Source organism: Tauraco erythrolophus, chromosome 17 (genome assembly GCF_009769465.1).
Source record: "Tauraco erythrolophus isolate bTauEry1 chromosome 17, bTauEry1.pri, whole genome shotgun sequence".
NCBI classification, from domain to species: Eukaryota; Metazoa; Chordata; class Aves; order Musophagiformes; family Musophagidae; genus Tauraco; species Tauraco erythrolophus.
The window spans coordinates 9,634,104-10,210,819 of NC_141481.1; the positions used below are offsets into that span (position 1 = coordinate 9,634,104).

A 576,716-nucleotide genomic window follows, 5' to 3' on the forward strand; every position below is an offset into this window, starting at 1 on the left:
GGCTTCATCCTGAATTCGCTGCTGGAGGTAGAAACTGGGGAGTCTCAGCTCCTCTTCCCCATCCCCAACCACAAGCCTGTGTCCCACAGGTGGCCCAGGTGGCTTTGCAACACTCACACTTCCACACGAACGCTCCTAGGCCTCCATCAGTGAGCCCTAGAGCAGCCAAACTTCCCAAAGTCCCAGTTCCACGTAGTGCCCAAGTCTGCTTGCTGCGCAACAGCGTAATGCTGCGAGCAGGGCAGGGCTGCTGCTGGCCAAAGCAGGACAGTTTCCCCAGCAGCTTCCCAAGTCGTGAGCAGGATCGGGCCGTGCACCACGCCGCCACATCCTGCCAAGCACCTGTCCTCGCGACACACCTCTCCCAGCCGTGCCACGGTATTAAACTCAGCTGAACAAATCAGTCCTGCTGGGAGAACGGGGTGCAGAGTGGTAATCCATCTGTCTCTCCTCCCCACCGAAGGCGTCTCAGAAGACTACTGTGTTTTCTACCCCAACTTATCATCCTTTCACTCTTGGGAGGCAACTTTCCAACGGGCAGAACGTGTTTTTCCCTTGTCGCTCTCCAGCATCGCTTCTCGCCTCACCCGTGTTTTGCTAAGATAGAGGGTTTATTGTAAACTTATTAATTACTTCATTTCTCCTGCGAGGAGTCAGGAGAAAAATTTTCAGAGGCAGCCAGGATCCGCTATTGTGTTGGTGGAGGAGCCGAACGCGGCTGACGTCATGATTCATTTTCCCCATGACTGAGGAAGGCGACTCTCAGTGCCACGTCGTGCATATGAATCAGGCAGCGTTCCCCTGGCACAGTGTGCCAGGCGATTCATCTTCTACCAGGACTTCTTCAAGCAGAAGAGAAAAAGCCAAACTTTTGCTGCTGCACTTCCCTGCAAACCCTGCGGAGAGGAGGGCTAGGGAGATGGGGGCTGCAGCCTCCCGAGAGCACACGCTCATCCCTCCACCTCTGATCAGGTGGGTCTATAGCAGCTATTTTTTCATGCCTGTAGACACATCAACAGGTCCCAGAGTGACTCCAGCACGCATGGCCAACCCTGCAGTCACCGTGAGCATCTAAGCTAACTTTCTCGCCTGCTTAGTGCTACCTTCTCTCCATGCTTAGGAAGTATGTTCCTGCTCATACCAAGAGAAAATGAGCTCCTGGAGCTCCTGGAGCGAGTTTGAGCTCCTGGAGCGAGTCCAAAGAAGGGCAACTAAACTGGTCAAGGGGCTGGAAAATAAAACTTATGAGGAGCGGCTGAGGGAGTTGGGGCTGTTTAGCCTGGAGAAGAGGAGGCTGAGGGGAGACCTGATTACGGCCTATAAATACTTGAGAAAAGATGGTGGGGAGGTAGGGGAAGGGCTCTTTACATTAGTGATGGGAGATAGAACAAGAGGAAATGGGCATAAGCTTAGTCAGGGGAGATTCAGGTTGGATGTTAGGAAGTATTTCTTCTCTGAAAGGGTTGTCAGCCACTGGATTAAGCTGCCCAGGGAAGTGGTTGAGTCCCCATCCCTGGATGTGTTTAAGAATAGGGTGGATGAGCTACTTGAGGATATGGTTTAATGGGGATTAGGGATGGTTGGACTCGATGATCTCTAAGGTCTTTTCCAACCTAGAAATCTATGAATCTATGAATCTATGAATCTATGAAAATCAATATACACAAAAGTTCATAACAAACTAATCTGGTTTACAGCATGAATGAGAGTTGCCTGGAAAAAACGAGATAATGATGTCCTCCCCTCTGAAAGCAGACCCAGCATCAGACCATCGATGGACGATTTGTAATCACACTTTACATGTGGGAGAGAGCAGGGGGAGCACAGTGTGTATCCCAAATAAAGGAGTCATGCATCCAGTTTGGGCAGTGACACTTTATTCTTACGACAGAAGAGCTATGTCCATTGTAACACCAAATGTCACCCTTCAGGGGGTGCTCCATCCGCCATGGAGGAGCAGAGGAAGGAGATCCCCAGCAAGGTTAGCAGATACCAGCAGCAACTCCCTCCCACCCTCCGGAGTCCTGAGATAACCAAGGGCCCAAGAGTCTCGGTGAGGAACATCCGAGCACATCAGACAACATACAGGTGTCAACACAGGTGCAGGGTCTTCAAATGGCCATTTATGCTTGTGCTTGTCTGCTGAGTGATGGCAGACTCAGGTAACTGGATATCTTGAAAATAATTTCAACCCTGTTGAGCGATGAGCTGTTTGCAAGAGCAGGAGGTATCCACAAAGAACCTGTTACTCATCCCTGATCCTTCCCCAGGTCCCTGTCCTCAGGGACCAAGTTCTTGGCTCCCACTGGGAGAGGACAACCATGAGGGCAGGAAGCACTAGCCTGCTGCAAGGCTCATCTCCCTGCTGGGGCCCAGATTTGGGGGAACCTTTCGGGAAAAGCTGGGAATGGTGACGCTGTGGCTTCTCAAATCATCAGTTCCCACCATATTCCTGAGATTCTGAGACAGCCTGGGCAGTGCTGAACATATTTCCCAGTTCAAAGGTAGGAACTGTGTCTTGGTACAGGAGAGCCCTGGGATGGAGCTAGACCTGCCCTCCCCCAGGAGGGAAACGACACTTTTCAGGGTAATTGATGGGATTTGGGAACCAGCATGAAAGAAGGGGAAAGGAGGAGTTCCCTGCAAAACAGAAGCAACCCAATACCACAAACTAAGGGTGGGAGGGGAGAATTTGTCCTCGCTACCTCAAGTGTCCTGCCCAGGAGTTCTTCACACCTGGCTGGTGGTGGGACGCTAAGCGATAGTCTGGCGGCTGAAGAGGTCGAGGGTGAGGGCGCTGAGGAAGGCCGGGATGCTGTCCTGGCGAAGCAGGTGGAGTTCGATGAGCTCCCGGATGGTTCGTGAGAACTCGGTTTCCAGAAGCTGCATTTTTCCACCAGAGGAGCTGGAGGCCTGAGGGAAAAGAAGAACAAGCCCATTAATAAAGCAGGGTTTTAATTCACCCCCTGCGACGCAGGAGACAGCTAGAGTCGTCCTCCTGAAGCCTTTGGTGCAGACCTGCCTGGAATGAAGACAGGTTACGTTCCTCAGAGCAGGTGTTTGGCACACGGCTGCGGAACCAGGGTGCCCACCTCGGGGTCACCGTTGCCATCACCACCCAAATCTCGGGTGGCAGGAGCTACACGCGAGGGCTTTCTCTCCGTAAAAACACTTATCCCTGAAGCCATTCCACTTCTGTAGGAGGAAGCAGACCTGCTCCTAATTAACAAGACTCCTTCCCAACAAGCTGCTGATCCACGCCACATCCCTGAAGTATTTCTGGCTGTTTAAATCAGCCCGGCAGCGCACAGCCGAGAGCTCCAGAGGAATCATTCCAGAGATGCTCTCATGAAAATAAGGAAATTCAACACGTGGGAAGACATTACAAATCTCCTGTAACATATAAAACAAGCAAAAAAACCCTCGACGCAAGAGAAATAAGGAAAGCTTGAAGCCTCTCCTGCCCCCAGAGGCACGAAAGCTGCTTGTTTATTAATAAACAGCAAAAACATCACAGCACAAATGCTAATTTTTTTCCCCTGCCATTTTCCTCTTCAAAATGCTCCCATTCCTAATTACTTTGCAGCTCTGCTTCCCCTTGGAGTTGAGGCGGGACAGTGCGGTCAGACTCCCCCATCCCAACCTAGGGATGCCAAAAGCCAGAGCGCAGGATTGCCACGTGAAGGGAAAACATGGCTTTACCTGCTGGGAGAGAAGGGAAGCAATAAGTGCCAGAGCCATGGGGAACCCACTTGTTTCTAGTTTCATGTTCTCAGGAGCCTGGATACATTTGATTATGAACTTTTCATGTATGTGCCACTTTGGATTGCAAAGAGTGCGAGGTACCAAGGATGCCCCTGTCATCCCTGGGCCAGGCTGGGAATCTAAACAAGGTTTCTGCATGAAAAAGTAAATTAGTTTCAGTTTAAATCTCCTCCACTTCGGCTCGGTTGTTTTTCAGCAACTCCAAAGGATGTGCAGTGCTTTAATCCGCTGCTTACCAGAGCTACCTGACTCGCGTTCTCCACATCCGATGTTCCACCGGGTCAGATTAAAGAGGCTAAGAAGGAAGAGGGCAGGGATGGCAGATGGAGAAGCCAGTTGGAAGCACAGGGAGGGCCGTACATCCGCAGTCCATGGAAAGCCAGAGGTGCAATGAGGCTGTGGCACAGCCAGGAGTTCGTATAGGGGCTGGGGGCTGCGAAAGCAGCACAGGTTTTGTTTGGCAAATTCCCCCCTCCCTGGATTTGGCTGATGGGAAGCATCGGTTTCGGAGGAAGGTCCGAGTACGATGAATGCATTGCTTGTGTCTCCGAAGTCAGCGCTGAATTGGATTCCTCTAAAATGGAAATCCAAGCTCTGCATGAAATAAACACTGCCTCCTTTGCAGATTTAAAACACTCTTTGGGCACAGAATTAATTTTCTAAGAATTTACAAGTAAATCCATTAATTGGTTTACTAGTTTAATTAATTAAAGCGAGTTCCTTAAGAAATTTAGCATCCAGTGCCAGACCATTTGCTTGTGGTTTATGATCTTGGAAATGGAGTAACATAAACGTTTTAAATTTCTCCTCTACTTGGAGCTCGCTGGCGTCGCGGGGAAAGGCTGCATTTGAATAATTTCTTTTTTATGAGATTAATGGTAATTTCTCTCCACCGTTCTTCATAACCGAAGTTTCCTCCTTCAGCAGAGGCAGAAGAATAATGTTCAGAGAAAGTTATGTGAACAAATACGTGCCTCAGAAGACTGTTATTCCCCATTGAGTTCAATGGGATTGTGGCTTCTCTCATGGTTGGATGGTCAAGGGAAGCACCATCCTTCCTCCCTGCCATGGTTTCCTTCTGCCCAGGAACTTCCAAAAAATCAAAATAAAACCCCAAAAAGCTTCCAAACCCCAGACATCTCACCCAGGTTTCTTATGATCTCTTCCGTAACAGGAACAAGGCGAGAGGGCAACCGCTTGGAAAAAAGGCAATCCTTCCTCTGCTGGGACATGTTTACATGCGAACTTTGAGGACGGATGCACTTGCAGTTCAGTTCATTTAATCTCACACTGCTTTTAAAAAAATTTAGAAACTATTTTTTTTTTCCTGGGAGTGTTTTAAAATGGCTATCATTGTTACCCTTCTTATTACTTGTTTTTATTGCCTTTTTTTCTTCACCCATCTGTTCATAATGTAGTATAGACCATGATATATAGATAGATTTGTTGCTTCAAGTTCAACAGCAGGAATACTTCTGCAGCATGTGGTTTACAAATAAAGTGATTATACGAAATAATAGCAATACGTTCCCATTAATTGGCAGGATTTCTTTTCAAATGTCAGTCTGCATCCCGCTTGGTGCGCTCGGCGAGCCGCAGGCAGAGAGGGACGTGCCGAGGTGGGCAGCGTGGGAGTGAGCAGGGGATCACGGCAAGGCAGGGGTGTGCGGGAGCACGGAGGGGGAGGACACTGGAGGGGATGATCTGCTGAATGAACGCTGCAGGGTCTGGTTGTTTCACACTGGTTTGGATCAGTGCAGAGCATATTCGGGTGGAGAATGGATTGAGAGCAGCCCTGAGGAGAAGGACTTGGGAGTGTTTGTTGATGAGAAGCTCAACATGAGCCAACAATGTGCACTGGCAGCCCAGAAAGCCAACCGTATCCAGGGCTGCATCAAAAGCAGCGTGGCCAGCAGGTTGAGGGAGGGGATTCTGCCCCTCTGCTCTGCTCTCGTGAGACCCTACCTGCAGTGCTGCGTTCAGCTCTGGGGCCCCCAGCACAAGAAGAACATGGAGCTGTTGGAGCAGGTCCAGAGCAGGCCACGAAGATGATCTGAGGGCTGGAGCACCTCTCCTATGAAGACAGGCTGAGAGAGTTGGGGTTGTTCAGCCTGGAGAAGAGAAGGCTCTGGGGAGACCTTCCAGCAGCCTTTCAGTACCTAAAGGGGCTGACAAGAAATCTGGAGAGGGACTTTTTACAAGGGCATGTAGTGATAGGACAAGGGGCAATGGCTTTAAACTGAAAGAGGGGAGATTTTGATTAGATCTAAGGAAGAAATTTTTTACAGTAAGGGTGTTTTTAAGGTCCCATACAACCCAAACCATTCTATGATTCTATGCTATCTGCAACTCCAACTTTAAAAACTGGATTGATGAAAGACACAAAGCTGAAATTTCCAATGGTTCAAAGCTGTAAGGGCGCTTGAGTCCTTCTCTTCACAGTTCATAGCCAGGACTGCCTCCTTTTCCATCAATTTTTTAAATTAAAAAAAAGCCTCAACCCTCAAAGTAGAACTCCTGGACACAACCGCTGCTAACAAGAACTTGCAGGTGACAGCACATACCAACTATTCATGTGACACACTCCACGTAATGCAATTGCCATTCGCCCCAGTGATTCATCCCTAAGAATCCAAAGTTTAGATGAAGCCAAAAGCCACCCAAACCCATCTAGGAAGAAAATGTGAAGCTGAGGAACCTGAACAAGTGTCACTGATCCACAGGGACAGTCCATGAGTGGGAATGGCACAAGGGAGACCAGAGCATATTCAAACTTGGCCCTAACTGCTCTGCACCCAACGCTACAGACACATCTTACTCGGAGCTACAGCGCTATCGTGTGTCGTGGCTTTTAAAAACAAGCGTGAAAGAAAAAGCCTCAAGATTTAGAGGCAAACTCAATACACGGGGTCGAAGGGAGAACTGAGCCTGTGAGTACTGCCACGCGCCCCGCAGTCAATGCAGAGAGGAGTCAATGCCAGAGGAGACTCTTGGGACCACCACCACACTTCACTCCCCCCTTCCCCATTGTGCTGATACAGCCAAGTGCAGCGCTTCACTACAGATGCAAATATTCCCCCACATCCCCCCGGTTTCCCCGAGCACAGAGCAGCCCAGGATGCTGAAGCTAAGCACTATGAGAATCCCATCTCACAGGTACTCTTTACATACACCTATGTTGGTTTCTTCTAATTCATGGGAAAAAAATCTCCCTGGCTCAACAAACTACTGAGATTCAGGTCTATGTTATGTTTTATTCAGATCTCAAATACTTGCAAAAGGAAAAGATTCCGGCTTTTGCTAAGCTCCGTTGCCAGTTCAGTCTGATTTAAGGCCTATCGGGACCCTTTCTAGGAAAGCAATGGAAATCAATCTTGGTCCCGTGTTACCGCACGCTCCGTTCTGCTGGTGGGGGAACGCGACTCCTGCCATAGATTTGAAGGGTGACACCCCGTTTTTCTCCTCGCAGGCTGCACTACCCCACAGAGCCATCAGATCAGCGGGCAGATTTCACTAGATTGTAAAACACAAGACGACAGGTCTATTTACCACATGGCGACATAAACTTGCAGTAGCTGCTCCTGGATCTGCTCAGAGAAAGGAGCTGTTAGTACAATTTTTTTTTTTCCCATGAGAATCAAGATCAGCTGCCGCCTGCCAGAGGAAACATCATAAATCTTCCTCTTAACCCTGGAAATTGGTAAATTATTCAAGGCTTTATAGTTTAGATATACATATAAAAGTCTCTCAAATAACCACCAGTGTGGTAGAAAAGTGAGTTCTTTCCAACAGGGACCTCCTCAGCAAGGAGCAGATAACACAGAAGATGTGGAGGAGCAATAGGCATTCCCAAATGTCCCTGCTAGGGGACGGACCTGCAGCTGGCCGGGACAGGCTGGTAACGCCACAACGCATGGAACATAAAGGAGGGTCTCTCAACTGTTGTCATTTCAACGTAACACATACAGGGCTTCTGACTGCACTGGTTCTACTGAGATGGCTCCTTGTCCCCACGCTGCCATTGCACAGGATAGCCAAGTCCCAGCATTTACTTCTCTGTTTGTTCCACCAGCGGAGAGGTAGCTATGTCCAAAGTGTGGCAGTGCCTCCTTCGGTCATTTACAAGCTAACGTACGGTTCAGAAGTGCACTCTGAACTAGATACACCAATTTTCAGTTTCTTGTATGCCCTTCTCCTCTTCTCTCTGACATGTTTTGGTAGCTAAAAACAACAGATGCCCCCACTCTGGCTCCAAAAGTGCCATCACCTATAAACTGGCATGCAGTGTGACTTTAATCAAGCAAAGGATGCTCCTTGAAAAATACTGGTTGACCGTAAGACCTAATGTCCTGTAGACCTTCAGACTTTGGAATAAGATTGAAAAGAGGGTGGTTGCATATCTCAAGGAGAAGAGTGACATGAGGATGTGGTATCATGAGAATACACAGCGTAGAAATGCAGAAAAAGGGAAAAGAGGGCTTCGGCATTCAATACAACCCGATAATCTCATCTAGGCTTCCTTTTCCATGAAAGGTGAGACTAGATAATCTTTTAAGGTCCCTTCCAGCCTGGGCTGTTCTATGATTCTAAGATTTCAGCTTAAAGTAGGGATATTCTACCTCACATTCCCACACCAAGAAAGCACAACTGCCCTCCGGGGTGCGATCCACAGAGGACGTGTGCTTCTGCATCTTCAAACACACATCCCCAAGTGACAGAGGTGGAGCTCCCAAATGGGTTTTGGCGAGCTGGCAGCAGTGACGGTGGAGCTTTGTGCCAGGCGCAGCAGGTGAGAGAGTTGTGCCTCAGCTCGGGAACCCCAGTTCTAACATCTCCTCAGCGTGAGGAAGGGTGAAGTCTAGGGCTTTGGCAGGGCTGCTGGAGTAGCTTTCCACCCCTTGGCACAGTCACAAGCCTTTGCTTTGCAGATGCTGCTCGGCCATGCTCTATGGTAGATGGTACTTTTCAAGGCTAAGATGTATTAGGGGTCAAAACAAGCAAGTGAATCATTGCCCAGTGACATTTATCCAGCGAATGTATCGAGGAGGCTCCATCTCATCTGCTATGCTCCTTCCATAAATCACTGTCCGTGCTGCGTCTCTACGCACAACTGTTCTGAATACGCACAGCAAACAGCCCTGTGCGTGCTGAGCGAAGGGGCACCACGGCTTCACAACCAAGACTCCATGCAGTGCCTCTCCTTGCTCCGTTCAGGTCCACAGGCCTCTGGTGTGATGAACCGTGCTGTGGCCATACTTTCCTCTCCCTGCCCCAGTCCTCACTGCCATTTCTTTTGTCCTTGTGTTCCTCATTCCACCTTCAAGCCTACTCTGACATGGGTTATGCACATCTCCTCACCACATTGATCCTTTTGGCAATTTGCCTTCATCATTTGAATCTCTCAGATCTGCTCTTCACATGGGACAGTCACTCCCTCTTCCCCAACACCTTCCTCCATCAGCAGAAGTCCTCAGGGTTAGCCATGGTGTCTGATCACCTCCCGACACCTCCACAGCACCATCACTGTGTGCACCACAAAGCCTCTGCCACCACGTGCCTTGAGCACACTGGTGGTCCCGACGGCCCCTGGCCTCCCCCTGACGCCTTCCCTGCAGCACCCACCACCTCCCTTGGCACCCATTAATACACATAAACCCTGTCACAGCCCAACAAACCTATTTGAAAATATCTTTTAAGACGCCGCCTGCTCTGACCTTTAAACGAGAAAATCCTTTTGTTTCTGCCTCTTGCTTTGGATGCTGAGATTTTTCTAAATGTCAAAGGCCGCCTTGTCCACATGCAGATGTTGAGGAGGGATGTACAGATGCTGAGCGGGCTGGCACCCTCTCCCCAGGTCTGCAGAGCTGATGGATCACCAACCACTACAGTCACTCTGGACAGAAACAGCCAAAAAACTGGAGTGCCCAGGAAATATCCAGAGGAAGCATGTGTGTGTGTGTGTGCGCGCGCGTACATGTGGAAACCGACTGCTGAAGTTCTAACAACCCAAACATGAGGGTTTTGAGATCTAATTGCTCAAACTTGGCTCTCTTGGGTGATGATATCATTATCAAAATCCCCCAATTGAGTTACGCCTCACCAATCAATCTCTCCTAAGCAACATGCGCTGCTCAAATACCAGGTCCCCAGGTAGCCACTAAATCACTTTAATTAGAGGCTGTTCATTTAAAATTAGAGAAATATTAAAAAAACAAAACCCCAAATTGTACCACAAGATGTGCTTACGGCTGGAAATATTTATGAGGTTATTTAGCAAACTGTTTACTGGTTTCCTTCTTTTCTCGTGGTAACGGGCAGGTTTCAGCTGGCCTAACAAGATACCTGCCCAAGGTGGCTCCTGCAGGATGTGCAGCTCTTCATCAATCAAGTCATCTACCATTCACAAATGACCATTCCTCATCTGCAGCGAAGTTTTTCTCGCTTTAATATCCTCTTTGTAACCCAAAAGAGGAAGAGTACTTCTTTATAATAATTGCTTCTTGCCAAGACCTCTGACCTCCGTGTTGCCAGCTTGCTATATAAAGTGAATTTATGAGGCAGAGAGGGATGGATGCCTGTAAAGGGCCTTCCAGGAAATGTAATGAAAAAGCTGCTTTTAGCTGCTGAACAAACAAAAGCGAGCGCCTGGCAATGCCAAGAAGAAAATTGAAAGCTGAGGTGGGACGAGTGAGAAACAGCCCTGCGTGCACCGAGATTTATAGCAAACATTTCCTTTCTCTTTCTTATTATTCAACGTTGAGATGAACCACGACCCCACAACGTCTTCTGCGCGAGAGGTCAGCTCGTATACTTCCATCTTAATCAGGAACACGACCCAGGCACTGCGCGCACGGGCGACAGAAGCGATGGGGTCCTGGATGCTGCACCAGCTCAGCACCAAAGAAACACGGAGCGGGGCGTATGGCGTAGCAGTGAGTTTCTCCCCACAGCTACGTGTTTTGATCTATGTGAGCTCTCCTGCACCCGATGTAAAGAGATGAAAAATGTAAAAAAGAGCAAGCACATGTGCTGAAGCGCCTGCACCCCTCTTGATGGGGGAAACCGGTTGGTATTAATCCTGGGGGACGGTGCTCTGCGCAGTGGAGGGCAAGTCAGCATCTTCTCTCAAAAGGTTTCTCCTACAGGTTAATGCCCTTTAGACTGTCAAATGTGATACCATAAAAATAAGATCAAAGCCTTTAAAATAAAGGAAGCATATTTTTTGATTCATACTATTACTATTTTATATCTGAATATTCCTATAGAGCTTTTCATCCTGTAAGACAGGTCTTTGAACTGCTGTGATTTCACCTATCACTGAGGAGCAACCCCTGGGGTAAAATGTGACAGCTATTATCAGGGTGCATTAATGTTATTCAACAGTTCAGGACAGACAGAGACAAATATATCCAATTTAAATCATAGGTTTGAAGAACTACTGCTCAGTGCGGATTAATACCCATGCATTTTCCAAAAGTGCTTTGAGAGTTTTAAAGGACAAGTATTGAAACTAAAATTCCCCGTCTCATCTGCAGGATGCATTCAGCCTCCCACCATTACGCCGTAAATTGAACATCAGTATTGTCAAAGAGAGAAGAGAGTAACATAAATGATTCACCCATAGCATCTACTTTTGCATTCACAGATTCTGATGGAGATCTCCAAACCAACTATCAAGGAGATTCACCCTGCGGAGATTTGTTGAGGTGATACCTAGAAACGGTTCAGCTGAACACAAGACTGGTGAGAGTAAATCACAGCAGACTATTCGCATCACAGAGAAAGGAAAATTGCATGAGATGTCCACTCTAAACTAATACTGGCAGCCGTAAGTTAGAGCTTGAGATCCTAAATTTCAACTTTCTAACAGGCCTCAGGAACTGCTAAATATTGTTCACCACCAAATACGTTTATAAACATCAACCATGAAAGAGCGTAGATGAGAGCAAGGCACAGGGCTCACAGAATTTTTCCAAGCCCATCCTAGAAGAAGCCAGACTATGAAATTAAGCCTCTAAAGCCAATACCTCAACAAAAGGCTCATCAGGATCTTTACAAATCAGTGTCTTTCCTTGACATATGGGGATGTCGTGCTGATCCCCCGGCCACAGGTATCTCTGACCAAGAACGAAGCCCTTCAGAAAAAGCAGCCAAACGCACGTTATCCCAACTGCTGTCGCAACCACGCGCTGCAGAGCTGGACCGCTCCAGCACCCAGGCTGCAGCTTCCCAACCATCTGTGAGGTGACCGTATTGGACTGGTCAAGCTGCAGAGTGAGTAGCTAACAAGCATTAACAACATCTAGCCCATGTGTTCTGTCTAGTAAAATGCCAACCCATCTGTCTGTAGCATTAGCAACTCCATAGAAGCCATATGCAGGAGAGACATAAATTAGGGAGAGAAAAATCTCCCGTTACTTTCTCTGAAATGACTCTGCAGTTGTAGCCTGCAAGGCTAGGACTGGGTGTTATTCAAGTTCGGTTTTCCCAGCCAAAATCACAGCCTCACGGAGCTCTCCAGCCCTGCCATCCACAGGCAGTTTCTGGGCTGCGCCTGCTCCTGATGAGCACGGTGGCTTGGCACAAAGGGAAAACTAGATTCATCTCAAACCAGGTCCCAAACTTCTCTCCCAGGAGAGCCAGAAGCAGACAGACAACTTGGGGGAGACACCGGGGACTGAGAAATGAATCCAGCACACAAGAATCCCTCATTTAGACAGTGAACTCATCTCACTAACCAGCCAAGTTGCTTATCACGTCTCTCCATCTCCCTTGCTGGAAGGAGAGCTGGAAGCAACGCAGGAGCAGAAAACCAAGAACATGGACTTTCTGGAACACGAGAAAGAAGCACCTATGGGAGAAATGCAAAAAAAAAAAATCATCTGTGTGGGCTTTAATTAAGATGGGCTGGTTCCCAAAGCGGAGAGATACTCCACTTGTGAACCGCAGCTGTGAGCATGAGGTCTACAAGAGAACATGAGCAGCTAAGCTTGCAAAACCCTGCATCGACGAGAGACGGCTGGAACCACAGTGAATTTTGATGGCAACTTTTTGCAAGCTGCCGTGTTGCCTGGGAGATAGGCATCCGCTCCCCAGAGCGAACCACCGCTCACCACCAGGCAGAACTTGCTGGAGCCTTCACCGCTCGCTGACTCACCTCAGGCACGCGCCGTTCCTCGGCTCAGCTGCTTCTGCATCGTGCCCCTGCCAGGGGCCTGTTTTCCCTTCTCCGGCTTAGACCAAAGAAGCAAGAAAACCCAAGACTCACTCCAACTGCACATGACACAGGGTGCATAGAGGTCACATGGACTTCAGGACTCACTAGCTGGAAAAGAGCCACCTTGACCAGGAGCTGGGTATCTAGTTTTGCAAGAGATGGAGGGTGAGTGCAGGAGGCTGGGAACGGTTAAATAAGCAGATTACACACGCCTGCGAGGCATGTCTCACCGGAGCGACCGCTACTCCACGATACAGCAGACACCAGCATGTGATTAATATGTTTATCCTCATCTTTTTGGTATCCTTCTGGAAGTCTTGTCATAAGCGGGGCAGACGGAAGGCTAAAGAACTGAACGAGAAGATCCTGTGACCAATAACGGCTCAAGAGACCATAAGTAATAAACTTAACGACAAGCAGACAATTAGACCTTGGATACTCGGCTGAAGGATGGGACAGTATATGGAGCATGCCTGTTCCCGGCTCATTGAGTTTGCAAGGCTTGTGGGGGAAGGAGTAACAGATGGACCTGATGGCAGATCACAGCTGAAATTCTCACCATGTTTATTCATTACCCTCTTCTAGTTCTTGTTTGTCATAGTCTGGCACCCTGGGCTAAAATGCAAGTTTAAGCCTTACATCAAGGAAATTGGTGACACATTAGTCACCACTGCGCAGAGCCAGTGCTCCGCACTACAGTCAGCGCTACGGAGACCAAAGCCACCACTCAACTGGGAGCAGGAAGAACTGGTCAATAATTACCTCTTCCTACAAGACTGTGTGACTCGCTTATAGTTACGATCTGCCAAGGTGGAATTTCAGTGTTGGCTTTGGAAATAACGTAAGTTACTGTTGCAACATCAATAACCAAATTTCACAGTCTTAGCGTGAGTCGAGGAAGGTGCTTTTACTGCTCTTGCTTTTTTGCTGGCTCACATTTTCTTCATTTTTCTTCATTTGAAATCGCTGTCATCAGCACGACTGTCAACAGGACCAAAGTGAGCATGAGTTGTCACTTCGCAGAAAGTCAAAGAAGGAAAGGAAAGTTGGTTTTGAACACACAAAACATTTTTCTTGTGTCTTCAAGAACAAGTCTTAACCCTGAAAAGCTCAAAAATCTGCTGTGGGGAAGCACATTTCTCAGATCTACAGCCACAATTCAAGATTTATACTGGGGTAGAAGATGTCATAATTTCACAGATTTCACCATTTCTTTCTCAACTTCAAGACTTTTGAGTGCATGGAGCTGGCAGTTACAAGTAGCTGTATTTGTGGAGTTACCCAACCAGATGGGTAGTTCACGGGCAGGAAGAACTGAACACCAAGACAGTAACGAAGCCAATCAACTGACTGTGCAGGTTGCGTATACTCTGATTTCAAGAAATGGGCTTTTAATGGTAAACCCAGTGTGAAACCATCTCTCCTTGGGCAGATCTAATCTAGCCGTAAGAAGGAAGCTCACAACTGAAGAGACCGAGGTTGCAGCTGAAGAGTGAATAAAGAGGAAGATTTTCAGTATTCAGTGAAAAAGGAAAAGAAATTCCATTGTGTCCCTCGAGGCGACGCTCAGACCTTTGGGCTACGATGCATTTGCTGAAAGCTTCTGCTGTTGCTGCCTGTGCTGTCATTTGGCACTAACCTCCTGAAGAACATGGCAAGACAGCACTGCTGGTTCTCATGTCTGGATGAACATGCTCCTCTTCCCGCAGGGAAAAGGAGAGGTTTCCTCTTTAGTGAATGCACCATGTTCGAGCAACCTCCGAGGAACCCGCCTCGGGCCCTGGCCCTCCCCATCTGACACACATCTGACTGGTTGTCTCTTCCTGCTGGTGTTCTCCCACTGATGTGCTGCCATCCGCCAGTCAGCTCCTTTTGCTGGAGGTGCAAGGGAGGGGGGAAGATTTATGCAGACACCATGTATGCAATTATGAAAACAGAAGACAAGACACCCGGCTATCACACAAATTGATGCATTTTTGCTGGCAGGCTTTTTGCATGATCCAGTAACAGCTGTCATGCTCCAGCCTCTCTCATCTGAGCTCCGCTATCACTTCAGCATCCTTCCACATCCTTAAAGAAGGCTTTCTTCCCTCCCCTTGCGCAGTGTGCTCCAGATGCCACAGCAAAAGCAGGCAGTAGCATGGGATGCAAAGGGGAAACAGCGTCATCGGTTTTCATAGCAGCGCTCAAATGTAACGTTCACTTCTTTAGGCAAGATGCTGCTAATTAGCAATGACCTCGAGGCAACCAAGCTGCTCAACCGGCAATCTCTCCCACTCTCAAGCTCTTTAAAATTTGCCCTTTTCCTGTGCCAAGTCTTTGGCAATCGTCCCTAAAGCCCAGTAGCCATCTGCAGACACACACATATGCCGTCCATTGCCTTCTGGAGAAAGGTGGTGGTGGGGAGTTCGTATGGATCTTGGGCTTCATATCTTCTCCAAACACGTCCCCCACTCTGCATAACGGTATGGAAAGGAAAGGACATGCCTACAAGTTTCCCTGCCAGATCAGCTTCCCCCATGAACTCCGCAGCCTGGGAGCCTGTTATTCCCCACGTCCTCCTGGTTTTCGTCACTTCATGCTTATGTTTGCTTTTGTAAATAGATGTAACCTTTCTAAAATTAACAGCAGAAGAGAACTTCTTTTGGCAGAAAATCAGCTTTAGAAAGATGGAGGAACATAACATTTTCCAAACATTTGAAAACCGCAGACTAAAGATCTGTGTTAGTCTCTCCAGTGTGTGCTGCTTTTGCTCATTATTCTGAATGTTAATACATTAATAGATCCTCTCCTGATTAACGGCTGTACGAGGCTCTCTTTCTAGGAACACATATGGTTCCTTCTTGCCACAATATTGGAATAGGGAGCCAAAATATTTAAATAGTGACACTAATAAAAGATTTTATCCCCCCCATCCTGATGTAAATAACTAAGGCTGGAGCCAACCCTTAGCTCTAAATGCTTCTATCTTTCAAAAAGTTCTTAATCAAATCTGAACATAGTGGCTAAGGCCCATTTGAAACAATTGGGCTGTCTGTGGTTACGACACTGCAGCAATAAAGCCACTGTCTAACATTCACTCACCCTACAGAATGCTCTGTGTCTGGCCGAAGGGAGCACCTACTAGCTGGGCATGTAATGAAACAGGGCTTTTAAAGCCAGGCATGTGCCTGCACGGGCTGGTTCCACCTGCAGGGACAGAGGAAGATCCAGGACGCTGCATACAAGGAGCAGGAACACATTTTTCCTCTCCTACACCCACAAGGTTAAAGTCCTGCCCTGATTCGAGATGATTTTCAGGGGACTCCAAATGCTTCTCTCCCAGCTGTCCGCACTCAGCAGCATTCATCCCACCCGTAGAAGGACATGGGAATTATCCAGCACACAGCCAGGAAAGCACAGTGAAAGATTCTGGTAGAGAATATCGGGCTTGTCTTGAGCCATAGGCCAACTGCCAATGCAGAATTGCCTAAAAGATCTGTTCCTCCCTCATTTTTTCCCATGCTATGCCATTACCTTTCCTCTCTGCCACAGGTCCCATACGAATCCTGCCTCTCTAATGCCATCAGCTGCTCAGATCAACAGCAGACTCATCTTTGTGCTGCTTGCCATGCAGCTGATCAGCTGTTACTGGCTAAGGGTGACACAACCCTACTGCAAGCGAACTCTTGAAATTGAAAAAACCTTTTTACGTTTCAAGGAGCAAGACCTGCAAGGGGAGGGGCCCCAGGTTTGTACTCCAGAAACATTTATCACTACAGAACTGAAACATGGTGTGAAAATAAAAGCTCTCGAAATCTGCTTTCACACCTTCCCCAGCGCGCCCAGAGGTGTTCCTGCTATGATACACCTAACAATGCTCTTGAGAATTGTTTTCACAAGCTAAAAATACAAACAAAACAGCAAAAGAGTCAAGAAGTATTTCTTCAAATGCCTTGAATCTAGGCTATTTATGCTTTAAATACGTTGTAGAAACAGTGTTAATATATATTCAGATGTTACAGAAGGCCACAGGAAAAGACCTCAGCAAACAATGAGTGCCATAATACAGAGCGTGCCCCAACTAAGGTGGCGGGTTTATTTTTGATCACTGACCTCTGTCCTGCTCAACCAGCCTGTATTTTACAATTCAAGTAACATTTATTTGTGTATATATAAATGTACATGATACTCACGTTCTTTCTTGTGTAAAAACCACCCAAAAGCAGAAGATGCAGATGACAAAACAAGCGGATGTTTCCTTGGAGGTTTCACAGACAAAGATGCTTAAATGAAGTAATTTAAAACAGAAAGAATCTTACAAACAAAGTGCTCCTAAGCATTGCATTTCACTTGCTTGTTTTCAACCTCATTTGAAAAAAAAAGCCTCAGAGGGAACCAAACCACTTTAGCTGCTGCTTCCTCATTCCCGATATCATCTGGAGAACTTCACCAACCTCCTTCCCTACCCATTACACACAAAACCTTCCAGAACAAGTAAGTCTACAGCAGTGAGGAGAATTAAAAACATCAGCTGGTCATTTCTTGTCACACCTCTGAAGGGCAGGGAAGCACCAGCATTACCCGAGATTGAGAGACAAGAAGAAACGGGCTTCCTACGTCTGCAAGGCAACGCAGAACCACGCGAAGGACTCGCCGCTGGAGTCCCATCTGCCCCCTCTGCTGTAGAAAACGGAGCTTTCTCAAACCACGGGGCTGGAAGGGAACGCGGGAGATGTGGCATTAATAACGTTCTGTGATAAATCAACCGCAAACTCCGCGGAACGGTGCAGAAAGGGGCTGCCCGCAATAAAGCCCGCAGTGATGGGGAGAGGCACCTGCAGCCATCCCGCGCCGGCTGCGGGCGCAGTCCCGGAGCGAGGGCTCAGTCTGTCTTGGGAAGGGCCCTTCAGTGTGCAGAGGGCTGTTCCAGCCCAACAACCAACCTATTCATCCTACTGACTGCTCCATTCAGGAAGAGCTGACACATCGTTCCCACAACAGGACCCTGCAAATGACTTTATTTAAGCAGGAAAACAGATTTGTTTTGTTTCTAAAGGCAAACGAATCTAGTTTTGGCTGCAGAGGGCTGAGCTGTGTTTCTCTCAGTGCCAATAAAAGCATCGGGATTGCGGAGGAGACTGAAGAGCCTGTGTTTGTCTTCAGCCTCCCATGGATCATATCGCAGCCGAAAAAAGGGCTCACGCAGCACAACAGATCAGGCTGCAACTGCAAAGCTCAATGCTTTTGAGGCTGCTTCTCTCAAGTTCTCAATGAATTATTTGGAATTTAGTTAAAGACTTCCCCCAGTTTACCGCTCTGCAGTGAGAGTGGGCATCTTGGGGAGGGGACGGTGAAGCGTAACGTTTCTCAGGCTAATCAGGGAAGATGCTATCCGTTCTCATTTGGTCCCTTTTCACCATATACGTGGTCCCACCTGCGGCTGAGCTCTGCCCAGAGATGCGAACATGAGTGCTTCTGTGCTGGAGGTCCCTGCCTGTGTGCTCCAAACAGACAAAAGGTGAATGGGGAAACAGGTCCCACGAGAAGCGACACGAAGGGCCCAGGGCCACGCAGCAGGTCGGCAGCGGAGCCGGGAGCCACGTACAGCTCCTGCGAGTCCTCCAGAAACACGCGGCTGCCGGGCCCCTCCGCTGTGCACGGCCAGGAAACCTCTGCTGCTCGGTGCGAAGGCAGAGGCGGACGTAATGAGATGGATTTATTCTTAAGTCACTGTGCAGGGATGCACAATTCTTTACTTTTTAGTCCCTAGTTATTTAACCTTAATGCTCCATTGACGTTATTTATTTTACGGAATTTTATATATGTGTCTACGGACAAATTTGCAATATATAAATAGCGTAGATCAAAGGTGACCTTTAAGTTTGTGCATGTGGATATTCATATGGCATAAGGGCTAGCTAGGAGCCTGAAGTCATTAAGATATGTTCTCATCTAAAGTTTCTTATGAATTATTTGTAAGCTATTTTCTCACTTATTTTGTTATAATACTCCCACACACTCACCAACCAGTAAAAATAGCTTAACAGTGAATACATGTTTCGGAAGTCTGTTTGCCTATTTTCCTTTTGTGCAGCAGCTGCTGTTGCCATGCTGGCGTTGCTATGTTTTCCTTTTTCTTTCTTTTTCTTAAGAAGGGAAAAAAAAAAAATATTCCTTAAACATGCTAGACAGTTCACAGAACAAAATACCTGAGGTAGAGCCTAGGGGAATATAACATAATTTGTCTGGAAGAGCGTAGTAGAGGAAGGTCATCAACACTAATATATATGTTCTTCTCTGAAAGAGTTAATGAAACTACAAATACTATTTAGACAGACATCAAAAAGCTTCAAGTAAAGATCATTAAAAAAGAGTATTAAAGTATCTTAGAAACTGGGCAGTGAAAGGTAAAACTTCATGTTGAATTAAAAATTGACAAGGAGGTAAGGGAAAAAAGGATTTAAAAGAATAGATGTGGCCAAGTCTCACCTGGAAGATGAGACAACAAAGTTGCTCAATAAGCTTGTCAAAAGAGTCCTTCAAGCTTGACAGCTAAAACTTGGCTCTGCGAGTCAGCGCTGAGAAACGCACATGCTCTTTGCAAAGGCCACAGGCCTAAGGTGTAAAATTTGACTCAGGTCCCAGGTTGACACCTTCTGTCTCTGGTTCCTGTACGAAGAGTGGTGGGAGTTTGCTGAACTGGGGTTGGGGCTCAGCAATTAAGCTCTGGAGAGATGTTGCTTTGGGTTGCCCATCCCTCCTTTGCCTCTCAGCTCCAGAGGAACCTGGATGATCCTTCTACCCTTGGTCTCCTGCCAACCTCCATGAAGGTCTGGGGAGGAGAGTGGCAACTTGATGACAAGAATTGATAGTTGCAGCCCAATGATTGATGACTTAGGAGACAGAAAAGACAACAAGATGGCAAAATGACTTGGGTAGGTCAGGAGTGTGGAGAACTGTGAGAGACTGGGAGGACCTGTGAAATTTGGGTCATTGGGCAATGCTATGGCAGAAGAAATTCAACACAGACAAGTGCAGCGTAGTGCATGTTGTTCTGCCAATTTAAAGGACTCTTAACACTCTGATGGGTTCGGAAATGATGTAACCTCTCAGAATAAAAAGCCAAGTGCCACTGTGGCCAGCTTAAAGACAACTTCTTAGTGCACAGTGTCACTCAAAACAGCAAGTAAGATGTCAAAATAAAATGTGTTTAAATAAAAAAAAAAGGCTAGAAGTACCATGTCATGTTTTTATACAAGTTGAGAGCATGTCCTCTTCTCCTGGGCAGTGAGTCAGCCTTGGCGAATTCAGTACAAAATGAGGGCAAAAGATAAATTAGGTTTCCCTTATTTGAGGCATGTGCTATGTAACCTGCCTCTTTCCTCTGAAGAAGATCTCCATCACTGACTGCATCCCTGGGTCACCGGGAGAGACGTTAAAGGCTGGAACAATTTACTGCAGAATTAAGAAGGCCAACAGTAAAATAGAGATAGGCAACGTGGTGAATGCTGAGTGGGATGCTAGGCTAGAAAAGAGACTTCCCGTATTTCAGGTACTTCTCAGCTATTACCCTCCTTGACTAAGGCGGGTGGGAGTTACAAAGCTCAGCGGGATTGAAGATGCTCCTTTCTCTTTCTGGAGTATGTCTGCATTAACTGCCACTTTTCTGCATGGAAAACCATGTTTCCATAGGTCAAAAACCCCCCGAGCCCCCACCTATGTGGGGCATGGGTGCTACTCCTGACTATAAGCTTAAAGATCAGCACCATCGAGACCAGTTCTGCCATTCACTATGCATTACTCCTGCCTTTACATCCCTTCAGCCCCAGACTTTGGCGTCTGCCAAAAAGACCATTTTCCTCATGCCACGACCCATGAGGATCCCTGCTCCCAGCCACGTCAAAGAAATCATACACAGCTGCGTGTTCCCACGATTTAAGACCCAGGAGTCAGGAGCTTCTGAGTTTATTCCCCGCTTTGGGTCCCAGCATGAACTACACAAGCAGCATCATTTCTCTGCATCTCAATATCCTCACCCTCCACTAGAACTAATAACAACTCCTCCACCAAGCAGGCATGCTGTGAGAATCAATTGGTGTTTGTAAAGGCCTTTGAGAAATGTAAGGCATAGTCTGTATGTGAAAATTATTGATATGATTCATTACTAGGCATTCATACTCTATTTATACAACTCCCAGTCTATTACTAAATATTATGTCCATTTGAATATTGAAATCACTGCTGCTAATAATTTCTGCTAATGTTACACTGGTCTTTCGGAGGTGGCTTTTTCGACTTGAATGGGAGAATTGTGGAGGCTGTGAAAAGGGGAACAAATGCCAGAAAAGGAATTTAAAAGAGGACAACAGCTCTGTGCAGGCTTCAGGGAAAACAATAAAAAAATCCATTTAACAAATAACTTTGTGCTAACACTTATCTGATTCCTCTTCCCGTGCTCGCTCTTCTCAACCGAATTTGTATGAAAATCTGATCTCCATTAGCGAGGTATCAGCCCTCGCCTGTGAGACGAAAATGAGCAAACCCGAGCACATTGTGTCTCTCCAGACAGCCTGCTCGCTCCTCGCACGCTGGCCCAGTGACACCCAAGCCCCCTCTCCGTGACCAGTCTCTCTTCTGGGGAACGAGGATGCTCCATCGGACCCCTCAATCCCCAGCCCCGACATTCCATGCGCAAGAGCCCTGCCTTTTCCTTTGCCACGCTGCTGAAAGCAGCACAATCTGGGACTACTCAGAAAACTCTGTTTCTGAGAAGCGAGAGCATATGTCTATACATTATATATTTATTCACACACTGAGGCATGTTCCCACTCCCAAGACACACACGGTATGTTCCAACTTTCTCACTCCAGCATGTTTTGCAAATCTGCTCTCCACCCCCTCTATTCCCTCGCTTCACTTTATCAGGATCTTGTTTAAGGGAAATGCTGCTTACTGTAAACTGGGAACGTTAACATCAGGTCAACAGACCATTTATTAAGAAGCAGCTGCGGGAGAGGGAGCGATGGGGCACAGCTCTTTTCCTAACTCAGCTGCTTCTCCTTCCAGTTGGAATATTTATTTCCTTCCTGTGATCTTTCTACTCACTCTTTGCGCTGACAAAACGCCGCCAATATCTGCGGTGCGGGAACTCAAGGACAATCGATATTTCACTTGAATCAAATACAATGATTTTTTTTGTTTTGTTTTGTTTTCAAAGCTCAACGTTTTGCAATTAAACCTCTCAAGACACGGGGAAAGTTGAGGTGGGGGTTCTTTTGTGAAAGGCAGCACAGAAGTAGAAACCAGAGCAAACCAGCAGCGAAGCCAATAGAAATATGCTGCATCGTTTCTTCTTTTTTAATACATTTTTTACGAGAAGTGAGATCTTTGATTACATTTTTGATTAGGAGAGACAGGCATTGCCCTGCCCAATGCACAGTTAGAGGGAAAGGAGCCTTTCATGTTCACAGATATCAGACATCAAAACAGCCATTCCCAACTCTTAAAAGGATCAGACAAAACTGCAGCTCAAACTGTGCCAGGGACTTTGGTGCAGGCAGGTTCCCGGAGGAAGGCAGTCTTGGAGCCGTAAGAAATGATGCGGATGCTGACACTCCTGTTGAGTGCGCGGAGAAATATGAGGAATTTCTCCCAGGGAAATCCAGGACCATTGTAAGAGCATTTCAGGATGAGAAGACTGAAAGCCATGACAGCCGGGCTGCATGGGGAGCTGCTAAAAAGGAGCTCCTAGGTGTAAGGAAAGAGTTGCTGCTCCATCAGAGGGTCCAGGTAGGCCAGTTCAGTGGGGAAAGCAGCTGGCAGGACACAAATGATAGCAGGACTCTTACTTCTATTAGAAAGAGGTCACAGCTTCCCCTCTCTCTCCTTCCTGAAGACTGATGGACCTACTGGACCTTCCAAACATGCCGATGCCCACTTGCAGGACGAGTACGCTGACACCAGCTCCACCGTGCAATGCAACCGGTCTCTGTCTTTGGAGTTGCAGAGCTAGAGATACACACCACGCGGTCTCCCTGCTTTAGAGGTCACCTTGATTCCCTGATAACCTACAACGGTTGAATCGCGCGAACGAGAGATTAGAGTTCTGATCTTGCACGACTCCAGTTGAATACTAACAATGGCAGCACAGTGTCCTGGCTTATCCCTCACCATCACTGCAACGACCCTTCATTTGGCTGTGGGATCTGCAAAATCTCAATAGCTGGAACGAGACAGGATAGCAAATCAACTCATCAATTCATTCAGCGTTTAGTTCAGCCCGGATTCAAGCACATTCTCCTGCCACAGCTTGCCAGCATGCATTACAGAAGCAAAAACCCAAACCCTTGACAAATTTTCAAGGTCCATAGCAGGGGCTGCCTAGGTTGGTGGCAGATATGATGACCATCTTCACAGAATTTGGCTCAGCTATGCAAACAGATGTCCTGAAAGCATTGGCTGCACCTGAAGCTAACTTGGATGCTAACTCAGACACCTGAACCTTCTCCACGTGTCCCCAGTGCTGAATACTGACTCTCAACCATAACATGGACTTGCTGCATAACTTACCACCAGCTTGCTTCTAATCTTTCTTTACAGAGGACCATCCGTAAAAGTGCTGCAGCACCACCTCACCTCTGCTGTCACTCTCCATCTTAAAAGTCAGCGTATCACACAGAGATAGCGTTGGGACCATGCAGCCACCAACACCAGGACACTATCTAGCCCAGCCTGTCTCCGTCTGTGGTCTCTCCATCCTTGGCTGGCCCAAACACCTGGCAGCAGCGATCCAAACGGCATTAAGCTGACTCCAAGCTCAGACAGATAATGACCAGGTTGTGACGGACAATTGTTCCATCTCCCAAGGCTGCCAGAGCTGCTGCAGATTTTTATCCTCTTTTTCCCTCCTAATACAGCAATAATGTCAGACCAAGGGAGCCTGGGAGATGCCTACAACTCACTCTCAACAATACGTTGACAACCAGCCCTACATCTACGTTAAAGATGAGCGTAGCCATCACTCAAAGAGCCCAGCGCCTGGGTAAGATAAGTGCTTGGATGAAAAACAGCTGCTCCAGCTCAGTCCGGACGTTGCGGAGGTGCTGCCGGCAGCGAGAGGATCTGCCAGAAAATTCAACCCCATCTTCCACTGAAGTGCCATATCTATCTGGGAGATGAATAGCCCTTATTTCCTTCTGCACACACCACTGCTACTGATACGCACCAAAAGTGGCTGCAAACACCTCTTCCCCAGCTCAGACCGGCCAGGAGGTTGCAGCCTTTTCACTCCAATGTAGGCTTAGCTAGCGGGATCGCTGCCTCTCTTCCGGAGGGTATAATTCACACGCACGCTTCTCATCTGGATCAGCTCACAGCAGCCTGTCCACTTAGCACAGAGGCAGGTGAGAACACGCTGTACTCCAGTGCCGCGCCGTATCGGCTTGCCATTAAGTAGCAGATATGCTGCCATTGATTTCAGTTAGATTTTTGTTCCTAGCAAACTCTCTAGAAATACTTAGCCCAAAGCCTGGAGTGCTTCTGAACACACGCCCTCCTTGTTTTCTGTTTATTGACATGTTCAGCATCTCTCAGCGTAAAAGACAGACCGGAGCAATGCAGCACTCCAATTTCTCCCACCGATGTCTCTGATGGGCTCAGAGCAGCAATGAGAACACGGTTATTCCGTTGCTCTTGCAGCTGAAAAAGAGAGACATGAAAACCTCTGGTTGTGTCTGAGGCTTTGATGTCACCAGCTGCACCGATGACTCCACCAATTGTTATTTTTTAATTGCTAACAAACAACGGTGAGCCGCTGAAGCTGCAAGCACAGCTCCATGCACTGATCAGCTGCACGGTGGAAGAAAAGTAAGATTGCCCCAACATTCTGGCATGAATAACAACAAGGTAGATAACTTTTCTAGGAATGCTTTCCTGTGAAGCATCCTTTAGAAAACAGGCCAGTAACATCTCAGGGATATTCGGTCCTCTGGATGATGAAGAAGAAACCACAAATTAGTTCTTTCTGCAACCTGCAGAAATGTTCCTGTATGTGGTCTCAGTGTTAGAGATGAGCTCAAGGTATAGAAACAAATAGAGCAGGCAACATGTACCATGGAGGACCTGTGCAAATATCTCCTCCTAAGCATAGCTCCCTCCTGCAGTCTCTTGCCCTGGGTCCTGCTTACCCACACGTCATCAAAACGGAGTAAACTCAGGACCCCAAGCTTCGTGCACGGCACGCCTGTCGAAGCAGGCTGGCCTGTATTCTTATGCTACAGAGAGGGGCAGAGTGAGGAAAAATAAGGAGAAAATGCACTATCTGGAGGAATCCTGCGTTGGTGAACAGGATGGCAGGCATGGGATGTGGCACCGGGGAGTTAACAGGCACTGGCTGGGCATGTTCCGCTCAAGCAAGCCTTATCCCAACCAATTTATATGTAACCACCTTAGTCGAGATACCACTTAATTTAAAACATCCAGGAAACAAAATAACGTCTTCAAGGTCAGGTGGGGCCAGCTTGTTAAGGGCAGGACAATTTTATTTCCCGCTGACTCGCCACCCATACTAATGGTCCCTCCGTGAGAGCGCTGTCAAGGTGAAAAGAGCAGCACACAACTCCAGGCTCAAGACAGCCTGTGGCGTGCGACGAAACCATCTGCAGCTTCACTCTCCCGGCTGGTACAGTCGGAACAGCACAGCTCCCAGTCCCGAACAGCCACCTGCCTGCAGACGCTTCTGTTAGGTTGGAAATGAGAACAGGAACCTTTGAGACACGTTTCAAAAGATGAGCCTCTGGTTCCCCTGCTCTTCAGCTGTGTATCTGGAACAGTGCAGGGCGCCAGGGGAAGGGGCTTCCCTGACAGCACAACGGCAATCCAAATAATCCAAACACAGTTATTTGCAAGCCACATCAGATGTAGATGGCCTAGAAGTCCCCTTTGCCCTGGGTTCCTGTGATGCTGCTGGTACACACCGTAACACTAACGAGGCTGAGGACAGAAAAACTCAACACGCTGGTGCCAAGAGACACCCAGGATCTTGGAGCAGCGTGAGCCATCAATGGGGCAGCACATGGCCATGTGGCCACCTTCCACTGCTGTCTTACCCATTTGTAAATGCCTCTCCATTTCCACAAAGGTCAAGGTATCAGGAAGGTGTGGTACGAAGAACGACGCAGAGCCAGTCAGGAGGCACCTTCTGCACCAGCCACAGGACTGTACCCGGTGAGCAGCAATGCCCAGAGGTGATGCCCAACGTGATTCAAATGAAGATATGTTCCTGCACATGCCGTGCTGCCTCGTACACATGCTGTTCCTCGGTTTTTCAGTTTGTAAAATAGAGGAATATTTGCTGTACCTCACGACAGTCCTGGAAGGCTTAATTCATGTTTGTGAAGTGCTTTCAGATCTTAAATTGGAAGGCATGAGAAAGCACGAGTTGTTATTATAATTGCATTATTAAGTGCTGTTAAAAAAAAAATATTCAGCTTACGTATCATAGAATTCAGGTCCTTCTTCAGACTTAACTTTCTGTCCCTTGACACACGTATTTGACAATAACCCAAACAGCCTTGATCTTTTATTCCCAGCAGGGTTTTCTTTACACCTTAATGAGGTCTTTTCTTAATCTTTTTTCCAAAGGATAAACACTTCATCTAAGTATAACCAAATTCTCTGAGCTGCTACGTGTGAGCCTAGTTTCTCTCTGCCAGACTGGGTCTGCTTCTCTAATCCCAGTCCAGGGAGGGGTCCAGACCGGTCAGGAGGAATATGGATGGGATCTCACACATCCCTCACAAGATGCCACAGTACACCTGGGGATTTGCATGCGATACATCTCTATTTCTGCCAGTTAGGACATTTCTGAAATATTTTACTGCTCCTGAGAGCTGTGCCAGGTTATTTAGTCCCAAATACAGCAGTATTTTTATTCCTCTTGTCCATAATGCCTGATCTTCAACCTTATCTCTGTTTCGTAGCACAGGATGCTCCCAGGATATATTCCTGACTATGTTTCTGTCTTCAGACTCCAGTATTTCACTTTCCCTACCCTTACCCTCACCATTATCAAATCACTCGGAGATCTACAGCCTTGTTGATATTGACTTGCTTCTCTCCTCAATCCTTCTCAGGTTTCCCTTTCCCCCCTCCCCATCATCTGCAAATTGCATCGTTTTTATCTTTGGCTATGCTGGAAATCTTATCATGAAAGAGAGACTTTTCTTTTTTCTTTTTTTTAATTAGTACTTGGTAATATTACCAAGCTGTGAGTTTATAGCTTTGTAGATCTTATATTTTTGACACTAATTACTCACAAAGGCTTTTAAAGCAGCATTTCAACATAGCAACTGCCATGACTGTAATTAAGTAAGAAGCAGCAAATTTTTTTTTTACATTTCAGAACAAGTCTCTACCATTCCTGCCCCGTATCACAGCTCAGCTCCTGGTACCACTCCGACGAACAAGACCAGACGTCGAAAACACATTGCTCCCAATGTATGCACAACTCTCCCCACCCTCACCCAAGCACTCGGCTGATGTATTAATAGCGCTGTCAGCACGGAGGATCCACAGGGATTCACCACTTGCCTATTGCCAATCTGAAGGGCTCGGCTAATTTTAGACTCGCGGTTTCTGTGTCTTGCAGAAGAATATTTTTCCCCTGATCAAAGCTCAAAGACGCATGTTGAACTGACCACATGACTGCGTTTGATTTATTTCCTCCCCGTCGTCTCCTCACTGGGACTCAGAAAGAACACGGGAGGACGTACTGATATCCGTACCGATGCTGGACGCGTTGCCTGGAAGGTGCCAGGGCAGCGAGCGCTCTCATGATGTGTTTGTAGACTAGCTGTTACGGGGATGATCAATTAAAGGAGTCTCAGTGGGGAGAGTTTGATTCCACTGGCCTAATTCATTTTCAAATTACTCCAGGATGTTGCCTTTTACTATTACATTATTTGTTCTGAAACTCCAAATTAAGATTTTATTGCACCATTAATTTTTATGCAGAAATTACCATTAAAATAAATGTTTTCTGCTTAAAACTTGACAGTTTGTGATGACGGATTGTCTTGCCTGTTTCCATCGCTTTACCGCCTCAGAGCGCAATGGGTCCGTCCTGGTGTGCCTCTAACTCTGAGCCACGCTTTCATTGCACCTTACCAACACTCGGGCGCATCCATCCTAAGCAGCTGGGACACTCGCGGCAGCACGACGTGCATCTCCGACATCCCCCCCCAACATCTCCCGGGGATGCAGATCCTCCTTCCGCTAATGAGCCAAGGATAGCGATGGAGCCAGGTCTCCAGCGCAGGTCGGAGTGCTGCCCTTCTTTCCACCCTGTCTGGGTGGAGGGGCCTTATCTCCTTTGCAGAAGGGACCCCGAGCAGGGTCTGTGCCCCAGGTTACAACCCCAGCCGTGCTGCCATGATCATTACCCCATGGCTCCTCGCTGTCCCTTAGCTCCCTGTCCCCACCTGTCGCCCTATAAAGAGGCTGTCACTGCGTTTTGCTGTGTGATTTGTACAAGCCACCTTCCCATCTACGGCAGAGACTCCCGGGTGCAACAGTTATGCCAATATGGTGTGACACTGGCAGTAATAACAACTATTCATGTGCAAGCGATGCCGTTTAATGGTACATCAGGAGCACTTCACACCGACGCCAGCAGAGCGAGCGGCAGTACCGCGATACCACAACCGCGGCTCACTCACACCTCACCTTTGCGGGACAAGGCAGCAGGGCACGCGTGTGACATCCTCCAGCTGTACCCGCCACTGCCATGGACACTGCTCCCATATGCAGTATCTTGGGCTGCATCCAAAGCAGCGTGGGCAGCAGGTCGAGGGAGGGGATTCTGCCCCTCTGCTCTGCTCTCCTGAGAACCCCCTGCAGTACTGCGTTCAGCTCTGGGGCCTCCAACACAAGGAGGACGTGGAGCTGTTGGAGCAAGTCCAGAGAAGGCCACGAAGATGATCAGAGGGCTGGAACACCTCTGCTCTGGAGACAGACTGAGAGAGTTGGGGTTGTTCAGTCTGGAGAAGAGAAGGCTCCGGGGTGATCTTAAAGCACTCTTCCAGCTGGAGAGGGACTTTTGACAAGGGTATATAGTGATAGGACAAGGGGCAATGGCTTTAAACTGAAAGAGGGGAGATTTAGATTAGATATAAGGAAGAAATTTTTCACAGGTGAGGCACTGAACTAGGTTGCCCAGAGAAGTTGTGGATGCCCTATCCCTGGAAGTGTTCAAGGCCAGGTTGGATGAGGCTTTGGGCAACCTGGTCTAGTGGAAGGTGTCCCTGCCCATGGCAGGGGGTTTGGAACTAGATGATCTTTAAGGTCCCATCCAACCCAAACCATTCTGTGATTCTATGCCATTCACTGACTGCGAGGCTGTGTACACGGGCACGGGGTTTGCTTTTTAAGTATTAGGATGAGTCGTCTGGGTTTTTGCTTTAAGACAATTTTCTTTATCCATTCTGGAGGTGCCTGCAGGGAAGAGGCAGGAAAAGAATATTTCCTGAAATAAATAAAAGAACATTGGCCCATCCGGCAGCAGGCAGAGGGAACCGGGAGGAAAAAAAAAGTTTGATTCTCTAAATATGAGGCACATTAAGCAAAACTGAATGAGATACGTAGTGAGTATCTATGACAAGAGCAAACCGATCCTGCTGTTGGAATATTCATGCAAATAGGAGCAATTTCACTATGATTAAAAAGGCAATTAAGTGAAAAAAACGCCGGCAATTTCAGAAGCAGCCTGTGTGTCAGTGAGGCCTCCGCGCAGTGCTGAACTGACATTTTGCTCACTTTCATATTCCATCAGCGAGATGCTCACTACTACAGCTTGAGAGTAGCAATTACCCCAACTGGAGGCAGATGCTCTTAGAAAGACTCCAACAAAGTCTACACAAGGCGCTTCATCCATAGTGCACAGAGAGGGGGTTGTGCCGGCATCCTGCCTCTCCCACCCCCGCTCGCTCTGCTGCTCGGATGAAAGGCGTCGGCATAAAAAGCATCCACAAAAAGAACAGGTCCAAACTACAAAAAAAAAAAACAAGTTGTAACAAAAAGCGTTCAGGGAACGAAGCGCAGGCAGAAGCGCAGTGTCAGAGCTGCTGTCTGCTGATGGGATTCAGAGCATTTTCCCCTCTATAATCCGATTCAGAATAGGTAAACAGTGATGAAAATTCTTAAATTATCTGTGCAATTGTCTGCATGGGATGAACGTGATAGTGAATGACCCCTCACAAACCAGTGGAACGTTAAAAGCAGTATCTGCTGTCGATGCTCACACAACTTGCCCTCACTCCTGAGGAAAGCTGCAACCGATGCTTTCACCCAAGCACTAGTCAAAAGCACAGAACCTCCCATTTTCAGAGCTCGTCAAAGCCCAGATCAGCAGAGACCTCCGTGTGACCACCACGCACCCCAAGCATCAGGTGAACTAAGTGCGGCCCAGGCTGGCTGTCACCTTCCAGCTGTCACTTTCTAGCAGCCTTCCAGTACCTAAAGGTAACCTACAAGAAAGTTGGAGAGGGACTTTTGACAAGGGCATGTAGTGATAGGACAAGAGGCAATGGCTTTAAACTGAAAGAGGGGGAATTTAGATTACCTATAAGGAAGAAATTTTTTACAATGAGGGTGGTGAGGCACTGGAACAGGTTGTCCAGAGAAGTTCTGGATGCCCCATCCCTGGAAGGCCAGGTTGGATGAGGCTTTGGGCAACCCGGTGCAGTGGAAGGTGTCCCTGCCCATGGCAGGGGGGTTGGAACTAGATAATCTTTAAGGTCCCTTCCAACCCAAACCATTCTATGATTCTACAATTCCAAACCCAAGCTATTTGTGTCCATGACTGCAGGCTGCACATGCTGAGAGTTATCAGCAAATTGTTCCCCAGCGGCTGCTGCTCCATCAGCATCCCAACGCCCGGACGGAGCCGCTGCAATATGCATGAGGTGGCTTTGGACTTGATCCCTGTGCAAGCTGGGCGTCCTCTGCTTGTCTTTGATGATTAACTGAGCAAAAGGCTTTACCCTCCGCTCAAGACTTTCTGTGACTGGGGTATTTTGCAGCTAGTCACAAACTCAAATATATTTCCTGTCCAGCAGATACTGTCTACTCTTGAGAGCAATTTTTATTGGATTTGTAATCCCCTTTCCAGTTCTTTCTCTCCCCTTATAATATTGCCTTTTAAGCCCTTTACCAGGAGTTCACTTTCCGAAGGCCAGCAAGGAACAGTGGACAGAGCCTCCGGGTTTAAAAAGGAATATGCACAGAATGTTAATGCAAGAGAAACACGCAACACTGACTCCTTTCAGTTAAGGTGCCATCTCTATCACCTTCAGCTGTCCTGCAAACTTGGATGTGCCCTGAAACAAACAAAAAGACCCCAAAAAATCAGTGCTTCGAGCTGAAGCTGAGACATTTAACCATTTATCTCCCGCACGCCACAGGTGCTGTGACTGCCTTTACTTATACAACCCCTCTAGACCAGATTCAGTGCCAAGTGCTGAACAAGGGCAAGCAAGAAATGAAACTGGAAGCTGTTAAGCAAAAGAAGAAAGGTAGCTATGGAGGGGTGGGTCCCACCATTGAAAACTGCAGCCTCTGATACCTGGAGGAGCACTGGAACTCACAGCTGAAATGTGGCACTGAACGAGGACAGGATACACTTGTCTAGATGGACATGAAGGGCAAATCCCAACGATCCAGGGAAATCTGGCATGTGCCCACACCAGTCCTCCTCAGATCATATGTCCAACTTGCAGAGAAGACTGGTAGGCAAAGAAAACACTCCTTTCGATCTGTCGCACTGTAGGCTGAGAGGTCACATAGACACAGGAGGACAAAAGCAAACCTCTAATTTTTCTGCAAAGGAGATGAAACTCCTCCACTCAGCGAGCAGCAAGGAGGATTGCAAAGGCCTTCAACAGATTCTCCAGCCACATGGGACTTCACTAAGACCACAAGAGACAGAAGGGAGGGCAGCGTGCAGCATGTGTCTGAGGCGAAAGTCTAAGGAGCAGATTTGGTGGGGTGCTCTCAGGAAGCATCCCTGCAGTCCCCTACTACACCATGTGCTCTCTGCCTTCAGATGAACAGTACAAGACTCAGTGTCCTCTAAAGGAAAAAAAAAAAGTCATTTTTAGACCACTCTGTCAGGTGGAAGTACATGATTACATCTCCTTTGTAGCTCTAGACAGAGCTTGGATGAACCAGACTTCTCTCCTCTAATGAAGGGTTTTGTGGACCTCTGGGGCTCACGGTGAAATGTGTCTCCAGCCCTGCAGCTTGTCTCAGTGTTGCGAAGCCCTCCGCAAATTGAGAGGCACCTGAGGTTCACCAAGGTCCTTCAGACTGAGCTTAATTAACTGCAATGAAGAAGGAAACAGTATTTCCCTGGCTTGCTGATCTCCGGAAAAAAGTAATCAAATAAAGTGATGTGTGGAAATCCTTTTGTCAAAAAGGAAAAGGAGGAAACTCTTTTCTCTTAATTAGCATCACTGGTGAGGTCTTTGCGGCTGCATTGCTGACCATGGCTCCGTGGCCTGGAGCCTGCCCTGGGTACGGCAAAATAACCTAGCATGGACAATATGACCCCCATCCTCCCACATCCACATTTTCTTTCCACCTCTCCTTTCATGATCATTCCAGGATTATCTCCTGAAGAAAAAAAGGTGAAGAAAAGTTCTTTAGGTTTATTTTTGCTTCTGTCCTTTTAATTCCTCACTTTGGCACTGGCCTCTCTGTAAAGAACGGCGAGCGGGATGCTCTAGCCTCCCTGCGTCATTTTGCTTTATGTCTGGAAACATCTGTACGAGCAATTAGAGAGCCAACTCCTTTTATGTCCCTAAATGAGTAGTCTTAATCACCGCCATAAGAAATTAAACCCTGGCTGGGCAGCACAACTCAACGACACCGTACTCTGAGCGGGGCTGGCACTACCTGCGGGCAGGATCAGCTCTTAGGAGAAATCTCCCACCTAGGAGCAGGTCCTCCAGGCTTACCTTCTCCACGGAGGCATTTTCACAAGTGTAATTACAGGGAAGCAGCGAGATGTTTCCCTGCTGTGCCGAACGCGTTTCACCGGATTTCCGTGGCGCCGAGAGACTGAGCTCCAGGCGCCGGCGCAGGCTCGCGGGGATGTCAGCTGGGAGCAAACGGCTGCAAGCTGGGGTTTGGCATGCAGCGATACACAGGGGCTTCCTCCGCCGCGGCTGAGGGAGTTATAAAGGGAATTATGTGACAAATTAATAAAAAATGGGAGGAGCAATGGATGCTGGGATTCCTCCAGAACCAAATCTCTTTTCTGCTGTCTACTCACCTTCGGCTTCCATGCCAGCCCTTGACATCTTGCTCTCCTCTTTCTCCACCCTTCCCTGCTGTTTTCTTCATCACCACAACTGAAGCTCAGATTCTCACACCAAGCCTGTTTCCCCTCCAAATTACCCATCTCAGTTCCACAGCCAGCCAAACGGGCTCACCGGCGGCTTGCTGCCACCTGCCCCCAGCTGAGGACTGCAGGTCTGCGTTGGGCCACCCCACCTCCAACCCAGCTCCGGTTCCTGCACTGTCACGGGCCTTTCTGCCACCTCCACCTCTGACCTAAGCCTGCTTCTGGCTTTCTCTCACCCTTTCTAAAGTGATCTCTTGCTTCCACATCCATTTTCCAAACAAGATCCCTCCCAGAGTAACCTTCAAAGCCCATTAATGCCAGAAAAAGTTCTGGAAATACAATGCATCTAGACCAACGGTAGGAAGCATTTTGTCCCTGGGAGAAGAGTACAGTTGATGTAATTTGTGTATGTGCAAAATGTATTAACTCCATTTTCCACTTCATCAGCCCCCTGCGCCTGCACGGAGCCTCTGCTTGTTCTCAGCACTCAGGTCTTGAGGAGTATTTTGTTCACCTTGCAGTTAGATTTTATGGCATGCTTTCCAGTGACCGTTTTGGATTCAAAAGGAGTGCTCAAAATATACGCAGTCCCGAATTTTCTCCTTTAGATTTATGATCTGCTCCTCTGGTATGTGGCTTTAAGTCATTTTATTTCAAGCAGGAATATTTTAAAAGAGTAATCTGTATGTGCATGTCAGGGAAAAGAATTAATTATCGCTCTAATTAAAAGGACACTGTTGAAAATAATCTCTCTCTTTTCCTGCTGATTTTGCCCTTTTTCCGTGAGTAAGCTTTACATTTTTGCATGTATATGTTTCTCAAGGAGTTTGAAATTAACAGGGCTTATTTTATTTATGCAACAGTATCAACCAGAAGCTGTGCATCAGCAAAATGCACATTAGGCGGATGGCAAAGGCAAACATCCATGATTTTGTGTAGGTCCCAGACAAATATTATTATTATTATTATTATTATTATTATTATTATTATTATTATTATTATTATAATATAAAATACTGGGTTATTTTAAAGAAGGCTAAAAGTTACTCCCTCTCCCCCAGGTTGTACTTCAGATTTATTCATTTATTATACTTCAAGGTCTGTATTTCAGACTGTGAAACGTGTCAACTGAATTTTGGGACTGCAACGTGCTTTAAAAACCCACATCCCCAGATAAACGCCCACCCCTAAGCAGCACAGCCCTGCCATCACAGTCTGGTTGGATGGATCCAACCCTGGTTCAGTTCCCAGCTCGGAGCCAGGCAGAGGCCACTGTTGGCTCAGGGTCCATCGGCACGGCCAGTTTCCCTCCCCATGCCGCCAGTGAGGCGGCTCGCACGCTGCTCTGGCCCGCATCCTGCCCACTGGCTCCCCGGGAAGGGATGCTCAGACATAAGGGACCGTCGGCTCCGCTGAGCTCTGCCTCTGCTGGGGATGGAGGCAGCTGGATGAAGCCACCTGGCTCTGCGAGCTGCCGCCAAACTCGAGCAGGGCTAGCAGAGATAATGTCAGCGCAGCCTGCACGCATCTCTTCGTGTTTTGCCTTCAGGGAGAGAAGGTTTCTTTAACCACGGTTTTATGGCAGTGATAGACAGGGAGAGAAGGGAACCGCATAGGCCAGCACAACGCTAATGCCAGGGACCTTAAAAATTAAGTAGGAAAAAATCAGATTAATCCCTGGGAAAATGTCATTACACAAAAATATCTGGCCATTGAAAGGCTAATTAAGTCAGTCATTTGAAACTAAACAAAAAAAAATAATTTAGAAACACAGTGCAGGGAACAAGCCGGAGCTGACAGTGGGATGAGCGGAGCAATCTATAGGATTATATCATTATATCGACAGGACGTGAAGTCTCCATGCATAGAAACACTAGCCAAGGTTTACATTTTACATCATGCAAAATTCGAAGTCTCCCACCTAATCTAAAAGGCAATCCTAACATCCCAATCCAATGCTGCAACTATTCTTCTAGCAATACTCAAAGGAGAAAGAGAGAGAAGAAAGGGAATACCGGACCACTGCATAATTCAGCGTGTTTTGACAGTCACCTTCGGGGCATATCACACTCGACTGCTCATCATTCTCAAAGATGGATACGAAAGAGGCTGGAGAAAGGGACGCTAGATGATATAATGGAGAGGCAATTAAAGACCACAGAAAACCAAAAGGCAAACCAGCTGCATCTTTCTCTAATTTATAGGACACGGAGCAGGCAGCGTGACTGATTCATACGTTTCTCACCCTATCAGGAGGAGAGCGGGTACGTACCGGTACGAAATGATGTACGGCGTGAGAAGCGCAAGCTACGCAGCCCCCCTTGACATAGCACTTTGTGACACTTCTCCCTCTTCCCAGGGGGACGCTTGTCACAAACCCATCAGGGTTTAGCACTTTCTCCAAGCGTTAATGCTTTAATCAGACCCCACGACACCCGCTCAAAACGCGGACTTGATTCTAGCACGGAGCCGGCGGTACCAGGGGAACGGCTGCTCTGAACGGTGGAGGGACATCAGCACCGTAACCTCCACACGCCGACTCAGACGTAAATAAAACTCATTTATAGTTCAGAGCTGGTGAAATACAGTCTGCTGGTAATTTGCAGTAGATCCATCCTCCTCAGGTAATGCGTTGGAAGAACAGAACTTTCTCTCATTTTCTCTTCCGAAAACATTCTTCAGGCAATTCTTCCGTACCTTATCCACTATCACCCCCTAGATGCTGATGGTTCAAAGGCAAGTTTGTCAAACGTGTCTGCCTTTCCAGTGTATTAGTAACTGTTTCCTGACCAGCTTAATCTTCTGTAAAAATATTAAAAAGATCATAAACACACTGTTCTATTTAATAAGGAGACAGAAAAGATGGGAAAAGTCAAGGATTGATGTGAAATAGCTTACACTTGAATATCTTTAAAGTGTTCTCTGGAAAAATGGAGGAAAGAAACCATGCTGGAGAGATCTGGGCGGCTGACCATAAATCCAGAAGAAAATTAAGTCCCCAAAGCTCTGGAAGTTGCTATTGCTCTCCTTGAAATGAGCAATTGGGTAATCAGCGTTAATATTAAACAGCTTGTTCTGAAAAAAAAAGACAATTCAAGAGATTCTGCCTTCCAGCATCAAGAGACAGTCAGAAAATCTTGGGACTAAAAAATGGAACATTTTGCTTGTTCCTGAATCCACACATCTAGCTGTGTTGACTGTGACAATAAAATACCAAAAAATGAGGGTCATGCCAGCTCTACCTGTCCCCTTGCCCTGCAGCATCTCGGTTCTGTAGGGGGAGGATTCACTGGGTGGAGAAGCGAAGGACTTGGTGACCCACGGCAGCATCGCCTCGTGGTGCAACCTGCTTGTACAGCTGCTCCACCTCGAGCTGGTCTCCCTCCTGTCCTGAGTTTGAAACATGGCATCAAGTTAAAAAGAAATAGGGAAATGAGAGTCATAAGAGACTGGATATTCCAAACCTGAGCTTATAAATGCTTTTAAGATTGGGCAATTTTTATTCCATGTATATATATACACATATAAATATAAAAATAATTATACGTATATAACGTCTACACTTGTCATGCTGAGTTTCCTTTGGTAGCTTAAGTCCAGAGACCTTTAAAAACAAGAGCAAGTAGACTATCTGTAGGTAAACATGTCACTAAAGTACAGTGCATTAAATCTAGGACTTTCCTGGCTAGATGCAGTTTCTGGGGCCACTGGAAAGCGATGCCTCTTCCTTTCCCAACAGGATGAATGTCTGTTTCCCGAGTGCGACACCGAAGGGAAGATTTTAAATCAGTCTGAAACAGCAAGCTTGTCTATTCTGCGACTTGAGTAGTCAAAATTATTTTAGGAAGAGGGAGGCTGGAGGGATAGATGAAGCAAAATACGTTAAGCAGAGCAACTTTTCTTTCTAAAGTGGCATCTGTGTGCCATGGCTGGAGCAGTCGCAATATTAGCACGGGTCCCTTGGGGGATTATCGAGGAGAGCCACCGTATCGCTCAACAGACACAACGCTCTCATTCCTACATCCCCATGGATGCTCAGGCACGTTCCAACTATTTCTGGCAAAACCAGGTATTTCTCTGTATTATTTCAGATCAGAGTGACTGTAGCATGTGGTTAAACACCACACACACATAGTTCCCATCGCACTGTGCAGAGCTGATAGAACCAGCAACCACAGAGCCAGCTCCATTCCCTGCCTTTTCAACAGTTACCCACTGGCACCAACGGGGTTAACTCTTCTTGGTATCTATGCATACCTGGGTTGGTAGGAATGAACCCTTGAAATGTGCCAACACAGGAGAACAGCCTCCCTGGAGAGGGTGCAGAAGGCCAACTCTTGGATATTACCTTTTAATGAGTGCTGGCCAGGGAGGACGAGCATGATCCAACAGCGCAAGCACAATAAATACCGGAGAGATGGGGACACCAAAGCAGAGTCTGCAAAAAGCGGAGAGGTGGCCAGGATGGGCTCCAGGGAAGTGTGAGGCTGGAGCCAAGGCTGCCAGTGTGCCCGTGCATTCCCACTCCTGCCCACTGCCCCACTGAGTCGCACTGGCTGTCAGATGAGTAGTTCAGGGAGGGTCTCCAAAAGGGTCTGCACTCACGGGAGCCCACTCGAGCCATACTGACACGGGACAGAAATGTGGAGAGAGGGTCCCAGGTTCAGGGCACCTGGGCTACAGGGCTGCTGCTGGAAAACCAGGAGACCCAGAGACCATCATCAGACTCCCTGAGAGCCTGTGTTAAGAGCAGAGACACGGCGCCTGGTGGAACAGTGTTTTGTGTCATTCCTATTTACAGGAAACTCTGAACTTCAGTAGGCCTTTGTCAGCAGATTACAGCTTCAAGGGCTGGAAACTCCTGAACTTGAAATGAAAATATACAGACTTCTCCATCCCTCTCTTGCTCCAGTGGCCTTACAGTAGATGCACTTATCCAACTCAGCTCTTTCTCACGAGGCTATTAATTTTTGGCTCTGTGCGTACAGGTCTATCGCAGACCCGTTCATAACCAGCCTGTAGAGCCTTGTGATGTTGCCAAGCTGCATGCTTGGAAACAGAGGGTAATTGCACTGGGTTCTCTGGGTTCACTTTGCACCACCACAATACGGCACGACACTGTCCGGGGGGACAACAGCACTACTCCAACGGACCCCATGTCCACCAGCCGAACGCTCCCTCCACTCCTTCCCTCCAGCTCCGGGCGTCCCGCTGCCTCCGTGCCCCTCTGTGCCCCAAGCACCAGGGAGCGAGGGCACGTGGTCCCAGCTCCCTCCTCCCCCTCACCCCGCTGTCCCCGTGCTCTCGGTTTCACATTCACAGGCGTGCGCCTCCTGCTCCCGAAGAGCCACAGCTGCAAACGCAGCAGTACCTGCCTGGAATTGAAAAGCTGGACATTACCACCTCGTCCAGCTCTGCTGACTTATCATTTTGCTATCACCTCTGCCTCATTATCATGCAGTTTCTCGCCAGGTCTTGGCTTTCCTACCACCTTCCTCCTCTTCCTGGCCCTGCGTCTCTCTCTCCTTCTTATTAAACATGGGCTAGATGCTATCTCTCAGTCCCGCTCGCTCATCCCCCACATTCCCTCTATCGATTATTTCCAGGGAGCTCCCGCCGGCTGCTCCCCCAGCACCATGTTTGACCTTCTCTGGGATGAAACAAAGCACCAATGTCAGGCGACTCGCAGCAATGAGGAACGGCCACTGCAGCTCACTCCCATTTCACAGATAGAGGGGAAAAAAGATGGAAAACGTGGTTGGAAAAGCTGCAAAGGAAAGAGATCAAAATACAGCATCTTAACTGAACAGCTGCTCCCTTGCTCAGAGCTGACTGCGTGCCCTTGCATCGCTGAAGCGTGGCTCGCTCCAAGTATTTGCCATGCCCCAAGCCATTTCCTTCCCTATTTTATGGAAATGATGAAGCTTTTTAACTTGCACCTTGACTGGCAGAGAGAAATCCTGGGAGCTTAATGACATCCTGCAAATTCATCATCACTTGAGCTGCCAAGGGCCTTGTAACAACCATCCCACAGACTCTTGCAAGGATGATGTTGGCACTACACACTAATGGTCTCAGGCATCTTTTGGTTTGACTTGCACTTATGTAGTTCCTTGTTTCTCATGCATTCAGAGCAGAGCACAGGGAAGAAAAAAAAAAAACAACACCAAAAAAGCTTAAGAATCACTTGAGTTTCTGCAAATCATCTGAGTTGTAGGGTAACATCCTGGATGGTGAGAAACGTACCATCAAAGGAGGGACCAGAAGCACAGCAGGACGGTGCAGAGCTGACAGTAGCCCAGCTCGCTCACACTGCTGAGGCTATGGAAAGAGCTCATGCACAAAAGGAAGAACTTTAAATAGAGATGAAGCGGACGCAGCGACATTGTGGCACGGCCGATGAATTCAATCTCCACCTCAGAGGTTACCAGAAGCGAGACCTTTTCAGTGGCCTTTCCCAACCCCTCCATTTCTCACCAGCAGGTCTTTTCATAGTCATATCTGGACTATTAACCCTTAAAGTTTCCCACTTCTCTCCTCCCATTTGTTCTGTCCATGCACTCCTTTAACCCAATGCTGACCTTGCTGTTTCTTGTTCCACGAATCCTCTTCGTCATGTCCATGGCAGGGGCAGTCTTCTGTCCCCTCTTCTGTAACACTGCTCCTTTCAGTGGATTTACCCCCTCCCACACTCAGCCATCATTTCTGTGCCAATAATTTCCAGGTTTAGTTCGCATCTGCTCTGTATTTTCTCTTGGCTCTCTGCTTAGACATCTCAAAGGCACCTCTCAACCATTTCCTTTTATCTGGACTCTACTTGGTGCTTTTGGGGCACTTTGAACTTGGAAGTGCTCAGCAAATCCCAGCACCTTCATCTTTTTGCCTCCTAATCATTCCGTGCTCCTCTTCTCCATCAGCCCTAATAACTTCACTCTTTTTTTTTTTTTTTTTGAATAATGAATACCCTGAAGGATTAGCCCAACAGTTAATGTATGATTCCTCTGAGATTCAGCTTCCTGTGCACAGGGTGGACTCAGCTCGGTGCAAACAGCTCAGCTTTGAGACACAGACCACTTGGATTGCTCCTTCCTTGGGGCTGAGGAAGGGACCAATCTCATGTTTTAGCTCCTTCCCCCGTTATTCTGCTCTAAACGCCTACAAAATGCCATATGGATTGATGTTACCATATGCATTTACTGGCTCCAAAAGCCCTCACCCAGGGAAAACGCACAGCTGCTGCTTTCTTAGGGTAGGAGAAACACCAGTAGAGAAGCAACTTGTATCAGAGAAGAGCACCAATTAATATTAGAGACTCCTTGCCAAGCAGCTTTAACCACCATGGGACACGTTTCCTCCCTTCCTAATGCACGGTCCCCTCTGTCTGTCACCCATTGAGCAAGACCATCTCACGACCAAGAGCATAAAACTGTTGTGTGGATACACAGCCTATGAAACCATCAGGATAAAGTTATTCTGGACACCAGAGAGCTGCTTCACTGACCTGAAGTCATAAGGATATCACCCGAATTGACTCCATGAGACCATACTTTCGAGCCCTTAAGGCACTAGTCACTTGGTTACAGCCGTTCTCTTTGAAGGAGAGCACGTCTGGTAGGGAGGGAAGGGCAGAGGAGAACCCTGTAGCCCCCAGAGGTGATTTCATCAAAGGCAGTGACTGAACAGAGCTACAGCTATTGCTGTTTCTTAGGCCTATAGAATTTAGACAGGTATCCAGGTGACATTATATGATTTAAAAGTTAATTAAACTGAGTGATATAGTGTAACAGCCCCAGGTGTTTATTTCAAGCTAGGCTGTTTCTACAGCATTTAGAAGGAAAGAATGGGGTGGGGGGAATCTAATAAAGAACCTTGTGAGCGTTGCATTAAGAAGTAATCACACCATTAAATCATTTTGGTTCTGGAGCACTTCTAATAACTTCAAATCTTGGCAATTCTCTCCTGCTCAGGCTCGTTTCCATCGTTGTGCTGTCCTCCTTCCCAGACCTGGCAGGTTTTTCCTTTTAAGAAGCCCAGGAGAGAGCTGCACAACCCGGCAGCATGCGCAGCAGCCTGGGCACTTGTGCATCGACTATGTCAACAGCTACACCTTTGCTTGAAGGCATGTTAGATCCCTTCTGAGCACTAATGGACCAGTTGGAGCGGCACCATCCCTTCTGCACTACTGCTGGGCTGGACGGGAAACAGCCCCAAGGTGAGACGCAGCGCTGGTATGCAGTGAACACTCACAAACCGTAGGAAAATCAAGAGAGTGGCTGGAATGTAGAAGAAATGTGAGTAGGGAGGAGCGGAAGGATCCAGAAGAAAAGATCTTTCATAAAAAGGAAAGCTTGAGAGAGATTATTTTTCTCACTCAAAGGCATTTCTTACGGAAAATGCAAAGATAAGAAATCACCTAGGCGAGACTGAAGTACAAAAGTTTCTGTTGCATCTTGGTAAGTCGCCCATAATGGGAATGTCTCCTTCATAAGCACAGATCTGTCCCCAAGACCACATTGATGGACAATCCTGTTTTGTAGGGCATTTGTCCCACATGCCTGATAATCATCGGACACCAACAGCTGACTCTCTGCCTTTTCAGAGGTTCACCAACTTTTCTTCTACAGGTTCAAAAATCCTCTAAAACTTTTGATGTTCAGATCTCAAGATTTGTGAATCCCTAGCCCAGCATCATCTCTACGCAGCATAAAACCAAGTGACATAGTATTTGAGCAAAAGCAAAGAGACAGAAGTCCTAACAGTCAGGGGTGGCATGATGGGGTAAAACTAAAGAAAGGAGGTTTCAGCACCACCAGCGCTCACCAAAGGACCTGAGGTATCTCAAAAGGCATCATGTCCAGGAGAGCATCTCTGCATTCAAAGGAAAAGTTCATTTTTCCATCATTCGTCAGGTTAATAAATGACTCCCTCTTCTCCCTACAGCCTCTCTCATGCAGCCAATTCTCCCTACCAATTCTCATGCAGCATGCCGGAGCCTCCTTTCACTATTAATACCACTCACTGTGAAATGTAATTACCAGCTCTATCACAAAGCGCCAGGCACATTTATCCACTGTACACACTCGCTGACTCCAGATCACATCACTCACTGGATGCCTTGTTCTGACAATGTTGTCCAAAGGAAAAAGCGTCTGCCCAGGCTCCCAGCTAACTTGGGCCACTTAAGCGGCGCACAAAACTGTTCTGGGGGTCCAAAATGAGTTTCATAAGCAAACACGAAAACAAGAAGCAAAGAGAGGTACTTAATTTAATACGGACTCATAATTTAAATCCAAAGGAAAGAACAGTGATAGGCAGAGTAAGTGTTTGGCTGGAGAAGATGGATGAGTAAACGCTCCAGAAAGCAATTGAGAATGATGGAGTGAAATGAATGGCTCCCTCCTCCAGGCTGACACAAGCAAAATCCCTCCTTTGCTTTATGCTTTAACTCTCGTCATTATGTTTTGATTAAAGCCAATACAAAAAAGATCACTTACTGTCCCTCGCTTGTGGCTTTCTTCTGCTTCCCTTTTTATATTCCTTTGCAGCCGTTTCTAGCAAGCACACAGGATCCCCAGAATTCACATTGTTCAATCCTGTGCCATTTGGTGAAGCTGCAACTCTCATGGAGGGCAGGGACTCAGCCAGACGTATCAGCTTTAGCTTTATTTAAAAATCCTATTAGTTGGAATAGAAAATAATATACATTCTTACTGATATCCAACTGGCTCTTATATTAAGTGTTTCCAATTCCATGGGGCTAGAGGCAGCCTTCCCTGTCTTGTCTGAATATCATGTACGTGCTTTGAAGGCGGTACCTTCATTACACTCAATATTCTTGCAGCTGTTTAAAAGCAGGCAGCCTGTGCTTATAATGGGGAGCAGATAAAAGGTGAATTTTATTTACAGTAGAGCGTTACCACGGGGCTATGAACACCGAAACAAAACCAGAGAAATGCAACTCAAAGTACAGCTGACAAAATAAAATGAGAATAATCAGAATACTTGGAAAGAAGTGGAACTGAAACACTAATAGTTACATTAACTGCTTATCTATTGCTGCATCTCCAACTTTTAGACTCTGGTGTCTAAAGCCAGTGAACAGCCCGCACGTCAATGCCCGGCCTTTTCCTAGACAGAGCCAGTGGTCTAGGAAAGATGCCTTCTGAAAAACAAGTTTTCTTCTTGAGAAGAAAATGAAAATGGGTTAGGAGAGCTTGCAAAAACTTACAAGTTCTAAAAAAGCAGAGTATTAAACTGCTACAGATGAGAAAGGAGACGAGGTAGGTGTCTTCCAATTCAAACAAAGGATAACTGTGTGACCTCCTATGGCACGTTTGTCCGAGGTACGGCAACACCCTGAGTAATCTCTGTGCTCCTAAGAGTATCACGGCGGTTCCCGGAGCCCAGATGGATCCGATGTGCCTCTTTCCACCTGACTGTACTCTTCAGCACCAACCAAACACAACCGGTGAGGGAGAAGAGAAGGTAAAAGCTGAACTTCAAACCTATCCCACGCTCTCATAATTTCGGTGTCGCTTTCAATAATGATTAATTTGTGGATCCTCTTCTTCTAATCTCACACAATAATGATATTTCCTCCTTTGATTCAAGCCTTTTTAAGCATGATGGTGGCAGATGGCAGGCTATTACACAGCATGGCCGCACGGCAATGGGAGCAGGAAGGATTATTAACAAAAATAGTAACTCTTCAAAATCAAAAAGGTGAGGGCCCGTGGAAGAGCTATGGTTATATTTTTACACCTCGAATCAGTTATTTGAATGCATTATGAATGCTGTAAATACACCCGATGGATATAATGAAAATACATTATTAATTTTCACTCATTATTAATGAACTTATAAATTCACAAGTGATGGAGCCATGACGGTGTGAGGGAAGGGTCATGAATAATAACTGGAGATGAATAATATATGCCCAGTTAGCTCACAGGATACTATGCTCATACGACTGTAGTGCCTCATGTTTATTTAACTCAGCAGTGCGTTGACTTTTTATTCTTTGCTAGATAATAGCGGAAAGAATTACAGGGACTATAATCTCTATTAATTCAACATAACAGATCACAATGGACAGCTGATCCTTCTGCAGGGATGCTCCTGCATTCTAATTAATGCCAAAAAAGCCGGAATCCCTCTCTCTCCTCCATCACGCGCTTCCTCCATGACATCTTCTTGTTTCATCTCATTCATTTTCATTGCAGGCACATGGAGAACACCAAACTCACGACCAGCCCATGTGGCATGTGAAGGTGACCAACTTGAGATCAGTGGAGACGTGCCGAAATCTCTGGTGCTGTGTCAGTGTGACAAACAGGGGAAGGCAAGCCGAGTGCTGTGTGCACATACAGACAATTTTGTTTTGGTTCCATCTGTTAGGACTAATTTGTTAATTATTAAATAGATAATTTATCATCACTGCTTGCTTGATCGGTGTTTATTACCCGCGGTCGGAGACAAAGAGAGTGCTGTGTGAATAAAGATGGGATTAATTAACAACTAAAAGTTCAGGCAACTGCAAACTTGCGTTGGCTGTTTCCAGTCCTCGTCTATTCCTGACAAAAAGGAGGCTGGGGGAGGGAGAAAGCATCAGGAATTCAAGTCTTGGAATATGAAATTTCTTCCTTTCCTCACAAACTAACCACTGCTGGGTGATGGAAAGCAAACTCTTATCTCTTAAGACATTCACCTCAGCACTTCCCAACCAATTTCTTCTTAAGACTGGATCCAGCTACCCTGTGAATCAAACTGTGAATAAGCAGTTCTCCAGGTCAGCACCACTGTGTCATCGGCAGCCCCACAGAGGAGAACGGTGTCACCATCCCCTGGCTACTGCCATTTGGGAGATCTCTAATCATAGCCAAAGCAAAGCGGCAGGTCATCCACCTTGGGCTTAGGTTGGGGACCCCAGCTCTGCCTTTTTTCTACCAGCTGTTGATCCATTGGTGCCCATGCTCCTCTCCAAGTGCTCCTGTACTGTAAGATTCATATTTTTGTGAGGCTTCTTCAGCAGCTACTCCTGCCTCATTGCTTTAATTTTAGACATTTGCACTTATCATTCCTTGAATGGAGTCTCAAGACCAGCAGAATAACCAACATCCAACCAATAGGTGGTAACAATAGGAAAGAAGAAGCTTGCAAGAACTTCCTGACACACTAAACCTTGCAACCCTCATCTTGTATTGTAACAAGTGAAAGGAACGACATACCAGCAATCCACCTCCTTTCATCACTGAAAGGTGTTCACCAAGGTTCAAACAACGACATTCCAAGAGGAATCTCAAGAGAGAGAAAAAAAAAGAAGTATCTTCCTAAATATATATTCCTAAATATGTCAGCAGATGCAACAGGCCACAGGCAAAAAACCCCACCAACCCACCTAAACATATGGGAAAGATTAGAGACGCTGAGCTGCACGAAACCAGAGAAAATCATTCACATGCTATCAATTGATGCTAAGAGCACACAGGTAAGTGATAACTTCCAAAGAGCCAAGTATTCAACTCACCAGCTATTCAGTCTTCTAAAGGGGAGCATCAAGGGAAATCGAAGCAAAGAGACGGTAAGTTATTTGATCAAAGACACTTTTAAGGTTAATGGACAGGCCACAAACAGCAATCATGCCTCCAGTCATGCGGTCTGAAAAAAAGATGCGTCATGTTTGGTTCGTGGTAGGAAAAGTCCTTCCCCATAAAACTTATTCAGCCAGACCTTTAGGGAACTTCAGGCGACATTTTGGTTAACTGTTGCTCTGCTACATCTGTGTTCCTGCATCTCTGCTCCCTCAACTGCTCATGATCAATTTAACAAGTATTTTGTACAAACAAAAGTTTTCTTGCTAAATAAATTAATTATGAAAGAGTAAACAAAAACTTTTAAAAAATGCATGTTTTGATGTGATTGTTTCTTTAATTGGCTGGTTTAACATTTGAAATTTGATTTAATTTTCAACTTGATTATCCTCACTGCAGGGTCAGGCTGCCAGAGACACAAACGAGCACTGAAGCCTCTGGCACTCCCCATCCGGCCTCCCAACAGAGCCCGCCTGGTGCTTCTGCATTCCTCCAGTCCCCTTCCCTCTTTTATTATTCTTATTTAAGAAAGGAAGATCAAATTCAGGCCAACAGCAGACATACGTTTCCTAGTGCTCCATTAGTAATTTTAAAATGAGATGGTGCTCTGGAGCCCTGAGTATTAATCCCAGCTCTGACAACTTCTTTCCTTAATTGCCTGAATGAAATCTCCACACCACCCCAACCGTCCTTACCCATAAAACGAGCGATGATAACAAGAAGCCAGTAAGGTATGTCAGTGAGTGGATTAATTATGTTTGGGAATTGCTTGAAAGATGAATGCTATGAGCTGGGACAAACAAAGCCATTGCAGTTTCAGTCCTGTGACAGTACACACACAGTATGATGAATCTGATGAGATGACAACATCTCTAGCCGCCTCTGATGTAAAGTGAGTTTGCAGCCCGATCTCTATTGAAGCCCAGAAAAGCCATTTTCTCATCAGCAGAATTACCAAGTTGTTAGTAAAGGCTATCATGGATTTCTCTTCCCTACTTCAAAAGAGCCCTTTGCACTTTTCCACTACTTTCCAGTATCAGTATTCGCACTACCAGCTGCTCTGCTCATCAGCAGTATCTGTGATTTCTCATAGGTTCACAAATTGTGGAGCTCAGAAGAATCGTAAGAATCAGCCAATCTGATGAAAAGCACAAGCTGGTGAATTAAGCGAAGCAGTTCCTGCATCAGGCTCGTAATTGCCAGCTGACTTAGAACATTTTTTGTACAAGAATATCCCATCTTCACTTAGACACTTCAAAGCGATGGTGAATCCTCCACGTACTGAGATAAATAGTTCCAATGGCTAATTACCCCTGTTGTAACAAAAGCATTTCCTTATTTCTAATCTTTCCTGGTTTCTACTTCCAGTATTTGATCTTGTTACACTTTTGTCCGACAGATTAAAGAGCTCTTCACTAGCCAAAATCTCCTTCCCATATAGAAACTCAGACTATGATCAAGCTACTTATTTAAGTTAATTAGAAGGAAATTCTCCAGCCTCTCACTGGTTTTAGATCTTGAGGTGAGGCAGGAGAAATAGAGGCTGCCCAGAAAGAATTTCCCCTCTTTTCAGAGATAAACAGGTTAAAACAATGATGTGATAAAATGGAGGCGATTGGGCCCAGTGCTTTATGCTGTCCATTACATCTTTATGTTATTCCTCCTGCCTCCTCTTGTCCTGCTATAGGCTGATGTAGGAGGTGATGCTGGAAGTTGGTTTTGAGCTGAATTTGCACATCTTCTCAAAGATCACTGACCCTACCTCAATGGAGACAGAAAAGGAGGGAGGCAAAGATGTACGTGCCAGAAGATTCTGCTGGAAGACCCAGAAAGAGGCATGCTACTTTTTGTCAAGAGGCTCCTTTCTAAGTTGGTACATGTCTTCTTCTCTGAAGGCCCTTTGCCAGCTGATCTCTCCTCCCAAGGCTGCTTTGCTCTCTCCTGCCTGTGTGGCAAATTACCTACACAGTCATCTCTTCCTCTAATGCTGATGGGAGCTCTTAGATCACTTCTCCCCTCTCCTCCCCCTTCTCTCACGCACGTGCCTTCTCTTCACTCCCCTCCTTGCCAAATTGCCTTAAAGAGTGCTTTCTCCCCTCCCTTCCTCTTTTCGCTTCACATCTTCTCCGTGGGAGGACTTACAGGGCTGGTGCTCTCCTCTGCATGCCATAAGATGCCTCTTCTCAAATCCTGCTCTGAACAAGAAGCAGGAATGAAGCTTTTTCGGTTCTCAGTGCTGTGAGGTTACATGAAGACTTCTCCAAATCCAGACCCAGCATGTCTTCTTTTCCTTTCCAGCCCTTTGCAACACTCCTGTCCAACTGCTCGGCCCTGTCATGCTTCTCTCTGGTTTAGGTGTGAACGGATCTGTCCTCCAAGCATCGCTATAAGCACAGACACGAAGCAGCACAACTCCAGGGTAAAACTGCTTTGCTTACCAGTGAGATCTCCAAGCAGTATCATCTTTCTGTGAGTCACTTGCTGGGAAAGGAAGGTGGGAACAGCTGTGCAGTTGCCTCAAGACTGATTCCTCCCATACTCACACTGCTTCACAGTCACAGAAATGTTTCTTCTCAAGAAGTATCTCACTCGGACTGATGCTCAACACTGGCTGACTTCCTTCACCATCAATTGTCTCCTGTCTGTGAACCGAAGTGCTGCAGGAAACCGTTTTGATTTGCTTTAAATTGAGCACTAATGGTGGTTTCATTACGCCTGTGTTGGTGCTGAGCAGTGGCATGCCAGCTGTGAGCAAGCACAATGCCATGGTAGAGATCTGGTGGGGGGAACAGTGGGCATCACAGTAGGTATCTGGGGAGGAAGCAGCAAGAAATCCACTAACTGGAAAGTGCAAAACTGTATCTACAAATGAAGAGGTGCCAGGTCTTTTAACGGCATCATGTCCCTGATGAATGAGTTCTAGGTGGAGAGAAGGAGTATCCACCTTGCTGCACCGCAGGAGAAAACATCTGGGAGACAGCAATCAGGCTGAGGGGGCTGGCAAGAGCTCACGCTGCTTCCCTGTCATCCTGATCTGATTTCTGGGAACAAGGAAAACCTGGGAAAAGAGGCTGGGGTCACCTTGGTGGTGAAGCAGGGAAAAAAAATCTTACCAGCACACATCAGAGGATGAATTTAGAAAACAAAAATCCTGTCATTTGTTTCTTTTCTCTACTGTCTTTTGGTACCTTCTCCCCCAAACAATAACCCAACACTTTGCGTACCGCTGTCAGCAGTACTGGGAAATGGTGGGTTTCAAACACTGCTCGGCCCATCTGTGGGGCAGGATCCGAAGGCTGCTCCCACGGCTTTCTCCCCAGTAATTACCCACTGAGCTTTCTCTCTCCACTGGCAGCAACAACCCTAACGCTCAGCACAGACACTACTTCCTCCTGGTCTACTCAAGTGTCTTAATTAGAAGTGAATTTAGTGCTGATGGGACGGAACTAATGGCAAGCAGCAAGAATGAAACTAGCTATCCCCAGAAGAAGTGTGGAGAGGCAGGAGAAGAGCTGGTCCCAGTTCTGCCATGAGGGGTTACGTGTCCCAGAGTCCCATGGATAGGGTAGGCTCAAGTCCCCTTCTCTTCAGATAACAAAAATTAGCGTGGTGGACCCTAGGCCACTCACAGCAGGCAAAGCTAGCACGGTTTCTGTTTTGTTCATGCACCTGCTGTTTAACAGGAACTAGATGAAGGGCAAAAACCTTCCTGGAAAGAAAAACTACTGCTCAGTGTCAATGATTTTCTGTCACTTCTGGCCAGGACCCAGACCTGGCCTGGGGACCTGAAGGTGAAAAAGTGTGGTCTCTATTGACTTGTCTCTGGCACTGCCAACACTGGCGAAAGACAATTTTTGCCATCAGTTTGGGTTATGATTTATTGGTACAGAGGTTGAAATCCAATAAAACGAGCTTCTCCATCATCACCTCCCAGCAACTGTGCCTTGATACTCTGATAATTTCACAAAGACAATCAGGGAAAAAACCCAAAGCCCAGTCCCAGCGAGACCAGAGGCTGTCAGATACGCATGTCTGTGCAACCACATTTTGTAACTGGCTGTCACGCCACGAAGCCGCCGCTCACAAAGGAGGCTGCGGAGAAAGAGACCGTCCCAGGTGCAGAACGAACATTAAATCCATGCTGGTGGCACAGCCAAGCCTCCATGAACTGAGTCCAGAGAATCATAGTAAATGCAGGAGGCTGTTAAAAGAGCCTCAGCACATCTCCTACCGAGGCCTTTAGGCAATAGCAGCACTGGGAGAAGAAAGAAATCAGCTCCTAAGAGTTGGTTTGGACCAGTGGTGAGAGCACTCTGGACATAAATTTTGTTATATTAATGAGTCACAGCGGTCACATAACCCACTGTTCCATCATTTCTTCCTTTCTAATGGCCCCTCTCAGAGATTTAATCTCAGTAAAATGCTGGAGAAGCCTCTCAAATGGCCATGCTTCACTGCTGTCAGTCTATCACTGATTCCTCATGCCAAAGGGTCACAGGGGAATAACCTCTTACTTCAGAGATCAAAGTCCCATATTAATGACCGGGAGCTGCCACTCACCCCGAGCTCAGACTGCCCAAGAAACCTGCTGCCCTTCCCAGCCAAAAGCCTTGACTGTTTATAGCAGCAGCATTAATCTGGCTGACGGCGTTCCCATACAGTCATTATTTATTATTTATTTAGTGCCCAAAAAGCAACAGGTATTTGTGGGGACATGACAGAGGCAGAGTCCCTTCCTTGAAAAGCCTTCAGGCTGATAAAAGAGATGAATGGTGTTGAATGGACAAGTAGGATGGGCTTGCAGAGATGAAGCACTCACTTGCTCCTCACTACCCATGCTCACCAAGCTATTTTATACAGCTTTTTATATGCACATAACACATGCAGTGAGATGGTTCCTTTACTTGGATGTAAAACAGGAGACAGAAGGGAAAAAAAGGGGAAGTGGCTGTATGGACTTCAAAGAGAACAAACAGGTGGAGAGATGGGAAGGACAAGGTGCCGAAAGCCTCTTCCAAGCTCTCCTTGAGGCACTTGGCCATGCTAACAATGTCCAGTTTTCCTCTTGTTCCCCATGCGAAGCTAGAACCTGTCCATCCTGCCTTCCCTCTGCCTGCCGCGCTTCACATTGATACTAAAATTTGGCAGTTCTCACCCAACTCCTGCAGAGCTGTGCTATCTCCCATCTTTCCCACGTCCCAAAGATAAAAGAAGGGGGAAAACCAGCTAGACAACTATTGAACTGGCACAGCCTTCCCCAGAGAGCAATCCACACTTTTGTCCTCCACAAATACAAGGATTAGTTTGAAGCTCCCCAAGCATTTTTTAAATATATGTGCTGACAAGTGCTTCAGAAGAAACCCAAGAGCATTTTTCTCTATTTTACATGGGGCAGTGGTCTTCACTCTAAAGCTCTATAGTGACCTGTTGTCACCGCAGGTTGATAGCCACCAGACAGCATTTGTATCTCCACCAGGAAACGTTTAGATATCTATGAACTCAAAGCAGCTTCCACAGGTTACATTACAAGACTTCCAGGCTCAGAGAAAAGCCACAAACGGAAGAGAGGTGGTGCCTCCGGGCAGCTTGGCTTTGCTCTGCCATGAGACACGGCGGTCTCGCTCTTGGGCTGCCCGCACGTGGTCTGCACCCCAGCACTGCTCAGGAAGGTTCCACTGTCACTGAGAAAAATCAACATTTATGATTGTCTCTTAGGCAACTCTATCATCTGTACCAGTCAGCTGAACACTTCCAATGTTTATATGGATAGTTCAGGTAAATAGAATCTCTGTGCTAAAAAGAAAAAGATCTGAATTTAGAAAGCCAGATTGGGCTTTACCAGCAGTCAGAAGCAGGCATCTGGAAGCCGCAAGATTAAATAACTCCAAAAATTGGGCTTCTGTAGCAGAGATGGACAATATTTCTATTTTGGGTTTGTTGTCAGCATTACAGGCCACATGCAATCTGCTCTGAGTTTGCCTGTGGTCTAGGGCTGGCTGTTAAAAACTATTTCAGAAAATACTTTGCGCACTGAAGGCTGTGGTGATGGCCAGCTGAGAGCAGACCTGGCAGAAGAGGCTGAGAGAGGCCACCCAGCCTTGAAGGTGGTGGCATCTTTAGGATGTGGACTGGCACGTTAGCAAAGGCTAGGAAAGAGAGGTAGGTAAACCGGAAGGTTTTTGACTTTTCTAACAATGACCAGAATTATTATCGCTTTTTTTTTCCAAGGAAATCTCCTCTTTGCAATGTTAACATTGTCCCCTTGTATATAATTTCCCAGCAAGATTCCCCTGAGAGCTGCACAGTCCCCATGAGAAGCTGGAGAATCGGATGCATTTGAAACCAGGAGAACCTACTCAACGCAGCTACACTTCAGCCGGAGGCTCTTTGTGGACTGACTCTCCACAAAGCACAAAGCTGGTGCAAAAAGAGGCTGCTCTACACAAACAGGAGTGTGAGCTCACCCTGAGAAGGTGTTATTCCTGCCGGGATCAGGCAGTGTGCATGGAAAGCCATCTGCTGGGAAGGAGCAATGTGCCCGACCTCACAAGGATGGTCCCTCCTGTTGGCTGCTGTTCTCATCTCTGCTGGACTGGTTTCAGACAACTGCCATGCATTGGCCACCACTCCACCGCAGCATCAAAACTCCCTCGTTTCTAGTTCTCTCCAACATCCTTTATGTATTTTCCACCCAACGATCTTCATTCATTTGTTGAGGTGGCCAAACATCTGCCGTTCATGCTGTCCCCCATCCTGCGTACACCTGCCTGCCCCCCTGCCCTCTCCACGGTCACCCTGAGCAGCACATCCTGACTCAGGGGACAAGCCCAAGCTCAGTCATGTAAAGAGACCTGTGACCACGCTGTCACTCCTGCCTCTCTGCTTCTCAGCTTGTAGATGGAAAGAGGCAGAGGAGGAAGAATAATGAAACAGAAAAGAAAGGCATTGCTTGCAGAAATTGTATTGCTTCTGCTCTAAACTCTAAAGACAACAGCCCACAGCACACCCTCCGGGATCTATTCCAAATCCATACGCACAGAGTTGGACATTTCCTGGATAAAATCTTCCCTGCCTGGGTTTATTTCAACTCTAACAAGACCCCTACTTAAGAGAGAGACTGAGCTAACAGAAGGCAAGGCCAAAGGCTGCAGGGCTTAATGGATTTGGGAAGAGCTGGGGAATTGCAAGTCCCTGCTGGGGTGTGCTCTGCACACCATCCTCTGCTCCCAGAGGACAGCCGGTCTCTGCACTGGAAGGTCCTCTCCAGTGTGAGCGAAGGGAGGCTGTGGCTGCGCACACACACCTCGATCCTATGGAGGAGAGAGCGTAACAGGCACCGGTGGCAGCACTTAACGCAGGATACCATAATGCCAGATAGAACGGAGTATTTAGCTCTCTTGCTCCCAGAGAGCAGTGCGACCTTTCCTGTGTGCCTGGAGATACTTAGCCCTGCACAGTTTGGATAAAGAGGGTTTGTAGAAAGGGAAAACAACAACAACCTCAGTTTGCGCCGACAAAAGCGCACACATAAGGCAGAGGAGCAGCAGATGAATTTCAAGCCTTGATGCAAAGACTGCATTTAAATAACATACAGCACCACATTTCCCTCCCAGCTCCGCTACGTTGCTCATTGAAAAAAATCCATATGGTTAACCTGGCAGGGAAAACGTGCCTCTGTGATTTTCACTGAGCTAATGGGAGCCAATAACGTTACCTGTATCTCGGAGGACAGCGTTCCCACCCATCCCAATATTTGTCTAATAAAAGGTCAGCCCATTATACGGCATCTATTTGCAAAATTAAGAGCCTCTCTCCAGCAGCTAAATGCTTGCTTTAGATTTGGAATTACTGTAATTAAAGTTACATTGTGCTCGGATTGGTGCCAATCACTGCAGAGCTCCAGGCACGACCTGCCGTTCCCAGCACCATGCGCCTGGGCGTCCCACTCCATTAGCTCCAGGGAATTAGCTGTCATTAACGAAGAGATGCACACTCCTTCGTGTTGTCAAACCGCAATCAAGCGGGTCACAGGTGAAGAATAAATACTTTCAGAACAAGCCCAATTACACCATTTACATTTCATTACAGAACCTGTTTAATCCACTGATGGGCTCCCAAGTTCTTCTGCCTAATAAACAGCATTTCAGAGGAATTAATAGGCCCTGCAAAACATGCTAATTACACTCTTTTGCATTGCATTTGCAATACTGATTTTAAAGTTGCCACTTCCCCCTCCACCCTCCTTTCCCAGCTCCAAAGCCTTAACTTTCAGCAAAGTACACTCAAACCAACCTAATTACTGGTGAGTTTAGAAGCTAATGCATCTCTCTTGTCAAAGCTTGGTTCCAGCGAAGGCCAACATACAGGGAGGGATTTTCACGCCCATAACTTGTGCAAGTTCCTCCAGACGACCACTGGAAACAGCTGCTGAATAGCAATTACAGGCAGCGAGCAGGCATCAGCAGAGGCTTTGCCATAGCAACGAGCCTAGCTGGACCCGCTCCCCAAAGACGCCTCCTCCTCCCAAAGACCACAGCAGCGGAACGGGTACGATGACAACACAACCACTGCAATCTCATTTTGATTTGAAACCGAAGCTATTTGATGCTCTCCTGGGCACTGAACTGTTTAAAAAACAAAAGGAAAGTTTATTTTCAAACCACGGGCCTTAACTAAACCATTTGGAAGAGAGGAACAAATCAGACGTGCCAGTGGAACACGCCGTCTGGCTATTTAATCGCCCTGGCTACATTGCCCAGCTCCTGCCACCAGCTTTCTGTTCTTTTCCTCCTCTACGCACCCACTCCGTCCTCCCCTTCACTTCTCTGAAAACCGTTTTCTTTATTCAATGGGTTTCCTTTCCAATCTCTGACTTTCTGCGTTGGCTTGGTGGCTGTCACTTACCATTGTGGTTTTCTCCAAAGCTTACTGACAGCTAAAACCACTCAGAGGAGATGGAGAGAGGGACAGCAATGCTTGCGGTGTTCTTCCACCTGCAGATTGTTTGAACAGAGCCAGCAATAAAGGACACCAATCTGCCGTGTTTAATTCCTTTGCTAATAACAAAGCAGGAAAGAAAAGCCCAAGGAAGCCACTCCTGGGCTATCAGAAGATGGTGAGATACTGAGCAGTCATGAGCTGAAGCGCCAAGGGGGAAAGGAGACATGGTCATGTCTGGGGGAACCCTGCAAACAAACAGTAGACAGCAGAAGGGAGCTTGCAGAAAACAGAGGTTGTCCCAGACAGCTGTTCTGGGAAATGGGACTTGGCCTCAAGAATGGCAATGGAAAGGGCTGGGATTGACTCACACCCCTCAGAAACTTTCCCCAGTTTTTCCTCATAAGGGAATGGAGACGGAAGCAGTTACTGCAAAAATGGACATAAGGAGCAGTCAAAGTTTCATGAAGACACGTACTGCTCAGATGTATTGTCTCTGCTAGGAATTTGGGCAGATGAAAGAGAGCACGTCCCCAACGGCACCCAAGAACAGCGTAAGCACAACCCATGGCCAAAGATTCAATCTCCTGTGTGTCTAGTTTACACAAATGCTCATCCAGGAGCAAGTTATTGCACCAGTCAAAACCTTTTGTGTTAGCCCAGTCATCCATGCAACCCTCTTTCTGAAGACAAGACCAGGTGCTCCTCAGTGCCCCAGGTAACCCACTGCACTCGGTGGCCTTCCACCATCTGGGCGAAGAGCCGAGCGTAGGAAAACGGTCCACGAGCTGCTTGTATGCTCTTTGTACAACACAAGAAGCCTCCACCTCTGCATGCCCACACTTCCCTTGCTGCCTTTAACAAGAACATCTGGCACGCAGGAGGCAGCTGTGGTAGCAGCACATGCAGTAGGCATCCAAGACATGCAGGAAGGTTGGCTGGTATCTTATACCATTTATAACATAATCATCATGTGCATGGGATTTCTTTAGCCTCTCGGAGATTCTGAAGGGATTTACAAACTGAAAATGCTACAAATAATACTGTGGGATCTCTTTCCCCTCATAAGCACCAAACTGGAATAGTTAGTTATTGTCTGGAAAACACTTTGAAGTATCACTTACGCTATTAATCATGCAGCCCCTGTTTAACACCATCTACCACAGCTGGAAAGGAGATATAAATACCAACCACATTTCGTTAAACTCGTGGGGGTAGGGAACTTTCAATAGGTACAATGTAATTACATTAATATTTGTCAAGAATTACCCTTACTTTCATAAAAACGCCATGAGAAATCAAAAAACCACAAGCAGTTCTATGTCTCTTCCACAGGGCAGACCCTTAGGCAGTGCAACATCTCTTGACAGCATACTATGCCCACGGCTGCCTCAGATAAGCGTGCTTTTTAATGCAAAACCTTCTAACAAACTTTTATTCCAGGTTTTCCGCAGCAGGGCTAACCCAGCCCAGCCCTCCATAGTTTGCAACTGCAGAAAAGATCACAATTCAAGGAGAGTTTGCAGCAGAAGAGCTAAGACCATCTCTAATTTAAAGCGATAGAAAAGCAAATTGAGAAAAAGAAATAGGCAACTATTTGAAGCTTACCCTTCTTAATCATCCATAGAAAGCAACAGCTCACTGTTGCCATCTCATTGCACAGGTAAGATTAAAGACAGGCAGGAGATTTTTACCCCGTAGTTACAATGATTAATGTTTCTAAACAGACATACAGTTTGAAAGCACTATTACAGGAAGAAGAAAAGTTGTTGCTTCATATTCTCAACCCACTATTTTCCCTGGGCGTTGAGCCAGCGACTGAAGAATGAGGAAAGTTGCTATTTAAAGAGTTATCTCGAATTGCAAGGTTTGGTAATGAACATGACTTGTTACAGTTCCCTTTGCTAAAATAAGGGGCAAACGAAAAAGGCACAGATGAGAGCTTTGCCGAGCACTCTGTCCTCAGTCAAACTTGGAGGAGGAAGACTGGTGATGTGTTTCTGACAACTCTCTCTCCATCTTAGTTTCCATGGGGGAATGAGAACAAACTTCACTCCTTCCTTGCCAGCAAAGAACCAGGAGCTGCTCTGCACAAGTTACCTTTCCTGTCTGTCGCTGTCAAGGAAGATGCAAGAAGATTATTCCATAGAATTCAGAGTGAGACACAGCAGCTTTCACTTTTCATACAAGCTACGAGGCTATATAAAGCCACCAGTCTCATAACTGTGACATAACACATATTCTACAGGGGATCATGCTGGGAAAAGAAAAGGTGTGAGCTTCCATGAAACCAATGTTCCTTCCTCATTAGTTGCTGCAATACTTCTGAGAACAGCTCCTGCCGGAGCTGGGACGCTACATGTGTGCCGGCTTCTTGTGAGGAGACGCAGGAAATAAGTTGGAAGAAGTTCCTGCAAAATCAGCTTGTGGTCTGTCTGGGCATGGTGGGCTGCTCTCGGTTCCTATCATACCTCATCATGACCCAATACAATTTAAACAGTTCAATGTAGGAAATAAAAGGAGAATAAAGTCCATAGGTTTTGTTTCCTGCTTAATCTCAGGAACACTGATGGGAGCTGTTGCTGTAAAATCTCTCAGAAACAAGTCCAGAGTGACCTCCTGCACCCAGGGCTTCTTGCTATTATAAACTCTGCAGAACAGCATGCTGTGTCCTGCCCATAAGGCAGACAGACAACAGACTGTGGTCTAATTAGAAAAGACATGCTTCCCACATTCTCCACAAAGCTGCCTCAGCCTACAACTAAGGACAAATAAATAACTGTCAGGGCTAATAAGCCCAGAATCAGAGAGGAGGGGAAAACACAGAAATTGGATCTACTCAGATTTCATTTATGTGATCATAAAGAACGCGTGGTAACAACTGTGAAGACAAACAAAACCAGCTACGGTTGAGCCCAGTTCCTCTTCAGCAGACTCAGACATGCTCCACCTCAACAGACTGTGCCAACCCCTCGGCGTTTTTCTGCACTTCCAAACTAATAAGAGGCATAAACTACCACAGGTGATTAATTGGAGCGTTTGAGCAGCACGAGAAGACTTGCTCTGTTTTGATGTGCCAGGGCACAGTAAGAGGACACGAGGAGACACCCAGTGTAGGAAGCTGGAGAGAACCAAGCACTGGTGAAGATTGGTGAGGCTGGCACACACCACCAGGGCTGGCCATATCAGAGAGGTGTTTATGATGTTCTTGGGATAAAAGGTGTAACAGGGATGACATCCAGAAGCTTTGCGTGCACTACCCTCATGGATCACAGGCAGTCATTACAAAAATCCTGAATCTAGAGCCCTCCAATTTTGCATCTCTCCCCATACTCCCATAGGGAGGGATACATCTACTTCAAACCTTCCCTCAGAGATGGTTGTGTCACTTGTGACCTACACTGTGCAATTCTACCAAGTGAGTTTCTCAGCTTGTTGCTGTGGTTAAGAAAAATGTAAAAAAACTACATCACGAAGGGAGGATTAATACCAAGTGACAGTTTCCAACAGAAAACATGAAGAACAAGCTGGAGTTACCCAAATTGACTCAGTTTAGTTCCTCCATTCCTTCCTCAACCACTGAACGACCGTTCAGGCATCTGTTCAGAATTAATTTTCATTAATCTATTTTGCCTTTCTGCTCACAGACTTGAGGCAGGGCCTGGCCCCCGGACATCTGCAGGATGTTGGAGCAGTTCACTCCCACCAGGCGTCTGTCCCTGCCAAGTGACAAGGGAGCAGCCATGGAGGACAAAGCAATGCCAGCTCCCACCTATCAGTAGTACCGGGTGTCAAACATCTCTCCTTGGGTGCAATCACGCACTTGACAGAAGCAGTAGTGTTTCCAATGTGCTCTTTTACTTGGTGAGGAGAAAATGGGGGCTGGACTCGAGACCAGGAGGCTGCTCAGAGCTTTTCCCACAAGAACAATGACAGCAGGAGTCACCATATGGGATGAGACATGAAGCAACTTTGCCTTAGCCTTGCTGATTGAACAGGACTAATCAGGCTGAACTTGGGGCCCATCTGCTGACCACTCCGATCACAGGCTACGTAACCAAGAAACTTTACCCACGAGCTGGCAGGACTACGAGCAAGTACGGTGGCGAGGAGCACCATCCACACCTTCATCCACTCCTTGGTTCCTCCAATGCTGCTCCAAAGGAAATCACTTCAGCTCTGTCCTCGAGAGATCAGTCTCTGGAAACAGCGAGGCAACACCATGTGTTGCTGCTACCTCAGATTACTAATCAGCCTGGAATACGCATCATTTGAATCAAGAGAGATATTTATTATTCTAAAAGAAACATCTTCACATTGGAGAGACTTTGAAAGACTCAGTCCTCACAAGACGCTGCTCGGTTCTTGGTGACCACTGGACATCTCCTGCTCATGGCTGCAGTGTTTGAAAGAAGCAACAACCTCATTGCAAGGGTGTAGAGTCCTGGCTGAGCAGAAGTCAATCAGAGAGTTCCAGGTGATGGAGCTGGCTTCTTGAGAAAGGTGGCTAAGAGGACCTGGTCCCAGAGCTGTTCTGGTGGGTCCAACAACGTGAAAGGAGGTAGCCCTGGGGAGCTATGGGGATGTGACTTCAAGAAACACAATCCCTGTTAACAAGCACTTCATTTCACACTAAAGGCCAGCTCAGCACACCACCATTTGTCCCCTCCAATTTGTGGATGCATCAAAGCACCAGCCAGAAGCCTGGAAGCTGATAAGGTGGAGATCCACCATGGAGAAGGTGCAATATGCACCGAGGTAGTAGATTGCAGCAAAAGCCCTGACCTGGACTTTGGGTAACTGCAGCTTGGTCTCCATGACTTCTTTGCATCCTTGCCCCATGCTGAGATGGCTGGTTAGGGTGCCTGTCCATGCCAGATACGTTGATTGCTTTCTGCAAACAGCTTATCTGCAGAGAACTGGACTAAACCCAAACTCATTTCACATGGGTCACTGACCAAGAGTGCAGGACGTAACAACTTGTCATCTCTATCTGCACAGGCGGGATCCAAACCGCTGATCTACAGCACCATTGAACTCTCCTGTTTCAACCCATGTCCTCAGTTAAAGGACATCTCCTTCCCACCAACATCCTCAGAGTGACTGTGTCACCAGCAGAGCCATTTCTCTGCAATGCCTAAAAGAAATTTCCCTTTCACAGGCTCAACTGTAGAGGAAAATCTCGGCATCTGCCCATGTGAGTCAGCTATTCCCCTGCGTCCCAACCACCCTGTCTGCAGGAGCTGGTTCGGAAAGGCAAAACCAGAAAGACAAAAAAGACTGTGTCCTAAATAACAACATGTCTAAACACTTGCAAAAAGAAAAAAAAAAGAAAGAAAGAGGAAAAACACATTTTGCTTTGTAAGGCACTAACAAGTAGAACAATACGCAGCTTCAAGGCTACACAGGCAGGTCAGAAAACCCTCCAGAGGGAAAGAACTAGGGCACAAACTCTGATATTAGCCGCGAGAATCTGCCTGCGTTATCCAGAATTTGTGGGTGAGGCCACTCTGACAGCTGAGCCGGCCAGTGGCTCTCCTGTGCACCAGTATCCACACGCTCATGGGCTGTGGGAAGCAGCTCTGAACTCTCTGGGAGAAAGACGAGACGTGACCAGGACACCGAGCGCTGCAGGCGACGCCTCCACCTTCCCGGAGCCGAAGGAGCGCAGCGGGTCTGCGCGAGAGGCACCCACCGATGTGACAGCCAGCATCAGGCTGCCGACCCGCAGAGGATCCCTGCGCTGATTTGTGCGGAATCTGGAGAACGGCAATCCATGTTCTGCTCTCCCTCGGATCCACCGGTGCCCATGGCACGAGTGCTCACCGCTGGCCTATTTAGCACTGCCTCGAAACCACGCACGCTGGAACCGCCGCGTAGCGCGAGACGGCGTTGGCAGACAGTTTTATGGAAGAAAACTCTTTGAGGTTATTCGTCCCTGCCCTCCTCAAGGGAAGTCATTTCAATATTATGAGCAACAGCATTGCTGAAGAGAACATGCGAAAATCTAGAAAATGCATCAATTTATCAACAGAAGCAAGGTCATCCAAACCCGGAGATGACTACATTCAATATTAATATCTCCCTTTCTCCAAGCAGGATTTGAACCTCTTGGTAACCATCCATTCCCCAGAGAAACGTCTTCCAGTAACTTTGATGTGAACTAATTAAGTTTGCACAGCTAATAAGTGCCATCTGCCTGCCACAACGCTGCCGGAGACTCCGCGGGATGGGAGAGGATGGGCTGTCTCATCTCATACCACCTGCTGTACCAGCACCCTCTCCTGCATCCTCCTGTGTTTCACAAGCCCTGGTCTGACCAAGTATCTGGCAAAGGGAATGATTTGCCAGGGCACAACTGCGTAGACAAAGATGCCTTCTTTCTGACACATGCAGCTATCTTATTCGAGCCATGGTTTATTCTCATTTCCAGGAATTCCATTTGTTTCTGCTGTTCCAGCCCTAAGCTTTTGCGTATGATGTTTTGATGAGGTCCATTCCACTGATATAAAAGGCACATCGACCACACTGCTCAATTTATTTCTACTTCGAGCACCCAAGATCTGCTTCTCCAAGAGTTTGAGAAGACCTATTAAGAGTTCAGCCCCGACTGGTAAACAATGCCCATTTCTGGACTGGCCCTGGCAATGCAATCGGTGAAGGCATTTAAGGACAAGATGTACAATATTGGAAAATGAAATTGCTTTGAAAAAATTCCTCCTTGCTTATTTGCCAGATAATGACAGAAGAGCCGATGCCAAGCACAGCCAGTCTGTCCTGGGGTGTTCGCAGAGACAGTAGTTATGCTGAGGCATCCCTTTCTACCTTCTAATCTGCTTAAACACATCCCACCCATGAGTCCTCACCCTCACCCGGGCCCTGGGAACACCTCCACAGGCTCCTTCTCCAGCAGTGCAGAGGCAGCAGAATTCCCAATGCTGCACAATCAGGTGAGTTGGTGCCTTGTTTTTGTCTTTCATTATAAAACATCCTGAATTTTGCACTTCCCTCTCACTGGAGGCAAGGATGTGTTGTTGTCTTCCCCTTGTAAATATTTGCTGTTGAAAACCATTTGCAGTGTAAAACTCCTCTAAGGAAGGGGAGAGAGGCTGATGCTCCACTGTATTTGATACTATTTTATAGGCACTTTTAAGGAAGATCAGATGCTGATCTGCAAGTCGAAATATAAAGATATAAAAGAAGAAAGGCAAGACAACTCAGCAAGCTAAACTTGGAGAGCTAAACTTAAGTTTGGGAGATCCAGGCTCAGTTCCTTGCTGTGCCAGACTCTCTGCACAACTCTCCTGCCCATCTTCCAAAGGGATTAACAACCCTCCCCGACAAGGGTACAGCCGTGCACAACCACTAACAGACCCAAGAAAAACCTCGAGAGGGTTTTTCACCAGCAAAGTCTGAAGGACCACTGGTAGCGGCAGCCTTTGTCTTCCAGAGCATCACCTAATCGCACCTCACACTCTGCCCCATCCTTTTGCTCTGTGAACTTCCCTATAACAACTGAAAAATGTGACAAGCCTAACTTTAATCATGTTCTAACGCCGGTTGGTATCATTAATCTCGCAGCCACTGATGGGTAATTTAATTAGGGTGCATTTGTAATGAATTACAATCATCATTTAGCACTATTGTTCCTAACACGAGCAGAGGGGAGTCAGAAAACTGGCATAGTTGATCTTCTTAATTACACTTGTGCACTACGCAAGCCACTCCCAGCCCCAGCCTTTTGCTGCTGGTTTTACAGATAAAGGAACATGAGCACCAGGGACCCCCCACATCAAGCCCGGCAAACATCTCTGAGCGTGCTCCCCACCAGCAATCAGCGACTACCAGTTTTGCAAAACAGGACCTTTGATGGAGGAGGTGTCAAACTATAAGCAAACAGCTCAGAGCTGGAGCAAAGAAAGAAATGCAAAGCCAGGATAGAAACTGTGCTTTTTAGGTCTCTTTCTCGCCACCTGTGAATGTCTGATACAGATGTCAAGGTATGGCCAGACACTCAATAGAGTAAATGGGCATATTGCAAGTCTACAAGTATCCCAACTAAAAGACTGGATTTATTAAACATACTCACTTGATGATGGTTGTGTACTCACACCGACGCTATAGGCACATGAAAAGCTGCAGCCACTAATGACGTTCTAATGGAAGAAGAATAATTTGCCCCAGAGCTTTAAACCCATCTCTATAAGGCAGTATCAGAAATTCCAGCCAAAAACGTTCGCTGCTTTGTGCAGGATGCACGGCAGCGAGTGCATGTATTTATTTCAGACATGACTTCAGTCTGCAGAAGAGGAGATGTTGATGTGACCAAGAGCAGACCCATCTCCTCGGTATCTCCGTGCAGAATATACAGACTCCGCTGTGGGCACTGCGTTGTGGCATCCTACTTCTGGTGGCCAGACCCATCTGCTTTTGAACTAAACCACTACGAAGAGCTGCTCAACTTTTGTTGGGCTCAGTGAGGTATTAACAGCTCTTACACATAGGAGTGAAGGAAACCAAGCCCTACATCTCTCCTCCAAGCAGGTGGTTGGCACCCCTCTCTGAGTCTTTTGGACACTGGCCTCCACTCCAAAGAATATTCATGTTTCCAGACCTCAGCGTAAGCAGAAGGAATGGCTGTCTCCCAGCTGGGACACTGGCTAGCTGCTGGTTCTGGCACATTTCTATGGGGAGGCAGAAGTGAGGTCAGGTCTTCAACAGCAGAAGAGAAAAATCAGACCCTGGGTTCCCATGGTCTGGATCGGTGTCCAAAGGCAGTGCGACATTGTCTCTTCCCTCTTCGAACATCTTCTCTGAGGCTTCATGGCAACTCCATCTGAATCGAGTAAAAGCATCCCAAAGTGCTTTTTTCCAATTAATTTTGCCAGATATCATGAAGGACTCCTTCCTGCGCAGGTGGAATTTGCCTTCAAATCAAAAGATTCCTGGGCAAGGCAAAACATTGTTTTTTAACAAACCTCTCTTTTAAATAAAGGCTTGAAAAGGAGCTTACCAACTTGGACTGGCAAGCCATGCCCCTGTGCCAGCAAAATGAGCAAAGAAAATTATTAAATACGTGTGCGAACCCTCTGTGGCAGGTAAGGGAAATAATTTGATGGGGCTCAGGGCAGAGGATAACTGAGCCTTTGTGATTTTTTCCAAAAGTTAACAAAACCAGCAGAATAAGTACTGGACCGTACTGAACAGAAAATAGGGAACAGCCTGGAAAATACAATAGTGCAACTTTTTTAATTGGTGGCTTACACTTACCTGAAATATTGTGCACTTTATTTAAGATGGGCCCAGGAGAGTACTGAGAGCACTAGAGAGAGGAAGGAAAGAGGTTTTCATAAAACCCCCAGAAATTCTGAGAAAACCATACGAAGGGACAAGAACAAGAGGCTCATAAAAGAGGTCTATAAAATACTGAGATTATAATAAGGAAGAAAGAGCACTGCTATTTGTTCTGGAAGAGGTGAACAGGAGAGAACTCTATTGAAAAATAAAATTTAAGGACTTTAATTTTCATGTGACATATGTGTTAATTAATTGTGCAACCACTGCTGTAGGAGAGCAGAAGCACAGAATTTAATGAAAATCAGAACAGACAACAATATCCCATTTTCTAAATGGCATTTCTGCCATTTCCATTTTGCTTTCGAGAAGAGGATACAGTCAAAACAAACCTCCTTTTAATCACATTATTAACAATGCAGTAACTGATCAGCATTTCATTATGTTTTCCTAAGTCGAGAACAACTTCTGCGGCAGTGCTCACAGCTGGTAGCTTGGATGGTGAAATGCTGCTGAGTTACTCTTTCTGGGTAAGGTCTTGCCTGCTCTGCCCCTGCTCTGCTTTAAGGGCAGGTCACAACCAGGATGGTTGTCCTGTCCCTGCTTTTCCCGCTGCCAGGCACAAAGTGCTGCCGTAGGTGGGGATGGAGCACAGTGGGGAAACGTGTAAACGCATCCATCGGTTAACTTCCTAAAGCCCTTCCTGTCATATTGCATCTAAAGAGTGGGACACAGCCACTTAACACAAAGTTTCAGGCAGACTCGTTACCTGCTCCCAGCTCCTGCCAGTATAAGAGCTGAAAAAAACAGCGGAGAAGAAAAATTCTATTTGTTGTTGGGATGCTCACCAAGTGCAGAGTCAGCATTTTTGGTACGTACCATCAGCATTTCTTTGTCAGTCACTTTTCTCCACCTGCTTTCATGTAGCGAGTGAAAAGGATAAAATACTTTTTTTTTTTTTTCCTAGAGAAATGATTGTACAGCCACTTCAAATTAGTGGAGGGATGCAGGTGCAGGTGCAGCTCTCAGCTGCTGCACTCAAAGATGATGGGGTTAGAAGCTGGCAGTGTCACTCTTCGGCTGCAGAACCTCTACTGCAGCACCTCTCAGCCCTATGACTTCACTCCACTCCCAACTTTGTGAATCCTGACTTTTCAGAGCTGACATCACTCAATCCTCCTCTCTGCTGAACCGACATATTTCAGGGATGCACCGGTAAAAGCAGAGAGTGCTCATGAGATGTGTTATCCCAAGTGTGATTTTCCCTTTGTAATACATTTTGGCCACCACCCAGTCTGGGTGGGATGACTGGGAAGCAGCTGATATTTCAAATCTCAGCCATAGCATGAAAATAGTCTTTAATGAACTGCGTTCTGAGGGGAAAAAAAAAAAAAAAAAGAATTGGCTGCAAAATAACAAGTGATAACTGTTGGAAAAATAAGTGAAGCATATGCAGGAGGAAACTCGATTAGAGCACCAGCCGTGCAATTAAAGATGGATGTGGCAAACGCGTGTGCAAGCAGCTCGCGGTGCTGCTGTGACCCACAGGCCCATTAGCTCTGGAGCAAGGGTAAGCTGATTAGCTCTGGAGAAGGATGATGGCAGAACTCATCAGCTAAGCTTGTTAGCTGCCACGCAAAGTTGGTGTACCTTGGAAGCTTTGCAAAGTGATTAGCTTGGGGTGGGAGGAGGCAGCAGAGCCTCTTACAGTAGATGAATAACCCAAAGCAGTCACTGCGTGGGCACGAGCTCCATGTATGGATCGGCTGTCTGGCAAAGACAGGGAGAGGGGGGTCTGCCTCGGTTGGGGTGCGAGGGGAAAAGACACCCATTCCAGGTCACAGCGGGTCTGCAGCCTGCCAAGCCCGTGTCTTGGTCACAGCCAAGGTCTGCAGCCTTCTTACACAATAGAACTAAGCCTTCATGGTCTGCAAGTCCCTCCTAAATCCCTGCCTGCCATCGCTGACTGAGCTGGGAACTGCACGGTGGAAAGGGTGGGAGGTGGATGCTGTCCCTTTGCCAGCCCAGCACCAATTTCCCCAAAATACCTCTCCACCAAGTTTATTTTAAATGCAAACCAGAGGAGCAGGACAATTCAGCCCAATGGAAAACGACAATTTTCTTCCATCTCCGTTCAGTCTGCCCAGTGATGCCCTGCAGCCATTCCAGAACAACAACAACTTTCTCATTTGGGAAACAATTTCTGAAGAGGTACCGCTCTAAACATCTCTCTTCCTTCTGTGGTGGGACCCTGCTTCAGCCATCTAGTTGAGAATATGATCAACACTTTGTGCGTTTTAAAACAGTAAGGAAACCATTTTGTCCCATCTTAAAATGGTTCACAGAGCTCATTACGAGCTGCTTCAGCCCTCCGAAAACTGCACAAACCTACTTCCACTCGAACTGCCTGCCCACAAGCTGAAGCAAAAAAAAAAAAGCGCTTTGGTCTTTCTGCCAATTCACTACAGCTGAAGTCTCGTACATGTCAGCTTCTCTTTGCTGTTTTTTTTTTTTCTTTTTTCCATAAAAACAAGACTGGGACAAGAATATTAAATATTAAAAACTCACAGGAAATAAATATTAAAAAAGCTTTAATCACAAACCCGCAGATTATTAGGCTACGTGTGGCTATAAGAGTGTAGCAAATGTCTATAAGGGTGTAGAAAGATAATTCTCTAGGGTGCAACTGAAGAGGGAAAATATGTGCTTAAACGTAACACTTTCTAATTTCGAAGTGCCTACCTGCAAAAGTTAATTCCAAATGCATGGAGATGTCTTATGCATTCATTAAACCTGTTAGGTTAATCTGCTTTTACGTAAAACTGAAATAGATTCATAGACTTCTCCAAACCGTCCCTGCATTCTTCCCTTTCTGACAAGCTTTGCAAGAATTGATTTGATTAAAAACTTTTCTTAAATTTCCATATCCTGAAGTCAAGGTACTAGACGACAATCTTTGTTTTTGTTTCAAAATAAAGAAACTTCACAGTTGCAGAGAAAACATGATGCAAGCACAAGCGACAGCTCAAAACCAGATGGCAAATACAATTATCTCAAAGCATATTGTTATTTTACATTGCATTTACGATTTTCAACACTCTTAGTTGGCAATACTGCTGTCCCTCATTTTATGTAGGTTAAAAGTGAGAAGCAGCTGTCTGCTCACTCCAAAGTCAAGTATTTACCCCCAGGTAGGATCTATTTATGTGCATTTAACCAACTATTTATAGTCATTTGAAAACAGAAGGCTCTTCTGAAAAGTGCTGGCACAGACTTCACTGTAACACCACTGATAACATCTTCTCTCTGTTCCTACCAGACCTTCTAATTTGATAACTCCTTTGGTAAAGATGAACTGGAATGTTGGGACCTGTGATATTAAAATTTCTTTGAGCAACCCCTCTACTTCCCCACTTGCTTTTCTGCTGCTTGTAGCAAATAAACCTTGCAGTCATGCAGCTAGGCACCATGGCACTCATTACTTTTATTAGATAGGCTGCCAGGGCTTTGGGAAGCATTGATAGTCCATCGGAAGAGACAACAACACCCATCTTCAGGTACTCAAGACAGAACATCTCTATGCTGCGTGGATGGTGATGAGCACAGGACACATACACAACCAGATGATAGTCACCCACAGACACAACCTCCCTTCATGCCCCAGATTTACTCTCCCTACTGTCCTTTCTAAGAAACATGCCAGTCACACAGCGAGATCTCTAAAATGAGATATATGCTCCAGTCCTTTAGGAAAGCAGCAGTAGGAGCAAGAAAAACAATTCGTTTCTAGAAGCTGATATTCATCAGCAAACAGCACCTCTTTGTCCTGGTCGCTGCTCCTACCACAGTAAACAGGACTATTCTCATTCCCAAGCTTGACTGCACAAAGATCCATTAGATAAAAAAATATATCTAAATGAGAAATGCAGCAAAAAAATTAGTTTAGACAGCTCCTCCTCTCTGATCTCGACTATAATAATTATGTCTGTTTCGTGTGAATTCATGGTTGCACGTCCTCAGCACAGCTCTTTTACCCACTAACTTAAAAAACCTCTTCCTGCTGTTCCTCTCTCTCCTCATCCACCTTTCCAGGCATTCAAAAATTCACTCATTTCTCTTTACCATCAAGGCTTTCCATTACATGCCCTTTCTCAACCCAGGTACTCCTCAGCAGCCACAGTCACACCTTGCTCTGCTAAGGAAGGTTTGCAGCTTTGAAGCCCAGAAGACAGTTTCACCCTTGAGCCCTCCCGTGCTACCCTTCCAGCCTGGAAGAGCCTTTTGGGTGCAATCCACACAGACATTAACACATCCTTCTTTCCAATCTTTCCAGACGCCCTCCTGCAGAGAAAGCTACAAAACTCTGGCAGTCGATCAAGACAGGCAGGTGACGAGCCGGCTCTGTCCCTCGTCCTCTTGCTGGCTGCCAGGTTCCTGCTGTGCACCTTCGACCTACCTCTACTGCCAATTAACAAACCAAATGAACCAACAACCACAAGTGTAAACTCATGACACTGTGCCAACCACCACCCAGACCATTTGCTCACGTGCTGTTCCTTCCCTCGATAGTTCTTAGGTTTTGCTTTTATACTGTGAGCTTTCTGGATAAAGCATCTACCTCCACTTACTCTTCAGACAAGAGCCAGTACTAACGTGGTTAATAACCACAGCTAACCTTTGACTGCTCGAGTATTAGCAATGCCACCCACAAAGCTGTGTCACATTTAGGGAGTTGTCAGAGCAGTAGCATCATTAAAAAGCACAAGCACATAACTAATGTATGTAAAACACCGCGAGAGACACAATCAATAGGTTGGTTGGTGATTTATTCCAAAACTGACGGAGGCAAAGGGCTAAGCAGTGAGAAGTGCTGAAAGCAGGGAAGCAAGGCAGGCTGACGCCCTCACACCGTCACGGTCCTACCGCCTGGTTTGCAATCGCGAGTTCTGATGAAAACAATACATGTGTTTTTTGAAACCCACATGACCCCCACGGTCTGTGGACTTTCACTGACATACTGCTGTCTACTCTGTCATCCCATCACTCACACTGGAGCTTCTCCTCTATTATCTCTAATTCTTCCTTCAGCTTTTTACTGAGACCAGAACTTTATGAGTGCCCTCACTCACTCTCCTAACGATTTCTGCCTGGATTTGCAAGCTCCTTTATTCCTTCTCTTCTCGTTTCACATCAGAGGAACGTCAAGACTCTCGCTGCCTAGTGTTAGCTTTGTGTCTGTACACGATGTTCTCGCTGTGCTCACTGGGACCTGCAGGCTTTCTAATTAGGGCCAGGATTCAAGCAGCACCAAGCGCGCTCGCCAAGATTTTCTTCAAAACCAAAAGGAAACTTCCCCGCTCCTTCCCTCCCTCCTGCCGTGGCTCTGCAGGCTAAAGATGATGGCTAAAGGAAAAAAAAAAGCCATTGCCTTCCCCTCCCCAGCACAGCGAAGCCGGCTCGCTCTCCACGGGCAGCAACCCCCGGCCAAGGCTGCAAGCTCAGAGCCTTCGGTGGTGGCACGAACCACTCTCTTTGCAGACGAGCAGGGGCCGCGGCAGCCCGTCTCCTCGCAGAGCTGAGGGACCCACAGCACTTCTTGGGAAGACTGATTCCCTCTGGCACAGCCACATCAGCCGCTCTGCACGCGCCGGCTTGACCCACAGAACCCCAAAAGCTCGTGCCCCACAAGTGTTCCCTCCAGCCCGGTCGGCAGCTCCCACGGTGGGAAGACGGGACCTGTTGATTTCTGCAGTTTCATGTAAGTGTGAATTGATGAGCTACTTCAGGAAGCTAATATTAATTCCTGGAATAACGCGTCAGGGCTGCCTGGCTGATTACCCCTCATTCCTGTCTGCTTACAAACAATGATTACAGTCTAATCTCAGCACTCTTGGAGGAGCTGTGGAGAGTACCCTTCATCTAGTGTAATTACGTTCCAGCTCCCTCGGAGCTCAGGCTCTTATTCACTCCCAGCATTATCTGCAGACTAATCTAGTCGGCTGGAATGGAGGTAAAAATTACTCCAAAGAGCTGTAGTAAGCTCTTGCTGTGGTTCCAAAGCCAAGTTTAAGAACTCAAATTGTTTTGTGATGGTCAGACAAAGGCACAGGATGAAGGAGAGGTGGATCCAGCATATGGCAAACACGAGTGTTTGCTGGCTCTAATGACAGGGGTCGCTTCCATACAAGTCCATGAATCCTGTTTTCTGCAGAGATGCTCAGCCTACTGCGTTTCCTTCACCCTCCGGAGTGCTCCCGCCCATTCTCAGAGGATGGATATGCATCTCTGTTGTACATTCCAGACAGCTCTGGAAGCTCTTTTAAAAGAAAGCCTTTTCCCAACAGGACCTGGTCATACGGTCTCCCCAGGTTGCTCCTCCACACTTCAGTGAGACCTCACACAGCACTACAAGGCAGTAAGTGCCAAAACATCAGCAGCCTTTTGAACGTGATGGGAAGGCTTAGCTGTTTCCAGAACTTTTGTTCTAAATATCAAAGCCAAATATAGTATACTCCTGATTTAATCCTGAAAAGGCTTCCAGGCAACTTCATTTTGACTAAACCCCACTTCTGGGTAACCATGTACGTCAACACCCTCTAAATCCATTTCTGATTACGTTATTTTCTCCAAGACCTTCAAATTATAATGCTATTGTAACTCTGTTTCCCTTCAACGTAACTACATTCTAGAAGGACGTCAATGTTTCCTGCGCCTCCTGCTAGAAACACACACGGTTTTATACCCTCTCCTTGCGCAGACACGACAGCGATCTTCTGCTCAGCCACAGGAAAGACGCCTCCCTCCAAGGATCCTGCGCTGCTCTCCCTTACTGGTGACACTGGTGGTGGCGATGGGATAGGATGATGGCAACACGTACCGGCAACCACAGCACGGGCTCTCCAGCGACCGCAGCGTGCACTAGGATTGTCAGCACAGGCTGAAACACTGACCACTGGTTTTTATTCAATACTGCTACAGGTACCTGCTAGATTAAGCAGGCAAAAATCCGTTTGCACATGTTGCAATCACCTTTTCCCTTTGCTGGTGGGGACGCATCTGTAAGCAGCAGCCCACCCCCATGAACGAAGCAAGGACAGGTACTCCAACCATGCCTGAAGCACACGTGGTTTAACTGCAGCAGTCTGGAAAGTGAGACATCACTCCCCAAAGCCTCATCTCCCAGAAGGCAACCTGATACCTGGGCTGCCAAAGGTCCTGTGTTGTAATTAAGTGTTAAATCTAGTTTTTTTTTTTTTTAAATCTAGTAAGATGTTTCTCCTTCCCACAGTGCCGTCACTCTTTGCTGTGCTGTAATTCAGTAAGGAGAACAGTTAATTAAGTTTGAACAACAGTGCCTAATGACTTCTATTTAAAGCTGTTCATAAAAAAAAATATTACAAGCCCTTAGAAACTACCTAACTTTGGAAGCTAACACGGTACCTTAAGAGAATAAAACAGTATAGTCCTCCACACTCCCACTTTGTAGCACATCTACCCTAAGCAGCACAGTGGAGCAAAGCATCCACTACTACCCTACAACTACTTATTTTAAATCTAAGTCATGAAGAGAACACCATAAAAATATGAAAATGTCCCTGGATGCAGGGATCAAAATGAGTAGTAGCAGCATCACTGTTAAGCACAGTTTCATTTAAATTACTCTTCAGATGCAGGAGTAAAACAGCTGCTTCTAACCTGTGTGGAGCTGTGGCCTTGAGGAAAGAGATGGAAAAGGAAAAAGGCGCTGAAGAGATGGGAAATACAGAGGAGACAACAAAATGAGACAGTCTAGAAAACCAGACAGCGGTCTAACCAAAGCAGAATCACCTAAACTCCCAACAGGAGAAGGTAATCTCACCACAAGCAGCTTGAAAGAGGAACTGAGGATAAGAGAAGGGAACAAGGGGTGACCTATTCTGGTCTACACCTGTACAGCTTCATGCTTACATTTCTCTCTAGTATCTCAACAAGATGCACAGAGGTTACGCTGAGACACGTGATGGTATAGGGCCAGCCCCTGAAACCAGAGAAACTCCAGGAGTAAAACACACATAGAGGTTTAGACATGTCACTGGTAGATGATGAACACTGGAATTAACAAAGAAATTAAGAAGGCTGTTCAAATATTAGCCTAATTTAGCACAAAAGACGAGCTCTAGTGCAGCATTAACCTCAGACAGACCCTTTAAAAACACATCCTGGAAGATGTGTGCTCACTACACCCACTCACCAAAGTATCTCTAATAAGTTTCCTCCTACCTGGTATCTTGGATCTGGAGGGAAGCCCTCGAGGTAACTTGCTTCCTAGTCTTACCTCCTGCTTAACACATAGACTTGGAGTTGTTAGGATTGCAAAAGGGAAAAGAAGCCTTAATTTTCTTAATCTTGTTGGCAGAGAGGAAGTGACAAAGACAACCATCCATCACTGCTCTTCACAAACTTCACATAGGCACAATGCAAGGATCACCCCTGATTTATTTTCTGCACAGCCCTAATAAAAAGACCTCTGCTCTGACTCTACCCAAGCTAAATCTTGCCAACATAATAAATAGAAACATGAAAACAAAGTTTTCATCCTGCTTTTTGAAGTCAGCAAAGGGACATGCTGAAGGGAGCTCAGTCTTCTCCCCAGAGAGGTGATGGATTCCACTGGTCCCCTGTGATGGGGACGTGTATTTACCTCCTTGCTGTTAAAGCCATCCCAGATGTCATTTCACCATACTGCTCTCCTACCTTGGCAACTTTACCCACTTTGTAACATCATCTGAAAGCTCCCGTACCACATCTTTTATCCTCAGAGGATCATGAATCACCAAGGCAGGATAATATTTGAGGACCTGAAAGTATTGAAGTTGTTAAAAAATAAATCAGCCTTAAAATTGGATGTGTATACCAGCGGGCAAGAAAGGAGCGATATTGCGGCCTGACTCCAGAAGGTTTCCAGGACTGATCCAGAGAATACGAGGCCCGTAAAACTTATTTCTGTACCAAATAAAACTAAACGAGAAACAATAAACCCCCCAGGTGAAAATAATACTAATAAATAAAGAAAACTATTCTTCTCCTATCTAGTAGAATTCCCTAAAATTCTGAAGGGGGGAACAAAAAAAAGAATCCCCGAGGATTAAATTTAGTTATTTGCATTTCCAAAGCCTCTGTGACCAAGTACTGGCAAGAAGGCTACTAGAAAACTGTCTGAACAGTGAAGCAAAGGATAGAGGGCTGTGGCTGTTACAACATCTAGAAATTAACTGAGTGAAATTAAAAAAGGAGGTCGGTATAACACATGATCAATATTCAACATGGCAAAAGATTACACTGGCATTCCCTGAGGATCGGTTTTGCCTAACATATTCTTCAGCTGTTTGCACAGGAGAGTGAGCTGTGACGTGGCGAGACTGCGTATGACATTATCGGATTGGGGGGCGTTGAGCTGACCTTGGCTAGTTTGCCCCTTAGGAGCACTAAAATGCTTCATCTTCACTGCAGGTCATCTTGGGAGAGGTTCTCTTGCTTTAGTTACAGAAAATATAAAAACACAGCTGTTTAGCAGTTAAGGAGAAACCTAAGAGAAAGCGCAGAATAATGAAGATATTTACTTTTTTCTTGCAAGATGCGGGGGAAATGATACCCAGAGGAACTGAATGGCAATTTTAAATAGATACAAAAAAACTCTTTTCTCAAGCCCTGAATTCACCTCTGGAGCTCACTGTCGCAGACTGTCTCTCAGATCAAGAGTTCAGAAAAGTCCAGAACTGGACTAGATACATTCAAAGCAAGCTAGTGGTGAAATACACTTACCAAAGCTTATGAAAAACATCTTTTAGAAAGAATCCACAGTAGTTTCTTAGGCAGGGTTACACCACAATGTGTTTTGAAAATGGAAAATAGACCATCTTTCCATGTTTGAACAAGCCTGAAAAACCTCCCTCTAACTTGCAAGCAACAAAAATTAACACTTCAATAGCAACTTGCACACCAGAATTGGAACACCTTGACAAACAACAGAGTTGTTACTGCTCCCATTTCACAGATGGGGAATGAGACGGAGTGAAACAGTGGCAAGGCTGGATTACAGTCTGGGGATTCCCGGATTTTTCGGCTGCCTGCTTGCCAAGAGGCTACCAAATCTGCTCACCAACGAGAAACACGCAAAGCAGCAGCGCAAACCTCAATGGAGAAGAGGAGCATCCTCAGCTGTTCTTAGTCCCTCACCCATCCCATCCATGACCTGAATCCAGGCAGCTTTGCCCTGCAGTGGAGGGCTCTCCAGGGAACTGCGCACTTGAACAGCATTCGCTGGAAGCACATACCCTTTTGAGATATGTATAGGATATACACGAACACTGTGTACAAGATAACTTTCCAAAACCAATTCTCCAATGCCCCTTCTCGCTTTTTACGCCAGGTTGTGCACATAGGTGGATCTTGGAGGTTGACCCTGTCTACCGTCAGCTCGGAAGCGACTGTTCAAAGCAGTGTAAGGATAGCTGAGGCAAACCTGCCCTTCATGGCTTCATGGCTTCCTCTTCTGTGCCAAGCCAAGCCTGTGGCCAGCCACCAGCTCTCGCCACAATCAAATGTTCTTCTGTCAGACACACGTCCTTCCACTGAGCTGCACAAACCAATGTCTGCACACATTCGCTTTTACGATTTAAAAAAAAAATAATTTAGAAATGAATTTAACTTTAAAACCTGTAACGGCTTGAAGACTCTCTAGAGTGAAACAGGAGGAGGGAAGGGGGAACCCAGGTTAATAAAAGCTGTTAATTAGAGTCAAATTTGCTGCTTAATGTGTCAAGAACTAGTGAGTTACGAGTTAATCAACTGTTCTGAGTTCCTTGGGAGAGCAATAAACCCAAAGCCTGAAAAAGGAAGGAGAAGGACAAGGTCACAGTCTTCAGAGGTGTCTTTAAAATTGCTTAACCCTAAGGTCCAAGCTGGGAGTGTCCTCAAAGAGGCTGGGATTTCCCCCATTCTGAACATCCTGTTGTATCACTAATCATCAGCACTCCAAGTCCTTCACAGTCCGGTCAGGTTCAGAGTTATTTTCTTTTTATCTGCAATAGTTGGGACTTCTGTAACGTGTCACAAAAGGCACAGAAAAGATTGGTAACTCTTTGAACCCTCGATTATTGTTTCCACTGTTCCCTTTCAAAGGATGTTGCAAAAGCCTAAAGCAAAAGGCAGAAAAGAAACATGGAAAAGTTGGAGAGTATCCATCGCGCCCTGAGTTCAGGATCCTGTATTCCTTGTACGAGAGCTATGAACAACATCTCCCTACACTACACACAGTAAAAGGAGCTGGCACAGCAGGAACTGCCTTAAAGAATAAATTAATAAAAACAGCAGAGAAAAGAGAGTGAATAAAGTCTGTCAAGAAATGACGGGTTTTAGAGATTGAGCATTTCCCACATTTTAATGCATCTCGGAGATAGAAGGTAAATGATGGGTGATTTTCTTTTGCCATTGAACTATGGAAAGATTTAATCTATTTTCACTCCAATTTACTCTTTGCAAGTCTAGCCTAGATGGAGTACATTCTTCTTCCCTGCAACATGCTAGCCATCATTACCGTTTCTCTGTGATTGCTAAGAGAAGAAAAGCTGCAGTTGCTATGGGATCTCTGCCATCACCCAAGAGCTTTCCCAATGGGGGAAAAAAAGGGAGTCAGAAGATAAATATTTATAGCAGAGAATTCCACCAGACTTTCAAACTTCTGCTAAAACAGGAGGCATTACAAATATTATTTTTTTTTTGAGACACAGCAGTTATGAACCCCATAGCCAAGCATACACCCAACTCCAATAAAGTTGTTAATCCATGAATATCATTCATCACTCAACAGCAGTTCAGCTGGGCCATCTTAGTGGTGCAGGCGAGGTTTTGCCAAACAAACAGGAGGAGGTAGGCTCTTTCATCTGGAGAACTTTTGCTTGTACTCCTTCCAGTGCCCTGCCCCTCAACAGCAAGCTCCTGCACAGAGGCTGAACTATTGCTCTTTATACTGATCAAAGACAGACATGCCTGTTCACTGTGCTAGGCAGCAGTGGGTGCTGCCGTTGTGGCTGCCAGGCAGGCAGGGGACGTGGGAATGGCATGGCACGAAGCCTGCTCCCAGCTCAATGGGGCATGGCAGAAGGGTGGACCACTCTGTCTGCTCTTGCCACCATGTTCTGCATCTCTCTTCACTTCCCCGCCTGGATACCGCTGGAAATTTTTAAAAGAAAAATCCTTTTCCCAAGAGATTTCTTCTCCTGCCTTGCAACCTTTAATTAGTTTAGGGGGCAAACGTGCTATCTGACTGTTGCGGAGACCACATGGACTCCTGAGGTCAGGACTTGGCACAGAAAGGAAGAGGAACAGATGTTCATGGATTTCATTGCAAAATATAATCACCCACAGTTTTGAACACTACATACAACACATTCTTGTAAACGTAAAACAAAGGGAAGTGCCCTCTGTGTCCTTGTAGACATCATCTTGGGTGTTCCTCCAGATCTTAACTGTATGTTCCACACCGCAACGTTTCAGCACTGCAAGCAGCAGCCTTCAGAAATGTGGGGAGCATGGAGGATTGCTTCACATATAGCAAAGTAATCTTTTTAGCTCTAATTTTCTTGTTCCTCTACAACATCCAGGTCCTGAGGGAAAGCAGAGCCCAAAGCTAGCTCTGGATAAAAAAATTAGTTCCTTCTGCATTAAGATGCTTGTAATGATTCAGCAACTTAAAGCCATCTTTCTACCAACAAGCAGTCTTTGTGGTTCCTCTACAAGCTGATAGTTCAAAGTGACAAATAAAATAAAAGAATTTGACAGAAGTCATTACCACCTACAAAGCTGTTGTATATTTGTGAGTACAAATGGGTCAATTGTGCCCCAAACTTGCAGTTTTATTCAGCTGGGAGAAGAATCCCATCCTTCTTTCTGAAAAGAAATCTACAATTTTGCCTTCCCTAACAAGCAATTCACCTGAAGCATTAGCAGTTAAACTAGTAAGAGCAAATGCAGTGTCATCCACAGCTCCTAGGTATGACTATCATTTCCCAAAAGGCAGGTGAAATGCACTAAGGACAACCAGATCTCCTCGTCAGGAGGGTGACCAGCCATCTCCTATCTGACATCCATAATATTTCAGCCTCCTTTAAAACCAGGCACTTCCAATAAACTCCAGGAGCAATCAATCCTCTGCTCTTGCTGAAAATTGTTGCTGCACAGAGGAAAATAAACTACAGAATATCTCTGCAAACAACTCAGGGTCAGAAATTTTTCTTTTCTAACAATTAGTAGAGAGCGTTTGCGTACCTCCTCCAGCCGCCACCGAGCACAGAGGGAAGCAGAGAGGGTCACAGCCTCAAGTCTGGGCACAAATCGGCTGCTGGTTCTCCACTGCTGAAAGGGGGAGAGGAGGTTACGGCCACGGAGCAAAGAGCGAGATTACACTGCAATCAGGGAATGGAGATGTGAGCTGGAGAGACACGCTGAAGGCATTCCTTAAATTAAACCCCTATTGTTCACCTCGTCTCTGCCTCGGTGGATAATCCATAAGACTCTGAGCTCCTGCCAGGAGCCAGTGTGAATAATTCCAGAGCGTTTTTCCTACATGTCAGTAATACAGCAGTCTATGCATTCAGGAGCTTTCCACTTCTTTGAGCCATACGTATGAGAAAGTAAACTTTCTGTAACTCCTGGGAATACCCTTTCCTTTCCCCTTTTCCCAGTCAAACCTATGTTGTGGTTTTTCAGGATGAAGGAGTGCAAGCTGCACAGCTGAGAAATCACAAGTGCAGTACATGACTCCTCAGCACCCGGCGCATCGTTAGAGCCAGGTTATTAACTGCACTATGGAGGGGCTGAGGGCAACAAGACCATCGTCTGTCTGGAGGATGATGTGCAAAAGTGAGGAAGGCAGATGCAAATTTGGAGAGGAAACATGCCCCATTTGTGAGGTTCCTTTCCTCTGAGACAGACTGTGCAAAGCCTCTCACCCGAAGATAAGCTGGTGGTAACAAAACCTTTTTCAAAGTCAGCTGCAGGACAAGAATGACATGAAGCTGGCAGGACCAGTCTCTCAGTGGACATCTGACCTGGCTTCCACATTGACACGTGCGGTATAAAAATACGAATACAGCAACAACTGGTAACCGTAGCTCTCAGCACCAGAGACTGTGTAAGAATTTGGGAAATACTGCGTTGGAACAACGTGCTTTAGATCTTCCTTCAAAAGACTTCGTGTAAGACTGTAACAGCATACTGTATAGTGCTGCTAAATATATCCATGCCCACCGAGAACGGCAGCAATTTGATTCGAGCTCTGTCTTTTAAACCACTATGGATATCGACTCTTCCTTCCTTCTTCTCATTAACACTGCTGTAAAGTGCCTGGCACAAATCTACATCAAATGAAAATAATTACAGAGGAAAATACATTGCATTAACTTACATGTCTGGCCTCCCTTGCTTTTTCTGTCTTACTGCTGTTCTTTCTCTCTTTTCTCCTGTTTTGTACAGCAGTTTTGTTTCTATTTTTCTTCACATTTCATCTTCTTTGTCCTTCTTTTCTTTCAGTCTTTCACCTATTCCTTGTTTCAAGCCCAAAGTTGATTGCTTTCCCTTATTTTTTTTCAAGCTTGATTGATTTATTCTGCACTTATGTAAATGATTTTATACAAAGCATATAAACTATAGAACTCCCTGCAGAATACCATAAGCACTGTTATCATCCATGTAGGTAAGGAAGAAAAAAAAGTGCAGTTAAAGTGCTAAATTAAGTAAGAATCTCTTACATCATATTTTGAAGCTTGCCAAAACCTAACTCTTTAAATGTACTGCAACAGCAATTTTCTAAGACACAGGTCCTTTGCAGGAAAAATCTTTGTACTTTAGTGTCAGACAGGGAAAGAAATACAGATTCTCCCAGCTGCTGTAGCAGGGACCAGGGGATGAGGTAACCTTTCAAATAACCAGGCCCCAAGTCATCAGATTGTTGCTACCACGTGCCACCAAGAACAATGCCATTGTTCTTGTCTACTACGGAAAAGAAAGGGAAGGAAGATGAGGGAAGGTATTTACTTTTCATATCTCGTCTGAAACACCTGCAGGACTTCAGGCAAGTGATCTCTGTTGAAATTCATTGTATTGCTCAATCCATCCTTGCTTAATTCATCTCATGAAACTCTGAAATGGTACCCAGGCTATAGGCTGGCTCTCTACAGAGATGGGAATTACATCCCTAATTACAAGATATGGTACTGCCCTAATAATAAGTACTGTGCTCAAGAAGTCCCCACCCAGGGGGATGAGCTTTGACCTCTTTTAACAAAGACTGCAAAATAGTTGATAAGAACATTAAAGCGAGTCGCTGCTCCAGAAACCACGCGTTCGCTTGCTCTAAGCACTCCGGCGCCGGCTGCAGAAATTAGCTTTTGAGCACATCTCACTCGTCTGAGCTGGTGATAGCTGTCTGTCCCCCAGTGTTGTAACACAGATTTAGAGCAACAGCATATGGAGGCGTAGAAGGGGAACTAGGAAGGCAGATATTTCACCTCCACGGTATTCACTTGTTTTACCCCACAATCCCCTAACAGCACCAGGCCAAGCTCAGCTCAACAGGTCCGTTCCGGGCATTGCTGGAGAAACGAATCTGAATTTTTCCTGTATCTTCAGGATGAGCCTTCACAACTCCTGGAGATGAATGGCTCATCTACAAAGCACATCCAACCCCCGAAAAGCTGTCATTATTGCTCCTCGCGTTTCCTTTCAACCAGTACCTCTTGCCCTAAGAGCATTCTCCCTCCTCACGCCGGCAGCAAAAGACTGCAGCAATCTCTAACTGGAGACGTGTTCTCTTTTCCAGCACAGATCCGTAGCATTTAACAGCAAACCTTCAATTACCACAGCACACGACCGTAAAACTTGCTCAACTGCAAACGTTCAGCTATTTCTAACCTTGCCTTCAGTTGTCTTCTTTCTTTTGCCCCCAAAGCCATCTAAAATAGTATTCTCCTGGAACCTCTGCGCAGCCTGCCTAGCACAAAGTTAAATCATAAGTCAAAATGAGTAAAATTATATGGAAATATATACATCTCCTTCAACACTGTACTGGGAACATGGCTCCTAATGGGACATCACTATCACATTACTCATAAGGCCAAGACATGTGGCATTTCCCTGAGACCCTGCACATTCTCCTTTTTATGTCAGATGACTTATAAGCAGCAATCAGTCTTTTTCTTTTGGGGCTATGCCTTCCATACACATAATTTGAGTCCTTAAAATGAACCCCTTGATCTGGATTCCACCTGCATGAGAAAAAAAGAAAAAAAAATCTTGGAAATATATAGCAACAAGAAACTGGCAGGACAAACTCACACTCCCACTGTGCCAAATTGCAAGTTTAGTAATTCTGTTTTCTTCCCGCTGAGTGGAAGGTGTCATTAGCTGCTGTATTTAGAGCCACAGAAAAGGTTCTTGGAGCAATCCCCAGCCTCTCTCTGAACCAGGTGGCTGATGACCATGGGAGCTCTCTGCAGCTGGGGACCTTCACCTTCATCTTCCTGCAGTCACCACATCAATTTTAACGGAAAGGAAATAAATGGAGCAAGTGGCACAATGTGAAGAGAAACGCTCATGCTATGTCGTCCTCCAGGCTGAAATTCACTCCTGCATAAATCACTCTCAGGGGCTTTTAACTCTAGAATAACTCTCCTCCTGGGAGAGGACTTCTCCTCTAGGCCAGCCTCTGTGGAGCACCCATTGAACCAAATCCTCATTTCTGAAGATTAGTATCAATTCAAAGAATCATCCTTTTACTGCGAGCCTTGGAAACATCCTGCAACCACACACATGTGCACCTGGGCTTAAGTCTTGTCTGCCGGCAACAATCCTACACGCTTTTGAGAACATCAGCCCATCCATCAGACCATGAGGAGACTTCCTGCTTCTGCAAACGCACCCATCTGTTGGGAATGCCCGCACTGGCTTTGCTGGCAGCACCGTGTGACAGAGAGGAAGAACGACAGAGCACGGTCGTGTTTGCTGGATGAGATTTTGAACACAGATCCATAACTGTAGGTGGTGTTCATGATGCATGCAACGGGGAGGGAGAACGTAAGGAATCGCCCCTTCCACGTGGCGACGAAGGATGGGAAGGGCCTGCTGTTTCTAGATTCGTTTGGGATGGTTGAAAGGAAGACCACCTGCGCTGCCTGAGAATTGGGATAAATCTGTGCAAATATTCATTATTTATAAGATAGCTGTCCAGAGGCAAATTGCCTGGAATCCATTAAAGGGAGAAATCCCAGCTCTCTCTGGCAGTCGCCTGGCACAGGCCCTTTCCACTGACAAAAAGGGAGGGAAAAAAAATCATTCATTTCTAATTAATCTTCTGGTATGCAATACTTTTAATTGGGGGGGGGTGGGGGTGGTGTGTGTGGAATAAATCTGCCTGCTCTTTGAGAGAGGAAGGAAGGAGCCAGAAGTGAGGCAGAAAGCTCTGGCATCTTGGCTGAAGCTCAGGCATCGTCTTCCTTAAATCTGCCAGAGCAGGTGAACCCCGCGGCTTTGCTCTCCGCGATACCACCGAAGCCCCCACAACACTTCAGGGTGCTGCTTCGGAGATGAGGAGTGGGACCCTGTGTGTACAGACTTGGTTACTTACCCTGGAAAAGGAAATCCAGGTGAAGATAAGCAGGGAGGAAAAGCATTCGAAAGATGCCTTAGACAGAAATGAAGAGGACTGTGTTGGACAAAGCATGGGCAAGACAAGTAGAAAGGCCCAGGGACAGGAGCTACATCCCATCCATTATCTCCGCAAAATAATACCCCTCTTCCCCCAAGTTTATTCCTCAACCCCAAATTTCCTAGCTCTTCTTTCTCTTTCTAACGTCTCTCTTCCCTGCCTTCATTATTAATGCCACTGGGGGTACAGATTTGCACTTTGGTTTCTGAAAAATTAATTCAATGATTAAAATTTTAGTCCCTGAGTGGTGGAAGCAGCTCAGGCAAGAGGGAGATGCCCCTTTGCAGTCTGAAGGCCTTTGGTATGCTGTCCGCTCACCCTCTGCATGAGAAGCTTCCCTGTAGACCTAGCTCAAGGGGGAAAATCTGGTAGGAAAATGTGTTTTTAAGTTGATTGAGTTCTGCTTTTGTGGGGAAGCCATTTCAATTTAACACCTTATCAATGCTCAATTCAGAGCAGAGAGCAAATCCCATGTTTTTCCAAAGTTCAAGTTCTCATGGCTTTCGACATGATCCCCTGGGAAAGGTAAAATCTCCAAATGAATGTAAATATTAATCAACACTGTACATCTATCACTCACTGACAAGCTGACTGTTGGCTAAGGGGCTCTTGGTGTGGCTAATGAAATTTGCTACGACACTGTGCTTAAAATTGAAGAACAGCAGAGAAATGCCCTCGGAGAAAGACATGTTCTCAACTCACAAAAAAATGTCTACTTTCTCATCTGCCCCCATGCCTATCAGCAGAAAGAGGAAGACCAAAGGAATCTGTGAATGGGTGAGGAAAAGGGTGCTGGATCACACAGCACCCGCCCCTGGGGGGCAATTTCACCCCATTCCAGAAAAACAGAGACTCCCACTGCAAATTCAGTATCAGCTCAGGAAGGTCCTTCCCCGGGCTGCAGCGGAGCTACCCTGCCCATCAGCTCCACACCGAAGGAAGAAGCAGCCAAAAAGCCTGCGTAATTCTCCACCCTCGATTCCTGGCACTGTTATTTTTGTTTATTTTAAAACAAACGTGAGAGAGAAGTCAGAGCTCTGAGCAGCACACGGAGCTGATTTGCTCAGAATCCTTTCTCCAGATTTAGATAAGAAGGAGGAAGGGCTGGATATAAACTTAAAGATACCAATTTCATCCTAAGGTGCTAAAAAACGGCAAAATAGAACAAACCCCCAAAAAATAAGACTGCCTTTTCCACGACACTTTACTGAGTATAAAGACTCAACTAAATCTTGAAGCAGAATAACGACGGCAAACTCCTCCATCCCTGGGAAGCAGCATCTTTCCACTGAAATATCAGCAACAGACTGAGAACATGGTGGGAACTCAGGGCAGCACTAGCAGGATGGTCCCCAGGAGCCAACGCACCACTGCTCGTGCTGCTGTTGTGGGGATAAGAAAGGGACAAATGGGAAGGGGGAGTGCTGGGAGGAATTCTGCTGAAATCCTCTGCAGGCAGGAAGATAGCAAAGCTCTGAAATGGAGAACCGACGTTCTCTGAAGCAACAGGATCAGTGATAGCCCACGTTGCGCTTCATTGGGGTCATGACAACTACAGGAACACTGAATGCTCCCTCAAAGGCAACTCCTGGATTCAGACACTGGGTGTTTGCTCCCAAAATATTTTATCAAAGTAATGTTTCTAAAAACTCTACTATATTGTGAATTTTGGGGAAAAAAATCTTTTTTGCTAGCTCTAGAAGAACACACGCTGCGTATATCACCAGCACAGCGGTACAAGGAACAAAAAGCAACGCACAGAAACCTACTTTTTACCACATTCACTGAAACTTTGCAGAGCAAACGTGCAGAACGTTGGTTGCTTGGAAAACCTGCTGCTTTTCTTCCTCAAGATGTAGCTTTGTGGAGATTTCAGAATACGTGAGCTTTTATGTGCTGTTCAACTCTTGAAGTTATTCTGAGCTGAGAGCCTTCAGCACCGTGGTCCTGTATCTACAGGACAGACAGAGCATCAGTACGTGCAATATTAGCTCCCTCGCATGCTTTCATGTGCCAGCCTTCCCACCTCGAGACAGGTTCATTCATCCTGCTCTTAAAGAGTCCAAGTGGTTTTACTGAACTCATGGCCACTAAATCTCCCCTTCTGAAAAGGCTCCGGAGCAGGATACATCCCACCTTCCAGCAGCGTTGACTCCAGCCTCATGACACCAGCACACCCGAGAGACGCCGTGCTGGGGCGCACGGCCCTGACGCTCCGTGCAGAGCAAAGAGGAAATGGAAATGCTGGAACAAGCACTTTGGCACAGCTTCTTGGCTGGGCTAAAGGTTTATTCCTGGGATGCTGCCTTCCTGCAGACTAAGGAAAATTAAATTTAGCACTTTGCAAATAAATAGGTTAAGGCTGAAAGGACACTATTTAGGAATTTACTGCTTACAGCGGCCTCGGAGATTATAGATCCATCACCGTCTATTACCTTGCTAGTTACTGCTTCCACTCTGTCTATCTTCCCCACTTACAGAGTGGTCCTTTCATCAGGTCTTTTTCTGTTCCAACTTGAAACTGTCATCACTCTAATGGAATTACACAAAGAAAAACAACTTTGGGCTGTAGCGACTCTGCCAAAACGCCAAGGACATCTCCTGTGCTTTCCCAGGACAACGCGGTGAGATTCTTGCCTGACAGAGACATGCACAGATGTCTGACAACCTCCTGGGAACTCCAGCAATGGACAGCTGTTTACACACATGTCCAAAACCTCCGGGCCTCCGTGCAACTGTCAGCTGGGCCCTTTCAACCCAGAAACCCAAGAGCTTTTGCAGGGACTGGCGAAGCGACAGCTGACTGGTAACTCTTGCTGCAGATTCATCGTAGCCACATTGCACGTGGCGTGAGAACCAGCTGCTGAATGCACCGACACGACTACAAACCCCCGCCTCGTGCTGCATTCACATCTTCCACTACCTGCTTCATAGAAAAATCATCTGCAGGCAGTCCCCTCTCCCGAGTCGGATATATCCCAGAAATGCAAAGCGACAGCTAGCACATGAAACGCTCTCTGGAGCCTTCCATTAAGACAGACAAACCCTTCAGTTTAAGCTTGAAATTTATGTCAGCTCCCCAGAACATGGCCAAGAGAGATCCACTGTTACCAGCTACCAGCTTTAGCTGAAACTGAATACAGATTAGGGACAAATAAAAATTTTCGACTCTCAGTTTGATATATTCCCTCCAAGATACAGGCAGACAGGCTTGTCTTCTTCTAGAAGCTAATGATGCCATCAAAAGATAATCTTGGGAGTTACCAAAGCTGGAGGTCATCCTCAGCTCTCAAATTCCCTGCTTCCCCCGTGGAGGAGAAAGCAGCAATGTGATTTAGCTATGAATCCTTCTAAGACAGATTTGACATAAAATACCTTTCTGCACTTCTTCCTCAAAGGATGTTCTCATGCAACTGACAAAAAAGAAAATACATTAAATCCAAAGTCCTAAAATAGTACTAAGTTACCTGCTCTTACCACTAGCATTCACATGGGGCAGAAGGAACATTTTTTGTATGTGGAGTTAGGATGATTCTTGTACCTGTTTGTTTGAAGCAAATGTGAGAACAGGCTGGGTTTTTCACCATTTCCATGTATATGAATAAAGACAGTTGATACATTATTAAATCCTAACATTAATCTGTATCCATCTTAGGTATACAAACGTAAAGAGCTGAGCTGCAAAAACTGTTGTTCTGTAGCACAGGGCAGGACTCCACCAGAATCACAGCAGCCAGTCCCCGTAACGAAGCTCTCCAGAAGGATTTTCAGCCTACTGCTGCATTCTGTCATTGCTCCACAGATACAGCACCGTGGCAAGGACACCAGCATTAATAGATTCATATTGCAACACTGACAAGACACGTTATGATCTGGAGAGCCTGCGTGGCACGTTGTGCTTAAGACTCCCTGATGCTGTGAAGTGCATCAAATCTCAAGAAGTGCCACAACTGAATGCTTGATGTGCTTCCAACCCTCTCCAGCAATAACTGCCTCCAAACAGAGGTGGGATGCCTTGGAGCAAAGCAAAAGATATGCTTACAGAGGTTGTTATTTTTGCTTTCCTACAAGCGGTTTCTCAAAAAGACAAAGTAAGAGACCTCTGTTTAGGTAAAGGTCTCAGGGAACACCTGCATGCAGCAGAGATGGGGATCCCACGAAGAAGAGCTGCCTAACAAGCTTTGAAATATGGGCTCTTATCTTAAACTGGCAAGCCACTTTGGGAGAAAGCGTATTAACTGGTTTATGCAACACTAACTTCATGGTTAAGAGCCATGAAGTAATTGAGCTTTTAGACTTTGAAACGTGGAAGCAATACAAGGATGACAGAGGAATGTACGGCTGTGAGCTCCTGCCTTCCATCTCACCCCTGATGGCGGCCCTTTGGCTACCAAAGGCAACCTGTGACCACGACACCTCATTCTCTGCTCCTCACTGTTCCCCCACTACATCCCTCCCCAGCCTTGTGGGAAAGCACCAACCATCTCATTACCCAAACTAAATTCAGGCTGAAACCTTTTAGCTCTGAAATCCTAAATGAGGGCGCAACACAAGCATTTATATTTGCAACAACTAAAGGAGAAGACCTTTATATGAGCCCACACCCACTCTTCAGATGGAGATGATAGATGTCCCAAAACCATACCAGCACAGGAATCTTTTCCGTATTTGTGAACAGGTTTTTACACGCACAAACGCGCTCCCTCTTCCCTCACTAATTATATTTTCCCCCTGGAGATCAGAAAATCTGGTGCCCCAGTCAAGGACAGGTAGCAGCTTTAACTCCCAAAGCAAGAGATAAGTCCTAATTACAGTTGTATTTAAACAACGTGCTGCTTACTCGAGAAAGAGCAGAGGCAGTGGCTGTCACTCACTCCTGCTGGTGGCTTTGCCAGGGCTGGGCTGCGATGGCCTGGGGCACTGACAGGCTGGTGGGTGCTTTGCTGGATGTCACCAGCTGTGTCTCGCCTCAGAGCTGTTTCCTGGAGCTAACTGCTTTTCCTAGAGCTCTGCTCACAGCCCTGTTCCTGGAACACACAGGGAGAAGGTGAGGGGGTGGTACAAAAGCCATCTTGAACTCCCTCGGCGATGCTCTGAGCGAGTGCCCTCTGTGCCGCCAGACTGTCCTCGCAGCAAGCTGAAAGGAGGCTTCAGGGATGTCCATGTGGGATCAGCAGCGGAGGAAAGGGCCACCGGGACAGCCAAAGTCCCTGACGCCATTTCTGAGACAGGGATGGCATAGAAGACGATGTCGTGACATCTGCTGTGGCACAACATGTGCCATGGAGCAGAGCAGCACCAGCAGAGATGCCCAGGGCTGACCCAAGGCAGGAGAGACTGCCTCTCCCCTCCATATATCCAAAGAGGGGCAAACAACTGAGACTGTGGAGCAGTCAGGGAAGATGGCAGAGATGCCAGGAACCCATTTCCCCCATCGCCCCAACTACAACAGCATCGCCTCTTCCTTTGAGAGCACCGACTGCACAGGCTCTGAGTACAGAATCTTTTGAAACTACCAGAGACTCAAATAAATAAATAAAATTGAAGAGATTTAATGCCAGATGAAGGTGGCGGGTACCCACAGAAAAGGAAAAAGCCCTCTGGTCCATGCTGGTGGCACTGTGTCCAAGGGACAATTTGCTGCATCCATTCACGGACAAAAGCCGTCTGTGCTGGTTACACCTCAAACCCATTCACACTTGGCTTCCCCACTGCAGAATGTTTTGAAAAGCTTCTCAGCCCCCCGTGGAAGTCCATGAACGGCAACATCCTGCACCCAGGTGAGAGGGACAGAGAAAACCAGAAGGTCGAGTGACGTAGAGCAAAGCCACGCAGCGATTTAGCGGCAGAGATGGGAACAAGAATCCAGAAGGGGTTTTTGCTTATGTCCCCTCTGCTTTATCTGTTGTTTAACACTGTCTTCGTCTCCCGGTGCGTAAACACAGTCCTGTCAGCCCACAGGGGCCTTTGTAAGCTGTTCAAACACAGTAGCGGGCGGACACAGACGTCCTTCTCTCCCGAGACCTCCCATGGGGAGACCAGGCACAGCCAGCGACAAGAACAACTCTTCTTCAGCAAACTGCAATCACGCGGGTGCTGGGAACGTGGGGTGGAAGGGAAGGGAAGGAGAGGCTTTTCTTGTAGCAGCTAAAGCAGCCAGGACCTGCTCTGCCTCCTGCTAACCCGGGCTGGCACAGCCGCAGCTTCGCGTTGGCACGGGGCCGTGCCGTGCAGGGCTGCCTGGTAATGCCACGTGGTGCCAGGACGGAGTCAGCGGCTGCCTGGTGTGGGGTACAGGCAGAGCCAGGGCACGACCTGCCCCGCACGCTGTCCCACACCAAGCATCTCCCCTAGGGCCGCACATCTGGCTACACCAGCCCCCATGCTCTGGTTTAATTAAATTCTCATCAGCGACTTGTGCTCCATGTTGGTGCACGTGACTCTCCCTAGAAAGCATGGGCTGTTTCTCCCACTTCATTAAATAAGAGACTTTAATGGAGGAAAAGAGGATTTGGAGGGAAACGGAGAGCAAACTTGTTTTTAAAAAAAGTGTATCAAAGTAATTTCATCACTTATTGTTATTGCAGAAGCCATGGAAACGGATGCTGGGGTCCTTCAGCTGGGATGGCTGATGTCTTCCATGTCCTGTTGCCTGGATGAGGCCATCAGCAATGCTGTCGGTCATGGTGGCTGAAGTCAGATGCAGAATTTGTGGCAATAACTTGAAAACTGCCTTTTTCAGTGCCCTGCTACTTTGCTGAGAAAGGGGCAGCGCAGATGGAGAGGCAGAGCTTGTGCCAACACAAGCTGGGTGCTGCAGTGAGAGAAACCTGGGGATCCAGCACCGGCACTGCCATGTCCTTGGGACAGGAAGGAGTATGGGGAAGGGAAACCACAAGAGCTACTTGGTGGCCAACAGCTGACGATTATGAAGCAAACATGGAAACGCAGAGGAACAGCCTAAATCTCAGATGGCAACTGCAAGCCAACCTCGCATTTTCCGCCCCAAAAAAGGCCTCGTTTTTTGAAGTGGGGGGCTGTGTATCTGCCTCACTGCACAACACACCGGTCACTCCAACAGAGAAAAACCTGAACTCATTTCTGTTACCCGCTGCACCCATCAGCAAGACAAATCTCTGACCTTTCAGAGAGCCTCACACGTACTATCCTTCCGCTAGTCAGGAAAGACTCAGTCACTGGAATAATTCTCCAACATCATCAGCATTAATTACCTGCATGGCTGGGTCTACCCTGGCAGGGAAGGGGAGCAAGTGGTGCCAAAGACTGGGAACGGGTATTGTGCCAGACCGACAGGTAACGGGGGAGTGTATTCCCCAGCCCACAGCTGCTCTGTGTTCCCCAGCAGCTCAGTCTGTTTATCCTCACAACAGTCTAGTGACATTGGCAGGAGCATCATCCCCCTCGTACAGATGGGAAACAGAGGCAGAGGAAGAGCATTAACTTTGCTCAGTTGGAACGAGGCTTCAGCCCAGCCTCCTGAAGTCTTGGAGCAGCATCTTTTTGCTCTGAAATTGTGCACTAAAAAGAAAACTTTCTGTTAGATCTCCCTCAATTCCACTATCCTCGAGGTGACTGGTTTCAATTTGAGAAAAAAAAAAAAAAAGAAGAAAACAACAAAGAAAAATACTCCCACCCTGCCCTAGGGAATAGGCAGTTGTTTAGGGAAGCACATGCAGTAAGGGAGAAACTGTGTCAGGAAGAAAAAAAGCACGAGAAAGAGCACAATAAGACGAAGACAGCAGCAAGAATTAAAGTTAGGTGCTAACGTGAATCAAGCTGCTACAGCGTATGAAAGAAAATGATGCATAGGAAGTTTAAATACAGGATTTGATGCTGTAACACCAGAGATTACTTAATAGCTCCTGTTTTAGAGCTGCTGATTAGTGCAACCCAAGATGGGTCCTTGCTGACCCTTCCAGGAATCCCAGCACAATCATCTGGCAGGAAGGCATCACGCTCGCACGGTGATGGCAGCCGCTCCCGGAGCTGAACAGAAATCAAGTCTCCAGCAACCACATGGACAAATTGAAAACAAAATATAAAAATAAAATAACCTGTAATTAACAAGAATGAGGAGTTAACAGAGGCCTACAATCTCTAATCAATCTCTTGCTGCCTGGCCTGCTCCACCGATGAGCCCCATTGTTATTTTTGATTGTGTGTGCAAGAGTGCGAGACGGCTGCTGGAAGAATAGCACTCCATCAAAATTGTGATTTCTTTCTCCTCTTGAGACTCATCAAGGGTGAGGAGGAGGAGAGGGGAGAAGATGGAGATGCAAAAAGAAACAAACAGCTAGAACAGGCTTCTCAGAGATACTCTGCTGGGTTCAAGGAGGAAAAAAAACTGAAATTGTAGGTATGCCAAGCATGTGGACTGGGATCCAGAGCTCCCACCAGTGCTGTCAGCTTCAAGACAGAACAAAAGCACTCAAGTGAGTAAAAATAATCCCTGTATAAACCATTCTGCTCCTTCTGAGATGTACATTGTTCACCGGTGGGCCCTGGCCAACGTGATGCTAAGGCTGCGCTGGCATCCCAGCACACTGGATTCTCTCTGCAGGTTTAACCACATGAGTTTTGTCTTCCCCTTTCAGCCAGCACTTTGTCAGCATCACTTTGTGTTTGAAAAATAGCCTCTGAAGTATTTCTTATTCAGTCCAGCCTCATTTCCCTCCTCAAGAAAAGAGAATTAAACTATTACTTCTTGTCTGCATAGCTGCCCTATTCATTTCCACACCTTGTCAACATAGAGGCAACAGGACGGCCGAGTACACAAGCAATGAGTCAAGCAAAGGAAGACTGGGAAGTCAATAGGTGGTATCTGTCCTTCCACTGCATCCTTCTTCCATACGAAGCCTTTATCCCTTTCACTTCGCTATGTTCTGTCTCTGCACTCATGGTGAACCACAGCAGAAGCAAGTGTTCACTTTTCACATTGCCTCGAAGTTCAAGACTGACAGTTCCCCTTATAGACCTGCAAACCAACTCTTTAGGTAACTCCCTAAAGAGGTGTGCAAAGGCAGCGTGTGTGTGCTGGCTGTTAATTTAATAGGTTGCAGAAAAGCTGTTGATTTTATTACCGTATTACCAATCCAACAGGACACCAACAAAGGTTTTATTCTGCAGCAAGAAGTGCCAGTCCTGCAGCTGGCAACATTCTCCAGCTTTGTCATGATGCTTCTGGTTTTGTTTGCTGTCTGATAACTTGGGTATTCTCTTTCAAGGCATCAAGCCTACAATCTTGGGGATGCTCTTCAATGAACTACTGCTGGCATTTGGGTTTCCACTTGGTATTTTTGACAGAAAATATTTGACAGAAAATAACAACACGGGCGAGACCTGGAAGCAGACAGAATTCTGTCCTCTGCAAGACTGGGCTCTGAGGATATAGAAAATATCTGCCTAAAGGCAGCCTTTTGGCCAAGAGTATTTAAGAGCTCAGATAAATAACATCGCTGTGATAATGGAAAGAGTTTGCCTGTTTTAACGTCCTTACCAACCAACTAAGATTCAAATAATTCATACATGAATTACTGAGAAATCTGAGCACTCCTTTCTGAGAGAGGAACCTGAAACCAGAAACATTTCAAACACCACCAGATCTGATATAGCTGTTACACAGGCTCAGATCAATTGCCTTTTCAGTCCAGGATCCTATCAAGGATAGTGACCAGCACCACATTCATGCCACAACAGCGGAAACAGTTTACCTGTAGCACAGTGAACAACCAAGCACAGATTCCTCTCTCTGAGCGCTCTTCTTCCTCTCTCAAGTCTTCTTTCCCAAGTATTTCCAGAGCATGGAGTCAAATGTTGCCAGCTACAGCAGCAGCAGCAAAACCATATGTAGACAGAACCCAGAAAATAAGCAGCCTGCATGGGAATTTTCTTCGTAACATCTGTAGTAAGAGGTTGCCTTTACACCTTAAAGCAGAGAGCTCAGCATGTCCCTACTTAAGTTAAATGTAAATATTTAATCTAAACTAGATATTACTAAGTGTCCACAAAGATATCTTAACATTTTAAAAAATCTGAGCTCCTGCTCTCAGCAGCACCTTGAAGCCATAGGGTCTACAAAATAAAAGGATTTCCACTCTTTTCATTTTAAATTGATTGGCTTCAAATGCTTTGGCTGGGATTGTGTCTTTAGGCACACAAAAAGACAAAGCCCATGATTTAATTTCTCTACACTGTTTGTTCATTTGTACAAGTGTCTCCGAATCATCCACTCTACAAATTTGACCAGTCTTTCTGTTTACCAAAATACTTTCTTTGTCTGAAACAATTGTCATTGCCTTTCTAAAGACCTCGTTTCCTCACTCTCATTCAGGATCTACCCAGAAACAAGGGTAAACAGCGTGATGTACACATGGCCAAGCAATGACATCCTGGTTTGCCACAGCTTAATTCCAGGTTGGCTGAGCTGATTTTGAGGCTCCCCAGCAACGTTTGTTTGTTTTAACAGATGTGTTAATAGGTTGTTGTTACAAAGGGAGTCAATACAGTTCTTGGGTATCTCATCGGTGGCCTGGCCTAGACGCACCAGCCAAGTGTCACGCAGAACACAAAGTCTGTGCCATGGCCTAACACATCTAATGTACCAGCCACAGTAACAGAACATGAAACTGTCAAGTGCCCTAGTACCTATAATGCATTACATTCCCCCCCAAAATCATCAGAAACTAAACTCCTGGTGACAAATCTGCAACGCCGCTTTCCACAGCATTTAATTGAAAGAATAAAAAAGAGCAAAGAAGCGAGAGCGAGCTGTGAAGCCCGAGATGCACCTTGCTGCCCACACGCTCACACAGAGGGTCTGAAAATCACTGGAACATCCTTCAAGTTGATGAGCTCATCTGTTGCATCAATAGGGATCGCCAATACACGCTGATACGGTTTCATTGGAATTCAGTGCTCATTTATAGAAGCAGTCATTTATATTCGCAGCATGGCACTGTGATTAACCCTTTCATTGAAGCTGTAATTCCAATTAATGTGAAGTGGCTGGACACATACAGCATGTACCTAATAAGCTCTACTACAGTAACAGCATATCTTGGTCAGGAAAACCAAGCACATCTTTCATCTTCATTTAACTTTGAAGGGGTTACGTTACAGTAGCTCCTATTGCATCCCTGCTATTGAAAATAAAATGCCACCAGCAGTGCTACTGAAATATGCTCCAAAGTTTACAGGCAAACTACAGAAGCTTGTAAAGTGCCAGGGGACTTCCCTGACTTAATTATATAGACCCCGTTTTATAAATTGCTTGAATGGAATAAATATAAATAGCAATCCCTGCTTTGTGACCTCTGTGGGTTAATGAAACGCACACAAACACCCACAGCCTGCCTCGGCTCAGAAATTCCACAGCATAAACACACAACCTTGCTGGAAGCCGTAGCCAGGATTCAAGCCTGGTACATACATGAGAACCAGCTGCCTGGACTCAGCAAGGAAATAATTTGTTGTTTATATTCTACCACTATTCTAAGCTGCAGAGAGTGGGAACCGTCTGCAATTTACTGAACACGGAGAAAGAGTCTGAGATTTTGTTGTTCAGGCTCCAATTAGAAAATCTGCTTCTCTTACCCAAAGAGGTGTATGAGGTAAGAGAGGCTGAGGAATTCCATGAATCAATAAGCAATCCACCCTTGGCTCTGGGAAATGCAAGATCTTGAAACTGCTGCTGCTCTACCTGGCGACACTTACCTCCATCCTCTGGACATAGTTGGAAATAAAGACTTGAGTGAAGAAGAGAAAGAAAGAAGAGTGTTTAGGGAGAGGAATTCCTACTTGATTATTCGTTCTTCTGCAAGTAAATTATTTCTATTGCCATGACATGAAGGAATATTTGTTCCTACTGAAGACAAACTACTGAAGCCAGCCAGCTCTTGTCTATGTGGCCCATATGCAATTTTCTCATGTTTTCTTAACTTTCTCCAAGCACTCCATCTCTCCTATGACGCAAAAAGAGCTCCTAGTTGTACTGTCTGGGCATGGCGTCCAACAGACATCTCCAGGAGCCTGCTGAAGTTTCGTTCCCTACATGTTTAAGGGTACAGGTGTGAGTACAGGCCTCTAGAGGCCTTAGAGCTAACAGCATTGTACCATCTCAACGAGAACTGTTTTCAGGGTTCAGTGATGGTACCTTGAAACTAACAGAGCCGTCCTCTTCCCCAGACAGTGAACTTTATTTTCTTACTGTCATTTGTCTCAGTCCAGAAGCATCATAAGGCCAAGTAATACAACAGTTTTGGCAACATTTTCCTAGTTCTACTAATGATCCTAGGTGCTGTCTTATACTTACCCTCACTTGCTTTATTTTCTGATGCTCTAGAGCTGCAGAACAGGAAAACATTTGTCCTGTTATATAAAGAAACAATACTGCAGCAATCCACATGCGGCACACAGCAGTAGGTCTGGAAACAGAACCTCTCCAGGTCCTGCCTGCAGAGTCCCCTCCTGTACTGAATGGCTCCAAAACTCTCATCCTTCTCATAAATGAGACTCACCCCAGGGGGCTCTGTGGGAGTCAGGTATGATTTTAAGTGCCAGTGGCGTTTGCCACCAAGAAGGAGAATGTTCTCTCACTGACCTGTAAACCTGGGCTGGTGACATGTGAATCTACGTAACAGCTTGACGATGACTCTCACGTCACACCTCAGCCCTCTAATGCATCAACCCAACTGTGCTAGCTGGAAGGTAACGCAGAAGGAAAACAGTGCCTATCAAGCCAGAATCCAACCTCAGACCACCTACCTAGACCAATAAAGGTATCAGACTGGCAGAAGACAGACTTTTATTGCTATTCATCTGTGCTGTTCACGTAAATGGCACTTCACAGACACAAGGATGAGTTGCTGCTCAAAAGGAATTCCAATTTACATAAAGACAAGTTGATGACATGCAGACAAGCTAGAGGATAGCAAAGACAGTAAGGATATATAACTCACAGCGAAGTAAGGATGAAACCTCAATGGTTACATAAGGTTTTACTGCCATGGCATATATAACTGATAATAAAAAAGGTGAAGTGCAAGGCCAGATGCCTTAGGTATTATGCATATAGAGGCTCTTCTCTTTCCTCCTGACTTTGATATATAAGTGGGAGACCAGATGCCAAACCTTCTAAGGTAATTTTTTAAAAGAAGAAATGATCTTTACTTCCCCCATAAGGAACACCCAGTCACATAGCAGAGGGGCAGTGATTTTCCAGTCTAATCACTGAGAAAGAGAAAATACAGTCTGGCATACCAAAACCCATGCACCCAAAGAAGCAGGTGCAGCGAGGGGTGCACAGCCTACCTTAAAAAGCAGGCAGTCTCCTTGGTGCTCGGCGTAAATAGAGGTGAGTCGATACTGGTTCTCAGTCGTGATGTCGATCTGGTACCCCGTTAGCGTGTAGCACACCTTGCGAAACTCCTGGATCTTGGTCTGGAAAACTTCTTTCAGACGCTGGTTTTTTAGTTCTGCACTTTCCACTTGCTTCTTCAGCTCTATGTAGGGGAAGAAAACAGGTACTTTGTTACACGTCATCAGCACAGAGCCTTTGTGCCGCATCTACAGTGCTAGCCAAACTAAGTGAATTGAAAAGGTTAATTAAATTTTTAAAAAGTGAATTAAGCAGGCAGAGTAAAGAAACAGGCAAGATAGATTCCTTTCCTCCTGGCCCCTGGAGACCAGAAGATAATAAACTGGGGAATAAGGAAAACAGACGTGTCTTGGTGGGATGGTTTTTTCTTTTGCTCAGCCAGCCTTTCAACAACGTGCTACAAAATGCAAAGCTATAGCATCCCTTTCCCCGCACACACACATCTTATTTTCTACACAGAACCCGAGAGAAAGGTGTTACGCTACAGGAAACAAGAAAGTGGAAAAATGGTAAGAAATACGCCTCTGCGTGGTTGCATCGGGAGGAAGCGACCTGTAAGGGAAACCTCCTCCAACCTACCCTTGATTTGACTGTAAGTGCCTTGATCTCAAATTGACACATTGCTTAGGAATCCCTTCAGATTCGGGAAGGGGTTCTTATTGTGATAAAAAGCCTGAAGAGCACCACTGCCTCTTTGCATTTGTTGCCTTAACTGGACTAGTCCCTAGAAGAGAGGTCCTGTGAGACTGCCTGCCACTCACCCGGTGTTTTACTGCTACAAAGGGAGCCGCCAGCACTGTGAATCCTTCAAGAGGATACACAACAATTACCATGAATCTTCACCCAAGGTGCCTTCTGAGTAATTAAACCTCGATTTATCCCCCCATTAATTACAGAGCTTGGCTTTACTTTAATATACACTAGAGATGTCTCCCAAGTCAGTCTGTTTTATCAACACTGCAGTCCAGGGTTAGAGAGAATTTGTTTGTTTTTTTTTTTTCTAACAGCAAACAAATAGACTTCCTCACTTAGGTACCTCTTTGTCATTCAGAGATTTAAGGCTTTGTCTGTGCTGTGATCAGAGACATAATTGCAGCACGTGGAAGCCATATGTCTTTATTTTAGCTAGTTCAGAATCCAGCACCAGGATAGCAGAAACTTCGGCAAGATGACTGCTTGAGAATGAAGGAAGGTTTTTGGCTGGGCTTATACAGCCCACGCTAGAGGATTACTGTTTCCCAAGTGAGCTGGAAAAGTTTTTGCTCAAGTATTTGCCAGAAAGTGCTTCCATCGACTTCCCAAGCGTAGTGAAGGAAGAATGTAGGATGGTAACTGCAAGGCCATGGACTCGCCTGTGATTCACCTCTGAGAAGAGGAGAATCACTGCAAGTGCATCAGGAGAATGCGAGTCTCCTCTCATCTTCTGTACTGCTTTAGTGAGGTGCTCCGGGTGGGACAAAAGGATAATTCAGTGTGTTAAGTTAAAGTGCCTTAAACGCCACTGAGGATGGCCACCCTGCTCAGAAGTACTTTGGCATTAATCCAATTCAGCTTAATCCCCAGACAAGGACAGGAACTCTTTAATGGTTAAAGAGAACTACGTGTTCCTTTACTTCTGAGTGAGAGCATCCTCACAGAGAGAGGTAACGCTGGCCAACTCCTTACCTTCGGTTAATTCAGCTCCACCTTTCCAAGTGGCTTGTGGAGATGATGTACGAGCAAAGTATTTCCTTTGCTTCAGGTTTCCCCCCAGCTCTATCTTGCTTTATCAAGGGGAGCAAGCCAGTCTGGGGGAGTATCATATACCAGTTTGTTCACTAAATTACTGCTATACAGGGAACCCTCCAATTGCTGGGGGTATGTAAGGAAAATAGAGTATCCAAACTCTTCTCACAAGACTGAAGGGTTGTGCCTTACACACTGCCCCTTCTCATGAGCTTGAAAAGGCTGTGTCTTTTCTGACCACCCGTCATCCCATTCCTACCAAGCTCATCACCGCATGATTAACTCAGCCCTTCCTTGGATTGTTACCACCTTTTCCCCATCATCTCAGCTGGGTCTGGTCTTTGATTAATTTAGTAATCAGCCTCCGAAATCAGGAGGTTAATTGGCAGCTCTGACCTCAATGTTCTCACAGTCTTCATTCAGCTATGCAACTGTTGCAGACAAAATCCTATATATGAAAGTAAAAATTCAATGACCACATTGCAGTGGTAAATAACATTTCGCCACTGTCAGAGACAGCACTGCCTTTAATATATCGCACATGTCCAACAGTGATTTTTTTTTTTTTTTCCCTAATAAATGCAGCCTAGCCTTGGAAAAGTAAATCTGCCTTTTCCTACCGCATCTCAGAGGCTGCCTTTCCTGACTTTTATAACCTTGGAGGTAGATGGCACCCTAATTCATTAACTCCTTGAGCAGCTTTCATTATTCAATTATTCATGAAAAGTTAGTGCCTTTTCCACTGTTTTGTCTCTCAGGCTCGGTACTGCTAATGGTCATCACCAGCATCCTCACATCCATTGGGTTACAGCCTTATTGCCCACCCAGCAGCTCTGGCCTAGGTAGACTACAACCATGTGAATCTAGAACAGCAATTAAGTGATGGCAACTCTTTTCCTCCACTACCCTCAGGGTGAAAAGCAAAAAAAAAAAAAAATCTGACTACAATCAGCCTTTTATGCAAGAAATCCTGAGCTTTTAAATTTAACTGAAGGACTAGCAAGCCTTTGCTCTCAACAGCGTGCCCTCACCTCCTCCCCGGCATTCCTCCTGGTCCTCTTACCAGTGCCTGCGGCATTTTTGGTGTACTACCCCATCAGCCATCCTGGCTGAAGGAATCCATCTGCATGAAGAAAACATTACCTCCCTGTTAGAGATGCCTTGTGCCCGCCACAGGCACAAGGTGCTGAACTCGATAACTGCTAATGTAGACACAGCCGAAGGTGCTGGCACCAGCCATGGTCAGGGTAAAGCCTTGTCATCCCCTCCATGACTCCATTAGCAAATCCCCAACAGTGTTTCTTTAGTGGCGTAGCTTGGGAATGGGACAAAAAAAACCCACAAGCAGGTACAGGGACACAACAGGAATGCTTAAGTTTGCAACTTTCCCCAGCGAAAGGTCCGTTGAATCCTGACTGTAAAACAGAGATTGCTCTTCCGTTACGCCCAATTAAATTGCAGTCCTCAATAGTTCAGCTATAGGAACTGCTGATGCCTACCTCCTGCAGTATTTATCCCACGGAAACAATTCAGCTGGGGGCTACTCCCAAATTAACTCAGGACAGAGCTCAGGACTGTGACTACTCTGCTTTCCATTGAGGGCTCTGCTGATACAACCAAGAAGCTGCGTTGTGAGGAGGATTCACGGAAGAGTTACTTGGTAGGAAGGTAACCTGAGACTTGAGAAATGCAGGATGGGATCCCACTGCCGAAACAAAGCCACCCGAGATGCCCTAGGATATTTTTGGCAGCTTCCCACTTTGCATCAGCAGGAAAGATATTTCCTTTAGGTTGTGTCATAACCAGCCAGCCGCAGGCCAACATCTCAGACACTTTGGGGTGTCTAAAATGGCTCAAAACACCTATTTGTAGGCACTGGGTACCTACGTAGCCTCTCCACACCATGGCTCTGCTGTGGCACCGCAGATTCCCTGCACCCAGACAGCAGCACAAGCAGCACGTGCACTGACTTGGGGACAGTAATTAATCTTTCTAATATTTCCACCACCAAGTGAAGATGTTAAGCTATGAGGCAGCTCATTGTTTTCTCTGAGTCCGAATTCAACGATGTGATGGCGCTAATTCTTAAGCCTCACCTAATACCACTAATTCCCACCAAATTTCTAGCGCAGTCAGGAAAAATTGATTTAAAAGTTGTCATTTGCACAGAATGCAATTCAGCGTATTTCCGAGCCGTGCCTAAGGCACAGCTGCAGAGGCCACTGAACAGAGGGAGATCGTCTCAGGATGGGTCGAGGTGCCTTAACAGAGCAGGTTTCTGATGACAGCATTACAGTTTCCACCCGTTTTATCTCCCACCTACAGAACATTGAATGTCTTGATCCTTTAAGATCTTTCACAACATGTGGAGAATTAGGTTTAATTATAGCTTTAAAAGGCGGCGTTTGAAAACTAGAATCCCTGTATTTAGAGCACTTGCGTGAGGTCCTCTGTTCGACTCCGTTACACTTGCACAAAGCACGTCGCGGTGTGCTCGGCAGAAGCCACGGATGGGTAAAGTCACACCATAAACATCCTTCATCCTAGAGAAGGGATGTCGAACACCCCTCACCGATGCGTTAATGAAACAAATAAGAACTGAGAAAATAAGCGTGAGATTTGGCAGGTTATGCCTTGGTCAGGGATAATGACCGGCTGTTTCCTTTGCCTGTAAAAAAAAAAAAAAAAAAAGAGGAGAACAGAGAGAACAGGAAAAATATATGGAAATCATACTACCCTATCTCTTTTGTATTCAGGCCTAGGGTAGGTACAAAAATTACCCGTCCTGAAGAGTTTGATGGGAGAAAAAAAATCCTCACTGAAAAATATCATTAATCTGTTACAAAATTAATACTGCCAAATAATTAACTTCCCCCTAATGATGCTGCTTCTTGAAACACCTTGTATGTTCACACACTTACATCGACTTTAATGAATAATTCAAACTATTTTGGATAAATAAATAAAATATGAGTTGGGCTTTTTTGGTTTCATATTGAAAATGTCACTGCTTTTTATTCCATTGCTTTTACACTCCTTACATCTGAAAATGTTCACAGCTGCCTGGAAATACCACAGCTTTGGCTCTTGCTCCGAGTTCAGCTAGGTCAATCAATAGCAATAGCAGTCCCTCCACCAAAGAAAACCAAATCCACACTTAACCTTTATCCCCAGGGAAAGAGGAGAAAACAATGTGGCTCTCAGCATGCCAAAAGTGGCATGAAATTAAATGTATCACTAGTCTTTTCCAGGAAAAAACAAATTTGTTCCACCCGTCCTCAAAGATGCCACAAGCCATGTAGCTGCGTTAATTCAGTTGTGATCCCAGCTAACATCTCTCTCCCAGAAAGGCCTGCAGTCCTTTCTAACTCTCCATTAAAGGTTACTTTCTCTTAGTAACGTATTTGGGGGTCACTCACTCCAACATATACAGGATAAAGTATTTACACATGAATTCCCATCCCTGCTGACCCTGCCAGAACACCTCAGACAGATGCCGCCCAACATCGCTACAAAAGATACTGTATTTTTACCAACCTTGCTCTATTTAAACAACAGACTGCCGAGATTTTGTTTTCAGCCTACAGAAGGGATGCCATAACCATCCTGTTCTCACAAGGTCCATAACGGCAAGAGGGAATGCTACTTTCTCAGTTCCAAGAAGCGTGGCCACAATTACCCTTGTTCTCTCCCACCTAGACAAGCTGCTTCTCTCCATTTCCATAACGCCATGCCTGCCATGCAATGTCACCCATCAACCATCCCTACGTGTACCCCCAAACTCCGGGGTGATCTTACGGCAGTCTACCAGTACCTAAAGGGTCCGACAAGAAAACTGGAGAGGGGCTTTTTACAAGGGTGTGTAGCGACAGGACGAGGGGCAATGGCTTTAAACTGAAAGAGGGGAGATTTTGATTAGATCTAAGGAAGAAATTCTTCACTCTGAGGGAGGTGAGGTACTGGAACAGGTTGCCCAGAGAAGTTGTGGATGCCCCATCCCTGGAAGTGTTCAAGGCCAGGCTGGATGAGGCTTTGAGCAACCTGATCTAGTGGAATGTGTCCCTGCCCATGGCAGGGGGGGTGGAACGAGATGATCTTTGAGGTCCCTTCCAACCCAAACCGTTCTATGATTATTTAATTACACTCTTCTATCGCAGGTCTGTCCTTCCCATCTGACTCTCCACAACTCTTAACGCAGCCCTTTTTGCACATGAAGTCCTTCCAGTCATTCCCCTGCTCAAATCCCAAGCTGAAATTTTCTCTTCCAGCTTTAGTTTATGAGGAACAGCATCTGAAAAGAGTTCTATGATATTCTGTGAAGGACACAGTATAAAAGTAAGCTGTATCATATTAAATAAAGGCTAATAGAAGAAGAGCTGAGCGTTTTCTGATGTAGGCAAGTTTATGACCATTGCTTTCGAGAAATAAAATTCGCTTTGCCAGATTTTATAGGTGTGTTTTATGCCCTGGAGGAGCGGGACCACACAACCCGACCGGCGCGGCAGCCCCACGTCACCCTCGCCCGACCTTACGGTCTGGCAGACTGAAACCACGCGTTGCAAAACTTGCAATTTGTGACATTACAACCATGAATTATAACTTTTCTTGAAGGTAAAAACAGTTTTATATTCCACAGACTGCACTAGCTGTTCAATTTTAAACCTAAGTGGTATTTATTTGATCAGTCAACACTGGTTTATTTTTAAACCGTGTATGTACCATATGGTTCAGTGCACCTCCCAGCCCCCTCCTTCAGCCACCAGCTTGCCCTTCCAGCAGCTCAGGGAGGAGTTTTCAAAGACAGAACATCTCAAGTAAAGGTCTCCATCACCATGGCCAGCTACAGCTCTTGTGCTGCCCAAGAACCATCCACTAAGAAAACTTCTCCTATGTTTCACTTCACTGAAGATGGTTGTCTGAAGCCCCCATTTCAGACAAGCCACATATCTTTACTAGGGTACCATTATTTTGGAAAGAAGTCCATAATTAACCTTTATTTTCCATATTAACTTGCACAAAGTGGCAGAGGACACCAGGAGGCTAGAGTGAAAGAAGCAGGACACTGAGGACCAGAGAGAAGCAGCTATGGAAGAGGATGAACCTTATCTTGCAGTACCTACACACTCACATAACATGAATTAGGATTAAGTAAAGGGTTCTTTTCTTCTTCCGACAATGCTGAGATTACAACACAAGGTTGCAAAACTCACAAGCACACTTGAAGTTGGCCTACATACAGGATTCAGCCTGGGCAGATGAACCACCATGGAGCGAAAGGCTCCCTCAGGGGATCCCAGCGCAGGCACTGCTTGGAGCTTTCTCCGCCCTTCTCCTTGTTGGCAAAGCTGTTCTGGAGTAGGGGAAGGTGGGAAACAAGTGGGCTTTTGGAAGCTCAGTTCAGCTCCTCAGCCACCCCTGCGGCGTTTCCATGTTGTTCTCAGTGAAGGCAGTGCAGTGTTGTGTAAAGAGACCCTGGGTAGCTTTAAAATCACTGGCTTAAACGATGCGAGCAGCCTGCGTGCAGCAATACAGAACTCGGTGGGGACGGCAACGTCCACCCCAGACGCAGGATAAATGAACCTCAGGAGAGCTATTTATTGCCCAAGGTGGACTTCACCAATTAGCATGATATGGCACAAACCGTTTGACATCCGTTAGGATTGTCACACTGGTCATAAATCATGAACCAACCAGGAAGACATCTCTCTCCACCCCCCAAACGATGACTAAAGTCTTCTAGCCACACTTCCCTTCCATATGGCAATTACGGACCAACAGCACTTCCCAGAACAAAGTGATGTCAGCTGGAGCTGCAGCTAGTCATTAACTTCAGATGCAAAAAATAGCCTCACCTTAAAAAATACAAATATACTGTGTCACTTAAGTTTACAGGAAAGTAGTTATCATCTTCTAGAACAAGCCAGCAAATACCAGGCATAAGTCTTCCAGTCTACTTGTTTTCCAGGTAATCTATTTTGGAGTTATGAAAGAAAAACTCACTGGGACTTTTCACGGGCTTTAGTTCAGGGAAGGCTGGTAGCAAGAACAGGGGCATAACTTGTATCTCTTGTCAGAGGAAGGAGGATCACTTCTTCACTAGGCTGTTTCCAAGAAAAAGAGTGGTTTTGAAACCCCTCAAGTGTCTAATGTAGAATTAATCCTAGGGACTATATAATTAACTTATATAATACACACTGTTAATTACAAGGGGTGGCCTGCAGAAGCATCTAACAGACAAATTTATCCCCTGTCTGATCACCTCCCCTGCACTCTGCCCATTAATTCGTTTCCACTGGCACATCACTACTATTACTACTACCCCAAAACACTGGATGCTATTTAAACCTCTGAAACAGCATCCAACATCTGCTATTAAAACAAACACAGAAAAACCACTCCAAAAATATTTGTTTGTTCCCTCTCAAAGTGAAGATTTTTTGCAGGAGTTATAGTCATTCACAATGCAGGGTGGACAATATTCAATCATGCATTAGAGAGTGCTTTACAGTTTATTATCTAATCATGTTCACCGAGGCTACGAGCAGGAGCTTTGCACCACTGGCAAGAGATGATTTCAGCTTTCCCAGGAGCAAAGCCGTTTTGCTCTTAGTCCAGGAACTTTCTATGCTTAAATTCTGATGTGGAGACTCATGGAAATGCTATTTCGACTCAGTGATAGTGTCCAGGATTACATTACTTACAGTATCTTGTCTCTTTCTCTCCCCTGTGCTGCAAAGACTGCGCTCACAACGCAACGATATCGTAGCTTCGCAGGCACGTGGATCTAAATATAGAATTAACAAACACCTAAAGAGATTCCTCCCATTTCTAAAGTAGTTTATCAAGTAACTATGCGCTGCAAGACAGATGCTGAGATGGGACAGGACACCATAAGGCCTTCCTTAACTCGTATTTGGGATGCACAGATCGAACTCTAAACCCTGCCAGCTCCCTGACTATTTGGAGGATGGCTGTAAATAAGCACACGCCGTCGCATTGAACTAAATCCCTTCCTACCTGTGAACCGCCTCTCATTCTTGACAGACATTAGAACACTATTACCAGCTCCACAACTCACTTTTTTTTTTTTTTGAGACAAAGCCTGGTGCCCCCATCCCATCGGTAAGGCGGCTTTGCCGAAAGGTCAGCCTGCTATTCCCTTTGTTTGCACAGCTGGGGCTAATGGATCCGCTTCCGTGGCGCACAGCACGCTGGCGGGTCCGAGGGTCGCAGAGGACGGTGAGGAAAAACCACACACCGCTTCAGCCAGCCAGCAGGGATGAAAACACAACAGATAAAGGCGAGTCTCTGCAGCACGCCGCCTTATTTGTGTTTTTAATGGGAGAAGATTGCAGAGTTGTTTTAGGGCTTTTGTTCCAAAGGAAACTAAGCTCTAAAAAGCCTCTGCTCACTCCTTCTATTCAATCCTTTTTTTTCCCCTGTTTATCCCCTTAATAGTGTTTTGAAGTGTTGGCACTGCAAACATATCGCTCTCGGCTTGAAAGCACTCTGGATGCCAACTAGTTGAACCTTCCCCAAACCCTTCTTTTTGCTCTTCGTGCTCCTGCAGCAAGGCCCCAAAGGCACCTACTCTGCTCAAAAATCACACCAGAATTTTCCTCCGTGCGCTCTTCGGAGTGCCCTGGACCTCCTCTCACAGGATAGCAGGTTCTGCCCTACTTTATTGGCGTATTTTTCATGTTCTACTTCATTTTCTGGTGGCTACTTTATGAAAACAATCCTTTAAAGATGATCATGCTGGAGCTGAACAAAATGCTGGTTCAGCATGGAGCAGAACAACAACAGGGGAAAAGGGGCTTTCAAATAACAAAACTGCAGGAATGTGACACAGACGTAAAGACAAGCAATCTTTTTTCCCTGGAGCATGAAAGATGTTTGGAAACAGAGCCATCTCCTGGATAACCAGGCTTTCAATCACATTATTCCAGCCTCTAGAGCTCATGTTTCCATTGAAGGAGTATGAAGTGTTATTATGAATAGGAGAGTAACTTCCTTTAACCCTGTGCTAATGCTCTCGAGCAAGAGGTGAAGGCTTGAAGTCTTCAAGCAAGCCTCACAAACTGTCCCAAGACCGGCAGGACCACCAAAACTGTCTCTGGGCAGGCAGACAGGAAAGGTAACAGCTGTCTCAGCCCAAGCGCCGAGTCTCGTTTCCCAATTCTGAATTATTCATCACGTGCTAACTTCCAAACCAGTTCAGTTTTAAATTTTTAAATATTTAATAATTGGGTATTAAATATTCATGCAATTTTATTAGAAATTTTGGAAGATGGGCACTAAGGCTGTAATTGTTAAGTTCATCATTGGGACTGACTGGCTACTCAGAGAGACTTTCTAGCTTCCTAGAGAGAGAAGGAAGAGGGAAAAAAAGGCAAAACAAGTATTTATGGACCTCTCTGACTCTATATCACAAGACAACACAGATACCTGTGCCATTCACTTTCCAAAAAAAAAAAAACCTCTTCATGAAAAGATGAGAAACCTACACTGGGAATATGCTAGAAAGTCCTCAGCTGCAGTTTAAAGAATCTTTAAGAGTTTCATTTCAGTGTTATGAAGAAAGATGCTCATCTCAGTTTAGTGTATCTGACTGGTAAAGGGACAGCTGAGCAGCCTTCGGGACCTTGTCTACAACAGCAACAAGAAAAACACGCAACAGGTCTCAGTTGTGATTCAGGGAAGAGACAGGGAGAGTTCAGCTCAAGACACACCTGGAAGGAGGCAGACTCTTCCCTTTTTCTGATGCCTACTCAGAGAGGACGTCAGGCTGTAGAGTTTCCCCTGAGCTGGTCTGACAAGTTGGATTCATTAAATACCCATGGCCATTTCTCTCCACGTAGCTCCTGCAGACCATGTTTTCTTCTTTTCTACCCCCTCCTTTTGAGTAGATAACATCCCTTTAACCCTGATCCATGCTGAGAGCAAGCCCATGTTCCTGTCCCTCTGTATTATGAGCGCACATTCCCTACGGTGCTGGAAATTGTACGGTTTATACAAAAGATGACACGTAAGCCCTGGAATTATATGCAAATGAACGGATCTGTTCCTCACTTCTTACCATTACAACTCTGACTTTCCAACAACTGCATGGGGTAATTTCTGCACCAGCTTTCAAACAAAGGGCATTCTCTGTGTTATTAACATCTCACTGCGGCAAGCAGTTTGTCACCTTTCACAAAATGATCTGAAAAGACACTGGCAATTATTCCTAAAGAGATTATTGGGTGGCTATGTCCCAGCACAGCAGCTAGAAGCTAAAGTGACATAATATTCCCTGGGGAAAACTCCTTTTTCAAGTCAAGAGAACATTGAATAGATTAAAAAGTGAACTAAATTGGAAACAAACACAAACTAGAAGAGGAGTCAAGCTTGTTCCCTTTGATTTGTTCATCTCTATACCAACATTAGGAGCACATCTTCAGAAGAAAACTAAAGCTCCTGATTATGACACAAGATGACAGGACATTAACTTCAGAGACTTATCTGGGAAGGAGCTTGGTGTGTTATAAACAAAAGACCCTGAGGAAGAATGACTCAAGCACCTCTTTCAACTACAAAAATCCAGCTGATTTCTATGTCTTGTACGTTTGGTTCTTCCAACACTTTTTAAGCACTGAGGACTGAACATCTGCAAGATAGACAAGCGTTCTCTTCCTGAGATTACTGTATAATTCCTGGTTGTATCTTATAATATGACCCAAGAACCAATATTTGCTTGGCTAATGTTCACAAGTGCAGTGGGGCAAAGAGCAGCAGCTCTACATAATTTCATGTAAACAACTATGAAATACTCACGGATCTTGGACAGAAACAATTAAGTAGGGTCCATGCCTGGGGTAAGGAGGACCAAGGGATCCAGTCACCCAAACTTCCTCAGCAGTAGGGAAAATGGTGTTGGAGAAGGTGATGTTCTACTGGCCCTGCGTTTGAGGACAGGTCATTTCCAGTTACATGTCAAAATTCTTAAAACAAAACAAAAATCTATCAGTCTGCCCTTAGAGATAAAAGTAGAAATTTCTTCTGAAGTGAAATACTTTTGCTAGTGCTGAACCAGTTTGTTACCTTCACCTCTGTGAAAAACGCTTTCATTACTTTGATGGAAGCCTCTTCTAAACACCAACCCCCGTGTTCAGAGATCTCTTCTTCAGATCCAGAGAAGCACAAGAAAATCTGGACGGATTTCCTGTTTGCGATGACAGGAAAGAACGAACTATCACTGCGCTTTTTGGGTGCACGTTGTCAACAATTCTAAGCTCAGTCTTTTCATACAACTTAAAAACATATTTAAAAAATTATGAGCTCTGTCCATTTCAAGTTCAAGAAACATCTGTACAGCATATAATGGTCCAAAATGGAGCACTTTAGTGTGTTTGTTTCTTCAAGCAGCATTTGAAAAAGTTTCTCTATGCATATATAGGTACAGCCCAGAGGCAGACATCATGTTGCTGCCATACATTCACACAATACCCTCCACAAGCACAGGACAACAAAGCAAGCCAATATGTAGAATAATACAGTCAGGGACAGAACAGATCCATGAGGAGGCGAGGACACACAGTGACTTTGCAGAGTTAACTTGAAGTGTAATTCATAATAAATAATAATATAAAAAAAAATGAGTAGGAGTAAGATTTTCAGAGAGAGAGAACACAGAAAAGATTTCAAGACTGAGTCGAGCGCTCTGAAATCTAAAGAAAAAAAAGAAAAGAAATAAAATAGTGGGATTCAGAAGAATGAGAAAACAATGAGAGATGGAAAAATGCAGTCAGCCCACAGCCACCCAGAAGGCTGTACGGACCTACCTGGCGAAGATAACACCTTCTGTGGATTCTTAGAGCTCTGCTCAAATGCAGAACAAGGGCAGTTTGAATAAAGGATCTAGCCAAATCACCAAGGAGGTTAAAATTAGTACCCCTTTTAATTCGTACGAGCTGAGGGACTTTGGTGGAGGAACAAACAGGAGTGGTGACTGATTTCACACCTGCATGGTCAAATTACCTTAAGTAAGGTGAGTGGGACCACCTGGGAAGACCTCAAATCACAAAAGAATACTTGTGGATAGATCTAATAAGACAGAAGCCCTTTCTTTTTTCTAAGAAAGAGACATTTTAATGGCCTATAAGCCTTTTTGCAGCAGCAGCAGAAGAAAACAATAGCCAAATGACAGATTTCTGCTACTGTGCAGAAGGCTCAGTATCTCTTTGAAGGAAGGCCACTGAAACAGTCCCTAGTAAAGGGACTCGATAGCTTGAGAGTTCAAACTAGAGCTTTTGGCGTAATTTTGACTGCAAATAATCATAATAAAATGCTCTGACAGAAGAGGTTTGGGTGAAGAAAAAGAGTGAGGAAAGCAGAAACGTACTCTTAATGAAAATCTTATTTAGCTTTTTTTTTTTTTTTTTATGTGCTTAAAAATTCCACTGAGGTCACCATTCTGGAGAGATGACAAACTCCTGGGATAAAGGCTGGAAAATCCTGGTAGTCGTGTCACATTTAGCAAGTCAAAGATATGTTTGTATAAGGCTGTAGAGGGCTAAATCCATTTACATGCTGTATGTATTATTAATTTCTGACAGTGGGCTTAGAAAAACCTAATTCGCTGGAATACGAGCTCCCTTTGAGCGGAGGGAAGCCTTTTCAAAACTCATCTTTTATTGACTGAGTCATTTTTGAGTCAATCTGTCTGCTTTCGGCAAGACAAGAGTTTTAAATCTTCTCTCTTTTTTTCCTCCTTTTTGAGTCGTGGCAAGTCTATTAAAACCTGCTAATGTATGCAGCAAGGCCTCTGATTTGAAATGTAATGAATTCTTCAGATAGTGGCAGATTAGGGGGAGAAGATGATAGAAACAGCCAGAGATGCCAAAAAAAGAACTCTCCAGAAAAAGAGGAGGAGAAGGGTGAGAAGGAACGAGAAAGATTAACCCTTTTTAACCAGAAGAAGGAAATCTTTAAGCTCCACTAATAGAATCTGTTAAAAGAGCAGAACTGGAAGAGGGAGAGCATCTTCAGGCTTGCCTGAGGCTGAACGAGACAAAGAATAAATGAATCTTTCCTCCCAGACTCTCTTGTAAGATTAGGTAATTCCCTAAGTGAAAAATGAATAACTTAGAGAAAATTAGCTCCATCCATATAAATAAGCCTTCATATTCCAAATTCGTCACCTAGAGCTTCCCAGGCGAACGCCCTGACCATTTTTGTTGTTGTGTAACAGATGGTTTCCTCCTCCCCCCTTCCTTGGTTTGGTTCCAACCGCAGTATCTTTCAGGTGATCTTGTTTTAGCACAAAAATGAGCATTTTGGGTGTAAATCATCAATCCTGTTAGTGAAGGGATGCTTGGCAGTTTATTGTATTTGGCATCTTTGAAGTGCCGGACAAACATTACACAGTTACACAAGTGAGAGATTAGCACTGTCTCCATTTTACAGATAGAAGAGCTAAGGAAAAGAAAGTCAAGGATGCTACTTAATTCGACAGCACTGATCTGGTGACAGCCTAGGCTGAGAACGCAGAATCTGCTGAATCACAGCACAGATCTGGGATGTCTTTCCTGTTTAACAGGAAAATTCATAGCTCAGCCTTGAATTTGATGGCTTTAAAAAAAAATAAATTAGTTCTGTAATAATGTTCTAATGAAACAAAACCTTAGAGGAAACAGTCTGATGGAGCACAGGTGACCTGGTGGATTATAATTACAATTAAGCTCAGCATAACTGATGCAGGTGAGTAAATACAGGGGACTGAGAAACTGGTCCTATCAACCTAATGCCCCTTCGCTAATGAGAGGCATTGAAATGCTTTAACAATTGAGAAATCCCAAGTAACAGAGGCAAAATCCTTCAACTTAACATGCAGCAGAGATATCTAAGTCCATGCATGTCTTGAAGGAGAGACTGTCTTTCCCTACAGGTGCAAGGCATTCATTCAGCCCTCTATCATACAAGTCAAACTACAAAAGGCAAAAAAAAGTTTAAAGTGGTGCAAAGTTAGCTCAAAAGCTGCTGGAGGCACAGAGACTGTGGAAAGTAAGCATGAGCTGGAAAAACAGCAGCAGGAAATCTTTGCAGTGGGATACAGGACACAGGCAAAAGCGTTATCTTGGAGGCCAGCAAGCTATGGGAGTTAGCCTGGCTTTTCAAATAGCTCCCAGGTATTGTCTGCTTTTGCTGGCAGAAATAATTTTTTTTTTCCACCCTGGAGAATAACAATGGCTGTACGCCTGTGCCCGCTATCTCCTAAACTCCATCAGCCCCTTGATGTGATTCTCCCCAACTGGGAAACTGCCTTTTCCGACCTGTCTGTTTGCTTCACAACGCTGATGTGAGAGCCACAGAATTCACAGACATGAACTTTTACATCTTCACGTATTAGTGCTTTTGGAAAGAAGAAGAGGTTATGGTTGCTTTTATGCATGTAGACACAATCCTGACCTTTAGCTTGGTCCCAACCCTCTGATTCAATAGCTGGCACTCACTCTCTGAATCAGTAATGAACTAGAGGTTATGGCAGGGAGTACGCTGTGCTGTGGATATACCATTTTTCAGAGAAGATAAGAAACTTAGACTTGGACCATTACAGAAGAGGGAAAGCATTTTCCTGGCAGAACATTTTTATTTGGGGATGAGGGCATGAACCAGGACTGTGGTATCAGCCCTCGTGTCCTGTACAATGCCATTCGCGTAACTGCGTTCTGCCTCCTCCACTTTCAAGTTAAAAAGACACTTCTCACTTTCTGCCATAAAGAAGGCTCCTGTGTGGCACTAAGCGGTTACTATATTTCACGCTAGCTGCGGATGCATTTTAGCGATGGATGAAGCAATCCCTGTGCGTATTTCCTACAGCTGTGAAGTTTACAGAGCACTTTGGGAATCCCGAGAGGCTGACACACTTATTGCAGCAAGCCCTGCCGACACCAACCGCTGCAGCAGGCTCGAAGAACAGCCTACCCCAGAATATCACTATTTTTCTTTTTCAGCTGCAACGTGCGTTCCCCCATGCAGCCTCGTGACGCCTCTTTCCTGGCCTGTTTGTTGGGAAGATCCTCTTGCTTCTTGGCATTGCTTGAACTCTTCCATCTCTCTAACTCCTAAGAGCTCTGAACCAAACACCATCTTGGTGCAGGACCTGCCTGTCTGAAATAAGATCAGTCAGGAAATAGAGATCTACGGTGCTGAGTCGTCAAAGAGAGTATTTTGTATAGGACAAGAGTGTATCATATAGGTAACCTTTTCTCTTGGTCTGCAATGATCCCTACCACAGCCGGGGAGCAAGCACGCAGAGGAATGTGCTCTTGCGGCCCAGAAGGCCAACCGTGTCCTGGGCTGCATCAAGAGGAGCGTGGCCAGCAGGTCGAGGGAGGTGATTCTCCCCCTCTACTCTGCCCTCATGGAGACCTCACTTGGAGTATTGCATCCAGTTCTGGAGTCCCCAACATAAGAAGGACATGGACCAGTGGAGAGGGTCCAGAGGAGGGCCACGAAGATGATAAGAGGGCTGGAGCACCCTTCCTATGAGGACAGGCTGAAAGAGTTGGGGCTGTTCAGCCTGGAGAAGAGGAGGCTCCGCGGTGACCTTATAGCGGTCTTCCAGTACCTCAAGGGGGCCTACAAGAAAGATGGGGAGAGGCTGTTCAGGAGGGCCTGTTGTGATAGGACAAGGGGTAATGGTTTTAAAATAGAGGGAGGTAGATTCAGGTTGGATATTAGGAAAAAATTTTTACCATGAGAGTTGTAGAACACTGGAACAGGTTGCCCAGAGAGGTGGTGGATGCTCCATCCCTGGAGACGTTCAAGGCCCGCTTGGATGAGGCCCTGAGCAACCTGATCTAGTTGGAGATATCCCTGTTCCTTGCAGGGGGGTTGGACTAGATGGCCTTTGAAGGTCCCTTCCAGCCCTAAGGATTCTATGATTCTATGATTCTATGAATATGCTCTCTTGCATTGCAGGCTTCCACGGGAAGGACTCATTTCAGTTTTGGTTTAGAGAAGATTTCACACTCTGCTGCTGTGAACTCTTTCCACTGACTGAGTGGCCACGTCGACCATGCTGCTGGCTTCAATAGCACTGATGGGACAGGTCGGCCAGAGGTTTGGGGAAAATACAAGTTGGGGGACAAGGAAGAAAGAGAAAAACGACACACGCAAAAGGTGCGCGAGGCGTGCAAGTAACATCAAACAGACCTACCCAACTAGGCTAAATCAATGAACTGGCTCTGTGCTCGAAGAAAAAGTTATCACTAAAGGCTGTGCTATTCAGTAGCTCACTTTACATCTGAGAAAAGTCTGCAAAAATCCTCCTGCATTATCCCTAGCCTTATAGATTTTCCCTTTTCATCTGAAGCTCAGAGTGGGGATTACCCATTAAGGCGCAGTGGCCAAATCACAGTCAATCTATTCTCTGTTAAAATAAGAAAAAGCTTCAGTCTTTCCTGTCCTCTTCCATCTCATTCCCTTCTTGTGTCCACATCCAAAGCATTTACCTCAACCTTCAACAGATGCACAAGTCCTGAATATCAAGTGGACACATAGGATAACTATAACAATACTCACTTCTCTGTCCTACAGGCTGCATCCTACTTCTCCAGCACGAAAGAACAGGGTTCATTTACAACCTTCATCTACTTCTAAACTCAATAACAACAGAGTTAGCAATTGCAAGCCAGAATTGACCAATTTTTACCTGCATAGTTTCCATGATTTCATCCCAGCTTTTGTGAACACGGATGTTGCTGTGACAGTGACGCTGGCAAGTTGGTAGCAGAGCATCTGGGCTCCACCACACTGCAGTGCTAAAACATCTGTAGTGCTTCACATCTGGCCACCCCAATGCTTGACCTAGCAGCATCAGCTCGAGCAGATGTGCTCAGCGAGGGATTAAGTGACCAAGAGAGCCAGCTTCGAGCTGTGCCAGATCTGCCTCTTCCCCTGCTCCCGGTATCCCAGTGGGACCATAACCGAGCGGAGTTAAACAAGGCAGTTAGTAGTAACCACACCTGGGGTGAGGTAATACAAGCAAAAGAAAAGGAAAGAAATATCTTCACAGGCAGGTGAAGCACAAAACTATGGTCAACCAAATGCTTTTCCTACATGAAGTTTTTATAGAAACGTGTTTGCTTTTTCTCAGCTACACAAGTCAGAGACTGTAAACATCTGCTCCTTCACGCAGTCTCTCTCCCACAATGTTGTGATTTAGGTATTTTCCTGTAATGTTTGCAACTTAAACACATCAGAATTGTGCCAAGAGTTCTGAAACAGCAAAAGGACTGGAGTTATTAGAAAAGTGAAAAGTTAATAAACCCAAAGTCACTAAAACAAACTTACAAGAATGCTGGCATGGCTCTGAAGCACTCCAAAGCAGAAGAGCTGAAATTACCTTGAAAGCATTGTTCCAGTAAAACTAAACGACCTCCCTTTCAGAATGAGACCTACTGAAGTATCTTGACCCTTTGGACATTATAATCTTCTTTCTGGACAGCCACATGTCAGTTATAACATCAAAGTATTTTAGCTGATAGACATTATCAACAGTTACTTCCAAAACTCAGTGAGCTGGAAGCAAGGCATGGCTGTTGTACTCTCAGTGCTATTTATTCTGCTGGTCAATTAATTTTATTTATTTGTATTAGGATTTCAAAACAAAAGAAGTCAATTACGGCTTACTAGGATTATAAAGAACTTGTGTAATTTGGTTTCTGATTTAGTTATCAATACAAATAGACATGCTGCACTAAGAAGTAAAGATAAAGCCATAATTATTTGCAGCCGCTCGGAGTAAAAAAAAATAAATCAGAGAAAAGCTAAAGATATTTTTATTAATGCTTTAGATGATTTAGAAGAAAGTCACTAATCATAACATTGTAAACAAGGAAGTTCTACAGCAGTATTTAAAAATATCTGAAATTGGTTCAGGAGCCCCATTGATTTGAATTAAGCAGCTGCATAATCACAGGGGCTGCAATTTTAATGAACATTTCAACAGGAAACACAGAGCTGATTATATATATATCAAACAGGAAGATCCAAATGCTGCAGCACCTCTTTTTTCGTGTTGTTTTGTTTATGACCTCAGTGTGCATATCCAAACCATCTCTAGAACTAACAGAGAACTTACCTGACTGCCACTCTTGCTGGCGGCATCTCCAGTGCTCCTGGCTGCAACTCTGATCTTCCTGTCTTGATACATGTCATTAGGCACAGCATTTTGAAAAATAATTAGTGATTCAATCAGATTTTACACTGGATCAAGTGACTGGAAACTTCAATGCTGTGCTGCAGTTTTCCCCTAACATACTTTAGGGCATGTTATATACTTAATTAGATAATGTTTATACAGTGCTTTGAAGAAATAAGGAACTCAGTGAGGGTTAGGTCGTATTTCAGAAAGGAAAAGAGCAGCGTTGAGACAGCATGGGCACTGAGAGAGAACAAAGCTCTGAGAAAACTGAACATCACCTTGTTTTCAGAAAGGTTTTGGGACATCTGAGAAAGAAAAATACGTCAGTGGCTTCCAGCATCTAGATACTAAGAAAGAAACAAAAGTTGTAAAACAGGAGATGCTGCAAAGGTGCTTAAATGACAACGTTGCTCATACCAACGTGAGAACAGCGGTAACAGAGTCAGGAAGGCAGCAGCACCTACGCAGAAGAAAAACTTTGCCTATACACAAGCACAAGGCATTGATCATTACTCTGTTAAGGCAATTTGCAAGATAAAGAGTCAGAGTTGTAGGCCTTGATGAAACAAAAATGAAGGCACTCCACTCCTGTGAATACTCTTATTCATATGAGTGGGAACTAACGGAATAAAAGCATTTTGCTTCCTATTATTTTGTAGTGAGGGAAGCAGAGCTCTTTTTGCTAAAGATCGGGTGCTGTGTCGGCTGCATGCTAAAATACTAAATACACTGCAAAATACAAAAACATCTTCACCACAAAAGTCTTCCTAGCAGAAATGGGGGACAGTGCCCGGTCTTCACCAGACTAGGTACCCAGAGCAAGCACCAGACAGGACGCAAACCACAAAGACAGGGAGAAGGACAAGTTGAGAGATGAACCTGCATGAACCTCATGAAGTTCAATAAGGCCAAGTGTAAGATCCTGCCCATGGGTCAGAGCAATCACAATCCCAAGTACAGGCTGGGCAGTGAATGCATTGAGAGCAGCCCTGAGGAAAAGGACTTGGGAGTGTTGGTTGATGAGAAGCTCAAGATGAGCCGGCAATGTGCACTGGCAGCCCAGAAAGCCAACCGTATCCTGGGCTGCATCAAAAGCAGCGTGGCCAGCAGGTCGAGGGAGGGGATTCTGCCCCTCTGCTCTGCTCTCATGAGACCCCACCTGCAGTACTGCATTCAGGTCTGGGGCCCCCAACATCAGAAGGACATGGACCTGTTGGAACAGGTCCAGAGAAGGCCACGAAGATGATCTAAGGACCGGAGCACCTCTGCTACGAAGACAGGCTGAGGAGTGTTGGGCTTGTTCCACCTGGAGAAGAGAAGGCTCTGGGGACACCTTCTAGCAGCCTTCCAGTACCTAAAGGGGCTACAAGAAAGCTGGAGAGGGGCTTTTTACAAGGGTGCGTAGTGACAGGACAAGGGGCAATGGCTTTAAGCTGAAAGAGGGGAGATTTAGATTAGATATAAGGAAATAAGGGTGGTGAGGCACTGGAACAGGTTGCCCAGAGAAGCTGTAGATGCCCCATCCTGGAAGTGTTCAAGAACAGGTTGGACGAGGCTTTGAGCAACGTGAGCTAGGGAAGGTGTCCCTGCCCACGGCAGCGGGGTTGGAACTAGATGATCTTTAAGGTCCCTTCTAACCCAAACCATTCCATGATTCTATGAAGTTCTCCTGTGGATCAGGATGCGGCACCACAAGTAGTCGTAAAGGGCACCTGATCCAAACCTCTCTTAAAAGAATTTGGAGAGCAAAAATCAAGCTGTGGCTAAATCCACTCAGAACGGCAATGACCAAGTGATGTGCATCCAGCCATTCGCCTCTCTATGGGGCAAGAGTCACAGACAGCACTCCAAAGAGTTTCCAGCAAGTAATGAAAGCAAACAATGTACGTAGAGAGCTTTAAAAACGATTGTAAAGAGAGCCCTGAGCTTCTCTTCTGTGCATTTTTTTTCTTTTTTTTTTTTATTTGCCTATAACTAATTACATGATTTCTTTGCAAGTCTAATTAAGCAGTTAATTGATGCTGGTGCCCTTAGCATCTGGCATTTAAGATTAAGTAAATAATGGAGAAAGTGCGTGCAGCACCCAGCAATAATTAAACACAGCAAGGGTTTTGCTCCCTACCCTCCCTATTTTAACCTGTTATGTATAGATCTCTGAGGATAACTGTCTTTAATAGCCTCCAATACACTTACACACCATATAATGACACTTGACACAGTATTCTTCCTCTTAGAGATGGTGGATAGTAAGTGTATCTTTTATCTTAACCTGCAGGTTTTATTTTACACCTTGCACTCAGTGGAATGAAGAATTTCACTGCTGCAACTCCACCCAGCTGAAGAGCATGTTAAATCATCATGGCAACATAACTTTTCTACCCATGAGCGTCAGTGCTGGATCAGGTGTTGAAGATTTGTGGTCAAATTTCTCCCTTTCTCATGTGTTACTCCTTTCCTGCTGGGCCATACAAATGTTATCCATCCATTTCTGCAGACTATGGACATGCAGATTATGGAAAAGCTTTCCTGTTAGTCTTCTATAGGAAAGACTGAATTACATAAAATAAAATTAAGCTGTACTGAAAAAAAAACAACACCTTTGGGCAAAAAAAAGGCATCCAGAATTAGAATCGTAGAATGGTTTGGGTTGGAAGGGACCTTAAAGATCATCTTGTTCCAACCCCCCCTGCCATAGGCAGGGACACCTTCCACGAGATCAGGTTGCTTAAAGCCTCATCCAACCTGGCCTTGAACGTTTCCAGGATGGGACATCCACAACTTCCTCTGGGCAACCTGTGCCAGTGTTAACAATTCCAGACATCGTTACAGAACATGGATTCAGCTGTGTCACAGGGTGAACCTGTGTAATTTGTAGGCGTTTTCAGGCACTGTCTCCAACATTGCCGGTGCACAGCTCACCGTGAATTGCTATACACACACCCTTCAACCCAAGGAGTGATGATTTCACGTGCAGAAGTCTGATCGGGAGACACAGCTGCTGGGGACTTGAGCCCTGGCTGTATTTTTTACACGCAGAGCACTGCACAGAGCGTTTGCAGTCTGACCTTAAGCAGTTCAGCTTCCTCAGAAGGCCACAGATTAAGGACTGGACTCGAGTTATAAGACCTACTCCAAGACCTAACCCTGTAAGAAACTCTGAAACAGCTACGGCAGACCCAGTCTGCTGCTCACTAGGAGCAGGAAGCTCATTCCCTGCCTTAACTCCGCAGGTTAACGTGAGTCAGGCTGCCTCTCTAATACAGCTCTGATTTAAACTAACAATAGCACAAGAGGTTTCAGTTCTTCCAGAGCTGCCGGATGGAAGGAATTGCTGCCTAAAGATTAGTGCCACAACCTCTTTAGACTCTGCAAGCAAGAAAAGCTAGCACGGAGACTCATGCCCACCTCCCATGGTGCTGCGAGTCTTAATTAGTATCTCCAGCTACTCGGAGACCTTTGGACAGAGGGTGCTACAGAAGTGGAAAATATTATCATCATTACGCCTGCTACCACCAGTGCTGGCATTCAAGCCGGAGACTTCACAGCAGATGGTGAAGTCGCGAGCACGGCTGGCTGCAGTTATCACCCCGCTCATCACAGGCTCTCCTTGCTGGAGCCTTCACCCCTTGATGGCTGAGGAGCAGAAACAGACCCTGCTCTGACAAAGCCGCATCGTGCTGGTCAGTATTGCTGACGCGTTCCAAACCGGCCGGCACTCGAATCATTAGAAAGTAAATCATCGAGGGACTTTCTAATAAAAGAGTTTCACTTCATGGCAGAGCTTTCTCCCGCCTGTCACAGCCAGCCCGCCCCCGAATTCTGATCGTTAGAGAAACGACAGAGAATCAGTCAGCTTTTGTTAAGTGTCAAACATTCTTCACTCTAAACCACTCGCCAAAACAAGGAGAGATATTTTATAGCTCTCAGAGCAGCTTTATACCTTCCTAAACACTATTTCTGTACCTCTTGCTAATTGCTCATTTGCCCTGATTTTATGGAACAGCCTGGCTCACTCCACCTTTGACAGGGAACAGCACTGTTTAACACGCTGCAATAAGTGGGATATGTGTAGTTTTAATTTTTATCCTTATTTATTTCTAACAGCTGAGGTTAGCAGCCTAGGACTCGGAGCTACCTGAGGCATAACGAAGATGCCATTAGCTTTAAATCTGTTCCCAGTGCTGCAAGCATCCTCTCCATTTGCCTCAGGACATCACCTTGCAGATGAAGACTTTGCATACACGGGAAAATGTCTTGCTTAAAATTTTTCATTTCACCAAAAACTTTCCAGAGATTCTAGAATAAAAGTACAGGGTAACGCTCCCCTCCTCGTTCTGTGGGTTTTTCAGGTTGTAAAATGTGAAGGATCCTAAAGCTGAAAGACCATACTTTGAAATGGAAGTGAAGGAGTAATTTCCACTACTCCTTGTGGCACCGTGGGAGTCCAAATACATTCTGCGGGCAGCTCGCTGCGCGCATCAGCACACTGCCCACGTACGAGGAAGGGACGTTATCACGCAAACAACCCGACCAGGACTTACTTTGAAGGGTGGTCGACGTTGAAACCACCTTTAGCCCACATCTTCTACGCAGATCTAACATCACTAGGTCTAACTTTACGATTTCCCACGCTTTTGTAAACAAGACAGAAACTTCCCCTCGCCTAAGTTCTGCCTCATTTCAGGGAAGTCATCGCGATATGGCAGTCTGAAAGGGGACCTCACACGCCGTCGTCATTACCAGCCTATTCAGAAAACCTTTGCTGAATCTTTCAGATCTGCGCATCGCCTTTGATGCCACCAGCGGTGAGATTTTTGATGACACATCCACAGTCTCTAGTGAAGGTGGATGCTGCCGCTGCCTCTGGCCCTTCCTTACGAAGTCTCTGATCTATTTAACTGAAATATTTCTGCTGCACACCGACAATGGTATCTGATCAGTGCAGAAGGTAACTTTACGAAGCTGCATACCCACCCAATAACCCACAGCTACAGTACTCCAACAGGATGCATCAAGACTCTTTCATTCAATACAGACAGAAACCCACTTGGACCGCTGGAAAGCGAAAAGGCAACTCGTTAATCTCATTTCAACCAGCTTTTTATCCGTCTGATTTTCATCCATCGAGCTGGAGCTGTTGTATATAAGAATGTACTATGCTGTTCCCTGATGGAGGTGGATTGACTTACTGCTCTCTAACTGGAGCTCATGCCAGATAACCTGGCAGTGAAACGCAGAAAATGTGGAAACACCGCACAGCAAGTGAAGGCTGCATCAGCTGCTGTGACTGCATAAACCACACCTGGTAGCTTTAGTTTAGTCTGAATAATGGATTGCTCCCAGATGCTCAGAAATCCCTGACAGACAGGCATGACTTTTCCCCTGAGCATTAAGTCCTGCTATGATTTAACCCCGTACCTTCACCACCTTGGCACAAAATCACACCAGGAGTGTGAGATGACCGCACCAAAGCCAGCGCGTGCAGAATGCTGCCATCTCCTTATCGACCTGTACCACGCCAGGAGCTTGTCAGAGCAGCACTCCAGTCACTGTACTCTCCAATGGAGGATTCCCAAAGGGATTGCGAGGTGCTGACTTTTTTCCAAATGAGCTGAGAGGGTCTTACACCTTTTTGTTTAGGATACGTGTGATTAGTAACCACTGACAAGTTGCCCAGCGTACACAGATGTTATCAAACCAGGCTGATGGGTGTGAAGATACTACGCAAGGCTTCTTTCCCTTCCTATTGACATTCTTATGTCAGCACCACATTTAAAAGGCTATCACAACGTTATCACATCATGGTACTGATGTCAGTGCCATGATTAAGACAGCAAAGTAATTACAAGTGTCTGCTTTTATACGCTGATTGCTTTCCAAATAAATGTGCTCCATTCCAAATAAATCCACTATGGATTAACATTTCTCCTACTGCTCACCACCTCGAATGTATTTGATTAGAAAAGCCTGATCAAAACTCTGCTTGACCATTTTTCAGCACTTCACTGTTTTTCTTTTCCTCATCAGGAAGAAAAGTGTATCCATTAGTCAACCTTTTCAAAACACATTCTTTTTGTAGTCTAATTCAAAGAAGGATTATAAAAAAAAAATCGTCAGACTTGGCATGTGAATAGCTTTTTTGTGAGCACAGGGAACAAGCATTCATATATCAGAACATCAGCATGGGGAGATAAGGGGAGCTGTATACGTGCATGCTTATCGGAATGCAAGATCGGTGCTGTGAAACCAGCTAAACACCAAGGACAGAATCCATATATGATGTAATTCTTAGCGGTACTAGTGCATTTGTGGAATTTGCAATTAAATAGAGCTTATTCCTTAAAAAGAAAACAAGAAGTTAAAGGATATAATTCAAGGTCTATTGAGATCAATGGGAATTTTTTCCATTGCATTTGAACATAGCTCCCTCTCCCTCCCTCTCAACATGTCTACTAGAATATTAAAAAAGAAATTACCTGGAATTTGTTTATACTATTTTTAAACAGACCAAGAGGTTCTCAATTCTCTTAGTCTGCTTTCTAATCCAACAAATCCAAAGCTCTCCGTTCTTCCATGGCTAACACTTCATGTATTTTAATCCACATCAGTTTTCATACCAAATAAAGTCATTGAAATACTACAGATACATGTGGGTGACAAATGAACTGATGCAGGAAACATAACTTTGAATCTCCTGACTTTTATGCAATTAAAATATCAACTTAATTGTTGGATCTGTGTAGCTTCTCTCATTTTAATATGTAAATCAGTCTCTATTACTCTATAGCTCAAAGAATGGTGTTACTCGGCTTACTTGATTAGGCTGGGAATTGCTGGTCCTGCTGTCACTATGTTTACACTTTAGTGACAAGTTTGCACATCAAATTCACATAATGCAATGTCATCAAGTTACTCATCAAATATAAACTTCTTAAATACAGCCGCTGCTCTAGAATATTGAAACAGCCTTATTTTACTTCATTTACAGCCCCTAAATAATCAGAGTAAGTGAAAAGAAAAAATTGGGAACACAACTGGAAAACAGCATTTCCCAGAAAAACAGCTTCCCACAGAGACAGGTAGGTAAACCAGGAAAAACAGCCCGTGAAAAAAGTTATCCTTTGGCTTCTGAATTTTAGTTGTATGCTCCCCCTGTAAAATGTGGAACGAGTAGACACACTTTAATTCTCAGTCTCTACACATTCACCCCACCTCATTTGGGCTTCAGCACTAAGGAGCCCCTATTTACACTGTGAAGGCAGCCAGATTTCAGCCCGGCCACGTATACTACCTGGAAATTGAAATGAGGACTCCAGAGAAAAACAGCACGTTCAGTAATTTTTTTTCCCTGTTATGAACCTGACATAACAAGAACACCACCATATGGATAGTATTGAGAGGGAAGCATTAAGTTAACTCAGTATTTCCCCATTTGTCATCTTTTCTGAATCTAATAAACAGGCTCAACCACAGGACATTCACCTTGCCAGTACAAGGCTTTTCAAGACGCTCCCAGTAACCTCCACAACCCTTGCAAAGTTCAACTAGATTTCCACCACTCTCCACTGCTCACAAAAACTATCGAGCTTTAATTTCCATGAGGAACAATACATTGACAAGATGCAGAGCAGAGATATGAGGCTCTTCCCTGCCAGAGAGCTCTACCACGCCGGCAGGCTGGTTTTTCTAATGTCAGGGAAATCGTGTCGGCCTGAATTTGAGACATCAGCACAAGCCTTTCTTCTCAATCCTGCTGATGAATGAAAGAGCATTTTCAATTGTGTACATTCAGAGGCCTTATGGCACATCGGTCCTAATCAAAAAAAATCAAAAGCCGCTCCGTGATGCAAACTGCTGGAAGAGACAGCTCATATCACAGCCCCTGGGACTCCAAAGGGCAGCTGCGGATAATACCGTTTTTCCTTCCCTTCAGGAGAATGCTGGACTGGACAGATCTAGTGGGAGCATTCTGACTGCTAACATAGCCACCAAAAGGCAACAACCAAATAATGAGAGCCTGATGCAAACACCCATGCAGGAAAACACACTGCCAAGTTTACCAAGACTCACAAAGCTGAACGACCTGTTGGCTGTCTATGGATGATAAAGAAATCATCAGCACAGCAGGATGCAGAAGAACCAGAGGGATGTAGAAGAACTACAGCCACAAAGGGTGCTATCTGCAATGCGGCAGTTTCCGTAGAGCACAAATTTGATGGTGTTTATAGGGATTTGTGAGTTGGGGTTAGAAAAGGGGTTTAAAAAAAGGGAGGGAAGTTTTGGACCTTCCATTGCTCATAGACTTCTCTCCTTGCAAAGGCTCTGACCTTCTCCTGGTTAGAAATGAAGGAGCACAGCTACTTCTGGGCGCTACTTTTGGCAGTGAGAACAACTCTTCCTCGTGATCACTTTGTCCATCAGTGATCAGCTACCGATGGACTGGGAACTAGAAACCCAAGTCAGAAGGCTTAAAAAAATTTCTATCACCAGTTCTGCTCCAAAGCCACGTTTACAGTAAGCCAGGAGACAGAATACTCCCTGTCAGCCCAGGTTTCTCCACACATTTTCTCTTGATTTATCTGGTCCCAAGAAGTTACCTTTGGCCTTGCTACCTGCCTGTCTGTAATGACATTAATTACCTATGACCTTCCCATCTACCTCAGCAAAGGTGACCTCTTCCTCCTCAAATGTAAACCATGACCTTTACTGCATTGTTACTGAATAAAGAAAAACGCATCCGCTTAGGAAACAAGCAACCTTCTCCCCAGCAGTGTTTTCTTGCAGTGCTATCATTTCCATTACATCCAGATTCAAGGCAGGATCTCTAAGCCCAGAGACCCTTCCATGGGAGCCTACCTTCCTCCTCTCTTGCTACAGAAACCATCGTAGATGTTCGCATAGTTCAGTGTTTAAATTTGGGTTCCCCTCATCACATACACTTTTAAATTTTCTTTTCCCATTTCCTTCTCCCTCCCAACTCACTTTCCTCTTTCTTTCTTGGTGAAGTGGCTTTATTTTCTCTCAAGCAAGGCTTCTGCTTCTACTAAATATTTTGTAATCAACTTCTACACAATGCCTGGCAAGAGGGTAGGAAACGCTTTAAAAAAGAGCCCTTGCAGGTGTCACTGGAGCTGTACGGAGGTACTACGCAGGTTCACAGGTGCTTCTTACAAAAGCAGAAATACTGAGGCCTCCAAGAACTCCACACGTGAACCGAGTGGAAAAGAGGAGCCAGGAAGAAATCTTGCAGCTCTTTGTGAAGGCTAAGTACAGTCTGGATAGTAACCTCTGACCGAACACCAAATTTTACCACATTCCGTAGCTATGCCAGAACTACGTTACAGGATTTATTACAAACCTCTGGCTCCTGGACGGCAGACTTTCAGAGAAGTCCCAGCAATGTCTTGCTGGCACCTCCCATCACAGTTTCACAAGAAGCTGGAGGCTTTGGGCATCCTCGGGGGTTTGTTGGGTCAGCAAACCCCTTGTCTGCCCGCTGTCCCGGCCGCTGGCAGCACACAGAGTAAGCTGTGCTCGGGGGCAAGTCTCTCCGGTTGTTTAACAGACTCATGGCATGCTGCCATAGGCAGGGCACACTATTTTCACTATATTCAGTGCTGCATGACTTCATATCTGTGCTATCTCCAGAAAAACTTGGGCATCTATCTGGATGACAAATGCTATATATGATAAAAGCGACTTTTTTTTTAACCGTGGAGCATTCTTTCCGCTCTCTGAGGTACTATACTTTCATCCAAGCCAGGAAACTGGTTCTTTATAGGTGCCTGCGCTGACTTTAGTAGTGCAGAGCATTTACCATCAAAGGCCACACTGCTGCTGAATCAGGACACATGAAGACTTCAAGGTATTTTCCCCTTGGAGCTGGGCTGCCAAATCTATTGGCATCATTGTAATGTAAAAGGGTTTTATAGGCTCTGCCCACCAAACACTGTCAGTTCTGAAGTACAGGAGGTCCCAACTTGGCTATACTCTTTTAGGAAAACAGGTATATTTAGCAGCCTCACCTCGTCACTATAGTGCTGGGCTGGGACAAAGGGATATGGATGATAAGGAAGGAAATCAAAGTAAGCTCTATTTAAACTACCAGCTTATCCAGTCTTAATATACTATTCAGGTCCCAGATTGGTCTAGATGTCTTGCAGTAGAGAAACTAGCACCATAAAAACAATAACGATAATAACTAGCTGAGAGGTGAGGGGATGGCCCGAGGAGGCACTGCCCTTCAGCTGCGGAGTCAGCACGGGAAGGCAGGCCGGCTCTGAGCAGGTCAGGCCAAGCAGCTCCCAAGGACTGCTGCTAATAACACGCGTCCTGTGTGCTACTTTCCATATCATTTGTGTTTTGCACATTAAAGTTATGCAACTTTTCTGATGCAGGTAGCAGTAGGGAATGATTTCTTCCCTCGTCAAGAACGTGGCCATCTCTGGAGTGAATAGAGGACAGAACTTCATCAGTGCAGCAAAACACCAGAGGCAAAGACAAGCTCTTTATAAACGTCAGAAGAAATTGGGATATGCAGAAAGCAATTACTGTAGTGAAATACAGGCAGGGCACAAAGAGCAGGCTAACGTCCTGCTCTTACGACAAGTCCCTTAAAGTTTGAAGACAGCAGATGCCCTGGGCCTTCACTTTGCTTCTTGAAGGCAATTCTTTCAGTAAAACTGAAGGGGAACTGGCATGCTAAACATCGTTGAGAGAAGTGTCACCTAATGAACCCTTCCTCTGCTTTAGAAGGAGGCATTACATGACCAAAGAAGAGCCGTCCTCTATGCGCTCACCTGGCGCAACCTTGTTTGACCAGCGAGATGCTGGAGCCATCAGCACAAAGTGAGATGTGGATGCTGCGCTGGCACGTGTGCACCCACCAACAACTAAGGTCACAGAAAAATCCTTCATGAGGTGGACTCAGGTTTCATTTGCAGGTGCAGTCCTCACCACGTGTGGATTTCCTACACACAGATGGTAGGAAGCACCAAGGCTTCCAAGCACCAACAGCTCAGCCAACTGTGGATGGAGAATGGCAACTTTTAAATTCCATCTGCTCCTTTTTTGTCACCTTCTGTACTCAGAAACACATTCATCAGAAGCACAGGCATGCTGGGACAGTGACAAATTTTACCATCTCTGGCTTGTCACTTCAACAAGATTAGATTATTTTAATATTAATTCATTACCCAATTTAATTCCAATTAATTACGTTTTTACAAGGCCCTGACATGGCAGTGATGCTGGAGACAGCCTCTGCTAAATGTCAGATGCAGCATCTTTTTTAGGGTCCCCCTTTTCCTACTTTTCCCCAACGAGAGAAAAAGGACACTGAAATCATTGAGATGGATGAGTAGCTTTCCTTTTTGGTGGGATTATGCTCAGGAAAACAGTTTACTTCCAAAATTCTCCACAGATGGTTGAAATCAGATGGTTGATTTCCCCATCTTCTTTCCTGGTAGGGGTGCCAGCCTGTCTCTCAACCGAAAAAATATTAAAAGCACTTTTCCTCTTTCTCATAGGGAGAGGCTGCATGAAAGAAGGGAATACTCCACTGTACCTATAGGATAGCAACAAATCATGACAGCTCATGGAAAATTCACATTACTGTGTTCTTTAGTCAGGACCCAGCTTCCACGGGTCATCTCGTTCCTACCTTCGAACATAGCACCCTTAAGGTAAGAGCATAAATGGAAATAATCAGCACCTGAAGCATCCCCATTTCTACCTACGCTTTGCTACAATACCCAAGTCATTGTTTCCGTCAGTTCCTCATTAGGTGCTACCTACCTATTTGCTTGCAACTAAGACCAAACTCCATCTCTAGCAGTGCCAGAAAAGAAAAATCAAAAGGTCCAGCAGGACCAGAGAAGACAAAAAGGAAGATCTAAACAGAAATGGCCTGGAGAGAAACAGGAGAAAACAGGAAAAGTTATGGAGCTGGAAGAAAAAAAGAAGATGCAGCCTGAAATACAAAAAGGTGTGTGTGAGGGGAGAAAGGTGTGAAAAGAAGGGAAAGAGTAATGCAGAACTGGAACAGATTCCGAGTCTGGGCAGTGATGCCCCGTGCCACCTTTCCAAAGCTGTTACAATCTGCATCCCTGTCTCGGAGACAGGAGGACTCGGAGCCTCTCCCCAGATGGCAGCAGCCTGACCTTGGTGCACTCTCCTCTTATACACCCAGAGCCGGGCAGCCACCGGGAGAGAAACAAAACACCCATAAAGTTACAGCCCATTCCCGTAATGCGGCTGCCACAGCTCTGCCCCCATTAATACCGCACAACCCTGCGTGCAAATTTATATTTTGAAAAAGGACGGCGTGTTGTTACAGCTCACATTGTTCAAACCTCTCCTCTGCCACAGCCCTGGTACCCATTTTAATAGAGACTATTACGGCATAAATGAGAGGAAAGGACCACTGAACTACGTGGCAAGTTGCCAGTTGTGCTGCAGCCTCCAGTGGTTATGCTCAAAGAGATTTAAAGTCCAGCATACCTTGATTTTTAATAGAGTCACATTTAATGAGCTTTAACGTCCACAGTAATAATTTCCTTATTACCTAGCCAGGAGTCGGAACCATGATCGGAAAAAACGTGCTGCACTCAAGTCCAACAAACGAATTTAATAACGGCCAATACATTATTATCGAAACCATCAACATCATTGTCCTTAATGCCTTTTTTTTGGTTGGTATAATTATGATTCTTTGAACCTTAAGTGTAATTGTTGCAGATCACATAAGCTTGCTGAACACAGCAAACCTGACTGGCTAGAGGCCACCCAAATCCCTCACCTCTGCCAATAAGCATTCAGGGTATATGACAAAACGGGACAATAAAATCTCACATTTACCTCTATCTGTCAAAAGGCAAAATGCAAACTTACCTATGACCTTTGTTGTCTTCCCAGGTTTCATCCACCCTTTTCCTACTCTGTCCTTGGTCTCCCTTCATCCCACTGAACTCTGAAACGAGGGATGTCTCACCTCAAAAGCTCAGAGGGTTGAATTTGCCTCTTGCATGTGTCATACGAGCGATATGGATAAACAGACATATGGGTATTGCAGCTGACAGAAAGGGGTGCAAGAAAACTTCTGATTCTTGTTATTTTTGTATAGAAACAGTTCCACAAACCTCACTGAAACCTGCTCCCTTATTCTGCACAATAACCCTCCCTCCCCAAGGCAGCCAATTGCACAGTGACAAACAGAGCAGAGGGAGTTTCTGCCACATGCCCCCCATTTCACACCTTCAAATATACTAAAACGGGAGGCATATGGCAGCCGTTCCCGTGGGCAGAGCTGTTGAGATCCTAAGTAAACAGCCAAAGCTGGATCTTCCATTTCTATCCAGAAAGAGACAGTGTAAGTTTTCCAGCCACACGAATCCACGTTGCTAAACCACTCCTGGAACAGCTGTTGCACCCGCGCTGTGGATGCTGCGTGGGCTAAGCAGGATAGAGTCAGTGGAAACATGGATGCAGCTTGCACAGAGCGCTTGAGAAGCTGTCCCCGCACCCACCAGGAGCTCTGCCCTGCCTCAGCCACGAGGCTAAATCTGGCATTCCTCTGGCTAACTGAAAGCCAGCTCAGATACACCTGCTAACCCTGCAGTCATTGCCATAACACCCTCAGCATCTCTTGCACATCCTAATACACAGTCTGCATCCTCAGACCACACTGCTGAACGCTCCCGCAGCAGGAAGGAGGGTTTAGGACTATTAATGAGAATGTTCCCCATGCAAGGCAGTGATGCACACAAGGACATAAAATACAGGAAAAACCCAAGATCTCCCCATATAACCTGGCTTACCACACACATGCCCTGGTCTCAAAGACAGTCATCTACAGGGCTGCTCCGTCCTTCACTCACAGCTCTTTCTCCCATTTTGTTTACGTGAACCACTTCCATATGCACTAACGGGCACTCCGAGAATGCAGAGGGCCCTCCTGTGACTGTGATAAACGACATCGAAGTGTTTCCCACCCTGCTAGACTCTGCAACTGATGCTCTCTCCCATTTGAGTCGGTGACCAGAAGTCAGAATGATGTAGTACAGGACTGGGGGAAAAGGAGAAAAAGCATCACACATATGTGAGGCTGGAAACACCCTGAAACCCAGTGAGCTCTTTGCTTTCCTGTTGAAATCAAAGGCAGAAGAGGAAAACAGCTTTAAAAATGCATCCCTTATAAGATAAAGACAAACCTGGTAACACCCCAGCACAGAAGCACCTCACAAACAGCTAAAAGCAGCTGTGTGAAAAGCAGCGGAATAGTAATTATGAATAACAAATCACAGGAGGCATACACGAGAAACACATTCCCCCAGAAGAAATGGTCTAATTACTGGAGATGATACCTCAGGGGTTCACTCATCAGCGGCAGAGACACAGTTGACCCACCTCTGGATCCTCTCTGTCCCTGCCTGGCACTCTCCCCTGGGGCACGAGGGGCACGGTCAGCCCCGGGGATCTGCGGCGTTGGATGTGTTGGGATACTTCAGGGCACAACGGACAAGGACACTGGGCAGCAGCATCTGCTGTAGTTTAAAAACCAGTGCATTTTGAATTCAAATCACAATGCAAGAACTATCTGCAAGAACTCTGCTCAAATCTCACCGGGGTCTTAGACTGGAAGCTCCTACAGGCGATGGCAGCCTCCCCGCAACGTTCAGGAAGCGTTTTAATGCTTATGCATTTGTTAGAGCATCCACTAACAACAGTGACAAACTGTCATTGTACCTCTGACATCCAGTCAGCTCTTCACTTTATAAACCGCCCCATCTACACTTCTCACCGTCGTATTTTTAAGGCTATATAGCACCATAATCCACCATGAGATGCTGGAACAAACACGTTCGTAGCAGTAATAAAGTACTATTGTTTGAGCAATGGGAAAGCAAACAAGCTACTTTCAGAGAATTTTGGTGTCATAACAATGAAAGATATTCTCTTCTGTGTATTTTCTTTAAACTATGGCTCTGCTGTTTTGTGGGTCTGGAGTCTCCAGCACACATGGCCTTTGAGGAAAGCTCTGCCCTCTTAGCCTCATTCGAGAGAGGATCCTGACCTCCGGACACTGACCACGTCTGTGCTGCTGGAGCAGGTTAGCTCCACGTGGACCTTCAGCTCTCTTTTATTTTTCCCTTCTCTAACACAAACGTTGGAGGGCAAGGTACATGCGAGAGAGTTACAGCAGGAAGATCTCTTGGGCTCTGCAGCATGACTCGACTCTGCCTGGTCCCCTTGCAGTGCTGTAGGTGATGGGTCACGTTTTATTGATATCCTTACCTTGATTACAGAGGCTGAGAGCACGTCTGGAGGTGCTGACTTTGGGGTTACTGTACTAAAAGTCTCGTTCAGGTATGTGAAGGGAAGACAGACTATAGTGGAGGAGAGCCATAGATTCTGTGAAATGTATTAGCTCGGTGAAAGATGTACTCTATTTTCATGGAGTATTGAATGTAGCTGTGATTAATGGGGCACATATACACTGATAAACAATATTAATTTGTTTTAAGCCAGGTCTGAAAAGATTTCAACTACTTGCCTCCCTGCAGCTATGAAAGTTATTTCCTGCTGTCTGTACTACCTCAAAGGCTAAACCAGCCCTGAAAGGAAGGAAATATTTCCTTTACTCCATCGGCAGCACCAGCCTAAGAAGGCTGCTGTATTGGTATTTCATTTATCATAAGCAAATGATATGGATTATTATTACTTATCCTTACCACCTACCCTCTATACCATACTGCCACAGGATTGCCACCACACATTAACTCTCTCCTGCATCAACCCAGCTTTTTTCATTTTCCTTATAACTGTTCCATCAAGCACACGGTCTGCAACGTCTCCATCTGCTTCTGCAGTTGGTTCCTCTGGCAGTACGGATGAGTAAGTGCATCTTCATGACCAGAAGCCAGCAGCCTACCTGCAATTTCTTGTGGGGACTGAAAACTCCCAACTCCTTCCAAATTCCCAGGATGGAGCCGCCTCCTTCGAGCACCCTCACCAGCTCCCTCAGCCTTTCGCACTCCTCCTGGAGCTGCTGCTGCTCCTCCTTGCGCTGCTGCTTGGCCAAGCTCGCTGGGTTCATGCTGAAATGAAGAACTTTGGTTCTGCTGGGGTCATAGTCACCCTGTGTGGCAGAAACAACAGGAGCAAATTGAGTAACTGATCCAAACTCCAAGTCCACCCAACCTGTACCAGTCTTTGTGTGAAGATAAAAAATGTTACAGCAGAAAAAGGGACATTTATGCAATGATAATGTTTTATTCCAACAGTTGAAGCCAGCCAAACCCAGTGTTGCTTCTTCTCTTGGTACTCTCTCTTTCAAAAAAAACCCACAACCAACCACAAAAAAAAAACCACTCAACAGACCTTGCTCCCTGGCTGACACCTCCACAGTTAAATTTAACTTCAGAAATGAAGTTTTACAGCTGTATTTTAAACCTTTTGATAGCAGGAAATCATAACAAACCCACAGATATACCCTTTAACTACAGCAGGACACTCAATACCAGCCTAATTTATTACTTGTAGGAGCCAGTAACGTCCATATGACTCCAATGGTGGAGTCGTTAGGAAGTTGTATCAGCTCATCCCAAGCAAGTAAACAGATATTTCATTTTATACTTTTTTCCTCAGAGGTGAATTGTATTTACAGCCGTTTAAATAGCCAGTCAAGTCCTAAGATTGTAAATCAATATTCTTTCAAAGTGAGAGGAAAACACGGATGTTACATTTGTGATTTTAGAGAGACAATTTTCATATAAACACAGAAAGCCTCACGACCATAAAGTAGCAAAGCATGTGCTAACGCTGGCTTCCACGGCACTCTGCCCAGCTGAAACCTTATAGCACCGCCTGCATAAAAAGACATTTTATATGGTAATATTTTTCCTTCAATTAAATCTCAGGACCTGAAGTGATTTTGTAAACATTAATTAACCCTCAAGAGCAGCATGAGGTAGGTATTATCCCAGTCTTATCATTTCATTTTCATTAATGATTTGCTAGAACTTTATGTGGGTTTTTTTCATGCAAACCAGAGCAGAGACTGAGCAACTTCAGCCTGAACTGCTGGTCACTGCTGGTAAGAGATCCCAGAAGATCCCATTCCCAAACATCTTTTATTGAAAATACTCCATCTACATACTGTAAAGCACCTCTACCCACAGCAGGGAGAGAACTGCTGAAACTCGCCACACCAGAGCTTGGCAGCAGATGCAGCACTGGTTCAAAATGGGTTTGACAAATTCATGGACAACAGTTCCATAACTGGAAACTGCCAGGGGAGCGGAAGGGCACAACCTCCGCGTCTTTGGCTACTGGGACAGTGCTGGGGAGTGTGGCCAGGTTTGTGGGCTCTTCCAAAAGAGTATCTTCCATCACCGCAGTCAGAGAAGCTCCTCTGGGCTGGATGGACCATGGGTAAGGGTCAATTGGGCACTTTTTATGTTCACATGTGATACTTGCTACGTCTTGCAGCTGTTCCAGCGCCCTCTTGCAGGAACCATCCTGAAACTCTCCTTTAAAACCTTACTTTCTAGACGTCAGCTGGGCAGGAGAAGGCAGCTGGAGGAGGTGTGCTCACCTGCAGAGACGCAGGTGCCCATGAGCAGTGTCTGGGTCCCGGTCCGGCGGCGCAGCCAGCGACGCGCAGGGGCTGTGGTGCTCGCAGCTCCTCTGCAGTCCCCAAGGCTGGCTGCCCCTCTGCCAGCTGGCTCCCAGGGCCATGCCAGGCAGATGGGCCCCACCATGGAGGAGAAGCAGCCAAAGCTGACGCTGGCAGGACGCCAGCAGTTATGCAGGCAAAGGGGAAGCACAACGTAGAGCTGGGAGAAGATACGTGGAGTGAACTCCAAAAGCACTTCTGGTCAAGAGAGGTCCACATGCTGGTGAATATGAGCTTAATGCCTTCTTGACTCCACCACTGAAAATATCCTTTAAAACCACACAACTGGAAACCTTGACTTCCAGTGCGACTGGCATGGAAAGCATCAATGTACCTAGAAACATTGGTGGGGAGGAACCCCGTAACACAGAAGGACATGGGAACCCCCAAAGGGCTGCTCTGACCCAAGGAGCTCACTCCAGAGAACTAAGGAAACTTAAGGCATGGAAACCTCGGACACCCTTCAAAGCTGTGCAGGTTCCCTGCAGTCAGAGTTCATGGTCTTCAAGGCCTTGGCCAAGTGCCAGGCAGGTGATGCACGTTCTCCCACCATCCAAGCCTTGTGGTGCTCAGGAGACCTATGGGAGCACCTGGGAGGGCAGCACCATCCTGCAGCCCCACAGCAATGGGGCTTCGTGACCCCATTTCAACAGAGAGGTTGAGACAAACAGCTTGGACTTCACAGACAGGCCAGTAGGACCAAGAGAAGAAACAATCCCACTGACAGCCTCAGCCAGGAGAAACTTAGGAGAGAACTGAAGGATCGAGATTCCCATGCAGCAGCTCGGAAACATTGAACAGGGAGAGCATGAAGACAGCTGTAACATCAGCTTTTAGATATATTCTCCCCAGCAACATGCTGGTGTTTACAAACCTGTTTCTGCACCCAGCTAACTTCTCGTGCTCTTTGCATTTCAGGACTCTTCCAGACAGGTCAGGGCACTCCTCACTCCTCTGCTTGCCTTTCAAGGGAAGAGATTCGACTCCAAAGTTTGCGATGGGATTTATGCTGGCTGGCAGAAGGATGCTCTAAAAACTGGAGCTGCAGAGCCCGCACCTCCCTGCGCAGCCTGGCACCGTGGTGTTCCTGCCCAGCCGTGAAGGGCGGCTCTGGCCCCGTCTCCCTCGCCGGCCGCAGCGCCAAGGGCAGGCAGAGATCACCCCTCCTCGCCCCGGCTGCCACCACCACGCCGGCTCCACCGCGCAGCGATCGCCTGCGCTCTCGTACTGCACCGTCCCTGCAGACGCTCACGCAAAGGCACGAGACAGCACAAGGATCTCGGTGTGCATGGAGGGAAGTCCTGCAAACCTGGAGACTGCTGCTACCTTCTTGCCAGGACCGCTTTAACCCATGCTGCACTACTCTGTTTATTTTGCAGGTTATTCACTTTTTAAAAACATTTCTCCAGCCTTTCTGTAAAGCCCTGCAAGAAGCTTTGGCTCCTATAGCTGTTTCAGCCCATTTATCCTTTCTTTTTATAACATGCACCCTTGAAAAATCATTCTCTAAAACTCAGCACTAGGACTCAGCGTTACTTTCGGGGCTGCACTTCAGTCTGAAGCTACACTGAGACAGGCGAATCTCTTAAAAACCCACTGCGATACGAAGGCTGTGGCAGAATCCATCTCATTCAACATTTCTGGGAGATCACTAACATATTTGCTATGCTACTCACATTTTTGGGCTAGGGGCAGTAGCTTTCTTTTTATTCTACACAGCACACATCAAACCAGCACATTTCTCCCTACAGCTAAAATATTAGTGCTGCTGGTTTATATTATAGTAATGCCTAAAGAAACCAAGTGAGACAGGGATCCCCATGTGCTAGGTCCTGTACAAACCCCACAGGAAACTACTACTTAAAGCCCAAAAAAACAGACAACAAAGCCTGAAGATGTGATATGTGAGGGGAGCAGAGGTATGGAAAGATGCAGTCTCCAGTTTGAGGCTACTTAGCAGCATCGTGGCAGAAACGAAAAGAAAACACGTCTTCAGAGATGGTCCTCCTCACCACTGGACCATGCAGTTGCACCAAGCAGAGCGTTACTTAAGTCTCTGGGAAATTTACTGACATCCTATGGATTTTCAAATTAACGGAGGAAGCTTTCCATGGAAACGGTGCAGACCAGAGCCAATTTCTGATGAAAGAGATCAGTTGCATGTGGATGTAATACCAGAGAGCCAAAATGGTATCAAAACTTCAATCGTTTGGAGTGTTTTTCCAAATTTCTGAAGGTTGGCTCTAGGAAGAGTCATGGCTGGAAACTGCTAAGTATAATAGACAGCAAAGCAGCATTAAAAATCTCACTAGCATGTGAAGGAAATGAAACCTTAATGCTGGTAAGAAATCAGGGACTGAAGAAGGCAAACAACCTCCTCTTGGAATCCCTTTAGCTCTCGAAAACGTAAATTGCTGTTTTTCTCTGTCAACTGCTCTTCTCCCTCCCAATAAATTAGTCTTACTACTGATCAGAATTTTGTCCTTTCAGCTCTACAACAGAAGCCTTGAAAATGGTGTTTCAGGTGCTGGGAGAAAAGATCTAAATAGATTTGCCCATTCAGAAAATCGTTTCTAATCTAGGGCCACTGATGAGGAAGGCCAAACAGTGGTATCAAAGGTGTGGTACAGAAGAGATGGCCACACTCTTTGAACAGGAGCTGGGACTCCCAAAACAACTGCCCAGGAGCAGCTCCAGATGCTGCTTCTGTGCTGAACCAACACATGCAAGGAGGTATCGCTTAACTGAGTTAAAAAGCATCTTGAGACAAATGGTAATGTATCCCTGGCTTCTCCAAGAAGCATGAAAAGTGTGCTTCAGGTTTGGAAAATGGCTTGAATGTGAGAATTGACCAAATCCACTTAAGCTCATGGTGCCTTTATATAGAAATATGAGACATTTGGGGGACGTAAACAATATATGACCTGTAGACAGTCCCTTTGTTGGAAAGCCACTCTGTCCCCAGTTTATTCAGTAGATAACTTGGTAGATCATTCTGCTCATCAGCACATCATGCCCACTGTCTCGGAGAGTGAAAATGATACATTACTGCTAGTTTCTCAGCAGCACCCTCTCTTTACCCCTATTTTTCCCAATACTTTAAAAATTGGAAATCGTAGAGATGCTGAAGAGTAAATAACTTGAAGTAGAGAGAACTGCTGGCATTCATTGATTCCTCTTTCAAGGAATAACACTGAGCCAGTAATTCAGATTTGTCAGAAAAATGTACACAGAGCTTCAATTTAGGAGGAAGCAATAAATACCTTGATTGATTGCAACCAAGTCTGGTTGACACTTAGCAGTACAGTGAATTATTCATTCCTGGAAAGTAAGATGCTAACTAGCTGACTTGGTGCTTAAGGCAGCAAAACCATTTTTGTGTTCTCAGAAGGGCACCGGACATTTTGCAGAGATGATTTGTTGACTCCACATGTTAATATGTTCTACGATTTGTGAAATAATGTTGTTCTGATGCATTATCCTCAGCCTCCCAGACACATGCTCCGGGGTACGCACAAGGGAAACTCATAGACCACTGAGAAGAACCATCCCACCGCTTCTGTCCCAATCGCGCAGTCATTATGCGAGACAGCCACCGCAGATGCAGCACACAAATATTGTCTCAATGCAATATGTTCTAAGCACACACTGGGAGATGACAGAACTACTTAGTAAGACTGGCTATCAATTATCTTTCTGACAAAAGACTGGAAAAGACAATTTGCAATAGGGCCAATTTCCCATCTAGAACAGAGGTAACAAGCTCAAGTCAGATGCTGCTGCCTTCCTTTCCACTTCCATCTCCCAGCTTGAAAAAAACCACCCTGAGGAGATAACTGTGGTGATGCTATGTGTCATTTTTTAAAACTATATTATGGGCAAACAGTCAGTATATTGGTCTACATTGAAATTATAGCTCAAAAACTTCCTAAGTAATCTCCCCATTAGGGAAGAATCAGTCAAGTTATGAAGCAATGAATGAAGACAGGATTGCTTTAATCTCTGAAAAACAGAAACTTTTCCTTTAGAAGAGGAGTTGTTTAGAAGAACAATGAAAGCTGCCAGTGACAGCACGTTGAAAAGGGCTGAACTTATTCTGGCATCTCCCCTCCTGGTTGTTTGAAAACTGCACAGTCCCCATTCAGGGATGTCTTTCTCCAGGAGTTACAAAAGCTTTTCTCTCTACTTGACTCACTTTCACAGGCCCACAGGTAAGAATAAAGTACTTTAAACCATGTGGACTACTTTACATTTGATGAAACACTCAGTGCTTAGCAATTCCATTTAAGATCTATTCATCTACTGCGGATATTTCTAATCAGAAGGTAGAACTGGTAGCAAAGGGAATAGTCTCGACGACTGTTGTGAATATGTTTATCTAACATCACTAATGAATTTAAAGAAGTTCGTACATCCCAAGGAGGCAATGACTGTCAGGGTACAATGTCAGCAAGCACTGTCAAGGATTTTCAACTAACTTCATATCCTCACAGGTTCCTCCTGTTTAATGCATTTGAAAGCAAAGAAGTCAAAACCCACAGATGAGGCTGACATACACTTAAGTGCCTTATTTTTTCACAGTCTTCATGTCTATCAACCTTAAAAGATTGTGGTTTCTGAGCAGCACAATAAATTCTGGCAGAGCATATGGACAGCTGAGTTTAATCGCTACTCGCTTGCGATACAACAGATTGTGCTTGCCCCTGCTGAGAAAAGGCTGACGATTGGAAGCTCTTCAAGGAAAGGACCATTTCTTCTTTGCGCGACTCTCGCACATAGTGAGTGCCACCCAAATACAAGCTATACACACTGCTGCTTTCTTAGCTAAGGAATTTGTTTCCATGCTGATTTCTTAAGAGAAAAATCTCCAAGGTTTCCAGACTGGGACGTATTATTCAATACCAGTGAACTTAAATAGAAACAACCTAAGGAGCTTAGTAGATTGCATCAGCTGTAAAGAAATAATGGGTCAATAGTTACCTTGGAAGAACAAGGTAAAGACTGCATCTATCTGTAGGAGACAGATGGGAAAGTTTCTTAAATACAGATATAAAACATAAAGCATCGATTGGGGGGTGGTGGAAGGGGAACGTTTGAAAACGATCCAGCTGGCCAAGGAATGCTCCTGCTTCCATTTGGTACCTCTTGTAGGCAAAAAGTAGCTTAAACCGTGAACACTAACACACAGCAGATAATTTGAGTATATGTGTGTGGTCAATGTCCAACATTGAACTTTTGAACTCTTGAGCAGAAGATACTACTTGCTCACTGCAAGCACAGCCTGGTTGTAGATTTTGGTAAGACCTGGACTAAAACGTGGCACATCCTGAATCCTCCAAAGACAGAGAGACACGAGACAGAAACACTGCTTAGGAGGCTGATCGATGATTTGTACTATTTAGATGGGGAAAACCAGGGGCCTGGGGTTCCAGAAAGAAAGGTGATGCTAAAAAGAGAGATTCCTAAAAAGAGAAGTGGTTCCAGAAAGAAGAGGACCTGCAAAGAAGAAGGTGACAATCCTGCTTGGAGGAAAGATGCTCAAAGTGGAGGAAGACCCTGGAGATCAGAGAGACGCACAGGGTTGATGGTGAGGGGATGCTCAGGGGCCTTGGCCATTAAGGACTGTGACCGGTGACTGTGAGCAGAGAGGACTTTCTGCCCAACCTTCCTTTTGTGACAAAATGCTACCCAAGCCTTTTGTCTCGTCTCTCGCTGTGTCAGGCTCCAGCTACTAAATTCTTGCAAAACCCAAGTTTCTGATGTTTGCACTGCTCGAAGGGCTGACGCTGCTTTTGGGGACCAGCAAGCTTATTCTTGGGATTCAGTGCCTCCTCCTGATCACGGATTCCTTACACAGTTCAAGCTGCAACAGAAATGCACTCGGTTCCCAAGGCTTCAGGATTCTGGAATTACTGGCTCGCTTTTCCAAAAACGTGGTATTTGTGAGTAAACACAGCCACACACACGGGCTTTGCACACAGCTAATAAATACCCTGTTGCTTTTACTGAATTATGAAAGCAGAGAAGTCACAAATCATTAGAAGTCATCTTTGAATGTATTTCTCTTCAGCTTGTAGTTAATGCTATAGCATTTACGTCAAGAACTGTCTGCTGTTAGGCCTGCCTCAATGCCTCTTGGAAATTTTACTGAAAGATGGAGAACAAAAAGACAGTAGGAAGGGAAAATTGAAATTTATCACCTGAAAGGCGCATGCAAAGTCCTCATCTATAGCTCTTGTTGCAGCTTGTTGCAGTAGCTTATTAACTAGAGTCAGTCTGGCTATACAGGTGAGCAGCGTCTTCTAGTCTATCTTTATTTTATTTTTACTTTAACAGCCTTTTTTTTTTTTTTTAAATCATTTTGGTTACTCAGCTCTCTCCTACAAAAGAATACTTTCTGCACCCAGTACAAGGCAGTCTCAGAAAGCTTAATCCTACCTCAGGACATGCCATTTTAATGGAAATTCTGTTTCTTAGTTTTGTTCTTTTTGTTTCTTAGCTCAGGCTTGTTAAAGTGATTAGAGTAAAGCCCAAAGTAAACCGCATCCCAGAGAACTCCCTCTATACCCAGCGCACAAGGCGCAGCACGATGGCCAGCCCCGGCTCCCTCTGTGACAGAAGATAACCACACCAAGGGATCTTTAAAGCTCTTGGAACAGGAGCTGCACTAACAAAAACAGATTGCAAAGATGAGACAAAGCAAGCTAACAAATAAGCAACAACAACCACCTGCTCCTCATAGCTTTGCTGATATGCACACACTCGGAATCAGAAACAGTTGAGGGGGGAAAAAAAAAAACCTCAGAAGGTGCTGGATGTTGGGCAAAGTCTCACTTGTTCTTACCAGGTCTCATGCTGGTTCCCTACCTTCTTACCCCCATTTCTCTCTCCGTCATCTTTGTGCATACATCTGCAGGACGCACAACCTGAAACCTGGCAGCAAAATTCACTTGGGCAACCTTTTCATCTTCCTCTTAGCCAGTTCTTAGTCCAATTCCTGCTACTTCTTCCCTAAAACAGGAAGACACCTCTCCTTGCCCCAGTGATGTGACCTCTCGTCCATACACCTTGATTCAGGCAACCCTTCTTCTGTGGCCTCCTGAACACCCACATTAGCCACTTCCAGACCAGCCAAGGTGAAGATAATGTGTGTTAGTCTGAGTTATGCCTCTTCATCCCAAATAACTCCTCCATAGTTCCCATCTGCACATCAGATTTCAGATCCTTACCCTCACATGCAACAACATGACTAATCCCACGTCACCTTCCCCACTCCATCAGCAATGCCACCTCCAACACCTGGATCAGCTGCTCCTCCCGCAAAGACTTCCACAGAGCTTTTTCTTTTCCTTCCTGAGCCGAACTGTCACAGTACACGTACTCATTGATATTCCTCCCTATGGCCCTCTTTTACCACAGCATCTACAGCAAATTAGCAATGAGACAGAGCCGGTTGGAGTTAGGATGTATCGCAGGCAAAAAAGCTCTAATCACCCTAATCACACTGCTCTAACACCAGACCATATCTTTTGGTATGACACGTAACACATTTCGGGCACTGCTGCAATACGAGTAATAAAATAAAATGTCTCACCAGTGGCGCTGAACCCTTCAGGTACAGTTTTAAAAAGGAGATCTTTTCTCTATACCCACTTTCAAATGCATTATCCCCTGGAGGATGCAAGGCTATAATTTGCATTGAGTGAGGCATTCAGATGAGGTCTGGGATGCAAACAAACGTGACCAGAAGGTTAAGAGTCAGGACAGCAAGATATGGAATGGCCTGGAGTTGTGATAATCTAGAAGAAAAAATCCATTCAAACGTTCGCTGTCCTTTTCAATTCCTGCTCCTCCTTTTACTGAGATTGAAGAAAATCACAGTCTGCTCTAGGACAGTTTGTTACCACCCAGAGATTTGAATTCCAGGGTCTCTACACTAGGTTTTCCAAGTCAAGGATGCCTGTCATTCCAGAGAACAAAGTCCATAAAAAGTTGCTATTATTTACACTCTGGTAGCATGCAGAGGAGACCTGTGATGGTTCAAAAGCCTCTGATAAAGACACTGAACAAAAAAAGCAGGTAAGTTCCAAAAACAGCCCCAAAGAGCTTCTAGTTTGAGTTATAAAAAAAATCTTTTTCAGAGATAAGACTTAACTTCATGGTGAAAAATGCTGGCTCTCATAGATCTAAATTTCAAAAAAACGTTTTATCAAATTTCCCATACAAATTAAGTCACCTTTGGTTAAGAATACTGTTGAGAAATGTCAGACTAAGCCTAGTTTTTCCAGATAAGTACACATAGTCTATAAAAAAACCAATTAACTACTTCTTTGCTGCTCTTTTTTCTTACTGTGCATGCAACACACATATACAGATACTGTACAAATAGATCAGAAAGAAGGTATTTGAAGTGAGGGTTTCTGTTGCATTTACTCCAATCCAGATACTGAATTACTCAAAGCTCTCCCTCCCAACAATGCTCTAGAAGTCTTGCTTTAATGTCTCCGTTATTCTGTGTCTCCTTGGAAAGCTCTACTCCGGGATGAATTCAGATGGGATTTCAAGGGGAGATCCCAGAGGAGAAAGCAGCAGGAACAGGCTGTGCGAGCCTGGGACCCTCTGTATGCAAACAGGAAGGGAAGAGGCAGAGTGAAGTATGATACCAAAGGTCCCTCTTCCAAGACTTTATAATGGAAAGCAAAACTGTAATGCAAAAAGATTTTCCAGTTAACATATCTAATTAGCAAAGAGCAAAACCTCTAGGGTTAATTTTTTTTTTAGATCGTATCTTATATAAAAAGAAACATGAATAATTAAAAATTATGCAAAATGCCACTGCCTTCATGATCTGCCGTGATGGCAGGACGCATCAAAGTTCAGCTGAGACTATACAAGCCCGAAAAGCAAGGGACAAGAAGAGCTGTCAGTCACGTCATGCATTCATACAGCAAACACACTGCATAGGCTGGTTGCTGAGGTCAACCGCGATGGCATTAACAGCAACGCTGAAACTTCCTAAAGGCTTCAAGTACACCAGGACGTTTTGATCCTGTAATCTGATACATACAGAAGTACTATCACACGTCCTTGCACGTGTAACTCCGACCTGGCAGGGCACAAAGCAAACCCTGAACAGCTCCACTGCCTTTCAGTGGATGAACGTGCATCCTCGGTCTCAGATGCATCGCAGTGAACCCGCCGTCGTTAACAGATTCCCGGCCTCGAGCTGGAAGCAGTTGTGCTTAAAGAGCAAGTCAAGTTGCCTTTCACATCGTATGGGAACTGCGAGAGGCACAAATGCTTTGGAGGACTGATTTCTGACAGTCTCCTCGGGCAGTGTCTGAGTGGGTTTTATAGCAAACGTGCTCCAGGTGAAACAAGCTCCACCGTAGCCTCCCACTGTGAGAGGTTATCGCGTCCCACACTGCTCCTGCTTTGGCCAAGCAGAAGATAAAACCGAGGAAAACTAAATGTGTTCCTGCAACACACTGAGGGGAAGAAAAGCTAGAGAAGAATTGCCAATTTTTACTTCTTTTGTCACAGTCACTTCTCAGCGATGCGGTGTTTGTCTTGGCACAACTTGCCCCTGGAGAGAGCTCATCTTCCCCAACACCACCTCAACGTCCAACCAGGTACCAGGAGGAAATTCTCTAGTAATGGATAATTTGTTAGAGGGAGAAGTGAGAGAGCAAGTAGGGAGCTTACAACATCTCAGAAAACACATATATGTACATACCTTTCTTAATTATCCACGTAGCTACCTACATTATTCACCAGAGTCACTGCAGTTTCACTTGGATGTGTTGAATATGCAGAACCCTCTTTTGTTTGCTCTGCTCTTTCACAAGTAAGAGACTTGAAGTATCTAAAACATCCAAATATCGATTCAGAGGGTACATTCGCTTCCAGCTCCTCAGGGCAAATAGGCAAATGTTTGAATTTCCCTTCCTTTTCACCATTTGATCAGGTTACTGACTTTATTTAAGCAAGTTATAGGATCCCTGGTGAAAAGAGCTCTTTTCCCCTTCTCCAGGAGCATGGAAGAGGTCTCCCCCATCTCCTTGTTCCTCCCTGACCAGTGATGACTGCCTTTTGGTCCCAGGTTTCCTTACCTGGGACCTGGAATCTGCTCGCTTGGTCTCTGAAGAAGGGAGTTGCTTTGTGTCCTTGTATTCCTTGAACATTAAAAGTTTTCACAGACTTGGGATTAACAAACACTAAAGAGGTCCCAGGCAGTGAAAACAGGGCTGTCACGGAGCAGCTTGCTGCGCATACAAAGAAACCCTCGACTAGAAGAGTCAGCAATGCAAGGAGAATTAAAAAGCACAGTTAAATAACCCTAAATCCTCATGCATATTTATAAACTACATCACATCGAAACTAAATCAATACTCCTCACTAGTTACATATGGCCTGAGAAAGTAAAAGCTGGTAACTTGTTTTCGCTTTACCCATTGTAATAATGAGACCTGGAAAGTCTCCGTAGGGGAATAAATTCCTGGGCTGCGAAGGGGAGTCGCAAGCTGTAACGTAGCAGGGTAGGACGGAGCAGAGGGGAGAGGAGGGGCAGCCATCCACCCCGTGTGGATGGCACAAGGGATCCACCTGAGCCGTGTCTGCAGAGGAAAGTTTCAGTTTAAACCCTTCTACTCCCATGACAAAGAGAAAAACATTTCTGGCATGATTTGATTTATGCTGCACCTCTGTAGGTGACATAAGCTCCATGTCCCCCCCCCACTTCATACTCCATGAGCTGTGTGAGGCTGTCATGTGGGAGACTATAGCAGCACAACCATCTGCTTAAAAACGCTTTCTTGGCTTACACTGGGGGAACATACATCTTAGTTGCCTGCAAAGCTTCAACTACTATTCATCCATTTTTTCCTTAAATGCAATTCGAACCAAAAATATGGGAAAATGCTTAGGAACGTCACACTGGGATCACTGGCCCATTAGCAAAATGACTCTGTCAACATACTAAACCTGCCTTATATCAATTCATCTCCAACAGCACATCTTCTTTATTCAAGCTTAGACTGCTACAAAGTTGAGCCAAAACCAATTTGAATCTATCTTGAAATATATTTGGTAGACACAAAATTGTCTGGACATCAGCGCACGACTTAATGGTCTGAAATAAAACTGTCCTTTCTCCTGTTTTGATTTTATTTCACCAGTTTTACTTCACCATGCTAATGGACTGGAGAGCAACAAGCACATTTTGCACAGAGATGTGAAGGAGCAATGATTTCAAATTTTACTGCCAGGTTTTCCCAGAATTATGACTGCCAGGTCAACCTATAAACTGTTAAGACCCTACAAAACCTCACTCAAAACACGGTACTTCCTGCTGTATAAAATTCAGGCTTTGATTTTTATCATCACTTTCCGCATCGTCAACATGAGTCACAACATTTTTATGAAGGAAAATTGTGAATGAGGAGAAACTCTAGTTTTCTAGTGTTTCTCAGTGGGAAAGCAGTTCTCCAGCCTTCGTATAACAAACCACCGAGGAGAAGACAGCTCAGCCTTACACAACAGCTATCACAACACGCTCTTGCACTGCGGTACGTACTTCTTTCCCATTAAGTTTTAGTCAGCCAACACATGCACAACTCAGAAACACGGACTAGCTGCAGTTGAGAAGGCATCCTTTCAACTTTATTTGAGCAAACCTGAAAGACAGCCTTTGCAGACTTCGCTAACTACAGACTTTCAGACAGCATCTTTCTGCACGCAACCACACTGACCTTCAGGGGTCAGATCACATTTGCCACGGAGGAACACATTTTTCCTTCGTTAGACTTTTGTAGCAATTACCTGGTCGTTTTTCATATTTCAGTTACTGTTTTGTTTTTAATGCAGTTTTCATACCTTAAAATTACTGCTACTTCAGCTGCAATCTTCAGTGGTACAGAGGTTTTCCGAGGGAGCTAAAGGCATTTATTCCGAGTTACTTTCACAGGCAGAACACCCAAATAGTCTTTGATGCATCTGAGATGTACTGATAGAAACCAGGGAGTTTCTGCCTGAAACTGATACTAAGTAGTAGATTTGCACCTCAGAATCCATCTGCCTGAACCAGCAAAAAGTGGCCGCAAGAATTATAAAAATCTTACTTGCATAAATTTACACATTTTTATCCTCCAGCAGGTCAACAGCGAAAAAAAGGATCAAGAGACATGATAAGGGGAAAAGCACATTTGATGTTAGTGATTTCAGAAAAAAATATTATTTTCTGTAATCACTGTGAAAGGAGTACAAATCTCTGCCATCGTCTTGCTTAACAGAGCTCAACAATGCTTACATTTCACTTGAGAGGAAATATCTGTTTCCGTTATTTCAGCCCACTCAATCACTCCTCCTCTACTTTCTTCTCCAACTTAAAGCCTTGAATGGATGAATTCACTTACTGAAGTTCCCAAATTACTAATCACCCATTGGCAGTATTGATCTGCACATTTCGCATTTACTGCAGTCGGAATGAGACAGCACTGGCTGCTGAATAGACTGTGAAGACCGAAAAATGAGATTAACCAGCTAGCCTCCTACAGATCAAGTTATCTGCTGCCTTGTTCACTTTTCATGAAGCTTCCAGAATGCACCAAACTGAATCCCGTTAACTCACAAGAGGGGACTGATACATAACTCCATTAGAAGAAGAGATCGGAAAAAGCAAGTAACACAATTTCATGGAAAACAGGTCTTGTCAAATAGACTCGAAGAGATTTCAAGTCTAGTAATTAAGATAACTGTGTTGACATAACAGAATTGGAATTCTGTAAAATATTTGCCTCGGTATCAAAATCATGTTTTCTTTTAAAACTAGCATGATGCAAAGTCAGACTACGGCAGTTTTTAAATAGCCTAAAAGTTGATGGACTAATAGTGATGTTTCCCAGTTACTTCCAATAAGAATTGCTTCTTTGACCAATCGTATGCAGCATACATTCTCTAAGATACGTAAGAAAATAATAAATCCTTACTAAAATATGCAGATAACACAAAGGCAGAATTGTAGCAAACAACAAAGCCCACAAAGATAGCTTAAAAATCTGATTGTGCTGGGCACAATCATTCCACATGAATTCAAATGCACCATGAGGCATCCAGAAGTGCAGAATATAGTCTCAGGTATACAACACAGCAGGTACTTTCTGGAAGACAATGTCTGCGAGGAGGGCTTTTGGCCATGGTTAGTAACTGTGGGTTACCTCCAATCTAATGCTGTGGGGAGAAAAAAAAGAACCACGAGAATCTTTACGTACCTACGAGTAGGTCTACAGAAACAGTATTGTCTCTGAATGCAGCATTGATGAGACCACTACAGTGACAATGCACCCAGGTGAGGTGTCCATGTATGAGAGGGTTGTTGAAAATTAAGGAAAGTCATGAGAAGATTTCCATGAATGATTCATGGTCTGGAAAACACATCTTACAATGAGAAATGAATGGAAATCAAACAATTTCATTTACTGTGGAGAAGGGTGAAGCAATTTGATCGGGGTCTTCGGTGGAAATCTGATACTAGGTAGTTTTTTAATCTAGCAAACAAAAGCACAGCGAGAACCCAATAGCTCACGGTGAAGTCAGCGAACTGGAAATAATATATATTTTTAATAGGGATGACTAACCAGGGAAACCAATACATTGTCTATTGCTTAGTATCTTTAAATCAATATTTGATTAGGTCTTATTAAAAAGAGGCTGTGGAGCAACCACAAGTCACTGGGTAGAGAGTTCTCTCAAAACTGTATTTTTTGTGCCATATAGCAGATCAGACTAAATGGGTATTCTTTTTGGACATAAACCTCTTAATTCAACTCATTCCACTTCCTCCAATTCAAAAAAAGTGTTATCCAATACTTTCATCCATTCTCTCTCATATTATTAATTCCCCCTCTTACTTTCTAAGCCTCCGGACAATTCTGTAACTTCAGCATTTATTCCTCTTAGACATAACAAGAACCTAGATGTTATCATGACAGTTTAATCTTCTTCAAGGAGAGTTTTAATTTGTAGAGAAATTATATTAGAATCAATGCCTCTAAATATAAAAATACTTCCAAATCTATGTTCATTTTAATATTTTAGAGTGGCAGAGCTGCTCAAATCCTCAGGTGATGGAAAAGCAGAATGACACTTAGGATACTACCACTGAGATGGTCTTTTTTTTTTCCCCTAAAGGAAATGTCTTTTTTCACAGTTGTAACGACAACTTGAACACGTGCATGCTGATCCATACAGACGTAATCCGGCTCATCGGAAAACTACAAGGGTTATTTGGTGATTAAGAGTGCAAAAAATCAGAGGATGGAAACAAGTTTATCACCTGTCATTTTTCTTGGTGACTAGGCTTTAAATCAGGGAGTGTAGAGTTACTTTAAGGAATTCTACTCTTTTGGGAGATGTTTAAGAGAGAAACAAAGATGGATTGAGATGTGAAAGCTCAAGAAACAAAAGTCACAAAACACGAACACATCTCTACACATATGCCTCTTGACCATGTGTACACACATTCTTTACAAAACAATCATTCTGCACACACGTTCATCTTCTGTCTTCTGCTGCCAGAGTTTTAATAAGCAATTTCTCATGTTCCCATTTTGCATCCTGCTGCCAATCACTCATCCACCTTCCAAAGTTGCCCTCTGAAGGCAGCATTTGCCACCTAGTTTTGAGCACCCTTGGAAACAATGAGGCATCTAAAGGACTGCAGAGTGGAAGAGGAGCAGGGAAGCAAACTGCTCAAACAAGCACCATTTACTCCTGTAATCTCAGATTATTTCTGTTTTAGCGTGCGCGTGTCATGGTAACAATAACATGATTGTGGTTCTTCATGTCTGTCAAGCAGAGGTTCAGATGGATAAATAATGATGGTTTTTCCCTTAGGAAACCCCTGGAACATCATGAGCTGGCACACTGAGAAAGCCAGCTTCAGCAGTCAGCTACATACTGGTCTTTTGTAACAGATAAACCTGGCCCACTAATCTCAAGCTTAGTTCCCCCCAACTGCCTTCTAGCCAGTGCTGGTAATTCTATTCCATATTAAAAAAGTCCTACATGAGACCATAACATGTCTGCCCCTCTATACTAAAAAGAAAAAAACCCAAACATCCCTAATTCCTCAATGCACGCCTGCTCTCTCTGGATCAGTAATGAGTTTGTCCATGCTGAACTTGAGAATATCATTCAATTTTGTGAATTCTGCCTGGATCCTTACCAACCGCAAACTCTAATTTGTTTTCTGAATGCTATCTCAACTGCAAGAACTGATCGGTGCCTTCCCTTCAGCTCTGCAGCCTGTATTTACGTTAAACCACACACAAATGTGTTCGCCTCTCTCAAAAGCTGGTAAATGAGATAGTCTCCTATTCAAAACGATGCACTACTAGGCAAAGAACCAGTGAAATCAGGAGTACTGCTCTGCCAGGTGAAATGGTCAGCAAATACTGGGTTACCAGGTCGGGGGGTCCATGCAGCCTCCTTGGGAGGAGCACGTGGTCCCGGCAGCTTGACTTCTGCAAAGATCTATCAGCTGAGCCCAAGAAGGGCCAAAGTTGCTCAGGTCCAGGCAAACTTAACTGTAGCAAATCTGGTGGAGTTAGACAGGTGTAACAGACGGCCAAAGGAAATTTGTTACTGAAAACCCATTTTCTTTCAACATTGAATTGTCTCCCTTCTGCTGCGTTCTCCAAACCACACTGCATAACCAGGGGCTGCTATGGCCAAGGACCTGAGCATCCCCTCCGCAGCACAAGTTTCAGGGCAATTATCCATAAATTCCACAGAAGCCACTTACTCACGCCCTGTTGCACCCACAACAGAGCTGAGATTTGTAACATCTCCCTCCTCCTTACCACCAAACCCATGCACAGTCAATAAAACTGGCCGTATCCCCAAATCTCTTGGTGGTACCAGCCCCTAGGCTCTTCTTCTTCCTGCTGTTAAGCTTTCTCTCCTGCCTCCACACCTCATGAACATTTATGTGGGAGGTTTTGCTTTTCCAGAAATAAGCTTACTTGACCAAATATTTATAAATAAGTGAACAAGAGAGCCTGAGCCCTGGGTTTTTTGCTTATGACAACCTTATTGCTGGTCTGTGCTTCTGCCAGGGATGGGTTTTGCTAGGGTGGTACCACAGTGCAGCGAGCACCACAGCAACCAGTCAACCTTTGTTTTCAGGAGATTACCAACTTGTTGCCATGTCCCTGACACAGGGTGGGAAATGGGAAACTCCTCTTATTATGTGGAGGTCTCTGTGCTGCTGCCAACCCGTCTGGGCAGCAGTCCTCTGCTAGTCCTGATCACCCTCATCTCTGAAACAGTCATGTGAAAATAGAATGCAACAGGCACTCTCAAAAAACAAGGTACTTGGAGGCAGAAGGTGGATTAAAATCCAGTTTTTAATATATTACTCCCTTGAAGTGAGCTGTCAAGTGCTCATTCTCTAAGGTCTTGGGAAAGAGCACTAGCTGAAAAAAACACAGGGACACAGTGAAGTGGAGTAATGAGAGATTTGGCTGCTAGTGCTAAAATTTTAAAGACAAATTCTACTTATTTTCAAACAAGCAAAATATTTTCCAATTCCCTCTCAGGAAATGGGAACATGCAGACTGACGGTGGACACAGGGCTGCTTAAAATCTGATCTACAGCTTGGCTGCTGCGGCATGCTGCAAGGGATTTGCAACGTTCAGCCTTAGCTGTTCTCTTTCAAGCATGCACGACCCTTTGAGCAGCTGTGACAGGCATCCCAAACATCGCAGCAGAACGGGAGCTAGCATGGAGGAGAGAAGCTGGAGTATGAGGATGCGGGTTGCTCCCATGAAAAGTACAAGTGAAGAGAGCTGAGAAGGCCCCTCCGTGGGACCCACGCTGTTGCTAGACATCAGCAGATCCCTCCCGGGATAAGCAAGAAAACCAGTGTGAGGTAGGAGAAGACATTCCAGGCTCGATTTAAACACCTCCATCTATTGCAGTCACATCTACCAGAATCACCTGAAATCCCCATTTATCACTTCCCTATTTTAAAACTAATCAATACCACCGCAGGACAGCGACTTTCTGTGCAAGTAGAAAACAAGATGGCCTAGAGCCCTTGGAAATTCTCCCTGCTCCCTACCAGCTTGATACCAACCCTGCTACCGTGTCTGCATCACGCGCAGCCGGTGCTGTAACACGGCCTTAAACAATGCAGCAGCGGCGACTACTTTGCTTCCAGCAGCTCAACGAGCCTCGAGCCGTGAGAAGAGAAAGAGCCCCCTCTGCTTGCTTCTCAACAGCTGTGAAAAGTGTGTGTGCAGAGACGAAGTGTTTAATGAAAGGAAAGCACTCTCTTACTGAAGGAGTCTGTGGGATGCAGGAGCTGTTAGCGACGTGACAAACCCGGGAGCGCGTGCGTTGGGAGTTCTGAAGGGGAGAACAACTATTTGAGAAATAGGAAAAGGTGCAGTCTGCAGGCACACACACAGCACTCCGGCTGGAATTGGCTTCAAATAATTCATAGTAGCCAGGTGGCGAAAAGCTAGAGAGAAGGAGAGCAGCAGCACAGCACTATCCCACTGTCCAAATCAAGGTTTTTAAGCATTCGGAAAGAAAAGCTGGGAAGGAAGTTAACTAACTGAGGAGAGTCACCAAGAGAGGGATGGAGGATGGCACAAGTCCAGCTGTGGAAGGAAAAGATGAGAAACAACTTCTGTGCCCCCTTGACCTCCTCAGTGTTTTTTCAGACATGTAATTCCTACAGCAGAGGACACGGCGGTTCAAGTGTCAGAGCCCATCTGAAACTTGTCACTGCAACAGCCTATACTGATGCAACTTCCAGAGGAGATACATCCACTGGGAATTAAATATCCTGGCACAGAAAGGTTTTAAAATAATTCTGCCCTTTCCTTCATTCACTACTCTTGCTAGTAACATACACATTAACAATAGCTGAGGAACCATGCACGCTTCTAAGACAAACCGCAAGCCTTTGCACTAAGTTTTACTGACCTCATATGTAAATCAGCCTGTAAAGACTGGTGGCCCGTTAAATACTATTCAATTACTCCAGCAGGCATCCATCCTGTGCCTTTCACAGTGATCTGTAGCCTGTAACAGGTTCATAAACAGCTCAGAAAGGCGACTGCTGTAGATTTCACTTAACTCCTTATCTATCTGCTTTAAACGGATTAAATGACTGTGTCATTAAAATGCTTGAAGTAAGCCTTTGATCATAAACTTCTCATCGTTTTACAGTTATTGAATCTGATCCCTAATAAATCTTATTCTGCCATATTTCTCTGTCCTCTCTTGCCAGCCTTGTTCCCCATTAGTCCTGGCTTCTCGGTCCTAACACAGCTGCTTTGTATGCCGGACCACCGCCTCCTTGCAGACCTCGATCCTATCTGCTGATTGCCCAACCCAGAGGAACGGATGAAGTGCAGGAATTTCATTTGAGGCGGGGTCAGGAGGAGAGAGAAAATAATCCAAAAAATACCAACTGCCATGAAACACTCTTTACATATTCACTGCACAGCTGCGTGACCGCAATTCCTTCCCGACGGCCCTTTCTTACAGCAACCCGAGGGTCCCCGCATGCTGCGCACCGGAGTGGAGAGGGGGAATTTGGGCAGGTGCTCTCCCTCTCTTTAAGGAAAAATGGTTTTTATTTACATAGCAAAGGGACGAGGGGAAAAAAGCACTACTGAGGTCAGGAGATTTTCTGCCACAAAGCATCACCAGATTTTATCGGCTGTAATGAAGGACGTGCCTGATCTCCGCAGCGTGCAGAGGCAGGGGGAAAAACTGAGCTTGTGCTACTAAGAGTGCCCCAACACAGACAGTGGACAACAGCCACCAGCCAATGTCTAAGCATGGCAAGGGGAAAGCCACTGCAGATCCTGGAAAAACATCGCAAACCTAGTCAGAAGCAACTAGTGAAAATGGAGGGAGACAAAATGTCCAATGACCTGGTCCATGAGCAAGCAGGGTTGATAGTAATCAGGGAGAACAAGCGTTCACTGGTCTGCAACGACTGGTTGAGATGGGGGACCACGTGGGTTTCACGGGGGTAATTCTGCATTCAAAAGTTTTGCTCCAAACTCAATCAGGCTACAAAACCAGTGATTAAACGTGGCGCTACATCTAGCTTCTTGCACCAGCTTAGTCTTGACAAATCAAAGGGACTTACTAGGGGCCAACACAGGAGGGCTGGCAGGGGGAATCTCCAAGCGTTAGGGTGAAGATAACAAACAGGCAGGGGCTTCTGATACATTAGACATTTCTAAAAGTCTTTTTTAGAAAAGAATATCAGTATGGGGTTCTCCTGAACCCTTATATTTTCTCCTTGAGAAGACAACAACCATCTTCTGAAACACTTCAGAAATAGATTTATTTTTTTTTTTTAGGGAAGTCCATTTTCATCACAACAGGAAGACTACACTTCAGGAGTTCACATCTGGCTGTCATTCAAAACAATGGAGGAGGACTCCATGGTGAGAGTGGCTTTTATCCTTCAGCAATCAGTAGACACAAAAGGGAAAACAAGAGGGTCCTTCTAGTAGCCATAGGAGAGGAAAAGTACCGTGCAACATTACATGAGAACCGAACGCCTGTTTCAGTTGTGAACTCTATTAAAGTCGCATGAAAGTGTTAAACCGAATGCTGAAAAAACACATGTTTGATATGGACGAGGCCTATTATGTCAACTTGCATAGTCCTTGCCAATGCAGCGCACAGACTCATGTTAATCATTTGCGTTCTAATTATCTTACCATTATAGCAATTTCCCTGATGATCATCCTTTCCACCCCCACGCCCCCCCCTCCATTTTGCTGTTGTTCAGTGTTTTTCAATGATGCAGGCTGTACGGCTTGGACCACCTCTTTGCCACCCGAGTGTTTCCAAAGAATATACCAAAGGGTGTGTTATTATCTTTCTCTGTCATTCCCTTGGCTTACCAGGACATACTTCGTACTTATAAACAAAAGGATGAGAAAGAGGAGGATGCTGCTTTGCTTCTCCCATGTCCTCTCCCATGCTATGCACTGAAAGAGGCTGTGGAAACCTCCCAGATGATCCAGTGATAACCTCTCCTAGCACTTGGTCTGGTGACACAGAGCACAGCAAGTGTTGACTATGATGGGACAGCAGGAACCAGCACCCTTCCTATTGCCCAGCTGGAGTGAAACTGCCTTAATAACTGCAATAGAGCAAGATCAGACTTAATTTCTTTTCTGCTTTACTCCAGAGAGAAAGAGAGGCCAGATTTACCCAGTGGCCTCATTTCTACCTCCAAAATGTGAACTACTGGCAAATTTCAGTGTGTACATAGAAGCAAAGACACAGACAAGTCCCTTGAACGAAGGATACAATCAGTCCTTTCTGCTTCATCACCCCTGTGTACATATAGCGACATTTTAATTAGCTCTATGTCTGACAGACAACCTGGGTCTTGGAGAGAAACCACCTTTCACTTCATACCCTCACAAAATTTGGGAGCTTTATTAAAAAAACAATCAAACAAAAAAAAACCATCCCAGTCCCCTCTTAGTCCCCTCTTCCTTCCTACCCAAGCAATTCAATTACTTGCCAGACAGCACTAAGAATCCATTAGAGAAGAATATATTCTGCATTTGCTGTGGAAATCTCCTGGTGATCTTATCTGTCTCTCAGTTCAAGCTCAAAGCTCAATTGTTCTTTTTCTGCCAGTACAAGGAGACTTCAAACAGCACTGAAATCTTTCCGGATGGGGAGAGTCATCTCTTCATTTAGAATTTACAAGAATAAGAGAGATTTATGGATAAACTGAAACAATAAGAGCAACGGCTATGGGGCAATCTACTGGATTCTGAAGGGCTTTGAGTTAACTGCTCCAAGCAGCGAATTCAACATTATCTTGATCTGACTGCCTAAAGAAATAAATACTTCAGAAGCAGCCTTGCCTAATAACAAGTTTTTAAGCTATCATTGAGTAAATCGGTAGAAGGGCATCATCTCTAACTTTCACACATATCTAAAGGACTCAGACTATCGTTCTGATCCCCTGGAAGCATGTAACATCAGTAAAGAGCATTAAGTTGAACAGAATAGCCAAAGAGCTGAGACGAGGGGGACGAAAGGGTTGACTCAGGAGGAATATACTGGTGAATTGACCAATAGGTCTCTTCTGCAGTATGTCCAGTGTTTTTTTTTCCAGGATCTGATCTAAGTGGTCCTCCTCCGGCAGGGGGATTGGTCTAGATGATCCTTTGAGGTCCCTTCCAAGCCCTAACATTCTGTGATTCTGTGATGCCTGAGAGAACAGGCCACACAAAAACCTCCAGGTGCAGATGCAGATCTATCTTCTAAGTGGCTAATGTCAACAGCAGCATCATACTTAGAAGATATTAGAGACCCTAGGAAAATAGAAAGGGCAAAAGACATTATACATTCAATCCCCTAATTACTTGGACCTAGAAGTACCGAGAAGGACCTACATGCCACCATAGCACAGCCACTAGGCAGCACCAGGGAAACCATTTCGTATGTTATACAATCACTATCCCTTCCCACCATCCACCTGAAGGGGACTCCAATGAATGTCTATGATGTTGGCATCTCCTTCATTTCAACTTCTGTGAACCTCAAGGGAACAGTCTGACAACTGTCATGGTTGCAGCATGGCCAGGGAAGAGCACCCAGCCCACACTCTTCGTCTCTTCTCCCTCTTGAGCAGCTACTTCGCTCTCCGTTCAGCCACCTTTACCATCCCTCTGACCACACTCCAGTCAGATTCTGTTGAAACAATCTGGGAAACATTCCCTATTTTACACCCATATACATCATGTCACATCTACATATACATACAGCTGCATGTGCTCTAATAATTGCACACTTTTATATATTTTTACATATATATAAAAAATTAAATTCCCTGGTGTTGTATTTAAATGTTCCAGCTGCTCCACCATGATAATATTAATCATAAGAACTCACCCATATCTAATCATGCTTTTCCTTGCACAATGAACAGAACAATCTATGAGCAAGCCCTGACTCCTAGGGAAGTAACCTTAAGGTCAGCAACCGTAGCCGTGACGGATCTAGAGGGAAAGCAGTTCCACAGTTGAGTTCCCTTGCAGACACTGCCCTGCCAACAGCTTTTCACCTCCCCCTACTCATAAAAATGAGAAAATTTCTGTAATTCCTGTTTGCAACTGTGGCAGTATTGCACAGAGAGAAAGGATGTATCCACTGGAAGACAACCAAAAATACAGGAGAGGATCTCTCTGGAGCTCATCCTTGCGGCACAGCCTTCATGTTACTGGTTTTTCAAGTTTTTCATCTTACTAGAGCCAGAAGCACAATGAACCCTCTTTTCAAAAGCAGCGTCTTTGTTCTGAAAGGTCAAAATCTTGACTGAACATCTTATGCCGTGTCCAACAAGCACAATAGTTTTCAGGGACTTTTTATTTCATTTTAAATGTCCTGCCAAAAACGCAAAGAACAGGCACAGCTTCTGTATTACTTAAGATATGAAGGGTTTAAATGCTGATCAGGAGGAGCAGCAGTGTTCCTGATGGAGCCCACCCCATGCCTGGGTAAACACAGATGTGACGGGTCACCTGGGAACCCTCTCATCTGTATTTAACACAACTGGGCTTTACAGACACCACCGCTGCTTTGTACACACAGAACTGCCTCATGTGACACCATCGATTTTTAAAAGAAGATACAAAGAAGATGCTCTTTCCACAGCGTTTCCCTCATCCTGCCATCCTGACTGTCTATCCTCATTTAAAGAGAGCAGCCCTTCTACCTAAATTAGGCATCGTTTTCCACCTGTCTTTCAAATCCAAGTAGGAAAGCTGTCAAAAACAATTACTTTTTTTCTGACTTGTCTGGATCTATGTCTCTCTAGAGTCTTATCAAACAACAGCAAATGGAAATTGAGACAGATTTGGAAACTTAGACTGGGAGAAGACTGTATCGTGATCTGACTGTGTTCGGGGTGTGCTGGCAGAGATGGTCTCACGTCGTGGTGTTACTTCTCCCCACTTACACCCCTGGGTCTTCCCAGACACATCTGGAGCTCCGATCCTAAGCAAGCCTGGACTGCAGACAGATTTGCTTGATGCCAAGCATTTAAGCAGCTGAGGCATGTCAAGTTTCCCTTCTGCTATTTGATAAAACTCTTTACAGGAAACCCATTTTCTTTATGTAGATCTCTGCCTCCAGGAGTCAAATAGGTGGTAGGTTGGTCTGATCAAAGGGAAGGGTTCTGGGGTATGTAAGATAATGCATCAACATCTCACACACTTGAATCCCCCTGACAGAGGTCACATAAAGAAAACGTGTTTCTCTGACGCACACTGCCATCTCCATCAGTGGCTCAGCTCAGAGCATCTCCTCCTTTTCTCACGTATATTTTAACATCGTTATGACCACGGCCCACTCTTCCCTATGACATGAAACAGGCAGATTTTCCTCTTCTCCACACACACACACAAAACTGGCTAAACACTGATTTCATTTCTTTTCCATAATCTAGGTAACACAGTCAGGTCTTCTGTCTCTCAGCAATAGTGCCGAGTTTTCCTCATACCAAGTAGCAGAGGAAAAATCTGGCATCGTAACCAGTCTCCTTATCAGAAGAATAAAACTGTTGAAGAATATTACTGAAAACTTTGACTTTACAAAGCCCAGTGGCAAAAAGCCAGATGAGAACAGTAGTGGCAAAGACAAGGACAGCATGAAACTGTGACCTATTACTTTGTTTTAATCAAAAGTTTGAAAATAATTGGGTCATCAAACAAAGGCTGAAATGATAACGAGTAATGAAAAGCTAAAAGCCTAATGTGGAGAGCTGTAACTTATGGATATGGAATTCACAGAAATCTGAGGAAAAAGCACAAAGCTTCAGTAAACAAACCTTGCCAGGTGTTACTTTCCCTATACAGGTCTAACCGACATTTTTGTTTTGTTTCTGTGACATCGCAGCAGAATTCAAAGCAGCAGAAGAATAACAGAAAATGAAGAAAGAACAATTGAAAACTAATTTGTGCCATCAAATGACTACAGAGAAAAACCATAAAACTATAAAGGGACAGTCACTTTTATCATTTCCTGAAACTTTGCTTTTTCTTTGCTGTGTGATAAGATTAGAGGAGCTTAAAAGTGAAGTCTTTTTTTTAAATGGTTGTGTCTGTCTCCTCAGCTTTGGCTTTCCCCTGCAGGATGATGCTGGGAATCAGTGAAACGCTTTCCTTGCATAGGAGCCTTCTGTACTTGCTACTTACTCCTACTTCACCGGCCAACGTTGTAAGTTGTTGCATGGGGCATGTGTCTGAGCACGTAGTTGCTGCTGAAATTACTACTTTTCTTATATCTTGCTCTTTTTACCATACAGGAACACTAACAGAGCAGTGTCTTTGTCACCAGACTTTCATTTCATGAAAGCACCACCCACACACAGAATACCCCCAGATTTAGTGGTTTGGTGACCCCCTGCCATGTAACCAGGTCTTGCACGACTTTTAAGACTTCACCATTGGTTCTGCAATTCCTGTTCAGAAAATCCAGGCTTGTTTCAAGCCATCTTTCTTGTACCACAGCAAGACTTGAAAAATTTCTTGGTGTTTGCCCCCTGCACAATACATGCACTCTAGGAGCAACCTTCTCCTCAGCGTAGCAGCATCCTCATCCCCATTTTGTGCTTGTCACTGATCTTTCTACACTAGCACGGATGCCACCTCTTAAAGATTGTACTTCACTTGTACTGGTACAGCAAACTTTTCCAGCAGGACATTTCCCCTGCCCCAGCTCTCACTATTTTCTCCTGTTTCGGAGCTGTTCAGGAAATCCAGAGCTCACCCTTCTTCCTCTTCTGCTCATCTAATGAGCTGTGTGATGCCACACAACTGCTGATATTTTCAGGGATAGTGGCAGAAGTACATTAATGAATTTATTATGGATTTTCGTGTTAAATGTATTATGCAAATGTTAATCAGTTTCTGCAGAACTTGGAGAAAGGTGTTGCATGAAATAAACAATCCGGTGTTAGCTCTGGCAGTAAATTTACAGACTTGAGTTGTTTAATATTCAATGTGCAAATTCCTTTAAAAAATTTTTTTTAAAGGGCATGTTGGTAAAATTTCCCTGCACAAATGTGAATCTATGCGCTCCTGGTCCCTGATGTTAACAAACATTAGCAAGTCTGTACCGTGCGTGTCCTTGTTTTATTCGACATCCACTTTGCACATCACATTTATCAGGGCCACCGAGGCCAAGAAACAGCTTCTCCTTGAACCACCCAATGACAAATCTACAACTTCATGACATGTTTATACTTCTCCCCTCTACTCCCACGGAATGTTTCTAATTCCTGTTAATTCTAATAAACGCGATGTATTCAGAATTCACATGCACAAATATTGGCACAGCCCCAGGTAATTCAGTGCCATGCAGTTCCCAAGGCTGGGACACTCCTTCCATTTGACACCGGTTCCAGGACTTTCTTCAGTACCTAATCCACGTGGCACAAGATACACGATGTTTTCCCACAACACATATAATCCTTTTAGCAGTATTTATAGGGGAAGTTCTCTTCCCTCATATTCATTTGGGCAGCACTTCAGCGTACACCCTTAGCAGTTCGCTGGGAACTCCAAAAAAAAAGTAGCAAAGCCGTCTGACTGCAGTTTAACCTAACTAGCTCAAGCAATAACTGAAGGTGTAGCAGCAGAGGTTTTTGCCCATGCTAACCACCAGACTACTTGCTCGGTGACTCCACGGTGCCTCTCTAACCCTGGCACGCTACTGCCTGTGCCGTATCATCTCCAGTGCTATTGTCACCCCGTGTATCAGATTCGCTCGGTCCCTGCTGCAATCGCAGCCAACTCACTGTGTGTGTATTCTCCAGTTCTATGCCAGCCTCACGTACCTCTCATCTGTCACAAATGCACACCCGTGACGTCGAGGTTATACGCTTACAGAGAGCGACAGAGGCATTTAGGTCATGAGGAGACTCCTGAAAGTCTAAAGGCAGCTGCAAATACCTGAAAACACCTTTGCAATCAGGCTGAGAATCAGGAATGCCAGCCCCTGAGTGAAATGTCTGTGCTAAACCTGAGCTATTGGGTCACAATAATTAATAAAAATGGTATAAATTTAAACAAGGCAACATAGATGTTTATTGCATACGTTCTTCGTTGGTGTTTTGAGCAAAACTGTGGAATGACCCTCAGAGTGGTCTCTGTCAACAGACACTTGAACAGATCCATGCTTCCTTACATCAGGGAAGACTTGCTGCAGCCTGTGAAGTTTAGAAGATAATCTTTGCCTGTAAAAGATGAGCTTCTTGCTAATAAAATCCAGGAGTCTGCAGAAAGGATCACAAATCGCTCTGTTCCCCATTCACTCCCCCATGCTCCTACGAAACTCAAGGTACAGGATGAATGGGGCAGCACGATATGACACGACCTTCTGCAGACATGGACCTGCACTTCTCTGCTTAGTTCATCTTCATTTTACTAGGTTGCCTGCTGTGTGTTCTCAGCTAGTCTATCTCATAATTAAATCCCTCTGAAGCACACACAAATTTGTTTCTACACCTTGCCAAAAGCTATACCTGACTGAAGAGATGCCAAGTAGTTTGCCCAAACCCATTTAAAGAAGTCCTTTTATTAAAAAAAAAAAGGACTGAACTTGACCACCTGAGATTTTCAATGAGGACCAGCTGTGCCATGGAGGTTAATGCAGATCACAGTATGCACAGATGAAGGAAAAAGGACAGGAAGTTTGTGAAAGGGAAAGCAAGGAGATAATTCAGGAAGAAGACTTGTGAGCATTTGAAAGGTCAATTAGGGAATCTTGAAAGGTTCACAGTGTCCCTTTAAGTTTTATAACAGTGTAAATGATTCATTCATTATTCTTCACTGGTCACATAATGACCAGTTAGAGTGTTAAATGACTTCAACTTTGCCTTAGGCACTCAACTCCAAGGTAGTTCCTGCCTGGCCGCCAAAGTCCAAACTATAAAATGGGTCAATAACGCTGGAAGAGGAGACACGTTCCCTGTCCACCACACAGAGGAATCTGTGCTTGGAGTACCGCTCCCAGATGTTTTGTCAGTCCCTCAAAACATGGTGCTAGGACAAGAGGGAGACTAGCTCAACCACAAAGGTTGCAGAGGTAAAGGAAAAAAGAAACATGAGAGCACTCTGGATGCCCCAGCACCTTCATCGTCCATGGACATTCGACTACTTAATGCAGCAGACAGCAGCCTCCCACTCTCCCCGCGCAGAGCCTCCTGCTTTGGTGGGACCAACCACCACAAGCCCATGCTAGCTTAGGCAGGCCAGTTAAAATGACCTAAAGTAGACAAATAGGACAAATCTTCAGACCCCCATTTTATTTGTATCTAACATTACTAATTATGTCAGCTACTCTTTAAGTAAAAAAATGATCATATTCCTGCTTGCAGAACTTGCTTATTTCTTATCTTCAAATCATTACAGCTGCAACACAACTACCACCGAAGGGGACAAATGGTTTACGCTTTAATTTGTGCAAAAATAATCAATTTAAAGCCTGGAAGAAACTAAGATGCAATTTAACCACATTAATATCTTAAAAAGTAAAACGGTCGATAACGATAGCAAAGTTAGACATTTAGAAAGGAACTACTGCACAGGCACTAATGAACACCTCAGCACACATTAATAAAGTCATGTCAGCATGAAAAAATACCCCCAAATACTTTGTGGAGAATGTTTTTCTCAGGCAGTTCCCTCGTGGGCACTGTAATAGGGAATTCAGTCCTTTCTATTCTGACAGCAAAATTTAGCATAAATACCAGTTTCTGGCTGGGGAAAGTTTTCTGATGACTGTCCTCATACTATGCAGCTGTCAACTCTTTCTGAGCTCTTTGAGATAATAGGCAAAAATCAATTATTTCAATACAGATGAATGATATTGCATTTTAACGAGCGTTGCTGTCATATTACTGACCAGCAGAAAAGCTAAACACAACTAGTTCCTACTGCGACCAGGGGCAACGCATCCAAAGTTGATCAGTTCAGATCAGTTTGTGCCAAACCATGAACCTTTCACAGCCAAACTACCCTTGTAGGGTCTCACTTAGTCCCCAAAATCCTCTCTCAGCTTTCTGTGACCCTGTTGAGGTTTCCTTGACTGCCGGTATCCACAGGTGATTCCTTTTATTCAGAAACAAGCAAGAAGATAAAGACTCCTTTCCATCTAGCCTCGTAAACAAACATGCATACCCTCAAAGGGATTAGGCTGCTGGCTTGGCCATGGGACTAGAGGCAATTTTCAAGCCCAAACACACCTCAGTGTAAAAAACAACATCTCCCTGCCTTTTATCCGTACAGATCCACTTATCTGAACTCTAACTGGAGTTTCATTTTTCTTACCAACCAGCTGTGAACTAATTACAAGGATGTCTAACTAGTCCTGCTCCCTCTCCAAGCATATGGATCCAATTAAGTCAAACTGCAGCTGATTCTAATCAATCTTCCTTGAAGTAGCCAAACTTGAAGAATCTCTTCTCCTTCAGCTCGAAGAGTAGAGGAGAGCAGGAAAAGCAGGAAAGTAGTATTTGCATAAGGAACACTTCACATCCGCTTGGTTGCCTGTAAACACAAGCCTCCTAGCAGTGAGAAATGCTAATTGAACACTCCTCACAAGTCTTTCCTCCCACTTTATCCAAAAAGCACTGATTTGATCAGTCTCTTTTGTTCCTGGCACCGACTTGCACTTTTCCACCAGCAGCTTGGGAAGATGGTCCAGATCATTTCAGACAGCTAAACGAACCAAACCTTTCACTGAAATCTCAGCAACTCTGCCCGACATAGACCAAGCAGTAACAGCACGTTTGCTTTCCTGGAAGCCTTTTTAGCTTCACCGAAAGAAAGAATGGTAGGGGAGAGGAGATAAAGTTGTCTGGTTAAACTCACTCTTTTCATATATTATCTAAATCCCTCTCCCGAGCCACAGTTCAAATGTTTTTCTTAAGATAACGTCCTGGGCGATGGAGAGGCACCCTCAGCAGGGTGTCACTTCTCTACAGCTCCAACATCTCTTGTGCTTTTGTAATCTGAGGTTTTTATTAGCAGTAAAGACCTGACCAGTGAGTAATATCCATGCTAAAGTCTTTATACCAGTGAAGGAAAATCAATGCAGCCTGCAGCTAGGTGTCAAGAGCCAAGGGGTTTTGGAAGAAGGGGTGTGGAGGTGGAAAGCGCCTTCAGCCATAATTCAGGCTGTCCCCACACAAGCACAGAATACAAAGAGATGTCAGATGTTACACACACTGCTGCAGATAGCTATCAGTATCCCAGTTTCTTTATTTAATACTGAGCTCAGGGAGGGTGAATCACACACCTAACACAAAAGCACCCTTCCACTGCTCGCCTGCCCTCTGGCCAGTCCGTCAGGATCCCGTAGTTCACAAAGTGGGCTACTGTTAGCAGCAGCCAAAGCAGAAAAGAGCAAAAGTTATGTGCCAATACTTGGATGGAAACATTTTTGAAACTTTACACCCTTCCACGCATCAATACAGTCAAACATTGATGTTTTAATTACCAAATATTAGCTTTATCTCCCTAGATTTTATTCACCGCACACAGCTTTGTGAACTCAGACTTCAGTTCAGTGTAAAGCAAAGCCTTAGTTCTACATCCTGCCTCTTCCAAATTCACAACTTTAATACACACTGTCTACGTGTCTTTCATTTAGCAGACACAATTCCAGAAAGTCAGAGGCAATATTTTTAAAAAGAAGGAACTGCAGATAAAGATTTGTCAGAAATCGCCTTCCTCCTACCTTGTTTAATGTCACTCCCTACTTTCTCTTACACCTTTATTTGATTTGATGCCATGCTTTTCCCATGTTTGTAATTTCAATCATCTTTCTGTTCAGTAAAATTTTCTTGTGATTTCTATATATAAAATTTGCCTTGTGTTTTTCCCCCTTTGTGATAAAGAGAAGTTATTTTAACCCATCATTTCCCAGTGATTTTTTTCAGAGATGGGAATAAATAACATGTCAAACTAGCAACGTTTCAGTGACTTTATCTGAGTGTATAATAATATTTTCAGTGTATTTGCTCAGCACTGATAGAAGACGTGAATTTCTAAGCTTATCCTTAACTTAGTGAGTTCCTACTATAAGGAACAAAAGTCCTTCTAAGCTTTGCCTGTCAAGATATCTGATTCTCAAGGTGAATAAAAAGATGTTTTCCCCTCTGAGGAGTTCTGAAATCTTGACCATTCAGGTGGGCACACGTTAATCAATACTGCCATTTTAGCATTCAGCTTACATATTCCTATATTTATGCTCTCTACTCCTCTTTTGGAGAAGCTGCTTTTGGCAGCTAGTCCTCTAAGACACAAGTAAAGTGAGAAGTGAAGGAAGGAGAGCTACTTCCTGTTAAATAAAGAATTAAAGCCATGTCCTCAGTTTTGGCAAAGCAGATGTAAGAGCATGATTACCTTAATTCAGCTAACTAACTAGCCTTTGGGGGACTGGCAGATTTCTTTTTCCTAGACCTGCTAAGCCAGATGACCACCTTACCTTTTTCCACACCTACATGTTATCTCATATTTCCCATAGAATTTTCACTCTGCCCTATCTTCAAGTCATTCCTATTCCCCCCTACTCCCTCCACAAAGCCCTGACCTGCACAATTCTGCACATTCAAACAGCAAGAACCATTAATGAGACAGGTCATGGGGATCCTGCAATGAGTTTTCAAAGCTTTTTTGGTGAACAGTACAACTGTTACTGTATAGTAGCTTTACCACAGGATGAAGGTCTCATCTTGTTCCTATTTTCTTTCTTCCTTTCTATACTGTGAAAGCTCAGCTATCCAACTGGTAGCTGCTCCTCATCTCTACTGAGGACCAGAAGGCAGACAATTAGCAAGACTACACTGAAGACTTCGGATCTTTCCTCTTTAAATGTGCAATTTAAAAAGCTTAATGTTTTAGCTTCTCAAGAGCAGTATGAGCAAACAAAGCAAAGCATCTTTGGATATCACGAAGGAAATAGGGGATTCCTCTGGTCAGGCCTTCCTCACAAGTCAGCAGTCATTGTAAGACAACGTTGGCAGATTAAATGTGACCTGAATGAGTTGTAATCTGCTCTGAAGCCAAAGCTGCTGTTGTGTTTGTTGGAGACCTAAGCATCCAAACACCAGCCCAAAGCTTTCATCTCCTTCTGATGACTGAAATCCAATTAAAGAAGAGCCGGGTGACAGGTTTCACACTAAACATGGCTCAGCAGAGATGCTCAGCAGCTCTTAGCTCCCTGCTTTATCAAAGCTGTCGCTTCCCCTGTCTCTAGGAATTGGTAATAATAAAAAAAAAAGATTTGATTCGCCTCTAATAGGTGTCAAGATAAAATCAATGGTCTGTCTGAAATCTGAGTAATTTCAAACCTGCAGGTTTTCTACCATGAAGCAATTTACACGAAAATGGAAAAAAAAAAGAAGGGAGAAAGAAAGAAAAATTAAGAGAATGAAATGCTACAACGCCGAATTGTTCAGCATATCAGAGAGAACAGAAGGGAGAGATAACACTGTACATTGCAGGATGGGCTTTGATTAAACAAACAGGCTCAGGTTCTTGTTTGCTCCAGCATCTTTCAAACAGGAAAGACTATAACAGCTTGAAGCAACTCCCATGCCCTTCCTCTTCATAGCAAAGCTGTTCCTAGAACGAGGGCTGGCTGAGTAGACAGCCCCTCAACTGCTGCAGATGCCCTTGCTCTCCTTAAGGAGAGGGTGAGACCTCACTGATCCATCCAGAGCAAAAAGCTGAAGACCTTCTGCCGTACAGGACACCACTACCTCAGGAAAAGGCAAAACACCCACAGCAGCACAGCAAAACGAACACACCCTTTCGTCCTTCCGACTCCGCACCTCCTGCATCTCTGTGTCTGTGGTCTGGAGATGTTTCCTGGCTTGGAAAGCTACTACTCAATGAGGCCACAAACTGATGGTCTCTGACTCCATCGCTCACAGCAGCAGTGGAGTCTTCGGTACAAATGGAGCTCAAATTTTTCTATCAGCTCTATGCTGTTAAGCCCTGCCTAGACTCCCACTTTGGCATGAATGAACTTGGAGACAGACAACTCGTGGTAGGGGAGGTCTTTAAAATGGAACAGTTTTTAAGGTTCCAAGAAGAAAAAGAACAGGTTTTAGGCAAAGGCATTGAAAAAGACAACTGCATTTGTGTGATTGCATCTGTTATTGGAGTGTGAAAACACTCCAATAACACGGTCGGAGATCCAGGTGTGTTGGTGCAGTTTGCACAGGCTTCCAAAAAATGCCTTGTCCAGAGAGAGGGAAATGAGTAGTGTGCTGTGAGCATTCCAGCACATCTCTTGGAACAGCTAGGGTGAACGGACCATGTCAAGCTCTCCAGCTGCTCTGAACCTCCACATTTCCTACCTGCAGAGTTAGCTTCTCCAGTTTCATTTCCAGAGATCTGTTCTGCTCTTCCAGCTTGCTGCGTTCAGCTTCCAGCTCCTCGATTTTGAGCCTGGAGAAGAAGGGAAAGTTAACAAACACTGCGTCCTTGCACAATCCCACCACAAATAATCAAGTAAAACATGAAATCACAAGCAGGATCAGATTATTCCCGTATTCAGTACCACAAAGCTACACTACTGAGGCAGTTAAAATACATGACTAAAAGATAAAAGTTTGCACGATGAAAATATAATTTGTAAAAGTATATTAAAAATATCCAATTTGAATATAAAGCAAATCCAATCTAGATACTTCCTGAACCACAGAGTTTAGACCATCATGTTTAATAACCACCAGCAGCTAAAATCTTCATGAGTGCATCAAATCTCTTTTTGATCTGATTTATACTTTTGGCCTTCACAACACTGCTTGGCAGTAACTTCCACAATTTAATTATGTGCTGTATGAAAAATTAGTTCATTTTGTTTTATACGTCACATGTGATTATTTCACTGAGTGCCTATTAGTTCTGCTATGAAAAGTTGTGAATAATTGTATCATACTCCCCTCTCCATACCACTTCACAGGTCTCCTCTATTACTTCCTGAAGAATCTCAACTCAGTCTTTCCTCACATCAAGGATTTTCCATATTTCTGCTCATCTTTATGGTCCTTCTTTGTTTTTCTTCAAGTTTTATATAGACTTTTTTCTATGAGAAAAGCTAGAACTACAAACAGTACTCGGATGCGGTCAGTGGTATAATGAGGCTTTGTTTTGTTCTCAACTTCTTTTCTAATAATTCCTAGTATTCTATTTGTCTTTTTAACTACTAAGCACTTACCTGATATTTTTAGAAAACTGTTCACAATAACGTGAGATCTCTTTCTGAGTGATAACAGCTCATTTGGAGCCCACTATTGTGGGAGTAAAAGTAAAGGCATTTTTTCTTACGTGCATAAGTTTTGCAATTATTGACATACGACTTCATTTCCAATCTCAAGCAGCATCATAAGATTCTTCTGAAACTCTCAACAGTCTGATAAGCTGAATAATTTCATATTATCTCAAATTCTGCCACCCCACTACTCACAAACTCCTCTTTGTGATGGACAAGTTCCCAATAAAAACCACTCTATGACTTGGTGGAAAACCCTCAGTATTGTGAAAACAACATTTGTTCTTTGATTGTTCATCTTTCAACTTTGTCTTAAAGGAGCAAATTAATGGAAGAAAAATGCATCAAGTTTACAAAGTAGAAAGACATTGTATTATCTCTAGCTCAGGAAATCCTAGAGACAAGGCACTAGAAGGTAGGAGAGCCTTCTCCCAAAGAACCCCAGTAGCTCTGCTGTGTTCGCATTGGCATCCACCACCCCGCAGACAGTACACAGGGACAGCCAACCCTCTGTGATTTTTATATTCTTACCAATCCAGCAAAGAACGTTCCTTCTTATTCCATCAGAGTAAAGTTTCTTTGTGACCTTTGGCTCAAAACTTTTTGAAAGGTCAAATATATTATATTGACCATATCAGCCTTAGTCAAATGACTGTTGAATCCTTCAGAGAACTCTATCAAACTTGTTAGGCAGGAGATATTATTATAAAACGTTCAATATAACATTTTTGCTTGCATTTAAGTACAGAGTACAAAAACGTTAATGCTGCTTCAAGAACCTCGCCTTCACGTGTTAACTTCCTGGGATTAACTGTGCAACTAATGCATATTAACACTGATCTTTGCATTCCATTTTCTCAGGATCCTTTTCCAGAATATTTTTAAAAAATTAATTATCTTGCTTGATAATACTCACTTTTAAATGACCTAAATTAAGCTGAAAATCCTTGCACCGTGACAATTAACAATGCACCCATCTGCCAATATCCCAAAATTATGCAACAGAATTTTCAGGTACAACGAAGAAGTTGTCTCTCCCATTTACTGACCAAAAGTTTGAAACTCTTCCATAGAAGCTGGTCGATATACAACATGTTCAGCACAGAAATGTCTCCTTTATAAATATGTAGCTTGAATTGCTTAAATAATTTGTAAGCCCGACCCCTGCTGGTAATTTTCAGATTTTATAAAACACCATCTTTTTTCACTCTTGGAAGCATCTAAAATGCCGAGGAGTGGCTTTTAGCATTGTCTGGGCCGTTAAAAAAGATCATCAATAATTTCCAGAAGAGACACAAAGCTAGCGGGGATGGAGGATGCTGAAGAAGCAGGAGACTGAAAAGGTCGGGAAAAATGGAAATTCAAAATGGAATTAATGCTTTTAACGGTGTGTTTCTAAATGGATTGCAGAACAGGCCACAAGAAGAGCAACGTTTTTCTCTGAGGAACAACCATGCAGCAGCTACGGAAAGGTCAGAACCAGATGCGAGATTCTCATCAGTACTTTCTACGTACTTGACACGCTGAATTTTAATTTAGAACAAATTTCTTGCCATCCAGCCTCCCAAATAAGCTGCGATGTTGCCGTTATCTGCCTGCAGAACTTCTCTCCATGTGGAGGTTTAAGCTCAGCCTCTTAGAAGCCCTTTAAAAACCATTCGTAGCAGTCCCCAGAAAACAACTCGCAGAGACCCAATACACAAGCGAGCTGTAACAAGGGCAGGTTTAAGCCGTTGTATTTTTACGCTGTTTCACCTGCAATTTCAAGATTTAATAATTTGTTTGTGCCCTTCATGCCTCACCGAGGAAGGAGCAGTGATTCGAAGCCCAGGGTGCTCGCAGCCAGGCAGCAGATGTAGTCAGACCCTGTGTTTTGTGACCAGCAGCACACGTCAGCTTGCACTTGGGCTCATCCCTCAGCTGCCCAGTCCTTCCCGTATAATACCCTCAGATGCCCAGTCCTTCCCAATACTCCAGCTACCAGGGTATCATTGGGGTATGCTCCTTTCCAGACACAGCATGGGGCTTCCCCTGCGTGCTGGGGGAAGGTAAGCCCACTGAGGGAGGGAGCTCCCCTCCATGCTTCTTCAGCTCTGCTCTCCTTCAGAGACAAAACTTGCTGCTTCCTCTGCGCTGAGGACTGAGAACGTTGCTGTAACCTCTTTGTACCAGAGAGGTTTTTAGGACTGACTAGTGCTTTCACTACTTACCCCTCTTCTAAACTATTTTTAACACTGTTAAGTGTCCTGGATCTCCAGTGGGAAAGCATTAAGAACCATTAGCAAACAGTTTGTGCTATTCCAGCTTTGCTTTCCAGCCCTGGGGAAGTCTTCCCAATGGCAAAGAGAGAGAAGCAGGGGAAATCCTATCTATATATAAACACAGCAAAGCTTTTGCAGCTGGCGGTTAAGATACGGCAGTCAAATATTGAAAAATATTTACTTGCTTGGCACTCAAATTTCCTCATTTATGTAAAATTCAGGTACAGGGCCAACTGTGTACTGCTTTTGGAAGCACCAGCATCCTCAAAGGCAGCCTTAGTCTGCACGCACCTCGTGCTCTCTCTATCCAGGGACAACTGCACAGGGTATGTGATGCTATTTTATCATCAATTTGCACACCTCAACTTGTTACATACAGGAGTTACTTTCAGGTAGGGAGAACAATCCAACACAAATCCACGTGAGAACCACAAAAAGCAGAGTACAGAAACATCTGGGTACAGCACAACCATCTAGCAAGTTAATGCTTGCCCCTGAACAAATGCTGGTGCCCATTTTAGAAGCAGCCTTGTGGCACGAGGAAGGAAGAAACGTCAGTTACTTTCTGAAATACTGACACCATTCTCAGGTTTTGTGATACAGGGAAAAATCATTTGAATTAATTTCTGGAAAATTTACCAACAACTTCTCCATACAGGGGTTTGAAAACATGAAAATGTTTGAACTTGATGTCTGCATTTCTGGAAGACTTTTCCTGCACCAGATGCAGACAAACTAACCCAGAGTCGCAGTGTCCACAGGCACAAAGTAAATTCAAGCCATCTCCACAGCCTTTCACAAGATCAAATTTAGTGCAGGAATACTGATTCATAGGCATTTGTTCAGACTTGTGGATTTTCCCACTTTTAAAAACTGAGCTTTATATTGCCTCCACTTCATGTTTCACTGTCCCAGATTAGAAGGGGGAACAAGAAAAAAAACAAACACAAAAACTACAGCCTTTGGTCTCCTGAAATGATACTTGTGAGAAACAGGAGACATCTCATCGTATGAGTTCAGTCTATCTAAAAAGTGCTTAGATAGTGAGCGATGGCTACTAGGGAGAAAGTCCACAGGTTGCTCCTATTTTAGCAAGGAAGAAGGGAGGAATCTGTTTGATTTTCAACAGCAGCAAAGCACTTCCAAAAGTCTCTCTCAGTCCAGAGCTTTTCAATGGAGTTAACCAGCAACAACTCCCCACCATCACCCCTTTATCTTTCTTTTATTAGTTTTTAATGCTCTCAGATGTTATGTGATTGCTTGTAGAGCAGCGTGGATATTGCCGATGAGGACATGTCTCACAGAGGCCCCATCTGCAAAGAGGACATGGCCATGTGGAAAAGCTGTTGCAGAATAGGAAACTATTGAATGGAGCAGAAAATGTATGTGTTGGGAAGATGCTATTAAGGGATCCAGATGGCATTGAGATGGTGTTAGGAGCAGAGCAGACAGAATTCCAGCAAGTGTGACTAATAGGCATTGGCAAGGATATGAATTTCTTTTGAATTACTGTAACTCTCCCCAGTCACTAAATCCACAGAAAACATTTAGGATTTACTGGGGTTGCAGTTTGACAGCAGAAAGAAAAAGTTCAGATTTGTTCCAGCTGAAAAGGTCCTTCAGCTGTTGCCACTTAAGTCTTTAGTGGAGTTCTTTTTAAATATATTACTTTTATTTATAGGTTCTGAAATACTAGTTTCTGCACAGTTATCACCTTCCCTCTAAAAGGTGCTAATGCCTAAGTGCTCTCTGCTTTGCTATATCCCACAGTGCCTGAACTCAACAGTTGGACCACTTTTTCTTTTCGTAAGATCTGCAGGATATAAACATATATGATTTCAGAGGGAGCAGCACGAAGCGTGAGAAATGACAGCATTAGCACCAGCTTTTATTGTCTCTTCAGAAACGATGATGCTGGGAGAGAGTTTCACATTTAAAGTTATAAAAGGTCTGACGAAAGAGCACTTTGTTCTCAAGAGGAGGAGGAAAAACTGATAAAGTCTTTCAAGTGTCTCGCTGAAAATTTACTTTCCATACTAAAGAAAAATGAGACAAAAGATATATTTTTAAAAGCTCTCATTCACTCACTGGCAGTGAATACAGATTCACTGGATTAATATGGATTTTTTTTTTTTCTCCTTTATATCTCTCCTGCTTTTGTTTTCAGAAGTTAGTTTCTAACCATGAGGTGCATGTGGAAACGCCTGGAGGCTCAGTCCGTTCCTGCTCTGCAGACTCCCCTTGATGGCTTCTGCTGGTTTTCCTCTATTTTTCACATTCCTTCATGACAGCAGCTAACTGGAGAGGCTGGGCTCAGTCCAGAAGAGCAGACACATCATACTGTATGTTAATGGCATTTCAAAGACCACAAAAAACTGCAGAAATGGAAACAACTCCCTCATAAGCTGTGGCATTTTTTTCCCCACTTTCCAAACTGGAAGTTTGCATTCTTCCCCATTTTCTGCCAGCTGCCTGTAGAAGGAAGGAGTAACAGTGGTGCTTGTTTTGCTCGCTCCTCCTTAGCAGCTACATAAAATTGAGTGTATCGGTCCTATTGAGGCCCACATGGACACAGGGGGAGGACGAGCACAGCAGACCTAATCCCTTCCCATACCAATCTCTGATCTCCTCCCTTCTGCGCTTTAATTAGAGCTAACCAATTAGCTTCTGCTCTAAGGAGTGGACACATCCAGCCGAGTCACGATGAGTATTCTGGGGCAGACCACAACATGTTATTCCTGAACCCCAAAAGCCTGGAGAGAAAGATAGTGATTTATCTTACACTCCTTTGAGAAGGAGCCTCTTCTATGAAGAACAAACTTGGCCCAGTTTCTTGTCCAATGCACGAAAAATGCTAGAAAAAACATAAGGCCCAATCATATCCTTTGACTGCTTAAGTCTAGGAGCATAAGAAAAAAAATCTTTATGGAGTCGATTTTGCAATGCTGAACAGAGTGCTTGCGAGTCTGAGAAGACACCTGAAGCAGCAGTAGCAGCCAACAGTAAGGAAAAAGGAGCAGGGACCGGCTTACCAGCTCTCCAGCAAAGAGAGCTCCAGCAGAAAGAGAACACTTTGCACCAAGTCATTTACTGTTAGAGCTGAGCAGTGAAAAGGGTGATTAAAACCAAACAAATCCATGCTTTTTGGAACAGCTTTGTAGCTAAACGACTAGCATCAGGGCCTGGGACAAGTATTTAAATCAGCCGTAACAACAAAAAGTGGTTCAGTAAAAAGAGACAGAAAAAGCCTGGAATTAGATCCTGGGCCCGTGGCCTCTGTGCATCCGTAGCCTCGGGGGCGTGTGGTACTGAAATGGAAAAGAGAAGAAAAGACAAAAATATCACCCTGAAACAACTGCAGAAGCTGAGCCTCTTTGCTGAAACAGCTTTCAGCGTACGGCTCAGCACTGGAGAACGGCTCCGCACCACCAATGGCTGCACTGGGAACAGGGCTGTGTCTGTCACACTTTGCGTGGAGGCTTCGGCACAATTTCATGAAAGGAGGAGAGAGATGAGATTAGTAGTCAAATAAATTCTTTAAAAACAAAAAAGAGAGAAAGAAAAACATTATGTAGAGGGTTTTGGGGCTACCTTTGCGCAGAACCTAACACTACAATCCTGTGACAAGCAGGTACTTGCGAGCTCCACTTGTTCCTGCCCAGGAAATCAGTTTTCATTCAGGGCAAAGCCAGACCTTCTATCCCCACTGCCAAGAGCCTTCTGCAATACGAAACGGTCCTGAACTACGTGGCAATCCAGCTGTTTCCCCCTACACATGCCATTCCTGAAGCTGCTTGGTTAATAGATGGCAAACGCTGCTCAGCGAAGATAAACACCGAATAATGTGTCTTGGAGGTGAAAATAAAGAGACTGAACATCTCCTACATGAAAGGGTGCTGCAGCCCATACCAACCAAGGGAGGGAGAGACCGAGGAGGTACTGCAGAAATATTCTGAAAACCTTCAGCTCCCAGAAGACAGCGCACAGGATGCTGGCTTTACTGATAGAGAGGCATAATATTAATCAGGAGTGACGGGTTTAATGCTGCTGAGGAGGTGCTGAGTACTTCTGCAGCAGTACAAACACCAGGATTCAGAGGGCCTGGTGTGCCTTAGCAAAGGAAAAACCTGAATGAGCTCAGGTCAAACAAGCATCCACAATACGCAAAAGCAGATGGAGACAGGATTATCTCCCTGAAAAAGGGAAAGCCATAGCATACCATCCTCTAGAGGAAATCAAACATATGACAGAATAAAAAAGGGAGATGTACGCCTTGGGTCTTCAGAACTATTACACCATCTTGAGGGAACTATACTCCAGGAGCGAGGCCCTAATTCTAGGTGTACAGCCCTAAAATGCATTGCAATAGCTTAGCTGAACACGTGTTATTTTCAAACGCCTCCCCTCTGCTATGGAGCTGGGCTTTCAAAGCCGTAAAACAAGCTCCAGAGGCAAAGCACAAGAGCAAAGTCGTAACGTACAGGCCAGTAATTTCTGCTTCTGCAAGATTCCGCTTGCTGCAAAAATCCTGCTTTCAGTCCTAAAAGGCAGTAACGCTTTACAGTGATGGAGTTGAAAATATAAAAGAATTAAGAACTGAAACTCCAGCCAAAGTCTTACATCAGCTGAGAACAAAAAACTCAGCCTGTCAAGGTCTGATTCGCTCAGCTTAAATAAAAGGAATTTTATTAAACATTCAGAAACAGACGAACTTTTCTGTGCTGAGTATTTATTGTGTCACCTGCTTTGGAATGGAAGCTATAAATGCTTTAATAAATACATGGAAAGGTTGTCTAGCTTCACTGTACCTTTTGTAAATGCTCATGTATCCTCTGCTGAAATGCTGTTTTGTGACTTCTCTTTCACTGAATCACAACAGATACCCCTCTGCCATCTGCAGCAATGCACGAGGGGAAACATCCCTCTTTTATCTCCACTGCTACATGCACATCAGTATTACAAAAGCTGGATTCTAAACCTCTTTACACACATGCCAACAGATCCTGTATTTACAGTCAAGATTTGGTCAAAACAAGAAACAAACAGCAATGCTGTTTCCACAGGAAAGAAAGTCAACAGGGGGAATAGTGACGCAGGAGCCAGCCTTATAAATTAAATGAGTGCAAGAGACCCCAAACATTGAAAGAAAGGAGCCTGCAGCCTCCCAAAAGACAGAAAAGCTTATAAAGTATCTAAATGCAGGAAAGATACAGGTCTGAGGCTTTCTTTTCATGCTTCAAGGATTTCTCATGTCCATAAAAGTTGTCGGGAAAGTAAAAAGTGTGTTTGGGAAAAGGACATTCTACTTCAGAAATATAAGGAGAACATGTTCTGATTGATGCTACCATGGCTGTTCCCTGAAAAGCAGGCAGTCTATGTACACAGGCAGTCTATAGGCACCCACTTTTTCATGCTTTGTAGCATGGTTAGGTCCTGTACCTGGTGCTCTACCACGAGATGGCAATAATGAGAGCAGGCAGTGAAACTACCCCGGGCATTTCCCTTCTCATTAGTTCCAGTGGAAACAGCAGAACTTTCTCAGCCTTCCCCTTGTTTTGCCTACCTAAGCGTGTCAACCTCCTCCTTGGTGATGACGGTACTTTGCTCAGCTGTGCACTCTTGAGACTTCAGGACCTTCATCTCCACCTCCAGCTGCAGAAGAGAAAAGGCATTAGTTCCTCCAGTACTAAACCGGGGGACAGACGAACAGCAAAGGAAGGAGGACGAAATCATGACGTTCTGCATAGTTCAGACCTTTCTCAGGATACAGACGTGAAGTACAACTCTCACGTGTTGAATGTCAAAACCTCGGTTAATCCTGCTTCCCTTTGCAATCCTTTTGCTTTTCCCCATATTTTCTCCAAGGTAGATGAGGCCCAGAAAGTTGATCGTTTCTTAGCAAAGCTTCTGCTTCTCTTCCAGATAATTCCCCAATCCCGTCTCCCACAGATAATGGGATGCAGACAATTATCTGTGTGGTATTATGAGCTCGCTGCCACCTGAGATGCAGTATTGACAGTTCAACCTCATTTAGCTTCAATTCTTCCCCAGAAGAAATGAACCACAGGATTACGCTGTCTTGTCCAGGACAACTCAGACTCATACATTGAATCCACAGGACTGGGGAATATTTCCAGCACTTTCCAATACACACTTCTAGCTCAGGCTGCTCAGGTAGGTCTGCTGGAACAAACAATTAAGAGTACATTCTGCCTCTGGCCTTGCTTGGGAAGGAACTCCAAGAAATCACCTCAAAACTCTACAGACATGAAAACTTCTTACCCAGCCTCTACCGTTCTCCAGCTCCTTGACTTATGGGAATCTGTATCCCTAATTCAGCTATGAAGACGACACACAGATTGATAAATGACATATGTTACTTGTTTCTATACCCCTCAGAAAATTATTTATTATGAATTGTAAGCAGAGACAAACTACCTGGAAGATACTCAAACTTCTGTTTCAGCACCATCTCCCAGCTTACACCTCCTTCGCACTCATCCTTCAGATTTTGAATTTCCTTTTGTCATCTGTCTTTTAGCACCTGGTGACTAATTCTCCTAATAAATCTATTGACAGAAACTATATTTTTCACTGAGGAGGAAAACAATAAGCAATCCAGTCCTAATTACAGATGCAAAACTTATGACCAGAGAGAGTTCAGTGCTCAGCACCAGGGAAACAATCCATTAACAAACCATTTCCTTCAACAGCACTGATTAGACTTGTAGAGCGAAATCCCATTGCAATGGCAAACTACCTGCAAAGACAGCAAGCTGGCAGAAACTCCCCAGTTTTAGAAGGAAGAGGAGCATATTGACACATACAGGCATATTGCTCAGCCAGAACTGAAATTTTGACATATTGCCTCTTTGCCCTTCCAGGCTTACCAGAAAAGACAGACAGAACATGGCAGCACTGTTAGCAGGAAAGGGCAGCAAAGGGATGGTTGGATTATTCTCCCTCCCCTTTCCGATACCACAGGGACGCAGCAGAAGAGAGAGGGCAGAAAAGAGGTTTTAGCCAAATTTCCCCCGGCACCTCGAAGCCCTGCGTTCTGCCCCTGCCTGTCAAAAGGCATCCAGGAACCAAAAATAAGCAAAGGCCCACCTGCATCATCAGGCTGTACAAATGTTAATGTATATTAGCTGCCCGATAAGATTATCACAGCCAGAAATGCTTCCCTCAATTTTCTGATTACTGAGCTTATCTCTCCCAGCTCAGCCCATCACAGATGGCTGGGGATAAAGCAAGCACACCCGATAATTCCAGGAATGTGAATAAAAGGTACCGGGACGAGAAGCAGGCTTCAATTCCAACCTCCTCCTAGCAGGAAAACACTCATTATATCTCCCGTTTCCCCGTGTCTGCCACAGCCTGGATGTATTGGCTATTTAAGAGTTTTGTGCTGCTTTCTGGACTGCATGTGGACAGCATTTGAAGATGGAAGGGCTGGTAAATATGTTATTTATCACAGGCTAAGCGGGCTCAGCCTTGAGTCCAACTGCCACCTGCTCACCGACACGAGCAGATAAATCACGGCCACCTTCTTGGGGGAGAAGGTGGGACGGAGCGGGTGGGTGAGTGACCTGCTGTTGTGATCTGGGGTCTCTTGTGTGGGCTGCGTAGAGAGGAAAAAAATGGAGTGTGTAATGGGAAAAGGAGATGGGAGAGTGACTGTAAACACGCTCAAGTGAACGCTGCCGTGAAAAGCGTCAGCGCAGGTCTCGCCTGATACACAGGTGACAAATTAGTGCCGGGTACGCTCAGCAGCGGCGTGATGACATTCTGCTGGGTTTCTAGGAATAAGCCCTTGAAAGAGAACGAGGAGGGAAGGGCACAGGGACTGTAAGGGCATTTTATGTCATTTCTGTGTCCTCTTAATTTGCAAGCACTGGAACTACCTGGACTGAAAATGTGATGAGCCTGAGGTGAGAAGGGGGAGGAGGGCACGGCAATATCTTTACGGATGAAACTGGCTCGAGCAGTTCCATGTTGACACAGACCTGCTTCCCTCAACTAGGATTAAAACTACTGGAGAGTTTCAAGTTCAGGCCAAGGCACAACTTTGTGCTGCGGCAATATATTGTCATTAAAACCTCACTAATCATTTATGAAAAAAAGAAACTAAAACAATTAAGGCATTAACTATTTCATTCAAAATATGCTGCTTGCTTCCTTTAATTGTTACGGTTTCAGCGAGGAAAACATCCCTGTCTGACAATCTCATAGAGACATGAAAAATGTTATTTATGTCTTTTCTAGAGAGAGTAAAAAAAAAAGTTAGTTAAGACATGAGTGGCTTATTGTTGGGATCCAACTCTGCTTTTCCGAAGGCAGCACAGTGCAAGCAAATAAGTCTTCACGAAAGAGAATGAAGAGAATGGCTAAAAAGAGCAAAAAAGGAGGAATCCATGGATAAAACCTTCCTCTTACTTGCAGTTTCGTCTGCTGGACAATCCAAGCAGAACATGATCTCACCAGCCTCCGGCCAGACCTGGCACACTCGTACCAGCATGACGCTGTGTTAGACATTGCCACCACCCGCTCCCCCTCCAACTGGATCACTGCAGTTCTGCACGTGATCCAGTCAAGACAGAAAGCAGAGAAAAAAGAAAGAAAAGCAGCAGAACCGAATGAGGAAAATAAGCAACAGGAGGGCAGTAGTAGGAGAAATACAAAATTTTGTGCAAGACTAAGAGGTGGGGAGGTTACCGAGACCGTTCCCTTTGACACAGCCCCTCAGGACAGCTCCGGGGACCAGGCGATAAACCTGAAATCACTCACTGCGGTGGCAGAGTTTGGCCCTTTCTGTCTGCTTGTCCTCTCGGTATCAGTGGCAAAGAACGGCCTCAGGAAGGGAGAAGGAGAGGAAGAGCCTATCTCCTCTTGCTGTTTTCTCTGCCTAATTCCCATGACATCCCTTCTCCTCAATTAATTTCCAGTCCTAGTCTCTCTTGTTCACCAGACACTACTTTCAGCAGGCATTTTCTGCTTTTTGGACTAACTCAATATTCCTGCCTAAACTCTTCCAATTTTTATCAATAATTTCATATAACTGGCTGAGTTAAACTTTTATTACTTTGAATACATTAAACTAGTCGAAGCCATTACCTAGCAGAGAAGGGAAAAGGGCCACTCAAATTACAGCTCATTGCTGTATTCCCCCATTCAGTACCAAATGACCTAGGTCAGACTTGGATCCTTTAGCTCTCTTTCATGTTGATCTGGCTTTTTTAACAAGCATCGAGAGCAGAGAGAGAACATTGTCCCAAAATACAGCATTGCATCTCTGATCCTGCAGACTGCACAAGAGGGGCTGAGCACCTACAACTCCTGCAGGAGCTTCAGGGTTAATATCGCTCAGGATCAGACCCTCAGCGATATCCCCACTGTACAGAACACATTAGCAACTTGAAAAGAAACCAAGCTATTATTTCAATTTTTTTAAAAGTTATCCAAGGTTTTTATGACACTAGAAAAGGCAGAATAATGAGCAATGTCAGAGCCCATGACTCGCGAATAAATCACATAAACAGGTACTTAACATTTTGACTATGTGATGTTCTCTTCTCAGAATATACTGGAGCCTCTTGCTCTCAACCTAAAATGATCCTGTCTATCCCAAACCTTTTCTATTCTCTTTCCCTTCATAAGGATGAATTTCAGTCCAGCTTTATTGCTCTCTATAGAGAGCGATCAGGACACATCCAGTATATAGAGTAATTCTGGAACGTTCCCTTCCACAAATACGTAAGGACCCCAAAAGATGAAATGCAAATACTTTTTCCAAAATAAATACTATCATCATTATTTACAAACTGAGAAAAAGAGGAAGAACATGGGTGGATTTATGTCTAGTGTTTAATTAAATGAAATATCATTCTTCTTTCAGCCTTACTTTTAAACCTGCCTGGACAGGATTTCAAGATGGTGGTTCTCCTCCAAGTGTTAATGACATAGCAAACACCCGCAGCAGTGTAAGAAATGTGTTTCTTGCCGGTTTTCTCTTCTGTAGGAATTATTTAAAGATATATGAGATGACAGGAGAAATATAAAATTATAAATTCATCTCCTGACAGCTAGAAGAAACAAACCTTTACTTTAGAGAGCTGATTTTCTTGGTGTGTTTCTGGCATTTGTCATTTCTGACCCATATTTCTCCCCTCCAAAACAAGTATTCCAAGTAACTGCAATGTCACGGATCTGCTGTTCCTCCCACTTGATTCCAGCGAGCTTCAGCGTTCATGAAAACGAGCCTTTCCGAAGCATCCTACTGACCTACTGTCCACATCCCATCTTCAAAATGAGACTTATCACGGGACTTCAACTTGTAAATCAAATCAGTCCCCCTTGAAAACCACACTTACAAACTTCTGAAAATTTTAACACGTTAAGATAACGATCAAATTGGTTCGTGTGGCTCATTTTGGGTAGTAAAGTACAAAAATGACTCAAATCTAAAGTATTTCAAGTGACTGGTAAAGACAGGATTTGCATGTTGAAAAGGGGGCCGGTTTACTCGCCCACATCATGTACACGTATTTCACAGAACACATGCTGGAGACATACAGTTATTATTTGAATAATGAGTGAATTTTAGTGAGGGGCTGATACAGCAATCTTATCCTGATGAAGTGTGTTTGCACGTCATTCAGCATTCTTGGAACTGGAAAAAGCAGGAAATGCTGAATCCATTATAAATGTCGAAAGGTTTATTTAACAATGGGCTGATGCAACATCCTTTGAAAGGCCTTCCTCAGCAAAAGAGCTGATTTTAAAAGGCAGAGATAAATAGGAACTGAATTGCATGGAGCCAGCATGGAAAGGTGAATAGAGAGTTTGTGTTTGACTACAAGTCTCAACACAATTCAAGAAGCTATTTAAATACATAAATATTTAAATGTATGAAAACCAAGCAGACTTGGAAAGGAAGTGTGTACCCTAAAATAGACAAGAACAGAGAAACGGGACCCTGAGTATGACCTATACACTGAGGTTTGAAAACAGGCAAACTACCCTTCCCCAGGAGCTTGATACACCAGTTATTCTACTGATGCTATTTCTGCTTCTCTCCGAAGGATGTAGCAGTGACTAAGGATCTTATTTACCTCTCTTCCCACAGAGCAGCACGGTGAGCTCGGTGACCTCCTGTTGTCAACAAGCTTATAAATCTGGTGTCAGGACAGAAATCAAATGTACACGAACGCCAGTGAGTTTAATTTGGGTGTCCAGCCATACCACAAGGTAGTAAGACACCATGCTGAGCACTTCCATAGATCATTCTGCTCAGGAAAGGCAGTATTACCTCTTCCATACGCCCTACCCACTGGTGTGCTGAAGGGCTGTTCCCCTAAAACATCTGCAGAGAAGCACACATGGGGAGAACTAAGCCTCACCAGATTTCTTAATGAACTTCACTCCTCTTCAAAAAAATAGGACAACACTTGCAAAACAAAATATTACTTGCCATTTAGAAACAGGCTAAGCAACCCAGGATTAGTTGGTACATTTTCCTGGGAAAATTAATCCTTGATGCTATTATGAAACAAAAGCAATAAACCCAAAGAAAATCAGATATTCAATAAAAAGTGGTTCAGAATTGCCTATTTCCCACTTGGTTGAAGCAAAAAAAAAACCACGTGGTTTTTTTTCCTCTTTAAAGACAAAGGATAGCTGGATCAGAGTCGCTGATCTCTATGGGTTATCCAACAAACCCGGTGTGCTTTCACCACTGAGAAGACAGGGCTAGAAGCAACCTTCTAGTAAACAGTTTCCTAAAAAGGTACTCAGGCATATATATTCTTGTAGACACACACAAACTGGGAAATGGACATATGCTGACTTCTGCTTCTCTCCAATACAGTCTGGATTGTGGCTTTTCTCCTCCTGTTGCAGTAACAAGAGAGTCATTTTTCAAGTTTATACCAAATGTCATTCTATTTCATTTCCAAATATAATCTCCAAGAGAGAAGGTTTGCTTGCCCTATTTCCAATCTCTAAAGTTAATACACAAATTTATATTCCTTTCTCCCACTCGCTCTCCTAAATTAAGAGGCGTAATTACTAGGAACGCTTGCTACAAACGAAAGAAGTGCCAAGGGAGAAGGAGCTGTCACCGCTGGACGTTTGTAGCAGCCACCCTCCTCTCGTTCCCATCCCTGGAGGATCCTGCTTATGAGGCAGTTTCTATCTTCCCTATTAGCAGGGGTAGCCAACACACAGCAGCAGACACCAACCCCTCCCTTTCCAGGCAGGACAATCATAAGGCACAAAATTACAAAATTAACTTCAGCCTGTCAAGGAGCCACCAGTGCTTGCAAGGATCCTTCCTCCCAAATTCACCTTCTGCCTCTCCCCAGCTGTGCTGACCTCTCGGGTGACGTCAGGTTTCCTTAAGGACAGCAGAGAAACTCAGATGTGCCATCTAAAAATTCAGCCCCAGTCTCATCTCTCTCCCTCCTCCCCATCTCCAGCACCCTCTCAAAAGGAAGATTGATTATTATAATCAGACTTAGCTCTGACACAGCATTTGCATTTTCAAAGCACAGCATAGTCATTAACTAATTCATCTACCCCAAGGGAGCCCTAACGAGCTTTCACCTCTCCCCCCTCTGATTCCCAATCTGCAGGCAGCCCCCAGCTTTTCTTCCAACACCTCCCCTCTACATTGTGCTGCACAACCGCAGCTTGGTGAAACTCCAGACGAGCTCAGCGAGCCAAATTGAGCCCTGCTGCAAAGGAACACAGCTCTGCTGCTAGCAGCTGAAGAGGACGAATGCACAGACACCCTATTTAAACTAGTTGGCCTAAGGTTTCCATACGGAATCACAATGGTATAGGGTATTACAGGAAAGAGTTTTTGTTCTGCAAAATAAAGCCAATGCCACAGGGGTCTCAAAATTATCACGCTCCCATATGAGCAGCATCGGCCGCCAGCCTGAGCTGCGTGCCCAGCTGCAAGCACGTGAAGAAGGAATCATCATCGCATCACACCCTCCAAAACCCCAACTCCTCCTGCACAGCCCATCCAACAAGCTCAGACACTCACGCCCCATGTTCTTCCCCAAACACCTACCATGCAACTTTGCCCCAGGACTCAGCCTCCTGCCCCTGCTTAAGTCTCTTCTCACCCCCCAACACTGCCAGATGCTGACCCTTCCCTCTCACCCACCTCCCCTTTGCTCATCTCTGCATCCTGCCCCAGCAGATCTGCAGAGCCCCACACCCACAGGTGCTCCAGACAACAGCAGATTATTGTTGATGAGCAATAAAGTCTAATTGGAAGTGCTTAACTCATATTCAGATGATCCATTTCAAATACTCCCGTCTGGAACACTTAAGACAAAAAAAAAAATCAGGAAAATATTTATTTTCTCTCTTGCTTTTTAACCTACAGCAAATAGGGCTGTTACTCGAAGGAGGGATAAGGTGACAGTGTTGATACTGTCACCCTGCAGCAATGCACTAACGACCAAGACTTGGTACCTCAAGTGGGGGTGCAGAAGGGTGTGCAAAACCCTGCAGTTTTGAACAGCTTCAATGCTCCAGCTGACCCAGTCAGCGTAATGCTTGGGACCCTTTTTACCCATGAGTGGTACATACAAAACCACACACCGGCTCTGGAAGGAGCCCGTCCTCCTGCTTGAAGGACAGATGCTCTGCTGATGCTACAGCACATCTGAAGGCAACTGCCCTGGTCACCAGCACAGACTCCATGTCAACAGCAAGCATCGTTCAACACCAATCATCACGTGGGTATCGACTTAGGAGGGTTTTGACAGCTTTGTCTTCTTGAGCTTTGTTCTCTGCTTTATGCTGTGTTTATTTCTGGTACTCTGGGATGGGTGAAAGGTGTGACAGATGGAAATAAGCACTACTGGACATTTCAGCAGGATGGAAGCTGGCTCAGAGCTCAAGATGAACCGAAAGCAGAAAGTTTGAGGGGAAGAAGTGTGCAAGAGCCCCACCGAGCAAGGGAACTGGAGATGTCAATTCAAACACACGAGTTTATTTGAGTATAATGACATATTTCAACCCTCCCTTCCAGAAGAAGGAGCAGATGAGGAATCTCCCTCTCCATCTTGCTGCAGCCCTGTCCAGTCCACGCTCCCAGGTGCCACTACGAGACCTCGCTGCCATCGCACGACCGCAGAAATCCCTGACAGCTCCACGTCCAAAAACTCTCTTTGCTCTAACAGCTCATTCTGAAGAAGGATCACCTAATTTCCATGTTCATTCAGCTCAGAGCCTCTCTGCTGTTATCAGCCTCGCTCCACCACTTCCACCAGCACGTAGATGACTGTTTTCTTTAATTACTACCGAAAGCTCCTCCCACCAGGGAGAGCAAAACAGCTGGTGTCCACCGAGAGAAGGAAACTCCGGAGTAATTAGCCTTAAACAGCTGACACCTCCTACCCATTACTCCTGGTTAGAACAGCAAAACACAGAATAACAGTCTCTTTAGAGAACCTGTCAAGTCAGACTGAACGTGCCGCCAGCCCATCCAGCACAGCTGTGACACTGGCGCAATGGAGTTGTCTGGTCTCAAGAAGAGCATCACACAGGTCTCTCCTTTCATGCAGGAGTAGGTATGTTTGCTAGAAGCAAGTCTTCTAGCAGCTGTAATTCACAGGCAAAGCAGCAAATAAATCTGCAAAGATGTCATACCTCCTCCATACAAAGTCTGAATGCAGTTTGTTTCCTGAAAATACACCCTCGAGGAATTTCTGGAGCATTCAGTCAATAATTCCCATTAAATAGTAGCTTGTAATCCCACCTCTCACCCCCCCAGCCCGCATGAGTTTTCTTGCTGAAAAATCATCACATAATAAACAGTCAGAGAAGGATCTCTGCATTTTACTGACCACCTAGGAAGATCAAAGGGGAAAGGAAAGAGGAATCTAACACCCATTTTTGTTCCTTCATCTTCTAACATGAATACAGTGGAATCAATCTCTGCTTAATACTGTAAGAGCAAAAGAGCCTTCACTGAGTGCTAGACTTGAAAATTGAACTTAATCCTCTTGCTCCGACTCACATGGAACAACTCACAGCCTGTACTTCAACCTGCTTTTAAGAACAGCTCTCGCTCCCGCTGCATCTCCAGCCCAATTCTGCAGTTTGCTACAGCTGGGAGCACTGTCTTCTGGCATACCTTGGCAGAGCCAGGGAGGGTGAGTCGGGCCCAGTGGAGTTTCATGCTTAAGGTGTTTTCTGAACTCCCAGAGATGGGAAACAAAAGGATGGGGCAAGGGATCCAGCTATGGAAAGGCAGCAGCTCTCTGGAGAGAGCCTCCCAGCTGCCTTCAAGGAAGTGGCAGATGCTTGAAGGGGTCTTGTTCTCCAAGCCCTTCCCCAAAGAACAGGCTAAGAGGAGCAGATTTCAGGTTTTCTAGCTAAATGACCCATCCTGAGGCCCTCACACGCCTTCAAGCAGTGGGTTTTTAATGCATAAGAAGTAGGAAATCTTTCTCCCGGTGCCAAAAAGCAAAGGTTACAGGGCCCTGCCAAGCCTGCTCTGCCCATTTTAGCCTCTCGGGATTATGCCTGCGGTCCTTTTCACTTGCCAGCAAACAATCACAGAACAAAAAGCAAAAAGCAATTCCCTCTCAAATACCATATGTTCAGTTCTGGTGCCAAAACAGAAACCTGGCATTTTTAACCTTTGATGAACACATTCCTGCTGCCACCAACAACAAGCTCCGCGGTCCAGCTCGGAGGGGAGGGAAGGTGTAATAGATGTGCGGTGGATGACATTAGCACCGAATACAGCATCAACAGGACAGGGCCTGGCAGGAGCTCGATTTTATACAGCCAGTCTTTAGCCATTAATGACATATTCATAAATAAGTTAAAATTCTCCTGACAAGCTAGATCCTGTAATACAACAAAGAGTTGTCAGCCTCAATTAAGCGATTCCAAAGAGGCAGGGCACTGCCATTCATTATTTACCAAGAGGTCATAGGAAAAATTCTGCTCTATGATCTTCATGTCTCTGTGGATAAACTCCAGCTCCTGCTGGAGGACCCTCCTGCCCAGATAGAGAGACCCCAGCCTGCCACCACTACCACCTACCCCCAGCATCTAACAGCCAACAGCAAAAACCACTGGGAACAAGCTCTTCTAAGGGCACCGAGGCACAAAAAGACCAAAAGCAAAACAAATAACGTAGCAAGCTGATTACGCTGTCAGTGCAAGGACTAAGACACTCTTGAAACTTCCTGGTTTTTAATTCCTTATGTCTCTTTTTGTACTCACAAAGCCACCCCTGGGCAAGAAGTATCCAGCAACCTTTGATCTGCAGGTATATCCACTGAACATGCCCCCAGTGCCCCTCTAGATTCCATAGCTACAGATTTTCACATCCTCCCTCATGCTCAGGATAAACTGTGTCTACAGAATAGCCTTTCTCAGACCAGATCTCTCAGGATGGTCCTCTTCTGATGCAAGTATGAGTTCCCAGGACTGTGAAAGCAGGAAGCAACTGGTCTCCATCCTTGTCAAAAGCAAGCTGGAGATTAATGATTACTTTGTCCCATCCTAACATGACTGTTCAACAGACCAAGTCTTCCTTTCCCTCTCTAGACATGCACTTGGAGCACATGTTCCTTCTACAGCTTTTCCAGGATGCCTTTTAGGCAAGGCAGAAAAAAAGAGCAGAGATTACTGAACCCTAGAGGTACCCTAGACCTCTCACTGATTTTCCCTTACTTCTCAAGGTGCTGAACATAAGAGAGAGACCTTGTGCTCTCCAGGAAATTTTAGCTCAACCAAATCGAACCACACAAGTCTGAGGCAGACCATAAACTTCTTACAGACTCTGTAAAGATGAATGAAGTCTGGAAAAGCACAATACTTGTATGCATATTAATTATGCCTTTTGTATCTCAAGGTTGTGCCTCCTATAATAAGGTCTCTGATAATATCCCTATCCCATTAATTTTATTTAATCAAGTAACTTGGTGTAACTCAGATTTTACAGCGACAACAGCAACACTGACAACAGGACCATTCTAATTGCAGCACAGTAGTGTCCTCTGCACAGGAAAATGATCCACTTTTCTCCTCTGCTCAACAACTGAAGGGAAAAAAGTCCTATCCCCTTCTCCCTCCCCAGTCCTTGTTCCAGTTATAATCCTGCATTGCAAAGGTGAGAGCACATTATCGACTCTCAGTCTATTTCCAGGTTGAAAAGTGGAGCAGTCACTATCATCCTTTTTACCAAAAAGCAACCCGTTGCGTTTGTCAGTACAGCTCAGGTTTTATGGGTACACCTGTAGCATGGAGGTGTCTCCAAACGACGGGCTAAGAATTCGATCACTGTCCATGCAAGCCATCTGAGCTGGAATTGCTGCTCAGGTCTGGGTCAGACTATTTTCCTGCAATCCAGCAGTACCTGTCCCGCAGGGAGCCCAAAAGGAGGAGCAGCAGCAAGGCAGCTCTCCACTTTAGGCAGTTACCTTTCTTCCTTCTGGGAGCCCTAACCCCATGTCAGTTGTTATCACCTTCGAAGAGAAAATGAAAACAGTCCTGTTGAAACCAAACAGTGCTGCAGAGTTCCATAAAACTTTCACGTTAATGGATCCAACAGCAGGTTCATTTGTGTAATGGGACTTTTAAACAGACCATTTATTTCTTTTTAATTTGAAGGGAATGTACTATCTGATCCCACGTGCCTGGCTAGATTTTTAAAACAGAGATAAACCACAAGAATTGACTCACTAAGTCTCTTCTTCTAACCTAACTAAAATAGCATTGAGAGATTAACATGCAGAAGTGTAACGTTCTCATCACCTCTCCAGTCCACAGGCAGTTTGTCAGCACTCATCTACCAAGATCCCAAAACTTCCACAACACACTGCTTTGGCCACAGTCACATGCAATTGCTATTTCTGATGTTGCCAGAGTTTTGTGTGCCCAGCACGAATTTTCCAAAAGGGAACGTACAGCAGACACAACCCAATCAACCGAGGTCATTCGTCATTCCCTACGCTAAGACAGGACAGAAAGAAATCCCTTCTCTGGTCCTCAGAGCTCACTATATTCCTATGCCGTGGGGAACAGCAAGGACTAATTTTAATGCACTTATTTACAACAAGCACTGAGAGAGAGCTCTCAGCTAGGAAAGGGAGAAGAGGAGTAACTCTGAGTACTCCTATCCCTTTGTTCTAGGGTTTACTCTACCTGGAGAACCGAAGCTCTACAGTAAAAACATAGGGAGAAAAGTTGAAATGGCATCGATAACTCCTGCACACTCACCCCCCTCCTTCCAACAAACCACATTTCTAAATTAACAGGACCACATGATAAAGTGAGGAATAATACAAACACTATGAAGCATATACAGAACAAACAAGCAATAAAAGGCTCTGCTGAAGTAAAACTACCTGATAAAGATGTCTCAGACATCGATCATGAAAATATATTTAAAACAAACAATTTCAGTGAACGTCTTGAGTCAAAAAATATAAATGCACAAACACAATTACCAACAGCACAAAGCAGGGAGGCTTTATCAAAGGGGAGCATAAACAGATCAGAAAGAAGCAGCCAGGTGAAAACTGAAGGAACAGCAGCAGAATTGAAAGGTAATAGTGCAAGACACACAACAACTAGAACCTCTCTACAAACTGAGTCTTCATCAGTCAGAAACTAGAGAGGAGGACAAAGAGCTGAGTGGATTGATCGATCACAGGATGAACACCAGTGCCATGTGGCAGTGGAAATGGGTGATGTCATTCTGCAATGGAAGAGCTGAGCTACATCCAGGAGAGACAAATATCTGCCTGTACTAGACGTAGAGGATACTTCTGTAGAAGCTACTGCTGAAACAACAACTAGAATGATGCGACCACACTGGTTACTCATCTTCAAAAGAGACACAGAAAAATGGGAAGAGATTTAAAGAAAGTTGCAAGATTCACAAAGAGACCAAAGAGAGCCTGTTTTAAGAAAAGACTGAAAGAGCTTGATTTGTTTAACCTAGACAAATGAAAAGCTGGAAGAGAACAATTGTTCTCTATAAATATGTCACAGCATAAATATGAGGGAGGAAGAACAGTCACTGTAGTTTAAGGAGGACATTAGCACAAAGAAAAAAATGAATGTTAACTCCAAATATATTTTCAGTTGGAACTGGGAAGATTTCAGCTATCTGAGCTGAGTCTTTCAATGGTAGTAACGGGACAAACAACCTAAGCAGTTTCAAGACATGCTTGATAAATTTATGAACTCAGGTACGTGCTGCAATTGCCTCAGTTACCAAAGGACTTGACTTCATGATCTGAATTCCTCTTCCAGTCTCCTGTTACTATGTCATTTCATTCTGGATCAGCTTTTTTTGCTGTCTCTTTATAACCAGATTCATGTCTTTCAATCTGATTTGAGAACTGGGTATTTCCTTAAAATTGCCCATGCTGCTGCTCAGCTGAACGCCGCACTACTCATCTGTCTTGGGTTTGCCAGTCTCACATAAAGTGTTAGGATAAAATCTGTCAAATGGTAAGGAGATTTGCTGTCATCTCGCCAAATCAGTTCAGAAATGATCAAATGCACTTTTCATAGATGGAGACTTCCTGCACCGGTCAGTCATCTCCCTTCCCCTCCCAATCTCTTGGTTCTATATACATTCCAGCAAAGCTTCATTTTTATATATAACTACCACGGTTCAGTACTCTAATCCTGCATTTAACTGACATCCCATTGTAGATAATACAGAGAATTTACATTTCTGCTAATCAACACCACTTTTGTTCTTATGCCTGGTCCATTGTATTTCTTGCTTTATGTTTAATAACTCTTAAACAAGAATTAAATTAGCGATATTGGCAAGTTATCCAGGGCAGGTCTTTCTACACTAAAATTCACTTCTTTCATATTATCATTGTTGTCACCTGTAAAGTAAAATGTAACAGAATATTCATCCTTGCCAGGTATTTCTCTTAAGTATCAAACGATACAGTTCTTAAAAGTCTGGAGGTTTGATGTAACCACTAGAAAGTGAAGTCTTTCAGTAATAATGCAAATGGTTTATGAACCCAGTGGGTCTCTTGTTGATTTTGTATTGATGCCTGTTGTGATTTGCCCAAACTCTTTCCGATTTTTCCATGTTGCCTTCCAGTTAACAGCAAGTTCCCAACTACATCAGTGTTCTCTGAGTTGATTTCTTTCATGTATTCTCCTTTCTGTCTTCATTACTCCTCCTGATACCCATCAGTGTAGGTAGTCACTGACATAACTAATTAAGTTAATCCTAAACATCAGACTGAACACAGGATTTGGCTCCTTAACTATTCCCAACCTGCTGCCCTTAAATAAAGGTCTCTTGTTCTTTGCAGAGGGTTAACCAACACTTTTACTCAAGGCAAGGGACTTTAATTATTTTAATTTTAAGGTGACTTTATTTCTTTTGTAAGGACACTCAATTTATGCCATGCATTTCGTGACTGCGACATTCTTGGACTTCAAATCTTCTTTACCTCCCACCCTGCTAAGCAATTCTTCCGATTCTTATAGCCATCCCTTTTAATCTGCTGGAGGGTGAGATATAATTTGTTCCAATGAGCAGTCTATAGATTTCAGAGCCCACATGGGCCAAGCTGTCTTTTGAAGATGAAAGCCAAAAGATACCCAGAGCACCTCAGGGCAATGAAAATACAGGTGATACTTTTTTAATACCAAGCTGACTTCCCTCAGGGATTAATGACAGAGAAAGAAAATCTTGACACAAATGCCCCCTGCTACAGAACCAGACTGAAAGAAAGTGTAAGATCAGAGATCACAGTCGTTGCTTGGATGGCAAGCTTGAGCCGAACGGTTTCCTCCTGTCTATAAAGGGAGATGAAAAAGGCAAATGAAAATTAGAAAAACTAACATATCTGCTGCTTCTCTCCCTCAAGGAGAGAAAGAAAAATAATAAAATGAACAGAAAAGCATTTTCTACAAATAATATTTTGGGATCAGTGAAGCTAGCTCTCAGCTCTATGCCAGTAAAGCATCAAACTAACTTACCATAGCAAGTAAGATCCTGGGACCACGAAACAGGGAGCCATATGTGTGAACTCTATAATCAATCTCCTAGCACATCCTGGAGATAAAAATATTGGAGCACTAGCCTCAATAAAGAAAGCTTCCAGTGATGATGAAATTGTCAGAAAAGCACACATACATACACAAAAACGGCACGAAAGGTGCTTAGACACCAAAAAAAAAAATCACAACAAAAAACATTCTTTCAGCAAATAAAAGAAACACAAAACCTACAGGCTTGTGGGACAATTAAGTCATCTGAGCCCTATCAGACTGGTGACTCTGTTATGTACCACCTCTCAGAAGACTGGGCAAGCACTATTCCCTTACAACAGGAACACACGCAAACTGTGGACAAAGAAAAATAAATAAGTGAAGGGTTAGAGGGAAAGAAAAATCAAAGTTTCATTGTTATAATTACACATCAAGGTGATAAGGGTAATTTTTCTTAAATCAGAAAATAAATTCTAGGTTCAAGTTCCCTGAAGGATATAAAATATTAGAGGATTTTTTATGGTTGTAATCACAAACTCATTTCTCCAGCCACTACTGGCCGTGTCTAATTAGGGCAAAGTATGTTAATGATACAGCGGCACAGCCCAGAGACGTCTTCAGTTGCAATATTAATTGCATTTAGGGAAAGAAGCATGAATTGTGCTTATACAAGCTAATTAGTATGGGTTTGCTAATTAATACTGGAAAGTCAAACTGCCTTTGTCTTGTCAACTGCAATTAGCTGAAGATGTTTAAATTTCTTTTCATTTTATTTTTTTTTATTCTTCCAGTAGTAAACTCACTTTTAGCTGACAAGCAGGGAAATCATGCGCTGGAGTACTCAATGGCAGTCAGTGCAGCAAGCCATCCCTCTTTCTTCTAGGAAGACCTTGTGCCCTGGCCTAGCAGCATCCCCTATAGCAAACACCACCCGTTAACTCATATTGCCCCCATGCACACAATTCCCTGAACTAGGGCCCTCTCCTCCCAAGGACACAGAGCGTGCAGATACTGTCTTGTTGAGGCCACGATCCCATCAGATTCATCCCACAAGTATTTTACTTTTAAATATTGCTATGTAAAGAATGAATTATTTACCAGGACATCTAAGACACTTCCCATTGTGTACAAGAAACCCCCTCCAACTCATCAGTGCGATCCAATTAGCTAGTTCACATCCCCAGAGCACATCGCTTCGTTCCCAGTGCTCTGGGGAGGGTGGCAAAGCCATTAGCACTCTTCAGGGTGGCAGCAGAGATGTCACCTCCACAGAGGTTTATCCCAGAAGCAGCCCAAAGACCCAGTAGACTGTATGATAGCACCTGACAGGTGTTTATTCCATTTCGCTTCGGGCCATAAGCCTGTTTGCAGAACGGCTGATGAAAAGCAATATCCACATCTGTCAGCACCCAGAGCAGGACGAGCCCTTCTGCATCCCCCCCAGCCGCAGAGGCTTAACGTCAAACTAACAAGCAGAGGATCATGGGTGAAAACAGGGGAGAGGGATGAAAAAGAAGGTGAGATGCCAGGAATCCAAATCAGTAAACAATTGCTGAAGTGTCAGCTTTAAAGGAGACTGAAAACAAGGCCATTCAGGTGAGACACTGATCTGGAGAGGGGGGGGTGGAAAATATATAAAGAAGACTGTGTTGGATGGCAGGGAGGAGAGAGGGGCTGACAGTACAAGGAGCCCTTGGGCAGGCAGCTAATGGAAGAGTCCCATCCAAAGGGGACAGACCTCTGCCACTCCTAACACTGTAGAAGACGAAGTGACACATCTTTCCCTACCTGGGAGATTCACCTGGGGATGGAGGAGAGCCATCTACCACCAGTGAAAAGAAGGAACAATACTGTCGCATTTCTCCTCAACAGGGAAAACGAGGAAAAACAGTTTCTCTTCCTCTGTTTGAAGCAATGTTCTTATATTTACTGAATAAAATTCAAAATGCTGAATAAAGCCCACACCTCGCAATCTGCAATCCATCGTCTAAAGCACTACAGAATACAGCCTATTCATGGGAGATTGATGTAAGCTTTCCTGGAAGATCACAAGACCTGCAGTTTTCCACTGAGTAACCCTTGGGAATAGGCATTGAACACTGACTGCTGCTTTATCCTCTGCTGATGGATGATGCACAATGCCAATTAATGCTTTAACGCTGGAAGCTCCAGTTTCTCTAGCTCTCTGCTAGCCTGTTCAATACGAAAAACTTTTGAAGGCAAAAAAAATAACTCAAACCCCAGGCTTAATGAGGCAAAACCAAAAACTTTGCAACATTTAAAAAAAACACACATCAAAACATTTAAAAGATAATAGTAAATTTATCCTCTGATACATCCAGTGAGCCCAATGCAAAATTGATTGTATAAAATTTCAAACTATAACAAGGCAGCATGTAATGAGATCAGATGGTAAATAGGATTAATTCAGTTTTCTTTGGAAATACCAGTTCTGACCTGCATCACCACTGAAAGTGGCTGAGCATACAAAAATGTTTGCCTGCAATGTAAGACCATCCCAGAATCAGAATCAATTCACACTCTCGTTACAGAAAATCTGATGTTGAAACAGCAAGGAGAACAAATTTAAAAAAAAGAAAGTAGCAGATGTATGGCAACCCATTAATAGTACAGCAGGGGCATGCCAGTTCTGCCCTTCAGTGCCCTCGTAGAGTTAAGTAGAAGTCTAAAAAGTCTAGTGTTAGCACTGTAGTTTATGATTTCAGTTTTAGAGCAGAGGTCTTGTTTAGCAGCTACTAACTAGCCAGTGATGCATGCCCATCTTTTCCTTAGTAATAAAATTAATCCAGTGTAAAACACATTTACAGAACAAGTGTATACGTCTTGGACACTGTTCGGGTTTTTCTTGTGTCTAGAAAAAGTTGCAGGAATCCCCCAATTCACCCATTAGCAAAAACACTGGTTCACGAAACAGCTTAATGCTGACACCTCATTTATTCCTGAGTATGAAGAATCGTACATAATAGTCATGAAACTGCACATAAACCTCCCTGCTGCCTGATTTTGTGGCCTCTATTATTTTTGGTCCTTGAGGGAAATGCCAATAAACCAGACAAACCCAGCAGAAAATTAACAGATATTATAAAATATTAGTTTGTGGTAATTCTGCCTCATCTCATCTGCTTGTCCTTTGCACACTTGAGACTGAATCAAAGGCCCCCAAAGAAAGGAGTTAATTCAGTATGAAATTAAATGCTTGCTTCTGATCTAGAACTGCTAACAAAGAGAAAGCAAATTGCAAAATAAAAAAAAAAAAAAAGAAAAAAGACCACTAGATCTCATCCAACACTTGTTCCAGGTGAGTACGGAGACAGAGTGCCAAGACTAGCAGTAGCGATACGAACTTTTACAAAGCTTATTTGCTATTCATTTCTGAATATTTGGAACTGATCCACTGTTTAAATGAACTAAGCTTTGCATATGTTACTGCTCCGTAAAACAATTAAAAAACCCCAAAAGATGAACACTTACCATCTCTGCTCTTTGCTTATGATTTCCCACTTCTTCCAGAACTTGAGACAGCTGAGCCTTCAAGACAAAATAAATAGAAAATGAAGTCTGGGACATATTTTTTGAGGTTCAATAAGACTACGTTCCTCCCTCCCAACCAAAAAAGTCAACAAAGGCAAGATGATTCAAGGCATTGAAAAGGAATTTTAAGCGTTATGTCTTGTTATGTCCTATCAGCATCCCATCCCATGAGACAATCCTGTCCCAAAGAGCCTGTGGCCTACATACACAAGAAATAAGGGGTTTCTTGCAGAGAGGAAATCCACTGGATTAGCCATCTCAAATTCCAGTCTCATGGTCCAGCCAGAGAACTGTGCGCCCTCTCCATTTCTTTGGAAGTTGCATAAAGGGTGGTCTAAACAACACCCAATTCTGCCAAGCTTAACTTTACAGAATAAAGAAGCCTGCTCCACAGCTCCTGAAACATATGTTTGTGTTTGAAGAAAACTTCATGGAAAACGTTCTGCTGCAGTTCTGGGGTATAGGGTTGGTTTTGGACACCTTCAAAACTGTTATGGTAGAATACAGAGCAAATCCTCTCTGGAACGTGACCCTACTGTATTTCTGTGAGAAAAGGTCCCAGTGCAAAGTTTCTTCTAAGAGGAAATTTGAAATTTAAAGAATCTCAAATCAGAGTGGAAATATTTTGTTCTCACCATATAATTTGAGGAGAAATAAGAATCTGACTCAGAAGAGAAGCTTTCAGAGTTACGTTTACCAAAAAAGATTCTAAACGGAATGGGTACTCAAAGGTAAGAGAAGCCACATACACTACTCGAGTGCTTTCACTTCCCACCTCTCATTTCACAACACACTGCCAGCCTGCAATCAGCCTTTCTGTGGTTAGCAGAAAGCCCAAAAAATAGTCACAGCTGATGACAGAGAAGCTAATTTAAACGATGTGAACAAACGAGGCAAGAACTAAACCCAAACTTTCCTACAAACCAATTCACGTAATTTCAAGCAGATATTCGTTAAAACCCTCCGGAGTCCCTCTCACAATCTCTTGCCACAGATGAAATGGGTCTTTTGAGTACCACATCCAAACCAGAGACAAACAGCAAGCAGTTTATTACAACAAAAAGGAAAACATTTAGCTTTGAAGGCTAACTGCACTGAAATGCAAGCAAACAAAAAAAATTACAGTCTTAAGGTTCAGCACAGCAGAAGTTCAATTTTGCAAACAACCAACCAAACAGTTCAAGACTTTCGTGGCCCCAGAGTTCAGCAGAAACTGAAAAAGTTACAGATTCTTGCTGTGCAGGGCCTGGGATGATGCGACATTATTTAAGGAACAGACACTCAAGTGAGATGAAAAAGGTTTTAATACAAGCTTGGGACCTGGCACGGGGAAATGAAACACGCTCACTAAACACCATGGGAGATGCCAGTCCCAGCCAAACACAGAGAGCATGTACAAGCTAGTGAGAAGATAAAATTAAATTATCACCACATTTGATGCTGAAGCATCAGGAAACTATAAATTTGCAGACATCTAGGAATGACTTTTTTCCCCGCTACTATTGAATCAGGTAGAATTACACCAGCAAGCTGGAGCCAGAAGAGTCACATGGAAAAACATTAGAAAACATCCCCTCAGAGATGTTATTTAGGAGAGACACTAGCACAGTCTTTGCAAAACACCCCAAAACTGAATATTTTAGATCAAATCCAGCCCTCAACTTTTCTGTATATTTAACAGCCTTCATGAATGAAGATGGATATGACCTTTAGATGAGAAATTCTTGCCTATTCTAAACTAGATGTAAAGAGACATTAAGAATTACATATTTGTTTACAGTCGTTACCACTCCTGAACTTGAGGGTCATACGTCTCTGTTCAGCCTCCTGTCAGTACAGACGTCAATAGAATCACGGAGCAATTCAGCCCGGAAGCGGCCAGTTCAATGCCCTGCTCAGAGCAGGGTCAGCTACATCAGGATGCTCAGGGCTCGTCGTCAGCTGAGTTCTGAGAATCTCCAAGGAGGAAAACTCCAAAACCTCTCTGAGCAACCTGTGCCAAGCTTTGGTCACCTTCACAGTGGAAATATTTCACTTTATATCAAGACAACAGTACCCTAGGAACTATAGGAACCTTTTAAAGTACAAGACCTTGATAAAATTCAGGAAAAAAAAAAAGACAGAAAAGACCTGGCAAATTTTACTTCAGGAAGTGGTTGCAAAAACTTTTAGACAGGAGAGAAATCATACAAAGGGATGGGAGGAATCAGAAATATAAGCAAGAAATATTTCATAATTTATCTTATATTGGGGAAAATAACGAAATATACAAACCTCTCAAGCCGCTATACCAGCAGAGACCTAGAGGCAAACCTGGACAGCAAGTCCAAACCAGCAGCATGATAATGGCAGATCAATATGATTTGGAGAAGCAATCAGATAAGAATTAAATCACAAAGATTTTCTTCATTGCATTTATTTCTAGGCAGCTCATCTCAAAATGAAAGAGTAGCTAACTAGTGGGAATTCAGAGAACAGCAACTAAACTTACTCAATTGCTGGAAGAAATGATTTATGAAGATTAAAAGATTTTTACACGTACGGTTTGACTACAGCTCTCAGAGAAGACCAAAAGGGACATATTTAATGCATTGAGAGCTGTTAGAATGATACAGCTGGAAACAAGGAGGCTTTTCCAGCAGAGCTGATGCTGTCCGATGCGCTCGCAGAGCAGAGCGGGGACCCTCCGGACCACCGGCTCCCACCTCACGCCCACGTACGCCGGCAGGCACAGAAGAACAAGACAAAGTCCAAACTTTCGGTGGGGTCCCCTGCGCCTGCTCTCGCCTGGCTGCAAAACAGATGATCTGAATGCTTTATCACATCCAGTTTGTAAACATTAGCCCTACCCCAGACTTTTTATTAGCTTAAATCAAATATTGAACCTAGCTCAGCTGTTAGAGGACAGCTGCTTGCAAAGTGATTCACTGCCATATTCCTTCTAGGCCACAAGAAAATACAACCTAATCACCAGCAGCATGACAGATGCACACATTTTTAATTATGAAGAAGAAATTAGGCTCTGAACTTATCCCCACATCTCACTTAATCAGAGTGGTTTGGAGGAGCTGCCAGCCACCACGGCCATGGAAGGACGGAGCTGCAGAGGGCCGCGGAGCGGCGCCTCACAGCGTGCTGAGCTCCTGCACCCAGACCCACTTCGGACATTTACCAGGAAAGACACAAAAGAGTTTTATGCTGTTTCTTGGAATTTACCTTTTCAGGAACGAACAGATAGATTTCTCGGTTCAAAAAATCTCTACTTGCATGAGCAATGAACTTGAGTCATTTAGAGTGTTTAAGAAGGAGATGGTGTGCAGGAGCCTTTGACCCCTGCACCAGCAGGTATGGGAGGGCTATCTGCAGCAGACGTTCAAGTAGCTTCCCAGTCCCATGTCCGAGTTTCACACTGGGAAAAGCAATGTCCTACCTATGTGTAGCTCAACTCTGTTTTATGGGCTTTTCGACTGAACGCATTCACCTTGGTATCTCAGGGATCTCTCAGTAGGAAAGACTTGCCTGTTGAATCTTCAGAATATGCATAGAAGTTAACTTCAGGAAATTCTCATTACTTAATACACATGTTAAAATTCCCACAGATCACTGAGCTCAAGCATAAAAAAATCTAATAAGGAAACATATTAAGAGTCAGATATACAAATATATGTAGAGTTCAATTTGCCCACTGAAGGCAGCACAACCAGGTAAAAGAAAATCAAATAAGTAGCGTAAGCAGAAAAAAAAAAAAATCCTCTCAAGTATTCAGTCAATTACTTTAAACCTCCAAAAAAAAGGGGTTGTCAATTCAAAACATTCATCTTACATGACAACACAGTCTAATCTACTGTCAGTGCTACTGTCATCCTCAAAAGAGAGTGGCAGGCAAGGGAAGATAACCTGTGCTCTGGCCTCACCGGGATGCTGCAGCTCAGGGCTGAAAGAGGAGCCGGAATGTTTTCCAAGGAGAGGAACCGATGCAGCTTCTAAGGAGACATTTCTGAATTGTTTAGCTTGCTTCCCCGCATCGATAATTTGTTTTCTGTACCTTGCAAAAGTCAGCCTTCACCGACAACGCTGGAGGAGGTTGGTCGGGGAGGGTTTAATGAATGAACTAAAGCAATCCGGGGGTTACAAACACCGACTGCACCAACAGCCCCACGCTCTCCTCCAGGGGGCTGAACGTCAGCCGACTGCCCTGAGCGATAGGCAAGCAGCCCAAATGTGAGACCTACTTGTAGGAAAAAATTAGCTACTCAATCTCTAATGAACAGTCTTTCTCTACACAACAATACCCTCCGCTCTACAAGCAATTAGCAAATCGAAGCGCTCTCTTTGTGGACCTGCATTAATTTACTCCTCAATGTTGCACATTAAATAGCTCATAGGTACAGCACAGCACAGTAGTAGCAACAACCAAAGCCATAAAATTAAAGCTTGCATCAAAGAGTTAGGGAAGCAAAATTATGCGTGCTGCATACCGGGAATAAATCAAAACAACCTTCATTTGGAAACATCATTTTAGTCTTATGCTTTCATCAAAAAACATGATTATCTTAACAGTCACGTTAATACAAGGTAGGTACTTTACAAGGGAGAGGAACAGGCAGCACATTCACTACCTCAAATTAAAAAAAGAATCATTTTTATTCTTCCTCATCAGGGTGAAATATCTGAGAATATACACAGCTGCCTATTCCAGGGCTGCGCTTCCATGGCTATAAATCCCAACTGCAGGTCCCCAGAAGAAAGGCTGCTTGTCGGAAGGGCAGCACCACTGCACGGGAGGGGACGAGGTTCAGCCTGGCAGAGCTTTAACACAGCTGCAAAACGTGGCATTTTTACAGCACGTCGAAGCCCGAGATACCCTTAGCAGTATTTTATATGCAACAGTTGTGTGCAAATGCAAGTCAAGTGTGATGATTGGCAAATTTAGGTATAATGTTAATTAATAGCTATTTCAAATTAATTAACTTCCAAGATAAATTCTTGCCTCTCCTCTTTGAGAAAGTTAACACAGAATTTAAAATTACAAGGATATATCGGCTTCCAATCACAGAAATACGCAGTCTGATATGTTCTAACATGCCGAATAATTTCAGTTTTCTTGTGCTGGCTGCCCCCCATTCCCCTGGTAATCTCCCAGTAACTTCTTTATCTCATCACTTACAAAAGAAGATACAAGATGAAGCTCCTTGGCTCAAGCTAGATGGCCTTAATGTGTGGCTAAAGCGTGATGTGACCTATAACACAGTCCAAGGCAGCAAATCTTATCTGATGCCATAAGCTGAGGACGAAGGAAAAAAAAAAGCACAACATTGCTTCTTTCTATCAGATTCAGGGGATACAAGGAAAATATGGTGCATTGAGGCTGCAGCTGAAATACAGAAGGAAACCCCAAAACATGGCTGCACTCTCAAGACAGTTCTGATAAGGAAAGCACTGATTGTAACACAATTCAATAATAAATTTAAAAACATAGCTCTGTGCACCGCCCGATGAGTTACATGGAACAATAGGGGAGTACCATGAGAACACTCTGAAGAGAAGGTTGCAATCACTAATTATCTCGCACACAAAGATATTTTTATAAGATTCTGGCTTCTAAGGAAAACAAGAGGAAAACTTTGGTTTCACAAAAGCCACAGACAGCTTATTTATGGGGGTGGCAGAGACTGAGACAGAAGTAACTCATCAGCCACTTGCAGTTAGACTTCAGTTGATTTGCATGCTGTGATCCTGCACATTAAAATATTGTGAGAGCTGAAATGAAATTTTCATTAGTGTTCAATCTGAAACCTCACCCATGGGATTCAACTTTCAACAGTTAATGCATGCATTTGCCTGTTTATCCTTTAAAGCTATATATCCATTTATCCCATGCCAGCCAATACCTTCTGCCTTCAATCCATTAGCACACCATTACTGCAGACTGGTAGCAGCACAGTATTGTTTTAGCATCTCTGGAGTGCACTACGAAATTACACCGGGTTAAATGGTCATTTCTAATTTAAAATATTTTCATGCTTTGTAGATGAAATTACTGATCTTTCACAAAATTGCATCAGTTGAGATCACAATCAGGAAGACAGTTTAGTATCAGACATTGCTAAATAATTTTTTTGCTGCTTTACAGATTCAATTTTGCTGTTCTCAGGGAAGTTCTGGTTATAAAATCCAATGCAAAATCCTTGATAAAGTGGGAAATAACAGCAACAAATAAACTCTGGTGGTGTCTCAAAAGCATCAAAACCACCATGTTATCTTACAGGAGCTGGATTGGAGGTGGCAGGGGGCCCAGTCTGACGCAAAGGTGAAGGGGAAAATCCTCCAACAACTTTTGAATGCGTTTCAGAAATTTATATACACTGACTCTGACTCGCAAACAAAGCTGCAATAGGCGAAACAGAGACCATTGCTTACTGACATAATTTATGCTCTGTGGATAGGCTTACAGCTCAAGGAAAAGCATGTGTCTCAGGCCAAAGATTATGTGGTTTTCCATGTAGTTTAGTTCTTTGTAATTTTACCCCAAGCACGGACATGAAAGACAGGAAACTAGAACGTCTGTAAGCGAGACATCCCCGCGTCTCCAGGGACTCGTGCTCTTGGGCATCACAGCACACCGCAGTGCCAGGGACTGAAGGCTACTGCTCTGTGCAGAGTAGCAAAGAGTGTTTTTCTCAAAAAACCAAGAGCTGCTACTTCTTTGAGAACCAGTTTTCTACTGGATGTGATGCACAGCAGGGATTTGCCGCCCCCAAGTGAGAGACAAAAAGCAGCTGGTTACCAAAACGGAGGATGAATAAAGCAAAGGCTCGGGTGCTAAACAAAAAAATGATACTGCAAATTGAAAAATTGCTGAAGTCATAGTTATAATTACGGAAGATACAGGGAAAACATCTGCAAGATATGGGCTGCTGTCAACACACTATCAAGATTTACTGGACAAAGAGATAATAACCAACTTTCTCTTGCTCTTCAAGTCTCAAGGACAGACCAATCTCTCCTTCTGTTTTAAGAGACACAGTCACTTAGTAACGTCAAGAATTCTTGGCAGTAAGCTTATTATAATGAAATCACCTCAAATTCTCGCTGGTTATGCTATGAGAAAGGAGTGTAAACAAAGTCACTGTGGAACAACTGATACGAAGAAGACAGGATTTCAAGCAGAAATTGCCCACATCTTTATTCCTGGTAAGTCACTTGACCTAGCTGAAAATAAGCTGCCCAGCTCTGCAGCAGACCTGCTTTTTGTTCCCACTCTGCCTAACAACTGCTGAGAGACCCAGGGCAAAGTACTAAACTCTCTGAAACTCCTTTTTTTCCCTTCCCTCTCTAAGGTAAAGATAATACTCTGTAAAACCATCCAAAAAAATCTTTGACCAAAGATAATCTCCGAGCACGAGGTACTGCTATTGACACAAAACACACTGGATGGGCCACACCACTCGGGCAGTAAAAGGATTAAGCACCATATTAAGGGCAGAACTCGAGGACCTCCACGTTCAGAGGTGCCGGTAACCTAATCTCCCTGATCCTCAAAGCAAAGGTGACCTTCACAACTTCAATAAAATGTAAAACTTAGAGAAAGATACTGAACTTCTCAAAAATCTATTCCATCAACACTGTTGGCATTATCTCCCAGGCAGATGCTGTCAGGTAAGGAGCACAGTATCAAAGCAAATTGGGGAGAAGGCGAAACGTGGAGCATTACCTTCAGGAAAGGTTGAGTCCCTGGAGAGTGGACAGCCCTGTGCCAGACTGAAACACTTACAAAGAAAGCAGGTAGGTAGGAAAATAAGGGGCTCAGGTGTTACCAGATTTTTCATATGACAAAAGAGAATCAGGTTTGCAAAAATGTCTCAAAACAAGAGCAAGTATTTGTTGGTTTACTCTCCGAGCTGCAGCCGAGTTTGAGGGGCAACAACTGAGCGACTCCTCTCTCCTCCTGTTTTTCCTTGATGTTTTCATTCAACATCTTGCTAAGACAGAGCACAGAGACCAGAAGATCAGCATGGCTCTGCTGGGGATAGTACACTTTTGCGATAGGTCTCCTTCCTTCCATCCCAATCAAATGGTGCTGCAGCCGCTGGGGAGAGAATATACTGCCAAACAAAAAATGTGAGTTTGCAGCTGCTTCCTCAACAGCGAAGGGCAGTCTGACTGATGAAACTCTGCCAAGCCAATTGCTTCGAGCGTTATGCAGTCAGCCAGTACAGCATCTTCTGGACACACACGAGTGACTGCTGGATGCTGATGGACTCTCCAAAGGAGTCATTCCCCATCACTGGAACACCCATCAGAGAAGCTTCTGTCACTAATACTCTCTTTGCAGGCTCAGAAATACTCCTACCTCCGAAAAGCAGCTGAGTGTGCAGTCGTGGCAGGGAGTCGCTTCTCTTTTGCTGCTCCCCTAGGAAAATTTTTAACCCAACAGCAGAAAGATAACCTGGCATAAAATCTGTCTATTGAGAGTTGACCACAGATTTCTTGCCAGGAGTAAAACAGATTATCAATATATTAGTGCAACTAAAAAACATTAGGAGAGTATCAGACCATTCCACAGGGAAATAGCAAAAAGAGAAAGGAATACAAATCATTTGGAGGACACTAAGGAGACTTAATTTTACTGTACTGTGATCACATCTCTAAAGCTGAAATGAAGAGATGCCAGCACCAGATTCTGAAATGAATTTAGCACCTCTGGGAATCTGGTTATTCATCGCTATTTAGGTGATCTCAGAACAGGTACTATGAGAGATTCTGGGATCCAGTGAGCACGATGTCTTCTTCAGGTTATATTACACCTTCTTGAACTGGGAAGCAGTGCAAGAGACTACAAAGCAGAAGATACAGTAGCTAACAGGAACCGAAGTCCTTGCTATTACATGTAATAACAAAGTTAGTTGGGGAAGGGAGGAGCAAATGTTTGTGCATTTGTTTAATTTTCTGGCAACTCCAGCAATATTAATTTCCCCCCTCCTTTTTTTTTCCTCCTTTAGATTATCAGCAGAATAAGTTCAGGCTCCAAAACCCCAGTCACTCCTTCCTACTCATTTTTTCCAGTACTACCTCCCTGGATCTAAGTTTTCCCCATCAGTTGCCTTCAACTAGGTTTGATAACTAGAGGGAAAGAAACAACATTTAGTTGATGAAGCCTGTAAATTAGCCAACAAAAATGTTCACTCTTATCCATTCATCAGAAAAAATGGTGGAATTACATCTCTACCTAAAAAAGCCCTTCTAATTTCAGCCCGATGAGTCAGCACTGCTGCATCTCATCACTAAGAATGATTCACTGTCACTGTACTTCTCAAAGTCAAGAATAAGGGTATTCACCCCATTTCACTGTCATCTCATAACTACTCGGGATCCAGGAACTGTGTTTGCACACAGCACTGTTATAATGATTTATGTGAGTGTGTCACTTTTAATTTAAAGGTATGAAGAGCTCTCGTCAGTTCACTAACCATAAAGCAACACTTTCTTTTCAGCAGGCTGACAGTTGAATACCCGGAAAATATTTTTGCTTGCCAAGGAGAGGTCTCTACACCCCTATAGCCTGAGGGTGGCAATCCTTCCGAAGACGTGAGCAGATGGACAGTATCTTTGGAGAGAAAAACGAATACTTGGTTATGAGTTAAAAGAAGTTTTCAGGGGAGTTAGAATCTGAATAGGAATTCAGACAAAAGTGGTGTGGATGGAAAGCCTCTACCCCAAGTGGAAGCAATAATGAGGAAGAGAGGTTTGTGTACGAATTAGACCCCAGTCAGAAGATCTGTAGCTAGATGAATCAAAGAATACTGGAATGTAAACAGGAGCACAGCTGTGGTTTTCTTCTTACACAAGTCTGCTAATATCACCGTTGCTTTAGTTAACCTTTCTAACTATTAAAACAAGGCTACTGAACAACTCATACTGACCTTAGGACCCCGGAGTACTCAACGGTAGCACCTTCCTCGAAGCTGCCCAAGGCTGTTTGGGAGCTGGTGATGTGTGGTGATAGGTCAGAAAAGAAGTATTTAATGATATACGTGTGCCATGCGCCTCGTCCCTAACTGCATCTCTGCTATCCACACAAACACATTCCCAGTAAGAGCCCTCTGGTGTGTCAGCACACTTCCCAGTACAACTGTTGTGGGCCAACCAGCAAATGCCATCAGGGAAGCAAAGATCCATGTTTAAAATAAAACTTTTTATCCTTCTGATTTAATTTTAATCTGGCTTGGTTTCTTGCCCTGGTTCTCTCCACTACTGCACAGGTTGTGCTAGCTCAAACAAAGGTCAAGGAGGAGTTTAAGCCAGCACTGCTCTTGGCTTGCGAAATCACCGCCGGCGTATTTTTCACATCCAGCAGAACAGTGGGTAAAGCGCCTAAGCCTCGGAGGGTCTCCGACAAATTTGAAACACTCTCGGAAGTTGCTAGGTAACAACGTTCACCCCCCGGACAAGACTGTGCAATGTTTGCTCTGACGAAGCAATGCTTGTACTGCCCTTGCTTCCAACCTGGGAATGCGTTTGCTGAGGATCCGTCTCTTCTGCTGCCAGAGTATTTCCAGTCTCTAGTCCGGGTGTGCAATTGGATTTTGCTCAATAAAGCAAACATTATATTTTAAACATAGCTATTATAATTAGCAGAAGCTCATTGCTCAATTCCCCTTCCAGACAGGGATTTCCAAATGTCACAGTGTGCTCAGCACAGCTGATCTGCGCCGACGGCTGCTCTGAACGCGACTGATCTTGGGAGGTCTGGAGCAAAGAATCAAGTCCTATCATGGGAGATGAGATGAAAAACAAATAGGATAATTCTCCTCATTCAACCTGTACCTTCAATTTATTGTATTATCTGTACAGCACTGTGAGCAAGGCAAGTTTAGCAGAGACACTCTCCTCTTTGATGCAGAAGGTACACCCACACTTGAGGCCAAGCAGGAATTTCATACCTGCTCTCTGGGTCAGCCCCGCAGGTGACTCTGTCTCGTCACAGTTGTCCTGCCAGGCTATTGTGGCTTAAAACCAAAGAGCAGTAAGGGGGGAACAGAAAAGGGGGAAAAAAAACAAACTAGGTGCAGCTGCTGGCTGCTAAAACTATTTTGCAGAGATCCGGTTTAAAACAGTATTTTCTTTCTAAATCTGTTTTGGAAAAGCAAAAATAACCTTAGTCCTTACCAGTAATATGTAGCATTAAAAAAAATGGCAAAGTATCTTTTCCCAACACACACCTACTCACAACAAAGAGCTCCTACCCTCAAAGTAGAACACTACCACCTTCATTTCCAGGGACTGCACAAATCAGTGGTTTCCAGCCTCCTTGCAGACAAGCTTCACTTCAAAAACCCTGGCAACGCTCCACACCTCAGCATGTCCCATGAAGCCAGCAAAAGTCCAGCTGAGTTTATTAATGTAGGACTCATGCAACATCTCACTTGTGATGTACTTGTGTCTCACCCACAGCTCCTGCCTTACTGTTTGGGATGTGTCAGTATAAACTTCCTCCACTCTCCAACACCCCATGAAGGACTGAAGATGATCAGCACCAACCCTGCTCAACAAAACGAGAAACCAAAGCACAAAGATCATGTGTCCTTTGCAAGGCCACAGAGGCACTCACAATTTACAACTATAATATTATACCTCATCAGTTTTGTACTACAAACAGACAAGGATTTAGAGGCAGAATTTGCCTGAAGTTGTTGGGAAAAGAAAAAGGGGCGGGGGGGGCGGGGAATGTTAACAGTACCTCTATCCAAAGACATTCCTAACATTGAAAGGGTAAAAAAAAAATCCTCCAAGATGAAAATTGGAAGAAAAAAACTGTGTAAAATACATTTTTACCACTCTCAAATAAAATCAAACATCCCTGCACATCGTGATCACGGCTCCTGCAGCTTCCTTGAAAAGGAGCAAAACTCTTCTATTTTTATTTGAGAATTTATTCAAAATAAATGAATCCCAATGGAATTTAAGCACACTGTGGAGGCTCCAGCAAAAATCATAAAAAAGCAAGCACACTAAAAAGATCCTCTCTTGGCACGCTTTTGAAAGAAGGATTCACCACATTTCTAATTGACTGCCACCGCGGCTTAAACGAATAATCTATAAATAGGCAACAAATGCAAGGCAAGCACTTGAAGGAAACTGCAAGAATTGTTTTTGTTTTCTCTTGTTATTGCTTAATGGTTTGTTGGGAAGGAGGTGGCTAACAAGGTAGAAGAAACGTGGTAAAAATATGAAGAAACAGAAAAGGATGGGGTGTGGGAAGGAGGGATAAAAAGACACAAAGACATTCAAATGTATGAAGAGCACGAAGACATTTTTGCCTCTAGTTTCTCAGAGGGCTGAAGGAGGAGGGACAGGAGAAGGCACACAGCTACATCAGAGCACCAGGTAGTAACTGTGCCACGCTGGAGGCAAGTGGAGACAGAGACATGAAAAGGTAAGAGAGGCAGCACCTGTCACATGCAAAACACGACACCCAGCCACGATGCTGGCTTTGGAGCAGCTCATTCAGAAACAGCGCTCGGGCTCCACGTTATGATGGAACCACTTTCCGTAGGCAAACTGAAACTGGTATTTAAACCATGAGTACACATGAAAACATGCTCGTGACTTAAGACTGAGGACGGATGCTCTCAAGACCCCCAAAAGCCAATCTGAAGAAGGCTTTTACGTTATCAATAAAGTCTTACTTGAAAACTCAAGCTCCTGTGGGCCATCTCGGACTAATTTCTAGTCTTCTCTGCATATTGGATTCAATATACTATTAAGTGCAATCATTAAAGTAAAGTAACTGTAAGTGTTCATGCAGCCATCTTGTGGTAAGAGTCATCCAAAATAGGAGTGGACTCAAAAATATTAAGTTTAAGCAGCCAACCATGTCATAAGAAAAGTGAAAATATTCATGTCAATGAACAGAGCTGGGGGAATCCGAGTCATTCCCACAGAGGACCTAGTTTCTGGAAAGCATTTGCAGGAAAATTTCTAATAAATTCCATTTTATAATATCAATTAACCATTTCTCAAAATAACTGGAATCTTTATTTCACAGCTCTTGCTGCAACCTGTCTGCTCCCTCTCTCCCACAGCCAGTCTGACTGCCCACAACATCCCCAGTCTCCAGCTTGCTGCATTCCTCAAAGCAGCCAACTTAATTATCCTTTTTCATTACTCCTCTTAATCCTGTGCTCCTTCTTTCAAGCCTGAAGGGAGTTCTTTCAGAATTTAAGGAACAGAAAACCTTCTGGTTTCATCTTCCAAGGAGTTTCACTAGCTTTAAGGTCCTTCATGACTCCTGTAAAGCCCTTCCTGTGGCAGATCTTGTCCTGCACGTGGAGTTGCCAGCGAGCAGCCCAGGACCTCCTTAGAGCCTTCTCTGTGGGGAAGGAGGCTTATGCCACAGCAGCTCTGCACAGATTTATGGTTTTCTCAAAGTTAAATTATTTCCTCCTGTAGGGAGGAGGAGAAGGCTATAAATATGGCCTGTGATCCAAACTTTTAAACTCCATCAGTTAGTATCTTCCCTTACTTAAAGAAAGGTCTGGAAAGGGTATGCAAGTGGTATAAAAAACCAACTGCAGTGACAAGAACAGAACAAGTAAACAAACCATCCTCGCATAGCACAGGCGTGACATGTATTCTGTGTTTGCCAACCATCAGTTTAATTTTCGTTGTAAAAACTTGCAGGAGAGTTACTGTGAGGGCAAAGTGCTGGATTAATCAATGTGGGGCCGAAGTCCTTTCCTTACCCATAAAACAGAGCAGAAGGAACAGAAGTGTGTCTTTTCTTACATTGCCCCATCAGTGCTTCTCAATTTTGGGCTGAAAGGATTAACTCCAGAGGGAGCACTGCAATTTTATCTTAGACATGGTCCAGTCGTTCCTTGGCCCTTCTGTTGGGACTGCCAACAAAGATGCCAGACAGGATGATATTTTCGAGATGCGAGTGTTTATCTTCTCTGAGTGAACCAAACAGCAACTCATTTCAGGAAAGCAATCCAGCAACTCACAATCGTTTCTCGCTCTAGCAAATGCAGACTGACAAGGGAAAAGGTGAAACAGTCTGATGGTCCCATTAGAAACCTTTGAGTTTCCTCATACCTGAATGCCTGTCTAGTAAAACCGTGCTATAGAAACATAAAAGATCTCCATTTGGCAAGGAAAGGAAAGAAGTCAGAACTTGTGCCAAGATAATCTCAGTTATTAGCTCCTGCCACAAAGGTACATGATGTATTGAATCACTTCTCCATCGCACAGCATGGGATGCTCTGAGGCTGGGAGTTCTATTTCCGAGGCGTGTAGGGGCTCACTGGTGGATGAGCATTCCACGGGATGCGGTGAGCACACACACAGCTAATGCTGCAGGCAAAATCAAATCAAGCAACAGAGCCGGGGTAGGGCAACATGGAGCATGACAGATAGCTCCCTTCTGCAAAGATTTGCAAACAAGAATTGTGAACACTTTTTTTTTTTTAAAACCTTCTGTTCATGCTTAAATTTTCTTTCTTCTTAATCAAGCAGATACACAGCTACAAAGATTCACCTTTGCCTAAAAGCAGGTGACCTCAGGGCAACACCAACTTGCTTGTCCATCCTAGGCTGATATGTGCCGAAATGGTGACTCGCTCTTTGTGGAAGAGGCCATACAGGAAGGGTACATAAAATGTACATTTGTTGTAGCAGCGGCCGTATTTGTGCCATGCAGCAGCTTCCAGATGTTCATGAAGACTCAAATGTGACCTTTTCCCTCTCGCAATCCCCTTTGCTGTTCAGAAACAAGTGGAATCCAAAGAGCAAGTGGAATGCAACAGAAACTAATATCCGCAATAATTACAGTAACGCGTAAAGTGTTGATGGGCTGTAGAAATCAGATACAATGAATTTGGGTCTTGCCTGGCCTAAATAAAAAGGTGCTCGTTATCTCGAGAGGAAATGCCACTTATGAACGATAAGGTCACGCTGCACTGTGAAGATAAATGTCATTTCTCTATATAGCTGTTGAGAGTCTCACCTACTGTCTTCAGAAATGTACGTAAACAGCAAAGCAATAAAAAGTCTGTAGAATTAGCCTGGGAGAATATGTTATTTTAAGAGCATACAGTCATCTAGAGTTCTTTAGATAGGCTTTCCTGAACGTGCACTAGGAACACGTACGTATGTATACACACATATTTATTTACATTGCGAGTTTGAGTAGTAATAATAAATTTTAAAAATTAACTGACACTTTCAAACAAGCTTGGATATGTTTGGCATCATGTATGTTGAAACCATTTAGGATTAATCATGTATTTTATACTGTTACAACCATTGCCAGGAATTACATACATCCGCATTACACACTACATAGGTAGTTCTGTGCTCGTCACAAGCCCCCAGGCAGTCTCTGCCAAGCGCAATGAGCAACTCTAAATAAAACCCATCCCTGATGCTAACAACTTCTCTCTTTTCAACGGCGCTGTGTGCTGCCATGCTGCAGCTGAGATACGATTAGGTACACCCAGATCATCTTTGAGCAAATGGCAGAGACAGAGCAATCTCCACCAAGCAAGAACGGCAGCGTCAGAGCCCTGGGTACCTCCAGACAAGGTTCTTTGAACAAGGCGGGGGTCTCCTTCCAGCCCTCTGCAAGTGGGTGCTCTTGCCCTTCCACACCCACATGCACAGAAGGCAACTAATGAGTGAACATGGTTCAGCCACTGCTTGAATGTTCCCACCTAGAGAAATACATCACTCCTAGCTGTCATCCCTAACACCTTTCTTCATACAAAAGGACACAGAATGCTTCAGAAACCCGCAACCTTTTTTTGCTAGATGCAACTAGATCCATGGAGGTCAAAGGAGCACACATTTTATCTGAATATTTGAGAAATCGGGTCAGGGAACTGATCTATCCTAAGGCTGCACTTTTCACTAATGAGATGACCTCTTATAAAAGGGAATAAACGAGATCATTAGAAAGTGAAGAACGCTGCATCTGTATGAACTGTTAATAAAGTTAAGAGTAGTCAGAATATAATTTCCAGAGGTAAGGTTGGTAACAACTAGCTTAGCAATTATATCTGCCACAAAGATCACTGGTTTACGGTCTCTACCATTAGGCCAATTCCCAACAGCATTGCACAGCCCTGACTTGAAGAAAAATTCAGAGTTTGTGGGCTCTCAAGAGATACTCCCATAAATTAATATTGATACAGACATTCATCATTTCTTTGTGTACATAAATAATGCACGGTGGCAGTCTTTACACAAAGAAGCCTCAGAAAAACTCTCCCATTACACAAGATATTCTACTTAAAATAACCTCTACAAAATAATTACTCTGCTCACGTTCACAGCTACTGAATATATCACTGGGTTTTTATACAGCAATAATAGTGTAATATGTAATCTTTCAAGCTTCTTGTTGACTCCTTTAAAAATTAAAAATATTTAGGTTTAGCAACTCTTCCAAGAATCTGCTTTCCAATGGAAAATAAGCTGTTTCTACAATTTTCCAGAAGGAAGTAAAGTTGATGTTACAAGCACTCATGTTTGTGAGTCTGACGTGTGGAATGCAGGCAAGAGAACACGGAATAGATAAAAATCAATGCTTTAAACCAGAAATCAGTTCCGTTTTTAATGTGGTCTTGAATAGAACTGAAATTTGAGTACACATCTGTCAAAGCTTTAGCCATTATAGCCATTTAAAGAGATTGGAAACATAAATCAGTTCAATACGTCGAATCGATGTGCCATGCGCTTCGTATCTACGTTACTGTCACCACAGTTGGATTCATGGCACATGTATTGTACAGCAGTGCTGCCTGTTTTATTAAACAGCATAAATACAATTCAAAAGAAAACCAATACAACTTGCATTACAGGAACTGTGGCTTTTTCCAAAATGCAGGACTTCCAGTTTGTTTTGCTGAAAAGCTTTTAGCACAATCAAAGCACATTTGACATTAACACTGATTAAAGCAAATAGATAAATTGCAAAGCCTCTGAGAAAACGGAATTTTTCCTTACAATTTACTCAGACCACCCCTGAACAGAGGAGATCTATATCAACAGCTTCGTTTTCACTCACAGCTTGCTGAAAACCGCTATCAGCTGGCTTTTTCACTTCTCCTCTTCCCAGCCTTTTCCAAATATTAGTAGGCTAGTCACATTTAAGTGAAAAAGAAAACGAGAAAAATAAAGAGAGAATTCCAGCCACCTTCCTTTAAATTCTGTTCAAGTTACGACTTGCGATGGTGCCGTACTCTAATTCATGACCTTAATATGAAACCAAACCAGGGAAACGGAAACGCTGCAGCCTATGGACAAACCAGTCCATGGGGAAAGACAGAGCGAACGTACGGGAGCAAATACAACTCGTAACTATGGGGAAGTATTAAGGGTGAATAATTACGTATGTTCCGAAATAAAACCATTGCAATTGACTGTTGCATTTAGGCATCATTCAACTAACCGTGCTCAAGCACTGTGCTGAACCAGGCTTTTTAGACTAATTAGTTCCCTGAAGAAACACCTCTTCTACTACTGGTAATTAAGGTCAAAATAAAGAATCAATGGGCTTCAAAAAGAAAACCAAGACAGTAACTACTGTTGTTCTAATTGCACAATAACCGAAGTATTAAGCGTATTACAGTGGACCTTACAACCCTTGCAAACTGCAAAGAGCCGGAGCGTTAGGATTCACAGGAGCATGGGAACAAGCTTCTGTTGATGTTGTTTTCTCAAAGCACTTTTTCTGTTTATACATTATAACTATTTGGTAACGGGATTTCAACAAAACTCTGGAGCTGGAGCCCATAGAAACCCAGTGGGCAGAAATGTGTTGAGCCATGTAACAAGCCTGCGTGGAGGCCCTGTAGGAAATCTTTGGAATCTTTACAGTATGGTTTTTAATAGAAAGTAATAGTTAAAAATATTAATCCTTCTTTCCTACAGCAGATCATCATCATGAATTAAAAGATGACACAAAAACACTTACAAATACATACTTTAAATCTTAAATTATGCAGAGATTATGTAATTATTCTGAAATGAAGCACTACGAATCACAGAATTCAAATCCAATAATTATTAAAATCAACAAATCTCAATAAGTTGAGAACATCTCTTAAGACACTCAGACAAGCACTATTTAATGTCATTAATACAACGCAGAATTAGGGAATAGCTAAAATTTCCATGGCATTTTTCGTGTAAAACATTATCCCGATGTGCAATCTTAGCTTTTACTTTTTTTTTCCACAAGATATTTACCTTCTTTCTCCCCCAGAATTGCTTGGTTTCCATGAGCTGTTAAAGCTTTCACTAATGTAAGAATGTTCCTGAATAGCAGTTTTAATAATGAGGAGACATTTAACATCAACCTTACATCTTTACTGGCACTGAAGCCTGAATCATCAATACAGTTCAAAAAAGATGAGATGCATTGGCCTGAGAGCACCTGAGAAATCCAACATAAATGAACCTGGTTTTCAGTTTGGAGAGAAATTAGCCAGGACTGGCCAATTTTCCCATCCTTAGTGAGCCAGGCACCAAAATACTTATCTGGCGGTGAGCCACAAGAACACATACTACACACTTCAGGCAACTTTGGGCTGGAAGTTCTCTGGAGCATGGGGCATTGCCTCCAATGGGATCCCATCACCCTGGTCCAGAGACAGATCACGTACCGTGGAAGCTGTTGGGAAGCTTCAATCATTCCCATCCAAGGATCACTCGACAACCCCCAAAGACAAAGCCCACCATCAGACATGTGGCACAGCAGTGAGATAGGCTGTAGCTGCACAGTTCACATGGATGAGACCAGCAGGATGAAGAAATCACCACGCTTTCCAGGTTGGAAAAAGACTCAAAGAGGTTAAATCTTTGAATTAAATGCAGAATGCAGTTTGTCTTTTGTTTGTTGAATGTTTTTCTAACATTGTAAAAAATAAATAAATCTGTAATTGTGGAAAGTGACACTGAAAAGCAGTGGAAGCACCGGAGGAACCTGCCCAGCAGCCTCCCTGCTGACCCCCCCAGCCCTTCCCTCCCCACTGCCTGCTTTGCAACAGCAAGTGATAGAGACTGACATAAGACATAAGAACATATTTCCACATTTTCAAAGCCTTCCCTTTGAAAAGCTAGCAGCTACCTATTCCTAACCTCATTCCCCAGAGATGCTTAATTTGCCTTATTTCCTTCCGTCTTCCGCCTGTGAGGGAAAAGACGTGTTACCACTGTGCGACTCGCGCCCCGATCCCAGCCCCTGCTCCCACAGCTGCACACCCGCAGCAGGAGGTGATCTGCACCACACTGCACAAAAGCAGCTCTTCCATGCCATGTCTTTGTCTGCTGCCATTTGCCACCGATGGGGCCACTGCTCCCACTCCAAATGTATTTTTGCTTCCTCCTCCACCTAAAGACATCTAATTGCAGAGCCTGTATCTCCAGGCACAGGCATGCCAGCTCTCCAGTGTAAAGCATTTTGAAGCTCTCAACACCATATGAAACGCTCTCCCCTGTTCTATTGTGGTAAATATGACTCATAACTGCACATCAGTTATCTTCTCTTTCCAAAACTTTACTAAGAACGAACCCAATTTTAAATCTTCTGTAGGAATTTAAACCCAGTTCACCTGTTTCTCTTGTCTCCTATAGCCAGGTACATCTGAAGCTAATCCAAATTCCCTAGGTCAAGCCTTGCTTGTGCTTGGTTATTCGTAACATCACCAGAAGAGGTTGCAGGAGGATTTGTTCATGCCAAGAGCATTTTAAGGGGAGCACAGTTGGGTGGGAGGGAGGAATCTTGTTGTTGCTGCTATCAATGAACCTGCTTGGGGCTGTACAGGAGTATTCCCACGTCCTCTGAGCATCACACCCAGACAGCAGCTTGCTGGTATTAGCACGGTCTCACCTAGGCTAGGTGCGCTTCCCGCAGATTGAAACGCTTCAGACAGCACAAGTCCATCCTAAACTCCCTGCATTGCCAGCTCAGGCGACAATTTTTATTTACCATTACTAGAAATTTTTACATTTCGAGAGAGTCAAGACACAATCTAGTCAGTAAGAGAACTGGGGGCACAGTGTCACGGACTGCATCTACATCAGAAGCGTGACTCTCAGCAAGAGGTGATGACAATTACAACATCTCCCCTTGTTCTTACTGCACTTGAAGCACAAGAGAGCAGCAGAGCTGGAAAACGCTTTTCTGTCCCATGCACTTCAATATGCAGCCAAGAGCAGCAGAAGGATCCTTACAGCTGCTCGTTGTTGTGCAACTGGGGGCATTTTTCTTGGGGCTTGTCTATACAGATATTGTCTTAGTTAATGATTTAATTTACCCTATGCAAGTTGGTGCCAGGACATTCTCATTTCTTGAGAATGATGGAGGCTTGCTTCCAGTGAGCTGTGGTCCCTAGGAACTGGCGAGTTAAAGCCACTCTTAAACTGTCAGAGCATCCACACACTAAAAATAGCTGTAAAAACCTACCTGTAGTGAAAACAATGCTGGTTTGTGCTGAATACCTCCAGAAGAAAGCAGTGCCATGGACTACTTCCCTTGAGCAATTACTGACTTTCCAGACAAATGAAAAATGGGGAAGCTCCTCAAAAAATTAATAGCAATTGAGTTTCAAAATCTAGTTCGACCAAACAAAGTCTCAGACACGCAGAGACAGGCTCTGCTGCAGCATCAACCAGTTTTAAGAGGTGCTCTTCTTCCACAGAGCAGGGACTGTCACCTTTAACAAATCATTAAGCCCCTCCGTGACTTGACTTCCTCATTTATACGATGGTTATTTGCAAGGTGCTCTCCCAAAACACAGCCAGTGGCAGGTGTAAAAGGGAGAGGAGGAAACTAATGGCTCCCTGACTTGACAAGGCCACACGGGCCTGAAGGAAGATGAAATGTGAAAGAAAAGAGAACCCAAGATAATCCATTTTGCAGGACTGCCGGAGGACACGGAGCCAGAGCCTGACCTACTCTCCTTTAGAAAAGAAACGAAACGCAAAGGACCGCAGTGGTTCCCAGGAAGGCTCGAGTCTGCCAAGAGATGCCAAAGCGTTCAGGTTCAAAGTGCTATTTCGACAAGGTGTTTGCTTTGTCAGAAGATGATGTCCAGCCCTGTGACTGCTTCAGCAATCAGTGGTAGCTGATGCGTGGAGCACATTAGCATCATCTCCAGAGAGAGCCTGTTCTCTCCCACATGAGTCACAGATAAGATGCTACGATGACAGCAGAAGTCTGGGCAAGTGAAACATACGCCATTCTGGAGTGGCAGGAAAGCTCTAGTGACCCTTATGGACATTCGCAGCGAGAAGAGTAATCTTCTCACTGCTTCTTACAGTTGTCACCGGGAAAAAACAGTGCAGAAAGGTTGGATGGCAGCAGAGAGGCAGAGAAAGCAGGCAGAGAAAATCTGAAAATTAAAACAAACTCTTCTGTACCTTGCACAGATGGGAGGAAATTTCTCTGTAAAGTTCCCATCATCAGAGAAACCCCTTCTATGTAAAGAAGCAAATTTACCTAGGAGGGGGAGAGGAAATTCGGCAGAGGAGGGATAAAGTAAAATAAACAAAGTGTGGATCAAAGAGAAAAAAACAGAAGGTAAAAAGTGGAATAGCACTGATGGGGGAAGCTAGGTGAGAGACACGGAGGAACTGTTAACTGCTCGAATAAACATTTTATTGCATTGGAACATAAATTTTAAGCACTTTAAACACCGGGGTGACCGCTAAGTAACTTCCTTTGCAAGGAGCAGATTTGTGACTAACACCACAAGATTCAGCAATGCCCAATTTTCACTTCGAGCAGATGCGCTGCAATTACCAGGTGCAGATAAGGTGACAATATTTGGTCAATGAGTTTTGAGGTCACCAGTAATGCCCGTGGTGGAACAAAAACACAGAACATAAGGCATTTCATGTGCTGAAACTGTCAGGCTCATAATTAACTGATTAGAGTACATATGGTGCTCACAGACAGTGTAAATCTCTCAATGTAAAAAATGCTGGAGACCATTGAAGGTGTCAGCGTGAGTCTTCCTTGCAAATCTCTCTTCATTAAAGTTTTATAAGGAGCCAAGTGTGTTGTAATAAAATCGCTATTAATGGAGTTGTATTTGTGATGATTTCTCTTTTGTGCAGCTGAATTTAACTTTTCAAACACTAGACTCCACATCAGAGCTTTTTCACGGTAGCTGCTGCATGCACAGAAGCTTGTTTTGTCACATTTACCTTGAAACCAGAAGTGGGAACTAAGGTAGGAAAAGTTAACGAAGACTGGCAAGAAAACTGTTAATATCACCAGTATCAAACCAAAAATTCATGCTGTGATATAAATACAGCTACGATTCTGTTTATTTCAAGTATTTATAGCAGGCTGGCCAGGGACAAACTCATTCCCTCTACAGTTCCAAAACACACTTTTAAAAAGATGGTGAGTGTCACTTCATTAACCACGTGAAATAGGCTGACACAGCCTGCTTGCTTTTCCAGCCCCCATTTCAGATGGCATTTTTCTTTGCATCTTCCCGCTGCTTTACATTCAACACTCCCTAAAGTGCTTTCTTGAACCTCTCCAGCCAGAGCAGCACGGTGGAGGACGGGGTCGGGCTGGAGGCGAGCAGCCCTGGGGAGGATACAGCAATCATTTCCAGGCCCAGACTACCTGTTTGAATGTCCCTGCATTACAGATCCAGCTTTTCTCATCAGTCATCGACGAAGGGGATTTAAAAAGTTCCCCATCATCCTTTCTTTGTCTTCCAGTCCTCTGCACCATCGGGCTCTGGTAGGACTAGTTCCTCTGCAGTGACATTGCATCTCTGAAGCGATCCGGGATGAAAGCATCCTTCTGTATTTCAATTTCTGGAAAGTTGCTTGTAATCCAGGCGATCCCAGTGATGCAGAGGCAGTTGCACTCCCAGCAGCCGTCCTGCCCAGCGAGGGCTGGGGAACGAGGGAGTCGGGCACAATTCCGTGTATCACCTAACTCCATCCTCCCAACATACATCAATAAACTACTCACACGCAACCCTCCAGGGCTTACACACTCCTCTCTCATTCCCTGTGTTCTTTTAAACAGCTTCCCACCTCCATTTATACATCAAGCAAAGGACTTATCAGAGACCTCGTCTCCCTAATGAGTTAAAAGCTGTTGCTTCAGCCCAAAATCTTCCTAGTCCCATGTGGCTTCCTCCTCTTTCCTACTGCGTTATCACTACTACTCTGTCTTCACCAGAGAGCTTCCTGCCTCACACACAGCTGCTGCTGGAAAGGATGGGAAAAATCTCCTTTTTTAAAGAAAAATCCCTGCTAAGAACATCACTTCTTCTCTCTATGGCTTGTTCAGAGGTGGAGCTGCTGGTAACAGATTAGGGCAGCCAGAAGAAACGAAAAAAAAGTATCAAAGGGCGCTCTGCCAGGGAGCACAGGAAGATTTTGGTAAATTAAGTACTCGGTAACAAAAAAAAAAAAGAAAGAAACTGTGATAAAAGATGTCAGGGAGGAGAGACATGGTGCATGGTGTGAATTTTAAGGTTTATGAACAACGCTGAAAGGCAGAAGCTAGAAAATGTAATGAAAGAGGATGCATTTGCCTCAGAGGCTACAAGGGCTTTTTAAAACTCAAGATGCTCTCGGAGCACAGCGATAGCTGCAGCCTCCCCAGCAGAACGCATCGCACCGGGACTGCACATGGGCTGCTCCTGCAACAGCCACACAGTGTTCCCCGTGTACGTCGAGACGTCAGATCCACTCCTCTGTGGGCATAACTGTGGTTACCTACAGTGCTACATCCTCTGTTGATTAGTCATCTTCGTTGTTTTCCACTCCTTAACCAACTTAGCGCAGCAAAAAGTAATAGTGTCAGCCTGGTCTTTTCAGCTCAGAACCATCGCTTCATCTCTTTGCAGCCTCCCCAGACCTTACCTGGATTTCATCGAACTAGTTGTGCACGTTGTTGCTTTGCTGCCACGTGCACAATGCTCACAGACGGGCTCTGCTCATTCTTTCGTGCTACTCTACAAGCTAGTTGTGTGCTGCAAACACTCCCAAGCCCATCCACGCCACACCAGGGGCTCCCGGGACACCCCAACCATACTGACTTAAACACATCGAAGCTCCCTTGTTCCTTCTCTTCCCAGCCCTCCCCATCAGAGACTGTTTCTCCCACATCTCAAAAACAACTGAGGCTCCAAGGCGCCTCATTCCTGCTGTCTCCTCTGTTTGTGAGATGAGTCATGCAGGTGTCAACATTTCTAAAATTTGTACAGAGGCTCAGCAGAGCTGGGAGGGTGCAGAGCATTATGCTAGAAGTTATTAATAGCTGCTATCGACCAGTTCTTTGATCTACAGGCAGTTGATTACAGCTGCTGCTCCTGATGATGAGGCACCAGGAGTCCTGCCTGTACCTCAATTTCCCTTTCCAGTTTTCAGATTTTTACTAGAACAAAAAACTTTCCCCCAAAATTTTAAAATAGATGGGATTCAGCAGTCAACACTGCAGTCAGAAAGGCAGACACAATCAAGTGAAGCATAAAATCTTACTTCACAGGGGGAATATCAGGTCTTTGAATCCTGCCTCTAGCAAAGTCTTTGAAAGGCTTAAAGGTTGACATCACACAAAACAAACCTCCAGGGAACACAGCTCCCTTCTGAAATTTTCCATGTAGCCCTTAATCCATATCCATGAAAACAAACTTAACATTTGTTCCTTATAAATAATTAGAGGGGCGTAGTCATCAGTTCCCACACTCTTCCATGCTTTAACCTGAAGAAGAAAAGGTAATTTGCTACTCAAAGAGTAGCCACTGTTGGAAACACCTAAGAAAATAGGATAAAATATCCACCTATCACTTTATGTCAGCGCCATCTAATCCTGCTCTCTGCTGGTAAGCAATATGGTAATCAAAAGACAACACAGAGAAACATTCTGAGATAGACAAATTCAGGCAAATTTCCATTTCATTTGATGCTACCAGCTAAACTCTCTATCAATGTGCCCAAAACTTTACAAAATTCCTTTTCTGAGAAACAGGGATGAAGTGGATCCATAGCATGATACTGATGTGTACCACACTATGCCGCTCTGCTTGCTAAGGCTTTAAAGGTCATCGGAGCCAGTATTGCCTGAAGTCCCCACTTACCAAGAGAAGAAAAGAGTATTTTTAAGGATGCCAAAAGCAACAGAGGTTTGTGCACAGTGCGACAATCCACTCTATGGCTTGAACATGAATGTGAGGAGTATCAATTTCTACAAGTTCTACTCGATTTGAATTATCGCATCTATAAATCTATATAATGGTGGAACTAGGCATGAAGAAAGGAAAACTCACACACTTATGACTATTGTAAAGCCTATGCAATAAAACTGCCAAGCTTTAAGATCACAGACATATTCCAAATATTTCAACTCATGACCATAAAGCCCATTCCACTATGGGAAAGAACAGAGAGAGGGAAACTATTTGGCAAATGCATGTTAACGTTTACCTCATTACAGTAACGTTTCAGATTACAAATTTTCAAAGAGAACTAAAAATAATATAAGAGTTCCTTCAAGAAACACTTCTATCTTTGGAAAGAATGTTTTTTCTTAGAGAAAATCTAGTAAAAAGCATTTAACAGAGTTACTGGTATTCTGGGGTTTTCAGGCCCAATGCCAAGAAGTGAAGAATTAACAGCAGACACATACTTTACTTTTACTTTACACCCTTAGAGTAAAGCTCTTATAAACACACACTCACTTACACCTTGCTACACGTGTGATACAGCGGATCACTTAGACTAGACCCCAGAGAAGACACCACACCTGCTACGTTTCATTACCCCTTTACACAACCCTTTAACCTGCAGGGACTAGTTGTCACTCACAGCTGTACAGCTGTGCAGTACAGCTATGCTTAACACAAAGCTCACTCATCACACCCAAAGATAATTATTCTTGGCTTCTGCCAGCTTCAGGTGCAGAATAATAACTCGTGGGTCTTATTGATCCTGGAATTTTGAAGCCTGAATTTTGCAAACCTGTCTTCTGTGAGAGCAGATCACATCACTAGGCAATTCAATCTTAAAGGTCTCAACTACTTCACCCCTGGGGTTAGAGCATGATGCTTCTTTATTACCTCCAGCTCGGTGTTATGAGCATGCAGCTTCTGGACCATCTCCTCGGCCTCACGCATACGCCGGTTCAGCTGGGGCGAGTGTTCCGAAGGGGTCAGTTCGCTGTCGTACGACTCCAGAATTGCTCGCATCCCATCACGCTCCTGTCGGGAAAAACAGAAACCACTGTTAGGAATAAAGCCCCTAACCTCACTCTGAGGACAGGGTTCCCAGAACAATATTCTACATTTTTGCCCACCGTTCTTTTACACGGCAAAGAAACCCTGATGGATATACACTCATCGTCTTCGTATCGGCATCAAGCCACAGATGAATACACAGTTCTAATAAAAAAAAGTTGCTGCTCTGAAAACTGAACAATTGGACTGTCTTGTGTATATAAAGCCACGTATCCCTTGCAGGAAAGCAACATGCACACACTCTAACATGCAGATGGCAACTGAAAAGAGAGCCTGCCTTCTTTTTGGAGACACTATTCTAATTCAACATGGCTGAATGGGTTTCTTCAGCAAAAAATTTAGTGTAGTACTTGACATTTTTCCTGCCAAAGAGTTCCAGCAGTGAAGGAACAGAATTGTCACAACAGAAATGAAACAGATTTGACAACAAACAAAGTGGCTGAGAGCAAATATCCTCTAAATGGTATGTGACTTATCACTCGTTAAACACTGCAACGCTCAGTGTTTATAATAAATATTTTCTCAGAGGTTAGTATCTCGCAGACAATGTGTTTGGCTCACTTCATTCTTTGCTGGCAAGTATAACCAGGCATTTGCACAGAAAGACAAAAAGAAGGATCCCTCTCCCTTCTCTGGGAGCGTGCGCATTCCCAAGTATAAAGCCTGGGCTGAAACCTAAAGGTGAAACTTTTTGTGCGGGCTCCTGGCTGAAGTATTTCCGAATGTATTCCCAGCTTCAGACAGCACCTAACACTTACCTCCAAGGCATTGACGGGGAAGAAGAATGGGGACAAAAGGCTGGAAATTTCAAGAAGTCAGGTGTGTTTGAAGGAGATTACAGCAACGCATACAGGGATTAGCCAGCTGATGAAGTGTTTTATCTTTTGGCTGCATGGAAGAACCTGGATGCTTGCAAGGCTACAGAACAAGGGCAAAGAAGCAAAGGTCCCCGGCATAAATCCAAAGAGCAAAAACTCCCAGGAAATCTGACGGTGCTGCCTCCCTTTCACTGCTGAAGTTTGCTACCTCACCCCATTACTGAAAAGCTCAAGAGCTCTGGACAGACCAGTTATCTCGTGTGAATTCTGCCATCGCAAACATCCAAAATATTATTATTAGATCAATCAGCTTTATAGCTGGGAAGTTCACATCCAGACCAGGACACTGCCACTACATCGAACCTGGAGGACTTCATAAACCCAGCTTGGCTGTGCTGAAACGCTTCCCTGGAATTCTGCTGTCCAAGGGAAATCAGGAATCGCCAGGATAGAAAAATAGGTCCCTCTGTCCCCACCCCCAAATGAAAGGGCTGTATTTCAGATAGTGACGGTGATGTTAACCACTCAGCCGAGCAAGCCTGTACACAAAGATTATCTCCTCCTCCAAAATCTAAAGGTCAAAGACTGAACACGGATAGCAAGCGTGTGCGTGGGGAAGAGAAGGAAGATTCAAATTCAAAGTGTGAAGATAAGAAGAGGAGCACTGCCAGAGGTACAGTGTGTGTTCAGGGCATGTCATGGATTGAAAGGTCAACCAAGATGGTTGGGCTGGTCAGCAGGTAACAGAACCTCAAAACCAAAGGACAGCCTGAGGCTGTAAAACATTATTTTAACATAAATAGCTCTAGAAGCTATTACTAGCTCCTTGTTCAGGCCTGACTGAAGACAAACATTTTTCCAAAGAAAGAACAGGTTTTGCCATAGTTTAGAAAGAATTATTCATCTGATAGACATATGAAAGGAAATACTTCCATGTTACTACAGAAGGAGAAAACCCAAACCCAGCCACACCACACCTGCCTTGTAGTGAACGCGTTTAGCAGAATGGCAGCAGTACAGGATCGCTCCATCCTCCTCCTCCCCCTCCACCATACACACACACCACCCAGTTACCCAGCACGCACTCTATAAGGCAAACTGCCTTTGCTCAGGAGATGACTTTCATTCCCCATTTATTGCAGAATCATTGTCTAGAGCACAGAAGGGAACATAATGACAGTGTTTAGCAAAGGTATTGGTTTGATCCTTGCATGTTGTTGCAATTAGATCTGCAATTACAGCACCCTCTCCCTTTCTCTGTACTCCTAGCCGCTCTGCTATCCTAATTTTCTACTAAGCATCTTTCATCGATGTGATAATTTAACACTGCAACATTCTCTCTATTACAGCAGGACAGTCTCAAAATCCTTAGCATTTTTTCAACAGCAAACAGGACCCCTGGCAATTCCCATCACACTTGGCTTCCAATTAACTGCTGAATATTAGGTGATTCGAGTCATCCCAGCAAGATCCTAGCAGTTCCCCGAGCTGTTCAGCTGCAAGGAGGACAAACTTCTGCTTTCATGTTAGGATGGGAAAACTGCATGGGAGCAGGACATCCCTATAGGCTGTCTTTCCCCTAAAATCAACTACAGACCACACCCTTCAAAGCCTTTCTCTTAAAGGAAGAGTAAATTTCTCAAGAAAAAACACACGCAGAAAACACAGCACAAGATGTATTAGGAAAAAAAAGAAGTGACAAAATACAGGGCGGTACAATTAAACACTTGATCCTGGAATTTAGTTCTCCTCTTTAATTATTTCTAAATATTAATACTGTAATAAAATCAATTCTCAGCTTCCAACAAGTGGTCCCCAGCTCCATTTTTTAAATTCCTCCCCATCAAGAGCACTTACTGAAAGCTTTTCCCTCCCTCCTAAACATCTTGTTAGTTTGGCAGGAAACCGAAGTTCTCGTTGAGAAGTCCTCTGTCTAAAAAGATTCTCTAAAATGTAAACCTAATTTAGTAATTGCTGCAGTATCTCCTCATCCCACATGACAGGATATTCCCCAAGCCCCATCAAAAATCTCCCCAGGAACTTTCAGATGCCCTCTCTAACCTTCTTCCAACACCTCTGCTTTCTTGCTTTCTATCAGGAGAGTATTCATCAGCATTACTAAAAAGCAGTCCCTCTGGGAATTTCCAAAATTTACCCAGCACAGGGCACCTCTGCTAACTCACCATGGACCTTATACTGCCACACTTCCAGGTGCTCTTTAAATTGACCAGTTTCAAATCAACACCGGAACAGAAATGCATTTTACTCTAAACATGCCCTAAAAAGAGAATAATTGGCTTTGATGTTCATTATAAACCTAGGAAATTAATGCCCCACAGCAAACTGGTGCTGCAGCTTGCAGCTGTGTTTGAGGAGACATAAGTTTGAAAAAGAGGAAGGATAGTGATTTTTTCAAAGGTTGAACAGTTTCTCTTCCTTCTGTCAGCAACAGCCAATTCACCAACCAAATATGCCTCCTACTATTGCATAAATAACTAAAAAGAAAACGTGTTTTATAATTTTAACCACAAACTAGAGCTAATTCCATGAAAATCTGCTACTGGAAAGTACCGGATGGCAACCTCTGCAAAATGCCATCCCCAAGATAAAGCTTCTCTCTAGTCCTCCCAACAGCTCCTCTATTCCCTCTACGTTAAGCCAAAATTCAACCTGGCTGGCGAGTAGCTTGAAGCTAAAGGAAAGTTTCTTTCCTCAGTGTTCACACATCAGTGGTTTAGAAACAGCAGTAATATAAGCGTGATCCTCCAGGTCTTTTGGGTTAATTTTAGGAAAAGACCTGAGAACTGTTCACATCCTGAGAACTGTTCACATAAGCACCATCATCATCATTCATCATCATCCCCACCAACAAGTCCCTGGTCACTGAAGCAGTGTTACCGCACGACTCCAAAGGCAGCCCAGAGCTTCAAATATTTGCACACTGGGCAGTATGAGAGTGACTCCGAGCTGTGTATTGGAAGCAACCAAAGAGCAAAATGTAGCAAAAAAAAAAATTAAAAAGCCATCTGACCTTCTATACTTACATATAAACTCAGGTCCTGTCCCTGTTGACGCTCACTAGCCCCTCCTCAAACATACATACACACACACAATTCACCACAGACTTTCTAATTAGTTGAAGAAAAGAAAAGAAAAATCAATAAGAAAGAAATTAAAGTTACAAATCTAACTGAAGTCAGTCACGCACTCAGGGAAAATTTGTTCCTGGGGTAAAGTTTATCTAGTGTCGTAATTTTATTGAAATCCTATATCTTCCTATTGACTTTTATCGTTTCAAGCTGGATGCCAGAGTTATCATTATTAGAGTCTCAGTGTTGCTTGCAGGCCCGAGGTTTGGTGGTGGTTTTGTTTTTTTTTCTTTTATAAACAAGCTGTAATTGTCTGGTTTATTGATCAATAAATCTTTCAACTGCCTCTCTTCACCCAGCTTCTGTTCTGGTAAGTCTCCTGCACCATTCTCTGAAAGAAAATATAGGGTGGTTGTTTTTTAAAGAACAGATTGTTTTGTCATTAGCAATGAAAGAGCAGGAATTGTGCCGGTCGGTTCCGATAATGGCTTTTTAATGACAGATTCTAGTCACAGTAAAATCTGCTTTATTTCCAGACGAGTGAACTTCAACTATTAATCCCCAACCCAAACGCACAGCTCGCTCGCTCTCTCACTTCTGCACGGGTTAGAGCCTGGCAGAGGAGACAGACTTTGTAAAGTAGAATCATAATGATATTTCCCACTCGGTGCTTTTTTGATGGTACAGAAATATTCCTGTTCCTAGCGTTAGATGAGCTTTTTGTTTAATTAATGATAATTTTTGGAGAATGTTAATAGACTGCTTCATTATAGGAAATCAGTGGCAAGATTTCCCCCTCCTCTTCCTCTCCAGACTCCTAACTCCAAATTAGTTGCAATAAGAGAAAATTTTGCGACTGAAGAAAGAATATGGAGCTTCAACATCAAACAGATGCTATTTGCAATCAGGTATAATTTAGCTAACTATTCCTCGTAAAAACACAAATAAAAGAGAAAGATGACTGTGTAACAGAGGTCTATGTTTTCTTGCTTTAAGCTATACAAACGCACACAGAAAGAGGGAGACGGTAACTGGGGCTTGACCAGATGTTTAACAGTAGTAAAATCAGGAGCGTGAGGTGTTGAAACATTACCCAAAATATGGACAGAAATAACTGAAAGGATATTTAAATTTATTAGATATATCAGGATATATCTAAAGGTAGAAAATGTGTAAATATATCAGGACTTATTGACAAAATACATCCTTAAGGTACTTCAAAAATTAGCCATGGTAATCTCTGCTCCAGGAGCAACTGTCTTTGATGAATTCACAAATGGCAGGACAGGCCCTAAAAACAGGACAGAGGCACAGATCCAATGCTTTAAAAGAGGGATGGAATGAGGAGACGCAGACTCTGGCAATTATAAATTACTTCAACATTTTGATATCTCATAAAATACTTGAAGAAAACATTAACAATCAAATTGCAAGCAGCTAGAGAAGAATCAGGGACAAGAAACAATCAACTCAGCCTTAATATGAATAACATCAAACTAGTCCAATTTCCTTCTTTGGCAGGTAACTTGTCTACTGAACAAAGGCAAACAATAAATGTGGTAAATCTCAACTTCAGTGATGTGTTTATCAAAGAGGAGGATTACAATTCAACAACATCTCTGTAATTTAGAGAAATGAATTTGTATCAAGGTGACGAAATTCATGAAAGCGAAGCCCAGAGCCCTTCACGTTGTGCAGCAACACAGACACCAGGTACCACTAATGGGCTGCAGCGTCAGTTGGCATCTGCCCCTTCTCGAAGGTGCCGTTTGCACCTTCCTGACATGAAACACGTGCATCCCACTTCAAGCTCATGGGGATACGGCAGGATTCCGCCCTATACACCACGGAAAAGCATTAACTGGGTAACGTACAGGAGACTACTGACAATTAATAGGTTCTGCTCCAATCTGACGGCCAGAGGAATGGATAAGAAATTGATATACCTCTCCTATGAAGACAGGCTGAGAGAGTTGGGGCTGTTCAGCCTGGAGGAGGCTCTGGGCAGACCTTCCAGCAGCCTTCCAGTACCTAAAGGGGCTACAGGAAAGCTGGAGAGGGGCTTTTTACAAGGGCGTGTAGTGACAGGACAAGGGGCAATAGATTTAAACTGAAAGAGGGGAGATTTAGATTGGATATAAGGAAGAAATTCTTCACTCTGAAGGTGGCGAGGCACTGGACTAGGCTGCCCAGAGAAGTTGTGGCTGCCCCATCCCTGGAAGTGTTCAAGGCCAGGTTGGATGAGGCTTTGAGCAACCTGGTGTAGTGGAAGGTGTCCCTGCCCATGGCAGGGGGGTTGGAACTAGGTGATCTTTGAGGTCCCTTCCAACCCAAACCATTCTATGATTCTATGATACTTTGCTAAGCCTTACTTTGTAATTAGGCTTCTGTCTTCAAAGCTATGCTCACATCCCACTGCCTTATGGAAAATGGACGGGGGCAAAGTCAAAACAAAGTGACAGCAAGACCCAAGAAATAGGGGCCTGAAGGCAGAGCTGTGGCTAAAGGCACATTCAGTCAGACTTTGCTATTATGGGAACACATCTAACGGGAGCTACATCCTCTCAGCTCCTGACTCTTGCGGCACTGCTAACAAGAGTTAAGTCTTCTAGAACAGACAAAAAACTCAAGAGTTTTATGCCAAACAAAACCAGCAAAAATTAAATTACTAGAAACTTTTCAAATCCTCCTTGTCTACAGCAGCACCTACTACCATTAGAAAAGAAAGTGGAACCATTTGCCTTACCACTCCTAACTTTTGTATTAATCATCTTTAAACCAAAATTTTCTATTTGCAAACGTCTGAATAGCTTCTGTCTCAGCTACAGCCTTTTCCCAACATTTCTCTCTGTGGCTGACCTATTTTCACATTACTTTGCAAATTAAAACTGACTGCAGACACATATGTATATACACACCATTGACTTTCCACTCAAGACCTCAATTAAAGCAACATTTACAAAAAAAACCCGTTAACTTCATAAAAATAAAAACATCCAGCAGATTTCACTACCCTTGCACTCACAAGAAGAATGTTAGAGAATGATTTTTCAAAATATTCTTACGTCTCAAATGTAACTTTCTATATATCAACTCTCTGCTTGCGTTTTTGCCCCTCAAGCCAATGTAAGGCTATCACAGGAGTCTAAAGATGGATTTAACCTATAAAGAAGCCCTTCAGATGTATTGCGACCTGCAATCAAGGCTTCTCCAACAAAAATAAAATATTTATTCTTTCTAAGTCCAAGTACCTCCATCTCTGTCTAACCTGAACAGGCAGAAGAGAGGTCAGAAAGACTGATGTACTCTGTAACCACAAGCACACAGCAAACCAGGAATTAGGGATCTCGCTCTCTCTCAATTTCTCTACAATTGATGGTTTTCATCACTTTTCCTAATACTCTCATAACGAAGCCATTTTCTTGCTAGGAAAGGCGCTGTATCATTAAGGTTGAACACCAGCTTTCCACCCAACGTTGGAAGTCTGGAGAAAGCCACTGAGGAAACTGCCGTGAGAAGACACAACCAGACAGAGAGCCTGAGAAAGATGATCAAAGGCTAATTTTAGGTGCCAAAATAAGGCATTCAGAGACACTCTTAGCTTCCCAACCATCATTTCTTAAATTTTGGAGAGACTCTGCAATCTGACTGCTCTTTTGACAAACATTCAGCAGGCAGCTTGCTTTAAATGCACACCTACTAACACCTGTATATCTTACATGCTTTTATATTTCCTAAGTTTTTCTCCAGAGTTATAGTCCTTCCTTTCTAGCTCTTGTCCCTCACCTCCAATGCTTCTCTACAGTGGACTCAGCTTGCCTTATATCCTGGCAATGGACCAGGACAAATAAATGCACCGTAACTCTCTTAATCTGTCCCTGATAAATGCCCTGCTTACTATCTTCAGGAAAATTGTGCATGGTCTCTAAAAGTCTCATTTTGCTTATAGCACATACATATGCCAGCTGACAAGCAATCATACAACTGACACTGCAGCAAACTAAATATTATCTGACTAAAATACCCCTGGGGTCCTCTTGCTTCACAGTGAGTTTAACATGTTTAGTTATGTTTCCTAACCTCCTGCTGCCGTGAAATAATTTTATGATTTTTCTTCATTTAACTCCCTTCTACTGGAATGCTCACCACTGCCTATCTCTAGCACAAGCTGCTTCTTCTATCTCACTATATTTCTCATCTCTTCAATCAAAAAACCCTCCTCTTTCTACCATTTCTCCTAGCCCCGCTGCTCAAGTGGTGGCAATCTTGCACAAGCATGAATTCAGCTGCCTTATTCACCTGCCTCAGCACAAGGCCACTCTTTTTCTGACACTGGTATCTGACACCGTGTGCACAGTTGACATCTGAAAAACTGTCATTTCTTAAAAAAAAAAAAAACAAACCACAACAAAACCAAAACCAACAAACTTAAAACCATACCTTCTTCAACTTAGCCAATAGATTACTATTGCTGGCAGAGGAAAGGTATGCAACGGACAAGGAAATGTATTAATTCTTACTTACTGGCAATAGAAAACTAATATTTTATTCGTCTATTCAGAAAAAAAAAAAAGAGAAAAGAAAAGGAAAAAAAAAAGCAAAAAAAAAAGCCTTTTTCAGGCCTGAAAAGAAAGTTTTTGTGAGGGTGCATCAGATTCTTCTATTCTGCCAGTGTCTACAGCACATAAAAATTCAGCCCTATGTTCATTCCTTACTCTCGGATTTCTTTTTCCTCCTGCACACTAAGTAACCCAGATATTGGCCTCTAAATCTCTTAACAGCCAGTTTCCTGCAGTTTTAACTGCTTAAATATCATTAACTTGGGAGAAAAGTAGACTGAACTGTGCTCTAAGCCAGTGCAGTTATCTCTGCAAAAATAAAGGAGGAGGAATCACACCCTCATCCAGGCTCTGCTCCTGGGGTATTCTGGCTAAAACTGAACTGAAGCAGGAGGGCAAATCTCTTGCATCAGATTGTGAGAAGACAGAAAAATCAGAGACCTGAGTTCATCCCATCAGCTGAACACAGCACATTCCACTGAGCTTGAAAAGTAATTTCTTGGTCCCCTTACGGTGCATCAAGAACTCTAGAAACCTGGCAGCTGTGGCTTTTTGGAAAAGGCAAAGAAAAAGGGCTTTTAACTAATGCTTCAGAACGCACATCACCTGACTGCTTTATTAGAAAATATTAATAATTTCTAATATTTTACTTAATTCATAAATCATTCCCTCTGCTATCTCCAGGGTATAAAAGATCAGTGACTTCAATAAGAGTTTCAGAAATTATACACCAAGTTATCTCCCAGGTCGCCCACAGCATACCTGTGTTGCTCCTAAAGGATTCTCGTGAGCAGAGCGGACACAGCTCCCTGCCCTCGCAGCTCGGTGACGCATCCTTAGGAAGAGGGCACAGCACAGAGCAGATGGAAAAGTCTGGCTGCATATCTGCTGCAAAAGGACTGTCTCAGGCAAGCAAGTAACGTGCACCTTAACACACGTGAAGCTACAGACACCCACGTCGTGTCTGATCAAGTTGGCAAGCCAAAGGCTTGAAGGCATTTATACAAAAGGCCTTTCTGCCCACTATACCCTGGGGTTAAAATGTTTTTACTTATCTATAACAACTGTTGGAAACTACCTTCAATTAGTCTCATAACTGCTAGGGAACTGCCCAGAAGTCCAGAGTATTCATAGATCCACCCTGATGCAAAAAAACCCCAACACCAAACGCAGTGCCTACTTCAGCCCTGACGCTCCAGTTGTTGACCAAACACCATAAAGCATTTTGGTAAGTGCTGGAGGCACAGTGTGCAACTTCCACACTACATACGCCATCTGTAAGGCAAAAGAATACATTAACATATTCTTCTTGAAATGATAATAACATAAAGGCTCATTTCCCACCCAAGCCGTGCTCCCAACAGTAACACTGGGCTGGCTTAAGGGACAGCATTTAATCACACCCAACGATTTATCTAGGGCAAAGCAATAATAAGCCATTACTTTGAACTAAAATTCTCTATTATTTACTTGGATGTGCTCAAAATACTAAATTCGTATTATGCAACACACATTTCACGTTACCCACATGATGCCAGTTACCTGTTTTAATTGTACCCTTTGAAAATATGAATGAAGAATCATTTTAACATTTGAGTATATAAGCCAGCTAAAAAGGTTAAAAACACAAACTGCACCAAGGCAACACTTCCTCAGCAATTTTTAAAACCAGTTTATTCTCTCAACCCAGAGCACTGTTCAGACAACACCCACACAACATGTCTCATTAGCTTAATCAGGAGCCATCGTCAGGGTTTGCTCTTAGATAGCAAGTAAACATCATGAAGCTCAGCTACTCTTTAACCTTGTGAACTGCACTTCTGGGAGAGTTTTCTTCATTTAAAAAAGAAAACGTGCCACTTCGGTGCTCTGGATTGCAGCTTCTCTAGCAGAGGTTTGTCATATGCTGGCACTTGAATCCCATATAAATATCAGTGCAGGCTAGCAGAGAAGACCATGAACCACCTCCCGTGCCTGGGATCCCATTCCTCTTGAGATCCAGATATGGTGAAGACTAAAATCGGATGCTTAAGAACGAGGCACAAAGGACCACATCAAGCAGCTACAAGATTATGATGCTTTACCACCATTCCAGTTGCACCTTCACCTTGGGCTTCCCAGCTCAAAAAAAAAAAAGACATTTAATAAATACTTTTGAAAAACAAGCTCTCATTCACAACTCCTCAGGATATTTTTATTGATCATATAAATATCCAGTCTCTTTCTGAACCCTGATAAATTCCTGACCTTGCCCGTTTTCTGATGGAAATGAATCCCAGTGCTTTTTTCATTGCTTGAAAATGTATTTTCTTCTATCAGCTTTTAATTTGCCACCTTTCAGCTTCATTGAACACCTTTGTTCTTGCATTGCAGAGACAGGGAAAACAACAGCTCCCAAACAACTTCTCCAAACCATTCATTCATTAGACTCTGCGCTTTCAACTTGTTTACCTTAAAAAGTAGCTGAATAAGAGGTGACAAGTCCAATCTCCAGTTTTCCAGCATAACCGCTTTCCCAGTCTTTCATACTCTCATCACCCGTTTCTGACTGCTGCTCTCATTCTGCAGCATCCTCAGCTGAAGTGGGCTGATGAGGTATAAATGAAAGGAAAGAATGAAGATGCACCACAAGTCACTGGTCCTTTCTCCACCTCTCTCTGCGAGTATGGGTACACCCTCACCCCACTCCTGGCTGGCTAAAAAGCTCATGATCCCGACATCTGCCCATCAAACTCTTTCACATACAAGTTATGCACAGACCCCTCTCCATCAGCACATCCCCACGCGTGAGGACCCCCTAACTGTGCTCAGTGCCAGCTACACAGGTTGGCAAACACCCCCAGCTCAACAACTTCAGAGGACTCAGTCCCTCGTCAGAGACGCAGGACGAGATGCTCTCCCAAAAGCCGCTGAGCCAGGGGATGGTCAGAGCCCAGCAGGTTGCCATTTGGGAACACAGCAGACAATAACCTTCTCAATTACACCTGGCAGAGAACCCAAGAGAAGAGGATGCATGTCTACACCTGAGAACCAACCTCCAGCCCTTGTGACAACAGCCCACATATACAGACTTCCTCAAATTTTAAACATTTCAGAAATGAAACTATTACTTTAAGATTGCCTACAATTTAGTAGGCCTAATGTTAATATTAGCTGCCACTCAGCAAACACCTTCCGTTTACAGCGTCACCAGAGTGCTGGTTAATTCATGCAGACAAAACGATGTTCCTTTCTTTGTTCTCCCTCCACTGCCTCCGCAATATTAAGTCAACAAAATCTTTCCTCAAAACTGCACTGACATCAAGAATGTTATGCTCAAACCATTAGACAAAACCTGAAGCACTGAAGTCATGCTTCATTAAAAACAAGTGGAAAAATCAGTTTACCAGAAGAAAAACATTTAGGAAATATATTCATCATATCCATCTGAAAGAGAACAATGATTAAATATATAAAACAAAAACATTCATCAGTCTTTTAATTAGTATTTGACCACAAAATTTTGCACACTCTTATTTATTTACATTTTATTTTCAACAAAACCACATAGCAATAAAGAGTAGGACCACAGTATCAAAAAATCTACTCTGTTGCAAACTAAAACCATTGATTTTTGCTTTCATACGAATGAACTGCCATGTATTATAGAACAAAACAGACTATCAGCTTTTCTACTTCTGGGCAGAACTTCATCAAAGTGAGTATAAGATGGTACAATCACAGAAATTATTGTCCAAAGGAAAGACACAGTAACAGAGACACGTCTGTCCCTGCCACACACCATCACAGGAAGAGCTGGCAAATGGCAGACAGTTTAACAATGAAGATGAATTCCTACTTCCATACCACAAAACATCCAAAATGCAGAACTTTCTGGATAACTTGGAGACACTCAAATTGAAATTTAGCCTTTCCTACATTCCACATACCAGAAATACAATCCAAAGGACACTCAGTCCACCGTAGGCAGAACTGCAGAATCTTTAATTAGCCATGGAGTAAGTCCTCAAGACACAAAAAGGAGCAAACAGACTCACTTGCACATTACTATTTAAGCATGCAACTATTTAAGCTCAGCACTAAGTTTGTCCCATTTCTGGAAAAAAGCCCATTGTGATGTGTCAGGAAACATTCTCAGAGCCATTTTTATTATTATTCTAAATTTTTTTAAAAACAAGTTTAAAATGAAATCACATTTGTGTTGCTTTATTTGGTTCTCCTACTTCCATTTGTGTCATATTATTATATTACTTAATAAAATGCCTTTCTAAGTGCTTTACAATAAAACTGGCCAGCACACTCTCGACTTAGAAGAATTTTTCTCAAATTCAGCTTTATCTTACCATCGAATGCTATATGAGATGATGCCATTTTCAATACAGTTTATTTTCAGGGACAGATAGAGTTGCACAACAGTTGAGGCTTCAAAGCTGCTCTGCAGATTGTCTACCCCAACCTCCTCAGCTCTCCTGGATCTCCCTTATTTGCAAGGAGCATATTCCATGGGAGTCTTCTGAGCAGGTTCATGAACAGATCAAACTCTTGTTCTCCTCAAGTCCAGGGCTGCAATTCTCCTGTTTGCCTTGTTTCATTCTCTTAGGAGTCATTTTAAATTACTTTAACAGCATCCTTAGGTTGTTCAAAAAAAGCTTCCACAATCAACATAAAATCACTTGATGCCACAAGCACAAAAAAATGTTGGTTTACAGATGGAGGGAAGACAAAGGTAACAAGAACAAATCATTCAGCTACGATTTATGACTGCTCCACAATCTCTCTCCTCAACATATTCCGAAAAGCTGTTCCTATTTCACATGCAAGTATTATTTTTCAGACTTGTCCCTATTATTTCACCTCCAATAATAACATACACGAGCTCTATCATATTAGAGGAAAACACGATCTCCATATTGTCTTTGTCAGTGCAGTCTCAAAGACGCTACCTATGATTACTAACTCACTAGGACTCTTCAGCTTGTTGAGGGTGAGAACAGAAGCACCCAAAAAGCAGCAAGTGGTAAGTTTCTGCCTCTGTCTTCCTGTGCACATCAAGGATGCTAAACACGACACACAAAAAAAACTCAACAATCAAGGCTATGAAAAAGACTTCTTGTGCAAAACACCTGCCTCAAGTCCATGGAAGAAGTAGTGCAAGTTTTACAGCATATGTCAAATCTTTTCAACTTCTTCCCTGAATCAAATTAGTTACTAATTAAACAGTTCATGATTAATAGTCACTTAAGTGAAGAAGTAAATTGGGGAAAAAGCTATTAGTTGAACATGAGCAAATCAGATTGGCTCCAGATATACATAATGAAATGCGTATATGTGAAGAAAATACTATTGCTGTAGCTTCAGAAGTCTTCAATTTCTGAACACGCTTTATTAGATCATCACGTAATATCCTCTAGTGGCATTTCTGAAACATGACGCAGAAGGTACAAGCAGTTGATGTACCTGCGAAATACAGATGTACCTTCTTCTAATGATCGAAATACGTGAAGTCTTATAAAGGCAGGCAGCTTCAGAGAGCTCCGTTCAGAGAAATATTGGTCCCATCCACCTCAGGCTCGCTTGCCAAGAACCAGGCTGGCTCACAGACTCTGTCATTTGGATTCTCCCCTTGGTCCAATGCAGCAGGACACTGAGGAGCTTTGCTCATGGAGGGAGGAGAAGACAAAGCACAGTTCATCAGTCCTATCTGTACTCTGAGCTGCTGGGGCAGTGCCTTGGGAGAGTGAACAGAACAGAAAATATCTGCTAAAAATTATCTCCTAAGCCTATAAGCACAACACTAGGCAAAAATTTATTACCTTTTCCTCTAGAGCAGTCTTTTACATATTTGAAGATATGTTTCTCCGCAGTATTCACTAGTGTAATTCTTTCCTCTTACTTTTTACCATTTCACTAGATGGTTAATAAATACCCATTCATCTCCAGAAACTGAGAGGAACCACTGTAGTATCTCTCACATAGAGTTATCCACAGCCGACTGGAAGGAGAGCCAGGAATGAACGAGATGAGGATTAAGGAGAAGAAATCACTTTGTAATTCAAAACTCAGGGCCAGCCACCGTGAAGGAAAATGCAGGAGACTCACAGAGCCACACTAAAAGTCGGAGCAGAGAAGAAATGTCTGTGGTCTAATATTGGCTCAGGCCCCAAATTTTATGAATATTCTGAACTTGCACATCCCACAGGTTATCCCATATACCTAATTTTAACACCAATCCCTAGAAGCTTTGAATTTGAAAACAAGCATGGGACTAACTGAAAACCCCTCCTCATCAAGGCTGTGGCACAGATAGGATAAAATCCTGTTTCTCCATGGGACACAGAATGGAAACTCTAATTGTATTTAGGTTTCAGATGTGTGGAAAAGGAAGGCAGGGGAAAAAAAAACACCAAAACTCAGATCAACATGTATGAAAGAGAAAGACATGAGAAGAATAAATGGCTTGAAAACTAGGGAGCTCTGAAGTTTTCATCTCAAAAGAAGAAAAACCCGTACACAAAATTTTAAAAACTTCAGAGGAACACAAGCAAATAAAATAGAATCATAGAAGGGTTTGGGTTGGAAGGAACCTCAAAGATCATCTAGTTCCAACCCCGTTGCCATGGACAGGGACACCCTCCACTACACCAGGGTGCTCAAAGCCTCATCCAGCCTGGCCTTGAACACTTCCAGCGATGGGGCAGCCATAACTTCTCTGGGCAACCTGTTCCAGTGCCTCACCATCTTCAGAGTGAAAAATTTCTTCCTTACATCTCATCTAAACCTCCTCTCTTTCAGTTTAAATCCATTGCCCCTTGTCCTGTCACTACACACCCTTGTAAAAAGTCCCTCTCCAGCTTTCCTGTAGGCCCCCTTTAGGTACTGAAAGGCTGCAATAAGATCACCCCGGAGCCTTCTCTTCTCCAGGCTGAACAGCCCCAACTCTCTCAGCCTGTCTTCATAGGAGAGGTGCTCCAGCCCTCGCTTCATCTTCGTGGCCTCCTCTGGACCTGCTCCAGCAGCTCCATGTCCTTGTGTTGGTGACCCCAGAGCTGAATGCAGTATTCCAGGTAGGGTCTCACGAGAGCAGAGCAGAGGGGCAGAATCCCCTCCCTCAACCTGCTGGCCACACTTCTTTTGATGCAGCCCAGGATACAGTTGGCTTTCTGGGCTGCCAGCGCACATTGCCGGCACAAGTAATTAATCTCCAGCAGAAGTTTATGTGCTTCTAAAAGAACATACTTATTTAGTGCTTCTAAAAGAACATACCTATTTAAACATCTTTTTCTTTATCGATAAACAAAAAAAGAGCAGTGTAACAAATGACCTTCTCAGAGAGAGCTTCTCCCTGCCTCCTCCTGTGGTTCCAAAAGGCAAAGAGCTGCTCACTTTCTGCATCACACGCGCCCTGCCCACACTGGCACGCTAATGGGTTCTCTGACAAGGCAAACTCTAATATTAGATATTGCTCTTATTAGCTCCGATCACAGAGTGTGCTGCTAAACCCTGCAGGTATCACTCTGCAGAGGCTGCTCGCTTTATTTCACAAATCGTATGTAATTGCCTCTTTAATATCAGCCACTGAATGAGTTTAACACTATCATTCTTCTCCAAATTCAACATTTGTGCGCTTCAAATATATATACTTCATGCTTAAAGAATACTCTTTACAATAAAATACTTCAAAAGCTTAGAATTAAAGTTATCAGACAATTCAACCCCCCGATACAAACAGTGAAGAGAAAAGCAAAGCCACTTCTGCCCTGCTCCAAACAGCAGCTCCTTTTTCACCAGCCCCATGAAGAAACAGGAGGTCTCTGAAGTGGCTTTAAATTCTTGTGTTTGAACGAACGGTGCATCATCGCTACGGCTGTCCGTGACACCAGAGGAGCGTGTCACAAATAACCCGGTGGTTCTCCTAAGCGCTGCGCTGGTTTGCACACCGGCACAGCCTGCGAGCACGGAGCATCGCACGGCCTGGCTCAGCCAGAACCTCCCAGGGACGGAGGGAGATGGGAAACATGCATGAGCTGGGCTTACTTCTGCATTCAGTGTTAATTAACTCATGTGGTCCCTACCATGTCTGTCACCAGAACATTTCAAACAGCCGCGAGGCGGCTGACCAAGGCACGACAGCCCGTCCGTGCCGGGTGGTTAAAGCAATCATTAAGCACTTGCTCAGCGTGGACCTGGAGCTCGCTGAAAGGGGAGGACAGTGTTACTCATCATCAATGCTTACTCTCATGCCACTCTCCTACTCAGCTTGCTAACGGTCTGGGCACGCTAATGGATATTCAGGACATTATTTTTTTTTTATTTCTTCTCATCTACAGTCTTAGCTGCTATGTTAGAACCAATTTAATTACTGCTAAATCATCTCCAACAATGTATGCCACCAAGTCTGGCCTTGAATTTCTTCAAGAGGTGTGATTTTTATCTCTGAGTTTCTCCTGCTTTTTCACTTATTGTAGGAATAGTTAAACTGCATTTCTTCCATTTGCTTTTTAAACGGAGAAGACTACTGTCAAGGGGAGCAAGTTTCATATTTCCCTGCTACTTACAGATGACATTACTCTCTTCTTTGTTCATACCTACTGAAACAATGCTGTCTCCTGGCACGCTGAATGCAACTGAAGTTTTCACCATGCAGCTCACAAAGAAAGATATCTGCACGTCAATAATTGATTCCTCTTCTGATCTCACCAGTTAACAAAAATAATTGAATTTAGTACCCTTTTTAACACATTCACATATTCCTTTACAGTTCTGAGTTGAACATACTCTCTGCTTTTGTCCTTGGTCTCGTTTTCAAAAACTTTTATCTTTAGTTCGCCAATCTAGCACAAGCAAGAGACTCTCCAGTCTGGGGAAAACCGGAGCAGAGACAATTAAGGCAGGAGAGAGGCAGGAGGAAAAATACAATATAATATATGCAAAAGCAGATGTCTTACAAATACACTATTATAAGTAACTTGTTCATGGAACTCTTCCACTTAGCAGTACAAAAGTATAGGACTACCTTTAGGTTTTTATGCTGTACTTTTTAGCAGTCAATCTAAAAAGCAGCTTATTATAAAAGTTCAGCATCATCACCTTCGTTTTCCAGAAGGGGAAACTGATGCCCCACAAGATGAAGTGGTTGGGGTCATTCAGCAGCTTAGAAGAACTGGGCTAAAACACAGACCTCTTTCAAGTCTCTGGGGATCTCCCCAGTGATTAGGCCATTCTAATCAAACGCAAATAAATGTGTTTATCAGCTACATACTAGCTCTGTTTAGGAAAGGATTACTACCATTGTGCAGCCACTTCTGAGATGCTGCCTTTCCTGAAGTCACACCAGAGAAAGGCAAAACCAGAAAGAAACAGTAAATGAAAGTAGAGATGTTAATAAGCATGAACATTTCCAAAATGTTCCTGTTACACGTGCTCCAAATTCTTGACATGCTGAATTCATGAAAGACAGAGGGAGTTCTAATTCCTTTCTAACTATTTTTGCAGAAGAAATGATCAGTACCTACCAGAATCAACCGAAATATGGCTTTGAACTGTAGGGATAAAAGAGGAAATATGAAGGTGCTGCTTTGTGACACTGCAAGGAAATCATCCCTCTGGAAAATCAACAGTTCTACCTGTAGCCACTGATACTTTGTCCTGTCCCTCGTATGAGCAAAGGAACTCATATAAAGAAATAATTCACAAGCACAAAGTTTCCACTTTCTTCTAGAGATAGTTTTCTCTGATGTAGCTTCAGAAACTTCATTTTCAAACCTGTTCTGAGCAAAGAAAATGATCCGAGCACTTAGTTTGGGAAGAGGAGAAGGGAAGAGGGACCATCCCTTTCACAGCGACATGCTGGACAGGCTTAGCTGTGCTGTGAAACAGACTGCTCGCCAAGTAGAAAAGCACAAGTTTTAGGTCACAAACCCAGAAAAGACTTCCAGCAGCACAAAGTCAAAGACTTCCCTGTAATCTGCATTTCACACATAAGCAAAGACAGTCACTCCTGCTCTCACAGCCACAAAAAAGCCATCCTTCAGCAGACTGAACAGAGCTACATTTGCAGGCTAACTCGTCAAGCTGCTGAATTTATATGCAGCAACAGAACCATGTAAGGATCAAATAAAATTAATTCTGTCTAATAACAAATTAATTGTCCATGCCAACCTCTAATGTCTCCATCATCAAATGAATTTCCATGTTATTTACCCACCACAACTTCCCACGGGGAAGGAGAAAGACAGCTGCTTAGATTAAAGAACGAAACAGAAGAGCCTCCCAGACAAAGGACCTTTTCATTTTCTAAATGATTGCTCTACTCCAAAATGTCTTATGAGAAACAGTTTTTTTTTTTTTTTTTTTTTTTTTTAACAAAACCAAGATGCAAACTGCCTGATTTGATGCTGCTATTTCATTGTCTCAGAACTGAATGCAACAACTTCTAGTGGTAAGGAGAGATAGGCTCATGTAGAAATAATGTTCCCATTATAAGAAAAATACATTGTCAACAGATCTAAGAAAGTGTATTTTTCTCATTTTATATTCTTTGAAGCATGGATCACTGTAGCCCTCATTTATTGACAACAGGAACACTTTTAAAAGGCATATAAGATGACAACAACAAAACCCACTTTACAGTAAAACTAGGCTATAAATTCTTTCAAAAGACCAGAAAAGTGACACATGCTGCCAGATCCCCACTGTTCTTATTTCACAATTTTATTTTAATGCCTCTAAAGCATCCAAAATCATCCCGTTTGACCACATCAAAGAATACCTCTCAAAATCACCATCTAATGGACGAGTTTTTCTGGGAAATAAAAGCAAGCTTTCTCTAACAGCAATGTCAACACTCCACCCCACTTAAACAATCTACTTCTACACCTGAGGACTGTCCAAGCTTAGGGACAAGCTTGTAACAAAGAGCTGATCCATTTAATCCTGGAGAAATCATGGGAAGAGAAAAGCAAAAGGGGAGAAGAGAGCCCTCCCAGAAGATTCAGAGAAACTCAGGTCTTTGACCTGATCAGTCCAACAGTTCACTATTTTTGATTAGGCAAGCAGTAGTAAAAGATACAAGAGACCTCTTATTTAGAGAGAAGTCAAAGTGCTTTGTCACACAACATACAATGCTTACTCGAATGGGGATTTAAAAGGTTATTACTCGGAGAGTTCTCATGGGATAACCTTCCAGTAACATCTTCCAATTGTATTGGAATATCATCACTACAGAGCCAACGGTAGGACTGTGTGTGAACTTGTCAGACTTAGCGGGCAAGAGTTCTCTAGATTACTGAGTGGTCCTACAAAAATTCTGACCTGAACGCCCCTGCAGCCACAGGGACCAAAAACTCAGGCACAGCAAAACTACGGGGCACAACCTGGAAGAAATCGTACAAAAATGAGCACGATCTATCAAACAGGGATTCAATTTATCATAGCTACAATGCTTTTCTACACAAAGAAGATCAGGAGCAACAGATTCGCTCTTCCAAAGCAGAAACAAAACAACTTTTAGTTAAGAAATAAAGCAGATGGCCCACGTAGATTAAAGAGTAGGTACACCGTAACGCAACAGCACACTGCTGCGCACAAATCCCACAGTAATTAAAGCAGCAGCGTTACTCCACTAATGATGCTATGCCTGTGAACTGGGACAAATTAACACAAAGCCACGCATGCTGGTGATCTGCAGCCCAAGGGAAGGTGAATATGATGGAGACACAGACGTTTAAGGGAATCACAACAGATTAAAGGCTGCAAGGTGCAGGCAAGCAATATGCAGCCCCAACAAAAAAGGAATATGGGAAGGGATGTGTTCCTCATCTGTCCTAGATCTGTATGAAAATTGATGTTCTCCCTAGAGACTGTGCATTGGATCTTTCTCATACCATTTGTATTCCATCACCTTTACTGTTAGTCCACTTCCCACTAACTTCTGTAAAGGCTGGAGATCAGTATCACTGGCACTGGGAAACGTCCTCTGTCAGGCTACACCAGTGTTACCTGCCCCACGGGTTGCTTTGGCCCACGTGTGAACTTCCATAAAGCAAAGCCATATCAAACTGTGACACCTGCACTGACACTTCACTTCCAAACATCACGAACTACCAGAGCAGTAACAACTCCTGGCTAATGAACTAAGCCATTTCACAATTTTCCCCACCGAAGAGCAGAAGAACGTCGCGACCTACAGAACGACCTCAGGGGTGTCTAGCACACCACTCGCCACCGAGTGATCCAGCTTCCATACTGCTCTGGACACACATCCATGTAAAGCAAAAGTGCAGCCTGGGTTCTGCTCTACACCCTCAGCAACACCAGTGTGCTCCAAACTCAAGTCAGAGGGCAGGGTGTAGGAATGTGAGCCCAATTTAGGGTAAAACAAATGAAAAAAAAGCCTTTTGAGACAAAACCAAGAATCCCCATTCAGACCAGTCCCCGATTTAAGCAACATGACACTGCATTGTATCTGAAGAGGTGTGGCAGCTCATACCCCATGCCAATGAGTTTCAGGCTGGTTAGCCTGTCGGTAGAGGCTCATTTTCTCAGACCTCTGGGGACAGAGGTGTGGGCTGCAACGTGGCTTATTGGATGTTAGTGATGCTGACTGTTTCTGGGCTTCAAGAGTTGGCAGGCGGTAAGAGTTTTCCTGGTCTGGACCAGTGGAGAGCATTGCAATATTATTTTATACTTTGGATGATTTTAAGCTAATGAAGGTCCTATTCTTTTTTATAACTCCCCATGTAAATGTTAATTTTTAATAAACTTTGCCCAAGTAGGATTTAAAGCTTATCTCACAAGACATATTTAGAGCAGTGCTACGGTGAAGTAATTCTGGGGAAAAAAAAAATACGTACAGCTGAAAATAGGATATTTCTGCATGCTTGCTTCAAAGTCTACCAAGAGTTTTCTGCACAGACTAACTTGTCGTTAGACTAGTCATTGCACAGGACTGGAATTATTAATTAACAGTCAAAACCTGTGCCTCTCGGGCATGCCACAGATGAACTTCATTGTCACCGCGAGTTCTGCACTCCGGCGACGCAGGGAGGCTGGAGGTGGTAGAGAGGGTGGGAAGAGCAGACGGATTTTGTTTAAACTTCACAGAGCCAGAAAGGTTAATCTGGTGCTAACAGGCAGCGTGTTGATTGAGCAAGAGGCTTTAGTACCATCAGTCTTTCTCCGATGATGGCAGCGGGAGCTGCTCTGGTGGAAAACATGAGGAGGCTGCAACATCTCATCGGCTGGCATGGGCCACGCTGCCAGACGAGCAGGAAAGAGGAACGCTGTGCTTGGTAGGATCCGACTGAAGAGGGCCTTAAGAAGTTGCTGTTGCTGGGGTCAACATTACGTGTCTGTGCTCAAGATCTAATAATTAATCCAAAATAATTAAGCTTAATTATGTGAATGGCAGAAAGACTTCTACCTATCGTTTTCAAAACCTGTTGAACAGTCTCTTAGAATCTCTAACCCCCACGGCCTTGTGTTTTATTCCATCAGCAGTTAATTATGGGAGAGAGAGCTTCAAAATGGATTAAGAGCTATCACATACCTGGGGGTCATTTGTGCTGAAGACAGGAAAACACGTTAATGGGAAAGGTGCTGTGAGCATCTCGGCTTTCTTTGCAATGTTCACGGATGCGAGGACAGAACTTATGACCTCTCTTTTCTATCATCAGAGCCGTCCAGAAAACTAACGCACACAAAACACTGTCTTACTGAACCAGACTTCTTTAGTGCTTTCATTCACTAATCTTTTATGTTTTTATATATTTATTTATATTTTTAAATATATTTATATTTTTAGATGCCCCATCCCTGGAAGTGCTCAAGGCCAGGTTGGATGAGGCTTTGGGCAACGTGGTGTAGTGGAGGGTTTCCCTGCCCATGGCAGGGGGGTTGGAACTAGATGATCTTTGGGGTCCCTTCCAACTCTAACCATTCTATTCTATTCTATATATATTTATATAAATGTATGCAAGACTAAGTGCTGCGCATCGCTTCTTCCCCCACAATACTACTATTGTCAGCAACTGCATGCAACCAGTACATAGAAGTTTCCATGAGGGAAGAAAAAAGGCTGGAGACATCTCCCAGACATGAGGATTTACCTTGTATTTCACAGCTTGCTTAGCACGTCTCATCGGGAAATGAATCCTTTGACTTTGGAAAACCACTCTTTCCTGTGCACAGGTCATCAACAGATGATAGCACACAGGAAAAAAACACTGTTTCTGAAATATTCATGTTGCTTATTGCTCTAGGTGCTGCTTTGCTTTCTATCTTGGGGGATACCCAAAAATTAAAAACAAAAATCTAATTTAGGTATTAAGAGTCTTGCTGTGCTGCCTGGTTTGCTCTAATTAAGTTCCAGAAATCAAACTAACATAAAATTTTAATTATAAAAAGTGCCAATGTACTGACAGAAAATTTTTTCCTCACTATTTGAAACTCTTCATCTGTATCTGTAAAATCACCTTCTGCCCCCAATATCCATACACATCACCAAGAATCAGAAAGTCTGAAGGAAAGGATGCAGAATGAAGGGCCTGTGGCCCACACATCAGACATACACTAGCACCAGAGAATTTTAGTTCTCAGAAAAGATTTATGTTCTTCTCCTAGTGGCAAAGCAACTGTTGCGTTGCAACTAAATATCTCACAGAGATCCATATGTTTACAGGTCCCAGCAAAGGACTATTGCAGAAAGTAGCAAAATATGCCCCCAATACCTGAAAATCTGAAAAATACTTTTTCTTCTCAATTCAGGCCAGGTTGGATGAGACTTTGAGCAGCCTGATCTAGGGGAAGGTGTCCCTGCCCAGGGCACGGGGGTTGGAACTAGATGATTGTTGAGGTCGCTTCCAACCCAAACCATTCTATGATTCTACGATTTTTATTAATTCTTTTCTAGTAAATTGCATCATCTGTGGAAAAACATTCAACCTTAACTACTCTTCATCACTGAAAACACATGTATTCTCAAGCACATGTAACTTGTTAAACAATTGCCCTTTTTTTGGCTGAAGTGGTCTTGATTGGGTTTCTAATTTTTCTCACTCACTTTTTTCACATTTTTGCTTTTTAACTCGAGTAAAATATCTCAGAAAACTTAATTTAAAAAAACAAAAACAAAACCACTAAGCTCCCCTAGACATGACTGAAGTCCGAGCCTTTGTATGAGCTTAGACTTCAGGAGCATGGTAAGAATGAACATTTATAAACACACACACAAAAAAACATTTGCTGTTTATGTTATACTGTAAAGTTTGAAAATTTCCCATCTTTTTAGATCGTTAGCAGATCACAGTGCAGCTGCACATCCTTTCGACGTTTCTCCACAGCATCCATCCCCTCTGACGGTCCACAGGATGCAGCAGGTAGAGAATGTGAAAGACAGGAAGGAAAAATGCGGGTATTTAACAGAGATACCTATAAGAGATGTGCCTTTAAAGGCTGAAAGTTGACTCTTTTTTGAAAAACAACTTTTTTTAAGATTTCTAAGAGTGTTTACTGCAAATATTTTGAAAGTCTTGGCCAAAGGCCAAAATTTTCCCCCTACTCTCTCCTCCTTGCAGCCACCCAGAAAATTACTTTGATTTTTTCAAGCTCCATCCATCTCAATCAACTACTGCAGAGCTGATCTCCTAATCCCTGCTTGGAGAGCACATCTGCACTGTGTGACCTTACAAATTTGGGGGTGATTAGACTCAACTCTAGTCCTGCTGACTAGACCTACCCCCATGGGGCTATCATCACTCTCTTCCTAGCAATAGCTCCAAACTGAATTATTTAGTAAGACAGAGTGTACCGTACGATGTGGCTCCAATACAGTCTCAAAATAGACCAACTGTTTTGACTGAAAAAAGAGACCATTTGTTAGACAACAAAAAGGTCTGGATCTCTTTCTACAACAATAGAACACAGAAAAAAAAATTCCTTTGAGCATGTGGCAAGATATAATTGAAGAATTCCACATGATATACAAAATAAAAACCTCTCTCATACAAAGTAGAACACAGATGAAAAGGAAAAAAGTACATATGGTACCTATAGAGACATACACGCTTATATCACTGTTAGGAAAAGCTTGAGAGTAGTTTCTCTGCTTTTGTTAAATGTTTTCATATTTGCCCAAAACCAATATTGCACACGCAAAAATCGGGAGTCTTTGTGCAAGAGAGATGAGCTTTACAAATTAAAATAATATTTATTCTATTTAAGCATGGGCTCTCGTTTCCATTTGTCAGAGCTCCTGAAAGCAGTGTTGTGTTGGCCCTGCAGGGCCAGGCAGCCCACACACGGACTGTACAAGTTCTATTCCACGTGTGGCTCCTTTCCTTTCGGCTACCCCACATGCGTCGCCCATCTTCAACAAATTCCGAGCGCTCAGCATCTTTTCTGCTGGCAACCACATCACATTCCCCCAACCACGCTTAGCAATAGGATTTAGTCAGCAGAGATACTGAAACAATATTGGTTTCCTCTGCTATGAGGAACCAAGTACAACATGTTACACTCTGAATTATTCAGATCTCCCCAGGCCTGGGTAACAAGCCTTTAGCAACATCTAGACGCCAGGGACAACATTTTCCCTGGTGTAGCTCAGATGACGTTAGCAGAACCACAACAGGGAGAAATTCAGCCTTAGGCTTATTGTACGGCAGCGTTTCATCTTGGTCTGCCCCACCAGGCTCGCTAAGGAGAGGATTTGGAATATCAAGTACATGAAAAAAAACCTCTAACACCAAAATCCCAGGGCATCTCTCGCCTGACATCCCTTTCACAGCATCTGTTTAGAAAGCTGTGCTACAAAGTCGTATGCATGCAGGGGATCACTGGTGACTTTTCAGCGTGGATGACCTTCCTCCCCTGCCTGCCCTCAACTACGTCTCCTAAAGGCACTTCCCTCTCCCTCATCCTTAACTCTTTCACAAAATGTCACATTGATTTTCAAGGCCAAAGAACAGCCATCTGACATCTTACTCTAAGACCATCATGTTTTCCACTAGCAAAACCACAAAAGACTAAAGTGAAGAAAAAGCCTAATGCCAAATACATGTCTCACAAAGGTCACATGAAACACAGGGACTCTGGCTTCAATGGCAGCCCACAGAAAGAGCAAGTCTTGTTTCGCCAAGCTAGTTCACTTTGTATTTCACTTGCCCATTGGGGAACAAAAAGTTGCAGGAAACAAATCTGTCTTTGACTGCCCTTGGTCCTTAGAAGCTTAATTACCGTCAGGATGGATCCTCAAACTATCTGGACTGCCTTCAGCAGCTGGAAAAACTCCTTACCTATGCTCAACGATACAGATGTTTTTGACAGTTTTGTTTAAAAATGAAGACAGCAAGGCTTCTCATTTTCCTAAAGCACTAAACTCCCTCTTGAAACATAACCTGGGATCAATTTTATTTGATCTGTTTCACTGTAGTTTTAATAAAGTGTTAAAATGGAAGATACTGAAAAATGACACAAGAAAATAATCCTCTGAAACAATGTGAAAATGGAATGGGCAAATAATAATGCAACTGGAGCAGAAAACTATTGCATCCACTCTCAGTTTTCTTACGTGCTGAGCACCTACTCTGCTTAATCTTTCCAAGAGAAGGCAACAGTAGACATCAGTCCCCACCACAACCTCCACTCCCAGGTTTGTACTCCTAGTAAAACTACTCATTACTTCTGCAGAAAATAAGTTTCCTCTTTAGAACAAGGCAGACAAAAACAAAACCCACACCCTTAAATCTGTCTCTTTATAAAACTGCTTATGTAAAGATACTATAGTGAATGAGATATTGAATTATGCAGTGCGAGATGTAATGGAGTGAATTATATTCAGTAAGATCACACACTACTGAAAATATGCAAAAAGCAGTGCTGCTGACTTTCGGTTGTCAAGCTACACACACACACGTATATATTGCTCATCTCATTATTTTCTACTGTTTCCATGCGCGATAACATGCCCAACGCTGACACTTCTCCTATTCTCCCTGGCAGACCCTACATTAGCATGTAAATAGCTGGCAGATAGGAGGAAATGAAAGCAAGGAAGAGCTCTTTAATTAACTTTAATCCTCTGAAAACCCATACAGCAATCTGTTCTGACAGTTTTCTACACGGGATCTTCTTAGGAGGTCCCTAAGTGCTGCCTGCAGATCACTGTCAGGCTAGAACGAGGAGAAAGAATGAACAAACCAATTTTGAAGACAATATTTAGACATTTTTCTGCTATTAAATGATGACTGGTGACTGCCATCTGGCATTAGCGGAGCTGTCATTAGTCCGACTCTGGATGGGAAGCAAAGAGATGCCATAAGCAAGACAACAGCGCACTTCAGCCCGTCTGACAGCCAGTCCCCCGTGCCCGGGGTGAGCGTGCCAGAGCTCGCACACACCTATGCACATCCAGCAGCCTCCTCTAGTTCCCAGTGCTATACGTCTATGCCCTCTGGCCCACATTTTCTCAGCCTGTAGTAAACAAAATCCTCCAGGTTGAAGAGCAAAGCAATTTCGTTGTTACCAAACTTGATGAAACAGCTCTGCAGTAGTACACACTGCCTCGAACCCCGAACGGCAAAAGGGCTGGCAGACTGCAGGGGAGGAAGCTGAAATCATTCCTCAGTGACTTACGTTTTCCAAATGTGACAAGTGTTATTCGTAACCCTCTATTACAGGAAATATCAAATAAATTTTGGTGGGAGAAAATGGATAAATGGAAGGAGATGCAGTGCCACAGTCTTTGGCAACACAAGATTGTCAAATAACTCTTAACCTAGCAGGGTAGATTTAGCTCTGGAAGTGCTGTCCTGCTGGTTGATGGGAGCTGGTACAAATCCCGCAGAAAGGTCACTGGTTCCAGCCGTGCCTTGGAGTGACCACTTTGAGGCCACTTACAGCTCAGAGAGCAGGATCTGTAAAATTCCCCAAAGAGCTGAACAAAAACTGAGTTCCCTGCAGAGTGACGAGGCGCAGCTTATGAGCACGCACAGCCAGCAACGCAAGGAGTCGGCTCTCAGTCCCCTGGGTTTCTTCGGAGCTGAAGAAGGGAACAGCAAAACTCTGAGTGCTGAAGTCCAACAGGTAAATTGGGGAAAGATCTGGCTATAGCACAAAATCACCTGCATGAAGAGCCTGGAGAGCAGAGGGGATGTGGGGGGGAATGACATTAGCAGCCTCACTAAGACTTCAAAACCAATGCACGATAAGCAGGCAGCGATGCAAAGACAAGAACACTGACAATCTACTTGATGAGATGATACAAAAAGCAAGTAAGGCCGAAAAAAAGAGGGAAAAGTAGAAGGGATGTTTCTTTAAGGCAAACCTCCAGCTTCTACAATCCAGCAATAGGACTGCTAAGTCCAGGTCAGAGATCAAAGATCTCTCGAGACAATCAAAGGTATACATTTCTACCTGCCATACTCAAGTTCCCCTCATCCTTTTCAGCCCAGATTTCCACAACATTTACAGAGTTATTTTAACAAACATAAATTAAAATAATGCAAAAGATAAACACAAAACCATATCTTGCCAAGTCTACTATTTCCAAAGGATTCAAAAAATAAAGACATAGGAATAAGCAAAAGTGGCCTAGACCACAGACAGACCATAAAGCAAAGAAAATTTTTCACAGACATCAGACTATCTACAAACCTGCTTCCCCAAGCCCATCAACTAGTTCTCTCAAACCTGTAATTTCACATTCTCCTCCCAGTTGAACCATATTAAGTACAAAGATCGTACATCATCACAATCTCCCTTCCTAATTTTTTTAATTCTGTAATATCAAAAGCAGACATTTCACTTTATTCATCATATGAGATTCCAGTGCTAGAAGATACAGAAAACACTCAGCATAGCAACTTCAAAAACTTGATGACTGATAATGCTCAGAAGAATGTACACTTTCACGAACATGTAAGCATGAATTTCAATAAATTGACCTTTAACACAACAGATTCCAGCTGAAGTAAGAAGGAAATCTCTACTGACACATAAATTACTAAAGATGAAGGTGTTCCTTCTAAGATTTACCTTACACAGAATAGTCCTTATACATGCTGATCACTAATCCTCTTCAAACTATGCACTGGTTCCTGCAGCTTTGAAAAGTCATGTTCTAATCTGATCAAAATTTTCCAGTAGAGACACCATAAAAAGAGCACTTAGCAGCTATGCAGACAAATAAAATGTGAAATTGAGTAAGTTCATAAAAAACAATATAATCATGTCCACGATTAGTTAAAAGATTGCACTTGGCCATCTGGTAAGAACACTGATAATATCTGAACTCTGGCCTCTCAGCTTACCTGCCATCTGATTGCTTCATTTTAAATAAGTATGAAACCACCAACCAGACAGTTTCTTTAAATTAAAGAAAAAAAAAAAGAGAAAAGGAGAAGAAAGGGAAAAAAATCCATGAAGTAATCCCCCAGATAAGGTATAACAGATTTGAAATCTCAATCTGATCATAGAGAACAAGACCACTCAGCTCTGTATACTGCCCACAGGTCCACGTTCAGCAGACTGATTCATCTTCAAGATAGACAGGAGTGACAGTCACTGTGATCCAGTTATACTTTTCTTTGTCTGGGAATACAGTGATTTGTTGACTCATTGCAACAGTGTTAAATCTCATGGGATATTCAGACACTCATACAGGGAGAAGACAATGAACATTTCAGAAACTGCCAGTTGCAATACACGAACTCACAAGAATATCTCAAATCTTTATCAAAATTTGAAAGAAAATAAACCTACCAATCTCCACAGATTTTTTTTTGTTTACATTACCAGTTTCATAACGATGAAAATAGACAAACATCAAAACACAGAAAGTCGTGATGCTTGCATAAAGTGAGGAAAGGTCATGTAAATGTAAAACATAATGGAGAGTTTCAAGTAAGTAAATGCCACAGCAATAATAATCATTTATATTTTAAAGGCAGATAAATTTCAACACAATGAAAACTTAAAACCCCAAAACAAACTGAGATGGACAGCTACGTATACAGGGCAGTTCTTTGAGTCTATCAGAAATGAGAGTGACCGTAGCCGCACTCTGACCCAGCAAAGATATAGGCTCTGGAAAGAATTAACACAGGTCCGTCCTCTGCTGTATTTTAACCAGACAACAGTGACATTTTAACCAGAGAACTGTGACGGAGGTAACTAAATGCTTCAAGAAATTAAACTGCACTAAGAAGATATAATAATAATCATCATCATCATCTCAAAGCTAGACATTCACCAAAATAACAAAGGTGTTAACAGACAAAAGGAATAAAATGATTTATCATTAAAAATGGCTACTGTATTAGAAATACTAGACAGTAGGCATCCTCTTATCTGTTTTGAAAGAGGAAATAAGGTTGTTCTGGGAAATCAGAGTCACTGGCAAGGAAGTTTCTCATCTGAATGTTAGGAAAATGAGTTGAGAAGGTTCAGAATTACAAAGCATCTTTTTTAGTTGAGTGTAACAAGATAAAATAGAGATAGATAAGCATAAGTTTTGTTAAAGTAATTTAAACTGAACTAGTTAACAATTCTTCGAGAGAACTCGCAGGAGAGCGCTCTAGCGAATGCGGGGTTTGAAAGTCTGTCTAAATGATGGAGCATCTCAGTTTTGATCGTTACGTGAGAGTCAAATAGCTGTCGGTGAGAGCTGGCTGACGCAGGAGCACACTATTCTTCCTTGCCACGGAAAGCAATTAGCGGCAGGCTGCGCTGGGATAATCCCTAGCCAGAAGTTTCATTCAGGATACTTATTAGTGTAGAAAAACCAGGGCAAATAGCAAGATGTGTGCTGACAACATAAAATATTAATGTTAGCGGAGTCTAGAGACAAGGGCGAGGCATTCTGGAGCACCTAAAAAAAATTAATAATGAGGGAAAAGCAAAGGCTGATAAGCAGACTGAGCACACACAAATGCGAGTTAATGCAAAGCAGTAGGGAAAAAAAATATTAGATTTCACACAGTGTGCACACAAGCAGCTTTTAAACCACAATCTCCTAGGTACTTGATTTGGACACCCTTTGGAGCTATGACATCCCACGGACATGCCGGCCAGACACAGCCTGCAGAGAGGAAGGGAGGGATCCAGACTGTGCCGACAAACCAGGGCACAACCTCCACAAACAAAACCACTTCAGCAGCATCGCTCCAGGAGAAAATCAGATCCTGGTACTAATACAGGGTCACCAAAATTATACTAGATGCTTCCAGGCTATGACAAGAGTCATCAGATCGTAGAAAATCAGTGAAATGCTGATGCTAACACAGTGGAGCAGGCTGCGTCAGGGAATACAGACACGTGCTACAGCAAAGGACTTGCTATCTGAAGGAAGGTCATTGGCACACAGGTAAGGCACAGAAAACCACAGTCTGCCTTGTGGGACTCCAACAAAACCAAATATTCTCAGTAAGAGATGCAATACAGATTTAACAGCTCTTTCACAGAACTCCTGTTTGACTTGGGCTCGGGTCTTCAGTCATTTCATCCACGCGTCTCGGTTCCCCATCCTCTTTTATAACTGAGATAACGGTACTTCTCTGCGTCACAGGAATGGCAGAAGGAAAAATGCAACTCTGAACATCAAGTACTGCTAAAATACAAGTGACAGTGTCATTCAGGTTCCTGAAATAGACAATATTTAACCTTCATTAGTTGTTAACAGCTCTCATAAGTCTACCAAGCATTGATATTCAGATATTTGTAACACATTTAACTCCAGATCAAGTCCCAAGACAAAAAAGAGACAGCCAACGTAACAGGAAGATTCCTCCCTCTAGAGTTTCTTATCATCACTTCTTGGGGAAAAAATCTGCAAAGAAAAAGAACTCATTGGTCTGGATGAATATATCTTTTAAGCCCCAAAGCTTTCCCGGGGACAGCAGCAATCTTGCTTGTACATCTCAACAATGCAGACAAATGAGAAGATACCATTTTTCTTAAGTTGTGTTTGCATGAAGAATGTGAACTCTCCAATTTACATTTGATTTTACTAGCCTGTCTTTTAGCATATTAAAAGTTAATTACAAATCAAAACTTTTGATGCAGATTGTTGGGCATCCATTTATTCTCATGGAGGCATAACCACAATCCATGCACAGGACCACGGCAGAGGAGGAACAGCTTGCAGGTTCAGCTGAAGAGCATCCAAAATACAGTGAATTCTTCATAAAGCAAGCAAAGCGTGACATCATGCCTACCAGGTCAGGATCAGCACTAAGTTCTCTATCCGCTGTTATTGCTAATTCAACTGGAAATGCATATTTTGATGTTTTGGCTGCAGTTAAGAGATCCCGTTCCTTCAGTGGAGCAGTTTGACATTAATACTAAGCCTGTGTAACTGCTGGCTGATGAAGGGCAACACTTAGACATCCCTGCTCCCTCTCCTTGAAGGAAAACTAATCAGATAAAAACCACCTCTGCAGAAAGAGAAGCAGTAAGTATAGAAATACTGACAAAGAAAATTCCAAACTCACCCTAGCTAGGTGAAACGTAAAGAGATCTCCTCGGAAAGTCAAAGTACTTTTGGTAGGAGACAGATTCAGTGGAGTCAACTTTAGCCGGTCCCTTAGAGGGATAAAATCGTTCCTAATGTTAGGGAGCAAACTCCAACAGAGATCGCGACTCAAGACACGGAAGATGTGCCAACAGCTGCAGCAGAAGAATCTTCAGAACCTCGGAATTCACTAATCCATGCCCAGGCAGGGAGGAAAGCGAGGCAGGGGAGGTACACATGTTTACTTTTGTCTATATCTGTGGTTTACTTGTGTTACCCGAAAGAAAACGTCAGATTTAGAACACGTGTTACACATCCTTCAGCTTGCATATGCCTCCAGAGTTAAACTATAAACCTGGCTATTATTTACAACTGTTCAGCATCCTCTTTAGGGTATGTTCAAGGGATTCAGCAGTTTCATTCTTTCTTCTCTTTTATGCAAGTAAAAAACCAATATTGAAATGCAAAGGCTACAAACATAGCCTCGGGTTAACACCACACATGACAAACTCATGTGCATAAATGTCACATAAGAAACATGTTGGCTACCAGAAAAGGAGGGGGCAGGTTAAATAGCTTTCTTGGGGTTTTTTTTATAAATTTCTTTGGTAGAAAAGATTTAATTTAAAGCCTTTAAAGTGTGACAAACATGCTCCACTACACGCAACTCACTGAGCTACCTGTGAACTGTACCTTTGTGACGGTTACGCCGTAGGGAGAAAGCACAGGGATGAGCAGAACCAGACACTCAACATCTCCTGTTCGAAGAAGAAATGGCCACTTTTCTGCCCAGGAGTGGAGAAGATTATTCAGAGGCACATGAAAGCAGGCAGCTCTCTTGCAGAAGGCAATCACCCGGGCTGTGCAGCAATGCTGTGCCTGGATGGGACACCGAGGCAGGGCAGGAGGAATGTGCAGCTGCTGCTGTTACCCGGTGTTCAGGGAGGACAAGTAATGGCTTTGAGAAAATTAATAGCTTTGTGGCTTTAAATTGGGAGGGAAAGAGATCAGTTGCTTGGTATTTTGCTAGAAGCCAAGAGAAGAGCTGAGATTTACTTGAAGGACTGGCAGGGTGAACTGGAAGTAGGAAAGAAACTGCTTCCAGGGAGATCCTCCAAGCTCTGCAGTGGCAGAGGTTACCCCCACCCCAGTCCTTGCAGGAGACCTTCAGTTCGTGCAGGCTGAGCCCCTGCAGCCTCGTGCGTAGAATGGGTAAGAGGGGAGGAGGAGGATGATGGTCAGGGTTACAGCGGGTTAAAATAGGGAGTGGGAAAGATGCCACTGGATTAAGTCTTGCCACTTGTTCATGTTTGCTTCATGCAAAAGCTCAAAAATTCTCTTGCACGGTGTTTTTTATTTTTAAAAAACAACCTAGAGTGGTTCACAAGCATTTTTTCCCCCCAGCACCAAACTCTTACACATACTATCTTAATAAACATCTTCACATTGGAGAGGGATAAAAGGCATTTTGTTTTGATTTCATTATATTTCCTGAAATTGCTTTCATTATATTTCCCAAAATTGCTTTTTTCTTTCTCCTTTTTTTTTTCCTTGCCATTCAGTTGTGGTGGTCCTCACAGAGGGATAATGCAATAACACTTCTGACAAGGTCAGCTTTCCAATAACTTTGCAAATGGCATTTCCCAATGATAAAACAAGCACAGCTTTTCTTCTCTTGTAATTAATATAATAGAAATGTCAACCTGGAAAGTTGGTCTCCAAAGGTAGTATGTTATCAACAAAAAAGTAATTTTTTAAAGCCAGAAAGTGTTTCCTTATCTGTAAAACTGAAAATACTATTTACATAGTAGAACTACTGTTATAAGTGCAAAACATAAAATTTTAGCAACTGGGGAGAAGAAGAGTTAAATTGCTTCAATTGCCAATTCAGTTACTAGATCATTTTGAGAACTGCACATTTATTTTGCAAATTCATTTTGCACATGCCCTGTAGAAGCACATGGCTCTGCGCTGTGTGCACATACTGAAAGAAACATTACTTCACATCCATGCTTATCTTTAATTAAATCACGTGTTCAATGCACAGAATTAGTCTTTCTCACATAAGCAATAATCATCAGCTGTTGGTCCTGGACCTACCTGTAACTTATGTGTCTCCCGTGTGAGGCAGAGAAGAAAGGGTGTGGGAGCAGAGACTCTTCCAACTGCTTCTCCCAGTGGAAGTAAGACCGCTGCTCAGAGGGAGAAAGGGAATAAGAGGATCTCCTCTCCATGAAAGGGGAATGAGTTTTTGGCACTGTCCCACGGAGGGACACAGAGGCATTGTCCCATGGAGGTTGAGCCCATGGGGCTTCAGGCAACACCCCATCCAGCTCAATCCAAACCTACCTGCTCTACAGTCAGGTAGGTCAAAGCTCTACCTAGGACCTGCTGCTTGTTGTAGTGTGAATTTCTCCTTCAAATGCACACAAGGACAGTGAGTCCTGAGTCCTCTCATCCAAGTCTTTCTACATTTAGCTTTCCCAGCTCCTTACAGGCACTCAGGACAAGCGAACGTGAGTTTCGGAGTGCCATCGGCACGGGGGAGCAAACCGAGTGGAGGAAACTACACTCACGTCCTGGGTGGAGCAAAGCGAGTTGGGGGCAGAGAATTCAGCTGCAGCAAAACAACAGATCTTGCAGTTACAGCATGTGCTGCCACAGCAAATTAGCAGAACTTAATTTTTTCTGTGAAAAATATTTGCCACGGATGTCAAATCCAGCCCTCCAGGTGTTTGCAGCTCCTTGGCACGAGATCAGCACAAACCTTCTCAAGCACTTGCAGAAAAGCAACCAGCTTGAAAACGCTTCTCCTCTCAAATACTTCCACTTCAATCACTTTGGCTCAATTCCTTATGCACAGTCTTGTAGCAGAAAAAGTAGCTAAAAGACCAAGTAGTGTGTAGTCTCTGCTTCCCTCAGTGTTGCATACGGGAGCAAGTTCCTGGGATAGCACGGCCCTGGAGTAAGCACATTTCACTTCCTATGGACTCAAGACAGGAGCAAGGAAAGGGACACATTTGCTGGAATCCTTAGACAATTCTTTTTTTTCCACTACCCAAGAAAAGCAAGGACACGTAGACACAGCTACAGACAGACATATTTAAACACTGCTTTGGCTCTGCATCCCTACACTCAAAAAGCAGCTTTGACGATCCATAGGGTTGCAGGATCTTCCTGCAACCTGTAGGTTGTATGTATCATATCTACAAATGATAAGACTCTCATAAAAATAGGTTTCCTCCTCCTCCTCCTCCTGACAGGAGGAAAGTTAAACATTCTGTCGATGTAAAAAGCTCATCGTCTTTTCCTGTCTCATGCTCACACTTTGTTTACCTATTAATTCCCTTCCAAATTCTGGACTTCTAAACAGGTAGTGATATTTCGGGAGAAATCTGAAGGACCTGGATTCATAGAGAGAGAAAACTAAGCCTCAGTTTTTCCACTGTCCCAAATTGCTTCCACCTGAACAGGAAAATCTATGGTTAATGGTTCTTCCCTGCTCCTGGTCTACATATCCCACATAACACTGAAAAAAAAAAAGTATACTGACAAACTTGTAATATAATAATCTTATAACATTAATAAGAATTCAATAATTGAAACTAGAGCAATTCTTCAAATTTGCTAGAGTTTCTATTAAATAATGTTGTTGTCTCTATCTGAAATACTACCTAAGCAAATGTGCTCATAAAACAGGGAACAGATAATTTCTCCTCAATGCAACAAATCATGGGTCAAAGACTATTTCCACAATGCTTTGAAAAAACTCATTTGATTTCTAATGTATTCATCAATTTATGCAATGCTTGACCTGAGATGTTGTGAACACGCATTGAACAAAATAGTTAGTACTGCATGATACTGTGCCAGGAGCAATCCAAAACTACTTAATTCTCCAGACAGTCCTTCAGTTTTATAAAGATTTTGGGTCTTCATTTGAAAGGATGCTCTGAGTGACTGGTGTCTGAGTAGTGCAGCTGTTCTTACCAGAGGCTCACATCACATGTTGAAATAAGCTACTGTGCAATTACTTAATTATCTCTCTCTCTCCTATCCTTTAAAAAAATCCACTGCAATTCAACTTGAAGCAAACCCAGTTAATCCAGTTTTATGGCCGAGAATTAAAACAGAGAGAAGTCAGAGATTCAAAGCTGCAGTTCTTGTGGCAATACCACCACTCCAAGAGGCACAGATATTAATGCCTTCAAACCAGAAGTATCTGAAGAACAAAGAAATGTAAAAAAACTCTTTTTATGCAGCTTATCCTAGCTAGCATTTGAGACCCTGCCGTTCAGAAATCCTAAGTCCTTTCCCCTGTCCTTGGATGCTGCCCAAGCCCATGCCTAGAGCTGTCCGCCTTTCCCTCGCTCGCGAGGCGCAGAAGTGAGGTTTGCTCTGCCCAACTTCCCTTAACAATAAGTTCCTCATTCCCCCCATTCATCTTCCCACTCGTTTCTCTGCCATATCCGCTCGACCATCCTTCATAATTCAGGGCTGAGGAACTAAGGAATAAATGTTACAGCACACGCATCAAGGGAACCATAACTTTGAATTACCTGACCTGGGTGAGTTTAAATTCTCAGCCATAACATTGGATTAACCTAATTTCTTTTTATTGAATATTTTACCTTTAGAAGTCCTACAGCCCTTTCTCTCAGAGAAATATGAGAGCTGAAGGTCAAATAAATGCTTTTATGGGTATACTTCTAATTTTTATAATCTAACCCCTTGGCATTGAGCATTCGTATCTAGCTGTGGTAGGACAAAGCAGAATTGAGTCAGTATTTTGGGAAAAAAAGATCACCTTTCTCCAGCACTTCAAAAACACCTCATAAAAAAACCACATAACTTTTAACTTTGCTGTATGTTCTGAATTGTTATAAAATTTTAAAAAACTCTCTAAACACTTCATCTAAGTAGAAATTATGTTAGACACAACATCAATCAGAACAGAGAGGCTGTCCTTGTGCCTCCCCTCGAAAGCACCAGATACAAAGACAGTAACGACCACTGTATCATTAGAAGGTTCACCAGATACATAAAAAGGCATGAGAAAGAATTACATAGAATTGATTCCCAAAAAATTGCTAAGATAATTTTCATGAGCTTTCATGCTTCTAAAAGGAAAAGGGAAGCAAGGCCCATGAGTCAATTCATCTTCTGCCTCCAGGCTGGTCATTTGAAGCTAACATTCACTACTTCCATGTCGAAAGCCCTCAGGTGACTAAAGTTCTACTCTAACAAAGCGTATCACCTTCATGTCTCTGTGGGACAAATTCCTGTAGGTACCCATACAGGTACACAAAGAGGTAGAATACCCAAAGTCAGTGAAAAGGCAAATTTATCCTCTAGCAATGAAGAATTACGGCAACACCGGATCAAGAGCAAAAGATCTCACTAGAGAGGATCCAATGGAAGGCAAGAAGGTAAGGGCAGACCCAAACACCTGCAGTACCCACTGCCAGTGAACAAAGTCAGTCATCTCAGATCCAGAGACCTCTTCAACAGATGCCGACTGACAAGTCAGAAACTAAGGGAATTCTTAGGCTTTGAAAAGTCATTTTGGAGCAGGATAAGGAAGCGAGAACTCAACAACTCTCTTTTCTTCCTTGAGTAAAAAACGTGAGTAGTAAACCTGTGACCAAATCAGGGAAAGTAAGGAAGCTCATGTCAAGCAAAGAAAACCAAGCAGAAGGAAAGCACACGCTTGTCTGGGAGCCCATGCCAGAAAACAGACATTTCTCCCATCTTTTAGAAATCTGCAAATCTCACTTGAGAAACAGTAACATTTTCTGGTTTAGTTTAAAGATCCTTCCTCCTTCTAAATGGTCTTTGTGCACTGCTTCGAAAGTACTACAGACAGCCTCTTCTCCACATTGATTTCAGCTCTCCTTACTCATTCTTTATAGAGAGATTCTGCAATTGTATTAGCAAATGATATTAGCAGGCCTCGTGGAACAGCCTGTTTCAAAGGAAAATGGCTTGTACTCACTTTATCCTGGAAGACAATTTCCATTTGCTTAATATAGTCATGATATTTTGCTGAGGTAATTATACTCTTAGCTATCAGTAACAATTAAACCCTTAGACTGAAGTTGCTTAATAAAGGTCTCAAAATAAATAACACATTCCAAACATAATATTTTAAAATGTCAAGCATGCAAACAAGATCTTGTAATGATTATAACAAAGCATCAAGTATAAATCAGCACAAAGTTAGTTTGTCATTGTACAAATCTCTGCAAAAACTGCCGTTACAGCAGTGCGATTCTGATCAGAACACTACCGAAAGGGCAGCGCAGGCACTGCAGATGAAACCATTTCATTAAATGGTATGACTGGTTCATGAGGAAGGCAGGGTGAAGCCACCAGCTGCTATGTTTCTATAGTTGCAGAGCTGAGTGATTTGTGTAACACAGTCAAGGCCGTGGTGAGGATGACAAAATTTGTATTCGTTCTTTTGTATTTTCTGTAGCAACTTCCATGAAAACTAGAGTCAGACCATTCCATTACAAGCTAAACAAAACCCAGAAGCAGACAAATAAGAGGGTACAGACAAAGGAGAAAAAACACTCTCAAACTCTGAGGTCTAGAGATATTTGAAATTAGGTCAATAAACCCTAGAAAGCTGTTACACATGGAAGGGGAGAGCACAGTTCAAACATCCTTACAATGCAGACAGTAAGATGATGAAGAAAGGTGACACAAACCAGTGACAGACATTTAAAAAAAAACACAACCAAACAAAAAAACCCCAAGCAAACAAAACCAAAAATAAACAAAATAAAAGACAGGAAAAGTGTTGTCAGAATAAATATTTGGAGAATCTCCTTGTGAAGCACCCATTTGTGGTACAGCAAATTATCTCCAAGGCTGCAATATTTGGGAGGCAGTTGCCCAAGCTCCAGAAGGCGGTTAGGTGGATCAGAACTAAAACATGACACAGTAAGTAACTGAAAGAAGTAACTCAAAAAAAAAAAATTACAAGAAATTTGGGTTATACAAGGGGAAAAAAAGTCCCTGTGTTAAAAGAAATCTTCCCAGAACTCTCTTTCCCTAAAGCACCACCACCTGACAGGACACAAGGCTGTCAGGGACCAGCAGAAGCAAACACAAAACACGGTATTTCCTCAGCCCCAACAGAAAACGTCTACAGCAGCAGTCTTCAAACCCCAAGCCCCACTTCCTCCTCACAAAACTTTATCCAGTAACCCAGACAGACACTCCTGTATCAACCAAGAACACGAAGCCCAACGGAAGATTTTTCATAAAAGCATCTACCTCATGTCCAACCTGTTAGTCCTCATCTTTTAAAAAAGGCACCCTACAAGAGGAGTCTGGGAATTAAAATTCATGATGTTACTGGATACTAAAAATTACAATTCAGCAGAGACCTGTTCAAACCCCTGGTACTCCACAGGCAGCAATTACCTCTTTCTCTCTGTCCCACAGCGGTTAATGATCTTCTCTCTTCCCTTGCTATCATCCCCCTCCGCCCATAACTACCAATCACCTTTTCTCTGAAATTATTTAACTGATTAATATAATCAAGTTGAAATTAAAGGGAACTGTGCTCAATCTAAACAGCTGTTGAGTCTCTTTCAAACACAGAGTGTGTCTTGTCTCCCCTCTTCTCAAGCACACAGGATGATCCAGTGAGTACCACCTCACTCGACACAACTTGCCTTGCTGAATCACAGTGAAATGGCTTTAAAATGTATTTATTTGCAGGCACAAAAAGGAAGATAACTTCCATGGGTTTATAAAAATCTATGAAGGAGAGACACGATGAGCAGAGGGAAAGGACTGGCAAGGGTCAGGCTGACAGCAGTCAGTAATCACGCGTGGAGCGGCAGCACAGCTGGTGATGCATGAGTAATAGTGCCACTTAAATGATGTACCTGGAGTCATGGAGTGGATCGAAGGAAGAAGCATCGTATCGTAACAGCCAGGGAAAAGCATTCAATACTGCCCATAGCCCAGGGGAGCTGCTCAATTCTGCCCCAAAGCTGTCCATGCTTCCTGGACGCAGAGCACAGGGTATAGTACCCAAAAGAAAGTCCGTTACAAGGCACCTGTTTGCCAGACTGGCTGGTTTTATTGCTACTGAGTGCAATATTTAAAGTTAAATCTTTACATATCTCAGAAAAAGGGTTAATTCACCTCCCTCGCTGAACCCCCGAAAGTTTGAGATCCTTCCTTCTACTTTAAAATTGTCTAGCTCCTAAGAAAAAAACATAATGCAAGACCCAATACGACAGAGAAATCATCAGCATTATTTTAAATTTTTACTGATTACAAAACAAAGCAGATGGCAAATCAAGTCATGAACTCCGCATCTGCCATGCTTAATGAACAGTTTAATTACCTAGTCCCATTTCTGATGCATCTCTGCCACTGTCGGCTCCGGGAGTCACTTACACACTCCGCACTGACTTTCGAAGATATCTCTAGGAACATGTGGCATGAACAGTCAGCTGGAGTTGGTTAATCAATACTTGTTTAATCTCCAACTTTTATGGAGATGGCCTAAATTATGTCTCAATAGAAACAGATTTCCTATCGGATCACGTGATCTGGTGGAACGCTCAGAACACAAAATGGAATTTTTCAGCCCCTTCTCCAGGCAGCAGAGTACCCAAAGGCAGACAAATGCACAGACGGGAAATAAACACAGCAAAACAACAACATCCAGTACAATCACATTAATTCATTTGCTGCGTTTTGCCTTATACGAGAGCAAGGGATGCAATTAGGACAATGTACATTCACAAAGTCTACAATTTGAGAAGCAAATTGGACTCATTTGGAATAAGTTACAAGAAGTAACTGAAATTGGGCTGCACATTTTAAGGAGCTGCTGAGCTGCACATGCAGGAGGAGAGGCTGGCAGGTGTGAACCCTGACAGCAGCTAAGTAAGGAATACAGCTAAGGGCTGATTGCAACCAGGTAAAAAAATCACATGAGGAGAGGAGGAGGTGACAACACTAAAAGGATCCATGCACGCCAACTTTGCGCCTTCCACATCAGAAGGCTTTGGGAGTCCTTCAGTGTGCCTTTATTGCTTTTCTCCAACCTCACTTCTGCTGCACCAGGTTCACCGGTGTCTCCTGAAAGCTGCCCTCCTGAAACAAACAGACCAGAGCTTTGTTTCCGTTAAATACTGACTCAATCGGCTGCTTGCACTCAGATAAGGATTTTTCAGCAAGGGCTTTTCATTTTAGGAGACCTACATGTCACAAAATTTCCTAAAAGAGTCACATTTTTGCCATTCAGTAGCAGAATTGACTATTTTTAATAAGCCTACTTCAGAAACAAAGACCAGGAGTTGTGTGCAAAGCTCTCAGAAAAAGATAAATACTCACGAGCTTAAGGACAACACAAAAGTCAGATAAAAACTGTGTAGGTAAACATGGCATTCAAAGCCAATACAGCAGTAAATCAAAAAGGAAAAAAGGGCAGAGGTGGACTAGGTCTTTCCCCAGCACTTCAGATAATCTCCCACTACTGCTGTAACAGAAAACTACCTCAGGTAATAAAGCAAAGATTAAAGATTTCCCTAAAACTCTGAGCAAAACCAAAGCAAAAAGACAGCACAACAGACAGTGAACCCAGCCAAGTGGATTTCTAAAAGAGCAAGTGAATACATCCCTTCAAACATCAATTTTTTTTCATCACCTTAAGTGAACAGTGACACTCCAGGAGATACCTTCAAGCCATCCATGTCTGAAAACCTGTAGGGTGTCCAAATCTAGTCTTACATTTCACTGAAAACATGTAGATCAGAAAACTTAAGTACTGCCCAGATTTACAAGGACATATAGGAGAAAGTAATCAACTAACATGTTCTAAACAGCAGTTTGTCAACAGGAATAACCAGGACACAGTCCTACGCCAATACACTGTCAGAGGTGGAGTTGTTTGGGCGGGACCACTGCACTAGTATGTCAAAGACTGGAGAACGCAGTTCTTCTAAGTCTGCCAGGGAAGAGAGATTTGTAGTGACTCACCGAAGTATCCTATATTGACATTGTGCCAATTCCGAACAGCAAACCAACTGGAAAGGCCTCAGTAAGGTCAAGAAAGCCCAAAAGAAGCAAATGAGGCGAGGAAGCAAGCAATGGAGGGAGAAGCTAAATGCACTGAGATGGAAATATGAGAGCAACCAAGAACGACAGGGACTGTGGCAAGTAGAAAATGAACAGGACTGAACAAATGAGACGCACAACCTGTGAAAGCCAGAAAGTATTGCTTGAATCTTGAGGAAAGAAATTCAATAGCCATAGAGAAGGAATCAGACTGGCAAAGCAAGTACCTCCCAAGGAGAGTATGTTTACTACTAAAATATTAGGTACTGCTGTTATCAAATGAAGAACAGCTTATCATTTTCTATTGATCTTTTAAAACATTTTCAAGACCTGAGACTTCCAGGCTACAATTCGAGCCCAAAGAAACGATAGCTGTTACTGCATTAAACTTCCACTGTTAAACACATCTGAGGCCTTTCCCATCCTTACTTGCTCAGCATACAAGAACATATCTGCTGCCCTACTAGAGGGTCAAACATACACAAATGCAAAAATCACACTATCAAAAGCAATAGCAATTCAATCACACATATAATAGTCTCCCCCAAATTAGATTTTCACAGTCCTATTTAACAAGACAAAGATTCAATAGCGAGAGCTCATCTTTTCCTTTCTCAAATCACATAGAAGCACACTGTACTACTGACACTACTAATTAGATGATTAAATACCATTCTAGGTGATATGCTTTCAATGTAAAATAATTATTTTTAATAGGCAATGAATTCGCTCAATCTCATTTTAAATCACAATATCATACTTTTTTAATTAAATAAAATTCCTTCTTCTGATTTTGCATGAGAAGAACAACCAGCGGGAGAAACAGTGCCAAGGAGAGATTGCCCAAGTACCATAATGTGTGTACTTCTTCACAAAGGACCCCTAGCATTCTCTGAATGGAATATAAATTTTCAGAGAACAGCAAAGTCTTTATTCCTTTAAAACAAGTCAGTTGAGGAATCATTCAGCACACTGAAGACTTCCACTGTCAAAACACAAGTTTATTTGCCATGGTCCAATGAAGGGCATTTCCAACTTTTCCTCTATTCCTCTGCAGGGGAACGGTAAGTGGGGTAGCAAACAAAGCAAGGGCTCTATCTTTCTATATAAATTAGGGTACAATCCATTATAGGACAAACTACTGTTGTCTTTGTGACCCATACTTAAAGAAAAGTAATGATATTTTTGTGTTCTATGACAAAGCATGTTTCTGCTGAGGACTGGAAATAAGTTAAAAAGGGAATATATTAGAAACCACCTGAGAAACTTCCTTCAGCGCTGAGCAGCCCAGTGCAATGCTACATAGCCGAGAAGGTTGTAAAACAAGGATTTTTAGCAGGTTCAGTATTCACCTGTGTCATATCCAGCCATGCCAGTACCAAACTAGAACAGGATGGAGGGCTGTCTGCTGCTGGGGGTATTAGAAAGACTGAGGAGAAGAGATGCCTTTAATGTTTCCATGGAGAGGGTTTGGTCCATCCACCCTAATGGCAGTGCCTGCCTCAGTGTGAAGCAGAAGAAACCACTGTCATTTTTCTCTTCTCACACATGCGACTCTCTGTGGCATTAAATTCTGCAGCCAGAAGGTCTGAAAGAGTATCCTCTTGCAGAGTGGTTCCTTCATGCTTCAATAAACCCTGCTTACCATGTATCACAGCTTCTTTTGGATCAACGATGACACAGAATTACACAGAATTGGATGCAGCACAATTAAAACCAATCAAAATGCTTTAGTCGACACTGAAAATTAAAACCTAAAGCACAAACAACAGAACAGCTCCTTTCCCTCTTGCTCAGACACTCCCATACCAGCATCTTTCCTCCCCGTAGGCAGTGACGTGCCTGGCTCCCTCGCACGTGCTGTAACTACTTGAGTGTGACCTTATGCACACACATAAACTCACTTACGTGAGTAGGTTTATAACGTCAGGGAGATTGTTGAGATGAGTGAAGTTTTGTAAGAAGCATTCTTGGAAAGTGAAGTTACTATCATTCTGACTATAGAGAATGATTATTCCCTTTGGGGAAAGAGCACTCTCAGAATTTAATATAAAGTTTTCAATGCTCTACAGACTTCAAAATTATTGTATGGGATTTCATCACGAGAACATACTTGATATAGGATAATGCAGACTTCTTTGATATGTCCTATAGAAAGAATCTTAAAACGTATTTTCAATTTACTGGTCTAGTGCCTACCATTACATTTGAACAGACTTTCAGCGTAAGAGGAAGGGGAATCTCTTACTCTCTGTAAATTGTTTTTCCACAGGAACAGTTGACAAGGTGCGGTCGTTTCGCTCTCTTTAGGAAAGGAGGCGATGCAGCCAAAGCCATTATAAATTCCTTTCAGTTGCTCAAAACACTCCAGCAACAACACGATTCAATTCTCTGCCCTCGCACAAATGCCAAGCCTGAGACGAAGTCACGTATGGCCAGCACAGCATAAGCCCAGACGGGGGGAACACCAGCATAGCCTTAGGATGTACTAGTACTTTTATTCTAACACAGCCCTAAAGACCAGTTTTGTGTCTCTCATAGCACCCACCACGCAAAGACCCCATAGCAACTTTGTAGTACCAGTTATGGAAGTGAACAAAGAAGAAATAGCAAGGACTACAGCTGCAGGAAAGAAATAAGGACATAGGCTTTTCCAGACATTATCTAGAAACTCACCTTGGTGAGTAGCAGTACACGTTTCTGCAGCCGTCTGACCAGCGCTTCGTGCTGCTCACGTTTCTTCCTCTCATCCAAGAGCTGGCTCTGAATCCGTAGTATTTCTTCCTGTAGCTGCTGCCGGGCCTTCTCCAGTATTCGGGCACTAAGAAAGATATACAGACTTGTGAAATCTTGACCACTGCCTCTTAGTCAGACAGACCAGTAAAACCCGAGAGAAGCATCACCATGATAGAAGGAAGCTGAGGCTGATGCCATTTCATCTTACAGCCGCACCACTGGAAACCGAGTAGCTGCAGTCTCATTATCAGCTGTTCTCAGAAAAAGATATGAGAGAAGAACCATTCCAGTGACAGCAGCTTCTTGTTCAGCACAAGACAATTATGGAACCTCACATATACAAAGCACTCAAATAATTGCATTCTCTTCCAAAATTAACGAGTTTGCCTTTGAGAAGATGCCTCGTTTTCAACAAACGACACATAATCTTGGTTTCTACTGTATCTTTTAATCTTTTTCTAACAAAGTAGAAGTAAAACTGAGGTTTAATATGATCTGCTTTGACAGATAGATAATACTCAGCAAGTAATTATAGCCACCACCTGCACATTGATCTTGCCAGCAACCTACATTGGAAGAGAAATGCCTTCTGAGGCCAGGTGATTAGCACTTCTTTTGCAATGTGGACATGATTCTCAATTAAGCCAGAATAACCTGGGCCCTCTTCTGAGCTCTCTTTGCAGCACGATGGGGCGATGCACAATTATCTATGTATTCCTGGAGATGTTCTTCATATATGTCCTCCAGGCCTCAGTCTGCTGCTGGGACACTAGTGACAGCTATTCCAATGCACTCATCAAGCAGCTCATCACAGATCAAGTATGTTGGCAAAGTATTTGATCAATACCAAAATAAGAGTGAAATAATTCCTGTGATTGTTAAGAGTCAGTTCATAATTTAAGTATGACAAGTTTATCCAAGACTGCACTAACTTTAAGTGCTTAAAGAGCAAGTAGGATATGAAAAAAGTATCGCACACAAGTCAAAAACCCTCAAGCAAGCTAGAAAGATCAAACCCAACATCTCTAGCTTACTCAGGAACAGATCTTTGTTTCTCTGATGCTAAAAACACTGGAAAATTTATGAGTGCTTCAGAGGAGTACTCTTTATCACTACAATTAAAAGACAATAAATAAAAATGCTTTTAAATAAAACAGCACTATTGATAAGGTACTGTTTAGATAGATCTGAAAGAGAACACTGTCTTAAAAGACACTCTTAGTATAAATCAAGTACATCCTGCACTGCCAGGTCACCAAATTGTACTTCTTGGGAAATTTATGTAGGAATTCATCAAAATCCCCAAGTAATGTCTTTGTATCTCAAAATCCTCCTCCTTGAAGAAAAATATACATTTTAAAACACTGGATGAATTAGAAGCCTGTTTAAAGCTCTAGTTCAACTTGGAACCATTCACACACCAATTTAGTAATCAGGGACTGTGAAATAGTCTCTTCATTGTTTTATTCAGGTGGGGAAGTTCATCAAGAGGGCTAAACATCTGCATTTGAAAATGGATAATTTCATTATCAGGGCACCACTACTTCCTTGGTTCTGTTTTAATTAAACAGTTAAAAAGGGAACCTGTGCCCAAGAGCAGTATCTATGGTGATGGAAAATGAAGTGGCACCACCCTTGCACTGGATGATTCCTTCCCCATCCCAGCCTCAGCAAACATCTCAAATTCAGTCTTGTAGATACTTAATAGAAACACCGGCTGCCTTCTTATTGAACAATGCAAGAATTCCACGGGATAGAGAAATCAACTCTTGGCAGATTCTACAAAATAAATCCACATTAAAAAAAAATTCTAGAGGCCAGCATCCAAAGACAACAAATAATGGGTTGAGTCCTAGCATACTGTAAAATATAGGGTATTAAGTAGGGTTAAACGATATAACCGAGACATCAAATGTCACAAGCACATATATGTAACTCAAGAAGGGTTTACTTACAGTGTACAAACCCACATCATTCAGAAGTTACAGCTGCCAAATCACAAAGCTTCCCACCACTGCTCTCCAGCCCACCCTTTTGTTGGAGGCTACCACTTTGCAGTACAGCTAGCAAACTCAACCATGTGCTCACACCTCCGCTGCCCTGTTCACAATACAGCACCCTACACCTCCAACACCCCTTCAGGGGCCATTTAGACTGACAGTAATTTCCAGTAGATGGACACAACTTGGGCAACATCTCAAAATGTAACAGGAAGATTCATCACACCATGCCTCTAGAAATCCTAGGCTTAAAACACTTATGCCTCTTTCCACGGCACTTATACTAAGACAGACTTTATACCCATGCAGTGCATACGTGCCACTACCAAGTTTGCAAGAGGTCAGCCTCCAATACAGGGCAGAATGGATGGGTGAGACCAGGTAACCTCAGCTACTGTCTTAAGATTCATTACAGTTTGTTCAACAATATTCTTCTTTTATGCATAGAGTAAACGTAAGTGCAAAGATCTCATCAACTGTGTTATAACAAATTAAATCACACTGCAGGAACCTTACTGCAAATATTATTTGCTCTATCAAAGAAAGAGTCCTGATTAGAGTCAGAACAGAAGGAAAAATGCAAACATAAGATCAAATACTACAAAACAGCCAATCTCGCATTTGATTATTGCAAAACATTTTGATAGGACAGTGGAGAAATCTTTCAATATTGTGACCTATTTCTATAAACGCTGAGTGGACTGACAGATTATGATTGAGTTGACATTCACAAAGAAAAATGAGCTATGTGCTAGGTTTCCTTCTTGAAATAATGAAAAATATCTGAGATTCACATCTCATGGAGAGCACAGACATTCAGCCACATTCACGCCTCTCAAACTAGGTTGGAAAGTGACTGTTTTAAAACACGAGAAAAGTTAAGCCAAGAGAGACAAATAGGCAATTTCCTCAGCCATTGCATGGTGTTTTGAAAGAACACCATCATCTGTTTGCATTTCAGCCTCAGATCAAATGTGATGTTAATGTATATAAAATTCAAATGCCAGAGATGTCTATGAAAGCAGAGACGACACTCAAATTCTCTGAACTGAGTGTTACCATAGGTTTCCTTGCTATAGGAAGCATGAAATTCAACTTCCTCACAACTCTCCACACCATGCCAAAGCAAATTATTGAGATCCTTTCTTCCTCTCTTCGGACAGACTGATGATTTTTCCAGAAACTGCACCAAATGAAACATAAACTGTCTATAAGAAAAAACCCAAAAAGAAAGTTATATTCCTTATTGACACAAAACAGGATTTGAAAGTAGGTGCCCAGCAGCAAATGCCACTAAAGTTAGACATGGGTACTCTTCTTCCACACTGACGATACCTACGGCTTTTCAAAAGTAATTGCTCACTCAAAACAAATATGTAAAAAAATAAAGTAAAATAGGCCCAAAATTCTAGTTCAACATAAGCTTGGAGAACTGGCATTTTTTAAAATCTTCGCAAGTTCAAAGTAAACCTTTTAAGCCTTAAAGAGAAAGTCATTTCTGTTTATCAGCCTATTAATGTTCCTTGTTCCACATCCCAGCGAATGAGATGCCAACATCTTTCTGTTCTGAGCTGTTGAGACTCTTCATATTTTGCTCTTCCCTTCTGTAATCCACTTCAATGTAGTCTTAATGATAAAACTTAATTTTCCAGAATGTTCTTTGAAAGACTGAGAACAGCGACGGCAGAGAGTGAATGCTGAAGCTATAAGATAGATTTTAATAATCTCCTTCAAAAAATTACAAAAGCAGCTGACAGCTTCCCCCCCTCAATGATCCAGAAAACATTATTTTAATCATTCCATCCTTTCAGTAGCCAAGTTACCACCTCAGTGATACTTAAAAAAATAACAGGGAAAGCAAACAGGATGCCAGAACCAGTCTATGCATCAACCTGAGAAGAAAACAAGAGGTCCACAGCAGCACAGAGACAATTAGAAGAGCATCACTGTCTGGGTCATGTTGCAACTCAGGAATAGATGAGACACTTGCACATACCAGGGCCAACTGTCAGAAACAAGGATCACATCAAAGCGAAAGCACCGAAAACTAGAGAGCGTGGATGGGAAGAACATGGAAGATGCACAGAGGGAAAACACGATGTCAGTGCTGTTGCACGTATATAACAGAAAAAAGAAACACGCTGCAACTATCAACATTTCCATGACAGAGTCCAAAATAAAAAGGTTAGCACACAAGCTAATGAGGCAAAAAGGAGCAAGGGAAACTGTTTTGTAGCAAGACATTTGGATGAAGAAAAGCACACCCGTTCGTTCCCGAGGCTTGACGACTTGCAGCCTTCTCAACATATCTCCCCATTTATAGACAGCACACACTAAGAGATAAACCATACTGGAAACTGATAAACAGAGAGCTTGAACAAAAATGTTATTTTTCATTCCAGCTTTTCTCCTCCAGGTTTTATAAGCCGACATGAAGGCATAAGGAGCAACAGGGTAACTCCAGTGTGTCTTCATCTTGTCCAGTGGATAGCAGCAGACATCGCTCTCTGGGCCCTCTCTCAAGGCTCCTTCCAGCTTCCGACTTCTGGCACAGATTTCTTCCACTCTCAGCCTCTGCCTAACCTGCCTCAACAGGAACCACCATCTGGGATGGGAGTTGGAAAATAGAAGGGAGAAGATGATGACAAAAATAGTCTGACTGTGATAGTTTGATGTGTGGGGGGGTGTTCTGGTGGCAGGGGAGGGGATTTGCTCCCTGTGCCACCAGATCTGAGTCCCATCCCCCCCGGGGGAGGTTGAGCCAAGGCGGCGCCTCTGCGAATTGCCCTATTTAAGTTGGGACAAAGGGGCGGGAAAGGGCTTTTTTTTTGCTCAGGAGCGAGGAGAGAGCAGGAGGGCGCTGCCCTCGCTCCCGGCTCCCGGCCGAGCGGCCGCTCGGGCCCGGGCCCGGGCCGGCGCCATGTGCTCAAGATGGCGCCGGGGAGCCGCATGGGGGACTCGGTAAGCGCCCCGCTCCCGGGGTGCCCGCCGGGCCGAGCTCCCCCAGAGAGGATTAATATCTAAGAGAAGACAACCACAACGACCGGGTCAGCAAAGATGGAGCAGGAGGAGGTGTACTGGAGCTGAGGCTTCCCTTGCAAATCGGTGTGAGATGGCAGGCGGCCCCCCTGCAGCCAGGGTGTACTCGGCGGAGCAGCGGCCCACTCGTGGCCTGTGGAGAAACCCACGTCGGGAAGGAGATGCCTGAGCCCAGGAGAGGTCGTGGAGCAGGGGATGCGCGACCAGGTACTGTTGATAATGGGGCATGGAATGCACGACGAGGTCGTGGAGGCATCTGGAGACCGTGGGACGACCCACGCCGACGCGAGTGGCAGCAGCTCCCTAAGAGGCCGAGACTGGTAAAGCCCGAACTGGTGCGATCCATGGGGAGGATTGCAATCCTGCGGGCAGGACTTACTTTGGAAAAGTTTGGGGACTTTTTTCTTTGTGAGTAGGGGATCCACCGAAGCAAGGGAAAAAATGGTGTAAAGACTCCTCCTCCTTTAAGAAAGAGGCGGCAGTGAACAACATGGATGAACTGACCTGTACTCCCCCATTCCCTGTCTCCCTGCGCCGCTGGGGGGAAGACAGAGCCAGGAACGAAAGGAAAATAGGGGGTGGGGAGGTGTTGTTTTAAGATCGGGCCTTGTTTTCTCTTTTCTCCTCTCAAGTAACCGGTTTCGTTCCCTTTTGTCTTTTGTTAAGTAACTGTTAATAAATTGTTTTGTTTTTATGAAGAAAGCCTGAGTCATGTTTTGCCCGAGACCATGTTGGTGGGTGCTCCCGCTCGGTTCTTGTCTCGACCCTCAGTCCAAAAAAAAACCACGACAATTTTGGCGCCCAACGTGGGGCTGAGGAATTCGAGATAGGAATAGTGATTGGGAGAGGTAACGGGCAAAACATGGACTCCAGAGTAGTGAAAACAGAGGGACCTTGGGAAACTTTGATTGTTGTGTTTGGTGAAGGGACTAGGGGTGGATTGTTTGTGAAATGTGTGTTCTTGTTCAATGTTTTAACTGAAGTTGTGCCTAAATAGGGAATTCGCAGAGGCGAGGGGTGGAATGTGATAGTTTGATGTGTGGGGGGGTGTTCTGGTGGCAGGGGAGGGGATTTGCTCCCTGTGCCACCAGATCTGAGTCCCATCCCCCCCGGGGGAGGTTGAGCCAAGGCGGCGCCTCTGCGAATTGCCCTATTTAAGTTGGGACAAAGGGGCGGGAAAGGGCTTTTTTTTTGCTCAGGAGCGAGGAGAGAGCAGGAGGGCGCTGCCCTCGCTCCCGGCTCCCGGCCGAGCGGCCGCTCGGGCCCGGGCCCGGGCCGGCGCCATGTGCTCAAGATGGCGCCGGGGAGCCGCATGGGGGACTCGGTAAGCGCCCCGCTCCCGGGGTGCCCGCCGGGCCGAGCTCCCCCAGAGAGGATTAATATCTAAGAGAAGACAACCACAACGACCGGGTCAGCAAAGATGGAGCAGGAGGAGGTGTACTGGAGCTGAGGCTTCCCTTGCAAATCGGTGTGAGATGGCAGGCGGCCCCCCTGCAGCCAGGGTGTACTCGGCGGAGCAGCGGCCCACTCGTGGCCTGTGGAGAAACCCACGTCGGGAAGGAGATGCCTGAGCCCAGGAGAGGTCGTGGAGCAGGGGATGCGCGACCAGGTACTGTTGATAATGGGGCATGGAATGCACGACGAGGTCGTGGAGGCATCTGGAGACCGTGGGACGACCCACGCCGACGCGAGTGGCAGCAGCTCCCTAAGAGGCCGAGACTGGTAAAGCCCGAACTGGTGCGATCCATGGGGAGGATTGCAATCCTGCGGGCAGGACTTACTTTGGAAAAGTTTGGGGACTTTTTCTTTGTGAGTAGGGGATCCACCGAAGCAAGGGAAAAATGGTGTAAAGACTCCTCCTCCTTTAAGAAAGAGGCGGCAGTGAACAACATGGATGAACTGACCTGTACTCCCCCATTCCCTGTCTCCCTGCGCCGCTGGGGGGAAGACAGAGCCAGGAACGAAAGGAAAATAGGGGGTGGGGAGGTGTTGTTTTAAGATCGGGCCTTGTTTTCCCTTTCTCCTCTCAAGTAACCGGTTTCGTTCCCTTTTGTCTTTTGTTAAGTAACTGTTAATAAATTGTTTTGTTTTTATGAAGAAAGCCTGAGTCATGTTTTGCCCGAGACCATGGTTGGTGGGTGCTCCCTTTTCGGTTCTTGTCTCGACCCTCAGTCCAAAAAAAAAAAACCACGACAATTTTGGCGCCCAACGTGGGGCTGAGGAATTCGAGATAGGAATAGTGATTGGGAGAGGTAACGGGCAAAACATGGACTCCAGAGTAGTGAAAACAGAGGGACCTTGGGAAACTTTGATTGTTGTGTTTGGTGAAGGGACTAGGGGTGGATTGTTTGTGAAATGTGTGTTCTTGTTCAATGTTTTAACTGAAGTTGTGCCTAAATAGGGAATTCGCAGAGGCGAGGGGTGGAATGTGATAGTTTGATGTGTGGGGGGGTGTTCTGGTGGCAGGGGAGGGGATTTGCTCCCTGTGCCACCAGATCTGAGTCCCATCCCCCCCGGGGGAGGTTGAGCCAAGGCGGCGCCTCTGCGAATTGCCCTATTTAAGTTGGGACAAAGGGGCGGGAAAGGGCTTTTTTTTTGCTCAGGAGCGAGGAGAGAGCAGGAGGGCGCTGCCCTCGCTCCCGGCTCCCGGCCGAGCGGCCGCTCGGGCCCGGGCCCGGGCCGGCGCCATGTGCTCAAGATGGCGCCGGGGAGCCGCATGGGGGACTCGGTAAGCGCCCCGCTCCCGGGGTGCCCGCCGGGCCGAGCTCCCCCAGAGAGGATTAATATCTAAGAGAAGACAACCACAACGACCGGGTCAGCAAAGATGGAGCAGGAGGAGGTGTACTGGAGCTGAGGCTTCCCTTGCAATCGGTGTGAGATGGCAGGCGGCCCCCCTGCAGCCAGGGTGTACTCGGCGGAGCAGCGGCCCACTCGTGGCCTGTGGAGAAACCCACGTCGGGAAGGAGATGCCTGAGCCCAGGAGAGGTCGTGGAGCAGGGGATGCGCGACCAGGTACTGTTGATAATGGGGCATGGAATGCACGACGAGGTCGTGGAGGCATCTGGAGACCGTGGGACGACCCACGCCGACGCGAGTGGCAGCAGCTCCCTAAGAGGCCGAGACTGGTAAAGCCCGAACTGGTGCGATCCATGGGGAGGATTGCAATCCTGCGGGCAGGACTTACTTTGGAAAAGTTTGGGGACTTTTTCTTTGTGAGTAGGGGATCCACCGAAGCAAGGGAAAAATGGTGTAAAGACTCCTCCTCCTTTAAGAAAGAGGCGGCAGTGAACAACATGGATGAACTGACCTGTACTCCCCCATTCCCTGTCTCCCTGCGCCGCTGGGGGGAAGACAGAGCCAGGAACGAAAGGAAAATAGGGGGTGGGGAGGTGTTGTTTTAAGATCGGGCCTTGTTTTCTCTTTTCTCCTCTCAAGTAACCGGTTTCGTTCCCTTTTGTCTTTTGTTAAGTAACTGTTAATAAATTGTTTTGTTTTTATGAAGAAAGCCTGAGTCATGTTTTGCCCGAGACCATGTTGGTGGGTGCTCCCGCTCGGTTCTTGTCTCGACCCTCAGTCCAAAAAAAAACCACGACAATTTTGGCGCCCAACGTGGGGCTGAGGAATTCGAGATAGGAATAGTGATTGGGAGAGGTAACGGGCAAAACATGGACTCCAGAGTAGTGAAAACAGAGGGACCTTGGGAAACTTTGATTGTTGTGTTTGGTGAAGGGACTAGGGGTGGATTGTTTGTGAAATGTGTGTTCTTGTTCAATGTTTTAACTGAAGTTGTGCCTAAATAGGGAATTCGCAGAGGCGAGGGGTGGAATGTGATCGTTTGATGTGTGGGGGGGTGTTCTGGTGGCAGGGGAGGGGATTTGCTCCCTGTGCCACCAGATCTGAGTCCCATCCCCCCCGGGGGAGGTTGAGCCAAGGCGGCGCCTCTGCGAATTGCCCTATTTAAGTTGGGACAAAGGGGCGGGAAAGGGCTTTTTTTTTGCTCAGGAGCGAGGAGAGAGCAGGAGGGCGCTGCCCTCGCTCCCGGCTCCCGGCCGAGCGGCCGCTCGGGCCCGGGCCCGGGCCGGCGCCATGTGCTCAAGATGGCGCCGGGGAGCCGCATGGGGGACTCGGTAAGCGCCCCGCTCCCGGGGTGCCCGCCGGGCCGAGCTCCCCAGAGAGGATTAATATCTAAGAGAAGACAACCACAACGACCGGGTCAGCAAAGATGGAGCAGGAGGAGGTGTACTGGAGCTGAGGCTTCCCTTGCAAATCGGTGTGAGATGGCAGGCGGCCCCCCTGCAGCCAGGGTGTACTCGGCGGAGCAGCGGCCCACTCGTGGCCTGTGGAGAAACCCACGTCGGGAAGGAGATGCCTGAGCCCAGGAGAGGTCGTGGAGCAGGGGATGCGCGACCAGGTACTGTTGATAATGGGGCATGGAATGCACGACGAGGTCGTGGAGGCATCTGGAGACCGTGGGACGACCCACGCCGACGCGAGTGGCAGCAGCTCCCTAAGAGGCCGAGACTGGTAAAGCCCGAACTGGTGCGATCCATGGGGAGGATTGCAATCCTGCGGGCAGGACTTACTTTGGAAAAGTTTGGGGACTTTTTCTTTGTGAGTAGGGGATCCACCGAAGCAAGGGAAAAATGGTTGTAAAGACTCCTCCTCCTTTAAGAAAGAGGCGGCAGTGAACAACATGGATGAACTGACCTGTACTCCCCCATTCCCTGTCTCCCTGCGCCGCTGGGGGGAAGACAGAGCCAGGAACGAAAGGAAAATAGGGGGTGGGGAGGTGTTGTTTTAAGATCGGGCCTTGTTTTCTCTTTTCTCCTCTCAAGTAACCGGTTTCGTTCCCTTTTGTCTTTTGTTAAGTAACTGTTAATAAATTGTTTTGTTTTTATGAAGAAAGCCTGAGTCATGTTTTGCCCGAGACCATGTTGGTGGGTGCTCCCGCTCGGTTCTTGTCTCGACCCTCAGTCCAAAAAAAAACCACGACAATTTTGGCGCCCAACGTGGGGCTGAGGAATTCGAGATAGGAATAGTGATTGGGAGAGGTAACGGGCAAAACACGGACTCCAGAGTAGTGAAAACAGAGGGACCTTGGGAAACTTTGATTGTTGTGTTTGGTGAAGGGACTAGGGGTGGATTGTTTGTGAAATGTGTGTTCTTGTTCAATGTTTTAACTGAAGTTGTGCCTAAATAGGGAATTCGCAGAGGCGAGGGGTGGAATGTGAGAGTTTGATGTGTGGGGGGGTGTTCTGGTGGCAGGGGAGGGGATTTGCTCCCTGTGCCACCAGATCTGAGTCCCATCCCCCCCGGGGGAGGTTGAGCCAAGGCGGCGCCTCTGCGAATTGCCCTATTTAAGTTGGGACAAAGGGGCGGGAAAGGGCTTTTTTTTTGCTCAGGAGCGAGGAGAGAGCAGGAGGGCGCTGCCCTCGCTCCCGGCTCCCGGCCGAGCGGCCGCTCGGGCCCGGGCCCGGGCCGGCGCCATGTGCTCAAGATGGCGCCGGGGAGCCGCATGGGGGACTCGGTAAGCGCCCCGCTCCCGGGGTGCCCGCCGGGCCGAGCTCCCCCAGAGAGGATTAATATCTACGAGAAGACACCCACAACGACCGGGTCAGCAAAGATGGAGCAGGAGGAGGTGTACTGGAGCTGAGGCTTCCCTTGCAATCGGTGTGAGATGGCAGGCGGCCCCCCTGCAGCCAGGGTGTACTCGGCGGAGCAGCGGCCCACTCGTGGCCTGTGGAGAAACCCACGTCGGGAAGGAGATGCCTGAGCCCAGGAGAGGTCGTGGAGCAGGGGATGCGCGACCAGGTACTGTTGATAATGGGGCATGGAATGCACGACGAGGTCGTGGAGGCATCTGGAGACCGTGGGACGACCCACGCCGACGCGAGTGGCAGCAGCTCCCTAAGAGGCCGAGACTGGTAAAGCCCGAACTGGTGCGATCCATGGGGAGGATTGCAATCCTGCGGGCAGGACTTACTTTGGAAAAGTTTGGGGACTTTTTCTTTGTGAGTAGGGGATCCACCGAAGCAAGGGAAAAATGGTGTAAAGACTCCTCCTCCTTTAAGAAAGAGGCGGCAGTGAACAACATGGATGAACTGACCTGTACTCCCCCATTCCCTGTCTCCCTGCGCCGCTGGGGGGAAGACAGAGCCAGGAACGAAAGGAAAATAGGGGGTGGGGAGGTGTTGTTTTAAGATCGGGCCTTGTTTTCTCTTTTCTCCTCTCAAGTAACCGGTTTCGTTCCCTTTTGTCTTTTGTTAAGTAACTGTTAATAAATTGTTTTGTTTTTATGAAGAAAGCCTGAGTCATGTTTTGCCCGAGACCATGTTGGTGGGTGCTCCCGCTCGGTTCTTGTCTCGACCCTCAGTCCAAAAAAAAACCACGACACTGACTTAAAAAGGGATAGGACACAGGAGAGAAAAGGTGGGGCTTGGCAAAACAGAAAAATGCCCATCTTACATTAAAAAGGAAAAAAAAAGATCTATTATAAAATGCCGCTGAAAAGATGCATAGGAGCTCTGAGAACATGCTGCAGAACGGAGCTGCCTAAACCAATAAATTTAAGGCAAGTAAACTAGAAAAACATCAGGAAGGAGGAGATTATTTTAATGTTACAAATATTTCTGCTCAAAAGTCAAAGGTTTGGGTGCTAACTTTTATTAATATAAGATTGTTTGGCATCTTACTCTGCTTCCTTTCTTCTTCACCTACAGAATTATGAATACACTGAAGCAGCAGCATCCATCCCCGCTCTCAAACACTGCACTGCTACTGTAATGGGCACAAGTGGGAACTGTGGTGGCCAACATTTCTGTGCTGTTATTTGCTCACTACATTCAGAAGGAGTAACAATACAAAATATTAACATTTTTAGTGGAAGTTAGCACATGGGCTATATTTTATTTAAAGCTTTAACTGTGCCTTACAGAGAGTGATATGAAATACTGCCACAGAAAATACTACACGAAGCACTCTACAGAGAGTCAGGAGGAAAACAAGCTTTCTTCTTGCTGTTTATTTCTCTCGAGTCTTCAGCAAACATCTGCAAACCTTCTCTTGGTTCACACTTTGTATTTTCTCAAAGACCTTTTATACAGCTCACCATCACCAAGCTTCCTTAAATCACAAATCATTCAAAGATAAGCAGTTCATATGTCATGTTGCTGCTCTACATACAAGGAAGACTGGAATCATACTGAATTTATAATGAGGGAACGACAAAGAATTATTTTGCTAGCGTGGACAGATGAAATGGGCAAGAAGCAGACAGATGTTTGGAGCTTTATGGGCACACTGACAATATGCTTTATCATTGAGACAGTATTTAATTTTACTCTCTAACCAGCAGCATAAATATCAGGCTCAGAAATGCAGTTCCTTCAAAGTGAACAGTTACAGAACAGAAATAACACAAATTTTATGTCCCAGCCAAGGTACAATAGCCATAATTGACTGGCAGGAGTTAGGATTTACTAAAAGAAATTCACATCAGGCACCCTCTGCTTCCTTTCATTACGAGGTCAACACGGTTGCTGCAACGCACGCGGCTTTGCTGACCGCAACAACTCGAAGGAACCAAAAACAGGAACATCGCCGCAACGCGAAGGCCAGTGTGGCTCCATCTGAACGGATATTTAATCAGCCACTCGACGTGACATGTACTGCCACGCTAATAAACATGCTTTCCACATCCACCGTCGAGATGAGAAAGATGAGAATGAAAGCAATGTCTTAATAAATGAGAGACATCTGTGGTTTGTTTTGGTTTTAAGCTGAAACATGAATTGTTTGTCAAGGGTGAGATAACTACAAGCACGGATGTCCTTTTTCTAAGCCTCCAAACCTGAAGTGTTCATAAGGCCAAAGCCTCTATTAAAGGCGTTCACTTGGTGAATAAAACTTTTCCTGGTATTAAAAAACCACTGAATCCACATTGCTTGTTGGATGCTTACTAACTTGAAAGTGCTGCCATCTTCAGTAAAACTGGCTACAGGAGACATCAAGCTGATAGTCGAATACACAACGTGCTTTAGAATAGCTTATGGAGACAAATCTGCTAAGGGCTTTTGGTATGTCCAAATGCTGATGGCTCTTGTTCTGAATCAACAAGAAGTCAGACACACTTGCACCCTCAGCAAACTGATTTCCTCTGCAGTACTTGGAAGAGAAGCAAATACTAAACATTCTTAATAAAATGTAAGTAATTAAAAAGCAGGAGTTAAAAACAACAGTCCTCTATGATTATTACCATGGCATATAGCCTGCACAACATGTATCATCTATCTCTGTATCATAATTTCGTATGTGGCATTTGGCAATTACAGAGGACTGCCTATTTTTAAAGAGCATTCACTGATAAGGATTTTCCACTCCTACTCTGAGATAAGAATAATCCTTCCCCCCTCCGTACAAGTTAAAAGTGTCTCTCCAACACTGCAGAGAACAGGACGCACACTACGGCAATGCCTTCTGACCACGGACTGACACACTGAGCAAGGATGTTCACTAAATTGTTCCAAATGCATTACAGTGAGTTGGGAAGAGAATATCTCCCCTCGGATTATTTCAACAAGAAAGCCACGCTCGTCTGGTCCCCTTTGCAGGTCCTAGTTTTTGCTGGTGAGGAGGGCCAGCCTGTGGGCGATGGGCCAGCGAGGACACGTATGGAGCTTCAGCACCAAAAAGATGGCAAACGGCTGCTCCCTTCCCCATCACACCCCAGTCCAGCTTTGAACGTTCCGCACAACACAAGAGAGCAAAACACTGGAGAAAGGGAGTTGGCACAGGAGGGAGGAAAAAAGAAACAAACAAAACCCCAAAAACCAGCCCCAAGGAAAAATTTTGAAAGAAAACCTTTTCTCCAGCCAGGATGCAAGCATCCTCTCTGCAGCTGGCCTTATTTACATCATCTAATTCAAATTCTAAATGCTTCAAAGTGTTATTACACTTTTTTCTTTGAAAACAAAAATGACAACAACTGAAACAAAACTGGGAATGAGAAAACCCAAAGATTGAAATAATTACTAATCAAAGCAGAGGCCTGTACATGGGATGGTGAAGTCACTGGCCAGCTCTACCCAGTAATTTCTCTTCGTGTCGGCTCTGATGAGTTTTATATTTCTAACATTTCATCAATTTGAATCACTAAATTCAATTTGCATTCACAGATAAACAGAGAGGGAATAATAAATACTCTCATCTGACCTTGAAGTGTGAGACAGAAAATTGCCCTCCATGATTTCATTTCAATCTGAACCATAATGAGTAATGCAGTTGGCCCCATCAGTTCCCAATCTATAATCACACTTGCGGGCTGGATGAACTCACAGCCACGTCTGAAAATGACGAAGAAAGTCAAAACTTCTCACTCTTTTTGTACTAGTCTTTTTCTGCTTCTCCCTCACTACAGAGATTAAGCCTCTACCTCTGCCCTTCTCCATCAACCCCACCCACCCCCAAATACGTGAGTCTGAAGGGTTTCGATTTGTTGCACTGTCAAAAGCGAAAAGTGGGATGAAGGAATTCCATAGTTTTCTCAATCCAATCCATTATTGTGCATTATAAAAAGTCTCCCGTAAACTCTCTAAATTCAGTATGCATTCTTCCTCCCAGCAAGCTGTCAAGTCACAGGCCAAACTCTCCAGAACTGGTGTGAAGCACAGCAACACCACACAGACGACTGGCGACACAAACATCATCAGTGACTAAGAATACTTCCAATTTCTGTTATATATTCAAACCAAGACTCATCATGAGAGCAGAAAAGTCATCTGGGAAAAGGCAGCATGAGAGCTGAGGAGCTGTAAAGGATAAAGGAGTGATAAAGAGAAGTGAAAAAAGGAAAATTTGCTTGAAGTAGGGAAAGAAGTGAGTAGGAGAATGGTTGTGCTGAACCAACTTGTCAGCAAACAAATCTGCTGAAATTCTAGGCTCTTGACAGTTAGATAATAGCTTATCTTAATAAAATAAAGAGGATCAAAGTGTTTAGATGAGAAAAACAAAACATTAAACCCTCCACTGCAATATAACAAGTGAGCCCTCACAGACTCGTGACTCATTACAGCTTCGTAAAGGTTCTGTGGATCTGTTTCAAATGACCTTTTCCAATGAGACTTCATTTCCAATGTGCATTACTGTACTCCACAGTGAAATGAGTATTGAAATGAGTATTGTATATTACTGTTCAGTCACTTTCTTTTTTTTTTTTAATATCTGAATCCAAGACTACCTGAATGAATTTACAGAAACAGGATTGTCTACAATATTTCTTGCAGAACAATTCAGTGATGGACCCTCACCATAATTCTCACTACAATGGAAAGCTGTGGTTCAGCATTTCAGCATCAGGCTTTTGTCAGTGAAAACCCCTCCAGGTTATGTGATGGAAACCTGTCTAGGTTTTCACCAGGGACTCAGAAGAGAATTCATAACAGATACTTGTTGACAACAAATAAATCCAAAAAATTAAGTACTACCCTCTAGCACTTACCTATGGGATATTGGCACAGATAGAAGTAAAGGAACAGGCGAAAAGTCACTTAGCTATCTATGACAAGTGCTCTGACAGACTGCTGTTCTTGGCTTTTCTTTCTCACAAACACCAATTTAACTTCATCTCCTATTCGCCTCCCACCTGCTTTGACTCAACTAACATCAAAGCAGTCTACCACGATACAAGGCATATTAGGCACAGCATTGTAACAGACCTGTTAATAGTTAAATCTAAAATATGGAAGCATATTAAGACTGCAAAGGTCTTAAAAATTCCATGACCAAATAACTTGACCCATAACCATGAATTTTCCAAGTGCCACCATGTCTTTGGGCATAAACGATGTGACATGGTAATGTATGATCTTTCCTACCATGCTCTAGTAACAAATCAGAATTTGCTGCTAACTGCATCTGTTTTCTGCAGGATCTCTGCTTCATTTGCTGCAGAATTTGGAAGACTAATGAAGCACAGAAATTGTTTAAAGAGAATGGTCTCACATTAAGGCAATTGAAGTCTCCCCCCAAAAAAAATCTGGTTCCAATTCTTGCCTATGGCAGGGCTCCTGCTGATACCATGAACTTTTCAAAGGTAGTTCTTGGTGCTTAGTCATTAGGTAGTCCTTCATGTTGACCTCAAGTGCTGGGCCCTGACACTACTGCTGAAATCAACAGCAGCTACTTGTAACATGAAGCCTTGAGTAATGCTAAGTGTTTTGAAAGAACAAGTTCTAAATATTCCAGAAAAACACCCCCAAAATAAGGCTACACCTTCTCCTTGGTTTGCATCTGGTATAACAGGACTAGCATAAGAAATAACTAACAAATTATTAAATTTTTCTGTAGAAACACATGAATAGCTGCTCATTAAGTTGATATAATCCGCCGTCTCTGCCAAGTGAAACAGGAATCCTGCATGGTATAGAAAACTAGGCTAAAGAGGCATCGGGTGACTTTAATTATGGCATTTCCTACCCTCTGAGAGCTTCACCTTGGAACCCTGATGCTGCCTTCCAGGTACCTATTTTTCCATATGAGGGAAATATTACTTCAATATTGAAAAAAAAACATAAAAGCAAGAACATTGATCTAAGAACAAAAATGAGGAAAACAGTAGAGTTAGCTGAAACTGCCCCCAAAACATGCAGGATGGGGTAAGCTTCATCCCAGTTAAATTACTTTTCATTCTCCTATACATCCACTTTGGGCATGTATATAAGCAAGCATAGACTCACAAAGCAGAGAAGAGCTGGTCTCCAGCAATTCAGTGTCAGATAAGGAGACTACAGAGACCGGGATCTTTCCAAGCTAGACTATGGCTCCATGAATACCTGCCATGCCTTTTGCAATGCCTCTGCAGCCCCCCTCCCGTGAGCTCAAGAAACACCGTACAACTGCACACCCGCACTCTGCTCAGCCGCTCTGTTCGGGCAGCTGAGCAGAGGCGAACTGCTTTCTCAGATGCTGTTTCCAAGCAGTGATTTCTCCCCATGAAAAGGACATGTCCAGATCAGACTTACTAATGAAGTCTTGCTAATCGTATTCCTAAAACATGCTGTGGATGTTTGTTTTCCCTGTCACCACCCAGAAATCCACAGCACTATTTGAATCTTCCACTGGACAACTGACACTATTAGGACTTACCTGCAGGGCACAGAGACCTACTTTCCTCTAATTTCCGTCCCCCAAATTAGCTCAAAGAACCCTTAAACCAATCTAAGGCAAGAGGAATAAAGCTGTCACTGTAGAAGGAGAACTGCCAGAACAACTACATTTGCAGCCCTGTTACATCAATTCTCCTGCATCAATATTTTTAAATGTTTAATAAAACAATACTACATGCCATGCAATCTTTTTGTAATGAATACTTTATACAGAAACTAGTCAGGTGGACAAATAAATAGCCTTTATGCAGCAGTTTCAAGTTTCAAAATCACTAGAGGAGCAGAGGGGTCAGATGTTTTTTTTGGGGGTGAAGTTGTGATAGAGAAGTGAATTTAAAGACATGGCAACCAGGTCTTTTCATTTCTGTACCACTCATAAAAGAGCCGCTCTGTTCAATGGCAGCTGGTTTCAGCCAGCTGGTATCACAAATGCCACCTGGCATCAACCAGCTCCACGTGCCAACACTGAAATGTTGGAGGGAAGGGATGGTAGTCCAGTGTGGATTCAACAGGTACAGTGTGAAGTTTCTGCCCTCAGCAGTGCAGCACCATAATGCATCACACATGCACTCAGATTGTTTCCATGGTGCTTTCTACCCAGCAGTTTCACACTGGATTAAAATGCAGCAGGAGTCCTTGCACAACCAGCAAGTATCTCAGCTGTAGAGTTTGAAACAGGTCACACCATCACATCTACATCTGGAGCACCACGTCTGTATCCAGAGGGATGCAGAACTCACCTCTTCCTTTCCAAGCCAAACATCAGCACCACTGAAGTCACACAACAGCCACTAACTTAGGTTGTATGAAAGCTCCCTTTGGGCCTCCGTTTCCTGTGGAATTGCTTTTGAGACATTTTTGGACACAGGGGTTGATTCAGCACTCTCCATCTCTTTCTTTCCTGGGATGTAGAAGCAGCGCAGCCTTTTTTCACCTCCATGGGAGTCTCTCCGTAGCAAAATCAACACACAGCTACAGAGCTACTTTGTGGGATACCAATGCTGTTTGCAAACATTGTTTCCCGCAAAGCAAAGCAATACCAAGTGTTGTGTCATTCCCAGGAAGGGATGGCATCTGTCAGACCCTCCAGTCACACACCAGGATCAGTTCTGCTTCATCTGCTCGCTTCCCAGCTCCCAGCCCACAGTGATTTGGGCATGCATTTCTAACACAGCAATCATTCTTCCTCCCATTATGCCTTTTAATACTCACTTGACCATCCTGGCATCATTTTTCCCCTCTCCATCCAATGGAGAATAATGAAGATCAGCCCTGATAAATCTTCACCACCCAAACTCTCATGCCCCTGTCAGATGTTACTCTGGCCAGTACTCAATAACAAGGAAGAACTGATTTGATGCAGAAAATCAGATGTTTAGCTGCACTATATTCTGCTACAGCAGTCTGTGAAGAACAAAAACAATCGTGAGTCTGCAAAATCATGAGTGGCAGGAGGTGAAGAAGGAGCAATTGTTCACTGCCACTTTCAATAGAAGAACTAAACAAATTAATGAAGGAAAACTGATCATAAAAAGATATCACCTTCAGCTCTAGAAATCCTTAAGCTTCAAACTAAGGAAAACGTGAGAAGTGTTACTGCACGTTTGCTCCTTTATTAGACTTTCCAAAGCTTCTGGCACTGATTCATTGGTTTAGGTTGATTTTTGATCTGATAGCAAACCTTCTTTTTTTAACTCTTTTCCCCAGATTTGCATACTTTTAATACACACCAACAGATTGCATCTAGCTTAAATTTTACTCAGGTGCACATTTTTGTTGCTTTTTCTCAGGTGAATACGTTGTCATTAAATCTCTTTCATACATGAGTCATATTTAATTTCCAAACTATAAACTAGTAGCTGGAAAAAAAAATTCTATTCCCACAGGTGCAGTTTGCCAGCTTTTGGCTATGGCAGCAAGTGGTCCAGCTGATCAGTCTCTGCCACCATAAGCTTTCTATGAGAAAAAAAAATGTATTCAAAACCTGCCAAAAATCTACTAATATGTAAGAATTAAGGTCATAACTATCTATTATATTTGAACATACTTGTGTTCAGGTTTTCTCAGTGTTGGGAATGGATTAGGGCACTTCCATAGAGAACTGCTTCATTCCCTTAGCACGATGTTACATGCCAAAGGCCACTGCACAACACAGCTCCAACTAGATCATGACTTTGCTACCCAAAAGGTACAGCCTTTGCAGAGGACAGCGAAAAAGGATCACGCACCAAAGAGGAGATAAAAAGTGGCTGCAGATCACAGGCATCCCACAGATGCATATAAAGATAAGGTTGAGGTGCATAATCTGTGCTGTTCAATGGACATGAGAGGTGACTGGAGCAGCAGATGTTACAGACCAGAACAATCAGGCTCATCCTCACCTCATCAGCCAGGGGTCTTCACAGCACCTGTCTTCATGTATTTCTGTTATAATGTGAATAGGAGTTAAAAGGATCACGAATCAACATCTCATGCAAGGAGAAGATATCTGCTTTGGATCTTTTCTCTGGTTAACAGACACACAATATTCACTTCCAGCCATCTCAGGTGACAACAACAAGTAGGACTACCAAAGAAAAATTTCAAAGACTCAAATTTTCCAAAGATCTCTTCCTTTACATATATATATATAAACAAAAAGTTTATATATTTATAAAAAATATATATTATATATATATAAAGATATATACGTATATCTACATCTACCTCTGAGAAGCCAAACATGAGCTACATAAAAATCCAGAGGGCATAAAAAATAACGACGCCTTATTTCATATCAAGTGGCCACCTGCACATAGAGAAAACCAGAAAATTATTCCTATTTTGAAGCCATTTAAATAGCACACCTTAATACACCACCACCACCATTTTCCATAATATGATGGGCAGACAGAGCATTCCTATAGTAAGAATTCATATCTGTACCAGCCAAAACCAGAAAGTCAAGAAGACACAACTGGAAAATGCAGATACTTGGCAAGGCTGATTGATCTATCACTTTAAAAAAAAAATTTTTCATATCATGGCACTTCCTTTTTTTTTTTGTAGAAAGCAAAGCAAGAAAGACAATGCTGCTGATGCATTTATTTTTGTAAAATCCTTTATGAAGGAAAGAAGAAAATGTTAGGCAGAAAGCCTTCAATGAGAGCTTAGATGGGCTTTCAGCAAAACAAATACACAAGGAAAAAGTTGCCAAGACTGAAAACTAAAAACTCAACACAATAAATGGGATGCACAGCTCCCTCTCTCTGGAGCTACCCAACATCACAATTAGCAGTGCTGGTCCCTCCATAGCCTACATCTCCCACATTCAATATAGGCACTTTGGCAGCCAATACATGGTCTATGCTCAGCATGCCCTTCGATTGCCACCTGTCTTCCATTATCATCTCCCCTGCTGCCTCCATTGTACCTCATTAATAAAGCCCATTCTTCCTGTTTATTTCCTTATCGATCCACCATCTCCTGCATGGGAAAAGGCATCAATGCAGTTCAGGGCAAGCACCTGCTTGGAGACTTCACCTTCAGCTACTTTCTGAAAGTGCATTTTATTCTCACTGGATAATAAGATTCTGTGGTTAAAGAAGCTTTTAGGTATTGGCGTTGTCATAAAATGTTCCTTGCATCCTACTTCACCAGAGCTGACAAACTCTCTGCTTGCTGTCAGTGGACTAATGAGAAAAGAAGCACTTCTAAAGAGCTTTGGATACTTTTGCATTGCAAAGTGAAAAAGAGAAAGTGAGATATTTCAATGATGTTCCATTTCATTCCAAAGCCCCATAAAGAGGAAAGAAAAAAGGGAACGTTTCTGCACAATCACTGTATCAAGCAAGCAGCTCACTTATTAATCTCTCCTTCCTCCGCATTCGCTGGCTTAGGGGCTTGGAAAGTTGACACTTGACTTGAAAAATGCCAACTCTAAGCAGTTTATTTCCTCTTGAACTTTAAGAGCTGACTGAGACAGAAGTGACCTTTAAAAAGGCAGGGTTAGTTCTTGTATGAATTGATAGAAGGATTCTTTGCTTACACAGCACAGCAAGGTACTGAGCAAATCTCCTATGCAAACACCCCTTTCTTACCAGAGGCAAGAACACCACCCTGTTCCATCAGCCACAAGATTCACAAGACTGGAGAACCTGGGACCTGGTGACCTAGCTTGTCTACATCAGGAGGGGAAGACTAACTATGTTACAGCCATAAACCCATGACCTTATATATACACAGGACAGATACTACACCAATATTCATAACCTCAAGACACTCGATCTTCCATCACATGGAAGCAGTGTAGGCCCAATTAAAACTAAGTACACCCATTAACTTGTACCTAAATCACACCACCAGCCCAGACTACAAAATAGCCAAGCAGCCCTGCTGCCAGCAGGACACAGTAAGATCCCAGGACTCCTGTTCTGGGACATCTAGCTGGTTGTTGTGACTTTGCTTACATCAACCTCTGCTGAAGCTGCTGAAAAAGAAACTAATCACCACATGGCTCACTAACGGTCTTCAATGAAAGGCAGTTTGAAAATGCTAATCAAAATGCAACAATAACTACTAATAATACTTGCTCCCACACTAGTAGCCAGAAATGTAACTGGGCAGAATATTCTTGTCTGAAGTCCACCACACAATTGATACCACCAGATGTCCAGAGAAAGGCAATTGAAGGATTTTGTGGCAGCAATTGAAGGATTTTGTGGCAGCAGAGGATAACCTAGCAGTTTTGATAAATGAAATTCACAAAGCAAATATCTGGGATGCTAATGGGTATGGGAATACACTGCAGACAGATACGTTTAATTTGCCTGTGTGCTAATAATGACACTTACTCGAACGTCATTTGAAGATATCAAGGGTCCCGCTGGCAAGAAGGCCTGCACCTAAACCTGTACATTAAAGCAAGATATCTAAATTATACTTCATTATTCCAAATAGTGTGAAAGTTTCTTGCTTTGTAAGGAAGGAAGATGTGGCCATTTTGATAATAGCAAAATGTTAATGCAGAAGGTGAGCAAGCTTTCCACTATTAGAAAAATTCTTGACAGGTAGGGTTGAAATTTCACCTTATTTTGGGTTTGGGTTGGATTTTTTTTTAAATTTGATTTTATTTCTAGTCTTGATCTTCATCTACCATGCCACACTGACTCCTAGCAGTAAAGGACCGATAGAGTTCAGGAATCTCCAGTCAAGTATGAAGTATCACTTTGCCATCAGCAGCGATGAAATGCTTCCAATCTACCATCAGCCCACTTAAGCAGAAGCAGACATTTTATACAGAGAACCCCACGGCTATTCGGTACAGAATTTACTTTTTCTTTTTCTCTGGAATGAAAGTACACATCAAACTCACCAAGGCAGACAGAAGAAGTCAAGCCCTATATAGTCTAGGTTAACTTATTAATAATAAATAATTTCTGTCATTATTCCTAAGGTTTAGTATCAGGCAGTATGCCTTGAGGAAAATTAGGGGGAGGGAGAAGAGATGGGGAGCAGTATTTTGCTCTCCAGTGCAACTGGAGGCATGACAAAGAACCACAGCGTCGGTGGGATATTGAGTGGAAACTCTCAAATTGGAGACTTCAAAAATTCCTGTGCCTGAAATATATGCATATTTATGTGTGTGTATCTATAGACACAAACACACAGTACTTATCAATGCATATTAAAAAAGAATAACTGTACTGTTTTATCCTACATAGGTTTGAAAAGTAGGAAGTATTAGGATTCTTTTTTTAATATATATTTTTAAATACCAGCTGATCTCTCTGATGGGGCTTTTCCTATGCATATAATCACCAGAGGTCTCAGAGAAACCTGTTCACTCCTGCAAGGAGGGAGAGAGACTCCCACTTCCAAAGTTACTGTACAATCACTTCTTTTTAATGGTCAATTTAACAGTGTTTAGCCTCCAACCGTTGCTTTCATGCACAGAATACTGCATTGGGGAATCTGATTCTTGTGCATGAACAGGCTCCTTAGCATCTGTATGGCAATATGAAAATACAAAAATACAAATTTATATGGTAGGTGTATAACTACTGCAAAACAGATTTGCTCGACTGTAATACACATCAAACAACATTAAAAGGCAGCAAGAAACTGCCATCTTATTTACATGAGATGTACTTTGAGACTTCTAACTTTTGCCTGAAGGTTTTAATTAAAGCAATTCATGTCCCAGGGCATTTTTCTTGTAGTAAGTCATCTTCCCCATTCAATTGCTTCAAGGACTCTGCTCTCTGTGCTTTGGCACAATCTAATCACTCCTACAGGAGCAAATGATTACATGAACACAGATCAGAAAAAATTATCTTTGAATGAACCAAGAAAAATGAACTAGATGTAAAAGAAGAAACAATTTTCCAATCTTTATTCAAGAGTCTGTTAGATCTTCAGAAAGACAATAAAGAGTGGGGGAATGGCACTAGTCTGCATAAAACTTCAGACTTATGAGTTCAGTCACTGCTTGTTTAAATACTCCTAACACGTATGTTACCAGATCTAACTCTCAAGAGAGATCATCTTAAGTCAGACAGGGAATTTTTCTATCCTATTTATTTTTTGAAAGAACATGGAGATAGCAAAAGAAGAAAGAAGTGATCGAGAACCCACATTCGGCAGCTCTCTCCTTTGCCATTTAATTCAGTCAGAGGCAGGAGAATTTACAAGTCTCATCCACTTTGGTTACTCCAGGTATTTTAGCAGAAATGTACCCAGTGACTCAGAACAAAGGGCGGAATTTTCCCCCAGATTTCACGCAACAATACAGAAAACAAAGTTTACTGAAGGATAAAGAAATGTCAACAGTCCTAGGCAAGGCACAATAAATAATCTCACTAGTAGGTTGTGTAAGCCAGCTTCTAGCAGCATAATGCAAAGCTAAGCAAGGCTGTCTCTGAAAATGGGGAATCCATCTTTTCCATAAGGATTTTGACTCAGATATTGCAATAACACACTGTTGGATCTGGGAAAAAAAATGAAAATCTAAGTAAACAACAAACTCACTCAACAAATTAGAAAAGGTAGGATGGCTAGAAAGAGGAAAGTTGCTGTTAAAGCAATGCTTCTTCTGGATGTGCCATTGAAGTACTCACAGCTGCACCATTCCCAAGGGCTGGAGGTACCAGACTCTCTGATGATACTCGCTAACAAAGTTTGCCACTGTGCATGTCCCTTTTAACGTCTGTGCGATATTAGTATGGGTGGACTTGTTACTAGGCAGTAATGCAAAAAAAAAAAACTGGAATTGTTGAAATTCTGGTCAATTTTGCACAAATATCTTAAGCAAATCCTCTTGTCAAATTCATCAACACAGTGAGGAGAAAAATAAAAAGAACTGTCTTCTCCTAAAGATGTCAAAAGGAATTTGAGCAGAAATCTGCACATTTTATTGCAAATACACCTTTGTAAATTTACAAGAAGCTTGTAAGAATATACAAACAGCAACAAACAATGTCACCCTTGAATGCCAGTAGAGTTACCTGTGGATTGACTACTATTTGGTGATGCTTTAAACAGAGCAGATGTACCAGCTGTAAGCGATGTTCCAAACCAGAGAACATTTGCAGGTACCCCATGATATGCAAGTGCCAGCTACGAACAGCCAGGAAGTGCATCGCAGGCTTCCTAAATTGCTACATAAAGATAACTTGCAAAGCAACTACATATAACCATCTTGTTAAAAGGTTAAAAAAAAAAAGGAAAATAAAAATAATTAAAAAAGCAACCAACCACCAAGAAAATAATTTTTTAAAAAAAACACACAAAAAACAACAGGAGTGAATACTAAAGGCATACATAAGATAATCTTATCACTGATATAAAACCAGCTGCATAAGATAATCAGGATTTTAAGGAGGTTATTTTGTGCATGCACACTGCCTGAACTGACAGACTGCTAACCCGGGAAAGATTTTTCTTTGATGTTATGGGTGTTCAAAGTTATTCTCAAATTGAATAAAAATAGTAAATAGCAAAAACCCAAATATACTACACGGTATAGTATCATGCTATAATGACATACATGCTTAAAAGAGTAAATATTTTCTGATCTCCAGCTAATATTAAGATATTTTTAATATCTCAAAATGAGTATATATTGAGAAGTCTACTTCGAATCACTTAAATCAGTTTAACAAGCAATCAATTCCAGTTGAATTCATTAATCTATTTAGAGATTATTGGTTCCATAGCTCTAACTATTAGTTTCTGATAGTGTATATATATATATTTATTTTTTTTTAACAACCTCAGAATGATTTAAAAATTCATAAGCCTGTAATTACTTGTTACAAACGTCATACAGGAGTATTTTAAAAGCCTAATCTAGCTGATTTCATTAGTGCTTTTCTGATACTTCTCTAAATCTGGACAATGATAATCAATTCATTCCAAGGCTGTTCATGCTCTCAATTTCAGGATCTTGGTGTTCCAATATTTGTGTTTCTATTAAGGCAGGACAGTCTGGGGAAACAACGGTTTCCATGGTTTTATAAAAATGTAAGGAAACATTTCTATTGATTGTAAGTTATTAAAGGATCCTTTCTGAAGAAAATATAAACTTAAAGTTTGTAGTTTACCAGAAGTGTTTAGAGAATAAAACCACAGTTCCACAAGTTCATCAATTTTTTTAACTGGATTTATGAAATAGCTCATTTCATCCTTGGTACACAATATGAGATAAAAGCATTGCATTGGAATTAAAGAGAATTCAGGTACAATCCAACATTTACACTAAACTGAACTTTCAAAACCACCACTGTTAAATACAGCACAGGGAATTTTTGCAAAGATTACCTGGGCAAGTTGATAGTTTTAAACAAAATGAGAAGCTTCTATTCGGTTTTCTGTCACCATCATCAACGGAACAAGGGCTGAGCAAAAAGATTTTGCCTGTCAGCTCCTCAGAGTGTTTTTTTAAGGCTGAATTAAACTGAAATAAAAGATTGTATTTGAAACTAAAAACTCACTCTTTCCCAAGTTAACCATACAACACCCAAGAATTCCAGTGAAACTGTCACATATAAGCATGACTGACTGCCTGAAGTAACACCTAGCTTTTAGATACACTGAAAGAATAATGTCTTGTGAAATACCAGTAATTCGTGAAACATTTGTACACCACCAAACATATGTAATTTTCCTTTGGTTATCAGGCATCCCACCTCTCCGAGCCTGCTTCAGCACAGGGAACTGCTACTTGCTTATTTTAGTAACTAGTGGTTATATACTCCAAAGCCAGAAAATGAAACTGCTTTAACCTAAGGCACATAGGAGAAATTACTTCAGTTTTGCCCCAAACTGAAGACTAAATCTAACCAAGACTTCAGCATTTATTTTAAATGTGGGGCACAAACTTGGTTTACAGCCTTTATGGCCTGGGCTGGCACACTCCCAAGTTTTATTCTGAGTTTTGGTGAGGTTTTTTTTGAAAATGCTTTTTCATCCTCTAAGAAAAGCGCTGGCAATTTGGTTTGAACAAACATCTATAAGCTTCCTATGAGGTCTTACAACCAGCTGTTAAGTAGAAACTAACGCTTTTAGCGCTTTGCGCGTTTCTGCACTGCTACGTGCCGGTGCAGAGCGGGGAAGCGATGCGAGCAGACGCGCCGGCGTTTGCTCCGTGAAAAACACCAAAACGCAGAGCAGTAATGTTGAATATTCAAACAAGTTCCAGTATTTATTCCACTTTTTCTTCAAGCTTCTATAAAAATATCATAAGCAATCTCGTTAAATAACGTCAAATCTATTTATGTAAAGCTAATTACAACGCCTGTTTTCACTGACATCCCAAGACAAATCTTCCAGCCAGGAGAGAGCCCTGAAGAGAGACATAAACTAATCCATACAGCCGCCTGAACAATCTCCACTTGCCTTCATGAGACTCCCCACTGAATCTCGAAAACCAAGATCAATTTGACATCACCTAATTGTGGTTATTCTCACCATCTTTCTAAGCAATGGCCAGAATGAAATCCTAGGCGGCACAAGTTACCGACGCTGCGTGCAGCAGAGTTCTGACCTCGGAAGGTAAAATCTGGATTGTCGAGAAGATTACAGGTGCCAGACTTAAAGTTTCATTAGAAGAAATTAGTGTGAATTTGCATAGGATTCAGTGTGCATTGATTTAAAAAAAAAAAAACAAACCACAAACACGAAATATTGAGTGTAAACAACTACAAGGCTCTGCTTGTAGCTCTGCGTTTTTAAAAATCAATCTGAAAATCCAATGCCTCCAAAAAATAAGGTAAAAACACCTAATGATTACATTTAATAGCACAGTAGTAGATCTAAATGTAAACGCAAGAAAAGAGAGACTACAAATAAATATGAGCCTGTAATAGCTGTAAATGTCTTGCCTTTAGGAACATCTAATTTATTTTTAAAGGTAGGTTCTAAGTCTCCTGTTTGCTCTCCTCTGGGCCCCATAAACTGTGACTGTGTTAATATAAAGCTTAGTCTGCTCTTAAAGAACAGCTGAGCAGCTTAGTTTCTATTCTAATCTTCAAGCAAAGGTCATCTCTCAAGTAGGCTTTTTCCACTCTTTTTTGTGTTGTATACAGGAGACATGCCAGCGTGGGTTGCCTTTTCTCTGAACAATTCAGATGAAGTTTCAGCCCAAACTGGTTTGCAGGAGCCACTGACATTTCTCATCCAGCCACGTCTCTTCTTAAACGATTTGAACCCTGTTAAAGGCAGAGCTCACACGCCTGGGAGGGTCCCCCGGCCAACACGGGACCCGTGCTGTTTTACACAGCCTGCAGATACAGTTCAAAAACAAGAGCGAAAATTTCCTATTCATTTCATCTGTTTGCTGTGGATAGTAGTGATAATTAACCAGAGAGATGTAAATTAATTTCATAATGGATAATTTCAGTGGAAACATCCAGCTGTCTTGAAACTGGTTTGTGCCTGGAATTGAGACTAGAACTGGGCATTTTCCATCCTCTGTTCTGAACATTCCCCAAATGTATTCATTCCCTAACCCCTCTGCAGCAGGGAAATGAACTGTGAGAAAAACTACTACCAAAATCGAGGCAGCTGACCTGTCCAACTAGGAAGCACACCCATAACTGGAAGGTTGCTGGCTGACCGAGTGGTTTAAGCATTTACTGTTTACTTACCAGCAATTACGCATTTTATTCTCTAATCCGAAGCGTGTGTGTGCATGCACATATGTACATAAAGTCATGAAGTATGACATTTATGGAAAACAGCACAGCTTGGGAAAAAGGAAATTCAAGTTTTAAATCATCCATGAGCCTGCAACAGCACTTAGTTAAACACCACTGCTCCACATACAGAGCCCCACTGATAGCATTCATCCGCAGACACTTGTGTGCAAACATCAAAGAAAATAATATCAACATTTTTGCATCGCTTCCATTCAAGATACATTAAGCCTGAAAAGCAAAGAACGGCATCACAGTATGCTAAGTACAGAAGATGCTTCCAAAACTGCCTCTGAATCACAGCAATTAAAAGAATTAGACGGTGACCCTTTGAGTTCGATCAGCGTGAAATTGTTCAAATATGGAAAAAATTAGTATGAAAAGGGAAAATGTACTTTGTCTTTCATCTACAGTCCACCATGCTTTTTCTGGTCTGGCTAGTGGTTAGGTTTTTACCACCACATTTAGAGTTTCCCTGGCCATGTTTCCACCCTCTGTGCTTGGTAATTCCTCGCTGAAAGCGGACAATGCCTTTCCTGAACAGATACGGCAGCAGACGCTGGATCAGATGAAGTGAAGGGCACTTCTTAGTAATCCATTTCAAAGCTCTGCAGTTCATGACTAAGGGTTTTACCAGACCTGGCAAGAACAGTTCTAATCCCCTCTATTTCTGTACCAATCCAGGAAACTGAAGAGTCTCGAGGGGGGGGGGCAAAGAAAAAACCAACCACAACCCAAAAAAAACCCAACGGTGCTGTGTAAAGTGCTGCTCTCCCACGAGCAACACGCTCCCAACTGTCAGCCAGCCAAGGTGGTCATCACAGTTTGCAGGGTAAATACTTCTGTCATGGTGTGCACTTGCCAGGGCAGTAAGAACAAGATACAAGACCCTCAATTAGTTCTGCCTAATACTTTCTTGGCAATACTCTTCGAGTTCGGTATATTTTGTTCCTTTTTTCCTTAACTTTTTGTCTTGACTTATTTTTTCTGTACATGAAAAATTATGAAGAGATTGAAACTGAAGGTAAAAAATCTCCAAACTTTTGTTAGGTCCCTGCCATGCCATATTTAATCTGTGAGAAACAGATCAAAACCAATACTTAGCACTTTAAAAAACAATATTCATACATTCTAAATGAACACAGAACTAGGTTTGAAATAAAACTTTATAATATACAGATTCAAGAACTCTCTTTTTATATTTATCATGGGCAAAGACAGCAGGCAATGCAGCCCCACTAAAATGAGACAAAAAGCCATTCTGAGCTGAAACGCTAAAAGCCCTTCATAGTCACAAATTCCTCATCTCATTTTTCAAGGAGAATCTCTTCTTGCAGAAACATTACAAAACCATTTTCCTCCTCTTTCATCTTTATGAAACAGCACATTATCTCCATGCAGGGAGCTAAGGTGCAAGGGCATTAAAACCCAGAGTCATTATAATACTAACCGACCAGCTAGCAGTCACTTCTAACAAAACTCAGCTGCAAACCTCTTGCTCCAGGCCCCACCACCTCTGAAGCTCCCCCAGCTGAATAAACGCTGAAGAATTTCATCATCTACTCAAATATTAAGTAATACATAATATTAGTATGTGGTGATGTATAGTATGTGGTGATGTATAGTATGTGGTGATGTATAGTATGTGGTGATGTATAGTATGTGGTGATGTATAGTATGTGGTGATGTATAGTATGTGGTGATGTATAGTATGTGGTGATGTATAGTATGTGGTGATGTATAGTATGTGGTGATGTATAGTATGTGGTGATGTATAGTATGTGGTGATGTATAGTATGTGGTGATGTATAGTATGTGGTGATGTATAGTATGTGGTGATGTATAGTATGTGGTGATGTATAGTATGTGGTGATGTATAGTATGTGGTGATGTATAGTATGTGGTGATGTATAGTATGTGGTGATGTATAGTATGTGGTGATGTATAGTATGTGGTGATGTATAGTATGTGGTGATGTATAGTATGTGGTGTATAATAATTATTTATAATTATTATATATTATATATATTTATTATATAAATATAATACATATCTTTAGTATGTAATATATAATAAAGTACATAATCCCACTGTAATTTCCTTAAATGGGAAGGAACTGGCAGACGGGTGATACAGAGAGAACAGAAATACTGGACCAATTAAGTTACTTTTATAGTTTTTATACTATATACAACAGCTGCTAGTACCATTCATACAGGAGAAGGATCTTTGATACGGTATTTCATAGAATCATAGAACGGTTTGGGTTGAAAGGGACCTTAAAGATCATCTAGTTGCAACCTCCCTGACATATTTTTGGCATACAGGAAGTATTTATAAAAAGAGGTTGATACATATGAACTATTAAGCAAATTAAGCCTCCAGCATCACTCTACTGCATTATTTCGTGCTGAACATTGAAAACTCAGTACCAAAACTCCCAACATTACAAAATATGGTGAAGTATCTGAAGGCAGACAACGGCATTTCACAGGCACTCCGAGCTAACTAAAAACTTGCATAGCAGCCGTTATAAGACTGAATCTGGGAGACCTTCCACCTCAGCAGGACGTACATCTCTCTGCAGTACTAAGATGGGTTCTAGTCATCTTGAAGTATGGGCAAAATCTTGTGCATGCCTGCCTAAAGACAACCATAAATGTACCCACCATTTCTTGAACAAATGCCCCGGATTCCAAACACCAGCATAGATTAATTGTTTTAAGAAACATCATTCTCAAAATGCAGTCCCAGATACTCTCTTTCATGATGCCAAGCCTTCATTTCAGTGTCTATATAATGCAGTAACGCCACAGAGCTGGCTTGCAAAGCTATGTCATTGCCACAGAAACATTCTCTAGAAACATCCTCCTTGTTACTTTTCCTGATTTGGAACCTTATTCTAGAAAGGCTTCTTCAGCATTGAATGGACTGCCAACAGGTCTCAGAGCTGTTGTTGCCCTTCTTTCCTGAGGCTGAAAGTCCAGGAGCTTGAAGAGGAGCGTGCAGTGGATCGCAGTGTGGGAAAGCGTACACCTCTGAGAGCACTAGAACTGGGACAGCCTCTCTCCCCACAAATTTGTGTTCAATATTTGATCAACTTTGCAGTGAAGATGCATAGAGTTTAAGAGAAACTCTATTAACGACTAGGGCACTTCCACATTATCAAGGCTCCTACTGTACATTCACAGGAGTTTCACAAAGTTTGCACTCTCACTGCGCTTCCTCCTCTCCGATAAAAGATTCCTAAGTCCTCTCTCCTCTCCACAGATGCTAGCTTTCACAAAACTAGTGAGATCTTCATATCCTTGAAAACACTGTGACAAACCATTTAAAAAGTTATTTGAGAGCACATTGATATGCATATTTCCTGTGTTTTTTTCCCATGAGAAGACACTCAGGTACACATAGAGCTACAGGCTTCTAGAGTCAAGTCTTAGCCAATTACCTGTTGCACTAGGCTTCAGGAGATAAGCAATTAACACCAAAGTTACACTTTGGAAGCAAAGAAAGCTATTCTTTTAAAAGTTTAAAAAAAAAAAAAAAAAACAAACAACCACACCACCACTAAAAAACTTTAAGGAGAAAATCACTTTGGAAAACTTAAGTGCTAAACAACAGTGTTGGCAGTTCAGCCCGTCTTAGAAAAACCTATCACATATTTTGACCAAAGAAATTCAGTGGATATAACAGGCTTTCACAACAGTCGCCATGGGAGAGAGGTCTCTGCAAAGCGGCCACCTTCAGTCTCAAGAAATCAAAACAGTATATAAAATCTCCCAGGTAACTGCATGTACACAGTTACAAACAGGGATATCTTGAGCTTGAAGACAGACTTAAAAGCAATTTATTTTCCACTTTCCATAATACTTTGAAAACATTTATTAGCAGTTGTCCAGTTCTTAAAAGTAAATTGATAAAACTAAAATTGATAAAACAACCCTTTTGTGTTTAGCCACTGAAATATTTTGCATTTGATGATACAGTAATAAATGAATTGCAGCAGCAACACGTAAGAAGGAAAATTAACCGGTCAGGGCTTCTATCTGGGATTCAGCAGACCTAAGTTCAAAGCCTCACTGAGCCTCAGGCTTTCAGCTTAACCTTGGGCAATTCATTTAACCTCCCCTGTACCTCTGTTACTCATCTGTACAACACTGTATTTAATAAGAATGTCACGATGCTTATCTACGGTGTTTATACGCTAAACATGAAAAAAATTCTGATGCTAGGATCTATGTGGGTATCTACAGACATGCAGAAGACTCAAAAGCCAAACATTCCTCAACAGAACCTTCAGGCACAAATACCTCCTCTCTAAAGGAAGGTAAAAACCCCATATCTCCCAAAAGCCCAGAAATTGTCATAAAAGAACTGTCAGAAGGAAAACATAGTGAAGTTTTCTCTCAGTATCAGTAGCCCCAATGCAAGAGGCACAATAAATGAGAGGTATAGACCTGAGACGTGGACAGACGGCTCAGAGGGAAAAATCACCTTAATTTCAAATAACAAAAGAGAAACGGGAAGAGACAAAACCAGTTAGTTCTGCTCCAGTGTTATGGATGGGGAAATTGGTTATTCCCTGCTGTTCCAGAAGGAGCCACGCTGGAGGCAACACACAGTGCTGTGGTTTCCAACGGGGAACCGAGGTGGTAAGCAGATGGTGCTGGTTAGCGGACAGCAGACTGGTATCTTCAGGAGAGGTGTTTTGGTTTTCTGTCTGTCCTGGTGCATCGACTTCTTTGCAAAGGGAAATCTGGACACAATCCAGGACACAAGAGGGGCCAAATTTTGAACCATGTTGACAAAGCCAAAAATAAAAATCAGCAACTTTCTGATGACCTTAGCACTTTCAGTAATCTGTGGTCAAGGATGGCAAGTAATGGCATACAATATGTATGGCATATAATAACTAGGGTATTTTGTCAAATAAAACAGATTTACCTTATGCAGATGAGCCATATATTAGATTTCCCAATATATGGCTGTGTTTTAGAAATCTAGTAGGGAATGCAAAGTAAAGAACTGCACTTCTGCTTCCTCACAGACCTTCCACAAAGCAACTTCTGTCCAGAGATAAGGAGGAAAGGCAGCCAAGAACTGATCAAATGAACCAACAAAGATATTCAGGCATGTCATTGGAAATAAACCACTTTGAAGAAACGCAGCTTAGTTAAGTAAAGAGAGAAGTCTGAAAAATACGAATTAGTTTCCAAAGAAGATACTCGTAACAGACTCTCCATGGGCAGTAGCACAAGCAAGTTGGCTGATAAAGCAAATTCAGCTACTAAAGCAAATTGAATTCACATTCACATTTAGTTAGTGGAAATCTACTAGATACCCGAGGGTGATGAACATTAAACAGTGTGAAATTTTATTGTGTTTTTCTGCTCCCCTCCTGGGATTTTTATGACGATAATCATTTTTTGCATATAAACAATGAGCGCTCCAAAAGCTTCATTTTAATCCAAGATGTTCCATGAAAATTTAACACGCGCAAAGGCTTTGAATGCTGAGGTTTCTTTGTGAAGAATGACATATTTAAACAGTTAGTGAATTAAACCCACATTCATGTTGTGAATGGTAAGGTGACTTAAGAGATTCAAACCCAGCAGGTTCTGAAGTACAGTGAATTTGCTCTGTCGATAATTTGCAATTTATTTGAATATTCCTGCTGTACAGGAACTTGTTTAACCGTCTTGTCATGCAGAAGATGAATTTCCTGAATATCCACCTACATTATGATTAACATTTATACACCACCACGCTTTGTACTGAGTACATGCATACTCCATTTTTAAAGACTGTCACTATTCCCCCAAAACCACTACTCATATCAGTCACACTGGTCCAACCAAATTTACTCTAAACCAGCACTGTCTTCAACAGCAGCCGAGACAGATGCCTTCAGAAAAACACAAGAGCAGGACAAAGGCATAACAAAACTTTCGCAGAATCTTCTCCACATCTCTAGCAGCTTATAGCTCACTTTTCGAATTAAGTGTGGTACTTTTGTAATTATAGACTCAAATATATTTTTCTTCCTTTAACATTTTACTCCCTTTTTGAACTTCTACAACATCCTACAGCATGGTATCCCAAAGCTTAATCACTACTCATGGTGATTGTGCTGGTTTAAGTCTGCGGATTTTATTTGCTGGTCTCTAGTTCCCGTAGAGCAGACAGACACTCAACATTAGAGAAAATCGTGAGTTATCCTGAATGCAAAAAGACAGGAACCAAAAGACAACAACAAAAAGGTTGAGGTGATAAAGATGCATGTTCACATTGTGAAGACAGACAGTTCTTCACCAAGCAGATATTCTACCTAGCTTCAGGAACTACTGCATAGAAATGAACAAAAATTCCCTACAAATTAAATTGTTTCAACACATTTTTTACTGGTAGCACACAGATAACAAATCTCTGAAGAAAATCCCAAACCAGATTACAACTAGTTTTTTATAGCCCCAAGTATCAGAGAAGTTTTATGAGACAGAGGAACGAGTCAGCTGCTGCACAGAACATCTTTCATTTAAAAGACAGGCTAATAAATGAATATAAACACAACGGAAGCAATAAGGAAAATAAATACTGTCTTGTTGTCCTTAGTCATGCTTACAACTTAAAAGAAGGGGTGGGGGTTGCAGCTGTAATGCATCCAAAAACTAACCAGCACCTGGATTTTAAGCAAGGAAGACAAATGACAAACAGAAGGGACTACAAGAATAAAAGGTTTGCGTATAAGAGGATGGGAAAAACAGGAGAAGAAGAATCTCAGCAATACGTGCAGCTCAAATACTTCAGGGCAAATGAAAAAGTGATAATAAAAGGAAACTGGCCACCAGTGAAATGTATGTTTAAAAAAAAAATACACCAACAGTTGCTACTGAAACGTGAGAGCCAGTCAAGAAGCAATGCTGCAGCTGAGAAGTTACAAAAGTCCCTCTGGACAACAAAAAGTTACCCGGAACTCATGAAGTTTAGAGGGACATGCTCTCAGGGCAACCAGAAAAAGGAGGACAAAGCGCACCTGGTGCTTCCTGCTTCATAAAAAACATTCCCTCAAAAGTACTGGAGTACTGAAGGAAGTGGCACACAGTTTCTTCTTCGACATTACGAAGGGAGACTCGGGAACGTACAACGGGGAATGATCTCGCATCGACAGAACGCACTAACGCCTCATACTGAATCCCCAACACGAAGCTTGGCGCACTGTGAATCTGCAGGACATACAAGAGAAGCTTAAGCAACCTTCACCCCAAACCAAATGTGCTCTCTCTCATTCACTTAAGTAAGAATCCAAAGACACAAATGGAGATTTCATTCCCACTTCAATACTTTTATTCAAAAGAAAGCATCTTCTACTGCCTTCCATCTCTGAATTCACAAAAGAAAAAGTGTACACCATTTCTGTCTGCTCTACGATGAAAGCAGAAAGTTTCTGTACCAAAACACAGTTTCCTCTACCTCACTGTCTTCTTTTTTTTTTTTTTTTTTTTGGAACATTTTAGCTACATCTATTGATTTTCCTCCTCCTCCTTCAGGGAATATTCACAGATGTGCAAAGCCACCTCTAACAGCAACATTAGCTGAAGCAAAAAATGAAATTTACACTTGACTGCCTTCTTCAACAATGTGCAATCACCATTTAATAGGAAAATGGAGCAGAGTGCAAACAGGAAAAGGAAAGGCCTGATTAAAACCCACCAGTCCTAGAGCTGACGACACCCCTGCACGGAAACAAGGCACATGCCGTGCTCAGAGTGGTCCACAGCCCCTCGCCAGCACTGATAAACTCAGACAAAATCGAAGCAGAAGCACCAAGGGGAAGTATTTTTTACTACGAAGCAGGGTGCTGGCTATCATGACACATCAACTTGCTTTCCTTTTTGTAAAGGAAAACAAAGCAAGTGCTTAAGATACACAGTCATGAATCCTTTTCGCTAGCTAACAAAAGCCAAATCCATCAGGAAAGACCAAGAAGATGGGGTTTGAGCTCTGAGCACTCCCAAGCCCAGCAGTGACACAGCCCATCCTTTTCTACCCAAAGGCAATAGAATTTGGGCTCAGCTCCACTATCCAGAAAAAGGGTGCGGCATCCTACCCTAGAGAAGTTGGCTGTTTCAGTAGCCTGACTTCAGTGACGCCTCTCAAATCCCGCACGGAGCACCTTGCGCAGCCCATGGGCAGCAGGGGCAGGTTTCAGATGTCCCCATCAATCCTCAGGACAGGCTGGGCTGCCAGTCCCACCCGCTGGTTCCTGCCAGTGATAGTCCCACCACGACAGGACTTCTTTCTGCTACACGACAAGCAACTAAGGAGCCAATCCCTTGTTTTGACTTCACTTGAAAAACCACGTACACACATCCCTGACTCAGAAAACTCCTGGCTAGATCTGAGAGGCTGCACTTAAGGATACGCTTCTCGCTGCCATCTATATCCCCAACCCGTGGGATGGTTTCTGAAAAGGCAGCACTGACTCAGCCTCACAGCTCAAGCTGGGTTGTCCAAGGGCATTCAACTTACAGCACTGCCCAAAGATTTACCTTCACACTCAGACCATGCTTGACCAGTTGATTTTTTGTCGTTGTTGGTTTTGGTTTTATCATTCGTGTTACAGGTCTGTTATTAATGGACTCTCAGAAGATGAGAGAAATCACCTAATTACCTGCCTTTCCCATCACTGAAGAAACAGGGGGCTGAGTTTGCTTTCCACTCCTTTCTCTTCTTTCTTTTTATATGTGTGAGATTTACCATCCTCTGTCAGCTGTGAGCTGGAAGAATCATTTTCTAATTATCAAGATTTCTCACACACCAACTTTGAATCATTGGGCTTTTTTTTCTTCTTAAATTAGGAAAATATTCCTTTGAAACAATGCTTCATTTTCAATTGGCTCTGATAAAGTCTTAATTTCTGCTTAGCTATTAATTGATATTCACAATACATTATTAATGACAAAAGCAAAAGAATGCAGCTTAAAGCAAACAAGCAAATAGCCCCATTTCTGTAACTTACTGGCAATCTGAATAAAATTATTAGAAAAAGCCTTGAATTTTTTAAGCTAGGTAGAACGTTTCCCTTTTTATTTTGCCAATTATAGCTTTATTTGTAATATGAGGAGATTTTAAAAACTGCATCTTTTTGTTAGCTTACTATCTCAGAATCTTAAATTATACATTTACAATCAGGTTGGTGCTGTGATGCTACACAACCAGAAGACAGCAAGATCAATACCACTGGGGGATGAATGTCTCCCACAACTATCTACTGCTCCAACCGGAGTCTTGTAGAAGTTAACACCAAATATTCCTGTCACCGTGGGATGAGTCATTTTTCCCACTGCAGTTATTGAGTAATTTCAGAACATCTGATTCTTATAAACCTGCACGTTCACATGGCTTCCTCACCTCACCTCCCTCCTCGAGTTATTCTGCTGAGTTGGAGGCAGATAACTTGTCCTCTGAACTGAACAAATGGGAGAGGTTTAAGGGGTAAAACCAGCTGTAATCACACATCCCAGCAGAGCTAAATCATGCTACAGGCTCCTGTCAGGCAGCTATCAGGATGGCAAAGTATTAGTAAAAGAAATCTGCTACCAAAATGAGCCCATGGCAGCCAGCGGGCATGGAACTAGATGATCTTTAAGGTCCCTTCCAACCTACACCATTCTGTGATTCTAGGCAGTGCCTCTGACAGTGAGAAACTCCAATGTGACCGAGCTGGAAAGATGCTAAGAGGCAAAGGGCACTGCTAATTTCTATCTCACTCTTGTTTGCCCCTGCAAACTGAAAATACTGACACCACCTCACTCACGCACACTGTAATGCTGCAGCATCATCCAGCAAAACTCAAATTGGGCACCCCTTCTAGATCCCTAGACTGATACTACGCAGGACTACGTAACCACTACAGACAATCTTCAGAGCAAAAGCTTCCAGGAGAAGTATCACAGAGAAAGAAGTACGCCACTAACATCTAGAAAACTAAAAGATAAAGATAGGAATTTATCTAACCAGCTGCCTGGGGCAAAACATCTGCGCTCAGATAAGTAATGATCAGAGTTTCACTGCCCAACTGCATGATAGGCAGTATCTGTTATTACAGTCACTGAAGTCTGATTACAAGAAAGCTGTATTGAACAAATATGGATGACCCCCTATTTTCAGTGAACGTGAGAAGAACAGCAGAAAGGATAACAGCCTCTGAGTGCTGCGATTTAACCCAGCTCGTCAGCAGCAGATTCTAGCTCTGTGTATAAATTCTATGTCTGACCTACAACAAAGCAAATCCTGGAAAGATTCCACATGTTAATAAAATATCATTCATCCTCCTCATCTATTAAAAAAAAAAAAGAACAAGATTTACATCGAAGCACTGCTGGAAAAAGTGAGCAGAAATTAAGAGGAGATGTAACACAAGGCTGGAGTGAGTAATCAACGTGTGATCAGCCAAATGAATACAGGTACAAAATTCAGCCATAGTCCTCACTAAGAGATGTTATTCCAGAAGACAGGACAATTGGAACAGCTAAACCGGAGCTCAGAATCATTTCAGCCATAATTTCTTTCTTGACAGAGCTTTATATAAAATAATTAAATGAATGTCAGCAATAAAGCTCCAGTTACATGTTTTATAATCAGGCAGTTCTGTTAAGTCAACTGTCTCAGTAAGGGACCTCATACCTGGATAAGTCCTCAACTTAAAAATGTCATTGCTTTATTCTTATACATCTAATTCCAGTGTTCCCAATTCATTTAATATAAAAGACAAGTTCCAAACCTCGGAAACCAGATGAATCCAAATCTGGCTGGCTATTCACAATGAGCAAAACCAGACAGTAACCAGTAGCATCTTTTTGGTGGTGTTTTTTTTGTTGTTGGTTTGGTTTGTGTTTTTTTTAATGAAAGTGATTTGGATGCTGAAAGGTCCCAGCTTTTGGAGCATTACAGGGAATTAGTATCCCAGAACTGGGATTCCTCCCTTATCCCACCCACAGGCCCAGGCAGCAGCCACAGGCTGCAACGCTTTGTTGCTTTGCTACCCAAATAGAAAAAGATTTAACCTAATCTGTAAGAAACAAAGTCAAAATGCCAGAATCTTGTAAGTGAAAAGATTAATCCTGCTTTGAATTAGACCCAGCACAATGACACAGTGGCCAGCAAATTTTGCAGTAGTGTATACAGCACTGAGTAATAGATATGATTTCTCCCCTCTGTAAGATATTCCATATTCCACTTCGGTTCTCACACCTACACTATCACCATGGCACCAAGTATGTTCCACTACAATAGCAGCATTACAGCTCCAACATATGACACATAACTTATGGTTTCTTTCCTTCTTTCCATCTCCAAAGCAGCGTGCACTACCCTTTTTTTAAGCTATTTGAAACAGAATTGGTGAAGCCATGTTAATTATGGGGAGTAATATCAAAATATACATTCAGCTGAGAAAGGAGGAGCTATATGGTGGGTTTAGTTCCATAAAGAGTTTAATTTTTAACAAGCTGAAGAAAACAGTACCTCTTCAAAGTGATCTTTCACCTAAGAAAGTTGTGTTCTACATGAAGAGCTGAGATGTCATTACAAGAAGTCTTTTAGATATCCCAGGCACTGATAATTAGAGTAGTGAACAAAACCATTGAGATCTTCAGTTTCTCTGGGAGGCGAGTACAAAGATTTAACACTAGATTTGATCTGTGCCACGGACCGTGCAGATGAGTCTGAAACTGCTGAATTTTGTAATCTCGGGACAGAATCATGCTTCAGTAAACTGCTGTACATTCTAGCCCAGTCAAGAAATTACAGAGGTACATATGAATAAGAACAGTTTGCCATCCAGCTGGTCACAATACAGCCTCTTAGCCCCAATACAGGGTAGAACACAATGCTTACCAAGACTGAAACAGAGAATTTTGGCTTAAGACAGACACCAGGAAAACTGCTGTAGGTATAAACCAGCCCTGACATTCACAGAAGGCTGTACTATAGCTCTAGGCTCTCCCCAAATACTTTACTCTGCAAGCCAGCATTATCTCTAGCAATATTAATAATTCATTTTAATATTAGCTGTTAACCCAGAAGTTGCTTTGAGGCAAATATGGAGACAGACTGAAAACAAATGGTGCTTCCAGAAGCTAACAGAAGTAGCAAAAGAGAAATAAGCTTATTGAAGACAGCCTGTTCTCTATGAGGTTCAATCCACTACTGAAAGACAATATTTTGATTAATTCAAGCAGTTATTTTTCTGCATATAGCTTTTCGGATCTGTAGAGGTCAACTAATCATAAGGTGTCACAACAGGGTAACAGTTAGTGTTTAACATTTCCAAAAGTCTATTTAAAAAACTACAAACATCCTCAAAAGAGAAGAATTTTACTTGTTTAAACAACTGGAGTCCCTGCCACAAAGAGAACGCAGAGTTTAATACACCTTATAATATAGGACAAATAAAAAATCCTCAAGGGCTTCCACCTATCGATAATACACGAACAAATTAAACTGCATAGGACGAACAGAAAGGGATTTTCTCCTTTCTTTTCTAGTACGTCTGTGAGCCTTCCCTTTATAAAACTACACTGGGTGACTGACAATATGGTAAGTCCTCAGTCACGCAGACAAAAAATTTGTACTTGTATGACAGAGAAAATAAATCTGTCACTGAGTTGGACACATTACTGGCAACCTGAAAAGACCAGGCAACACCTTCTCATACCGGGCTTCAGCATGGAACAGGGACCTCTGAGCAACATTTTACAGGGAGCTCCTCTAGTTTGCTATTTAGGATCGAAGTCCATTTCAAGTGCTCTGACTTGAAGTTTCTCTGATTCTGAACCTGGCCAGCTGTTGTCCACATACCTACAGCATAGGAGTTTTTTATTTGTCACCAAAAGTCATTTAATAGAAACACAGGAATCAATTACAGGTACCGATATGGCATTTCATAAGAAAAATCAGACATGAACTGAAGAGATGGTCAGATTGTGCTCCTGAAGCCCTACTGATCTGCACTAAGTCCATCAGAGACTTGACTCTTCTGCCTTAAGATAGCCTAGCGGATAAATTACTGCATTTTCTAGGAAACAGAATTATGTCTTCACAGCTATGAAAAATTTTGGTTTGATTACGCGTCTTTCTTGTTATTTTTTTAAATGCTGCTGATTAAAAGACGACTACCTTCTATCTCTAAATATAGTTGTATTTCTTCAGTCACAGGTACAACCTAGCTACTACAAGCAACTGGCATCTACGTCTTGTCTCCTCCTCCTGATCTCTAGCTGTGATGTCACACTCTGTCCTGCTTAAAATATCCAGCAATCATTCACCCTCCTGATGATGCATTGTTTTGGATGATCATTCCAAAGAATATAATTAGAAAATTACGGTATTAGATGTTAGAGTATAACATGTAATATGTTATTATCAGTATATATCCCCAATTTATAAGGGGAAAGTATCCATTTGTTTTGTTGTGTTTGTTTTGTTTGTTTTTATTTTACACACACACTATTATAAAACATTAAAAATGTATAAGGTTTATATAATAATATATCATTTATCTTTATATGTAAATATATTTACCTGTAAATACACACATATATATTTACATCATGAATTCCACGTACTCCGTATCTTGATCTCACAAGCCTGAGGGATCCATAATAAAGTAATACTTATACATTATGGAATTCCATGACACACACATGGCATAACATGCAAGAGAACTCTGAGCTGACAAAGACATCAGATATCTACAAAGTTTTCTTTCAATCTGACATGAACATGGACAATAAAACCGAGATTACCAAACTAAGACCCGGTGTACAGCTTCTTTTACAATATCCCCAAATCGAACGTGTTTTGGGTTTTTTTTTGTTTTTATTCTATGCCTGGAAATTTTAATAGAAATGTTATTGTACATTTGAAAACAGAACAAACTTGAGGGATTATATCAAATCAATTCCACTGGGATTTGTGTCCGCTCTAATCCCCTATTCAGTCTCAATCTCATTAACATACCAGGCTTAATTGGCATTTCATCCCTGCATTGTGTCTCCAAAATGAACAAGGTGTAATTATGTTAAAAAGAGCACTTCAACGGTTTTAGTTTAATTCATGTCATTCATCCGCGTCAGAATGAACGCAGATGTTCTATTGCGGGATACAGCAAGAGATGAGCAGCTTTGAAACCACACTTTTCAGTTGAAAACTTTATGTTAAAAAAGTTATTTAAGTGAAACGTAAAACACAGTATTTTCTTCTTTTGTTTCAGCTGCTATACAACATTAACTTTCAAAAGCTGGTTCTGCTTAATTTGATTTTTCATTTTCAAATGAACAGCTGTGTTTAAGTCTAAAAGCCCTTTGTTTAAGCATACAGAGCCCCAGAAAAGGTTTGAACAAAGCATCTTTCTGTAAACACTTGATTACCAGGAAAGGCCTGGCTTTCAAAGTAATCTAGGAGTGTTTTTGCTCTAGGTTCTCTTTTAAAGGAAAAAAATTGCATCACTTCTCAGATGTCAAACAACAAAAGCAACAAATGTTTTACTAATTGCATGGGCTTCTTGCATTCAAGGTAAATAAGGGAAGACAGAAGAGGGGTTTCCAAACGGCCTTTTTCAAACAATTTTTCCCCCTTCCCCAGTTACAGACAGAAGCCCATATTAATGAAAACCACAACTAATCAGCACCATATTTTAACTGTCAGCAAACCAAACATTCTTGAATTTTGTGGTCAGATGGGCCCTCTTAATATTGATAGTTTCCAGACAAACAGAGTATTTGTATAAGACACAATATTTTAATCAATATTCAGTTTTAACAAAGCTACAGAAAACAAGGACATCAGCTAAGAGTCATTTAATAAAGAGTGTTAAACAAATATTATTGGGCATTAAGAAAGAGGCTCAGCGAGGAGGCCCAAGTAGTCGCCAAGACTTTCAGTTTTAAGGTTCATTTTGGTAGTGCTGTACTCTTCATTTCACAGTTTTTGTGAGGAGGTAAATGCATAAGTATAAATCTCTTTATTAAAAACTAGGTAAGCTTTCTTAAGTGATTACTGGTGAAATACTTTGGAAATTTAAATATACCTATTAAGCCATTTCCTATTTTATTTTCCCAACTAGGAAACATGAAAAATACAACATCTATTGTATAAATTCTGTAATTTCCTAATTATATGGCATCAGGTAAATATGAGACAATTTAGAGTAGCAGGTAAATGTGTAATTAGGGAATTAAGATTTATTATTCAGAACACATAATAATTATGACTGATTCAAAGGTGCATCCAATCAAAGAAGCAAGAAGTACCTCTGTAAAATCACTGAAAGAGTAGGCAATGGTGGCTCTTAATTCAATACAGGTGACTGGAGTATAATATTCAAATGCACCCTGAGTAATTCATTCACAAACTGATTAAAAAGATCACATAAGAGGTTCTGGTCAAAGTCAGTGTGATGAAAAATCTTTAATTAAAAGCACAAACACAGCATTCACAAAAAAAATATTGGTCTTTTTAATAAAGTAATAACCAGTGTAATGATGCTTTATCAAAATATGACGTGCATTTGGAAATCACAATGCAAATTCCTCCTAGCAGGTACCTACACACAAGCTGTGCTTTTATCACCTTCTGAAGGAAAGGAACATTAAATGTTACTGTATCACTTTGTATACAAAGGATATAAGTTCTAAATTATTCTCATAAAAAACTCATACACCTCTGCAAGCAAACTCCATGTTTTGAGGGGTTTTTTTAATCATTAATATTTAAAATCAAGGGTAGACAATCATTCTGTGCATCTTTTGCCTCCTATATACCTGCACGTGAATTTCATCTACATGCAATAGAGAGTAGCCATCTCAAGTTTTGTGAAAATAAGCAGCTGGTGAGGGGACAATTTGGAATTCACAAATTCACCCTTAATTCTTTAGTCCCTGATCTAATCTCTGTTGTTGAATAGAACAGCTCACACGCTGCTATCCGAAACACACTGTAGGAAAAGAGCAATGGGGAGAAAAGGATGTTTGTTTTCCAGGCTAATGAAAATCAACAGAAAAATTAAGCACAATTCGGTTTAAGGAAAGCTAATCAACCAAGATGGAGAAATCCATAGGAAATTAAAGCTTTTTCATTGCTCATGAAACTACTTGTTTGGTCTTTCTGATAAGAGCTGCTGAAAGGTCTGTTTGACATTTGACATTTTTCCCAGAGGACTGGGAAATCTCAGGCCCTGACTTCAGAGACACTTAAGCATGTGCTCAGTCATCGTATCCAGTTTACACCCAAACACACAAGTGGTCCAGTTCTTCTTTGGACTGAGACTCACGCTACCTGGAGACAAGTGTTACACCACACTTGTCTTCCTTTCTCTACTAACATACACAGGAAAGGCACAAAAGCAGCAGAAGCTGATCAAGGAGAAGTCTATTTCAGGCTTATCTTCAACCAAGTCAGATTTAATACAAAACAAAATGTATTCATCGATTGCCAGTAATAAAAGTCTGTTTATTTCATGGTTTGTAACTTGGGAGCTAGAACTTATCTCCAGCAACACCATTACATTTAGTATTCAAAACTTATAAACAACATACGGCCCTCTAGGCTTGGAAACAAGTCCAAAATCTGATCTGTGTTTTTACTTCAGTATCACATTTATGACCATACAGTGCAGTTAGACTATAAACAGTTTTAAAGCCACCTGCTCTCGCAAAAGTTATTTTCCATAATTAAATATTTTCATATCAAAGTCAGCCAGGTTATCTAAAAACATTTGGTTTTCCTTCATACATATAATTAAAACCACAAGGTAGCCATTCCTCCACAGCATTCTCCATTGAGTGATTATGAAGCCCACACACACATCCATCAGATGAGATAACACGGATCCAACAGGTGACAATTTCCTGGGTTTTGTGAAGCCCAGGAAAAAAGCTGCGAGGAGCGGACTACTGAAATAATTCATATGGCTCACAACTCACTCCTGCCCTTGTCTAAGTTCATCAAGAAGCAAAAAGCATCAGCTAAACTGTTCCTACATGCCACATGTGAGTTAGAAGTGCCAAGTGAAGCAGGCATTTTAATTAAAAGTAGATTTCTATGAAAATCAAAAGCCATGCAGTTCAGCTGCTGAAGAATTAATGAACTTGCAATAAATAAGATCTAGGTAAGAGACTACACAGGTATATACAGAAGGTACATAGAGAACTCATGCAAATATGGACTTCAAATAAGCATTTTAAGTTTGCTCTTTAAATCTCTAAGACAACAACTTTCTAGGATTCATGGTAAAGTAAACGTAAGTGCATGAGAAGATTTTAACGTGCAGCTGGGGAGGCTACAAACCAGTCATCTTTCCTGTAAAATCAAGCATGCTAAAATGGCACGATAAATCAATGAAGCTAGGCAGGGAGGTAGAGAGCAGCACAGGAAAGCTTGCTTAACACAAAGCAAATGGAAACACAGAGGGCTGCTAACGATAGTAAGTGCAGCCAAAGAAGAAGAAAAGGTAAGATCAACAGTTATCTTCAGAAAACACTGAAAGCATACAGCACACAGAGACAGGATAAAAGAAAACAGATGTCTATATAACGATAATTTTACCAGGGATGAGAAAAATGCTTCTTTATATAGGCACAGAGTGCTCTACTTGTATGTGAGGAAGTTAAACTAGAATACCACCTATGTGAGCAATCAATTCTCCAGCAACATCAGGAGGTGGAGTTGGGTATTGAATAGGTAACAGAAAAGATTAGGGAAAAGTCAGGTGTACTGAAAGCAAACAGAGAACCACATTTAAGTAATTTTCAACTATTGCTGTTAAAAGCAATCCCAACCCCAGCCCCTTACACAGGGCAAGAGCTGTAACAAGTATTTCCTAAAAGCTCCAAAATTCAGCTCAGTTTCAGGTACAGCATCACAGAATATGAGACAATTAAAAAAAAAGACATTAATTTTAAAGCAAAATCTTTTGCATCAGATATTTTTAGCTGGGATTGGCAGAAGACGACATTGAAGCAAATTATAAGTAGCGGAACTGAGAGAAAATTCTATGACTAAACAGAATTTATGTTAATACTGCCTAGGATAAAATTCAAGGATCTGGCAGAAGCTACTCCATAAGTCAGTTCTTGGCTACAGTACTGTGTACATAACTTTTAAATATTTTACTGAAGCTTTCATTAAAGGTAATCAAATTAAATCAACAAAAGGCCAACTGTTCTACTCGAGAAAAAACGTACCTGTAGTCATTCAGGGATATATCAAAAGTTAAACGTGTAATGGATTGTGACACAGTCATATTGGTCTTTCCCTCAAATACACATCAGAGGATGAAATGCAACATTCAAAATCTCAATAAATCGATCAAAAGGATATGACATGATCCCTACAAATTCAGGGTCTGGTCTAGAATCCAAGAGGTTCTTGCCAGTTCTTTCATGTCCATGACAGACATGACCAAGCCGCTGAGCAGTACCTGCCTTTGTGTAACCACACAGCGTGGACTGCAAAACTGCAGAAAGGAAGAATATTATCCCAGGAAATGGAAAGCGCAGGTGCAAAGACTTAATGTACAGAACAACTTAAGATTGCATCCTGCACGATAATCCCTTGGGGTGCTCAGTCAGGCCTGCCTGCTGGTGTCTTCATCAGTCCCTGCTGAGAAGAGAAGCAGTCTGGTGATTCATAAAACTTTTTCTTTTGTCTTTCAATGCCATGCATACTATGCCAGAAGAAATTTAAGGAATCTTTTCTAGAAATGCCAGGGAGAATTGCATATAATATTTCTTTAAATTTTAATGAAACATCAAAATGTTTGGGGTTTCCCCCCCCCCTCCTCTTGTATAGAAATCACACTACGTTGTTGGGAAGCATGCCATGCTTTCATGGTAGTTCTATTATTAAGCCATCATGAAAAATGTATCAAAGACAGTTCACAAAACTAGTATTTATCTTCTCAAAAGTAAAAATACAACACTAAAAAATCCCAACCTATCAGTGTAAAACCATGCAAAAACACCATCTAACAGAACATGAACAAAAAAAAATCCAAACTGGAAATACTGTAGAAGCAGAAAATTTGACAACCTTCAATACATACATTCTCATAACGTGAAAAATTGCACACACCTAGCCCAGCTGTTACACCATCCCCTGACTTTCTACCTGGCCATTTTCCAGGTTACTCAACAGCTGGAGTGTCATGAAGAAATGCCCTCATTTCTATATTAGAGTTAAAATATTAATTTCCAAAAGCCACTTTTTGTGTCTAGGGTTGAGGTGTATGGAGAGAGTCAGTTTATAGGTTACATCTCCTCACATGGATTATCTTAGTGTTCTCTGGATTGTCCACATTAAAAATGTTTCTTACTTGTAGCAACCTTGAGAGAAGTCTTGTTTTAAAAGCACATGTTCAGTTCTTATGTTCTAGGAATTGCAACTAGGGTAATTTCAGGAGGTACAAGTGAAGTTTGTACCTCCACGTTCCCCATCCCTATGTAAGTAGCCCCTTGGGAGATGTTAAATCTGCCCAGACAAATCCTACATCATCCCATGGCTCCACAATGGAGCTTGGGCTGAATGAGATCTCCTGACAGCAGCAGACAGCTCCCAGAGAACGCTCATTTTCTACGTGAGCTGCTCTGCCTTCATGTAACAGGATCAAACCATATGTCAGGAAGAAACCACAAGCTCCTGAGGAAGAAGGCTGAAAAGCAAGATCCCACATCTGCAACAATTGCTCCAGCTCATCATCTGCGTCTGAAGGAGCACTTAGGGGGAAGGCAAGAGACAGGACGAGGCTGCTCTCCGTGGCAGCCCGCTCCCAGAGACCCATGAGATACGGACAAACAAGCCAAGGCGTGCGTTGTGTAGCACATGTAGGTCATTCTGATGCTTGTGAGAAATGTCAGATCCCCAGTGCACATGTTGCACCACTGATAAAAAAGCACACAGTAAATTGGACATGGCACATCAGCACGTCAGTAGGACCATGTACAGGGTACAGATATGGGACTGTAGCATATAGTTTGAGAGCTCCCTTACTAGGCTCTGAGGAGCTGCAATACATGGCTTTTTTTCAGAGACACCTCCCACATTCTCCCACATATGGTTTATTAATAAGTCAATAAACTTATTTACAGAATACATTGATGACACAATAGTTCCTGGATCTCCTGACACTCTCTGATCAGACAAAAGGTTTCAAGAACACACCATCAAGTTCTAGCTTCCTGGATGTTGCTAGGAAAACATTTCTCATTCCCTTCAGGTTTTGGGTTTTTTTTTTCCTTTTTTCCATTAGTATTTCTGTCACCCTCCTTTTGTCTGGGACAAAGTACCACACGGGATTTCCCAGCACAATGCACACCCATGCCTCAGCTTGGCTGTTCTCCGTAGAAAAAACAGCCTATAATCAAAAAGAAATAATAATCATAATACAAACAGCTGGGCTCATGTTCCCCTCCATAGATTGCAAACCCATAAATTTTTCTGTACAAAGAGGTGAACTTCGTATTTCTTATGGCGAAATGGTGTTTGTGTAAAGAAGGATTGCTTCATGCTGGGCTGATGGTCTTTACTTTGTAGTAACTCTTCTCTTACTAAACCATCTTTTTTCCTCCAGATGAGGAGGGGAAAGTACAACGGCAAGGTAAAATGGGAAACACAAATACTTTCAGACTTGCAGATTTAAGCATTAAATACAGCACTCACTTGTTCTTGTGAGATTAGGAAGTGCTGGCCTGCTACAATCCCCCTTTCAGTTTACGTCAGAAATCCTCAGTGTCTGTTAATACTTAAGTCATGACTTTGCTCCCTGAGATACTCCTCAATCCTGCATTGCAGCCTCAGTTTGTAAATGGCATTTGATTTTTAATTCTACAAATTATATAAGCAGTGACTCCTCACCCTATTTTCCTCAATAATGAAAGGTAACTTAAAACCAAAAAGCATACCCCTGTATGGCAGCTTACAGCCATCAGTTCTCATTTCCTCAGTCAGACAGAGCCCAGCGAGTCAGACCACACCACTACATCCCTCCACAAATGCTTTGGAAAAGTCTGCCGCCACTGGGAGTTTAGATAAACTCTATATGAATGATTTATTCCTATTCTGAAAGCAAGTTGTTTCTTGATTTCAAAATGAGAAATGGTACACAAATAGCCTCGCTTCAGAACACAACTCATACACCAAACAAATTCATTTAATTTACTGTCTGAGTTTTGATATTTTCCTTTCCTCCCTACTCCTTATCCCAATTAGCCTTTTCAGTTGTCAGCTTCATGGGTAGCAAACAGAAAACTCGGAATACTAATGCATTACCAAACCCAGCCAAAGCACTAGCAGGCTGTCTGAAAAAGCAAGCTGCTCGGAAGGGAACATTAGTGGTCTTTGCAACCCCAAAAAAGACAACGCAGCCTACATGTCCCTAAGCCCTTCGGATAAACTTGAGCTGGTAACTTAGTGACAAGGAATTAAGGAACTGATTTTAAAGCACAATGAAATATTCGAGAGGAGCAGATAAACAAGCCAACACGCATGCTCCCAGGATGGTGCAAACAGTGTTACTTCAACTTCATTTATTTTTTTTACACCTCAACAACTAAAATACGTGACTATCAACCAAGAAAACCATAACTTACCATCACAACAATTTTCCCTGTCTTTTTACAAGCACTGAATTATTCATGTTGTGTAAGTGCTTATACAGGAAGAGATTCATGTATGTAGAAAAACAGAGAACGTCAACTCCCAATCATCGGAGCCTTTTCTGAGAAAACCATGAGCGATAGTCTCAAAATGTTTGAGTATCACAGAATTTCTGAACAACTTCAGTCTCTAAATTACTTTGATGCTTAAAAATTTACCTTATGTTCACAATCTGCTCTAATGCAAATCACATTACTCTGGGCTACAGCTCAATTTTATTTTTCTAGCGAGGAAGTTTTATTGGCAGTAAACCCTAAGAGAATAAAACTTGGCCTAATTAGATTGTTCAGTGTCTTTCCTACAGGAGAAGCACGTGCCATACCGACAGCCACTGAACCTCGGGCGTATTCTCTATTACTCCAAAGGGAATTTTCACTTATAACAACAGCAGATCATCATCATGTTACTGTATATGGAGTGGTTTATGGTACAAGTTAAGCAGTCCTAAGTGTCAAGAGTAGCACTGGCAAGAGCTGAAGGTCCTTTGCTTTTCTTCACACAGCCCTGATAGTGCTTTGTAACACTAACCCTATGCTATACTTGGGCAGCAACAGTGCCAAAGAGATCCCAGATTGTCAGCAGAATCCCTTAAGGATAGTGCTAAGAGCCAGTCCGACCAATGCCAAGGATTTTATTTGGATTTTTCGGGGTGATAGGAAAACAAATGAAGATATTTTCTTGGCAGTTAGACTAGATGGTTGTTGTAGGTCCCTTCCAACTGAACTGTTCTGTTCTTTTTACAACTTGCAAGACTGTTTTCTTCTAACTTACGTCTCAACAAACTCTTGTCATTATTCCAAAACTATCCCACTACAAACACTTTTCAACACGTCTTCTTAAAATTAGTCACCCAACAGTTAGCCCCACAGTTTATTAAATTCCCTCTGCTCTGCAGTCAACCGCAACGCAGCTGCGCAGGCAGAATGATAAATATCCCAGAAAAGCACCGAAGAATCCAAGAGACACTGCTTAATTTTGTTTGCTCCTTCGCCCGAAGCCCCTTTCTCCTCTGACACAATATTTGATATTGGCTCAGAAACCTCCTATTTCTCCAGGCCATTGCGAGCGTCTCATCCGTGCACGGCCCTGACAGAGAGACTACAGAGATCACGTAAGGACTGTAAACAAACCACATCCTGTTTATGACAGTCGGCACAGAAGAGCCATTTCCCTCCTGCTTGGCACTTCCCAACATGTCACTTGGCATCTCCTCACTGTTTTGGCAAGAAAGCTCATTAGCAAATTCATTTACTGCTAAGAAATTCTCCTCCTGGAGGACTGTATCTCAAGCGGGAAGCATCAGGAAGGGATCGCAGCATATCCAGGGGGTGTCAGGATGCTGGTGGAAATTGTCAGTTTTCCAGGTAAAAGAAATCAGATGTTTCCAAATCGCTGCATTTCCCCAGGAAAATACATGGGTGAGAAGCTGCAGCTATTCACTGGCTTCTACCACAGCCTCTATGGCAGATGCTGTGCGCTTCAAAGGCTATTTCTAACTAATGGATCTTTCTACAATGCATTTTAGTCTTATGACTATTCAATCCTATCTTTCTCTACTAAAATATAGATAGCATAACACAAATTCACCTCCTACAGAACGGACTATTGTTAGAATGTCCTTCTACCAACCTCAGCAGGAGCCTTTCAGAAAGGAAAAAAAAAAAAAAGCACACTTCTTCCTGTTTTCCAAACTGCTTTATCCCTAATGCCCAAGGTTGGATTGAGTTCTGCAGATAAAAAGTTGGAATTTTATCTAACAAACCATTTTATTCTTTCCATCAACCAGTGCCAGCACAAAGGATGCATACAATCAAGAACATGATAATAAACCCCTAGGTCACATTGCACCTGGGGGTAGGAGAAAGGAGAAGCAGCCCATGGTCCCAATCATTCACAATAGTTTACCAGTTTACTCTGTACTTGTCTAAAGGTGACTTGAAAATGGAAAATAATACCAGGTGAATACTGTAATAAAGAAAAAAAACAGTTGACAAAAGCAGTTTTCAAGATTGTTGAAAAATTTGGAAATTTTAACTTTTTTCTTTTTTAAATATATCGTAGAAGCAGATCTTTGCTACCGTGAAGGGCTTGAAGACTAGCAAGGAGTGAAATTATGACATGAGAGAAACTAAGGCCACAGTCATGAAGACATTGCTGACACCGCAGGAAGAGTTTAGGATGTCACCATGCCAAGAGGTGAGGCAGCAAGGGAACCGCGGCAACTCCCTTAACTCCACAAGGCATTGAACGAGAAGTAATTAGACAAGCTTTTACAGCAATGCCTCTAAAGAGTCATCTGTTCATAATGTTTTAAAATTATCAGATGACTATGTTGAGTCACTACAAGATTATCCTACAGTTTAGACTCTAGATATTGTGTTAATTCTTTCACTCTGGCATAAAGCAGACACACAAAGCAATGCTGTTTATTTTGGTAAACATTCAGCACTCCTTTGGCCTTATAATCATTTATCATATTGAAGTTCTTCATTAAACTCAGAAATATTATTTTTAAATTTAGGGTAAATTGGGGAGGGGAGGTTGTTGGTCAAGTAGCAGAATAGTTACCATTCTTTAGGCTTATTTATACACCTTTCCCAAGGTGGTGCACCAAGTGCACAAAGATATTTATTTACAGTCTTTCCAGGTCATCATTAAGCAAAATCCCAGCTCTGGAAAAATTAAGATCAAAGCCTAAGTGCAATGAGTGTTTACATTACATCTAATGAGTTTCCATGAGAGTACCTAAAACGTCCATAAAGACAGGAAGACAGAGATAACCCCAAATACCCCCAAGAACACCAGACAAAACTCAGAGTGCAAATCTGGGACTTTGCCAAAAGCAACCTGATAAAAACCACTAAATCTGTAGCAGATGTGTGTACACAAACACATCACACACACAAAAAAAAAATCAAAGAATGAGAACAAACAGCAGCCTGTTCAGAAGATGTCAGAGTAGGAAAAATGGTGCAGTTCAGGCTGGAAAGGTCAGTCTGAAGGAATCATTTGGAATCTAAAGACAGGGACAGCAGATGGACAAATGGACGACACGGAGACCTGGCACAGCGTTAGTACCTGCTTCATCTCTGAAACAGTTAAAACTAGCAATAAGTCTGCCATAATGCAAACATCTTAAATTCTGCTGCAAATTCAGAGAATATTCTTTCTGAAGTTAGACTGGGTAAAGTGAAGTCTGTTAAAGAGCAATTAAGTATATTACAAACTGGGTTCAGCTGTCTGTGGGGAATCGATAGATCCCCCTGGTTGTGTGTCCCTGCAAGTAATGAATCAATCAAGCAAGTGCCTCACTCTACTCCCACACAGTAAGCAAATCTGTTTACAACCCTGGAATAAATAAAGAAATGAAACTCAACACTAGGCAACACCCTAAGCTTCCCTCAGTGCGTGATATTAACAACAGAGGACTGAAAAGCCAATTGTACCAGTCGCACTCCATTAAAAGAAAAAATAAATGAGGGTGAGTCTGATGTCTTTGTGTAGCAATCCTACACCAGCAATACACACAAACAAGAAAACATCTGATATAAACAAAAACATTACTCAAAGGCATCAGACATAGCAATGTTGTGCATCTCACATCTGAAAGGTTTGATTAAAACTACTTCATCACCGTAAAAAGTTAACGAGCACCAGTCTGTTCCAGGTACTAGACAACCAATATTGTTGGATCTGAAGACCAGCTGAACTGGAGACCTAATCTAATGTATTTCAGCATAGTTGCAACCCGGATCTTCAGAAAAAACACACACTCTTTTAATTGCTAAGGAGAGAGAACTACATTTACATCCAAATCCACCAACTTCAGTTCTGAACTGCATTGATCCAATCTGCACCGGATTTGGTCAGCTAAACGGCAACTTTTGATGCAGTCGAGCTACTGCAAACATCTAGGGAATACACAAAGCCATTAAGTACATACCTCCTGTATTGTTATTTACCCAAAAACGGAAACAGAGGCTTAATTTGGTACAAGGCTTTATCTGCCAAGGAAAGGTACAACCTTTGAAGGGAAAAGAAAGGAGAAACACCAAATTGTTCTTTTATCGTAAACTGCCTTTAGAATCATTTGGCAAGGAATCAGTTCTGGACTTCTTCAATCCTATTGGAGAGATTAAAAAGGAATAAAAATAACCTGAATTAACTATAAAGGATTAGTGAAATCCAACAATCTCTTGGGAGTTGAGCCTCAGGCTCAGCAGAGGCGCGAACAAACTCAGCTCAAAACACCAGCATAAGAAAAACTATTACAAAGCGAAAGACACAAAGCAACAATACTCCAGAGAAGAATGACTGAATCCGAATTTAGCCATTGCTTCTATTATTACCCATCACCCTCTCAACCTGAGGGAAAAGGATGCAATACAATAAATATGTCAATGTTTACTGAGCACTTTATTAAGAAGTATATCATTCTGTGATGCAAAATGAAAACCAAATCAGTACTGCTTGGTCAAAGCTCTAAGCCCAGCTTATTTAACTCTATTTAAATTCTGTCTCAGCTGTCTTGTCTGTAAAAGAGCTTTGGCAGATAAGGGATTTCAAAACTCAAAACAGTTGAAGAACTGAAAACCATCTAGATATATGTACTATAGGCTACTCAGTGAGGCTTATCGTCCCTGTTTTCCCCTACCACCTGGTTTTATATCCACTTGTTACATCTCGAATTAAATTACATTCCAAACTAATTAAGATAATAACCACTTTGTGTTTTTGTTAAGCAACTGTAACAATGAGATACCTCGTCTCTGACGGACCCAGGGTAATAAGGAGCCAAACAGTAACTTAGCTACCTCAGAGATGAAGTTTAATGTCTTCAGATGTATAACACAATATTGAAGAAAACAAGCTAAAGTACAGAAGAGAGCCAGCATGCAGCCATATGATGTACAGAGCCTTTCCTCCTTTTGTGGGACCAAGTATTTTTCCAACGGAAGCAAAGGCAGACACGAGTCTTCTGAGAACTACGATGTGCCCAACATCATTTCAGCAAGCTCTTGTGCAGAAAACCAGAAACATTTCATTTTTGTCATCTTTCATGGGTCTTCAGCACTAAGTACAGCTGCAACACTGAGGCACCAGCAGCTTTAGGAAGGAACACACAAGTACACAACTCACTTGGTTAACAGCTTGAGCAAAACATGCACTCGTTCCACTCCCACTTTCCTGAAGAAATTAGATATGAATACTTCGATGAGGGCAAAGAAAACCCAACTCACTAGTGGGAGCGCTGCTTGAATGTCAGTCTTACAGCACGCCTACTGCAGTGACTGAAGAGTATAACATTTTCACATAAAAAATGGTTTCATAAGTCTGTTTTCCAAAAAAGTCCATTTAATTGGAAAACGCCTCTGGTTAGATAGAAGCGAGCAAGGTCTGCATGCACGGACTCAGGCATCGTCTCGTAAATAAAGGACATATCCGTACAGATGACATTTTACTTACTGGTTCCCAAAGATTCTGTGTTTGCCATAGGCATCACTTTAAGAAATACAACTCATTGTTTAGGGGATCGATCTAATTTCATTGTTTAGTACATTTCATAAATTTCTATTCTGAGTAGAAGTGATTAATAGATATAATTTCATGTATCCTCCTCCAGAAATTTTCCAACAGAATAATCAGAATAAAAAGAACAGCATTTTCATGGCTTTATATGTAAGTGGTTTTCTCCCTTTTATAAAACAATACAAGTTAACTTCAAAAGTAACATTTCAATCTACTCTAGAAGGTAAACACACATTTTATGAGTTACTGGATTCTGTAGCTTTTTTTTTTTTAACAACGGAATTATATTTTGACATCTAAGAAAGCCCTATAGGTTATCATAAGACTTGGCAGTATTCAACGCTTATTTTTAAGGAAATGAACTGATTTTTAAAAGTCAACAGTAAAAACTGGAGGTTAGTTTTGGTTGCTGGCACTTAGCTCGGCTCTAAGTTCTGGTCACTTTAGCTTCCCTTTCTGCCACACAAAGCAGGTGGATCCCAATGGCAGAGGCAATACTGAGGCCACCAGAGAGGAAACCAGAAACCCTTCCGTTGCCCCAGAGAAACGAGACAAGCACAATGGTTGCAAAAGGGGAGGACGGAAGGATGCCAAAGAAGAGGTAATATTGACCAAAAATTATAAAGAAGTAGGTACACAGGAGAGAGGCAGTGCAAGAACTTAATTATTAAATTGAAATCAAACCCATTCAATCCCAGTCACAGGCATCAAGAAGAATCAAACATTTTTTCCCCCCCTCTATGCCTGAATTTTCCACCCTCTCCATTCTGCCTATGTTATCAATCCCTTCTTGACATTTCTAATGCTCTTGCTTGGAATGGACAGCAAATGTCTGAATTTCCTACTGAGACCATAACCTGGATGTGATGAAGGAAGCTGTGCAGACATTTTGGTCCACAGCTGAATTGGCAATTTAAAGCCAAAGAGAAAGGAACTCAACGTTTAAGATATGAGTTAAAGCCAAAGGAATTTAGTTCAAAAATACAGAGCACATTTGAGTCCACCCACTGCAATAGTCTGCCTTTTGCAATTTTCTGCCACAAAGTTCTTTATAATTAGCACACCACCAAGCCTGTTAATCCGCAGAAAAATCAATGGATACAACTTTGGAAGATACAAAATGAAATTCTCCATACCGAAATATCTCTCTCTAGCTCCACAGTCATTAGGAAAAAGAGGGTTTAAGAAAATCAATTATGGTCTTAACCTGCTCAGTCACAAAATGCATGTCAAGAAAAAATACAACTCTTTTTAAACAGCTGTTATTAAGCAAGTCACCTTACAGGCAACCTTCTCTGCCCATGTGGAATTTTCTTATGCACACACACAACACCAAGTACTTCTGCAGTCCACAAAACTTGTAACGCCCAATTTCCTTTGGATCTTTGTCGTATATCTGCTAATTCTTCCCATAAGGTAATAAATCAAACGTCCTCCCACACTACCCTCATCAGCCCTACATTGCCCATGCTTCCTCTTCCCTCACCTCCCCACGTTTTCTCTCCGAATTCTCTATTTATGAACATGTGGGCTAAAGGAAGCACATACCCTTCTCCTTGCCACTGCCAAACTAAATAAAGCAAACCAGCTGTCTTTGCATTTTACTTGACTGAAAGCAATATATTTGCTCCCTCCTTTGTTAGCTTGCACAAAACTTCCTGGCTTTAAAAGGCCTGCCCTTCTCTCCAGTTTGACCAAGCTAGTCAAGAGGTTGAGAAAGGACGGCCACAGATCAACAAACACCAAAAACCTCACAGCCTTGTGAAACTAGTCCAAAAATAACTTTTTCTTCTGTTTTTAAATAAAGAAGCTGGTCTGACAGCCTAGGAAAAACCCTGCTGCAATGCAGTCCGTTCAATGTAAATACCTCAACATCTCTGTGTCTTTTGGCAAAAGTAGTGTTAAAACTGGAGCCTGGTACAAAAACAAAAAATCATCCATTTTAAACAGTTCAAACTCCTGTCGCATACAAACCCAAGTCTGAGATTTAACATAACTTTGACCTCTTACTAAATTCTGGAAACAAAGATGTTAATCTCATCATGACATTTTAAAAGCAGATGGAGACTGCCCATAAGCATGAACATGCACCATGTTTTCTCCTGGAAGACACTGATAGATGAATAATCCAGGTAAATTAACAGAAGGATAGAAAAGCTTTTCATAGTTAAATGACCCATTCAAACTCTGCCATGACTAACAGCTTAACTGCCAGGGTACCTAAATGCTGAAAGTGACATTCTGTTGTTATTTGGCAAAGAGACCTACAAATCAATTAGTTATGCTGACCCAGTCAATGGATTGGGATAAGATTATCTCATACCTATGAGAAGCTCACACAAAGCCCCCTCTGTTTCAACTTGCTTACACCCCAAAAAGTGACAGCAGCCCTGAAAATAAATCTGATCACACCACTCTTCCTTGATAAGGTATTTTAGATGAATAATGTTTGGCCATGATCAAAGATTTCAATAGAAATTACTATTCTTGTATTTTTTTTAAAGAAAGAACCAGCTTGCTCCAGCTCTGCTGACTCCAACTGTGATTATCAACCAATCTGCACCTTGTCATGTAACATTCAGTAAAGATGTGAAACTAGAAACAAAAGTAATATCCGTAATGCTCATATTCACAACACACCGAAAAAGTGACTGTCTATGGAAACTCCAGACCAAACCACTAATCCTCGATTCTGAATTCACCATTTCAGTTGGTCCCAAAGCAGCTTGACCTCCACCTTGAACAGCCTCCATCTGCCCACAAAGACCTTCTACAGTCAGATTAACTGTGATATACCTCACTTGTAACAACAGGCTGGAGTTTCCTGCTGTGCATCTGCTCTTTTACGAAGGAGAGTTGTTGTCCCAGCTACCCATACTTCCCATAACATCCAGCTCCAAGAGGTGGCCACTGACACTGGAAGAATTAGGGATGTTCAAACCCAGTACTAGTTGACAGCTTGCTCAGGCTGCACTGCGGAACTGGAATTATGTTAATTGAGCCAGGCAGTGCGAAAAGAGCAACACTTCCCCCAGGACTCCCAGGTTTGGCTTGAAGAAGTCTCAGTGGACCAAGCATCTCTGGTGTTATCCTCAGCATAGGGTAGGCTCAGAGAAATCAAGTGTCAGCTTGGGCTAAGAGGAACAAGACCAGCACTTAATCTTACAAATACTACCCCAAGCCTTGCTCTTGTAGGGAATTTACATGTAAAACAGATAAAATATAGGAATATGCTGTGGCTTTAATAAAAGCCTACTCTAAATAATGCTCCTCTTCATTTAGAGCAAAATTCAGCACTTACACTTTTGCCAACAATAGATAAGAAGGAAACATTTTGCCTACTGACTGACATTCTTTGCCCTGACTAGTAGTAAATAGATAAAAAATGAAATACAGTCTTTCAAAGACATTTAAAGAGGCTGATTTTTTTTTCAACATCTGAAGGCTTTACAGTAGCAGACGTACACCAGATGACAGTCTGCGAGAATACCCAAGCTTTACAATAAATCACATGTTCAGTCTATTAATTTCTTAATTTATTTTAAATGGTTCTATAAGTTGCATTTTTACGATGTATCTTCAATGTACTGTCATGTTTTAGTGAGTCATATGATGTCAAGTGACCAAAATATTCTTTTTTATGAGAACCACAAAAATAAACTAGAACCATTACAGCAAAAACCATGCAACATCTACATCATGCCACACCACACTGCTACTACAATAAGGCAGCTGATATTCAAATTTCTGCAGAAGTGCTGTTCCTGTAAGCATCTGTTACCAGCCCCTCCTCAAGCTCCCCAGGCATACACTACCACTGTGCAGCCCATCAGTCTTCCACCCCAAGGCAGCGGAAGGAGAAACCAAGCGACAGTCAAACTACACCAAATCCGAGTCTTGGGAGTCAGAGTGAACACACACCAGTAAGATTGCTTCCTGCTGCAACCCGTCATTAAATTATTGCGACCCTTTTCCACTCAACATTTTAAAAGCTGTTTGTCCTTGTTGAATACCAGAGTAACTGAAGCGGTGTAATTTTAACAGTGCAGTATGCATTCTTGATCATTTATGTATCATTCCTATATTATTTGGTCACAGCTTAGAGCTAAGGATAATAATAAGAAAAGCTCATTCCACTACAGTTATTACACATATGAAAAAAATGTATCTGAAATTACCAGACCACACAAGTACTGCGAAGAGATACAATTTGAAACTTCATGTAATTGGTATTACATGTATTCTAAATGTATTTAGAAAAGGATCGTATAATATCATAGCAATAATTAATATCTGCACAAAGGGCTAATGTAGAGCAAACAAAAATACCAGTTATTGTTAAAATTCCTTTTGTCTTTAAATACTAAGTTAGGATTTTGAAGTGGCTTTCCAAACTACAGTGATATATCAAAATATGTCAGACAAACCAAAAATACATCAACCTTTCTCCAGGAAATAGGAAAGAGAATTTACACACCAATAGGATAAAAGAAACCACACTGAGGGCTTTAAGAGTTGGGTTATTTTGCTTGCCATCTTCTGGCTGATTTTACTGAAGCTTTGATCTGCAGTTATCCTGATCAGAGCTCTAGAAAAAACTCATTAGCAAATGAACAGCACCTTCATCATTTTCTTCATTTATATTTGTTTATCATTTTTAGTTCTTAACTAATAATAGAATCAGATATATTAATTACTACAGAAGCAATTCACACAGATGAGAGAAGTGCTGTCTGAGGGGACTTTTGTGCTTTCTTCAAAACATTTAACATCTGGAGAATTCCTCAATCCTGTTTTCATTTGGGGGGATTTTTTTGGTTGTGGGTTTGGGGTTTTTTTGCCTTTTTTTTTTTTTAAGTACTTCCACATGCTGTTTCCCTAGCTGCAATAAAAGTTTTCCAAAGATGAAAGGCAACTGAAAAGGTTGCCAGTAAAGCCTTTAGCTCAGCTTGCCAGGATCTCATTTGAAATTCAGTGTCAGATGGATCCTCACTAAGATACTCGTCTGCGTAACTACGTCCTTCACCAATGGATTTCATATTTCCAGAACAACCAGGCAGGAATCCATTTATTGCATGTTTAGGTATGAAGATTTTAACCCAAAGGAAAAATGAGATCTGAAGCAGGAAGAGAAAGAAGTTTCCTTTGTTTCCCTTCTCCTGAGAAGATCGCACAGGAAAGGTTATCCCTAGGGAACTCTTCAGCTTATGTCATTATTCACCTGCAGCATGGGTTTAATGTTTTGGCCTGCAGTGCACTGAATTAAGCTTCTTCCTTCTTCTATTCCTTGACTTCTACTCAAGTCCAATGCAAAAACAGAAGAGCTTTACGAGCCAAACCAGGCAGGGCCTCTTTAGAAATGCATGCAGGTGCCCATTTTCACTGAACATTAGAATGCCACAAATACTAATCAGCCAAAAATTACAGAACATCCTTCTCATAAAAAAAATCACTCTAAAACAAAAGCTAACCGAAAGCTTGTCCATGTAAATAGGCCTTTCCTTACCCCTTACAGTTCTTCCCCGTACCTACAGCACACATCCATGCATAATCTAACTTGGTCTAAGTATTCTCATTCATTTATTCTCATTCATTTCTATCTTTCCAATATTTAACTCAACTACTCACTTTTCAATTGTCAACCCACCTAAATAAGTTGCCAGCAGCACAACTCATCTCCTTCATAATAAGAGATACTAAGAGTCTCCTTTCATCTTCCAGTGAACGTATTTAGCTAGTTTCCAAATAGCTGCTGTAATTTGTTATCCAGGCCTGCTTCTGGCCCCTGGCAGTCTCTTTTTTGTAATTCAGTGACATCCTAAGGATCCACCGATGCACTGTACAGTGGCAGTACATCACTTATTTTAAGATGTCCAAACGGTTTCCTGATACCAATAGGAGTATTTCTTCAACCTCTCAAACTACTGCAACATATCAGAATGATTTTTTTTTTGAACCACTGAGCACAAGAACACCTAAAATGGTTTTTCTTCATCTGGATATACAGCCAGAGTATCTTTTCAGTGGGCTCCTTACTCACTAAAAACTGGTTTAAAATTCTTGAGTATACATTCCATTTATTAAGTAGCTTAAATGATCTACATTCCTTTGGGTCTGGGTGAACTATTATTACTCAATCAGAATTTGTTCTGCCTTCCACTTCCAATCACCTTCAAGCTTAAATTTCACTTAACACACTCATTTCCACTTTTAATATGGCCAGATCAAGTGAGCATATGGACCTAGTACAATTATTAAAAATGAAGGCACTCTCTTTTAATAGTGTGATCAACTAATCAAGGAAAAACTCGTAAACCCAACATTATGAAACATAACAGCATGGTAAAAGACAACAAGCCCTGTCTTTCACCAGTTTGACAGCACTGAGAAAAATCCAGTGACTAGTATCACAGAATACATGACAAAACAAGAAAATATATTTCCATTGAAAAAGAGTTTATGGCTCTGGGTCGCTGCCTTTCTCCTGTCTCACATCGAGTGGTCTGGTTGGCCATTAACTCTCTTGTGTGTTCACCCTTAATGCTGTATTTCTTATCTTACAATCCCTATTGACATAGAAATCTCTTTCCACTTTGTACCGAGTCTGTCTTCTGCTTCTGCCCTATTAACTCATGTCAATATAGCAAAGGGAGCAAAATAAAGCAGCGAAGTCAATACTCATCTATCACGTTTTTGTGCAACTGCTGCAATGAAGAGGAACAGATAGGGCAAAAATCAGAGAGGCCTTAGGGAGCTGCCCCAACCCTCCAGCCCTGCTTGGCATCAGATGCAACCTCAGCATCACTTCGCTGTGGCTCATGCAACAAAGGAAGTGGCTGCATAGGCCAGAAGTTCATCTGCCAAATTAATATGGAGCATCCCAACTATTCAGAGCAAAGACCACACGCTGAAGCAGAAGATGCTCTGACCTCTACTGTGCTTTTGCAAATAGAAGTCACTCACAACAAAAGCTGTCCTTGTTTTAGGAAAATTACAAACTGTGGTGGGATTTACCAGATAGTCCCACCCTCCTTCCTATGCTTTTTCTGCCCTTCCCACAATTGCACTTTTCTAACTAAATCCCAAAGTACCTCCGGGAATAAAGGAAGGCATCATCACTGAACACTTAGCTGGACAGGATGATCTCTTTTCTCCCCCAATCCTTGCAACAATAGGAACACTAGAGATCTGAATTCAGAACTAAGAAGAAAGCATTTATCAGACAGAAGAGAAGAGATTAAAGCATTTCTACCTCTGATTGAATGACCACAGTATCACATCACCTCTGCTCCCGCTGCTACAGAGGAAGTGATTGAGCCCCGGCGCAGGGGCCGTGCTGAGTGAGGAAGGGGGCAAATCTTCTCACCAGAATTTTAATCTCTTGCTCCTGGAACCAGGAAATCATTACCCAATGCAGCAGAGAAATGAATGCTACATGGCCTCCCTGCTGGTAATTTCTACGTGAGATACAGTTTATTTCAAAGAGATTGTATAAGGTATTGCAGACCTTTAAGTTGTACTGGACTGATGAAGGGCTAAAAAAAAAAAAAAAAAAAGGACAAAAAGAAAGGAATGAAAAAATAGGAAAATGAAATTGTGAACACAATTTAAAGACAGATGAAAAGAGCCTTAGTGAAAAGATGAAACGAGCCTCATTTAAAACTGTGACTTCCACTGTGGAGGAGTAAACACATGAACTCATCTTGCCAAAACACATGCTGCAAAAGACATTATTTGAGCACCTTTTGTACACACCTGGGCTTAACTCAAGCCTCACTTCTCCTTTCCAGCGGACAATGTTGGGGATGCCAGGAAGAGAAAAAGGTAAGAATCCGAGTGCTGGATTGATTCCCAGATGAAGAGACTTGTGACTCCTCTCCAATTCATGCTAGTTTGCTGCTTAGCAGAGCCTACTGTTACACACAGAGAAGCACAGCTGTGCAAGGTGGGAACACACCAGACTTCAGCTGGCTAGACAGATCACTGCTTAAAATTCAAAACCCATTCAGCACCAGAAAAGGTGGTGTTGGCTTTCCTTTGCCCCCACATTTGTAAGGACAAACTCTTCAAAAAGAGGATTTTTTCCTAAGTTACAGAACTTCTAAGAGACAAGTCTATCAAGCCACATAAGCCTGTCATCCTCTGTTACAAAAGTACCTCAAATATAAGATTAGAAAGCTTAACAATGCTTGTACATGTAAGAATGCTTGAGATACTATGAAAAAGTTAAATGTTTTTCTCTAAGAAACCTTATCATATTCATTTAAAAAGGAAAAAAGCTACACAATATAATTATAAGTTGGCTACTGTTATCACAAGTCTTACAATACTTGATGGTTTCTCTAAACTACCAGTTTCTAGATGTGGATTTTCATAATTTCAGAATCAATTTTCATAGTAAGTTACTGACCTTCCCATTTACAGAGAAGAACCTTAATAAAAACAGCAGCATCTGCAAAAATGAAAGCAAATAGAAAGAAGATTTGTGGACTTTAAATGCTGGGGGGTTGATTATTTTTGCATTCCTGAGATGCAGCATCAGCTGCTGTATTGGGCAGAATGTCAGTCTGGAAGAGATGGAAGGCTCCCTTGTAATAAGGACGGATTTCTTTCCAACCCTATTCAGTTGTGAACTATCATACTAACATATTGGAGAATAGGTATAATCAGGCATAAACTCCAAATTGTTGAAGTTTCATCTATTTATAAATTACATCATAAATTTACAGATATTTCTAATCAAACAGCGTCTTCCATAAACATAGCAGGCACAACCTGAATGTTTTTAAAAAAAAAAATTGCAAGCTTTTAGAACAGAAAAAAAAAAGAGGTTTTAAAGAACAGCAAATTGGGATCCTTTTCCTTGCCATTTTCTTCAAAACAATGTTTAAATGTACAAGAATTCAAATGCAATATGATGCAGAATTTACACAGGAACACGCGCAGCCAAGGCTTTCTAATTTTCTTTTTTATTGCCTTTTTTCCTGCTATAGAAATCAAGGACCAGTGTGAAAATAACGCAGGTTTAAAAGAGGGAAAAGGTTAGCTATTCAGATGGTTGTTTAGATGCAGACAAAGCTGAATGAGTGATGGGATACCTGTTTTGCACACTCCAGAACAAATCTGTATTGGCTCCCAGAACGATTAAACAGATGCAATAAAGCAGTTATTAAAAATAATTTTATTTAATGCGGTTCTATGTCTAAGTGTTACTACCATTAAATCATTTCCACAAACAAAAAGCAGACGTATTTATCATGGACATTACTGGCAGTCTGTAAAGGCATTAAATTTTATATTGAGGCTTCAGGTTAGTGGACAGAGGATTCTAATATGCTAACTGTGCTGCAGTTTGACACCAAGTTTTGAGCTCTTCTCCACTTGTGAGATTTTAGACAAACAGGCATTAGTTTAATAATTCTGACGAATTATGGGGCTTTTTGTTTGGTTTTTCAAACAGACAGTCCCTGTTCTAACACAGTAAAGGAAAGCTTGCTCAGACTGTTTTCTCTGTGGCTCTCCATTTGTGCTGAATGTAGAACTTGGTATAAAGTGACTGCGAAGAGGTACGAGTTTGTGACATGGGAACTGAAGTTGTCACTTGCAGAAATCGTCATAAATATTTTACAGGAACATTTACTATCTGTTAAGCTGTGATGAAATCAGAACTAACAGACAATACCACAGGCACCAGTTCTCAAACAGTTTTAATGTCAAAAGGTATTAAATGAAGTTTTGACCCATGTGGAGATCACAGAGACCAGCCTTTCCACTCTCTGAAGGAAGTTTCAATGCCAAATACTCAACAGTTAGGGAATGTCAAATATATCCATGGAACCATCCTCCAGTAACTGTCTATCTTCCCAAGCTATTTTAGCTTTAAAATGCAGCAGAAGCAATTGACCTCTTGAAAGCAGACATATGGAATCATATTTTTAAAGATTTGTGAGTTGCAGAAAGAATAACTGCAATTAATAGCAAAGCTGGGACCACTTCTCATATCTACTTTTGTAACCCAGCCCTGGGGTTGAGCAGAGAATCCCTGGACCACAGAGATTGCTTGCTTACTCCTTCCCTAGCAAGGGACCTGGCTTAAGAAGGCAGGCAGGAAGGTATGAACAAGCTCGCAATGGTTTTCATCATCCTGCTCAATTCACAAAAGCAAAAAAATCCTTCCTGATGGCTTAGAGCCTGCAGGAATAGCACCCGTATATGCATATGTCTCTCGTAGCTCAGAAGTTATAAAGATGGGTGCATTCATAGCTCTTGATTAAAAATGAGCAGTCAGCTATGAAGGGTCTCAGCTATACCATATAATAGCTATATATATATATAAAACATACACTGTATAGCTATATATGTAATAACTTGCTGAACGTTTTCATGAAAAGGAAGGAAACAGAGCCTCCCTCCTCTCCTCACGTTTGGATTGATGCCACAAAGCGTAAACCAGCCCCACTGATGAAAGGAAAAGGAGGAACTTTTTAACAACAAAATTCATTCTCAGCTGTGACAGGTTTTTTTATTTTTGAACTGTCTTCACTTAGCAGATGATCCTAGAGTTTCAGTTTAAGCCTTTCAGTGGCTTGCAAGCATCCTCCCTGCACTAAAAACATCACTGCAGTGGACACTACCTCTCGTTTCTTAGATTTTTATGACCTACTATATTAAAACCAGTTTAAATGTAATAAAGTCTGCAACATTTACAGCTAGAAAATACGGGAGGACAATAAAATTAGCCAAGCATAAAAATAAGGGAGTCTTAAACATCCTCTGCTCACTTTCCAGGGACAAATATACACAGAACAGGCACAGACTGCAAAATCAAAAGGAATTTAAATCAATGTAAAATTCAAACAACCTTTTCTCCTGCCTGCCAGGGCCTCAAGGGACATTAACACACAGAGACTTGCTCTTCTGCATTGTTTCCTCAGGTTTTCATTCTCGCTTTCTAAAATTTGTTTATAAAAGTGGTGATCTGAAATATTGATGATTTACTCATCTCTCATACATGGTTTTGCTCAGCTGCGGCTGGTTTTGCAGTAGTGACGTACTTTCTCTCTTCCCTTCACCACTCCACCCCTTTTCTGCAGAAGATGGGAGTTGGAATACATGATTTTCAGATTTCTATTTCTTCCCATCTTACCTACTCTCTCATTAATACATACCATTACTATATGTAAGGCAAACCAGCAAATTCACACTGAAGCAAAACTTCCATTGTCACAACAAATTCTTGTCGTAGTGCCAAAACAAAGCTGTTCTCACCACTATTCCGACACCTCTGCCACTCCTACAGCAAGAGCATGAACTGTACAGGAGACTAAGGCAGGGTGTCTTTGCACAGTAGTCTATTCCAGAACCACAAAATACTGCCAGCTTCTGCCTCTCCTTAGGAGGGCTCCCCCGGTTTTCTTAGTAGGATGCTATTTAACAAATGAGATACAAAGCTGATTGAAGCAAAACAAAATTTATCTGTTTTGTAACATGTTCATATTAAGCAGAATTTGAAAAAAACCTGTTTGGGGCATATGCAAAAGCTTTAGGAATTGCAAGTGACATGAACTACACTTTGAGAAAGCCCTGCACAAGCAGTGACAAAGATATACTTTAGTAAACATTATCATGAGCCTTGTTAACTATCACTTCCACAAGCCAGAGGACAGATCACTGACTTGCTCAACGTCACACAGAAGTCCTGGGTCAGAACCAGAGCTGGAAACAAAATTGCTTCCAAAGGTCCACTGAGTTTTGAGTATTTCTGCAGTCCAGTCTTACACAGGTCTCAATTTCTGTCAGCCTCTCCCTCATCCTGTTTACCTTAAGCAGCTTTAATGCTTTACAGAAGCGCTACGCTATAGACCACCAGCAGCAACACATATCCTGGTACACGCAGAAAGAACACAGATAAAACATTTGCTGTACTTCAGAGGGCATCCAGACACGTATCACTCATGCCATCAGCCTCCTTCTAAGAAAAATGTTTTTACAAGTCCTGTTTTGTCTCTGCTGTAGGACTTTGCTGGTCCCAAACCTCCTGCACACCACCTGACCTTCACATAAGCCTCTTCTGCCACAGTGGTGAGTACACAGTGGTAGAAGTCCCAGTACGGGAATATTTGTAATCGCTTTCTGTATCAGTAACAATCAGCAAAGTGTCATGGATTTTATAACCTCTCCAATTCTTCTCTCTTTTAAATAAAAACACAACAATGCAACACCTTTTTTTGGACAGGTGGCAATTCAGGTGGTTGGTTACAAAGATGTAATTATTTTTGAACCATAGAGAAGGAATTGCATTGGATACAGCCAGCCTTACCTTAGTAATTACCTCTGCTACAATAAAGTTTTGTATTTGGAGACCTGGTTAATAAAAGACCTCTTCTTTTGAGATTCAAATCCCTGAGTCTCAAAGCACTATTCTAAACGGGGCATGTTTCTAGAACTTGGCTTAATGTCTTGCAGCAGAGACGATGATGGTCTTACACTTCTTTGAAGTAAAGAAAATGGAGAAGGAACTTACTCTTTAAAAGTGCTGTGGAAAAATGAATTAAAAACTAGTCTGACTCATCAAACACGATAGCCTCTACACTAACTTCTTGGCTTGATTCAGTTCTTTAAGGACACGAGGAACTTCTTCGAAGTCTGTACACGTTAACAAAAGATGCCACTCACTTTATTTTTAAAACATGAAAACTAATGAAGTCTGAGGCTGTCTGACCAGGACTGCCAGCTTTACAAGGAGAAGGACACTGTAACTTCTGTCAGCCTCAATGACAGCTACGTTATCCATGAGAGCTACAACTACCCTTCTCTCTCTTGTTCAGTTCTCATTCAAGAATTAGACAACAGTCTCCAGAGGATGGCAAAGAGAAGCTACTAAAACTTCACCCAGCCTCATTCTCTTATATTCAGTTCGAGACCTTCAGCATTAATTCAGGGAAAAGGTGAAGTACATACTTGAAAGCAAAATTTTAAAATCCAAATTAAAAGCTTGCAAAAACTGAGGAACTTCTGCCATATACTTGGCAGGTACGTTTGAAACAAGGTCCACATGTCATCATTCAACAAGTCTGCCACTGAGCCACAAATCTCCCAAGGGAGTCAGAATGAACTTCACATTTTCCCTGACTTCATGTATTAATACTTGCTCGGTAAATTCAGGAGCGTCCCCATGACACTGTTACACACAGAACACCCACCTTCAAGAAGCAGCCTTGTAAGATGACACAGCTTGGGTGCTTGTCTTCTTCAGACAAAGCTCTCCCTGTGATTCAAAACAGGCATGTTGTGAAGTTCTTCTGAAAAAGGGCAGATTCTACAGACAGTAGATCTGCATTCTGGGTTTGAGGAGACAACTGGAATACATTTTCTCAATGCATAAAGGCATTTCTTCGGAGGCATCTGCAATCCATGCAAATTAAAGGTTTCCAAAAGGTCATTGGCAATATAAAATGTAATTAGCTTAAAAACATTGAGTATTTTTAGGCACCATTTTGCCCCAGGTTATCTTACTGTTCCTTGGTTTTTCTAATCACAGTTTTTATCAGCATTATTTTTTTCCCTTTTGGATGTAATCAGCAAAGAAAGAAAAATCTGACAAATACACTGTTAAAAGATACCACATTACTCTCAAGTAGGCAAGTTAGAGACCAACCACCCCTGGCTGTGCACTGCACTACACACAAAGATGAGAGGTAACACAGCAGCAGGTGCACTTTTTTTTTTAACTGTGTCCTATTTAATAAAATAAACAAGTCATATTACGCTGTCCTATTAAGTCCAATGGTTACTCAAAATTGACAACAGATTTTGCCATGAATACCAACACCCTGCTTGATATCTACAGCTGGCCTTTCCCAGCACCAGCACAGCCCACAGTACTCACAAGTGCAAAAGGCACAAACACTGCATCTCAGGAAACACACTTTATCCTAGAACACATTTGGGCAAATGAAGCAAAACTCATTCAACAGTCATTGTAACGGCAGGTTCAGACTTGCTGCTGCAGCTGAGTGCCCAGAGGAGATAAGTCAAACAATATGACAAAATGATTTTATTGACAGTGTAGAAAATATTATTTTTGGTTAATACAAAATTGAAGTTCTAGCCCCTTAATTGCAAGTCTGACATACCAGTGCTGAGTCAGTGAAACACAGTATCTACTGGTATATGGCTCCAGCAAAAACATGACATACACTGTATATCTGCTTCCAAGCTCCTTCCATATGGAGAAAGTTCATACTGCTAATTGCTTGTCTTATCAAAGTACCCAAACCCTGGTCATGTATAAGAATGATTTAGACCAAGTTTCTCGTTCTCACAGATGCTAACAGCCCTTTCATCTATGTGTCCGATACAGATAGATGCATCCCCTCCCATTCCACGCACACCCACCAACCTTCTCTCTCAAATTGTCTAATTGATTAATCAAGTTAATGCAGAGCAATTGTTCTTTACCTGCGTTTAGGTTGAAGGCTTTCACTTCTCCATCAGATCTGAGTATTGGCCGTGTGCCCAAAGGCACATCTGCCTGCTAATCCTGTCAGCTGGCCTAATAAAAGGTATTGCTTCTCCCTACGAACCTTGCTTAGCTGATTCTTCTGTGAATGATCAAAACACACTCTGACTTCAACAAGCTCCAACTCTTACACCAGCGCAAGACTTGTAGAATGAAAACCAAGGTGTAAGACCTAGATGAGCAAGTTCACTCAATAAATTGGGAGTGTGACACAGCCAGACAACTTGTGTTGCAATTGTATCCTCGGTGGCACAGAATTCAGATTCCTTCAGCTGGAGGAGACATAGCAACACAGCTCCACGCTCCCAACTACAAGAGAAAAAGCTACACAGTGACTTCAGTCTTGCTCTTCAAGCAGATAAAGATGCACCAACATAAACGATACATTTGGTTTCCTGGAGTCAATTAATGCATTGCCTTGATGACAATTTTTATCTCCAACGCAAGGTGCAAGAAGAGGATTTTTTTCATTAGGATAACCCCATGGGTATGTGATACTTAGTCAGTAGAGACTCTCCAAAAAAAAAAAATCTCAGTGTTTTCTTAAAGCATACAACTCTCTTTTATTAGTAGTAGATACTTTGGACTTACGTACTGCAACTGCCATAGGCTACATCTGATAATCCCTTATTTGTACAGCCAGAAAGGGACACGTTTTGGTTTATTTCCATAAATTTTTCAAAAGCTTTTTCTGGCTGAGAAACAGAAAGTCTCTTCAGTAGTTATTCCACTCATAAGACTGATTTTTGTTGCTTGAATAAAAGGAAGGCTAGGAGGTTTTGTTGTGGGTTTTTTGTTGGGATTTTTGAGGGTTTTTTTTTACTGATTTCCATCTCTTAACAGTGAGAACGTATTTTAAAACTTATGAATATGTTAACGTTTTAAATATTGCAAATATGTAAAAACAGTCCATACATAAAATATGACAGAAAGGAAATTACATTTTGCTAGAACATCGTTCTGAACTCTAACAGAGCACAATGCCTAAGCCTTCTGACCAAGCATCCAGCCCCAAAGGGCTCCCTGAATGTCAGATCCTACTAGTTTCTCATATGGCTGGATTAAAAAAAGTACCCAAAGTCACCAGCAACAAAACAACTGGACCAGTTGCCAACCACTCCTGTTGAACCCATCTCCAGCTCTATCCTACCCCCGTTCCTAAGGAGTGACACATTCCTGGAAAAGAACGACTACACAGAGAAATTGTCGGAGTCTCTTCTGAGCAACAGAGCATGGCTGCACCACTATTGCCAGAAAACACACCAACTACCGGCTTAGAAGAGAGACAAAGAGGAACTGGCTATGAACACGTTTCTCCTCTGTGACGCTTATGCAGGAGCTAAGCAATCAGACTGACTAAGAATTTAAAAAAAAAAAATAACTCAAGAAACTTGCTTCAACAAAAAAAAAATCTTCTGGCAAGGATGGAGAAAGGAAGAAACACCCTCAAGGCACAAACACATCCTGAGGATCTTCCCAACTTTTAGCAGAAGACCTTGTACTATCAGCACAGTTCCCTAAAGCGGCCTTGCCTTGTTTCTCTGTGCTTGACTCCTCCAAGCCAACTACTCCTTCCTTAACCAGATGTCTCAAAAGTATCTGATCTTCATCGAAAGCTGCACCAGAGCTGTAGTAGGATGCTACATCTGAGCTCCACACAGGAAGAGCTTCCCAGACAGGCATATTCACATCAAGATATTCTGCAGCTTTTAGTTTCTTTCCTTTCACTTGTAACATTTTTTAGCTAATTGGCTCCAGAATTTATAATCCTGGTGACAGCACCCTGGCTGTGCAAGATGGAAAAGGTTGAGGAGGAGGGGGAGGAAAGACAGAGCAGCTGCCAAGGCTGCCGGCACCATCTTCTGTCCTGAGCACGTTACTGCAAAGCACCAGCTACATCTCGGGATGCTGATCATCTCCACGCTCACCCAGAGAGCTCAGGGTATCTTCTGCTTAGAAATATCACAAGACAACTTAGCATGTTTTATGCAGACTCCAGAAAAAGCAGGAATCCAAACATGAAGTGCAACTAAAACCACCAAATATGAAAAGGAGAAAATTAAGCAGGGGGGGAGCGGAGGGGGAAATGCAATTACAGCAGAAAAAAAATTTATTTCACCATTAGCATTGCACAATAAGAAGGTTTGTCAGGCACCGGTTTAGCCTACACATGTTCACATCCATCAGCATTTCCATGATAAATCCTAATTTTCGCCATTGTTGATCACATTGAACTAAAACTTGGTATGCAAGTTTTTAGCACAGATGCTCAAATAAATTATGCACATTAGTCATTTAACTTTCAGAGCAGCAAAAGAAAGCTGCTTTTTGGTGAGGGGGGTTGAGTGCAATTTATGACAAGTTTTTTTTGCCTTACACAGCTAAAAAAGACAAGGCAGCTTACTTTTTACTTTTGATTAAACTTTCCAAGCAGTATGTCTTTTGTACAGATGATAAAACTTTGACATTAGGAAAATATTTACAATTAAAAATGCCCTCCCCCCACCAACAGCTATAAACTTAACAGTATTTCCTCCATTTACTATATTGCACCATGGTCTATACATTCACATGTGCATACAAGCAGACACAGAGAATATTGAAATTAAAATACCAATAATAGGCTGAAGAAGTCATGCGGTAGAGTTAATGTGATCCAGATGAGAATTTGTTAAACAGCAATTAGCTATAGAATTGAGCAAAGTTTACAGGCAGATATGATCAACTGATTGAGACATCTCAGCCAAGAAAATCTATTTCTTAGACATAACCGCATTCTGTGCAGTATTTGAACTGACACTACTTCACAGAAGTTACAAAATCCTATAGAATTCACATTTACCTTGGTAAAATGTATCAGTGTTTTCAGGCTGTCCCTGCTCTCCCCCATGCACTAGGAAACCATCAATCTATTTAAAATAAACAATACAAACAGTACCCTAAAATACTTCAGAAAAATACATAGTCTTCAATATCCCTGTTATTACAGCAACTACAGTAGGTATTCGGGCACATGAGTGTAAAAAGACAGAAAATTCATTCTGCATTCTGCCACCAATCTTCCTCTGGCTTCTCAAGACTGCTCAGGAAAGCCATAACGCAGGTCTTGCATCACAAATTGAGACACAAAATGGTTATACACAACCTTGTTTGACTGTTGATGACCTATCACAAAAACACTTCAAAGGAACAGTTCAAGACCCATGGTCAGTACTATAATTTTAAGATAGCATATGGGAAGGAACAAATGTGTATCGTGCTTTTGGGGAGAAGGGAACAAAACCAAAAAATCCAAACAGGTACAGATAGATAGGAATGAATGTATTTTATTTGTCTTAAAAATAATTAGGTGCAGACTAGACAGGATATATGGAGTGGAGATGTTTCTTTTCATTCACATGGTCTTCAGCTGAGAACACAACAAACTCAGATCACTTAATAAAGTGACTCAGCAGAACCCAAGCAAACACAAAGCTCCTCCAGAAACAAAGTCCAGACTTCTCAGGCCACATTATTCTACCTTATCCATGGGACCATCCTTACGACTTCAAGACTGATTCGAAAGAGATTACCAAACTGAAGGGCCCTCCTCTTTTCCAACTCATATAAGATCTTTCAAGGCTTACAGCCACATTGCAGAGGCAATAAAAGACAAATCCCTAAGCACTGGAAATCTTAAAGCTCTACAATTCCCAGAGCTCTATACAAACCTTGGCAACAGGCTGAATTCAAGATTTTACATAATACTACTGGTTTCAAAGTCGAATATTTTTGTACTGCTGCCTACTGCATAGCTGAGATTATAATTCCTCTCTTTGTATTCACATCACAAATATGACTTGGACGTGGGGCACTCTTCCTTTGGCCCATCAGCCTCACGTAAATCATTAATTTGATCACAGCATCTCTCCACTAAAAAGGAAAGAGTAGGAATAATGAAAATAGATAATGAGTTTTGACTTCAAATTACTTCAAGGATTCTAAATATGCATTCTAGCTTCCGAGAACTCTAGACCAGTATCAACATACATCTATTTCATCTGGGATTCTTAGGAATCTTAGTCTCACAGAAGTGAAAGATTTACAGTGCAGATGTGAGCCATGCATAGAAGAAATGTTAGGCAGACTTCTCCTTCCATAACTTTTACAATGCAGCTCCATGTTGAAACATGGAGTGTCTGCTGTACAACACACAATCAAGAACAGTTCATGCTTCCTATCAAATTAACTCATTTTTACACATTTTTCTGGTCAATAATACACACTGCTACCTCAACACCCAAGGGAATGCTGAATCAACATCTCCAGAGAAGTGCTAATAAATGAAAGCTATCATTCATTCTAGTAATAAAAAGATGCACGAACATCAGGAATGCTAGTGGGAACACCGGGGGTCAATCACAATGCTGGAACAAGAAAAAAATATTAACAGAGTTAAATAGCTTCTACAATTTTTTAATTACTAGAAGTGATCAGAGCACCGAACAGGCATTTCACAGATTACCCTTAAATGTTGTCCAAGACGCACAGTCAGATATAAGGCAAGAAACCAAATACTAATGTTTTTACTGGTTTTGCCCTATACAGTTTCTACAGAGCTTCAGGCTAAAAAGATGGTACAATTACAGCTTTGTGCCTTGTAGGCTATTCTTTAGGCTTTCTGTGTATATTTTCTTTTAAATAGAAGGAAACTAGTTCCATGAGCTCCAGAACCAAAGATGTCTGGTTTCCTACGGACTTCTTTCTCTAAAGGTGAATATCAACTCAAGTAGACTTCCATTTCTCATACCAACAGCATGAAAATGATACTGATACAAACAACATGACCACAGCACTATCAAATGCCACAAGCCTTTGGAGAACCTGGTATAGAAGAAATTATGGATTCTGATACTACCGTGGTATCAGAACCGTGCTCACTCACTGCCAGCCTCAAGGCTGAGTGAGCAGTGACTAAGGAGCCAGGATCTCCGACAGGAGCCAGGATCCCCCACAGGAGCTTTACTGTCAATGACATTTAAGAGAGTGTCTTGCTTGCAGGGCTCTGATACCTAACTGGGCATGACCTCGAACTGCACCAACAGGATGCCTCTCCTGGAGCTGGATCCTGTTTTCCTTAAACTTGCTGCAGTTTATTATTTTTGAGACCTCTACCATCGACCAAACTTAACAGAAGACAAGTAGGAAGTTCAACAGTATAGGGTAGGCACAACCTCGTCTGCATACACACACCCAGCACAGTAACAAGTCTCACTTCCTCAGGAAATCAGACTAAAAATGGCACAACCATGAAAAGTAAACGTCTTGGCTAAATTACTTTTTGCCTTCCTATTTTCTGCTAGGGATTTACTATACAATAGAAAAAAATTGGAAAAGCTTTGCACCTACCAAATTAGAGTCACGAATAACCAGATGTTGCTCTGGAAGCCAACAACTTGAATATGTTTATTTGAAGAGAGCAGACTGGTCACTTAATGGGACACTATCAACCACCCTCTGGTATAAAAATGCATGAAAGATCCATTTTGATGAAAATAAAAAGCAATACCTACTAGTCATTTCTTCATAATATTATTCTATAAATGAATGCAGAACCTGCCAGCAGTTAATATTGCCCTGAAGCACTGTGAATAAACATTTGTCTAGTATTAGGTACACACACCCCTCCACATATAAATCAAGGTGCAATGTGCCATATAGATGAACAAGAGAAGAAAAGAAAAATCCCTACCTTGTCCTATATTAAGACATTAAGTGCTTCTTTTGATCACAAAATAACTCATAAAGCCTATCAAAAAGCTAGCACTTCTCTCTCCGTCAGATAAAAGTAATTTCTCTGTAATTAAACTTCCGTCCAACTTTCCAGAAGATTAGGGGAAGAAGTCTGACAAGCTCTATTTATATTTGTGACTGACATTCCTTGGGACATCCAAGGAAAAGAGAAGATGGGCAATAGATTTACGACGCACTTCTGAACTAACAGCACTTATGGAGACGGACGGTTCTGAACTTATCATCACTCATTCATTGGGGTTTTTTTTATTAAAAAAATCCCTGCTGTCCAACTCAAAAGCATTTTCTGTTCAGTTTGCAATCAACGTTCCTCAGCCTTCAATGGCTTAGCTTTTTATTTCATTTTTGAGTGACAACACACACACCAGGTTGTTTGGGTAAATCAACTTTACATGATTTATACGAATAAAGGTGGTAAACAGCCATGTCTCCTAACAGAACTCTGTGAGCACTTGCAGAAGGAAAATATTTTTTCAAACATATTCTACGTATCCCTTTTCACATATGAAACTACATGTCAAAACACATGGCTGGGTTTGTGACACTAGGTGACAGAAATAAGACATCAGCTCCAGGATCCCAACACCAGAACCAAAGATTTACTGCTCTTCAGTTTTACTTTGTGTCCTTCGTCCTGCTCAGTACTTCACCTATGTGTTTCCTTGAATTTGGCTTTCTACAACACACCCCAATGGTTCAAAGTCAATATTACACTTGGACAACAAGAGCAAAAGTAGAAAAGAAATTATCACTTTGGGAGGGACCGCAACTAACCAAAAAAAGTATATTTCCACAGTCTGTCTTTTAGGATTGAAGTAAAGAACAAACTGTAAGCAGCATCATTCCTTCATGCTCAGCCATCTCAGAGGACAACACTGACAAGAAAGGAACTTTTCCCTTACATTTCAAATTCTAGAGTGCTTTGCCAGGATTGTTGTAGGAAATCTCTCCAGAGACTCAAATATGTAGATAGGATGCTGGAAAAATAAATACGCAGCTTTTCTCACTTGAAAAAAAAAACAAAATTGTGTAACTACTACATCCTTTTTCCATAAGACAAAAGCTTATAAATCACTTGGCTGACTCTCCATATTACAAGCTGCAACTATCAACTCTTCCCGAAAAGTACAATTCAACGTACCGCACCTACAGCATTCACACTCTGGGAGGAAAAAATGTGCTTAAACTAACGATGGCTGCATGGTTAAACTGCCCACTAATTAAACACCTTTTTTCAACTAGAAACAGCAGAGCAGGTACACTTCATGCTATCAGAGTGGCCCTAAGCAATCTTCTTTTGAGCCTTTAAATCTTTGGATTGTTACACCTTTGTTCTGTAGTTACGGAGCTCCACGATACTTCCCACTGTTACTGCTGAAAGTATAATTTACTCTATTTACACAACTTGTAGCAACACACTCCAAAACAGCAGTGAGATGCCATCACACACTATTAATGACACTTTCAGGTACATTACTCAGCAATCCTGGAGTCATGAAGAGGAGTGAGTTGCTGCTTACGTGCTCAGTGCAAGAATGACCCTCTCCTCCTTCCCCATACCAGCACCACAGGAAGGTTTTCCTCCCTAGCAAAAATAGCAAGCTCCAAGAGAGTCTACACAACTCAAACATGTCAACAATCACTGGTAAGAGACATTGATTTAAATCCACTGTTCAGGAAACTCAGTCTGTGGTTCTGTGCCTAAAAACATCCGCGTGATACAGTAAATGTGATATGCATCACCATTGGATCTCTGGGAGGCCTTGAGCCACTGGCAATTGCACAGGTTACACAAACAGACTGCTCTTCAGATCCCCGAGCTGGAAGCAGGGGGAATATCAATGCAAAGGCTGGTTTGTAATGATGGAGCCTTTTCGTTGTGTGATGACCTCTATTGCTTTTTTAATAACGGAAATGCTGGCACTAAAGAAATATACAGTAATAAATGGAAAGCAGTTCAAGACTGGAAGGATGAGACAAAATAAATCTATTCTGTTTAGTGAAGCCATATGCCATTTGGAAAACATTATTACCAGTGTGTTTGTATACCATAACTCTCCATTCTAGATCATCTAAGAGACACTGAGAAGCAGTTGAGCTAGATCTGCCTCCAGTTCTACAGAAAGGACTTCCCAAACTGTTCCCTTCTAATACCTTTTCCATGCCTGGTTTGTCTTCTGAAGTCAAGCCCCACTCATATTCTGCTACATTAGCAATTAACTCCTGCTTCACTACCAAGCATCTCCTCTTATCAAAAAGAAACTGGGGATTATTTGTCAGGTTGTGAGACAAACAGTAGCTAGCAAGTGTCTATCACAGTCACTAAAACACGTGGGAAAGTTACCATCACCGGGAATAAAAAACCCAGTAAGACTGTAGTGTAAAGACTGAGAGAAAAAACACTCAGTTGGCAAAAAAACATTCCAGACACTCTTCTGCCTGTGTTTAAAAGCTCAGTGATGACCAAACACACATTCACCGTACTCAATATCAGCCATTTAGAGAAGAGGGTCATATCACCATCTTAAAACCACACTCAAACCTCTTCTACTAAACTGAATTTTGCACTGTAGCAACAGGACTATCTGTGATTCTCCACCTCATTGCCAAAAAATAAATTCAGACACCAACTTCTGATTATGTTTTCTTAAGTATCTATGAAATCATATGACTTAACACATTTCAACTAAAGGCAAAAGAACCTGTAGCTGAAAAAAAAGACAATAGAAAGCTGAATAAACGCTGGGCTCAATCACTAGAGGGAGTCACGATCACATATTAAGTTACTGCAATGCACAGACCATTCTGAACACAATTATGAAACAAATAAAAGAGAAGACCATCAGCTAAATCTGGATGTCATTCGGGGAAAAGAGAAAATTGGATTTGCTTCCTTAACAAGGTCTTATTTCCAAAGACTCAAGACCTCCTCTGGGGAGCTTTCAAATCATCTGTAATGAAAGGTTTTTAAAAATGTATCTTATTGCCTACGTTTTAAGACAGAGTAACGTGAAAGAAGAAAGCCGAAATTATCAGTTTTAGCAATGACACACAGCACTGCATTAAGAAAATGTTAGAATTTTAATTTAAGCAGCTTTACAGCCCATTTCACTTGAAATCAAAAAGTAATCTTAATCATGTTTTTATTTTTAAACTAAATTGGCACAATTACATCCAGCATGAACAGCCACTACCAAAAGGCTGTTTTTTCAACAGACGATTCCCCTCGGCCATTAATAAATTCAGAAAAAGCATTCCTCTGACAGGTTGAGAGAAGCAGCCTTGGGAAAAAAAAAATAAAGAAATCTATCTCAAACATTACCATCATTCTTTGATTTGATCATTTGATCAATTGTAGGTTTGAGGCTTTGCTTGGTTCATTTTTAAGATATGAAATGTCTTTTTTATATTGGTAAGATTTCCCTCCCCCTCCCCCCTTTAAACTTAGCAAAAACCACAAAACAATTTGGCCGTCTGCACTCACGGGGATTTACACTTGGCTAGCAATTTTACAACTGACTAAATAGTTTCGTTAACAGCAGCAACACCCTCAAAGCTTTTAACACCCAGCTTGAATCCTGCCCATCATTAGTAAGGCGGAGCCCAGAACACAATCACCTCTTGAGCCAAAATCTACCACACACCTCAGGAGAGACATTAGCAAACACAGCCCAAGACAAACTAAGAATGCCGGTCCAGTGCTCAATTACACGGTATTTGCCTGCTTTACATTCAAGATGTTTACAGCAAAGGTTGAAATTCTCCACACTTCTGTTGCTTCGACAAGCCAGCCAACACCTTGGCAGTGCCAACAGTCCAAGAGCCTTTTTCAAAGACAGAGGTATTGTTTTTAACAAGAACAGTCAACAGGTTCCTAACTTGAGGAAATAAAACGGTGTGGGAAGTAAGAATATGTGCACCAAGGATGAGAAGTGCTTTCTGGCACGCTATGGAACCATGCTAAGAAACGCCATGTGTAACCAATGCAGTCTGGAAAGTTAAGCTCTGGCAGACAAATTCGTTTCCCCGTTAGATATTCACTCCCGCACCAAGGAAAAGGCTTAAACACCCTCCAGTTTCAAATACATATCTCACTCTATAAACAGACTGCTCCTCCCAAAGTCTAGCAGTATTTTGCCATGAAAACTGCAAACATACGTCTCTACAAACTGGTCCTTTAAGTAGTCAAATCACAGTCTTCAGGGCTCTTACTCCCTTTCCCATACCAAGATGACTAGTTTGCACATTTGTCCGTGACATTCCCTTTCCAGATGAGATCGTCCAGGAAAGCAGCTCACTTCCCATTGCAAACACTTTAGCTCATAAAATAAAGCTGGATAAACTCTTCACTGCCTCCACCCACAGTTCTTCATCTTTTTTTCCCTGCAAGAACTTCAGTAAGCCAAAAGACTCTTCGTCAACATGGGAAAGAATAGAAGACAGCATAGAAGGCTCCATGGAACAGCAAGGAAACCTGAAGAGCTCTTCTCTCAGTTTGCAGTCCTTGTTTTCTTTCCACATGCTTTAACATAGCAGTGTCTAAGTCTAGTGTTTAGGTCTACCAGCATGCACTATTGGTACCACTCACCTGTTTGTGATGGTAGAGTTCTGCTCTTTCAGCGTAAGCTCCCTTTGCTGCAGGGCCACAATTTGCCTTGAAAGATCATCAGGCGTCCTACACAATTAAAACAAAATAGAAGCTTTTAACAAATCACTGGTTGAAAGATTACGTTCCATACATAACTATAAAAAAGGTCTCAGAAAAAGCAGACAAAGCAATTCCACCAGGCCAAAGTTGCTGCAGTCCCTTAGAACTACACAGGGTTGCATCTGCTCCTGCTTTCATAAGAGCTGTTTTATTAAAGCCATTGCTGTGTGCTGCAATCACCATCTCACCACTGTTCACTTCAAACCATAAACCAACTCCAAAGCCGTAGAGTCAGCAAGACCGAATTCTCCAAAGCAAGCAGCTCCCATGAACATTCATGCCAGATGAACAGAGCACTTACCACTTGAATAACTATTATTTATTTATTAACATACACGAGACTATGTGTTCACAACCTCCTCCCCCATCCTAGTGCTGAGCACAAACACACAGCGGTGAGCACACGCAGCGTTACTCTAACTGCTACTCAACCAGAGTCCCAGTGGAGCATCATCATGGGATCGTTACCAAGAAGGTAAGAAAGAGAGGAAGCAAATGTACATACAGACTGTACAACTCAACAACTCTGGCTGCGGCTGAACAACCTCTGATAGTGTAGAGGTTCAACTACATCATAGGTGGCTCAAAGCAGCGCTCCCACACAATTACCAGCGTGCTGACTTCAGAGTCCTTCATACAAACAATGACTACAGAGCCATGAGGGATAAAAAAAAAAAAATGGAATAAACCATCAGCTCTAGATAACACTTCAGATACCACTCTGATAACCTTTTCTTGTCAAAGAGATCAAAGCTTTCTACAGATCCACTAGCAACAGCTCTGCGGTTGCCAGGAATAGGTTTATTTTTCATTTAAATCCAATGATGAATTCTTGAAGCTAGTGAAATGGGATCAAGATAACTCATCTAGCAGGCCCAGAAACCACTATCCCACATCAACACTCTCCGCAGGAGATAACTGTTCTTCTCAGAGACCTCTTTAAATCATGGGTGTAAGAGATCCAACTCTAAATGAAGGAAGCTTATGAAAAAATACAAAAAGATTTTTCTCTTGAGCCACCAGAGTTTTCCATCCCAAAAGAGAAGCATCTGTATCACACTTCTCAGAAGAAAGGAAGTTGGAAAGGGCATCGCAGTACGTACTGGGTACATCCTTTTACTACAGCAAGATGCATCACCCTCAAAGGGGAAGAGTTACCCAAACCTTGAGAGGGTTTTTCCACAGGGAGCGGGTGGGAAGCTAGTTTTGCAGAAGTGAAATCTGTAGAAACACATTCTGTCTTGTCCCCCAAGATGCAAGCCAAGGCTTCACCGTTGCTGGCTGATGAAATTAAGCCTGGCCAAATTTTACAGTTTTCAAATACAGACCTGGAATGAGGCACCTGCCACTCCAAAAACTGAATAGAAGATGTGCCTCTAGCTTTGCCATTGGAATTTTGAGTGAATCTAGGACTAAAGACACCGTTTTCCTGATGATACCACTTTCCAGCCAACTATTCGCACACAGAAAAGGCATCACTTTTTAATCATCTGTCGCTTCCAGCCAAGTGAAAATCAGTTAAACACTGAGCTGATGCAGATAGTCAGGATTCAATCCTGGCAATCCCAAAATCAAAAGTTCCTGCTTTTTGCTTCCGGAATTGCACACCTGTAGTCTTCCTCAGCAGAAAATTTTGAAGCTTCTAATCCCACTCGTGTTACATGCAAGTGTGAACACGACATATAATAAAATGGATGGACGTGGTCTCCCTCAGACAATGAAGACACATATTGCAGCAGTCAAAGAAATCTGTCAGAACAGGATGTGAAACACTGTCCTTCAAAGACATCACACTCAATGGCCAAGCAAACAATCAGAAGAAACCAAGACACCAACCTGGAGATGGCTTGATTAAAACATCTAAAATTCACATTCCAGTAGCAGAGACCAGTCAATTTTAAGCCAACATACACCTGGGTTTTCAAATACGTTACAGCAATAGATAACACACCTCAAACTCCTGTAGCTTAGCCTGAAGGGATTCTTAATTTAAGCAGCTCCTCATCTCTTTACTGAGGGCTACTTAATGGCCAGGTGTCAGAGCAAACACTGGAGAAATAATTCGACCCAGTCTGATGTAAACCACATTTCCACATAACACAAGAGCAAGGGAAAAACAGCACTGGTTTATTGGAATCTCAGCTCTGCAGAGCTCAAGTCTGACACTGCTCTAACTTTGTTTACCAAGTTGGAGGACTCAGGTTCTTTCTACTGGTATGTAAATGGAGAATTAAATGATAACCTATGCCAGAAAGTGGAAAACAGTTGGTTTTGCATGCTTCACGATGTCTGCGGGGGTAGGAAAAAAAAAAAAACACAAACAAAAAACCCACACAGCAAAAAACCCTACAATCAGATTTCAACATGGCTTCATAAGCTTCTATCTGCAGGAAGCAGACCTCTAACTCAGTTTTTTTTCCATGAATTAAGAAAGCAGATGTTCTCTTTCCACAGTAGTTTCTAATCATAAAAATACAGAGATAAGTTAAGGATAAAGGTACCTTTTTTTTTTTTCTTACCAGCTATAACAAAATCATCAATTATGTTTCCCTTTCTACTTCACCATCTTTCACCCACTACACACCAAAAGCTAAAAACCAGAAAACTCCAGACAGAAACGGACTGGTTATGCTTAGCCTGTTTGGTGAACAGAAGATGTAGGCAGACACACCAGTTTTGACATGGACAATCCTCGTAAATTTTAATGCCAAGTCAACAAGGCTCTGAAAAAACACAATTCTAAGCCTCATGTAACTCAACCAAATACAGCAGATTTATCACAAGGACAGGTAGTATCAGGCATCTCTCTTGTCATGCTGAGTGTCAGCCCTAAACACAAGATTTGGTCCCTGCATCAATTAAATAATGGCATAGATTTTTATTTAAATGGGCAAAAAAGTTTATTTGCCTTAATTTTTTTTCTCATTTTCTTAGAAATTCATACCATAGTGTATAAGGATTGAGACAGAGAACTGAAATTAATCCAATAGTAAAATGAGACAGGATTATAAAAGCCACAGATTTCTAGTAATGACAGCTACTGACAGATTTCCAATAAAAAACAATTATCCTCATCTGTTCAGCAATTCAAATCAACAATCAGCTTCCAATCTTAGTTTCAGCAATTGGCAGCTTTAGGTTTATACTTATTTCTGGAGGATGTTTTACTGGCATTAGAGACTTCTCTTTTTTTTTTTTTCTTTTTAAAGTGGAGCAGCATAGATATATAACAGAAAATAAAGTCGATGAGTATTAACCCCCTCTAAAAAAAGAGAGAAGAGTTCACTTTCTGTAAAACTAAATCATGTCAGCTGATCAGAGACAAAGACACCCCACCTTGCATGCACTCTGCTGTCAGATATCTTTATTGAGAGATTTCAGTGCCTGTTTCTGAGGTCTACATCCCATCCTGACTACACACAATTCATCAAAAGCCAAATTTACTCAGTTCCAAGCAGAGGAAGGACACTGCATGCACAATGAAATTAAATCAGATGAGCTTCCAATTTGAAGAGAACTGGTCAACTCCCAAAGCACTGCAAATACCAACTGGTCCTCATCGCTAAAGACAGTCCTCTCATTTCACAAGTTTCTGAAAACAATGCAGCATAAAGAAATTTTTCAGCATCCGAACACACACGTAACATGTTCTGGCCTTGAGAGCCTTCATCTGATGAGATAGATGTATATAATTTTTTGCTAAAGTTCTGCCCATTCCCTGTGGAACAGTTGATATCAAAAACAGTATTAAAAAGCCAAGAAGTCTGCCTTAAGAGACTGTCTGACAACACAGCTTAACACCACCACTTGAATCATCAATTCTACTTAAGGCAAGTTTGAAACTCTATCTTTACACAAATATACCCAGAACTCCCTTTCTGAAAAGCTGCTTCTTTGTGCGCTGTCATGATGTTTGCCCTGCAAACATGCAGACAGCTTCCTTCTCCATGTAAGGACGAAGTCCATGGAACCATGGAAAAACCCACACTTAGTTTGCATCGGCCGTGCAAAATCTTGTAAATGACACACACACACACTTAACAGTATGATTCAAGAGCAGTGTGTTATTAAAACTGAATCACATGCTATGTAATTATAAAGGTGACATGAAGAACAAATGACAAAGTGGCTTCCAAAACACAGATGCAGATTAAATGACTGACTTCAGTTCCTTTCTCCTGGGTAAGGCACAAGGAGCCAAAAGCTACAACATTCTTCCTCTGTCCCACCATCCCATCCTGAGACTGTTCCCTTCTGCAATAACATTTAAGCAAAAATCAAAAAAAAACTCAAACGAGAGAATTTAAGCCTAATCTGGAAACAAGATTTTTTTGCCCTAAACAAGGAAATTAGTCCAACATAGTTTAGCAGCACAGTAAGGCAGGAGAGGGACAAAAATCACTGTTACCCAAAGCTCTTTGACTTCCTTTGAAGCACCGATAATTTGCAAAGGAGCAATTCAAGAACAGTAAAAAAAAAATCTAAAACTCTTCAAATGAAGTGAAAAATTAACTTAATGGGAAGCCCATCCAAGTCACTTAATGACTTTCAAGCACCCACTGGCACACTTTAACTTTTAAGAAGGAAAATGGCTTATGCAATTTTTTTGACCCTTTTTTTTTAAAAAAAAAAAATGCACATAACTGGCATTTCATCGACATTTGCTATAAAGCTCTGTTGAACTGTCTGAGTTAAGGATCCATTACTATTTCAGTATAAACCATGACAGTTACACACTGAGAATTAGCTGTTCAAGTAACATTAAACCAAGACTCAGTAAGCAGACGAAGACTTCAAGTAAAAATTGGAATATTTTTTTAATTTATAATTTATTAGAATGTCAACTTCTTATTGCTTCTATAAAATGTTTCAAAATTCACAGCAAAGGAAGAGGTTTGATTGTAGCTAGATATCTTGCATTAAATTTTAACTATGGAAGTGCAAGACAAAAGTAAAACTAAATGGAAAAACAGGCACTTAGTCAACTCTGTTTGGAGGACTAAGTTCTTCACTGCTTTTTTTTTAATTTAATTTGCTTGAAACTACTAAACAAATAACAGATTTATAATACTAAATTACTGAGAATTACTTATTTTTGGAAGTCTGTTGAATTAATGTTTCTCTCTATAGTTTTAACTTCGTATGAATATACTATTACACAGACTTGGTTGTCCCAACTAAATCACATTAAACTGGAATGGAACATTCCTAGGTTTTTGGTTTGGCATTTTAGGTGCATCCATAAACTGTTTTACACTTCAGCATACCTAACTGACAATAACCAGAGACAGAAGTCTTTACTAAAGTGTTTAAGAGAATCAGGCTCAGAAAGGGAGGGCACACCTACTTCATTCTCTTCAATCAGAAAAAAATTTCTGGGTTGTGTTTTGGTTTGGGAGTTTTTTTAAAGGCAGTCTCCTAAAAGTATAAAATCTGGATTTTGCTCCTTATCTGGTTTTATATTATGTGTAAGAAACTCAAGAATATTTTGAATTTCTCCTCTCCCCAAGAAGGATCTTCTGTACTTTAAAAAAAAAAATTTAATCTTCTTCCTAGGCAGGAAAACAGGATCTGAAGAACAAACACAGAACGATAACATGACAACAAGAGAAGATTTCTGGAAAGGCATTTTAGTTGTTTTAAATATTTCTGTGTGATTAGAAAGGCTGTGGAATGTCTGTAATAGTCTCTTCTGTACATTTCTTGTGAGTCCCCCAACACCCTTTTTGTATATTTGCGTTCTACAACTGCTTTAACTCCTCTATCTCTGGTTTACAGGACTCCCACTTATTTCTTCAGCTTCACCACCAAGTCCAAAAGCAGCTCAGTTCCAGTGATGACTTGCCCTTCAAGAAAGTACAGCAAATAATAATCACAACAGCATATACAGACTTCCCAAAGTATAGTAACACAAAGTCCTCAAGTTTAATTGGGTCACAATGACTCAAAGTTTGCATCAGGAAACTTCAACTTGCTCAGCATCCCTTTCCCCTCAAAATATGTATCACCTGCCCGGGATCTTACCTTAGCTCCCCTTCACCAGACTAAAGGAAAACATTGCCACTAAAATCTGGTGTCCAGGAATGGAAGTTCTGAGTTAAGTTTCACAACAGTGCTTGTCTTGCAAAACAAAACCCTTCAAGCTCCAGTCCAGGTAATCACGCCTGTATTTTTTAATGTCTTCATGCCCACATCCTCCCTTTCTATTGTTAACTACATTAACTAAACCATATGGTGAGGAATCTGCTACACACATTGTTCACAAATATTAATTCTCAAAATTTCCTAGGCGATTAGGACAGGTTTAGAATTTTGTAACACTTTGCTTAAAATGTTTCAAAGAGCAATCACCTACATTTATTCATTCAAATGAAGGTGTTAAGAGTTGTCAAGCAAGTAAAACTAAATAAACAACCTTACACTGTTTCTTCAATAAATTTCATGCTTAATATTTTATGTACAAAGTGAACGGAGGAAGTCTGAACTGTAAACTGAAAGCAATAAGCAATCTCAGCTTCTGAGGTTCCCTTCATTTAGAAAAGAAACCTTGTATTTGTCTACATGCAGAATCAACAAATCCAATTGCTCTTTACCAAAGCAAATGTCCATTAACCACCTGAAGCAGAAGAAAAACTTATTTATAAGAAAGCCTTTTAAGTGTTCGTAAGTGTCTCGACAATTCTAAAGACAATTGATATGTCTCTTTTGAAGCAACTGCAAATTTAGCAATTAATCCAATTAAGCGATAATTTGAAGAGGGGAGAAAAGAAAAGGAAGAAAACTTTCTTAGATTCCAGCCAATAGACTTTTTTGGATTTTAATGAAAGAAGGTATCTTCCTCCCAAAGTTAACGATACAGCACCATAACAGCTAATCTTTCAACTTCCATTTCTACTTTAAAGATATATGTAAGAGCTCAACGAGATGAAATTAATCTTACTTTCAAAAAAACAACTAATCATTTGGTGTGCATTTCAACATTCCAAACTTCTTTCTCATCCCCACCACCTGCTCTAACAGCAAGCACAGAACAAACCACTGAAGCTTTGGGAGCACGCACATCGTAGAGCTGAACATAACCTTACAGGCGAAAGGCTTTAACAGACCTCAAGGAGAGGGAATGTTGTACACAGCAGTACCGAATGTGCTGATTTGGAAGGCAAGATAAAAACAGCCAGCTTGCTTTTTTTTTAATCTTCATCCAGAAGTCAGGTCACTGCATAGTGAATCACATGACATGCAACTTAGAGCTTCAAGAAGTCATGGTGAAACAAAAGCAACTTTCTATAGTTTGATTAAAAAGTGCTAGAGCACATGGCTCAGCTTTTTACACAGCAAGCCCAGAGAGTGTTGCCTTCCCAAATGGGGTTCAGCTCACAGAAGTCATCACTGTAGACTTCCAGGCTTCTCTTCTCCAGGTGCAATTCAGTGAAAACAGCAGAGCAAAGCTAATTGCCTGCTGCCACCGACGTGGCAGTCACTGGCTTTGCTCGGTTCATTTTCTGCCACTGAAGGTCTGAATCAGCTTGCTGAAGTTCCCCCTTTCAACAAGAAGCTGTTAACTGGCTCAGCTGTCTTCTCATCAAAACATATCCTCAAGCTCTCCTTGAGCTTACAGTGCTCCACTCCATGAGCCAGAAAACATCAGCCACATGGAAAAAGCAGTAAGGGGGCTCAAGGGTGAGAAAAGTGAACTGTCGGTCTGTCTCTCAAAAACTGGCGAGGAGTCCAGGCTACCTGTGTTGCAAAAGATCCACCATAACGTTTATCATTTTGGTTTTGGGGGTGGATGAATAATTGCATGCTATCTCTCAGAGACTTGGTTTAGTACTGTCAAGACTAGACTTCATTATGAGTCAAAACTAACCCATGCCTGTCGTGGTTTTTGGACTGAGGGTCGAGACAAGAACCGAAAAGGGAGCACCCACCAACATGGTCTCGGGCAAAACATGACTCAGGCTTTCTTAATAAAACAAAACAATTTATTAACAGTTACTTAACAAAAGACAAAAGGGAACGAAACCGGTTACTTGAGAGGAGAAAAGAGAAAACAAGGCCCGATCTTAAAACAACACCTCCCCACCCCCTATTTTCCTTTCGTTCCTGGCTCTGTCTTCCCCCCAGCGGCGCAGGGAGACAGGGAATGGGGGAGTACAGGTCAGTTCATCCATGTTGTTCACTGCCGCTCCTTTCTTAAAGGAGGAGGAGTCTTTACACCATTTTTCCCTTGCTTCGGTGGATCCCCCACTCACAAAGTCCCCAAACTTTTCCAAAGTAAGTCCTGCCCGCAGGATTGCAATCCTCCCCATGGATCGCACCAGTTCGGGCTTTACCAGTCTCGGTCTCTTAGGGAGCTGCTGCCACTCGCGTCGGCGTGGGTCGTCCCACGGTCTCCAGATGCCTCCACGACCTCGTCGTGCATTCCATGCCCCATTATCAACAGTACCTGGTCGCGCATCCCCTGCTCCACGACCTCTCCTGGGCTCAGGCATCTCCTTCCCGACGTGGGTTTCTCCACGGGCCAAGAGTGGGTCGCTGCTCCGCCGAGTACACCCTGGCTGCAGGGGGGCCGCCTGCCATCTCACACCGATTTGCAAGGGAAGCCTCAGCTCCAGTACACCTCCTCCTGCTCCATCTTGGCTGACCCGGTCGTTGTGGTTGTCTTCTCTTAGATATTAATCCTCTCTGGGGGAGCTCGGCCCGGCGGGCACCCCGGGAGTGGGGCGCTTACCGAGTCCCCCATGCGGCTTCCCCGGCGCCATCTTGAGCACATGGCGCCGGCCCGGGCCCGGGCCCGAGCGGCCGCTCGGCCGGGAGCCGGGAGCGAGGGCAGCGCCCTCCTGCTCTCTCCTCGCTCCTGAGCAAAAAGCCCCTTTCCCGCCCCTTTGTCCCAACTTAAATAGGGCAATTCGCAGAGGCGCCGCCTTGGCTCAACCTCCCCCGGGGGGGATGGGACTCAGATCTGGTGGCACAGGGAGCAAATCCCCTCCCCTGCCACCAGAACACCCCCCACACACATCAAACTATCACAATGCCTTAAACAGAAAACAAGGTGTAATACCCAGAGAAAGTACGTAAGCAGCAAGGGAAACAGAAAGTTAACTAGAAAAACAGAATAAACTATCTAGAGCTCTTATTATTGACAAGTATGTCCTTGTATGAGCTCAATTTGTACTGGTGGTAACCCAGAGGGATGTCCTTTATCTGCTCTGCTGTCTCACATTTCAGCACAAGGCTGACCCCTTGGTACGACTGGAGCAAAACATGTTTTCGCTCTCCGCTCTGCTCAGCTGCCGTTCTTCAAGGGGTTTGGCACAAAAGCTAATGATTTGTGACATAAATAAGGAATGAAAAAAAAAAAAGTATTGACTCTAAAATTCTTACTTATGCTTGACATTTTCAAAACAGTCAAAGTATACTTTGCCATGCCCTGTTCTTGACTCTCTCCTTAGACAAAACCAAAAGCCCCAATCTTTTTGGTATTATGATACAGATTAAATCAATTCCTTCTTGCAAAAGCTTTGCTATGCCTGATCCCACAGGAAAAAAAAAGATAGGGAGAGATAGTCCACATATTTCAATCATGCTGTAACACAAAAGGATTTTCATTGGGCTCAAACACAGTTGCATAAAATAAAACAGTTTTTAAAGGCAACAATAAGCCATTTAATATTCAAGTCAAGAAATATGGAGTGTATCTGCAAAGCTATTAAATATTCTGAATCCTATGTTTTTCCGATATAAGAAAACAAATAGGTCTTCCCTTTTTCAGGTTACCAAGGAAGCACAACAAACCTATGGTACTTACTAATCCATAAGAACCAATGTCTTTGAAATGCTTTCAAAGCATTGTTTGGTGTGATGCAAGGAAAATCCTTGGTCTCTAGCAACAGGGACTTCCCACGACAGCAGTAGCATTCTCCTCCAAGTCAGATAGCACTGCATTCTCCATCCCACCCTTCTGTTTTTGACAGTACCTCATCACTGTTCCATCCCTTAGTAAAAACAAAATACCAAAAAGTACCAAAGGGCGATCCTTAGGCACCTGAAAGATTCATTCACAATCAGTTTGAAATTCTAAACCAATCATAGCCTCTAAGATGACATCTATGGATAACAGTTCTTTTTGCTTAGCTTTTCCCCAAAAATCCTAACATAAGATCAAACAAGAAGGAAAGAAAAAAAAAACACCACAACACACCACCATCAAACCACCAACACAAATTTCTAAAGCATCTTTTCGCTATTTACCAGCAGTAGCACAGAAGCAGTCAAGTTGGAAATGATTATACAGGATTTTCAGAAATGGCTGTTGCTGCTCACACACCAGAGTGGATATCAGCATGATCTTTACGACTGAAGAAGGAAATGTTGTTGCTCAATTTGCAATTTAATTTAGTGATGTAATTATATATTAATGGCAACACTGAAAGGAAATTATTGTGGCATATCATTTCATACCTACTGCCCCTAAGATTTTGAACATAAAATGTAAACACATTTAATAACGTAATGTTTCCTTTTACTGCAGCAGGAGCAAAAGCTATTTTAAAACTTTTACTCCATCATTAACTTAATTTGGGGGGGGGGGGGGGGGGGGGGAAGGAACACAGCTAAAGGGGAAAATAATGCCATTGAATTAATAAAATAACTTATTTTAGGGGTTTTTCCCTGTAGTTTCCATTTGTCAATGGAGTTAGAACAATTATCATGACAATCCAGAGTTGGGCAGAGAGGACCGTATGAACCATTTGCTGGGAAAAATTAAGACTTCATGAGGGGGCTGGTGGTGGAGGTAAATCAAACTAATCTAAACAACAGAATTGCAGCAAAATAGCAATTACTTATTATAATCACAAGAGTACCCTAAGATTTTCAAGGCATTTGGATACTTGTAAGTAGTCTTAAGCAAAAAGCAATATCTGAAAACCACAGACTGAAATATAAAGATATGTTTATTGGAAACGAACTCTGAATAGACAAATGCTATATCTTTCAAAGAGATACCATTCAACAGAAGATCATTAAAAACCCTGAAAACCATTCCAGGACAATTACTGGGATTACATGAAGCTGAGAAATTGTCCTGACAGCTAAAATAAAGGTAATAAAATGAAAATTCCAGATGATCAGGCAGAAGCTTCTCTAATGCCAATGAACAAACGCTAGTTCAGAAACTTGCTCCTCACTAAGCTGAAGGCCAGTAGGGATGGCTGGTTACAGTGGAAGCTCTCAAGTGAAAAACTTAATTCCTTAGCTTTCAAATCAGGCAAGAATGTTTACACAAACAAACAGACTGAGTCAGAAATCCTGACATAATTTTACTGAACCTCTGCTACTTTCATCCTGCTAAGTCCCTTCCAAGACATTTGAAGACACTCAGACCAGTCTAGAACTCATAAGACAATATCAGCTTCTTCTCAAGGAATGGAGAGGGGAATTCAAAAAAGAAAAAACATCCCACACCAACTCACATCCCAGAACAACCCACATGTATGCAACATACCCTTTGGCATAACTTCTACCCACATGGAAATTACTAACACAGGGACATCATCTCACAGATAACTGGGGCTTCTGTCTGATAATAAAGCTGTAAAAAAAAAAACTAGGCACTATTTTACTATATTTGACTATTTTACAGATTTCACTAAATTGATGGTCTTGTTCTTTTGACATATGAGATAATCTTGCAGAATATTAATGTCTCTAAATTCTTGTATTGTTTTCAACATCTTTATTGATCACATTGTTTTCTCAGACTCTTATCAGCTGAAAATATCAGCCAGCAGTAACAAAGAATGCCTAATCTTGAGCAAGTCAAAATTCTATTAATGACTGCTACAGGTTCTTGTGAGAGTCTAGCCATATTTTCTGCTACTTTTATATAAAGCGATTTGACATTCCATATATTATTTTTATTTACTTCTGATTACAATCACATACCTCTTCACCCTCGTGGCAGGAATGGCCACTTTAACTTTAAGCTACGGTAAAAGTTTTTAACTGTTTTTTTAATATTACCCAATAATATCAGTCACAGGTAAATTTATGATGACAATTTCAGAAAGAACGAAAAGCATACTGCTTATATTTTTAGCTGGAATACTAAGTTATTCTCTCAGACAGAAATCTGAGGTTAAACCTGCTACTTCGATTAATTAAAAACTATCGAAACTCAAGCAAAGATTATTTCAAAGCTTTTCACAGCAGATGTCACCTCTGGCAGCAGCAGAAAGTAAAACCCCCTAGATTCAGCAACCGTGGGAGGTTAAAAACGTTACTGAAGTACAGAAAACATCTGGTTGATAAATTATTATATTTACCATGAAAATCAATGGTGGAACAAATAAAGTAGAAAATGCCTAAGGAAAATGCTTGTGTTGTCAGCAGCAGCATAGTCCTACAAGTTGTTTGTATTAAGATGGCACAAAAGGCATCAGCTACCACTGAGGCTCCGTTCATGGTTGACACATCAAGTGCATAACACACTTGGGGTAAGCTTAGATTTCTCTAGGAACCAGACCGAAGCAAGGCTTGAACTTTAGCATCTGAGGAACAAAGAGTTTAAGCAATCTGACTAGGGGCACCCAAAAAACTCTGTAATTCAATTCCAATGTAAGAAAATTTAACCCCATACTGATTTAAAGGGTGACTGAAGCTACCAATTTTAAGAGCTATACCCTAAATCTTTTGTTTCTTAACTTGTAAAGCAGAATGCAACACTATTTTTGAGTGCCATGCTAATCAGTTAATCCTAAAACATGAGTTTAAATCCTAGCTTTTTGCTTAGTCTAGCCTCACATTTAGCCTCATTACATCATTTCCCACTGAGTTCATTTACAATTCAGAGCCTGTTGCTCAGGTACTGGTTTTAACAAACCCATAGCAGGTGAGCCCACTACCTATAACCCCCCACCATCTGTCTCAGGCCTCCCCACTTAATGAAGTGCATTTCTCACTCAGCTGTCCACAAGCTGGCAAGTGAGCTTAACTTTGGGAAAATGAATTACACACGTCCCCAGACACAAGTAAATAAAATGAGGAAATTTCAGATTTACAGTGCTGCCTTCAAACTCTCTCCCCCAGCTCAAGGAGGATTAAAAAGGACTTCAAAGAAGCCTGAGTTCCAATTAAAACACTGTGACCACCCTGGGGACGCAAAAATATTCCTCTGATTAGTGAGATGCGCTCTTTGAACTGTTTAACTAAAAAAAGCTTTCAGAACTTTAAACAAATGCAGTAATTCTCTCTCATACTTTTTGTTTTTGAAAGTTTCTAAAAATTTATTATTCAAAGTGAAGGACAAAGAATATTTCAAACCAAAAGTTTTACAGAAGCCCATTAACACATCAGCTCTGGGCATCTACTAACAAACACGAGACGTACCAAGACCTACACATTGCAGTCCCGGTACAAACTGGATGACACAAATTGTTAGAATAGAAGAACCCAAAGCACGTTGTTGCTACAGCGGTGCTGACTCCCCAGTATTTCAGAAAGACGGTACAAAATCCCCATCTTATCAGCCCTCCCAACCACTCTCCCTCAGGGGCAGAGCACAACAATCCCACCTCATTTTGAAATTCTGCTTTCTTTCCTCAACATCCAAACCTCCCAACCGACGCATAAAAAGTGCCTCATATCCAAGTCCTTTGACACACTGTGACAATAAAACAGTTGCCCTCAGCCTTGGCAATAAGCACAGATTTAAAGAAAAAGCTCTTCCTATGTTTCCCACAAAAAAAAAAAAAAAAAGAAAAAGCCAATTCATCCCACCCCCTCAGTCCCTTATTCCCAAAACCAGAGTTGGATTACATACTCGAAAAGTTTTAACATCAAGAAGAATGATGAACAGTAAGAGCAAATGCTGGGAAAATAACTGAGTCTTAGAGCATGCCAAAGCAGTCAGAGTTAAGTGGATATAATAAACCTGCCTGTGAAAGCCAAACCCCAATCACCATCACCCATAAATAATGAATAATTCATGCCAGAAGGAAATAGAAGGAGACTTAAAGACTTGTTCATAGAAAGTGGAACCGCTATAGTGTAATCGCATTAAAGATGTAAACAGTGGCATTTCAGCAATTACTGTTCTCCTTTTGCCAGCTCGCTCTCACAAACCAGTACATCAGCTCAGCTGCCTGCCTCAAGCACAGGGTTCAGAGCAGCCAGAAGCAATTATGACTTCCCTGTGTCTTTGCCACAGACTCCTGTGACTGGGATTAAGATAAGGACTGGATTGGTGTCACAAGCACTTTGACATCATCTTGACTTACTGCTATCAACAAGTTTTAGTCATTTTCAATACCTGAAACTACTAGGGGAGGCACTAACAAAATTAGGTAATAAACAGTTTCTAAAATTTGAAATGTATTCACAGAAGAGAAAGAGCTACCTATTCTCTCCATTAAAAGAAACAAACATCCCTGTTTCACAGCACTTTCGCATCCTTCCTTGCATGCGCACTTGTCTTCAACATCTTGTTTCTTCACACTGTACAACACATCATACAGGACTACCCACAACCAGTTACCTTTCCCATGGTGAACGGATGGTACAGAACCAACCAGACAACAATAAAGAGTTAAAAACCACCCTTCCAGAAGTTGTCACAATGTTCACCCCACTGGAGATCTCCTCCTCCTAGTTCCTCCAGGATCTGCAGCATCCCAATTCTGCTCACTGCTGGTGTGACTTCAGTTTTGTACAACAGCTCCACACTTGAGGAAAGGTGCATCAGATATTCCCAACTTCTCAGATTCCACTTGAACTTGACTGGGAAGATGCTGCAAAGCATTTATAACCCAAGTGCAAAGGGGAACCCTATTTGTACAATAAGTATTGTATACCTCTGATGATAAAGGTGTCTACTTTGGACAATAGTTTCAGTGAGTAAAAGCAAATGAAAGCTGCAGCCATTAAACCACAAAACAATTTAAAGTCACTGGTGCAGAGCTACCTCAGTCAGCTTCTTTCCTCCTAAGCTTGTCTGAATTCTCAAGTTTTCCCGTTATGTTACTGAGAAAATTTTTAATTTACTTCAGCCACTCTGGTTTATAACTTGAGCATTTGCCAGCTAAAAGCATTCTCCAATCTCAGCTCAATCTTCCCCCCCTCTGCTGGACCACAGCTTCCCTCATAAAACTCCCTACTGCAGAAACATCTCAAAGAAACAGTGCCAAAATTAGGCATTTCTTGTAGGACTTGATACCGCCACTATGTTTCGTGCTTAACCTTTGCAAAGACAGGATTAAAATGAAAACACAACAGCATACAGAAAACAAGTCCCTCTGCTCAAAAGTAATTTTGCAAATGCTTCCAGAACACTTGGCCCCGTGCTGAGCATTTAGTCTTTGCAGAGCCATGTATCAAATTCCAGGATTTCTGAACTGCCTAAACACCTTTTTCCTACCATATTTACTACAACTTTTTGACCAGAAAAAAATCTGCACACAGCATATGACAGAGAGAAGACACTCTTAAAATTCTGTAACTAATGCAAAAAGATCTTTGTAAACCTGGGGAAGAGGATGACTGCCCCAAAAAAAGAAAATCAAAACAAGCTACATCTTTAAGTTCTACCCTTCATGTAAGGGGACAAACTTTTCAATCAGTGCAAGAAACATACATAAAGGTTCAACAGTACGAACCTACGAGCCTCCACATGAAGCTAATACCTCCCTGCACAGGCATTTTGCTGCCCGCTGCACCTGCTTCCAAAAGCTGAAGCCAAGCAAGCAGATACATCCCCCACCAGCACTCCTTTTGCCATACAGGACCACTTCCAAGATCCTGAGGGAATGGGCACAATTGCTGTAGCGTGAGATTCAAATACCTGCTACAAAGACACTTTTTGCTTCAAACCCAGGGAAGTGCATAAACAACCATAAATCCTGTGTGCACATTCACCATGGTCTGTAAAACTATCTGGTTTTTATCAGGCTTAAAATAAACGCTCAAACATACAGCTTCTCAGAAAGGAGAACCGAGAGCTGCCCATTGATTTTGCATCAGGGCTACCTCAGAAAAGAAGAACAACATAATAGTTGAAACAAATGCTGCCCCTCCACATCTTCCCTTCAGAAAACACAAAGGCTTTAAATACATGAAACCAGCTCAACTGCGTAGTTACCCTCTGAAAGGCTATCAATTACCTAAATTGGGCTGTGTGGCAGAGAGGAATAAAAATGAGACAGGGTCAAACCAGCTCTGGAATTAATTTGGAGGGGGAGACTGTATGTTTCAAAAGGCGAGGGGGTGGTTTATTCTTGCCTTCCATCCTCCTCTCTCACTCTCCAGCAATCGTCATGGCCCAAAGAGACAGTAGAAAAGGATTTCATTAATAAATTTATTTCAACTTTCTTTTCAATGGTGCCAAAAATGTATGCAAATCCATTCATAATTAGGTTTAAAAATTCCATTTCATGGGATAATCAGACTTTCAAAAAACTCAATTTTAGTTTTAATCAGATTTTAACAAGGATATTAAGTCCATTTCGTTCAGAAGAGGGAGAAACGGTGAATTTAACACAAAATGTATTCAAGCTTAGCCCTGGGAGATAATTAAATAAAATTAATTTGGCACGGGTTGTCTGTAAATGGAAACGCTCCAGACAGCAGAGTAGGTTTCTGAAGGAAACAAAACCAGTTCATTACTGTACAAACAGACACAAAGCTTATTGTTCAGACAGAAGGGAACTGCAGTTCTTCCACAACAGCAAGACAACCTGGGCCCTCAAGCTGCCTCTGACAAACAGCAGCTTGTGGAGGAGAAGCAGGTAGTTATTCCCTTCTCATTCCAGCTAAGTCTCTTAAACTCCCCGAGCACAGCAAGGAGGGAAAATGCAGGGCATAGCACGTAGAAACCTAATGATTCCAAATTACCAAGCACAGAAAAGGGTAAGAAACAACCTAGTGAGACACAGCTCCTTAAAACTATGAAAGCCCTCACGTGCAATCTGAGGCCGTCAGCAAGATTCTTGTCAGATACAATTCCATCAAATTCCCTGCAGTGGTTGAGTCCCTACACCACAGATCTGAATCCCAACTTCATACCCAAAAGCATCCTGTTCTCCCTGACAAAAGCCATGGACTGATATGGATAGAAAAACTCTGCTGACTGTCCTTCTGAGGTTTCAATTCTGAAGGGCCAATTAGTTCTTTTGCAGTCCTTACAATCTTAGACACAAAAGTGCAGTTCTTTTAACCCTATGTATTACCAGATTTGTCTGACATTTAACTACTAATATCACACAGTACTAGAGACTGTCCATGAAAGTCACTTCTGGCAAATACTTAAGCAACATGCATCAAAAACATAAAGCAGAACGGCTGACTCTAAAGCAAAGTTAAGGGTTGGATTTGTATCCTCCAAACTTTTCCCCAACACTGGACACTTTTAAGATTTGGCTGGATAGGGTGCTGGGCCACCTTGTCTAGACCGTGCTTTTGCCCTGAAAGGCTGGACCAGATGATCCTTGAGGTCTCCTCCAACCTATGACTCTATGAAACTGTACTGATCTAGACACATCATCATTGAAAATAAAAGTACAGGATACAAGAAATAGACAAATATTGTAGGAAAAAAGCTATTTTAAATATCTAACTAGAGTCAAAAGACTGACATTGAGAAATAGCATGTTTATCTTTAGCAGCTATCATAAGCCATAGAGACAGAAGCACACGCATTTTCCAAAACCTATGTGTAGCCAATTGGGGAAAAAAAAAAAAAAAAAAAAAAATCTAATTCAGAGCACTTTTTCACTCTTCCTCCCTAGCAGCCTTCCAAATATATCAGTTATTACAAAGTGCCAATTGCATTTCCCCTTGCTAGCTACTTGCAGACAGGCGAGCCGATGGGTGTGCTGTCACCTTGACAAGTGGGCCAGCTATCCAGAAGGCAGATGATGTCTTTGCCAAAGTCACACTGGAAACCATCAGGACTAAATGAAAGGCTTGTCACAAAACAGGCTTGATGCCATCAACCTTGGCTGCTGTATTTGCAGAAAACCACCTGAAGCCACAAAGCTTTAACTCTGGGAATACAAAGAGCAGTCACAAATGTTATTTGCAAATGTACTAGTAAAACTGAGTTTAAAAAAATTCATAACTAGGTTAAAGCATCATCTTCTGAACCAAGACGACTGCAGAGCTGTGAAGTATCACTGAAAACTGCCCAAGCTAATTAACTGATGAACAGCTGACTTCTCCTAATTGAAGATACTGATACTGAACATATTCTCAGTCAAAGCCAGACACCCCAATTCTGTCCTTCCCACAAAAGTTAGTAAGATTTCAAGCCCTCACTGAACAGCTTCATGCGTACCACAGAAAGAGAACGATTGTTTTAGTAAAACAGAAAAGAAATTAACTTGGTCAGCAGGGTATAACTCAGGAAAATCCAGAATTTCATATTTCTTCCTACCCAAAAGATTGATCGTCCTTTCACTACACTGCTCATATCAGAGTATCTCTGGAAGAGAGTTTAAACAAGTAATGAGAATACAAAAGCAATTCCAGCAAGAACAACTTGTGCTAGAAAACAGTTCTTGCAATAGTTGTCCATTACCAAGAGGCATAGCAATTGTTAACTTTGCTGACAAGAGAGCTGAGAATAACACAGAGAAAGGGAGTCAGTAAGGATTGAGTCTGAGTACACTAGAAAAGCCGAGAAGAGATGCTCAAGATCAAGTAAATACATTTCTAGAAAAGCCAAAACTGCACCTACATTGAATAGTAAGGCTCTGACAGATCCTATTTCCATTTATAGCAAGAGGCAGTAAAAGCTGAGAGCTGCTTCAATGTTCAGAGGTTTCTAACACACTATTCCAAAACGTATTATCCTCTTACAAGAATGCCATTCTGCAATAGACACGACTTCATTAGAAGAAACATTTTGCCGCCAAGCGATGAGCAAAATACATGCAGAACAGATTTTAGTACATCAGCAGCCACTAGGAAAAACAAACAAACAAAAAAAAAAATCCAACACAAAAAAAAAGCAAAACAAAAAACCCCACACCACACAACATCATAAAAAAACCCACACAAAAGTTGAAAATAGAAGCTTTGCTAATGCATTCCCTGCATTTTTTATCAGTGGCAGGAAGGGAAAGAATGTTCCATGCACCTCCACCTCTTAACTGCATTGGCTACATGGAACATTTGGGCATGTTTTATCTTCTCCTGAAACTGGCTCTGTGAGTTATTCTAACCCCACAGAAAGCTTAATTTGAAAACAGGAGCCCTGAGCTCTTATTGCAGCTGTCCAGGTTAGCACTTTGAAAATAACTTCCAGACATGAACTGATTCCAGGTGCTCACTAAACACAGAGATCCACTCAGCCCCCAATGCCTCCCTCCCTTGCTTTCAAAATGGGCATCTTCCCAGTTATCACCGGCCCAATTCTCTTGCCAGCCTGGTGCAGAGACTGCTCTCCTTCAGGCAGCTCACTTCAGGCTGGTCTTTCTGGCTTACAGCTCTTCCTCACCAGTTCAAGACCAGAGACGTACACCAAGCCCACCAACACAACACACTTAACAGCACAGTACGCAGAGGAAAGAGAAGCTCCACAGTAAAATCAGATCACAAGGTTAAGGCAAAAAATACTTTTCATTTTGTCTCAAAGAGAACTGCAAGAGAAAAGGCATCGTAAATATAAATGGCAGCAATTTAAGAAGCTCACTTCTCTCTAATACTTTACAACTTCATTGCATATTGTTTCAAACAAGAAAGATTATAACCGAAAGAGTATCAAAGCAAAACATTTTTCTATTTATTCTATGCACATAACACCTGATATCTCCCATCTGCGAGAGTTTGCACTTTTAAAAAGGTGGGAGAGACACCAAGTAGAAATCTTTGTGCTTAAGTAAAACCCAGGCTGCTGAGAGTTAACAGACTCTCATTCTAGAAGTCTGCTTCATGTTTTGCACATGACTCTGGATTTTCCTACCTAGACCAGTATATCATTTTCTCTGACACTGGACCAGAGATGGATTAGTAAATAATCCAATCCAACATGGCAATTTCTGTGCTACACATTATTTTAAAATAACAAACAACACTTACATAATCACAGGTAGTTCAAGAGAACCTTCAGGCACTTATCACTTCAATCTTTTAACTCACTAACGTTTCAAGTTCACTATGCCCTTTAAAAAACATTTGCAAATATCGTCCAGTGCTTTTGCTACTACAAGCCACATGAACTTTTTCTTTCCAAACAATGCATGCACAAAGGTATATTTACAAGTATATTCCCTTTAATAACACATCTTGTGATGAAAGAAAACATAGCTCAGGTAAAGACGTGCTTTGGTCAAAAATATTCACTGGCAAAGAAGTCCCAACAGAGGAAAGATTGAAGCTTAAGGACAAGGTTTACATAATAATATCACGAGGCATTTAAACCAGCTTGTTAGAATTAGGAGCATTTTAAAGATGCTAAAAAACTGAAACAGTTTAATGTTCCTAAATTTCCAATTTTCTTCCACCTCATCTTGATGTTGCTACACTACGTACCCTACTAAGTACAACTAAAACTGAAAATTAGACCTTTTCTGGATGATCCAGAGCAGAACTCCCCCCTGCACTGACAACAAGCCAAAGACAAATGATTAAAGTAGCACCATCCAAGCTACCACCAGAAGTAGGAATCCTTGCTCTAGGCATTGATGAGGTTAAGCACTAACCAGGAGTGAATCATTTTCAAAACACCATCAAGATAACCTGCACCAAACAGGCTCAGAAAAGCTTCTCAGATGATACAAATCATATTTTCGTCTTATCTACACTGGCAGATAAACTCTTCTTAACAGTTCAGCCTATTTTGCAGCAAACTGCTTATTTCTCAACATGAACAAAGGTCAGCTGTTCTCACACCTCAGGTCTCTCTCTCTCCACAGCTGTTGTTCTGTGTGGGCAGAAAGATGGACAAGGTCTACTTTTATTCACTTACCCCTCTCTCTTTCCCAATTGCAGTTTTCAGAACCCTGGTATAAACACCACCTGCAATTCTAAACTAAACATAGTGCCCGCTCTTCCTGTTCTTGAGCTCATTCCTTTGCTTACGGATTGGTACACGCACATTCACATAAAAGTGAGACTGAAAAGGATCTTTTAGTCCAGGTCCTGTGCAGTCCTTTGCTGTTATGAACTCGAGTCATCTCTTCGATAACTTTGTGGAGCCTCACCTTAGCAGCAGTAATCTGTGTGCTTCTGACTCCCACTGGAAGCTGCATTCAGCACTTGAGTCTTTCTAAAAGTCAGAACCTCATTCTAGCTGTGTTCACGGTAGGGTTACGGCAGTTTGATTGAAATGCCAATGTTAGTCTTTAGCATAGATGGTTCTTCTTCTCACCAGTACTGATTCCACTTCCTCCTCCTCCCCTGCATCCATGTATTTCTTGGCAGCAATTACATCTGCCAGCCTTTGCTAGAGGAGGCCAGTCCTTTCATCCACTACTGGTTGAGGGGACTCTCAGGCTCCTAACAGCAATCCCTTTCTGCATTTAGTTCCCACTCTCTTCCTCCACAGTGGGGAAAAGTGTCTCCCAGGCCATCTACCAGAACTACTAGGCTATCTCCTGAACTCTGAGAAGTGTCTCCCATGCCATCTACAGAGACACTTGGACACTTTAACCTCCATGGAATTTTTTCTCCTGGTGAATCCTATGTGTAGGAATTAACAGCCCTCCTGTTGTAAACCAGTACACAGCCCTCCTTCTTGTCTTTTCCACTGCATGTGCTACATTTCACAGAAGTTGTTTTTATTCAGCTCCTAATTCTGTGCAGCCTCGTGCTTTGTTTCACTGAATTTTGTCCCACTTCTTCACTCTAATCCTTAGGGTCACTTAGCTCTCCATATCCAGCTTTTGCGTATTTATGAATCCTCTGAACTTGGCATCATCAGCCAAGTTTTATCAGCACACACCAAATTTTTGCACCAAAACCATTAATGGAGATACTAAACAAAGCAAATCCTAAGGCTAATCTTTGAGGAATACTACTTATCCTCACGTTTTCCTTTCAACAATACTAAATCTATCCCTGATTAAACAATTCATAGATTCATAGATTCATAGATTTCTAGGTTGGAAAAGACCTTAGAGATCATCGAGTCCAACCATCCCTAATCCCCATTAAACCATATCCTCAAGTAGCTCATCCACCCTATTCTTAAACACATCCAGGGATGGGGACTCAACCACTTCCCTGGGCAGCCTATTCCAGTGGCTGACAACCCTTTCAGAGAAGAAATACTTCCTAACATCCAACCTGAATCTCCCCTGACTAAGCTTATGCCCATTTCCTCTTGTTCTATCTCCCATCACTAATGTAAAGAGCCCTTCCCCTAACTCCCCACTATCTTTTCTCAAGTACTTATAGGCCGTAATCAGGTCTCCCCTCAGCCTCCTCTTCTCCAGGCTAAACAGCCCCAACTCCCTCAGCCGCTCCTCATAAGTTTTATTTTCCAGCCCCTTGACCAGTTTAGTCGCCCTTCTTTGGACTCGCTCCAGGAGCTCAATATCTCTCTTAAAGCGAGGGGCCCAAAACTGGACACAATATTCCAGGTGCGGCCTCACCAGTGCCGAGTACAGGGGCAGGATCACCTCCCTGCTCCTGCTGGTTACACTATTCTTGATACATGCCAGTATCCCATTGGCCTTTTTGGCCACCTGGGCACACTGCTGGCTCATTCCTTATACATCCTACAATTCTTCTAGTAGTTTCCATCTTTACGCATGGTTTATACTTTCTCAAGTGACTCTCTTGATCAAATGTTTCAGTAGAAGCTCAAATAAATAAGATCTACTGTGTTTTATTTGATAAGATAATCAGTTTTGTAGACAAAGAAAGCTGTTACATTAGCCTGGCATAATCCATCTTGGTACTACCCAATGAAGGAGGCAGATTCCTTGCCCTGTACACAAAAACTATGCCAAATAGTACAAGGGAGTAGTACAGCACAAGAGTTTGAATACTTACTGAAGCATTTTGGTTTGCTTTTATTTAGAAAAAGGCCTGTGCGCTTTGAGAAGGGTTCCGAAAAAGGCACTGCTATGCTAAAACAAAAATCATACTCACTAAGCATGTACAGGATCCATTTTTATATTCTTGTTTAAAAGTTTCCCTGCAAAAACAAAACTTTGGGGATAAACGAGGTATAACACACTGCACATCTAAGGGAGAGGGAAGGCACAGCACGTCAACAGAAGAAAATTTAGAACTGAAATACTGAAAGATACTAGAATGGAAATGGAAAGGTAAAATTAAAAATGAGCTAGAGATTATAGTGGTTATTGGGTTTGTGGAAATGACCAAATGAGAGGCTGAATAAAAATCAAGCACTAGCATTTGAGCTCTCTGACAGTAGCAAATCATCCCCTTGCTGATTAGTCTCTGCTATTTAAATGATAATTTCACTTTAAGGCAAACAGGACTGCTTAATGTGAGGAAAGTGGCTCTTTATAGAAGCATCCATATTTTTGAAAGCTTCTCCTTCACAGCAGAGTGAGCACCTAAGTTCAAGCCATTTACACATAACACGGGTCACTACATGCTGGAAGAAAGCGAGCTACTTTTACCCAACTGTTTTTCAATGGCATCTCAAACACTACTTGCAAGAAAAATGGTAGCAACACAAAATGAAGTGTCTGACTGGGGAGTCCCTCGTGGCAAACAAATCACCTGCTACACAGAAGACAACACCAGCACACATTTCTAAACCCACTCCTGTTCCTAGCTTGGGAAATGCATCCTGTATTCGAGCTGGGACAATGCTCTGTGTTCTGATAAAGAGAGTCAATGGAAAAAGAAGGGATATTTTCCAGTAAAAAAGGGTCCATTGGTATCTGCACTTCCAAAATAAATTCTTACTCCCCTATTAAGAATCGTCCATCTTTTCTTTGATGTCATTATTCTCCGTAGAGTTCCTGCAGGTGAACTACCAAAGTTCCTCAAATCATTCTTCTGCAAAGATGGATGGTGTGCTAAGCTATTGTTCAGTAGTTTTCTCCGTCTCCAGAACGCTGGATCTGTGATCCTGGAAAGACAGCTTCTTTAACTGTTCTGAAAGCTTTGAAATGCAAAGCAAGGCCAGACATATTTTTGATGTGAGCTTGCTTACTTCTTCCTCTGATTCTCTGATTATACATTACAGACTCAGTCTGCCTAGATGTCAGGTGCTCATTCATCACATCTTAGACTCTTCCTATCTTTCCTTTAGCCCCAAGACTTACCACTCTGATATATTCAGATGGAAATAAAAGCACTAATGACAAAGGAGAAAGAACACTAATATTTTTGAACATGAGAGAGAAGTACAGCGTTGTTGGAGAAAATTAATATCCAATAGGAAAATTATATGGCAAGAAGCTTTGCCCATCATTTCCATGAAGTGCTGGCAGAAAGAGACCTAGAATATTTTAAGAAATCCATGAGAAGAGGCACAGACGGTGGCCATATTAAAATTAAGTGGATCAACACCATGAGAATGGGAGAAGATTAAACTCTGGCTAAAGCACAGATTTGACATCGGGCTTCCGAACATCACTGTAAATACGTTACTGCCTTCCAACTCTCAAACATGGCCTGAAGTCTCCCAAAACTGTATCCTCACTACTCTGAAAACTGGAGCTTCAGATTTTGAGATGACAAAGGAACACTTTCTCTTCACCACACTCGAAAAGCATTCTATCAACGAAAGTCAAAATCTAAGGCACTGCAGAAAATGAAGAATAATGTACATTTTAACAGGATAACGAAGAACAGAAGAGCTTAGAGCAATACTCCAGCATATGCTGCATGTCACATTCAACGGGTAACAGATCCCTCCAAGATTTCTCTGTGTAAAGAATGGTGGCTTCAGTACATGTATAATTATTGTAAGATAACCACAATCAGTTTTCTCTTGAAACTTAGACCTCACTCTCTAAAGATAAAGATCCCCTTTGGAACTGATCAGGTACTTCTTCCTCAAGATTTCAAATGCTTCTAAAGCAATGCTTTCATCTTTTACACATACTAGGTCCTAAAAATACTGAGGCTGTAAACCTCATTTCTAAATAAACACAATGATTACCTTCATCCTCCCTTCCAACCCTGGCTGCTCATTGCTACTTCCTCTGCCCTGCTTTGGAACAGCACAAGTATTTATGCACTCACCAAGGAAACATGATGAGGGAAGTAATCTGCCTGAAAGCTGTTTTCCATTCTAGATTACATTTTGCTATGCAGGACCACCTCCTTCAGCTGTGGTGCTCACAGAACCATAAAGTACCAGGTAGGAACAGAACATTTTCACACAGATGCTCCAGTCAGAAGCCCCACGTGACAGGAATGGCAGAACTGCTTTAAGATGAAACTAACTTGCCCTGGCAGAACTATGCAAGAGAAATTCTCATGACATGCATCCTGCTGCAGAAGCCAGACTTTGAGGAGTATTAGCATCCATTGGCCCTCTTCACAGAGTGAATTCTTTAACATTTTATCAAACCTTCAACTTCAGTGGAAGGCAAAATTTGTGACGACAAAACTAAACTCTTAAAAGTAACTGTAAAATGTAGTATTGTGTCTATAGAGGACAACAGCAGATAATTCTTCCACGAGGTAAGCCAAGACCTCATAACTACAAGTTTGTCTAATAAGCATAGCTTCTTTTTTTTTTTTGTTTTGTTTGGGGTTTGTTTGGTTTTAATTAGTGTTTCCCCCTACATAGTGTTTATCTCCCTTTTTGGTGCCCTGGGGATTCCCACTGTGATGAGACAGCTTGTTTTACATTGGGAATCTCATCTACAGTAGCCATGCAATTTTCAGTATGTTCACAGATCATAAATTACAATTATTTACCTAAAACTACCCTCATACTATGCTAATTATAATTTTCTTCTCTAATTAGAGACATAGTTCTAAAGTAGGGGTCACCATTAGCCAACCCAGACAAACCCACCCACCCTAAACATAGAAGTCAGCACTTAAGTTGAGGTCAGTGGTACAGTTAAAGACAGCAGCCAGCATCAAATGCTTTTAATCAGATCCATTTCTTGATTGGTGACAAAAGACCAGAGGGCTACAAGAGGCTACTCCAATAAAAATATTTGCTCACCCATGGAGCGATCATGCCAGAATTATGGCATTACTGGAACTAGCAACAGTAACCCCCAGTCCTGTCTTGATTGGTTGCAGTTAATTAAGTATCCAGAAATGCATATGAGCAATTCAAATTATTTCAACGTGCACTGCTTTGTATATCTGTCACAAGATATTTTTTTTTTAAAACCCAGTAACCACTTATTCATAATGGAAATTCAGAGAAAGGTAAATTACTACCTTGTGAGAAAGGAGAAGATTATGAGCTTCATTCACTACTGCAAAGATATTCAATGCCCTGGATGGCAGAGAATGCAGAGTAGCTAAGCATAGTTAATCAAGATTCAAAAAAGAAAGCAGAGAACTCCAATATTCTCTCTTCTCTTCTATTCACTGCAAAAAAAAGAGCACTAATCCACCACTAAATGCAGAATCAAGAAATTTGATTCCCTTTTCCCTCCCTCTCTCCTCCCTGCCCCCCAACTCCAAAAGCAGAATCCGCATAGGACTTCCCGTACTGAGCGTAGCACCTGTGTAATTACAAATTACAACTGTGCTAACCACTGTACTAAAGAGAGATGCTTGCCACTTAATTAAACCCTTTCTTAGAGAGGAAATGCATACACATTCACGCTATCTCCTCTTCTTAATTGGTCTCAGACGTTGCAGGAAGCTAGTCCCCTAGATTTGTCAGCGAGCCAGCCCACAGATGTTTCAGAAAGAAAACCAGGTCAGCATTAACAGGTTCACTTCTTTGGCTCTAGGCGACAGGTCAGCAGATCAGTGTCTGCTGTCTGCAGCTGGCAGGCTCCGCTAAGTGAAAACGGTCCTTAAGCATTGGCCTGAATTCCTGTCAAATCTGCACTTCTCCTGACAGGCCTGGACAGCCAGCATGCAAAACAGCTATACCAGCTTAATGCGATACCGTCACTGAAGCCAGCTCAATTTACCCTTGCAAACTGAAGGACAACGATAGGTACTCTCCAAACCCACGCTTCCTTAAACCTAGGAGTCCCTCCAGGTCAGCCTTACACCCCAGGCATCCGGGGCCTGACACCTGCCTTCCAGCACAATCACCGTTAGAAGCTACTCAAGAACATCCAAGTCCACCCTGGAGCCTCTGAGCAACACAGAAGAGTCCAAGCACGCTGCTCTTCTTCCTGCAGCATCAGCCTCACCTTTAATTTCCACACTGTATTCCATGGCCCTTCAGAAAAGGACAGCTGATCTCTATATTGCTTCCCTGTAATGGGTGTGGAAAAAACGAAAACGATCCTGAGAAGTAGCATGAACAAAATTTTTTGCTTTATCTTCCACGCACAAGCACTGAGCCTAAGCTGAAAGTACTATTTGCAACAGAAAATGGTGCCCCAAAAAAGGAAAGACCTACTTAAATAAGTCATTATCAATATATTTGATCATCTTCCAATCCTTGATTACTCTAACATCAAAAATCTATCACTGGTATAAAATAATTCTGCTGTGTACATAAAGATCTTTGATCCCAGCAGGTGAAAATGTAAAAAATTCACATGATGCCTGCTTCTAATTAAGAATAAAAAAAAACCCAAACAAACAAAAAAAACCCCCAAAAATCCAGCAAATCGTACATCACACTATCACTTTTTCTCAAAAAATAAAATAAAATAAAAATGCTTGGACTAAAACTCCTCTGAAGCTGTTGCTTGTGGTCCACCTGTCAGCCTTCACAAATTTCCATAACTTTCGGCCAAACTTCAGTCTTTCAAAGCTTGCAATCTTCTGCTACTTATGAATAAATACAAAGACAAATTTAGCATTACCCCTTGTCAGCTGCTGTTAATGACAACCAGTATCTTCAGTATCTGACTTACAAACCACCTCATCTTTAAAACAGACCTGATGCACATCATTATGCATCATTCTGTACTCCAGGGTGTATTTGTTTACGGGTAGCAACATCACCTGGCTAATTCATCAAAAGGACAAAGGCAATACCAGCCAAACATAGACAAGCAGCAGCAAAAAAAGCCTTATTTAGATTAAAAGCTCACAGAACAAGAACGCTCATTTTTTATTCGGGTATCTTCTGTGTGCCACAGAAGGGAAAGTCAGAACAATGACAGCGCTGCTCTAGAGGACGCAATTGTAAGGCTTGAGGTGGAGAGACAAGAACCAGGCTTTGAAGAGCTCCTATTAAACAAGGCAAAATGAAGAACGTGTGGAGTAAATGTGAAGTTCACAGAGCGGGCTGGAAAAACACTTTATATGCCATTAGAGGAATATGCACAAATCTTTTCCAAACCGAGTTACCACCCTGAGTACTGCACAAGGAGACACTGATCGTATGCACGAAGCACTAAACAGATCTGAAAAGATTTGATAGCAACAACGAGCAATTTGCACGAGACTAGCTGACCCTTCCTAAGGTGCCCAGCTGATGGTTTTGAATCCGGCTGCGCCTGCCAGGCTGGAGCAGAAAGCCAGTTTTCTCCGGCAGCAGGAGAAATGATGCCATCTCGTGGGGGGTTCCACACACTGTCATCCCAACAAAATCGCCCACCTTTTCCTGCACGCAGCCTTCCAGGAATATTTTTCTGTTAAAATACCTGTTGTTTAATGGCAGTAAAGAAGCTACCTGGAAATACCTCTAAGCTAATGGTCTAACTCTGGGAAAAAAAATGCAACCAAGCCTGCCATGATTAACATGGTTCTTCCGTGAAGATGATCAAGAACTCAATGACGCAGATACTGGATTTTGAAGAAATACAAGCTACACCTGCACAGCCTGGAGAGACAGAGTACAAGCAGCTTGTTTTCTCAATACGACTCTTTCCTAATAACAAAGTCCTACAATAGCCTTACATGAATATCCTTCTCAAAGAGAGTAAACTCCAAAACAAATATGACTTTCTACTAGCACAGAAAGAATTTCAAAATGTAGCATTTTTTCCTTTTACAGTTGAAACCAAATTCTACAGCAGGAATATCAAGTCAGAGCCACACATCACAAATGTATGAAAAAATCCCTGGCAGGATAACAGTAACATACTAAAAAAGACCTACAAGACAAAATTACATCCACAAAGACAGAGCCAACTACACCAGAAAGCACGCAGTAGGAAGATCAAGACATCAGAAGGACATATAATTGAACACAAAATGATTATGCAGATTTATAATATGTATACATGAACCACACATAACCATCGTGTGTATTATTTTATTATCTGGGTATTGGGTCACTTACAGGTATATCATATAACGTTTTCATAAGGCAGGCGTAATTCCAAGGGCAAATTCTGGAAAGAACACTGTGCAACAGCAATGCAAACACACCAACGCGCTCTAGAGCTAAAGCTGTCTTTGTTTCCATAGTTCATGAGAGCAAGAGAAAAACCCAGGAGCTTACAAGTGGAATCCAGAACTAGCAAACATAAGATTAGCCTTTGAGTAAACCGTTAATGAAGTCGTTTTCCCCCAAAAGGTGAAGCATTATAAACACTCAGCTCTTTCGCAGTTACCAAGAAGAGACCAGTACTAAAACAGTAGGATTATCACTCCACTCCTAAAAGCTGCACCTCCTTTCCAAGTATTATTACATAAAATTACACTCGGAGGTCTGACCATAAGCCAATCTGACAAAAAGCCTGCTGGGACCAGGCAATCAGTGAACCGAAACCACCGAGAGCAGACACAAAACAAGCCCTACGGAAGTGCTGGAGGAAATGAAAAACCATCCTCTCCTCAAACACCACATGCTGTACGCACTTCCCTTTCGTTCTCTGTACCAATGAAGAACGTGATAAAAGAGGATAAATCCTAATGCCTTTCCTTTTTGTTTGTTTATCTAGTTATTAGCAAACAGCACATTGCTCAGGCTCTTCGGGACAACCATCCAACTTGTTCCTATTCTACTACGAGATGAACAATTAACTGTTCTCAAACTTTCACCAACAGCATACTCCAGCAACTTAACCAGGGCAGTGATCTCTCATCATCTTCATAACCCTGACTGAAAATTAAAATAATTCATGCTGTAAGAAGTCTGAGGGGGGTGGGGAGGAAGGGAGGGGGAAATCACCCAGTTTCACTCAGTACAATTGCAAGCAAAGGATGATTTTTCTCAAGAGCAATTCCTTTTTCTGTATGAGAAGACGCCATTAACAGCACTAAACAATATGGCCCAATCAAAAACCTAACACTTTACAGCGAATATTCTGATTTTAAATGAAGGAGTTATTAGACTTCAACAGGCAGAATCACTTGGTTCCATTTCTCTCCCACTGTGAAATTACCTCATTAAACCTTTAACAGCTTGAGGTAAGTAAAAAGCTTTTACTCCGCTGTCTAACAGGTTTTGTGAAAAGGATTCATACTATTCCTGTCCGTTCCTTGCCATAGGAGATTTAGCACAATTCTAACCTCATTTAAATGTATGTATCCTCAGCAGATGCAGGAGAGAATCTCAAGCATGCTACCTACTAGCATGCCTCTAGGAAAAGGTTCGTTATCCTCGTTAAACAGAAAACACTGAGAAAATTAAGGGGGCTTTCCCAAGCTGAACACGAGCATCTTTTACACGAAGCAGAAGTGTACCCAAACCATATGTGCACAGCCAAACACCCCTACTTCCAAACAATCCCAGCAGCGTGCAGACACAGGTCTGTTGTTGGGGACATGTAATGAATGGAATGAAGAAACAATTGGTAAAATTAGGTTCTGTGATTCCTGTTGCAGTTCAGGCCTTGATTTGATATGAAAGGTGATCTGTACTATAATGCTCACATCAAGACAGTTGTTTACAAAAAAGCATCTCTCCTTCTGGCGTAACAACAATGTAAATATTTAGAGAAAATAAAGCAGTGCTGAAACAATGACACACAAAAGCATTGCAGCTACACAGAAAACCTTCTGCAGTGGAAGAAAACGATCAGTAGACGCACCATTTCCAGCCCTTCTTTATACCACACGCATTCCAGAGACCGTAAAAACTCGGTTCAATGCTCCGGATGTCAGAAAGACTTGTGGAGTAACAGTACACAAAGAGACAAGTTGGTGTTACAAAACACCATTGGAGCCGAGGGGGTGGGTTTGGGGTTTTTTTTTCCCCCCCTTTTATAAGAAACTGAGTTTATTCCATTTCTCTTGTTAAATAAAATAACTAAATTAACAACTGCTCTTCACCTGCTTTAAGGAAGAAAAGTCACAACATCATGATCTGGCAGTTTATTTTGATACCCGGATTTCAAAGAAATCACATTTACATCAATTTGTTACAAGTAACATACATTCTCTTCTCTAGACATAACCTAAAATTCTTAAAAGCTCACTTATTCAGCTAGCAGAATCTCTAACTAAACATGACTATAGCTATATGCAAGAAACTCTATGTTGAACCTTGGCTTCAGAGACATTGGTCAAGTTGACCTGGTGAAAAATACTTCTTAGTTCCCGAAAATGTAACAGTTTGTACCTTATGGTTCTTCTCATATATAATAAAAAGTACTGGAAGACCTTCCACATGAAGAGACAGACCAACACACTTCAGAGATCAGCTGATTAAGAGGACAGTGGTTTACAAGTTTTACCTCCCTCCAGAGCTGTGAGCACATACCTGATATTCAAGCCAGTGCTCTGGTCCAGTTTCTCCCAGCTTTTTAATTTTCCCAGAAGTTTCTAAAGTAGAGATCAAAAGAAGAGTTAGAAACACAGACAAACGTTCTAATACCTCATTTTCCACCCAGTTTCCTCATAATTCTCCATTCAAACTCAGTGTCTTTCTTTTTCCTCCTGTGGATTTCATTATCTTCTATCTAGCGCTATTTGGGTTGTTGTTCTCCAGCCGTGTCACCACAGCTCTGTGACACACAGAACTCACTTTACACTTCAGCACTGTACATCATCTAACCCTGTGAAATACCATCACTGTACTAGACCGTGGTAGACTAGACTTTCAGCAGCAGAGAAGAAAAGTTGTACCCTCAACACCACTTCTGTAGCAGCTGAAGTGCCCATTTCTCCTCTTCCAGTTCCTCCTGTAGCTTTTTATTTTCAGTCAATACCAGATAGTATTCTCTAAACCTGATCAGACACCAGTGTAGTTCCACAGATTAAGTTTACACATTTAGGTTAATCTCTTGACAACTCACTGTATGCTTGATACAAGGTGGGATGGAAACAAGACAATTTTATTCATTTGAGATCAGATTTTGGCCCCATTGTCATTGACAGTGTCAGTGTGTATCAAGGTTCTTATCACATGCCTGTTTGGCAACACCATTTCTGGGCAGAGCTTAACACCAGCAAAAGCATTTCCCACAGAAGAACATAGACGAGATACAGGAAGGTCAAAAAAGACACTATAATGAGATTGTTCTTTGCAGAAAACATCCAGCAGAATTGTAGATATCCTTTTGCCTTTTTCACCTTCATTGCCATAGTTTTCCTCATGCTGACATTTCAGTTTGGGAATGCCTAGTTTGAACCTATCAATTAAAATAGGCATCATATCTCAACTAACACAATATAGGAAGAGCCTAAAAGACAGGACAGGCAACAAATGAAACCCCTATTCTGCTCATTCACCAAATATTTCTAGCTCCTCACCTCATTTTCCAATTCAACGTTCACTAGCTGTGCTTGGACTTTCTCATAGCGTTCCAGCTTCCTTTGGAGACCTTCTACCTCCTCTTTAAGCAATCCGTTGTTTTCTTTCATTTCCCTATGGTGGAAAGAGAGACAATTATTAGAGTCATGTAACTCAATTCACTCTCTCAAACTTTCAGATACACATGGAATTACAAGGGAATCATATGACATTGAACAGACATTATGGACATTCAACTGACTCACTTCTGTAACCTTCACTGCAAAGCCACTGCTCAAAAAAAAAAAATTCAGCTTTATTGAACTGATTTTTTTCTACTCTAAGTGCTGTTCTAATTATGTCCAAACAACCTGAAGTTTTGTATTTGCTTTACTGATTGGCAAAACAGCAGGAAGGGTAGCAAAAGACTCCCAACCCTGATCTGCAGTCAGGCTGAATGCAGAATTGGAACACAGCAAGCGGGAGACACTCAGGCTTTTTGAGTACTCTCTCTGTGATGACTGAGCGAGCACTGAGACTGCTTGATTTTACTTTAATAGAGGTGTGCAAGGGTGAGATAAAACTGTTTCAAAAAAAAAAAAGACCTCAAGTCTGTTGATACCATGTTTCTGTGCACAAAAAACAAGCAAGAGAAATCATAGAATGGTTAGAGTTGGAAGGGACCTCAAAGATCATTTAGTTCCAACCCCCTTGCCATGGGCAGCAAAACCCTCCACTACACCAGGTTGCCCAAAGCCTCATCCAGCCTGGCCTTGAACACTTCCAGGGATGGGGCAGTCACAACTTCTCTGGGCAACCTGTTCCAGTGCCTCACCACCCTCTGAGTGAAAAATTTCTTCCTTATATCCAATCAAAATCTCCCCTTTCAGTTTAAAGTCATTGCCCCTTGTCCTATCACTACATGCCCTTGTAAAAAGTCCCTCTCCAGCTTTCCTGTAGGCCCCCTTTAGGTACTGGAGAGCTGCAATAAGATCACTCCAAAGCCTTCTCTTCTCCAGGCTGAACAGCCCCAACTCTCTCAGCCTGTTTTCATAGCAGAGGTGTTCCAGCCAATAAGAAAAAGCTGGCAAGATTACTCATGCAATTTAAGCTTTTTTTTAAGTATGCACCAAAAGATGGAAATTAAGTTTAATCTAAAAAAAAAAAAACCCAATAAATCTTTAAGGCAAGTTATTTCACAGTACACAGGAAATTAATTTTTCAAATTAATTGCAAACTCAGAAAGTCTACTCTACCAATAGAAATTTAAACAAAAGACTTTCCAAGCACTATGCTGAAACAACAACCCTTTAAAATAGTGGTAACAAAATTAAGCAAAAAGTTATTACAGAATTTCAGCTGTCTCTTTTCTCTACAGGGATTTCTTTCCCAAAATCTGCATAGAGTTTATCACTCTCTTTAAAACTGAATTTTGTTCTAACAAATAGGTATCACCATTCAGAACAACCAATACACTCTCGCTGTGTTCAGGGAGATTACCCACATCTTGTCAAATCCTCTCACCTAGTAACCATCACAACACTGCTCAATTCATATGCAGTATTTATATGAAATATTGTAACTTCCTTCTAAGGATTCCCATACGGAAGCCAAATAGCGGGATTTGAAAGTGCATCTAGTCCAATTGTAGCAGGTACAGAAGAACTCAAGATAACCCTCTCAACAACTGAACCCTTCTTTCACCTGAAGTAGGCATTTTCCTCCCTGAGTTGGCGCAATTCCCGCTCCATTTTTGGGAAACGGGCCAGTTCTGCTTTCATGTTCTTAACAATTAGAGCATCATGTTCTTGCTGGGAGAACTTTTGTTCCAGGTCCTGGAAAACATGAGGTGACAAGAGGACAGCAATGATTAACTTTGAACTCATAAGAGCTTCTTCTCCATTGTACTTTTTAAACTCAAATCAACGACTCCGACAACTTTGAGTTGGAAGAGAACTCAGTAGGTCATCCAGTCCAATCCATTGCTCAAAGAACGGGTGACTCTCATTCCACTTGTAGCACCTGGGCTGGCCTCTTCTCTACACCTGTTTACCCTAAGTTCATAACAAAAAAAGATCTCTGCTAATCATTAAAAGGATCTTCTTCTATTGACTAAACCAATACTGTGATTTTCTTGTCTTCTATCCCTCTGTCAATGAAGTGTAGAGGGGCACTTGGATAGCCTGCAAGAATTAGGAATGAAAAGAAACACAACCGTTCATTTTCGCATTATGGTAAACGTTGCGCTTTTTTTCCCCTCAAAAAAAAAAAAAGTCAGTTTATTTAGAGTTGTATTGCAGTCTGATAGCCTGTTTCCTGAACTTTCCTTTCAATGACTCTGACTGCAGGAGGGTGTCCCTTCCTGCAGTTGCAGAACTGGCAATGAGGCTGCCTCCCAGTGTAGCTTTACTTGACGACAATCACAGGCACTGCCATTGGAAGCATCTGCTCAACCCAAACTAACTCTCCACATCTACCTCTCCTGGGAAGGTAGGACAAGGGAAAAAGACACATTCCCACCAACCTACATGTTAATTTGAAAGGACAGAAGGCATCTCTGTACTCACATTTAAGCCAGTGTCGTTCTGAAAGCTTTGCAAATAATTGTATTTCTTAAAAGAGCTAAACCCAACTCCAGAGGAAGGATTTTCTAGGAAGCAGAAAAGTAACTGCAGTTGCTAGGTTCATCCTCCAACATTTGAAAAAAAGATTGCTCTAGAACATTGATGGGACTGGGTTCCAGCACAGCATTAAACAGCATTCCTCCAGAGCACTGAATAAGGATATAAATCACCTCTCCATAGAGTAAGCAGGGGTGGATTTTTTTTTTTTTCCAATCAATTGATACAACAAAGGTGAACGCTGTCATGTTATGGCTAATTGTAGGTAGCCTGGTCCACCCAACAGAATCTAGCCAACTTCCAGCTTTTCCTGGTCACCAGATCAGATTCTTGTATGACAAACTAACCTGTTATTTCTGAAATAATCAAATTTTAAAAACCACTGTTCTGGTCATCCATGGAAAAAAAATAAAAACTAAAGCTTTATAGAGGCCACAGAATTTCTTACCTTAATCTTCTGTTCATATTCTGACAGTAGGGATTGGCTCGCTTGCAACGTCTGGATTTGCTGACTAGCCTCTTGCCATTTCCTATTAGATGTAGACACAAGAGGCATTCAGCACCCAGGAATCACGTACCAGAAACAACCTACACGCAGAAGTATCTCTGACAAACACCTTCAAACACCACTAACAAGGTATATGGTACTGTTTTAGAAGACTGTGTTTCACACAGTTTCACACTCATACCACCTCTCTCTAATTCAGAGACAAAACCATCCATTTTCATAAAAAGATGTATCGCGATAAATATCTAAAAGTCAAGCCACCTTAACTCTGAAACCAACAAACACACATTCACAGTAAATAAACACCTTTGAAATGGAAGAGTTGAACTTAGTAAGCAGGAAAAACACAGTCATATCTTTCAACTACCACTCAACTATGACTTACGGTTTGATATTTTTGTTCTGTGTAGTCTATAAAGTTCAGATTAGCCTTTCCCACCCACATGCCTTCTGTTAACTCTCTTCCATGAACATAAGACATCGCTGAGATTTTAAGCTCAAATTTTGTTTTTTTTTTTTCCTCGAGGTACAATTAAATCGCACCTCAGAGCTAGTTTCAAACGACGATTATAACCTGCACATCCAGATCAAAGAACCCCTTTGAAGAGCAGAAATCAAACACTGTTGAAAGTTTTCTGAGTGACAACAGCTGCAGAAGACTGAAGTTTTGTTTGCCTTTTTCTCCCTACAGTCATTCATCCCCTGCTTACTTATGTTGAACATCCAGCTGTTCCATCAGTTCCTGCTTCTGAGAGTCTTGGCTTGTCATCTGCATCTCTTGATTCATTATATTCCATTGCAGCTCTGATATTTTCCCTTTTAATATAGTGATTGTCTGAATTCATGGAAAGAAAGAAGAAACACATAAAGCTGTGAGTCTCCAAGCTGGACATTATGGATGGTGATAGACAGAAATCATATCCAGCTAGAAAGTACAAAAACTGAATCTAGAAACAATCCCACACTCCTGCAAACCTTCAGACCTGCTAGCTCACCTCAAAAACAAAGGCAAGAGAAAATCATTTAGTTGCTTTCATCTGCCACCCAAATTGTCATTTCCATTACCAATTAAGTGGGTGACCTCAAACTGGCATGAAAAATATCAAGCTTCAAAGCTAGATGATGATAAAACACAAGTGTATATATTAAAGTAAAAAAAAAAAAATTATTCCACACCATTCCAAATATATTTTGTCTGGGTTTCAAACTGAAAATGTCTCGGTTTGCCACAAACAAATAACAGAAGTATTACACTTTCCTTAAAACTAGAGGCCAGCTGTTTTTACAAGTTTCTAAATATCTTAACTCTAAAGAAAAACTCACAGGTTTGTTTCGAATAGCCATTATTCAGCTCCCTTTAACAGAGAAAAAGAGAAAAATCTCAAAACATTACACACACAAGGTGCTTTCTAGACAGAGACACATGCAGAGTTCTCATCTTGATACTGATGGACACGGAAACAAAAAGAACAGACACAGAACTGCCGCACGCATTTCATATGTGGGTTCAGTTTCTCTCCATGCCACCGCTGTCTCCCTGTGTTTAACCACTGACAACTGGCACAGTAAATCTGTTGACCTCCTTTATCCCATAGATACATTTCCAGCGACACCTAGGCAGGAGGAAGGCTTAAGGACTTAGTGGTTGTTGATCCACAACTGGTGCAGAAAACCAAATTAAACAGAAAAGTTACAAACAAACTGGCTGAACTTAACTCTAATGATATCTGAAAAGGGTGAGAAGATGGTCTGTTCACCCAAAAGAACTGAAATTATTATCCAAGCATTCATTCCACAGTGGAACACAGAGGCATTTAAGACACTTTGGGAAGACATGCTTTGTACATAACTTCGGTCTCATCCACTCTACGGTTCTCCCTGCTTCCCTGAACACCTTCCCATCTTATCTCCTCCATCATTTCCCATTTCTTTATTCAGTGTCACTTAACTGACTTCTAAACCCAGATGCTGTACACTGCCTGGCACTTTTTTCTCCTCTGTATTAAGAAACCTCCTGTCATTGTTAATTAACACAGCAACATATTCTAACCTGCTTGCTTGTGTCTGGACTTGGTTAGGTTCTAAACTTCGACAGCAAAGACGCGCACCACTCGAGCTAATTCACTTCCAGATGATGAACAGTGTTTCCAATTGTTTTGTTTGGGTTTTTTTAAATAAAGAAGGGCATTTTCAATTCACAATAACTGCAAAGTCACCTGAAGCTACGACTGGATTACAAAATTACTCTGTTCTTACTTCATTAGCTTCAGCTAATTTGCTCTCCTTCTCTTGCAGCTTCTTACTCATTGTCTCCATGCTCTTCTTATAGGATTTGTTCATCTCCATTTGTTCTTTCAGTTTATTTTCGGCTTCTGTTTCCCTTTCCTGATATTGCTTTATGCGTGTGAGTAGCTCCTGGTTACGGTCAGCCTCTCGCTTGCAATTAAAAAAAAAAGCAAAGAGACATAAGAAGAAAGTAGCACAAAGGTGAAGTCGTTTCCATTTCTCCTGACTCCATTGCTCATCACTGTGGTCACCAAGGCATCATCATGAAGCAATGCTACTCAGACCATAGCTCTTTGCACTAGCAAGGGAAAAAAAAATCTTACCAGCAGCAACTCAATGTCAAGAAACCACCCAGGGCAATGGAGCTAAGAAAACGAAGAGACAGACCCTTTGGAATCTCTGAGACTAAGACATGAATATTAGAATACAGACATGGCTTCACAGACCCCACTGCACACTCTCCAGCAGATCAAAGATGAAAACATTCGATGCTCCAATTTACAGCTGACCCATGCATAGCAAATTGACTTCCAGAAGCTCAGATCTCAATAATTGGGTTAATAAGACAAACTTCCCTCTGCAACTTCTGGAAACTGTGTGAGGCTATTTAATAGAAAAGAAACTGAGTTTAAATGCACAGTATTATCAATTAACACAATAAATATTTTTGCACTCTGACAACCTTTCATACACCATCTCAGTTTATTCCTACCACAAATTGATTAGCACTTATTGAAAAAACGTGTAGTAAATTGCTTTGCTAATCAAAGCAAACCGAGACATGGATTTACATAGCAAGCAAGGATTATGTAAAGCTATGTGAGGTTCCTAAAACCTTTATCCACATGACTCAAAAAAAACCACAGAATCTGAGCAGGGTAATTACCACAGTGCTGGATTAGTGCTGCTCCCTTTTTTTGTACCAGTATTTCAAGGGTTTCTGTGACTGACTCAACTACGTTCCAGTTTGAACTCTTCCTGGCTTAATCCCACACCACCTGACTTCAGAGGAACGAGGAATTCAGTCACCGACTCGCTATTTCACAGCTACACACTAAATCTGTCACCTAGCATCCTTGTAAAATACAACAAATCATGCTTATTACTTTTTAAAGATTTCTCTTTAAAAAAATCAACCGCATACAAGACCTTAATTATCCTACAAAACCCACAGCTCTACTTATTCCAGTAACGTAGTTCAGCAGACACATACCGGCATAAAAGCAGAAACCAGTAAAAGCTATTAGTCCCCCAGTGAGGCTCACTGCTTTATCAGTGCAAGCTCTCTTGTGTGACAGTGCATGGCTGGCACTGCTGTCATTCCAATTAATTACAGTCACACAAACTAAACACTTGCAATTGTGCCAGGAGAAGTTTAAATCCATCTGGGAGAAAAACGCTTAAATACTTCTGGGAGAAATAAATAACAAATCCCTTTTGTTATTGCTACCCATGACAACTTCAGTGTTAAACCAACAGAATCCAGTGATCAGATCATCAGTTTGTCAACCAAGCAAGGCTTTGACGTTCTCTTGTGTACATCAGCAACTTGGTGCTACGCACTGCGAGGGGATCTGCAGAGCAAAACAGTTGGTGCTGGGAACTCGACACCCACATCACCACCACATCTGCAGTAAACACAAACGCAGCAAATGCATTCCAGAAGCATTTACTACAACCGTAGTTTTGTTCTGAAGACAGCGTCCATTAGCACTTCGACAACACTAGGCTTGCTCCTGGCCTGCATCTTTCAGTTTAGTTTTATCCAAAAAAGGTCAACTATACTCATTCCGAGACACATCACTGCAAACCAAAGCATGGCACATGAGAAGTCAAGGGCATATCCCTGATCCACACTAAAACACCAAGGCAGATGCACTACAGATGTTCTGACTCATGCCTATGACATCAAGCCATCTGCAACTGTCATACTTACCTCATAGTTTCTGGCATTGGTATTAGCTGCCTTCTCGAGCTCGATGCGAGCTCGTTTGTGGCTAAGCTCCATCTGCATCTTCTCTCGTTCCACCTGCAGGAGCTGGGATTTGGAGTGGATCTGCCCAGCTTGTTCTTCCAGCTGGCCAGTTCATGTGTGAAAAGGAACATTACACATCATTAGCAGCACTGCAATAATATCATTATCTCCCACCTTGCACTACTGAGCTGACCCTGGCATTCCATTTTACAAAACGCAAGGAAACTATCACCACGTTTGTGGTACTTGTCTTCTCACACCAGCTGCCGATGGAGAAACCAAGAGTTCCACACCACACTGAGAAACCCACATCGAATCAACCTGAGTTGGAAAGACGTGAATTTCAAGTTCTTTATTCAGAATTTCTCATTCAATCTCTAGAGGTACTCTATCTAAAAGAAGGTTAACTACGAACTCCTCAAGCCTCATGAAAGTAACAGAGGGTAAACAAGAGGCAGAGATCACGCTCCCCATGAAGTTTAACTGCTGAGTAAAAGAAAATGTTTTTCTACTACCTGCTACAACATTACACTTCATTTTTTCATTCAAGCCGCCTTAGAGCACAGACAATATTAGCAGAATACCTCACATCTAAGCAATGTACATTCAACACATAGTTAATGAAGACTCTCTAACCAGAGGGAGCCTCTTCTAACCATCTCTCTAACCAGAGATGTATCACAGATAGAAAATGCAGAAACTTTTGTCAACATTTCAAATGCAAAGCTTATTTTACACAGAGACTGAAATAGAAATTATATGAAGATACAGAATACAGAAACTTTATTCCAGTCTAATAAACACTCCTTATGATCCAAAATGTCAACTTACATAATGCTTTATGAGCATAAGGCAGCTTACAGGAAAAAGTCAAAAAAATCCCACGGGGATATGAAAAAGAAGCGGACAAGAGAGTAATAACTGGTTAGCGCATCAAAGCCATAGCACAAAGCAAGTCTCCTGTATGCGTCCAGGCAAAGAAACCTTGAGGAAGACTGTGAAAAAAGGTAACGAAGTGACTTACTAGAAAAATACCTTACTAGAAAAAAATCTTCAGTACCTAAAGGGGGCCTACAAGAAAGCTGGAGAGGGACTTTTTACAAGGCTGTGTAGTGATAGGATGAGGGGCAATGGCTTTAAACTGAAAGAGGGGAGATTTAGATTTGATATAAGGAAGAAATTTTTTACATTGAGGGAGGTGAGGTACTGGAACAGGTTGCCCAGAGAAGTTGTGGCTGCCCCATCCCTGGAAGTGTTCAAGGCCAGGTTGGATGAGGCTTTGGGCAACCCAGTGCAGTGCAAGGTGTCCCTGCCCATGGCAAGGGAGTTGGAACTAGATGATCTTTGAGGTCCCTTCCAACCCAAACCATTCTATGATTCTGTATTAATAGATATATAGCTCCTTTGTTCAGCAATATGAAAGCAACTTACAATTTAATTTCCTGAGCTGGTATACAGACAAAACTAGCAGAGAAGAAATTCAAAGGACCTTTCTTAAATTTTTACATAAGAGAAATAAATATGTCTGACACTTTAAAAACATTTAAAGATCCTAGAATGCTGACCAAAAGCAAGCTTCCATTACTAAGCTTGCATGAATATCCATTTTAGAAAGAATGGTCAGATCTTAATGAAATCGATCCCAATTCCTGGAATCAAAAGGAGACTACAACCACTCTGAAGGGATACTGCACCATCAAGCTGAACACACCTCACCTGCACCCTCTGCTGGTACTGAATCTGTAAGGAGCTTTGAGACGATCCCGGCGTAGCCAGCCCAGACAACCCCTCCATACGCTGCGAAATAAAGTTGTTGAGGGATCTCAGGGTGGAGAAAACAGTGGTATTATCTTCCAAGTCCTCCATGGCTCTGGAAACACACAAAAAGTCACTAGTAAAACATTCAGAGCAAACTACAGTACACCGGCTGCTTTGCTAAAAGGAGATACATCACTGCCCCGAGGTCTGCCAGTTTACAGGGTACAAAATCCAACCTGCTAGTCACTGCTGGAATCCACGGATTACTGCTGGATCAACTTGAACCAGAAAACACTATCCAACCAAGGCTGAAGCTGTAGGTCTCTGAAATGAGAAACTGATGCAACAGAGCCTGTTCTTCCCTGAGCTTTCTATCTGAAATGGTTTGCTTTTATTTAAAAGTATTCTCCCCTGAACCTCAGCCCATAAGCGAACAAATAAGAACTGTCATAAATTAAACTAAACTGAATTATCCTTCCCTGTATAATCAAGATAGATTCTGGGACACAAGTTAACATTGCGGAACACGAACATCTACAACACATAACACTAACAAACAGAACTCATTACTCCTTCTCTAAACATCTGAGGCTGATAGAGGAAAGAGAAGTAATTCCATGAGTAGCAAACTCTACCTTCAACACAACTTGAGTCTGGTTTCCAAAAAGGACTTTGGAACCTAACTTCCCACAACAAGACTTCCCAAGTTCACAGATCACCTCTATAAGTAAAACGGTGTCTCCTAGCTCACATAAAACTTTCTGCAATTCTTCCTTCAAATTTGGAAAGGCACTAAACTAAAAGGCCAAAACCAAATGAAGTCTGGAGCTCCGGAAAGCCAGCAAGGCCTCCCAGGAGACTTCGGGAAGCCGTAAGCGAGTCCCTGTAGTGACTGCAAACCCTACGAAGTCCCAGCAGCACAGAAGAAGGTTCAGGACCAGGAAAGTCAACCCACAACATCGACGCAGGCTCCTGCCGGAGGCACAGGCGTGGGGCCAACGCTCAGGATAACGCAGCGGTAACTCTTTGGACTTGTATCATCACGGAGAGGAGCCACAAAGGAAGCACAAAGGCAACAGATCAGCCCAAACCAAACGAAACGGTTTATTAAAAATAAGGGCTTCAGTTCCGCACGCAAATAAATTGAAGCGAGATCACCCTTCAGCAAGCCTGGCGTGAAATTACCGACGGCGCTAGAAATTCCGGCGACACGCCCGCCCCCGCCGCCCCCGCAGCAAAGGTTCCCTGCAGGGGACACGGGACCCCCGGGACCCCCCGCAAACCCCCGGGAGCGGCCCCCCGGGGCACAGGGCTGCTCCCCCTCAGCCGGGCCGCCCTGGGCACCGCGGGGGGCTCGCCCTCACGCGCCCCGCCGAGGGCGCGGAGAAGCGGGGCTCCGGCAGCGCTGCCCCGCCTCGGGGGCGGCGAGCGGCCGCCCGGGGCGGGAGGACCGGGGACGCGGCACAGTCTCCCTTCGCCGCCCGCCCGCCGCCGGGCTCGGCGGCAGGAGCGCGGTGCCAGCGCCGGCCGGGCCGGGCCGGGCCGGGCCGAGCGGAGCCGGCGGCTGCCCCGCCCGCCCCCGCGCGCTCCTGCCCGCACTCACCCGCCGCGGGCGGCGGCGCGCGCCCCGCTTGGATCTCCCTCCTCGCCCCGGCGCCGAGATCTCACGGGAACTCGCGCCCAGCTCTCGCGAGAACAGCGGCCCAGGCCGCCGTAACGACGGCAGTAGGCGCGCAATGCCTCCACGGTCCCCCGCGCCGTACCGTAATGCCCCGCCGCGGGGCGAACCTGCTTCCAGCTCGGCCTCCCTTCACCGCCCACCCCCCTAAAACGGCTCCGTCCCAGCGGCCGAGCTGCGACACCCCCGCCCCACCGCAGCTGCGGGAACAGCACACGGTTAGCCAGGGCCCTGCTCGCTCCAGTCCCTGTTGCCAATCGCAGGTCATAGATAAAGTTTTTCAAAGAGCAAACTGACTTTTTTTTCCTCTCCAAACGCACACAAAGGTAACATCCAGCTCCCCAGTTTAGGCTGGTAAGACAACACTCTCACACACTGTTCAGTATGGAGATCCAGGAGGTCTCAAAGCAGTTAAAATTTGATAAATCCGTAAGCAATTCCAAACGAGATGTTTAGAACGAGAAAGATCTGGAAGCCTTAAAGCCAGGCAGTGCCACCAGCCCCTCTTATAACTCACGCCACAGTCGGCCTGATAAAGTGCTATTTAATGTAAAAGTTGTCACTTGCAGATAAGGCAGTGGCTAAATTTATTTTTGCAAACAGAATTCGAGCAATTCAATCAGTTATTCTCCCTGTCTGGGATGCAAGGAACATCTTGTCTTTTCACCTGAGAAACATCATTGGCCAAATATAAAACACTTCTGAAAACACAGGGGAAATTATCCCCTCAGCAGCAAGGACCCTCCCCATTGTCATTCACTGGATTTATGACTACAGTGAAGTAGCAGTTGCTAAATATAACCCGTGTCTTCAGAAAACACAGCAGAGCCATCAGGCTAAATACTCCAGAGCCAGAGCCATGTATCCAGAGCGGCTGCACTACGGATAGTACGTGACGATGCAGATCCTGACGTGCACGAAAACGTTATCTGTTATTGCATGTGCTAATAAATTGCATCAGCTTTTAAGAAAGATAAAGAGGCAATAAATTGGCTCAAACTCCTCTTCTGTTCCCTCTCACTCTGACAACCATCTTTATGGTTAGTTTCAAACACGACACCATTAGTAGTGCAATGATTTTCAGGCACACATTAAAAACTCTCTATATAATCACTCATTTATTTTCATTTCCATTACTGTAGCCCCAGAGGTTGCCTTTCAGATTATTCCTCTCTACTCCCAACCATCTTCTCCACAGGTGAGAAGCTAGATTGGTTGTCTCTCCTCATATAATTAGTGGATAAACACAGTAGGACACCACCCTGATTTATTTTTGTATTTGAAAAGCGCGAGGTACTTGGAAAGAATCGTGGCAGATTTTCCCAGGTCACTCTCAACAATGCAACGGTTCAAGTTAGGGGTCTTATGGTGGGATTTTTCTTTAAACACGCAACAAATTCAGATTTACAATCAATGTCTGGTCATCTGTTTGATAACCTGTGGTTCTCAGCTTTCATTTCCCTTTGTACAGTCTTGCCAAATAGTAAGATTCAGCCGACTCCTTCCGGCTGGCCTGAGGCTTTATAGTTCTCACATCCTGGAACTGCTCCTTCAGTCTGTTCTGCAGAAGACAGGACTCACGTCCATCCCAAAATTTACAGAGCATTGTTCCTTTTGGCTTTAAAATACTTTGGGACAGATTCAGAAGGCCTAAACACAGATTCACCAACTTCTGATGATCCAGTTCTTTAATGCCTGTTGCATTAGGTGCCATGTCACTCAAGATAACGTCCACCATCTCTGCAGGAAGCAGACTTTGAATCGTCCTCAGCGTGCTTGGGTCTGCAATGTCGGCCTCCGACAGGAAGACTGCTCCTTCCAGAGGAGAAATCCGCAGGAGGTCAATGCCAAGGACGAAGCCGGTGGGGACAGCAGGATCTAGACAAAAAGAATGAATGACATGCTGAACACTCAATGGTTGCAAACAACTCGCACATGCATGAGCTCCATGTTAGTCGACAAACAAAAACATTTCACCTCCTGCGTCTGGTTTTCTTGACCTTAGTTTGCTGTGTGCATCCGTACAGGTGGTTTGCTATAAGCTAATTCATCCAAGACATGAAAACTCAGTTAATTTGGATAAGCGAGGGGTATTTTCCTTGGTTTTCTCCTGTTCTTTCAAGGCTGACAGTCCAGAAATCCTGGACGATAGCACAGACGATAACACCTTATCTTGTCAATATTAATGGCTTAAAACATAAGGCATACACAGTGGTTACCATCATTTTTCAAAAAGGGAAATAAAAATATAGAAAAGCCAAGTTACCTGCTGGAAGCTATACCAATTTCAGAACAGGATGAAGGGATCCTCCCCACAACACAGTTAATTAGAACACTTTATTAAACCTACAGTAGAACCTCATGGTAAGGTTTTATTTCACAAATATGATTTTTCCAGACCACATAAAGATTTTCACTGTCACACAGGCCTACACCTTGACGCTTCTATTAGTGACTGGCATTTGACAGTACCCATGTCTCTTCCCCACACTGCCGCCATCACAGATGAGTTTTCTCACACGCTTCAAGATGAGTATCGTTCCCATCTTGCCTGCCAAAAATGTGCACTTACCAGTACCTAAGGCGTTGACCCTTTCTACAGCAACTTGGCTCCAAGCACCAGGCGCCGCACCACAGTCAAGAACAGAAAGTCCTGGACGAAGAATATGGAACTTGTCGTCGATCTCCAGTAATTTGAAGGCACTTCGGCAACGGTAATGCTGCCGCTTTGTCGCCTTAACAAAGGGATCCTTCGAGTGCCGCTCCAACCACCAGTGCTCGGTTCCAGTTTTCTTCAGAAACCCCACCGTAGTGTGGAGACATTTGCTCACCAGATGCCAACGGCTGCCCAGGAAGAAAGGCGAGTTAATCGGTTAGAACATAACCACCACGTATTTCAAAAGTCTCTACAGTAATTGACTCTGATCTCGACAACAGCTCCTCCCATTTATCACCAGGCTTGCAAAAAGCCTCCAAATTTGAGATTCTTGGTGCCTTCAGTTCTCCAGTCCAACCACAACGACAGGGCTGCTCTTTGGGTGGAGGCCTCGAAGGCCACCCCGAGCGAAGGCAGGAAAAAGGGCCCCACTCCCGCACGGCTCCGTGCTTCGGCTCTGCGCAGGGGCTCCAGGCCCGCGGTACACAACATGGCAGACGGGCCCCAGCAAGGCCCGGGCCGCCTCAGAGGGGCTGGCAGCCTCTGGGAGACGGGGCGTCCGGAGCACCTCAGCCCCTCAGAGGAAGGAGGGCTGTCCCGGCTCCTGGAGACTCCATCTCTCCGGGCGGAGCACGCGGACAGCCCCGGGCACTCCTGCCACCGCCTTCCAGGTTAACGACCCCGCTCCGGCGCCCACAGACCCCAAACGTCCGTTCCCCATTTCTGGGGTTTTCACCTCAGGCGCCAGGACTAACCCGGCACCTCCCCAGAACACCCCGCCAGCCCCCGGCTCGGGGCGGGACCCGCCGGCCCGGCCCGGCCCAGCGCCGACCTCTGCTCAGCCGCCCCTCCACCAACCTGCCCCCGGCAGCTGCAGCGCCCCTGGCCCCCGCCATGGCGGCCGCCTCAGCCCGCCCCGCCTCCCCTCACCGCTGCCGCGGGGCCGGGCCGGGGGCGGGGCGGGAGCGGCGGCAGCGCGGGAAGAGCCGGATCACGACAGGCCGCGTCTGCGGGAGCGGCGCGGCGGTGAGCGGAGAGATCAGGCGTTTGGGGCAGAGGTGCTCGGGGGACGGGGGAGCCTGGCCTTGGGGATGGGGTGCCGGGGGGGTCAAGGATTTGGGGAGGGGGTGCTGGGGGGGTCAGGGATTTGGGAGGGGGGGCAGGGGAGCGAGGGTCAATGGGGAGTGCTAGAGAAGCAGGGATTGGGAGCATCACTGGGGGACGGAGGGTTTGGGCCAGGGATGGTGGGACCAGACATTTGGGAAGGTGTCTGCGGGGCTGAGCTTGCAGTAGGGGGTGTCAGGGCCGCCGAGAACCGAGCAGCGAGTGCAGGGTTTGTCAGCCCGGAGCCCTCAGCACGGTGTGCCCTCCTGCCCTCTCGCCCAGGAGCCATGTGCACTCCCAGTCTCTTCACCCTCGTCCTGGTCGTGCAGCCGTCCCGCGTCCTCCTGGGCATGAAGAAACGCGGGTTTGGAGCCGGGCTCTGGAATGGCTTCGGGGGGAAGGTGCAGCCGGGGGAGAGCATCGAGGAGGCTGCTCGCAGGTGCCGGGGCTCTGGGGCATGTGTTGGGCTGTGGGGTGGTGGGCTGCAGGTGGAGGTACCGTGGCTTAGCTGATCAATAACGATAGTATCCAGTAACATTGATATCAATAGTAGCCAGTGCGTTACCTGTGAGTGCAGTCATGAGCCATCTCTGAACGGAGAAAATCGCCTGCTCCGCTGGAGATGAGGGATCTTCCACACGTACAAAGAAACAGGATTGCTCCTCGTTGCCCACCATCTGCAAACCTTGTAACTGTCATCCAGTCTACTGAGTATCCCCCCCTCTCAGACTGGGATCTAAACTGAGACTCGGTTTGCTTGTGGTGGGCAGAGGTTCTCACACTGTTCAGAAAAGTGCAGTTTAATTTTGGCTATATAGCAGAATTACAGCTTATGCCATTGTACTGCCTATTGTTTAAATTTTGAAGCTATTGAACAGGTGCTACCTTCCAGTAGCGTTTTTAGCACTGTGTGAAAGTGTAGTGACAAAATATTAGAATTTCTCAGAGGTCTCTTATGAAAGGCACTGTGGAAATTTATTATTTGAACGCATGGCAGCGTTTTTGAGTCCTAATGCTGAGTTACAGAATTGAATTCCATCAGTACAGAGGTATAGTACCATTGAGGAAGCTTTAGTACTGATTTCTTGAAGTTTTCTTCTGTCTAGTCTCTAAAATCAAATAGCAGATCGCAGCTGAATTGCTGAACTCCTCTAAAAATTAGGTACCTTGTTCTTTACATAAACGTTGCTGATACAAAGCCATGCTTTGCCACCTCCTCACTTTCTGATATATGCCCAAAATTGCCCTCGCACCTGCAGGAAGTTCAGTGTTGGTGTGCTTAACAGCTACCTAACAGCTTTTGCCCTGAACCATCTCCTCAGCTGTGCCAGTGCAACTGCCTGGGCTCTGTGGTGAGCTAATCCAGGGGACAGAAGGGTCCTCTGTGCAGCTGTGCACCCAGCAATGCATGGGGTTAATGTACCTGACACTTACATCATGGCTTTGCATGTAATTTATCATTTCTGCATGGAGGGAAGGAGATCAGTTTTGTTACTTAAATCAGGCCTTCGTTTGCTAGGCTTACCCTACCACTCACTGTGGTGTAAATCTACTGATCTAATTTAGCATTCGATGTCCTAGGTGCGTGTTTATCTGTGCCAGCCAGAGTTAGAAAACAGAGCTTCAGTCCACACCAGATGTCAAGTGGTGAAAGTTTCAGCCACCTCAGTGCAAAGTGCCACAGCACAGCCAGCGCCTGCTGCTGCGGGCTGTGGAACAGTCCCATCCACAGCCCTTTCCACGTCGCTGGTAGGACTTTACTACGGAATGACGCAACCAATTCCTGCCAGGTCAACTGAGCAGGAAGCAGTGCCCAGAGCCAGGGCCAGCTCGGCACGCAGCCCACCTTCCTGGTGGGGAGCGACACTGTTGCAGTGCTGCCTCGAGGTGCAGCTTTTCTCCAAGTGGTGTCACAGTCCACATCAAACTTAACTTGTAAAACCTCTGCTCTGTATTCAGAGGTCAGGTATTAGGCTGTGGTTCCGTGTTGCACTGTCTCAGTTGGGTTTGCAGTGGCATAAGGTGTGAAGTGTCCTCACAGCATGGATAGTTAAATATTAAGCTGAAACACCCACAAAAGTTTCCTGTATTGGTAAGATTTCTCTACTCCACTGGGTGTGCCATGTTCCCCTGAGCACCCAGGCACCCATGGCTCTTCAGTGGCACGTCCTACAAGGAGAGCATTTAGCTAGTCTGTTATTTCTAGTTTGCTACCTGTAATGTTTCCCCTTACTATGTAGAGCCAAACAGCTGACAGAGAAATTGCTTAGAGACCCATAGCAGTGTTGTGCTTTGTTTTTCAATCATCACAGCCTGTAAAATGAGGCTTTCAGCCTTGCTGGAAAACTGCCTCTATTTTAGACGTAGATAGTTTCTCAGGAAGATAAACTAAAATTAGCTAAGACATTAAGTTGGAATATAATTTTGAAGGATGGGATCCATGAAATTGATGCCAAAGAAAGCTGGAGCCTTAAAGATTATCTCTGATACATTTTAAAATTGTTAAGTTACTGCCAAATATGCAACTACATTAATTATTAACCTTAACTGAAGATAACACTGTTTCAAAGTATTCCTTATTTTTGTACATTAGAAAAACTGTGACTAACTTCAAGCTATGCTGATTCTGTTAGAGGCAAGTAAAAATAAAAAAAAAAATCCCTAACTGCGTAGCATAAACAGAGCAAGTAATTGAATGTGCTTCAAGTAGCTGTGCATGGTGATGCATGGAAAAGAGCTGTGTGGCAAGTGTCTCAAAGGGCTCGTAAAAGTCTTGCCTTCTAGGCTCTCGTTATGCTAAACGTACTTCCAAGGAACAGAAATGGAAAGTTTACACAATTGCTTTAGTTTTTTACACAGCATTTGAATGGGAGATGGCATTCCTAACGTTCTGTGTGCAAATCATGTTGTGTAGTATGCAGTGTTACCTAAAGAAGCTTGTTAGCCTTAGAAGTAGCTGATTTTTGTAGCCAGTACAGATGTTCTAGTATTTATTACCCGCTTCCCCACAATTCCAAAAGCTTTAGCTTGATGTCAGCAAAGCCTTTTTCTTGTCTAAATGAAGTATATCTCAGAGGTCTTAAACCACATCCAGCTAGTCACGAGTGTTAGCACACTTCTAACCTATCTCAGAAAAGATTATCATGTTGCAAGGAGTGTAAATTTTACTGAACAATCAATTTTCCCTAATCTTCCCCTTCCAACATGGACTATTTTCCTACTAGCCTTTAGGAGCTTGAAATAACACACAAGCCAGTAACATGGCTCCGCTCTGGTGTAAGTAGGCTCCTACTCTGGTGCAAGCCAGAACTCTGCCTTGCTCTGCAGGCTGTGCCTGGCTGTTTTACCGGTGCAGCTTTCACCTTTGGTTCACTGGAAGTGTTCTGAACATGCAAGCAAAGCCAATGACTGCTTTTTTTATCCTCCCACTGCTCGCTTTCATGTAAAGAAGTCTTATTTCTTGTGTAGGGAGCTCCTGGAGGAGAGTGGACTGACTGTGGACACTTTGCAGAAGATGGGTCAGATCACGTTTGAATTTGAAGGCAACTCTGAACTGATGGAAGTTCACATTTTCCGGGCAGATCACTTTCATGGAGAGCCAACAGAAAGCGATGGTAGGTAGCTAGTGAAGGGGAAGGAAGGATGTGCATTCTCTTCTGAGATAGTACTGCTCTTAAGAAATGCAGAACTATTTGTGCCGAAATCCGTTTGAGAAGAGAGGCAGCTAGGCTGTAGAGGGAAGCTGCTTGCTGACAGATTTTAAAGTCTGGGCAGCAAAAAAAATACGAGAGAAAGTTTCATGCAAAGTTCTCGTTTTCTCCCACCAGAAATGCGTCCACAGTGGTTTCCGCTGGATGAGGTGCCATTCAATCACATGTGGGCAGATGATGCCTATTGGTTTCCCCTGCTGCTTCAGAAAAAGCTGTTTCGTGGCTATTTTAAGTTCCAGGGACAAGACACTATCCTGGAGCACACTCTGAAAGAAGTGGACGAAGTTTAAGAAAACAGAAGCATTCAACTTGTGCTGCTGCCCACACTGGGCTAGAACACCATGAGTACTACGTAGAAGGGTGTCCTTTCTCACCAATCCAGCAAAGGAGACTTATTTGCCAGGTCACTGAGAAGTAAAGAAAATAAGGGGTTTTCTTAGAGCAGAAATAAAAGTAATGAGATTTTCCACGCTGTGAAGTCCCTGGCTGTGGTATACTTCAGTGGTTATGTGATCACAACTATTAAAAACTTAGTGTTAACCTTTTTTTTTTTTTCAGGTGGCTAATTTTTTAGGCTTTTCCCTCGTGGCTGGAAATGTTTTTTAAAAAGATTAAAAATATTTTTAGTAAAAGTATCTGTTGTTCTGTTGTAAAGGGCTAGCTACCTTCTAGACTGTTTAAGGCCTTTCAGGAGTTGGTGTCCTTTCACAGAAACATTAAGTGGACTGCAGCAGAATCCATTAAGTACCTCCTCTATGCCAGTTTCTAGCATTGAGCATTACTTCCTGGGACAAGGTGAGGCTTGACCAACACTCTGAAAGCCTTTTGCAAAGTTTAGGTAGAGATCCCTTCAGGATTCTCCAGCTGAAGGTAGCGTAAGGTTACAGGAGTTAAGGTCAGAGGAAGATGTTGGAGCCCTGCTTTTGCTCTTGCAGCTCCAGCTGTGAACCTGGAACTGTTTTGAGCCTTTCAGGTAAAAATATGCTGAACAAAATCAACTTTCAGCAAGTCCTTGTTGCAAAGTGCCATCACCTATGGCTGCAGGCTTTGCCACACGTCGGTAGCAGATGACCTGTTCAGCATTCAGGTCAGCGCAACTCAGCACGCTGGGCAGCAAAAGCTTCATCAAACTGGGCTAGAAATAACACATCACATATGTAACTTCTTACACAAGTTTTGGGTTTGTTTTTTTAAACACTTTTACAAACACATATAACACTTACAGATAGAATCTTGGAATGTAATATAGGATCTGTAAACATTTCCAGTCTACCAGCTGTAGTAATAGTTCTTTAATTCCTGCATTTGGATAAAGTGCTTCATACATAAGGCTATTTGAGCAAAGCAAAGATACAGAATATTCCAGGCAGGCAAAATTCACACCCTCTGAACAAGATTGTTCTTCTTGTCTCCCTCCAGCAGTTCTGAATAATTTATACCACTCGAAAACACCCTTCTTCATATGCTCAGTAAGCCCCAGCTCAGACCTAGAGGATAAGAGTTAACACCTTAGACGCTTTATTTTTCCTTTTGTGCTGCACACTGACTTATTTACAGGGTTTTTGATGCTCACCTCTGCGTCTGAGATAGCAGTAAGGGTTTCTGGCTGTTCTAATGGGGAGAATGGCTTGGGGCAAGTAGAGGAGAAAAAACAGGCACAAGGGGATGGGGTAGCTTGTAACAGGATGTAAGACCTTACTGTGTGGTAAGCAAGGGAGCAACTGGCAGCCAGTATCTGTTATCTTATTTCCTGGTGGAAATGGTTGCGTGGTGAGAGCGAGCAAGTTACTCTGTTCCTCCAGGAGTTTAGGTAGGAAAAAAACAAGCGAGGCTCAGCTCTGCACTTCTACTTGCTATCCCCTCTTCTGCAGTTGGTTCAATCGTTTTATGGAGATGCTTTCACCAGCACTGACTTTTAGCTCATCTCAAAGAGTAGTTACATTATTGCTTCCTGCTGCAGTTGTGGAGACTGGTATGTTTTAAATAAGTTCTGTCCCCAGCTGCTGATCTATCTTTTAGGAAACAGCACAAATTGAAGATTGTGAATTAGCCTGTTAACAAATTTCAGGAATTACACCCTTGCATGATCAAAGTAGAAGGTAAAAGCACTGGAATGCAGCAAGGCACTGTTGAAAACATGTTACAACTTAGGAAGAGCAACTTGCAAGGAGTTGGGAAGGAGAGGGAAAGAAGGATCAAAGATTAAGGTTGTATTGTAAATATCATTTGGAAAGCCTTTCAACACATGATGCTGGTCAAAAAGCCTGCATGTTGCCACTTCACAGCTTGAAGCAGAGGAGATCTTAGGAGCAACAAAAACATATAGCCCTTTTGAGAAAACATTTTTCAGGCAAAGTTTCAGGTTCTCAGCTGTTTACTACTCTGGTACCTCCACGACAGATTTTGAGAGACACGCTGACAGAAAGATTGGAGGCCTCTTCTATCACTACAAAGAGCAGTGATACCGCACACGTGAACACATGAAAGTCCCCATGAGCTCAAGCAATACACAAAAAGCTTCCCATTCAAGAAGGCACATGAACTCTTTGGCGCTACATTTTACAGGAGCATCAGTGCTTGGATAGGCAGCATGCACTCTTCAATTAGTCTTCTGGTTTGCTTAGTGTTTATTGCCATCTACCCAGCTACCAGCAACAGGAACTAACTCCATTAAGTCTTGTTCTCACCCTTGCGTAGAGCTGGGCTGTTTGCTGCAGAAGGCAGTAGCACGGAGGTAACTAGAACTGCTTCCCCTACGTTGATTAGGGTAGGCAGACAACTGAAGTCAACTTGATTGATTCCCTGCTGCATTCCTCTAGAGGAAGCAAGCTGTACTTGATGCTGCTCTCCAAGTCTGACAAATGCCTAAACTAAACAGGATAAATACAGTAAGGAAATCCCTCATCTATTGAGGTAAACATAATAGTGCTATTTGCACACTGACCAGTCTCCCAAAAACAAGGTTTGCAAACTAAGAATTGTATGAGATAGTGTATGCCTGTGTTTAGGAATGAGATAGAAGCTTGACGGTCCAGTAAGAACTCTGAAAGTGCTATTAGCTGTATCAGCTTTGAGAATACTGGGCCTCTGTTCTCAAAACACTAGGTGAACAGAGTAAAATCAAAACAAGAGAACCCCACCCACAAAACTGCTCTCCTCAGAGGCAAGGGCTGACAGTGGAGGAATGGGTGTCCTCTCAAAACAACGTAATTCCCATGTGGCCTGTATTTATCGTTGTAACAGTCTCTACATTTCTTGCTTTGAAGGAGTACAGGAAAGAGTTAGTCTAAAGCCTAAACGTGGTTTTGATGTTTGGGTTTTTTGGGGGTTTGATTTTCGTTTTTATATAAAGTCCAAAAATGTCACTTTTTTCTCAACGTGAGAAGTGCGCAATCCCATTCAGGCTAACACTTTGCAAGTACTCCTACAGAACACAGCCCAGTCATCTACCCCAGCCAGGCAAGTTACAAGGAAGATCCATCATACAGATATCAGATCTTGCCCCAAAACATGCAGTATTTTCTCAATCTGCCTGTTCCTCACATCAGGCAAACAAGGCTAAATGAGAGGATGAGTACTAAGACTAAGCCAATGACACGCCATAACCAGCCAGCACCATCTAAAGATGCTAGGAGTGAAGAGCATTTAAAAATACGGTAACGCACTTTCCGCACTTTAACCACAAACTATTTTCCTAATCAAGACAAGGTCGAACAGAAAAACCTTTTGTGCTGTTCTTGAGATAAATCTTGTTACTGTACTGCAGAAACACTTCCCACCCCAGACAGTTTGTTCTGGCTTGTGAGCAAAGTCTCTTCTGCATCACTTTGGAAACCTTCAGGAGAGGGAATCAAATCTGCCACAGCCATCTGAAGGAAATCCGTCTCACTGGGCAAGGCCGATGTGCAGGAGGAGAGACTCAGAAGAGAACTAACATTTGAACTGCTATAGAAAGCTCTTAATAATGCATTCTGAGCAGGACTGTGAAAAAGACTCCCTACACACTGCTCACGGCCCAGCACCCAAGAAATTCACCCACATAAGTGCACTTTACCACATTTTCAGGGGTGTGTGTCATGGTTACGCCAGTCTCATAAAACTGGGCAAGTAACTTCTTATCTTGCTCCTAGCTGAAGAAACTAACTCATAATTTCCACCTGGACTAGGAAGAGTTTCACGTTGCATTGACTTTTCTATTTCTTTTTTTTTAAAAAAAAGCAGCTTTTATGATTGGAGGATTTAAATATATTTCCTGCTAATGGGGAAGTTCCCCAATGGGAAAATACTGTAATGGTTCCAGTTTGACAGTGAGCACTCATCCTTGTTAACGCGCTTCCTTTTTACCCACTCAAACAATACCCTAAGAAGCCAAGTCTCAAATTCCCCTTTGGCAGCTATTTTAGCTCCAGAGAAGTTCGGTTCAGGGGAGTCCTGTTGACGTAGAGTTTTGCTGCATACGTCTGCAGTTTCTTCACTTACTAGTTTCTCTAGAGGATATGCACGACTTCCCCTCCTGAGGGAATGACACGCAAAATCTCCTCCTCCGACTCTTTGCCTCATGAGGGAAAGTCACCAGAGATACGAAGTGAAACACGGAGAATGTTCAGTCCCCTTAGCACAATCATAACTCGTTCTAAAAAGCCCATTACCAAGGACCATGCTATCGTCTTCTCTCCTTCACAAACACAATCCAATGCTACCCAGAGCCAGAAAAAAAAGAATGACAGTAACATCCTGATAAATACTGATTTTTTCCTAATGAATTTTATCAGCACTGGGTCCCAGCCCGCTGGTGTAACAGAATACTTCATCTGATAGTAAACCAAAGAAAACACTAGCCTTTAGGTCAGCAGCTCTCCAATAGTCCTAAAGCTACTCAACAGATGGATGTCAGAACCTCCAGAAGAAAATCAACAAGCTACCTTGCAGCTCTTCTGCTCGTACAGTATGAGTGGTTTACAATTAAGGAGTGTTTTATTCAATTATTTTCTCATTTATGTCAGGCAAACGCCTCTGAGTTCCTGAACCCAGCTGTCTTTGGCCCCAAAATGAAAAATACGAGCAAGTCCCCAGGCTGCCCTGCAACCCTCAGCTGACACCGACTGACGACACAGTCTGCCTGGACTCCCTGGGAAAACTCCTGCCACACAGCAGCACTGCCCCCTGCCCAGCCGGGTCCGCGAATCCCACCACTTCAGTCACGTACTACGTGCTAAGATCCGGCAGTAAGAAATCAAATCCAGACACCTATCAATGGGATGGGGGATGGCTTTCAGCTTTCCTTTGCCTGTACCACAGGCCCTTCCAAGCTCAAAAGGCAATCCATCCCTAGAACAAGCAAAGGCTTTAGATATCTTGTTCATCTCAGCACTTCAGAGATGCACAGAGATGTGTCAGTGTGTGTGCAGATTAACGTTACCGGATGCAAAGGCATCAGCAACAACACTGCAGCACTCACTGCACCACATCACGTCCTGACCCCATGAAGAGTGTCTGCAGGATAATGATCATCAGTTCTGCCCCAGAGCATTTAAAAATTAAGAGATTGTCCTTATATCCATATGTTCTGTCCCACATCCAGTCTGTCTAAATCAGAGAGCAGCTCAAAGCAGCAGTATTAAAAAAAAATAATAAAAAAAAATACAATAGCTGTTTGGAGGACTCATTCTAACATCTGGAGGTAGAGGTCCCACCCCTTCGTTGATTGCACTTCTTGCTCCATGCTAGATGCTCAGAGCATTAACTGGAGAAGAAGTTTCCCTCTGGAGGTGACAATGGTGGAGTTGGCATATTGCTAGATCCCACGAAGAGGCAGCTCAACTTGGGCTTCAATTCATTCCAAACTTTACTCATCTGTGAGTGGAAAAGGAGAGAAAACAGACGTGACAACATGACAGGTAATCAACTCACTGCACTGTATTTTAGCAGCAGTTTCAGAGTACCCAAAAGCACAACACAAATTTGCTGAAGTACTTTGGGGAAGTCCAGTGGACACAGATTGTCCATTTTAGACTGGTGCTATAATGCAGCTGAGGATTTTACTGAGCATGCAGGGAAGGGAGCTTTCCCACACCTTGGTCAAATTCCTTCACTGCAGGGAAGGAAGGCAGCTGAAGGAGGAGAGACTCTCCTAATATAATGAATGCACGAAAGTCTGTACATGGGTAATGCTGAAGGTCACATTTAGGGGTTAACAAATGGGAGCTCTTGGATTTAGAGCAAAATCAAGGAAGTTGTTCCTTGTCATATGATTTCTGTGTAGCACAACGGAAAAAAAAAAACAGATTCATCTAGCAAACACACATCATTAAATACAGAATATGTAGTTATTTAATGGTTGGGTCGTCTTCAACTATCTGTAGGATAAAGGCCATCTGCAGACAAGAGAAAAAGGAAAAAAAAAAAAAAAGAAAAACACAGCAACTTGCTGCAAGAAGATAGTCTTGCAGAGGGGTCAGAGGCCAGCCTTGATCCTCACCTGAAACTCGAAAGACCTTAGGTGACTTCTTAGGAAGTTATGAAAGAGCCAGCTGGACGGATGGTTAGAGGAGGAAGGCCCACGAGTGAAAACAAATACATTCAAATTCTCATTCATATTTTGGGAAAAAGAATACAGTTCAGAAGAACTCACCTCTTTGTGACCCTGGATCTGGGAGTTGACAAAAGCCCCCAAAATGTGAGACGTGAGAGGCAGATAGATGTGGATAAGCTGTGTCTCCTGATGCAGGCAATAGAGAGAGAAGTAATTCCGCAGCTCCATGGTTAGGATAGCGTTTTCTTGCTGAAAGAAGAGGAACTCAGTGAAATATATTGCTGGGAATAAGGTGCCAAGGACGTTCACTTGCAGCAGGAGAAAACAGCATTCCTCACCATAGTAGCAATACAAAGACATACTGAAAACGTCAAAAGGCAGTTCCTGGACCCATTTGATACGACAGCAACTGCACTTTCCATCACACGGACCGTTGCTTTCCACAGCTCCGGCAAATAACATGTTGCCAAAGAGCCACTAATAAGTGCCGAGGAAAACAAACGGGTTTTCCTCGTAGCACAGCAGGTAGCTCAAATTACCCAAAGCACAGGTTACCCTTTCCCTCTAATGGCTTTCTGCAAATATAACTGAGCTACATAGCGGCACCATTACAGGAGTCCAGTACCACCCTTTGCTCTCCCAGGCATCTGCCTTACCTCCACAATTCGAGACTCCAATTGCTCCACTGATTCTGGTTCTTTGTTCTGCACAGTGGCACTCATCATCTGCCTCTTCATCATGCTGTACTTATGCAATGCTCGCTGGTGCTTGTGCAATACCCCCTTCTCATGTCTTTCACACAGGTCCTTTATGGGAAAAGGAAAAAACAGGTACTCAGTGGAAGCTAAGAGACAGCAAACATGCAAGCCAAGTACATCAGGAACACAAACACATGGGTCACACCTTATGTAATTTCTATGCTGCGGATCTTTCTGTCTTTGTTCTCAAGAGGGTCAAAAAAATGCTGGCAGCTAAGAATTCAAGGAACAAAACTGCTTGAACCCAGACCAGTGAGCTTAAGTGGCAATCTGGAGCACCACTTCTGCCAACGTTTTGGATCTTATCAGGCCTCTTATCTTTTGTGTCCTTCCTAATATTAAGTGCTGGCAATTAACTACGTTAACAGCGTGGCAGTGTCCTTCTATTTCCATCCAGGCCTGGGAATGTCAGGAGAGGCTGCCACATACAGTTTCAGTAGGTGCTTCTAAAAAAAAAGTGCCTTTGACCAAAAGATTAGCATTAACAAAAATTATTCCATTTGTAACTGAACTCATATCTGCACAAACAAACCAGTAGCCATGTAATTCACTGCTTTGACTCAAAAGCAGCCAAATCTGGAAAAAAAGTTGGCTGATTCATATAGTTTGAGCAATCGTATTTTCGAATTCCTTGCAGGGTTTGCTGTTTGGCAAATTCTCTTCACAAGATGAGCTGATCAGTAAGGTTACAGAGCTAGCTACGGCCAACAGCCACTCCCCTCCCTCTGCCAGATGCCCAGTTTGCCTCTGAACTGGCCTCCCAGACAGTTTTCCATCCAGTTGGCGTTACACCCTCTAAAGAGCACAAGGCTTGCTCTAAACAACTTTGTCACTGGCAGAAGAACAGCAGAGCTCACTTTATAGGACTGGAGTAAATCCAGGAAAAGGTTCAGCTTCTCCACCACATCATTCTCTTCCTGTTTACCCTAGAAAACAAGGAAAAAGTACATTTTATGTAAGCCTGGCAAGAACTGCCATCACAGTTCTTCACATCCTTACACCATGCAGGCCCCCCACTGTAATCTCCAGGGCATATCAGCGCTTACACAACTGCATCAAAAATCTTTCCAATGGCACAGGAGTGTTTAGTCTTCAGTATGCAGAACAAAATTCTGACTGGAGCAGGAACAGCTTTTCCAACAGACTGATCGTTATAACAAGAGGAGTTGGTTTCAGTCCTTCGTGTCAGTCCTTTCAGCTCTCTCTGCCTGGAATTTCTTGCTCTTGCAGATTCCACCAATCTTTCATCTTTCCTTCTTACACAGAAAAACTAAGCCATTAAAGCTATAAATACCTGCATGTTCCCCACAATAGTTCATGCATCAGAAGGCAGAGATGAGACACCAAGCCAAATTTCACTACTTATTATTTTACTAAATACAGTCTTTTCTTCCTGTATCAATAGAGCTCTCTGGAGCATAAACTCTGGAGAAAAAGACCTGGTCTGAGTGATCTATACAAGCATGCTGAGTATTTTAACACAATGAGATGAAGAGGAGCAAAGACAAAACCATTACTTTTCCTTCCCAGATAGTCATGTTCTCACATAATTTTAACAGTCATTATCATCACACTGCACACTTACACAGGAATATGACACTTCTGTCTGAATGATTCTCATGTAAGGTTTAAGCACACGAGTGTCAAAACTTGATTCAAAAATAAGTTCTTTTGGATTCTCTGCAGCAGATTAATAAGACAGAACACATGACCTTCAGACAGTTCAGCACAGCAGTACAACTTAACTTGTCCAACAACCATTTGAAATGAAAAAAGAAAGCAGGCATTTCCCTCCTTTCCTTTGCCCATTATATTTTTTTTCCCAATTTAAACATAGTCCAAGTTTTTCATTCAAGCTCGAATAAGCAGGCTGGTGGTTGAGGATGTGAGTCTGGACAACAATCTCCCTCTTAACTCTTTAAGTGCCTATGTCCACAGAGCTCATGATTCAAGATGAAATCTAAGGGAGCAACGCACCTTCTTCATTTTACAGAGCAAAAAAAACGAACTCACCTGCTGCACTGCCTTATCTGCCAGCAGTGCAAATTCAACAGACAGACCTTTCAAGGCTTGTTTCAGAGTCCCCCATGTGCTATTATTCAAAGCAGCCCAGGAAGGAAGTGGTGTAGTGTCTGAGCCCAAAGCACTAGGAGGAGATAAGTAGTATTCAAATCTAGGAGACAAATTCCACTAAGTAGATACAGTTATTTGCAGAGGGCACTTCAGAGTTTCAAATCTGTCTAAATAGCTCGCCGTGCTGAGCTACTACTGGACAATCACAAATGCAGAGCTGTGTATGTACTGGGGGAAGAGGCAATAGAACCAGTACCTGAATGTCAAGGTATTTGTATTTTTTTTCTCTTGCTCTATGGAATGCAACTTCAGTGAAAAGCATGCATTTCCCTCTCTTATAGCAGGAAAAATTTTATCATGGCCTAGAGCATGCACTGAAATACCCATTCTTACCAGACCATTTTTTAGGTAAACCTTAGAACAGTCTAGATTTCTGAAACAACAGTGGAAACATTCACATTAGCAAATTCTCTTCCTGCCAACCTACCTTAGCTCCTTTCCAAATATGAGAAGATCTGAGGCATTATCAATGGCTCGAGAAGCTATCCTCTCTGCACGGTCCCGAAGCTTATAAAAGCTATTATAAATATTTCTGATGAGCTCCCTGCTGGCAGCAAACTGGGCCTGTATGTCAGCTGGAAGGAAGTCCTGAGGAAGTGCAAAAGAAATGACCAGTGGACAAATCGGAGGCACATTCGCGTACGTTAATTGTGGGCACATCGTGCAGTCAGTCCCTCTGGTGCTCGCTCTCTCGCGCCATGCTACAACCACCCTGAAGAGATTAGCTTCACAATTTAGGTGCCAGAGTCAGACGTCGTAGAAATACCACTAATTTTCAGAGGCAGAGAGAGGTTCAAATACCAGGTGTAGACAGAGTTGGCAAAATCTGCCATTCTACTATGCAGTTAAAATAGGGTTTGTGAGGTTTCAAGCTCACAGGTTCTGATCTGAAGCTACTAGTAACTGCCAGGCTGGCAAAGTCAAGCATGTACTGAAAGTTCAGCTCTTTTTGACCTCTGTATCACCAGTAAAAGCTTGAATTAAGCTCCAGTTGCAACACCTTCTGCTAACGTTGCAGGAACTTGAACAACCACCTGCTTTAAAATTGCTCAATGAACAGAGCAAATGTATATTTAAAACCTGCCATAGCACTAATCACTGGGATAAACAGATATATGGAGAACTTACAACTAACTTCTCTATAACAGTCCAAATTACTCTCCCACAGAGAGGAAACAACAGAATGAGGGCATGAACACATGAGGAAGACATCAATCTAGATATTAGCTTTTTAATTGTGCAGTATGTACATTTATTCATTGTGCAAGTACAAGGAATAATTCAGAAATATGTTCTGAGCAGGATTCACTGTTTAATCTTTATAATAGGCATGAACCAGCACTTAGATAGAAATATCGAGGCCTTAAGAGTCAAATATTTATTTGATCTTTTCCATAAAATGACAAGTTTAAAAGTCCTTCAAACTTTGGAAACCACCATGAACTTTCTCCTACCTAAGGTCTCCATCACTCAACGAATGCCATAACTGATCCACTTGGAGGAGAGAGCCATTTAAACCAGAATAATATGTTGCAAGAAACTCAAATACATACCTTGGCCTGGGTAGCTAATCTGCAGGTCATAAATTCATCTCCTACTCCCTGGACCAGCTCTCTTAGCTTATTCTGTACATCCTGGAGAAGAGACAGAATCAAATGAGCATGAAAGAACTAAGTAACGCACAGGCAGTTCACACATTTCTCAGACACATTGCAATAGTAAGGCACAATTTAGCAGATATAGCTTTACCCAGGTTAGGTTTAATTTAAGGAGAAGTATAATTCATATTCCCCTTAGAACAGTTCCCGTTTTCAAAATACTACACTACTAGCATTGAGTGAAATTACCTTCTGCTTTCCAGCTGTAGAAATACTTATTGAGAGAAAATTCTCCTCATCGCGGGGAGCAACAATGTGCAGGTCAAAAGCAATTCTGAACTCTGTGCCCAGCAAAGCAGTTACAGGAAGATATGCACACTCAAGACTATTGCTAACAAGTACTCACTGAGCCACTGAACGACAGAAAGAGTTTCAAGAGCACATCTTCTGAGAAAGGAGGATGTCGAGCCACCAGGTTTATAAAACGCTTCAGTGCTCTCCTCCTAGATTCTATGAATTCTCGATCAGCTACAGGAAGAAAAATTAAATTTCAATTAATGCACCACATATTACAGCTGCTCAGAAAAATGAAAGCACTCAGCCCAATAATTCCTTTGTACTTATAACCCTTGCTAAAGCACTGCAACAAAACCAAAGAATGATTACCTGTAATCAGTCTGCTCCCTAAAACACACCTTTTGGAATGACAACCAGAACAAATATTCCTTCAAGTGGTTCTTTACATCTTACTGAAATCCAGCATATATATCTACGTGTGTTTGTTTATTATCTACGTTATTTTCATAGGGTGGGTCAGATACGCAGGACAAACAACCAAGCCTAAGGCCGGAAGCCTCCACTTACAAACTGTGGGCATACAAAGATTTGTAGTCTTCTGAACCAACGCCATAGCTGGTCCCCAAAGGGAATCTCGGTCTGTTTGGGACTCCTGGGAAATGCACAACACAATGCTTCTTGCCAGAATAAGAGGGTTGGGTTTTTTCAGTTGTTTGCTCAAGATCAGTGCCCGTCTTTTCCATGCAAGAGGTCAGAACATACTTTGGAAGACCTGCACAGCAATCTGCAGGACATACACCCAGAGTCCTTACTAGTCCTTACCTAAAACAGGCCCGCTCATCCTCCTGAAACAGGAAGAGTTTCAATCTGGCAATAATACTGGCAAAAATCTGGCAATAATACTGGTAAAGCAGTAAATAAAAAAATCCTGGAGTTTTTCAGGTAAGATGGAAAATTAAACTAAAATAAGTTTGAAGGAAAAGAAAGCAGTGCAGAACAGAATTAAAGGAATGCTCTTATCCATGACTACACTCTCGTATCATGAAAAGGTGTTATTCTTTTGCCTCAATTTTAAATCAGGAGTTTGCTGGCTCCATGGACTCTCTATAATGATCCTTCGTACAGTATGGCACATCAAATGATTTTTCTGTTCTAGCGTTGCAGATCTTGATTTTGCTTTGTTCATATTTTAGTGTATAAGGACATTTCTGAAGTCATCTACACACTTCCTACGTGATCGGCCTCCGTTTGCTGCTACCCTCCAAAACGAGCAGAGCAGACTATCAATCCTCTTCATCTGACAGACGGATGACAGTAGACCACCATGAAAATAAGAGTGTAACTTAGTAGCTGAGTACACAGAGTATGAAAAGCACACAGCTTCGCCCACCTGGCTCTGGGACAAAGGAGGTTGCAAGAGTCACACATCTATACTAGCACTATCAAATCCTGCGTCCTGCAAATTCCATTTGTCAGTCCATTAACCTACCCAGAAACAAGAACCACTCATTCCATTTCCTTTTTCCTGTTTGTAGTTTCTATTAAGAGTTGCTTACACAGCTTTTCTATATGCAGTCGCTGGACTAAGGACAATCATCACTCTCTGTCTTAACAGTTTTGGACTGTATTAGGACTGTACTCCTACTACAGTTTGGGAACTAACCCTATCAGTTTTTTCTTAAACATACAATATCTGTGAAAAGAAATGCATCGGTAAACACAGAAATATCAACACATCAGCGATGCAAGGAAATTATAGTGACTGGCAAATTATACATATTTGTAGCTTCTTTCAAGCATCCTCTCTCCATGGAGATTAATCAGAGAAGGTCACTCTGCTCACAGCTGTTGCATGAAGTGGAAATTCTGGAAATTCTGGCTGAGAATACTGAATCAGGTCAAATTCAACAGACGTGTTTTCACAACCTCAAAAGAAAGGTCTTCACAATTTACATTCCATTGAAAGAATATATGACCATTGAAGCTTTTCAGCACTATTATTTTGCTTTGTTTCAGTTCATTATACACCTCGCTCTGCTCACTGTTTACCAGTTCCTCTTTACTGTAGCATGGACTCCTTGACTGAAATCAATTATTTATGGAAACATGTTGAGCTTAGCAGCATGGGCAGGAGACAAGAGAGTGAAAAGCTTGTTCTTTTGCAGATAAAGCAGAAAACAAGAAAGCATTTTATACAGTTATGTAGTGTTTGAAATAATAAAAGTTTAAAACCAGCACCAGTATTTCAGATTAGAGAAAAAATGTACCTGAAGGACCTTTGATATGCTTTCACTCTCGGGATACTTCACTGGTTTCTATTCTAATAGCTAAAATGTACTTGAACTAACTGACTGATTCTGGCCTCTGTTTTTGGCTTCTGGTTATTCTTTTTAGCTCCTTTTTAGAACAGGAGAAAAAAGGGCAATAGCTACTTTAAGGCAGTTAAAGTAGCCAGAAAGACACCTTTTTGAACATAAATGAGAAAGTGTAATTATCGTTGCCTGCATCATAAGGCTCCTGTGCAAGGTAACACCTTAATACACAGTGCTGAAGCCGCTCACTTAACACCACTGTGTTTGCCAGTTTCCTTTTAGGTGCGTAGGAGGTCAGGACCCTACACTAACTCAACAGGATCAAGTATGGTCGCACTAGAGAAGCAATTCTGTTGGTTTTATGCAATCAGCTCCTCTGCAGTTTTAAGCCTTTTAACACAGATTTATTTTTTTAATCTTTACTCTTCTCTTGCTATAGAAAAACAATGAGATTTCCACAAGTCTTCTCTATTCTGAACACTTCACAAAACAACTCACTACAATACGTGCTGCAGCTGTTCAACAGCATGGTGGCAATTCTGCATTGACAGCACCACAGCGCTGATCATCATAACCTATTTTCCTAAAAAACAACAGCCGTAACTCTGCCGTGCTTGTGTGTAGAATTACACCTCAAATCTTACCAGAAAAGTCGTTAGATACCAAACTTCCATGGGAAAAAAAAAAAAACAACCATACTGAAATTGTACGTTAATACCTCCCATATAGAGTATTTCTAGGATGGCAGTAAGTCACACCTCCCAGTTGTGTATTATAGCCTCAGAGTTGTTTTCTGAGCCAAGCACAAGCAAAGATTTTCCATTTTTAAACATTTATTTTCAGTCTCATCTCGATCATGCTTCCACCACAACCCCCCCAGTCAAAAGACAGACCCAGGTTTACCTCCCAGCATCCTCTTCGGTGGAAGTGCTGGCACCATACGATAGGGGAACTTCTGAAGCAGCACCTCATGGAACACCACGAAATCATTATATCGCCTATAGACTGAGCATTTGAATCTCTGCAATAAAGGAAGGAGGGAGGAAACAAATCAATACACAGGACAATCAGCAGCATTTCAGTAAATTTTTTTTTTGCTATTGGCTGCACTAAAAAGAAAAGGAAGAAGAGAAAGAAATCACACCCAGAGACTGTGGAAATGACTTATTTCTTATCTTTAGAGGCCTTGCGGTGGGAAGGAGGGAGAAAAGACTCTGAAGGTAGTCATCTTTCAATTATGAGTAGAGATGGCATTCTTCTAACTACACTCCTTTTGAGAATAGGATTTTCAGTTAAAAACGTAAGTCAGATTTCATTCACACACAAGATGAAAGAGACGACAAAACGGAGAGGAAGACGTTTCCCAAGAAATTACAGATATCCCTAAATCTGTTGTGGTTCTGTATCATTACTCCTTCGAACTCTTCGGTTTTCCAAATCACACAGAACATTTAAAAATAGTGCCGACACTCTTATAAAGTGCTCTAGAGAGCTCTTTTCTTGAAGCACTGCAAGTCCCTGAGCTCTAGCTCTTAGGAACTTCCTCTAAATCAGTTTCAAATCCAGAGATGGCAAAACAGTCTTAGATCACGTTAAGTATTAGCCCAAATGACAGGTGTTTTAAGTGAACCTCACAAGAGAAAGAGAGCCCTCTCACTGATGTTAGATCTATAAACAAAGATGGAAAATTCCTTTAAAACCTTAGTCCTTCACTCTGCATTTCTTAGATCAATATGCAGAAGAGGCCAAAGAAACTGTTTTTTCATTCCAAAAGGAGTTAAGTAGCAGCTAGAACAACACTTAGGAAGCAGAAATCTTTTAAAAATAATAAATAAATAAAACTCCCACAATCCCACCACACTATTCCTACAGATTCAACTACTGAAGCAGTTAATAAGAAAGACTACAATATACTCATTATAAAGAAGAAAGAATATACCCATTTTCACTACGTTTGCACTGCACATCATCCACCACTTATTGCAGCACTATGTGTTTTCAAAAACAAAGCAAGGAGGCTTATAACTGGAACACAGTGACACAGCCCCTAGGGCCTCCCTCTGTCTGCTTCGGAATCTGATGTTGATCTGTGTTGCAGATCTCAGCTGAAGCTCACAGCAAGCTATGCTTCTTTTTGAGGAAGTATCATTCTACACCTACAATCGTAGAAGAGATGACAGCAACTGAACAGAGTTGGCAGCGAGTTCCTAAATCCAAACCCTAAAGAGACCACCAGGGTCACCGAGTCCTGTGCCCTGAAATCAGAGGCAAAAATAAACACTGAGTCCTAGAAAACCCACAGAAGCTTTCCCTGCGTCTGCCCTTTGCCCCCCACAACAGTGTTTGGCAAACTTATGGACGTCAATCTGAAACACCTAAAGCCCCAAACGTCACTACAGACAAATGATCCAAATATGGCTCTGAAAACGCACAAAAGCAACTACAACAGTTTGAGCGTTGCTCAATAACTGATCTTTTGGTGTTCTGGGAGATGTAAATTGCTTATGGTCTACTTTGAAAGGGACATATTTCCTTCTTGAAAAAAACACACAGAAGCTACTGCAGAGCTATTTCACTGGCCACTCTATAAATAGGAAAAGATACATCATCTTCAATCTTCTCTTACACCAAGAGAGGAACCTACAGGTTAGGATTGGGGCAAGTAAACTGGAAGCAGCCTAGACTCCACAGAAGGATTTACATTACCTTTTCTGTTTATAAAGGATTTCAGTTTAGCACTACTAATACGATTTCTTCGCTAGCTCGAAACAGTTGACTATACCAATCCATTACAAAAACATTCCATTTTCAACGTTACACATCTGCTTTTGTACAGAGCTCAGGTTTCAAACAAGCAGATCATCCCTCAGACCTCAGTCAGATGATGCTCTATACTGCAGAGGCCCAGGTCAAGAAAGCATAGTGCTACTGCATTCAAGGTAAGCCCATAAAATTGGACTACTCAAAAAGAGCATCACCCAACACATCTATCAAATTCGACAAGACTTTGCCAACAGCAACTGCACAGACGTTCTTAAGGAGCTACATTCTCATTAAAACCAATACTCGTTCACATTACCTTGCTGGAAACCTCGTATTCCACATGTTTCAGAAAAAGGCCCTTCTTCTCAGGTATAAGCTCCACCTGCACACTATCCTTGCTCAATAGCTCTTGTAGGGTGTGGGAAAGCAGCAGTGGATTTCCCTGGGGTGCCTGCATTAGAAACTGTTCCGGTTCCCTTGGTTCATTTACTGGAGGCTTTGCCAAATCTAGAAGACAAAAAGGGAAAAACAGTCCAGTAGACCTAGTAAGACAAAGTGAAAGAAGTAGCCTTAAAATATTCTATTCCCTTGCTCAGTCTTCCCACAGTGGTGCAACACAACCAGAACAACAGTCAAGCCACTCCCCTACGAGGCTATGCTACTTCGCACACGTTCAAGACACTGGTACCTCCCTTTTCACAACACCCAGGAGCACCACCAATTACACCGAGTCAGAAAGACATCTCTACTAAGCAAAAGAAGAATCACAGGCCAGATTTGTTCTGTGAATCAGCTAAGAGGCCTGCATTTCCTGTCTGTCCAGCTCCCACCACAGCAGGATCTGCCAAAATGAACAAAACCCTAGCTCAGCACTTTTGGATCCTGCCTAGAACAACTCATGGAAGGAAAGAAAATGTGTTATTTTACTGCACTGCAGAAATTTAATACATTAATTTGACATGTCATTACTAAGGAAGCAGACACTTCATTTGACAGAAGTTTATTAAATTCTAGGACAGTATGATAAAGCAGGCATGAACTACAATAATTTACTATGTCAATATGCTTAAGTTCAAGAGCAGGGGAAAAAGGTTCCTAACAAGGGCTAGCAACCCGACAAATCCTCAATCACAGCAAGCTCTGGCAAAATCTTTCAAATATACCTATTCCACTGCTTGCAGCTAAAAAACAAACATCTTTTTACAGTGAATTCAGCCACAGCTGGACAGCTTTGGACAGAAAGATTCTAACTGCTTCTCAGCCAGATGCAAAAGTGAAAAAAGATGGGGCTTAAGATATGGCCCTGGAGGACAAATTACATCAAAGAAGGGGCAAAGATGATGATTCAGAGTGCACTCTTATCGGATGATTGACTGCAGCCCATTATCTCAACTTCATAACTACAAATATTACGTGACTGTAAACTTTCAATTCTTTTTTTCTACCCATTTCGCACATAAGAAACCATGTGAAAAATGTGGACATAACCCTGGAATCTATTCAACCCATACCTGAGTTCTGTTATCCAGCCTGGAACAGATGGGTTGCTTCCTCTCTGTGTATGTCTGTTTAAGAGGGATACTGGGAGCAAGCTCTTTTACAAAGCAAGTCAAATCCATTGATGAGAAGTTACCTAGAAAAGCTGGGCAGTATTAATCATCCCTTCCTTGCCATCGTGTGGAAGTTACACCCCTTCTTAAACATATCTAAAATTTTGAGAACACAAAAAGACAGTAACACCATGGAAGCAAGAACCATTTCTGTAGGCTTTAATACGTAGTTCAAAAAGTTGGTAACTGTGTAAGAAATTAACTCAGGGAAGATAAGAACTCATATCCTTAACTTGAAAGCCCTGATCTCCTCCTGATAAGGATTTCCCACCTGTTCCTTGATGTGCTCTAGGCCTTGATAAATGGGGAAGCTAGGTAATCTCCGATTCCTCAGATAGACAGCTCCAGAACACGCACTTCATTGTTCCATAAAATGACTTAAGGAAACCAAACCAAATCCAGGACAAACGACCTTATCCCACATGTCTCATCAGGCTTCAGATTCCTGCTAATGTGACTCAGAGAAGCAAGTCTTAACACCTCTGCTTTAATAGACTAATGTATTACCTACTAACCCCACCTACGTAGCAGCTTATGAAAAGTTCCAGTTACCTGCCAGAAATCTGTGGTAAGATCAAGCAAGCTAATTCAATGTTGACATGGGATACTGCTGGATAAAGTGATAACATATCTGTACATCCACTTCTCAGATGCTGAACTGAGAAGGAAAATAGGAAACTCAGAACACAGGGAGTAAGGAAAAAGATTTTCTATCGTAGAAAAATCCTTGCCCAACTGACCTTTCATGAGGTAGAAGGTATAATAAACCACACTGTCAAGAGGAAGCCTCGAAATGACACACAAAAAGAACCATGGAAAGCACAAGACAGCCTTGCTCTCCAGAGCAGCAGTTCTCTGGGTGCACACGCTTGTAATTCTTGAGTTTAATTGCTCAAGACACATCAGTGAAATACAACATGACACAGGCGATTTTGTTACTCCTCCAGTGCACACTCACGCTCACACAGAATCCCACAGTTCCCTGTGATGCTCACGTTGCAGAGGCAGTCATGGCAAGCTGGCCTCCCAAGGAGGGGCTAGCCAAATGCAACCCACCTATTTCACCGAGAGCAGTGCCAATCTGTGCTAACACTCCCACCTATCGATCCACTCTCCTAGTTTCTATCTTTCTGCCGGTCAATCGACAAAGCGGAGCTTTCATGGCACAAACTGTTCCCTAAACCAGGGGTCAGCACTGTCTGGTAAACTACTGAAACTGCAAGTGGCAAAAGATCAGCACCAGGAAAAAAGATTTAGAGGATGAACCATGAATCTTTCAGCATCTCATCTGTAAGTCCTGGAACCTGCAGCATGATCAGCCAGATGGATGATGAGAAGGACTCTCAGCTTGGTTACAGTGATGTGAAGGCACATTATCCTGTAAGACAGCTACAGGGTGAAGCCCCTTAGAGAGCTCTAGGCAAGACTCAGCATTCCTTTAACAATTCAGTCATGTTGCTCTTTTCATTTTTAATACTTTTTCCAATTTTCATCACGTTATTCTCTAAATTTGCTTTCTAAAATTCACCTACAGGAAATACCTTCTCTTTATCATCAGTTCACACACTCGGCTCTTCCTGAAATATTTTGCAGCTTCTTTAAATCTCCACTTTGTCTAAATGTGTGAAATCATACAAATCAGACAACCATACAAACAAGTTTGAATAATTACTGTTTAATTAATAATCTCAGTGTGTTCCATATCAACACGACAGCTACTCACAGTGAATTTACACCCTCAAACACTGGTCTGAGAACACAACAAGATGACTTTGGAACAGCCGTTAACTTATTTTAGAAAACACTTATCATGGCATTAACACTAGCCCTGCAGAGCAACATATACTGAAGCTATTCTTCAGCCCATTTTTCATTCTACTTACTAAAGAGTCAATTCAGGAACAGCCTGAAGAGCCCTGGCCAGGAATGGTGGATAATAGTGGGAACTCATTGGTATGAGCTCCTGTGTTCAACCAGTAAAGAGATTTACATGCATTGTAACAAGACACTTAACACTTCCCATCACGTACTCTCTGCTGGAGAACAGCTAATTCTGAAAACATTCCCTTTGGTTTCAGCAAATCATTATCTAGTACACTTTATATACACAGAGTAGTAAGTGAATACAGAAATGAAGTATGGAACGGTCCCCTGGAACATGGGGAAGGAGACAAAATAAAATCAGCTTTTTGTGCAAACTAGCCTTTTGCTACAGCAGAGTTCCTCAGCCTGTTGTCAGTAAGATACCAGCAAGTGGCCTGGTATAGCTGAAAACAATTTGACATAAAAGTTAAAAAGAAAATACACGTATGTATACACATGCAAACAAGCAGACAAGACCACAAGAAATAAAAGTTTAAAGAAGCATTCAAAGCATAGCCCAATATTTGTTTGGTTGTAAAGGAAAAAAAAATATGAAAACACTGCATAATATTTTTTTTTTTGGTAACAAGTCAGGCAGCCTTTGGACCGAAAGGACTTGAGAAACTTATCCAGAGAACAACTGACATAAAAAGCTTCACCACTTTATGCCACACATTTCACGTGTGTGTTAGCACTCGATGTTCATTACTCCCCTTCATACAACTGGAGAACAATCTACCCTCCACAGTTAATCAGTTTCCTCAATCAAAATTTCTAAAATCCCGCATTTATGAAACCCAAAGTAGGATTTTGAGTGTCTGATTAGCTGCACAGAGGTGTTACATATGAGCAAGCACATACAGAAGAGAAGGACAACACGAGGGCTGGAACCATAGGTGGTAAAGCACAATACAGATCCTTCTTCCCTATTTAAGTTCTGTCAACCAAATTCCAAGAGTTTATCTCCACTTTACAGATGGCTGCTACTAACAACTCAATTACACCAGGGTGCTAATCAGCTAAATTTATTAGACACACTTAAGTAGAAGGTGCCATAGAATTACTTGTCACATTAGTGGCAGATTTTCTAGAAGGAGAAAGGAGTCGGAAAGGCAGCAAAGCCTTTAGGAAAAACAGCTAAGATTCCTTCTCCATCACCACAGGCCACCGCCTTGCGGAGCAGAGGTGAACCAACCCACAGGAAATGCAGGGGAGTAGGAGAACTGCCTATTTCTGTACACTGATACATCAGATTTCTCCCTGGCAAAAACGAGGACTCCACTACGAACTCCTGGGCCAGGAATATTAAAGCAGCAATGTAAATACCATTCATCAGCATTTCCCTTTCCTTTCTGTCTTCTCATGAAAAGCCTCAGGAATTATGGAAATGCCTTTCCCCCTTATTGTGACAAATACATTCCTCCGTAATTCTAGAATTCAGTGTCCACATCAACCTCTCCAAAAGCTGGTGTAGATTTCAACTACAAAGAGATTCCTTGCCTTGCCTTTTTTTTTTTAAATTCTTACATAATTTAAAATTCCCTCAAAACAAGAAAAGAAAAACAGAAGTCCCACCAAAAAAAAAAAAAAAAGGCAAACAAAACTTTCTTCCTATTAAAGGCTCTACACATTTTTGAGACAACTGTATGCAACTTATTTGAGTATTTTCAGGAATTTAAAACCATGCAATTCTTATTACGAAAGAAGCAATACAAAGGAATTGGTTTATTTTATCTAACAAAGCTAACTGATACACAGAAGTATGTTCGATGTGGCAGAGAGGTCCATGTTTGTCACTAGGTACAGGACAAGTAATCACATTTAGCTTCTGATTAAGAGATGGTACAACAGTGTCCTTTCTTCTCCCTCCCAAGTCACTCGTAAATACAAGCTATCCAATGCCAAAACAAGACAAGATAAAATTATACACGTACTATCATAAAATTAAATGTTGAAAACCAGCCTCTAACATTTTGGTTTTCTCCTTAAAAAAAAACAAACACCACAGCTTTCTCAGTGCAGATGTCAAATAGGCATCTTGCACTAGCTGGCCTGGGTTTTTTGGGCTGGGGTTGGTTTTTCCCCTTTGTTTTTGAGGGCTTAGGGGTAGTTATGGATTTGGGGGGGTTTTGGTTGTTTTTCCCAACTAAGTTTCAGATTGCTATTTTGCAGTTGGTGATTTTCAAGAGGAAGCAGAGAAGTAATAGCACAACTTAAAAATAGTCAGGTGGTGTTATCTAAGGTTTATTTAATAAAAATAAAAACCAACTAGCATTTCTGCATTCCCCTACAGCTGTAGGCCTCGAACTGCTTCTCAAAACAACACAATCACATACTACAGCAGGCGAAACAACCCAACTGGTCCAAGTTATCTCCTTCTAATGTCACACAGTAAATCTGTGTGACAGAACAAAGAACTAAATTTAAGCCCAGTGCCCTGTTCTTTCAACTATGCCGTTAGATCATCAGGAGATTATGTGATTTCCCAAGCCTGGGAAGACAAGGAACACATTCCATGTGCAAGTCAGCCACAGAGCCATAGTCTCAAGCTGTAGCAAACACAGTAAAGTGAGATAAAGCTACACACATTGAAGACATAACAGGATAAGGGGAGAAAAGTCCATCCAGGAATGCTCCCAAAGACTACAGAGACAAAAAGTCAAGTCGTCACTAGGGCAGTTTCCCAGCTCACAATGGAAGGTTGCTAAACTATCATTTTGCACAACCAGTTCTAACAGGTTGGAAGTGTACAAATTCAGACCCAAAAAGGTAACCCAACATGCAATACCACATACAACTGTTTTCCAGGAAACTTTTACAAGGGCATTTTAGCTTAACTATAAAACTACCAACTTTCCACAATCATCCTTCCTTACACAGGTCATGAAAACCCCATCAGAAGAAACTGCTTATCTTTTTGTTTTCCTTCTCATCTTTCTTGCACGTTTCTTATCCTCTTAATTACACTGGGGAAAAAACTTGATCTTAGTATTTAAGCGTTAAAAAATGGCATGCCACTCCACACAGTGCAGCCTCCCAATGGTCCTTCCACACAGTTTATAGTCAGAACAAACTCCTTCACATCTCAAATTCTGTTGAAAAGGAATCATCAAAGCTCCTCACCTTTTGTACCAGTTCCACGTGTCTGTAACTGATACATTTCTCTCCATCAACCTGCACCAACCCACTAAAACTCGAAGATTGTGGGGGAAATCAGACTGGCTATGCGCAAAATCTACCGCCTGCAACCGGTACAGCCCTCCCTACCAAATCCTAACAGAGGCTGCACACATAGTTAAAGATTTACTACTAGAAGAAAAGGAGACACCCCCCACGCTTCCCAGCCAACATACCTGGATTAGTTCCCTGCAATCATTGCAAAACAAGCTCAAATTGGAGTAAGAGCAAAACAAAACACCAAAAAAAAAAAAATCAATACAAGCGACTTTGCAAAATTAACTTTAATGCATTGGACATTATGCTTTTTCTTTTCTCTCTTGATTGTGTTACAGTACTTTTAACCCTGAAAAATAAAAAAGATAGTATTTGCATGTGCTGTCAGAGGTGGACGTGAACGGTCCCTGTCAGGACTCTCATTACTCAGGAGACTTAGATCCTCCTACAATATTCACTGACAAGCTGTTGATCTCCAAAGAAGTTACATACGGGTGTGAAACTTCCGAGATCACACAACCCGCATCACGATGCTAGAAATAAAAACATTCCTACTTTCACAGCATTATTTTTCTTTTGCTAAGACCATTACACACGTTCTCTGGGTGTTCCCAATATAAGCTTTGTCAAAGAAAGCCAAGTTTTCTAAGCAAGGCTGAGCAGATCAGACAGTTACAGAAGCATCATCACCAGTGCAGAGGTTAATCAGATCAGGAATCCTCCACTCAAAGAGACAACTGTATTATCTCTATAAGGCTCCTGAAGCAGATGGTAAATCCGTAGTAGACATACCTGAACAAGCTCTCTCTTTGGTACAGTAGGACATTTTTTTCCACAAAGGCTGCTGTTCAATATCCCAATATCTTACACCAGTCCTGGACAGAAATATTCCAAAATAATTTATTTATAAGCATTATCCATATCAGGAGTGTCACAGGCCTATCAAAACCACACTCCCACTGGATCCTGAATGTAATCCAGCCAAACCATTTTTCCCTGCATAAAGCTTACACGCTCATAACCTCTACTAGTTTTTCTTTCCAAACAGAGAAAAAAAAAATACTACGCACAGAGCCATAATTGCCAGTGTGAGACTTTAGGAACTTTAAGACAACTGTATGATCCTGTTTCCCTCTAAGAGTCTCCCCCTAGTTTAACAGTTACGAGCCTCACATGTTATTTTCTTAATTCACCCAGGAGCCCCCCCGTTTCTCACTTCGCCACCAGCGCTGGCGACCTCTGGCTGCGAGCGTCCCGATCTCCGCCTCGGCTGCACGCTCTTTTTAACACTCCAGCGCTGGGAGCTGCTCCTTCCTTCTCACACTGGATCTGCTGTTGGCTCGGGCCGGTCCGGAGGAGCCGCGGGCTCCGTCCGGGACCGACTGCGACAGCTGACCCGCTGCACAAACCGTCCCCGCATCCCTGAAGGTGCCGCGGAGCCCGCTGGAGCGGGCGGGCACACACGGAGATGGAATAGTCGCTCCAGCACCGCACACGCGCTCCGCCGCACGGCTCCCGGGAGCAGAAGCTCCGGCCCGCGCCCCGGCAGGCGGGCTCCCGGCGGAGCTGACCTCCCGCCGAGCCGGCGGGCGCTGGGGCACGACCGGCGGCCCCGGGCCGACCTCCCGCCGCTGGCCCCCGGGCCCGCCTTCCCGCCGCGGCGGCGGCACAACCCACCAACGCTCGCCCTTATTCACCACCCGGGGCAGAGCACCACCTCGGCGAGGGGAGGGGAGGGGAACCCCCCGCCACCACGAACCGGGCACCGCCGAGGCCCGTCCGTGGCCTGGCGGCGGGGCAGCCCCGCTGCGGGCCGGGGCCGGCGCGGCACCCGCCGCGCTGGGGGCAGAAGAAGAAGACGGCGCCTTTTTAGCCCAGGTTTTGGCGAGGGGAGCGGCGCCGACCCCGCCCCGAGGAGCCCTGTCACCCTCCCCGAGCCGCCAGCGGCAGGGAAGCGGCACCGCGGCGGCGCCCCGGGAGCCGACGGCGCTGCCCCACCGCCCGCTGCCGCCCCGCGAGCACCCGCCGCCCCGTACCTGTGCCGGCGCCCGCGCAGCCTGCGGGCAGCTCGCCGTCCATCGCGGCGAGTCATGTGAGGCCGCGGCCCGCCGGCCGCCCTCCCCTTCCTCCGCAGCGCCCGCCTGTCAGCGCGGGCGGAGCGAGGCCGCCTCCCGGGGGGCCGGGGCGTGGGGCGGCGGGCGGCGCGGGACGGCGGCGGCTGCGCTTGCGGTCGCGGCTCGGGGAGGACTTGGAGCGGGCGCTCCGCGCTGGCGGACATGAGGCGGCCGTCGCCGGCTCCAGCGGTGACCCCGCCACACGCCCTCGTGACGGGCGTCCTCACCCGCTGCGTGTCCCGGAGCCCGTGTCCCCACCGGTGCCCACCAGAGCGGTGGTCGTGCCACCCCCGCCAGCACTGGGATGCCCCAACCCAGCCGCCTCCTCCTGCAGCGCAAGGGCAAGGCCGGAGCTTGTGTCGTGCCAAAGCACCATCACTCGTGACAGCACCGCGAGCATGTCCTTGACCGGGCAACACGCCCTTCAGTTCTGGGGGCTCAGGGCTGATGGAACGTGACAGCTTCCTCCCAACAGGGGCTCGGACACCCCAAGAGGGAATACGCCCTCCCTGCTGTTGACTGGATTGCTCAAAGCGCTTCTAAACCACTTCAAGTTTAATAATAAATCTTCCAAACATCTTAAAGCATTGAAAAAGAAGTGATCGGCTCATGGGCTTAACACAGGCTTTATTCCAAAATCGAATTAATTTTTTTTTTTTCTGAAATCCGGAAAGGATGGTTGTTGGGAATGTCAACTTCAGGCAGATTTCCCTGTGTTTCGAGAAGCAGATAACTTGCTGGTAGCGGTAATAAGACAGTCCTTCCAGCCACGCGGCGACTGACAGGGAGGCTGCACTCTGTATTACAAGTCAGATCAGATACTCCAAGACAATTTTGGCATCTTTTCTTTCCTTGAGTTACCTTTTCCCATGGTGTTTAATTTCTGCTGCCCTCTAGTCAGTCAGGGTGTTTCCTATACTCAATGTTTTTTGATACTTTGGGTGCATTTGGATTTTTATGAAACATTCTTGATGATAAGTTAAAGAAGATATTTAATGTTTTTCCAAAGGAAAAGCCATTGTAGCATTTTATGCTGTGCACCAGAAGGAATGCACTAATAAAGGTAAATATGGTAGAAACTTACATTAACCGATTCAGGAAAGCACTGAAATATGAGCATTTGGAATGCAAATACACTTTCTAAAACTGCCTAAAAATAAGAATTTCAAGTATGAATGCCTCTCGTTTTACTAGTGATTTTTTTTCCCCACTTGCTGTATTTTTTTAGTCCAGAATGGTATGGTTGACACTGGTGAAAAATAAAACATATGCTTTGTACAGTGGTTTTCCTGAAAACACCATCAAACGAGCAAGACACACAAATATGCGTAGATTCTGGACCTCCAGATTAAGACGCTACCAACCCATAATAATGCTTTATGTTTTAAATATCCAAAGTATTGGATGCATTCACTAATTAAAGTCCCTGATATTTGTTGATCATGGGAAGATAATTATCTCCACTATATGAGCAGACAACTAAACCAGAAATTGTCAGGTGAGAATTATTTCAGGTGTAATTACGACCGTAACGCTCTCCCTCCAAACTCACTCCTGACTCGAGCGATTCTCCTCCTGCCTCTTCCCTCAGTGCTATTCCAGCGGAGATCCCCACAGGCGTGGGTGCAGGCTAAAGCTGTGAATAACATTTCAAAAAGCGTGGCATTATTTAAGCTGAGAGGCCCTTCACATCATGTTTATACAGCAGCTGAGCGGAGAATTTTGCACGCTCAGCGCTTCTGAAAACTAAGCGCCACGCAATTTTTCGCCTATATAGCATTTTTTGAGAAAATGAATGGAGGAATCAACACGTTATCATTTATCTACACATTTTTGATTGGTTTGTACTTGAGCTAATAGCATAACTATTTATTTGGTATAAATAAGACCTCCTCAACTGAAGATTGCTTTTGCAATCCATGAGAGGAGTCTCGAAGACAAACACTGTGAAAAATTACTCGATTGCGGAAATAATTTTTTAACGGGGCCGAAAAGATCGTGCTTGACATGTTACTGAACACTTCCATGTTTGCTGTAAATGCAGCAAAAGCTTCTGGAAAACCTGTAGCATAAAGAAACTATCATCACTAACGAAAGGGCACGTGTCAGCAGGCTCCAGGTAACAGATGTAACGCAGAAGTACATGGCCACCTGAGGCCCTGGCCTTTCGGTGTGTCATTCTGTGCACATCCTGTCAGTGTTCAATAAAATTTCTTACAGGCCATAACAGCTTGCTCACTCTTTCCGATTTCAGTTTAGGAATCAGTGCTTTCAACTCCACTATTCTCAGATCACTTGCACTCAGTAAAATTTAGGAGGTATTGCTGGTTTGATAGTTGTATTACAAAAAGCCATCCCTGGTAGACTTCTTTCCCCAAATTTCCCACTGATTAGGAATTCTGCATGTGGAATACTTACGGGAACAGCCTCCAGCTGCCAGTGCCAAAAATATCTGATTTTCCAAGTTGTTCCACTCACCCTCAGATTGCTGAGTAAGGACTGGAAGACAAAAGAACAGCAGTGAGATAGCAGCACAGGGACTGGAGGGAAATGTCAATAGGAAAAAGGAAAGGGGGAAGGAAGGAAGAGAAGATAAATCAAAAGTTGCTGTAAAGTAAGAGAAAGCGCAAATAGCAGACTATGCAAAGATAGGAAAGGAGGATCCAACATTGAGATTCGGCCTTTAACCAAAGCGATTGTAGAAGCAGTAGTTAGCTTGCAGGTAGGAAGAAAGGTAATATGCAAAAGTTGCACATTCCAACAACACAGGCAACTGTGGAAGTGACAAAACGCAGGTGAGACAGAGACATGGTCCTGGAAGAGGCGTGTGATCTTGAAGACCCAGCTGGGACTACAGATTGAACTGCAGCATGCCCTCCCTCACGTTTGGAAAAACACACGGTTGGGATGGCAGGAGAGGTAACAGCGTTTTCTGTACACTTCAGCGTGTCGATGCTGCTGCAAACCAGGAAGCTGAAGTCTGGTCAACTACCACGACATAAGGAGGGGAAAAAAAAACCTGCACAAAGTGCCAGTCATCATTTCCATTCATAAGCATTGCCATAGTGTAAAATCGGAATTGACAGGCTCAATCGAGTGAATTTGAATGGAGTTAGGATGCCATCTTGTGACTAGCTGACAAATTACAAAACTGGGGTTTCTTTGCTTAATTTCTTAAATTATCTTCTCTCAAGATTTTACCAAAACATAAAAGATACTGCAATACAGGGTCTAAATTTTAAATGCCAAGTACAATACCTGTTCTGCTCTCCTCATTAATTTTTTTATGCTGACATTCTTATTCTGTATGTTTGGACGATTTGCTTGAAAGCTGGGCTAAAAAAAAAAAAAACCACAGAACAAAAAACCCTACACGAAATGTGAGTGTTCATCTTGGAATGGAACACAGATGTACTACTCCTCAAGAACTGTTCTGATCTTTCTTCTCTAAAACTGTCACCAACACCTCAAGATGATATCCAAGGTAAATTCCAGGTTCCCTTTGCCTCTTTGAATAGATATTAGCACAGTATACATTTCTCTATCAGCTTGAGGTGCCCAAGACAGAAGGTAATGGATTTAATCGATGAAGAGAGGTCACTCTGAGAAAGTTGGCCACGTTGGCAGCCGGCATTAGAGAACTTTACCAGCTTAAGTCACACTAAGACGTTATCATTACACATGGTAACGCTCCAGAGCACTGAAAAACACCAGAGCGAACTCGCCCACCTGCCTACACCACCGCACGGAAATCACCATGTCGAGTCAGGTTCACTGCCCCTTTGGAAGGCTCCTCCCGCTAACTGGAGTGTCACAGCGGCGATGTGGGATGGCGAGCGTCATTTTTTACCTCACAGAAAACGTTACTTAAAAAACACAAAGGTCTTGTAGAAACTATGGCAGCGCTCGGAGACGGCCTGGCATATTCAACCCACAGCTGGCCTGGACGCGGCTCGCCGGGAGCCAAGCCGCTCCCGCCGCTTGAGACCTCACGGGCCTCGCTGCCCCCGCCCCGCCAACACCCCGCACCCGCCATGCCGGCCGGGCCCGTGGCGGGGCCGATGTGGCGGCTCCCGCCGGGCCGTACCATGCCGTCCTGCCGCCCGCGGGGGGTGCCCTGCTCGCCGTGCGCTCGGCACGCCCGAGCACAAACACGCTGGCGCCGGCCCAACACCGCGCGCCCCCCCTCCGCACGAGCTTGGTAGCGCCCGCCCGGGCAGCGCCAGCCCTCGGGCGAGCCCATGGAGGACGATCTGTAGGGGGGTGGCGGGCAGGTTGCGAGTTACTGCTCCGTCCTGGAGCCTTCTGCCTCGCACCGGACAGGCGAATACACTGAGCTGGCGGAAACGCAGGAAGGCTTCCCTGCACGTCACCGCCGTTAAATGTCATGGCGCCTCCCGCTTCCCGAAAAATGGTTCGGCCGAGCCCCACCTCAGTAGATTGGAAGGAGACGCCATTTTGGGCTCAACCACAGAGAGGCACGAAATGGGGGGAGCTACGGCTTCCGGGAAGTGAGAAGGCGCGGAAGCTGCCGCTGGCTGAGCGAAGGGTGACCGGCGAAGGGCGCGACAGGTGCCCGTGAGCGGCGCAGAGAGAAAGCAGCGGTAGGCGGAAGATGTGGCGGGGCAGGGTTTTCCTCCCTCCCTTCCATACCCCCCCCGCCCGCGCCAGTTGGTAGGCGCCGCCGCGCGAGGCCCGCTGGGCCTGGCGCACATGGCCCGGCGGCAGGCGCCTCCCCGCCCCTCCCCCGCTCCTTTCCCCGTCGCGCCCGAGCTGCGAGCGCGCGGCCGGCCCGGGCCCGCACCGAGCCCCATGCAGGACACCGAGGAGAGCCCGGCGGCTGCCGCGCCGCCCGACGCCCCGGGGCCCGCGGAGGAGCCCGAGCAGACGGACGGGCCCCCGCCGCCGGCCGAGCCGCCGCAGCAGCAGGAGGAGGAGGAGGAGGGACAAGAGGAAGGCGAGTGTGAGGCGCCGCCGGGGCCCCTTGAGCCGCCGCCTGCCGCCGAGGAGCCCGTCGCCGCCGCCGAGCCCGAGCAGCTACCGCCTCAGCCGCCCTCGCCTCAGCCGCTGTCCGGCCGTGAAAGCCCTGAGAAGCCCGAGGCCGAGCCCGGCGCCGAGTCGCCGGCCGGAGCCGAGCCCGAGGCCGAGCCTGCGGCCGAGGCCAAGACCGAGCCGCCGGCAGAGGCCGAGTCGCCGGGCGATGCCGGCGCGGCGCAGGAGAACGGGGAGGCCGCGCCCGCCGCCCCGGTCGAGCCTGAGGACGAGATTTCCTTCAGCGACCCCGAGGACTTCGTGGACGACATCAGCGACGAAGGTGCGGGCTGGGCCGGCGGCGGGGAGCGGGCGGCGGCGCCTGGGCCTGGCCGGGCCGGCCGTGAGGGGAAGGGAGGGGCCGCGGAGAGGCGGGAGAGCTCCGGCGGGGGGCCCGGCCCTGCTCGCCGCGAAGGGGAGCGGAGGGGGCCGCCGCTCCTCCGGCACGATGCTTTGCGATCTCGCCGCTCCCGAGGCCGTGTCAGGGGGCGCGGGCAGCGGGCGCCTCGGGGGTGCCGTGTGTACGAGCGGTGCCTGGTCGTACCATCCCGGGAGGCTGCGTGGGGAAACGCTCCGCTGCTCCGAGTCCCCGTGGGCCTGGCAGCTGGCCGAGTCGGATTTAAGTCGGTTTTAAGTCCAGTCAGGCCCGTGCGTGCCTTGGCAGCCTCTCCAGCGTGGTCGTGGACTGCTCGTAACGCCAAGTACACGTCTTCATGGTAGTAGTCCTGTCTCGTAAATGAACCTTCTTCTGGGGTGTCTGTGCATCGCTTAATTGCTGTGCTTAAATTTACGGTTAAAACTTCAAGCATTGATCTGTGGGCTGCCCTCACTAAGTGGCATGGCCAACTTGCGTGCTTCGGTTTGCCTCTGTTAGTTAAACTCAAGTGTGAAACCAGAATTTTTAAATTGTTGACCAGGTGTTCACAAAACAGACTTCATCGCTCTGTTTTTACCATGCAACTAGAGTGAAATCTATTGAGAAGCGTCGCTGCTCGTGAAGGTGTGACGTAGGTACTTTGTGACAAGAAAACATGGAAAAATATTTCCAGTGGTTGATAACTCAAACTGAGGCTTTTTTAAAATTATTGGATATTGACTGTCTTAAAACGGCTTGGCCATTGTGTAACTGGATAGACAGATTGCATACAGGAGTTAGAACTCTCTTAGGATTTTTCAGATAAATCTATCTAGATAAATCACCTCAGTTTTTGAATAGCAAAACTACTTATTTAGCCAGTGCTTGTTCTAGCGTATGTGCTGTTGTAAAGTCTCATGTATGTTTGTCCTACATGTTGTAGGGTCTTATATTATAGAGTCAACACTGGAAAGATGTTTCTTAAAGCGTGTGATCGTTTGTAAGCCAGCTGGTTATTTCGAGTGGCAGTGGAACACAGGTGATATATGTGCCTTCTGGTGTTCCAGTCCTGTGTTTAGCTTAATAAAACAGCAGAAAAATGTCTCAGATTAAAGAAGTGTTTGCTGTTCTCAATTTAGTGGCCTGTATAGCTCTTTGAACTCGTACGTTTGGTTCTTAAAGAGACTTTGGCAAAATTGTCTGCAAGTATGTAGTCAGATTCTTTAGTTAAGTGCTTGTGTGATACACTTTGTCTGCTTATGGGATTATTATGTTTATTTTTGTTTATTCAGAAACTAGACATGTTTTCCATCCTCACCTATTTCATTGTTCAGGATTAATTTAGTTAACTTCTCAGCTGTATGAATAATACAGTGTTAGTAGCTGAATTACAGTGTTTAGGTTTAGTCACTCTTGCTGGTCTGGCTTTCCATCCCTGTGTTACATCTTGAGCTTCCTTATTCCTTATCCCGATGACTCCCCAAGGAGAAGGGCAGTCCCTCAGTGTCACTGAGCCAAGGATATTTCAGTGCTTCTTTATGATAACATTACATCTTCAGGAACACCTTTGAGCTGGACCATCTTTAGGAGGCACCATCTCAGATGCATTACTTCAGCTTTTTTTTTTTTTCCAGTGTGGTGTTGGCGTGGCAGAACAGCTGATCCAAGTGCAAGCAGGAGAAGGGATGTGTCAGATAAGCACGTAGGTGCAGTGAAGCTTTAGTTCAGGTAATGATAGTGGTCCTGAAAATACTGCCAGCTGAAGATAGCTGTGTACCCACCACACCCCACTTTTCTCGTGGGTGGAATAAGAGCTGGCTAGACCAGCTTCTTACTCTTTGAAGATTCCTTTGTTCACAATTTTGAATTTAAGGTAAAGGAATGGTACAATGTAGGTACTTGTCTTTCATCTGTTAGAGTTTTGATTTAATGCAGGGTGTTGTGTTCTTGCACATGAATCTAAACATGCATTCCTTGGTTTGTCTGAAGGCCTACAGAGTCTTTTGTGAGAAGTGGTTATGAAAAACAATTACTAATAGAGGCTAAAAAATTACCCTTTTGTGGTGTTTTTCTTGTGGGCTTCTGTGGAAATGTCCTTGTGGGACATGCTTTCTTTTGATATGCAGGGAAAAAAATCTAAGATATGGGCTTATAGGGTAAATAAGAAATTTACATGTTATTTACTGTAAATCAGATTTCTAAAATCCTCCTTTCAATCCTTAGAATTTTTGTAGGCCTAGCAGACACATCGCTGCCCATGTCCTAAGTCCTAGGCAAACTATTGCCTATCCACAGCTTCAGTGTATTGTCAGCTACCTGGAGAATGTTTTACTCCTGAAAGACTGTCTTAGGATCCAGTATATACTGGGAAATTAACCTGCAGCAGTCGTCTGTGGTGTTCTCTTCTGGATCTGTAACAGTTTGAGTCTGCTTTCAACTTTGCTGCAAAATACCTTCTGTAGCAACTTAAATTACTTTTGGTCTGTGTGGTAGCATACTGCCTGTGGAGTGACTCCTGGTAGCCACTGTTGTGCTTTTGAAAGAAGTCAGGTTTTTACTGTATGTTGTATTTTCCTTGTTCTTCTTTGCCTACATGCTTGTTCCAGATAGTGCTCTTAAAGTTGCCGTGGTCTGTGAGCGTCATTATTGGGACTGGTGCCTCTATCTGCCTGTCAACTTTTTTGATCAGTTTGTGCTATCAGATTACCTGTTCTTAACTCTGTTGCTTTATGCACTTTTCCTGTGCTTGACATTTTCTTTTCCCAATTTTCAGTCTGCTGCTCCCCACTAAGGGCTCTCCTCTAACTTAAACATTCACTTGCAGCAAGTCCTCCTGCTCTTCACCAATCTTTGTGTTGTGCAGTGTTCACTGAATATTTGACTCACTCTGAAGCCTGATGTGGTCTCAGCTGTTTCTGAATAGTTGCTACAAACTAGTCAATAGTTGCTACAAGTGGAAGAAGTTTGTGGGTATAATTGAAAGCGTGCACAGTAAGTAAAGTGGCATAATGTGGAGGATTATTCTTCCAGCTCTCTGGAGTTGCTACTGTTGGTAGTAGTTCTTCGCAATTTCTGGGTCTTTGTTTTTATTATACAAGTTAAAATCTTTTAACGTTTCATTTGTAGTTCCTACATGCAAATGGAGAGCGAGTAATAAATAACTAGAAACAGCAACATTCTGTGAGTGCTACATAATCTTGGTGGTGATAGCATCTGTTCACGCATAAGCTTTTTGTGAAGCAAACAGCCCGAATCAACGGAAAGCTTCACATCTAATTACCTGTTGAAGCTTGAAGTTATAGAAGGTCAAAGTTTTTCGGTAGTTTGAAATTCCAAATAAGCATATTTCTTCACTGCTAGAGATCTTTCCAGTGCCGTTTCTGGGCAGAATAGCTTCTAGAATGCCAAAACCAGCAAAATTCTCTAAACAGTGTTCAAAATATCAACACATCTAACACCCTTTTTGTTCATTGTCATATTTTAAATGTTTCTACATGTATTTGGATTGTTTTTGTGATGTGAGTGCTATGCATAGTTTGACTCACCAGATTTTATCTTTATATTCTAATTCAGAAGTATAGAGGCATGCACTTATTTTCTGTTCAGTCTTTCATTTTATAGTTGTCTTCACATAAGCTGAAAACGTACTGCAGATATGCAGGTATGTGTTTCCTGTTTATATGGCATGAGGGAAATTTTGCCGTTCGTTTGGGCGCGTTTGGCTTTTTTTGTTAGCAGAATGTCTATTCTGGTCCATTTAAGTGCACAGAACTAAAATGTCAATAAAACATAAATAATCTGCCACTTCTAACTGATGTTTCTTTAGAACACAACAATGCAGTCATGTTAATAAATTGCAGGGGCATGACTGAAACAGTCAGTAATCCAGACAGGAATTAAAATGTATGTTTGAACAGGATAGCTAGGGATAACGTGGGATTTTATTCCTGGAAAGGTCTAAAAATAACCTTAGGTTAAAGTTATCTGAGAGGTTGTTTGGATAACCTTGTCTTTAGTGATTCTAGTACGATTTCTATTGAGGATTGAATCATTGATGTCATTTTTCTGACTCTTCTTGGACCTACAGGTTGGTATGTTTCTGTAGTTAGACAATCTTAGCTTGAGAAGTGTGTTTCATTTTGTACGTTACCAGTGGGGTTTAGTTGGTGGAAACGGAACAACCTGATAGAATTTACTTGAGGAATAGATTTAGGTTAGATATGTCCAGAAGCCTACTACATAAAAGTAGTGCAGCATTGGTTTTGAAGCTTCTGGTTTTGTGCACAACTTGCAGCTGTACTTAGTACTTTTAAATGTTTTCGTCCTCGTGCGTGGGGTGCAGGCCTGAGCTGCAGAGCTGTGGTCATTCTGAACGTTCTGCCTTCTCTGTAAGGGAGATTTCAACAATATTGTAAGCAGTCTCTTGCCAGTAGAAAGAAACTTGAAGCTGACAGTGCAGGATCTAAACAAACTATCCCACCAGCAAATACTCTTAAAATTTGTAAGGTGATATAGGAAAGGGAAATTAGCATGGTCAGAACATCCAGAGTGTGAAAAGGTGTGTGCTTGTCTTCCCTTGCTGCATGCTTAAAAACCACTTCGGGTGTCTTGTTAGACCTTCATTTTTTTGTTTAATTAAGGTCTAGAGACAGTGTGAGTTCTCAAACATAATTATAGTGATGCTAAGACATGCAGAGCTTCCAGTGTGGCAGATAGTTTTGAATTATGCTAAAACTCCTGTAATTTGGGAAGGAGGTGCATGTTACGTTTCTTTTTATCAGTCATCCAGTTGTACTTTGAACAAGGCTACTAGCCAGAGCTTGGGTAGTAAATCTTAGTTGTCTGCACTATCATCAATTTTGAGGACTTCATGAGCCAGTTTCAACTCCCAAAACAAGCTAATAGTGTAAGTGTTGATGTCCTCAAAGTAAGGTGTTTTTTAAGGAAGACTTAGAGTTAGCTGCTTGAAGTCAAGAAACTGTGATCGTGCCTCTCCGCAAGGAAGTACTGTGGCACTGTGTGTTCACTCCAGTTGCGTCTCTCATAGAACGTTCCTTCACTGCCAAGTTTCTTAAATGATTCTTGAAATTTCCTGAAATTTGAAGTCTTCCTGTTCTCTTACTATCACTATTCTTTTCATCTTTCTGTCTTCCTCCTTAATGTTGTAGACTAGTGCCTTAGTTTCTCGTATGCTTTTTCTTTGCAGAATTACTTGGTGATGTACTGAAAGATCGGCCACAGGAAGCAGATGGAATTGATTCGGTAATTGTCGTGGATAATGTTCCCCAGGTTGGACCAGACAGACTTGAGAAACTGAAGAATGTCATCCACAAAATATTTTCCAAGTTTGGTAAAATTATCAATGAGTTTTATCCAGAAGCAGATGGGAAGACAAAAGGGTAAGTTATGATAACTCTTACTGGAAGTAGGATTGAAACACTGCTCTGACTTACCCTCGATTATTAGTGTCAATACTTTGTGGCCAATTTTTATGGTGACCTCATGGTCACGCTCATCACTTTCTTCTGCCTGAGTCCGTACAATCCCGATATCTAGTCTCAGCGACAAACAGGAGTTCCCAAGGGAGCTGAGATGCTTAACAGCTCATTAAGCTGCACCGGGGGAGGAGGTTAATTATGGAAACAGTTTAGCTGGATTTGGAAGCCAAATTTCTGTGCAGTACTAAATGAGTTTTTTTGTTAATTTTCTGCCGTGGCTAATAAATAGATTAAAGGTCCGTGGATGTGCTGTTTACTGCAAAATGGACTGTCAGTATTCTGTCTCTGGTTGCCAGTGCTTATGCTTACGTTAATGACTCCAAATTCCTTAAGTTCAGCAAGCCCTTCCCAGAACCTTTTCCCCTTTGCCAACTTCTCATCCCTGTTCCTGGTTAATGGTAGCATCTGAAATTGAGAAGAAAGCTAACCAGAAATGAAAAAGTGCAAAGGAAGAGGGCATGGGAGACAAAGCTTTAGGGAGAGAAACAGGCAAAAATCAATCTGATAAATATGAGGTTTTACTGAGTCTTGTTACTGTGTTTGGAGCAGCATATATTCCTGAGTTTGGGAGGAATCCATGGTTTAGAAAGCATAAAAAAAGTGGGTTTTCTGGAATGGAGGGATTGTCGGTTTTGTAAGGTCAGTGTGAGAAGTGTGAGAAAATGATTCTCTCTCTTTGTGGTCATGCCTGTCTTTGAGACAGTGTCTGACAGTCTTCGGGATACTGTCCCTTTTTAAGCCTGCTGGGCTACAAGGTGGATTGTATTAGTGGCAAGAAGGAAGCTGAGTTCTATTTAATGCGATTGAAAAACAGGGGCAGTGCTTTGAGATGCCTGTGACAGCGTGATTTACCTGCCTCTTGCTAGCTCTCGTTATTCTGGGTTGCATTGAACTTGCATTCATCACTTAGCCTAGCCCATTTGCAGAAAGGATACCAGTTTAGTTCAGGTCAAGTCCATACAGCTAAAAAGTGTGTATGTGCCTGTGGCCAAAACAGGTTAATTGCTTTTGACCCTTAATTCATTACGAACAAGGCAAAAAGTTGGTTTTTAGATGCTCTGTACTAGTTCTTAGTTCATCCCTATTGTTTCTTTTTCATTTTATTTATTAAGTTAATTTCTTTTTTTATTATCAGCCTGTTGTGTAGTCAGTGATAACTTCCTACTTTTGTTTTCCTTCATTGCAGGTACATCTTTCTGGAGTACATGTCTCCATCCCATGCAGTGGATGCTGTGAAGAATGCTGATGGATACAAACTGGATAAACAGCACACTTTCAGAGTCAACCTTTTCACAGACTTCGACAAGTGAGTGCCCTCATCGCCTGCGTCTGTAGATTTGGAATTCTAATCAAGAGTGCCGACGCGAAGCGTAACCAATCAAATTGCTCTTTCAGGTACATGACAATCAGTGATGAATGGGAAATCCCTGAGAAACAGCCATTTAAGGACTTGGTAAGGATTTTGTTGAGAAGTGGAAAGAATATTCAGCATAATACGAAATGATTACCTCATTGTTGGAGTGTTCTTCTGAAAATAGAAACAATGTATTAATTAATGGTGCTGTTAGAAGCAGCAATAGTGACTGCGTGCTCCTGTTCCTTCCTTCTCACTGTCATGAAGTGAAAGGAAGAACTTAGTGATTATGCTTAGTAGTTCCACATAGGTTGAAACTCAAGAGTAAATAATGATTTTTGCACAAATCATTTAAAAATAGAATTTTGAAAGCATCTTCTTATATTTTTAAAGGTTTGAGGCAAATTTCTGTGTTTGTTATCACTAGCTTTGTAAAAAGTCCTGTGGAGGAAGGGATAGGCTTTTTTTTTAAAAAAAAAAAAAAAAACAAACAAACACCAAAAAACCCCTGAAGTTATTTTAGGCAAGAAGTGTTTTATCATCAAACCACCTTGAAGGTCCACCTTTTTATGATCTGTTCTCTTAGCCTTCAGCAACCAATATTTTGAATTATTTGATTTCACTTTAAAAACTTGTTTGCAATGGTAAGACTCCAAAGTCGCACGCTCTGTGTAAGACCAACTTCCACCTGCCAGGTAAATATTGATTTGAGAAACTTGTCTTAGCCTTTGACTCACTAATAATCTGTTTGCTTCTGTTTTTCTTAGGGCAATCTCCGATACTGGTTGGAAGATCCTGATTGCAGGGATCAGTACAGTGTGATCTTTGAGTCAGGGGACCGGACCTCCATTTTTTGGAATGATATCAAGGAACCTGTTCAAATTGAGGACAGAGCAGTGAGTGTCCTGGAAGTGCTGTTCATTGCACATACACTGTCAGTCTCATTCATTTTATGACGTTTCAGGTTTTTCATTTTTAAAAAAAAAAGATTTTTTTTTTTTTCCCCATTGCTGAAGTGCTTTTTCCTTCATTTTGAAGAATGGTGGTGAAATTACATCCTTTAGAATTAGACTTAGCTGCTTAGGTGAAACAAATGTGGAGTTAACTTGTTTGTGGTGGTGGTCATTTATTTTTATTTTTTTTAACTGGTCCGTGATGCCTGTTTGTTTCCCTCATCTGTATATTACAGGTGATTCAGAAAGACCTGAAAATGCAAAGTCAGAGTTTGAGGAGTGCTGTTCATTAGAGCTGAGTATATGCATAAGTATGCTGCTGCTGATCACTTTTTGCTTTTTGCTGACCACAGAGGTGCTAAAGAGGAACAGCTGGTTTGGTAATAGCACATAAAAGGAAGAGGTAGTGTGCCTGTCTGCTGCAGGCAGTTGACTTGCTGAGAACTGTTGGTACCCAGAAGCATTTTCTTTAATAACTATTATGCATTACAGTAGAAAGAAGTTGGCTCTGGAATGATGAGTAATCTCACTCATCACCATGGTCGCTCACTGTGGTCTCTGTTGCCGAAATTTCTTTAACTTAGCTGAAGGTCAAGAGCTGTAAGAAACTTGAAATACTTAACCCTACTTCCGAGAAGAGTATGTTCTTACCAGGGCTGAAAGACAACAAGGAAACCCAAGCCTGTTAGGTGGGTTTAATTGTTACCATACAAAGGTTGTCACTGTACCTGGAAAATGATTTTGGTGATCACTAAATCGAAAAGATCTCAATTTACAGTTTTCAACCTGAAAAATAAGTACTGTGCATTATGTGCATGAGTTAAACTCCACAGTTAGTCCAAGGTATCACTAATTCTGAGATCTTCACTTAGCAAATGGATTTGCAAAATGTGATCCTACAAACCACGTATTCATTCTTTCCCCTTCAGGAGTCCAGCATGCAATTAAACCTATGTGTATACTTTTGTTTTTTCAAATGCAGCGGTGGACAGAAACCTACGTACGTTGGTCCCCAAAGGGTACCTACTTGGCTACGTTCCACCAGAGAGGCATCGCACTTTGGGGTGGAGAGAAGTTCAAGCAGATTCAAAGGTTTAGTCACCAGGGAGTGCAGCTTATTGACTTCTCGCCCTGTGAAAGGTACGGAGTACGACATCAGTTTGGGCTGAGGGATCAAAAGCGTGACACATACACGTTCTGCCTGCTGTGCTTTCAAATCTCATGTGGTTGAGGTCTTCTGTTCTTCTTTGCCTTTGGAAGTACTGCTTTTTATGCATAAATCCTTTTTAGAATGAGTGGAACTCTGCCAGACTTTTCTTTGACTTCAGGAAAGATGCTTAACATAATCTGGAATAACTCGTCTACAAAACTGCGCTGACAAGTTTCCTCAAAGACGTTATTATCCCAAGGGAGAAGACTATATATTTTTTCCTCTTTAGTTGGACGGGATGTCTGTAGTGTTAGGTTTCTAGTTCTCTCTGAATAGCATCTTCCAAATCTGTAGTACTAAAATTAATTCCTTAAGCTTTCTTTAACGTTAGAGCTCTTTAGAGAAGGCTAAAATAATTTTGGGACTGAGATGTATCTCGTTTTGCTAGTTTTCAAGTAACATATTTGGAAGGAATTAGGTCTTATGATTTATTGTACTAAGGAGAGATTATTTATCTTTAAATGGAGAAGTCTAGCATACCTTCAGTTCAAGATGGCTAAGGTCAGTGGATTTATAGTCAGTCCAAAGTCAATGATGTTCTCGTGGCAAAACTATGTAGTAGGTAACAATATATTTGGCGAGTTGCCCCCTCTTGTAATGTCAATATGGGAGGATTTGCACATAAATCTAGTCTTTTCAGCCAGAGGGATGCCAGGGAAGTACTGTGTCCTGGAAGCTTTCTCCCCCTTTATCATACTGTTCTTGGTTTTTCCCTCCTCTCCAAAAAATCCCATTAAAGAAACTACTGTTTGAAAGTGCATTGTATTTAAATATTATTTGGATGAAAGCCCGCTTGTACTGACATATTAGATGAAGTTTCAATAGTGAAATTATTTCTTTTGCAGGTATTTAGTGACCTTCAGCCCTTTGATGGACACGCAGGATGACCCTCAGGCGATTATCATCTGGGATATTCTGACTGGGCAAAAGAAGCGAGGATTCCACTGTGAAAACTCAGCTCACTGGCCTATTTTTAAGTAGGTTGAGAAACAGAATTGGAGTAGTCATCTCAGGCTTCGTTTAATAAAAAGGCAGTTCCTAGCTAATACTCTTTTTTTCTTTTATTTGCTTAGATGGAGTCACGATGGTAAATTCTTTGCTCGAATGACTTCAGATACCCTTAGCATCTATGAAACGCCTGTAAGTTTTTACCTTTTTTTGCCTAATGCTTGTTGCATTACAATGTCAGTCTTTCCCATGGTATCTATTTTAAAGGATACATTTTAATACACTCTAGAGCTGGGCATAAAAAGGGAGAAATCCATTTGGTCTTGTCTTGTTCTTTCCTGGGTGAGGAACTTTAGCTGGGTCTGACAGTAAATTTCACACCACACTTCTAAAAGGACTAGACAGCTCAATATACTACTTATAAGAGTCAATAGGATCAATGTTATATGATGCCTCCCAGCTCTCAGTAGCAGGTGAGTGCCAAAGTGCCCGAAACACACTATAAAATTGCAGCCTAATCTAGTCTGGTTTGCTTTTTCATTGCAATTCAGCCTACTGTACTCATTAATTCTGTACAGCCACTCTTCTTTTATTTGTAATTGTGGTATACATACATGCATAACAAAAACGGGGATACAGGATTGCTGAAAACTGTACACAATTTCCTAGTTTATGTGCTCTAATAATAAGAGTAGAAGGCGCGTGTGTAAATCTGTTACTAACTTGAAAATTCACACCTTTCTCTTCTTTTAGTCTATGGGTTTGTTGGACAAAAAAAGCTTGAAAATCACTGGGATAAGGTGAGTCTATTCCTTTGTAAAGATAACTGCTCTCTTCAGTTGGAATGTTTACATCTGGGGCATTGTTATGGTGAAAGGAATCTTCGGACTTTTGACTAGAGTAAATGACCTCATATGCTGAAGTGAGCAAATTAGACTGGCAAAAAGGAATGGAAAATTCTCCATTTATTGACGTCCGCAGTTGGCAGCTTGTATGCTTTGAAATGCTCTTTGTGTGGTACTGCTTAATCCAGGGTCTATCTTGGGAGCCCTGTTCCTTGTCTACAAAACCAAACTGAAATGCAGTTTTTTAGGGAATATCTCCCTAACGACGTTTGTATGATGGCTTAAAACAGTGTGCTGTGTACTGCCTGTTGGCCAGGAACGGGCTTGGTTTTGTGCATGTCCACACAATAGACACTGACTCTTGTGGCAGTTTTTGAGGTACCTCTCTGTAAAGCAACAAGAAAATTAAGTGTACCCAGATGTAAGAAGATTGTCTCCAGTGTAATTTAATAGGGCTTTTTTTCTCACTGGTTTAATCGGCCTATTTTTCAGATCTCTGGTGGTTACACTGGGTGTAACCTGTACACTTTATTGAAATGTACTGTTCCGATAACATTGGTCATAGAGCAATTTTAAATAGCAGTTTAAAATTTACTCTGCTGTGGTATGATATGTGTAAGGTTATTAAATTGTCCTCAGCTACTTGTCTGTATTTGTCTTTATTATTGAGAGTTGTTATTTGTCTGCAACATTCAGATACATTGATGAAAATGGTTTCTGCTTGTAGTATCTCTAACTGAAAATTAAAATGGCCTATTTTTAACTTTCTTCCTGTAGAGACTTCTCATGGTCTCCAGGTGGTAACATAATTGCTTTCTGGGTGCCTGAGGACAAAGACATCCCAGCAAGAGTGACTTTGATGCAGCTGCCTTCTAGACAAGAAATTCGTGTGCGGAATTTGTTCAATGTCGTAGATTGTAAACTGCACTGGCAGAAGAACGGGGACTACCTGTGTGTGAAGGTGGACAGGACTCCGAAAGGCACACAGGTATGTGGATTCTGATTGTATTAATAAAATTTGATTCTATCTCATGCTAACTCCTCATTTTCTTACAGTACTGTCTTTTAACATAGTGTAAATTACATGATGTCAAAGCTATTTTTCATTTTTCCAAAGGAATTTGAGGCATGTGGAGAACAAAATGTATGTAATATTTGCATTGAAGATTTGCTTCGACTTTATTGACATCCTGAACTTGGATGAGAGTTGTATGCCTCACCTCTTTTCCTGCTCACTGTTAAGCAGTTGTTGAACAACCCATAGGTCATGCTGCACAATGTGCCGTTTGTTTATGTGTCTTAATTAAATTCCGTAACAATCTGAAAAGAAACAAATGCTTTCGTACAATCCTGCTTCAGTTATTCTTTATCAACAGAAGAATTCAGAACGTGTTTGGTAATGAGGCACACTGTATTTATCTGCTCTCATTAAAGAAACAAATCTTGACTCTGTTGCTCATCCTGCATCCCGACAGGCTGATTGTGTAGTTGTCCTTCTATGCCTAGTGATAAAATTATTTGCTCTACTGCTTCTGTGCTGGATAACGAGTTGATCTTGGCTTTTACAGGGAGTAGTGACCAACTTTGAAATATTCCGAATGAGAGAGAAACAGGTGCCAGTGGACGTGGTGGAAATGAAAGGTAATGCCAAGAATTTCCTTACTTTTGGTCTTTAACTTTTTTGAGTAGACGCTTACATGTTTCTTAGTAATTCTTGTCAACGTGACATAATTAGAAAGTTAATTCTTTTGATAGTAGCTACGGTATTCATGTTGCAGAGCGTCTCAAGTGAAAATGAGAAATCAAAACTTTTGTTGCTATTCATGCTTGTGACTGACTTGAAAAATGACAGAATTGAAAGTCTGATGAGTGTTTTGTAGAATATGGGAGACTTTGGAGCTATTGTTTGACTGAAATGCTTCCCGTAACTCCCTGCATTTGCCTTATCAACCTGTGTTTTAAAAGACTTTGTCTATGTGGCAAAGTCTGTTAACTGATGAATTCCCTCTCTTCAGTGGCTTGGTTTTCTTTGGTAGCTCCTTGAAAGCAAAGCTTTATATTGTCTTCTGACAGAGTTTTGGCCCTTCTTTTTTTTGTTGCAGAGAGCATCATTGCCTTTGCTTGGGAACCAAATGGAAGCAAGTTTGCTGTGTTGCATGGAGAAACTCCACGAATTTCAGTTTCCTTTTACCACGTTAAAAACAATGGGAAAATAGAACTCATAAGTGAGTGACTGAAAATCACATGAAAAGTGCAGATACTAAGCATTTTGCATGGCAATAGATGTAGTAAACTCAAAATTGTTGCTGTTTGTGGTGGATGGTATGGCAATAGGTGCTATGCCTGGTGTTGTGTTCTAGAAATCTAACTTTCTGGTGGCAGCTAAACTGTTCTTGCTTTGAATCTGTCCAGGGTCTGGAAATAAAAGACCTACAAGCCAGAACAATTTTGTGGCCTTGTGAAGCTCATGTGAGGCAATAGCACAAACTTGGCTCACTTCAGATAAAATTTATTCCTAGGCTGGATGTTGGGGTCTTCTGATCTCTTCTCTCTCTTCTGGTAGCTACTAGCAGTAGTTCTGGTGCTACTGGGTTTTGTCTTTAAAAGTGCAGAGTTCAGAAATGTCTTCTGAGGAATGGATGGAGTTGACTGCTTGTAAGCTAGTTGATGGCATCAGATTGAGATCTCTTTCTGAATTTGTCTTGTTTCTTTCCAGAAACGTTTGACAAACAGCAAGCAAACACGATATTCTGGAGTCCTCAAGGGCAATTTGTAGTGTTGGCTGGCCTCAGAAGGTGAGTATTGCACAGGTTGCTGAACACCTCATTCATTTTAAGGAGGAAAAGGACTGGAGTATCTCATCAAGAAGTGTTTGGTATCTCCATGAATGTTGCATTACTGTGTAATCCTGATACAGCTTTGCAAAAGCAAAGGAAAATAAAATAAGAGATGCAATTTCATGATGTAGTTTAGTCCTTTGTAACTTTTACTTGCTATTTTTGCCGCATCAAATGAAGAATGCATTTTTCAACACAAGTGGATGTTTAGAAACACTTTTCAGCTGTTAAAGTACTGACTCAACTTAATACAGTTTGTGCCATGCGTGTGGCTCTTACAGTGCATTTGTTCTTCTCATAGCCTTGTGCCTCCTCATGGGCTGTGCCTCTTAATGCTGCTTTGTGAAAGAGTTATTAAGAAAGTTTCACTTTAGAGCAAGTGAAAATTATTTTTATTAACCAGTTGAGTAGTATTTGCCTTTACATACTTTCAGACAAGCACTGCTGTTCATCTTAGAAATCTATTTTTTTTTGTTTAATCTTGTTTCACTACTTAAATACATCTAAGTATATGATACTTCGGCTGTAACTTGCCTATAGTGTGTTTTCACTCTGACTTTAAGGATGGAAATAAAATGGGTTAAGAGTCACTGAACATAGAAACAAAAATGTCAATCTTACTTGGATTTTTTTTTATTCATTATATTGCTTTCTAGCCACAGAGGGAGGTTTGAGCCTGTCGTTTGGTTGCTGTGAAAATTTCTTTGTAGTGAGGAGTTGTAAAGATAGGAAGCTTGTGAAATGCTTTTAAACAAACAGGCTATGCCAGTGTGTAAAACAGTCTGTCTTGTCTTGTCTTTGCAGCATGAATGGTGCCTTAGCCTTTGTCGATACATCTGACTGCACCATGATGAACATCGCAGAACACTATACAGCTTCAGATGTGGAGTGGGATCCGACAGGCAGATACATTGTGACCTCTGTGTCTTGGTGGAGCCACAAGGTACTAATACTGTCTTTTTTTTTTTTTTTCCCCCCTCCCTTTTCCAGAGGTATTGGAAAAGACTATTTGTTAGGAAGAGAAGATGGACATCTGTCACTGGTCATATGACTTAAACTTGCACCATACGCTAATTTCTGAACATCAGGATTTATTTGGGCGATTAGCTTAACCAGTTGTCCAAAACAAGTTCTAGAAGGGCAGTTCATGAGTCTAAACTGAGTGTCCTTTTTCTTAATTTTCATTGTCTTCAGCGGTTTGAAACTTGATCTCCTTGTGGTCCACACAGAACAGCAGGATTTATTGCACCTGTCATTACTTTTGCGTGGTTGCAGCTGCTGTACTGTAATCCTCTCCTGTACAAGTACAGGATCTGAGACATAAGAATATGATGGAAGGACTGGCTTAGTTTCAAACTGTTGTGATCCTCCAGAAGGTGACTTCTTGCAAAGCTTCAGTGGAACCAATATTTTACTGAGGAATTTTGACTTTTGCCAGGAAGGCACTAACAAAAAGCACCCTGGTTCTGTTGACTGGTGCTGATGTCATAAAAAAGACCCTTAAGATAGGCAGTGAGGACTACAGTGTCAAGTTCTAGCTTATCTTGACTGAGATGATGCACTGCTCTTCCAGGTGGACAATGCATACTGGTTATGGACCTTCCAAGGCCGTCTACTTCAGAAAAACAATAAAGACAGGTTCTGTCAGCTTCTCTGGAGACCACGACCAGCTACCTTGCTCAGTGAGGATCAGATAAAGGTAGTGTCTTCCACTGACTTTCTAATGACATTGACTTGCTGTGTAAGCATACTTGGTTTATTTCCTCTTCTTGAGGATGAGGCTTGAACTGTTAAGAGTTACACAACTGTCTTTCGCCCTGAATTCTTGGAAAAAAACCTATTGCTTTAGGGAACCTCACTTTGGGGAAGGACTGTAACTTCACTGTTACGAAGTGAAGTTTTGTTGTTTAACTGTTATTCAAGCTCAGAATAGAAATAGTTGTTCTTACAGTTAGGGTACAGTGAAAAGGGTATTCAAGAATAACAGAAATTAATTTAGCTGTCTAGGCTTCACTACTTGCATGTGTACAGAAGCATTTACATGCTCTGTAAGCAAGGAAGAACAAAATTACAGCCAAGGGAATTACCTAGAATAGAGATGGTTTTTAAAAAATGCATAGCTTGCTTAGGCTTACTGAAGGACTTGTTACTGAATGTGATGATTGTGATTGCTAGTCTGATATACTGGTTGAAATAAAATCCTGTTTTACAGCAAATTAAGAAGGACTTGAAGAAATACTCCAAGATATTTGAGCAGAAGGATCGCCTGAGCCAGTCCAAAGCTTCAAAGGCAAGATGATTTTGGAATATAATAATGTAGACAAAACTCTTTTAACTTGTCCTTAGTAATTTGGTAATAGTGATATGTAAGTTAAATTGCTTTTATAACAAACATCTGTGCTCATTTGAATCCAGATGGTTAGAGTTGGTTCCAATAGGTAGTTCAGACAGATGCTACTAAACTGTCAGGTTAAACAGTAATGAGAGGCACTGGTGTTAGCTCATTAGCAAAGGTGGTAAAATTTTGGTGTTCATAGTGAGTTGCCACATTAGCCAGTCTTTAAAAAAAACTCTTTAAATTTAAAAAATAAAAAACAACTCACTAAAACAGCTTTTTTCTTACATAAGAGATCTTTTTTTCTTTTGTTTGAATCAGTAGAAAGTATGTTCATGAGAAAAAAGGTTGACTTGCTAACAAATGCATCACATGTGGATTTGATTTACTGGGGAGGTTTAACGATCTCTTCCTGCCTCCGTAGGAGCTAGTGGAAAGGAGACGTACAATGATGGAAGAGTTCAGAAAGTACCGCAAGATGGCACAAGAGTTGTACATGGAGCAGAGGAACGAACGTTTGGAGCTTCGAGGAGGTAAGCCACACGTAGTACTTGTGAAATACTTGCTGCTAGATAACTGCTGCTTCTTGCCAGATCACTACCCTGTTCTGTTCTGGGGATTCATCCGCCATGTCTCTCCCTCCATTTCCTGCCAAAGCTAGTCCCTTCTTCTCTGAAGGTTAGTTATATTTTCATCCTGAATTGCAACAGGACTCTTTTTTTTTTTTTTTTTTAAATGAGATGAAGCTCAAATGTGGCTGCTTGCCAGATTTTGGTATCTGTGTTTTACCCTACCTCTTTATGCTTCAAGGCAAGCATTGGCTTGACCTTGGGATAAGGCTGTAAAGAGATTTGAGTGTTGCGTTTAACCAGAAAAATCTGCAAAAGCCCTGTGGTGGGAGACAGTAATGCCTTGGTTGTCATTTAATGAATTTAGCGTGTACTTGTTATGATTTAAAGCAGCAAATACCTCTTATTTCACTGCTGGTTTAAGGACTGTTTCTACCAAGAGCATCAAATCTTTCCATTGCTGCCGCGTTTGATGGATTCAGTATTAATATTTTCTCCATTCCAGGGGTGGACACAGATGAGCTGGACAGCAATGTCGATGACTGGGAGGAGGAGACTGTTGAATTTTTTATCAATGAAGAAATTATTACCCTTGCAGAACCAGAGTAATTAACAAAACTGTGGTAAGATAGCATACCTGTCAGTAGAGAGAGACTTTTCCTGTCAGCAATTGCTGTAGATTTGATCATTTGCTTGAGAAGGTTAGGTCTGTTTGTTGCGTGAGTGTTCTTAGAGTTGGTTTATGTTTTCTCTGTGGCTAGAGGGGGCAAAAGCTTTTTTTAAAAGTAATCACAGATGGTCAGATTTATACTGTCTTGCCAGAGTGATGGAACCCACAACAGAGTCGTGGTCAACTTCTAAACACTGTATATTGCAGACTCTGTAATTTCTGTCAGTAGGAGGAACTGTAGTTAGTAGGAGATAGAAACTTTGCCCTTTGGAACAATTGCATGCTTAGTTCAAGACTGGACAGAGTTTAAATGCTGTGCTAAAGATTATGCAGCAAGTTTACTGTGGACTGATTAAAACTTCAAGTAGGTGTTTAAATATCCACATGAACTCTAATATCATTTTCTGGAGATGTGGGTAGAATTCAGGTGATTGCAGATTCTTGTGTACTGACTGCCACTGCTTGTTGCTGAAATCTTTTATTTAATCCAGTGGTTTTCTCAGTTGTTTTTTGTGAATTCATATTATATATTTGTATGTTGAAAACAGAGGCTACTTTCAGCCTCTGTTGTAGGAAATGCCCTTTAGGGAGCTTGACATTGTTGTATTGAGGAGGGATAAGATATTTTGGCAGTGAAAGCACTCACATAGGATTTAAAACCTGGAATAGGTTCCTGCTCTGTCACGTTTAGAACTTCACTTAAGGAAGGGTAAGGGGAGACTGGAAGTATGCCTTTTGCAGCTCTAAGTCACCCTACAGCTCTTTAGCCTCCAGATATCTAAGGAGTTCAAGTAAAATATGAACACTACACCTCTTGGACCCGTAGAAAAATTTATACCCTTGATACCTTTCAGTATATTTGAATCTGGCTTATCTGTGTCCCATATGTGGGAGATTTATGGAAGGAAGAGGGAGGGAATCTGCTTAGAGTGTGATTTTAAACAAATACCAGTTTAAGAACAGGTGAAACACATGCTATGTAGCCTTTCACCAGCTAGCATCTGTGGTGAGGTTGAGCTGTTTGTATAAAAGCACAGTAACTAATTCACCTCTTTTTTTTTTTCCTTTTCTGCAGCACCACCATATCTTGTGCTGAAAGGAAGTTCGTTCATTTTCAGAAAGCCTACATCAACTTCGGAATTTTTAGTCCATATTCTTGCACTCTGGAAGGGTGGATGCACCAGGTTTTCTCCATTCTGACACATTGTAGTGCCTTTAAATCTTGCTGCCTGCTGCAGTGAGATACTGGAAAGGCGCTGCTTTTAAATTTTTATTATTTTTTTTTAGGCTTTGATTATTATTTTTTTTCTCTTTAAATCCACTACTACCAGTATTTACTTCCTGACTCCTGTGCAGTACTTACCAACTGGCAGTTTTTAGACTATTGCCAGTGGGGTGAGATTCATCAGTGCACCTCTGTCTTACACACACACGATGTTTCTGTTTCAGGACTCTTTCTATGTCCCGAGTGCATGGACAGGTGTTCATTTTGTTTGGGGAAAAGTCAACAGAACCATTTTTCGTACGATGTGTTTTAGTGTGCTGAAGCAGCACTACAGTGGGCTATATCCTCCTCCTTTCAGATTGTGAAAGGATGTCTCCCTCAAAGAGCTGAATATGGAAATAAAAGCAGACCTATACTAAAACCAGGCTGGCTACGCGTTGTTTGTAGGGAATCTTTCCCTGAATGATGAAAGTCAAACATATCCAAAGTAATAAGAGTGTGTTTGCTGTATTGACTATATGGTTTATTTGGATTTTTTTTTTTTAATCTCAGTTCCTCATGGCTCTTGTGGTTTTGTGTTGTGGTTTGTTTGGTTTTTACAGTGACGGGACAGCTCATTAATCTGACAAGTTGGCCTGTTCATTATAGTGGAGTGACTAGAAAATGAGTGGAATTCTTAAACCATTTGCAAACTGATACTAGCCTCAGGAATCATTGGATAAATCTAAGACTTACTAGTGAACATTGTGAACTTTCAGAGAAGTGCTCTGTATACACGTGCGTAACGCTCACTGTTGCAGTACCTAATTTCATTCCTAAAGCCCTTTGTGCTCAGAGAGAGGAAGTGTACTTAAAGCTGGTGGAGCAACTTCTCTGTATTTGTATTTATGAGTAGAAATTATTTTCTGGATGTTGTCCAAGCAGTGAGAGAGATTGGCCTGCAGCTTGCCCTTTGAGGGGCAGAGGAGAACGAGGATGTTCCTGTCTTCTCTCCTGAGCTGGCCAGTGAAATTGCTAATGTGAGCCCTCTTGACTGGTCCTTCTTTAACCCTGAGCTCACTCACACAGCAGCATCTGACAGATCTGAAGTGCCAAGCAGAAGGTACCTGTTGGGCAAAGGGTCACCCCCGTCAGCCCGAGGCAGCCAGAGGTCAGTGAGACGCTTACCACTCACTTTTTTGTCCTCAGGTGAACTTGCTGTGATGGCAAATGCACAAACGCCTCAATTAACTCCCACGTTCTCTTCACCGAGAAGACTCTTCAAAATAATTGTTCCATAATGATGTTGTTGACTTAGTTTCAGTAGTTCCCTCTTAAATCAGTGAATGTTTTTTTTCCAGAAGTCTCTTAGTTTCCAGTTTTCGGCATTTGTTCACTCATAATGTATATGTAGATGATTAAAGTTTTGTCTACAATATTTACCAAGCTCACCTCTCAACTAGGCTGGAAAAAATACTTTCTAGCAAAACAGAGCAGGAGAACTTCTAGCACAGCACATCAAAGTTAAAATCATAGAATAGAATGCTTTGCGTTGGAAGGGAACGTAAAGATCATGTAGTTCCAACTAAGTTCTCCAGTAATGGCTGGAACTTCCATAGCAGGAGTAATTTTAATTACCCTTTAGTTTTGAAGAGCTGACTTCTCAACCATTTTCTAAGTTACAGATTGAGTTGAAAGATTTTTTTCCCTCTGTACCATGAAGTTTTAATAAGCTACTGTGGTTTATTCCTGGCCATTTTCAAAGTAAAGAAATGTGATGCCAATGTTAAATGAATTGAATTCTCTTCTAAGGTGCTTCTCTGAAGTGTGGATCATTAGTAAGGGGACGAAAAAAAAACAAAACCAAAAAAACCCAAACGGATCCAAACCTTGATGCTCCTGTAGAAGCTTTGGAAGTTGACAAGATGTTGTCCTGACCCACAATTAAGGCCTCTTATGTGTGGTGCTGGCACATCTGGCACTGCTCTGACACTTCAATTAACTGTGTCTTTGCTGTAATGTTTCTCTCTTCAAATGCTTTTGGCAAATTATATGCTACTGAAATAGCTTTATGGATATGTATTTGGTAAACTAGTCTGTTTGCATCTCGGCATAACACGAGGACTTGTGGTAGTGAGGAAGGGTCTTGCTGGACTGAATCCATGCTGGTGTGTAGCTTCAGGTGCTTTATGCCACTGGCTTTCAGCCTGTGGCCTGTACAAGGGCTTCTGAAGGATGGTCAAAACAGCAGCTGGTTTGTAGGTACGGTATAGAGAGATGTGTGGGTGGGGGGAAATGCTTCCAACAGCAGTCGTACCTCACTGAATGCCTTGAAGGGCCCAGAATTTGGGTGAGGAGGTGGGGAGGGAAACAAACCTTAAGCATTACGTAGGATAGTATGTACCTGTTATTAAAGTATTGTCTTAAGTATTTTTAATGATTGTTCTTTAATAGCAAGATTAACTGGAACAATTCATACAATCCTGGACTGTTCTTCGCTTTTACATCTTTATTTTGAATTTGTTATAAATAAATGTTCTCATGACCTTTTAACCATCTGCAGTCCTTAATGCAAACTTCCTAGAGCAGGCTTTGTTCACTTGCTACACTAAGTTTAAACTTTTTAAATTCTGCTATTTTTTAATAAAACCTTACTGTAACCTTTATGAGCTTTGCCTCCTTTACTGTCAATAAATAATGAAGTCAAAAGGTGATCTTCTTTTGGTTTATTTTTTTTTAAATAGGTTATTGTAATGAGTGGACTGACACTAAAAATAATGAAGGATTGCCTTCCTGAACGCGGAGTCATGAAACCCCACTGTGCATGTGGTGACAGTAGGATGGAAGCTTGCACTTAGCTCAAGGAGGTAGCAGACTCTTTTCCTGGTGGTCTCAACGACTGTTGTCAGTTCTTGTGCAAGACCAGAGGGCCCAGGGTGCTTCTTGCTCAGCTCTTGGTGGAGCGTGGGCCTTTGTGCCTGGTTGTGCTGTGTGTTTGATCCTAAGGGAAGGAGGGGAGAAGAAATCTGGCATCCTGGAGGGCAAAAATGAAGCCTGTGGCCTGCTCACCAAGGGGGTGTGCAGCTGGATTTGTGTGTAAAGAACTAATGTGGCCTTGCAGGCAGATCGTTTTGCTTGTCATGTCACCTAACAAGCCAGAGCTGCTCCCAGTCCTTAGTGTCCTGACCCTTGTCACCATGTCCTGTACAAGGTGGAGTGCTGGGCATGGTGCTTGCTGCAGCCCCTTCCTGCCCTGGGGCTCAGTATTTCACTGCTGCCTCTCCTGCTGTTCCTGCAGTCATCTCCCACCTGGGGGAGCGCAGGTGTTGCCTCTCTTTTCCCTCCCTGGGGTGATCCCTGCTGCCTCTGAAGCAGTCTCCTGCCTGGGCAGCCTCCTGAAGCTCCACCAAGATGTGCACCTCGCTGGGCAAATCCCCCAGCCCTGAGCTGGCAGCATCTCGCAGCTCGGCCGGGAAGGAGCAGCAGCTCACGGTGAGTCCGCTTGCTTAGGGGAGGACAGTGGATGGGGAGGAGCAGCTGGGTTGTACCCAGCCCTGACATCCTTCCAATTGTATTCCTCAGCTGTCTTCTGGTGTTCTGGGCTCTGTGGCCCAGCCAAAGGAAAAAACCCAGACTTGCTCTCGCTGTGCAAAGCGCTGTGCCATTTAAAGCAGAAGTTGCGTATAAGCATCCTGCAGAGGACAAAAATGTGTATTAGGAGAGGAGAGAGTGGGTAACCTGGCAGGTGGTGGTGGTTAGTCCTCCTTGGAAAGTGATTTTTTCAGTGTGCCCATCTCTGGGATCTGTGACAGATTCACAGTAAGCAGCAAAAAGCAGCTGGGGTCATAGTCCTGTCAGAGTCCTCGCCATCGCTGCAGGACCTCGGCGTCTGTCTTGATCAGAGGAAAAGGAGTGCTTTGAAAATGTGATCCTTTCCCACGTTTCAACCTTCAGCCCTGTGGCTCCCACTCAAGCATTACTCTTGCAATGTGCCGAAACACGACTGGGGCAGACACAGAAACCTCTGGTCAGAGTGGAATCGCTTAAAATAAAGTCAATAATATCTAGAATAGCTTGCGTTCCTCTCTAAGGCAAGGAAAAGCCTTAGTACTTGGTGTGACCCTTCTCCACATGCTGCTTATTTGGGTTTGTTTTCTTACCCTCGGTGGCTACCAATGCAGCGATTAACCAGACTATGCTGGAGGTTGAGGCTGTCCAAGAGAGACTTGCACTGTCCTGTACTCCTGCAGGATTTGGGATTATGGTGTGCAAGATGATATTTTCAAATGCTTCTAAGATAAGTTCAGCCCCTGGCAATGAGATGCTTGTAACAGTGTCACTCAGACGTGTTTAGGGAGATGATGAAGCTAAGCTAATTGTTGTGTTCTTGTGAATATTAAAAGCTCTCCAAAGCCAAGGAGCTCACCTTGTACCCTGAGAGATATTCACAGCACAGAAACGTTCCTTTGCTGCTGGGACTCCTCAAAAATTCTACTGCCAGGCTTGAGATCGGAAGCTGTTCGTGAAACCTTCATTAAATTGACAGGTAGCTTGAGTCGTTACTGTGGAATTAAATCTGGTTCCTGTAGGAACCAGTTGCTTGTGCCTGAGGAGGCTGTAGAAGGAGTCTGTTTCAATAATTGCACGCCCTCCCGATGAGGCATCGTTTCTGTGCATCATGCAGTGTTTTATCAGCATCAGCTCTCCTGTCAGGAGCTGCTGAGGGGATGCTGCTGTATTTATGAAGGGAAAAACAGCTATGGAAAGGTGAAAATAGTGTGTGTTGGTTTTTTTTTTTCAAATCTTGGTTATTAACTGATATGCCAAGGGCAGCTTTTAAGTGGAGTTTCGGACTGGTGGTCTTCTCTGGAGACCCTCCGGCAGGCGCGTAGGTTTGGGATTTCAGACTGACTGTGCGACTCACCCACCGCTGCGAAGTGAGTCAGGGCCAGAGCAGGACCCCAGCTTCAGGGGGCCCGATTAATAAACCCACAACGGATCCATGGCACCACACTTTCTCTATTGCCTCACGTATATTTCAGCCCATTTAATGTATAGATGCTCTTGTACGTTATCGATACTGACGAGCACAGCCTGTGTGTTTTGAATCTTCGAGTCAAATTATCGTCTGTGTTTCAAATTGGCGTACCATGTTTCTGACTGATTGAGTTGTGACACTGAGGCACTGGCAGTTAATTGCTACTTTATAATCGCTCCAGTCCTGCGATGAATTCCAGCTTCCGAGGAACCTCGCGGGACCTGCACACATCAGGGCCAACTTGCTCTGATCTGGTTGAACAGGCTCATAATGATTGCTACCTGGGATTAAATGAAATGGGTACTTAGTGAAACGCAATTCCCTTTCTCTGTCATGGATAACGTTAATCAGTGTTTTGGGAACACTGGGGGAATGTGTAAGTGTGCTCAGCTCTACAGCTGGTGGTACCACGGTCCCAGACCTCTGACGGTTCCTGCTGGCAGCAGCAATGACACGGCTGAGTTCATTCTGCCGCCTTCTCTGTCAATCAGTTGGAGTCTTGCTGCGTTAGAGACAGAAACGGGGGAAGACAGAGGAAGAATTTGTCAAGATAAAAGTGCAAATCATGGGAGAATTCACTGGTTTAAACTTTATAAATTTCCTTAAACTCTCTAGGCCCTAAGCTTAAGGTTTTCAGATCGATCCGTGGAAGAGATGCGGCGAGAAGCTGTCGATCTGGCTGGTGCTTGCACAGAGCTCAGCCCTGCTGCAGGTCAGTCCGAGCAGCCTCAGCACGTGTCCAGCTGTGTGTGTGCTGTGTGCGCAGGTGGCCCTTCGCATCCGTCCCATCAACGAAGCAGAAGTGGAGGAGGGAGCTGCCCTCGTTGCCCGCAGAGTGGGTGAGCAGGTGAGCTGGGGGCTGTGCCTGGGGCACAGCAGAGCCCCCACGATGGGGGCCAGGCAGTCGGTGCGTGAGGCCTCTGGGTACCACGTCGGACCACCACGAGATTCTGGCTCTTCTGGTTCCCATCCTGTACAACTCCTGGCCTCGCTGAGACGCAGCAGGGATGCAGCTGTCCGTGCAGACGGTGCTGCTTTCCTCCAGTTCTGCACCTTTTGCCTCCTGCTCCTCCCTGAGGCAGGAATCACAGGAGGTCCTGACTTACCTATTCTACATCGCTACATCTATTTACCTATTTTTATTGTGCCTTTGTTGTTTACTTTCTTTTCCAATGTAAATCCCATTATTTTCTGTCGTGCTTCAGCTGATCATTCTCTGAACCCTCCCTGAACACACACTAATTCTGTAATATATCTTGGCTCTTGTCTCCACGCAATAGTCAAACGATAGCAGCCCTCAGAAGCAAAGAGAGCATGAATTGCTCTTTCCTCTTTATGGATTATGTTACAAATGCAATTTTTGTTTAACACCTTACTGGTGAAACATCCTTTTTTCTTTTTTTTAAAGCAGCCATTAACCTCACAAGGGTATCAGCTTTATTTTTATACAGCTTATTCAGGCTTGCATCATCTGCCCTGAGATTCTTTTTCTCTAATGGAAATCTGGGAGGGAAATGTGCACTGCGTTAGTCTGAGTAACTTCTATCTATGAGAATAAGTTTCTCTTAATAATGCAAATAACTGTAATTATGAAAGCAAATTAATTGACTGGGCAGTTGAAGTACTTAGATCTCTTGGTGTATTTTGATTTACATCATGTTCCCTGCTATTTTTACTCCCAGCCTAACTCATTTAGAACTGCTTCTATCTGCTTATTAATCCTAACTCAAAATTGACTGTTAGTGTCTTGTTATGTTTTAATGCTTCCGTGCAATAGCAGAAGATTTATGCTTTTAGAATAATGGTAGTTAGACAAGGTTTTAGCCTCTGATTGAAAGGGGAGGACTCTCTTGGATGCACGGATACATTGTAAGCAAAATTTGGATGTCATGAACTCAGTAATAGGGGCCTGGAAGTGTTACAGGCAGAATTTCTAAAGGAAACATGCTGACCTCATTCTCCAAGCTCTGCTCTTCGCTGTCACACTTGCACCTGCACGATCACCTGTCAGCCCATCTTTTGCAGGCAAATGCCACTGCCAAAGATAAACCAGGAGTTCCCTGCGGAGTTTGTTCTTGTGTTGCTTCAGGTTTTAAGGCCTGAGCTGGACCAGTGAAAACTAAGGAATTGGAAAAAAAAAAAAAAAGTGCCGTCCTGGTAATTGTAAACTTGCAAATGAAAACTAGAGATGATCTTTAGAGGCTTGGAATTTAGCAGGACATGCAAAAGAAAAAGAAAAACCAAAGTCTTGATGTTTCCTGAAGGCCCATGGGCACTTGTCCTAGATACTCGTGTCTCTCCCATGCCTGGCACACCAAAGCAGTTATTCTGTAGGTCAAGTGGTGGTTGATCTATGCTCTAATTGCTTATCTAATGATCTGTTTACCTGAGAGAGAGTGAAAGCTGCTCTGGGGTAGGAGGCACAGGGTTCTCTGTCCCTTCCCTTGAGGCTCCAGCATCTCCTTAGGAGCCATTTCAGTGGAGGAGAAAGAATACCATTCTCCACAGTAATTATATACCGTGATAATTATGTACTAGAATAGATCATGAGGGACTGAAAAGAAACAGAACCAGTTCTGTAACCTGCTGCGACTCCTCTCCCACCTTTGTTTTCTCCTTAATAAAAGCCAGAAATGGAATGAAGTTTCTGTCCTTGAGCAATGCAGATATTTCTATCAGTCCTGCTGCAGGAAAGGCTTTGGAAGATGACTTTGGGCATTTTTGTTCCCAAGGAACTTAACTATTTTCTTTCCCAGCTCCTCAGTCTGAATCTTGGCTGACAATTGAGGTAAGAGGTCCTGTCCCCCTCCCTCTTGCCAGGGGGTTAGTTGGGTGCCACGTCCCCATAACCACCGCTGTTACCCAATTCCAGCGACTGTTTCACTGCACAACGGACTTTCAAAGCGTTTTGCAGCAGCGACTAGTTCTCCAAATTATAGAAGTTGTGACATCAGTTACGAAACAAGGGCCTCTGCATTGTGCACATAAGTGCTTTTTCCATGTACTGCAACATTCCTTTGGCCAAGAGATGCGATGGTGATAGTGCTGTAAGAAATCCCGACGGGCCGTTAACCAAACCCAGACGTAACGGTTCTTCTGACTGTGTTTTGTAACAGAGCATGGTCCTGATGGATCCAAGTGAAGATCCAGATGATGTCTTGCGAGCTAACAGATCCCGAGAAAAAACATTTGTGTTTGACGTGGTTTTTGACTACAGAGCAACCCAGGTAACAGCCTTCCTGTTTTGGGTTTGTTTTTTTCTTGGTTGGTTGGTTTGTTTGTTGGTTGTTGTTTGGTTGGTTGGTTTTTGTTTGTTTGGGTTTTTTGTTTTGTTTTGTGGTTTTTGTTTTTGTTTTTTTTTTTAACCAACAGCCTTAACATTAGAATTGTTTTCCCTGCTTAGACCAATGTTTTTGGCAGGTGAGTAGAACGGCCCATCCCAGAGGCCACATGTCACCCAGACAAAAGGTGACAGTGCTGAAGGCGAGAGGACCGTGAGGGTTTTGCTTTTGTCAGAGACGTGGGCAGACACGGGCAGTGCTCGGTCTGCCTCTCCCTCCCGCACTGGTGCTCCCCAGATGCAACACACCCGAGCAGAGAGGAAGAGCTTTGTCTCCCGAGGTCTCCGGTGGATGAGATCATGGTGAATGCAGCCTTGCTTCTCACAAGCAATTCAGTTGTCCATTTTCTCTTTCACGTGAAACCTCAGCGTAGCTTCCTTGTATGCTACCTGAGGTGTTTTTGGAAGCCCAGTGGCACTTCACAATAAAATATAAGGTCAGGGAGAGAATTTATTCCCTTCTTCAGCAGACACAAAGGAAAAACAAAGCATTCCGTATTCAGAGTCCCAGGAAAATAAAATCAAATTTAAGGACATTTATTTTAGTAAGCTCCTGCATCTTGCCTGCCTTTAGAAAATTCAATAAACCTCTGCTTTTCTGCTCATTTTGATGATGTGTCAAAATTCAAATTGTTCACGAATCGTTCCAAAGTATGGGAAATTTGTAAAACATAGTGAGAAAACTATGGAGAATGTGATTAGGTATAGATTGTTTGGACAGCTGTTATGCCTGACCCTAAGTATATGCTTTTTTGACTGAATTAGGAGGAAGTATATGTGTCTACAACCAAAAGCCTGATAGGAGGAGTCATTTCTGGCTACAATGCAACCATTTTTGCATATGGTCCAACAGGTAAAGTAGTCCCTGTTGCTGTGCTGCTCCAGATGAATAAAATGTATCTGTACAAACCAGAAATGCACTATTATGCAAATCAATGTCTTATTGTTGAGTCCAAGACTAAAGCATTGAAATGCCATTTTCTCATCAGGAAGCGTGGATCTTCCTTTAATGCTAAAGTAACAGCAAAGCTGCACTGTTTGAGAAGTCACTTAACTGGGCTGGAATTCAGTGGAGACAAATCTTCCCATTAAGGAGGAGGAGGAGATGAGGGCAGCTGTGCAATGCTGGAGGCTGATCTCAGGAGAACAGACATAGCTGCAGAAAGCACCTATAGACTACAGACTGTATGAAAATACATTTCTATCCCAGCTCTGAACACCCAGCTAGACAGCTAACCTACCTATCTTCCCATCTGCAAGTCCTCTTCCTATCCATTTTGGATGGCACGTGCCATGTCCTTCTGGCGGCAGTGTAATTGTTGGGTGAGAAGCGGGAGTAACTAGAGGAAGTTTGGGTCTGAAGGACAGAAATCAGAAGGAAATCAGGCTCTACTTGTTGTGCAAACTTGCTCACATGGAAGTTGGTATTTGCTCTTCTTTGTATCTTTAACAGGAGCAGGAAAAACCTACACGATGCTAGGGACGGACTGTGAGCCGGGGATTTACATCCGCACTCTTGATGACCTCTTTAAGGCCCTTGAAGCTACCACTGAAGAGATGGATTACACAGTCTCCATGTCCTACCTGGAGGTGAAGTGTCTGTGTTGCCTTGGATCCGGGCTCTGTGGGAGTTCAGCAAGCCCCTGGGAGCAGGCACAATGGGAAGTGGGGTGTCCAAGTCTGTCCATCGCATGATGCTCCCCTCGGGTTGTACAGCTCGAATCTTCCCGTCTTCTCTTCCACCCCAAAGAAATACAGGATCAACGCAACCCTCTTTGCAGATCTGAGGACCCAGTGCTAGTCTCACACCAACCCCTCGTTTCTTACCCTCAGATCTATAACGAAGTGATCCGTGACCTCCTGAACCCATCCTCAGGGTTCTTAGACCTGAGAGAGGACTCCAGAGGCAGCATCCAAATAGCAGGAATTACAGAAGTCTCTATCACAAATGCTCAGGAGGTACGTGGGGCTACGGTCCGTGGTGAGGAAAAAGGGAGGGGGATTGTGCTCACATGCAACAGTGCACTCAAAGTTCTTGACACTTTCCCATTGCTGGTGGCTTGCTCAGTAGCAAGGACCTTGTGTAGCAAGGACCTTTTGTAGCAGGACCTTGGAGGAAACCAATTAATGTGATGAATTGTATGGAAAGGGCTGAAGATGGAACCCTGTGAGTGACTAAAATCCCCAGCTAACCTCCTGCTAGCTCTGCTTCCCAGGGTGTGTGCTGCTTTCCTGGAAGGACAAGAGTGCTTTGATTTGTGTACACATCTGTCAACAAACCATTCAGAGAAGGAGACGAAATAACAAAACTCCCTCGAGCTACACTGATGTGCACTTCGACGCGTGCCTCGGACATGACATAAACAGGCCTCCCAGGAAAACAGCCCCAAACCCAACAAACTCGCACTTGCAAGGTCACAAGCCAAAGGAGGAGATCAGGGGAAAAGCAACAGCAAAACCCCTTTTCTGTGTCATTTAGATCATGCAGCTGTTGACAAAAGGAAACAAGCAGCGCACCCAGGAACCCACCGCTGCCAACAAGACGTCCTCCCGCTCGCACGCAGTGCTGCAGGTGACGGTGACGCAGGAACGCCGAAGGAAGGCGATCGGAGAGGAAATGAGAATTGGAAAGCTTTTCATGGTCGACTTGGCGGGGTCAGAGAGAGCAGCACAGGTACGGCTGCAGCTCAGCAGCTTTTGGTGAGACCAGGCTGGATTCCCTGGCCTGCTGTGCAGGGTCTGCATGCACGGTCCCATCCCTGGGGAAACATCTTTGTTTCTCTGTTGCTTTAGAGCAGTAGCTTGGACCTCAGACAGCCTAAAAATTGACCAAGTTTGATCGTATTGGTAATATCTTTTATTAGGCCAACTAGTATCATTGGAAAAATGTAAACCAGCTTTTGGGTGCAGCCTTTTCTCAGGTCTGAAAAAGCAGCAGTGAATTTCACGTCTCTAGAGAAGCTGAGGTTTGTTAGGCAGGGATCAGCTGGGCTGTCGGAGAGAAAGCTGGTACCAGTGGAACAGAGGGATGCTGGTGGGTGGAAAACAAAGCAACTGGCTCCTGTGGCAATGAGGAAATGCTGGAACTCAGGGAGGTGATTTGAGGGAGAGATTTTACATATCCAGTGTTTCTACTGAGACCAGGAATTCTGGAGTGATGTAGTTATATCTCTTAATTTCTGAAATCATCTTTAGAAGATAATCAATAGCTATCTTTGAAGAACCAAGAGGTCAGAGCTGGCTCATCTTTCCCCAGAAACGTACTCCTACCAGCACCTCTGTGCCTCAGAGTGGGGTTTAACCCTGTGCTTTCAGGTCGATTTTGTAGGAGGCATTGCTTTGACATCCGAACCTTGATCACGGTGATGCCCCACATCTTCTCCAGGCGCAGACCCACCGTTCTGAAGCGTGTGCTTTGTCTGTCTGTCCCTCCTCCCTCCCTCCCCTCCCAACAGACTCAGAACCAGGGCAAGAGGATGAAGGAAGGAGCCCACATCAACCGCTCGCTGCTGGCTTTGGGCAACTGCATCAACGCTTTGAGCAAGAAGGGGGGGAGCCGGGCCCAGTTTGTCAATTTTCGGGACAGCAAACTCACACGCCTGCTGAAGGTACCGTACACTGCGGGTCTGCAAGGAGCTTGGCGTGTCTGTTGCTGGTATCACCACCCAAATCAGACAGGGCTTGAGAGCTGATCCTGGAATATCTCTGTGTGTTGTCTTTATCCAGCCTGGAACGCTCCTCCAGGATCTTGCATGAGCTTTGCAATGCGATCAGGGCTTGGCTCGGATAGTGCTGTCTGTCTCTGTAACAAACATGTTGTCTTGTCATTTGTGCTGTTAAGGAAGGACCTCCTATAGGGTTAAGGAAATGCTATAGATTTGAGTTGTATGTCTCTAAGGTCTCAGGTGATAAGTGATTTTCTTTTTCTTTTTTAATGAACTTACTGACTTTGAATGTTTCATCCCATCTACAAGACTTGGCTGAAATTGGTCAATAAATTTGAATGTTGTGGGGCAGGAGGAAGAGGGACTAAGAGTGACTATGTGCCGTCATAAGTCACCGCTCCCTTAGGAAATCAGAAAGATCGCAGACAGGCTCTTTGCTACACTGGTTATTTTATGGATCCTTTACAACTTCATTTATGACCCTCACCCCAAGCCTTAGTGCTGAGCTGCTTGACAGATGTGTTTTCTAGAGACGGTGGAGAGAAGGAATGGAGTAAAAGGCAGGCTTCTCTCATGAAAATTACGATTTTCTTGCAAAATTCTTCTTTTGTAGAAACCTAATTACTTATTGATTTTTTTTTTTTTCTTTTGATGGAGAGAGGGCCTAACGAATGGTCTTTTACCAGCACTTCCTTCACTTCTAATTGGGATTCTCCACCAGAATCTCAATGAACTGCAGGCGTACCCAGCCATGGCGGTTACCACTGAGCAGCAAGGCCCTGTCGTGTCCATACTAACCACATCAACGTTGCATCCTTCTAGGACTCATTAGGGGGCAACAGCAGGACTGTTATGATTGCACATATCAGCCCAGCCAGTACCTCCTTTGAAGAATCTCGAACGACATTGATGTATGCCTATCGAGCAAAAAACATCAAGACACAGGTAAATGAGCAGACAACTCACAAGGAGGTGGGGGTTAGAGATTAAAAGCTTGCAAAGTGGAAATAAAAGATGTAGTGGATGAAGGGAGAACAAACTTCAGGAGGCGGGTAGTGCATGATGGTAGAGAAGCTCAGTGTGAGCGATAGAAGAGAATAAAAGCAGATGAAGGGAACAGTGGAAAGTAAACTGTGTGGGTCACAAAAAAATGGATGAGAAGAGGAACATGAGGGGCAAAGCAAGGGAGCAGAATGATGGAAAGGCAGAGGATGATGTGCCTGGTATGGACCTGGGTGGAGAACATAAGGAATGATGGTCAGAAGACGGCTTTGGGAAGGACATCATATGGGGAATGTCCCAGTGGAAATGCTGGGCCTGGAAGAGGAACTGAGGGGCTGCAGAAAGGAGGAATAAAATGGAGAAGCTTGTGGGGTGAAGGAAGATGAACAATGATCTACAACAGGGTTTTCACTCTTTGTGGATCTCTGTTTTCCCTGTGGACACAGAGTCCCTGGTTTTCTCTGTTACCTTTTGGGAATTTTCCAGAGTTAGAGAAAACCACTAATTTACAGTTTCCCCGCTCAGGAGGGAAAATTCTTCCCTGTCACAGGATTCAGCATAGCTTTGTTTGCAGCCATTGTACCAATAGCGGGCTGTGGGACAAACGCTCACGTATTCTGGTTCACCAGGTCAAACGTAACCTGCGGAACAACTCCTACCACATCGACCAATACACCAGCATCATCGCAGACCTCCGCAGGGAGATAGAGCATCTGAAGGCAAGGGTGGAAAACCAGGAGAAGGAGAAAAGTGCAGTCAGCTCCGACCTCGGGGATCTGCAAGGTAGAGCCAGGAACAATAACTGTTCTGGGATATCTGGAGGGAAGGGAGCTGGGAGAGGAGCTGTGTGGATGTGTTGTGGTAGCACTTGGTGGGCCTCCATGCAGACGTAGCAGGAGGAAGCCAGTTCAGCAATGCTTGTAGAGAAGCAGAGCGGATAACGTAGTCTGATGGGCAGAGGAGGCAGGCAGGGGAAACAAAGTTGTTTTTCTGTGTGAGCCTGTCTCTGATGTGCTGTGTGATGCTGGACAACACCTTCAACCTTCTCAGCATCTTCCCCAATGTTGAAATGTGTCAAATTTCACAAACCTGCCCTTGAAAAGAGCTTTAACATCAAGTGGTAGCATTTGCTGTGGGAAGTCCTGAGTCTCACAGAGAGGTGACCGAGTTTGCAGCCCGCATCATCGCGGGCTCTGAGGCCGTGTCAGGACACGGAGCTCTGTTTTATGGTTTGTTGCACTTAAATAAAAAAAAAAAAAATAGGGAGGAGGGCAAGGCGAAGCTTTTAAAACACTGATTGTTCTGCGCTGGAGATTGTTCCTTTTGTCAATGAATCTGGCAAGGAACGAAATAAAAATAGTCGAGTTCTCTGACAGACACGACACGAGGTATAATAGACCTCTGCTGCAATGCCCAAGGTCATGTCTAGACAACAAGCACAGAAAACTGATACCTTTTTCTTTTTAGTGAATGGAAAGACAGAAAAGATGTCCCTGCAATGCAGTATCCTCTTAATACTCAGAGAAGCAGTAGCAATGAGACCTATTTATCACTAATAATACAATCATAAAGATGTATCAGATTTCTTAAGCACATGATTAACTTCAAGAGGCTGCGGAATGAAGCAGAGTCCTATAAACAAATGCCTTGTAACACGTGGACCAAGTGGCTTGGTCCCACAGCAGTTTTGTGGGGACTTGGCAGAAGTTCACCCAGCCTAACACCAGATCAGAAATGTCTTCTCCTGCAGCAGAGAGGCAGCAAGGCTCTGAGGCACACAGTGGCCAGGCAATGAACACCTTGCGGGTACAGCTGATCGGGGCTTTCAGGGAGCAAATGGAGATGCGTCGCAGTTTGATGGAGCTGGAAAACACCAACATTCAGCTGCACGTCGATACCTGCAGGCACCTCCTAACAATCTCAGAGTGAGTACCTCCTTAGCTTGCAGCACCATTTATACGTGGACCTCCAAACTCACCATAAGAAATGTCAATAACCCATGGTCCCCTCAACAAAAATGACAAAAGGATGAGATTAAGTGTAGGTTTGAGATTTACCTATGCGAGGAGGGAAAATTTGGGAGGGTGGTGGTCTGCAAAAGGTACCCAGGGATTTATGGTAGATTAAGTCCAAGAGACTCTGAGCCTTAGATTAAGGTGCTATATTTGCAATGGGTGGTTTCTGTTATTGAGAAACAACATCCCTAATTCCTCCTGGTGCTTGTAAGGAGACTACAGCCTGCACGTGGTGCTGCACTGCAGTGCAATTGCCTGATATAGCAAGAGGTAAGGCAACCAGCTACCTCTAGCAGCAAGTTGAAGCTCAAGACTATTTGGACCTTATTCTGGACTTGCACTTTAATGGAAAAACTGGATGGCAGTGCAGACCGGGATTGTTGGACCTTCTGTAGACCAGTCACTCTGTTTGTGACGTGGTTTCCATGCAGATGCACTGCATCTGGGCATGAATTCATGTCAGAGAAAGCAGCATCATCCCTTTCTTCTGGATAAATTGTAAGTAGGTGTCAGTTCCCTCTCATTAACACTAGTCACCTCTGTAAATTTTATAGTCCCTTAGGATTTGGGTCATTTGTAGTTAAAACAGTCTTGAGGACATCAAAGATATTCAACGAGTAGCTGTGAATACGCAACAATTTGGGATGAGTTGGGGAAAAGCACTGTTCCCCTTGCCGTGGAAAGATCACATAGGAGGCCTGTCTTACAGACCTCCAAACGGTTGGAAGCTAATTGCACTCATCTGCATGGTTTGTTCAGCTCCAGAGCAGCCTGGACTAATTAGTTCTACTGCTGTCATGCAAGAAGTTGGACAGATACAATGAAGGGCTATGCATGCATTGTCAGTTATGTCACCATGTCGCAGAAGTTCCTTCCTTTTTTTGCTGGCAGCTGGGAACAAGAGAAGGCTCAGGGTGCGTGCGACTATGACAAGCCAGCAAAGGAGGAGAAGGACAGAAACAGAGAGGAGGAAGACAGGGAAGTGGATATCATGGATTCACCTGAACCTCACGAAGTTACAGTAGCAAGAGAAGAGATCAACCTGCTGCTGGCAGAACAGCGCAAGACAGCAGCCCTGAAGGTGAGGAGGAGAAGGTGCCCTTATGGTCACAGGTCTGACCTCTGCCCAGCCGGTGCTTGGGGACAGGATGGCAGCAGTATAACTCAGAGGTTCTTGTGGTTTTGGGCTGGCACTGCCAAAGCAGTGTGGCACCTGTATTGCAGCTCGACTCCTAAATACGTTTGGCTGCTGAAGGAAACAGCATGGGAATGTTGATGTTTGCATCCTGCCTCTGTCCCTGTGTTTTTTAGGATGAGGGAAAAGCACTCACTGGGCTTCTGCACTCATAAGTGAGCTAATTCTTCCCATTTCCCCTTTCAGGGTCGTTTTTGAGGGTTTGTCACTCACTGGTTGTTCGATGTTTTGGTAATCACTTTTGGTGATTATTTTTTTGGTGGCTAACGTTCCTCTAGACAGGGACTGTGCCTCTGGATATATCTGCCGTGACATGGTGGCTGCTAGTAGAATAAGCAAAATATTTTTCATAGATGTTACTTTAATCTCAGCGTGAAGGACACAGCAGAGAATTGCTCAGATGCCTTTGTCGTTCCAAGAAGCTGAACTGCCTTGACAAACCCCTATCTTTTTCAGACAGAGCTGGAGCAGCACTTAGCAAATGCCAAGGAAAAAGCTTCCCAGATGGAGGAGTTTTTCCCCAGGAAAATCACCAGTAAGGATCAGCAGGAGGTGCTCAGACTTCTCTGCAGAGCCCATGAGCTTGAGCTTGGCAACACAGAGCTGCAGGAGAATACACTCTACAAGGAGAATCTATTGTGCCAGAAGGATTTTGTGATCCAGCAACTGCAGCAGCACATGCTACTCTGCAAAGAAATAATTCAGCAGCAGCAGGTGCTGATAAAAGGTAAAGCAGCACCTTTGCTCTCACTTTGTCATCATCTCCAAGCTTTGTTTTCTGATGGCAAACTGGAGAACAATCCACCTATAAAACCTTGTCTTGGATGTCATGGCTCCACAGTTCTCAGTCGTTTCTCTGGGAGTGATCTCTAACTCTTCCTCCTCCATCTCTGCTCCAGCCCAGAACATTCCTGTCCCAGAGACACTGGCAAGGTTACACCACCTGCACCTCTCTGAGTCAGAAGAGGGGACGCTGAGCCGCCTGCTTCTGCTACATTCAGTGATGTCCAGCATGCTCAGGGTAAGGCAGAGCAGAGCCTTGTGCTGGAGAATCCACAGTGTCCCATGATCTTGTGTCACGGCCATAGATTCACACACCCCCAAAGCCTGGCTGGATCCTGGTGCCAGTCAGGAGCTGTACAGAGCTTTGTTTTATGAACCATGTTGTCTCTGGAGCTCTTCCCTCCTTCCCTCCTTCCCTCCTTCCCTCCTTCCCTCCTTCCCTCCTTCCCTCCTTCCCTCCTTCCCTCCTTCCCTCCTTCCCTCCTTCCCTCCTTCCCTCCTTCCCTCCTTCCCTCCTTCCCTCCTTCCCTCCTTCCCTCCTTCCCTCCTTCCCTCCTTCCCTCCTTCCCTCCTTCCCTCCTTCCCTCCCTTTGACTTGGAGAATTAATAAGGCTTTTAGCGACAGAAAAGGACCCAGGCAGGGCTGTCCATGAGCCAGCGTGTTCATCCTCCCAGTTGCTGCTATGTCAGATTTGAGAGAGAGAACTGCCTTGGTGGGAAGCAGAAAAACAAAGATGAGATGGCCAAACATGCAGCTCTGCAAGTGACCGTTGAAGGAGACCATCTTATCTGGAGGCCTCTGCTCGCTCATGGCATGGTTGTTATTGAGGTCCTCAGGTCTTCCCTGCAAGGAAAAAAAAAAAGATGCTGCCAGCCCCTTTGTCTTCAAAACACGTGTGTGTGTTTTGAGATAATAAGGGGCTGCCAGGAAATTGCCACAGTCTTCAGCATGGAGTCCAAGCAGCAGCATCTCCTGTTTATTATGATTGCCTAGAACAAATGGGGCAAGGAATTGGGTTTCACCTTGAATAATACACTTAACGTTAGTCATGTTGTTGTATGAGAGATTAAACTACTTCGAGTACCCTTCCACAGGAGGGGAGCAAGTAGCAGGTGGCTGGAACTATGGAAAAGCACACGAGGTATCAAGAGTGTCTTTGTGACCACAGGCTGAGAGCCTGGGCTGGGGAAGGGCTTTACAGAGAGAAAAGTCTGCTGAGGATCTCATTCTTCCGTCTTCCTGCAGCCCCACAACAGCCCTTCACCGGCTGTAAATCAGCATCTAGATCCTAATAAAGATGAGATCAGTAAGGGTCTACCTGGGAACATGAAGGATCTTCCCTGGAGGGTGAAGTTTGACATTCCCTCCATCACCCTTGAGTCAGACAGGTAATGTGAATCTTTCTCATTCACTATTCTCTAGGGCTTATGGGGACCTGGCAACTCCCAGCTAACTCCCCAAAGCTGGGAGATATCCAACTGGAAGAAACTCTAGAAACTGGAATCTGTTAGAAAAAGAGTTTCCTGGTATAATGCTCTTGCAAAGTATTTCTGTGTTTTAGCAGGAACTTTCTCTGCAGAGAGGGCTATGGGAGATGTTTGGATTTGCTTCTGTTGACTGGCAAGCATTTAAATCAAATAAAGCAGCAAAGTTTGTGAGGATCAGGGGACAAAATCTTCATGAATTCTGAAGTCCTTCCTTGCTGCGTTCTTTATTACCATGTTTACCAGGCTTCTGGCTTTCCCCACAGCTTGAGAGCTCCCAGCTAGACATGTTTCATCTCTTCCTGTTGATAAAGGGCGTGTGCTTTCATCTGTTAACCTCTTAGTATATTCTTTTCACAGTGAAAGATCATCCAGAACGACACCCTGTAGGAAGGAGGAGGCTCTGGATATCCATCTCAGCCCAACTTTCTCTGGCTTGCCAAAAAGCCCAGCTCAGCAGGTCAGTATGGCAGGAACTGAATTCAAGGCACATTTGTCATGGATAGCACCTTCCTCTTGTGATGACAGAACCTGCACAGCAGCTAAATCTATTGTATGTGAGGAGGGTAAACCTTAGCAGGCCATAAAATCACACCTAGAGCACTGGCCTTGGATTTAAAGCCTGGGATTTACTTAAGAGGCTGAGGCTTAGCTGCCACCTCCAGTTTGGGCTCTTCCTCCATGTGAAGAAGAGGCTTAGCTGCCACCTCCAGTTGGGCTCTTCCTCCACTCAGCCTCCAGCGTGTCCAGTGGAGTGATAGGAGTTGTAAATAGAGAAGCACCATGCAATCTGGTGTGAGGGGACCTGTGATGGCCAGGACGATCACCTCCTTTTATGCCATTAACTGATCCTGGTTTGATGACTGTCTGGTAAGACCATTTTCACTCAGCACCTTGGAACAGGAGGGACAGTTAGGAGCTCATCAGTCTCTTGCTCATCAGCTGACTCGTTTTGTAGCCATGGCTCTACATGGGGGATATAAAAAAAGCTTTGCCTTTGTTTCTTTATACGTAGAAGTTGTTATAACAATATTTCAGGTGAAATTTAAAGTCTTCCAAATGTTTGAAAGTACTTTGAAGGGGAAAAGTATAAAAGTTTTTAAGGAAAAGCAGATTATGTGGCAATTGCTTTGATTTTTAGCAGAAACCAACAGGTGTTGCTGCAGGAAAGATGACTTCCAGGCTGTGTTCCCCCACCTCTCTAGACCTGCATAAGAACAAGTCAGCTGCAGACGTTGCTGCTGTTCCACTGAGTCTGAAGACCTTGAAGGAAATTGCTGCCGACACCAAAAGCATCTCCCTTATTGCAGCCAGTCGCCGCTCCAGAGCCCAACACAGAGACTTTGGGAGCAAAGTCTCCTCAGCCCCCTTCTCTGAGGAGGATGTGCTTGAGATGAAGTATCTAGAGGACAATTCCATCCCAGATTGTAAGACACGAGGTAGTGCAAGTACCCAGAGTTTGCTGTCAGAGCCCGCAGCTGGAACCCAGCTATGCTCCCCAGCCAGGGGAGTGCTGAAGAACAGGAGAGACCAGGAGATGTCTGCTGAGAGGACAGCCAGAAAGAAAAGATCTCGCTCCCTCGAACGAAACTTCCACAGGGTAGGTCCTTTGTGTTGCTTTCTAAAGGGGATGGGTTGAGCAGAAGGCATAGACCCAGTGGAGCTAGGGTGGGTTTCAAATACAATAAGAGAAACGTAGTACAAACTGCATGAGGAAATAAGTTAAATATCTTTATTCTTCTATAACGCCCTTGACTTCCTGCCTAAACAGCAAGCTAAGCCAGGCAGGGGGGAAGGGAATCTTTTTGGTACAACGTGGCAACAACTAGAGGTGAGAGACACCACCACTGAGGTTAACTCAACTCGATGTCTTTCAGACCTGGAAAGCTAAGCATCAGTGGACTCCCTCAAGCCCCGATACAGACAAAGCTTATGAGAACCACCTGCACCGAGCTGGACTCTTCCACCAGTCAAAAGCTGCGAGTAGCATATCCATTGCCACAAAGGTCAAGGTTCCTATCAGCCACTATTCAGGTAGGGGCCAAAGAGCCACTGGTGACATCCTGCATCAGCTCTGTTGGAAAAGATGGATTGCCATGTGAGAAATAAGCCAGAGTGAAGGCTAATGAGCAGAACTATTTGTTATCTGATCTTGGTTTTTTTATATGGTCTAAGTAGCTTTTGATAGAAAACATATCCTTTGCAGAGCGCTGCCTCAACTATGCCTTTGTAACCTAGGAGTAAAAACTAGTGTTCAGTTAGGTTCACATGCAACAAGTTGCTGATCTCAGTCTAGTCATTCAGATAGTTTCACATACTTGACCTCCACAGCAGGGTCTCCAAGGAGCCAAGACATGACAGGCTGCACTGATCATCTGTCAGCTTCAGTCATTTTGCTTTATGCAGACACAGAAGGCCAGGATGTTTAGGGGAACTGGATACCCAAATCCTATTGAAATGTAACCAGAATCCTTCCCCGTTCTGGTAAGGGATGCTTACTGATGATGATTAATTTTTCTTACTTTTTACCAAAAAATGGTGCATTGCAAAATGTTTTTAAACCGTGCTCTGCTCCCACTGTTCATAACGAAGCTCTCCCTGCCTTTGATAGACGGGACTCCACTAGAGGTGCTGCCAAAAGACAACGCTCCTGCAAGCACCATCCAGAAGAGCAATGCTGATCGCGTCAAAGGACAGGTCCTACAGAAGCAAGTCAAGGGTGAGTACATGATGTATCAGGTTGGCTGGTGCAGGAGGCACCATTATATTCTTCAGCACTTGCCCTGTTGCAGTCTGAACCTAAAGACCTTTAAATGCAACACAAACAGTCCAGTTGTGAAAGCAGTCAATGGGTAGGGGTTTTACAGCCAAATTTTATGCCTTTTTTTTTTCCTGTTTTTTTTCCCCCAACAGATGACATGGGCAATGTTCCAGAATGAGTTACACTCCATCTCCCTCTTAGCCAAAAATAACGTCTTAGGAAGAGAAAAATCACATTTTCAGAGGTGTTCATAATCCTAGCCTAATCCATATGTGAAGTACAAAGTTTAATCTGAGTTAGCCATGTGACAACATACTGCTGCCACTGAAAGTGTCACCTTGGGATTTTCTTAAGGCAATGATGTGCAGATCCTAGTGCCTTTGCCAAACTCTCCCCTCCAAAGCCCATGGCAATCTGTCTCTTCCCCATTTTGACTGGCAAGGAGACTCAAATCGAAGTGTGAGAAACTTAACCGAGTACTTCATCTCCCCTCACTTGCAGGGCCTGCAGATGGTGCCAGCCCTCGGCAAAAGCAGCAGTCGGTCGCCCGCTTGGAGAACCAGCCCAAGACAAAATAGAAGTCACCGGAGGAGCAGGACTCTCTATGGCCTCGAGGGACTGCAGTTTTGAGACTCATGGAAGTCAACGAAGCGAGTGCAGGGGGAGTGTGCCTTAAAATGTATTTTAGCTTCTGTGTTGGCCCAGAGAAGTTGTAGATGCCCCATGCCTGTAAGTGTTCAAGGCCAGGTTGGATGAGGCTTTGGGCAACCTGGTGTAGTGGAGGGTTTCCCTGCCCATGGCAGGGGGGTTGGAACTAGATGATCTTTGAGGTCCCTTCCAACCCAAACCATTCTGTGATTCTATGACGAAAAGCAGGAGGAAGGCTAGTGGGGGAGAGGGACCTTATAGGTAGTATATTACTTTTTCCATAGCCCTGCTGCAAGTCTTGCCTCTGTAATGTGTGCTCTGGCTGTTAGCTTCTGTGTAAGACAAAAAGGATGTTAACAGAGTCCAAGAGAAGAGGAAAACCTCATTTTCACAGCAGTCTTCTCCTCCCAGCAGACAGCAGCATGGAGCCTGAGATGCCTTTTTTCCCTGGGGTAAAAACATGGATGCCAGTCATGCATCCAAAAGGCTCCCTGACTATTAAAACCAAATGTAAATGCCTGAGAAATAGTTTCCCCTTTCTTCCCTGCTGTCCCTGTGTGTTGCTGTGAAGCTGGGAGGTGTAACGCACGCCTGGAATGCTGTTTGGGTGAGCAGATGTTTGACTGTGAGAGCAGCTCGTGATTGCTCTAAGCTCTTTTCCATCTACAGAGCATTTCAGATCTGACTGCAGCTGGGAGAAGAGGCATGGTGTGATAGGTGAAGACCCTGATAAGAGCTAGCCTGGAGGTAAACCGTAGGATTGTGTTTTCTTTTTAGAACAAATATCTCCAGCCAGCAGCCTTTTCCATAAGGGGCTTTTTAAAAGTATTTTCCCTGCTTTTTACACATGCTGCAAATAATTCGGTTCTGATCATAGCACTGAATAAATAGTGACTCCATGTCCCAAACAGGAGCAGCTTCCCTTCCAGGTCTGCCGAAGTATCCAAGATGACAATCTCAGGTAGGTTTTTTTCAAATGGATGAAGAACCTTTTGTACAGCTGTGACACTTTTGAAGAATTCTCCTATGTGCTCTTTCTGACTTGCTGCTTGACACTGCGCGCTCCCTATTCCTCTATGCCTCTTGCTTTGCTATCTGTCAGGAAGATGCGGGATAGTTCGCTCCAGGGATGAGGAAGCTTAGATTACTTGTATTTATAAAATGCCTTAAACCCCTGAAGTGTAGAGATGCAACGCAAGTGCATAAGCTGGTATAGCAAGCAGCCGATCTTCCTTATGAAACAGAAAGAAGCAGGAAGAGGTGCGATGGTGAAGTAGAATGTCAGGAACACTTGTTCCCTGGGGCTGACTCTTTCAGATAAACAAAGATATAAAAATATAAGGACACACAGATAGAATAGGCACAGATTGTGTGTAAAACAAACTCATGCTAGCAGATCTTGAGCTGAGCCTGTATTTACAAGACCTCATGTGACCTGCAAACTCTGAAGGTCCAAAAGTGAGGGAAAATGGAGTTTTCTAAGCGTATACATCTCCGCTAAATACCTTAGGGCTGAATCACGATGAGGAGTCGCGGTGCTCCGAGCTATTTCATACAAAGAGTGGGACATTTGGGACGAATGCATCGCTTTGCGGCTGTATCTCTGAAGAGAGGTTGTGTAACAAAGAGTTTGGTAATTTGCCATGACTGTTGTGAGGAGTAGAGCCACGTGATGTGCTAATCTCCCCGTTTGTAAAACCTGCATTTTAAGTCTGTTAATAAATGTAGAAGTTGGGGCTTGAGATCTTGGATGCAGAACCTGTAAATTATCATTTGTAGCTTTGATAATTGCTAGACGTGAGGCTGCAGCCTCCCTCCTATGCAAAGCAGGGTCATGCTCATTTTCAGTGCTGAGCTAACGGCTTTTTGATCTGATTCTTCTCGATCACAAATGGCAAGAGTAGCAAAGACAGCTGAAACTCTTCTGGGCTTTTCAAGCAGCGTTTTCTAGCCTTGCTGTACCCAGTTATCTACACTTTGCTCCTAATAGAGACTGCTGGGCTACAACCCAAAAGGCTGGAGTTTCTTGTTGCTTGAAGGGGACGGGTTGGCACTGCGGCCGCGTTTCAGAGCGCTTTGAGAAGACAGTCGTCTCTCCAGCGTTTGCCCCCCCTGGTTCTCTACAGCGGTCTCGGTGTCGCTCTGGCGGTGGGAAGCAGCCGGGGGCTGCTGTCCCCGGGTGCCGGAGCAGCCCCTCCGCCCAGGCAGCGCCCGAGCCCCGCTGCCTTCGGGACCCGGGGACCCTCCGGCTCCCCGCGGGGCGCGGCCGGCGAGCAGCCGCCGGGCGGCGGGTAGAGCGGGGGCGGCGGGGCGGGCCGGGCCGGGGTCTCCCGCCGGCGGGCGGAGCGGCGCCTGCGCCGCGGCCCCGCGGGGGCACCCGTGCCCGGCGTCTCGCGAGAGGCGGCGGCGGCGGGGCCGGCGCCCGGGTAGCGGCGGGACGGGGCCGGGTAGCGGGAGGAGGAGGAGGAGGAGAGGAAGGCGCTGCTGCCCGGGCGGAAGGTGAGCGTGCGGCCGCCCACGGTGGGGCGGGGACGGCTTCTGCCGGCGGACGGGGCAGGGCCCGGGAGGACGGGTTGGGCGGCGGCGCTGCCCGGGGCGCGGGTGAGGCGGTCCCGGCGGGGGGTGCCGCCCTGGGACCGGAGCCGGGCGAGCTCCAGTTGTGAGCTGCAGCCGAGCTGCGGCGTCCCCTCGGCGTTTCCCTCCGCTCTCCCCGGCGGCCGCAGCGTGCCAGGTAAGGCGCAGCGCTGGCCGGCTCGGCGGGCACGGCTCCGCCGGGACCCGCGCCGTCGTGTGCTGCGCTGGGCAGCGCCGCGCGTCCGCATGCCCGGGCGGCGGCGGTTGGGTCCGTTGGGTGGCAGGCGGCTCTGCCAGGCAGTTCCTCTTCTCCTTTCCCTCCTCTGCTGGGCCCGAGGCTCGACAGCGGCCCGCTTGTGCGGATTTCGGGGGGTGGTCTGCAGTCCGCGTTGCTTCTGGACTCGGGAGCGTCTGCGGTCCGAGCTGCTCCAAAAGCAAACCCGGGAAACAGCCTGTTCGTGGAGCGTTTCTATGGATGGCCGAGCGTGGCTTTTAACGCTGCTTCACCGAGGCGGCCGCTAACGGGATTAATCCCGCTTGGACTTCACGCACGGAACTTCAGAGCAGAGCTGAACTACAAACAGCAGAAAACTATGCCGAGATCAGGTGTTTGCAAGTCAAAGGCAGGTGTTGCGAGTGGCAGGGTCTGATTTCTGGCCCCTGGGTTGACGTACAACGAACGTTCCGGGGTGTTGTTGGCCTGGGCTATGGATGGCCGAGGCTTGCAGAGACTTCCTGCGTTTGTAAGGCCGGGAGCGTTCGGCGTGCTTGGAGCTTGCAACAAAAGTAATAAACGAACACGACATGCTGCATTTTGGGAGTTTCCTGCTGGAAATCTTAAAATGTGGTTATTGAGACAACTTCCAAGTATGGGTATTTAAAAAGAGGCAACTGGTGATGCCAAGCCTGTACAAACCAGGCTTTGTGGCAGCGATGGGAGGGAAGGTGCTGGGGTAGCTATGTAGACTAGGACGTTCTTTTGCCGGACTGTAGTACATACGTGCTAAGTTGGGGTAAAACATGCGATGCAAACTCTATTTTTTGCTTACACCATGAATTTATACTAACGCAGCCACCACTGTCTTTACATGAGTTAAAACTTCCCTGCTCTGCAAAGGATGCTAGATTTTTGGAAAGCTGGGGAGAAGCAATTTATTGAGTGATGGCCAAGCATGTGAAATTCGTTTCTGGTTGTTGATACAGTGTCCATCTACTTTGACTGAAGGGAGCTTGTTCTCCTGCACCTGCAGGAGGTTAAGTTCGTTCCATTTCTCTGGAGCCTGCTTGTTCCCTAAGCATAGCTGGTAGCAGGTGTGTACCACGATATGTGGGTAAAGAAGGCTGCATGGGTTGAGCAATTGCTGGTGAATACAGGTGCCCCAAGGGAAAGTATCCCTTTCAATTTAAGTTTTTGTATGTTTTTAGAAGCTTTCATTCTGTCTTCAGAAGCAGGCAAAGTCCAAGCAAGCTACCTGAAATCCCGTGCCTTGTCATTTTAGAACGAGTAGATGCTGGAGGAGGTGAGCTGGTGCTTAGTGCCTGACCTGTGCTTTGCGCTTCCCCACTGGGAGTTAGGAGCAATGGGAGAGGGAGAAGCCTGAGGAAACACAAAGCAAGAAGAGATGGCATCTGCACCAAAGCCTTTGGAGGCACAGTACCTCCAAAACCGTTGCCATTCACAGAGAGGAGTTATTGTCCTCTGTCTGCAGTACGTACCTGTGTGTAAGCTCCTTTATTTTCTGTAGGCCTTACTGCTTCTGTAAGTGAGCTGGAGTTACTTTTTTTTTGCAAAGAGACGCTGTGAGAAAATGCAGTCATTGCACAAAGCCAAGAGAAGAGGAAGAAAAAGACAGGAATTACTTAGGCTGCCATTTGCCCTGAGAACAGTTACAATCGGACTATGCAAATAAGGTTTCCAAATCTCTGAGGAGTTGTATCTGCAGTAGCTTTTGCAATAAGAGTTCTGGGGACACATCCTCCTTTTCTGGTTTTAAATGAGAGTTTGAGAGGTGGTTATTTGGCATGGCACATTGTGATAGGTGAGGATGGGACCAGTGACTTCGGACCTCAGTGTCTTTCTTGGGCCTGGGATGGGAAGAAGAGTCCTTGGTTCACAGCCAGGCCAGGTTCAGGTTGGAGATGGTCACGGGATGGCTGCTCAGGGGACTCTGCAGGATGATTATAGCACTTGGTCCATTTCCCGGTTTGCCAGCATCATGTCACAGAAGCAGCTTTGTGTGGATCCTGGTGCATGTTCTTGTTGGCTGGTGACTTTGGGTTAAACTTGAATGTAAATTCTTGGCTCCTCCTGGAGGCTTTTCCTTTTCATTCTGGCAAGGGGAGGATGGAGGCGCGTTCCCTCTGATGTGCACAGAGACCTCTAATTTGTGCTTTCAGTCTGGCGTCTTTTATGAAGCGCTCAGGAAGAGGATGTATCGTAGTCAATAGAGTAACTCTGTTTTCTGCAGCATTTTTCTTGTCAGGGAGAGTTAAGCTGCGTTATTACTTTTTTCCAGGGTTCCTCTCTGGCACTGGTAGAGTTAATAGAAGTGGAGTCATTTCAATTCTGTGCTGCTCACTGCTCTGTGTCTTGGAAAAAACCAAATGCTCTGGCAGACCTGCATGCTGTGTCCTGGAAAGCAGGCTGGAGCCCTTGGGGTGCACTTGGTAAAGCTACGTTATGGTGGTGGCTTTGATGAAGAGCCTTCCTTCCGTTGGCCCGAGGAATGTGTGTGCCACACACAGCGTCTCGTTTGCTGCTGCCGAGAGGATGATCTGTCCGCGCCAGAGTGGGACAGCTTTGCAGAAATGCTAGCAGGCTGCTCCCCTGCCTGAAGCTGTGGAAGCTGCTGGGTACAGCGATGGCAGAAAGGGATGCTCCATGCAGCTTTCTGGGCTTGCTGCATTCCAGCCAGCCTAAAGGTCTCAAGCAGCGTTGGACACCCAGTGTGCTAGGAATTATGTGCACAGTGGGCACCCTATTCATCCACAATAGGAAGCAGTCCCTGCCCTGAACAGCTAACGGGCTCGAAAGCAGGAACAGATTCAGGCAAAACGCAAACCCAGAAGTGTGCCAAGCAGTAGGTTTGGCAGCATCGCTCCATTATCTTCTGCCGTTGGACAGAGATGCTTGGCCTGAAGCACTGACGCACATATGTAATTTGCCCCTTCTTTAACTCCGTGTTCATCTCTCTGGGTGTTTCTTCTTAGATCTGCTCTATCTTCAATCTTGACCAGCTAAATGTAGAGAGTTACTGCTGAGTAATACCCGCTTCTTGCTTCGCAGAGTGCAAAGTGTTGTGTCTGCAGTTCGTCCAGCTCTTCTTCGCACGTAGAATAAGAGCCTGGCTCCAGGAAACACAGCATTTGGTGTTGCAGTGCAAAGCCAGATGTTAGGCTACAGCTACACTGAATTTCTGGCTTTCCCTACCTCCAAAGTGTAAATACATACACCAGAGTGGAAAACCCCTAAACTTTCAGTTCTGAGTTTTATGTCTTTTGGGACAAGCTGAGCTAATGGTTTGCTCTGTAACCATATCTGGTATTGTTCCTGTTAGTGAATTCTGGTCTGATGCTTTCGGTCTAGTGTTTGAAACCAGGACTTTGTTAAAATCTGGCATGCCTGAGGTGTCAGCACAGCCATGCAGATGGCTCTTTCAACAAGTTCTTCGCAAGACTGCTGCGAGCTTCAAAGGTGCTAAGCATATTTCTTCCCAGGAATGACAGAGCCTAGCACTTTGGCCTATCCAAACTCTCAGGTTCTTCGCATCTCTGAACAACAGGGTGGGGTTGGTGGCACGTGAACTGGCCGGGGAGCAGCCTCTGTGTTTCCGAAGGAAGAGAGACCCAGTCTTCAGCTTTTCAGAGCAACTTGCCCTGAAGTGGTTTTGTTTTCAGAGCTGTTGTTTGTAGGGTTTGTTCTGAAGTTGCTAGAAAGAATAGGCTTGTCTGCTGAAAGGGCTGCTCTTGTTTTCTATCTGTAGATGCTCTTCTGTGTTTATAATCAGGGGCTGGACCATGCTTGGAGGGGAGAAGGAGATCAGAGTAACTGCTTTTTGCTTGTCATTTGATGTTAAACCTTGCAGAGAGAGACTGTAAAACAGAAAACTTTGATTTCTCTCTCAAAACATCAGATAGCTGCACCTCACTTTACTACGTTGTTCTTCCCTGGCTGTAGGCACTGGCTTCTTGATCACCTGGGGAGAGAGCAAGGCTGGTTTGCCAGCCTGCCTCTGCACAGAGCCCTGCACCAGAACACATGCAGTAGGATGGGGAGATAGATCTCCCTTGAGGAGTTTGCTGGTGGAAAGGGGCTGGGAAGCAGGTAGCAGTGAAAAGGTGAGACTAGTTGAAGTGAAAAAAAAAAACAAACCTGCTGCACCCTCCAGAAAAGATCTGAGCTGCCCTTTTAACAGTGATTTCTCACCTGTCTTTGGTGATCAAGAGTTGTTAGGGATGAGCGCGATAGAAATGTAAATTACGTTAAACAGGGAAAAGAAGTCCCAACTCAACAGAGTCTGGACATGGACAAAGATTTACCAGAGCATCCTTGATCTCAGAAATCATTCAGCTAAAAGTAATCATTCCTTTAGATTTTTATTGATGATGTGGCTCTTATTGGGACTGTGTCCCTTTGCGGGTTTTTGCAGGAAAACCTTTTGTGTAATCTCTGTTCTTGACAAAATGAAGTAGCTACCAACAAAGGTCGTGGAGGTGGCATCTACTGGGTGCCTTCACACAGATTAGATAAGGTGGTGTGCTCAGGTCAGTGATGTTCTCTCACCAGAGGCTTGCTTTAGCCACTGAGGCAACAGCATCTTCAGCTTTGTATTTATAACTCCGATAAGGTCTTTGTTTTTGGCACAGTGGTACAGAGTATGGGGAGATGAGACCACAGTGTGATATCACAAGCTAAAATCGTGGGCTGAGCCCTCTTTCTTTCTGTTATGTGTTAGATATGTTTAAAAATTAAGGAGGTCTGAAAGGTAGTTGGCTGTGCCAACTATTCTGAATTTAGCTGTATTTTTTAATACTCTCACACGTCCTTCTCTAAACTCTAGGCCTGAAATCTTTATTTATTTTTTAGATGAAAACAGAGCTTCTCTTGAAATCACATGACCCTAGAAGCTTGTGATTGATTAAAAAAACCATGATTGCTATGAAAACAGGTAAAATTGTGTCACATTGTGCCTCCTTTTGGCCAGTCAGCTCCTCTCTGTGGGGTCTCTATGAGTACCTCAGACTCACACAGCTCTCATGCAGAAACGGATGGTCAGCCCCACATGGAATCTTGATTGTGCAAGGTCATTCTCTCCAAACCAGAGCAGTTAAGGGTTCAACTGACTTTTTTTCTGGTACCTTTCCAGGCTCCTGGTCTGCAGCACCATGCTGGATCCTAAGCCTCACTCTGCAAGCCGGAGGTGAATCCAGGTGAAAGCCACCTATCACAGTAGGTATCAGGATGACCAAAGCACGGCTCCTCCGTCTTTCTGTGGTGCTGGTCTCCGTCTTCATGATCCTCCTGATCATTGTGTACTGGGACAACGTGGGAACAGCTCACTTCTATCTGCATACGTCCTTCTCCAGGCCTCATTCCTCAGGAGCCATCCCTGGTATCACGGCAGGTGAAGACTGGGAAGCCTTGCCAGATGTGGATGAATTTTTGGCAAAGCTGCTTAGTTCAAGCCTGAAACAGAACAGCTCTATCTCCCGAAAGACAGAGCAGCTACTTGTCCAGGGCTCGGGCAAGCCTGTGGTTAGCAATTTGGAGGAGAATGTGCGGGGCTATGACTGGTCCACGCACAATGCCAGAAACAGTTTGGACCAAGAGAAACTGCAGATAGAGAGACAGAGAACGTTGCAGGAGTTTTGTGCCAATTCCAGCTTCACCTTCCCTACCAAGGAGCGTTCCTTTGATGACATCCCCAACTACGAGCTCAACCACCTGATCGTGGATGACCGCCACGGCATCATCTACTGTTACGTCCCCAAGGTGGCCTGCACCAACTGGAAACGGGTGATGATTGTTCTAAGTGAAAGCCTGCTGGACCAGGGAGTCCCATACCGGAACCCTCTGGATATCCCCCGGGAACACGTCCACAACACCAGTACCCATTTGACCTTCAACAAATTCTGGCGCCGCTATGGGAAGTTCTCCCGGCACCTCATGAAGATCAAGCTGAAGAAGTACACTAAGTTCCTCTTTGTACGAGACCCTTTTGTCCGCCTCATCTCTGCCTTCCGCAGCAAATTTGAGCTGGAGAACGAGGAGTTCTACCGGCGTTTTGCCATCCCCATGCTAAAGCTGTACTCCAACCATACCAACCTTCCCACTTCCGTTAGCGAGGCCTTTGGGGCAGGCTTCAAAGTCTCCTTTTCTGACTTCATCCAGTACTTACTGGATCCCAGGACAGAGAAGATAGCCCCCTTCAATGAGCACTGGAGGCAGGTTTACCGTCTGTGCCATCCGTGCCAGATAAACTACGATTTCATTGGGAAGCTGGAGACGCTGGACGAGGATGCTGCTTATCTGTTGCAGCTCCTCAAAGTGGACAGGCTGCTTCGCTTCCCCCCCAGCTACCGGAACAGGACTGCCAGCAGCTGGGAAGATGACTGGTTTGCCAAAATCCCACTGGCTTGGAGGCAGCAGCTCTACAAGCTTTATGAAGCAGATTTTGTACTCTTTGGCTACCCCAAGCCGGAAAACTTGCTCAAAGACTAAAAGTGACTGGGCAGTGGGTGTGGGAGGGAATATCTGAAATACCAAAAATGTTTAAAGCCTCTTCATTTTTGCTCTTAATTCCCTTCCCCATACAGGTTGGTACAACGGAATATATTTTTTCTACCGCCTCCCCTTCCATTTTTGCAATAATGCCAGAGTCCAGGGTATTCCAGCCAGCTGTGCATATGCAAAAAATGCTAGTTTTTTTGGTTACTGTTTTTTTTTCTGGGTTTTCTTTTTTTTTTAAAATGTCCCCATGTTTTGCAATGGGTTGCTGCCCTTGGTGACTCTGCCAGCTGTGTCCTTCAGTAGCTTTTTATTAATACTTTTTTAAAATTAATATATTTAAGATATTTAATACAAAGTGTGTGTTGTGGCAAAGGAAGGAATTAAAAAAAAAAAAAGTAAAAGAAAAACCCAAGAAATGGTGCACCTGACTCTGTGTGTTGTTTCAGGGGTCCAAGGCTTGCAGAGCACTTGAATCTCTTTGGGAGCTGAGTTTGTCGGTGGTGCCTTCACCAGCCGCATCTGCTGGCAGTCGCTCTGAGGTGGGACGAAGGCGGATTGGACGGGTCCGTGCCTGGCTCTGCCAAACAGCCCTGGAAGAATGCCAGTGCTCTGATGACGTGTGCTGCTCACAACTGGTGAGCGTGATGCCAGGGTCACAGGAAGGAAACAGCAGTTGGGAGCAGTGACACCAAGCCCCGTGGGGTGTTTCAGGATGTGCAGGTGGCCAACACTGTACCTTTGCACTGCTTCACCTTTCAGCAAAGTGGTGGTGGGAGTGTACTTCCCAGAAAGCTGAGATTCCTCAGCCCCTCTATGCTTTTGCTAGTGTGGAGCATCTTCCGTGATATGTCCTGTTCCAGGATGGTGCCTGAAGTTTTGGGGGGTTGTGGCCAACCTAGATGGACAGAGTGCACTCTTGGATGGACATGCTGTCCAGAAATTGGCACCCAGGCTTCACAGTGCAGTAGCTTAGGCAGAAACACAGGTCACCGTATCGCAGCCGATTAGAGGACGGGGAGGTGGTGTCACTGCTGTGTACAGTGCGGGTCCCTTGAGAGCTGTGCTGTGTCCTTATTCCTGTGCACGCTTTAAGGGCACGTGGCAGGGATGTAGATGCTTATCCCTGGAAGAAGATCCAAAAGGTTTCTTCCAGTCAGCAGGCGTCAAGGTGAACTCAAAGTTCATTTGTTTTCAGAGTGCCAGCTACTGCTCGTGTTGCTGCATCCTCATCCGCTGCCTGTCTGTTTATACCAAATGACTGATGCAGATTTAATCACCTGCCTTGCTGGGACCTGCAGCAGGAGTGATGGTTGCCCACTGTGCTCGGAGCATGTGGGCTGCTTCCCAAAGGAAATTAATGCTTTTGGAGAGAATTTTTGTGTCCCATCAGCTGAATCTGCTTCTCTTTCTCTCTGAATTGCTCTGCAAAAACTGTCTGCTTAGCAGATTGGGCAGGCAACTCTTTTTAGAGCTGAAGTGCTTAATTATTTCCCTGGGCTGTGGATGGTGTCGGTGATTAAGGTCCAGGGTCAAGCCTTGGGAGGCAGCCTTGTGTTTTGGGCAGACTTCTTTGTATTGGCCTTTTACTCAGTTTCTCTCCGAGGCCATCAGCAGGCATGACTTTTCCCCTTTCTCCCTTTGCTACCCCAACCTCTCTGCACATACATCATCTTGGCATTGCACGCTCTTCCTAGCGAATACGCTGTATCAAGCTTTTTAACCTATAAATGAAAGGTAATTGCTAGTAGTTACGCTTGAAACAGGGTTTGTTTCTCGTTGTATTCACACCACTCTCCTGTAATTTCTGCAGAGATATTTGCAGTTTAAATGAGCCTGAAGCCATGATCAGGGTCTTGGTGCTTAGCTCTTCACAGCTTGGGGAAAAAGGAAGTGCCTGTTTCTGAGTCATTGTTTAAAACTAATAATAGAAAAGTGTTGATCTATTCAATTTTTTTTTTCCAGTTACCAGCTAATTGCTGCAAAACAAAAAGATGTTGAGAATCTCATCTCCTGTAATGAGTAATCCCAGGAGTCTCTTGGTTCCTGCTACATTTACATTTCTTCAGGGTGGGTTCATCTCACTCTTCAAAGATACCGCATGGATGTTTTCATCTCTTGTCTTTACAAAGTGTTTTTTTTTTTTTCTTTTAATTTAAATTTAATTGATGTTTAGTATGTGTAGATGTGGGTGGCTGGGACCGTAGCGCAGATGCCGTACAAACTTCCTTCCAGCTGCTTTCTCTGCATCTCTTGATCTGGTTCTGTCTCTTCCTGCCCCTCCAACCAGTGCTTGGCTGATGTACCCCCATGACACCAACTCACCCAGCAAACCAGCTGCTGCCTCCTCAGCCACAGTAGTCCTATGATTCATGGCCATGGCTTGTCCCAGGCAGGAGCCCAGGATCATCTTTTCAAGGTCACCAGCTGTCGGGTCAGTCATCCAGGGCAGGGGAGGAATGGGTTGCAGAGTGTTACCATCGTTTTTGGCAGCAAGGCTCTGGTTGTGCAATTGACAGAGAAGGTGCAAAACGGCTGCAAATCCTGCACAGCAGCTGCTCCATGTGATGTGAAAGTGTGTCCTCTCCTTCTGGCTGCTTTGTAATTTGACAGCAATAGAAGAAAAAGCCCTCCCAACCCTTGCAGACATTGGCTAGAGAGGGGAGACTTGAAGCGCACTGTCTTCTCTCCTCTCTTCCCCTCCAAAGCTGGGTAAAGGGGTTAAATTCCAGCATTATGTGCTAAGACGGTCCTACATTGCTCTAAGGTCCAAACCACCCCGTGTGCAAGGTTCAGCGAGCTGCTTGCAGGCTGCCTGTATCCTGATGTCTTCACCAGCCTCCCTACAAGCTGCAATCAGGAGAACGTATGGATGGCATAAGGCCACTGAGGGCTCTGTCTTCTGTACTTTCCCTCTCTCACCCCATCAAGTCCAGACTTCGTTGACATAGAAGACATTTTAGTATTTGTAGACCCATACCCAACCAACGCGCTGGGTGCTGTTGACTCTCTCCTCGTTTCCCATTGCCACGCTTCAAAGCGCTTGCTGGGAGGAGCAGTAAAGCTCAGATGGAGAGGGTTCACATTGCAGTGGATGGCTTCTGGGTCCAAAATAGCTTGCTCCTTGCTGCTCGTTTCTTTTGAAGCCCTCCTTCTCCATCCTTCCACTGCTGTGAATGTATTGTTAAGATGTCAAAGGGGATCCAGGCTGCGCTGAGCTTTGTGGTAAGACCGCTGGGTTGCCAGAACTGGGACGTAGCCTCCAGCTTTGGGAATGTGCATTTTTTGTGGGTTTCTTGCTCTGTTCTGATGATGTAAAAGTGTGCATGGGGGTGGTGAGGAGGACAAATAGTTCAACCAGCCATGCTTCCTTCCCCCCTGGTTTCTTAAAGGAGATGGAATTTGGTATTTGACAAATAATGGCAGAATGATTGGAAAGGGCAAGCAGTATGCATCCGTGCTGGCTTGAAGTCAGAAGAGGGCTAAAAATCCTGGAGTGTAGATGGTGAGATGCTGGTACTGATTTTATAAGGGGTGGAAAAATGCTTTGAAGCGGCCTGTTTGTGTCTGAATAAACCTGGCTTTGTCATTTCATGCTTAGCCTGCAAAGTTACGTCCTGTTTCCCTCCTGGCTTGCTTTTCCCTGGGGTTGACCACTTGGCCAAAGTCAGCATGGAGTCTCTAACCAGGCAGAACCGATGTGCAGATGCAAAAATAACCTGGGGTTTGACCAAGATGTTTCCAGCTGGGTAGAACTGAGGCTAGCATTAGTGCTTGCTCAGTGTCGGAGCCAAAGTCTTTACACAACCATTGAACACATTCAGTCCCTTGCTGTTTGATGCCGGATTCATCACTGTGGTGGGACGCATGTGACCTGGTCCTACAGCCCCTGTGTCCTCCAGGGAAGGACTGTCAGGCCTCGGAGCTCTTTGCTTTTTGAGCAGTGACGTGGCTTTGCTAGGGTACAGTGTGTCCTTAACACACGGGTACTTTTGCATCTCAGTAGTTTTTGCCTTAACCCTTTCATTCACTTGTGGTTTAGGAGGACAAAATTGTAGACCTGTTACCCACAGACAACAAAAATTTTCCCTGGGACAACGTGTGAGACGAAGTGTTTTGGCTGTGTGTTTTGCATCCCTCAAGGTGGCACTGGGCGGATGGAGGGCAGGGCATGAATGGTAGCATTGAAAGGGTGTCGAAGAAAAGCTAGTTTGTTCCTTCTTATGTAAGCTGGACCTTTGCAGCAGCCTGTGGGAAAAGCCGGTGACTTGGCAGGATGCTGCATGGCTGTGGTGCAGAACGATGCCAGGGAGAGTGGGGGTGTGGTGACTTACAAGCAAGTCATGTTGCTTGAATTTAAGGGCTTGTGCCCCTTGGTCTTGCTTGTAAACTCTTGTTGTGGTTTAGCCCCAGCCGGCAGCTAAGCACCACGCAGCCGCTCACTCATTCCCCTCGGTGGGATGGAGAGGAGAAAATATAACAAAAGGCTCGAGGGTCAAGACAAGGACAAGGAGGGGTCACTCATCAGTTATGGTCATGGGCAAAACAGACTTGAGGAAAAATCAGTTTAATTTGTTATCAATCAGAGAGGATAATGAGAAACAAAGCTGGATCTTAAAGACACTTTCCCCCACCCCTCCCTTCTTCCCAGCTCTACCTGCTTCCCCAGCAGCGCAGGGGCACGGGAAATGGTGGTTGCAGGTCAGTTCATCACACATCATTTCTGCTGCTCCTTCCTCCTCAGGAGGATGACTCCTTGCACTATTCCCCTGCTCCCACATGGAGTCCGTCCCATGGGAGACAGTTCTCCATGAACTTCTCCAATGTGAGTCCTTCCCATCGAATGCAGTCCTTGCCCATCAGACTGCTCCAGCACAGGCTTTTCCCATGGAGTCATCGGTACCTTTTGAGGAAGGGTAAGCCGTGCAGTGTCTGGAGCAGGCATAAGGCAGCTCTTCTCTTTCCTTGATTAAATCAAATCAGGGATCTAGCTTGGACTGTGGAGGTTGAAATTTATCCTTGCAGCAGCCGGGTAGCTGGTGCTGTGGGAGAGCCCCATGCCGGGACGGGAGCGACGCAGGAGAGCCCCACGCCGGGACGGGAGCGACGCCGGAGAGCCCCACGCCGGGACGGGAGCGACGCCGGAGAGCCCCACGCCGGGACGGGAGCGACGCCGGAGAGCCCCACGCCGGGACGGGAGCGACGCCGGAGAGCCCCACGCCGGGACGGGAGCGACGCTCGGCAGCGCGGCGGGGCTGGCTGAGCCTCTCGCTGCAGCCACTGTGTCTGTGCAAGGCGCCGCGGGAGCTGGGGCCGTGCGGCTGCTCTGCAGTGGCCCATCTGAAACCCATTTCGTGTTCCTGACAAACGCTGCCGCCGTTTGGGCTCTGACAAATGTTGCCGCCATTCCCCGGGCCTGGCTCCCATGGCGGCCAGGGTCTGTCTCTTACTTCCGCTGCCGGCGGCAATTCCCGTCATGGTGCCCTGTGAAACGGTGGAGCGAAGCACAGCCCAAACCTGCCGTCGGGCTGTTGCATTCGGCAGGAGCTTTTGTGGAAGCTGCTGCAGGTAGTGCCCAGCCTTTGGGCTGCAAAGGGCTGGAGTATGGGGGTGTGAATACACTTAAAACATGAGTGACCCCCCTCCTCCTGCCTGCTGGCTCGATGCTGGAGCTGGGAATCAGGCCCTGCTGCCTTTTCCCTGCAAGACATGAAGCTCCTTTCCCTTTGTCCCTTCTCAGTGTACGCCTGTGTCTGGCACCACCAACATCACCTCAAGCATCCCAATGTGCCGCGTTGCCATCCCATAGGGCTGGCTGCGGTGGCCGGACATCCCTCCAGCCCCACATCCCTGCTTCCTCTTTGCTTTTTGTGGTTTTGCCTCATTCAGAGATGGCTTAAAATAAAATATGTCTTTAAAAAGTAAGAAGTGGAGAAGTTGTAGCAGCTGGTTCCTGTTGGGAGGGAGGTGCGAGATCAGCAGCCTGACCCTTGACGAGGAGGGAAGGAAGTTTCCACACCAAACCCCTCCAGCTGTGGGTTTGGGCACCCTGAGCCAAACCTCGTTGAACTTGGGCCTTGCTTGCTCTTTAATACACAGAAAACCCAGCTGCCCCACCCTGACGATGGTGTTTCCTTGCCTTGGGAAGCTTTGGGTCACAGCCTCAGCTTCTCTTCTGTGTCTTCTTCCTGCCCAGGGGGCAGCCCCTGGCAGCAGTGGTGGGGTGAGGGTTTGGGCTCTCGCCATCGACAGGCCAAGAGAAACGCGGTGAATTCGGGAGCAAACCTGACACCTGAAGCCCTGGAGGCTCCTTGAGAAAACTGTCATGATCTTCAATGGAAAACCATCGCCTTTCTGCAGGCTTCTGGTTTCTTTGTGAGCCTTTCCATGAGACTGGAAAATTAATTGCTGCCACAGAATACCAAAGGCTCTGGAAAGCCATCATGGAAGTAGATGATTTAAGACATAATCTATAGGTGCTAATGGAGAATGGCGTGGTAATTTTAGCAGACTGCCCCGGAGGGGAAGCAGGACAGGTGAACAGGGCTGATCAGCAGTCTTTGCAGGCCGTTTATGCCTGAAGACTGTTGCTTTTTATTTCTTTGGCTTTTCAGATGTCAGTGTCCTCACCGTTCGGACACTGCTGGTAGGGTCCGTTGTGTTTGGAGAGAGACGGTGACCCCCAGGCTGTGGTGGGATGCAGGGCAGCAGGAGTTGCCCTTGCAAGGGCTGATGTGAATACAGGTATTACAAACCCAGGGGCTCACGCAATGGACCATGTTCTTCATAAGGTAGAGCTGAGGAGCATGTTTTTGGTTAGCAGTGCTGCTACTTGTTTGCTGTAAGCCCTTTGGTGAGTTATTCAAGCTGTCTTCTGTGTGTCTCCCGTAAAGGAGGAGTGGGAGATACCTGTTTTCTGGAGGGCTTCTGGGTGTGAGCTCTGTCCATGGGAGGTGTGGAGGTCTTCAGGAGGAGCAGTGCCTTGGGTGGGAGCATTGGAAGACAGGGCTGCAGCATCTGACAATGAAAACCATGCAAAACTGCCTCAATCCAGGCTTTTCCTGCCACCGGCTGAGTCTGGAAGCTGTTGGCATGAAAACTGTCTGTATTGATTCAAGAAGTACGTACCCTTTGGAGAGCTTAAGGGCTTGTATGGGTCCATGGGCAAAACTCAGCTATGGAAATGCACAGAGGTCGCGGCTCGCTGTCCTGCTCTGTCCCTGGCTGACTTCCAGGCAGCTCGGGATGCAGGGGAGGCGCAGAGCGTGCCATCCCTCCGAACAAAATGTCTTTCTTTATCTAGGAAAACGCTGGGCATCCTTGAGCAGAGGGTGCTCAGCCAGCTAAGATGGCAGTGACAATTAGCGGGGCTGTTGCTTTTCACCTAATGAAGGGGTTTGTAGTTTTGTCTCAGGTTCTCATCCTGAGACAGTGCCAAATTCGGGTGTCAGACTGTACCAGTGTCAAAATACTCCCAGCCCTGCCCAAACCATGTGTTAAACAAATGAGGGAGACTTTTCCTGACCCACCAGGCAGTGCCTTCACAAATCCCATGTTTTATCCCCCAGGCAGATGGATCACACACAGCTTTGGCAAAGCCACGTTTTGTGGCAGAGAAACTGCAGTTTCAGTGTTTATTTCTCTATCATTGCAGGAATTCAAAATGGATGGAAGAAAATGCCATCGAGATTGACTTTTGTTTTGTTTGGACCCTGGACAAGTCCCTGTGGAAAACATGGGCGGAGCGCGGGGGACAGAGAAGAGCCAAGAAGATGCGTCAAAAAGACAGTGGTGACCAAAAGAGTGGTCAGCAGGGAGTGGAGCAGGGCTAGGGATGGCTTTCTGAGGGATTAAAAGGGTGGGGGGAGTTGGGGCGTCTACAAACAAAATGGGGTGCTACAAAGTGGGTGAATGAGATGAGCGAGAGGAGCTGCTGAGAAACCAAGTGCCATCTTCAGCAGCATGGAGAGCTGCCCAGTTTGCTTTTCCAGGGTTGGGAGCAGGGGCCAAAGTAGAGGAGAAAAGAAAGAATTTAATAATAAAGTGGTGAATGCTTATCGGAATACAGCGGGCGAAATCCGGGGGGTTCTGATACACCATACAGGGTCAGATTATCTGAAACAGATGTGGTTTCAGGAATGATGGTGGGACTTGTAGGCTTGGACCAAACGAGCAGTCATTTAGAGGCAGACTAAAAATAGCATTGGGCTAAGGTGCTTCTTGCCTGCCCTGGGAGAGGAAGGCTTGCAGCTTCACCAGCTGTCGAGCTCTGCAAGCAGGGCAATGTCCACGGGAGATGGAAGTGCAGGAGAGATGGTGCCAAAGACCTTTCACATGCTATTGGGAACCTCTATCTGTTTCCAGTTTTTCTCTCTCAACCTTTGCATGTCTTATTGATTTCAGACTCTGTATATTTTGGCTCTTGGGTAAATCAGAAGTATTTATCATCTAGAATGATCATGCTGGGAGTATAAAGCTTTTTACGAGCCTTCAGTGACCTTTAGCTAATGGGAAATCAATGACCTGAGTGTATATAAGCATTTCCCAAGTGCTGGGTAACGCTGTGCTCAGTGGGAACACACCTTGGCATAACACAGCTACTCAGTAGTAGTCTGGGCGTGCAGGTCTTCTGGATAAAGGTTCTTGCATCAGGTCAGGATGACCTAGACTTGTGTTTCTTGATTATCTCTACTTGTGTCTTATCTGTTGTGAGTGTGAATGTATGTTTATGTAAAGTCAGGTGTCAGAATCAATCAACAATCCTGGGCAGGTGAACACATTTGAAATATTTAAACGAACACCTAAGTTTTTGATAGGGTGAAATATATGCAAGTTGTGGCCTTTTGTTTTCTATAAGCAGAAAATAATTTTCGTGATTACAGTTCATAGAATCATAGAATGGTTTGGGTTGGAAGGTGATGATGTAGTTCCAAGCCCCCTGCCATGAGCAGGGACACCTTTCACAAGATCAGGTTGCTCAAAGTCTCATCCAACCTGGCCTTGAACACTTCTAGGGATGGGGCAGCCATAACTTCTCTGGGCAACCTGTTCCAGTGCCTCACCACCCTCATTGTTAAAAGTTTCTTCCTTATATCTAATCTAAGTTTCCCCTCTTTCAGTTTAAAGCCATTGCCTCTTCTTTTATCACTACACATCCTTGTAAAAAGTCCTTCTCCAGCTTTCTTGTAGGCCCCTTTTGGTACTGGAAGGCTGCTAGAAGATCTCCCTGGAGCCTTCTCTTCTCCAGGCTGAACAAACCCAACTCTTTCAGCCTGTCTTCATAGCAGAGGTGCTCCAGCCCTTGGATCATCTTCATGGCCTCCTCTGGACCCGCTCCAACAGCTCCATGACCTTCTGATGTTGGGGGTCCCAGAGCTGAACGCAGCACTGCAGGTGGGGTCTCAGGAGAGCAGAGCAGAGGGGCAGAATCCCCTCCCTTGCCCTGCTGGCCACGCTGCTTCGGATGCAGCTCAGGATATGGTTGGCTGTCGGTGCACATTGCCGGCTCATGTTGAGCTTCTCATCAACCAACGCCCCCAAGTTCTTTACCTCAGGGCTGCTTACTTATGTTGGAGAAGTTCATGGAGAACTGTCTCTGGCGGGAGGGACCCCATGTGGGAGCAAGGGAAGAGTGTGAGGAGTCATGCCCCTGAAGAGGAAGGAGCAGCACAAACAACGTGATGAACTGACCTGCAACCCCCATTCTCCATCCCCATGTGCTGCTCAGGGAGGAGGTGGAGCCGGGAAGAAGGGAGGGATGGGGACAAGATGTTTTTAAGATCTGGCTTTGTTTCTCATTATCCTCTCTGATTGATAACAAATTAAACTGATTTTTCCCCAGGTCGAGTCTGCTTTGCCCATGACCATAACTGGTGAGTGACCCCTCCTTGTCCTTGTCTCGACCCTCGAGCCTTTTGTTATATTTTCTCCTCTCCATCCCACCAGAGAGGAGGAATGAGTGAGGACTGCGTGGTGCTTAGCTGCCAGCTGGGGCCAAACCACGACAATCCTTACACGGATTTTCCTGGGGAAAGCGAAGGTGCGAGGAGCCAGCCTGAAAACAAAAGCCCTTTGTAAGACCAGGACAAACCGGTTCGTGTTCCACTCCACAGCACCAGGTAGAGGCAGAGCAGCAAGATGAAGCTGCCGCGTGGTGAGGTCCCCTTCACGTACCAGAATTGGATCAAGTTGGAACCAGGTCCACCAGCACACCCACACTCCAGGCTCCAGTGTGATTTCTGGGAGCAAATCTGTTTAAAATAAGATGCAAAATGTCTTTCATCAGCAAGTGAGAATGAGAATTCAAGACACCGGGGCAGGTTCCAGATGCTGTTGCACTTTGCATTTGTTACATTTTTTAGAGCTTAGCGAAAGGTCAGTGTGCTTGGATGCAGTTCCTGACTTTTGGAAAGTGTGCAGGCTTGGAAGTAATGCTTTTCACTTTATTTGTAATAGGAAAACAGCCTGCTTGCAAAGTTTGCCTTTGGAATTGAGATACTAGCTGAAATCCAGCTCTTTGGTTTGTCAGTTTAGGCTAAAAAGACAACTAGGGACAAGTTTTTTGTTTTTTTTCTTTCTTTATTTTTTTGTTTTTGCCTCCAGTATACAGGGAAAAGCTTTCAGTATAGATTAGGTTGCTGTTGTCAGGTTTTTTTCTGGCCATGCTGATTGGAAGGAAATTTCCAATACAGCGTAGTTGCCAGAAGCAGATTCTTTGCTGGAACATTTTTGTTAAAATATTCTAACTCGCTCCTTGCGGTGATGCCATTCAGTGCGAGAACACACAGCAACTGGCTGCTTTGTTCTTAACTCTGAGCTCGACATTTTCTTTATTTTTGTTGGTCTTTGCTTTGCACAAGCCTGTTATCAAGCTACAGAGATCATGATGCCCCTCGGATGTCCACAAGCAAAGTCTTTCTGTAGGGTCCTTTCTTGGCCCTTCTATCGACCTGTGTAGTACTGGGAGTTGAGAGCAATTGCAGGAGGAATCCCATCAGGATGGGGTTAATATGATGAAGGACCAACATGTGGGCAAGACGTTGGAGACAACCTGGTTTTTCTCTCATCTTCTGATCTTCATTCCAGGAGTTAGACACTATGTATTTACCTCCAGGATCTTGTTTGGTGCCTTCCCTGTAAAAATGGAGACACTACACGTGTTTGGTTTGATCTGCCTGGCCTTGGCAAAGCAGTTCTGAGGCCATTGTGCTACTGCAGCTCAGTGCCCCGCAGCTGCGAGGCTTGACAGCGTGGCGCTGAGACATCGCTCTTCTCAGCCCTTTTTTTAGACAGTCACCCAAAGATAGCATGAGCTGGATTTGGATTTGTTTTTCTTCTTTTCTTGTTTGGTCAAAAGCAACGGGGAACATTTCCCCCTTGAAAGAACAGCAGTGTTTGATTTGAGAAAGGATGAGGTCAAGAAGAGGCAGGAAAAGGCTGTCTCATTGTGTTTTCAGTTACTTCATTGCTTTTTTGCACCTGCATCAGACTTCCACTGGTGAGAACTGGGGCTTTGCTGGGCTCCCAGCACGGTGCTGTCAGAGAGGAAACATCTTCCACTCCCCAGTCGCGTCCTGTGTTTTCCTTCTCACTCTGTCATCACTTTACAGAGTAAAATCCCGGGCTCACATCAATCCCCTCGAGGTCTCTGGAGCAGCTCCAAGTGGGCGGCTGTGTCTGCAGAGCCCACCGTAGCGCCGGGCAGGCACCAGCTCCATCCCAAAAGTGATGGAGCTGAGATTAGCTCCTCAGCAGGACTTTTTTGGCTCGGAGCTATATCACGGCTGTACCGTTTTCACTTCTGCAGTTTGCCTGGAGATGGTTTTGCCTCGTGTGCTGTAAAACTGCCATTAGGATCATGGCATTGACATAAGCAACTAGGGTTGGATTTACGGGAAGGTAAAGCTGTGTCTTCTTCAGCAGATGCAATCGCCACCTGGCACATAATTTCTGTGCCTTCCTAAACACACTGTGGCACAAAAGGGGAATTAAAACTCAGAATTAGCTACGTCAAATCTTTGAATGTCTTGACTCATGTCAATGGGACTTCGTTCACCATGTCTGGGAAAATGCTAGGTTTTATATTTTTTGTTTCTTAACATAAGCAGAACAGAAAAGAGTTGGGGCAAGGGCTGGAAAGCGGTTTTCCCTTCACCCCCTGCTAGGGACATGGAGGAGATTAGCACACGTGCAAGGTCTCAGGCCAGGCTGCAGAGGAGGGCAGCTTTGGGATTTGTGCTACTACATCAGCCCCATTCCCTGGGAGCTGCTGCTTTCCGACGGACGGGCAGGGCAACTGGATGTCATAACTGCAACGTGTTTCGCTTGCTCTACCGCACAGTTTTATCAGGAGTTTGGGCTGGAAAGTTGCAAGGCTTTTAACAATTTGACATTTATGCAGCCATCCACCCTTGTGTTCCTGGCTGTTGTCAGGCCAGGAGAGTGGAAATCACCAGCAGCGAAGGGAATAACAGGCAGATGATTCTAAGGACTCCCTTCCCGTTAGGGATATATCTTCTGTTTCTCTCCAGTGAAGTTCTCTGCAAATAAAGAGAGTTTGCAAAACAAGAAGTTTAAAAATAAAAAAGAAGGAAGGAAGAATAAAAGAATTTTGAGAATTAAAGATTTCTTTTAAAAAAAGAAGAAAAAAATTTTAAGAATGAAAAAGAAGAAAAAGGGAAACAGAATTGACAGGTCACATTTCTGGGCTGTTTCAGTAGCAGTTCAATACAAATAAATTTCTGTGTGTGAATGTCCTGGAGCTGCCTTTGCATTGCCTTTCCCAAGAGCAGAGAGCACCGGGAATGCGGCTGTATCCAAGGGCAGGGATATATGACCAAGAGGTTGGGGCAAAGGGTTTTCCATTCTTAGTTCTGTAACCAGATCACGCTCTGATCTTTGGTGAGTCACTTACCTGCTTGATGCCTCCAGTTTTCCTGAGGTTACAACTGCTAACTTCTTTCTAAGGATCCAGAAACGTTCTTGGACCAGAGAGATACAGATAATTACAGAAAACACCTTTTAGGTTAACAGCTGCAACAATGAAATGGTTTTAGTTCTTGTCTACCCTGGGCTGTGGTTACATGGCAAGTTAAACAATTAGGTTACTGCTGTGGCAGCCTGTAGGGAGGTACTGACCCATTAAAAATCTGATTTTGCTGGACACCTTCTACAGAGGTTTTAGTTTATGCTAGTTATCCTTAATCTAAATCATGCGTATTTGGTAGTTCAGTGTGCTGCAGTTGGATTCTTTTCTGTTGTGTTTTTCAGGGATGTGTGGTACGTGCCTTGTATTAGCTCCAGAGTGCTGTACACAAGATTTTCTGCATGCAATAGTCTCTGGATTTTAACAACTTACTGGGCAGGTCGATGCTAAGTTGACATCTGTCTAGTCCTATTGGCACCTCCTTGGTTTTATTTCGACTTAGGAAACTGCAGTGTGAAGCAGGTTTTTTCCTGCCAAATATTTTTTTTCCTAGTGTGTGGGTTTTTTTTTTTTCCTATCTCTGCTTTAACTTTGCCTGCTCTGCCTGTTTTAAAGGACAAAGTAGGCTAGCCCCTGTTCTCCTTCCCTGTTCCCACATAGGCACCTTTTGAAGAGTACTACAGCCTCAATTTTGCAGTCTGTGCAGTTTGAGTGCGGTAGATACTCTGGTCTCTAACACTAGCCCTTAGCGCTGTGTTTAGTCTAGCAGTATTTGAGATTATATTCGAGTTGATGGAGCTGGGAGAGGACTTTAGAGATGCTGAAGAAGAAAAGTTATTCCAAGAAACTGATATACTCTAAGGACCCCCAGGGGCAGCAAGCGAGAGAATAGAAATAGGTTATCTAAAGCCTAGGCAAATAAAATATTCTTATTATAACTCCTTGGGCACTACGCCAGCTCTCTGTAAGCAATATTTCTCTTTGCATCTCGCTTTGCCAGTTAATTGGACATCTATTATTTCATGATTTCAGCAGGAAACATAGCCTGAGTGATGACTTTGGTACCCAGCCCAGTGCTACTGTGCACTTTCTGAGCCCCGAATTGTGGAAATGCTTCCAGTCGGTCTCTGCTCCTTCTCCAAATGTGTATGTGAATTGTCAGTGCTACTTGATGATCTTTTCTGGGGACGGCAGTTCTGCGACACACTCCTCCAGCTGACGGCCCCTTCCATGATGTTTGGAGCCTTGGAAGGGTGGAAAGTGGAGGCAGCTCCTTCATTCCCCATCTCCTGCTCCTCTCCCTGCCTGGGGACCAGTTTTGCTGCTCCCTTGGAGACATCAAAGCAGCTGGAGAACAAAGCCACTCCCCACATGTGGGGATGTGGCAGCCTAGGGCTTGTCCCTCAACGCCCGATTCTCTCTGCCAGACTATTTTGGCCTCAGTTCTATCTAGAAGCGTCAGTGGAAGCAGCTAATTTTAAGCTGATAGAATTTTTTTTTTTTTTTTCAAGATCCTGATTTTGTAAACAAGTTTATTTACCCTTCCCACCCTACTGCGGAGTTATCCACACACAGCCGGGGAAGGCAAACCAGAGTCTGAGCACAGTTATAGCTGCCTGCCTGGATGCTTCTAATGAATTGTTTGCAGACAAGCTTCAGACCTGCAATTACTCACAGAAATTATTCAGCAAATAGTTTTGAATAATGAATCCCTTTGAGAAATTTGAGTTGTTTTGCAAGCAGATTCCAGACAGGGAGCACGCTCAGAACTCATAGCCTTTAACACATTTTCCCCTCTGTTTGCCAAGCGATGGGGTTGGCATAGTATCCCTTTCCAATACCTTTCCGTAGGACTGAACCGCTCCATAGACACACGTGTGATGCAGGCTGAGAGTGCCCGCTCGGGACTCTCCTGCTCTGATAGAACGCCAGGCACTGCGTGTCCCCGTGTGCCTCACGTCCCCTCCTTGATGGGGGTCTCGGTTGCTGTTTTTCCAGTCTAGCTTCCCTGGAGTGAGGCAGCAGGAATGTCTTCACCTGTGGATGCTACCGACAGTGCAGAGCATCAAGGATTGAGGAGCTGGACCCTGCCTGATGTCACCATTTTTGGCCAATATTGCTTGTGCGATCTGCAAAGTCTATGCCTTAAATTGCTGCAGGGCCCTTGAGCCAAAGGGCTGTAGAAGTCAGGAGAGGTCCGGGTGAGAATTTGACATCCTGAAAGGTAAAGAAGGAGGAAAAAGCAGCTTGTGAGGTGAAGTTTCTGTGGATTTGTTCCAGCTCTCACCTGCCAGACAGCAGAGCACGATGTGCAATGTTTTATAGCTGGGGGATGGAGAGCTTTTGGCAGGGAAGGCAGAAACGACTGACAGCGCTGTGCAAGCTGAGGTTGCTCGGTCCCTGAGTCGCGTCGAGGGGCTGATTACTGTGGAATAAGAAGATGGCACCTGCCAGCAGGGAATCATGAGGGCAAGGAGCTGAGGAGCTGGTGCTTTTTATGGACATGTGTCTTTCAGTCGCTGCCAACTGGCCAAAGCGGTGGATGCTATAGGAGGGATAGGACAGAACCTGGTAGGCACACTGGTAAGTGAAGAAGGCAGATACTGGGGTGGAGTGGAAGATTCAGCCTGGCAGCACAATAACCTGATGGTTAAGAACTGAGGCCTGTCACTCACACCCTAAGTTTTCTTTATCCCCTTTTATGGACCAGGGAAAGGCTTTGGAACCGAATAGGAGAGGAGAGGTGATTCTCACCAAGAGATCTGCTTGAGCCCAGTTGGGAGATGTATTTGGGGTAAGGCTCGGGGTGTGTTTTGGATGATGCCCTGCACATGCAAGAAGGAGCAGTGGGAATCTCCCCTTCATGAGACAAACCCTGCAGAGTCGGGCTGCATCCATGGGTTGGGGATTCTTTAGGGTGAAGAAGAAAGATCTGGGACATTGTGATGGGGGTCCTATTCTCCACATGCAGTCCTGTCCGCCACAGCCAAGGATGGAGGTCCATAAAAACAGAGGTGACACTGCCACAGCAACAGGGTTTGTGCATCCTTGCTCAACTTCCCACAGGACACATCTCCAGGTTACACTCTGCTCATCCATGAGTTCCCATTGAACTGGGGGTGGTTTCCAGCCCGCCAGGGATTTGCCTTTGTGAACGCAGGAGCTTCACCTCTTCCATCCCAAAGGGGACATGGGAGGAGGAGAGGGGAAAGTCACCAATGACCTGGAGAGGCACGGGGAACCATGCTGCCAAAATGGTCCGTTCTTCATTTTGGAGCTGCTAACAGGAGAGGTTGGCAGCACTGCCCGTGCGAAAGGCTTGCAGACATCCATGGACCACGTGCCGCACGTCCGCTCATCCCGTGCCTGTTGCAAGGGGCCAGCATATCTTTGTAAACAGAGAGGCTCTGCTCTAATCGGCGCTGTTGTTTGCATATTTGAAGCACTATGGCCACAATCTGTCAGCGGGAGAGCGGCGGCGAAGGAAACAGCTTTAGACGCTCGTACACAAATACCTCAGCCTGAAGGTAGGGACGGGAATACAAATTAACCCGCGTCTCTGTTGGACTCTATGCGTTTAGATTTACAAATTCTGCGTTTTCAGCTGCGTTTCAAAACCACCCCAAACCTCCCGCAGCCCCTTCCAGCGGTGCCGAGGTTGGAAATTCACTTTCTCGGGATGTTTTGCCACCTAGTGCCCAGCTGGGAAATCTCAGCCAGCTGCGGGCACAGCTGGGGCCTTGTGGAGGCAAAAGCCCCAGGGATGACTTTTTTTGGGGAGAGCATAAATATTTTAGGAGGACTAGGTGATGCAAGAGCCTAGATTTAGACTTCTATGGGTGAGACATATTGGTAGCCAACAGCACTTATGGGTGTCGCGTTTCTGACAGTAGATCTCAACATCCTAAGTCGGTTCACTGTTGTCATTCTTGTCGCATCTCTGAAAAGGTGGTGGTGGAAGGAGTGAAGAGAGGAGAGGCACAAAGACCTGCTGACCTGGGGAATGAGTATCACACAGGGCTGTAGAGTTGGATGTGGCAGAAAGGACAGGGACAACCTGGGAGAACATCAGACAAGAAGACAAGCTGCACCCGTCACCAGTGAGCCTGGGTCTGGCTTGGTTCCCTCATCCTTCAGATGCCAGCTCACTCCTGCTTTCCAAGTGTTCTGTAGGTCTAGAGCTGACGGTGGGACTGAAGCTCTGAAGAGGAAGCCCTCCACCTTGTTTTCAACTGGCCATGAGCACATCTTGTTGCTGTTCCCTTGCTGCTCAGGAGATGCTTGAAGAGATGCTAATGATGGATGAGACCTGTCTGTGTGTTGCAGACAGGAGGTCTGTCAAATAGCAAGGGAGAACGACGACACTACTGACTCAGACAGATCCAATACCAGAGCAAACTCCTCATCTGCCTGGAAGGCAAATCATATCAGCTGGGAAGCCAAACTCATGATGGTTTCTCTTTCTCACATTGCTATGACAGTTTGCAGATGATGGAGAAATGTCTTGTTGGTGGAGAAGGGTGAGAAGGCAGAAGATAGAGATGGAGCTGAAGAATCACGGGTAAGCAGAGCCTTCCAGAGCATCCTATTTGTCAGTTAGTCAGTATGTGAGCTCTCTCACTTGCCTCACCTCTTACAGACGGAGCATGAACAACACACACAGCCATTTCTGGCACGGGTGTTTGGCATCTCTCACCATCACCAGATTTCACTGGGAACAGGAAACTTGGAGACCCACTGTTGGAGGTGAATTCCTGCTGCTATGAGATGCAGCCTTAAAATGGCACTTGGAAACTGCTGAGGAACAAACATCATGGTGCCTGGGCAGTGGCTTGGTGCTTTTCCTAGCCAGGAGCTGCCTTAGGAGAGAAAGTCCTGTCCTAAAGAAGCCTCCCACAAGCATCTTGCCTGCATCTGGAGGATGTTTCTGGAAAGACAGACACCCAGGGTGGGTGCTTTGCCATCTGGGGGACCAGTCTGCTCAACTCTGGCATGGGCTAACATCATAATGGCATTGAGTGTTATGGCTGCTTCAACAGCAAGGATGGGCAATTGCTTGTGTGTCCTTCTGCCACCTTGTATTTGTGCTGCCAAGTAGCCTGGTGCCATCTGTATCCGATATGACCAACCACTTTGTGCTCACAAGGATCAGATTTTCAAAGCTATCAGCCTCCTAAATATGCCAATAGGTGACTAATGGCTTCTAAGTGGGCTATGCTCTAACAAACCTGAGACATATGAAGAGCTGAGAAAAGATGGGAGAAGGCTCAGGGCTTTGTATCATTTAAAAAAAAACAAACAGCAGCTCTCAAGTGTTTTGAAAGAATATGCTTAATGTCTAATATTCATTTCTAATGAAAAGAAAAACCTGAAATAAGTACCTGAAATATTTTAATTACTTTATCGATCGGTAATATAAAGTATATGTTACTAAACTATGTTCTGTTGTGATTCTGCAGGATCCTTGGCAAGTGTTTTCACAAGCCCCTTGTTTATATTCCTCTAGTTTGCAAAATGCAGCCCTGTGGAGTTCAGCTTACCCCTATCTATTTATCTCAAAAGCAAAATACCAAAATATCACTGTAGCAGATACACGAATCGTCTCAAGTAGCATCCTTCTGATGGTCTTAAAAATGGAAATAAAAGAACTGCAAAACATAGTCATCATCAATGGCTGGAACAAAAATAGAACTATTGCTATACACTTTTTTTTTTCATTATTTTGCAAGATTAAAGGTCATACAAAATCTAGTTTTGCTGTTTGCTTTAAAAGCTCAAGTATTGGAGGAGTCTAGGTCAGAGCGGAGATAAGGGGTTTCTCCTCATAAAGGAAAGTTGATGTAAGTAACAAAATCCATGTCTCTGATCTGTGAGAGGCATCAAGGTGGTGCTTGGAGAAGAAACTACAGTTCAAAATCACCGTGAAGTCATCAGAAAATCTTTTCCAAATTGTTTTTATCTCCAGCTGGGAACTGTGGTGAAATCTAGACTTCCCTCACGCCTTGCAAAATTGGTAGTCAAGTCACCTACAAATAAGTTAAGTTCCACTTATGCGGAATGAAGATTCCAGTATCTCATTGAGTCATCACAAAGATGATCAACAACTTCTATTCTGTTTCATCAAAAATCCCTGTGGAAATCTGCTTTTTCTTCCTTGAGATGTGGTGCTATAGTCTTGATGCAAGCAGGCGTGGGATGCAGGGCAGTGATTCTGCTGAGGCATCAACTAGATTTCAAAGCTGAATTCTAAAAACAAACCCCTCTCGAATTGTCTATCTGATGTATCACAGAAGCATGGGAATTAAATTTAATGGCTTTTCTTTGTGGAGTCCAGAGACTCACTAATTTTAATGCTGGATTCTTTTCAAGCTGATTTTTAATTTGACTTTACTTTTTAAATTGGGTTTCTTACAGAATTGCTGCATGGTGCAATTCAGGGATGGGCTAGGAATCCTGGGGTGTTTCCTACAGAGCTGGAACAAGACAAAGGGCAATGCACCACGATTTCAAATATCCCAGAATTCACTCTCAGGACACAAGAGTGTCTCTAGGACAGAGTGACATGCCCAACTGCATGGAGACCTGGGTCATAAAAGTACCAATAGCTTCTCAGTAGGTCCAATGAGGTATCACGTTGCAGAAGCAGACCTAGGAAAAAACATGAGTTCCTATTCATCTCATGTCATCGTAAGGATCTCTGGACCAACTACGTCATGGAGAAGTTTATTACTTCTTCAAGATCCACAGAATCTGTGATGGTGGAGGTTAAATCCAGATAGCAAATGTTCGATGCACATACCTGAAAAGAGTCTTGTGAAAAACTTGGATTAGTGTCAAGCAGTTTAACAGAAGACAGTACCAAACTGGCACCTTCTTGTTACAATTGCTTTTAACTTTCTCTGATTCAGTGACTATCACAGTGTGTAATTCTCTAGGAACAAGGTGCGAGTGTTTGGAAAATCTTTATATAGTCTGTGAAACTTGGAAGGAGTTGGAGTGCCTGGGGAGATCAGGGCTTGGGAGGAGGACTTTTGTTGGAAATCCATGCTGACCTTGGGGATGTGGGGCAGCAAGGGCATGGGAGGCCATCTCCGTGAAGCCGTGGAGGGGCTCAGTGCTTTGATGCATGCTGGAGATGAGGCCTGGAGCCACCAAAGAGCACAAGAATTAGGCAGGATGGAAGCCCATCAACTAAGGGTGAATCCCGCGAGGAGGCTTTTATGAAGGTGTTGTGTGTATTGTTTGCTTTAATTTAAACACTTCTTCAGAATTGGCTCCATGCTCTTTCCACTGCATGGATTGAAAGAGAACTAGTTCAAAAGCAATTACTTAACATTGGTGTTGAGTGTTCTCTTAGGTTTATATTTCTTGGATGTAGGAGGAGAAATGTGCACATAGAGTTTCCTAGTTAAAAGCTAGCATGTGGTTCATGTATTCTTCCCAGAAAGAGAATCCATGTATCCTATTTTGCCATTTTCTTTGAAGATTGCAGAAAGAGTGAGCCTGTGGAAGAGGGTGTCTCACCCATTTGCACATTGGTAGGGAAAACTCTGCAAGATGGACCCAATAGCTCTTCTGGATTTTGCAGATGCTTTCGTGCATCCTGTGTGTCGACAGTCCCATGTTACACCCTGACCCTCTTCTGCATTTCCTGAAACATCGTTCGCTTGCGTTTGTGGGATACAACAAATGACTCTGATTTCAATTCCTCCATTTCTCAGCTGTTTCTGTCGACACCCAGTAGATGGTGCCACCATGTAGCACGTTTGTTTGAGTGGTTTCTTATCGGAGGCTTTTTATGTTTCCTTCAAAGACTGCACGTCTTACTATCCAGCAGCATTCCTTTCCTTTGCTCTCTTTAGAGGGTTTTTTCTCCTCAGGTCTTGAATATTACCCTAGAAGGTATTTATGCCTTTAAATTTTACCTATTTTCTTCATGCCATCTAATTAGCATCATTTTCACAGTACAAATATTTAGGAAAAAGTCAAAACTCTGACAATTCATTTTTGAATTTATATAATCATCCTGGCTTTTCATGGTTTTCAGTAAAATTCGGTGCTCAGATTTTGTATTGGGCCAGAATCTACTATTAGAAAAAAATTTATGAAGCAAGTGGTTCTGGAGGAGAAGTGTTGTGAGTGCTGAGCATCCTTGGTCATGTCTTGAGAAGAGTCTTAGCTCTCCATTTTCAGACTCCTTGGCAGCATGTTTGCAAGCACTGAGAGATCCACCATTGGTTTTATGTCTGGCCAGGCTGGAAGTCGCAGTAGCTAATTTCTTGTAACCAGAGCTGACAGCAAAGAAACAAATGGTGACCTCCATTTCTGCCTTAGACATCTTCTGCTGCATCAACCCCAAAATAAGAATACCTTCTGTGTAGCACAAAAGCTTTGATAATTCGGGCTGTCAACTTGTCTGCAAAAGCCAGGGAAAAAAAATAAGAGAGAAGGCTTCCCTGTGGCCAAAATGCAATACTTCATTCCTGATCCTTTGTTTGCTTTTTTTGTTGGAAGTTTCACCTGTGGTTGTCTGGGTCTAAAAGCATGGCTTTCCTTTAGCAGGCTGTTTAAATATTTACCTTCTGTGCCCTTCCCATCCCACCATACTTCAAACTGGAGAAGGGAACGTTTATCCATGTGCAGACTGGAAGATGCTTTGTCTGAGCGAGTAACAAATATTTGCAGTTTAATAAAGACTGGAGCTTTCGATCTTTGGGAACATGTATTTCAGCCTCAGTTTGGAATAGGTGATGAGGTGATTACGAAATCCTGGTTGCCATGGGGAAAGGAGGAGGGTGATTGCTTTTTGATTGAAGAAACTGAGAGGTACCTGCAGTAACTTATTACTAATACACACTCGAGGTGCGCTCGGCATCGCTGCGTCTTGCAGCGAGCAGCAGTCGGTCTCACTAACGTCTAAGGAGTCGGCTTTAGCGACATTAGTTATTGATGCTGAAGGTCAGCTCTTCACGACTGGCCATTCCTTGTAACCTCCCTCGAATTTAGTGCGACTGTGGGAGTGATTCCCGCAAGGGTGGTTGATTGAATTTGCGAGAGGTTCAGGGGTGCTCACAAATCAAGCAGACAGCTGGCCACCTACAAGCAGGCGCTTTGGCGGCACAAAACATCGCCACGAAATGGAAACGGGAGGCTGAGGGCTTCCTAATAAGTCAGATTATCGAGCTGGCGTGCTGGAGAGCAGCTCCTGCCTTAAAATTCAAAGATCACAGAAGGAAAGCTGTACAGTGTTGGGGCTGTTCGTGGGGTTGCAAAGATGTCCCAGCTGAGCAGCATGTGTTGGAGGGTTTGTGCTTGTGTTTTGGTGCTTGGAGCACAAGGAAGAGGCTGGTTCCTTGATTAGATACACCAGGCTTGACTCTTCCCACCCCCGGATAAAGTTGCAGCAATCCCTCCCTAGGAAAAACAGAAAGGCACAGGAAACAGGAGAAGGGAGCGAGGCTCATGGGTAGCTGAGATTATTTTCCATCACTTTGGTGATCACTTAGAGGGAGACCCCACAGGCTCCACAGCTGCTCATGGCTGTGAGATGGTCTGCCACCATCTCGTGGCTCTCAGGGGGGCATCTCAACGCTGATGCCTTGCCAGGACACAGCTTGGTCTGTGACAGCAGCACCAAACTGTGGCCACGATGGGGCCGGGCACATTTTCAGGAGCTCGAGAGTGAGGGAGGGGCTGGAGCAGGTAGTGGCTGCTCTATCTGCTGGTGCTGAGAAGCACTGAGCATCTTCATCCTTTCCTACCACCCTGTCCTGCAGAGCACAGCTGAGGGTTGCTCTTGGTGTCTTGTTTCTCTCCAAAAATGGGATGTATTTTGGGTGTAACCATTGAAAATATAGGATAACTCCTGCCTTCTTACCAGTTGTCCTCCCAGTATTTTGGAGGGACTCCTGTGCTACGCACAGGTAACAAGCCAACCTGTTTGCCCTGAGTAACTGTGGGTTTTCCACCTTGCTCTTTTTCTCTGCTTATTTCTTCTCATGTTGGAAACAGCCACCAAGTAGCCAGTCTTCAGAATGACACTTAATTCTCTTATCGTCATCCTTAATGATCAGACATCGGTGGAGACACATCACCATAATTGTGTTTGTCTCTTTCACTGGCTTTTCCTTGTAAATGTGTTCCTTGCATTTGTTTCTGGATGGCAGATGTGTTAATGGATGGGTAGTTTCAATGTGTTTATCTTTTTTGTTCTGTATATTTTGGATATAGAAGCAGTGAGAAGAGATAAACTGATAGAAACCACTTCTGCATTAATGCCAGTAATTCAGAGATTATAAATATATATGAGAGAGTTTCCGTGATTGTGAGTATATTTTAATGTTTTGTTTAATGCATTGACTCTCTGGGGATGAGGCAAGAGAAAACCTCATTTGTATAATTTAAACGGCTAGCAATAAAAATAGGAGCAAAGAAAGGACAAATTAAATCACCATGCTTTCAAATGTATGCAGATAGCATTTCCTTTGAGGACCCTGTCCTTGTAATGGAGCCTGTGCAGCTCCAGCCTGTCCTTTCCTGGACCGAAGCCGTGGGCTGTGGAGCCTGTGGGACCAGGCGCTCAGCATCTCCTCGGGCATGGCAGGACCGAAGGAGGTCAAATCGCAGCTTGTGTGGTGGTACAAGGGAGGCATAGGGAGAGTCACTGGGTGTTTTCCATTTGAGGGGGCAATGGAAAGGACAGCAGGGACTGCCAAAGCCAGTTGTCCTCCTCTTCCCCTGAGTGGATGGCAGACCATCACATACTAAGGGGAGAGGCATGTAGGATAAGACAAATCCACGTAATTCCCATGTTGGCTATCTGGTTCTTGAAGCAGCTTCTCCTACCAGAGGAGACACACAGATGTGTGCTCACCTGAGGACACTTCAGTTATGTTCTTTCTTGCTGCTTCACAATCTAAGCTGTTTTCAACACTGTACGTGTCCAGCTCTTTGTTCAGGGTCACACTCCATTGTCTCACCCCTTTATTTGCAGATTTATTTAATTCCAGCACAGCATGCCAAGGAATAAAAAAAATAATGCTAAACTTTTCTCACAGTTGAGAAAGAACTTGGGAGGAAAAAAAACCACAACAATAATCTGTCAAAACATTTCCCATGGGCAAAGGCTGCTTGACCAAACATGCTTGGGCTTATCAGCAAAACCAAAACACTACTTTTTTCTTTCTCGCTCCTTTTGAGTCCTTCTCACCAGCTGAGCACATCTCTGCTCCCACAGGGCAGAATAGGGACCTTCCTCAGAATGTGCTGTGTCCTGAGGATTTCCTCCAGTCACTTCCAATTGCCAACGTGAGAGGAATCTGTGGGTTATTGGCCATAATCCTCTGCTGCAAGAGCAGGCAGCGAAGAAGACCTCTGGCTGCCTGTCTGCTTTAGTGCTTTGTTGAACTGCTTCAAGTCTGCGGATAAGAAATCTAAGGTCTTGCTGTCCAGTTGCATTGAACCCTCGCAGCCAACAGAACCTGGAGTGAGGAGCTTTCCCCGTGTCCTGACGGTGTCTCTCTTGGCTCCCCTTGGTGATGGGCATAGAGGAAGCAGAGCAGCTCCATCACCACCACCCAGATTCCTGCACCCATCACTGCCCCCTGTTTTCCCAGGTTTCATTTATTGCTTGATGGAGCAAAAGACTGGGGAAAGAGCTGTTTGCTGTTGCTAGGAGTTCTGACTTCCAGTTCTGGCACCTCACAGAAAAGCTTTGCTGTTTCCATGACAATTTTGGCAGCTTTCTGGCTTCTGGGCTGTCCTGCCTGGACTTCAGGAAGGGAATTAGGGAGATGAGATCAAGAAGGGTGTTTTGTTATTTTACTTGAGAGCAAAAACTTTCCCACCCTACACTGTCTTCCCGCACTGTGCTTGCAGATGCAGATGTGTGGCTGTTGTGGATGCGATTTTTATTCTGGGATGAGCGGCTGGGTAGCTCCATTTCACTCTCCTGCAGTCGGTCCTGTGTGACATGATACTGGTTAAGCCATGAGTTTCCATTCATAGCCTGTTCACAAAGGTATTCACTGATTTTTGGAGGGATCAGGGTGTTTTGAACTTGATATGCCTACACCGTTATTGGCTGGGAAGTATACTTATATGTAAATATTCTATATTTCTGAAGCATACAAGAAAACACCATATAAGGGAAACCTGTTTATTCTTTCTTATCTTAATTTTCACTGCAAGAGGCTGCTGCGTTGTTCCTGGCAAATGGTAGCCTCAGGAAGGGGCTTAATACCCCTGGCAGCAAATTGCTGGAGGACTCCCTGGAGGATACAGTTGCCTATTTTGGCCCCTGAGGGTCTGTGTGGAGCAAGGAGGTGGCTGAAAAATACCCAACCTTCAGACTTGAAGGTAACCTGGAAACAGTGGTGAGAATTTCACCTTTCTGCAGGGAGGAAAACAAATACATTGCGTTTCAGACCTCTTGGAAAGATCTAATGTGGTATTTATTTCAGATATAAATTTGACTATACAAAAATGACACCTTTGTACTCAGATCCAGCTCTGACTTGTAAATGAGGAGTAGATCCATTAAGTCGATGGAATTACAGCAGCTGATGTGACAGCAGCCTCACCTTGACAGTATTTCATTCACTGTGGGCTTTACTCGAGTCTCCTGCTGCTGTAAGTCAGAAGAAACTCTGCCAAAGTCAACACTGGTAGAGAGGGAATGACAGAGAAGCAGAGGGTGCCTGTTTTCAGGCAGCAGATAACCTGTGCGCACTCTCTTGCTGCGGAGGAGGCAGCGTCCTCACCGCCTCACCAGGCACTCGGGAACTGCGCTGGAGTGATGGCCTCAAAAATGTTTTTGCACAGTGGATGTGGTCTATCTTGACTTCAGCAAAGCATTTGACGCAGTCTCCCACGGCATCCTCACAGCTAAACTGAGGAAGTGTGGTCTGGATGATCGGATAGTGAGGTGGATTGTGAACTGGCTGAAGGATAGAAGCCAGAGAGTAGTAGTCAATGGGACAGAGTTCAGTTGCAGGCCTGTATCCAGTGGAGTCCCTCAAGGGTCGGTACTGGGACCAGTATTGTTCAACATATTCATCAATGACTTGGATGAGGGAATAGAGCGCATGGTCGGCAAGTTTGCTGATGACACTAAACTGGGAGGAGTGGCTGACACACCTGAGGGCTGTGCTGCCATTCAGAGAGACCTGGACAGGCTGGAGAGTTGGGCGGGGAGAAATTTAATGAAATACAACAAGGGCAAGTGTAGAGTCTTGCATCTAGGTAAGAACAACCCCATGTACCAGTACAAGTTGGGGACTGAACTGTTGGGTAACAGCACAGGGGAAAGGGCCCTGGGGGTTCTGGTGGACAGCAGGATGACCATGAGCCAGCAATGTGCCCTTGTGGCCAAGAAGGCCAATGGCATCCTGGGGTGTATTAGAAGGGGTGTGGTTAGTAGGTCAAGAGAGGTTCTCCTCCCCCTCTACTCTGCCCTGGTGAGGCCGCATCTGGAATATTGTGTCCAGTTCTGGGCCCTGCAGTTCAAGAAGGACAAGGAACTGCTTGAGAGAGTCCAGCGCAGGGCCACAAAGATGATTAAGGGAGTGGAGCATCTCCTTTATGGGAAAAGGCTGAGGGAGCTGGGTCTCTTTAGCTTGGAGAAGAGGAGACTGAGGGGGAACCTCATTAATGTTTATAAATATGTAAAGGGTGACTGCCATGAGGATGGAGTCAGGCTCTTCTCAGTGGCATCCAATGATAGGACAAGGGGAAATGGATATAAGCTGGAACATAGGAGGTTCTGCTTAAACATGAGGAAGAACTTCTTCCCAGTAAGAGTAACGGAACACTGGGACAGGCTGCCCAGAGAGGTTGTGGAGTCTCCATCTCTGGACATGTTCAAAACCCACCTGAACGTGTTCTTGTGTGATCTGATCTAGGTGGTCCTGCTCCGGCAGAGGGATTGGACTAGATGATCCTTTGAGGTCCCTTTCAATCCCTGACATTCTGTGATTCTGTGATTTCTGCCAGAGCTCATGTTCTGCTGTTAGCTTTTGAAGGAGAACATCCTAGCCTTTGTGGAGACTTTATGAGTCAGCCCACTCTAAATACTGATCCATACTGAGGCTAGGTAGGAACTTCTGTGCTACCCAGAGCCCAGAAGAACAGTCTGAAAAAGCAGAAGTGCTGGATGGAGCCTTAGGAAATCTGGGTTCACTTCTCAGCTGAAGGAGGCAATTAGGGAGGTTACTGAGTCACAGACACTCAGCAATTATGCTGACATCTCAGGTGCAGGTACCACTTACCTGCTGCTGGTTGTGCATGTTCATGCTGGAAATGGTCTTCCTCCAGGCACGTGGCTTTATGAGATCCTTGGGCTGCCTCTGGTAATGATTACTGCAGATTTAACAGCGTTATTAGTTTAGCCAGTCAGACCTTTATCAGAAGAGATTAGCAGGTGCGTGAGAGCTTTAATATCCTTGGCAGCTCTATTTCTTCCCAGGTAATTGCCTTAAGAAGGTTTTATTTTACTGTCTGGATTTTCTTTCATTCCTCTTTTTATTCTTTAGCTTGTTTCCTGAACATTTTGCCACATTTTCCTTCCTTGCACCGAGAAATAACAGCTCATGACTTGTGAACACCGGGTAATGGGATACATCTGCGAAAAGACTCATTCACACAGGTCTTTAATTCAGCAGCTCCATTCTCGTGGTGAATGGCTGAGGAGAGGAAAGTGGGGCCTGACTGAAAACACCTCAAGTGGAAAATGAAGAAAGGTAAAGACTATGTGGCACCTGGGGCCGCAGCACGCCTGTGCAGCCACCCGGAGATGCTGGAGCATCGCCGGCTCGTGGTCGGAGGGTCTTCGCGGCCACTCTCTGCAAGTTCAGCCTCACTGCGGTGATTAGAAATGAGAATATTTTGATCTCTCCAGCCTGCACCAGCCAAGTGCAAGAGATGCCCGGGCTGTGGCCAAGCCTGTTCCATGGAGCATGGGAGCCAGCCTGGGAATCCGCCGTGGTGGCTCTGCTGAGGACATGGTCTGGCGTTTGGAGGTGGGATGTTGAGAGGCTCAGCTTGGCTGCACAGTAAAAAGCCACCTCCTGCAGGGACAGGGAAGGCCAAGCTGCTGGGCAGATGGGACAGCGAGAGCCTGGCCGCCAGCAGTGCCGACTGCTCGCTTCTCTGCAAATTGGACCCAGAGAGCCTGGCAGAGCGTGGCGGCTGGGAAACGTCTGCCTCATTAAGGAGTGATTAAAGTTTGGTGATTTTATCCTGGAGTGCACACAGCATTTTGTGCTCCATGGTATCTGTCTGTTACCATAAAAACTCACAGAGATAGCAGTAGGGCATATGGGGACAAGCTTTTAATTCCTGGATCTTTCAGGTGCAGATATATTTCATATGTATTTTTAAAAACAAAGTCTTCTCAGATAATTTCCCCCCCTAGTTTGTAACATAAACCAGGTGTCTTAGAGTGCAATGAGGTAAGAGGGAAAAGGTTGAGCATAGAAAACATTTAAAATCAAAGGTCACATTGCAGCTCCATGAGACTTCCCCTTCCCCGTGCAGTGAGGATAATCACAAGGTAATCAGTGCCCCTGCTCTGGCAGCCCTTTGCCGGCTCTTCACCGGGGTGCTCCAGGCACTGATGACTTCAGGGGGTTTCTTGCAATCAGCAAGAGACATCAAACAAGAAGACTCTGGTGTAGATTCCTCACTTGAAAAAAAAAAAAATGTTTTCGGCAAGTGCTGAACCCATCTTTATTGCTGAAATGTTTAAAAATTATTATTTGAATAAAATAAATACTAATTAAATAGTTAAATTATATGACTGCCTCACAACCTTTAGTGAGCAGGTACCCTTGCAAGGTGGAAAGCAGCATCCTTCCCTCTCCAGACCAGGCACTTATCCTAGTGTGGCTCCTCCTTTGCTCCAAAACAGGTTTTCCTGGTTGATTCAAGCTAAGAATGAAAAAAATCCCTAAATTAGGGCAGCTGGGAACCTCCCTCATGGGCTGGCAGGGAAGCTTGAGGGTAGGCAGTTGCATGAGACGGCGTTGACTTTACAGCTGCCTTGTATCAGCTCTGAGTCCTGGGACTTTGCCCAAAGATGTTTAGCAGGCACAGAAAGCAACTACTGCAATTCCAGTGCCGCTGGGGCTGACCTAAGCAGTAGTCATTCATTGCCAGAAAGTTGGGAAAGTCTTATACGATCCCCGAATGTGCCAGATGAGCAGTACTTTCCCGAAGGCTGTCTTTCCCGGAGGGTTCCAGCGATCTCTTTGGTAGTACCTGTTTATAGCTGCTCTTTTATTTGTTCTTCTAGCAGCCTCCATTGATTTATTTTCGTGCTGAATATAATCACAAAGGTAAACTGAGCTGCACTGATTTTTTTCTAGAAAATTTGCACTGATAGTAGTCTGGTTCTTTACAGAGGCATCACGATGTGCTGGAAACCCAGGCAACTCCTGTGCTCTCCCGGTTCATTTAGATATTTCAAGCCAGGAGAGCTCGGGTCTTTCTGTATGGAACGTGCTGTGGTGAGGGGGGTGCAGGAGGAGACATGGGAACCGTGCTGGGGGCTGCTGGTGTTGCAGGTAACTCACCAGCCAGCTTCCATCCTAGTTTGAATCTCAGCATCAATAAGTCTCCTATATAAAATACCTACAGGCAGGAGTTTTTCCCTTTGGAGGACAGTCTTCTTTCTGGGATGCTCAGGCTTGTTGCAATGAAGGTGCTGGCCCACCCAGAGGGCTGATGAATATTAGAAGAAGGATGGATGTGTTATTTCTGTGTGTTGCAGCGGAGCGGGCACCGTGCACCATCCACCGGGAGTGACTGAGTGAGCATTTCTCAGCCTGCGCTGTGTCAGCATGAACGTGTCCTACCTCCAGATGACTGTGTCCTGCAAAGCCTTACTGTTGATCAAATTATGCCAGGTCTGATACCATCCCCTGCTCTCCCTCCACTCTTTAAAACAGGTTAATGTGGAGCTTTTTTTTGCGTAGGGATGTAAGAATGAAGGTACCAAACAGACCACACAATGCTCAGCCCAGTATCCTGCTCCCAATGGTGGCTGGTAGCACGTGTCCCGGGAAGGAGAAAAAGTGGAAATTATAGGTTATATACCCAATGCCCTCTAAGCCAAAAGTTGCATCACTGTTTTTAATAGCCCTTGATGGCCCTTACTGCTGTGGACAGTCTAGTCTCCTCTCGAACCCTTTTTATTGATTTCAGCCCTCACCACGTCCTCTTCCCGTGAGCTCCGCTGCTGCTCATGGTGTGACGAAAGGTGCTGCCTTGCTCCTACACATGCTGTCTAATCATTTCACTGGCTTCCCCTGAGTATTTTATTATAACAAATAGTGATTCATCATTCTCCATATGAGGGCTACGTACCAGTCGTGATTGTATGTACCTCTATGATACCTTGTATGAAAGATTATCTCTTTTTTTGTCTCTCCGGTGGTTCACAGGCAGAAAATAAACCTGTCGCATCTTCGAGATGATACTGACAGTACAAGAACAGATTGTGGATATTCCCAGAGAGAGTTACCGAACAGCAATTCCCTGTATGTCCTTACCACAGCAAAGGGATTCGAATAAAGTTGGTTTAGACATCCTATTTTGATAATGTGGTAAAATGCCTGTATTGATTCAGATGGCAAAGCAGAGAAGACCAATGGGGGGAAGAGAGGGACTGAGATGCATTAGCAGCATTGCAGCAGGAAAACATTGTCCTTGAGACATCTAAAATTCACATTTCCAGTCTGCCTGGACACATTTAGAGAGAAACACATTTCCTCAACCACACATTAAGTGTGAGACGTTCGGCTCAAGCTCCTTTGAGGAAACCATTTGTGTTCACCAGCCAGAGCCGTGTCTGCTCCTGAGTCCTTGCAGGGCCAGGAGTCCCTTGAATGCCTATCAAAGTGCCTGGCATCTGAAACAAGGAGCTCATGTGGCCTGGAGGACCCTGAGATGTCTTCTCAGCCCTAAATAGAAAGAGATCGTTTAGCAGATAAGAGGGGGAAAAAAGCCACTTTCTCAAATGCCGAGGTTTCACCTCTCTCCGAGCCAGCGTGAGTCACCCAGGCACTGCTGGGTGACAGACCTGTTCAGGTTAATAAAATCACTGCCAAAGCCCGGGCGGTTCACGGGATGCTGTGTGGCTTTCACATTGACGTCACGGCTTCTCATTTACCCTTGGGTGACAGTGACCGAAATTCATTACTACTTGGCAGCCGTCGGGTAAGCTGGGCAAAATAAATCAGCGTTCTCCATAGCAAACAGGTGTCTGCAGCACAAAAGGAGCCATTCAGATCAGCGGGGCAGGGGGGGTATTTTTCATCAGAGGAGTGAAGAGATGAATGAGTCGTTAGAGTGAAGGGAACTGGCAGGCAAAGAGTGATAACGGAGAGAGGCAGGGGGAGATTTCGCTGTAGAAATGGTGGAGAAGCGGTTGGAGCGTGGGGGGATAGGGAGAGAGAGGCTGAGGGAGACAAAGAGGAGTTAAAGTGAGCAACTCGACTTTATCATAGGAAAACAGCAACACTGAATGAAACCGGAGAACATATTTCAAAGTGTAAAGAGGAGTTGACCTTGCTCAGTGAAAGTGGCCCGTTTCACAGTGGGTTGTCTCAGTGGTTAGGAGCCCTGTGGGGCTGGAGAAAGATATGGGTGTCTGCATCAGGAGGGGAAGGCACAGGCACGTTCAGGAGAACCTACAGTCCCTGGTATTTCTCCCTCCGTGGAGGGTGCGGAGACTTTCAGGGTAGGACCCAGGCAAGAGCTCGTGAGTTGAGAAAAATAAAAAGGATACTTTAAACTAGATTTCTTGCACCTTTGATTGCATCGTTTGATCCTGGCCATTTCCAGACCTGGGCCACCGTGTGGGACAGAGCTGGTCTGGCATCTCCATGGTCTGTTCTCAGCTGTGTATTCAGGGTAGGATTAAATTGCCGGTCAGGGCAATGTGGGGAAGTTTCAGTATTGTATCACATCTGGTCTGGGGGTGGAGGACATGTGTCTCCAGGACTTGGAGTCAGTGGGCATTGGGAGCAAGCTTTTAATGCTCCTCAGCCTGGTGCATTTTGCCAGCCTTAGAAATATGCCTTGAAAGAAGAAATAAAATCTTCACAGGCTTTTTTCAACAGCTACTAAAAGATCAAGCAGTACGCTCCTGTATCACCTGCAAAAATGCAGATGTTCTCATCTCCCAGCACACATAAAAGCCATTTCTCACCCAAAGTAAATCTGGGTATTGTAATTTCTTTCTCGTTCACACAAAAAGAGAATACAAATTGCGGATGGCACTGCCTGTTAAGGAGGAATCTTTTGTTTTCCAGGCAAATTGTTAAGTAACATGAAATGTTATTGTGCAATCATTACAAAGGTGGGAATCCTGTTGGGTTGAATGGCTATTTTTCATCTCTATTTTTTCGGAAGCAAAAAGCACTCTAGAAGGCAGGAGGATATTATTTGAAACTTAGATTTCCCGGAATATCATTCCCTCGTTCGATAATAAAATAAAAGCCTCCAGTCATCAAAAGCCTGAGTTCCATTACATGTAAAATCCTCCTCCAGGAAGGCTGCTGCCTTCGTTCTGGGGCTTGCTAAGAGGAGAGCCCAGACGTGCCAGGCGGGGGTACACAAGTAGCCGGGGCACGGGCTCTCCTGGCATCAGGAAACGGTGTGTGTCCCCTCACACTTCACTTTGGGCAGGCGCAGGGAAGGGGCTGATCTCTAGTTTCGTTCCAGCCTTTTGGGTCTTTGTTGTATTTTTTTTTCTGCCACCTGTTGCCTGATCTGATGTGTTTTCCCCTAGATCTTTGGAAGAAAGGTTTCCTTTCGTTATGAATACAGATCCAGTGCTCAGCGCAATAGAATCATCAAGCTTTAGTGGGGGCTTTCGATGCTAACGTAATAAAAATATACAATTTATTTATCAAAGCCTCCTTTAAAGGAGATGATAGAAGAAATAGGTTTTAACCTACTTCTGATCCTCAGGAAAAGCAAGCACTTTGATTCTCTCCTTCCCAGACAAATAGCATTGCATTAGTTGATTCTGATTTTATTAGCTATAAACAACTTTCTATTTTTATTTTCACATGCCATTGACTTTGTTTCGTACAGACACAGCTGAACAAGGGCTGTTTTTTCAAGTGAAAATCATATTAATAGATGCCCAGTTCTTTCCACTCTACCCAAAGGAACATAACTGTAAGAAAGAGAGCTGATGCTCAAAGAATATTTCCTATTGCATTTCCCAAATCACCTCCGAGGCCACATTATCCCCTCTGAATTCCCATATGTGGAATGGTGATGGTTGCTTTAGTACTTCTGGCACTGTCTCTTCACATCGGGAGAATTTATTTGCATGGAGGAGTGAAACAATACGATCAGACAATGAAATCTCAAGTGGTAAAGTATGTAAAATTCTCCACTCCTATTCCCTTTATGATGCTTTTTCTAGCATTTCTTCACTGCTTGCAACTGCAACGGATGGATTTGGAGCGGCGAGTGCCTCCTCTTGCTGGCTCTTTATCAGCACAGGGTGAGCAGCAGCAACAAGCAGTCAAATCGTTGCTGTATCCAAACGGCATCTCTGCATCCAGAGATGGAGCCGTGGGGAGAGCTTGCTCGGTGGGAAGTTCATCTATCTAATTATGTGACTGTTGACTGGGCAACAGGTTACACATCTAGTTGTCCCCAGTAAAAAGCATTTGTCCTAAAACTTGATCTGAGTTAAAATACGTCACCTTTTTCTCTCATTATTTCCTCCTTTCTCTGTCTCTGTGTTTTCGAACTGGTGGTGGGAGTGATTAGAAGAAAGGTTTTTTTCCGTCATTAAAATATCTGGTTCAGAAAGACCTCTATAGAGTCATTAAATGCAGACGAGGGTATGAAGTACACTTCCTGAGCAGAATTACAAGGAAGTGTTCTCACTGGAGACAGTGTTCAGAGGTGGATGCTGGCAGGAATTCAAGCGTCCACACTTGTTCTTACTGCCATGACCTCCCTGACATCTCCTGCCCATGGTGGGGGTGGTGGAGGGTTCTTTCTTTGCAGGCTCCATTGGACTTCGGTAAGAGAGCAGCTCTGGGACTGAGGAACGAGTTGTCCCTTCAGACAGAGAGAAGTTGAAGAGAGAGACCATTCTTTGGTGGTATTTGCTCTTCATTTCCTTGGCTGACCTGTAGAGGTTCCCAACAAAGCAATAGCATATAGGATTGAGACTGGAATTGGTGAGACCAAGCCACTGGGCAAAAGGTCTGAGCTGCAGGATCCAAGGAGAAGGAGTCACATCCTGCAAAGATTTGGGAATGTTGAAATCAATCCAGATGTCCATCAGGTAGACGGGCAGCCAGGAGATCGCAAACAGCAGGACCAGGGCCACCACCATCTGTGCTACTTTCTTCCGGATCTTCAGCCTGGAGGCTGGCAGAGATCGGTTGAGGGCAGTGCTCTCCTTCAGCTGGCTGCTGCGGCTCCACAGCCGGCGCACCGTGAGGAAGCAGATGACCATGTTGAACAGGACCGGCAGGCAGTAGAGGGCACAGAAGAGCAGAAAGTTATAGGCTTGCTTGAGCCTCTCCTGAGGCCAAATCTCTCTGCAGATTGAAAACACCAGAGGCAAGCCCTCCACCACCCCAATCTCATCCCGTTTGTTCATGAAGATGAGAGGCATGCAGATCCCTGAGGACAACAACCACACCACCAGGATGGTGCTGAGGATCCTCTTCTGAGTGAAGAAAGACCGGGCGTTGAGTGGATTGTGCACGCTGTAGTACCGGTTCACGCTGATGACGGTCAGGCTGAGGACGCTGGCAGAGACAGAAACAGCCTGGATGAAGGGCACCGCCCGGCAAAGGAAGTCCCCGTACACCCAAGCTTTGTAGATGAGGTTGCCTACAGTGATAGGCATGCAGACGCACACCACCATGAGGTCACACACCGCCAGGTTGATGAGGAGGCTGCGGGTGGCACTCAGGCTGGACACTCGACTTCGACGCTTCCGAGTGAGCACCCTGATGGACATGATGTTGCCCACCAAGCCCACCACAAAGGACACCAGGTACATCGCTGTGAGGCTGATGGTGATGGGTTCCTTCACAAAGAGGAAGAGCATCTTCTCCAGCTCTTCCCAGCCCAGCTCCTGGCTCCCATTCCAGAGCCCGCCTTGGGTCTGGTTCTCCTCCTGCCAGAGCTGCAGAGGGCTGAGAGGGACCTCGGGGGCGGGGAGGGAGGAATTCATGGCTGAGCCCCGCTGGGCACCCCGGGCTGATGGGGCAGAGGCTACCGCGCTGCCCTGAGCCCTCCTGGCATGTTTAGCTGGGACCAGCCACGCCTGCAAGAGAGGGTGCAGAGAGAGGGGATGAGCGCGGGCTCCCGGCAACGTTTTCGCTTCTCGGGGAAGGTGCCGGGTCAGAAATGGCTTCTCGGCCACTTAGTTGAGAGGCGGCCGAGCGCCGGGGAGGGCGGGCTGGGCAGCGCGGCGCGGCTCCGCGGGCACCGGCCCGGGCAGGGGCGGCGCAGCCGGCGGGGAGCTCCGTGCCCGGCCGCGGGGAGACGGCGCCTCCGGGGGGGCGGGAACGGGGAAAGGGGCCGCGGATCCCCCTGCATCCCTGGAGAGCAGCCCCGGCCGCGGCCCGCCGCGACTCCCCTCCCTCCAGGGAAAGTTGCGTTCCCCGCGGACGCGCTGCCGGACCCCAGTCTCGGGCTGCCCCCAGACCCCCGCTTCCCTCCCCCCGGTTCCCCGGTCCCCGGTCCCTCGGTTCTCCTCCCGTCCCGCGGCGCGGTGCGGCGGCACTCACCGGGCGGAGGGCGGGCAGCACCGGGCCGGGCTCCTCCCGCGGGCGGCTCCGCCGTGTGCCGGCAGCGCCGGACCCGCTGGCACACGCTCTCGCTCGCACCCACGCACCCACGGCACCGCCAGACCGGCGCCCACCCCGCGCGGCCCCTGCGCCCCGCACACGCCGCGGCGCGCACGCACACACACACACACGCACACACTCACACGGTCCCGCACACACGCACAGCCTCTGCACAGACCTGTCCTACAACCCCCCGAACACACACACACTCCTCGTGGCCGCACGCAGCCCCCGACAGACCCCTCGTCCCCGCACAACCCGCCCCGCACACACGCGCCCTCTCCGTGCGGACTCGCCTTGCAAACACTTGGCTGCACGCACCTTTCTCCAGGTGCCCTGCACACCCCTCCCTCCCTTGCACACCCCACCTCTGCACGTACAGGCACCCTGCGCATGCATGCACCACCCACCTTTTCACCCCCACCCCCTGCACACCCCGCGCCCACTCCCACACCTCTGCGTGTTGGCACCCGCTTTGCACCTCCCCGACCCCCTCCCCGCTTACACCCTCCTTGCACACGCAGGTGCGGCTCAACCTTTGCACCCGCACACGCGCGCCCTGTGTACACACACACTTCGCACACCCATACGCCCCCCCTCTTGCCCTGCACCGCAAAGGAGCCCCCTCCTCTCCGCCGGGAGTGCTGCCTGGGTCCGGTCCCTGCCCAGGCCGGTCCGTGCCAGGCTGAGCCGAGCCGTGCCGGTCCGTGCCAGGCTGAGCCGAGCCGAACCGAGCCGTGCCAGGCTGAGCCGAGCCGAACCGAGCCGTGCCAGGCTGAGCCGAGCCGAACCGAGCCGTGTCAGGCTGAGCCGAGCCGAACCGAGCCGTGCCAGGCTGAGCCGAGCCGTGCCGGTCCGTGCCAGGCTGAGCCGAGCCGAACCGAGCCGTGTCAGGCTGAGCCGAGCCGAACCGAGCCGTGCCAGGCTGAGCCGAGCCGTGCCGGTCCGTGCCAGCCGCGCCCCCCGCCGGGTGCCGGGTGCCCGGCCGCCCCGGCCGTGGTGCTGAAGGGACAGCTCCGCGTGGCCCGGGCAGGAGCGGGCAGGGAACAGGCAGCGCCGGGCAGGACCAGGCAGGAACGGGCCATGGTCTGGGCAGAGACCGGGCAGGGACCGGGCGAGGACCGGACAGGCAGGGACGTGCATGCGCTTCTCCGGGATCTTTCTGATGTTCCCATCTCCTCCTCTCCTGGGGGTTCCCTGGGCTCAGTAGGACAGGGAGGTACCCGGGCGCCTCAGTGCTTGCTTCTACTCTAACCTCCACCCTCCTTTTGCACTTTCCAGCAAAGGCCGGTACATCAATGGTTAACACCGTGGCACATGTTGGTGGGAATCCACTCGAGCAAGGAGCGCTCCGGAAAGAAACACGGCTTTTTGTCTTTTCTCTTCAACTGAAGGAATGGGAAGAATGGGTCATGGAAAAAAAGTCGCTTGAAAAAGTTGAAGGGCTTGGTTAGGGAACAAGGTTGGTTTGTAAAATGAAGCTTTTGTCCAGAGGCACTCAGGTAGTGTCTGTGAATCACAGGGGGAAATCTCTGACAAGAGGAGCTGATACCTCTGCCTAAGGTGTTTATTTTTTATTTTCTTTCTTTACCTTCTCTGAGAGAGAGCAAGGTAACAAATACAGCCGAGGTGGAGGTTGCTTGTCACTGAATGGTGAATGCCCTTGATTTCGGTAGGAAATTCTCCATCCATTTCACTCTATTTATGGGAAAGAAGAGAGTAAATATTTTTGGCCAGCCTTACGTGAAATGAAAGAAAGATCAGCAGTGGAATCACATTGGGAGGGGGCACAGGGAATGTGATCAGCATAAAGCTCTTCTGCATTAGAATGCCTTTGCTTTAAGCATGTGACTGCTTATCCCTTATAGTTTTATGTATGTGTATTTATAGATCTTCAGAGACAAACAACTTCTACAACTAATTACAGTGTGTTGCCCAGAGCACAAGGTACACATTATTCTATGCAGTGAAATGCACGGATACTCTCATGGATACCTAAAATCTGCTGCAATTTCACAGCTGCTCCACAAGCAAATAGATCTGTCACAAACAGGCAACTACCCAGGCCAGGGTCGAAGCTGGCAATTGGAAATCTCCACGCACCCAAGCCCTTGCCAGCCACTGCCCGGCCTCCCTAAAGCAGACCTGTCATTACATTATGCATGACACGGAAAACAACAGAATGGAGGTGTTTAAGTCAACAGTTTTAGTAGGGTATTAACAGAACACAAGAGAAGGGAGTGAAGAAATGTGCCAGGGCTCTTTGAATGCGTTTTGGCCAGGTAGTTACCTTCCAAATGTTCAAGCTAATAAATACAGTTAACTGTTTTTTTTTTCCCCTCACACACTGTATTTGTAATCTGCATGATTTACTGCTAAGGAACCTTTAGACCTTAAAATATTGGACTTGACTGATAAGTTCATCAGTGGTTCGATATAATTAGGATGAATCTGCTTTTGCATCCATTGACACAACTCACAAGCGCCAAGTCACCTCTCACAACAAATGACAAATCTATATGCTGTGTACAGCTGAGAGAGAGAGGACGAGGGCATTGATTATAACGAGTTCATTGATTCTGACAAGTTCAAAGTCACCAAATAACTCAAGATGGGGAATCTCCAACAAAAAGAAACGCCATACCCTTTTCACATTGGTTCCCCTCTTATGGAATAGCTTTGGAGTGGAAGCTAAATAAAGCCCTCTGGAGACAGGAGCAATCCTTCACCACCAAGGGTAATGGACTGGACTCTGCTCGTACACCAACGTACATCAGAAATAACCCACTGGTCTCACCGGAGTTACAGCTGTGAAGAACTGACCTGAGAGGAGGAGTGAGTCAGCCACTTTGGGCCTTTGCCAGAACCTCAGAAATACTCACAACAGCTCCCAAGCCTGCTAAGGCTGCCCAAACCTGCTCTGCCCACTGCCCATCGGAGTCCCAGGGCAGGGTAAATTTAGCAGAGCTGTCTCAGCACAACCTCCCAGCTCCCGCTGCAGCATGAGCTGGGTGTCACACAGCTGCAGTGATGCTCTGCCTGTCCCAGGCCCAAGAACCAATGTAAGTTCAGGAAACCTTGAGGCTTTTCCAGCTTATGCTGGTGGCCAGAAGAATCAGCTTCTTGAAACTGTGAAGGTGAAGCAATTCCTTTGGTTGAGCATCTACTTACAGCAGCTCATATGCTCTCCCCACTTAAACTTTTCTTCCTGCTGAGTACAAGGGGGACAGTACTCAGACTCCCTGCCAGTGCCTGGGGATGCACATCCCTGCGTGGTCCCAGTGGAGCTGCATTCTTGACCCGCTGTGTGGTGGCTGGCACCCAACCAAAGGGCACTTTGCTCTCTTAGCTTTCTTCCATTGTGTAGCCAGACATGCCTGATGTGTCTCAGCTGCCACAGTTTGACTCGTTTTGAGGACATAGCTGCTTTCCCTCTGTGCCTGTGCTTGCCCAGCAGACAGGTGGGATGGGGTCTGCTCACTTCACAGAGACAAAAGAAAATTAGGGCCTGTCTCAGTCAAGCAGGGGCTGGATTGGTGCTACTGGAAAGGACTGTCCAAGTGCTATTTGTTAGGTGGGCTGGGAGCACATCCCAGCTCAATGTTAGGGAAGAAAACTGGCACTAGTGAAATTGTTTCCCACTGGTTTTAATGGGAGGTGCTGATTGGACTGCCCTTGAAAAGCACTGGATAAAACCCACCTTCATTGCCACTTATCCCTTCTGCCTCTCACACTTTTTGGTTGATGACATGGAGGCGGGAGGACCTTGGGGTGACAGAGGCTCCCCGAGCCCTCGCATCTGCCCCCATGCTGCACCTGCTCCTTCCCCCTCCCCGGGACCCTGCTGCTGCTGCAACCCAGGGGGGTCTGTGTGAGCCTTTCTAATGCTTGGTATAAACAGGAGCAATACTGAAACCTGTTTCTCTGGGTCTCTCTTGCCATGGGGAGAGAGGAACAGCATCACCGTTTGATAACTTGTCTTGGACAAAAAAAAAGGGTGTCCGTGCTTCTCTGGGACGTTTTCTCACAAATCTCTAACTCAGCAGCAAAACTCCCCAAATCCTGGGTGCCATGGGTTTGGGGCACCTCTGAGCCGGCTTTGCCGCTCCCTCTGACTGTGACTACTCCATCCTTGTGCCACCGTGGCTCCGGCATCGTGGTTTCAGCAGGGACACAAGTTATTTCTGGCACCGTGCTCTGGGTCTCCAGCATCGCTCCGGCGTGGCATTCGCTGATGTCAGCGCATTGACATGGCTGTGAATCCGGGATGAGATAAGAGGCCAACACTGCGCACAGTCAAAGACAATACACAGAAGATGCCAAGTGCCCTTCAGATTCTTTGAAAATAAAATCACAATACAAATAAAAAACATCTGGGGGTTGATGTTTGTTGTTTGTAATTACTTTTATGAGAGTGAAAAACCTTTCTTCTCCCACTATTCTTCCCTCTCAATCAAAACATGAAACATTTAAACTATTTCAAGTGTCCTTTGGAGGATTTTAAATGGAGAATGTGTGCATTTTTATGCCTGGGAATATTCACTGATGTCTGTTTTCATAAACAGATATGTGCCAAATTCCTTATCTTCCGTCCTTTTTATTGGAAGCCTCTTAGATTGAGTGCTCCGGAAATGTAGTGCCTGAAATAAAAAGATAATTTTGTACAGAAGAATTTGTCTGATACGATGTTAACTCACTCAAGAACAATGAAACACCAGTTTGACATTAGTGTGATTGAAAAAATCTGTCTTTCAGATATCTTTGCTTTTGGTTTGTGCAGAAGTGCAGGCAAGCAGCAGGCTGGGGAATGCAGGGCTGAGCATGCTCCTGCACGGAACCCTGTTAGGAACAGGACTCCACCAGGTAAATTTGACCCTGTCTCATTAAAAACAGAGTCACTAAATTCGGATGTACTGCACAAAAGAGCAGGTTTTTAAGGCGAAATCAGTGCTAGGGATCCCTAATTCATTGCACAAATTTACAGGCAAGGTTTTGAAGTGATTCTTAGCATCAAGTCAAGTCTTTGAGCAGTTAAGAGAAGCCAGGACTTCTCAAGGGTGGCAGCTGGCACACAAAGCAACCCTCTAACATTGCCTGCACCCAGCCTTTCCATACCCTGAGCCGTGACCCAAGCTCAGTTGAAGCAATGATGGAATCTCCTCCGTGTTCATGTTTTGGGTGGTGTTCTCACCCGCGTGATCCATACAGGCACCATCAACCCTGAGGAGAAATAGAACCAGGCTGAAAGCAAAGCCCAAATCAAGCAGATCTGGTAATTGAGGAAATCTACTGGTCTGACCAGGTTTGTTTCACCCTGTTGTAACTCTGGTGCTCTGCACAGTTTGTCACCGATGCTACTGGGAAGGGAGGCAGATAAAACGGTATCGAGAGCAGGGGCTGCTAAGGCAGTGAGTCCTCTATCCTTCTACCTGCGTGCTGCCAGATTTGCATAACAATGGTGCTTCCCTGGTGCTCTGTACCCAGGTGCAAGAGGCTAATAAAGGGCTTTTTAGACGATAAAGCTTTCTCGGTTCTATCAGCTGATTGCCAGCTGGGGGAAGTCTCTGACAAAGGCTTTAAATTTGCCACTGTTTGCTTCTTCCCAGCTGCAGAGGGGAAATGCAAGGACGCAGGAAGGAAAGGCTCTGAGAAAAACACTCTCAGGGCCCAGATCTGCTAGCATCAGGGAGGAGATAAAGATTTTGGAGAATACAACAGGAGGGGGTTTGCCTTTCTGAGCAATATGACTTACTTCCAGCCTAGGTGATGCTTTGTGGGTAGCTGTCACAAAGCAGATACACACTCAGGGTCAGGTCACAATAAGAATTAGAACTTGAGTATGTTTGTACTAAGGGCTTGGCAATCAAGTGTTAATATGTTTAAAATAAACTTTCCTATATTTTATACTTCTAGTTGGGAAATCCTTCTGCTCTGAGAGGGGATCAGCTGGGAGGCAGGGAGAGATGTGAGCCTGGGTCTGAAAGCTCTCCAGCATGTTTTGACAGGATAAGAAAAATAATCTGTGAGCTGTTATTTATTTTGGGCAGCCTTTAGATGGAATCTCCACAACTAGAGTTGTAGAAAATCAGACAGGCAGAGGCTTTGAGAGGTTGTTAAACTCTGTCAGGATCAGTTGCAAACTTTTTCTCTCTAGTAATAATGCCTCACCTCTCTCTGTGCAGTGACTCGTCTGGAAAGACTTGGGCAATTTACTGGAAGTACCATCACCGCCCTCTCATCACCGCTGACCACGTCTCTCTCTGCTCCCCGGGTGTGTTCACAGCACAGAGCAACTTCAAGAAATGAAAGCTGACAATAGCTGGAGTTCAGCGCAAAGGCGGAGGTTAGAAGGTGAAATAGCTGCATCTCAGTTTTACTCCCAATTTTTGAAACCAGGAAGCTTTTTTGTGTGATGAATCACACAGCAATTGTTAAGCCTTCCTTTGGACAGGTGGTAGGTATATCAAGGAAAGAGAAGAAAATGAAGGGATGTTGGTGGTTCTTTGGTCGTTGTTTGGGCTGGAGCATGAACAAGCTAGAAAAATGCTGATTAGTAGCTGAGACTGCAGCAGTGATACCTGTGTATGGCTGAATGGAAAACTTCTTGGGCTAATGAGATGCTCGGCAGCCCTGGCCCCTCGTTTAAGACAAGGGGCTGAACTCATCTGTGTGACCTGGGCTGTGCTGCAGAATGTAGAGGCTTTCACTATGGAGCCTGTGAGCTCATTGAGCTTGGGGCAAACATCTGATGGACTATGAGAAGTCCCAGCCAAACCTACACACAGGCTATGTGGCCTGGCCACAAGCTGCAGGGCAAGAGTTCCCTCCTTCCCGTTGTGCTCTGCTCCTTTCCTCCACATGCCTTCACTTCCTCACCTGCACCATGGTGTTATGATGCTCCCTTCTTTTTACTTAGATCCCTATGGTTTTAAAGTGCTTTATAAGACCCAGACAGCCTTATGATGGTGTGATGGTGCAGAGAAAGCATCCTGGTCTCCGTAGGCTGTTGCTTTGTGCTCTGGTAAAGTCAGAGACTTGGCTAGCTGTGTTCAAATAGCTTGAAGGAATAACATGATAGATTGCATCTAGCTTTGGCAAGAGGGTCTTGAACAGACTGCAGAACTGGAGGGCCAGCAAATTTGGGCATCAGGCTAATTTCTGTCACCCTTTCCTTAGGCAGCAGTGATATACAGTAACACAGCTGCCAAATAAAGTGATACCATCAACTTCTAATTCTTCAACCTCTAGAGTACATCCTTTCTTTCAGAAAATAATCCCTCTCCAGCCTGTATTTAATGTCTGCAGCTGGTACCTGCCTCCATGCATGCAAGATCAGGGCTGGGAGGTGTATTTGCCTGTCTGAGATGGCTCTGGATGGAGATGCTGTGAGTTAAAGTGGCTTTATGAAGCTCTTTTTAAACACAATAAAAGAAACATCCCTCTGCTTTCCAGCAGAGACTCCTTTCTAGCTGCAATTTGAGGCTGCTTGGTGCCTCAGAAATGCCTCTTCCCAGCCAGAATTGCGAGTTACTCCTCCTTTCCTCTTGGTTTTTTCCCCTCATGCTCTCCAGAAAAAAGCTGAACATTTGTCCTTTGTGTTCCTCAGTCCTGCCAGAAAACACCTGTGACTCCTGAGCATGTAAGGAGCTTGACAGCCCTTCATTTGTTGAATAAGCAGCCTCTTAGATGCTCAGAGATGTGAGGAAGAAAGTCTCTGCTGACAAGGTCTGACCTAGCAGCTATTCCTGTGGCAATGTGCTGGGAAAAAGGAGGCCTTGGGGAATGTGGGAATTTAGAGATGCCATAGACGTGGGTCCATGATCACTAAGCTGCACCACAACACAGTTGCTTAGGATCAGTGGAGATGTGAAGGTCTGCTGCAGCCCAGCTGTTGGCCACCAGATGTTCATGGGAGTATTGTAATGGGAGGGGAAAGGGAATTACTAGTTGAAAGGTTAACGACTGCCCTCCTCCTGCCTCTCTTCAACAGAGCTGCCTTCTAGCTATAAGTAGCTACACCTCCAGCATCAAAGTCTGGGGGGTTTGGTGTATTTATGTAGAGGGATGATCATGTTAAAAAAAAAAAAAAAGCCTCAAGTCAGAAAGTGAGTATGAGGCAGATGCAACCTGCATGACTTTCTCCTTTTTTTTGTACTTTCCTAGAGTCTTTCCCACTGCATTGGCAACAAGTCCTTGCTCTTTTTCACGCTACCTTTCCTATCTCAAGGCAGGACCCAGTGTCTGATATTCAGCCGTCCTTGCTAAGGCTGGCAGAGACAGTGTCACTCAGGCCAATGTCTCCAGGCTGCTGCTCTGCTGATGAGATGTGACTGTCACTGACGTGGGAGCCCTTTGCTCACCAGCCTGTGAAGAAATTGCCGGTGCTTGCTGCTGGGGTGCGTGATGGTTGCTAGCAGTGTCAGTGACACCAAGGAGCGCTCTCTGGTCATGCATCGGCAGATGCTCCGCGGGAGATCTGCAGCTCTGCGACATTGCCAGAGGAGACCTTGGCCCTGGGGGTCCTGACACAGCTGACGCATGAAGGATTACAAGCCTAATTTTCCCCTCATTGATCTGGGGACAAGCCAGAGCATTTCACTGAGCTCTGAAGATCCAGCCCAATGAGGAGAATCAGTGGGAAAGGGAGAGCCCACGTGGGAGGTCACCACCTCTCCTGGCTTTGCCTCCTGAGGGACATCTGTCTCTTGGGTGTCCCTCCCCAGTTCACATAAGCTTAAGGGCAGCAGCCACTGCTTTACGAGAAGATCTTTCCTAGGACAGTCCTGATCCCAGCCCGCAATAATTGCTCTTTCTGGAAGCATTTCAGCCTGACTTTTGTGCTGTGCATGGCCACAGCAAAATTTTGAGCTTTGCCTTAGGTTGGGCAGTGAAATGCTGATCCCTCCCTGAGCTGCACCCCGGGCTGTCTCTGCCCCTTCCCCTTTGAAAGCCTCCAGCTCTTCAAAATACCCCTGGGCAGGAGCTCGTCCTCATCAGTTCCCTCCCCAGTTTCAAACCCCATGTCATGACTAGGAAGGTTGGTGAAAATTTGGAAGGAGGATTGATTTGTTCCCTTCGATCACCTCAATGCTGGCATGCAGTGCCTCTGTGCAAGTCTGATGTGCCAACCTCCCTCCTGAGTGTTTAATTGACCATCATAATTGTGGGGTTTCATTTTCTTCCAGAGTTTCTCCTTAAGGGTAGATGAGGGTCACAGACTTGGAGGGCATCTCTCATTCCCTATAAAACTGTGCGAAACAGCTATAAACAGCCAGCCCTGGAGTTTTCCTCCAAGAGATGTTCTGTAGCTCCTCAGACCTCTCTTATTCTGAAGACTCCTTCACCCTTGGGAGTGGTTTGGCCGGAGGAGGCAACAGATAAAACCCTGAAGCCGGCAGTGATGCTGTGGATGTGTCGGGAGCGATCAGGCTCTCTCGGTGCGGATGGTAACGGAGTGAGATCAGCCGCTGGCAGGAGCTGAGGGGAACGTGTTCAGGAGTCAGGGCATAATCTCTGCCGCTGCCTGATTGTTTGTGGCATCTCTTTATTTATTTGTACTTGAAATAGTTTTGCTCTGTTGTCCATGGTCCTTTGTGCTCTGTTCTGGAGAACAATGACATTTCGGTGTATTTCTGCAGCAGTGGCTATCGATGGAGTTTGCTGCCATGCAAGTACCAAGTATTACCCTTATAAATCATTTCATCGCTTTTCCTCCATGAAAAATGATCTGTCTCTATCAACCCCAAAGAAGCACAAATGAAAGAACAATTTCTTTCAAATGCAGTTCAGCAGTATCAGATGTATGACGCAGAGATCCCAGTGGGCCTGATTTTGTCTGTGTTTGTGCCTTTTTACTGAAAGGATGACTGTAAGAGTAAAGTTTGTTGAAACCCTGAGTCACATCACAACACCATAATTTGAGCCAACTTCTCGTCCCAGTGGTGACAGATTTCTTCCAGGCCAGGGAAAGTCACACCAACTTCAACCTTCCTGACTTGCAACCAAGACTCTGTCCATTTCCAAACCGTATTTTCTGTTCTTTTTGGAGGGAGGAGGTACCGTTTGGGACCATTTTGTGTTTCTTTTGTGCTCTTTGCCACATGAACAGGATGGTTTCCAGTTAGTGTTCTTTATGGTCTGGAAAAACATTACAAACTTTTTAGCAGACTCATAAATGTCAACTTTGTGGCGTCCTGTGTTGTGGTTGGCTACGCGGTCACCTCTTCTTCTTAAGTCCTTGAGACTATAAATAGAGGGAAGAGTTAGGAATGGCCAATTTAAGCTTGGAGAAAAGGCTGGAGCAAAGCTGTGACCTTCAGAGATCCCACCCAAACGCAACAAATGACTTCTTACCAAGAAAACTGTCTTACCAAGGGATTGTCTTTGCCTTTTGCATCAGGAATGTGATCTGTCTTATGTCTGAGGAACAAGGAGTGATTTGGGGGCAGCTGTATTGCGTTTTTGGAGTGAGTTCCTGTTCAGATTTAACGCTGTGACATTATGCTTCTTATGACGTGTGTAATTAAAACAAAGTAAAAATAACATCTTTTAGCCTGCTGTGGCCTGGTCAAGGAGTCGGAGATATGTTGCTCTTCAAGGAAGAGAATGGAAAAGAGAAGAAAGTGCGAGGGGACAAGTGGACTGTTTTGAAAGACAGCTAAAAAGGAGAAAAGAAAACAAGCGAGCAGAGCAAAGAGAAAAGCCAGAGTCTATCCACAGGAATAATGGCACTTTGCTCATTCCGAACTTATCATAATTTCTGGATCCGATTTACTCAGATCCTTTTGTTTGGAGTCCAGCTGCACTTCTGGTGCATGATGAAGGCACCATGTGTTTTATGTGTCTCCAAGCTTTTACCCTTTTCTGATCCACTATATCACTTTTCGGGTCTGTCTAAGAAGCCTGGAGTTGGCAGGACTCGGGCTGAACAAACATATCTCAATTGATGAAAGGAATCTCTGGAAATATCTTGCAAATTGAATCTTATCACCCTGATCTACCTACATAGGACTTGCATTTCATGTTAGCCCTCAAAGCAAAAATGGCAGTATTTTCCCCAGTGCTGAAAACGAGCTAACCCTCAGCCTGAGTCCTCCTGCCCAGTCACCAGCCCTCGTTCATGCCAGGTGTCTGGAGATCTGCAGGGAATGAATAACTCGATTGATCTGCCCAGTGAGGGACATTTCAGCAGGGATTTCCTTATTGATTTTATTGGCAAATATGGTAGCACTTTTACCCAGCTCCTGGAAAGAAATGTACCTTTCCATCCCGAACATCCACACCCACATGGCCAGCTGAGGACTAGGTGCTAATTCTCACCCTACTCTTGGGCAAACACAGTTTCTAGGGTAACATTCAGGCATCTAGACTACTGGAGGCAGACTTCTGCGTCGCTGCAGTGACCTGTCAGGCTGTCCAACAGCACAGGTGATATGACCTACAAAGCCCGTTGTGCACCCTAAGGCATGGGGGCAGAAAGTCTTCAATGATCTGGGCTACAGTTAGCGACACGGCTGGGTGCTGCCTTAGTGGAGTGCAACGGGAATGGCCATCGCTTCCGCTGCGAGAGCACGTGCATAGCTATCTCCCTGGCCAGTGGTGGCATGTGTCAGGTGGAGAAAGGGAGGAGATGGGTCTCCAGCTGATCAGGAGCTTAAGGAGGAATGGTCTGCAATGGTCCCAAATCTGGTCTCTAGTTAAAGGCCTCGTTTGATGATTTCCACTGAAGAAATGGCAATATCATTGAGAATCTGCAGCTTGGTAATGGATGAAAAGCTGCTTCTGCCGATGCTTGTACTGCAAAATTTTTGTTTCATCGATGAAAATGTGGAAATAGTCCTGTCAGAGTATATTTCAACCTGAAAGAGAGACTGTGTTAGGTTCACCGTGCAGCCACGTGTCCTCAGTGGACCCTGCTGCCATCACATCAGTAAGTGCCCAGATCTGGGCACATGCAGGTACAACCCCCTTCAAATCCTACTGCTCAAACCCCATTTTGGGCAAAAGGAGGAAATATTTGAGTTCTGCGCTTTGTGATAGCAGAAACTGGTGATAATGCAAAGCCTAAAGTGAAAACAATGCAGCATCCAGGGATTATCGCTGGAGCTCTGCATGCCTGTGCCAGAGTTGGTGTAAATCTGCAGCAATCGGGGAACAACAGAAATATTCATAGGAGAGAGAGTTAGGAGGGGGAGGTTACTGGGTATGGTGCTGGCAGGAAAGGCAGGGCTAGATCCATCAGCAGGACCCCAATATTGGCTGGGTCACTCCTGTCCCACCCTGAGGAGACCTGTGGGGTGAGGTAGGGTTACCTGGAACGGCTCCTTTGCTTCGAAGGGGAAGTGGTTATTAACCTCTTCCTTCCCCCAGTGATTGGCGAGGAAGGAGTTGCAGACGATTCTGGAGCTGGCGAAGCGGGGGTTAAAATGGAGAGCGATTTGGTCTCCAGGATCACAGAGCAAATTAATTTCAAACCTAAGACAATGAGAGAAAGAAGTGATGGAGACCTGCGGAGCGACGCTGCTGGCTCTCGTGAGCCTGGAGAGCTGCGAGCGTCTGCGTCCTTACATGCTCGTGGTGGAACTGGTCTCGCCCTTGACCACGACGCTCCAGCCAGGACACATCCCCTCTGGGTACAGGGCCTCGAACTGCCGGTGAGGAGGGTGATGGTGAAGGATGGCACAGGGGGAGAGAGGCACGGCCCTGCTCATCCCTGACACTTCCCCGTCTTTCTCACCCTCTCATCGTCCTCTCCTTTCTCCCCCCTTCCCATGCAGACACACTCTCTGCCCCTGCCTTTTTCTCACTCCTAAATAATCTCAGGGGCTCTAAATTATAAGAAATGAAGTTACTACACATCCAGTCAATGAGGCAGGATTTGCTGACCCCAAGGTTTTTTGGAAAAGAGTTGGATGAGATCAGGGAGTGAAAATTAAAGAACTGAATGCCTTCGTTGTTGCCAGGACACAGAGACACTTTGCTCCTCTCCCTGCTCAAGCAATGCAAAATCTAAAGCAGAAAACTTTGTGATGCTTTGAAGCAAGGTGTGAAAGACCAGACTGTCAAGGAATGGATGTATTGTGGTGTCCAGCCCATCCTCATCCAGTGTTACACAGGTGACTCTTCCCATGAGCTCCTGCCTGATACCCTGTTCCACCCACTCCCCCCATCTCCAAGGTTAAACTTGCATAAAACTGGAGCTGTAAAATGTTCCTTTTTGAATAATTCATAGTTTTATTAAATAACTCATTTTAATAAGAACTGCTTGCCATTTCACCTCACTTTTTTGGCACTCTAATGATCTTGCATTTCTGAGCATACTCCTCTCCCAAACTTATCGCTCACACTGGGAAAATCTCCCCGGCTGTGCTATTTCCACTGCCAGCTGCCTGCCTGCCTCTCCCTCCCTCCAGTTCAGCGCTTTCACGCCCATTTCTTTCCCTGCTATGATTTTTCATCTCGAATGCATTTTTGGGATATGCACATTTTGGGGCAGGAACTGAGACACGATGATGGCCAACCTCATGCCCTCGTGCCCAGCTGCTTTTGGAGGGTGGCTTTGAGAACCCGCACACGGTCCTTCAAAGGCTCTGACCACACCAGCGTTCACCCCCGTGAAACACAGAGAGCTGATGGAGCTGGTGGTCCGGTTTCAAACAGCAGACGGTGATGGCAGCACCCAGGTTCGCCTTGCCTTGACCCTTGGCTTGTCATCGTTACACAACCCTCAGCAAAAGACACGCCACATACACAGGAGCAGCAATTCTCTCTTTGCTGCCGCTGTCCCAGCAGAGATGGATGGCAAAGCACAGATCTCCTCTGCTAAATCGTTGGTCCTATTTTGTCTCTGCTTAAACCCTCCAAGCCAGAAGTGCTGCCATCAGGGCAGCGTCACCCCAGACCAGAGATGAAAAATCTGTCTCACTGCCTTTTCTTAAAAGCCATGAAACTTTCAGCTTTGCAATAGCCCAAACCGGACCGAAATAGAAGGGCAGCACCCCAGGTAGCATCCCCACGTCTTTCAGGATTTCTACCTTTCTTGCCCTTATCTGTGTCGCTTCCCTTTATCCACCGCCTGCCCCAGTGCTGTCACCTCTCGGACAGACCAGGCTGTGCCAGATCATGTGCCCAGCACTTACCCGCAGTGCCATCCCGCTCTCCTGCCCCTGCGCCGCAGACCTGTCGGGATGCACAGTCGGAGAGGTCTATATAGGGGCCGCTGGCCCGGAGCCCACGTGCGTGGGGATTAGCAGTGGCAGTGGGCTGAGGCTCCTTTCAGAGCGGGCTGTCGGATACGGCTGGGAGAAGGGGAGCAGCAAATCCCGCTGCCCGCGCAGCGTGGTCAGCCTGCTGATGCGTGCAGGGCTAATCCAGCCCGTGCTGCCCGCACAAAGGTGGCAGCGTCTGGGCGGTCCCTGAGCTGCGACGTGATGGAGCCAGCATGTGGCAGCGACAGGGCAGAAGGGCATTCAGGCTGTGATCCGGGGGGAACAAGTGTTTAATGCCTGAAGGAAGGATGGAGACTTCCAACGCTGGGAAGATACTGGGAGTGCTGTCCACTACAGGGTCCAGAGAGAGGGAGGTGGCAAAGGAGAAATGGTGGTTCTTACAGGCTCAGTTTCACCCTGACCAACAGAGATTTATTTTCCTCCCTGTTTTCCTTTTTGTCACTCTTGGTGGGTCACAGCCTGGCCTGAAACGCGCTGGATGCCAGCTCTGTCACAGCCGCTTTTCCGCCTCGCAGCGCCCCGGGGCCAGCAGGGCTGGGGATGCTGCTGGACTGAGCTCAGCACGACCCGGCTCTGCCTTTCCCTTCCTGCTTGGGACAATACAGGGATTTGGGAGCAGGATGAGGTAGCCTTTGTCTGATATTTCCTGTCATTGAAAGGCACCAAGAAATGGATAATGATGAAACAATTTTCAGTGATGGGGATTTTCATCCTGACAGTCAGCCTGTGGTTAGGTATGGCTGGGTGAAACCGAGCCGGGGAAAGGAGGATGGCTGTGTGTCCCCCACCTCCTCACAGGGTAAATGCATTAAAACCAGATGCTCGTCCTATCCCTGCGTGTACAGGAGACTGTGATGCTCCCTGGCTGGTCCTACAGGAATCCATGGCTTTCACGGTTTAAACCTCTTCACTCTATGGGCCCCAGCGCTGAAGTTATTAATGTGTTTTATTTTATTTCCAGCAGATAAGTAGAATGAGAGTTACTATCCCAGGCTCTGGTGCCCTTGGCAGATGATTAAAAATGCAATCCAGTGGACACAGAAGCCAACAGCCTCTCATGGGGCTGGAAATCCAAGTCCCAGGCTGGGATTTGCCCGTCTGGACTCCTACAAAACCAAAGTGTGTGAAGCTTGAGCTCTGCTGTGGTCTCCTCGCTTGGCTCCCGGCCCTCCAGGCGCCGTGTCGGGGAGCACCAGAGTGGAGCTCTGTGCTACAGATGGCAGCATCGGAACGTGCAAGGGAGCCAGTGGCGGAGGTGCCGAGGAGGTGGTGGCAGGGCCAGGGTCATCCCACCCATCCCTCCTTGAGCTGCTGTAGGATGCTGGACACTGGCCTCTCCAGTCTGCCCAGCTGCGTGTCTCCCGTGCTTATGGCCTGAACCCAAAGTTGTGTTTTCACCCCCAATCATCCCTCCCTGCTTGTTTCTCCTGCCAGGACTGTGGGGAGAAGGGATGTTTGAGATACCCACCATGGTGATGGGCAAACCAGATGGAGTTGCAGTCCTGTGTGTAGGAAAGGAGTGATCTGCAGGCTAAATAATTGTGCCAAGTTTAGCATAATTACGCGAATGAAATCAGTGGACTGAGGAAGGCTTGGGCACCACAGAGCAGGTCGGAGTGCAGTGCGATAGCAGAGGACCTTGCCCAGCAAGCCGTGGTGGGACAAATATTGGCTCCTTTCTGTGCCCAGGGGCTGCATCTGACCCACACAGTGCAGAACCAGCGTGAGCCATGACCTCTAGAGAAGCTGCTGTTGCCTTTTATTTTTGTCTCATAAAATCAAGCGCTTGCCACAAATCTGTGCACACAGTCTGTCCTGGCAGAGCGATGTCCTGGCTACATAGAGGCTCATTCCGGGTCCCACCACAGCCCCTGCCAGTGCCACCAGCAACAGGCATAGAATTTGCTCCTTTGCTGCAAAAAGCTGCATCTGACCAAGCGGCACTGGGAGTCACAGGCTGCCCTGTGGGAAAGCAAGAGCAGCCAGTGAAGGCAGGTTTGGAAACATGGGAAAGTGCTTGAGGAAAGAGGGGGACTTTAAATTGCTCCAGTTTCAGGGACAGCAGCTTCTGAGATGCTCAGCTCTTCCAGAATTCAAGACTTTGCTTCCTCTTGGCGTTTCAGCGACAGCAGAAAGGTTCCTGGGGAAAGATGTGAACACGTGTTTCACCAGTGAGTGGTGCCCAAATACCAACCGGTTTTACAGGTGCATCTTTATTTGCCTTCTGCCTGTTGTGCCACCGCTCAGAAGCCACCACAGCATCTGCTTGTTAGCAAGGAGCAAGGGACTGGAAATATGTTTAAAATCTCTGATGTTGGAGGCAGCACCGGGTGGTTAGGTCTCAATGCCATAACTTTTCCATCTCTTTGGTGATGGATGGAAAAAAAACCCGAACACACTGACTATGTGCCCCTGGATACAGAAAATAAAGATACAGACTGAGGTGGAGGGAGTCTAGCAGAGGAAAGGAGCTGATGACCTGGCAGCTTGTTAACCACAGGGGATCTTGTTAGTGTGACACTTGGTCATTATCCACTTACAGATTAGTTAGACCTGCTTATGCATTTGCAGCCATTTGGTCATCCGACCACCAGAGTTTGTACCTTTCCTTACGCTGCTGTTAGCCATGTCCTGCTCTTGCTTGTTTGTCCCGAAGTCTTTTTCCTGCTGCCCACGACGTGGCGAGGAGCTGGGCACGCGGCAGTTTTGATGCAGGGCTGCCCTGCGCTACACCGGCTGCGTTCTGGACCTGTGATTATTTCCATTAGTCTCTAGAGGTCCCCAAACACACAGCCTGGACGTTCAGGACCTGAACACAGTGCTCACCTCCACACACGTACATGGATTTTCTCCTTGTTGCACCGACCTACTCTACAGTTCGCCCACAGCGCGATGCTCTGGAGTCCAACACCTGCTCGGGTTTTACTATGAGCTTTTGTAGGAAAGAAGTGTCTGTCCCACAATTAACTCAGTTGCTTCCTGGGGTGAATGATGCCTTTGGACATTGCCCTAAGTGTACTCTCCACACACTGGTATGTGTTGTCCTGTATCTTCCTTGTCCTGTCAACCAGAACACCAGCACACAGACCTGGCTGTGCCCATGTAGTGCTATATATGCCTCAGACATTATTGCACAGCCCTGTCTCCTATCAATGTTCAGCTATATATGTACTCACAGACATATATACAGCAGCCACTGAACCTCAGCAATATATACCTACAGGAGGCCTGTGATCACAAATAAACTCACATTCCTTGAATACACCAATGCAAACAAGCCAGGCCAGTGCTCCTGGCCCACAGCCACATGTGGCCAGTGGACTCACATGTGCAAAGCTGCTTTGGTACCAAGTGGCCATAGCAGGGATGCAGCCAGAGCTGGGCTCCTCTTGGAATCACCCTTGGCTAACTCTCCAGGGCCTCCAGACCTGCGGCCTTACTGAATAATTTAAGATTAAGCTAAGAACTGATGTATTTTTAGTGATCGGCTCTAATCACCAGTGAGGCTGGGCACAGCAGTGAGGCTCCAAAGATGCCATTGCAAGTCCCTCACTTTTTCCTTGCTTCAACATCCCCATCCAGTCACCAGCTCATCTGGGGAGAGCACCACAACTCCCTCCTCCAGCCCAAGGACTCAGGTCTTTTTCTCCATCCCTAGCCAGAGTGACTCACTGGCTTCCCTAAACCCCCATGCTCTTTGTTTTAGGACAATAGCTTTGCAGAAAAAAAAATGCCGTGAAAACAATAGTACGGGTGCAAGCAAAGCCTCCCAGGCATTGGCCACTGGCTGTGGCTCCAGGAAGGCTCAGCTCCTTCTCGGAGGGTGAGTCTGGGTTAACCCAAATCCAGACAGGTCTCCTGGCGCCTTCCCCCACCAAACCAAATCAGGGGCTGCAATTTCCCCGGCACACAACTCTGTGCGAGGCTTCTCCAGACTTGCTTATCTACCTCTTGGCAGTATTTATACCTCCTCTGCAGCCATTTCAGTTCCTCCAGGGAATTCCTGAAACTCCTCCGTGCAATTGGGAGTCAGGCCTCCACTCCATCCGTGCCACATTGGGAACATGTCATCCTGGGAAGGGTTTGGCACATCACTTCGTCAGCTCACCCTGATTGCCTTTTCCCCGGACCTATTGCTCCGCTTTAGCTCCCTGCTCCTTGCCTGCTCTGCTTGGGATCTCTCTCCAAAGCAGCATCCAGAGACCCGCCATCTCAGTGCCATGCCAGGGCTGGATGATGCAAATGGTCCTCCCAGGCTTGGTACTGGAGACAAAAGAACTAGTTTATGTTTTATAGTTATAAACTCTTTAAAACTATTTATTTAACTCAAAACAGCCCCTTTGAGTTAAATCTCAGTGCAATAGTCAACGGCATCTCTATATTTCTGCAGCCTCACCATGCTGTGCTTTAGGGGACTGACCAGAAGAGGGCTGGAGACTCCAGGCAAATCCCTGACAACAATTACTATCCGAAGAAAAAATCACACATGGGTCTAACTCAGAAGAGCCTAATGCAATACCCACTGCTGCTCTGGGCTTGAGGGTCAGCCTCTGCAGCCTGCACTCTCATACCTGCTCAAGGAGACTTCAATCCCTCTCGACACGCGTTGCAGGAGCCCCTAGCAGCTGCCCAGCCCAAACATCCCAGGGCAGCTCGCCGGAGAAGTGAGGAAAGAAAAACATCACACCCTGCAAGGTGGCAAGAGAAACAGGGAGAAGCTGACACCCACCAGCACACGCTGCCTGGCTCAAGCCCGCTGTTGACCCAGCTTCATGTGCCTCGCTGGCGTGTCAGCTCCGCTAACGAGCCGCTGGGGAATGGCCAGTAAGTGAGAAAAGGAGCCTGGTCGGACCCAGACGGTGCGTGAATGGGAACGACTGAAGCACAATCTCTGCCTCTCCGCACTTTTTCCCATGCCAGCAAAGGGGGAAGGTGACCCCAACCCCGCTGGCACCGTGAACCTGCACAAGGTGCACTGAGGCAAGCTCGGAGCTGCTGCTGTCCCCGACACAGCTCCCGCGCGCCGCTCAGGACTTCCCTTCCGCGTGGCTTTGAGCAGCAGGGATGAAAGGCAAGGCAGTGGAAACACAAAGCACGCCTGGTTTATTTTATTTATGACTAGCCTCTGCTTAAAGGAAACCAGCATTATCAGCTCCACACCTCCGGCTCAGATGAGTAAATGGAAGAGGAGGGTTTCGTTTATGATCTGGAGCTCGAGTTTGCTCATATATGGGCATCCTCACCAGGCAGTGCTTGCTGCCACCTTGCTGCTAACCCATGTCACGGGGATGGCCAGGCTCTAGCAGAAAAACCAAGCCAGGGTCCTCCAGAGGTGAAAGTGTGAGGCAGAGAGAATGGTTGAGCTCAGGTTCTGTCACCCCGATTTCCTCAGTTCAGGGCCAGCTACACGTGCTGCAACACAGCATCACCGCAGCCAGCACATCCCAGCCGGTCGGTGCTCATACCTGCTGCGGCGTTATCCAGCCAGGCTTCATGAACCATGACTTCATCATTTCTTGCTCAGTTCCCCGGGGAGAAGGCGGTAAAGCTACGTCAAAGCAGGTCCCATTGCCCTCACTGGCAGCTCCAGCAGGAAAGGAGCAGTGGGTTTGGGGCACAGCTGGAGCTGGTCCTCAGGCATCGCTCCTGCTCAGCACCACGAGGTGCAGGCAGAAGGTAAACACACGACCTGGCACGGGCTGTTGTTTATTGCTCAGGGTTCCTAGAGCCAATATTTGATCATCCGTAAATAATTGCCCTGTTGTATATGCAGGGACCTGATTTATCCTGCTCCGTGGTGATACCTTCCAAACTCCCCAGGGAAATATCTGTCTCCCTCTTACCGGTGATTAATGGGGAAGGAGGAGAGCTGGCGGGGCCTCGCCGTGCTCCTCGGAGTCAGCGTGTGGGTGTACTGCCTGCCCTTCCACGGTGGTCTCTGGCTTATTGCTAAAGCAATGACAGATCCTCAGGAGGAGGGGGAATACGTGTGAACTCTGCCTGCTCAGTTTTATGTTGAATTTCTGGTTCCTGGGGAACGGTGTCAGCATTGCCGAAGCCCCCTCCATCCCCCTTCACCTTACCACTAACTCTTGCCAATTCAGAAGCATTTCCCAGCAGCTTCCCAGGTGAGGTCAGTCTCCAAGGGCCAGGTTTCCTCGCTTTGAGCAACTTCTATTCTGGGTCAAATGATTTACTGCCCCAAGACACAAGGAAAGGAGGAGGCTCATCACTAGAGGAGCTGCCCCGCGGCGGCACACTGCTCCTGCGCTTGGCTCTGAGCACAACTAACAGCACAACCGACTCTTGCTGGTGCTCTCCCCTGCAAGCTTCGTGCCAGCTCCTTGGCCAGGGAGACCACATGGCAACAGGCCTGAGCACAGCACAGGCAGGCCACGCTCCGAGTATCAAAGCCTGAATTTCCCCCCAGGGAGCGATGCGTGGGATGGAGCTGCAGTCGCGCGCCTGCAGGTGGTTGGGAGAAGACGTGGAGGAGAGGGAAGCCTGGAGCTGGGGGGATGGAGGGAGGTGATCTGCAAGGTTTGGAGGATGTTCTGGGGTTCAGGGAGTGGCCAGACACAGGTGTGTCCCATGTGCTGGAGCCCTGCTGGCTCTTGGCAGGTTTCATGAGGATGGTTCAGATCTGGGGATATCCAGATTTGTGTAGCCCTGCTTTTCCACCATTTTTTACTGAAATTTATTAACATAAGGAGTCATAGTCAGATGCTGGCATCATACAAGCCTTCCCATGCCCATGTTTGATACCCTCACGAACCCTGAAGGTATCTGTCCTTCAGGCTGGGTCCTAGAGAAGGTCCAGTTTGGGGTCAGATGACGATTGGCACCAAAAAGATGCAGAAAAAGCTCAAAAAGGAGAAAACAATGAGACCACCAGTGTCACAAACCTTCCAGCCTCTTCCAGCCAGCTGCTCAGCCCAGCCCTGGGTGACCTTTCCGAGGCACACAAAAGCGCTAACAGTATTTACCCAGGAGGTAGATGCACCAAGCCCAGAGACTGCACAGCCCCTTCCCCGCAGGCAGCCAGCCCAGGAAGCTCTGCCCAGAGAGGCATCATCCATCAGGGGTGGCAAGACATGCTGGAGATGGTTCTGCCTCCGACCAGGATGAGCAGTTTTGCCTCCAGGCAGGTCGGTGGTGGGTAACGATGCGATACAATAGAGTGAACATCATGCCGGGCTCCTGGAGCTGCTGATGGAAGCATGAACTACACTCCAAGGAGATCTCCAGGGAACTTCGAGAGGTGTTAGAGATATTTGTGGGGGAGGAACTTTGGGTTTGGTCTAGGAAAAGGATTTAAGAATCAAGAGAATTGCAGCTCTGGGGTCCACAGCATGTCCTTCCTCCATTTCTGAGCATTTGACCAACTCCTTGCAACACTTCTGCTTTCTTCTCGTGGTCCTGTTGCACTGAAGCCACGAGCTGTCTTCTGCCCTGCCGCATCGGTGGCATAAAGGGACTGTGATGTTTGCAGAGGGGATGTAGAGTCCACTCCCCATCCCAGCCCCTGGAGAAGGTGGGACAACACATGGGACGTGAGTGGTAGGAAGGGCATTTTCAGCCTGGCAGGGACTGGCACACATCCAAAGGGGACCAGTACCAGCAAGACACCCTACATATCTGCCTCAGCCCACCAAATCAACAGACCCCTGAGCGCGGAGACTTGATCCTTTCCACGTGGGCTCTGACATTTGCTACACAGGGCTGGTGGCTGGGCTGAGGTGAAGTGCCGGGTGTTGCAGCAACCTGCAAGAGGCAGCTAGGGAGGAGGATGCAGCTTTCTGCTATTTCGGAGAGAAGAGAGGAAGAGGAAGGGCTGCTGACAAAGACCGAAACTAGAAAAATGACGACAATGACAAAAAACCTGCTCCCGTTTAGGGAACCAAATGCATTTGTTTCCTGATGTGATCAGGATAGCTCAAACCGAGAGATGCAAGTTCAAGTTACTAAATTGCAAGGGCAAGGGTGGGCCTGTTTCGGCTGGAAAGGACCCAACGCCTGGGACCCCTCGGTCCCAGACCTCCCAGGGCTGGGAGGTGCCTTTAACCAAATGCCTATCTCCTTCGCCTGACTCCCCTCCATCCTCTTCCCCAGCCACTCTCCAGGGCTGGCTACCAGGAACGGCTGCCTTTGGGTTGCACCTCAGAGCCTGGGATTGCACCAGGGGAAGCCAAGGAGGTGGTAGCCAATGGTATCATATTTTGGGGAGATTTTGGGGCACATGGTGATGCTGAAGAATGAAGAAGGGAAAGCGTAGCCTTCCCTATAGCCGTGTTTGTTGCTGGAGGAGCAACAAGCCCGGCTCCCCCTGGGAGCTCTGCTCCTCTTGCCCCTTCCCGCAGCAAGAATCCCTCACCCTGCTGCAGCTTCTCATTTGCAGACAGTAAAATTGTTCTTCTTGAGACAGACAAAAAGACAGTCACTGCCCCAGGGAGCCTGTGGTCAAGGCAAGGAGATGCCATGTTATTTGGTTTCTTCTTTGTTTTCATTTTGGTTTTTGGAGTCACAGATGGGCTCCAGCCACAATGTCTGGAGGCAGGTCCAGCTTCCAGTGACTCCTGGCTTGGGTGGAGGCTGAATCCAGGCTGCTGAGTCAGTCCCTCTCTATTTCTGGTGCTGGATTATATACATAGTTTGATTTTATATAGTTATGGATAGAACTGAGCAAAGCGTGAGCATTTCAGCGGGGAGGTGAAGGGATGCTTTATAAATGAAGCATTTGTTAGTGCAAAATTTCAGAAGAGGAAGGGATATAAACTGACAAAAGTATGATGTGAGGGGATGCCACATGCCCTGCAAAGGGTTTGATCCACAAAAGGCTCAGCTCAGACCCATCCACACCTTGACTGCAATTTTCCTGCTCATAGAGCAGCTCTGGGAAGGGGAGGTGAAGCCCCATCTGCATCTCAGTAGCAGCTCAGGAGAAGCTAAGGTGCTCTCAGGACCTGAGGGCAGTTGCAACTCCAGAACGTGCTGTATCCATCTTCCCCACTCCTGTCATGGCCGATGGTGGTTTTCCAGTCCCTCAGGGCAGGGGAGCAGGCACGAGGGAGATGCCTGCCTGCTGCAGTCAGGGGCAAAGCTCCCATGGATGGGAAAGGAGAGGGGCTGTGGGTTTCAGCCTCCATATCTGAAAGCGATCTGGGGTAGCTCTGACCTGCCTCAGCACTTCATCAATCCCGTTTTGTACTTGATGTGGATCATAGCCTGGGGAGAGGTTATCCAACCATGGCTCTGCTCCTCACATCTTCTGCTTCCTCCTCCTCCTTTAGATCTGGCTGCTGGGAGAAATTAGCTTCTTTTTTTTTTTTTTTTTCTGGAGCTTTTACCAAACTGCACGGGGGTTTCCAAAACATCTGGAACAGCTCATGGAGCTGGAGTGGAGTGTAACGCTGAGGGTGGAAATAGGGTCATGGAAACAGAGGCACCCTGTTGGATTAATGTTCAAGAGTGGCACTTGGGAAAGGCTGAGTTCAAATCCCCACCCCCTTGCAAAGGAAAAGAGATGGAAAAATCCCAGTGAGACCCTGTCCACACTGCCACGTGCCTCTGGGTCCTGCTCCCCAGGAACCATGCCTGGAGGAGGTCCCACCAGTGCTCACTGATGCCCATCACCTTAGCATAGGGATGCAGCACTGTGCTGTGAAGGGCAGCATGGGCATTTTGGTCTTGCAGACCCAAAACTTGCTCCTATGTCCAGGCTGGGAGGAGGTCTAGAAAGAGGCCAGCATTTTTGGAAAGGGCAATGAGGCCCCTTGGGTTATTCAGAGGCTGCCAGCTTGGCATACATCACAGCTGAAATACTGAGATGACTTTTACCACAAAGCAACATGTAGTTAATTAAAGGAGGGGTGTAACTGATGCCAACGCTAGAAAATGATGAAAATAGATCGCTGCTAACTTCTTCATTCCTACAGGGCTAGGATTTGGGCTGATAAAGGCGATCTTGTCAATGCAACAGCCTGAGTTGTGTGGTTTGACTTGGCGTCTGGCCATGGTACAAATGGAGCTGGAGTGGAGTCTACTGCTTAGATAGATTGATAAAGGCTGATGATACAAAACCATCACGTCTCACCTGATGAGAGGACAAATGGGGCTGGCTACGGGCTGGGAGAAGCGGCTGCCCTGAAGTGCGGTCACGCAGCTGCCTTTCCAGTGGGGTTGCACAGAAATTGGTTCTTGAGCCTCCCCAGTTTTACCTGTTTGGTGCAAAAAATAAAACCCTTCTGATAACGTTTGTAAATGGCTGTTACAGAACAATGCAGATCACTCAGCTTGGCACAAGCCAAAATTGCCTCTTTTCATACAACCACATAAAGAGACCTACGTCTAGGAACAAAAGGGGAAGGTTGTATTTATGGGATGGGACAACCTCTCTGTCTTGAGAAGCCAAGAATGTGAAAGCCATGGCAGAACCACGAGTTTCAGCCTTATTTTAGCAGGACAATCTCTAAAAACTTTTCTGTATTCCCTTAGAGGTAATCCAGGCTCCCAGGGTCTCCCAGATTTGTAGTTGCAAAGTACTGCAGTAACTCCGAGTGTGTTCCCGGTGCAACGCAGCAGCCGTGGGAGCAACCACCATCCTCGGATGTGGTGGGGCCAGGGCGGAGGTTTTATTTGCCGTAGCGGTGGCAGTGGGGTGAGAGCAGGGAAAGTGGTGTCCCCAGCTCTGGTGTGCCCTTGCCAAGGAGGAAGGTGGCACATTGGGAGTGTTCAGTAATAGAGCCCCAGAAGTGATTCAGGGACTGGAAATGTTGCCTATGCAGACAGAGTGGGGAAGTTCAGTTTATTTAATGAGCGTTCTTTATTTTAACATCATATATTGAAGAGTTTTGGCTGATGGATCATGGTATCCTGAAACATCAGAATTGAGATGGGAGAGAGTTTTGCAGAACAACAGACAAAAGCAGGATAAGATCAAATGGACAGATACTAAGGGGCACAACTTTGGGCTGGAACAAACACTCAGTTAATCTGAAATACTTAAATGGAGACTGGGACAGCCTGTCCCCCTGCATTGACTGCCATGAAATCTTTAACTTCTGCAGAGCATATTTGGGAAGCAGAGTGAAGGAAGGACTCCTGCATGCTGTGGTGGTACTTCCACCTGCCAGCTCCCAGGAGGCTGGCAGGATTTAAACCCCGCTGATTGCCTCAGGCTTTCCCATCCAGGCGAGAAAGCAAGCTGTGAAAAAAGTAAACATGTCACCGAAGTATTTTCCTTTCAGATGGGTTGATCTTTCCAAGCTCAGAGAAAGGACACAAGGAAGCTGCTGTCAGACATGAACACACCAGCCCTGACTTCACAAATATTTGAATAACATTTACCGAGCTTTATGTGTTATTCCCAATAAATTTAAAAAAATGAAGAAAAAAAAGGTTTTACTGGACTCTGTTAGATGTGATTCTCTCAGGTAACCTCCCTGCTTCGTTACTCGACGAGTAAGCTGCTCCACTTTCCACTAACTTCGGTATTCTGGACACAGGTTTTAAGTAAAACTCAGGCAGTTTTGGGTCCAGCTCAGGCACATCTGGGCAGGTCCGTGTCAGAGATCTCCAGGAGCGACTGCAGTTTGTACCAGGAATTGGGTTTCATTGAAATGTTTTTTTCCAGCCCCTGCAAGAGGAAGCGGCACACGGGGACGTAACATCCCCTGCACCTCATCTACACCTCGGCCCCATAAAAAGTTCTGGGATCCCTCTCAGCACTGCAAGGCCTCCCCACTGCACCCTTCCAGGCCGTCTTGCGTGTGTACAGAGTGGTTTGCACCCTCTTGTGCCTCAGTTTCCCTCTCCACACCTACATTGCAGCCTTTCCTCCCACGTGGGCCGAGTTCTTCTCTTGGCAGTCGTTTGCATTTTACTTTTTTTTTTCTTAACATCAGATTAGAAATAAATTATAGTGGCCAATAACGACTTTGCCAGGTGCCGACTCCTTCTGCACTTCAGCTCTGAGCATGCCTTTGTGTGCGTGTGTGTAGAAGCGATGAACAACGACTAAAGAGGCTTTATTGGTCCCAAGACTAAGCTATAATAGGAAAAACCTATGTCCTTCCTGCCAGCAACCAGTGCAAGGGGAACAGCTCACTACAAACACTGCCCCAGCTCCCTGCTTTGAGCGGAGGACAACACCTCTCCAGGAGAGATGCTGTCGGACGCTGGCTGGACATGGCTGTGTTGTCGGCATCCCCTGCTCCCTGGGGAGCGTGACTGTCCTGGACCCGGCACCACGGAAAGGAATTAGGAGCTTCTGTGACCCAGGATGTGCTGCGAGCTGGGACACACCAGGTTCACCAAGATGAGCATGTCAGGAAAACAAAGCAGCCCCAAGTTACTGCTGCTTTCTCTGCACGAAGGGGCTGATTACTGAAAGCATTTTGGGCCAACAGACACTGCCGAGCCTGCCCTACAGATACAAATTTGTCAAGAGTCCCCAGTGATGGGGAAAAGGCTGATCTTTACATTTTGGTCGAGATCTTTTCCCAGCACGTGGCTTTAAGGCGGTCACCCATCCCAGCTATACCACATCTCGGCAGAGCGATGCTCTGTGCTCCTGCCACCGAACCACAGCAGGCTTGCAAAGCCTTCTGCAATCCCCTCCTGGTCCAACCAGCACATCCCACCTTCCTGCAGAAACTAGCATTACCATCCCCGCTCGCATACAAAGGAGATTGCATCATAACTGCTTTTTAAACTCCAAGGCTTTTGAAGTCAAAGCCAAAGTTTGTTTTTACACCTGCGTTGAGCCAAGTCCCTTGTTCTGGTGTTTACAAGAGTCTCTTCGGTTTGCAGGAGCTCACCTCACCTTTTATAACAGCGGGGTTATCTCGGCGGTGTTTGTCCAGACAGGCAAGAATCTGGCTCTTGAAGGACTAAAAATCAACGTCATGAGGGAAATCAAATGACAGCTCTACTGGAAGACTTCCAGCTCTCTCTTCAGCTGGAAGATAATCAGGATCAGGATTACCTAGAGAGGAAGAGACAGATTTTCAAAAGATGGACATCCTCTAGGAGCAACAGGGAGGACCTAGAAAACAGGACCTCAAAGTCCACATTGGGGGGAATCAGCCACACCACCTTTCATCCCACATCCGTGCTGCAGGAAGAAGATGCTACAAACCCTCCTGGAGGCAGGAGGGACCCCAGCACTCCTGGGAGCACAGGGTTTGGACGGGGGGACACGACTTTTCCTACATTTCTGGGCTCATTTTGGAGTTGCAGAGCCACAGTGTGAGCCCCAGCCATGGCACCTTGCTCGCTGGCAGGAGCCCATCTCTGCCTGGGATGGCTCAGAGCATGTTCTCCTCTAAATATCTGCAGGGCAGCAGTTTGCAGACAGCACTCCGGCTGCTCACACCATCCTGGTTTTCTCCAAAATCAACCAGCCAGGCCGTCTGCTTGGCATAAACATCCTGATCAAGAGACCAGGGCCGAGCTGGCAGCAGCAACAACCACCACCCGCAAGGGGAGAGCGAGGAACGGGCTGAGCAACCCCAACCCAAATACCTCACCCCGGGCACGGAGCAAAGAAGGCATTCCGGGAAAATCTGGGCTGGCGGATGAAAGCCGAGTGGTTAATGCAGCGCCTTTTCTGCGCTGGCGTTCCAGTCGCGGCTTGCACGGGCTTCCTTGCGGACATCTGGCAGATGGGCCAAGTGAGGAATGTAATGAGTTGTGCAGATGGGAGGTGCTGCGCTCAGGTTGCAGCCCGTGGGGCAGGGAGTCAGTGTTTTGTTTATAAACACAGGCGGGATGATTAAGATAAGAAGGGGATGGTAATTAAATTAAATTAAGGCTCTGGAAGTCGTGAGATGAACCTGAAAGCATCGCCAGTCACTTTAATTCCTAGCTCTGCAAAACAGGGGCTCACTGTGATGGAGCATTGGAGGGTGACTGCTGGGGGGACCTGGAGCCTCTTTCATCAGATCAGCAGGGAAGAGACACATGGAGTTATATCCAAACAGGGGAGACGGAAGAGAGTCAGGAAGAAGGAAAGCACTGGAGCATCAGGGGTGGGAGGGGAAGGTCCACAAAGGTTCTCCCTGTGCCCCTGGGAACAGCGGTCCTGGAGGGAAACTGAGGCACGGTGTGATGAAGGGCCCAGGTTCCAGCTGGGATTTGGTGCCGATGGTGCAACGAGGAGCGCAGTGACGTTTGCAGCAGTCAGTTAGGTTGTAAATGCCCCTGCACATCCAGAGCGTCTCTGCAGATGCTTGGGAACCCCTCCATGAGCAGGGGGCAGTGCCGGATGAGCGGGAAGGGCAGGAACAGGGAAGGCAACTCTGGCCCAAACTGCCTGGGAGGCATTTCTTGGCCAAGGGAATGGCAAATCTGGTCACCGCGGGAGGGGTAGGACAAGTTGGGAGAAAAATGGTTTAGGAAACGTGACAGCTGATGTGCAGGTTTCGGATGTGTTTATGTCTCTGACATGGAGGCTGCAGCTGTATCTGTGCCAGCTCAGAGCAAATGATGGCAACAAACCCAGAACCTGACAAACCCACCCCACCGGGGCACCGAGGGATGCCGGCTCCTCTTCCCGGGCTGCTGGTTTGCTGGGAGATCCTGTGCTTGTTTATTTTCTTCTGTGCTTGCAGTGGCCCTGATACACCTCCAAGCCTTAACCACTTTCCCTGCTGCACAGATGGGGGAAATCGGTCCAGGAGCTTTCATACTTTGGGAAGAGGGAATGGGCCGAGAAGGTCCGGATGCTGCAGGGCCAGGTGGGGTGGGGGTTGGAGCAGCTAATGTTTGGGTGAAGGGTGTTTCATCAACTGCCCATGACCCAGAGATCTGTTGCTGTCCCAGCTTGGGAACCTGGTTCTGTTGAGCATGGTGTAGAAACATGTGCTTTCTAGCTCAGGAGGTCTTCAGCCTGGTCTTCTTCTGCAGCTCTTTACAAAGGGCTATTGGGAAACATGGAGGAAATATCAACAACCTTTGCAGCAGTAATCATGGCCAGGATGGTGAATGCAAACAAAAAGTCCCTAGGCCAGATCCTTGGAGAGGAGCAGAGACCCTTCCTTCACCAGGTGTTTTGCAGGGTGGTGGTTGATTGTCCGCTCCAAAGCTGGGCTGGAGGAAAGGTCTCTCTCATGCAGGTGTCAAGGGGAGAGCAAGTAATTGGTAGCTGCATGTTTCTAATTAGGGGAGGAAGCAATCACGAAAGCCATCAGCAGAGCATTCTGCTCATATTCCTCAAGCCAGAGTCAAGCACACTCTCTAATCCAGTCCAAGACCCTGGGAAACCACTATCTTACACTCGTTTCAGAGACTGGCTGGGTGTTGGAGATTGCAGGAAAGCAAACAGCTTGGTGGGCTGCTGGTGGAGCAGGAGGGACTGCAGCAGTGGCACAGCAAGAAGGATGCGTAACAGCTTTTTAGGGACTGGGGCTGCCACCGCACTCCCATCCGTGTGGGTAAGTACGTCCCGCGGGGCAGCCAATGCACTTCCCAAAGCGGGTTCATCAGTGCCTTAAACAACTTATGTGCTTATTAAACACAGCAAGCTGACTTGTTTGCGCTGACAAATCCTCTCCTCTTTGCCCACCAGCCCCCACAAAACCTTTTTTTCGTTCCCGCGGGCGCCGAAGGGAGCGGGCTGGCAGCGGGGGAGAGATGGGAGCTGGCGGCCCTGCAGCGTGCACGGGCTCAGGGCCAGCATTCCTGCTGCCGCTCTGCAAACAGCCCGTGTTTGTTCAGGCTGCTCCCATGCGATGAGTGGCACAAGCGTTGCCAGGGCCTTAAGGGCTGTGGGGGCTGAGGTCTGAATTCGGCTCCTGGCATGGGCAGGAGTGCAGCAGGAGCTCAGCATCCCTGGAGGGGCAGGGGGCATGGATCTGTGGCTCTCGGTGTGCACCAAGCTACAACGGCTGATCCCTGTCACCCTGCCCAGCTGGTGGGACACCGACCAGGGTCTGTCCTGGGCTGTGGTCCCAGGGGCAGGCTGAGCTCCCCATGCAGCTGCCCTAATGTGATGGGGGACCTCAAGGGAGAAGCTGATTACCCGGTTGCTGGCTGGGGCTTTGGGAGGGGAGTACATGCCGGTTTTCTTCCTGCTGATCTCTCCAATTAGTCTCCCATCTCTTTTTTCTTCTCTTCAAGCGCTAAGCATCATTAATCTGTTAGGGGTATTAATGCCAGGCTGAGCTGGAGAGGAAGGTGTCTCCCAGACTCTCGCACACAGGCAGCCGTGCACACTAATAGTTTTTTGCTCACTGTCATGGCTGTTAAGGCTACAAAAGCCTGAGTAATGTGATCTCCTGGGGCCCTTGTCCACCGAGGCCCAGGCAGCCCCAGGCCCTTTTGAAGGCAGGAATGTGGCTGAGTGTGACCAAGTTTGTCCCAGCAATGGCCTTGCGCTCTCCTCCCAGACTGTCTGAGGGGGATGTTAACAAGGCATGAAGGATCCGATCAGCCCATGGGACCATCAGCCCTGGGTGCCCCCCATCCACCCTCCTAGCTCCTGCCACTGCAGATGGTCTCAAGGTCAGGGATGGGTGGCCCAAGAGGGTGTGCCGGAGGCACTGGTGGGCGCAAAACAGTTTAAGTCCAATTTAGGGCAATAAGCTTGGCATAGGTGTAATTATTCCAGCCCTTTGCCCATCATTGCTTTCTCTCAGGAGGCAACAGGGTGAACACAGGCTGGAGGAGATGTCTCCCATGGTAGCTGGCGTGGACCATGCAAAAAGGACCAGGGTGCACGGAGGTGCAAGACAGCACCTCTGTGCATCACTCGCCAGGACCCAAGGTCTTCACCGGGCACTCAGGGGAGGTGGGTAACAGCCAGGTGTGACGCAGGAAGGTGCTGGTTGCTCTGGGGGCTGTGGGAGCCCTGTTTCCAGGTCTGGATGCCCTTTTCCCTTACCACAGGGGATTCCAAGCCCTGGTACCCAAGGGTGCTGTGCCCTGTGAGGAGGGAGCCCAGCTGTTGTTTTAAGCACTGCCGGCTGGAGACACTCCAGTCTAGATTTCAAAGCAGCCGCTGGCTCTTTCCTTGGATCTGAGGTGGTTCGGTGGGATCGGGGCAGCTTTGTAATTTGAAACAGAGGGTTAGTGAGGACTGTGCCGCCGGCAGCCCAGCCATACAAGGAAAGAGGGTCCCGCTGCACGTGTGGCCTTGCATTCCCTGTTCTCCCCCTGCCCCAGCCTGGGACAAGCAGCTCCCAGCACCTGCAGGCACCCAGGGGTGCTCCAAAGCAGCCGATGGCAGAGGTTAGAGGACAGTGTGATGGGGACCGGGCACGAGCTGGGTCCTGTCTCTCCTCATGCTGCCGCAGGTTGGGTTTCGGGTTTCTCTCCCTCTTGTTTTCTGTCTCGGGTTGAAACCCAATGCCGGGGCGGGAGCCGCTCGTGGGAATTCGCGACGGCAGATGGTGAGGAAAGAGGAAAAGGACGGAGCGCGCTGCCTGCGGGCACGGGAACACAACACCCCGGGAGGGAGCGTGGAGTGAACAGCCAGAGGTGATTGGTCTGCAACACTTTTAATGTTAAAATGAATGGTGATGCCCTGCCTTCCCGGCACGCACACCTGCAGGCAAGAAACAATCCTGCTCCGGATGCCTCTTTCCTCTCTTTCTTTCTCTGTCTCCCTCTTGCTCTCTTCCCCCTCTAAACCAAAGATGTTTCCCCAGATTGCACTGGTCCCATCCAACAGATCCCTTTGTCTTGTCTCTTTGAATTATTTTTTCTGTGTATGTGTTCGCAGTTCTCCCAGGCTCAGCACTGGATGTCTCATTATGGGTCTCATAAGGGAGATGCTGGTCAGTGGTGCCAAAACTCCTCGTGATGCTGATGCGGAGGGATACTTACTAGAGCGGAGATGCTCAAAGCTAAATCTCAGCCAAGGAAGACTGTAGTGTGAACTCAGAGAGGAGAGATACCCAAAGGGGAATTCGGAGATTTTAGGGTGATTTTAGAATTATAAATAGTAAAATGGACAAAGAAACCGCAGGAGCAGAGCCAGAAGACTTCCCACCCCAAGCATATCATTTCCCATGCCGAATGTGGCACTGTCCCATGGCCTCTGCGGGGCCATGTGAGCCTCCCATGGATGCTGTACCCTGGGAGGAGTGCAAGGGCGGCTCTGGCACAGGCCACGTGCAGCCTTGGGTGGCAACAGCTCCTGCTGTCCCCTGCTTTAGGGCAGGACACCAAAGTGGACATCCTGGGTATGATGTCCTGGGCTGCCTGCGTTTCCCAGGCAGGTCCTGCTGCTCGGCCAAAGCTGCTGTGCAGTGCCAAAAGATGGGCTCGGTACTGGACCACAGCTGTCCTTCTGTCCCCAATAACACCATTTGCTTTTGCAAACTTGCTGCTGGCTTTGCCTCATCTCCAGCCATGCTCCTGCTGCCCTGTGCTGTGGATGTTTGGGTTCCTGTTTTTTCCTGACCCTTTACCCTACACCTGAAAGAGTCCTTGAGTGCTCCAACTCAGACCCATTCTCCCCAGTTGGCTTGAGCTGGTCTAGGAAGAGAAATCAGCTGCCCCCGCTGGCCTGCCCCCACTTAACTTTGTAAGAGGAAATTTTCTCTTGCGCTCCAGGGATTGCAGGACATTTTTGATGTGAGAGAGATATGGAAAGCGAACCTGACCTTTTCAACCAAGAGAAGGCTGTTTCCCCACAAGCTTGTGTCACACAAAATGTTGGGTTTTGTTTTCCTCCCAACGCAGCACTGAAAACAAACATCCAAACCTCAAACTTTGCTACAAAGCACAATTGTCTCTCCAGACCAGCTCTTATATGTTTCTATCCGGCCCTGCCTCCCCCGTGCTGCTCCCCGCCTCTCTGCAGGCTCGGGGAGCACGGTGGAATCAGCCTGGGAAGTTATTTTGTTCCCACCAAACACCTTGGCTAGCAGCAGAGTCCTTTTATTGCCGGGATGTCATTCACACTGTGCTTGTTTAACACACATACCAGCTGCCTCTTTTCATGCTACTGCTCTGAGAACGGAGATTCACGAGGACCTGAGCTCATCCGAAAGTTCACAGGAAGATGGGCTCAGATGGGGATGTGGGATGTAAATCCCCTTGAACGCTGCGTGTATTTGCATCTGCATCTGAATTTACGTCCTCTTGCTCACCCCAAGATTCCCCCGTCATGGCACACTGGGGAAATGCAGTGCATCCCCACGGGTTGAGTTTGGGATTTTTTTTTTTTTGGCTGCTGGTGACTGGTTTACTTCGCATTGATTTTTAGGGTACTACAATGACCAAACAAGGAGTTTTTTCCATCGAACAAAGTGACTGCTGCTCAGCCACCCGTGGCCTCCAGACCTGCAGCATCCAGCACGTCACCATCTCCTCGGGCAGCCAGAATGTGGCACATGCATGGAGCACGCTGTTCCTCAGCCACTGTGACTGTTTTCCCACTTTAGGACATAACAGAAGATCCTTTCAACAACATTCCTTTGAAAAATAATCATCTAACTCTGTTTTCGGAAAATGCTCCATGCTCTGCACAGGAAGAAGTTAATTACTGTCCAGGGGGTGAGGGCGTGTGTTCTCAAATGTTTTAAATGTTTAATTTTCTTGAAAGAAAAACCATCTCTGATCTCTGTTGGATCCTCTCCCTGTTTATACAGAGGGTTTCTATTAGCAGGGCCAACAGTACATCCCTGACTGCCACGTCCGTGTCCTTTTCTTTCTTCCCTCAAAACAGGAACCCCTCCCAAGGGGTTGGTGTCCCACCTCTCTGTGCAACTCTCTCTCCAGGGAGTAGGGTTGGCCCCAGAGCCCCCAGTCAGTGTCTACCTTCCAAGTGCTGCTCCATCCAGACTCTGAGCTTGGGGGAAACTATCTCTGACTGAGGAAACTTTCCTTTCCTGCCCCTTTTCCAGGAAGATGAGGAAGGAGGAGTTACCCCCTTTTCACAGGCCCTTTTGGCAAGAAGCTCTGAGCAAAATGTCACAAGGACCTTTGCTGGGGGTTCAAGCCAACTCTTTCTCACATCAGCTGGGATGGGCCATGATGATGAGGCAGTCCACAGCTATTTCAGATGAGGTTTCCAGGCAGAGGGTGCTCCACAAGACATCCCTGTCTCCCTGTTACAGAGAAGGAATGCTCGCTGTGGGACATCTTAGTTTTGCTAGTCCCAACGTCCCTCCAATGGGAATTGGGATCTCTCCTCCATCTCATGTGCACTATGCAAGGGGACAAGCTCCCAGGCCCACCCAGGGGGTCCCAGCTGCTGGCCCCCAGTTTTTTGGGTCCTTCACAAGGTGCTGAGCACCCTCTGATGTGGAGGTCATGGGGAGATGAGCTCTTTGGTAGGATGGCCTGAATGCTCGGACATACATCTCCTGCCAGGACACCCCGAGCCCCACGGGCTGCCGAGGAGGATTGATTTCCTTTTGTCATTGCTGTTTATCTTGGCCCCACTGGTGCTTCTAACGGGGCATCGTCAAGGTTGCTGATTTAATGCTGATGAGAGGATAACGAGGACAGCCATCGGTGCCATAATACCAATTTGATTTGTAATTTATTATGGTAAGGAAGAGGTGACTAAGAAGAAGGGCTGGGGAGCAGCGGTCAGGGTGAGCTGAGCGTGCTGGCTGCGTGCTGTGGCATTTCCAGATTGTGCTGGAGACTGAGGTGGGCAAACCCCACGGGGCCTCCTGATTTCAGAGGCTGTTCCATAAAGAGCTCAGGGCTGGGACTGTCACCTTCCAGGGACCCTTGTATGACACCATTGCGTCGGGGTGGATGATGGTCTCCTGATTCCGTGCACTTCCAGGACCTCTAGGACAGCATGGCATAGTTTAAATGTGTGGAGTCTCACAGGAGAGCAGATGGACAAGGTTTGCTCTTCATCCATGTGTGTGGAGATGGAGGGGATTAGTCTTGTGGCTGCTGAGGGGTGAAGAGGGTCTTTGACGCTTGGTTGTGGGGCTGGAGTAGCAGGGGGATGTTGGGCAGGTTGGGATGACAATGTGGACTTTGAAGGTGCTGCAAACTGGACCTCATGACTCTGTCTCTTGGGATGTCTTCAAGCCTCTTCCAGATAATAAACTTCCAACTAGTAAATTCCTTCAGAGCCCTCTCCCAGAACAACTGATATCTCACATCCACGGCTTGAGTGCTCGAAATTGTCCTCCCTTCCAGTGACCGAAGCACACAGACCCCGTCCTCCAGCAGGTCGGGCATATGGGGTAGCACCGTGAGTGAGGAGCAGGCTCAAAACCCAACCTCTGAGCTGCATGTCTCCAATGCCAGACATATTTTGGGTCAAAACATCCATCTTGTGCTCGGGATGAGCCGAGCTCAGATAGCATTGAGCAAACCAGGGTGGTGCACTCAAACACATTCGTGCCCCATCACGGGTGCGTAGATAGATGTATCCTGTGAGGAAGGCAGCGATGCTGGGGGAAGAAATGGGAGACAGAGAAGACAGAGAGAGAGAAGATGGAGTGGAGGGCAACGCGGGAGCGCTGGGGATGCTGCGGGGTCCGTGGGCGCATCCAGCCGAGCCCATGTGCTGCTCTTTGCACCGAAAACCGCTTGCAACCGGAGGAGGGGGCTGCCTGGGGAGCACTCAAACGTGCCTCGCCGGGTTCAGGGCCCCTCACAGCTTTGTTTTGGTCGTGGGGGCGGCAGCGATGCTTTGCAGCAGGCTGTCAGGGTGGCTGGCGGGGCTGGAGGAGCACCAGAATGACTTTATTTTGGAAATATGTCCCTGTGGAGTACTCAGTGTCCCTCAGCCATCCCAGCCAGAGCTGGCTGAGCTGCTGGGACCTGCTCCGCTCGTGATTGTGCTCGCCCTGAGTCTTATCGCTCTTGCTGGGAAAAGAGCCGGCAAGACAGCGAGCCAAACCCGCGCGCGCTGTCGCTCCCTTCGGCACGCTTGAGCCAAAGGGTGTTTTCTTGTTTTCTTCTTCTTTCTTTCTTTCTTTCTTTCTTTCTTTCTTTCTTTCTTTCCTTTCATTCTTTTCCTTCTTTCCTTCTTTCCCTTTCCTTCCTTCCTTCCTTCCTTCCTTCCTTCCTTCCTTCCTTCCTTCCTTCCTTCCTTCCTTCCTTCCTTCCTTCCTTCCTTCCTTCCTTCCTTCCTTCCTCCTTCCTTCCTTCCTTCATCCTTCCTTCCTTCCTTCCTTCCTTCCTTCCTTCCTTCCTTCCTTCCTTCCTTCCTTCTTCCTTCCTTCCTTCTTTTTCCTTCTTTCCTTCTTTCCTTCCTTCTTTCCTTCTCCCTTTCTCCTTTCTCCCTTTCTCCCTTTCTCCCTTTCTCCCTTTCTCCCTTTCTCCCTTCTTTTCCTTTCTTTCCTCTTTCTTTCCCAGACATGTATTTCTGGTCAACAGCATGACAAAGAGGGCGATAACATGGCAGGGCTTTGACAGGGAGTGGGAAGGGGAGACGGGACCATGGCGCTCGGCAGCACCATCTCTGCCATCGGGCCAGTCGGGTGCCAGGCAGGAAAGGGCGTCCCCAGCCCCGCGCAGAGTAGGACAGGGAGGAAAGGAAAGGGACAGGAACAGGAAGGGCAGAGCGGCGCCTGGGGGAGTCATGCCAGGCGGGGAGAGCCCCCAGTACCCCTGGGCAGGTTGTGCCTTTCAGTCTCCCCGCGGGCCGGGGCTTGGGGTGGGGGACGACGACGGGCTGTGAATCTGGCCCAGAAAAAACAGCCTTGTGCCACTGGAGAAAACAGCCGGCCTGTTTTCCAGGCGGACAGGGAAACAGTGGAGCCTTTTTCCTCTGGCCCAGTTCCAGTGGGAAGGCGCAGCAGCAGCGTTAACCCGCTCAGCCCGGGTGGGAGTGGGGGAGCTTGTCCTGGGGCTGCTGCTGGCTCTCCTGGGGATGGGGCTTCTCCCATTTGGCTTGTGCTTTGCAGAACAGCAAGTTTTGGCATTGCCACTGGGTTTCCTTCTCTTACAGTGTGACCAAGGGTCCCCTTGGACATTATGGATTAGGGACCTGCTGCCTCTAGTTCCTGTTGCTCTCCCGGCAGTGCTGATGACCTGCTGGGAGGATGGAAGGTGCTAGAGCTGGGTCAGGCTGGATGTTCTCACCCAACTTTCCGCACACCAGGGACAAGGTGGCATCACAAACCATGGGGGGAAGGACAAACAAAGAGCAACCCATACCTTCCTGAATGACTTGATCTTAAGGAAGACACTCAAAGAACCATCAAGTCCATCACCTAAGAGTACTATTGGTGCCAAAACCAGAGCCTTCCCCTCCCTACGGGACATGACAGCCCCGTGAAGTCCTCACATGTTTGCACTCTGGAGCTGAGCACAGGCATGTGAGTGAGTTGGCCGCAGACCCCCGGGAGCCAGCAATAGGATGCCTCCCCACGGGAGGAGCAGCTTAGCGTAAATATTTAATAGCTCCAGTAAATATTTAACTTCTCGACATGAGTGAGGATGGAAAAAATAGACCCTGGCGGGCAACCTCGCAAAGCCCCTGGGTGAGATGCTTCTGAGCACTCTTCCCAGCTCTCAGCCTATTGTATGGGCTTCTAGGCAGGACCTGGCTTTCATTAGATATATGTGCAGAGCCTAACGCAAGGAGGCTGTGATCTGAAATCAGCTCATTATAAAAATAGCATGCCCTTTGCATGAGTCAAAAAACACCCGCTCCCAATTAAACAGGATCGTCATCCATCTGAAGTTTAGGCCGGCACTTCAGCTGGCTCATGCTCAGCATTAAAGTCATCTCCTTGGACATTTCTAGGCATTTCTAGGTTGAGAGAGTGCTCCTGGGAGGGTAAGATTTTTACAGGATGGGCACAAACTGTGCAGCAGAGGGAATTCTGCTTTTCTTTGCTATTGAGGCTGCTCAATGCTGATGTTGAAGGGTTTCTGCCCTCCTCAGCTATGGATAGCACACAGCAGATTGCGGCCAATGTGAAGCATCTCCTCTCTCCTGAGGGATCAGGTATGCCCGGAGCGAAGGGAGACCTGCACACCCACGCTGTGAATGCATGCAAGCCAACCTCCTTGTCTGATACATGGAACCGCAACATTTGATTGCCAGCATAATTTCCTCTCTTTTTCGACGAAATGCCGCTCGCTGAGGGGATGTCCCACATGTGCAAGATGCTAAAAAAGCCCTTGTCCCACGTGTCCCGCTGCCTTGGCGCAGCGGTCAGGATCTCAGGAGCAGCGGGTGATTCCGGAGCTCCATCCCAGCCTGTTTTATTCTGAAGAGCCAGTTTTGCATAGCAAGACTTAGAAACGTTGCCATCTGGTTAGATGTTCCTGCGCTAATAATAGTGTGGCTAAATATTTGCATGTGGGCCTCTTTTAGCACTGGGGCTCCCAGAGGAATACAGGCCACATCTCTGCAATTTTTAATAGAAAGTGAGCAAGGCCATGAAGTCAGAGGAAGAAAAGGTGTCAGAAAACACTGGGTCAATGGAACAGGGTAACAGGGGAACTCCAGCACGAAGAGTTGTCCTCCAAAGGCTCTGCGTGACCAGCTCCAAGTGGTAGTACGGGACTGGTGTGGTGCCACGTGGGTCCGGGCTTGGGTGAAGCTCTGCCTCGTGCGAGGGAGGAAGCCTGACAGGTCAGCAAGCTGAAACCACTCAGACTCATCCTTCCCGAGACACATCGTCCGATACCAGTTCTCTGAACTGTGGTTTCCTGATGCAGCTGTTTGATAAATATTTATCTCTGCTCTATTGCGAAGCAATTAGGACAGCCTCAGAAGTGGGTTTACTCAAGAGGCACCACAAAAATAAGACAATTTGGATAATGAATGTATCTATTTATTTTCCACTCGTAAGGACTCTCCTGAAAGCTCCTGCGGAAGCAGGCGTTTCCCAAAGCTTCGGGTAAGTGTCCGGTGCCACACAAAGGTTAAAACTCATGTCTCTGTTCTCACTCACCTCATACTGGTTTCACCCTAGTGTCCACCCACTGAAGCTCCCAGCTTGCACCAGTGTAAAGGACAGCCAAATGAACTTTAATCAGACTGTTGGCTGCAATCTGGGAGACTTATCCGTTAGTGTCCACACGTGCTCCCATCTTCAGCCTGAGAAGGGGGGACCTTCTCCCAGCGCAGGCAGTTGGGTGTCAGCTGTAGGTAAACACCCCGTAAGAGCAATTAGGCCGCAAGGGCTTAGTGTTCACTGCAGAACCAAGACGTGGTCTTGCCCCAGGGTAAGGGCTGGGGGTCTCACACGAGGTGCTTGGTCACAGAGAAGACAGTGGAGTCTTCGATTCAAGCTGTGAGCTCATGAGAGAGTTGAGGTTTAGTTTTCTGCTTTAAGCTGGGTTTTAGCTTTCTACTTTTTACTTTTCCCAGGACAGAGAAGGCGCTGGGGCCATTCCCAGGCTGCAAACCAATCAGTACAAGGTGGGCACAGGCAGGTTACACTACGGCTGTGGGGTTAGCTCAGGGGTCAAGCCCCAATTTCCTGCTCATGCCTATGAGCAGCCTGATCTCATTCTAGCCCCAGGTCACCACCGCTGGATTGCATCATGCTGTTCCTCACATCTAGCAGTTGTCCTGGTATCAAACATAGCTGGATTGGACCCGTTCCCAGGGCCCAGCCCCAATGGCCTGTCCCTGGAGGAGGTGTGGAGGGCCCAGAGGGTTTGCACATCCTTCATGGAAGGACCAAAGGGTTCGCGTACCCTTTATGGAAGAGTCAAGGGTGCTTGTTGCAGAAAAAGGAACTTTTTTGTGGAGTTGTAGCACAAACTGAGTGAATCCTCCATGTGTTGTGGCCAGAAGATTGACTGGGGCCAGTCCCTGGGAGGACGACAAAGGGAAAGATGAGGTTTCTTTGACGGTTTTGGTAAGAGGCAGCCCCTGCACTCTGTTTTATGGAGTCACTGCCTCTTGCATTGCTTTCTTCCTCCCGCCCCTCAGCCGGTTGCTCCACACAAGCCTCCCCGGCATTCGGGGCCAACCCACCCCCTCCCCAGCACCCATCACCATCTGTTCTCCACAACCCTGCGCAGAGCAGCCCAGGTCCCTTGTCCACTGCAGCTCCATAACCCTTTGTGCCGTTTTATCCCCTGGGCCATAGCTCCGTCGCTTGCCCCTCGCTCCCTCCTCCTCACCCGGAAAGGCGAGAGGTGGGGAAGGGAAAGGTTTCCCCAGCTCTGTGCAGAAATGTTCGAGTGTGTCAAAAGACAAAGCCTGTCCCCTTTGCAACCCACCAGCTGCTGCTGCCACAAAAGCGGGGAGAGGAGGGGGGCCAGGAGCGTGGGGGGCACTTTGTGACCCGAAAGGAAAAACCTTGAGAAAAGAACAGAATAAATATCCCCTCCTTCCGCCCCTTCTTAACAAGAGGGGACAGAATTAAACACTTTTGTTAAGTGAGGGGCTGTCCCCCACACCAGTTAACACGGCTCCTGCGCCCTGTCCTGGTGTCGGACTTTAACTCACTCTGTGTCGTGTCTTTCTCTCCACGGGCAGAAAATTCAATTAGTCTCGAGCAAATGCCTTCCTAAAGGACACAGAAAACGAAAATAAAGAGGAGAAATCTGCTTTCATCCTGTACAGAAAGAGGCTTTGGAGGGGAAATACAGATTAGGGAGATAAAGAGGCAGGTTTAAGGCTTTCAAAATGGGGCTTTCTTTCTCTTTTCTTTCTCTTTTCTTTTCTTTTCTTTTCTTTTCTTTTCTTTTCTTTTCTTTTCTTTTCTTTTCTTTTCTTTTCTTTTCTTTTCTTTTCTTTTCTTTTCTTTTCTTTTCTTTTCTTTTCTTTTCTTCTCTCTCTTCTCTTCTCTTCTCTTCTCTTCTCTTCTCTTCTCTTTTCTCTTCTCTTGGTTTGCTTTCTTTCTCTTTCTTTCTTCTTCTCCCCCTCCTCTCTTTCACTCTCTCTCACTCTCTCTCCTGCAGCCATCTGATGACCAAAGCCTGTTCCCACACACCCACTGCAGAATTGATTCAAACCCCTTCGTAAACGGAGCTGCGTTTGTCTTACTGTGAGTAAGCCTCCAAACCAGCCCTGGGCTCTTGTCTGTCTATACAGCTTCTCCATCCAGGTACAACAACACTCCACTGCCAAGGAGAGGGAAGAGTTGATGCTGGGAACACTTCCCAGCTGGGACACTACAAGCCAACAGGCATGGGGACTTCTGTAGGAGCCCTGGCAATCAGTGGCCATTGGAAACCAAAGGAAACGTTGCCAGCAGCTCAGTGGTGGGGACCAGCTCCCTGCTGCACAAGGCTCGGGCGCTGGCTGCTGGGCAGCATGCCAGGGGGGTGCGGAAGGGCTGGGTGCCTCCTCTGCGGGGCACTCGGCAGCTTATCGCAAACAGTAAGAGAGACAAGCGTTTCCCGGCGGTCACGCTTCCTCCCTCTTGATTGCAGATGCTGGTGTCTAATCACCGCTTCCTCCCTTGTCTCTTGCCCTGCGCCAGGGCTCGGGGCTCCCTTGCAGCCCAAGGCAGGTTGGCATCATCCCATCCTCCAGCTTCACCTCCCACAACTCGTTTTCCCCCACATTGTTTACCTCCTCCTCTTCCAACAAGTTTGTCTTCGTGTGCTGGGCTGGTCCTTGGCTGCCAATGCTCTGGTGTGAGGGCTGGTGCCTGATATTGCTGCCTGCCAGAGATAAGAGCTAATCTCTTTTTTATGGTCCCGAATACAACTTGCAGATCAGAGTCTCTGTGCGGAAATCAGGACCGTACAAACACTCACAGGAGAGGGGAGGGGGCTGGCAGCACATCACTTTTATTGAAGCTGTTTGTTGTTTTCTTGTGAGCCTGCCCCTACCAAGTACCAGGTTTTATTAGCACGGAGGTACAGCTCCAGCAAGCACTGAGGAGAGGGACCAAATACACCTCCCTCCCTTTTTTTGACTCATCAGAGGCTGGTCATGGGGAGATTGCCAATGAGCTTCCCCTGAACACAGCTCTCTTGAAGGTACAAGGAGGAGAAGAGAGAGAAAGGGCACTATACCAAATGATAACCTGATTTCACACTGAAATAGCTCGCAAGAGTCCTGCACCAAGATTTTAAGGCATTTATAGTGTCTCTCAAGGTCAAGCCTTGGAAAGGAAAAAGACTCCACAAACAACATAGGAATTGCCTGCAAGGGAGAAAATCTGGCTGTCCTTCCTTCCAGCATCAGCCACTGCTATCTCTTTAGGTGCGCCCAACATCTGGCAGGAGACTTTGGGCTCTTAGCTTGCATCCTTCTGCCCCAACGCTTCTTTCTCACCAGCTTCCTGCCGCACAAGCGATGGATATGCTTGGCTCTTTCTGCTGGCACTGACTCCATTGCCCAGACCACAGGGGACGATGGACTGGACCATTTTCAGGTTGCTTTTGGAGATGAATGCGTAGCTGTGGCCTCCCAACATTTGCCAGTCGGCAGGAGGATGAGCCAAGTCTCTGAAGTGCCAAAGGATAAGACCACATGGGATGGAGTGAGGAGATGGCGGAGCCCCAAAGCAAAAAGGTGGAAGAAAAGGAAAAAGTAGGAAAAGAGGCAGACTACAGAATCAGAGGAAGAAAATCAGCTTGGAGACAAGGGTTTGTGTCTTGGCTTTTCTCTACACGCAGGTCCCCCCAGGTCTCTTCTCACTGTGGCCAAAAGCTGGAGCGGGACTGGTGAAAGAGCTGTGTAAAACCAGTACGGCGGCTCTCGCAGCGCCTGCAGAGCCCGGCAGCTGCAGCCCTGGTTAATCAGTTACTCGCTTATAGCCCTGAGCTCCTGTGAGCTGCTTTCATCTCCGAGCCAAAGGAAAGGATGGATCATACTTCAGCAGCTTCCTCTGCAACATCTGGGCTCCGCGAGAGCCGGCTCTGCCTCACTGGGAGCAGCGCGAAATTACAGCCCCCAGGGCATGGGATGCTCCTGCCGTCCAGCACCATGGATGCATCCAAGAGGGCTGCTCAATCTTGGACATAATCTTGGTGCCACCAACAGCTGTTGTTCTGGCCCTGATTCAAGCTGTGGGTCTCTCCAACGTGGACAATCCAGTGTACTCAAGCCTCCTGCCCCTCTGCTGAGGTCTCAGGCCATGCACTACCCATGGCTTAAATAGTCTAAAGAGAGGGGATGGCAGACACTGCCTCGTGCCAAGACCCTCACGAACATCTGTGAGATCATTGTGGCTTCCTTGACCATTGCCCTGGACTCTTATTCTCCTGAGGTCCTTGTCTTCCCTCCCTTTAAATAACACCTTTTTTTTCCAGCTCTCCCTCCCATAAACGGGGCTACCAGGCTCCACGCTCCCAGGAAAAATTCCCACTCCTGTTCCCCTCATGGTCTGATGAGACAAAGTAGAAAAAATGGTCAAAGGGGAGAAGAAAGGAACTGGTTTTGAAATGAATAGAAGCTGCCGGTCAGGCTGCCACTGAACAGACAAAGGCTTTTCCAGCGTGTAACTGCTTGTCTATGCAGGGAAATTAATTGGAACAGCTTTTCCAAATTAGCTGCATCTGATGATGATAAAAATAATAAAAACAAATAGTGGATTAAGTTAAATTAGGAAAAAGCAGCTTTATTCTGGAATAGGCGTGTCCACATTCCAGCATATTTTATTCCACAATAGCAGCTTTGCTATGCTCCTCTGTGCCGACAAGCCCTGACACCGGCCTCGTGCACGCTCCCGCTCCTCCTCTGCAGGGCAATCCTGCCTGCTTGCTCTCCCCTCCTCCTGCCAGAGGCTCCTCCAGACTTTTTCCTCAAGGCTGCCATTTTCCAGCACTTCCCCCTGCCTGAAAGTCCTCCAGGAACCTGGCCCATGCTGTCTCGTGGGCTTTCGTCTTTCTCATCCCAGTGAAAGCTGCCCCCAGTCCTTCCCAAGCGTGTGTATGACCCTGCTCTCCTGCCGCCCCTGCAACAGCTTCCCGGCCAAATTTGGCATCATTCCCACTTTGAAAACTCATTTGAGTCCTTTCTTAGCACCCAGTCCTTTCTGCTTCGCCTGCAGCCCTGATGAAAGCTGGCTCCTCTATTGCACAGGCGGCTCGTCTGCCTTCTGCTTAGGTCCTAAATGACATTTGCACACACATACAAAAATCCAGGATTTATTTTGGATGGGGAAAGATGAGAATTTGGCTCATACAACCAAGCAGCAACCTCTCTGACCATGCTGCGTTCGCAGAGCCTGGTTGCTGGATCCCATTTCATTGCTGCCAATTCCGTGGGCTCAGTCTCCAGTGGGGTGAGCTGGAGTGACTCCGCTGACCGTACAGAGCTACAATAGCTTGCATCAGATGAGGATCTTGCCTTTTCTGTTAGAAGAAAGACATGATTTTAATTATCTTGACATGTTTATCACTGTGAGCCCGGGCCCGTTATCTCCACAAGTTTGTTCCCAAATGTGCTGAGCCGCAAGAACATGAGTGTCTTTTATTAAAATCCTGCTTGAGGTATTCCTGCAGCTGCACTTCGTGTCAAAGGATAAAAAATGTGTGGAGTGACTTTCCTCGCATTGTTAACCAGGAGTAGCTGTTGTGTACTGTGAGCCATTGCCTACACAATGGGCCTTCAGCTATTACGGCTAATTTATGGGTCTGCATGTGTTTGCCCTGTCAAACCTTCTTGCAGGGAGAATTTAAAGCCATTAAAAAAAAAATGCTTTTCGTTAGTTTCCCTAAAAGTTGTTTCACTGCACAAACAGAAATGGAAGAGCTCCTGGTTTGTTGTGCATCATGTCGACTCTAGGTCCCTCCTGACCCCGTGCAGCAAAGCTGGGGGATCTGCCTGCCCCCTGTGAGAAGGGCAGCATCGCTGTCGCCCCCCTTCCACCCACGGGAGCATGTGCAGTTTAATGAGTCACCCGTCGTCTACCCCATCTCCTTCTCCAGAGCACCCATAACAAGATCCCATCGCCTCTTCTTCTTTGGCCTGCATTTCATTTCCACAAAGACGTTCTTTTTTCATTGACATTGTCCATGCATATTTGAAAAAGACTTTAAACATCTGCCTTGTTGTCCGATGAGTTACCTGCCTGATTTCTCACCCATCTCCCTCTTGAAGTGACCAAAGTCATCCCTGCAGATTTCCTTCTTCTCATTTGAACAGCTGGGTAGTTTGTATCAGACATAGTAAATTCTTGGTGAATCATTATCTGTATTTATTATTTGCCACACCAAAGGACTCAGGCATCCTAAGCACGGAGTCCTTGGCCAATGGACAGAAATGATTGTCTCTCTCCCAGCAAGTTTTACGATCAAAGAACAAAACACAAGATAACTGGGGCTCGTCAAAGAGCCCCAGACCACAGTGTCAACCAGCCTCTAAATAGTCTCAACATCATCAGCAAGGCTAAAAATAAGTCTAGTGAGGTTTATTTTTATTATTATTCTGCCAGAATATGCCTTCTCCAGCTCATGGCCTCATGCCAGCCCGGCTCCCAAAGCTGCCAGGAGCAACTCTCCCTCCTCCTCCTCCTCTTCTTCATCCCTGTCCTGCCATCCCCGTCCCCTCGGGGACCCCCACCCACAGCCTCGCGCCAGCGCTGGGGACCCGCAGGTTACAGTAGCAGATGGCAGCTGCGGGGGCCGGGTGACCTGTCAAGCCGCCCCCGGTCACTGCCTGCCAGCCCCCACTAGCCCGGGGCTCCGTGTTTATTTGTCTAATGTGGCCGAAAGGGCTGGTCCCTGCCGGCCTCACTCGGCTGGCAGCCTTCATCCCGCCGATGCTCGTGCTTTCCCGCCTGGATCATGCTGTTGATCCCCAGGGCCAGGAATGTGCTTTCCCTGGACAGCAGCTTTCTCTGCATTTTTGTCCCAGGGTCTATATAGCGCGATGCGGAGCTGCCAAGGCAGACCCCAGTCAAACCCAGCTCCAGCAACACGGGAAGGAATCAAGCAGCAATAATGCATCCAGAATAACATCTCTGCTCCTCAGTAAGCCCAGGAGAGCACTGCATGGAGGTGGCTCTGTCACCTCCATACCTGCACTCAGTCATTTAGGGCAATGTGGGCATCTGTCGCTGCCCTGCGTTGGTCCATGGGGACCCATCTTGACCTCAGCTCTGGAGGGTGAGTGACCCTCACTCAGGTGGGTGGAAAAAGTGCTACTGGCAAGCGGCGGAGTGAAACGGGAGGTTGGCGATGAGAAAGAGCCCAGGGTCACAGGGAATGTGCAGGACCGTAAAAGTACACTGTGACGTGTGATTATCAGAAGGAGGTTGGGAAATAAAATACAGCAAGTGAGTTATGAGAAGGTGAAAAGGAACAATGTGACCAACAATTTTTAATTATTTCCACAACAATAACGGGAAACTTATCTCCAGGCTCAGGGTGCAAATTTCATTTTCCCCTCCATTCCCCTTCCCATCATTCAGCTGAGCACAATGGCACAGATGCAGCCTGGGACTTTTCTCCTTCCCCCGAGGGATGCCAGCCTGCTCTGCTGTGGCAAAGCCCGCATCCTGGGATAAATTCCCTGATCCCAGGACTAGAAGAGGAGATTCCCTTGATGGGCTTCCATCTCATATGCCTTTCTGTCCACTGTTAGAAGTTTAAATGGGAGTATTGCAAGTCTCACTAGCACTCTGTGGTGCAAGGTGCTGTACAGAGCTGCTCTGCCAAAAAACTGTTTAGAGTTTATATGCAGCAGGCAAAAAGCAGAGAGAAAACTAAGGCATGAAGCACAGATGTGACATGCCCAAGTGATGCAGAGGCTCGGCATCGGCTATAACTCGCTCTCTGCTCCCATGACAAATCCTACAGCAGCACTGAAACCGAGCTCAGCCCCGCTCACATCACCAGAGATGATCATCAGAGGGAGTATGGGGATGCCATGGGGGGCACGGAGCAACCCTTCCGTTCCTAGGGCTCATCCCACGGCCAATGTGAAGCCAACTTCTGGAGCTTGAAGCCTTCAAGAAGCAAAACCATTTCCCGTTGGAGCAGAATTGCTTTCATAGCTGCACCCCAGCACATCCCAGCCTCTCTGTCCTCTGCTTAATTAACTCCAGAGCTTGTACAGTTTTCTTTTTTTGGGGGGAGGGGGAAAAAAAAAGAAAAAAAGAAAGAAAAGCAGAGAAGAATGCAATTTTTGAAAACATCCCCCGCCTTGATGGGGTAGTGCGGGTCTGCAGCCCCGCGGCTGGCTTCCTCTGCCGCCCGCCCCCGCAGGACACCGGCGCTGGCCCGGCTCCCCCGCACACAGATGTGGGCTTCCCCCGGGCCCCCGGCACTGCGCTGGGAAAGGCTAACCCTGCCACGGTCCTTTCGCAGCTCTGCTGAGGATGTCACACCACCACCACCCCTCCGGGGCATCCCCCGCACCTTACATCATCCCCGGAGTGACAGCCCCGAGTGGGTGGGAAATGCTACATCCCCCACTCCATCTTTCCTCCATAGGAAGGATCCGGGGTAAATAAACAGCAGCTGCTGGTGAACTGGATCAGATGTCTTTTTCCCATTCTCTGCTGGCTCTGTGATTGTGGCCAGGTGTGGGAGCCGAGGCCGGAGGCTGAGCGCTGAGATGCTGGGACAGATTTGGCACCGTTCTACTTGAACAGCGTTGGCTGCGGCAGGATGGCTCCGGGCTGACCCTTGGTACATACAGTGAAAGACAAGACCCCATGGGGCGAGAGTGGCCATGCCTCAAGCCCACGGGCTGTCTGAAGTAGGGAGGTAGATTTCAGGAGCTCATGAGGCTGGTCACCATCCCCAGTGTCCTCTCCTCCCATCAATCCAGCTCTCACGCCCCACTCCGCAGGAGGTGATCTCCATCACATCAGGCTGTGCCAAAGCCAGTGGTGGCCTTCAAGCTCGGTGGAAAGTTGGTTTGAGACACAGAAAACCAAACTCAGTTTCACTTTGGGTTGTTATTTCTTTTTAAATGTCAAGCTAGACCTACAAAACTGAGAGCAACCCAGGTTCAAAGGCCTTTGCGGTCTGGTCTCCATCCCTGCCTGGGGACCTCCCAGGGGGACTTTTGGTGTTGCCACCCACCTCTGGGCAGCACCCCAGAGCCACAGGGATGCCAAGGAGTGAAACGAGGAGTGAAAGGGCTCATGGTAAGGGCCCTGCGCGCGGTAGCTCTGTGCCCTCCCACAGGGACCCACAGCGCCCACAGGTGAAAGTTGCGTTTTCACTCGCTGGTGCTGGAGCTCGGCCGCAGGTGAAAGGACTCAGGGTGGCCCAGGAGATACACATCCCGTGGCTGTGCCCGATGCCACCTCCTCTCCCAACACCCATGAACTTCCCGTCTTGGCCATGTTGACTCCTCCAGCAGGGACTTTCCTGCTCTGGGGTGCAAACCAAACCCGTTCTCCCTCTGCGGTGCCAGCGCTCTCGCCGAACCCTGACAAAACCCAACGTGGCCCCAGGCCCACTGTCCTCCCCCCATCCAGGGGACACTTTGCCGCCTGCACTCTGCACCCGCCCTGGCAATGGCACGGCGCCACTCAGCAATGAATCACCGTCTGGCGCGGACAGCATCCCTCTCCATACCACACCTGCCACGCTTTGGTTCGCCCTTCCCCTGGACAAGTTTTTCCCCCTCCCTTTGAGAGTGGCTCTTTTCAGCTTCCCATGAAAGGAGCCTGTTCGCTCCATGATGGATTGCGCCTGATTTCAATATCAATGAGGGCATCGCCTCTGCCTGCACAGCCCGGAGCAGCCTGTTTAGCCGAGGTTTGTTAACAGGGTCGCCCTCCTCCTCGCTTCCCTCCCCACCTCCTCCTCCTCTGCACCGAGGAGTCGAGGCAATGGCTGATCCCATCCTTTGGAACCGATTCTCCTGCCAGCCGAGCAGTGATGGCAGTGATGCTCGGGGCAGCAGAGGCAGGGATGGCCTCACAGTGAGGTTTGCTGAGGGCTGTGGGATCGGAGAAGGGTGGTTAGCGCGAGGCCTCCACCGCCGAGCATCCTGCCCGAGGAGCTCGGCGTTGCCATGGTGCCTCCTCTCTCTCTGCTGATTTAAAAAAAAAAAATGAAAGCGGAGAAAAAAGATGATCCTTTCTTTTCTCCCAGCCTTTTATCTCCCCCTCTAAGGCTGTTGCTTTGAGTCCTAAGTCGAATGCATCCATTGCTAAAGGAGCCAGAGGGTGCCATAAATTTAGGCGGCCCCGAGCGATGCCTCTTGCCCCCCACCCCATCCAGGCACCTTTGTTGTTCCCACTGGATGCGATTTACAGCCCTCAAGCCAGGGCCATTCCCAAGAATGCTGTCCCCTTGTCCCCAGGCTGGTGGATGAGCCACAGAGGAGGCACCAGGTGTGTTTTGGCAGTGCAATACCTGCCCCAAAAACAGCAGCCTCGCTACGCGCTGAACCCAGCCTGAGCGGATGCCTGCTGCTCCGCGTGTTGCGTGTCCCACGGGGATCGGAGTCATGATGACCGCCCCCTGCTAATCAGCTTTTTAAAGCTGTCCTGTGTTTTGGAGATCCTCAGCTAAATCCCCATCACATGGGCCAAACGGGTGCCAGCATCTGGGCAAGGTGCAGCGTGGCAGGCAGCCTGGCGAGGTGGAGAAGGCCAAGCTACATGTTCATTGAGAGAATCTTACGGGTTTCTTCAGCAATAAAAATACCCTGCTGTGCTAATACCTTACTCAAGATAGCAGAAAGGGCAGAAACTATTGATATCAGCCTCCCACACTGAGAAAGCACGGGTGAAACCATCCCAGAAAAACACATCCTGCTGAGCCATCCGGCTGCTGTGAGTGGTCAGATCAGAGTCCAGATGAAGAGACTGGAAAGTCCCACGGAAAAGGTGAAGAAGAACGATGCAAATTACTCAGCCATCTCTGAGATCCTTTGGCTCTCCCTCTGCCTGTACCCTGCACAGTACTTAAACCCGTGCCTGTGTCTCCAGGGATCTCACAGAAATGCTGAGCCAGACTTAGTATCTTGTTCCTCACTCTCCTCTCCCCTCCCCGGGGTTTTGTTAAGCTGCGTGTCATGGAAAAGAGGAAAAGGAAAACAGAGGGCAAGGGGAAGCAATGAAAACTGTAAAAACAATGAAGGACTCCTCCAGCGCCCTGGGGAGCTCGGGAATGGAAATGAGGGTCCATATTTTCCAACAAGAAAAAAAACACCTCCTAATGAGCCAGAGAGGTGAATCCCTCCTGATAAGGTCAAGATGATCTGAAAGTCTGGAGCAGCCAGATGGCTCGTCCTCCTCTGCAGTCCCCCAGCTTTGTCCCTTTGGGCTCCAGGCTTGTGTGTCCCATGTCTTCAGCTGAGTTTTGGATTTCTGCAGTAGTTTCTGCACTAACGCTGCTCCCAAGGATGTGGGCAAGAGCCTGTGGTGTAGCCCATGCGGATTCTACTGCTGGGATAACAGCAGAGCTATTCTGCACCAGCCCTCACCAGGACCCAGCTGGTAAAATCTGACCTCATAAACACCCTCCCTGTTGCCCTCCTTTTATTTATTAACTGGCATCTGTTGTCACACACAAGATAAAATGGCAGCAGTTGATCGTGTTGCCTCCAAGCCCTGTAGTGACACCCTGTAACAGCACCCTAAGTGGCAAGGGCACGGCTTGACCTCCCGCCATGGTGCATCTTCACTGGGGTCCCCATGGCAGCATCTGGGGTGGGGGTCCAGGCTTGGCTCTCACCCTGCTGACAGCAGCTGAGATGAGTTTTCCTATTCTCCCTGGCTCACACGGCGACAGTGGCTGCGAGGGCATGGGAACAGGTCTTTCATTTTGCTCATCCCTCCTTCTCTTGACTGACCAAGTCAAGCCTTTACCTCTGGACTTTCTCTGGAGCAGAAGGCTTTTGCTGGCTTTTGTTGAGATTTGCTTTCCAGGCTGGGGCTGAGCAAACAGCTGGGGACATACCAAAGCTCCTATTTCGGACCGCGGGTCTCCAGTGAAGCTGTGGGTGCCGTTGGCAGCGAGGCGAGCAGCTGCGCAGCACGCCGTTGCATCACGGCGGTGGATGGAGGTGCGGCCCCCGTGGCGGGCTGTTCGTGCCTTGGGGCTGCTCTTTGCTGCGGTGTCTGACGGATGCTGGCAGGTAAGGGCTGGCCGGCAGGATCAGCGCTGTCTGAAACACAAATGCACACCAGAAAAAGGTGCCGGGAGGCAGGGATGGGTAAACACGCTGGAGTCTTCTTGACAGCTGGATTTCCTGCGCCTGTGCCAGCTCCCTGCCGCAGGTCTCTCCCCAGCCCTCGTGCAGCTTCTGGTGCTGCTGCTCTCCTGGAATGAGGAGTTGGAGACGTCTGGGGTGCAGGAAGGGGTCTGCGAACCTCCTGCCACACAGGCGGCTTTCCTGATGGATTCGCCCCGGATGGACCACAGGGGTGCAGGCGCTCAGAGCGGAGCAGAGCAGCTTCAGCCTTCAACTAGGGACTGGGTGTGATGGAAATATTCCAGCAGGTCTCCAGTTGGCAGGTAGAAGACCTTCCAAGCCCAGCTCCTTGCACAGGTTGTCCCAGGGCCTGGCCGGAGGCTGTCTCGGGAGCTGACCTTGCACGGGTGAGATGTGCAGCCGCCTTCTGCACCCACTCCACTGCCTCCCAGCTCCACAGAGCAGAAGTAACTGGGATCGTGTGAGCCGCACCTCCATGGGTTTTCCAAGTGAAGTCCTGGGAAGACTAAATAGGGTCAATCTCTCCCCTTTCTTCTCTGGAAATTCCCCGTGTGAATGGGTTTTCCCATCCAGCCTGCACATCGTAGCAAGGAATCCGGTTTTGGTAGCTCCTGCCCTCCCAGTCCATCCCCTGTGGGAAGTGTGAGCACGGCTTGTATGACGCTGGTGCCAGGTTGCACCACGTGCCCATCGAGTACTTTTGGCAGGTTCTGGAAGTGAGTAAAACCGAGAAATAAACGCAGGACTGGCACGTATAGAGAAACATCCGTAATATTTTCCTGGGCAGCTTTGTGGCATGCAGGGCATCAGCGTTGTGGTTAATTAAACTGTGGTCTCTGTAGCAACCGGGCAGGAATAGGAGGAATTATATATTTACTTTCATTTATAGTGGCAGCCTTCATCCTGAGAATAAATGGGAACCAGCCCCTCTCCCCACACACACGGCAGCTCCCAGGCAGCTTCTGCAGCGGGAGAGGGAAGAAAAGGCTGCTTGTTCTTCAAGATGCCCTTTACTATTCAAGTTCCTTCTACGTGGTTTTATTCAGCTGCATCTTACACCAGGCATCAAACAAGCCCCAGACTATTATGTGCTGAAAGCTTTCCCCGTGGAGAAAGCTGCTTGGATCTGCCTTGTGTTTTCCAGTCCATCTCCCTAGTGAGACATCCAGACAAGTTAAAACAGGCAGATTTCGACAGGGCCCAGAAAGAGGACGGTGGAGGATCTGCCAGGCGCAGAAGGGCTGCCTCCCCTCGCTCCCCGCCCTTCCCAGTGGAAATTGGGAAGGTTGCTGCTTTCCCAGCTCCCAGCATGAGGGTTTTCTTCCCCATTGGCACCAACTGGCCCTGATGCGAAGGAGCCGGTCTCTGGCAAGGAGAGGGAAGCTCATCCCACTGGTGGTGGGGTGGGGAGATGATGAGGAGCTGCACGACAGGGCTCGGAGCAAGGGTGGGGACTTTGTTGCTAATGTGAGCTGAAGGGTGATTAGGGGAAGCCCCATGTGTGCAAGCGCTGCCCAGCTGCTCCCTCGCACCCGGCCCCGAGGCATCCCCAGGGCCCGGGAAGAGGGGGCAGGGTTGGGGCATCTCTTTCCCAGGGAGAAATTTTTCCCTTATCCAGGGCCGGAGTGTTTCTACAGTGGCTGAGAACTATCGCCAAGGGGAGATTACCCCATCTTGGAGTTGGGCCTTATGGTTTTCTGGGCTCTCCAGGGCTCTAAGAATTTGCATTCAAGACTGGCAGCAGCATTTATTCACTAAATGACCCAAAAAAAGGGAGTTTGTGGAAGAAAGAGGTTTAGGTGAGAGGCTGGTCTAAGCATGGAGGCAAAAGAGAATGGACAGTGCAGGAAAAAGGGGAACAGGAAAGTGGAACTTCGTGGGGCGAAGAGGCACGTTTTAAGGTCCTTTGGAGAAGAGGATCTTCACCTTTATCCAGACCAACCGCTTAGTCCTTCGTTTTGAAAATTTCTGCTTACAGAAGCCTGGCCACAGAGCTGAGCTGCTTTTTGGCGAACGGGGTTGAGCTCAGCAAAAAATGCACCCTTTTGTGGGGAACCAACAATGTGCAAATCCAGGTCAAATGCAAATGCAGGGCTTCAGCCAAAACAAGTGAGGGAGATCATTTGGAAGATGTCGAAACATCTTGTTTCAACATTTTTCAAAACAAAACATTTCTTTGGCTTCTTTATTTCAAAACATTTTCTCCAATTTGAAAAGTGCTGTGAGCCAAAAGGAGAAGAAGGGTTAAAAAGGTGCAAAAAAGACCCCAAAAAGGGAAGAAAACATTGTGGGTTTGGTTGGAGGGACGTTTCAGGTTGAGCTGAACCGGTTGGTTTCTGACATCTTGCCAACTTTTTTCCCCTCGGTATTTTTTGGTGCGGAAAGCGAGCGGAGAAACCCCATCTCACGGAGCACCCCTGCGAACCAGGGGTGGAGTTTACCACACAGCCACCCCAAAATACCCCCTGATGCTTAGGAAAAAAAAAAAGCAACAACAAAACCCCAACATCTTTCCCTTCTCTCTGCCAAATTTTCAGAGCTGCAGCTGCAGCATCACCCAGTCCCTCATGCAGCGAGTGAAGATCAAACCCTCCCCGGGGCCAGACGTCTCCCTGTGTCCCCCAGGGGATCCGGCTCCTCCAGCTCAGTGGTCTCCCCTCTTCCCTCACCCCCAGCACCACTCTGGTTTTCCACTCGAGCATGCGAAGCCCGAGTGGGGCGAGGAAGAATACGGCCCTTTGTGTGAGCTGAAGACGAGCCATGTGTTGCTCTCATGCTGCCCGCGAGCCCACCCCGAGCTGCACATTCAGCCCTAGATTAGCGCAGCTATCAGGACACATTTAGATATGGACGATTTCCTCCGCCGTCGCCGACGAGGGGGGACAGAGTGTGGGAAAAGCTCTTCTCCGAGCGCGGGGCCCTTCTCTTGCCCATCGTTGCCCAATCCCAGAGCCGAGGGCCGGTTGTTAATCGGATTCCCACCGCGTTGGGCGAGATATAGCAGCGGCGTGTGACCTTCCCGGAGGTGTGGGGCAGCTGAGGAGCCCTGTGGGAACCAGGGCGAGGAAGGCTCTGGTAGAAAGGAGGAGATTTTTCAGGGTTCAATAGTCAAGGTCTTTTCCAGCAGGCCACCATGCCTTGCAAGCTCGCATCCCACCTGTGATGTCCCCAGTTCAGTTCTCCCCCCAGAAAGCCCGAAGGAGCAGGGCGGCGTTAACCCTTGGTGGCCTGGGTGACTGGAAATGAATTCAGAGGGACAGAAAACGCGTAGGGGAGGGAGGGGAGAGGCAGATACAGCTCTGCCATGGAAGCTGCATTGCTCTGTGGCTGTTAATAGGTTGAAAGCCTCCCTGTCCAGGTGGGAGAGGTTGAATCCAGCTTGGATCAGCAGCCACTCACCTGCTGTGTCATGGGCTTTGTACTGATGAGCAGTATGCAGGTGGCACATCCCTGTGGTCCAGATGCTTGTCAGCCCTGCCAAAAGCTGGGGTGCTGTGTGGGAGCACCCCGGCAAGTGGGACTGATACCCCCTTTCTGTTACTGGCAGGAATAGGGGCAATGGGGAGGTTCTGCACCTTCTTCCTGATTAGCAGCATGACAGGGTCTACCAGGCAGCACTTCTGGGTCCCTGTTACCCCTAAAACTGTGCTGTTTGGTGCAAATGTATGTCGTACGCTGTCACAAAGGTATGCTATGGCTGATAGTGCTGTGCAGGCAGGGCATCTGCTGGGACTGGCAGGGCAGACCCAAGCCTGGACTGCAGCACCCAGTCCCCCACGCTGGGCTCAGTGTCCCCCCTCCCAGTGACCAGTGCAGGGACGAGCTGCAACGGGGACCACGGCCACAGGGACCTGGCAGCAGCTGCCGTCTCTCCTGTCCTCTCCACCATTGCCACCACACCCAGAGTAAACACCGTGGGCCTTATTGCTGCCCCGGGGATGGGGACCGTCAGGACTGCTCGTGGAAACCTTGGGACAGGCTTTGGGGGATGGGGCTCAGTCTGTTCGTGGGAATCGGCGGTGATGGAGAGCAAACCCCCGCGGGGACACTTCCAAAGCAAGTGTCAATCCCGCCACCTCCTCCTCCCACCCCTGCCGTGCATCCCCACCCGCTCCCGTGCTGCCTGCGGCCTCCCCACCGGGAAGGGGTTCTCATTCCCCACCTTCCCAAAGCAGGGAGGAAGGATGGCAAACTTCACACTACCGTGTCAGGAGAGCTCCCAGCACACCTCCTCAGCATCCTGCCCCTCCGCCCCCGTGCCTTCACACCCACCTCCTCCTCCTTGCTCAGATGTTGCTGTAAAGACATCAGCGGCAGTAAAGAGGTTAACGCGGGTGGGAGGAGGAGGCGGGGGAGAGCGAAGCGGTTCCCATGAACCGGGTCCAAGGCTTTTACAGCCTCCTGAGCAAAGCAGAGCATCTGGCCATGGGGTTCATTTGCCTTGGAGCAGATGGTCCCGTCCTCCATCCATGCGGCTGGGCAGGCGGGCGATGGGCTGTGGCTGATGCTGAGCCCCAAAGAGCCTTTTGTCACTTGGAGATTTCACAGGAGACGAGGCTGAGCCATGCAGCAGGAGGGAGAGGGGCAGGAGAGGGTTGCCTGGGAGAGCTCTGAAACACTCCATCCAAAGAGGGTCCTGAGCTCAGTGCTGACCCCTTCACCCAGAGTCTCCATCCCTACCTAGCTCATGGGCTGGCACCCAGCACTACTCTCCCAGGGGACCGCTCTCCCAGCCGGAGAGCGGCACTGGGACCTCCCAGCTCTCCTGCCGTTGAGCGGTGGGTATCGGTGCGGGGAGGAGAGACTGCTCTGGCTTTGGTCAGCCTGCCTGGCCACGTTGTCTTGCTGGAAGGAGGGTTGGCACGTTCAGAGCCACTTGTCTGGCACTGTGCCTGGTCACACTGCCCAGGAACACTCAGCTGGGAAAGGCTGGGAACTTCTGCTGGGAGAGACCTTGGGGAGGGTGAAAAAGTCACATCTTCTGTCACCTCCTCAGGGCCATGATGCTGGGCTCCTGAGGCTCGAGCATGCCCTGAGGGCTACTTTGGGTGTGCCTTTCCCATAGCAGAGAGGTACATCCCCAAAACCAGCTGTCACATTCACCATGCTGCTGAGGAAGGCGTTTGGTGGAGAACACCCTTGTCAAGGATGCCGCAAAAAAGATTTATGACATGATGGTTTAAGGCTGTAGCCAGAACTGAACTTAGCAGGTTCCTGCTTTCCTAAGAGGAGTAGCCTTCCAGTAGGAAGGAGGTTTCCCTGCCTGGGGCTGCTGGGCAAGGCTGGAGCACAGTCCTGGAGTGGGACCTCAGCATCACGTTGGATGTACTGTGAATCCTGCCTCTGGTTTTTGTTCTTTCATGTGTGTCATCTGTTTGTGATGCCTGGGGGGAGCACAGGGCTCCACGTCCATCTCCACTGGAGAACGACCTCCTTGCTTATCCCCCTCTGAAGAGAGAGTTGAACTTCCTGATTTACCCATATCTGGGCTTACGATCTCTAAGAAAATAGCTCTGGGCCATCTCCTGAGCAGCTGTGACACAGTTATTGTTACCAGAGGTTTAAGCAAACCCTCCCTGTGCTCTCCAGGCAGTACAGCACTTTCTCACCGCTTGTCCCTGCACTGGACAAGAGCCCTGAAATAGTCCCTTTCAAATTTCTGCTCCAGGGCTGAGGATCTGAAGTCCTTCTCTTGGATCCTTCCCCTTCCTTGGAGGACTTCATACCATAACACTGCTTCTTTTCTTTTCTTTTCTCACCAGCCTCTTAAAATGATAATCCATCCTCAGTGATGTCGACTGTTATGCAATGATTTTAAAGATACCACATCACTGAGAGTTCATGAGAGGCTGCTTCTGCTCTGGTGGAGGAGTATCAGCTGTGCTGGCTCCTCCAGGCTTGCTCCTGAGCCTGGCCTCGAGACCCACCTGTGCTGCTGCTCCTCTGGGTTTATGGAGGTGGGAGAAAAGGCTGAACTCAACAGGGACTCCAGATGGACCTCCGTCATCCCTGCTGTCCTGTGGAAAGCGTGTCTTCCCCCCGCCCTTTGCCAAGAATAGAGAAAATTGATTAAATTTGTGACTTTGCCAACACGCTCCTCAGCCCTCCAGGTCTCCGAGCTTCCAAGACAGCTGTAAGTTATTCTAGGAGAGCCTATATCCTCCCATCCCACTGGGTTTTCCTACCTTGGCTCCACCACGTCCCAAAGGGAGGACAACACTAGCACAGATCTTCCTCTGGAAGCCTGTTTACCAGAGGATGGGAGCAATTTTCCAGATGTGCTGGAGGGAAGTGGCTTCATCCAGGGACCTGCCCATCGTGTGCTTTGTATCCCGGCTAAGACATCTTTTCCTTTCACGGAGGATGCGTGTGTTCGGCAGCCAGCCCGACTCGCAGAAGCCTGGACCTGTTCCCAAACACCTTGGCCAGGGCCACGTCCGACTGGCTGCATGCTCGCACACGCCGCGTCGGCTCGGCAGCTGCGGGCAGCCGGCCCCGCACAGCGCCAGGGAGAGACCAGCCGTGTGCCGGCCTCGCCGCCGCGCTCGCCTGCTGCTGCACAGGCATTTCTACCCATCCAAGAACATCTCTTCCCAGTCAGGGACACAGCAGCGTTTCCCCATCCGGCCATCCTGGAAAGCAGCCACCCTAGCAGCGTCTCCCACCTGCCTGTCCCATCACCCCCAGAAATGCTGATGATTTCCCACCGAACTCAACGTGCTCAATCATGGCACAGCCTGGCAGAGGATTGCTCTTCCCAGAAGATGTAGTAAGGAGCCAGCTTGGCTTAGAGAACTAAGAATAATAAAAGGAAACGCAACGAGCTGAAGTGCAATAGGAAGCGAGTGGCTGGGTGCTAAAGACAACAGGGGAAAGTCGATGGCAAACAGCTGCAGTGCAGATGCTGAGCAGAACCGAAAGCCTCGGCTCCGCCGGCAGGCTGTGACTAACCAGCAGATGCAGCCTGGGATGAGTAAACGGGTTTATCGCTAAGGGAGGAGGTCATTTGTCACCTTAGGCAAAACCAGCGCGTCACAAATGGGAAACTGCAAATTCTCCGTGATATTGCACTGTAGTGGAGAGAAATCACAGACGATGGTGAGGAGAGCAGCCAGGACACGGGAGGAGGAAGCACTGGGCAGGAAGAGAAAGGTCTTGATCCAACTACAACCCATGTTTAGGTTTAAGCAAGTAAACAGTTCCATTCATGTTCAAGTGCTTTAATGTTTTATTGGGCCAGGATTTTAAAAGTGATGAAAAGTCTGTACAAGTCCAGAGCAGAGGCTCAGCCGAGAGAAGAGGGAGGAACCGATCAGTCAGCACGAGAAGGCTGGAGATAAGGAACCAGTCAATGGCTGGTTTATATCAGCGAGGCTTCACCGGGGTTACGCAGCTCCTCAGCAGAGAGGAGCCAGAAGTGGCTTTACACGGACTAGACACAGTTAGTGTCTATACTAAATCGGGTGTTTTAATGGGATTGAGGACGGGTGAGTGCTGATTTCTTTGAAAAGAAGGGACACTGCGGTCTCCTTGGACTTGTCAGTGCTCTGGATCCCATACCATTCCAGGATGGGCAGGGTCATGTAGCAGCCAGGCTCTGTTCATGCTGGATGGGGCTGGACATCCTTAGATGGGACACTCAGCAGAGGCTGAGGGTAGATATCCCTTCCTATGTCTCTGGGAAGCATTTAGCATCCCAGTCCTGCAAATCCCAAAGTGGAAAAGAGAGCTGGGGACAGGCAAACAAGCATCTCCCACTTTTGGGGAGAGGCTGTGGCTGCCCCGCTCCCAGGGCCAGCTCTGCCTGGCTGTGCCAAAGGGTGCGTGGGAGGAAACAGAGACAGCCCTGGGCTTTTCTCCACATTCCCCTACTCGCCGCTGAGTTTTTGTGGTTGTTGCTGCTCCCCCAGTGCCCTGACAGAACCAGGGATGATGAGATGGTTTCCTTGCGTTGCCTCCTTCTTGCACCTCCAAGGCATAACCCAGATCTGTATGTGGTGTACTTATCACTGTCCATCCCCCAGTTGTGTGTCTGTATGTTTGTGTGCGTCACCCTCTCCATCTCCATCTCCATGCACATGCTGAGGGATACTTGCCAAGGGCACGGGGCTTCCATCCATACCTGCTCTTTTGTGGACATCTGAGTACAGAAGAGAAAGCACCGGGAAGCAGATGTCGACCTCGTTAGAGATCAGTCCCTCTGGACCGCAGGAAGAGCTGCCCATCGGATAGGTCAGGAGCGCTGGTGCCTTTCGGCATTGTCCTACCGCTCTGGTGCTGAGCCGTGCCGCGGGTTCCCACAGCTGCACGACAATGGAGGCACAACAGGCTCCTCTGGGGACAAAACCTAATCTGAGAGATACCGAGGCTGAAAAAGCTCTTCCTAAAAAAGACACAGTCAAAAGCTTTTGGATGCCCTGTGTCCACGGACACCCGATACGCCCGCCCGCGGTATGATTACCTCCAGGCAGGCTTTGTCCGCTTTGGCTCCCCTGAATGTCACACTTGTTCCCAAATACCAACAGGGAACAATGTGGGGGCAACGCAAGGAAAAGCCTCCTCTGTCCCTCCCAGCCTGAAAGTAAATATCAAATGCCGGTGCCGAAGGGGAGGGAGGGGAATGGCGAGAGAGGAGACAAAAAGGAAAAAGGCCGGGGTTGAGAAATGCTGCAGTGAAACTGGGTCATGGCTATAGGGTGACAGGCAGAAAAGGGCCCCTTTTCTCAGGGAGGGTGAGTAGATGGCTCCTGGCTGCTGGTGGCCTCTCAAGCAGACAGGGCTGGATGGTGCCCAAGGAGAAGGGGAGATGCGCAATCGTTTCCACGCATCTCTCCAGCTACCCTACATGGTATTTCATATGGGGTGACATGCTTCGATGGTCCCCATAAAATCTTTTCTGGGCTCTGAGATGGGCAACCATGATGAGATCCAGCAGACGATGGAGAGCAGTGGGGGGTGGTGGAGTTGGCTTCACTCTGCCACGCTCAGACCCTCCTCATGCCTCTGCCACTGCTGCAAGAGACATCACCGTCCTGGGGACAAAGAGTCTTCACAGGGTCTCTTGGAGACTCTCCCAAATCCCCCCAGCTTCCAGCCCCTTCACACCACACATGGATCCAATAGCTTCTTCCCCATGGACATGAGCTGGAAACAATCTGATTTTCCATCCTTATCTTCCCTCCCTGCTGCCGGTGAAGTCAAGTCCTCTTCAGCCCCCTCCTTCCTGTAGGCCACACATGGTTTCTTCCTCTCTCAACGAGTTCCTTTGTCCCTTGAAGGGGATGTGTGTCCAGCTGAATGTGCCGCTGGGCCAGTGGGCTGGTCGCTGGCTCTCCCATGTCCTCTCCCAGACAGGGAGATGGTCCTCCCGGCATTCCCGTGGTCCCTGGAGCCTGGGCAGTGCAGGCAGGAGCCGGGCTTTATCAAAGGCTCCCTGGAAATGCAAATAAACACTGTCATGAATGCGGTCGCTATCAGCTGTGTGTCCTCTTCAAACAGCCACAGAGTCCCCGTCCTCTTCCCTGCCTGAGGGCGGAAGGAAAAGCTGTCTGAAAACACAGGTTTGTGTCAGGATGGCCACCCTCGCCCTCTGGGCCACTGGTCTCAGAGCAGGTCCCTGCCTGGGCCAGCGCAGCCAGGGCAACGGGGCAGGAAAATCGGTGTTTCTGTGAGTTCAAGCTCAAGGTCTGACCCAAACTCACTGACGTTAGAGGCAGTTTTTGTCAGGGTTTGGTGCAATCTTTTAACAAATCACTGGGAACGTGGGAGGAGGCAGAGCAGCAGGAACAGAGGGCTGATGAGCTAGAGAAACAAATCTGCCCGAGCACAGGGGACTGTAATTCATGGCCTCCTTCTGAAAGAGACCCCTCACTCTGGTGGTAACTGAAAAGAACAGTCATATTTCAAAGAAACTGGAGAAGTTACTCAATAACACACAGGATCCTAATGGGAGATCCCCTAGTGAGATCCTGGGGGCAAGGCTGCAAGCAGGCCATATTGTCTCCTTGGTGCAGCATGGACTGGTAGGATGGACCATCATGGGAAGTCCTCTGCTTTGAGCAGTGACCCACCGAACAGGCCACAGCAGCACCAACTGCTGAAACTGTGTTTTGGAGACCTAGAGGTTCATGCATTGCAAGAGTTGATGGAAGACTTCCTGTAAAGAGAAGACAACCCAAGGAGCAGCCACATCTGTTGCTAGACAGCCACACAGGGAGTGTGACCTCGTCTCACAAGATAATGAGATTTATTCTGCTTCTTTTGATAGGACATCGATTAAGGCTTCCATGTTTGTGAGGGCACCAGGGGTTCAAAGGGCTGAGGGGACAGCATGGAGCAATGAAAGTCAACGCTGTCTTGGCTTTGCCCAGAGATTTATGGATGCTGTTTGTCTTAGAGCAGGATTGGTATGAACATCCAACTGCTTGTGACCAGACCAGAAAGGCAGAATCCATCAAAACTGCCAAGCTGAGATGAACTCAAAATAAGCCTAAAGACCCCTGGCATGTCAGGAACCCAAACAAACCATGCTGCCAGTGCTTGCGGGGCTGCAGGTCAGCTGGCTGCTCTCCCAGCAGTGTGCCTTGCCGTCCAGAAGAGATGAGCTCACCATGCAACAGGGCTGGAGATCAAACCTAAGCCGGGAGGGCAGCCTGTCCGTCTGTCTCGCGCTTGCTCTGACAGTGAGCCGGGGCCAGTTTTATACTCATTCAAGAAAAATGACTGTTTTGAGTGGATGCAGCCGCTCACTCCTCATGCTTTTTGGGTGATGGCCTCAGCTAGGCCAACTCAATGTGACTTTGCTGATGGAGCTGCATCAACCTGGAGGTACTCCCTAGGAAACAAAGCTCAGCTGCAGGTGCTGTGAGTTGGGATTTGCAGCTTAGGAGCCTTCAGTCACCATCACTGAGCGATTTTAACCCAATATCAGGCTGGTAAACCCTTGCCACCTGTGCATCTAAGGCAGGAGGAGCAGCAGGGCCACATGTGCTTTGCTGGCTCACTGCCTCCAGGAAGCCTTCCCGCACTGTTTGTGCAGCTCTGACCTCATTGCTCGTATCAGCCTGCCCTTTTCCAGCTTCCTCTCCCTGATATCTGGCTTTTGCCCCGTATTTCCTTGAGTGTTGAGCAATCACCTTAAGCGTCTCTCAACATTTCTAGGATTCTTGTTTATCTCCCTGCACGGCGTGGGGCTCTGACGGGACTCTGCCTTCCTGTCCTTGCCTGGCCAGTTCCTCTGTTTACCTATAACACAAATTATATTTGTTTGCCCTTTTTTGAATGCAGAGCAACAACTCTTTACTAGGAGAGATGCTTTCTTCTTTTCTTTCTACTCGTTTCTCCATGTTCCCGGCCATCTTCTCCAGTTCTTACCATCTGCAAAGAGCTTTTCTTCTGCCTTCACCGTGGGCAATGTCTAAAATTCATGCTGTGAACAATAACTACAGCTCAGGGGAGCCTGGAGTCTCCCAAAGCCTCTAACTGGTCCCATACTGGTCACTATTGTTGCAGGGAGGTAAAAAATTCAATCCCAATGGGACACAGAGGGGAAATGAAAATCTCTTTGCCACCCCCACCTCCCTGCACTCCCCCACTGACCCCTCTTCCCTCCGTGATCCCACACTCTTCCCTCACAAAGCAAATTCTTCCTGGATTATATTTTAATATCTGCAAAGCCTCAAGTTTGAAAGAAAAACAAATGTGAAACCAGCTCATGAATTCTCTCGATGTGAAAAAAAGGAGAAATGGCCTCTGCTGCTCCTGAGAGCCTCTGTAGGAGCCACACGAATGGATGAGGGTGGGCAGAGCTGACAGCCAGGCACTCTGTTAGACCCCAGATTGAGACATCAGGAGCTTAAACCAAAAAGAGACGGGCCAGTCGCACAGAGCAAGGCGGGAGCACGACAGCAACCATCTTCAGAGCTTAGTCTCTCTTGCCCAACACAGTTCTGATACATATCCCTGGATAATTTGTGCATTTATATCTTCCCAGTAAAAGTGATCAGGAGACACCACAGGGTGTCGGGGCCAGGGATGGAGCAGCAGCAGGAGCACGGTCCTGCCTTCCAGGGAAAAACCTGTCTGCAACAGTAGAGGCTGGGATCGAGTCGGAAAATAAAGTCTTGCTGTTCCCTGAGCTTTTTCTTTTTGCATTTGACCCAGTTTGGGCTTGGGGGAAATGACAGTGTGTCTGTGCATGGCCGTCGGTGGGGGAAGCTCCAGCCCTGCCCGGCGCTGGCTCAGCGCGTGGGCTCCGGAAGCCCCCTCGGAGCACCAGCGTGTTTTCCTGTTCTGCAAAGGGATGGGGTCGTTACAAAAGGGGAGCAAGGTGAGTGACAATCACATAATCCCGTTTCCTCTTCCCTCTCGGCTGCCAGTTTGAGCTCAGCCCAGGTCGACAGTGGAGGACGGCGCTGCCGCCGGGTGCCTGTCCAGCGGTGTGCGCAATCCGCACCGTCTGGCTGCCGTCCCACTTCCTACGGGGCAGGTGGCTGCAACCCCTCCATGGGCTTGGCACGCTCCCTGCGCCCTGTTCCAGGTGAGCTGCCAGCAGCCAGTTTACTCCAGAATAAAAGTCATGGTATTCTGAGTGTAAAAACCAGGACAGCTATTCTTGAATAATGGCCTTTCTCCACTAAAGGGGACGACCCACACCCAGGATGCTATTTCTAAACGGAGATTACAGTTAATTCTCTAATTGGGCAACACTTGAAATAAACCCAAAATAAATGCCCTTGTCATTCTTAGATGTGGTTCTTCAAAGTCAGGGAACAGAGGACAAAGGAGACCCTCATGGGGCAAAGGACAGAGGCCGTTCTGGAGCAACAAGAGAAGCGATCGCCTTGTTGAGGACATCTCATCCCTTCCAGGAGTACAAAATGAGTCGCCTCCACCCTTCCTGATGCAAATCTTTCTGAGCCATGGGGAACAGGAATAAGGAGTTTTCTCTTTTTTTGCTACCAGGTTTGGATGATGGTCACTGACCTAAGTTTTTCTCAGGTGACAGGGGGTATGCAGAAACATGACATGGTTCTCCCCTACATCTTGGTTTCCCAGTCTACGGTATGTGTGCTCTGCTTCCTGGATCACCTGGTTATATCAGGATAACAGGAGACTCAGGCTGTCCACAAGCCCCAGGCTGCCTCACAAACTGGGACAGCTGCTCCCAGAGCACCCGGTGCAGTGGCTGGGCTGGGTTATTATGTCCCCTCTCAGATAGGAATATTCTTTCCCAGTATTTTGACCATATTTCCTCTTTTGTGCAAATCAATTCAGGTCTGAAGAAAGGCTCTTGGTCACACTGGGTGTTTGGAGCACCTTTCCAGATCCCTTGGCTGGGAACTTCCCCACTGGGCTCTGTGTCTTGGACAGGCAGAGGGGACTGGGGCAGGGACATGGGCTTGCAATACAGATGGGCTGTGCCTGGCCAGCAGGTCCTAATGTCACCTGGGCTTCCCCACCACCCTGCTTGTACGCACACCTCAATAACTTCAAGGGGACTGCTCCAAACCCCAAATGAGTGGCCAGCGCTGGGCATCTTGGTGTGAGGTTCCAGCACATGGGGGGAGCTGGAAACATGCGTGGAGTAGGGGGTTAGTCCTGGACTAAAGGTCATCTCAGAGATTGTCTATGACCGACCAATCTGGGAAGAAATGTTCTCAACTCTCTTACTGCCACGTGGGTTTGTTCTAACTTGTCTGTGTTTTGGGGTTTTAAATATTCTCTTCCTGAAGCGATCATCTGTTCTTGGTTAGCTACCACGAGGCCACCCCATGGTGCTGGTGGATTCCAATGGCTAGAAGGACTTGTCATAAAAGATTCTTAGCTCCCCAAAGGCTTTAAAAAAACACATTTTTTATGAAGTTTAAGAAGTGGATCTGAATACTTCTGAACAACATGATCCTGGTGCAGCTGGGCTGAAACTCATTCATGTTGGAAAACCATTTTTGCGTGTGCCAATATTGCAAGAGCAAATATTGACTTACAAGTATTGCATTTACATCTATGAAGAATTCTTTCTCTCTTTTCAAAGTATCAGTCCTTTTCACCTGGAGCCTTTCTTCTGAATAAATCGCTGTTGTAAATTCCAGTGTGTGTTAACATCCTTGTCCTCAGGCTGTGGGTGTGCTCTTACTGGCTTTCATGGAAACACAAAGAAGATCACCCTTGTTATACTCAAACAGAATTGCAGATTTTCAGGGGAACTTTTGAAGTTCAGTTTCCCTGTTTTCAGTGATTTCCATATCTGCTCCTGGTTGAGCTCTGTGTAGCTAATTCCTCCTTCATCTGCAGTTGGGCAAAATCTTTCCTATTTTCAAGAGACATGTGAAAGCCGAGAGCCTTGGGCTGGGAGTGATGCAGAGCCCAAGCACATCCCCCATTTCCAGGACAGCTGGAAGAAAATGCCTCCAGCCACAGATGTCTGAAGTCCACACGGATGTGACAGCCCATCAGCAGAACTCCTGGGGCTATTCTGCAGCACTAGTGGAGGCTGGAGCCAGGTTCACTTCGAGATTCGCACTTCGAACTGTGCTACCATCTTTTCACACCGACCTGAAAGGATTGTGCTTTGTCCTCAAACCCACCAGGGGTATTGCTGATAAGGCCAAGAGCTGTTCTGACTGGAGACCACTGAGCAATTAGACTTGCCAAGTACAAATTGTATTGCAGTGATGCTAAGCACTGGGGGGGTGAGGGCTGGTACAGGCTTGTGTGAGACCAGTGAATCAAATGAGCACGTCTGGTGTCTTCTTGCTGGTTGCTGTCACCAGAGGAAGATGTGTATATGGGCAATGGAGGAATCCCTGGC

General features: G+C 44.7%; 8 protein-coding genes across 10 annotated transcripts; 4 read left to right on the forward strand and 4 right to left on the reverse strand.

Moving 5' to 3' along the window:
- Positions 1 to 2,726: 2,726 nt before the first annotated feature.
- Positions 2,727 to 387,274, reverse strand: MAD1L1 (mitotic arrest deficient 1 like 1). The gene is given in 19 exon segments (XM_086622170.1): positions 2,727 to 2,913; positions 95,256 to 95,446; positions 130,170 to 130,223; positions 130,226 to 130,376; positions 164,357 to 164,447; positions 173,098 to 173,186; positions 192,051 to 192,107; positions 218,213 to 218,353; positions 263,130 to 263,274; positions 343,709 to 343,795; positions 375,519 to 375,580; positions 376,511 to 376,625; positions 378,195 to 378,325; positions 379,560 to 379,641; positions 380,330 to 380,454; positions 381,876 to 382,055; positions 383,842 to 383,982; positions 385,597 to 385,750; positions 387,242 to 387,274. Coding segments are annotated over 18 exon segments (2,151 nt in total). The 5' UTR covers positions 385,747 to 385,750; positions 387,242 to 387,274; the 3' UTR covers positions 2,727 to 2,754.
- A 1,465-nt stretch (positions 387,275 to 388,739) lies between these two features.
- On the reverse strand, positions 388,740 to 390,868 carry MRM2 (mitochondrial rRNA methyltransferase 2). The gene is made up of 3 exons (XM_086622433.1): positions 390,831 to 390,868; positions 389,889 to 390,160; positions 388,740 to 389,194 (listed from the first exon to the last, which is right to left on the reverse strand). Exons 1-3 carry the CDS (start codon positions 390,866 to 390,868, stop codon positions 388,770 to 388,772), a joined length of 735 nt encoding a protein of 244 aa, XP_086478559.1. The 3' UTR covers positions 388,740 to 388,769.
- A 495-nt stretch (positions 390,869 to 391,363) lies between these two features.
- Positions 391,364 to 395,076, forward strand: NUDT1 (nudix hydrolase 1). Its single transcript, XM_009982894.2, has 3 exons — positions 391,364 to 391,515; positions 394,545 to 394,690; positions 394,904 to 395,076. The coding sequence occupies exons 1-3, from the start codon at positions 391,364 to 391,366 to the stop codon at positions 395,074 to 395,076; spliced, it is 471 nt and encodes a 156-aa protein (XP_009981196.1).
- Positions 395,077 to 400,525: 5,449 nt separating this feature from the next.
- Positions 400,526 to 419,914, reverse strand: SNX8 (sorting nexin 8). 3 transcript variants are annotated; one of them, XM_086622348.1, is made up of 11 exons: positions 419,863 to 419,914; positions 411,496 to 411,686; positions 409,320 to 409,437; positions 406,214 to 406,335; positions 405,763 to 405,843; positions 404,637 to 404,797; positions 404,090 to 404,222; positions 402,934 to 403,002; positions 401,975 to 402,124; positions 401,418 to 401,567; positions 400,526 to 400,639 (listed from the first exon to the last, which is right to left on the reverse strand). In XM_086622348.1, exons 1-11 carry the CDS (start codon positions 419,903 to 419,905, stop codon positions 400,526 to 400,528), a joined length of 1,332 nt encoding a protein of 443 aa, XP_086478474.1. In that variant the 5' UTR covers positions 419,906 to 419,914. The 3 variants fall into 3 exon arrangements, with proteins under 3 accessions (XP_086478474.1, XP_086478476.1, XP_009981195.1); XM_086622350.1 differs by having other exon boundaries at positions 419,875 to 419,905; XM_009982893.2 differs by lacking the exon at positions 419,863 to 419,914 and adding an exon at positions 418,619 to 418,667.
- Positions 419,915 to 424,752: 4,838 nt separating this feature from the next.
- EIF3B (eukaryotic translation initiation factor 3 subunit B) lies at positions 424,753 to 445,156 on the forward strand. Its single transcript, XM_086622259.1, has 19 exons — positions 424,753 to 425,254; positions 430,533 to 430,725; positions 432,011 to 432,130; positions 432,220 to 432,277; positions 432,946 to 433,074; positions 434,114 to 434,271; positions 435,187 to 435,318; positions 435,415 to 435,481; positions 436,043 to 436,089; positions 436,912 to 437,122; positions 437,703 to 437,775; positions 438,237 to 438,359; positions 438,851 to 438,929; positions 439,776 to 439,914; positions 440,545 to 440,670; positions 441,184 to 441,261; positions 441,731 to 441,839; positions 442,381 to 442,498; positions 443,621 to 445,156. Exons 1-18 carry the CDS (start codon positions 424,753 to 424,755, stop codon positions 442,482 to 442,484), a joined length of 2,448 nt encoding a protein of 815 aa, XP_086478385.1. The 3' UTR covers positions 442,485 to 442,498; positions 443,621 to 445,156.
- Positions 445,157 to 451,903: 6,747 nt separating this feature from the next.
- Positions 451,904 to 465,611, forward strand: KIF19 (kinesin family member 19). The gene is made up of 17 exons (XM_086622488.1): positions 451,904 to 452,014; positions 452,893 to 452,980; positions 453,581 to 453,717; positions 453,961 to 454,086; positions 454,607 to 454,801; positions 455,583 to 455,735; positions 456,615 to 456,737; positions 457,424 to 457,577; positions 458,545 to 458,719; positions 459,701 to 459,890; positions 460,461 to 460,731; positions 460,904 to 461,025; positions 462,034 to 462,176; positions 462,633 to 462,732; positions 464,150 to 464,306; positions 464,884 to 464,991; positions 465,535 to 465,611. The coding sequence occupies exons 1-17, from the start codon at positions 451,907 to 451,909 to the stop codon at positions 465,609 to 465,611; spliced, it is 2,427 nt and encodes an 808-aa protein (XP_086478614.1). The 5' UTR covers positions 451,904 to 451,906.
- Positions 465,612 to 473,716: 8,105 nt separating this feature from the next.
- On the forward strand, positions 473,717 to 474,976 carry CHST12 (carbohydrate sulfotransferase 12). Its single transcript, XM_009984583.2, has one exon. It carries the CDS (start codon positions 473,717 to 473,719, stop codon positions 474,974 to 474,976), a length of 1,260 nt encoding a protein of 419 aa, XP_009982885.2.
- A 33,824-nt stretch (positions 474,977 to 508,800) lies between these two features.
- Positions 508,801 to 510,129, reverse strand: LOC104371332 (galanin receptor type 1). Its single transcript, XM_009980427.2, has one exon. The coding sequence runs from the start codon at positions 510,127 to 510,129 to the stop codon at positions 508,801 to 508,803; it is 1,329 nt and encodes a 442-aa protein (XP_009978729.2).
- Between the last annotated feature and the right edge of the window lie 66,587 nt (positions 510,130 to 576,716).

Coding starts and splice junctions, on each gene's coding strand:
- LOC104371332 (XM_009980427.2), bottom strand. CDS start 510,129: ATGAATTCCTCCCTCCCCGCCCCCGAGGTCCCTCTCAGCCCTCTGCAG.
- KIF19 (XM_086622488.1), top strand. CDS start 451,907: ATGGTCCTGATGGATCCAAGTGAAGATCCAGATGATGTCTTGCGAGCT. Junction 454,802..455,582: donor GGTCAGAGAGAGCAGCACAG/GTACGGCTGCAG, acceptor CCCTCCCAACAG/ACTCAGAACCAGGGCAAGAG. Junction 457,578..458,544: donor CGACCTCGGGGATCTGCAAG/GTAGAGCCAGGA, acceptor CTTCTCCTGCAG/CAGAGAGGCAGCAAGGCTCT.
- CHST12 (XM_009984583.2), top strand. CDS start 473,717: ATGACCAAAGCACGGCTCCTCCGTCTTTCTGTGGTGCTGGTCTCCGTC.
- MRM2 (XM_086622433.1), bottom strand. CDS start 390,868: ATGGCGGGGGCCAGGGGCGCTGCAGCTGCCGGGGGCAG. Junction 390,161..390,830: donor GCTGCAGCTGCCGGGGGCAG/GTTGGTGGAGGG, acceptor CTTCCTGGGCAG/CCGTTGGCATCTGGTGAGCA. Junction 389,195..389,888: donor GGTCAACGCCTTAGGTACTG/GTAAGTGCACAT, acceptor CTTTTTGTCTAG/ATCCTGCTGTCCCCACCGGC.
- EIF3B (XM_086622259.1), top strand. CDS start 424,753: ATGCAGGACACCGAGGAGAGCCCGGCGGCTGCCGCGCCGCCCGACGCC. Junction 437,776..438,236: donor GGACGTGGTGGAAATGAAAG/GTAATGCCAAGA, acceptor TTTTTGTTGCAG/AGAGCATCATTGCCTTTGCT. Junction 438,930..439,775: donor GTGTTGGCTGGCCTCAGAAG/GTGAGTATTGCA, acceptor TTGTCTTTGCAG/CATGAATGGTGCCTTAGCCT.
- NUDT1 (XM_009982894.2), top strand. CDS start 391,364: ATGTGCACTCCCAGTCTCTTCACCCTCGTCCTGGTCGTGCAGCCGTCC. Junction 391,516..394,544: donor ATCGAGGAGGCTGCTCGCAG/GTGCCGGGGCTC, acceptor TTTCTTGTGTAG/GGAGCTCCTGGAGGAGAGTG. Junction 394,691..394,903: donor AGAGCCAACAGAAAGCGATG/GTAGGTAGCTAG, acceptor TTCTCCCACCAG/AAATGCGTCCACAGTGGTTT.
- SNX8 (XM_086622348.1), bottom strand. CDS start 419,905: ATGGACGGCGAGCTGCCCGCAGGCTGCGCGGGCGCCGGCACAG. Junction 409,438..411,495: donor AATACGAGGTTTCCAGCAAG/GTAATGTGAACG, acceptor CCTTTATTGCAG/AGATTCAAATGCTCAGTCTA. Junction 405,844..406,213: donor TTCTGTCGTTCAGTGGCTCA/GTGAGTACTTGT, acceptor TCTCTTCTCCAG/GATGTACAGAATAAGCTAAG.